We start from the raw sequence: 484,891 nt of genomic DNA, 5'->3' as shown, positions 1-484,891 counted from the left end.
TTCCAGCTAATATAGACAGGACTAGAACCAGTTTTTCGCCATGAAAAACTATGTATAGTAGCGTATTAAGGTAAATTATTCACGAATACTAAATTTAAAAATCATAATTCTAGTTTTTGACCCTCGGGCCAACAAAACTGTTTTTAACCTTAGGATTACGATGTTCGATGGTACAAGGGAGAGACGGTTCCTACGTTTGCCGCGTCTACGCCGCGGAACTACCTTCAACAGCAGCAGCAGTACCATCAGCAGCAGCAGAAGAAGCCAAGAGCAAACACTTCAAATCTCTAACCTATCTTACCATCATCATCATTCACCTTTGTGCTTCCAACGGTTTTTTAACATGCAAGACAAAGAGGATCTTCCCTCAGCTGACTCGAGTTTTTAACTTACCCGACAATGAATAAGACAACACCAGCCTGTCTTATTCGGCTTCTTCTGATAAGAGCTGGCATCGAACAGAACCCTGGCCCTGACATCTACTACTGTAAAATATGTTAAAAAATTTTAACAAAAACATCAGTTCAATGCACAACCTGTTTGCAATGGCTCCACATAAAATGCTCCAATTTAAAATCAGCTAAAGCAAGACTAAAATTCAAGACCTGGATTGGACCATGCTGCGAACAGGCCACGACACCTGGACCCCCGGCGCCAACTTCAACCCCCCCGGACCCCCCAGCACCACCCCCACCCCCTTCTCAACAAACAGAAGCTTAAACCTGAACACCCTTCAATACAATATATCAATGGCATTCTAAGCAAAATTGATGAGCTCCTCCACCATATGGAGGCCGACAACATCCCCATAGCTGCTATTCAGGAAACCAAGCTAACGAAAAACTCCAAGCCATTTAAAACACCTTACTACACTCTAGTTCGGAAAGATAGAGGTACAAATAAAGGCGGAGGTCTTGCTTTCTTGGTACATAAATACTTGAACTTCTCCTTAGAACCAACCCCCAACCGCCTGGAACAGGACCCGTTCCTGGAATCCATGACCATCAGTCTACCTGGAGCAAACAATAAACCTCTATACATCCGTAATGTTTACATTCCTCCACATAGTAGCTGTGAAGCACAATATGTTCCCCCTCTGGATCATCTATTTGATGGGCTAGGGGAATCATATATGATTCTTGGTGACGTCAATGCCCACAGCCAGCTTTGGCATAGTGAAGCTACAAATGATCCCAGAGGAAATGCCTTGGCCGATATTATCTCCAACCGTTCCTGTGGTGTCATTAATGAAGACCTGCCCACCAGAGTCACGGACCTTGCTTCTACAGCCCCAGATATCAGCATTGTTTCATCTAACCTGATTCCTTGTTCCACCTGTAAGATTGCAAACAAAATGAGTTCAGATCACCTACCTATCACCATAAGTATAACAGCAGAGTTAAAACAAACAAACGCTAAAGATGTTACCTTCATTAATTATTCAAAAGCAAACTGGTCTTCCTTTAACAAACATGTTGAAAATAAATTTAAAAGATGCCGCAGAATTAATAATGTCCACAATGCGGAAGTTTACTTCAGACACACCCTTCAGAAAGCTGCTAAAAAATACATACCTGCCGGCAGAATACCCATAACTTATAATGCCCTCCCAACAGAAGCTGCTAGACTCATCAGTGATAGAGATAACATCCGACAACAGAACCCAGCTGATCCAAGAATACCAGAGCTAAACAGAGACATTACCCAAAAAATCAGAGAACACCGGAAAGCCAAATGGGAAGAACACCTATCCGGATGTCTACCTGGATCCAAAAAACTCTGGAGCACAATAAAAAGCCTTAACAATCAACCGTATCAGCCCAACAATCAAGGTATAAGTTTTAATAATAAAACCTCAAATTGTGCTAAATCCATGGCTAACAGTTTTAATAAACAATACACCCCCCACTCTGAAACCAAGCCTGCTAAAACTCTCAGACCCACACTTCGCTCTCTTAAAAGGAAAACAAAGGACCCTCCGGTCATTTCCACCCCAGCACAAGTCCTAGCCACCATCAAGAAGTCTAAGAGCTCCAAGGCCCATGGGCCAGACGGTCTATCTCCAGTCATGTTGAAACACATTGGTCCAAATGCCATCAATTTTCTGACTAATCTTTTCAATGAATGTTTGCTGAAATCCATAATTCCCAACATATGGAAAACAGGCAAAATTATACCGTTGCTGAAACCTGGTAAACCTGCAGATAAAGGCCCCAGCTACCACCCAGTCTCCCTTCTGTCACCGGCTATCAAAATCCTTGAAGCCCTGCTACTTCCTGCTGTGACAGAAGCAGTCCAACTTGCTAACCATCAACATGGATTTAGGAAGGGCAGGTCAACAGGTACAGCTTTACAGAGTATCCTTGATCATATAAATAATGGTCTAAACAGGAAAAAACCTGTCCACAGGACCGTTAATGTGGCTATTGATCTCTCCGGTGCCTTCGACACGGTCGACCACACCATCCTCCTGCAAGACATTGACAAGCTCGACCTAAACGACCACATTAAACGGTTTCTCTGCGCCTATATCAGAGGTCGTCACACTTACGTGCTTTTTAGAAATTCCACCTCTAAATACCATAAGATGAAACAAGGAGTCCCACAGGGAGGTGTGCTCTCCCCTATTCTCTTCAACCTCTATATGTCCTCCATTCCAACACCACCTGGCAACATAGTGTTGAAGACATATGCTGACGACTCAAACATTCTGAATTCTGGACCCCTCATTGAACCCGTTGTAGAAGAATTAAATTCCTACCTGGCCACTCTGAATGTGGAATATGGTTCAAAGACCGCAACCTTCATATCTCGCCAGCAAAATCATCTGCTACGCTTTTCACAACAGCCTCCAATGAATGTAACTTGGAACTTGCAATCGAGATTGACGGTGAAAAGGTCCCCACAGTGAAAAAACCTAAATTTTTAGGGGTCACTTTCGACAATTTACTCTCTTTTAAACAGCATGCCTCAGATCTTAAGACTAAAGTTCAAACTAAGACAAATGTCTTAAAAGCTTTAGCTGGTTCAGACTGGGGTAAAGAGAAAGAAACAATTGTCAATACTTACAAGGCCATTGGCAGGCCACTGCTCAATTACTGCTGCAATATATGGACACCAGCCCTCAGTAACACCTCCTGGAAAGGTCTCCAGGTAGCACAAAATGCTGCCCTCAGAACCGCCACTGGTTGCCATTTAATGACCAACGAAGACCATCTACATACAGAAACTAAGGTCATGAAAGTCCGACCTCACTGTGAGATGCTTAGCAAGCAATTTTTACTTGCTACCCAGAAGCCACACCATCCCAATAGAGTAAACCTCTCTAGACCCCCCCCTCCACGTCAAATGGAGCAGACTCTTTCCTCCAGATTTGGAGATGAAATCAGACAAATGTCCCGTTCTGATCTCCCTGAGATGAACTGAAATTAGTTTCCGAATGTGAACACATTTTCCTAGGTGTTTCCCAATCCTATCTCAATATTTGCTACTAGCTAAAAAACCTTCAAACTTCAGAAAAAAATCAAAAGAGGACTATCCACGAACAAGAGCACATGATTCTAAGTACCATCCAGCATTGATCCTAACTATTTTCTTTCAGAATATATTAGGTCACCATATATTATTAATATATTGACAAAAAAATTTATGTTTCACCATGTTTTTTTAGGTATTTCAATTGATTTTGAAAACTTCTATGAAGCTAATTCTTTTAATAAAATAGATATTTGATGATACATATGCGAATACTCGTGTTATATAGATTGTAAATTAATCCATATCAGCATGAATTTAAACATACATATGAGATATAAGCCCAGTTCACAAAAGCATTTTAGAGGTCGACCGAATTTTTCAGTAGGTCAACTGATTTGAGTACAACTGAAATATAACCCAACCGAAATATAATCTTATTTTTTGCTGCAATTACACAGTTTTTGTACATGAAAATGATTAGAGATTGTAATAATAACCCCATTTTTCTGATTTACCAGTATAATTATATTGTTTAACGAAAAAAAAGTTACTCTATACTTGGTCTCATTTTGCATATCTAATTTAAATCATTGGTTTATCTTTCTATCCCTGCTAGTGGTCAGTAGTGAGACGATGTTTATTTGAAAATTACTCAAAAGCTGTCTTTTAAAATTGTTCAATATTATTTCTTTTTACTTGTACTTTAAAGTTAAAACAATTTAGATAATTATTTAATTTCTTTGAGGTTTATAGCAAAAAATTATATTTAGCTAGCCATGCATCGCTTTGCATTTAAAAAAATATTAGTCTCTGTTTGTATTTTATAATGATCAGCTGATATGATTTTACTACGATACTTGATTTTGTAAATAAAAAATGTGTTTATGACAAGGCCGGACAGTAATTTATTTAGTAATTAGCAAGAATATTTTTGTTTTTTTACCTTTTTATCATGTAGCTTTTCTTTATAATCTAAAAGAAAGAAGCCCGCTATGTTTTTCCGATGTATCTTAGTCAAATAAATATGAAAAATTGGATTGAAGAGTAGGTATCATTCCGTGTTAAATTTCAGATTTAAAAAAATGATTTTCATGAGCACTGAACAGCTCACTTCTCTCTATGATTTATAAAAGGTAATTATTTTATAACCCTTGACTGTTGCGTAATACGCAGCACATCCGTTCGTTTTTAGGAAGGTTATAGGTTCGTATCTCGGCCCAACTCCACGTCATACTTAAAGATGTTAAAACTTGTTCCTATTGCTGCTATGTTAGGTCTGTGACATAAATAGTTAGATTAGATGGGATTTGGGAAGGCCTTGGCCCAAAATAGGTGCAACTTATTACCATGCTTAATTAGTACTTACAGATAAATATATAGTGGCGTGCACAGTGTTGTGCCATGAGGGTGCACAAAGGAGGGGGTAGTTGACTTGCCCCCCCCCTCATTTTCAATTTTTGTTTGTTAAAGAAAGAAAATTGTGGGGAGGGAGGCCAAGTCAATTTTTGGTGGAGTTAAATATAAGTTCAATGGTAAGTGCCCTACGTGACGGACAAAACAAGCTTTCTATCCTCTTATTGTATAACGTAATGCGATTTTTTTGTCTGAAGCTTAAGATTTAAGTAACTACTGAACCGATTGGGTTCTCTAGTTTATGCAAGCTTCACATAGGTCCTGTGAATGTTTTAGGCTATGTTAATTTCCGATTTTACTTATGGAATGGGTTTAAGCTGTCTTTCTAGACCATTTCTGCCTTTTCGAATACAGAGCCCCTAGATGCCAATCTATAATACAAAGTAGAACGATGTCTGTCTGTCTGTTTGTGTGTTTGTCTGTTTGTTTGTAGCGAAGGATCTCGCTAACCACTGAACCGATCGGGTTCTCCTTTACAGGGTAGCTTCTCATAGTTCCCGGGAAGGTTTATAACTATTTTCTTGGGGGGTGGGACACCCCTAACCCCCCCAAAAATGAAAAATACCCCCCCCCCAAAAAAAAAAAAATTTTTTTTTCTTTTTTATTTTAAATCTAAAATACGAAAAATTGGTTTGATCAAACCTCTTGGGGCAAAGCCCCTAGAGGCTAGGGGCGAAGCCGCTAGTAGTATCTTATAAAGCAGTATGTTTTTTTGTCTGTAGCGAAAATTCTTGCTATTTGCTGAACCTTTATGGTTCTCCTTTGCAGTGAAGCTTCCTGTAGGTCCAGGGAAGTGCTCTTTGAGGCTTATTGTCCTTAGCTCCTCTTATAATAAGTCACAATGTGAAAATGGACAAACATTTCGAATTATAGAGTACCTTTGCAACTAAAAAGTATTTACTATTTTAGAGGTTCCAGTTAGGCTAAGTAGGAGGAAATGAAACCAACGAGATGAAACTCTATGTTATACAATACAGCACACAAGAAAAATAATCTAATGTCGACGTGTAGTAATATATATAAGAAGAAAGTGGTTTGGACTTCTTTCCCTCAAGTCTATACTTAACCAATGAACGTATTTTGATAACAACATGATATTTTTCTAATGATTATTAATGCCGTATATATGTGATATTTAAAAGAAAATTATTTAATACTTTTTAGTAGATAAGCTACGCCAAATCGAAATGTCCTTCTATCTTTGTTTTGTTCTTGTTTTATAATATATATTAGGTATCAGTATTAAATTTTACTTTTTTCTACAAGACCTTTATGCAAAGATGAAAGAACAAGTATCGTTACTTTTTATGTTTTTATAAGAATTTCTGGTTGCTCTGAAGTTTGTTTCATCCTTATAATAAAGTAACAGGATGTTTGTCTGTATTTATGCTTATCTTTAACAAAGGATCTCGCTAACCATTGAATTGTTGAGGATCTCCTTAACAGGGTTGATTCTCAAATGTCTCAGGAAGGTTTATAACTATTTTGGTGGAGGGTACCCACCCCCCCCCCCCCCTCCCAAGAGAAATCGCCCTTTAAAAATTAAGTTCCCCCCTAATTTTTTTTCTTTTTGAATTTAATATTTCTAATTCATCTCCTCCCTCAAGTGACCTTAGAGGCCTCTAGGGGCATAGTCGCTAGATGTATATAAAGAATCATGTAGGTAGCTTTTTTGCATTATTCAATATGCTTCTGAAATTATTTCAAGTTATTTATTAGCATTCATTCTACATGTTAATTTGTTTTTCTGTTTTCTAGTCAAATTTTTAATGCTTTTGTGCTTCAATACTAATGAATGTTGTCATCCTTGTTTTATTATTAATACATTTTTTGTAAATAAACTTTCACATTTGAAGGCTTTATATTTGCAATTTAAATCAACAGCTTGGTACCTGATATATAACTATACCTAATGCTAATATAGTTAAATCAAGTTTTAAGCAATAAAATCTCATGTAATTTTAAGTATTAACATTTCGAGAAAAAAAACCTGTCTTCAATGTTTCTGAATAACTGTTACTTAATCTCATCGTCAAATTATGATTTTATAATGAAATTCAAATCTATAAAAAAAAATATAATCATTCCTTCAATCAATCCTTTTAATTTATTAAGATCGTGGCTACTTTATAACTAGGTAGAGTGTTTGCATCTGTTATTTACTTAAATAATTTCAATACAAGGTGTGTGTATCATTCCAAGAACTTACAAAGGGAGAAATTTTTCTTGCTGGGTTTGCCATGGATGTATTTATTTTAAGTAGAACGTAGTAGAATGCTGAAATTTGGCATGTAGTTGCTCCAGAGAAAGAGTATTTTACTGAAGATACCGCCGCTGCCGCCGAAAACCGCTATATCCTGCAGATTTATCTTTTTCTTGCTAAATGAGATAAAAGGGGAGGTAGGTTGTGCTAAAATTCCGTAAAGGTATGAGTTTTAAGGCTTGAAAACAGTAGTAGAACGATAAAAGGGGGGGTTTTTTAATTCAACCATCTCGTAATCAAGGAGCAAATGGCACTTAGAATTCGAATTTTGATCTGAAATTTTGCATGATTAATCCTTGGTAGGTCTATTTTCCCTAAATTGTACAAAAATTTGGAAAAGTAACGGCTGGCGGCTTAGCCGTTAAGCCATTTTTAAACTCTTTTCAAGGCAAATCATCACGAAACCTATCTCCACATAATACTCTTTGCTGCTCCAAAACGTTTTCAAACAGTTCTAGCCGCTGGTTGTTGGTACTAGAAATCTAAAAATGTTTTTTTTGTATCATTTCACATGATTTAAAGCAAAAACATGTTTCAAAAGTTGATTCCTACATAATTCATGGCAGATTTGCCCTAAAAATAGCCAAAAGGGTTTTGTGTAATATCATTATATCGATTTAAAAAAAGTGAAAAAACAATTTGAAATGTTGAGCAATATAAGACGAAATATAATCAAATATTTTGTTGAGTTCAAAAGTTCGAAAAAAATAACAGGCCAAAACATAATCAAATGCTGTAAATTACAAAAGTACACTAATAAAACTGTTTCTAACATTACAAGTTACCATCCCTTTTTCTAAATTAACGTTTTTTAGTGAAAAAGTTTACTTTTGTGGAACAGCAGTTTGAACTCAACAAAACATTTGATGATGTATAGTTAAAAAATGCCTAACATTTTAAATTTTTTTTCATATAAAACCATGGTGAAACTAAATTCTTTAAATTGACATATTGATATTACACAGAACTCTCGTATATTCATCAAAAAAACATTTAGAATCACTGCTGGAAGGTGCTAAGAATCACTTGCTCTCATTCGTAGATAGTTACCAGAAAGTCCTGTTTAAAAGTGAAGCTTTTCTATAATTAGGGTCAGTCTTTCTTGTCGTAACAGGTAGCTCTTTTGGTTAATTTAAACAGGTTAGAATTGTCCTATCATTTTCAGACTTTGCATGATGATTCCTATAAGTTAGGGATGACCTAGAGATTGCAGCAACTCTTTAATCGTTCGCAAAAAGTCTCAAATTCCAATAAAATAGGCTCATTTTTTACTTTTTGACAACTAATTTTTTTGTGTAATTATACAATTCATCTGATTATAGGAATAATGATTCCTATAACAACAAGGTACAATGTTATAAGCAAAGCATCTCTACAAAAAGTCCTAAAAATGTAAGCATGTGCTTAAACAGCATCATGTATTCAAGCAGTTTTGCAACAAATTTACTTACAATTATGTTAAGGCTTATGCATTGATATTCTGCTTATTTAGTTCTGACACTCTACAAGTGTTAATATTTATTAGTCCCTCCATTTCAGAGCTTCGCTTTTATGGATTTTGTTATCCTTGTTTAAAAAAAAGGGGGTTGGTTATCAATTCTATTTTTCCTTAAAGTTATGTGTTCAGTTCATAAACTTTAAAACAGGATTTAAATGCTAAGATTAAAAATGGCTGTTGCTTTAAAGAGTAAAATGTGAAACTATGAGTAAACGTCATTTTTGTGCTATTTCTTTTCTTAGACAACTTTAAATCATTTAAGAACTTATTTTTTTCCTTCAGGTTTAAAATATCACTGATGATTAACAAAACTACAAGTTGTTGAGCATGAAGTAAACGTTAATATTATTCTTTGTGGACTGGTGCAATAAACAGATTAATGCCCTCCTGCAAATATTTAAAATTATTGGAGAGAAAGAGCATAAAAAACGGTAGGAGATGGCCGCAGCGGTCCTGCCGCCAAAACTTTACAGTTCCACATTGTACCTAATCAAGTACCAGAGATCCATAGGAACTGACAGACAGAGATCCTTTTACTTTTCAATAAGGATTAAAAGTATGACATTTTAAACTTTACTACACCTAAAGAATAGTTCCACAAAATGATACCAATAACAACTTGAAAATTATCTTAATTTTTTTAAAAAAATTGTGTGGAAACTCTTTCAAAAATACCCGCGTATCACATTTATGATGTTTTAACTCAAAACTCCCACATTATTTTTAATTTATAAAATAAACAACATATTTCAAACAAATGTTTATCCCCGAAGGGCCCTGTTCCTAGGGGATACTACCCTGAATAGATCTTCTATCCCTTTGCCAAACCTTTTCATAAATAAACATACAAAAGTTTTCAAAAATAGAATTTATAGTCCATATGCGATCTGAGGGAACCCGAAACAATTAAAAATGTGTATTGATTCAAAAAGTTGTTTTCTGAAGGTCTAGTTTGAATGGTATCAAGTACGATACCATTAACTAGCAGCAAAGCAGAAAAAAATATAAATTCAGAGATAGGTAACAATGGACTGTTTATTACACTAGTAGTAGTCCATTAAGTTTTAAAATAGTGTTCTCATTCGTTGGCTTAACAACTTTGTGGACTTTTACTGAAGTTTGATTGATTGGTTTATTACGTTTGGTGTTTAAACGTTTCAACAACTAAGTTTAATCTATGGGAGGGGTAATTTTACTATTGGGGATGTACAATTTATCAACCTTTTATCTTATCCCTTTAGATCCCTGATATAATTCTATGTATGTTAAAAAGTACATTCGAATTAAAGAGTAGCTTCACACATTACATCATTGAACTAAAACAATATATAAAATATCTTATTTTATTTTGTTACAATAATCTATAATTTTGAAATCACTCACAAAATTTTATTAATATTACAAGCTATCGATCTTTGAATGTTTTTTCTTGCATGCAGCTATAAATTCAACATCACTGTTTCCTGAAAAAAAAAATACTTAATTCAAGAGTAGATTCTAACCATTTCTTTTATTAGCAAAGGTACTGCCCATTTAGTCTGTCGTTCTATTGGGGAAATATTTTCTCATTTGGTTATTAACATACATAACACATATGGCTACTACTTTTTTAAAAATCTAACAGCCATGCTTATGAAAACTACACTTTAAGAAAAGAGGGGGCATTTCTACTATAATTAAAAACAAACATTTTCATACTTAATGGCTTTTCCAAATGGCCTTTAATAAAACAAGGATGACAACATCCATAAAAGCGAAGCACTAAAACGGTAGGACAAACGGACATTAACGCTTGTATAGTGTCAGAACTGAATAATTATAATATAAATGTATAGGGGTCAAAGCAAAAATGTAAGTAAATTTGTTGAAAAAAACTGCTCGAATCAGGACAATGTTTTTGGACATACTTACATTTTAAAGACTTGATTAGAGATTTGCTTCGCTTATTACATTATACTTTGTTGTCCCAGGAATCAATATACCAAAAATCAGATCAATCAGATGATTAGTTCACAAAATTTTTTTGCTAAAAAAATATAAAAAATCAACATGTTTAAAATGGACGTACGGACATTTTGGTAATGATTATAGAGTTGCTACGCTTTCTAAATCGTACCTAACTACTAAAGGAATCACCATGCAAAATTTGAAATCGATAGGACAATTTTAACATGCCTAAATTAATGAAAAAAGCTATCCGTGACGGACGGACGGACCGACCCTAATTATAGAAAAGCTTCGCTTTTAAAAAAAGATTTTTCTCTTATTCGTGGAATATCCCTTTTTGATAGTTTTTATTTCAATTTCTGTACGTAGATATTTTGCAGATCTTAACTATAACCTCTTTCTGACTTAAATAACTAAAACTGGGAAGAGACTGTAATATTTACGACCTTAAAATGAAAAAAAGGTAAAGTCCTTGAGCTGCGTATATTTACCTTGATATACATAAGATGTAGTGTGCAGAGAAATTCTTCGTTGTTTTATTCGTTGGTAAAAGCTGTTGTTGTATAGGCGTGCCTCAAGTCAGTCTGCTTTCTATTTATTAACCTAAATTTTAAAAAATCATAAACAACACTATGAATAATCTTTATAACAGTAACAGGATGTCTGTCTGTCTGCGTGTACTGAAAGATTCTGATTTTTTCAGGTAAGGTTTAATCTAATTGTTACTCCCAATTAGTTTTACTTTTCATGGAAGCTGCTTAACATAGAGTTGAAGCAAATAGTCCTATTTTATAAAGATTTTTTTGTCCGAAGCTGAAGATGTCACAAAATACCAATCCTATTAAATTTACTTTACAGGGAAGCTTTATAAATATCTTGTGTAAGTTTTGACTATTATTCTCGCCTCGCCGTGAGGCTAGGGGCGAAGTAACTACCTAATAAAATCATGAATCCCTCTTCATAAATATATCACTGTACTAAAATCCAGTTTATATATCCACGGGACCACGACCATGGCTAAAAACGTTACGCATCCGCAGGTCGCCAGGGAGGTGATAGGGTCGAATCTCAGCTTAACACCACGTCATAACTAAAGACGTTAAAAATGGTTCCTACTGCTGTATAACTAAAAAATTTGTAATCGTTGAACTGAACTAATTTTAACAGATACCATTAATCCAACAACAAAAAGCCTTTTTACTTCTTAATTGCATCCGATTTAAGTTTTGTAAATAAGAGAGGGGTAGGTTTCTGGTAGAATCCGTAAAGGTGTGTGTTTTAAGGCTTAAAAATAGTAGTAGAACGATAATATTCACTAAATATGTGTATTTCTTATTGAAAAGAACTTTAGACAAAATTTTTTTTAAAAAGTTAACATAAATTTTTATCGTTCTGCTACTATTTTTAACTTATAACACATAACCTTTACGGATTTTACCAGAAACCTACCCCTCTCTTTTTAACATGTGGGTTCTATTGTAGTTCAAATGAAAAATAATGCAATACCTTATTTTTTTAGTAGAACATCGTAGAAAATCAATCCGCCGTCACTCAAAAAATTTGCATCTCATCTTTAGTTAAATCTAAAAGGATTCAAACTATTAAGAATATCGACGAAACAAAACAGGGATATAACACCCAAATATAAAATATTATGCCTTATTCATTACACCATATATATCTTTAACGTTAATAGTTGATTGTAATTGGAATTATGGGTCTCTAATACACACAGACACACACACACTTAAAAATGCGTAACCTTTTCATTCCAAAACAACGTCTTCTCCGCCCGCCTTGCTTGATTTTAATTAACTTTTAGCAAACGTTTATATTATAATATTTGAAAAAAATCACAAAAAACTCAATATGATAATGCATTTATACAACATACGTATTGCAACAATGTATTATTTTTATAAAGATTACGAAAATTTAATTGTTATTGTCTGGCCATTTTGTTTTTTGGTTGGACTTTTTAACGATCAGCTGTTAGCTTAGGTTAAATATTGAGAGATGTTTCTTCAACATTACCAAAAAGTTTTAATAGATATAACAACACAAATATTTTATTTTCATTTCAATAATTAACTATATTACAAGTACTTTAAGATTGTAAATTTAATTTTTAAATTTGCTAGAAAAATCAAATATTATTGAAATAATTTTCTTGGGATCATAAGAACGTCAGCCTAAATTTTTAAAAGTGTTAACCTCCAGCTGATTTCCTCAGGGAAAAAGGAACATTAAAGATTTTTTTTACTAAGTATATTTTAAAAAGTACGACTGAAAAAAGGTTGACCTCATAAAAGGTTGACCTTTTATTTCTCTCAGTCAACCTTTTAGCTTTTGTGAACTGGGCTATAGTAAATGTGCTTTTGACATTTTTTAATTTTTATCATTTGACAACATGGACAATTAAAGACACCCCGAACTCAACAAAACGTTTGATAGAATTTTAACGAAAAATGGTGGACATTTTTTTACTTTTCTTCAACTGGAAGTGGTGAAACATAAATTTTCTCGTCAATATATTAATTATTGATAGTGACCTATTATATTCTGAAAGAAAATACTCAGGATCAATGCTGGAATGTACTGAGAATCACGTGCTCTTGTTCGTGGATAGTCCTCTTTGAATGTATTAACGATTTATACATTCAAAGTTTTAATTTTTCAAATTTTGATTTTTTTTTTTGGAAGTTTGAAGGTTTTTTAGCTAGTAGCAAATATTGAGATAGGATTGGGAAACACCTAGGAAAATGTGTTCACATTCGGAAACTAATTTCAGTTCACCCTCCCTGAGGATGAGTTTAAAAGTAAGCTGAAAGTTATACACACCAAATCTGTCAGAGAGGCTCTAAATAACATGGAGCCCAATAAAGTTCTTCACTCAACACCACCCCCGATAAACGTGTCTGAAAAGGACCTACCTAGACACACCTTGGCCCAACTCCGCTCTGGCTACAGCAAATATCTTAACAACTACAAGGCCCGCTTAAACCCAAATATTATCGACACCTGCCCCAACTGCAATAACCACTCCCACACGACCCAGCACCTCTTCACGTGTCCAAGCAACGTGACCGAGCTCGTGGTCACTGATCTTTGGCACAAACCTAAGGAAGCAGCCAGGTTCCTGAACCTGGCAACAGAAGTGAATGATGATCATGGATGAATAGAAGTTTGGCTACAAACAACAACAACAAGGGAGAGACAATTCTAAGTAAAAATTTCCCCCACAACCCTGTTCCCTCCCATTTCACCCACTTCCCTTCAGCTACATAAACAAGTTTTATGCCAACAAAATATATAATTTTCGGCAATTTCAAATGAAATTACTTAGCTGAATAAAAAACCCTGCTATGTTCGTATGTTTTAAATCTACAAATAGTCTTTAAACTTTTCTTAGGATTCATATTAATTAAATAAGATAAAAGCAGACCAACTACAGAGTAAACTATAGAGTATTTCGCTATACACTAAATCAAATCAAAATCATATTTTGGCAAAAAAATATATATTGGTAACAGATGATTAAATTACATAGAAATAGTAATTTTTTAAAATTACATTTAATTGTAATTATATTATACAAGATAAAAACACGTGTTCTACTGTCTGTCTGTGTGTGTGTAATGTGTACAGTACGTACAATGTAATACAATATCAATATATGAATGCATTAATTTCAATTCAAGTGGCTTTTAAAATAGTTCAGATACTTGCAAATTAGACAATTTTAAAAACAACTTTAAAATGTTTAGTGTGATATTTTAACAAAATGTCTCTTCAAATTATTTTAACATTAATTCAAACATGATTTCCCTTTTTTAATAATGGGTGTTAAAAATTCCAAAAAAAATTTGTAAGGATCAAAATGACTCGTTATGCAACAAAAAGTAGAGACTACAAAAATTTATTTATTCTTCGCCATTCTCAGCATCCTTCTTTTTCTTTTTTTTCTTCTTCTTTTCCGAGGTAGGGTCGGCGGGCTCGGCATCGCCGTTCACATGGCCATTGACGCCGTTTTCCACCACCTCCTCTTCGCCGTTCTCCGCCTTGTCCTTCTTCTTTTTCTTCTTCTTGGCGGGTGTCGCCTCATCAGCAGTCTGAAATCAATGAGAATTCAGAAAATTGTGCTACATATTTTGTATCATTTATTTTCCCCAAGTTCTTGATGGAGGGAGAAAAATGGAAAAATATTTCCAGAACTCTTTATTTTATTCACTTTTTTACCCCTCCCACTTATTTTTCAAGCCCCCCCCCCCCTCCCGAAGGAGGGAAAAATAAGATTTTTTTCTTCAGAACTCTATTTTTATCCCCTGGGCCCTACCACATCTTTTTTTATTTCCACTCCTCCCTTTTAGCAGGGGATCCCATGCAGAATATACACCACTAGAAAACTGAGTTACATATTTTGATCAATTTAATATTCTTTGAAATGAACAAATCAACAGATTTTTAAGAACAACAAACCTGAGTTTCATTTAATGTTTCATTAGCTGTTGTGTCCATTGGCTCGTCGTTCTCTTTGTCCTGAATAAAAGAATATTAGATTTTAAAAATGTGATTGACTTTTCTCGTATTCATTAGAATCCGGTGATTAGGAACCGGTTCTCATCCATACGAAAAAACTATGTCTAGCATCGTATTATATCCAGCTTTCTACGAATATAAAAATGTACAATCATAATATTAAAACCAGTTTTTTAGCCGGTGCCTTCGGCACCTCGGGGCTAAAAAAACTAGTTTTAATCTTATAATTGTACATTCTATATCCGCGGAAAGCAGTTTATAATAATGCGAAAAAAAAACTATTACTAATTTATTAAGTAAAATATTTTTTTGGATGGTTAGCTTACTAAGATCCTATGAATATGTAAAAGCAGGTCAAGGTATCACCAACAAATAAATTAGTTCAAGAAAAATAATGTTTTTTTTTATATGGGACTACATTGATATTTAATTTCCTCTGACCCCAAAACCACTGAAATTTCTCTCTCGCATTAATTCATAATGAAGTCGCTTACCAAAGCAAAAGTAATTTTAGGCTGTTAGAACCGACCCCCCTTATTTTATGGTAAAATCAACATAAAATTATAAATACAAACATTCTGTTATAAAGTAAATATTTATTGGCTACCTTCTTTTTCTTTTTCTTCTTGGCGGGCTGTTCAGCATCCCCGTTCTCCTCTACCTGGCTTGTCTCCATGGTTGTGTCACCTGATCCAACAAGTAATGTTCAAATATTGTCTTATGACGTTTTCCTAAATTGATAGTTACCAATTTTGAGAACATTATAGAATGTTACTCGCCTACCTAATAGCTCTTTTTTTGGGGCATTTTATCATAAAGGGATAAGAACGACTAGTATTAGCTGTAATTAAATATTGGGGTTGTCTCAGATTTTTCCAGGGATAGAGGAAAAGTATATTGGGCTGAAAGTTAAAAAGACACGTCCTCTTATTCATTGGCTAAAAAAATTTATTACTTTTATGGCTTTTTAATCGGTAGATTCGAAATCGAGTCGTTTATAATTTCATCCAATAATATTAATCTAGAGAGAAGATAATTTTGTTTTAACACAGGGAATGTACTTTAATTTAAGGCCATCGTCTTATCCATTTAGATTTACCCATTGCTAGTAAAACATGTCTACACATTATTGGAATTAAGACATATTTAAACATTTTCCTGCAGGGGCATCTTCACCATCCTCAGCTTTCCTCTTCTTTTTCTTTTCTTTCTTTTTGTTGGCCTTCGTCTCCTCAGCAAACTCTTCCAGTGCTTCCTTCATCACATCAACGTTCTTCCTGTATAATTAAGTTTTCATGCAAACTTGGCCCTTGAAATGAACAAGTAAAATGTCCTTTTAGTATAGAGGTAGAATCTCCATGAATATATTTTGCATTATATTCCATTATAACACCTACAAAAATGAGCGTTTGAGATTCTACCATCCCCCTCAATTATAGAAAATTGATTGAAATTCAGAGAACGAGATTCAACAATCAACACTAATATCCTGTAGCGTAATAAGTGTCTTGGAAGAACTGAACCTCCCCACTTATTGTTATAGTAAATTCAGGGGTGTATATTTTCCACAAGATTTATTTTTTTTCCCCGGCTACAATTTTTTTATCCCCTAGTTTTTAAAAGCGAAGCTTTTCTATAATTAGGGTCGGTCCGTCCGTCCGTCCGTCCGTCCGAGATAGATAGCTTTTATTCGTTAATTAAGGCATGTTAGAATTGTCCTATCGATTTCAAACTTTGCATGATGATTCCTGTAGTAGTTAAGTACGATTTAGAAAGCGTAGCAACTCTATAATCATTACCAGAATGTCCGTACGTCCATTTTAAACATGTTGATTTTTCTACTTTTTTAACAACAAATTTTTATGTGATCTAATTATCCGTTTGATCTGATTTTTGGTATATTGATTCCTGGGGCAACAATAAACAATATTATAAGCGAAGCAACTCTATAATCAAGTCCTAAGAATGTAAGTATGTCCATAAACATTATCCTGTATCAAGCAGTTTTTCAACAAATTTACTTACAATTTTGCGTCGACTCTTATACTTTTATATTCTGATTATTCAGTTCAGACACTATACAAATGTTTTTGTCCGTTTGTCCTACCGTTTCAGTGCTTCGCTTTTATGGATGTTGTCATCCTTGTTTTCTCATCAAGTAGGGGGAAAATGGAAAAATATTTAAAGAACTCTATTTTTTATTTATTTTATCCCTCCTACCACACACTTTTTTTAGTTTTTTTCACCAAGAAGTGGGGGGGGGGGGGGGGGATGGAAAAATGTTCAGTTTTCTTAATTTTTACATTTTTCCCCTCCAACCATTTATTTTTTATTTCCCCCCCACCCCCCTGAGCAGGGTCAATTTTGAAAATATACACCCCTATCTTGTATCTAGGTGCGAGGGTCTGTTGAATAAGATTTATTTGCTTGAGACATCCCGTATTTTTTGTCACGACTGACGATCGAGCGTATCAACATAACCTTGTTACAAGAAAACTAAATAGTCTATGCAAAATACTTACGGTGGTAGGTCTCCAGTTTCATAGAACTTCAGCCTGTCCTCCACCTGCTGTTTCATCTTGGTACCAAATATGCTTGTAGAGTTCTCAGAGAAACAATCAATTCTAAAATATTTTACATTAAAAGTTATGTGTTTAACAATCATTTCCAGTTTAATGACCAATAATCTGGAAAAAACTTGGTAGCTTATTATTGTACTTAAACTCTAGAGGACATTGACCTTAAGGTATTTTCAGGGGCGTATATTCTGCACAAGATTCATTTTTTTCCCTCTGCTGCAATTTTTTAAATTTTTTTTCCCCTCCTAGTTATTTCCAGCAAGGAAGGGGATAAAATGGAAAACTATGTTCAGAACTCTTTATTTTATTTATATTTATCCACCCTCCCACATATTTTTTAGTTATTTTTTCACCAAAGAGGGGAGAAAAATAGAAAAAAATGCTTTCAGTCCTCTTAATTTTCACATCCCCCCCCCCCACCAATTTTTATTTTTACCCCCCCCCCCCTCAACCGGGTCAATATCAAAAATATACACCCCTGGGTATTTTTGTGGGTATTTCTAAACCAAATCTTGATTACTAGTTCTACAGACAACCAAAATTTGTTTTATAATATATTTGTGCACGGGAATGAATTACGCCTGTTTTGGGCCGAGGCATTCCATTCCTAACTATATATGTCTCACACCAGACATACCAGCAACGGCTTTAGTAATGATCCGTTCGAACCTTGCAACAATAGAATAAACTTCATGCTATGCAAATTAATCTTTGTTTTACGGGAATAGATCCTTGGCCCCCTTCTTTGTTGATATAAACATACCTGGAGGCAATAGTGCACTTGTTGGCGAGGTATCTAGAAATTCTTCCCTTGTTCTTGGCTCCAGCTCTTCCAATGAACGAGGAGTGGAAGATCAGACCGTACTTGGGTGTGTTTCCTGAAAAAAAAAGTATATTTTATTGGAGGACATTTATAGAGTTTTTTTAAGAATTTTTAATGTCCCTGTATGCAAAATGTCATTCTAAACTTTAATACAACTCCGTATTGTTAATGGATGTATTTCTTTCACTGCCTTTCAGTTTATTACAAGTCAGTTGTTAATTGCGCTACTTTTATATAAATATTATGTTTGATATGTCATAAAAATGTTCATTCAGTCTATTACACACCCCTGAATTATTGCTAAATCAAAACCCCCAATACAGCCAGTTTCAATCCGTTCCGCTTATTCACCCCCCAATTTTCTTTAAATTAACTTGCTTCTATCTACAGCTGTAAAAAAAAGTTACCTCTTGTTTTAAGGGCTCTAAACAAAGCCTTCTCAGCTCCAAGAATCTGTACTGTGGAGGCAGGACACTTGGCTAGATTGGTCAGGGAACCTAAAATAAAAATATTATAGAATGTATGGTGAAAATCAGTAAATCTCAAATCAATGATAAACACATACATCAGCATCTAAAAAATTTATATGGAAAAGCAACAATGATTGTAATTTAAACTTTTGAACCGATCAACTTTGGAAGGATATTTAATTTAAAGAAAAACTACTTTGTAACGATTAAATCCTTTAAAAAAAATTGAAATTTCAATTTGATCATTTTAGACTTACAGAAAGTATCAAGCATTTTTTTTGGCCATGTTTAATTATTTTATGATGGAAAAATTAATATTTAATGTTTTGTTGATCCCGCAAGGCAGAAAGCTTGGTAAGAAAAGAGAAATTCTGTGATTTCTTAGGTTTCTTTTGCTGTACCTGCATGTGAAATAAGCCTGGCAGCCACTGTATCTCCAATCAAAGTTCCAAGGTTAGGGGCAACAATCTTCATCTTATTTTTCAGATACTCGCTCAGCTCCTATGTAAAATAAATTCTTGTTATTAAAATGTGACGCATTTTTATATTCGTTTAGCTGCTGATAATGCCCGCTTTCGATCTTTTAAAATCAAAATAGTAAATTATAATTTGTCTCTGTAGTAGAGTTAGACTTAGAAACGTCTTATGAAGACAGAAAGATGAGGTAATACATACTTTAGAAATACTATTTACAATAATTTCATGCTTTGAAAGTAAGCATCATAATTTTGTCACTTCTGGTGGTTTTAGGATATTTGCCTGTCAATAGTGGCTAGTAACCTAGCAGCTGATATTTCAAATGACAATATTTCCATTTTAATATAGAATAACTATAGCCACCTAGACTCTTAGAGGCTTATTTGGTTTAAATGTTAAGATATTTTGAAAATCAGATATAGTTGTTTGTTTCACTAATATTCTATGATTGTAGTACCTGTCTGTAAGTGATGAGCCCAATAACTCTGGAGGCGAATATATCAATGTTCAATAGGTCCATTTCAGAGATATCCATACCCATGCTACTCTTTGAGGCATTGATAATGGCCTAAACACAAAGATGATATTATTACTAAGACCAGCTATATCAGTCTGAACTCAGAATCCGCATCAGGATTCAGAACCTGTTTAGGTTTAATCCGGAAATATTTTGACAATCTTATCAAAATCCGAATTTCATTTTGTGCAAAGTTCCTGGGATTACCATTCCAGCCAAAACTTAATAACATAAACTAATACCTTTTTCCCTAGAATTTTGCAGTCAATCAGCCCTTAATACTGCATACGTCCGTCCGTCACAGAGAGTTAGCTCTTTTCATTAATTTAAACAGGTTAGAATTGTCCTATCGAATCCAAACTTTGCATGATGATTCCTGTAGTAGTTAGGTACAATTTAGAAAGCGTAGCAACTATATAATCAATACCAGAATGTCCGTACGTCCATTTGAAACATGTCGATTTTTAACTGTTTTTGAAAACTGATTCCTATCACAACAAGGTACAATGTAATAAGCAAGGCATCTCTATAAACAAGTTCCAAAAATGTAAGTATGTCCTTAAACAGTATCCACAATGATTTCGAAGGTGCTTTGACTTATGTGTCAGAACCTAAATTGGGACATAGTGCATTTCATTACCCTAGGTTAGGTAACTTTATTTCACTTTTCAATAAAATCTAAAATGCAGCGGTTTTTGAGAAAATTAGATTTGAAAATTTCAAGTTTGATTTTTATCCCCAAGGAGTTATCGCATAATCATGACAAGAAAAGCAAAGATTATTTATTTAAAATTTTTAACAACTTTGCTTTTATAAAGTTCTTCATAAAACCACTCCTGAAGGGAGTTAATTAATGGCCATTTTTATCAGTTGCTTTGCTAAGGTCACGGAAATTCAGCCTTAAATAAATCATATATAGAGAGGTTTTATGAAAGACTATCTTTGCTTTTCTTGTCATTATTATGCGATAACTCCTAGGGGATGTAAATTTAACTTGAAATTTTCAAATCTAATTTTCTCAAAATCCGCTGCATTTTAGATTTTATTGAAAAGTGAAATAAAGTTACCGAACCTAGGGTAATGAAATGCACTATGTCCCAATTTAGGTTCTGACACAAAAGTCAAAGCACCTTCGAAATCATTGTGTATCATCTATTTATGCAGTATTGCAACAAAGGGGGGGGGGTAAAATGTGGTGACTCGTCACACGACATACCAGCAATTTTATTTTGGGTGCTACTCTCTTAGTTTTAGAGATAATTGGATGAAATCTTTTGGGCTGGGTCACTAATTACCCCAACTATTGGTATCTTTCAAAAAAAAACGGCGGCGGGACCGCCGCTCCCGCCGCCCGCCGCCGTTTTCCGCCGCCACCAAAAAATTTTTTTTATTGCATTTCTCGCCGAATTAGGCAATTTGGAATCATTTGAGACCATGTTATTTTTTTCAAAAATTTTTCCCCTTTGAAGCAACCCTGCGGGGGGACTTAGTCATTTTTTTCAAATTCTCGTTTATCAAGGTATATCTTAAATACTGTGCTACTCCTGTGCTTTTAAAGATATTGAAACAAAATCTTTTTAGGTTGGTAAGTAAAAAATATTTGAATTAAGAAAACGGCGGCGGGACCGCCGCTCCCGCCGTCCGCCGCCGTTTTCCGTTGCCACCAAAAAAAAATTTTTATTGCATTTCTCGCCGAATTAGGCAATTTGAAATCATTTGGGACCATGTTATTTTTTTCAAAAATTTTTCCCCTTACAAGCAACCCTGCGGGGGGACGGCGGGAGCGGCGGTCCCGCCGCCGTTTTCTTAATTCAAATATTTTTTACTTACCAACCTAAAAAGATTTTGTTTCAATATCTTTAAAATCACAGGAAAATTACTGTATTTAAATATACCTTGATAAACGAGAATTTGAAAAAAATGACGAAGTCCCCCCGCAGGGTTGCTTGTAAGTGGAAAAATTTTTGAAAAAAATAACATGGTCTCAATGATTCAAAATTGCCTAATTCAGCGAGAAATGCAATAAAAAAAATTTTTTTGGTGGCGGCGGAAAACGGCGGGAGCGGCGGTCCCGCCACCGTTTTCTTAATTCAAATATTTTTTACTTACCAACCTAAAAAGATTTTGTTTCAATATCTTTAAAAGCACAGGAGTAGCACTGTATTTAAGATATACCTTGATAAACGAGAATTTGAAAAAAATGACTAAGTCCCCCCGCAGGGTTGCTTGTAAGGGGAAAAATTTTTGAAAAAAATAACATGGTCTCAAATGATTCCAAATTGCCTAATTCGGCGAGAAATGCAATAAAAAAAATTTTTTGGTGGCGGCGGAAAACGGCGGCGGGAGCGGCGGTCCCGCCGCCGTTTTTTTTGAAAGATACCAATAGTTGGGGTAATTAGTGACCCAGCCCAAAAGATTTCATCCAATTATCTCTAAAACTAAGGGAGTAGCACCCAAAATAAAATTGCTGGTATGTCGTGTGACGAGTCACCACATTTTACCCCCCCCCTTTACTTACAATATTGTTTGTTTGTACTGATGCATTAATATTCTGCTAATTCAGTTCTGACAAACAACAAGTGTTTATGTTCGTTTGTCCTTCCGTTTCAGAGCTTCGCTTTTATGGATGTTGTCATCCTTATTATATTGAAAGTTATAGAGAGAAATGCGCCAATAAAGCAAAGTTTACCTCGGCTTTGCCAGAATCCATAACAATAGCTTCAAGAGCTTCCAATTTTTCCGCGGTCAATAACTTTCTGTTCTTGATTTCCTAAAAAAGATGCATTAGTTAAATAAAATATTTAAGATAAATATAAAATTTGCGGATATATTCTTTTACACAATGAATAAATAACGCAATACATTATATTGTCTGCAATATAAATACTATATGTCATATGGAGAATTTTGATAACTAACAGTAAAGGGATAAATCAATAAGAAACCCCATTTTGCCGACTGTTTTTTATACTACACAATGAATACTTTTTTTTTTTTATCTTGGCGTGCATTATTTTGGTTAAGAAAAAGGGGGAGGTATGTTGTAATAAAATTCCGTAAAGGTGTGAGTTTCAAGGCTTAAAAACAGAAGAAGAACGATAATATTCACTACATATAAATATATAAAACTTTTTGTCTGTGGTTCTATTCAATAAGGTATACACATATTAGCGTTCTACTACTGTTTTTAAGCCTTAAAGCTCACAACTTTACGGAATTTTAGCACAACCTACCTCCCCCTTTGTGGGAAAATGTTATTCTAAGAATAGATATGACTTTAAAACTGATTACCTTAACACATTTAGCATAGAGAGCAAGCTCTGGTACAATTTTGTAGAGCTCTGGGAAGTGGTAGGAGTACCACTCTCTGATCCTCATAGAAAATGTGTTGATATCCTAGTCACATACAATATATTAAGTCAATGAAATAAAGTCCTATGTCTTTGTTAAAGCATGTGTCTCTGAATGGTCCGCTAAGATCTAGAAAACGGCCTACCAATCACTCCCGAAAGATTTCTAAGCTCTTGAAAGGTATAAATATAATGGTGAGGAAAGCAACCAAGATCGTCCCCCCCCCCCACTCCAATTAAAAGGGGGATAATAACATTATCTCAGTTTTAAGTACCTAGGTAAATGAAATGAAAATCCATTAAAAAAACCTTCAAATTACAATATTAACTGTTCATACTAATTTCTATTGCATCACTTAATATTATATGCCTTGTCGAGTTGATCCAGGAGAGCGATGCTCTGGATAATCATGTTGTCTGACTTGTTCACGTTGAACTTGACCTTGGCTCTGCTGTAACTGTGGGACAAACCAAGCTGGGCCTTGTCAGAGGTTGCTGAAATAAGGTTAATTTTATTTTATTTGTTTTTGTTAAAGAAAGGAAAAATCTTCAGTAAATTAAATTGGTAGAGGTGTATAATCTGCAATATTATATTTCATATTTTCAGTAGGTACTCTTTCTTGTAATCATTTTCTTCTACATATGTTTTTTCTTTAAAAGGAGGAATTTTTTTTCGAGACTACTTATTTTTATCCCCCCCCCCCCCCCTACATATTTTTTATTCCCTCGCCCCACCTTTAGCAGGGTCAACCATGCAGAATATACACCCCGGATTGTTATACATCTTATTTGTTGGCTCAAAAACTTTATTGAATTTGTGATTGTTTGGTTTCAAACAAAAATGTCTAAACTTTTAACAAAGTACTTAAAACAATCAAAGGGTAATTTTGTTTATCATCCCTTGGAAATATATCATCAATATTGTCTTATCCCTTAAGACCCCTGACTATTTTCACAATTATGTTAAACAATAAACAAGTTAAAAAAGACTTACTCTGTGTGAAACCCTTGACAAGCTTGGAAAAATGCATTCGAATGCCTCTCAGAATCTAAAACAAAATATGTTATATAAACATGGTGACATGACTGTGGGCTATACCTTGTTCATGATTTAAATATTCATGTTCTTTTACATTCTAAAATATTATCAGCTAGCTTTATAGACAATGGTAACTAAATAGTATATAAAAAAAATAGGTATACCTCAGGTACGACTCCAATATGTGAACACTTGATATCACATGACTCATTGATAGAGGCAGATAGTTTGCTGTCAATTACACCCAGTACAGCGCTCTGCTTACCACCCTGAAATATAAATAAATATTATTAGGTTCAAAAACCTAGTGAATTGGGAGGAGATACAGCCATTTTATATATAGATATATATATTTCTTTTCTTCCATCAGATTTTTAATAAAATTAAAGACCTAGTTTACAAATCATTTCGAAAATAAACATTATTAATAAACAAAGCTTAATTATGACAGATGTTCTTCTCCAAATCTACTCCATAAATTGGTTTGGTAAGTGCTAATAGCTAGGGTAAAGCGGGGCGATCTCGGTTTTGAGTTGAAGTCGGTATTTTTTTGACCACCTTCATTAAATGACATTTTTCTCCATGTTCTAATCGACTGACAGAAAAAAACATAAAATCAAATTTGTTCCTTATTAAATTGCCTACAAAAAAGTATAAAATGAAATTTTTGTGAGATTAATTTTTAGGGTACTTATTGGGTCTTAAAGTCGGACGACAAAAAATTTTTTTTTCCGATTTTTTCGCTTCGGTCGGAAAAACGGTAAGTTAGACAAAAACTGGTAAGAGCTAGAGCTTAGACGTCTTCAGGGGACTTATAGAACTATTTTTTTTTTGGCCAAATCTATTCAAAATTGCCTGAATTTTAAGGATCAGGCCTTTAAAGTCATAAAAAGTTATTTTTTTCTAGTAGTATTTTTATGTTTTTTATCAAAAAAAATTTGAAAAAAAAGTCAAATTTCGCGTACTTCGGAAAAATTATTTTTTTTGGTAGAAAAAATTGACCTATCTTAATAAAATTTTTTGTGCATACTCTTTTTTACATTTAGCAACTTTTACCTTTTGGGCATGCTGTAATTAAATTAATACGTCATCGATTTTTCGAAGCTTGAAAATGCCCTACCGACTTCGCCTCAAGGCGGGGCGAAGTCGGTGCCGTTTTAGAGATCAATTTTGACAAACTTCTTAAAGTCCTAGGTTTACGTCCTTTTAGGACCTGATCGACTTTTCCGAGATCTTTCTACTGGTCTTGGTCCCATTTAAAAAAAATAATTTTTACGATTTGCAGGTTCAAAAAACCAAAAAAAAACACCGAGTTCGCCCCGCTTTACCCTACAATCTTTATAAAATAATGAGAAAAAAAAGTATTGAACTTCTACAGGGGTGTATACCTATTCTACACAAGATTCATTCTTTTCCCTTGCTGCAAAATTTTTAATTTTTTCTCCTAGTTTTTTCCAGCAAGGAAAGGGGATAAAATGGAAAAATATTTCAGAACTCTTTATTTTATTCATATTATCCACCCTACAACTTATTCTTTTATTTTTACACCACAGACGGGAGATAAATAGAAAAATGCTTTATTTCTCTTATTTTTTACATTCCCCCCCCCCCCCCTTTAACAGGGCCTAATTTGCAAAACTTCTATTTAAAAAACATTTATATCTTAAAGTTACCTTAGGCATGTTTGTGTTCAGAAATATCTTGAGATCATCTGTTACCATTCCCTCGGAGACTGCATTGATGTTGTTCAGAGCATCCTGGGCTGTTTTAAACGGATAAAATCCAACCAAGTTGACAACCTTGAAATACATAATTTCAAGTAATAATATACATCAGCCATAGTCAAGTACAAATATTATTAAGTATAAAATGATAAGGAAATATAAAACGAATTAAAAAATTCAAAATGAAACTGATGTTTCAACTTACAAATCAATAAGAGATTAACTGTACGTTTGATTAACAATAAAAATACTCAAATTACTATTTATTTTCATCCTAACTGATTTATATTATAGTTTCATGATAAAGTTAAAGCACAATGTAGAAGATTTATAATTGGACAAAGAATGCCTTCTCTTCTATAAAGGGATAATTACATGAAAATTATAATACCAGGTTATATTATTAAATTATTTAAAACTCTTTAGATGTAAGTTATACATGTTATAAAAGAAAATGAGAACATTAAAACTAATAGATACCTGTATGAAACTTTACCCTAATCTGTTATTTAATTAAAATTGTTCTTACCTGAGCGAATTTAGAGACATCAGCTACAGCTTCCTCTACGACTGGCAGAAAGGTAGACACTTCTTCAAATTCTTTAACCTAAATTAAACGAAAAATAAAATTTCAAGAGGTTCTGTTTTTATTTCTTTAAAAAAATGTACTAATGTTGTTACCAAAATAGATACAACAAAAAGATCTTAAAAGTAATTTCTAATTTTATTATATACGAAATTGACCAAAACCAATCAAATAAAATAGTCTAATAAGATTTTTGGTGATATATTGCTAATATAATTAAATATTAGACGGAAAATAGTAAATAGTTTATTCTAGAAAAATGAAAACGAAACTAAGAAATATAGATATCTTTTGTAGTGTAAAATAAATATTCTCACCTTGAATAAGCCATACCCGGCCGCATGCTCGTAAAGAGCGTAATGTACCGACATCTTCTACAATTGATTAATTATCTGAAAAGGAAAAAATATACCACTAATCTTTTCATTATTTATCCAATGCAGATAAATTATCAATGAATTTAGTTATTTAATATTTATCTTCGTGTAACTAAACTAAACTCTTCAGAAAAATCTGGAAAATTTATAAAGGCTTAATTCGTTTAACAAAGAGAGGGGTAGGTTTTTGGTAGAATCCGTACAGGTTATGTATTTAAAGTTAAAAACAGTAGTGTAGAACGATAAAATTTATGTTAACTTTTAAAAATAAAATTTTGTCTATAGTTCTTTTCATTAAGACATACACATATTTAGTGAATAATATAGTTCTACCACTATTATTAAGCCTTAAAACACAAACCTTTACGGATTATACCAGATACCTACCACTCTCTTAGTGTGATAAAAACTGGTCAAAATCCAGTGAAAACTCCAACATCACTGAAACAAAGGTCCCAAGTGTTGCATCTAACTTGTATCTAAGCGATTTTATTAAACAAGATGTAAAGCTTAAATTCAAAGAAATCTTAACGAGAAAATATATACAATTAAAAGTAATTCCTTCACATTAATATCATAAAACCATGAAGTTTTGGTGAACTCATTGAACGTTAATTATAATTTATATCTTTAAAGCCATAAACAAAATTCAGGTCAAAATCCCCATGCCCCAAAATAACACGTTCAAAGTACACGAAAAGACGCTTTAATGGACAACACTGAATTCTAACAGGAAAAACGGCTATAAATAATAAAAATTCACATAATAAAAGATAAATAGTTTTAAGAAATTGCAAATTTTCACTTGAAAATTGATGAAAAAATAAATTCTTCAAGAAGTTCGACGCTGTATCTTCCAACACGTGCAGAGTTGAAAACAATGTGAATATAAAATAAACGCGGCATTTGAGCTTTCCTAATACAAAGACGACATTTACAATTTGTCATATAAGGATTTAAAGAGCTTAATTTTTTAATCATGAAAACATACTATGATTCGTATAATTAAAAGAAAATTGATAATATACCTCTAAAAAATAAATATAAAGCTGCTTGCTGACAAACGGCCGAACGTACATTTTACATAATATCCCCACACAACGTAAGAAGCGGTATAAGAATGGCGATATAAACAATCGAATTATCCAATGACCAATGATGCACAGGGAAAGCTTCACCGAAGAAAATGAGGGTAAAATAAGTATTATTTCCTCATTTATGTGCGTTGCGAGATAACTAAGCATTATTGAGTATTGACTATTACAGATTTTTTACAGACATTTTTTTGTTGTTTGCCATTTTGTGGGCATTACATAATATATACTTTCCGCAGTTTTGCCGCAAGCATAGATTTTTGGAGATCTTTATTGTACAAAGGTTTGTTTCATCGAGTTACCAACTTTTTAATTTTTATACTTTTTGGCAACTCTATAATCTTCACCAGAAAGTCCGTACATCCATTTTAACATGTTGATTTTTAACTTTTTTAAAACAAATTTTTATGTCATATAGTTATCCTATTGATCTTATTTTTGGAATACTGATTCCTAGGATAACAAAGTACTATCAAGTCAAAAATTGTATTTGTAAGTATGCCCTTAAACAATATAATTTTGTTTTGACTTTTATACATTTATATTCTGAAAAGCGGCTGCGTCCCTAGTATCTAGGGCTATTAGAAGGGACATGAAAGTGAAGAAAAATAACTTAAAACCTTACAACGACTTTTATTTATAAAAATTAAACAGCCTAAAACCACCCTGGGACCTATGGGAAGCTTCACTCTAAAGGAGAACCATATCGGTTCAGCGGTTAGCAAGATCCTTCGCTGCAGACAAAAAAAGCTTACTACTTTATATAATAGGATTATTCAGTTCTGACACAATGCAAGCGTTGATGTAAATTTGTCCTACCGTTTCAGAGCTTCATTTTGTTGATGTTATCATCCTTGTTAAATAAAACTTCATTCTTATTAAAATAGCTGTTTTTCTGATGTCTTCCTTTTTCATCCAAATATTTTTTTATGTAAATGTATCCAAGTTTTATTATTAATTTATTGATTGGTCATACCAATGTCCAATATGTTCTTTTTATATTAATAGCGGCTACGCCCCCTAGAAGCCTCTAGGAGCACTTAAGGTAGGAGGAAGAAAAGTCGACCTCATCCCATTTTAAATTTGAGTTTCAAAAGAGTAAAATATATATTTTTTGAGGGGGAGGGGGTGAAGACACCCTCCCCTTAAAAAAGTTTGAAGCCTTCCCAGGGCCTATAAGAAGCTTCATTGTAAAGAAGAACAATATCAGTTCATCGGTTAGCGGGATCCTTCGGGACAGACAAAAAACGCTTACTACTTTATATGATAGGATTGCCACTCTACATATGGAATTACCGATGATGTCCTTGTTATTTCAATAAAATATTCTTAGATTCAGAGACGTGCAGAAGTGGGGAAGTAGTTGGTGTATCTTCATCCCTGGGAAAATAAAATATAATGTGAAATGTTTTATTTTAATCGTTGAGAACAAAAAAAAACTCGTTTGTATATGATCAAAGTTGGTTAATATTGAAACTTGAATTAAAATTATTACAGTGCATATGACAAAATGTGGATTTAGGTGCAGTTTCTGCGGTAAAGTGTTCCTGATTACCTATGATAAAGTTGACAAGGATTAGATGTGATTTAATCGAAATATATTGTGGTAAGACGACAGCATACGGACGGGCATTACACAGAGTTGCTACGCAGCGGCTTATCAAATCAAGCCTTCAGCGCTAATCCTATTATCACCATTTCACCCCTGCCCGCTGAGACCCCACAGGCAGCGGTCAGATTGGACCGTCTAATAGGGGGAGGGACGCGGCCACTTTACAACCCCGCGCCCCAGGCAACTATCCTACCAGGAGGTGGTTACCTTCCCCTTGACTGCAGCTTACCCCAAAATGCCTACCGCTGCAGGGCTCCGCCCTTGTGTCCCCACACCCCCTTCAACCTAACCTATTGTTATCATCTATTTTTGTATATATAGTAATAACCCTATTGTAAATGTATTCAGTTTTAAATATATCTGTGTAGTAGTAAATACTGCTAGTTCTTTATTGGTAGAATTCTTTAAGGCTAGGGGCTCGTTTGGATTCGAACTCGCGACGGTAAGCTGAAACGCTTCAACTTACCACATCTTGGTGTCAGCGTGTTTCAATCGAGCCCTGCTAAAACTAGCCAATTCTACCTCTGATTGGACCCTTTTGCAAGTAAGGGGACAGTCAGCCGCCAACTAAGAAGCCAACTGACCCGCGAGACGGCCTTTTTAGGTCGATTTTCCATCATTTTGAACGCATTATGTAGGCCTCTGGCCTACGGCAAGCAGATTTAGCCTGCTAAAAGCGCCAGTTGACGGCGTTTTCCGTACCGTGTGGGAGCGGCGCTAGGTGCGCCACCACGGTGATCGGATAATTTAGCTCAGACGGCTACAGAACTGAGTCTAATTTGGCACGTGTAGCTGGGACAAGCCCCAGGACACCCAGGCCAAACCTACGAGACGGACAGCTGCGTAGCTGGTCTCCCTGAGAAGGCAATGTGTGGCTGCGAAGCTTCAGCACACAAGTAAGGCCTACCACTGCGACGGATAGCAGAATTCGAGCCCAAGGCGCGGCAGGACGGGACATTCCCTGCCGTCACCTCTCAGGATTCGAACCCACGGCGCTGCAGGACGGGACATTCCCTGCCGCCACCTCTCTGGATTCGAACCCGCGGCGCTGCAGGACGGGACATTCCCTGCCGCTACCACTCCAGACATAACCCACCGGCGCTTGCAGGACGGACATTCCCTGCTGCCACCGCTTCCAGAATCACCCTTAGAGCTCCTAGTGATAACTACACATAAGTGTTTATAAATGTCAACCAAGTGATAAAATATAAAATTGTTGACCCAGTGATTTGATAAGCTCAAGTGATTCGAAGCTCAAGTGTAAACCACCACCAAAGGTTTGCACCCACTATGGTAGGCGAGAGCACCATAGCTGCGGCCCGACCGCCGCCAAAGTTCCGCCCGACACCGGCAGAACGGGAGGCCCCCTTGTCCCATGGACAGGACCTCCACTTCCCCTGCCATATCAGGGTGAGGTTCCCCACTCACGACCCTGCCCAGCACGTACAGGTTGATGCCATGGTGGATTCTGGCAACCGTGTACCAGGGTCCGCTGTTATTTCCGAGTCCCTCATGCACGCAATGGGCGTGCAGAGGATGTTGATTCCAGACAACACCCAAATCCTGACCGCTAATGAGGAAGGGCAGCCCCTTCAGGTAATTGGAAAGTTATATGAATTATATATGGCAGTCTCACACACTCTTATACTCCATCTGTACCACGTGACCGTGGTACGGAATCTCTCGCATCCACTGAACTTAGGGGGGTACTTCCTCAAGGAGTTCGGAACTAGGCTCTGTTTTGACATGCAACCCCCCTGTCTGTGGGTGCGTGGGGAGTTTATCCCCCTCCACGGCGTCCCTGTGGACCGGGAGACCGCAGAGAGAGAGTTGAGTTATGAGGGGCCCCTGCCAGGCCCTCTGCCAGAGCAGCCAGTGCCCTGGGTGCCTCTGGAGAACCTGCCAATGACGTTCCCCAAGATTTCCAGCCCTCCAGAGCCCATCTTCTCCGCCGATACCTTTATCAACGGCCAGCCGTGTCCACCTGGCCCCCTCTACCTGGGGCCCCCAGCGATCCAACCCGCTAAGCCGCGGTTAGCTAAGTCCAAGACCAGGCCCGTCAAGTCGTGGTCTGATGCACTCGGAGCCGCGCCTGACCCCCAGGATTCAGCCTCTCCCGGCGCCGTGCCCGTCAAGTCGTGGCCGGACGCCCCTGGAGCCAAGGCTGGCCCTGACAACCCGGCCTCTCCCAGCGCCGAGCCCGTCAAGTCGTGGCCTGACGCCCCTGGAGCCAAGGCTGGCCCTGACAACCCGGCCTCTCCCAGCGCCGAGCCCGTCAAGTCGTGGCTGGACGCCCTCGGAGCCACGAATGGCTCCGATGCCTCAGCCACTCCCGGCGCCGAGCCCGTCAAGTCGCGGCCGGTTGCCCCCGGAGCCAAAGCTGGCCCCGTGCCAGCCACCACTTACAAGCTAAATGCTGTCACTCCAGCCAATGGCCAACCACCCCAACTCCGCACGGCCAAGCGGGTGGCCTTGCCTGGGCGCAGCATCATGGCTGTCCCTGTTGAGCTAGTGGGACACCGCACCAAGGATGCCATCCAGCTGTCTGCTCCGGAACAAAAGTTTGGGGAGTATCTTGTCATCCCAGAAGGCCTGTATGCGCACAGGCCTGGCTCCGCCAACGTGTTCCGAGTACTGGTGGTCAATGAGGGGGAGATGCCTCTCCTGCTGAATGCCGGCCTCCCCGTGGCTGGGGAGCTGGTGAAGCCCGACGTTCTGGAGGTCTCCGACGAGCCTCCCCCTCGCATCCATTCCTTCCAAGAGCCTGCTGAACCCCCAGATATGCAGCAGCTGTGGGCGGATCTTGAGATGGAGGAGAATGAGTTCCTGCGCAAGGACCCCCTGCTCAAGAAGGAGGTCTGGACTCTGCTGTCGGAGTACAGGGACGTCTTCTCCAACTCTACCCCGGGCTGCACCGACGTCGTAGAGCTACAGCTGCGCCTCAAGCCAGGGACCCAGCCGATCCGCCAGAAATTTCGTGATTTGAACCCCCGGCAGGAGGCTGAGTTGGAAAGCCAGCTGGATACCTGGTTGAAGGAAGGAGTCATAGAGCCTTCGGACTCGGCCTGGAGCAGCCCCCTGGTGCCCATCAAAAAGAAGGACGGGAGCACCCGTTGGGCGGTCGACTACCGGGCCCTCAACAAGTGCCTTGAGCTGGACAGCTACCCACTGCCCAAGATCCAGCAGCTGGTAGAACGAGCCGGGGGACACCGCGTCTACAGTGCTTTAGACGCGGTGGCTGCGTACTACACCATCCGAGTGTCTGAGGATAGCCGGCCCTGCACAGCCTTCACCACCCCTAGGGGCTTGTACCAGTGGAAAAGGATGCCCTTTGGCCTAGCCACCGCACCTTCCGTCTACTCCAGGTTCATTGCCGGGGTTCTGAACCCATTGGGCACGGCCAACCTCAAGTTATACCTGGATGATGTCTTGTCTTTTCACAACGACACCTGGGCCCACCTGGCTAGGCTCCGAGAAGTCTTGGAAGCCCACCGCAGGGGAGGAATCTGCCTCAAGCCCTCCAAGACCAAGCTGTTCCGCGCCAAGGTAGACTATCTGGGCCACACCCTCAGCCATGAGGGCATAGCCATGCAAGAGGGTTACATTGACCGCATCCTCGACTGGCCAGCCCCCAGCACCCCCAAGGACCTGCTGGCGCTCCTGGGGTTCTTTGGATACTACCGGCTGTTCATCCCGGAATACGCCGACCTCACCTACGAGATGAATCGGCAGAAAACGGCCAGGACGCTGACATGGACAGCTGAGATGGAAGCCCAGCTGGTACAGCTCAAGGACAAGTTCCGCCAAGCCCCCATCCGAGCGCCACCCAGGTTTGACCTGCCAGCCGTGTTCCAGCTCACCACGGACTACAGCAGCCGGGCCATCTCTGCCATTCTCAGCCAGTGCCAGGACGGCAAGGAGAGGCTCATTGCCGCCGTGGGGCGCAAGACGACCGACCCCGAGACCCGCTACCCGTCCTGGAAGGGAGAGATGGCCGCCATCATGTATGGGATCCGGAAATTCCACGGGATCTTTTCCTACCGCAGCTTCCAGATCAACACTGATTCCTCGGCCTTGCTACAAATGAAGTCACTGAATGCATCCACAGGGATGGTAGCCCGCTGGCAGGAGGAGCTAGTGGCCCTAGACTTCACCGTCTACCATCGTCCCGGCACCCAGAATACCAATGCTGACGCCCTCAGTCGCCGGGAGGATGACAACATGCCGGCCCCGTCCGCCAAGAATTAGCAGAGCAGGCCGAGTATCTCCACCACCTTTACCAGCTAGGGGAGCCCGCAGCTGGCAGACCCTCCACAGTACGGCTGGATCCAGCACGAGTCTTGGAAGCCCAGACCCAGGATCCCCTCCTGCTCCGTGTCCGCCAGTGGGTGGCTGACGGGAAGCCCCCAACTAAGGCTGAGCTCCGGGGCAAGGACCAAGACGAGCAGCAGTGCGCCAGCCGCTTAGCAGCACTTGGACTCGACGAGCATGGCTGCCTCACCACCACTGACAAGACCCTGACAGGGGAGAGAACACGGTACCTGCTGCCTTCGGCCCTCCGGCAGGACGCGTTCTTTCTGGCCCATGGAGCCCCCATGGCTGGGCACCATGGAATGGACGCCACTATAGCTCGCGTCGCCATGCACTTCTGGTGGCCCAACATGTCTCGCGACGTCCGCCTGATGGTCCAGACCTGCCCCGAGTGCGTACAGAAGGTCACCAAGGAGAGGCTGAAATTAGGGATACACGTGCCCTCCCAACAGGGGTATCCACAGCAAGTCCTGTTCATTGACCTGGTGGGGCCCCTACCAGAGACGCCAGCCGGGAACAGCTACATCCTCACCTGTCAAGATGGGTTCAGCCGGTTTGTCAGCCTCTACGCCATCCCCAACAAGCGCACCCTCACGGTGGCCGAGGCACTGCTGCACCGCCACCTAGCCACGTTCGGATGTCCCTTGAAGATCCACTCCGACAATGGGATGGAGTTCACTGGCCAGGTATTCAAGGAACTAGCCTCCAAGCTCGAGATTGGCCTGACACATCCACCGCCCTACAACCCGCAGTCCAACCGGGTCGAGAGGTTCCATCGGACGCTCAACACAGGCATGCGGCTGTTCCTGGACCGAGATGACAACAACTGGGAGCCACACTTGCCTGCTATTGCCTTCGCCTACAACACCAAGACCTGCAGGTCCACGGGCGTGACCCCCTTCCTGGCCTACTTTGGGAGAGAGGCCAAGCTCCCTGTGGACTTGGTGCTCCGGCTGCCGGACACTGAGTATGCGTCAGTCCCAGCAAACGTCCAGGCCCTCCTGCAGCGATACCACGCCGTGTATGACGCAATCCAGCAGCGAGAAGAAGGGACCATCCGAAGGAGCGTGGCAGCCTACGAAGGAACGGCCAAGTATGAAGTTGGAGACCTGGTCTGGTATCTGGCCCCCCGCCTGGTGCCAGGTAAAGCAGCCAAGATTACCAAGAGATGGACCGGCCCCTGGAAGATAGTGAGACGGGCCACGGACGTCCACTACGTCATCAGCCCCGCCTCTCCGACAGCCAGGATCTCAGAAATCACCGCGCATGTTGGCCGACTGCGCAAATACACGGGAGATGTCACCGCCCAGCAGATTCCAACGGACATTCAGGACGACTTGGACGGCGACGAAGACGCCACTGAGCTGCCGGCCGGAGCCGCGGCGTTGCCATCCAGTAGACCAGGGCAGTTCCCCGTGTATCAGCCGGCGGCCGCAGCAACAGAAGCCCCACAGCCTAGCTGCCAGGATCGTGACCCGGTGGAGGAGAACCTGCAGCACCAACCCAGCGAGCCACAGCTGGCGCCGCCGGCCCCAGAACCACCCACGGATGCAGTTTGGAACCCCGACGCGGACATGGAGCCCCTACCTGCCAGCAGCGAGCTCCCAGGAGGAGAAGTTGCCACTGAGATGGAAGTCGCGGCCCCCGAGGGTGAAGCAGAAGCGATGTGCCCCCTCCAGATGACAGCCGTCCCCATCCGGGTGGGAGCCAAGAGGCCGAGTAACCTGGACAAGATGGGCGCCCCTATGGAGTTCTACGCGCCTACTACCATCGTTGTCCCTCCCCTGGGAGCCTCTAGAGTGAGCCTAGGCCTCCGTGTCCAGCTACCAGCCAAGACAGAAATAGTCCTGCAGACAAGGCCTAACTTCCAACGCCGGGGCCTGGCCGTTGCCAACCCCCAGCTGGGAACCAACCGGGAGCTGACAATGCTGATATCCAACCACAGCCAGACCGAGCAACGAGTGTCCCGAGGAGCCTGTGTAGCCCGAGCTGTCCTACACCGCGCTGTGCCCCAGGGAGAAGCTGCCGTCCCCCACGGTTCAAGGCCTGGCGTCCCGGTGGTCCCGCAGCCCTTGAAGGGGAGGATGTGGTAAGACGGCAGCATACGGACGGGCATTACACAGAGTTGCTACGCAGCGGCTTATCAAATCAAGCCTTCAGCGCTAATCCTATTATCACCATTTCACCCCTGCCCGCTGAGACCCCACAGGCAGCGGTCAGATTGGACCGTCTAATAGGGGGAGGGACGCGGCCACTTTACAACCCCGCGCCCCAGGCAACTATCCTACCAGGAGGTGGTTACCTTCCCCTTGACTGCAGCTTACCCCACAAATGCCTACCGCCGCAGGGCTCCGCCCTTGTCTCCCCACACCCCCTTCAACCTAACCTATTGTTATCATCTATTTTTGTATATATAGTAATAACCCTATTGTAAATGTATTCAGTTTTAAATATATCTTTGTAGTAGTAAATACTGCTAGTTCTTTATTGGTAGAATTCTTTAAGGCTAGGGGCTCGTTTGGATTCGAACTCGCGACGGTAAGCTGAAACGCTTCAACTTACCACAATATTACTACAGTTGAGCTGTGTATTTTTCCTTGGATAGTCTCTTTTCAACAACAGTGCCGTGTATTATTCCTGTTTATGATAATTCTAATTTGTTATACACAGAACAAAAAATACAAACTTTAAATATAACACCAAAACCCCAATTGTTATTGTTTATGAATTATTCTGATGTCTAAATAGTCTTCAAGTTCTAACTAAATTGTTGCTATTAGTATTTAGTAAGTAAGATAAGAAAAGAAATTAAAAACTTTAATTTAGGGTAAATGAAATTAATCTGGAAAAATATATCAATGCTAATTCATAAGCACCACAAACTTATGGACAGACAAATGTAGAACATTATATATAATTGCAAAAAATTTATTGATATAAATATTTAGCTATATTCCAATTATACATACATCAAATAAAAATTTCCATTTAAAGAGTCTAAATAATTTTTTTTCCATAATAGAAGTTGAGCTAGACAACAGATTCTAGTGAATTTAACATGGTGTACCAGGAGTGGCACAGAATGGACCTTGTGGGCCAAGGTTACAGCAGAAAAGTGGTTTTGGACATCCAATTAATGTGCAGGGGAAAAGATTTGTAAAACCACTGAAGGATGGGTTGCTTGGAACTTCAGAATCTGAATTAAATTAAAATCAATCAAAGAAAGTTTTACTCTTTTTTTCTCATATTTTATAGAATTACAAAAAACCTATTAGTAAAGTTAAGGCATAAGAATTATTTATGTAAAAAGCAAATAATAGGTCAAGAAAATTTTTGTATCCTACCAATAAAAGCTGACAAATAGCGTTCAACGCCCCCCCCCTCCCACCACATTTGTCTACTTAGTATATTTAAATTACATCTGATTTAATCTAGTCTTATACTTAAACCCTAAATTAAATTACCTCTTACAGGTTCAACGTCATCCTGGCTAAATACCAGGACTAAGTTCAAACAGATTATTGTCACCTGAAGAAAAAAAGAACATCAAGTAATGTATTAATTAATCAAGTATTATCATAATATTAGATCTAATACAGGGATAAGCCTATACATGGTTAGATATCCATGAAATATAATTAAGAAAAGACTCTTATTTTATAGAAAAGTTATACAGCTGTGTGGATTAATTATTAACCCTTACAGATCGGGCCCCAATTTCCACCTTAATGGATGGGGGGGGGGGGGGGGGGTCATATTGACCCCCCCGTCTATCTCGGCTCCTGTTACAGTTAGAGACATAAAATTTTTTTCTGGCGGTTCACGTGTATTTTTAGAGAAAATTACTTTTTCTAGTCATAGCGGTCAGACCGCTCCTTAGCCGCTTTTTAGCGGCCAGCCGCTAAATATTAAAACAGCTGTAGAGCGGCCAATTTTGCAGCTAGGATGATCAAATTTTAGGACGAACTTTTATTTTTCATTACAAAAATATTACTTTTTCTAATCATCGCCGAAAAACGGCATATAACAGAAATCCGACATTTTCGGCGGTTACGGTGGTAAAACGGCGGTTGGCGGCGCAAATTAATATTTTTATTTGTTTATTGTTGCTCAAGGATTTACCAAAAAAATTTATAGGTCTCTAGCTGTAATAGAAGCCACGATATTCATGATACAGTATACGTTACAAAAAATGACCGGTCTTTAAAATGATCTAGACCCCCCTGTAATGAAGTTATAACCCTATTTTGTTTGTGTGTGATCTTTATATACATGTATGATGGTGTTTGTATCGGTCAATTAGACTAAAGAACATTTTCCGACATTTAGCAGACTATGAAAGAAAATATTCAAAATGAAAAAATTCAGACCCTTCTTTTTTAAAGTAAATTCTACTTAAGCCCAAAAATCACATAGTAAAATTAATTTTAGCCTAGGGGTTATTCAGAGTTTTATCTCAAGCATAAAATTCTGCTTCTATAAACACCTTATTTAGCTTCATAGCTCTCATACAAGTCATTTGAGCACAAAAAGCATGTACCAAGAACACAAAATCGATGAAATTTGGGCTTTGTGCCCAGGGTGCCCAAATTTCAGATCTCAGTCCACAGAATGGGTAGAAAAAAGTTCTTTAGCTTTTTGGTAATGGCATAAGGAATAAAAGGCAGTTACCATTTGAACTCATAGTCTAAAATGACTTTAGAGTACCCTTAGGGCCCCTTACAGGCTAGAACCGAGACATTTTCGATTTTCGATTTTCAGGATTCCAGGTATGAGTCTTTGGTTTGACTTTAGCTCGCTAAAAGTGGAGCTAGGGTTGAGATATTGGAGTTTAGTCTTCTTTAACCTCTCACTGTGGTATCTCAGTGTATTATCCTAGCTTGGTAACTTGATATCTCAAATATCAAGGCGCTGAGACAACTTTTAGTGAGACCGTTTCGGTAGAGCTAGGAAAAAATTCACTCAAAATACATAATTGGTTGATTTTTGACATTTTTAATATCTTCTTTTATAGCCTGCAAAATGTTGGTAAATGTTCTTTAATCTCATTTACCGCAACAAACACAAGCATACATATGTATAAAGAGCACACACACACAAAAAATGGTTAAAACTTTACTAGAAGGGGGGCAATAGCATTTTTAAGACCGGTCTTTTTTTGTAACGTATACTGTATATGTCTGTAGTAAAAGCCGGACAAAAATCAGTCATAAAGTCGGTCAGGGAGCGGTCAAACAGTCATAACACCACTTTTCTCAGAAGGTCATTGATATCTAAGTATTCACCAAAAAAATTGTAAGTTTCTACCTTATACACAAAAGTCATAATGTAGAAATTAAGATTTATTTAGAATTGTTTCTAAATTTGGTGCCATCTAACCGACTTTGACCGGACGCCACGACCGACACAGACCAGTTATCCTTATAAGATCAACTCTTGCCGACGTATAATTACTAAACTTAAAAAGTCATGAAGTCACAACTCTCTATCTTACCTACAAAAAATATGACATTGAAAAAACTAGAGGGGGGAGGGTCAATATGACCCCCCCCCCCCCCGATCTGTAAGGGTTAAGAAATGAAACAAAAATAAAGGTATATTACCAAAATTATAAGTCTCATGTTGTTAAAGCAAATGCAAAACTATTACTGTTCTATTTTGTTGATCAGGTGCTAGTACTAGCATTTGCAATAAATCAAGTAAAATTATGAAATTGCCAAGCCTATTATTATGGAATGAGGCCCATAAAAGGAATCTTTTTTTGGTAACTAATATTATATTTGTCGTCAAAAAGATTAAATTCTCTACTCATTTAAAGGTCTATACAGGATTAGATATCCAAGAAATATAAGTGTAAAAAAAACTATTACTACGTATATAAATAGAACATTATACAGTGCAGTCGTTTAGATAATGTAGTAAAAAATAGACAAATGTAAAGTCATATTACCAAAATTATGAGTTTCATGTTGTTAAACCAATTGCAAAACTAATACTATTTTATATTGTTGATTAGGCGCCTGTAATTTCATTTGCAATAAATCAAGTATAATTTTAAAATTGCCCAGCCTATCAGAATGGAATGAGGCTTTTATGAGACTTTTTTTTGGTAATTAGATATCATTAGAAAAAAGTATCTATTAATCATAATATTAAGGTTTTTGAATATTCTAAAATAAATAAGTCATACAGCGCCATTTCTGTAAAAAATATGAATAGTTATATAGTTGGTCAAAATTGATACAGAGGGATAATGCAAAACTTGAATTATTTGGTGGCTGGATAAGTGCATTTTTTTTATAAATTATTAAATCATTTAAAATCAGACAATTTTGTGTTGGATTTGGATATGCTTTTTTGTTTATATAAAGTTGTTAATAAAATATCAGAAATCAACATGCAAAATCAATCTGTTCTGTGAGATAAATTGTTCTTACATCCTGACATTTTTTTCCATAATACTTTTCAATTTTTTGCATTGTAACTTGTTATGAATCTTAAAGTTGCACAACAGTACAGACTATCCTTTGCATAATATTGATAAATTGGATTTGTGTGGCTTGTAAATTGCAGTGTATGGAACACAGTAATAGTGTCTGACTGATTATGACGTAACAAAAAAAGGCTTTGTTTTCATGTAAAGCATATCATGAAAAACACAGTAATAGTGTCTGACTGATTATGACGTAACAAAAAAAAATAGCCAATGAGAGGCCGTTATTGACCAATGGTAAAATTTATAGGGGCCTCTCATTTGCTAATTTTTTTTTGTTACGTCATAATCAGTCAGACACTATTACTGTGTTCATCATGAACTTTATTTTTAGTAAGCAGAAATTTTAATTCTGAAAAGCATGAATAAATCCTCCTCCCCTTTTAAAAAGTTCTTGCAATTAAATAAAATATATTTTCCTCACTTTAATTTTTACTTGTATGTCTATTTAATTATCTATAAAAGTACAAATACATTATATATTAAGTTCTGATATACTGATAATTATATTTCTAAATAGTGTGCAATGTCGCAATATTCTGTACTCTTTATCTATAATACAAAGTAGAACGATGTCTGTCTGTTTGTTTGTCTGTTTGTTTGAAGCAAAGGATCTCGCTAACCGCTGAACCGATCGGGTTCTCCTTTACAGGGTAGCTTCTCATAGGTCCCGGGAAGGTTTATAACTATTTTCTTGGGGGGTGGGACACCCCCAACCCCCCTAAAAAATGAAAAATACTAGGGTTGGGCCGGATACTTTTTTGGCCGGATACCGGATATCCGGCTGATTTCAAATGCCGGATATCCGGTAACCGGCCGGATACCCGGCAAACGCCGTATACCCGGCAAACGCCGGATATCCGGCAAATATTCGGTTATCCGGCCAGTTTACCGGATATCCGGCCGGATAACCGGCCAAATTACCAGATATTAAAGTAGTAAAAAAATTTCTTCAGAAATCTTATATAAATTTACATTAAGTTAAACTTATTCAGAAAAAATGTTCTTCTAGCTTCAATAATAAGAAAATTATAGCCAAATTAAGATTTTAAAAAGCAGAGATTTTTGGTGTAAAGTATAAAAAATTACAGAGCCGGATATCCGGCCGGATAGTTTCAATATCCGGTATCCGGCCGGATATTAAAAATGGCCGGATATCCGGCCCAACCCTAAAAAATACCCCCTCCCCCCAAAAAAGAAAAATTTGGTTTTATCAAACCTCTTGGGGCACAAGCCTCTAGAGGCTAGGGGCGAAGCCGCTAGTGAAATAATAATATAAGAATTCAAGAATCATGCTGTATCCTAGACCTCATTAGATATCAAATAAAAATAACATGTTTATTGTTTAAATAAAATGTGTTGATCACTCTTTGTAATCTATAATACAAAGTAGAATGATGTCTGTCTGTCTGTCTGTCCGTCTGTCTGTCTGCCCGTCCGTCTGTCTGTCTGTCCGTCCGTCCGTCCGTCCCTTAAGATCTCGGTAACCACTGAACCGATCGGATTCTACTCTTCAGGGTATATACCTATTGGTCCTGTGGTGGTTTTAAGCTATTTTCTATTCCCCCCCCCAAAAAAAAATAATTTTCTTGGGAACACATTAGACCAAGCACCAGTAGTACTTTATTATTTTTTTTTTAAATTATCTCTTGGGGCAAAGCCCCTAGCGGCTAGGGGCGAAGCCACTAGTACATAACTAAGGAAAGTTTTATTTTAGAAATAAATCTTATATTTCAGAAACTCGAGGAAGCTTTTATGTGATTTAAAAGACTTATTTGGGCATTCTTTTACCATATGAATTGTAAGTAAAAATATTTTTGTTAATTTTGGAAATTTTTTTCTGATGTCCTGGTTTGATTTAAACTTAAAGTTAGACATAATGTTACAGAAAAAGGAATTACTGATAGTTTTTACTTTTTACTATTTTTTTTAGGGGTGGTAACCCCCCCCCCCCCCCATCCGAATAGTTACTAAACTTCCCGAGGACCTATGAGAAGATTTAATTGGAAAACCATATTCAGCGGTAAGCGAGATCCTTTGGTACAGAAAGCCAGAGATTTTGTTAATTTTATAAATGATTATATAAGTGTTATACTTTCTTTTTATCGAAGTAACAAAACTACTTTTAAAATACTTTTTATTTTTAAATATTCTTACTAAAGAATATTACTTTCTATGGCACTTTTCTGATATCCCAATATTGTTTAGAGTTAAAAGTGCCTACAAAATTGTTGAATAGTAAGCAGGTTTACAAAAGTTGTTGATTTTTGTATTGCAAAAACCTCTGATTTGGTGGGATTTTTGTGAACAAAAGTTTATGTATACGTGGTATATTTAAAAAAAGGTATCTATATAAAGTTCCAAAATGCAATATGATTTTCTAAAATAAATACTTGGTACTAAAAAGAGCATGGCGAAATTTGTAGTAATTAGAGAATAATAGAAATTTATAAAAACATGCAGAAAATTCTGAGAACGTTTGAGACAAGTTAGTGCTAGGATATCAGAACTTTGTCGCCAATTTTCGCGAATAAATGGCGAATTCACAAGATATACGCGAAAAGATATAGAAAAAAGTTGCTAAATCACATATTTTGCGAAACCTTGCAAAATGAAATCCATCAAAATAGCCAACTTGCTAATGTTTGCGATTTGTCACTATAATAAGATTAATTCTAAAAATTGCTAATTTGCCGTATTTCTGCTGCAGGAAATGAAAAAAGTTTTGCAAATTTGCATTAAAAATGTGAAAGAAAAACAGGACGCTAAAACTTGTGAATTTGCTAAAGATACAAGAGAAAAAAAATATAGCATAACAACGCATGAAAACAAAGATGACAACATCCATAAAAGCGAAGCTCTATAATGGAAGGACAAACGGACATTAACATTTGTATAGTGTCTGAAGTGAATAATCAGAATATAAATGTACAAGAGTGGAAGCAAAATTTTTAGTATATTTATTGAAAAAAGGCTTGATTCAGGATAATGTTTATGGACATACTTATATTTTTAGGACTTGATTATAGAGTTGCTTTGCTTATGATTTTGTACTTTTTTGTCCCAGGAATCAGTATACCAAAAATCAGATCAATCGGATAATTAGATCACATAAAAATTTGTTGTTAAAAAAGTAAAAAATCAACATGTTTAAAATGAACGTACTGACATTCTGGTAGTGATTATAGAGTTGCTACGCTTTCTAAATTGTACCTAACTACTACAGGAATCACCATACAAAGTTTGAAATCAATAGGACAATTCTAACATGTCTAAATTAACAAAAAAAGCTATCCGTTTCGGACGGACGTACTGACGGTCGTACGGACAGACCGACCCTAATTATAGAAAAGCTTCGCTTTAAATAACATAGAAGCTGTAATTATTATAGGTTAGATAAGCTTATTATGTATTTAGAAAAAAATGTAAATAATTTTAACATGGACTGAATTAGAAGGATATATAAACAAGTTTTTTTTACTTATACACAAATCCCACTTCTAAAGTTGAAAGTAAATTCATTTAATCAAAAACACCTTTAATTGTAATGTTAGGTAAGTAATCATTTTTTATTTATAAATTAATTTATTTCAATATAATTACAAAGAACATGAAATAAACTATAATATTTTTGGATTTTTTTATAATAAAAATACAGTAAAATATTTCGCATTAATGAAACAATATGTTTAATATTTTGTTTGTATTAACAGTTAAAATTTTACTTCATTGGAAAAAAAACATTTTTAGGTTTGAAAGTAAGTAATATTATCTTTATATTGTAAAAGAAAATTCAAAAATTCAGATGCAATGTTAATATATGAAGAAGTTTTTTCTAAAATTTTTATGGCAAATTGGGCAACAAAAAGAGTTTGAGAGTAGCAATTATTAACAGTCCATTTTTTTATAGCTTCGTCCTTGCTAGATTTCAATGCTCTGTCTTTGGCTACTAAAATGATTGTTGAAATTTGAAGAAAATCTTTATCATTGAATTGAGGATAAATGATGTTAAAAAGGAAAAAGTTTTCTTTTAAAAAAATGAATTCTGGATTCCCATCATTATATTTTTGGTCTAGAAATAGTGCCAATGCATGAATAAAGTACTTAGCAAAATAGCAATAAAAAATCCCATGTTCGGTTGTTGATTCTGCATTGCATTTTGGACAAATAGCATTGTCAAGTAAGCCAAAATGCATTAACTTTTTTCTGCTTACAAGGGTTCTATTAAGCTGTTCTACTAAGAAAGATTTATAATGCAAAATTAAAGGTAATGACATTACTTTTTTAAAACTGTTTTCAAAACTTTCAATATCTGGAAAATAAAGACCATCTCTTTTCCTTGTTTTAATACTTGGGGCATGTTGATCGTATTTTTCTCTCTGCAACCATTTAAAATGCAATGATAAAATGGAAGGCTTAAAATCATTAACATTTATAAGAGGTAATCTTATCTTACTTAATTTCTTTTGGTCAATTGTATCTAGGCATAATATATTTTGTTTACTACTTATTACTTCTACATAAGATTGAAGTTTTTTAACTAGTCTACTATCTTGTATTAAAGTATGAATGTCAGAACGAATAGTCGGTAAAAGCATAATTCTATCTCCTATTATTCTGTGTTCAAGTAAATCGAACAAAGTTACAAGTGAGTTATCTGCTAAAATTTGTATCTGATTTTTTGTAAACCTCTTTGCCCAAAAAGAAGAAGCAATTAATGTTTTAAGCATTGTGTTTTTGTTTAATTCTAGATTTTTCAAAAATTGTACTGTTTTGTCAAAGTATATTTTGGTTGATCCTGGGTAGAGGAGTTTTAAAAATTTGCGATTTTTTTGTAGTGTCTTTACACCAAAATTGTTAAGTAAAAAATTGATGTCAACTTTGTAAAATTTTAGTAGTATACCCAGGGAAGAAGAGGGATATAGACGGGCATGGTTTAGGAGATGTAGCAGGCTTGGCATAAAAATTGAGATGCTTTGACTTTCGGGTTTTAAGATCTTTAAACCCCCCTGCCAAAGATTAAGCTAAATTTGTTTAGATGCAACCTTGTATCTGTAGCTTATACCTTCATTCGATTTAGATGACCACAAGAATTTAGACATAACTTTCCATAGTTTTTTAGTTTGAGTACTATTAGGTGAATATACACGAAAAATATGAAAACACATGGAATTTAAAAGTGACATGCAAAGGTTTCTACGTTTTATTATACTATAGTTACTAAATAGTGGACACTGTTTTGCCTTCTTATCTAGTTTTTGGATTAGTTCATCATAAGTTAGTTTTGCTCCTTGTGCCATATCAAAAGAAATAATTATACCAAGGTGTTTAAAATAAGGTTGAACTTTTCCAATTATATCTAGGTTAGCAGGTTCAATACCATTAGTTAATATCTTAGTTTTGGTGAAGTTTACTTTTAATCCAGTTGTTTCTTCTAATTTTGAAAGCAAGGTAAAAACTTTTTCAACATCTGTGTTATTTTTGAAGCAATAAAATTTCCAAGAATCATCTGCAAAAGCCGCTGCAGGTATAATTTTTGAATTTACATGCAAAGAAATGGCTTTAAATAATTTACTGTCAAGGCATGACAAAAAAATATGATGAACAATATCATACAAAGTTGCAGCTGAAGGACCACCTTGAGGCGTCCCTAAAATGATATCAATAAACTCAGACACACAGTTGTTAGCAATTGCTCTAAATCTACCCTTAGAAATCAAATTAATCCATGAATCAGCAAAGTTTCCACTAGGAAAGATATGCTTAAGTATTCTATGAAGCACTTCCGGTAAAACACGGTCAAAAGCACGTTGAATGTCAAATGAAACTAATTGTGCATTTATTTCGTGTTTTTTGATGTAGTTCATAGTAGCAGTCATTGAAACGCTTGCTGTGTGCATATGTCTTCCTGGTATAAAACCATGTTGATCAGGATGTACTATTTGGTCTAAATAAGGTTTAACTTTACAATTTAATGATTTAGAAGAAATCTTATACATAGTTTCCATCATGCAAATACCTCTCAGATTTTTTGCCAGTTTTGGATCAGATCCTTTTTTGTTGATAAAAACTATGTTGCGATCTTTTATACTTGAGAAAGGTGATTTATCAATGTCAATACAATGAATGTGGTTAAAGGCTCTAGTTGAGAAGTTAGGGACGAAATTAAAAAGAAATTCATAAAGAATTTTCGGTTCAGTGGAGATTCCTGGACAGCTATTGTTTGACATTGATTTTATCACATCTCTATACTCTTTAGTTGTACATAGAGGAGAAGAAAGTGTTGTTATTTTTGGGTACATTTCATCTAAGCTAATGTCAAATTCTGTTAATAATGTATCTAAAGAAGAGATAGGAACATTAGAAGGTGCAACTATGTCTGCATGCATTTTACTTAAATGTTTTACAATGGTTAATGGATCATTTGTTAGTACATTATCAATAATTAAGTTATGCTCATTTTTAGTTTTTCTACGACAATGACTGAAGGTGTAAGAGTTATTATTGCCATCTAATATCAAACCTCTTAAAAAAGCAGTTTCTGCTCTTATAAAGGATAAGTTTCTAAAAAATTCTTGCTGTTGGCTAATCAAAATTTTGATTTCATCAATTTTTTTAAGGTTTTTATATTTATCTAGATCTGCATAGAGCTTTGAAATTTCTTTGTCAAAATCTTGTGTTTTGTTAAAAGAATTAAACTTCAGTTTTGAGAAAAATTTATCATGATGAATTTTTAGGTGTTTAAGTAAAGCAAAAAGTACTGATAAATCTTTATATTCTGGTTTGTTAAATGAGAAATCTATGTCTACATTTTCCTTATTTTCAGAGTAAAATTCGAATTCTTTTCTTGTACTTTCGTCTGCATTGTCAAATAGAAAAGTAGCTGTTTCTTTTTTCATAAGCTCTATGAAATCAGGGATTTTAAAAAGATGTTTTTGCCAGCTGGGGGGGTTATAGACATACTTTTTTTGTACACCAACAGTAAGGGTTTTATGATCAGAGAAGGAGTTATATTTAAAGCTTAAATGATTGAGGTTAGTATTGTTAGAAAAGCAGTAATCAATAACAGACATGCTTGTAGATCTTTCCCCCCTCCCCCTCCACGTGCAATCAGTTTGCATGTTCAGTTTTTTAGCAACATCAAATAAATTGTATTTATCTACAAAGTTTAGTAAGGCACGTGCTTTAGTTCTATGCTCTGGTCTAGTAAAACTAATATTCATATCACCTATAAGTGTAAAATTGGTAATATTTCTTTTTAAAAGAAAATTGTCTATTTTTCTTAGGATTTGAATTGTAGATTCTGTATCACAAGGCAAATAAACAGTAATAATTTCAAATTCAGATCCTTTAGAAATAACTTTAGCATACATAGCATGAGCAGAGGAGATGACATGAATATTTGTTTTATCAAAAGATATACTTTTGTCACAAAACATGAAAATCCCTGCCTTTGGTTTAGGTGAACATGTTTCACCCACATAATCCATATTTGGAGGAAGTTTTAATTGTTTGTGATCAGCATCTAATTTAGTCTCTAAACATATGTATAAAGATGGAATATATTTAGCACTAGATACTAGTTCTCTAATTTTGGTGGGAACGCCTTTCATTTTATTTTTGCTCCTTGAATGAATGCCTAACCCCATAACATTAGCACAAACAATGTTAAAAGGGAGAGGTCATTTTCTAGTAAATCCCGTAAAGGTGTGTGTTATAAGGCCTAAAAATAGTAGTAGAACGATAAGGTGCTCTAGATATATGTATTCCCTATTGAATAGAACAATAGGGAAATTTTTTTTTTTTTTTTGATAACCGTACCTGGATTATCTAAAAAAAATACGAAATTTCTATCAAACGCTTTGTTTGGCTCAAACTAACAAAAATTAAAAAAAAATATAATTATAATAATAATGTTTTCTATAGGTACAAGGTAAAGGTTAAGAACAATCTATACCATTAAACAAAGGAAGAAGTCATTCTTTACAGGTTGATTTATTATAATTATATTTTTTTTTATTTGTGTCAGTTTGAGCCAAACAAAGCGTTTGATAGAAATTTCAGATATTCCAGGTACGGTTATCAAAAAAAAAAAAAAAAAATTTCTTCCCTATTGTTCTATTCAATAGGAAATACAAATATATAGAGCACCTTATCGTTCTACTACTATTTTTAGGCCTTATAACACACACCTTTACGGGATTTACTAGAAAATGACCTCTCCCTTTGCCATAATTTCTTATTGAGAGATATGGCGCCCTCAAAATCTATCGTATATAGACCCTTAGTTCAATTTACTATAAAGAATAGAGAAGCCTTGAACTGTGGCAAGTAGTGTGAATATGATAATACCAAAGCCCAAATATCGGACTATAATACACAAGTTTAGTATAATGTAAATAAAAGAAACAATATTGTGTTCATACAAAACAGGAACAGTGCAATATTAAACATTACAATATTAATTTGAGATTTTTATGTTAATATTTACTTCTTAGTAGATAATACATTATTTACCTTTTATGTTTTGTATGAACACTTTCATGACGCATTTATAGGATTAAATAATCAAATGAAACAAGGATGACAACATCCATAAAAGCGAAGCTCTGAAATGAAAGAACAAACATACATTAACGCTTGTAGAAAGTCAGAACTGAAGAAATATTAAGTCTATACAAAATTGTAAGTACATTTGTTGCATAGCTGATTAAATACCAATTACTGTTTAAGGACATACTGACGTTTTTAGAACTTGATTATTGAGATGCTTCGCTTATAAAATTGTACCTTGTTGTAATAGGAATCAGTATTAAAAAATAGATGAATGGGTTAATTTTAGCATACAAAAATTTGTTGTCAAAATGTAAAAAAAAGAAAAAGAAAAAAACAGTCTGGTAAGCCGAGCGTACTCGGCCCACGGGGTAACGAGTTCGGATTCAACGGGCCCTAGCCTTTAAGTATTCTACCAAACAAACAAGCAGGATTCAATCATACAGAATTATATATTTAAACTGAATAATCTTTACAAGTTATGTTTACTATATATATACAACAAAAATATGACAATAGTTAGGTTTGAAGGGGGTGTGGGGCGCTAGGGCTTAGCGCCCGACGGTAGACGGCTGTGGGGGCAGCGGTGGTAAAAGGGGAGGCAGTGCCTCCCGATTATATAAGTGCATGATGGACTCGTGATAGTTGCATGTTCAAGTCCCCTCCCCACATTTAGGCAGGCTTAGTTTGACCGCCGGGTGCGGGGTTAACAGCGGTCATGAGATGGATAGTGATATAATAGGATTAGTGCGGTGGGTTTGTTATCATAAGTCACAGCGAAGCAACTCTGTATTGGGCCTGTCCGTATGGGTGTCGTATTACCACAACCTCCCCTTCAAGGGTTGCGTGGCTCTTGAGACACCAGGCCTTGAACCTGGGGATACGACAGCCGGCTCATGCGCCGGACAGGCAGTTCCTGGGGCACAGCTCGGTGGAGGACAGCTCGGGCTACACAGGCTCCTCGGGACACTCGTTGCTCGGTCTGACTGTGGTTGGTGATCAGCATTGTCAGCTCCTGGTTGGCTTCTAGGCGTGGGTTGGCCACGGCCAGGCCTCGCCGCTGGAAATTTTGCCTCGTCTGCAGGATCAGTTCTGTCTCGGCTGGTAACTGGACACGGAGGCCTAGGCAGATTCTGGTGGTTCCTAAGGGTGGAATGGTGATGGCAAGGGGCGCATAGAATTCCATGGGGGCACCTGCTTGATTCAGGTTGCTTGGCCTCCTAGCTCCTACCCGGATGGGGATGGCTGTCATCAGCAGTGGCTGGCTCTTCTCCTACAGGTCCGCTGCTGGCTGGCAGGTTCTCCATGTCTGCGTCAGGGTTCCAGATGGCATCTCTGAGTGGCTCTGGAGCGGGCGGCGGCGGCGGTGGTTCGTTGGGTTGCTCCTGTAGGTTTTCCTCCACTGGGTCACGATCTTGGCCGCTAGGCTGTGGGGCGGCTGCGGCTGGCTGGTGCACTGGGAACTCTCCTGGGTTGCTAGCTGCGGGCGCCGCCGCTCCAACTGGCAGCTCGGTGGCATCCTCGTCGCCGTCCACGTCAACTTGGATGTCTTCTGGGATCTGGTGGGCAGTCACATCTCCAGTGTATTTGCGCAGTCGGCCTACATGCGCGGTAACTTCTGAGATCCTGGCTACTGGAGAGGCAGGTTTGATGACATAATGGACTTCTGTAGCTTTCCTTACTACCTTCCAGGGGCCCGTCCATCTCTTGGTAATCTTGGCTGCCTTTCCTGGCACCAGGCGAGGGGCCAGGTACCAGACCAAGTCTCCAACCTCATACTTGGCCGTGCCTTCGTAAGCTGCCGCGCTCCTCCTGATGGCTCCCTCCTCCTTCTGCTGGATGGCATCATAAACTGCATAGTAGCGCTGCAACAGAGCTTGGACATTGGCTGGAACTGAAGCATATTCGGTCTCTGGCAGCCGTAGCACCATGTCCACCGGAAGTTTGGCCTCTCTCCCAAAGAAGGCCAGGAACGGGGTCACACCAGTGGATCTACAGGCCTTGGTGTTGTAGGCAAAGGCGATGGCAGGCAGGTGGGGCTCCCAGTTGTTATCGTCTCTGTCTAGGAACAGGCACATGCCTGTGTTGAGCGTCCTATGAAACCTCTCCACTCGGTTGGACTGCGGATTGTAGGGTGGTGGATGTGTCAGGCCAATCTCGAGACGGGAGGCCAGTTCCTGGAATACCTGGCCGGTAAATTCCATTCCATTGTCGGAATGGATCTTCAGGGGGCACCCGAACGTGGCCAGGTGGCGGTGCAACAGGGCTTCAGCCACCGTGAGGGTGCGCTTGTTGGGGATGGCGTAGAGGCTGACAAACCGGCTAAATCCATCTTGGCAGGTGAGGATGTAGCGGTTCCCAGCTGGGGTCTCTGGCAGTGGCCCCACCAGGTCGATGAATAGGACTTGCTATGGATACCCCTGGCGGGAGGGCACGTGGATCCCCTGCTTCAGCCTCTCCTTGGTAACTTTCTGGACACACTCAGGGCAGGTTTGTACCATCAGGCGGACGTCACGGGCCAGGTTGGGCCACCAGAAGTGCATGGCAACGCGGGCGATAGTTGCGTCCATCCCAAAGTGCCCAGCCATGGGGGTCCCATGGGCTAGAAAGAACGCATCCTGCTGGAGGGCCGCCGGCAGCAGGTATCTTGTCCTCTCTCCTGTCAGAGTCTGGTCAGTGGTGGTGAGGCAGCCATGCTCGTCAAGCCCCAGGGCTGAGAAGCGGCTGGCGTACTGCTGCTCGTCTCGTTCCTTGCCACGCAGCTCAGCCTTGGTTGGGGCCTTGCCATCAGCCACCCATTGGCGGACACGGAGCAGGAGGGGGTCCTGTGTCTGGGCTTCCAATACTCTAGCTGAGTCCAGTCGGGCGGCAGGAGGCCGGCTAGCTGCGGGCTCCCCTAGCTGGGCCAGGTTGTGGATATACTCCGCCTGCTCTGCTAATTCTTCGGCGCTAGCCGTTGGCATGTTGGCATCTTCCCGGCGGCTGAGGGCGTCGGCGTTGGTATTCTGGGTGCCAGGCCTGTGGCAGACGGTAAAGTCTAAGGCCGCTAGCTCCTCCTGCCAGCGGGCCACCATCCCTGTGGATGTGTTCAGTGATTTCATCTGTAGCAGGGCAGAGGAATCAGTGTTGATCTGGAAGCTGCGGTAGGACAAGATGCCGTGGAATTTTCGGATCCCATAGATAATGGCGGCCATCTCTCCCTTCCAGGACGGGTAGCGCGTCTCAGGGTCGGTTGTCTTGCGCCCCACGGCGGCAATCAGCCTCTCCTTGCCCTCCTGGCATTGACTCAATATGGCAGAGATGGCGCGGCTGCTGAAATCTGTGGTGAGCTGGAACACTGCTGGTAAATCAAACCTGGGCGGCGCTCGGATGGGGGCCTGTCGGAACTTGTCCTTGAGTTGCAGCAGCTGGGCTTCCATCTCAGGCGTCCAGGTTAGGGCCTTGGCCGTCTTCTGCCGATTCATCTCGTATGTGAGGTCTGCATACTCTGGGATGAACAGGCGGTAGTATCCAAAGAAGCCCAGCAACGCCAGCAAATCCTTGGGGGTGCTAGGGGCTGGCCAGTCCAAGATGCGGTCAATATAGTCCTCTTGCATGGCTATCCCCTCTCGGCTGAGGGTGTGACCCAGATAATCCACCTTGGACCGGAACAACTTGGTCTTGGCTGGCTTGAGGCGGATCCCTCCCCTGCGGTGGGCTTCCAAGACCTCTCGGAGCCTGGCCAGGTGGGCCCAGGTATCCTGGTGGAAGGTCAGGACGTCGTCAAGGTATGACTGGAGGTTGGCTGTGCCTAGTGGGTTTAGGACCCCTGCAATAAACCTGGAATAGACAGACGGTGCCGTAGCCAGGCCAAAGGGCATCCTTTTCCATTGATACAAGCCCCTGGGGGTGGTGAAGGCGGTGCAGGGCCGGCTATCCTCAGACACACGGATGGTGTAGTATGCGGCCACCGCGTCTAGAGCACTGTAGACACGGTGCCCGCCAGCTCGTTCCACCAATTGCTGGATCCTAGGCAGGGGGTAGCTGTCCAGCTCCAGACACTTGTTGAGGGCCCTGTAGTCGACGGCCCAGCGGGTGCTCCCGTCCTTCTTCTTGATGGGCACCAGGGGGCTGCTCCAGGCGGAGTCCGACGGCTCTATGACTCCTTCCTGCAGCCAAGTGTCCAGTTGTTTCTCCAGTTCAGCCTCTTGCCGCGGGTTCAGATCCCTAAATCTCTGGCGGATCGGCTGGGTCCCTGGCTTGAGGCGCAGCTGCAATTCAACCACATCTGTGCAGCCGGGGGTAGAATTGGAGAAGACGTCCCTGTACTCTGACAACGTAGTCCAGACCTCCTTCTTGAGCAAGGGGTCCTTGCGTAGGAACTCATTGTCTTCCATCTCCAAGGCCTCCCACAACTCTTGCATGTCTATAGGCTCAGCAGGTTCTTGGACCGAGTGGAGGCGCGGGGGAGGCGTATCAGTGACCTCCAGAATGTCAGGTTTGACCAGCTCCCCTGCCACTGGGAGGCCAGCATCCAGCAAGAGGGGCACCTCCCCCTCATTGACCACCAGTACTCTAAACACAGTGGCAGAGCCAGGCCTGTGGGCATACAGGCCCTCTGGAATAACAAGGTCCTCCCCAAACCTCTGTTCTGGGGCAGCTAGTTGAATGGCATCCTTGGTGCGATGGCCTACTAGCTCAACAGGGACTGCCATAACCCCGCGGCCAGGCAGGACCACCCGCTTGGCTGTGCGGAGCTGGGGTGGTTGACCGTCAGTTGGAGTGACAGCGCTCAGCCTATACGTGGCTGGTGAGGGGTCAGCCTTGGCTCCGGGACCCACCGGCCGCGACTTGACGGGCTCGGCTTCTGGAGAGGCTGACGGGTCGGAACCAGGCTTGGCCCCGGGGGCGTCCGGCCACGATTTGACGGGCTCGGCGCTGGGAGAGGCCAAAATGCTGGGTCCAGCTTTGGCTCCGTGGGCGTCCGGCCGCGACTTGACGGGCACGGCGCCGGGAGAGGCTGGGGCCTGAGAGTTGAGTGTGGCTCCGGGTACATTAGACCGCGACTTGACGGGTCTGGACTCGGGCTTGGCTGGTGGACTGGCTGGAGGTCCCAGGTAGAGGGGGCCAGGTGGACACGGCTGGCCGTTGATAAAAATGTCGGAGGAGAAGATTGGTTCTGGAGGGCTGGCAATCTCAGGAAACGTTGTTGGCAGGCTCTCCCTTGGCACCTTGGGCACTGGGGGCAACCCCATGGCTAGCAGGTTAGCGCCCTTGTGTGCGTTGAGCTCAGCGTCCACCCAGTGTGTGCCTTTCTCAACCACACGCGGCTGCTCAGGCAGGGGGCCTGGCAGAGGCCCCTCATAGCTTAGCTCTCTCTCGGCTGTCTCCCGGTCAATGGGGACGCCACGGAGTGGGATAAACTCCCCACGCGCCCACAAGCAAGGTGGTTGCATGTCGAAACAGAGCCTAGTTCCGAACTCCTTGAGAAAATACCCTCCTAAGTTCAGAGGGTGGGAGAGATTTCGGACCACAGTCACGTGGTATAGATGGAGTATAAGAGTGTGTGAAACTGCCATATATAACTCTTTTAATTTTCCAATTACCTGGAGGGGCTGGCCTTCCTCATTAGCAGTCAAGATCTGGGTGTTGTCCGGAATCAACATGCGTTGCACGCCCATCGCGTGCATGAGGTGCTCAGAAATTACCGCAGACCCTGGTACACGGTTGCCAGAATCAACCATGGCATCAACCTGTACATGCTGGGCAGGGTCAGGAGTAGGAAACCTCACCCTGATATGGCAGGGGAAGTGGAGGTCCTGCCCTTGGGACAAGGGGGCCTCTCGTTCGGCTGGGGTTGGCAGAAACTTTGGTGGTGGCCGCACCGCAGCTATGGTGGTATCGCTTACCATGGTGGCTTAGACTGTAGCTTCGAATCACTAGAGCTTATTAATTATCACTTGGTCAACAATTTTATATTTATTTTTATCACTTGGTTGACTTTTTATACACAATGATGTGTTGTTATCACTAGGAGCTCTAGGTGTGATTCTGGAAGCACTGGCAGCAGGGAATGTCCGTCCTGCAAGGTTCAGAGGGGTGACGGCGGTAGGGAATGACCCGTCCTACAGCGCCGCTGGTTCGAATCCCGACAAATGGCGGCAGGGAATGGCCCGTCCTACAGCGCCTCGGGTTCGAATCCTGGGAGACAGCGGCAGGGAATGTCCCTTCCTGCCGTGCCTGTGGCTCAAAATCTGCTATCCGTCGCAGTGGTAGGGCTTACTTGTGTGCTGAAGCTTCGCAGCCACACATTGCCTTCTTAGGGAGACCAGCACACAGCTGTCTGTCTCGTAGGTTTGGCCTGGGTGTCCTGGGGCTTGTCCCAGCTACACTTGCCAATTTAGACTCAGTTTTGTAGCCGTCTGAGCTAAATTATCCGGTTGCCGTGGCTGCGCACCTAGCGCTACTCCTACACGACACGGACAAAGCGTCTTAACTGGCGCTTTTAGCAGGCTAAATCTGCTTGCCGTAGGCCAGAGGCCCACATATTGCGTTCAAAATGATGGAAATTCGACCTAAAAAGGCCGTCTCACGGGTCAGTTGGCTTCTCAGTTGGCGGCTGATTGTCCCCTTACTTGCCAAAGGGTCCAATCAGAGGTAGAATAGGCTAGTTCTGTAAGGCTCGATTGAAACACGCTGACACCAAGTTCTGGTAAGCCGAGCGTACTCGAGTTCGGATTCAACGGGCCCTAGCCTTTAAGTATTCTACCAAACAAACAAGCAGGATTCAATCATACAGAATTATATATTTAAACTGAATAATCTTTACAAGTTATGTTTACTATATATATACAACAAAAATATGACAATAGTTAGGTTTGAAGGGGGTGTGGGGCGCTAGGGCTTAGCGCCCGACGGTAGACGGCTGTGGGGGCAGCGGTGGTAAAAGGGGAGGCAGTGCCTCCCGATTATATAAGTGCATGATGGACTCGTGATAGTTGCATGTTCAAGTCCCCTCCCCACATTTAGGCAGGCTTAGTTTGACCGCCGGGTGCGGGGTTAACAGCGGTCATGAGATGGATAGTGATATAATAGGATTAGTGCGGTGGGTTTGTTATCATAAGTCACAGCGAAGCAACTCTGTATTGGGCCTGTCCGTATGGGTGTCGTATTACCACAACAGCATGTTTTAAATGAATGTATGGACTTTCTTGTAACGATTATAGAGTTGCTACGATTTCTAAGTTGTACCTAACTGTTAAAGGAGTTAGCATGCAATGTTTGGAATAGATATGACAATTCTAACCTGTTTAAATTTTTGAACGAGCTAACTGTTATGAACGTACGGACGGACGGACAGACCCTAATTATAGAAAAGCTTTGTCTTTAGAAACTAATGGCAGGAAATTAATATGGTGCATAGCAAAGCTTTATCGAGAAATACGTTTAATAGATTTATCTAACATTTTCATAAGAAATTAAAGGTTTTGTTGTGAGAAAAAAGAGAGAAAAACAGGACAGATTAATTTCCATAAGTTGTAATGTTTAATATTATTTTAATTGAACTAATTAAGTAAATTTTAGAGTAGCTTTACTTTTTAAGAGTATATTCTTGTTGGAGGCAATAATTCTGTAAGCTGGGCTGGAGCAGGGGGTGTGCCGATCTGGGATGGAGATACTGCAAAGGGTATGACAGGACATAGCATAGGTGGCACAATAAGGGTTATTTGGTTGTGCATAATTGAGGTCAGATTTGTGGTTGGTGTTACAGGGAGGTTGTCTAGTGCATGATTTGGTGGTATTGAGGTTGGATAATCATGCATATCTGTACCCTCCGACCTGTAACTCTGTTCTGGTGTGCAGGAACCTGAAAAGGAAGGCCTAGTGCCCTTAGCTAAGGGTGTATTAGGCCTAGAATCTTGAAGTGTGTGTGTTGGCGGTGAGGGTTGTCTGTCTGTGTCCGGCTGTTCAGTCTCGTTCTTATCTCTATCATTGGGCGGAGGTGGCAATTTGTCATACTTGTGATATGACAGATTTTGTTTTCTTCTATGCCTCCGTCTACGCCGCTTAGATTTGTTAGGAGTACTTAATGTATATTCTGTACTTTCATTAGATGTTGAATGTGCAAGTTCCAACACATGATTTCTAACAATGTTTTCCAGCTGCAAAAAATATTCAGATTTGAATTCTGTGTCATTTAGAGGAATTACAAAGCCTCTCTTGTATAATTCTACGCATTTTGCGTCAGTGAAGCTAGAATAACTGCTATTTGACGCAAGTTGAAGGGAATATAGGGGCCCTAACTTTTCATCAAATGTAGTACAAAGAAAATTGTTTAGACTATATGAGTAGATTTGACCTTCCTGTTTGAGCCTATTCAAAATGACAGAGAGACATTTCACTTGATGTCTCAGAATTGGGTAACTGTTTAGGCAGTATAGTATAGGAGGTGCATTACTGCCTAAGTTGTGCTTTGCTATAGCAACTCCTGCTTTTCGGCATTCAGGATTGTAAAAATAGATGTTAGCAGCATTAGTTTTAGTTTTTATCACTGTTTTCACTAATCTAGGTCCACCAAAGGCGTAGCCAATAGAGGTGATGCTAGTGTTTTTAAAAGATTTTAGGCTAGGTATGTGTGCCGAGCTGCCTACATCATATAAGAATGGAGTTAGAGTGTCACTATCAAGTGTTACAGGCTCTGAGGGAAGATCATATCTTATGTTAAAATATCTGGTTGTCATTGTAAACTCGGCTTCTTGTTCTATAATGATATGTCTTAAGTGTGTGTTATCGAGCTTCAACTGTTCCAGCTCTGCAGACAAACTGCTCGCCATTTTATGTAGATTTGTTAGGGATCTCTTTTGCAAATAACTGTTAATGTATGGGGGAAGGATATGCGTTGAATGTAGAAAGGGTTGGGTGTGAATGTTGGATGAGGGAATGCGGGAATATTAAGTTGACCGGGTTAGAAAGTATTAAATTACAAGCTAAATGTAACATATAGATGTATTTGAGTTTTTAAATTAACTGTTTTTTGTTGTAAGACAAGCACTTTTTACTTATGTTTTTGAAAAATTATTGTTCACTAATTAGCTTTTGTATATTAATTTTCACGTTTGGTCATTTTCTTGTTATTTTAAGTGTAGTATAGTCCTAAAGTGGGCTCTAGGAGCTAAGATATGTCACAAGAATATTATCATGTCTTTACAGGGGGAAAGACAAATTCACACTGAGGTAAGTAATCAATTGCAAAACTTATGGGAACAGATTTAAGAAGAGATAAAACAAAGATATATTTTTAATCACACCAACTTGTAAATCTTTACTTTCTCAATTTATTTTCCATCTATTTCTGATTATACCTATATATTATAACTTAATAAAAAATTCTAGATTTCTAATGTATTTACAAATTTCTGACATCCTATTATCACATTTTTATGTAAGAGTATTAAAAATTAGCAACTTTAATAAATTTGTTTAATGTGAAGAGACCTATTAAAAAATATATGTACTGTTTCTTATCTTACTGTTTTTCTTTATTATGTCCACTTAAGGATTTACTTCTAGCTGAGTTCTGACATTCTTATTAAAAGTTCTTTAAAGGTTTCAACATTATGCATCATAAGCATTAAAACATTTGACATTATGCCATACTAGATTTTAAATCTAAATGGCTAATTGCTTATGAGCTTATATTTGGAAGCAGCAAGAGTTTAACATTTAGTTGAGTTAGAGAAATAAAGAATTAGCGTTAATTTCAAACATTCAAAGAACACTATAAAATTCAAAGATAACTATTAAGTTAATAAGTACATATACATATTATACATTTTCTCACATTTAGTTCTGGTATCCTGTTAGAAAGTTCATACAAGATTTCAGTATTTTGCACCATGAGTTTTATCTATAATACAAAGTAGCTTGATGTCTGTCCGTCTGTCTGTTCGTCTCAGTAACCGCTGAACCGATTGGGCTCTACTCTTCTGGGAATATACCTACTGGTCCTGTGGTGGTTTTAGGCTATTTTTTGAGGGGGTGGGACACCCCTCAACCCCCCCAAAAACAAAAAATTCCCCCCCCCCCATTTTTTTTGCAGGAGATTTCCTTGGTCCTTTTTTTTTGCAGAAGATTTCCTTGGTCCTTTTTTTTTTTTTTTTTTTTGCTGAAGATTTCCCTGGTACTTTTACGAATTTCACCTTATTTTTTTTATTATCACCTCTTGGGGCAAAGCCCCTAGAGGCTAGGGGCGAAGCCGCTAGTTGAAAACATAAAGTAGCTTCATAACTTATGTTTGTTTGTATTTGTTTCCAATAATTTGTACCATCCTTTTTCCCAAGAGGCTACATAGAGCGTATACAATACTTGTTTTACTGGAACACTGAATTATTATTTATAGTTTTGATATCCTGGTGGATAGTTTTTCATAGATGTTACATTTAATATTTAGTAAAATAGTTAATAATAAAGTAGGGTTTCCAAATTAATAAATAAAATGTATATTTCAACATTTTTTTACAGTAGATTTCAATTGCAGTTCTTCATCAATGTTTTTTGTTAACACCTTAACTAACTATATTGTAAAATACAATAAATATTCATATAGAGGTTTATTATAGGAATGTTCTATTCCCATGAATATTGAATTTAATGGACTTTTTGAACCCATTTTACATAGAAGGATACTGCTGATATGTAAAAATTGCCAATATATTTCCAAAATACGAAAAAATGTTTTAATATCCTCATATTTCAAAGTTTACAGAGTTAAGTTTTAAAGTATTAGTTCTAGATCTATGTAATTTGATAAATTAAGCATTAGATTCCTTCTCATAATCTCAAAATATTCTTTTTTTGCTCTAAATCATTGTACCTAATCATTTCCCTCAATGTATAGAATATTAAAATACAAAAATGATATAGTATTATGTCCTTTGATATCCTCATTGCAACTATTTCAAATATGTTCATTGTAAAGGATAAAATGTTTTTTGATATTTAGGTAAAATATTTCAAGTTCCTTTGCATGTTATTTTTTCTTCATAATACTATACTGGTCTATTTTAATCAACAATATTATTAGCTTTTTATTGCTTTTAATATACTCTTCATTGGCTTTGTTTTAACACAAAAGAAAGGAAAAAAGAGGTAGTTATATGCCTATAATGTCGACTAATTTGGAGAGAGTTTTGACAGGATATCAGAAGTAACTTTTTTTTCCTATAAATTTTCACATTTTGATCTTCCACTTTACTATGAAAAATAATGAAAAAGGAAATTAAAAAATATTAAGTAGTAAATAATGTAACTTAAGATTTATTAAAATGTTATATAAAGTAGTAAGGTTTTTTTGTCTGAAGCTTAATATTTTTATAACTACCGAACCCTTTACCCCAAAAACAGATCGGTTCAGCGGTTAGCGAGATTCTATGGTACTAACATACACACAAACAGACATCCTGTTACTCTATTATAAGGATTATATCTTAAACTCTATTCGATCCTAATAATGATGTATACTATTTCTGAGCTGAAATAAAAATTCAACATAAAATTAAATAAAAGAATAATTTATTTAGTTTTCCTAATTTTTTTATACAATTCGCCATCTATTGACATATATATTGAATAAATATATCCTTTATTCTAAAAATAAATAAGACAGGTTTAATTTATACTTGAATGAATATTATAAAAAAAATATACTTTAAGGGATAGGACCATCAATAAATCATTTCTGTCTATAAATTTTAATTAAGTATTTTGAGCATTTGAACTGAAGTGAAAAAAAAAAAAATTATAAATTAATTCATCCGCCATTGTCCAATCACTCCCACAAAAATATATAATTTTAACTTCATCTAGTATGTGTTTCTTTTGATCAAACAATTTTTTGTAGTTCTGTGATCCTAGCAGTAAATACTAACAATTCTCGGAGTAACATGTACTTGTCTTGTTAATAAATTAATAACGAGGATGACAACATCCATAAAAGCGAAGCTCTGAAATGGAAGGACAAACGAACATTAACACTTGTAGAATTAGATTGTCAGAACTGAATTAGCAGAATATTAATGCATCAGTACAAACAATATTGTAAGTAAATTTGTTGCAAAACTGCATAAATAGATTATTCTGTTTTAGGACATACTTACATTTTTGGGACTTGTTTATAGAGATGCTTTGCTTTTAACCTTGTACCTTGTTGTAATAGGAATCAGTTATAAAAAAAAATCAGAAGAATCGGATAATTTTAACATATAAAAATTTGTTGTCAAAAAAGTTCAAAATCGACATGTTTAAAATGAACGTACGGACATTCTGGTATTGATTATAGAGTTGCTATGCTTTCTAAATTGTACCTAACTTCTACTGAATCATCATGCAAAGTTTGGAATTAGGACAATTCTAACCTGTTTAAATTAACGAAAAGAGCTAATTGTGACGGACGGACGGACATACGGACTTTTAATAAAATACAGGGCTATCTTAAGGGAGAAGACAATTGCCAATGAATTGATAAACTTCCCCAATAAAGAAAAATAGAATTACCTCTTATGTTGATAAAGATTATTGGTTCAAATGTTTGGACACCATATTTAGTCTTGAACTTACCATCAAAATTGGATATAAGTTTTTTAGTCAACAAATAGGATAACGAGGTTATAAAACTGGTTTGGAACAAGGACAATAATTTTCATAAATATCACAACAACATAAAGCTCAAAGATTTTACTTTCCCTTTATTTTAGAATAGATTTAAAAGAAGAGGACGGAGGGTGGGGGGGAGTTTTTTCTATGTCTTACCTTTCCTGATCGGGGCCTGAATCCTGCGGGGCGTATACTCATAATTTATTCAAAAATAAAAGCTGCTAAAATTACAAAATACTATTTATTTTTATCATTTCTTTTTTTAAATCTTTCTTTTTGGATTTTAAAGAGTTTAATTTTAAAGTACGTCTGTTAGTTTCAGGAGTATGACTGTGACAGTGCAGTATAAATGGCTTTAATTTTATTGCGATACTTTAAATTAGAAACCAGCCTGTGATATGCATTTATGTTTTGGAGGATTTTTGTTGTGTTCTGTTCTCCTAGCAGAATTCGTTACAATTCGTTTTCCAAAATGTGGCTAAATATGATAAATAAGCACACTTTTGTTTGATTTAATTAAAAAGCGGCGTTTTCAAAATTGAGCCAATCCGTAGAGCTAGTAAGTTATATTTTGTTTGTTAATACATAATATTAAATGATTAATATGAAGTTTAGAATAATTTTTAAATAAAAGGCTTTTCTATAATTAGGGTCGGTCCGTCCGTCCGTTTGTCCGTCCGAGACAGATAGCTTTTTTCGTTAATTTGGGCATCCTAGAATTGTCCTTTCGGTTTTAAACTTTGCATGGTAATTTCTGAAGTAGTTAGGTACAATGTAGAAAGCGTGGCAACTCTATATCATTACCAGAATGTCCGTACGTCCATTTTAAACATGTAGATTTTTTACTTTTTTAACAACAAATTTTTATGTGATCTATTTATCCGATTGTTTTGATTTTTGGTATACTGATTCCTAGTACAACAAAGTACAATGTTATAAGCAAAGCAACTCTATATTCAAGTCCTAAAATGTAAGTATGTCCATAAACATTATCCTGTATCAAGAAGTTATTCAACAAATTTACGCGCAATTTTACTTTGACTCTTTTTCATTTATATTCTGATTATTCAGTTCTGACACTATACAAGTGTTCATGTCCGTTTGTCCTACCGTTTCAGAGCTTCGCTTTTATGGATGTTGTCATCCTTGTTTTCCTTAATATTTAGTGAATTTATATAATTTTTTTAGCTATCCTTATAAAAAAAACAAGATGTTTGTCTGTCTTTATATTTGTGTCGTAGCTGAAGAGCTCGCTCACTGCTAGACTGATATAGTTCTCCTTTACAGCGAAGCTTCTTATAGGTCTGGAAAGGGGTTATAAGTACTTTGTGGGAAGATACCCTTACCCTCCCATGAGAAATCTCCCCTGGAAAAACGTTGGACTGAGAGCCGAGAGGATGGGTTTATAAAAATTGTCCTATTGATTACAACCTTTGCATAGTAATTCCTGTAGTAGTTAGGTAAGATTTAGAATGAGTAACAACTCTATAATCGTTACCATAATGTCCGTATGTCATTGTCCATTTTAAACATGTTGATTTTTTAACTTTTGTAACAACAGATTTTTATGTGATATAATTATCCGATTAATCTGATGTTTGGTATACTGCTTCCTAGGACAACAAAGTACAATGTTATAAGTGAATCGTCTCTATAAACAAGTCCTAAAATGTAAGAATATTTTTAAACAGTGTCCTGTATTTAAGCAGTGTTCAACAAATTTACTAACAATTTTGTTTCGATTTTTATAGATATACATTTTGATTATTCCGTTCTGACACTCTACTACAACCATGTTAATGTTCGTTTGTCCTACTGTTTCAGGGCTTCGCTTTTATGGATGTTGTCATCCTTGTTTTTTTTTTATAGAAAGACCTTCTTAACTCAAGTTGACCTTTCTATTTTCATTAATGTTTAATTTATTATGTTTTGCTTCTTGGACTTGTAAAAATGAATTTACAATAATCATAAATAGTAAGAATTATATAAAGAAGCAATGTTTTTTTTGTCTGATAGCTTAATTTTGATAACTACTGAATCGAGTAAGTTCTCCAGTTTAAGGAAGCTTCACATAGTTCTTGGAAAGGTTTTAGGCTATTTTAAAATTTTGCAATACATAGCCTCTAGGGGCGTAACCCCTAGTTGAATAACAAATATTCTTTATATTGAATGATTTTTGTTTGAATGAATTAAAAGTCTGTTCTGATATACTGATGCATTCTTCATTGCTTCAGTCGACATGTTGGTTACTAAGTGAGCTCATTAGCCAATGAAGGCTGGGAAAATCTATCTATCTACAGTTAGGACTGATAACACATTCGTTTAGAGAAAGAGAAATCAATATTTGTTGTAAAAAACTCCATTAAAATATTTTAGACGCGTTTATACTCGCAATATAGAGATTTTATATAATAGTTTAGGCATGTTGAATTTGTCCTACATAAATGTGTAGGAACTATAGAAAAAATCATGGATATTTATAACTTCCCTTAAGTCACCTTTTAAATAAAACTTAATATAATCCTTACAATAAAAGTAACAGTACTGTTTCTGTGTGTCAGTCTGTCTGTACTGTAGGATCTAGAAAAATTGTTGTTTACCTTTTTTTAAAAACGAATATAAGGAGGGGTGCATTGTAGGGAAGCTACAGCTACGATTTAAGTAAGAGTGGTTATGAACTCACAATACCTTCCTAGAACACCTCTGCTAGTTAGCTTCTTTGGTATTCTCAGGTAAACCTGTACCTGACTTAAGCTAGCTGTGGATTGTTTGGTTCAAATGATCTCTTTTTGGAGAACATTTTATGAATCTTTAGAGTAAAACTAAAAGTCTTAGGAATTAAAAAGGAAATTAACTCTTAAATTAATACACAATAATCTTGCATCTAATTTCTTTGTATTTTTCACTGTTTGAAAACTATGTTATTTGAAGAAGACCTTTTGTAGAACTAGTTGGAAACGAAATCTAACAAAAAATACAAGGATGTCAGAACATCAGCTTGACAATATATTTTGAAAAATGTTTATAAAATACATATTTAATTTAACACAAAATAAAAAATTTTAATAATTCATGCATTTGTATTATAATTCAACCAAAAATTTAATAAAAATGGATAGGATATTGAACAATCAATAAATCCCCCTAGGGTTGTGCAAAACCCGGTTTGTTTCTAAAAAACCCCGGGGTTGTTAGAAATAGGGTTTTATGTTTTTTTTGTTTTTGTTTTTTTTGTTGCTTTTTTTATAGTTTTTCTTACTGTAAAAGCATGAATGATATATGATTATATAATATGTAATAGACGATTCTTTCTATGACGCCCCAGTAAAATGTTGGTCACATGTCACAATAATTGTGACAATATTATTTGTGACATGTCACTAGTTTTTACAATTTTAAGATTTTTTGTGACATTTCACAAAGAAATGAATCCCTCCAAAAATATTATTTGTGACATGTCACTAGTTTTTACAGTTTTAGAATTTTTTTGTGACATTTCACAAAAAAAAAATTCACTCCAAAAATATTTTTTGTGACATGTCACTAGTTTTTACAATTTCAGAATTTTTTGGGACATTTCACAAAAAAATGATTCACTCCAAAAAAAATGTTTTGTGACATGTCACTAGTTTTATAATTTTTGAATTTTTGTGACATTTCACAAAAAATTATCCATACCAATTCACAAAGAAATGATTCCCTCCAAAAATATTATTTGTGACATGTCACTAGTTTTTACAATTTAAAAATTTATTTGTGACATGTCACTAGTTTTTATAATTTAGTAATTTTTGTGACATTTCACAAAAAATTGTCCATACCAATTCACAAAGAAATGATTCCTCCAAAAATATTATTTGTGACATGTCACTAGTTTTAAAATTTTAGAATTTATTTGTGACATGTCACTAGTTTTTACAATTTTAGAATTTTTGTGACATTTCACAAAAAATTATCCATACCAAAATTATTTGTGACATGTCACTAGTTTTTAAAAAAAATAAGGGAAATTGTGACAGGTCACCAAAAAAATTAACCCATTATGTATCAAAATCCCAAATAAATATATTTTTTTGCAGTTTATATTATATATACTCCTCTAACACCATGGCGGACTATATTCGATTGTGAAGAGAGCAAAAAAATGCCCAAAAAATCTTAAAATTTGAAAAATTTTTATTTTCTGGCGCATGCGCCAATAGGTAGTGTTGTCAAATATTTTTTAATGGGGCGATAATATAAGAATAAAGATTGAATAAAAATAAGATACTAGGGTTTCTAGCTTATATTCAAAAATATTTTATTACAAAATTTTAAATTACAATTTAGTTAAGAAAATTACAAAAATAAGTAAATTTGAACCTATTGGCGCTCAGTCAAATCAAAAGATGGCAACCTTAAAAAATTTAAAAATTACATACAACTGAACTGTTACAAACAACAACACTGTTGACTGAAATTGCAAAATTAAGCTGTGTAAAATTACGTTATCTAATACCATAAGTTATAAGTTTATGGTAATTTTTAGTTTATTTACATTTTTACATAATTAATTTTTAAAATATATTTATTTTTCAATAAAGTAAAGCAAAACTCGCTGCTTTTCTTTTAAAGTTTAAATATTTTTCTAAATTTCAGAATCAAGAATGCAGGGAGTTATATCTGAGTTTGAAGCTAATATTTAAATCTGGCTTGTACGCCAGTTTTACTAAAGCGTTTCAGTTTGTTGACAGCAGCTTGACCTCTGCAGAGTTGAAGCTTTGAATTTAAATATTTATCAAGGTAAAAAAACGCGTATTACCAAAAATTTGTATTTTATGGCATGTTATTTTTTTTAAATTTTGTCAATAAATCGCTTATCATGACATTTTGAATTAAAAAGATTAAAGTAACATTGTTCTATCATATGTATTCTTTAATCAAATACCTCACAGAGGAGAGGGATGCATACTATTTGTACCCAAATTAAAAATCATTTTAAAATCATGTTCGTTGGATCAAATACTTTGGGTTGGTACTAATATTGAATTTTATTGGTTGGTTTAAAACTAGTAGGGAGTATTTTGAAGTTTTTAACAAATAATTATATTTTGTTCATGATTATTGGGGATGTATAACAATTTATCTCCATTGTCTTATCCCTGTTAATAGTAGACAGTCCACCCACTAACAAAAGTCGTAAATTATTTTTTTCCCAAAGTCTTATCCCCTAAAATCCCTGAATTTTTTTTGCTATTGAACTAACAGTTGTTTTATTCGCAGTACGATAGAGTAACTTAAAACCTAAAGATACGCACATACCAAAGTCAAATTCTTGTTTTATGTTAAGGTGGGCAACGAGAGCAAAAGTGAAATCGAAATTAACTGCTGTGGACTTTAGTGCTAGCTCAAGGAATAAGGTTTATGCTTAATTGATTTGACAACCTATTTAAAACCTAAATTATACATGTATCAAATGTATCTCTAATAACTAATAGGTAGACGTTCCTATAAATATAATTTAGAAAAACATCCTAGAAACTTTAAAAAGCATGTTTTGCCTAGTCTCCTGAAAATAGTCGTAATCAGGGAGGGAGGGGACATTTGACTGTACATTGCACTAACTACCAAAGTTTTACAAACAATTTCTAGTTTCTGATATTCGTTGGCTATAAAATGTAGATACACTAATAGTGTCGAAATGTTCTTTAATTTTATTTATCAGGAGATGTATACCTATACATTTATCGTTTTTGTTGACTGTAACTTAAGATGCCAGATATTATGTAAACCTTATTTCTCTGTTGATTTTAGTTATACAGATTTGGTGCTTAGTTTCACCATTGTCCTGCCTGTCCGTTCGCTCCTTAAGGTAAGATTCACATTCCCACATGAACAATCATTACACCACAGAAAAAAGTCCTTGTGTAAAAGTTCCAGGATGTCTGTCTGTGTGTCACACAATTGAGAATGGAGTATAGCCTATATAGATCTAATTTAGGATCCTTGATAATCAATAATTTTTAAAAATAAAGCTTTTCTAGTATTAGGGCAGGTCCGTCCGTACTTCCGTCCTTCTGAAACTGTTTGCTCTTTTCTTGAAAATAAATTTCTTTTTAATACTGATGTTTTAGATAATCTACAAGTGGATTTCTTCTTCATAATACTTCTACGAGACGAACAGACAGATCCTTTTTATACAGTAGTTTCGTTTTAATAGTAAAGTTAATAATATATTTTCATTAAGGATGTCGTAACTGCTGGGGGCAAACTTCCAGCATCTGAAGCTGGATGGTAACAGTCATTTATCAGCGCACAGGCTGCTTTGTATGCTAAGGAAAGAATTCATATAAAATTATTGTTTTTTTAAGTCTCAAAAGCAATTAAAATATAGAAAGGCAAATATAAAAAAAACCTATGATAGAAGACACATCCTATTGAAGTCTTTACCTCCCCCCCCCTTGTTTGAGTCTTGACTTATTCTAACTTAACTAAAAAAAGTTTCCTATGTTTGCTATGTTAGATACATGACAATATGTAATGTTGAATTAATACCTAGCATGTCGAACAAAGGAAATAACCTAAGAATGTTTATTTTATGAATTCATAAAAAATAATAGGGATTTGAAACCTGTATAAAAGAATAAGATCCGATATTCCACATAATTTCAAAGAAAACTGAATCACCAAGGACTTTTTTCAATGCAAAAGAACAGGTAATTCTATATCTGTATCTTTAATAGCAGCTAAGATGTTTTTAAAAAATATGTACCTGGTTTACGACATACTGGCATTCAAATTATAGAGTAATTTTGCTTTAAAATTGACTAATATCATGTTTAATAATCATAAGAATAAACATAAATTCGTGTACTATGGTCATAATAATACTTGAATGTTAAGAGTAATCTTAATAATAAAGTTTTCTTTTTCAGGGATACTGTAGAAGAAAGTATGCCGTTGATTTCGAAGCCTTATTGTAACTGACCTCCATCGTTAATTAACATATATCCTGCATTCCTTTTTTTGGGAGAGTAATTTTTAGCATTAGAACTTTTTGTTTTGCAAGAGTTGAACTTATTAACATAAATAAATTGTTCTCACTATAATGCTTGGCGACAAACCAACCACAAATTAAAACAACAAAAGTATTGAAGGGGGGGGGGGGGGGGGGGTAGTCTTTAATCCTTAATTAACTTAACATAAATTCACTTAAAATATGTATCAAAATAGTTTGTTTGGTCGGCAAGCATTAGACGGGAAAACTTCTTTCTATAGTATCAAACTTTAAATATGTTTTCTCGTATTCATTTGAATCCGGTGGATAGGAACCGGTTCTCATCCATACCAAAAAACTATGTCTAGCATCGAATTATATCCAGCTTTCTACGAATATAAAAATGTACAATCATGAGATTAAAACAGTTTTTTTAGCCCGTGCCTTCGGTACCTGGGGGCTAAAAAAACTGGTTTTAATCTTATAATTGTATATTATATATGCGCGGAAAGCTGTTTATAATATGATGCGAGAAATAACTATTATCAAATGCTGTGATTATTAAGTTTTGTCAAATGGTGTGATTATAAAGAAGTTAATATTTATAAATAAATCTATTTTTTTTATTACCTTTTTATTTCTGTAGTACCATTGTGACATGTCACTTGTGACGTGTCACTTATAATTCATGTTAATAAAAAAATTGTGACAAGTCACACACATACTTTGTGACAAGTCACATATTCGGAGACATTCATACATTCAATGTGACAAGTCAGAAACATTCTTTGTGACAAGTCACACAATACTTTGTGACAAGTCACATATTTGGAGACATTCATACATTCAATGTGACAAGTCACAAACATTCTTTGTGACAAGTCACATATTCTGAGACATTCATACATTCTATGTGACAAGTCACACACATTCTTTGTGACAAGTCACACAATACTTTGTGACATTTCACTCAAAAATCTTGTGACATGTCACATTTTTGATGACAAACTCACTATATAAAGTGTGTGACCGGTCACAAGTTTAGGCGTGTGACATTGTGACATGTCACAAACGTTAACATCGGTAAAAGTTGTGACATTTTTCAAAAGCATGTTACTGGGGCTGTTGTGCCAAGATTATCCTATTAGGTTCAGATATAGGACAAATGAAATGTTGTCTTCAATTAGTGTGTTTTTGTCTGTTAATTTAATTTTTGTTTAATACAAAATAACAGAAAAGAAAGTTTCTGAAAGAATGTTTATTGAAAGGACACTCTGAATATTTACTATTCTTAATTTCTTATCCTAAATTTGTTTTTATTACTTAAAGGGACTGTAAACGAGAAAATTTCTCATCAGATTATAAAACCTTAACATCATCTCATTCATATAATCTCAAAGATAGGACAAAACTGTCTCTCATTTACTTAAAAACGGCTTTTTCCAACGATTTTTATTACGTCCAAGATTGGGGAAAAATTTTCCGGACTATATAAATGTGCAGTTAATTTTCTTTTTTTCCTTCTATAGCTAAAACTAAACTTTTTGACATAGTTCTCTATTTTTCCTATAATCCTTGCTTTAAACAAATGTGTAGTTACTTAGAAAATGATAAAATAAGCAATATTTTTTATTGAAAACCAAATACAATAACAAAGCTAGAAACAGGTTTTTTTTTATTTGTTATCCAAGTAACTTTAGTTGGCCCATATCTCGCCCACCTTTAATTACAAATTTGTAAATAATAAAGGTGCAATATTTCTTTATAAACAGTCTGATAAAAGTGTAAACTAATTCTCCTAAGTGGGCTATTTATTGTCCAACACAATAAAATAGGATATTATTATTTTGAATAGCCTTTGAGATTCAACCCTTTGTAGACAGTGAGGTATTTTTTTTGTCAATAATACAAATTTAAAATAGATCTTTATTACCTAATTACTACGTTATTAAAAAACTAATTGGCAATTTTATATCGTAAAATAAATCCTTAACAGTAAGTAAATTGTTTCAACTATACATGACAAGTTAAATATCCCTACAAACATTAAAAGAAACAAACCGTTCAGATTTTCCCTGTTTTTTCCTCTTTCTATCCCAAAACTCCCAAAATACCATAAAATCAAGGCATTATTCCTGCATATTTTTAAAAATAGTACGTTTTTGGTTGATCAGTTTAGTGAAATGTGCTTAGAAAATGTTAAGATTTGATAATCAGATGACATTTTTAAGTTTACACTCCCTTTAATGTATACCTAGGATTTATATTCTTAATATATTTTAAAGACTACAATTTCATTAAAAATGCATATTGAAAGAGATTGTACATTTTCTTTTAATTGTATATTTTTGTTCCATTCCAGATATAAACAGAAAGAGGAAAAATGTTAAAGCTAGGTTATAGAGAAGCTTCTGATAATTATGTAACAACATAAATGCACATTTAGTTTTACCTTATTTTATAAATTTAAGCCAATGAACAAGAAAACTTTGGGGACTTGGTTAAAAAACCGCCGAATGCCCCCTCCCTAATGTCTTCAATTATGTCGTAATCCTAATGACACTGCAACAATATAAATGCACATTTAATTATGCTGTATTTTATACTTATACTCTAAGCATAATAGGGCTCTGTAATAGAAGGGGCTAGAAAATCGCTTAAAACCATCCCAAGACTAGAATCTAATACAGATTAGCCTAAAATCATCTCAGGACCTATATGAAGCTTACCTAAAATAGAAAACATAATCAGTTCAGTAGTTTTTAAGATATTAAGATACAAAAAACCTTACTTCTTCATTAAATAGAACATTTAAGCCAATAAATCAGATACTTTATGTTAAACTAGCGGCTGCGCCCCTAGAGGCCTCTAGTGGCACTTTAAATGTTTTTGTTTGTTAAAGTTTCTACGATAATTCTTTATGTTACGATACCTCTTTATGTTACATTGAAGTATCACATATATCAAATTTTTTCTCTCGATTTTTTGTCATTTTTCTTTGGAGGGTGGTGGTACCTTCCCCCAAAATAGTTATAAACCTTCCCGGTTCCCATGAGGATCTTCCCTGTTAAGGAGAACCTGATCAGTTCAGTGGTTAGCGAGACCCTTTGGTACAGACACACAAACAGACATCCTGTTACTTTAGTATAAGGATATGAATGCAAATAATTAAGAAAACCTTATTATATAAAGCATTGGGGACTAGAGTTATAATGCCCCACCCTCCCCCTCCAAGCCCGCCAAATTTCCCCATTTGATTTTTAGTTCCAATATAGATTTTAATTCTTAATACATCATTCATAGGTACATATAATATAGTAATTCTTTTATTGATTGATATTTGATTTAATTTTGCAACAAAGGGTATGTACATATTTTATTTTGACATATGCTACAAGAGTTATTGTTTGTTTGACCTTCCTTCTGATTGTAGAGCTTTGCTTCTACGGATTTTGTTATCCTTGTTGAAATATAAAGACAAAGGGGAGTGTCCTTTTAAAAAAAAATTGAATTATTTTTACATGGAAGACGACATGTTCGACAAGCCCAAATTGAAGACGACATTTCATTCGTCTTATATCTGAACCTAATAGGAAGAAATTGGCACAACAACACCAACCACTTCCGCACTTCTGCATGCCTCTGATTCTAGGAATATTTTATTGAAACAACGGGGACATCATCGTTAATTCCATATGTAGAGTGGCAATAATATAAAAAGGACTTATTGGACATTGGTATGACCAATCAATAAATTAATAATAATAAAACTTGGATGCATTTACATAAAAAAAATAGTTGGATGAAAAAGGAAGACATCAGAAACACACAGAGTGACAGCTATTTTAATAATAACGAAATTTTATTTAACATAGATGATAACATTCACAAAATGAAGCTCTGAAACGGTAGGACTAACATACATTAACTGGTGTAGAGTGTCAGAACTGAATAATCAGAATATAAATGTATAAAAGTCAAAACAAAATTATAATGTTTAAGGGCATACTTACAACTACAATTTTAGGACTTGATAGTACTTTGTTGTCCTAGGAATCAGTATTCCAAAAATCAGATCAATCATAATTATATCACATTGAAATTTGTTCTTAAAAAAGTTAAAAATCAACATGATTAAAATGGATGTACAGACTTTCTGGTGATGATTATAGAGTTGCTACTCTTTATAAATCGTAAATAACTACTACAGGAATCACCACGCAAAGTTTAAAATCTATAGAACAATTTTAACATTCCTAAGTCATCAAAAAAGCTATCCGCTATATACGGACTGACCGACCTTATTTTTAGAAAAGCTACGCTTTTAAAAATATGAACAGAAAAAGAAAATTATATAAAAGAGAAAGAAAAAAGAAAGTGTTTATTATTATTACCTGATAAATATGTAATAATCTAATAAAATTGTTTAATTAAAGATCTATCCCTGTGATCATGATTAGCGTGAATAAATAAACTTTTAAAATCAAGGTCAAGTGCTGCAACCAGGGATACAGGGGTGGGTAAATTAGTATGATCCTTCCCCCCCCCCTCCCACCAAGCTTTCATTTCCACCAAAAATATTTCAAAATTTGAAGGGAGGAATGTTGTACAATCTAATTAAATTGAAAAAAAAATTAGGGATATCATATTTCCCATTCACCTATCCCTGTTAAAAATCAATGGTACATTGCACCCTAAACTGCATTATTCTACAAATATAATAAATATAATGATTATATGGATTCATTGTTATTTAAAATGTAACTCGTGGAATGTGATTTATGACCATTAGACCTAAGAACAAAAAGAGTAGTGTTGTTGCTCTAACTTGTGGACATGAATGTCCCTGTTGAAATATATTATCAGATAAATCATAAGCATGTGGAGGGGGGTGTAGTGGGGTTGTTAACACCACCATGCATAGACGTCCAAGGGGGGGGGGGGTAAACAAAATTTACCCCTGCCAACAGATTTCACGGGGGGTAATTACCCCCCCAAGCAAATTTTACCCCCGGGGTAAAAAATTTTTTTGGGGGGGGTAAAAAAAATATTTTACCCCCCCCCCCAAAAAAAAAAGCAAATTACACCCCCCCAAATAAAAAAGCTTGGACGCCCCTGCCACCATGATAAAAGACATCAGAAAAATTTGCCTTTTCTTTTTTACATCCCTATAGAGAATCGCTGTGCACGCCACTGATATAAATATATATTTATTGTTAAAAACTTGTTTCTTTAAGGAATAGACAAAATAAACAAAAATGGCAATGTTTATAAAAAAATTTTAAGTCTCCATCCATAATTATTATATTTTAACATTATTCTTAGGAAATTGTATTTGTTGCTTGTAACTGCCTTATTTGTTAGTTGTGTATTACGACGAAGATAAATTTGAAGGACAGGGACCCAGAACCTTAAAATTAATTTATGCCCAAATAAAGATTTATAGTATAATTATAATTTTATGCCTCCATGCATGTACGTAAAGATCTCGTTAATTATTAAACCTATAGAGTTCTCCATTTAAGGGAAGCTTAATTTTTTACTACCAGCTCCATAACTCAATATGGTTTGTGAGTGTGACCATTTTTAAGAGTTTGCAGTTTAATACATATGTTTTTTTTGGCTTTTTCATTACACATCTATAGATGCTAACGGCGCTGAAGTTAGTATCTTATAAATATTTATTATGTAGTGAGTTATTAGATAGTTGTTCACATAGTTTAAGTTGTCAGGGGGATTTCACACAAACATCCCACGACCTAAGAGGATTAAAATTACTGAATAACTGCCCCTGGCTCTGAAATACTCAAGTAGTATGGGCACAGACACACACACATGCACACACACACACACAAATCTGAACTCAACTGGTTCCACAAGTTTCATTCTGTCAATTGAGATGCATTAGAACAATCTTAAACAACTTTGGTTCATTATATATTTTCTTCAAAATAACATCTAATAATAAAATAGGTATTTCTCTTTGCTAAATATATCTTAGCAAATTTTGAAACATCTATAAATACTCTATAACTTGCTTTAATTAAAACAAAACCATAAAGCTTAGGTGTCTAACTTTACTTCAAAAAAGCTAACCTTATTTCTTATAATCAACCAAAACCTTCAAAATTTTATCAAATAATCCTCAACATTTTATTCCCATTTCCTGTTTATGATTAATCTATACTTCCGTCTAAATTTGTATTTCTCGTATGCTTATTTTCATCATTTAGTTTCATGCTTAGTATCTAAGCCAATAGTTATAAAAATACATACAGTGCAGATTGAGAAGATCAAAACGTCAAGTATTAAAAATAACACGTTATAAAAAATGTTTTAAGAGTAACTAGCTGCTTCACCACTAGCATGTAGGGGTGAGAGAGAGAGAGAGAGAGAGAGAGAGAGAGAGAGAGAGAGAGATAGGTGTAATAAATAGCCTAAAACCATTACAATATACAATATGTAAAGGTTTCCGAAAAGCATCACCCAATGAGATAAATCATTTCCAATAGCTTAGCTTAAGACAAAAAAGCCTCACTTCTTTATATAAAAGGATAGTCTAGAAAGTTTCAATGCAAAATAACAATCATTTGGTTGTTATAAAATTTATCTTTATGGCAAAAACACAAAAATTCAAAGTCAATATTTGGTTTTAAAAGTACTTTTCTTAATCCAAACTTTGTTCAATGTTTTCTACAATTATCATTTTTATTTCTAATTTTGACACACTCGGATTTTTAGAACTAGTTGCAATGCCCCTAGGCTCTAGGGGAAAGTGCGGATGAGCTCTGAAAATAGCCTAAAACCACCAAGATATTGATCAAGCTTCCCTGAAAAGTACAATCAATTCGGACGTGTACTTTCCGAGTTCTAAGGTTTAGACAAAAGAAAGCGTTAGTTCTTTAAATTACTATCGGCTACGCCCCCTAGAAGCCTCTAGGTGTACTTGAGGTAGGAGGGGGAAAAGTCGACTCCATCCCATTATAAATTTGAGTTTCAAAAGAGTAAAAAAAAATTTTATTTGGCGGGAGTGGGTTGAAGACACACCCTCCCAAAATTAGTTTAAAACCTTCCCAGGACCAATAAGAAGCTTCACTGTAAAGGAGAACAATATCGGTTCAGCGGTTAGCGAGATCCTTCGGGACAGACAAAAATCGCTTACTACTTTATATAATAGGATAGGATAGTGATGCTAATCTAAAACTCACTTTGTCTGTCCGGATTTTACGGGGAGGGGGGGGGGGGGAATGTAATACTATTCACGACTGAGCTGGATCTTTTAATCGTTTTAGTGGTGAGCCAGATCGGGGTGAGCCAACTTTCCACCAATGAGAACACAGCATTTTATGAATGCTGCGCTGTGATTGGCTGAAATTCGGCTCACCCCGATCTTGCTCACCACTAAAATGATCTAAAGATCCAGCTCTGGTGACCAATATGAGGATCTACTTTAAAAACCAACTTTGTCCTTTATCAGTTTGTAATTTCTAATGGGAAAATGTTTTCTATATTCTGCACTTTTGACTAAATAGTTCTTAAAAATCGTTGCTTCGCTACTTATCGATGTGATGTGTTTCTTGTTGTGTCACTAGGAAATTAAAAGAGTTTCAAATAGTTTCAGATAATCCACTATGCCCCACATATTTGTCAGTACTCTATTTCGGTAAGTCTATTGTAATTCTAGATCAGCTCCTCTTTGACTAACGTTGTCCATGAAAGGGCTTTCTACAAAATAGATATAGATTTGATATCCTTATACTAAAGTAACAGGATATTTGTGTGTTTGCGTGTTTGTGTGTTTGTTTGTACCGAAGGATCTCGCTAACCGCTGAACCGATCGGGTTCTCCTTAACAGGGTAGCTTCTCATAGGTCCCGGGAAGGTTTATAACTATTTTCTTGGGGAGTGGGACACCCCCAACCCCCCCCCCCAAAAAAAATTTTTTTTTACTTTTTCTTTTAAAATCTAAAATAAGAAATTGGGTTATCAAATTTGACTCTCTCTGTCCCTTAAGATCTCAGTAACCACTGAACCGATCGGATTCTACTCTTCAGGGTATATACCTATTGGTCCTGTGGTGGTTTTAAGCTATTTTCTTGGGGGGTGGGACACCCCCAACCCCCCAAAAACGAATTTCGCCTTAATTTTTTATCACCTCTTGGGGCAAAGCCCCTAGAGGCTAGGGGCGAAGCCGCTAGTTATAGATATATAGAATGCTTCAAGATAATTTTACTCAATAAAATTAGCGTTTAATTTTGTCTGTAATAAGTAAGTTTTTGACCAGTCTATAATAACATGGTCAAATATTTTGTTTTGAACTTACATATCATCAGCTGTTTGTTTAGTATTTATATGTGAGTTTAGTCTGTAGCTGTCTCGCTCGCTGTGAGGGTCACGTATGCGCTTAGAATTTCCACCTAACAACACGAATTGTATATTACATAATACATATGTGATCAGATAAATGTAGTCAGGGATAAGACATTAAAAGATAAATTATTGTTGCCCTTTTTATTATTTGTAAAGTTTCTTTTGAATACAAATTTAAAAATGAGGGTTAGAGATTAATTTAACCGTCATTGTCTTCTCCCTCCCTGTAAACTCAAGTTGTGTAAGTGTGTTTGTGTGTGAGTTTAGACTACAAGTCTACATACGTTTTCATGTCTCCAATTTTAAATACGTGCTTTTTATATCAGACTGTGATTAAATGGCGTGATTTAAAAGTGATCATTTGTAAATGAAATACTTACTTTATAGGATGACAACATGTATAAGTAGCGAAGCTCTAAAAAACGTACAGAGTGATTTAATGAGCGTAGATGATAGTTTATCATAAACTAGCGGCTTCGCCCCTAGCCTCTAGGGGCTTTGCCCCAAGAGGTAATTAATGAAGAAAAAAATTAAGTAACCTGGTGAGACGCCCCCACTCCACCACTGATTTTAAATAATAGAAAAAAATAATTTAGGGGGGGGGGATTTTTTCATTTTAGGGGGGTTGGGGATGTCCCACCCCCCAAGAAAATAGCCCAAAACCACCACAGGACCAATAGGTATATACCCAAAAGAGTAGAATCCGATCGGTTCAGTGGTTACCGAGATCTTAAGGGACAGACGGACAGACAGACATCGTTCTACTTGAAGTAAAAATTATATAAAAATCACGTACGTTATAATATTAATGTATTTGCAGTATGACTGACAGACCGACGGACCAAGTAAATTATATTTTTGATGCTCATAGGAATCTTTATAACAAAATTAGCCGTCTATCTTGATTAGCAGTGAGAAAATCACATTTTCACCATTGCGTTACGGACAGACAAGTAATTTTGGGTATAGTCCTTTTCGTTTCAACGCACCTTACTTAAGAGGCGATTCTTCGTATTTTTCACAATAGCTTTTCTCCTATTTCTAGCCCCTGCGGGGGGCTCTAACCCCGCGGGGCCAATTGCCTAACTCTATGGTGCAATCACCTAACCCAATATAACCTAACCTATAAAAAGCTATTTTAAAAACACGACGAATCGCGCCTTAAGGGGCGTTGCCACGAAAAGGACTATTCCCGCAATTTTAATTATTTACTAAGTATATTTGCGATTACTTTTATTTAATGAAATCTTCCAATTTTAAACATTTACAAAACAGCCTGCTTTATTGCATCAAGATCCATGACAAATGAGCTCGAGTCTTCCAATGGTAAAGGGTTTAAAACTCATAGTGCTCCAATAATCCTCATTAAACTCTCATTGACCAAAGCGATAAGACCTTTATTCTATTTGTTTATGGAATGAATTAAGTTTTTCACTTCATGTAGATATTTGAATTACATTGAAGTATTTAATCCTTATTTCATAAATAAAAAATATACGTTCATAATAGAGTAAATCTAAGAAAACTCTATTTTAAAAGAATTCGAATGTGGCGACACTTCCTTTGTGTTAAAATATTAAAACTAAAATTTTAATCATATTAACCCTTTGGTGATGGTAATGGGAAAAAAAATATAATTGAAAAAATCTTTTTAAAATCATTTAAATTAATAAATATTTACTTCTTTCTTTTAGATAGTAATGGCGGGGGAGGAAAATTTATTTATTGAAAAATAGATAAATAGATATGTACTTATAGAAAACTAGCCAATAGCGATATAGTTATATTGAGCCAACTCTAGTATGGTAAATAACAGAAGTAGTAGCTATAACTTTACAAAATGTGGTGATCCTTGTTATTTATATTAAGGTTAGAAAACGGACCCTGCATTGTAGGAGATTCAAAATCAGATCCCGATCTCATGAGGGTATGGAAATATTTGAACTAGTAGTTTTTAAAAGCGAAGCTTTTCTATATTAGGGTCGGTCCGTCTGTACGTCCGTTCGTACGTAACGGATAGCTCTTTTCGTTAATTTAGGCATGTTAGAATTGTCCTATCGATTTCAAACTTTGCATGATGATTCTTATTGGGGTTAGGTGCGAGTTTAAAAGCAAAGCAACTCTATAATCGTTACCAGAAAGTCCGTACGTCCATTTGAAACATAATACTTTTAATTTTTTTTAACATTAAATTTTTATGGGATAAAATTATCCGATTGGTCTGATTTTTGGAATACTGATTCCTAGGACAACAAAGTACATTGGTATAAGCGAAGCATCTCTATAATCAAGTCCTAAAAATGTAAGTATGTCCTTAAACAATATCCTATATTTATGCTGTTTTTCAGCAGATTTACTTACAATTTTGTTTTGTTTGACTTTTATACATTTATATTCTAATTATTCAGTTCTGACACTATACAAGTGTTAATGTTCGTTTGTCCCAACGTTTCAGAGCTTCGCTTTTATGGATGTTGTCATCCTTGTTCTATAAATTCTTTATTGAAAGCCTATGAAGTACTTTATAAAATTTATGCCTCAAACTGTATGTCTTGTATTCAAATTTCAATTCAATTTAAAACAAAAATGTTTGTTCTAGCCATTGCCTAAACCTCTAACCCTGAAGGGCTTTATCACAGAGTTGTTTTTCCCTAATCTAACCTAAAATTAGCACAAAGAAATTAGATTTTTATATAAAGTATTTTTTTGTGGGTTCGCTTTTGCTTCATTTTGTGCAATCTTGCGTCATAATGTTTTTTTATGCCTATTAATAAATATTTTTAATCACGGATTAATTATTATTCATGTGAAAGTTGAAGTGATCTAATATAATCAGGATGATAACATCCATAAGTAGCGACGCAAAAAAACATAGAATGAATAAACGGACATAGTTAGTTAAGGAGATGTTCTGTTCTCATAACAAAGAAAAAAAAGACAATATGCAAAACTCAAAGAAAATCACGAAACATTTAAAACTAAGGTTTATGTCTTTTGAAGCGTGACCGACAATCAGATGAACAAAGCAATGTATCTAATAGATGCGCATATGTCATAGGAATCTTTACTAAAAGTTTTAGCTTTTTATCTTGCATAGCAGACGAGAAAATTACGTTACGGACTGACTTACAGACGGGCGGACAGACTAATTAAATCATATAGAAGATTTTCTACTAAAAATCTAATTTTAGTATCTGGGAGCAGAAGCAAAACAAGAGAAGGGCCAATTATTTACTGTAAGTATCATTTTAAATTTTATTAATTAATGTCAACGTGTGTTCTTTAATGCTTAGCTTCACTTACATTCTGTATACCTTTATTTGCCATTGATTTCACAAATTAACTTCTGAAAAATTGTCATAATAATTGACATTTGTAATTACAACTTATAATTGGTTGCAACAGACTGTATTCTATTTATTAGCAAAGGTACTTTATAGTTTTAAATATCGGTCTGTCCGTCTGTATGTCAGCTACGTTTTAAGAGAAACGTGGTTTCTCTTTTGCTATTTAAGATAGAAGGTAGATATAATTGATAAAAAAAAACTTTGCTGACTATTGCACGTCACCTCTATAAAGCACAGTGTCCGTAGGTCTTTCGGAATTGTTCTAAACTACATTTTTCTTGTATACCATTATCAAAGATAGTTTGTTGAAATTTTGTGTGTTTGTTAATATTAAAATAGCTCAGTCAAATTTAAGTGCTTATTTTTTTGGGACATTCTAGATAAACAAAATTAATATTTCAGTACAATTGTGGTAGTCGGACAGACAGACTGTCATTTCCTAGAGCACGCTATGCTCCGGGACTGCCGATAACACCCAGATGCTAATCCCCTCCTTATCACAAGTCTAGCCAACCCATTCTGCCATTGTTTGACCATCAAAGAAAGCGGTCAAACTTATCACCCGCTAATGTGGGGAGGGAGTTGCTCCTTTCCCCCTGCATGTTCCAGTAACCTACTCTTTTCCGGGGGACGTCTACCTTACCCCCTACCGGAGCCTACCCATCTACTATTCACCTGGCTGAGGCTCCCCCATCTTCTCCACACCCATTTTCTACCTAACCCATTATTGTAATCTGTTTGTATATAAAGCCATTAACTTGCTGTATATATTCAGTTCAAATAAAACATTCAAACAGTAACTACTTGTAGTACTTTATTGATAGAATCCTTAAGGCTAGGGGCTCTTTTGACCGAACTCGCTTAGTAGGGTTGAACCGCTTAATACATTTTTCAGATATGGGAAACCAAGCTTCTACCTCGAGTTGTGTTGGATCTTTTAGAGCTTAAGGAAAACAATACATAATTTCTTATTTACATTGAGATACATATTATTGACTGCCACTACTACTACTTCCCCTAGAGGCTTTCAGGGAAAGTAAAAGGAGAGGGGAATGGGTGACCCACCACTTTTAATTAAAAAAATTAGGGGGCCTTTTTTTCTAAGGGCGATTTTTATCGAGAGGGATGGGAGCACCCTTTTCTAAATTAGTTATAAACCTTCATCTGACCTATGAGAAGCTTCAAAGGAGAACCATATCGGTTCAGCATTTATCTCAATCTATTGCACAAAACTTTGGGTACTAATAATGAATTTTTTATTGTCTGGTTTCAAACCTGTAGTGTCCGGCCTTTTAAACAAACAATTTTAATCAATGGAAATTTAATTTTGATTCCCGCTTTGAGGATGTACATCAATTTATCATCATTGTCTTATCCCTTAAGACCCCAGATTTGTAGGAAACTAATGTAATGTATTATTTATTGCCAGGGGTACAAGCTGGTATCAACCAGTGGTGTCGGCCAAACATTTGTGATCACCATGCATAAACCTCCAGTCAACAGGGATGAAACAAACGAGGATCAAGTGAAGAGGATCACCGCTGGATTCTAAGATATACTCATTAGTTATCCTGGTTCTGGGACTAAAACAGGAGTGGCAAACGTCGGGGTGGACAAACCCAGGATTGTCGAGAATATTAAGTTAATTAAGTATTTCTATACAAGTTGGGTTAGGTTAAGATATGAATATATCCCCCCCCGCAGGTGTTAGGCATTTAAAAAAGCCAAGATAGCTTAAAATAGGTTAAGTGTCCACGTTTGTGCACTGCGAGGTTTGTCACTCCTGTGCGTTTGTCCTAGGATTATTATCCCTGTACATTTTAATACTTGAAGGCATTATGTTTATTAATCCCCGTAAAATTTAGATACTTTTAATTTTTAGTCTTCCATTGCATTTATTTCATATTTGGGGCATTTAAAAGAAGGACTTTTCATGAATTGAAACCATTCATGAATTGTCCTCTCTTAACATTCATTTATCATTATACATCACATTTTTTATCTTGATTTTTTAAAATTAGAGGAATAAATATATCAACAATTTTAAAGCATATCAAAAACTTAGTTTATAGTTAAACATTAATAAATAGTAATTTTTTTTTGTTCTTTTCAAATCATTTCATTAAAGTTTTCAAAAAGTAATAGTTCTGTATGCAATTATTATAACTAATACAAATCCAATAAAAAAATAAAGCATTTCTTTATTCCTTAAAAATTTAATTTTTACAAAATTTTCAGATGCAATGACTCTTGGTGAGGTGAAAGAATTGATCCTTGAGAAAGGTTTCCATGGGGACTCCACTTTATACAGGCTTCAGAAATACAATAAACTAAGATTCAGGTAATTTATACACTTAGAAATATATGTTTCACGATCAAAGGAAAGCTTCCCTGCAAGAGTGAAGTATTAGTGTCTTCTTGATATCTCGCAAACGGCTGTACTAAGGGGGGGGTTTTTAATGCAACCATCTCGTAATCAATGTATAAATGGCACTTAGATTTCGAATTTTGATCTGAAATTTTGCATGAGTAATCCTTGGTAAGTCTATTTTCCCTAAATCAAACAAAAAGTTGGAAAAGTAACGGCTGGCAGCTGGCGGCTCAGCCGTTTAGCCGTTTTTTGCCTATTTTCAGGGCAAATTCATCATTATTTACGTAGGAATCAACTTTTAAAAACATATTTTTGGTTTAATTCTTGTTAAATGATAACAATAACCATTTTTTAAATTTCTAGTACCAGCTGCTAAACGGCTAGAACCGGCTGAAAACGGCTGGGAGCCGCCAAGAGTATGAAGAGTAGATAGGGCATGTGACATGTCTAGGGGTAGGTTTTTATGGTTGCTGAGCTCAAAAATGCTACCAAAAATAGTGGCGGCCCATCCATATGGCAGCTGGGTAACAGCTGCAGCTCAGCTGGGAGCGGCCAAGAGTAGAATCAGTAGATAGGGCTTGTGACGTGTCTAGGGGTAGGTTTTTATGGGTGCTGAGCTCAATTCTACTACAAAAAATAGAAGCAGCCTATCCATATGGCAGCTGGGTAACGTCCGCAGCTCAGCTGGGAGTGGCCAATAGTAGAATGAGTAGGTTTAGCTTGTGACATGTCTTGGGGTAGGTTTTTAGGGGTGCGGAGCTCAAAAATACTGCCAAAAATAGTGGCCGCCCATCCATATGGCAGCTGGGTAACGACCGCAGCTCACCTTTAAGCGGCCAAGAGTAGAATGAGTAGATAGGGCTTGTGACATGTCTAGGGGTAGGTTTTTATGGATGCTGAGCTCAATACTACTACCAAAAATAGAAGCAGCCCATCCATATGGCAGCTGGGTAACGGCCGCAGCTCACCTTAGAGCGGCCAAGAGTATGAAGAGTAGATAGGGCTTGTGACATGTTTAGGGGTAGGCTTGTGACATGTCTATTGCCTAGGGGTAGGTTTTTATGGGTGCTGAGCTCAAAAATGCTACCAAAATTAGTGGTGGCCCATCCATATGGCAGCTGGGTAAGAGCTGCAGCTCAGCTGGGAACGGCCAAGAGTAAATTGAGTAGATAGGGCTTGTGACGTGTCTAGGGGTAGGTTTTTATGGGTGCTGAGCTTAATACTACTACCAAAAATAGAAGCTGCCCATCCATATAGCAGCTGGGTAACGGCAGGAGTATGAAGAGTAGATAGGGCTTGTGGCATGTTTAGGGGTAGGTTTTTATGGTTGCTAAGCTCAAAAATGCTACCAAAAATAGTGGCGGCCCATCCCAATGGCAGCTGGGTAACAGCTGCAGCTCAGCTGGTAGCGGCCAAGAGTAGAATCAGTAGATAGGGCTTTTGCCGTGTCTAGGGGTAGGTTTTTATGTGTGCTGAGCTCAATACTACTACAAAAATTAGTGGCAGCCCATCCATATGAAAGCTGGGTAACGGCTGCAGCTCAGCTGAGAGCGGCCAAGAGTATAATGAGTAGATAGGGCTTGTGACGTGTCTAGGGGTAGGTTTTTAGGGGTGCTGAGCTCAAAAATACTACCAAAAATAGGGGCGGCCCATCCCTATGGCAGCTGGGTAACAGCTGCAGCTCAGCTGGGAGCGGCCAAGAGTAGAATCAGTAGATAGGGCTTGTGCCGTGTCTAGGGGTAGGTTTTTATGTTTGCTGAGCTTAATACTACTACAAAAATAGTGGCGACCAATCCACATGGCAGCTGGGTAACGGCTGCAGCTCAGCTGAGAGCGGCCAAGAGTATAATGAGTAGATAGGGCTTGTGACGTGTCTAGTGGTAGGTTTTTAGGGGTGCTGAGCTCAAAAATACTACCAAAAATAGGGGCGGCCCATCCCTATGGCAGCTGGGTAACAGCTGCAGCTCAGCTTGGAGCGGCCAAGAGTAGAATCAGTAGATAGGGCTTGTGCCGTGTCTAGGGGTAGGTTTTTATGTTTGCTGAGCTTAATACTACTACAAAAATAGTGGCGACCAATCCACATGGCAGCTGGGTAACGGCTGCAGCTCAGCTGAGAGCGGCCAAGAGTAGAATGAGTAGATAGGGCTTGTGACGTGTCTAGGGGTAGGTTTTTAGGGGTGCTGAGCTCAAAAATACTAACAAAAATAGGGGCGGCCCATCCACATGGCAGCTGGGTAAGCTAGACACGTCACAAGCCCTATGTACTCATTGTACTCTTGGCCGCTCCCAGCTGAGATGCAGCTGTTACCCAGCTGCAATATGGATAGGCCACCACTATTTTTGGTAGTATTTTTGAGCTCAGCACCCATTAAAACCTAACTCTAGACACCTCACAAGCCCTATGTACTCATTCTACTCTTGGCCGCTCCCAGCTGAGCTGTAGCTGTTACCCAGCTGCCATGTGGATTGGTCGCCACTATTTTTGGTAGCAGTTTTGAGCTCAGCAACCATAAAAAACCTACCCCTAAACATGTCACAAGCCCTATCTACTCATTCTACTCTTGGCCACTCCAAGGTGAGCTGCGGCCGTTACCCAGCTGCAATATGGATGGGCGGCCACTATTTTTGGCAGTATTTTTGAGCTCAGCACCCCTAAAAACCTACCCCTAGACACGTCACAAGCCCCATCTACTCATTCTACTCTTAGCCGCTCCCAGCTGAGCAGCGGCCGTTACCCAGCTGCCATATGGATGAGCTGCCACTATTTTTTTGTAGTATTATTGAGCTCAGCACCCATAAAAACCTACCCCAAGACACGTCACAAGCCCCATCTACTTATTCTACTCTTGGCCGCTACCAGCTGAGCTGCAGCTGTTACCCAGCTGCCATATGGATGGGCTGCTACTATTTTTGGTAGCATTTTTGAGCTCAGCAACCATAAAAACTTACCCCTAGACATGTCACATGCCCTATCTACTCATCATACTCTTGGCGGCTCCCAGCCGTTTTCAGCCGGTTCTAGCCGTTTAGCAGCTGGCACTAGAAATTTTAAAAAATGGTTATTGCTATCATTTAACATAAATTAAACCAAAAATATGTTTTTAAAAGTTGATTCCTACGTAATTAATGATGAATTTGCTCTGAAAATAGGCAAAAAACGGCTAAACGGCTGAGCCGCCAGCTGCCAGCCGTTACTTTTCCAACTTTTTATTCGATTTAGGGAAAATAGACCTACCAAGGATTACTCATGCAAAATTTCAGATCAAAATTCGAATTCTAAGTGCCATTTATACATTGATTACGAGATGGTTGCATTAAAAACCCCCCCCTTATATTCTGTGGAAGGTTAGAACAGATTTTACTTAAGTCTCCTCTTTTAGTCAAGACTTTATATGCTAGTCTATAGGCTATACAATGTGTGTAAACTAGTGGTTGCACCACTACATTCAAAGGGGGTAAAAATTGGTCAGATCAAATCTTCTTATAATTCGCCTAAAACCATCCATGCGGAGCTATCCTAAAAAGTAGAACACAATCTTTATTCGTAATCTTAAGCGTCTGACAAAAAACATACTACTTTATATGATAGGATACAGCCTGTAGTCTTATACAAAAGTAAACTTTTAATTTTAATTATTATTTTGCAGGATTGGAGCTTCGCTGTTGGGAACAAGAATTGCCTTGTTTACCAACTATCCATTCAAAAATGAATTCAACAGGAACATATTCAAAATAGATGGAAATGATTGAGTGTTTAAAAAAATACAGCCGTTCTTGTGATGATAAGAGTTGCTATCAGGGAGGGAGGGAACATTGGGCTGTTTATTACACTGGACACCCAAAGTTTTATAATAATGTTTTCTTATTCGTTTGCACAACAACTTTGAGGACTTTTATTGAAGTTTGATTGGTTAGTTCATCATGTTCAGTGTCCAAACATTTCAACCACTAATTATAATCTTGAGAAGGGGGAAATTTGTGTATCATCTTTGGGGATGTACATCACTTTATCGGCCATTATCTTATCCCTTCAGATCACTGAGTTGCTCATGGAGTAAGGGAGGGGACAATAGGCAATTAATTAAAATTAAGAGTTTTCGCTGAAAAGCAACGAAAGCCAGATTTATCCAGAAAACTTGACCACCAAAAATGTAAAGGGATCATGGTAATATAATTTAGAACCAAATTAGTTCTAAGAAAAAAATCATTTACTTGAAAATTAAATTACCAGTACATCACAATGTAGTAAACATTCTGTTTTTAATCACTAGAAAAATCACCCTTAGAACTTCGTCAACCCTTCTCATATATTTTTAACTGCTACCTAAAATTCAAGCGGTTCTTAGATTATTTAATACATAAATATCACAGTAGAGTTTCGTTACATGAAATGACATTTTCTTTGGAAAAATATTTGTTAAAATCAGTCATCTAATAACAAATTTTTCTGTCTGCCATATTCAAAACTAACTCAGCTAGTTAACGGGGCATTGATGCGCTAGTACCCAAAGTCAGTCAGAACCTGCAGAATTCTTGCACATTCCCTTTAAGCCAGTACCCAAAGTTTGAGACTCTTAAAAATTGAATATTCGATCCATTGTCCCCTCCCTTACTCCCTGGAGTTGCTACCCTTTCTTCATTAAATCCCTTATTAATACAGGAGTCCTTATATTCAAAGTTTGAAACCAATAGGTCGATTTTAATATATGCCTAACATACGATCATTTCTAACAATTTATAAATGTAGAAATGATTCGCTTTAGATAGAAATTTGGTATTTTTATTAAGAAATAAAATCAAATCTTCATGAATATAAATAATTTAGAGATACTTTTTACGAGATAGAATGGTCTTTTAGGAATGTTTTGTTTTAAATATTTACAATGTACATGTATATACATGTATGTTTAAATTATTTAATTTATAACAGTATTGATTTTTTAGTAGCAAAGCTACTCTATAATTCACTCTGTCGGAAAATGTGATTTTCTTAGCTGCCATTCAAGATAGACTTTTTAAAAGCGAAGCTTTTCTATAATTAGGGTCCGTCCGTCCGTCCGTAACGGATAGCTTTTTTCGTTAATTTAGGCATGTTATAATTGTCCTATCGATTTCAAATTTTGTATGGTGATTCCTTTAGTAATTAGGTACGATTTAGAAAGCGTAGCAACTCTATAATCATTACTAGAATATCCGTACGTCCATTTTAAACATGTTGATTTTTTTACTTTTTTAACAACAAATTTTTATGTGATCTAATAATCCGATTGATCTGAATTTTGGTATACTGATTCCTGGGACAACAAAGTACAACATTATAAGCGAAGCAACTCTATAATCAAGTCCTAAAAATGTAAGTATGTCCATAAACATAATCCTGTATAAAGCAGTTTTTCAACAAATTTACTTATAACTTTGCTTCGACTCTTATACATTTATATTCCGATTATTTAGTTCTGACACTATATAAGTGTTAATGTCCGTTTGTCCTACTGTTTTAGTGCTTCGCTTTTATGGATGTTGTCATCCTTGTTTTGTAAATTCCCTACACCAATCAGCTTCCAGTTTATAATTTACTGTCAGTCTGTCAGTCTTAGTATAAAATATAAATATTTAAGAATGTAAAAAAACCGTGTGAAGGTTTGTGTTTTGTTTTATATAAATATATTCTGTTTATAAATCAAAATGACCGTTTTTATATTTCAATCAATGATGTTTGTGCTTCGTTACTTATGGACGTTGTCTTCCTTGCTTAGGTAAGACGAACAACTTCTTTAATCATAATTTCAAAATAAAACTTTTTTCCAACATTCTAAAATATTAAAACATATTTGTTAGCTCTGAAAATGACCAGACCTCGTACTATGCAGATATTCCAGGTAAAGAAATTTCCAGTATGGCTTCGAAACCGATGAATATCCGTTGGATTAGAATCAGTTCTTAGCCATACAGAAAAATCATGAATGTCATCGTATTACAGACAATTTTGTACGAATTGAAAAAAAAAATAATTTATTAATACCAGTTTTGTTAGCAAGGGCTTTAGGCTCTTCTGGGCTAACAATTTTCATCTGCGGAAAACTGTCAATAATACGATGCTATAAATATTAACTATTCATATAAGTTAATTTTGTTTTTATAAAATTTGAGGTTCGAAAAATGATTAATTGAAAAGTTATCAAAGTTTTCAAACTTTTAAAATCCATCATGAAAAGATTGAACAAATTTTGATGCGCATTATTTTATATTTTTATTAGTAGGTAGCTAAGCTACACTTCAATTTATTTTGTCTGTACGTCCGACGTCATTCTATAACGCTATTATCTCGGTTGCTATTTAAGATAAACTGCTGATTTTTTATGAAGATACTCTCTATCAAAGACTTACTTTGTCAGTCAATTTGTCGATTTTGCTACCAAAGACATTTATATATTGACATACTAGAGTTGGCTCGATATAACTATCTCACTATTGGCTAGTTTTCTATGAGTACATATCTATTTATCGATTTCTCAATAAATCAATTTTCCTCCCCCGTCATTACTATCTAAAAGAAAGAAGTAAATATTTAATAATTTAAATGGTTTTAAAAAGATTTTTTCATTTATATTTTTTTACATTACCATCACCAAAGGGTTAATATGATTAAAATTTTAGTTGTAATATTTGAACACACAAAAGGAAGTAACGCCACAATCAAATTCTTTTAAAACAGAGTTTTCTTAAATTTACTATAATAAAAATTTAAATTTTCTTTTTTAAAATTAGAAATTAAATACTTTAATTAATATAATATAAATAGCAACATGAAATGAAAAAAAAGAATTTATCTTTAATAAAGTAAAATAATGGGTCTCATCGTTCTGGCTAATGAGAGTTTATCATGGATTATTGGAGCACTATGAGTTTTAAACATTTATTCCTTGGAAAACTTGAGCTCATTTATAGACATTTATTTCCTATATAGATCTGACATGGATCTTGAAGCAATAAAGCAGGCTGTTTTGTTATGTTAAAAATTGGAAGAATCTATTAAATAAAAGTTATCGCAAATATACTTAGGTTTCGTGATTTTCTGTCATTCTTCTATAATTCTCTTTTTTTTCTTTCCTTTCCTCTTTTTTTATGACCACTCAACACAACTCTAAAATAAACCTTATTAATGATTATTTTTTGCTTCGCTACTTATGGATGTTGTTATCCCTCTGTTATAATATTTTGTTTATTTTTAGTAAGTTTGGCTGGTTCCTTCATATTCTACTATGTTGAGGAAGGTATGTACTAACTAGGGTTGGGCCGGATACTTTTTTGGCCGGATACCGGATATCCGGCTGATTTATAATACTGGATATCCGGTTCCGGCCGGATATCTGGCCAACGTTCGATATCCGGCAAATTACCGGATAACCGGATATCCGGCGTCAAAAATCAGCAGGATATCATAAAACCGGATAACTGGCCAGACCGGATATCCGGCCCAACCCTAGTACTTACATAGCACAAATACTACATCCTTGTATAAAAGTAACATGATGGTTGTGTGTGTATATGTAGCTTAAGATCCGCTGAACCGATATTGTTCTCCTTTACAATGAAACTTCTCCTGGTTATTTTTGGTGAGGGTACCACATTCTTCTAAAGAGAAATCACCCCTGGAAAAAATACCCCTCCCCCCTCAAAAAAATCACACCTGGAAAAAATACCCCCCCCCCCCCCTAAAAAAATAAACTCGTTTTCAAACAAAAAAATGCAATAGGGAGAGGGTCAATTTCCCCCCATACACATCAAGTGTCCGTAGTGGCCACTAGAGGCCTCTAGGGGCGTAGCTGTTACTTCTCGATAATGTACAAAATATGTAAATAGTTATGCACAATATGTTTTTGATTTGAGAAACCTTTCTCTGAAGATACTAATTATATGTAGGAAAAATTCCTGTTATGTTTTCTGCCAAATTATTTTTACATTATTATGCCATCATTGTTTTTTGTTTATTCTACTCTTAAAGCTTGTTTTATATATAAAAGATTTCCTATATATTTTAGGGACTTTTTCTTTTGTGTTTTCGTGAATTAAACTAAAACAATATTTAATATATTTAGATGGGAAGAGTGGCGCTTCGCCCCTTAACTCAATTGGTTCTGGGTTCTTCAATGTTGATCCAATTTTAAGGTAAAAAAATCTTTTTTTGCGTGTATCTTCCCCTCCCCCGGCCAAATAAAGGGGGTGGAAACTCCTGAACAAGGGCCTATACCCCCCTGATGCACCCACCTAAAGCTCACACCCTCCTCGGTTTTAGTTTAAGGGGGTGTCAAAATTTTCGGATTGCTTAATAGTTTTTCAAATAAATTTCAAAGAATCTTAGACCACATATTTTCTTTGTAAATCTCAGTATTCCATTTTCAATAATTATGCTTTGAAGAAGTGTATGAAAAAAAGACTGTTTATATCAAATATTTATTTTAGATGTGGTGGTAAAGCCGTACCTTTGGATTCTGTTGTTTGTCAAACTGTCCTTGCCAAATTATTGGGATCTCTAGGTAATCAATATTTATGGGAAGAAATTATATTTATCGCATCGTATTATAGACAGCTTTCCGCGGATATTAAAATGAAAAACAGTTATGTTAGCCCTAAGGGGCCTAAGGTCTGGGCAAACAAAACTGTTATTTATTTTTTGGTTTGTTTAACTTAATATTCGAAGAAAATTGTCTGTAATACGATGCTATACATGAATTTTCAGAATGCCTGAGATCCGGTTCTGATCCAAAGAATATTATTAGGTTTCATAGCCATGCTGGAATAGTTATTTCTTCCATCGTATTATAAACCGCTTTCCGCGGATATAGAATGTAAAATTATAAGATTAAAACTAGTTTTTTTAGCCCCGAGATGCCGTAGGCACGGGCTAAAAAAACTGGTTTTAATCTTATGATTGTACATTTCTATATTCGTAGAAAGCTAGATATAATACGATACTATACATAAATTTTCAGTATGCCTGAGATCCGGTTCTGATCCAAAGGATATTATTAGGTTTCATAGCCATGCTAGAAAGATGTTTCTTACTTCTTTATATTTTGTTTTTATCAATCATTTAATATAAAGTATAATATATATTTCCAAATAAAAAGTTAGAAAATTTTGATAAAGCTGCAAAATCCATGAATAAAATAAGAAAATGCTAGATATTTGTACTTATATAACCGAGATTTTTGTGTATTAAGATCTCTGGAGGGGACGCTTGTTGCCAGCCAAGGAATGTGGATACAATATGATTCATTTCACCCCCATTCAGGTATTGTAAAACCATTTTGATTTTCATGCTAATTATAAAAAAAATAACCACTACGCCCCTACCACTTCAGTAATGGGAAAGGAGGGTTGAAAGTCGATCCTCCACTTTGATTTTTAGTTAAAAAAATTGAGGGTCATTTTTTCCAGGTCCATTTCTCTTTGTAGGAGTTGTTTTCGCAATCCCCCAAAAAAACTAAACATTTCCTGGACCTATTCGAAGCTTCAGTGTAAAGAATAACCATATCGGTTAAGGGGTTAGCGAGATATTTAGCAACCCACACATACAGACAAACATGCTATTACATTTATTTAGTACTTTCTTAGAGTTGAGAAAGCTTTACTGTTACTTACAATAATGTTTTTAAGGCTCTTGGGGCTTCGAACTCAGCTTACTCAATTATGAATCAACATTCCCTGAATCCAGCATTCTCCAAGGGAAGGAAAGAAGAAGCTACTTTTGAACAGGTCTGATAGAAAATTGCATAGAATATAACAAATTTTGGATCTACTGCAGTTCACGGTAAAATATTGCTGGTAAGCAATATTTCCAAAAATCTATGAATTTTAAAGGCTGCTAGCTGCCAAACGGCTGAACGTACAAATCATACCCGCACACCAGTTTAAGCGGCATAAGAAGACCTACAAATAATCTGGAATAGCCAAGATCCATTTATGCACAGGGAAAGCTTCACTGAAGGAAAAAGCGCGTAAAATAGGTATTTTTCGCGCATTTCTCTGCACTGCGAGATAATTATGCATTATTTTACCGTGAACTGCAGTAGATCCCAAATTTTTGCTGGTTGGTGCGGGGGAGGGGGGGAATTTTCACACGGCCAGTTTATCTTAAGAGGTAGGAGGTAGCCTCCCCTTAAATACTTATAAACCTTTTATTGACCAATGAAAAGCTTCAATAAAAAGGAGAACCAGATGGTCATCTTGTTACACTACAGAAAGATTATCAGCAGGCACAAATTATTTCCTTACACATTTAAGACCTGAAGACAAATATTTTGCAAGTTATTTTTACACTTTAATAGATTAGTGCTCGATATTTTAATAGAACAAAGGATATAACTTATACATATAATTTTTCAAGTATTTTAATTTAAAATAATATAATTCATTAATATTATAAAAGTTTAAAGAAAATATTTCAAAAGCGCAAAAGATAATAATTATTTTCATTGAAAACAACAAATCAATAAATTCCATCTTATTTTTTAATAGAACTATTTTTAATAAATGGCAGAAATATTGATCTTATTTAATTGCACAGATATTTTGATCTGCGCAAAATGTGGTATCTCAATCATATATAGATGTGTTTTTTTTTATTTTAATCAAGTTAATTTAAAGTATTTTATGTTTCATCATTTATATTTCTTCGTTTCATGTTTTACGAGGGGCTTTGTCCATAGTGTCTTGTTTTTTTTTGCTTGGGCCATAGATGACCTTCCCACTGCTTAGATGCTATACATAAGACCATAACGAAGCTTCCCTCAATGTTTTGGACGTGTGTGTGTGTGTAGCCATAGTTTCTTAGTGTTTGAACCTAAGTAGTCATGGAGTAGGACGAGACACTTTTGTATGCTAGCACTAGGGCCAGCTCAAGGTCCACGCTCAAGCACAAGTACTTGACCCACTGTCTTAAGGGACCTACTCTTTATTACCTCACCCTCGCCGAGTATGGCAGGTGTCCCAAATTAAGTCATCGTAATGAATGACGCTCTCCGCAGAGGAGCTTGGGTAAGGGTTGTACTGATATTATGTACTTGATTATTGAGTATCATCCAAACTACCCAATTATCACCCTTCTTACACAACCAAGGGGAAGTTGCGTGAATGAATTGCGACTGTGAATTTCGAGTTGCCACATGGGGACTTGAACTAGAACTCTCACCACCTTAACTCAGTGCGTTACCACTGAGCTACGACGCCATACCTATGATATGAATATTTGTATTAAGGTTGAAGTTATTCTAGAAGAGTTAAGAGAGAGCCATGGAATAATGTCAATCTGTGATATTGTTCTCAATCATACTGCCAACGAAACAGAGTGGCTAGGAACATTTTTCACTTGATCTACATTTAACTCATTTTTGGCCAAACTGTTAGTTAGAAATGTTTATGTATTGTAATTTTTTCCCATTTACTGATTTGTTTTCTTTTAAATTTTCTATAACTACTCTTACTATCCTGTAAAGGTGTGAGTTTTAAGGCTTATTAAAGTAGTATAACGATAAAAAAAACTTTTTAAAAATTTTGTCTATAGTTCTTTTCAATAAGGAAAACATATATTTAGTGAATATTATCGTTATACTACTGTTTTTAAGCCATAAACTCGCACCTTTACGGATTTTTTAGCACAACCTACCTCCCCCTTTGTTATTTTTAAAATCAAATATGAAAGGAGCTCTGCACGAAAAAAAGATCACAAATAAATTTAAACATCTTACAGCATTTTGTTCCTGAATATACTAGGTTTCTGTAGATTAGGTCATACAAATGTAAAACATGCTTTTATGAAAAATTAGATTAAAAATGAAGAATTGTCGTCAAATGTTTTGTTTTGTTCAACGTGTCATAAAAAGATACATAGTATTGAACTAGTTGCAATTCATTTTACATTTTTAATTCCCTCGTAGTTCTAGATTAATTGACGTATTGAATTACTAAGTAAAAATGAAATGAATAGGGGAGCATCCCTCTGCTACTTACAACATGATCAACTCCCCACATCTGAGACCCGCCTTCCTTCTTGACAGAGCAATAGCTTGGCTAGCCATTGATATAGGTAAGTGTATATCTTGCCAGTAGCAAAGCTACTCTACAATTCAGGTTGTCAGTCAGTCCGTAACGCTATGGGGAAATATAATTTTCTCGTTTGCTATTGAAGATAGACAGCTGATATTTTTAGACTCCTATGCCATATGCGCATCTAGACTATATATTGTTTTGTCCGTCTATCTGTAGGTTTGTGATTTTTTCTCTAACTTATCTTTGTTACGTAAACTGGACATATGCTGTATACCTCATTTTTTCCGTTTCTTCAATTCATGAGTTTTTGCGCTTCTCTACTTATGGATATTGCCATCCTTGTTTATACATATATAAAAGAAAAAAGTTATGTTTAATAGTATAAAACTGATAAATAATTATTATTTCTATTTATAAAAACCATATAGTACTTTGTAATCTTATTTTTATAGGAGATGGAAAATGGGTAGAACGTGGCTTGGCCAAAGGAATATCATATTTTCTTATTTTATTTAAACACTAGCGGCTACGCCCCTAAAGGCCTATTATTTCTTTTTATTTCAATTATATAATTTGATAATAGTTATTTCTCGTATCGTATTATAAACGGCTTTCTGCGGATATAGAATGTACAATTATAAGATTAAAACTAGTTTATTTAGCCCCGTGGTGCCGAAGGCACCGGCTAAAAAAAACTAGTTTTAATCTTATGATTGTACATTTCTATATTCGTAGAAAACTGGATATAATACGATGCTAGACATAGTTTTTTCGTATGGATGAGAACCGGTTCCTATCCACCGGATTCGAATGAATACGAGAAATACTTTTCTATGTTGCGTTCAAGTCTACTATAAGCAAGAATATTTAATATATATTCAGATTTTTTGTGATTTATCTTGGGAGGGTGGTTGTAACCTCCCCCAAAATAGCTATAAACCTTTCTGGGACCTATGAGAAGCTACCCTGTTATAGAAAACCCGATTAGTTCAGCGGTTAGCGAGATCCCTTCGGTACAGACAAACGAACAAACAAACATCTTTAAGGATAAAGCAGTAAATTTTTGGTATCCTAATTTAGATTACTCAAGTAATTAAGTATTTTTTATGATCGTATCTTTTTTTTCAATATTTTATAATATGAGAACAACATTTTTTCACAGATATTCAAATCATTGATAAATATGAAATTAATTTGCAAAGGAGTTGTAAAATCATCACAGGATTTGGATATTTGTAGACAACTCTTAGTGGAGAACTATATCCCTAGAATAAAGTATGCCTTTTAATACAAAAGCTACTCTATAATTCACTTTGTCTGACTGTCCGCCCGTCCGTAACGCTATAGGGGAAATAAGATTTTATATCAGCTGCTAAAAAAAATAGAAAACTAAAATTTTTGTTAAGTTTCTATGTCAATCAGCATTCAGTGCATAATTAACTGTGTCCGTCGGTCTGCCAGTCATACTACAAAAATGTAAATATTAAAGCATTTAAAGAATGTCTATGAATTTATCCTTGACCAATGAACATCTGTTTTAAAATTTTTTTGTCCAAATTACCATCAATTATTTGCTCTGTGCTTCGCTACTTATATATTTTAATATCCTCGTTTAATCATATTAAACATGTTTTAAAAAAATTATAAAGACAGTGGGGGAATAAAAAAAAATCCACCAAAAAAAATAGAAAAAATCCACTAAATAATTTTGTTTAGACTAGAAGAATTATTCTGTGTTGATGTGGAGAAACTGGTCCAACAGTTTTCTGATAATATTGGAGAAGCCAGCAATAATAAGCCCGAGGGTATGTACATAAATATTACATATTTTTTCATATGCTGAACAAGGATGACAACATCCATAAAAAGCGAAAAAATCATGGATTGGAATTCGGACAAGGAGATTACAATAGCATTTGTTAAAAAATTATTTATTGGAAAACAATCACTAAACCTTTCTCATGTATTTTTATATATTTATATTTTGTAGCCTGACCGACAGAAAGACGGGCAAATTTAATTATATACTATATTATGATGATGGGTATGGGAAATTCACACACAAAAAAAGCCGTTTATATTGAAAAGCAGCTGAGAAAATCACATTTCTCTCTTAGCGTTACGGACTTAATAACAGACGTACGGACAGAAATGTTAATTTTAGAGTAGCTTTGCTACCAAAAAGAGTTATTGGAAGGAATTAGAAAGTACATAAACAAGAAGAAAAATGTTTGAAATCAAAATTTAAAACAACGTATCCTAACTTTTGTGAATTTTTTTAAAAATAGCTAGTCGGTGTTTTTAGTAAGTAGTAGTTGATGTAAAATGATCCATAGAATTTAGATATGCAATCGGTCTTATTTTTAAAGTAATTTAAGTTTAAAAAAATTAAGTTGGATTTATGATACTAAAACGCAACAAAAAAAGAAGAAAATTGCCATTATAAACAAAAATAGTAAGATCTTTAATTTGACACCTTACTTATTAAAGTCTGTTGAGTAATTACTAAAAAAAAATCTATTTTGTTGAAGCCTGGTGAATAAAAACTTTGAGCTTTTGGAAGCACGTCACGAGAGGGTCAAACAAAAATCACAAAATTTAGGACACATTCTTTACTAACAGAATGTTTAGTGATACCAAATGGTACTAATAAAACGTATTTTTAATTTTAGGTAGTGTTGTAATCCTTCAAGACTCAGACTATGGTAGATTAACCTCCACTGTTGATATGAAATTAGCAGATTCCATCTTCAACACTCATCACCATAGGAAATTTATCTTTACATTAATTTTTTTTCTAATTGGTTTTGAAGTGAAGCTACTCTATAATTACTTTGTCTGTCCATCTGTCAGTCCGTAACGGGCTAAAAAAACTGGTTTTAATTTCATGATTGCACATTTTTATATTCGTAGAAAGCCGGATATAATACGATGCTAGACATAGTTTTTTGTATGGATGAGAACCGGTTCCTATCCACCGGATTCGAATGAATACGAGAAAGAAAGCTATTCTTTATTGATAAAATCAAGGGAGAGAGGGAGGTGTCATTGGGCTGTTTATTACAACAGTCTCTAAAATTTTTTAATGACATTTTCTTATTCACAGGCTTAACAACTTTGGGGACTTGAATTTAATTGGTTTGCAATTTAAACTAAGTGTCCTAACGTTTCAACCACTAATTGTAATCTACATAAAGGGTAATTTTGTGTATCATCATTGGGGCTGTACACAAACTTATCCCTTTAGATCCCTGATAGAACCTGACTAAATGTATTTAACAAAAAAGATAAAGAATTCAATAGAAAATGTAAATTTGTATTGATAGTGCTCACAATGAAGATGAAAGAAGAAATATTTGCGTTGGAAATTTCAAGGAGAGTTTTCAAAAGATATTTTTGACACCATGTTCAAAAAATATCTATTTATCATAGGGTTATAACTATCTGATTTTGAAAGTTTTGCAAAACTATTAAAAACAAATAGTGTGCAAACTTTTTTAGTGCAGAAGTTAAAGTTTAGTTTTTAAACACCAATTTTAAACAAATGTTGAGGAAATTAATCAGTTTCATGTTTTAAAACGTTGTTAAAAGCGAAGCTTTTCTGTAATTAGGGTCGGTCCGTCCGTACGTCCGTAACGGATAGCTTTTTTCTTTAATTTAGGCATGTTAGAATTGTCCTATTGATTTCAAACTTTGCATGGTGATTCCTGTAGTAGTTAGGTACGATTTAGAAAGCGTCGCAACTCTATAATCGTAACCAGAATGTCCGTACGTCCATTTTAAACATGTTAATTTTTTACTTTTTAACAAAAAAGTTTTATGTGATCTGATAATCCGATTGATCTGATTTTTGGTCTACTGATTCCTGGGACAACAAAGTACAATGTTATAAGTGAAAAACTCTATAATCAAGTCCTAAAAATGTAAGTATTTCCATATACATTATTTTCATCAAATTTACTTACAATTTTGCTTCGACTCTTATACATTTATATTCTGATTATTCAGTTCTGACACTATACAAGCGTTAATGTCCGTTTGTTCTACCGTTTCAGTGCTTCGCTTTTATGGATGTTGTCTTTCTTGTTTTTACATATTGTATTAATCTTTTTAATACTCTTTTAACAAAAATAATATCCTATTCAAAACGAAAATTCTAGAATCACCTGGAACTACTGAATTATTCTAAAAAAGAAGAAATCCGCCAAATTCTGAATGTTGCTGTAAATAACATTTTCAGTGGTGCAAGGTAAGTTTATGTTTGATACTTGTTTTGTGTTGTTACTAAAGGAAAGTGGGTAAAAATGATAGGGGGGGGGGGGGTAGATGAATGTGGGTTTGGCGAAATTTTCACTTGTAATTGTTTGTCAGATTTCTAGTCGCTTGTTCCCGGGTTAGGTAAAGTAGAATTTAATATACCCCGCATGTTATAAATAGAGCTTTATGGCCTATTACTATCTTTCAGTATATTGAGAAGCCTTTGGGAAAGGGCATTTATCTTTCTACTTAAAAATATATCAACATCATTTTCATAGAATTGTGTTCTAATATGTTTAAAGAGTAGCTACTTAATGAATTTACAAAAAAATATTTTGATATTTGTAGAAGTTTTTGAAGCATTAAAATATTTCATTTTAAAAAATATTAATAAATAACGTATTAACAATTATATTATTTTTTAGTTACTAAATGCGCAATAAGATTTTTTTTAGAAATGCGTAGGATTTTTCTGTTACTACCTAACCTTTATTTTGTAGATGCGTAATGTCTCTGTAAGGTTTCGTTCATTCAACTATTTTTTATACAGTCTAAATAATGGATATAGGATACACGTGAATAAATTGAAGGGGGAAAATTTTTGTCAATTTAGCTACTAATATGGACCTCATATATTGGTCAGTTCCCTCATCAAGTTGGAAGGTAGGGGATGGGGTAATAGGGGTGGATTGGGAATAGTTATCTTAGCCAGCGGCGCGTATTATGTAATCAGAGTGCTTTAAAATCTGATGCATTCAATCAGCACCTAATTTATCGTTTATCTCTTTTTTTTTCATGCATAATTTTTTTATTTTTTAAGTTATGAGAGAGTTGACCCATCAGGTCCACTGAAAACCAAAGTTGACCGGGACAATGAGTTGGTGGCTCCGTATTTTACCTGTCCTGAAAATGGCAGTCTAGAGGCAAGTTTATACGTTTTCTGTTATAAAATAAATTATTATTCTTTTTTTCTTTCATTGTTGAAGGTTTATTTATTTATTTATATTCATATAATATTAATGGATTATTTCTGTTTTTTTTTTATTATTTTTCTTTACAAAACGAATACTCTTTATTGCTCAATGCATCCAAAGAAATATTCTTATAATAAATTATTTGTTAGAGAGTATTTGGGTATAGTCCCTTTCGTGGCAACGCCCCTTTAAGGGGCGTTTTTTCGTATTTTTAAAGTAGCTTTTCTCCTTTTTCTAGCCACTGCGGGGGGCTCTAACCCTGCGTGGCCAATTGCCTAACCCTGCGGGGCAATCACCCAACCCAATATAACCTAACCTAACTGAAAATAACCTATTAAAAGCCTTTTAAAAATACGACGAATCGCCCCTTAAGGGCCGTTGCCACGAAAGGGACTATTCCCGAGTATTTTTTTTTATGGCATAAAGAATTTACATTTTCCACCAATTAAAAAATATTTCTGTCTTTTTCAAAAGTCTTATTTTTTACCGTTGTATAAACTCTTTTTTCAATGCTTTTTTTTAGCCCGTGCTTTCGGTATCTCGGGGCTAAAAAAACTAGTTTTAATCTTATAATTGTACTTTCTAAATCCGCGGAAAGCTGTTTATAATACGATGCGAGAAATAACTAGGTACTATTTCAAAAAAGGGTTAAGTTTTTATGAAGTCTAATCTTGTTTTAAATATTTTAAAGTTTGTGTTCTTCTCAGGAAGATATGGAGTTGATTTACACTGCAGGCGGAGGATTGTGTATGGCCCATAACGGTTGGGTCATGGGTGATGATCCTCTTAGAAACTTTGCACTTCCAGGTGATAAAATTATATTATTATTATTATTATTTGATTCTTTATTTGTCTTAATTATATACATAAAAACGTTTACATCTGAATTATAAGAGTTATTATAACAATATTAAATAAAGATTATTCAAGATATTCTCTTTAAAAAAGTGTTAGTTGATTGTAAACCAGAAGTAAAAAAAAAGAGAAAGAAAAATTGCCGTTTATCCTAAAAGGTGTACATTTAAATTAAGTCAAGACTTATTCAACAAATCTATTCTCAAAATATGTCAATTTTATACTAAAAAGATAGAACTTCAGTAAGTTCTAGAAAAAAATAAGGGTCATTAAGAAATTAAAAAAATGTTTATGATACAAATGTTAGGTCAATACTAATCCTAAATATATACTGATTAAAACTGTGTAACGGATACAAAGCTGAACTTTAAATTGTAAATGATGGATAAATAACAGCTTATACCAATAACGAACCTAATTCGGGGAAAAAATCACGAAACCTATACATGTTTTTCAGCTGTCGTTGGGGGGCAACACATCGTAATATTGACGACCTCTCCATTTGCCCCCTAAATATTATTTTAGAATTAAATCCATTGTTTGTTATACCTATCCCTGGATAAATAAGTGTGGCCTGTTAAATGAAAACTGCAGAATGCTTTAATGGGCAGACTACCGAAAGCTTCACCTCAAGAATATTGTTTAGGTTATATACTGACCCTCTATTGGATGAGGTAATTTTTCTTGTCTGTCTCCATGTGAAAAACAGGCTTAAATTCACATGGTTAAAGTTAGAATAACAAGAAATAATAATCCTCGGGATCATAATTTTTTTCTACTATACTAATTTATCAATACCCACCTATAAACTCTACAGGTGAGATGAAGTTGAGGTGAAATACTTAAGTGTGTCTAAAGATTTGGTGTGTTTGTTGTAAGTGTAAAGTGTAGGAATTATATATTACATATGGATTTGAAAAAACAAACACTTTTAGAAGTGCCCTCATTTGCAGGTAGTTTTCTTTCTATATTCGAAGTATGACATTTATCCAGGGTCGAATTGGTGTGTTGTTAATTTTTCATATCCTAATTTATAATTTTTGTTTTTAAACAAAAATTTTCTTTGAAAGGAAACAAATTCAAGCAGATTTGAATTTAAAGGGATCTTTTTTTTCAGTCTTGACTGAAAGATAAAAAATAACACAAGTGTAATTTCAATATTAACTACATTAATAATATTACTGGTGAGCGTTTTTGGGACTCCTACTAACAGCCAGCTTGAGTCGAAATTAAATTCCATATTCTGTAGAAATTCTGTGAAGTAGTTTGATGTAAAGTTTGTGGTGACGGGACAGTCCAGAAAAAAGTGCTGTGTTGTTTCTCTCGGTGCGGGTAGATTCAGGTCCAACTTACAAAGTGTACATTCTGGAGATTCTGGCCTAAAATTAGATATATTAGCGTTAAAATAGTTATAATTGTTTATGGACCTAAATGCGAATTCTCGGATATTTATTGGTAAAAAGGAAAAAGTCCATACTTTTTGCCATTTACGCTCTCTCTCTATGTCAAATTCTCTTATTTTCGCCCAGTTATACCTATTTAAGTAAGACTTACACTTTTCTATCCTCTGATCATCATTTGATAAGAAGTAACGAAAATGTTTTGACTTTACTTTTGGCTTTAAAAAAAGTGAACTGATTTTAGTTTGGGGCTTTGAAAGTTTACACCTATATAAAGCAATATTGTGCTGAACAAATCCTCGAAGTCTCAAAAATTCCATGTAATTAAAATTGACCTTTGATTTGAAAGTTTCTATAATCTAGACATATATTATCAATATTTAACAGGTCTCCAAAACAAATTGACTTTATATCTTTTTCATAGCGTACCCATGTTGTTTCTGTAAAAATTGCCCTGCTTACAATTTGTTTTTCACTATTACAGAAGAAATTATTTTTAAAAATTCTCATATCTTTTATGTTATCATGGTTTAGCCAAAATGAATTTGAAAATATTATATATGATTCAATAATTCTAGATAAAATAGGATTAATATTCTTATCTAATTTTTCATTGAAATAAAATGGATCATTTGCTTGACATCTAGTATTTTTTATTTCTAAAGCCCAAGTATCTACTATAGATAAGGATTTTTTATACATTAAAATATCTAAAGAGCGTAAAAAATCTATTACTTTTGGTATTCCTAATCCTCCATTTTCAACACTTGAAAAGATTTTAGATTTTGCAATTGGTCTACTTTGACATAAGAAAGAAATAATGAGATTTTCAATTTGCAAAATTATTTCTTCAGATGGAAAGACAACTGACCCTACATAATTCAGTAAAGGTAACATGAATCCCTTTATAATTGCAATTTTTCCAGGTGTAGTAAGGTAGAAAAGTGCCCAAAAATTTCTAACTTTTGACATTTTAGCGACAATTTTGTTCCAATTATTTTGCATATCAGACAGTTTTGAATCAAAATGTAAACCTAAAATATCAAAATCATCAACCAATTCAATACCAATTAAATCCAATTCCAGAAAAAAATCATTTGATGGCTTCCTACCTATAATACAAATTTTGGTTTTGTTTACATTAGTTCTTAAATTAGAAACTTGTGCAAAGTAGGTAAGAATTTGAAAAATAGTTTTTAAAGCAATGGCAGTTGGAGTAAATGCAACATTACAATCATCGGCAAATGCCGATTCAGGGTCTGGCTGTGTATCTGTGTCGGTCAATTTAAAAGGTATAGCTCTTGGTATTACAATTTCATTGTTAATTGATATAGTAAGTAATAAAGGGGTTAGGGCAATTTTAAAAATGTTAGGACTTGGCCTATCACCTTGCATATAACCAACTTTCATGGGAAAGTTAGGTGTTATTCCAGTATCGGTCAGAATGTGGGCAAATCTATCATTCATGCATGTTAAAATCATATTTATCATATTTGGGCCAAAATTCATAAATTCCAATACATCTCTCAAATATCCATGTCCAATACAGTCAAAGGCTGAGTGAAAATCAATTAAAGCAATTGCTAGAGATGAGTTGGAAGCTAAAGTTTTAGAAATTAGTTCATAAATTTGAATCAAATTTTCCTGAATAGTGTATTTAGAAGAATAAGCTTTTTGAGATGTGATATTTATTTTGTCAATTACTTTTTTTAACCTATGGTCAATAACCCCAGAGAAAATTTTGTACACAGTAGACAAACAAAAAATTGTCCTCCAAGATTTAATTTTTGAAAGGTCAGAATTTTTTTTGGCTATAAGTCTAATTTTACCACATCTTAGCATGCCTCTTAACTGTTTTTTATTAATCATTTCTTTAAAGCCTCTCAGTAAAGGTAAGCTTAAAATGTCCCAAAACTTAACCAACATTCTATAAGGAATACCATCTGGTCCTACACTAGAATTTAAATTAGCTGAACAAAGTGACTCTTTTAATTCATTAATAGAAATGTCTGCCTCTAATTTTTCTCTATCTGTGTTATTTAATTTATGTTCTAATATTTTTGGGTGATTTACATTATTGCCTAAAAAATCAGAGAGAGAAGAATTGGAAATAAAGGCTGTGCCAAATTTATTTTTAAAGTGATTTGTTAAAAACTCATTCCTTTCATTCTCACATGTAAAAGATTCACCTAAGTCATTCTTAATTTGTGAGATAGAGTCAGCTTTTTTTGAATTTTTTAGCAAACTACTAAATGCTTTCGAGGCCTTTTCTGCATTTAAAATGTGGAAATACCCAGAAGTCTCTAACCTACGATAATTTTCTTCATCTTCCATTTTACTCAGACTGTTTTCAATATCAATGATTTTATTAAGTACAGTTTCATCTGTGACATTTCCACACTTCAACGCGTTTAATGACTTTAACAAATCTTTTTGTATTTTTCTACTGCTCTTAAGAAAGTTTGATTGAAAGCTTATTATAGAATTTTTAATACAATTTAATAAAACTTCAAGGAAAGCATCATGACTAATATTTAAAGGCATTTCATACAATTCATTTAAAGGAGGAAGTAAATCAAAGAGATAATTTATAGCCCTATCTTTTTGTTCAATCCAGAACGATATTAGCCTATCATTTTTAAATTCTGTCAAACTTAGGTCATTCTTTAATCTAAATGCTAAACTTATCTGAGAAATAATGTCTTGTAGATGTAGCTTGTTAGGAACGTCACAATGTTGTAGAACCAGCTCGTATACATGGATTCTCACACCCTCAGTAAGACCATCAATATCTAATAAAGAAGAATTTATAGTACATTCACGTTTTGAAATATTTTGATATGTATTGAAAACCAATTGTTTGTGGTCAAAGAGGGAAGCTTTTAATGGCTCATAATTGCAAGAGCTAAAAGTATTTGCAAGCTGCGGACTCAGTAAAATATGATCAATTCTACTTCTGTTTGTCTTAGTTTTTGAGAAAGGAACATAACTAAATTCTAATTTAGTCGGATGAAGCAATCTAAATAAATCTACACAAAAATTTTCCTCTATCCACAAGGAAAGCTCTTTACAATGTTCTAAATTTGGCAATGAATTTGTATTTATCAAGTCTAAGTGTACGAGACCTTGTTCTGGTTGTATAGTTGTAGGTATTGCATTCAAATCCCCTGCGATAATGTAAAATGTATTTCCAATGCTCAATATTTTATCCCTTAACTGTCTAAAGAAATATTTGTTGTTATTTTGAGTTGGCCCATAGCATGATATCAATGAAATTCTACATTCATTTATTTTTAAATCCAAAATTAAAACATTTTCATCAATGGAACTAAAGCTTTTAATTATTTCATATTTCAAAGTTTGTTTGATTAAAATCGCTACACCCCTCTCCCCCTTTGAACTATTGCAATAAGATTTATAGCTACCAGCCATATTAAAACATACTTCTTTACTGAAAATACTTTCCTTATTATTTAACCTAATATCCTGAACGAACAGTATATCAGGTTTAGTTTTAAGCATTGCATTAATTTTAAGTTTAAACTTGTTTATTGATGCTTTACCTACATTGTAAGTGCTTATATTGATTGAGTTGCAATTAAGAGAACTAAAATAAATATCCTTAAGTAAAGAAACATCTTGTGTTGAATTAACATTTTGAATATAAATCTTTTCAATGAAACTTAAATTATTCATTAAACATTACTTTATAATTCTTAATAAAAGATGAGCAAGTAACTAAATAAAAATTAACTAAATTTAATCTGTTGTAGATAAGACTAAACTTTGTATGTTTGTTAGAAGATGTTTCAAAGTAGGGGTTTGAATACATAATAATTAGTAGGGGGGTAGAGAAAAAGAGGGGATAAATTGTTTGAAAAACTGGAAATTTAATTTTATTACAACTTCTGATAAATATATGAATATTGAATCTTACTAAGTTTATTATATGATTTCGGAACAAAAAAAAGACAACAAAGTAAACTAAAACTATATAAACCATAGCAAAAACAAAAATATTCAATTGAAATAATGTTATTTTTTAAAGCTTGAAATATTCAGAATAGCATGGCTGTTGCTTGAATTGTGAAACTAGTTTAGAATCTGCTGGTACTTTAACATTTTGGAGATGTATCCATGGTTTATTATAATCTTTTTCACGATAGGAAATAAATAAAGATTTACCAGTTTCAGTATTGGGTCTAATAAGAATATGTTTGTCTGTCAGGTCAATTTTCTCATTCTTAAAGTTTGATAGTTGAGCACGTATTTTTGTAATATCGTCAACAATTGATTTAGGCCAATGAAAAGGGGTTTTTAGACCAATTTTGCTTACTTCTTTAACTACCATTGCCTTATCTTCCTTACTTTTAGTCTTAACAATAAAAGGAATGGTGTTTTTACCATTACGCAAAGTTGTTTGTTTAGCAAGTGGTATGATCTGTGCTTTAGCGATGATATCTTTCAATTCAGCAATTTCTTCCAGAGATTCCTTAGCCTTTTTAACTATTTCCCCGTGCTCTTTTAGATTTGCCCCAAAGTCCAAGTCAATAATCTTACATTGAGTGGCTGTTGCCTTTAAGTCTTCACAGCACTTTTTATAGGCAACCGAAGTTTCAATAGAGTTTACTAAATTCCCACATACTACATTTTTAGTTAAGGTTGCCTTAGTAGAGTCAGCTGCTTTTTCTAGCCCCCCCAACCTTTCTAGCTAGAAGCATAAGCAGTTCTGCTGTATCATTCAAAATAGGCGACAGTTTGCTAACTAAACTTTTCGCTGTTACTTGGTCAGACCCCATATTTTCTGCTTTTTTTTCTAAACATTCCATGGTAGATGTTACATTTTGCCAATTTATCATAGCTCTTAAACTGTTTATAACCTATTTTTGAATGGGGGGTCAAAAATATACTAGGACACCTATAGAATCAGACTGCAGAGCCCAAATTTGAATTAAGTCCCCAGTAAACTTTTTTTGGGGGATTTAAAAACTAATTTTTAGTGTTGCTGTAATCATTTTGACCGAAGCAAAAGCTTTTTTTTTTACTTCGGGTAATATTGTGGCTTACAGAACATTTTTATATAATTCACTTTATATTGATACAATAAAAAAACATTACTTTGTTCATTGGAAATAATTTTTTTTCCAAAACAATTAATTTCATTGAAAAATCTAACATTTACAATAAAACAAATAATTCTGAAATCTAACCAATAAGAAGCCTTGTTTTATATAATTCTTTACAATTCAAAAAAAAGAGTGTTTTCACAAAGTGACTTATTTCCAATGTAGTTAAATATTTTTTATTTAATTAAAATGAAAAGAATGAAAACCGTACACATAAAAGATACATACTTTTTAAAATTATTTTAAAAGATAAGTTTGAATAATCTTATTTTATAACACATTTGTATATGTGACAAAAATAAATTTGTTGTATTGCATAAACATTTGTTGTCATTTAACCCTTTACAGCCATTTTTTATGTTTTTAAAATAAGTGAGAGAACACAATCATGTTAATGTTAATTCGTTGATATATTATAAAGAATTAACTTTTTTAGTGAACTTTTATAGTAAAATCATAAGGCCTAATTTTACTCTGTACCAGAATACAATATTTATGAAGCAAAACACTCTAAAAGCTACGAATTTTACCCAAATAAAAAAAAAGGCCTTTTGCTCGGATCAAAATGATCACGGCAACAGTAAAAATTAATATTTAAATCCCCCCAAAAAAGTTTATTGGGGACTTGATTCAAATTTAGGCTCTGCAGTCTCATTCTACTGGTGTCATAGTATATTTTTTATATACGTTTTAAAAATAGGTTTAAAACAGTTTAACAATGTCACTAGGAGGTTGAATATCGCTATCACTTCCCTCTCTAATCCTTTTAGAATTAGCCCTAGGCCTAAAAGTTCCATTTTTAACAATTTCAGAAAAGGTGTTTTGTTCCATGACTTATTGCAAAAGAAGACAAAAATCAAGATAAAGGGTATATAGATAGATTAATATAATATAATAATAATAAAAAACTTATCTAGAAAACTTGATGATGTTGTTGGTTTGTAGAAACACTAAGCTTGTACAGGACACAACAGGTTTTCAGGCGGTCAAACACAACTCACACTTTGAAAGCAGGAGCTCAGTATTGACGTCTTAACGACAAGAAGGGTTGAAACCAACTGACAAGAAGGGTTGAAACCAACTGACAAGAAGGGTTATTAGTTTTATTTAATGCGGGCAGGGAGGGGACATAGGATTGTAGATTACAATCATTGGTACCAAAAATTTTATAAACCTTCTTAAACTTTGAGTATTTTTATTATGATTGTTTGGTTTTAACACCCCTTTATTAAATACTTTTAAAGGGTATTTTTATTATTATAGAGAATGAACATCAATTTATCGTCAATTGTCTTGTCAATTACTATGTACAGTGTGTTTTTTTTATGAGAACTTTTTTGAAAGCAATTTTCAAATCTTCTACCTTTTGCAAGAATGGCTGCAAAACGCTTCAAAGTTGAGATCTAGAGCTAAAAATTGATACAGATACTATTGGGGACATGCACTAGAATGTATTAAAGTTTGCAGGTCATATCTCAATCAGGGAGGGAGTACTGGCCCCCCAAGGTCGACTACTGAAAATCCAATTTTTTTCTTGCAAAGGGTAAAAGATTTGAAAATAAGAAAAATGCGCTAAAACCATATTTAGATGTTGACACCTAAGTTTTGAATTTTACATTTTCCTGTACTTTTTAATTAAAAACTGAAATATTTTTTTAATGTTCTATAAGATGCATTAAAAAACGGAGAAAATAAGCCATTAATCATTAAATTTTGATAACTATAAGTGGGGTAAAATTGCTTTCAAAAAAGTTCTCATAAAAAAAACACACTGTAATTCAGTACAAATTCTTTAAAATGAGGAGTTAGTGAATTTAAATATAAAAATTAAAGTTAAATGGCATATTTTTATTGTTAGGTTCAAATGTATATCTAAGAAGAGAGCTAGTTGCGTGGGGTGATTCTGTAAAACTTAGGCAAGTATCTTTTATCTTACAATTTTAACCTGGCATTTAAATCTTGTGCATTTGTGCCCTAAAGGTTCTTGAGTTTAATAAAGATCAAGTAAAAAAAAATATTTTTGGGGACATTTTTTTCTAGGGGTGATTTCTCTTGGGAGAGTTGTTGTACCCTCCTTCAAATATGTATATACATTCCCAGGATCTTTGAAAAGCTACATTGTAAAGGAGAACCATATTGGATCATTAGTTCAAGAGACATACTTTCTCTACAGACATACACACAGATCATGTTACTTTTAAGTAATTATTACCTATAGTTTATATATAAATTCTAAGTTTCATGTATTACAGAAAAAAAAAATTTCCATGACACTTTTACATTATATAAGTCATAATAGTAAGACAACTAAAGATATGGTTTTAATTAGGATTTTAAATCTTAAAAACAAAATTAAGAATTTCTGCTATTTGTAGGTATGGAGAAAAACCCTCGGATTCCCCATTTCTATGGAAATATATGGAGGAATACACAACTACGACAGCTAAACTATTTGATGGAATCAGGAAAAAAATGATGTACAAGTTATATAAAATTGAATACAGTAATGTAAAGACAGTTTATTTTGTACAAGTGACGATGCTGCTGCCCATGATAATGTAATAACAGGTTACAACAACCAAGGATATTATCTCTTCTTTTCTTTCCTATACTGAAGAATTATTTAATGTAACACCCAAGGGTTAAGAGACCACTATTTTATTGATTGGGCGACCGTTTCTTGTAGTCCTATAATTGTTAAAGATAAAAGAAGTTTTTTTTTATGGGCCAATTCCTTCTCCTTGTGTTTACTATTGATAACACGCGCCTGGCTATATAGCAGTAAATATGATTTTCACGTGATGTTGCACCGACTAGAACTCGACACCTCCCCGATGGCAAGAATAAGGAAAACTAGCTACGCCAATTCCGCGGGTTATTGACATGCAAAGTGCACTACAACTCTTTAAGATAAAATAATCATAAAAAGATTTATACTTTATACATCAATTTTTACCTGGATAGACTGGATAATTGCCATTCTACACCGCTGCATGTTGCCAGCTATATGCTAGATGCTGCCAGGTTTGTTTATAAATAATAACTAAAATGGATGTAAAATACTTGGATATTGTGACGGGGAAATTGTTGCCGTCAATTAGGTTGCTAATATAGTCCTCAGATATTGGTCAATAGGTTCCTCCATGGTCACAGAGCAGGGTGTGGGGGTATAGTTATATTCGCCAGCTGGGAGAAACATTGTAACAGGGTATACGAGAATCTCTCTCAATATCCACTTGTTCAATATCCATTACTGTTTTATTCTAATAATATGAAGTTTGTCTTATCAGCATGGGAATCTCTTAGATGGCTTTTAGTGCCCTTGCTTTCTATTGAAGATTATGTTTAGCTCTGTATTTATTTACAAAAGACAAAAAGTGAATAGCGGTTTAATTTTGATGGCATTTTTGCTAACATTTTAAGATGAAATTAATGAAAAACTATCATCAAAACAAGTTTTCTTTCAAATACTAGAATATTATATTCACAAGAAAAACATTATATTTTCATCTTTGATTGAATTGCATTTTTACTTTACATAATATAAAATACAAATTTTCAGGAAAGTTCGCCCCGATCTTTACATAGTAGCTGAACTATTTACTGGCTCAGAATTGAAAGATAATATCTTTGTTAATCATCTGGGAATCACAAGTCTTATCAGAGAAGGTAGTTTTTTTCTTGTTTATTTTATTTTGTTCGTCACACTGTGTATTATTGATTTATGACTTTCATCATGAATTGAAAAGGTAATTGGAATTGAAAATGACGGTGTATACATATAGTGGTCACCCTGTATATTTATTAAGGATTATCAGCATGGAATATTCATTAACTAGGTAGACTAGTATACATAGAGTGGTCACCCTGTATATTTATTAAGGATTATCAGCATGGAATATTCATGAAGTAGGTAGACTAGTAAACAAATATAGTGGACACCCTGTATATTTATTATTAAGGATTATCTGCGTGGAATAGCCAAGAACTAGGTAGACTAGTAAACAAATATAGTGGTCACCCTGTATATTTATTAAGGATTATCTGCATGGAATATTCATTAACTAGGTAGACTAGTATACATAGAGTGGTCACCCTGTATATTTATTATTAAGGATTATCAGCATGGAATATTCATGAACTAGGTAGACTGTTAAACAAATATAGTGGACACCCTGTATATTTATTATTAAGGATTATCTGCATGGAATAGTCATGAACAAGGTAGACTAGTAAACAAATATAGTGGTCACCCTGTATATTTATTATTAAGGATTATCAGCATGGAATAGCCATGAACTAGGTAGACTAGTATTCAAATATAGTGGTCACCCTGTATATTTATTATTAAGGATTATCTGCATGGAATAGCCATGAACTAGGTAGGCTATATACAAATATAGTGGTCACCCTGTATATTTATTATTAAGGATTATCAGCATGGAATAGCCATGAACTAGGTAGACTAGTATATAAATATAGTGGTCACCCTGTATATTTATTATTAAGGATTATCTGCATGGAATAGTCATGAACTAGATAGACTAGTATACAAATATAGTGATCACCCTGTATATTTATTATTAAGGATTATCTGCATGGAATAGTCATGAACTAGGTAGACTAGTATACAAATATAGTGGTCTCCCTGTATATTTATTATTAAGGATTATCTGCATGGAATAGTCATGAACTAGAAATACTGGTTTATAAATATAGTGGTTACCCTGTATATTTATTATTAAGGATTATCTGCATAGAATATTCATGAACTAGGTAGACTAGTGTATAAATATAGTGGTCTCCCTGTATATTTATTATTAAGGATTATCTGCATAGAATAGTCATGAACTAGAAATACTGGTTTATAAATATAGTGGTCACCCTGTATATTTATTAAGGATTATCTGCATGGAATAGTCATGAACTAGGAAGACTGGTGTATAAATATAGTGGTCACCCTGTATATTTATTATTAAGGATTATCTGCATGGGATAGCCATGAACTTGGTAGACTAGTAAACAAATATAGTGGTCACCCTGTATATTTATTATTAAGGATTATCAGCATGGAATAGTCATGAACTAGGTAGACTAGTATATAAATATAGTGGTCACCCTGTATATTTATTATTAGGGATTATCAGCATGGATAGCCATGAACTAGGTAGACTAGTATACAAATATAGTGGTCACCCTGTATATTTATTATTAAGGATTATCATCATGGAATAGTCATGAAATAGGTAGACTAATATACAAATATAGTGGTCACCCTGTATATTTTTTATTAAGGATTATCTGCATGGAATAGCCATGAACTAGGAAGACTGGTGTATAAATATGGCGGGAAGCCCGTTGGCGCATTTTCAAATCTTAAGGTAAGTTTGATTTATTTGAATACTAATATAAATGGTATAAAAGAATAATCTCTATCTTTACAGAATATAATTTTACGGTAAAATTGTTATAGTTGCGCTTCATATGGAGATGAAGAGAGAGGGGACAATGGACTTTTTGTTACACTAGTCCCCAAAGTCTTATAATAACGTATTATTATTCGTTGCCTTAACAACTTTGGCTGAGATATAAATTTGAGTGTTTAAACGTTTCAACCATTAATTCTATTATACAGAAGGGGTAGTTTTGTGTATCATTATTAGAGATGTGCATTAATTTATTGGCCATTATTATCCCTTAGAACCCTGGTGACTTTTCCTGTTATAGGATTGCCAACGTCTAAATGGGGATGTAGCTCATGCTTTGTTCCTGGACTGGACTCATGATAATCCTAGCTACGTAGAGAAAAGAACTATAGGTAATGGTTTTGGTTCTAAGTTAGGTAATCTGTCTTATTTCCTTAGATTTCAAATGGCCGTCTGCCTATTAGTCTGTCCTTTTGAAGCTTATTGAGTGACATTTATTTTATCTGTCGCTTTTTTTATTAGACGGTTGATTTTTTTTATATTTTGGAGGAAAATCTATTTTATATGCTGTTATTATCGATAGATGGCTACTTTTTTTGTAAAGATTATTCTAACCAATGAACATCTACTCTATAACTCAATTTGCCTTTCAGTCTGTGTGTAATTCTCTAGTTATTTTTAGATATGTAAACATTTTTCATGATGTGTTATTTTAAAAATTGTATTAAACAAGTTTAGATTTTTAACATTAATATATTATTTTACTTCATACTATCTTTAAAATAAAACTAAAATCTGAAGGAAATTAAAATTCTATTTCTTTTTTTTTATTTATCAGAGGATATGTTACCATCCGCTGGACTAGTGAGCATGGCCTCATGTGCTGTAGGCTCCAACAGAGGCTATGATGAACTTGTTCCCCATCATATTCATGTTGTTAAGGTTAGTATCATTCTTGTCACCCTCAGCAGGACTAGTGGGTATGGCCTCATGTGCTGTAGGCTCCAACAGAGGCTATGATGAACTTGTTCCCCATCATATTCATGTTGTTAAGGTTAGTATTATCCTTGTTACTCTCAGCTGGACTAGTTAGTATGGCCTCATGTGCTGTAGGCTCCAACAGAGGCTATGCTGAACTTGTTCCCCATCATATTCATGTTGTTAAGGTTAGTATCATTCTTGTCACCCTCAGCAGGACTAGTGAGTATGGCCTCATGTGCTGTAGGCTCCAACAGAGGCTATGATGAACTTATTCCCCATCATATTCTTGTTGTTAAGGTTAGTATTATCCTTGTTACCCTCAACTGGACTAGTGAGTATGGCCTCATGTGCTGTAGGCTCCAACAGAGGCTATGATGAACTTGTTCCCCATCATATTCATGTTGTTAAGGTTAGTATCATTCTTGTCACCCTCAGCAGGACTAGTGAGTATGGCCTCATGTGCTGTAGGCTCCAACAGAGGCTATGATGAACTTGTTCCCCATCATATTCATGTTGTTAAGGTTAGTATCATTCTTGTCACCCTTAGCAGGACTAGTGAGTATGGCCTCCTGTGCTGTAGGCTCCAACAGAGGCTATGATGAAATTGTTCCACATCATATTCATGTTGTTAAGGTTAGTATCATCCTTGTTACCCTCAGCTGGACAGTATAGATAGATACGAAATCAAACGGTTTTTTTATACAATATTCAACCCTTTTTTTTATTAAGTGCGCATATTTTAATATACGTAGCATTTTTGTAGGCATCCTAAAAAATAAAAATATCTGTTATTGAAAACATTTAGTAGAATCTAATATTCAAAAAAAATATTTTTATATAATAATATCAAATGAAAAAATGCATAGTTATGTAGGACTAAATATATTTATATTTGCAATGCAAGTCACAATTACAAATCTGATTTAGATTTGCATATTTTCAAACTAATAAAACTTAAAGATCACAATCAAATGCTTTTCTTAAGTCAAACATCACACATAATATCCTAACCAGGATCTTTAGAGATAAGACAATGGGCAATAAATTGACGTATTTACCCATTGATTATAAATAAATTTACCTCTTCTGAAGATAAAAACTATAGTTTGAAATGTTTAGACACTCAAAAGTCTCCGATTTTCTGAAGACAATGATAAAAAAGCTTTAACAATTCACTAATACTTAATCAATATTCCATTAAATCATAGAATTAATGAATATTAATATTTATAAATATTTATACTTTCCATACGATGTAATGCACAATAATTTTAATCTTACTGCGCTTTATGAACATATCTCACCAATAAATGAATAAGTATGACTGGCCCAAGTTCTGGGGACCTTTTTCGTCTACTAGCAAATAACTTTCTGATCTTTAGTATCGACGTGGCTGTGTTTTTATTTCCGACACTATTGGCTGATATGCAAAGACCCAATTGAAAGTCGTCAAAGGGTCTAAATCCCGTGGTTAGAGTTACATATAGCTCGTGCCCCCCATTGATTTGAGGGACATTGGACTCTTTATTACAGTAGTCCCCAAAGTTTTATTCGTTTAATCAACAACTTTGCGGATTTTTATTGAATTTTGATTAGTTGATTCATTAAGTTGAGTAATTGGTAATGTACATCAATTTATCGGTCATTTTCTTATCCATTTAGATCCCTGCGTGCCCCCTCCATTCTTTAACTAAATATTTACCTTAACATTTTAGGAATCTCGGAGTTATTCTGACCTGCACAGGCTTGACCTGGATTCTGGAATGTTGAAGGCAAGAAGATGTCTTTCAGAACTTCATATCAGGTAGACAATTATTCACGTTCTTTGGCAATCCTTATATAAAAGTAACAGGATATCTATTTGTGTGTCTGTTGTCTTTGGGACTAAGGATATTTTTAGGGAAGTTTGATATAGGTCCTGATGTGGTTTAAGGCTATTTTTTTAAATTTAAGTCTGGAACTGGTTTTAGGTTATATTTAGGTTATAATTTTATGCCCCCTGTTTATTGCCTCGAGTATGAAGCCTCTCGATGCTTAGAGAGCATTCGATATTACAATAAATAGTTTTTAAAAATAATTTACGTGTCATATAAACTTTTTTTTTATTAATTTCTGGTTTATTTTTTAGATTGGCTGAAAGTGGATTTACTGAAGTGTTTGTTGACCAATTAACATCCGTAAGTGGAATTTAATATTTCTTGATGCGCTTTTAATAATTTAATAAGGGGGGAGTTTTTAATGCAACCATCTCGTAATCAATGATTAAATGGCACTTAGAATTCGAATTTCGATCTGAAATTTTTCATCCTTAGGTCTATTTTCCCTAAATCGAACAAAAAGTTGGAAAAATAACGGCTGGCGGCTCAGCCGTTTAGCCGTTTTTTTTTTGCCTATTTTCAGGGCAAATTCATCAGAAATTACGTAGGAATCAACGTTTTAAAACACATTTTTGGTTTAATTCATGTTAAATGATAGCAATAACTCCTTTTGAAAGGGGGGAGGCGGATGTGCCACTTTTTGAAACCAAAAGTAAAACGTGCATGATCTAAGCCCATAAAAGAGTTACAGCTCTAAAATTTGGCACAACAGTTGCTTTTGTGGAGAACAATATGAAACTGTGAAGAAAAGGCGGCGGAACCGCCACTCCCGCCGATAACCCCCGTTTCCCGCCAATTTAGTTTTGCCTTTTCTTGCCATAATAGATAATTTTCAATCATCTGGGATAAACTTTTTTTTTACACTTGTAAGATTTTACACTTGCAATTTTTTTTTAATATTGATATTAATATTAATATTGTCACGTGAAAATATAAGGGAAATTTTTATGAGAAAAAAAGTTTATCTCAGATGATTGAGAACTGTCTAATTTGATGAAAAAAAAACAAAAAAATTTGGCGGGGGTTGGTTCCGCCGCCGTTTCTTCGCAGTTCCATAATGTTCTTCACAAAAGCAATTGCTGTGCCGAATTTTAGAGCTGTAACTCTATTATGGACTGAGATCATGCACGTTTTACTTTTGGTTTCAAAAAGTGGCACATCCGCCTCCCCCCTTTCTAGTACCAACAGCTACCGGCTAGAACCGTTTGATAAGGTTTTTGAGCGATATAAAGTATTATCTGAAGATAGGTTTCGTGACTAATTTGCTCTTAATTTGCTAAAAAATGGCAAACCGGCTGAGCCGCCAGCCGTTAACTGTTACTTTTCCAACTTTTTGTTCGATTTAGGGAAAATAGACCTACCAAGGATTATTCATGTGTGTGCGAATGGGGCGTTTGTCCATAGTTAGGTATGGAGACCGCTCTTCTATGAGTACTACTAAAACCTAATTTTAATGCAATACACATAGACATTCTCATCGTCGGTTCGTTTGTTTAGAATGCTTAACCCTCTATTCCCACAAGTATAATACGAATTTGGTTGAGCTGGTGGAAGCTCAACCAAAGACCCACGCGAAGTATTATGTTGCTTTAACCTAAGAATAAATGGTTGGTTTTGATATTCGATCAGAATTATATAAGTATGTTAAGTATTAAGGAAGGAAAATGTTTTTATAAAGTGTATTTATATCACAAGTGCATAAGTTAAGTATGAAAATATTTACAGGATAAGTGTTAAAATTATAAGTAGAGTAGGACAGAAATATGCCCTAAGTCCCAAGCAGTGAATTGTGCTAAGTGTTAGAGTTCTAACATAAGGCCTGAGCTCAATTCATGCTAAGTACTAAGGGGCCTAAATTTAAACTACAATGCATGCCAAACAACTAAGTCATTACCTTTTAAAGCCAGAAAGAGAAGTTGATGGTAGGAGAGTTAGTAAATAACTGAATAAATTCAAGAGGTACATGCTATAACATTAGCTCTGGACCAGGATTTTAGTGTTTGTCTGTGCAATTAAATATCTGTGTGTTAATATGTGACGTAAATCAGGCATGGTTGTAGGCATACATATTTGAACTAGTTGTTTGTATGATTACATTAACTATAAACATAATATCTTTAATAAACATATACTATTAGCAAATCACATACAGATTACCATGAATAGGCTAGCGTTACCCATATATGGTGTCATATAGGTAAGGATAGGCCTATGAATGCATAAATTGATACAAATAATGCCTTGGGCCTAGCTAAAGTAATTGTGTCTTGCCCCTGAGTGCTACTAGTTAATTGCAGGGCACGTGTCAATCAAAGGTTCATAATATGATCTATAAAGTGTTGACTTTATATCAAGCATAGATAGATAGTTGTGGATGCGAAGCATTTCTGTAAAAGTCTCATATGTACGTTCAAAGAATTTGAAAATTGAGGATCGCATCTCCAATGGGGGTAAGTTGTAAAAAAAGAAAAAAGAGAAAAAGAAAAAGTTTAGTAGTCCCAGTATATAGGCATATATAATAAACTATAAATGTATTCCAAGCTAAGCTAAATACGCTTTCCATTAAGAAAGTATGCTTTGCGTATTTTCATAGCTGGGTATACAAGATGATAAACCTCCCAAATAGAATACATTCTTTTCTTGAGGGGTTTAGTTTTAATTAACATTGTCACATCAATAAATGTTTTTGCGTTGGTTGTTCTGGATAGTTCAGCTTCTTCTGATGATGAACTAGGTGGTGAAGTGCTCTCGTTCGAAGTGTAGGTTGAAGTTTGGGGTGAGGTAGATATGTAGCCAAGGGCGTCCACTTGTGCTACCTCGTTACCATTCTCGTCCAAGGTGATTGAGTGATTTTCCAGGTCATAGTAGAGTTGGTTGAGGTCATTTGTAGAGAGGGATAGTGTGCTGCTGGAGCTAATGTCACTATCGGTCTCCACTCTACTATCTTCTCTGGTATTCAGGGCTGTATTTAACAAGAAATTCCTGATGGTGATGGACAGGTTCTCTGAGAATCCATCGTACTCTGGTGTGGTGATAATGTTGTTGTTCTCGTCTATAGTGTCAAGGTGTTGACAGGAACACAACCGCAATCCGTCCAAGGTAGGGTGGTGGTAGGGCTCCAATACTCCATGATCATCTAGGTTATCTCCAGGCTGGTCCATGGTAGATCCTAAAAAGAGTTAGTGCGCGTGCTCCAACCGGTTCCTTGGGGTATCCTGGCTATGGTAATCTAAACAAAAGAAGTTTTAATAATCTTTTATTAATCCTTTTATCCCTGGGATATTCTAGAAATTCTTTCGTTACAGATAAACCTATAATGGATTGGTTAGTTATCTCTATTTCTGTTAAATATAACTGTTTCCTGAATATAAACAATATTTTATATAAAAATGTATAAGTACAATTAGTATTTACATGTCGTATTATTTTCTTTGGTTACATTACTCGTATGTATGTAAAAATATAAGATTTTACTAACAATAGTTGGTAACCCTTTGTTTGTATATTTTGTATATGTACATATGGTTTATACCATTGTTGGCGTTAGCTGTATTTATGTTATTTTTAACATGAATAAATTTTAATCATTTTAAAGACTAATATCTTACATTACGTCGTTGTCAAGTGTACCTTATAGACTTAATATCTACAAAATATATCGTTCGACGTCCGTAATTAAATTTTACGTAACAATAAGTTGTCAACCCTTTGTTTATGTTTGGGCGGTCAAAAGTGATAGGGGTTGGATTTGAGCGAGGTTATAAAAAGCTGGCGGCCCAGTAATTATGCTCATTTATATAATAATTGTCTTTGCGAGCGGAGCTTGCGTTCGAGTGTTTAATTTTACCGCTAAATTCCAAGAGAATTTATATAAAAGTGATAAAATATAGTAACCCGTTTGTTTTATATGAATGTTTTTATGTTATAGATCGTTGATATGCCCATTATTGTATCGTTAGCCGCTATTTAAGACTCAAGATTCTTATTTTCTTCGTCGATAAGGCCTTTATCACTGTATTTTTAAACGAAAGTGGGTTAGAAGCAATATGGGTACATCTTCAATATATGACAATTTTGTTTTATATAATATTTGTAGTTTTGATAGGACATATCTGAGTCATCAGGTAAATTGATGTACCTTGTTTTGTTTACGTTTTCCGTCTGCAAAGGTTAAATTCGTTCATCGTAAACAAAACTTATATTGACACAGATATGTTCCATCATTCTATTCGTTTTAACTTTTGATTACAGCGTTCCCCTTTTTATAATCAAAACTTATTGAGTCCTGATTCAAATCTTCTAAAACAATTCTACTATAGGTTTTAGAATAAGATTTTCTTTTTACTTAATTCAATTATAATGACGCTAATTGATAGGTTATTTACGTTACGAGTAACTCAACCATATTTATTTTAAAATGGTCGCTTACAAAAATTATATTTAGCTAGCTTTATCTAAAGTGTTTTTAAAACATCATTGAAGATATTCAGATTTAGCTAGTACATAAGTTTTTAATTGCTTGATACATCATAATGAATATGTTTTTGATAGCTCAGCGATAGCTATTTTTAAGCGTTGAATCATGTAAAATTAATTACATATTCTTTAACTTAATTGATTCTAATAAAACAAAGTTTTAATGTTTGAATAGCTTAACGATAGCTATTTTTAAGCGTTGAATCATGTAAGATTAATTACATATTCTTTAACTTAAAGGATTTTACTTTTAGATGATAAATCAAAGTTTTAGTGGTTAGGAGGTTCAACCATAGTTGCTTAGAATACAAAAAAAAATATTCGTGTGTACAGTCTTTTTCATAAAATTAACTTTACTATATTGCCTTTCAGAATCTCTAGTCCTCTATTTTAAATTTACATTCGCTCATAATGTATATACCTGACAGTTTGGACGCGCATCAGAATATTAAGGAAAGATTCGAGGAATCAATGAGAGCGGCTGCGGCCACTCTTGCCAATTCCTCGTTTCTTGAAAACTCCTTAGACGACTCGAGTTCAGTGTACAGCGACCAGTCTGGGATGCCAAGCCTTGCTGATGTCGATGACTATGGGAGTACAAGTACTTTTGATACTGTAGAGTCCGAAAGGGATCAAGGGGAGATGTTTGGCAACAAGCATCTCTCACTGATGCTTAGTAGAACGATACAAATCATCTGGTCTCTCCTCAATTCGGTGATGCAGAACTCCTGCGGTGACATTGGTGACGATGTTGCCGGAGGTGATTCTGGGTCTGCCGAGTCGAGGAGAGACCAGAAGACGAGTCTGGACACATTCAACATGGATGGCTTAATTAACATGTTGTTGGGTTTAGGCTTGTTTTCATGTGCTCTCATAGTGGTCTTCTTCGGTGCTGTAGGGCTTGAGACTCTAACACGTATTGACAACACCTCAGACAGGTCGCTGGCTCGCTGGATAAGAGATGTATGTACGCGCCTCCGAAACATAGGCGTCAGGACCATTGAGCTTCTTCACTGCGGTAACAGGACCAACAGGACTAGATCTGGGGCTATGTCGCCAACTGCGGAGCCGTCGGACACCATGTATGAAGCCGCGTCCTCTGAGATTGATGATATTCTGTCAGATACACAGGTGAGTTTTCTTCTGTTGTATATTTCTTTTCTGTTTTGTATAATTTTTTCTAGCCACCCGTTTTGTCTAATAAAGCATCATGTTGTTGCAGGGTTGTTCTGTCCTATTCTCACTTCCTCAACGTTGACTTTCGGCTCTTCCATATATATCGCTCACCGTTTGTCGTCGTTTTATGTCGCCAGAGAAATCCGCTCGGTTACCGCAATTAAATTGAGATACCAGTTAACCTTTACTAAAATCTTAATTAGCAACCTAATATTATTTCCCTCTGGGAAGGTTAAGAGTTTGCTCGTGCCGCACGTTTCTCATTGGGGGTTTAAATGTTAGATCAAGACTTTAATGTTTTCTTTTTGTTTTAGGCTCCCTCTGCTAGTCCATCGACTCCAGCAGAAGTAAGGTCCAGAGTTGGGCTGTTTGCCGTACACCGTCTGTCTGCCACTGAGGATCGAGTTACTGGAAGTAATGTGCCTGCGGGATTGGACACATCGACGGGAAGCCCTGGCTTCCGTCCGTTGATCTTTGATCAAACAGAGCGTTTACATGTAAGTATCCATGCTTTAGTTTTTCTATTAATTTTCAGAAAGAGGCTGTATATTTGTACACGTATCTAGAGGTATTTGCAACTAAAATTCTTTTATTGGTAGAATATTAATCTTAAAATGTATGGTTGCATAAGCATTTTTGAACCGATCTAAGATTTTAATTCTAGTATAAAATGGGTTGAATTGCTACCTAATCATATAGCTTTACAGGATTTTAGGCATTCTCATTTCCTGATTTTCCTAGATTCTTTGTTGGCATTGCGATTAAACTAATAAGATCTATTATATTTTAGGCGACCAACTCCATCCCCCTGACGCAGTTCTACACCAATATGGGGAGGTGTAATCGGGTCAGTTCTGAGAGGACAGCTGAGGGATCCAGCGACAGCTCTTCCTTGAGCTCTATTATGTGCCTTAGTCGCATTGAATCTCCATCTGCAGCTGATTTGTCTGTGGTAAGTTTGATAAGCTCTTATAATTTTTTTTTTGTTGCAAAAATTACGTAACTTAGACTAGGCTATTTAGCTCAGATAGCTATGCGTTTAGACAATAACTTTACTTTAACTATGGTGTAACTCCTTCCTAATAGTTAATATCAAGATTCTGGATAAAGTATTAGTGAGGAAAAAAAATTTCTCACAAACATATATGGATAAGCGTTGATACATTCTCTTGTGAACATTTATTAAAATGATTGTCTAATAATGTCCCTTTTCTTAATTTTAGGATGCGGCCAGTTTAGTCCCACTGGTTGACGATATCGAGGACGCCGATCTCCCGCCCATTAGATTTAATGCGGTGACTGATGAGATCGAGTACCCCACTCCACTGCGGGTCCTCAGTTTAGAACGTTTGCGCCGCTCCATGCGTACTCCAACTCCTGCCATCTTGGAAGAGATAACATCAGCGGAGAGTAGCTTCAATTCAGCTACGCATTCCTCAGATAATAACAGGACAGAGGATTCCGGCGTTGAGGGAGTCCCTCGACGTCGGGGTCCCACGTTCCCTAGACGTACGCCGTAAAGTGGCGCTGTTAGCTTGGTTGAAAATATGACATACAAATTTTAAGACAATGACCAGTTTTAGACAACATGTGACTAAATTTACAGATTTTCTATTCTTATGTAACTAGTCAAAATAGTAATCACTATGAAGTAAAGACTTTTGTTATTAGACATTATGACTTTTTATACTGTACAAAGCCAAACATTAATTTACACTTCTGCCATTATATTATGTATATATATGTTTAGTCTGTAAGGATATTTAGTATGTAAGGAAATGATTATAAGGTTGTATTTTCTTTATGCCCATAATTTAAAACTTCATTCAATTCTTAATTACTTTCTTCGTAAGCGAACTAATCCTTTTTCTTTTCTCAATAGTATATTGACAACTGTAATTACAGCCTTATGTCACAGTTTATTCATTCTTGTTAGCTTGTAAGGGTCATGTATATATAGATATTTAATCGAACTCGCACCTCAGTACCTTTTCTCTAAATTTCATTTATATCCATCCCTGTGCATTAATCGTGAATTTTAATTGTGCTGTGATATAGAGAGGACTTGTAAATAGCATATATATTTTTTTTTGTAACCAATATCTAAGTAGACCGAAAGACTGACGTTAGACAAAGTTATTTACATACGCTTATTCAAGTATTTTTAAGAAAACTCATGTAAAGACTGTTTGTGATTCAAGTAATTGAAGTAATATCATTGATTGGATGATCTCATTAAGGAAGTTTTATTTAATTAGTAAGGCTTAGAGTAAATAGCGTTTCCCTTTTAAATTTCAATACAATAGTCATAAAGTTTAAAGTCTCAAGGTAAAATGTTCTTATGTCCCTTTAGATTTAAAACTAAGTCTTATTTCCAACAAGTAGAGTTAAATTTTTGGCTCCCGTTGGCTTGTTATTAGGCTATGTGTTTTTTATATGTACAAATTCAACATTTATCGTTCAATTAATCGTATTAGCAATCTCGAAGTTTTATTATGTGCCATTATACAGCTTATGTCCAAATTATATTAACTAAGATGTTAAATTGTCAGAAAACTTCTTACTATCATAATGTTTTTCAACTACTGTAAAAATAAAAGTTTATGTTCTGTTTTCAACATTGATTTAATTTTAAGTTTTCACCAAAGAAAAATATTTGTCAAAAAAAAATTTTATACCTTTCTAAAGATTATTTACTTTTGTTAAAATAAATATAGCAATTTTAAGTAGCATATACACTGTTATTTACTGATTTAGTATTTGTTGTGTACAACTCCCGTTTACGTAGCTACTCTATAAGTATTATTGTCTGTTCCTTAATTTAGTTAGATACATAATTAAAGTTTATTGTTACAAGGTGCTTAGTCTAGCTTACATTCACTTGGTTTATGATAACTTTTATAAATAACAAAATTTCTTGCTATGTTCTTTTTGATATCTCAACTATGATTTATGCGATTAAATTCCTATCGTTTTCAATAATTACATAGAGATATATGAGAATATAAGTATTTTACATCAATACACATATGTACAAGAGGTTTTATCATATGCAAAACTTTTATATCGTTAGGATACGTCCGTACATCATTGTTAGAAATCAGATTATAAGAATCAGTTTTAATCTAGTTTACTCTTCGTGGATAGTGGGGAGAGTACAATGTCCAGAAATGAGGAGGACTGTGTCTCTCAGGTTCTCTATTTGGCGTGCTACTGCCCGTAATTCGTCTGTTATAGTCTGTCGGCTTCTATACTCTTGCTGTCTATACCGTATAACCAAACGGTTGTATGCGTCTCTATAAGTGTTTCTAAGTATTCGACAATGCAAGTATCGTACAATACGACTAGGTTGGCTGATTCCACAACTAATTTTAAACGATAACATTTCTTTAATCATCGTAAGCAAGTTATAACAATATTCTACTAGGTTCGCGAAGGTCTCATGTAGAATTCGTTGTGATCTAGGCATAGGCTTTCGGAATCTAGTTTGCATTTTATAGCTTTTGTAAAATATTCTGTTAAGACTTACGTGTTATGTGATAACTGTAGTACTTCACAAGGTTGGTGATTTCCTCACTTGTGGATATGTTATAGTAAACTGACTCAATTTCAGGATAAAATTTAAGTTATCGTTATTGTTTACTACTACTACTAAAATTCTGAGTGGGCGTTTCCTGTCCGAAGTTATAATTAAAGTTTTTGACATATTTTTTGTATGTAGAGTGGTTATAGTTTCTAATAACTAATCAACTCATCACAATTCAAGGCGTATATATATAGGTTGCCTATTAGTACTGTTATGTTTGTACATTTTGTACAATTTGTATTAAATGTTTTAAATAGTTTTTGTGTATATGTCAGGGTGCGTATTTGACATTCGTAACATTCGTATTTTTGTACAATCTGTATCAATTGTTTGACTCTGTTTGCTTATACAGAATCAAAACTCTCTATATGCAATTTTTTTTGTAAGTGTTTTTGAAGGGATCGACTCTTTAGTCGACGTATATTGCATATAGTTGGTCTCCCCTGCTGAAGAGAAAAGATGTATATTTTACCACTGGATATATAACCTTGAGTGGGAAAATTTACATGAATATGATAACTTAGTTATCAGATTAGAATAACATATTATCATATTGTTCACAAGTTTACAGGGTAAATGGAAATGTAAATTATGGTTGTGAACTTGTGCCATTCCGAAATCTGACATGTCTATCATTTATTTTCCTAAGTCGTCGACCTCCGGTAATAAATACGGAATCGAGTGTCATGTCCTCATCGGCACTTGAGTCCTCTATGTCCGAATCAGAGTCTAATGGTTTCTTATTTTGTGACGCTTCTTTTCGTGTTTCTAAGGGTGAGTGTGCGCGTATTCCTGGTTGTGGATCCTTTGAATTAACCGGGAATATAAGCGGAAGTGTGTCATTTTTAACTAATGTGGCTATCTCTTGATTTGTGAGTTTATTATAAGGCTTTGTAATAATATCCCTTATTTCCTCTGGGAGGGTGTCAAAATGTTCGTCCATAGGCTTGAACTTTTTGATTTCGTTGAAAGAGTATTTAAATATTTCAGTTCTTTTGTCTGAAATTCTTTCAAGCTTGCAAGTGTTAGGGCTTACATCCAAAACTCTATAGGGTGAAATATGATAGATAGGTCTAAGATTGGGGTTAACACCAGGTGTAATAGTGTTATTTCTAACCAAGACAAGATCTCCTATATCAAATTGTTTGTGTATGCGGGTTTTGTTAATATACTTTAGTCTTGCCTCCCTTCCCTTTTCAATAGCTTTTGCTGAAATGTCCAAGTTTTCTTGTATACCGTCCGAGAGGTCTTGCACATAGGCTTCTGTGCGAGCTATATCAGGGTGATATTCATCCGGTTTTATTGCTCCAAAGAACAATTTAGACAGGGAGCTACGTGTCCCGAATAATAATTCCATGGGTGAAAATCCAGTTTTTGGTATTTTAGTGCAATTATATTGTCGGACTATTAACGGTAGTAGATATACCCATGAGGTTTTTGAGTCTTGTGCCAAAATTTTAATGATTGGCCATTTTATTACTTTGTTGCTAGCTTCCACCAATCCTTTAGAGGGTGAGAAGTACGCAGTAGAATACAAAACTCGGATGCCAATAGAAGCAAAGAATATCAAATTTTGCTTTTCTAAAAATGATTTTGCATTGTCGCACAATATTTGTCTGGGGGAGAAATTAGGATAGAAATAAAACATGAATTTGTTTATAAATTCACGGGATGTGAGTGATTTCATGGGATATGCAAGAATCATTCCTGTTAGTTGGCAGACTATAGTGAGGATATGATTATAACTACGATATGGGGGCAAGGATTGTATATAGTCAATACTTACACATTCAAAAGGTCTTGAAATTGTACTATAAGTTCCTACTTGTTCTAGTTTTGTAGATTAATTTTGAAGTTGACAATTTAAACAAGATCTAGTGTAATTTCTAACATATTTCTTAAGGTTAGGGTGGAAGAAATTTTGCATATTCAAAAGCATTTTAATTTCTCCACTATGTACTAACAAAAGATGAGTATAGCATACTAATACTGGTAATAGTTTGGTTGGGAGATAAACCTTTAAATCTCCTTTTATTTTTGTAAAAAGAATCGTGTCTTTAAGTTCGTAGTTCTGTCTTTTATAAGTGTAGGTGTTTGATTTAGAGGTTAGACAACGTGTGTAAATGTTAGAGTATTCCTCTTTTTGGTTTGCAATTATATTTTCTATGCTAATCCTTTCTTTTAGGATTTCCAAAGGTCTTAGTACTTTGCCTATAACTCTATGTTCTGCGGCAAGTGAATTTATGGTGATTTTGGGTTTTTGTTGCTTTGGTTGTGGGGGTTGTTCATCATAACCCAAATAGTCGGGGTTATCCATAATGAACTGTGTCCATTCTTCAATAGTCCAAACTTTATATTGGGGTAAGTTATCTTCAAACCCAGATTTAACAAATTTAGGTAGGGCTACCTTTTTAATGCTTGGTAAAGTAGCCTTATATGCCCGTGTTAAGAAATCTGCCAAATTGTCTTCTCCTCTCAAGAAAGACATTGTTAGCTTCGGTATTAGAGTTAACAGAGTGGTATTCCACCTTTTCAACTTATTAACGGCTGTTAATGCTTTAGGATTGAAGAGATAATAGGCACACTTTGCGTCTGTTAACAAAGTACATTCACAGCTTGGACCTATTAGAGTTCTAAACGAGTTTGCTGCATAAATAATTCCTAGGATTTCAATGTCTATGATATGTAATCTTGACTCAGCAACGGTAATTTTCTTTGAGGTATATGCGATAATTTCAAACATGGATGCTAAAGATTTTAAATTAAAGCTATTGGTTGATGAAACCATTGCGGGTCTTACTATGTGTTGCTCTTTGTGTCCATATAGTAAAAATACAAAAGGGGGTTTTGTTTTGTCTGAACAGTGTTGAGTGACAGGTTTGGCACCCTCTATATTTGTGATAACTATCACAGGACGGTACATAGCTACACTAAGAGCTTCAAATATGAGTTGTTGCGGATCTAGATATACATATCCATGCTCTAGTTTGCGAATAAATTCTAAGAATTTATCCCTATCATTATTAAATACAAATTGAATATACTTTTGTCTCAACATCGTAGAACGTATAATTTTTGATGCTCTTTGCAGGATTGTGGTCAAAGGTGTTTGAACTTTATTTAGTTCTAGAAGCAATTGTAAAGATATCCCGAGACTATTGTGTACAGTGTCTTCAGGATAGCCCAAAGTTTTACTAGCCAAATATTCAAACTCGGGTGGTCCATCTTCAGACATACGCTTAGCATAATCCTTAATGTTTTCACCTTCGTTCTGCAAAGGTAGGGGTAAAATTGGTAACCTATTATCATAAATAACATGGTGTACAGGATCATCGACGTTTAGCCCAGGGGGTAGGGTTTTAGCCTGTAATTCTGGTGTCACTATTTGCGCTAAGACTGCCGAATATGAGCCAGTTGAGGTGCCGGCTGCGTCTGATAAGATGATCTTAGGTGCCGATAAGTTAACTAATTTGCTAAAAATTGGTCCTGAAGCTAAAGCTTTCTTAATGTCTTCGAATGCTTGTCTTTGTTCTGGAGTTGGGACAAAAGTTTTACCTATTCTAGTAGATGTAAGTGAAGTTAGAATATGTGTAGGAGCCATAATATCAAATCTTAAATGTTTATGCATACTTTGTAGTACTCCCATAAAAGATCTCATTATAGTAATATCAGTAGGCATGGGAATATTTAGAAGTTTTTGTACTCGCCTTTGATCTACACAGCAATAATTATGTGAAATGAAGAACCCAAAGAAATTTACCCTACTTTTAAAAAGTTGTGATTTCTTTAAACTAATCTTTCCTTTATGCGTGTGTATTCTCCCCATAACTTTCTTCAAAATCTTAAAATGTATATTCAATGATTCTGATCTAGTTTTAGCTAGTTCAGTTGAGACAATGAAATCATCGTAAATGTGTTGGACTTCTGGGATAGGTGAGTATACCATTTTGGCTAAATCACCGTCCATTACAACATCACCATTATCATCATAAACCAATTCCCAGTGTAATATCTTTTCCATAAAGCGTGATAGACTTTCAGGTGAAGTCTTAATGCCGGTTGGTAAGGATGCGTGTCTAAAAGCTCCTAATGGGGTTGCAAACAATGTTAGGTCTCTGCAAGAAGGTTCTAGCGTTATACTATGAAAGGCGTTAGCCATGTCACTACTACTATGCACAAATTTATCCCTTAGTGACTGAATCAAATTTTCTGCTGTGGGTAGCAGTGCAGGTTCAGACTGCAGACAAGGATTCAATTGTTGAAAATTTACAATTAAACGAGGACAGCTCCCCTGATCCGACTTTGGAATCAGATAAGCTGGGCTTGCATAGTTGTTATAGGAATCCCCATCCAAATTAGCTCTTTCAATGGTCCCGTTCTTTAACAAAATCTCTAAGATAGATTGCATTTGCATTTTCTCTACGGGTGATAAGTAATATAATTTCTTATGCTGGGGTAAAGTTTGACCAGGTTTTAGTCTAATTGTATAATTGCCCAGATATTTACTCATGTTACCTCTATCAGTAGAATGTGTAGATATTATATCAGGGTAAGATTTTAGGAATATGTCTTCTATATAATGTCTTACCTCTGGTGGATAGTCTGACAGCACCACAAGATCCTCTGGTTTAACAAACTGGTCCTTTGGCACACTATAGCCAGTAGGTTCTGTTACATAGTCCATAAGGTTATCAGATTCAGCTATATGTTTTAAGCCAAGTTCAATAACGTCATCACTATTCTCAAAGAGTTTATTCTTTTCAGGATCTGGTGTAGTTAGAATTTCATCAATATTAGAACGGTAGTCAGATAAGGCTACTCCTGGTACTGGAGTGTCATTGTTTATAGCTGTAGGATTCGGTATATATCCATCAGCTAAAGGAAAAGATCGTTCTACCAGATTGATGGCGCTGTATTTTGGTAGCTATAAGAGTTGAACTGAGTGGTTTCTGGTGTCTAGTGAGATCTGATTGATGGCTGGAGCCGTAGCTTTTTCTGCGTGTCGCTCCAGGGCTTGTACAATCTCATCTAGCTCAGTTGTCACAGATACATTGTGTAGGAATGATTGCGTAAAATCAAAGTCTGTGGTGATCTCCTTGACTACAAATTGGTTGCTTGGTTCCAAGTATCCGGTGATAACAGTGTTAGTGATTGCATGTTCAGTGACATTTGTTATCATTGCTCTTCCACTAAGTTGTCCTCGGTTGTTGACAGTCAGTTGCGTTTGTCCAGGTTGAATTTTAATTCCTCCATTTCTATCGTTGGCAATATGGTCATCGCTGAGAATGACTTTTGTTCCAGGAGCTAAGTTGAAGAAATGGTTGATGTTCATTTCTATAGTCTGAGTTTCATTAGGATCAATTTTGTCTATTGTCCCTGTGCAGAGTTGTAACTCATAATCAGAACAGAACAGGCTATCTAGTACTCTCCCAGGATGGAACATAGAGTATAGATATGGTGCTGGCGGGTGGTTGTCTGCAACGAAAGTCAACCCTAATTGGAGATCTCTAATGCCATTCATTCCGATGATCATAGGTGTGACATTCTTGTGTTCCTCAGGTACAATCATAAATGGTACTGGTCTATAGATGCCTGAGAATTGTGTGAGACGAATCATGAGAATTATTTCTCCAGCTACTGGGATTTTGTGTCCAGAATAGCTGACAAGAACCATGTCACTCTTTTCCAGATGGTTCTTAACCTCATTTTGTTGTACTCCAAATAACATACCAAAATAGCTGGTTGACATGATATTTCTGTCTGCTGCTGAGTCAAATAAAGCTGTCATGTATACATCGTAGTTTCCATTTGACATACAGCCGGAACAGTTCAGGTACATTTTCCTATTTTCATCCATGATAGCTGCAGAACTATCTACCGCTAAAATCTTGGGGTCATTAGGATCCATTCGAACGGTGATAGCGTTAACCCTACTTGTTCTGCCACGCTCTTTGGATTGTCCATTGGCTTTGGCGTCAACCCATTCTTCATATGCCTGTTTAAACACACCACCAGGTCTCACTTTACCACTATGGTACAGTTCCATCATCGCTGGTCGTCCAGGGCATAGGTGTTGAGCGTGGTATAGGTCTTTGCCATACTTCTTGTGACAGCTCGGGCAGTATCCGGATGTTAGTGCTGTTTGATATTGTCGTCCTTGGTCATCGCACAGTAGTCTGCATCCATCTGATATTTTGTGTGAATTTTGACCACATGCACCGCAGTAGCGCTTATTGGATGTTCCATAGGAGATATGATAATCTTGTTTGGTGTTCTTTTGTGGTTGTCTATCTCTATTATCCCTGTTTTCTCTGTTGTAGGTTTTAGGATAGGCTGGTTTAGCAGTAACTTCTCTAACTGTTGGCCTTTTATAATAGCTCGTCGTAGCGGCAACTTTAGCAGGCTGTTTGTCTCTATTCATTCTTGTATCCCTGTCATGTGAGTAGTTGGTGTTGTTTGTCTTTTTATGAAGCGATAAATCTCCATTGTAACTGGCTGATACACCATTCTGCTGTAGGTCCAGATCTAGGTCTTCAGTTCTAGGATACATGGAAGCGGTCAACTCATGATATGTAGGGGATCTTCCAAGATCATGTGTGAGATTGTGATGGTTTTCAGATGCTATATTGCGGCTATTTGTTGGTAAGCTACGTTTGAATGCCTCCACTGCAGTTATGTTGAACACATTCTGTCTTTCCTTCTTGTCTGTATAATGAACAGCGGCTCTGCTGGCAAGATTCTGAATTGTACTGACAAGCTTAGGGAATGACATGGCTTTGGTTCCCTTAAAGGCTATCAGCTTAGCTTGAGCTTCCTGTGGGCTGATGAGTATATCATACTGTAGCAGTAAGCTATTGTAGACACTTTCAATAGATAGTCCAAGATTGAAACTCTGCTGGATGGTAGTATATGCTTCGCCAGTGGTGGTCCTAAGCATAAAGGTCTCAAATTCTGATCTTGAGAGGTTACATAACTCCTGAGCAGTGTTCATCTCTGATAGGTAATCAGTAATGTAGGGTGGTTTGCCGTCTCCTTTGAAGCAATGCTTGAGAGGGAAGGTTCCATTGGCTAGCTTAAGCTTTTGATCGTTGCTTAGGGTGCTCTTGCTTGCATAGCTGCTTGGTGGTTTAATTCCAGTTTGGTTGGTGAAGTTACTGAAGTGTCGTTGAGTGCGTTTGTCATTCTCCTCCTGTACAATACGCTGGGCCTCTAACTCAACTTCACGTCTTTGTTCCTCTTTGTATTCCCTCATACTCTGTGTGTAGTTGGTACAGAAATTCCTCATCATTTCTGAGTCCACGCGTAGGTTGGGGTTACAAAGTCTTATTGTATCCAGGAATTGTGGGAACAGGAAATTTCCCAGAGGATCTGATAGTGTTGCTCTAACATATCGATCTCTGATCAGTGCATCTGGTGAGTCCTCGCGCATGGGTATGGATCTTACAGATTCCGTGTCTGGTTCTGGCGTCTTGGTTCTCTCACCATTCTGTTCTGGTTCCTCCTGGTTGGGCATTGGTTCCTCTCTTCGTGTATCATCTCCTGCAGAAGCTGCATCAGCTGACGGAGTTCTTCTTCCAGGCGTCGTCGAGCGTCCTCGACGTGGAGTGTTCGCCTTTTCAGCGTTGTCATCTTTCTTACTTTTATTAAATAATGGCATTACAGCTAGCTTAAAGCTTTTAAACTTTCTATGAGTTCTTTAAAGAAGCTTATGAGATGTTGTACTATTTTAGGATTTAAATAGCAGAGGTACAAGAAGAAACTGACTAATGCGCTTAACGTTAAAACAATCAAAAATTGTTTACAATAGCAAATTTTTCTTTTAAAGTTGTTAAATATAGATGAGTATGTATTGTTTACTTCACCTAAAGTTGTTTCTACTTCGTGAATGCTTGCGTGTGAGCTTTGAATCTTATCCTGGAGTGTGCGCTAATGCACTCTTATCCTTAATTAAGCTCAACTGTAGAAACACTTCTACTTAGATTTATTCTATATTTGCTTATAAAGCTAATGTGGGTTGGTTAGCTATACAAATTAGCTATAAAGTTAAATAGAATGTTAAGGTTTGCAGCGAAGTTAATTTGGGTATGCTAATATACTATCACAAATTAACTGTTATTTGCTTAGGCGTCGACTTTTCCTAGCAAATGTTATTGTTGAGAAAAAAAAACAGCAATTTATAATCCTTGTTGAATTCTTACTCCACTCTAAGGATATGTAGCTTACAATCTGCTTATTCCTGTAAGGCTTTATGAATATAACTTACTAAGGTTCACTCCCAAAGGATCGTCTATATTCTAATAGTATTGCAACGGTTTTGCCTGAATATCAAAGATCTCGCACCCAATACTTATAGTTGTATTAGGGTATGCCTACCAATCCTACTAAGTATTATTCGCGAATTATTATGGGGCTTCACTTGTGATTTCAATCCTTATAACTATATTATTGAGACTCAATTTAGATTGTCCTATATATATATGAATATAATCAGTTTGTTTTCAAGGTTATTATAGACCGGATGTGCTCCACTTAATTAGTGAGAACACAATATTCTATGTGTCTTACTGAAGTGTGATATCCTACGCAAGGTGATCAATCTATACGCTGGAAGTTGTCAATCAAACTCTTTAAAGTAGACTACAAGGTTGGTGTTATTGCTTGGTCAAATATTATTGAAAATCAAATTAGCTGAATTAGTGCACTTTTTTTTCTAAAAAAGTAACAATTTTAGATTATAAAGATTATGAACTATATGTACACACTTTATTTTACTTGGTTATAGACTTTATGCTAATAATCCTAAGTAAAATTAAATTTTCTCAATGGTATAAAAAGAAAATGTTCTTTCTTTGTTTTAATCCGGATGTTTATAAAGACAGTAGAGTACTTCCAATATTACTTGCTACTTCTTTTAGAGACGTCCCAAGACTCCCAAGATAGGCTGCTGCAACCTTTTGCTGCGTTTGGTTACTAGAACTTTGTCTCTTATAAGTGTGCTTTTAAATTACATATAGGGCTTAGGTTGTTGACTATACTTTTAAATCACTAATATTCACTATCACTAATGATTGATGGTTTATAACTCTTCTCAAGTTGTCTGTTGAATTCTGGCGGCACATGAAATAGAAATTTTAGCATTAGCAAAGCAAGTAAAAATTTAGTTTTCATGTCCTACTTATTGTTGAGTGAACTGTTTATTGTATTTATGTATGTGTTTGTAAGGAACATACAAACAAAAAAGATTTTGTAAGTTAAGATTGAATTAAAAACTTTCTAAGTCAAAATAAAATAGAATCACTCTAAGTCCAAAGTTGGAAAATTTTGACTAAGTCCAAAAAGTTTCTAATGAAATTATTCTAAGTACAAAATCAATAAATTTTGGCTTAGGAAAAAAAATCTAAAAATATCTTAAGTACAAAAAGTTAGCAAATTTTGACTAAGTCAAAAAAAATTTTCTTATTGAAATTATACTAAGTACAAAATTAGTGAATTTTGACTAAGTCCAAAATCTTTCAATGAAATTATGCTAAGTACAAAATTAGTGAATTTTGACTAAGTCCAAAACCTTTCAATGAAATTATGCTAAGTACAAAAATAGTGAAATTTTCTTGAGACAAAAGAAATAGAATTACTCTAAGTCCAGACGTGGAATATTTTGTCCGAGATGAAATTTCCTAACAGTTCATTCACAAAGCTACTTTAGAGATTGCCTATAAGTCAAAAGAAATAGAATCACTCTAAGTCCACTATTGGAATATTTTGACTAAATGCAAATCTCGCTAAGTTAAGGATTTTAAAATTATAAAGTATTAGAGTGTTAGAATTATCCTTCACCAAAAGAAGTAGAATCTCTCTAAGTCCATAATTGGAATATTTTGGCTAAGACAAAAATACTCTAAGACAAAATTTTCTTTTAAGTGTGGAAAATGAAATTTGTTAATCTAGTTGGAAAAATCGTAATTATTACAAGTCCGAATTTTGGTAAATTTCCAACCAAGTTCACAATTTCATAAAAATTACTTTAAGTCCAGAAATTCGAGATTCTCTCTGTAACAAAAGAAATAGAAACGGTGCTAAGTCCAAAAGTGGAATATTTTGCTCAGAGTCTCAGGAAGTCTCTGGAGTTATTTCTCTGATTGCATACAGCAATTTGTCTACACTTATATCATTCCAACCGATCGATGTTGAGAATATCTTTGAGACTTTGAAATACTTTGTTTAACTCAAAATTTTAGAGGCGATAGTTATTTTGATACATCCGCATATAAATCAGAATTGCATTAAGAATATAAGTCCTAGGCATGTATAAGTAAGTGCAAATCTCAGAAAATCGGTTCTAACGGCACCAAAGTATTAGTACAATTTAACTTGAGTATAAATGCTACAAGTTTGTAATAATCTTTTGGCCCTTTACTACGACTCAAGAGTACTAACTGCTTTCGGCATATTGTTTCAGAAACATGGCTCCAAAGACAATATGTATCCCAACTAACAGCGTTTCCCGTGTTCTATAGGATTTGCTCCTAAGTTTTCATTTAATAAGGCAGTTCAAAATGGTCCTTTACAAATAGTATTTTGATAGCTTATAAATGAAAAGTTACTCCATGCTTGATTCTTAATAAGTTCTGGTTTAAGTATCAAAGATTCAAGTATTTCAACACTTAGAGAATTTCCGAATAAGTAAAAATCATACTAAGTCCGAAGATTTATATATATACTCCGCCACCTAGCACAACTCCTAAATTTCAAAATCCTGACTAAGTCCAGAAATCAAAATTTTGCACATAGCTCAATCATAGATTATTCCAAATCAAGTGTTTTACTAAAGAGAGGCGGACATGGAGGTGCCGGTGTGCTGGTATTCTCTAGGGCCTCTAGAGTGTCAACCAGTGCGAGTGTCCTTATAGGGCGGCGACCAATGGCCACAAATATGCTAGCATTCTCTAGGGCCTCTAGAGTGTCAGCTAGTGCAACTGCTCGTACACGAGGCTCTCAATTGCATTTGTGTCGTGCCTTTCAGTCCCTATCTCTTCAAACGCCTCATAGTCCTAACCTTGCTCTCAAATAGTTTCACAGGTTTTGGTAAATCCGATTTTGCCATAACTACAATTATTCGATTTTGGTAAAAATACCTGCCTTAGGCGGTTCGGGTACGGTAAGGGAAAAAAATAAAAAAAAATTATGAAGTAAAATTTTCCAAGATACAACCGGTAAGTTGCACCATTGTGTGTGCGAATGGGGCGTTTGTCCATAGTTAGGTATGGAGACCGCTCTTCTATGAGTACTACTAAAACCTAATTTTAATGCAATACACATAGACATTCTCATCGTCGGTTCGTTTGTTTAGAATGCTTAACCCTCTATTCCCACAAGTATAATACGAATTTGGTTGAGCTGGTGGAAGCTCAACCAAAGACCCACGCGAAGTATTATGTTGCTTTAACCTAAGAATAAATGGTTGGTTTTGATATTCGATCAGAATTATATAAGTATGTTAAGTATTAAGGAAGGAAAATGTTTTTATAAAGTGTATTTATATCACAAGTGCATAAGTTAAGTATGAAAATATTTACAGGATAAGTGTTAAAATTATAAGTAGAGTAGGACAGAAATATGCCCTAAGTCCCAAGCAGTGAATTGTGCTAAGTGTTAGAGTTCTAACATAAGGCCTGAGCTCAATTCATGCTAAGTACTAAGGGGCCTAAATTTAAACTACAATGCATGCCAAACAACTAAGTCATTACCTTTTAAAGCCAGAAAGAGAAGTTGATGGTAGGAGAGTTAGTAAATAACTGAATAAATTCAAGAGGTACATGCTATAACATTAGCTCTGGACCAGGATTTTAGTGTTTGTCTGTGCAATTAAATATCTGTGTGTTAATATGTGACGTAAATCAGGCATGGTTGTAGGCATACATATTTGAACTAGTTGTTTGTATGATTACATTAACTATAAACATAATATCTTTAATAAACATATACTATTAGCAAATCACATACAGATTACCATGAATAGGCTAGCGTTACCCATATATGGTGTCATATAGGTAAGGATAGGCCTATGAATGCATAAATTGATACAAATAATGCCTTGGGCCTAGCTAAAGTAATTGTGTCTTGCCCCTGAGTGCTACTAGTTAATTGCAGGGCACGTGTCAATCAAAGGTTCATAATATGATCTATAAAGTGTTGACTTTATATCAAGCATAGATAGATAGTTGTGGATGCGAAGCATTTCTGTAAAAGTCTCATATGTACGTTCAAAGAATTTGAAAATTGAGGATCGCATCTCCATTCATTCAAAATTTCAGATCGAAATTCGAATTCTAAGTGCTATTTAATCATTGATTACGAGATGGTTGCATTAAAAAAAAACCTTAATTAATGACTAAAAAGGAACTAATTGTCATCATTTGATATTCATTAAAATGTAGAACTTTCATCATTCAAGTATTTACCCAATAAGAATGACAACATCCATGTAGCAAATCACCAAAAAATCATGGAATGCACAAACAGACAAAGTGAGTTATAGAGTAGATAATCCGTTTGCATAAAAAAGTTAGAAAATATGCGAGAAAATCACGAAACCCCTAAAATATGAATGTCTTTTAAAGCATGACCTACAGACAGACGGACAAAACAATTTTTAGACTAGATGTGCATATGTCATAGGAATCTTAACTGATAAATAGCAGCCGAGAAAATAATTTTCCTCCATACGGAGTGAATAAAGAATATTATAAAAAGTTATGCTTAATTAACTGTACACTTTAAATATTTGAATTCAAACCTAATTTTTGTTTGGTTTCAAAAACAAATTTTAGTTTGTTATTGTTTTTGTTGCCATGGATTTAAAATCAACTACATCAAACAAGGATGAAAACATACACAAAAGCCCTGAAATGGTAGGACAAACGGACATTAACACATGTAAAGTGTCAGAACTGAATAATTAGAATATAAATGTATAAAAGTCGAAACAAAATTGTAAGTAAATTTATTGAAAGACTGCTTTTATGCAGGATGATGTTTAAGGATATACTTACAATTTTAGGACTTGATTATAGAGATACTATGCTTATAACATTGTACTTTGTTGTCCTAGGATTAAGTATTAAAAAAAATAATAACAATCGGATAATTAAATCACATAAAAAATCAGCATGTTTAAAATGGACGTACGGACATTATAGTAACGATTATAGAGTTGCTATACTTTATAAATTGTACCAAACTATTATTACAGGAATCACCATGCAAAGTTTGAAATCAATAGGGCCAATCTAACATGCCTAAATTAACGAAAAAAGCTATCCGTTCTCCGTACGTATGTATGGACGGACTGACCCTAATTATAGAAAAGCCTCACTTTTGAATATGCAGTGTAATGTTGTTATTTTAATATTTAAATCCCTATATTTTATTAAAAGCGAAGCTTTTCTATAATTAGGGTCGGTTCGTCCGTACGTCCGTAACGGATAGCTTTTTTCGTTAATTTAGGCATGTTAGAATTGTCCTATCGATTTCAAATTTTGCATGGTGATTTCTTTATTAGTTTGGTACGATTTAGAAAGCGTAGCAACTCTATAATCATCACCAAAATGTCCGTACGTCCATTTTAAACATGTTGATTTTTTACTTTTTTAACAACAAATTTTTATGTGGTCTGATCATCCGATTGATCTGATTTTTGGTGTATTGATTCCTGGGACAACAAAGTATAATGTAATAAGCGAAGCAACTCTATATTCAAGTCCTAAAAATGTAAGTATGTCCATAAACATTATCCTGAATCAAGCTGTTTTTCAACAAATTTACTTACAATTTTGCGTTGACTCTTATACATTTATATTCTGATTATTCAGTTCTGACACTATACAAGTATTAATGTCCGTTTGTCTTACCGTTTCTGTGCTTCGCTTTTATGGATGTTGTCATCCTTGTTTTGTAAATAAGTAAGTAGTTTATTTAGATAACAATAGAAAAGCCTCACTTTTAAATATGCACTGTAATTTTGTTATTTTAATATTTAAATCCATATATTTTATTTTGTAAATAAGTAAGTAGTATATTTAGATAACAATAGAAAAGCCTCACTTTTAAATATGCACTGTAATTTTGTTATTTTAATATTTAAATCCCTATATTTTATTTGTAAATAAGTAAGTAGTATATTTAGATAACAATAACGATTTCGTACAATAGTAGTGAGGCTGATTTAAAAAGCCTAAACCGTCTAAAACCAGCAATTTGCGAGATTTTAATCTACATACAAAAACCTTACAATAGGATATGGTAGCTGTGACCCGTCATTCTCCTGAGACAAGGTGTTCAGTCATCATGGTCGCTCATACCAGGTATTAGTATTTCTCAAATCATGTATGCGGGGGATGAGATTTTAACAACAAAAAATTTAATAACTTTTAGATTTTTTGCCCCTTTTTATCAATTCACCAATTTTGATACTTGATTGTGTTAAGCAGTAAAATCTATATTTGTTTGTATGTTTGATCTGGTTGCGATTCTTTATTAATTATTAGTTTAGCCATTTTCTTTTTTGGGGTATATAGTCCCTTTCGTGACAACGCCTCTTAAGAGGTGTTTCGTCGTAATTTCACAGTATATTTTCTCCTGCGATGGGTTCTAACCCTGCGGGGCAATCACCTAACCAAGACTAAACTAACCTTTTAAAAGATACTGTGAAAATGCTATGAAACCCCCCTTAAGAGGCGTTGTCACGAAAGGGACTATACCCCATTTTTTTTCCTAATTGTAAAATATAATATATGACTATCAGTTTTTGGTGTAGGTTCAACCACAAGGCAAGAGAGGATAACAGGAATGTTCATTTGGATGTTGAAGGAGAGTTGCAACAAATTCTACTAGAGGTCAGTGCTATAAGAATCTCATTTGTCTACTGCCTTGAGAGTCATTATGAATATTCTGACTAACAACATAAATATGATCATGTGAAAATAAAAAAATATGTATAAAGCAACTAGCTATGATAGTTTTTTTTCAACCAAATAATTGAATTTTTAGTAGATGAACCACTTTCTTTAAAAATTGAATCGAAAATAGGTCATAATGGATGTAGATTTAGAACATACGTGGATATTAGGACTCGACAAAAATTCGTCAATTTAGTTGGTAACATGAACATAAGTTATTGGTCATTTCGTTCATCCAGCAGGAGGGAAGGGGTTGGCGCAAAAGTTCTCGGAAATCAGGTTTAAGATCCAAGTTATAATAATTCCATTAAAGTAACCCCCCCCAAAAAAAATGATTTTATAATATAGGCTAAAATGATAAAGCTAGACCCTGTCAACACTCTGGATCCATTTGTGAGACACGAAGATTTTATCAATGGTTGCATGAATTGGAGGGCGGAGGTTCAAGAATTTACCTCAGATATGATTAAAGTGACTGAACATGATGGTAAAGTCAAGGTAAGCTACATGTCCTGTAAAATAAAGTAGTAAGGATTTTGGTTTGAAGCTAAAAATACCAAATATTGCTTGTCCGAATTGGCTGTACTTTTCAGGGAAACTTTCAAATTTCTTGGGTTGGTTTTAGTTTTTTTTCTTCTCCTGAACATAACCTCTCTCCACCAGAGGCCGGGGCGCAGTAGCTAATATTTTGTGAAGCACCAAAGTTTTTTGGGTTGATAAAGTATGTATTTGAAATTTTTAGGTTATTTTTTCTATCTCATCCTCTCCAATATTTTGAATCAAGCCCCTTTGTGCTAATCACATCCCAATTTGCATTGTAGTATCTTTTTTAGAATACTATTTGATTTTTTTTTCAGAACACAACCCCCTCTTTCTAAACTTCTTCTACGCTTACATTTTTTGTGTATTGCGATTTTATTCTTTAACAAGGATGACAACATCCATAAAAGCGAAGCACTGAAACGGTAGGACAAACGGACATTAACACTTGTATAGTGTCTGAATTGAATAATCAGAAGAGTCGAAGCAAAATTGTAAGTATATTTGTTGAAAAAATGCTTGATACATGATAATGTTTATGGACATACTTACATATTTAGGACTTGATTATAGAGTTGCTTCGCTTATAATATTGTTCTTTGTTGTCTCAGGAATCAATATACCAAAAATCAAATCAAACGGAAAATTAGATCACTTAAAAATTTGTTGTTAAAAAAGTAGAAAATCGACATGTTTAAAATGGACGTACGGATATTCTGGTAATGATTATAGAGTTGCTACGCTTTCTAAATCTTGCCCAACTACTACAGGAATCATCATGCAAAGTTTGAAATCGATAGGACAATTCTAACATGCCTAAATTAATCAATAAAGGCTATCTATCTCGGACGGACGGACGTACGAACGGACCGACCCTAATTATAGAAAAGCTTCGCTTTTAAAAATATGTTGATATAGAAAAAAACTATTTAATAAATAAACAACCCACACAATTAGTTATTGCAAATTTTTAATATATAGGTTGATTTGAGCTGTCTCATTGCTGGAAGTTTTGTAGTTTTCTCTGTACGTCCAATTGAAAAACACAGGTAAAAATCAATTTAGGTGTATTCTGTTTTAGTAAAGAAGTAAGGTTTTTTTGTTTGTTTGTGCGTTAAGATCTCGTTAACTACTGAACCGATTGAGTTCTTCTTTTAGAGGCGTTACATATGTCCCTGGTAGGTTTAAAACAGGTAATTTTTAAATTTACGTCTAGGGATGGTTTAAGGCTATTTTTCTGCCCTTTTCTCTCCTTTTAAACATAGCCTCTAGATTAGGGTTGGGCCGGATACCGGATATCCGGCTATTTTCTAATGCCGGATAACTGGTTCTGGCCGGATATCTGGCAAACGTTCGATTTCCGGCAAATTACCGGATAACCGGATATCCGGCGTTAAAAATCAGCCGGATATCATGTAACCGGATAGATTTTATATCCGGTATCCGGCCGGATATTGAAAATGACCGGATATCCGGCCCAACCCTACTCTAGATACCGAACCAAGAAATTTGTTGTTGTTTAGAAACGCTCTGGCTAACATACATGATCTCAACTTTGACGCTCTGGATGATATCATTCAAAACCTAGGTAAGATTTACATTTATAGTTTCTTTTCTCGTATTCATTCGAATCCGTTGTATAGGAACCGGTTCTTACCATACGAAAAAACTATGTCTAGCATCGTATTATATTCAGCTTTCTACGAATATAAAAATGTACAATTATAAAACTAAAGCCAGTTTTTTAGCCGGTGCCTTCGGCACCTCGGGGCTAAAAAAACTAGTTTTAATCTTATTATTGTACATTCTATATCCGCGGAAAGCCGTTTATAATACGATGCGAGAAATAACTATTTTCTATTTTTTGTTGTCATTTAATTAACTAGCAGCTTCACCCCTAGCATCTAGGGGCTTTTTTCCCCAAGTTTTTCAAAATTAAGTATTTCTGGTGCTGCCATTTATTTTGAAGTTGTTTCTCAAGAAATTTTTTTGAGGGGGTTGAGGGTGTCACATCCGCCAAGAAAATAGCTTAAAACCACAACAGGACCAAAAGGTATATACCCTGAAGAATAGAATCCAATCGGTTCAGTGGTTACTGAGATCTTAAGCTTCAGACGGACAGACTTACAGACGGACGGACAGACTGACAGACCTCAAGCTACTTTGTATTATAGATATAGAAAAGTTTTTCATTATTTTTTTTCTATTCAGACATGGGAGACCTTCAGTATGCTCTGTATCAATGTGATCAGGTCTATTTTTAGTTTTACAAAAACAAGGATGACAACATCCATAAAAGCGAAGCTCTGAAATGGAAGGACAAACGAAGATTAACACTTGTAGATTGTCAGAACTGAATTAGCAGAATATTAATTCATCAGTACAAACAATATTTTAAGAAAATTTGTTGCAAAACTGCATAAATAGATGATACTGTTTAAGGACATACTTACATTTTTGGGACTTGTTTATAGAGATGCTTCGCTTATAACATTGTACCTTGTAATAAGAATCAGTTTTCAAAAAATCAGAAGAATCGGATAATTTTAACATACAAAAATTTGTTGTCAAAAAAGTTAAAAATCGACATGTTTGAAATGGACGTACGGACATTCTGGTATTGTTTATAGAGTTGCTACGCTTTCTTAATTGTACCTAACTACTATATGAATCATCATGCAAAGTTTGGAATCGATAGGACAATTCTAACCTGTTTAAATTAATGAAAAGAGCTAACTCTCTGTGACGGACGGATGGACGGACCGACCCTAATTATAAAAAAGCTTCGCTTTTAAAAATACCATAACAAATGAATCACAAATGTTCTGCGCATAATTGGTTGCTAAACGCAGTTTATTAATGTAAAAGTTTAGTTTGTAATTTAAAGTTTCCAATTTTAACTAGGCCAATATCATCTAGCTAAACAAGATGCATAGATTTCTTTTCTGGCAACTAAAAATGCAAGGAATATACTTTTAAAATAAATATTCTTATTGTTAAAATTTTGCTTTTATAGAGTTTTTCATGAAGTTATTGAAAGCTGAATTTGCGTGGTCTTGGCAACACAATTAATAAAAATCATGATTTTGCGGGAACTAATTTTAAGTCATTATGCTAGAGAATATTTTTATAATTTTTGGAACCAGTATAATTCAGATGATTTTTGTTTATCTAATTCTGAATATTTAGGAGGGTAAAGAATTTGGATATGGTACCTATAACATCCCCAATTATGGAGATTTAACTTACTGTGGATTGGCTGGACTTGCTCCCCTTCTAAACCAGGTTAATAACAAACTATTCGATATATAATTACGTGGATGTTGCACCAGATTTTCATGTACTCAATAATGTTATACTTCAAAGCTGGCTAAAATAACGATTCCTCTCATCCATTCCCTTCTCTCCTAATCGAGGAACCAATTGAACTATAAATGAGGTTTATATTAGCAACCTTAATTGACTACAAATTTTAACCTGTCTATCCATGTATTTTATCCTTTAATTTTAACTATACTTAAACATTAGCCTTTAAAGCTCCAGTTATTTATTAAATTATATCATACCATCATTTGACATTTATTTTAAGATCGCCGAACATAATGACTTGGGCCACCCATTGGCAGCCAACCTGAGAAATGGAGACTGGCTCATGAATTATACTGCTGATAGGCTGTCTTCAAGGTATATATTTGATAGGACAATTCTTACATGCTTTTGCCCACTTTCGTATGAAGCTGATCTGTGTGAAAGACTTTTTCTTGGAAATTTGTAATTTTCGCTTAGTTTTCAAGGATTGCGAATATTGGCAATTAATTTTCTTTAAGAAATAATTCTGCAAAATATTAAGTTTTTAGAAAATGGCAGATTTTTCAATCAATAATTATGCACGGTCAGTAGTTGTCAATTTAATAAACAAACATTGTACTAAAATTTTTTGTAGTTGTTTATTGCGTTGCAAATACAATAAATGTATTTTTCTAATATAAAAAAATGTTGTTTAATAAGTTGCAAATACACTAAATCAAAAATGTAACTTAATAATATAAAAAAAAATTTTGTCCATGCCACTTAGCTTTTAATATTATATTTTTTGTTTATTATTCGTTGCTAATACTGTAAATAAAAAATGTAACTTCCTATAAAAAAAAACATATTTAGTTTATGTCACTTAAGCTTTTTCTGTTCCAAATTTTTGTTTTTTATTACGTTGCAAATAAAGAAAATAAAAAAATTTACTTACACTAAAAGCATTGACAATTGATCTTTTCTATTTCCATTCTTTTCGTTTAGAATTTTTCGACCCTTAATCTAGCCCTGGACTAGGTTCCCAGGACCCACTAATCCATAAGTTGAGAAAATTTGAAGGAAACCAAACTTTATCATCCAACTTTTTCATTCGCTGGCCTAAAACTTTTGACAAATCTTAGTTTAGTTAAAACTAGCAGTCTCAAAACTTTTCAATCATCAGTTTTAATCTACAGAAGTGTCAATTTTGTTTACTATTATGTGGGCGCACATTAATTTATCATCCATTGTCTTATCCCTCTTGATCCCTGATAAATTTACTATGGGAAAATAACTATGTCTCTAAAATTTAGTGTTGGGCCGGATACTTTTTTGGCCGTATACCGGATACCGGATATCCTGCTGATTTCTCATGCCGGATACCCGGTTCCGGCCGGATATCTGGCCAACGTTCGATATCCAGCAAATTACCGGATATCCGGCGTCAAAAATCAGCCGGATATCCTATAACCGGATAGTTTCAATATCCGGTATCCGGCCGGATAACCGGCCAAACCGGATATCCGGACAAACTATACTCTAAATATATATATTTTTTAGAAATGGAACTAGTAAACTTGGAGAATGGTTAAAGTATAGCTTCCAAGAGATAGCCAACCTTCCAAGATATCTCATACCAAGATATTTTCACAGTGTTGTTTCAAGGAATTTTATATCATTATTATTAGTACAGCTTAGTAAGTTCTTGTTCTTGTTTCCCACTTAAACTTTTACCATTATTATTAGGAATTTAAGTGTTTTTTTTGTAAATACCAATATTTGCTTTACAATTGGAACAAAGATGACAACATCCATTGGTAGCGAAGAAAAAACATGGAATGGACTACCAGACAAAGTGACTTATAGAGAAGACGTTCTGTTGTCATAACAAAGGAAAGAAAATAAATAGAGAGAATAAGCAAAGGCTCAAAGAAAATCACGAAACCTTTGAAAAAATAAGGTCTTTTTAAGTATGACCAACAGACAAACGGACGAATTGTATAGTTTAAATGCGCATATGTCATAGGAATCTTTACCGAAAATCACATTTAACCCATAGCCTTACTGACATAAAGACATACACTGATTATATATCTAACTTTGCAACTAAAAAATATTTTTCTGTTTTTTAGAAGTAATTTTTATTTTGATATATGAATTATAGAGTTTATGATTCACTGGATAGAAGATCTTTTACAATTATGTCAGATTTTGTTAAAAGAGGTAATTTCTAGATGTTAGAATTTATTAAAGGAAGGAACGATAGTTGGATATATCTTGTTTTTATAACCTTATCTTATTCGTTGGCTTTGAGTACATCTGTTGAATTTAGATTTTTTGGTTCCAAACATTTCATCCAATAATTTTAAACTTCAGTAGGGCTAATTTTGTTTATCATCATTGGGAATGTATATAAAGGGGGGGGGGGGATAGGTTGTGCTAAAATTACGTAAAGGTGTAAGTTTTAAGGCTTAAAAACAAAAGTAGAACGATAATATTCACTATATATGTGTATTCCTAATTGAAATGAACTATAGACAAAAAATTTTGTTTTAAAGTTAACTACTATTTTATCGCTCTACTACTGTTTTTAAGCCTTAAAACTCAAACCTTTACGGAATTTTAGCACAACCTACCTTTGTCGTTCATTGTCTTGTCCCTTTTTATCCCTAAAAACACCAATGAAAGATTAACAATCATTTGTTTTTTCAAATCACCCTATTATCAGGCCTAATTAAAATTAATTAAATCTTATTATTGGCCTAATTACCGCAATTACCGATTTTTGTAATTATTTTTACAATTAAGTACCATGCCGATTAAAAAAATTCAAGTTTTTGAAAATTTAAATTTATCTTCAGTTATTTTGGCGTTTTTTTTGGTTATTAAATTTAGTAGAACCCACAATGGATTGGAGATTTTTTTGAAAATAAATAAGTGTTTGTAGGGGGGGGGGGGGTTGGATTTGGGTAGTCCCTTTATATTTAAATTATATCATTTTGCTATTGACCTTTCCATGAACAATTCAAATTCTAATATTTGTACACCCACATAAAATTCGTAATATAAAACAAATAAAAGAAGCCATTTATGTTAATAATATTTGCTATTTCATATTTAATCAATAATATGTAAAATATTGTGTTCTAAAAGACAAATATTGATTTGCAAGTTTAATTATTTCATGTGTAGCACATCGACCGATAAAACTAAAAATTCAAATTCTTGAATATTAATTCGTGCTACTTTGACCAAAACAAAACATTTGTTAAGACAAATATTAAACTATATTTCAGGTTCAAAGCTTGTTGAATCTTTGTCACGTGGCACCCTAATCCACCTAGCTGCCATGCCTAGTGCCCCACTCCCCCAACTATCTGGTGACCTGGAGCCCCCTGCAATGACTCCTTCCCCAACTCTGGCAGCCGGCTTGCCGCATTTCTCAACTGGCTACATGCGATCTTGGGGCAGGGATACATTTATCTCTTTGAGGTAGAGATGTTTTTGTTTAAAACACAACCAGCTTTCTAAAGCATAATTTGCATAGTTCAATGGAGAATAGATTGTTATAAACTAAACTAAATAATTTAATAAAGCTAGAAGTTGAATAGAATGAATATCTATAGAATTTAAGATCAATAGGAAAATAGGACTAGGATTTCAGGCTATTTTAAGGAAGAATTAAATGTACCAAGGAATAAAATAAATACTTTAAGTACTAGATAATATCTTTATTTCAATTTAATTGTGTTTTCAGAGGTCTGCTGTTGACGACAGGGCAGTTTACCGCTGCAAGGTAAGATTTTTTCAATGTCTGTAACTGAAGGATCAAAATTAATATTTTTTCTAATTGAATTATGCAAAAAATCACTTTGTAAAAATACAATTATTCGTGTTTCTTTGTTAAGAGGATTACTAATTAAGTACCTGCCTTTTCTATTGATATAGAAATGATAACCAATCATTGAATTTTACTTAGTAGTTTAACCTTAGAAAGATATTAATTTGAGTAGGTGTAGTGATTTTGACACTCGCCTATAAACCTTTCTGCACGCCTCTGATTTTGTGTCAAAATTCAACATTTATTAATTCACTGTGGGCTAGAATTGAATCAAGACAAAAGTAAGTGCCGTGCCCTGGGACCTTTGTATGGTGAAAATAGACATAAAACTATGATGATTCCAGGTAAAACCAAAATATTTCAACGGGGGCTTTTTGAGAAAATTAGATTTGAAAATTTTAAGTTCAATTTTCACTCCCTAGGAGATGCCGCATAATCATGACAAGAAAAGCAAATATCATTTATTTTAAATTTTGAACAACTTTGCTTTTATAAAGTTCTTCATAAAACCACTCCTGACGGGAGTTAATAAATGGCCATTTTTATCACTTGCTTTGCAAAGGTCCCGAAAATTCAACCTAAAATAAATCATACATAGAGAGGTTTTAAGAAGGACTTCATAAAAGCAAAGTTGTTCAAAATTTAAAATAAATAATATTTGCTTTTCTTGTCATGATTATGCGGCAACTCCTAGCGGGTGAAAATTGAACTTGAAATTTTCAAATCTAATTTTCTCAAAAAGCCCCCGCTGAAATATTTTGGTTTAACCTGGAATCATCATGGTTTTATGTCTATTTTCACCATACATAGGTCCCAGGGCTCGGCACTTACTTTTGTCTTGATTCAATTCTAGCCCACAGTGAATTATTAAGGGACATCCTGCTCGGCTATGCTGGTTGTTTACGCCATGGTCTTATCCCTAACTTGTTGGATGGTGGACGCAATGCAAGATTCAATTGCAGAGATGCCATCTGGTGGTGGTTAAGGTAACTAAAATCATAATTATTAACTAATATTTTTCTCTGTAACCACCATTTTCATCCTAAAAGTTTTTATTTTAATTTGAGTTTCCAACTTTCAATAAACTTTATATTGTAGGTTGTAGTAGAACCAAAATAAAGCAAAATTATTAATTTCGTTATCAGTAAATCCTATCAAGTAAAGTAGTTTTTTTTGTCTATTGCGAAAGATCTTGATAACCGCTGAACCGATATGGGTCTCCTTTACAGTAAAGCTTCTTGTAGGTCCAAGGAAGGATTTTAACTCCACCATCCAAAGATAACTCTTCAGGAAAAAATACCCCTCATTTTTTTTAAAACTAAAAACTAAAGTAAAGGAGTTAATCCCCCCCCCCCCTTGCTCAAGTGTTTCTTGATGCCTCTAGGAGCTCAGCCGCTAGTTTAATTAAATTAAGATAATTTTAGAGCTGTTCTTGATTATATTGAGCTGAAAGATGACGGCGCAAATATTCTGAATGATCCTGTTGTTAGACTTTTCCCAAGTGATGTACAGGTAAAAAGATTTTTTGGGTATAGTCCCTTTCGTAACATCGCACCTTATGGGGCGATTCTTCGTATTTTTCAAAGTTATAGCTTTTCTCCTATTTCTAGCCCCTGCGGTGGGCTCTAACCCTGCTTGGCCAATTACCTAACCCTGTGGGGCAATCACCTAACCCAATATAACCTAACCTAACCTAAAATAACCTATAAAAAGCCATTTGATGTTACGAAAGGGACTATTCCCGATTTTTTTTATATTACTTTTCCTTTTGTTTTTGTTTTACATTTGTCTTTTCTTATTTTAGTAACGAAGCAACTCTATGACTCACCTTTTGTGGCCATCCGTCCGTCCATAAGGTTATGGGTATATGTAATTATATCGGCTGCTATTGAAGATAGACTACTGATCCTTTGTAAAAATACTACGTTCCTAAAAGCAAACAGTATACAACTTACTTAGTCCGACGGTCGGTTGGCCATGCTACTAAATAAATTTTTCATAAAGGTGATTTTTTTATCTTCTATCCTTCTTTCTCTTTTGTCTCCTCTCTTTTTATTAACTTTCAACATTTGCTCTTTAATTTACTTTGTTCGTTTCTACATCCATGATTTTTTTTGCTAGTTGCTACTTATGGATGTTGTTCTTTAATTCACTAACAAATATTTTCAATGATGGATGTTGTTCTATAATTAACTAATAAATATTTCCCCCCTAATTTTTCGTTCATTGCTAGGAGGACAACGCAGCAGAGAAAACTCAGCCTCTACATGAGGTTATCAATGAAGCTTTGACCAAACATTGGAATGGACTCAAGTTTAGAGAATGGAACGCAGGTTATAGGCATTTTTTGTGAAGATTCACCCGACAAAAGATTATGGATCATGGAAAGAAAACAATGTAGCGTGTTTCGTCGAATTTTCAAAGTAGTTTTTCTCCAATTTCTAGACTCTGCGGGGGGCTCTAACCTTGCAGGGCAATCATTAACATTTACCTAACTCAACATAACCTAAAATAACTTATCAAAAGCTAGTGTGAAAATACGACGCCACGCGCTACTTCGTTTTCTTTCCATGATCCAAGATTATTTACTCTACATATGTCTAACTCTGTAACGCTTAAAGCAAGTTCAATCTACTCATATGGAATGAGAGATTGACTTCTGGCATTTCTTGAAGATTCCCCTGGCCAAGTAATTACTCTATAAATTACTTTTTGTCCGTCTGTCTGTTTTGCTGTCCTTTACTATTTGCTTCGTCCCTAGCCTCTCTGGGAGGACATAGAAATTCGAAAATAGCCTAAAACCTCCCAAACACCATTGTAAAGCTTCCTTGAAAAGTACAACCATATCGGAACAGCGTTTTCCAAGATCTTAAGCTTCAGATAACAAAACTCTACTTCTTTATATTATGGAATAGGATCCATGAGGAGGAATTGTTTCTTAGCCAATTTATTGCTTTTTGATGTTTAAAATCTACTTTTCAGGCAAACGTATTGATGAGCACATGACAGACGAGGGTTTCAACAACGAAATTGGAACTGATAAAACTAATGGCTTTGTCTTTGGTGGAAATACAAAGTACGTTTCTTTAATTGCTTTTTTAATAATAGAATAATCTAATGAATTATATTGATGGGTAATATAATTAAAACAGTTTTAAATTTGTTATATTTTCTCATATTGACATAATTTGTAAATAGAAAAATTATATATCTGCTAGAGTAAAACGTAATATGCTATTCATTTATGTAAAAAAAAATTTTCCAGTATAGCTTCTAAACCAATTAATATCCGCTGGATTAGAATCGGTTCTTAGCCATATTGTTAAATCATGTGTAGCATCGTATTACAGACAATTTTCCAGGAATAAAAAAATCATAACGTTCATATCAGTTTTGTTAGCCCGGGCATTCGGCCTCTCGTAGCAAACAAAAATGGTTTTAATCTTTCCTTAAGTTTTCCTTTTTACATCCGCGGAAAGCTGTCTATAATACAATGCGATAAATAACTATTATTTTTTAAAATTAGAAATTGTGGAACTTGGATGGACAAAATGGGAAGTTCCTTTGAAGCTGGAAATAAGGTTGCACAGTTTTATTAGTTTTCAAAAAGAAGACACTGAAAGTGAGTCAATGTGACGTCATAAAAATGAGGGATTATCCATCTCATTTTTAGGGCTTTTCTTTCCCACTCCTCCTCTGCTCATCCCTCATTTTCATGACATTATAATTTTTTTGAGCGACTTTTATCATCTTCTTTACAAAACTATTTTTTTGCAATTTTGAACTAAACCATAAAATATGTATTTGTATATTTATATACATTTTAAGCTAAAATAAGCCAACAATATTTTATGGAAAATAACAGTTAACTGTGAAACTGTAAAATAAGTGTTTGTTTGATGGGAAAGTTGTGCAATATTTTTAAAGTAGATTAACTATTTTTCACTATGGATCGTTGGATGTAATTATAATACAATCCTCAATGATAATACACAAAATAACCCCTTCTGTAGATTACAATTAGTGGTTAGAACGTTGGATGGACACTCAACTCAATAAACCAATCCGAATTCAATAAAAGTCCTTAAAGTTGTTAAGCCAAATTAGAAAACTTTTTTTGTAAAACTTTAAGGACTGGTGTAACAAACAACTAAATATCCTCTTCCCCCTGACTGATTATGATGATGTAGTATAAGTTATAGAGTAGCTGTACTTTTATTGATAAATTTTCTTCACCTATATTAATTACTAGGGAGTTCCAAGCACGCCGCGAGATGGCAGTGCTGTAGAGATAGTCGGACTCTCCTATTCCTGCCTCTGTGACCTGGCCAGGCTGACCGCCTATCCACACCAAACAATCAGCGGTCAACAGAGCATAACTTTGAAAGAGTGGGCTGCATTGATTAAGGCTAATTTTGAGGTAACCGTTAGTTTATGGATTTAAATTATTTTTCTTTGTTTTCATGGCTACTCTTTGAATACAATATCCTTTCTTAAAATGCTCAAGACATGGGAATTTTTTGTGGTATTTTTATCTAATCAGCTGCTCTATGACGTTGGCTTTTGAACTTTCGACCATGAACTCCCCTGATTGATAAGCATCCACTCAATAACTTACGTTGTCCTTCGATTAGTCTAACAGTTAGTTCACTACAGGAAATATTTTATACATATTCCTTTTGCCGATCTTATTTTGAGAAGTAATTGGATTGGGTGTTTTCTTTATTACAAAACGAGTAGATTTATAATAAATTAATTTCTAAGAATTATAATGAAAATATAACAATATACCTATTTATTTAGAATTATTTCTATGTCGGATCAAAATCTGGATCAAGTGTAGAACCCCATCCTGACCTGGTAAACTGTGTTAACATGTATAAAGACAGTGTGGCAAGTGGACATAAGTTTACTGATTATCAACTAAGGTAAATCATTTGTTTTAGACAGAGAAAGATTATACAATAATAAACAAATCGATATATAATTACTTTGATGTTGCACCAGATTTTCATCAACTGGCTAAAATAACGATACCCCCCATCCTATTGGATGAACGAACTGACCACTACGTAACATCCATGTTAGCACACTAAATTGACGACAAATTTTCCCTTGTCAATTTATCCACGTATTCTATATATCTATTATAAACCTGTTTCTTTTCATTTCCAATCTACCAAAATTAGAAGTTCATGGTTAAAACTGTACAAATACTAAAGAAGTAGGTTATAATAATGCATGTGTGTAAGATCTCATTAACAGCTAGAATTTCTAGGGTAGATTTGAATTGTTCTTTGGCAGGTCATTGGCAATTTAGTATTTTCGCGTGTTAGTCCTTTTTATAAATTACTGTTTTTTTGTTTTCCTATAGAATAGTTATGTTTTTTTCAGACCAAACTTTTGTATACTTTTGGCTGTAGCACCTGACCTAGTAAATCCTGAGCACGCCTGGGAGGCCCTCAGCACAGTTAGTAAGAGGTATAGATATTGTTGATTTAAACAAAATAATGTTCCTGGCTTGATAGAAGACAATTCACTTTATTAAGACACAATTAGAACTTTTCATTGGATATGTTTGGTTTTACTATTGTGTTTGTGAAATTAATGCTTTATTTATAAAATACTAGCGGATACGCCCCTAGAGGCATCTAGGGGCACTTAAGGTAGGAGGGGGAAAAGTCGACCTCATCCCATTTTAATTTTGTATTCAAAGGAGTAAAAAAAATCGGGAAGGGGGAGTGGAGTGAAGATACCCTCCCCTAAAATAGTTTAAAACCTTCCCAGGATCTATAAGAGGCTTCACTGTAAAGGAGAACAATATCGGTTCAGCGGCTAGCGGTTACGCCACTAGGAATCTATTGGCACTTACGGTGATGGGGGAGGAGAATTACCCCCCCCCCCCCCAATTTTAATGTTAGTACCCTCCACCAAAGTAGTTTTAAACCTTCCCAGGAGAAGCTAGAGGAGAACCATATCGTTTGAGATCCATCGGTAAACACACACACAGACACATCCTGTTACTTTTATATAAGGATTAATGTTGAATATTATAGAATTTTCGGTACATATTTAAGTAGGAAATCCTATGAATATATAAATTATAGAATGTATTCATATAACATAATTACAAGATCTAGAAATTGATTTTCTCGTATTCATTCGAATCCGGTGGATAGAAACCGGTTCCCATCCATATGAAAAAAACTATGTCTAGCATCGTATTATATCCAGCTTTCTACGAATATAAAAATGTACAATCATAAGATTAAAACCATTGTACATTCTATATCCGCGGAAAGCTGTTTATAATACGATGCGAGAAATAATTAATAATCTTCTTTGAGTTAAACCATGAATATTTTTAAAGCGTAGCTTTTCTATAATTATTGTCGCCCGTCCGTACGTCCGAGACGGATAGCTTTTTACGTTAATTTAGGCACGTTAGAATTGTATTATCGACTTAAAATTTTACATGGTGATCCCTGTAGTGGTTAGGTACAATTTAGAAAGCGTAGCAACTCTATAATCGTTCCCAGAATGTCCCAGAATTTTCAACATGTTGATTTTTTCACTTTTTTAACAACAAATTTTTATATGATCTAATTCTTTTGGATCTGATTTTTTTGTATACTGATTCCTGGGACAACAAAGTACAATATTATAAGCAAAGCAACTCTATAATCAAGTCCTAAAAATTTAAGTATGTCTTTAAACATTATCCTGCATCAAGCAATTTGTCAACAAATTTACTTACAATTTGCTTCGACTCTTAAACATTTATATTCTGATTACACAGTTCTGACACTATACAAGTGTTAATGCCCTTTTGTCCTTCCGTTTCAGAGCTTTGCTTTTATGGATGTTGTCATCCTTGTTTAAATGTGTATATAAAGAATTAAAGAATTATTTATTACATAGTTATAATCCTCTCATTGACATAAAAAAAACTGAATGAGATCATTCTTACCATTTAAAACTTTATACTTAATCTTCTAGTATTATTTTTTTAACCTTAATTGAATAACAACAAGAGAATGGATTATTATTAATGTTATTCTTATACTATAAAGATTAAATTTTTCTTCTTATAATAAATAATGGTCTTTAATATTAAAAGAAAATGAATGTATATTATAAACACAACAATGAGATAAATGGCGTTCATGTTTTTATATTTTTTTAAAGAATACTAAAGGCATTTATGGGCAGTTGTGGTTAAGGGTTGGCCGGGGAGTCAACCCTCCCTTTTTCAATTTTTACAAAATATTGTGGAGTCTTTCTGGGGTGATTTTTTGGGGAGGGTGTTTGTACCCAGAATCTTTGAGAAGCTACATTGTAAAGGTTCAGGGGTTAGCAAGATCAGTACCAACAGACGTACAGACAAACTTACTGACATTCTGTTACTTTTATATCCACTAGCGGCTACTCCCCTTGAGGCCTCTAGTGGCACTTTAAATGTTTGGCATTTTTAAAAAAAATAATACGATACCTTGCAATGATGCGAAGGAGTCTCCATTCAAGAAGAAAAAAATTCGATTTATTGTGATTTCTCTTGGGAGGGTGGTGGTACCCTCCCCCAAAATAGTTATAAACCTTTCCGGGACCTATGAGAATCTACCCTGTTAAGGAGAACCCGATCGGTTTAGCGGTTAGCGAGATCCTTTAATACAGACACACAAACACACAAACAGACATTCTGTTACTTTAGTATAAGGATATTTGTTATTATTTTAGGTTGTTGGGACCTCTTGGTTTGGCCACCCTGGATTCTGGTGACTGGGCCTATAGAGGAGATTATGATAATAGCAACCAGGTAAAATAAAACAAGGCTTCGAACACCGCGCATAATCCGCAAATTTTAACCCGCTTTTATGCCAAAAAATATCGATTTTCTGTTTTACAGGTTTATACATCCACCTGAATTTTGAAGTCATAATGTGGTGAATTTACTGAGGATTACATGCGGCTGCCAATCCCTGATTAAAATCTTATTGATTTAATTGGGATTGTGTTTGAAATAAAAATAGAATATGGGGTAGGGGGTAATTATTCGTGTGCTTGTTTGTTTTGGGTAGGTTAGGTTAGGTTATAATAGATACAAAGCTGGATCTTTAAATCATTTTAGTGGTGAGCCAGATCGGGGTGCGCCGAATTCTCGCCAATCATAGCGGGGCATTTCATAAAATTTCATTGGTGGAAAGTTGGCTCACCCCGATCTGGCGCACCACTAAAATGATTTAAAGATCCAGCTCAGGGGTTATGTATAGGGTTATATTCATTTTTTTCAAAAGTAAGTTGCGGAGTGGTGGGATATTTGTTCCCTAGTCATGAGTTATTTGGATTATATTATGGACTGTTCTTTTATCCTTTCCAGAGTTGTGACCCTAGCCTGGCCCATGGAGCCAACTATCACCAAGGTCCTGAATGGCTCTGGCCTGTTGGGTTCTTCCTGCGGGCACTCTTGAACATTGGTGCCAGATTAGGTAATTTAATGCTTTTTTTATCTAGGACAAATTCTCTTAAAAGTAACAGAATGTCTTTCTATCTCTCTATCTATGTGTCAGTAATTTTTTCTTAAAACATTAAAAGTCCTCAAACTCTTATTAAATGAAAAACAATTTCAACTTCTCTGTTTATTTAAGATTCAAGAGTATTTTAAGAGGTTTAACGTAAAAAATATTTGAATAAGTTGATATAAAAAGTTAATAACTATTTTATTCGAAAAAAGATATTAAACTTGTAAGTCCTATTATATAATGTAGTTCGGTTTTTTCTTCAGAAACCAATTAGAATAAAGTTCTGAAAAAACGCTGGCTGTACTTTTTAGGGAAGTTTTAGAAATTTCTTGGGTTTGTTTTTCTGACCTCCCCTAAAGGTTAGGAGCAAAGAAACTAGTTGATTAAAAAGCATCAATTCTAGTAAAAATGTTATTTATCATTGATTTTAAACACTTCAAAAAAGCTAAATATTTATATTTTTAGGTGCAGAAAAGCTAAGAGAAGCCAAGAAACAAGTATTTAGTGTTCTATCCAGACACTATCAACATCTACATACTTCTGCTTGGCTAGGTAAGAAGTATTTAGTGTTGTATCCAGATACTATCAACATCTACAAACTTCTGCTTGGTTAGGTAAGAAGTATTTAGTGTTCTATCCAGACACTATCAACATCTACAAACTTCTGCTTGGTTAGGTAAGAAGTATTTAGTGTTGTATCCAGATACTATCAACATCTACAAACTTCTGCTTGGCTAGGTAAGAAGTATTTAGTGTTGTATCCAGATACTATCAACATCTACAAACTTCTGCTTGGCTAGGTAAGAAGTATTTAGTGTTCTATCCAGACACTATCAACATCTACAAACTTCTGCCTGGTTAAGTAAGTTTTCCTTTCGTCCCTTTCGTGACAACGCCTCTGAAAGGGCGTTTCGTCGTATTGTAACAGTAGTATTTGGGGTTAGGTTAGGTTATATTAAGTTAGGCGATCGTCCCGCAGGGTCATGCAATTGGCCCCGCAGGGGCTGTAAATAGGAGAAAATCTACTGTGAAAATACGACAAAACGCCCCGAATCCAGTACACAATGTACTATTTTTATTTCTACAAAAATATAAGTATATTAAGTATTAAAACTGTATAAGACAGAAGTGAAAAGTTTAATGATTTTTTCGTAATCCTTGAATTAAGACCACTGCAAATCTGATCTTTGTGCGTCCATCCATGCTACGCTGTATATTGATATTGCCATCCTTTTATTTAGGTTTGCCTGAGTTGACTAACAGCAATGGACAATTCTGCAGAGATTCGAACCCGATACAAGCTTGGAGTCATGCCACACTTCTTGATACACTTTATGATATTCATAAAATGTAAATTTAAACTTTATTTAGTTCTATAATAGAAATAATATATTTTTTTTTTGAATTTTGACAAATCCCAATTCTGTTTGACGATTTGATAGTATTGTAACTTAAAATAAAGTATTATGAATTATATTAAAAATATTTATTGCAATAATTGATAGTATTTATGTATAAATTATTTACTATTACAATAAAACATAAAGTAAAAATATACAATATTATTTTTTAGTTGGCAAGCTTCCCTATAAGTCACTTGCGTCCATCCGTCCGTCAGTCACGCCGGTTTTCTTTAAATATCTCACTATATAGATGAACTTATACTTTAAATGTAGTTTTATAGTGTTTAATGTTTTGGATCAACTGCAGTTGACGGTAAAATATTCCTGGTAATGAATATTTTCAAAACTCTATTAATTTTAAAAGCTGCTAGTTGCCAAACGGCTGAACGTACAGATCATGCCCGCACACCGTTTTAAGCGGCATAAGAAGGCCTACAAATAATCTGGAATAGCCATAAATCAATAATGCACAATTGTCTCGCAGTGCAGAGAAATGCGCGGAAAAGACATATTTTACGCGTTTTTTCTTCAGTGAACTTTCCCTGTGCATCATTGGATCTTGGCTGTTCCAGATTATTTGTAGGCCTTCTAATGCCGCTTAAAACAGTGTGCGGGCATGATCTGTACGTTAAGCCGTTTGGCAGCTAGCAGCCTTTAAAATTCTTAAATTTTTGGAAATATTAATTACCAGGAATATTTTACCGTCAACTGCAGTTGATCTAATGTTTTAACTGGGCTCGGCAGCCCTATAGCCACTATCAAACGTAAGCTACCAAGTAAGCTTTAGCCACCCATAATTTAAAATAGCTACCACATGCCGCACTTAGCCTAAGCTATCGTCAGCCGCAGCTGCGAGCTTGCATTCAGCTTAAGTCAGCCTCATCCGGGGCTGAAATTGCAGCTGCCGACCGACCCCCGAGGTTTATGTTCATTTATTAGCCCTTGTGTTTAACCTATTATTTAAATGAGTCCTGCTACTTTTGAAGGTAATCATTCTAATTTCAAGACAAAATTTGAAAACAAGGATGACAACATCCATAAAGCGAAGCTTTTAAAACGGTATGACAACCAAATATTAAATCTTGTAAAGTGTCAGAACTGAATATACAAAATATGAATATGTAAGTTTTGACAAAATTATACGTAAATTTGTTGCAAAACTTCTTAAATACAGAATTCTGTTTAAGGACATACTGTCAATTTTAGGACTTTATCATATTGTACCTTATTGTAAAAGGAATCAGTAATCCAAAAATCAGATAAATCGGATGATTTTATCACATATAGAATTGTTGTTAAAAAAGTAAAAAATTAACATGTTTAAAATGGACGTACGGACATTCTGGTGATGATTATAGAGTTGCTACGCTTTCTAAATCGTACCAAACTACTACAGGAGTGACCATGCAAAGTTTGAAATCGATGGGACAATACTAACATGCCTAAAATCTATCTCGGACGGACGGACGTACGGACGGACCGACCCTAATTATAGAATAGCTTCGCTTTTAATTATAGAAAAGCTTCGCTTTTAAAATAGCTACACAAGACTTACATAAAAATTTCGATGATATATATTAGAAAAAATATAGGTTACATTTTCATTTTGATCAGAAGATACAATGTTTATTGATTAGATATGATAGAAAAAAAAAACAAAGAGAGGGTAGGTTTCTGGTAGAATCCGTAAAGGTGTGTGTTTTAAGGCTTAAAAATAGTAGTAGAACGATAATATTCACTAAATATGTGTATTTCTTATTGAAAAGAACTATAGACAAAATTTGTTTTAAAAAGTGAACATAAATTTTTCTCGTATTCATTCGAATCCGGTGGTTAGAAACCGGTTCTCATCCATACGAAAAAACTATGTCTAGCATTGTATTATATCCAGCTTTCTACGAATATAGAAATGTACAATCATAATTGTACTTTCTATATCCGCGGAAAGCCGTTTATAATACGATGCGAGAAATAACTATTATTGTTCTACTACTGTTTTTAACTTATAAGACATAACCTTTACAGATTCTACCAGAAACCTACCCATCTCTTTATAAGCCAATTTTGCAACAACAAAACAAGAATTTAATAAAAGTTTTATAAAATTTTACCGAATTAAAAAACTTAAGTAAGAGTATAAACTTATTTCCTTATTTTTTCTTTAAAATTTTTATATTTTCTCTTGACAAAGGCAGATGTTTTATTGTTGGTGAAGAGAACATAGGCAGGTATCAGGTGATGTGTTATCCGGAATATACTCTCAAATATAACCACGTATCTAAACAAAAGTTTTTCATAAATAACAAGGATGACAACATCCATAAAAGCGAAGCACTGAAACGGTAGGACAAACGGACATTAAGACTTGCATAGTATCTGAACTGAAAAATCGGAACATAAATGTATAAATGTCGAATCAAAATTGTAGGTAAATTTGTTGAAAAACTGCTTAAAAACAGGATAATGTTTATGGACATACTTACATTTTTGGACTTGATTATAGAGTTGCTTCGCTTATAATATTGTTCTTTGTTGTCCCAGGAATCAATATACCAAAAATCAGATCAATCCGATGATTAGATCACATAAAAATTTGATGTTAAAAAAGTAAAAAATCAACATGTTTAAAATGGACGTACGGACTATTTGGTAATGATTATAGAGTTGCTACGCTTTTTTAAATCGTACCTAACTGCTAAAGGAATCACCATGCAAAATTTGAAATCGATAGGACAATTTTAACATGCCTAAATTAACGAAAAAAGCTATCCGTTACGGACGGACGGACGTACGGACGGACCGACCTTAATTATAGAAAAGCTTCGCTTTTAAAAAAGTTTTTCATGGCATCATCCATAGGTAGCAAAGCACAAAATTATGGAATGGGCAAAGGGAGTTGTCATAATAAAGAAAAGAAAGAGAGAATATGCAAAACTTCAGAGAAGATAAAAAAATAAAGGTTTATGTCTTAAAGCATGTGTAACATACAGCCGGACAAAACAATTTATAGACTAGATATGCATATGTTATAGTAATTTTCACTGAAAATTTCGATTGTTACAAATCACAGTTTCCTGTGACTTACAAACTGATTGGCGGACTAACTGACAGACAGACAAAGTAAATTATAGAGAAGTTGCACCAATAAAAAGGTCATTAAGCACTGAAATTGGAAGAAAACTTAGTTATATAAAATCAAAACTTTTTCTATAAAAACTTGGACTTCCTTATTTATATTTATTATGTCTTTAAGGATTAGATCAGGGACAGAATTAGATTTTAAGGTAATTGATATATGATTAATTGGATAATGCACCAGATTTTTTATGTACTTTAATACTCTCAGTTGGCTGAAACAACGTCGATACCCATCCTCTCCCTTCCTACTGGATCAGCAATCAGATCAATAAATGAAGCCCTATTAGCAACCTAAATTGACGAAAAATTTTCCCCTGTCAATATATTTACCCTCAAGGTTTTAACTCTGCCATCCCTGTCTTAAAGATTTCAATGGACAAGTTGAAATGGAATTACTTTTTAACTAGTTGTTTCGCCCCTATCCTTTATGGTACGTCGGGAAAGGTCAGGAAAATAGCTGAAAACCACCCCAAGATATATAAAGCTAATCTAAACAACCTGACTAGAGCCAACATTTTTTGAGATCTTTAGCTTCGGACGAAAAACTTTATTACTTTATGTTATAGGAATGATAATTTCCTTGAAAAAAAACCTCACTAGAGCCAATATTTTTGAAGATCTTTAGGTTCAGACGAAAAACTTTATAACTTTTATAGGAATGATAATTACCTTGAATAGTGAGTGAGAACATAGTACATAGCATGATGAAGCAGGGCATACACATAGAAACTAACTCCTACCGAACATGGATATAGAATATACGTGGATATTATGACAGGGGGGATAATTGCAGTCAATTTAGGTTGCTAGCATTAATTTCTTGGTTAGGAGGGGAGGGGATGAAAGATGCGAATCATTATTTTAGCCCGCTATGCATTTCACTTTATTAGAGACAACATGAAAATCTTGTATAACATCCATGTAATAATATATCCATTCCTAGAAACGAGGATTTTGTACTGTACTGAGATCTGCTATTCTGACGGAGTGAGGGACGGAATCTTTTTTCCCTTGTCGAGCGACCCAGAAAGAATATTCGACATCTTCCCGGAGTATCCTCTTGCTTCTCATCACCTAGAAATATTTTTTTAATTTCTAACAATTTTATTTATCGTAGGCAGTTGTCTGTGGATAACAAAGGTTGACCTAGGAAGAAAAACTCTTAAAGTCATAATAGTGTACTATAATATAGGCGTCTATCTTAAATAGAAGCCGAATTATCACATTTCTTCAACAATCTGACGAATGGGCAGAAAAGTGGGTTATAAAGTAGCTTTGCATCTAGAATTTATAGGGCTATTTCCATAGGGGCAACTACACAGGATTTATTATGTTTATTCAGCTTATACAAATAACGAAATTTATTCGGAAAAAAATCACGAAACTTATACGTCTTTTTCAGTTGTCGTTGGGGGGCAACACTCGTAAAATTGACGACCTCTCCAATTGCCCCCGAAATATTATTTTAGATTTTTTTCGCTTGTTGGTTATACCTTATTCCTGATGTTTATTTAACTTTTTGATAATAATTTTTATAAAACTATTCTATACATGTGTTTTAAACACGGTACAGAACTAGATTTAATCCAGCAGTAATTTATAGTTCTGTTCATAATTATTTCCAGGTATAATGAAACTTACCCGAACCATTACTTTGGCACTCATCATTTCCATCCTCGTGTAAAATCTCCAAGGAGGGAAAACTAACAAAATTATTTCTATGTTCATCTCTATTCTCTGAGAGTTCATGATTCACACTGTCTTCATTGTTATTACAAGAATCATCTTGAGAAATTTGGTTGTCACTGTCAATATCATCTTTTGATTCTTCACTCATTTGTGCATTTAATTGTTGTACTTGAATTAGGCAACATTCATTAACAGTTTTGCTACCTGAAAAAATATTAGTTATTAATTGCATCGTATTATAGACAGCTTTCCGCGGATATTAAAATAAAAAATTGTAAGTTTTAAGTTAGTTTTGTTAGCTCCAATTACCCGGAGCAACAAAACTGGTTTTGATTTTATGACTTATATTTTGATATTCTTGTAAAATTGTCTGTAATACAAGACTATACATGATTTTTTCAATATAGCTGAGGACTGGTTCTAATTCAGCGGATTCAATCAATCGGTTTAGAAATCAAACTGGTTTATGTCAAGTAAAAGAAAAAATCAGGTTTTGAAATAGTCTGAAGATGAACAACAGTTATCATTCTATTGTATAAAGTAATCGTATTTTTTGTCTACAGCTTAAGACGAATTTGAGTTTTCCTTTTTAGAGAAACTTCACATAGCTTTCGGAATGATTTTGGTCTCTTTTATTTTTAAATAAATGTCTTACGGTTATTTTTTGCCCCCTGCTTACCTCCTTGAATGCAGAACTCCTAGATGCTAGGGGCGCAGCAGTAAATATAATTGATAATCCTTACTTGAAGGCTGATGTAAATGTGATGGAGAAACCAAGAGTTGAGGTGAATTTATGGGATTGTCAGGCAGAATATATTCCACAGAATCCTGTATGGTTACTTGTCTCCTGTACAGATTACCAACAGATTTGTCGTCCTGCCGCCTGTATTAAGGTTCATACATTCACAAAATATCAGGGAGGGAGGAGATATTATAATGGTACCTAAAGTATGGTTGGGCCGGATATCTGGCCAACGTTCAATATCCGGCAATTTACCGGATATCCGGCGTAAAAAATCAGACGGATATCATGTAACCGGATAGTTTAAATATCCGGTATCCGGCTGGATATTGAAAATGGCCGGATATCCGGCCCAACCCTAACCTAAAATTACACATTTTCATATTTGTTGGCTTAAAAACTTTGGGTACTTTAACAAACTTTGATTGGTTAGTTTTAAAGAAGTGGTATCAAACTTTTCAACCGATAATTTCAATGTACAGAAGAAGTAATTTTGTTTATCATCATCATGTACATCAATTTATTGTCCATTGTCTTATCCCTTTAGATTCCTGGGTTTATAAATGGCAAAACATTTAATTCTGAGTGTTCACATGCTATCAAATGCCTTTATTAAGTCCAAAGAACATTAATTGTACTGAGAAATAAAACCCAGCTTTATTTTTAAATAAAAATTTAAGTTTTGCAATTGGCAGTTACATTTTTTTACTTCTTTAATTTTGTCGTATAATCCTTCCTGTTGTTTAAATCTGGACTTGTCTCGCTGTTTTCATTATTTGAAGATTCTTCAAGCATTTGCTCAAAATCTAATCTTTCCTAAAAGCAGAATATTCCTATATTTAAATGGGCGTTGCTACAAAAGACCAACTCTACAAAAGACCAACGCCTACAAAAGACCAACTAGTCGGTTCTACAAAAGACCAACGCCTACAAAAGGCCAACACTACAAAAGACCAACGCCTACAAAAAAAATCGTAGAGCTGGAAGGTCTATAGCTGCAAATGGTGTATCTGACCTGCCTAGCCGCGGGCGCTCGGCCCCCTAGCCTATTTTTTGGTATTGTAGGCGTTGGTCTTTTGTAGTGTTGGTCTTTTGTAGGCGTTGGTCTTTTGTAGAGTTGGTCTTTTGTAGGCGTTGGTCTTTTGTAGAGTTGGTCTTTTGTAGCAACGACTTTACATGAGCTCCGTAACTATGATTACTTCCTTTAGAATTAGTATTTAGCAGTTACTAGTCTGTATGTCATTCTGTTTGTATGTGTGTAATGCTTCTTTCATTCTTCCATTTCCTCTCATCTTCTATTCTTCCTATTCTGGAGGAACAACGTGTGCTGTTTAAAAGCAGATGCTCAGTGGTCATGTAAAGAATAAATATATGGAAAATTAAAGATCACGAAACATTTTTCTAAAAATATTTCTAGTTTTAGCCTTCTATCTTGAATGGCAGATGATAAATTAACATGTTTCTAGGTACCTGAGGTTGTGTTGAATCAGGAAGAATTTGATAGGACACTCTTGCCTTCTTCCTAACTGCCTGGCGCAAGGACCTTCGCAGGGGTAGCCAGGCCTGGTGATGCTGTTGTCCATTTGTACTGCTCATTACCTCTGAAATGTTTAATAGGTTTAGGTTTAGGTTTAAGAATTAGTAGATTTGTAATACGATTTTTTGGGGGTTTCCCTTAAGTGCCTAACTTATGAGGAATAGATAATAAGTTTTGAAAATTAGAAGAACCTTTAAAAATGTAATAAAATCTTTTGGGTGTCTCCAACATAGTGTCTGGGGAAGCACAAAAAACCACGATACACTCTATTAATTTGTGTTTTGAACTGGTTAGGTTAGGTAATATTGGGTTCAATTTAGCCACACAACAGAAAGAATAAAATAGTAGGATGAGGGTTGAGTTAGGAAAAGCACCTATCTTATTTTGGTAAAATAAAGAATAAATAATTTTAAACATAATTCATAAATAAGAATGAAATATTTTATGGCCTTACTTTTATTGTCACCTGAAATCTGAGTTTCTTGGCAGCGATCAATGGCAGAGACAAGTCCCTGGACCCGCCGCTGGCTTTTCCGTCGTTTGTGACCCAGGATTATAATGACCGCCAGATCAAGGAACAGGCACAATGTCGCAAATATACCTGAAATGAAATTTATAGTATCTATGATTTATGAAAAACGTACCGATATACATACACTAGCGGCTACGCCTCTAGAGGCCACTAGAGGGAAGAGGGTAGTCGACTCTCCACTTTTAATAACAGATCTATATTATAGATGTATTTATTTATTAATTAACTCCCTTTCTTTTTCAAAGACCTCTTTCATCTGCTTCTAAATTATTTTCTGCTACTTGGCTCTGTTAATATAAGCGACACCTTTAGTTGATTTTCAATGGCAAAGGTTGAACAAGGCGGTTGTGATGGGGAGATACAGTTATTTAAGACTTTCTCCCTCTAGTGTTTTATTCTAATCTTTCAATCAATTATAACTTTTAAAAGAAAAGCAAAGGATTTGTATTTGGAAATACCTTCCCTAGATATATGTATAACTAGAAAGGAGCAAGTTTCTTCTTTACAGACAGACAGACGGAAATCATTTTACTTTTATACAAGGACATAGAAGGATAAGTTGTAAAGCTGTAAATATATTTTGTTATAAGCTGAAAATGTATGCCTACCCATCCAAGGAAAGAATTTGACCCCGCTGAATTGGTCCAGGTTCAACGCCATCTTGTGTTGATTAACAAGAATATTCTTGATGTAAACAGCCCCGCAATAGGAATCATATCTGTGTTTAGATGACCATACAATAAGGCTAAAATTATTTCAGCAATAATCCAAAAAATAAAATATTGGTTCACTTTTTGAATAAATACATTTTATAATTACAATCTGTATTAACTTATGAACCATTTTTAAAAGCGAAGCTTTTCTATAAAAAGGGGTTATATCCTTAGAATTGCCTTTCGATTTCATAATTTGCATGATCATTCGACTATAACAGTTTGGTACAATTCTGAAGGCGTAGCAATTCTATAATAATTACCAGAAAACCTGTATGTCCATTTAAAGCATTTTTATTTTTGTAACAACAATTTTGCTATAATACAATTATCCTTTTCATCTGATTTTGGGCAGGTTTAATTTTAAGCAAGGTATCTCTTTAATCAAGTCCTGTAAGTATGTCCTTAAATAGTATCCTGTATTTAAGCAAATTTGTAATAAATTTATATACAATTCTGTTTAACTTTTTAAACTTCGCTTTTATGGCTGTTCTCTTCCCCATTTTTAAAAATTATTAACTTTGTATGATCAATTCCTTATTATATTATAAACAAGATCTGTAATCACATGTGCCCAGGAGAATAATAACACTGCTCTACCTGTAATTATAATAATATTTACCCCTGTAATATTATAAACTAGATAATATTGTATATACCCCTATCTACTTTTTAATTTCACTAGCGGCTTCGCCCCTAGCCTCTAAAGTTTTTTTTTTCCTAAAGGTTCAGGGGGGAATTTTTTTTTGTTTAAATTTTTTACATTTTATAACTTTTTATAACTCTTTATAACTTTTATATTTATTTTTATTTTTTTAAACCTTCAAATTTTTTCTCTTTTTTAATGTTTTTAAAAATTTCTTTGCCATTAGCCTTTTTGGGGCTTCGCCTCTACAGAAAAGGAAGCTTTCACAATCTTTTTAATTTGACAAAACAAAGTTTAGAAGAAGAAAAGAAATTTAAAAAGATAAAAAAAATTTAAAATATAAAAAAAGTATAAAAGTAAAAAAAAATATTAAAAAAACATATAAAAATATATAAAAACATAAAAAATTTAAATCGAAAAAAAATGTAAAATTTTTTTTTGGATTTCAATTTTGGAGGGGTTGGGGATATCCCACCCCCAAAGAAAATAGTATATACCCTGAAGAGTAGAATGCAATCGGTTCAGTGGTTACCGAGATCTAAAGCTTCAGACGGACGGACGGACATAGATAGATTATGTCAAAAATCTTCCTTAAAACAGAGAATCTGTAGACTGATTTACTATTACATGAAAACTACACCAGATTATCATGTACTTTAATAAAGTGAAACTTTTAGCTGGCTAAAATAACGATCCCCTTCATCCACCCCCTTAACCCAATCCCCTCCCCTCATACTGGATGAACGAACTAATCAATAAATGATGTCCATGTTGTTAGCAACCTAAATTACCAACATTTTTTTTCTATTTTAATATTTACCTATATTCTGCATCCACTTTAGAAGGCAATAGGCATATCAATATCAAATTGACAAAAATATAGTTCTTATTCAAATATATTTTTTTAGATTTATATGTAAAATAATTATACATATAAATTACAAAAACAGAAGGTGACTAACTAACTACTAAACCAGACAAAAAGTAAAAAGTGACTTATAAATATGGACAAGGACAAACAATAATAATTATTCTCGTATTCATTCGAATCCGGTGGATAGGAACTGGTTCTCATCCATACGAAAAAACTATGTCTAGCATCGTATTATATCCAGCTTTCTACGAATATAAAAATGTACAATCATAAGATTAAAACTAGTTTTTTTAGCCCCTTTTATCCGCGGAAAGCCGTTTATAATACGATGCGAAAAATATCTATTACTAACCTGTCAAATGCATATTCAATTTTTAGGGAATGAATATTAAATCTATAAAAAATTATCCTAAAATTTTCTATCCTAAAACAATCTTTTACCTGAAATATCAGGTTCAATATTTTGGAACAGAAAAGGTTTAACAGCTAAAAGAAGTTTTAGTGCCAGAATGATTGTTAAAAGTAGTGGCACATGTATTCCAATCCATCTGATTTAAATTTTTGTGCTAAATATCCCTCTCTTTAATCGTCTTTGTAATATACAATCAGTAAAGATTAGTTTATTTGTTTTTAAAGCGCAAATAGATATTATAAATCAATTTTGGAAGTTGTAATAAAAATTTGAAATTAATAATACTAAAATCTATGACGTATAAAAAAGGTAATCGATTAAAATAAAACTTTTTTAACAATAATATAAAAATATTAATGTACATTTGCATGTGTGTAAATGTGAATTATGAAGGGGGTTGTCAACACTCTCAATAAAACAATAACATAAAAAATCTTCACACTTTCAAAATAATTACCGTCTGGCATCTGCAGGTGCTAATGAATAAATAAAAAAACTAATAAATGATTTTGAAGAAAGACTTATTTGAACATTTACAAACAAGCACCAAACAGTAACAAAGGACAGCACAAAACAAAGAAAAATACTTAAAAGCAAGAGTTAAGTAACATTTTTAAAAAGATTTAAATAAATTTAGGGATTCAATTAAAGTATAATAGAAAAAAAATAATTTTCCACTAATAATTTATCTGTGAAAAATGTTATACCTAACTTTGCTCAAGATATGAATGAAAAGGACAAAACGAACTATAATTCCTACTAAGCTATTTAAAATAATTTAAATAAAAAGTATTTTTAACCATATTCAAAATTAGGTGTATACTGAATTTATACATATGTAAATCTATATATAAAAGAATCATTGGTTGAGGAATGTGAAGAAAAAACAAGGATGACAACATCCATAAGTAGCGAAGCAAAATACCTATTATGAAAAAGATAAATGGACAAAGTTAGTTGTAGAGCAGATTATCAGCCTTGTATATTTTACAGGCGCCGAGAAAACCAGTTGTGAAAAATAAAAACTGCTAAAAATGCAGTTCGACCGCTACGGATGTTTTATGCTTTATTGTGCACAATATTAAGGGGAATGTTGACAAGAAGTTTCAGCTTTCTATCTTTTATAGGAGCCGAGAAAATCACGTTTTACCAAAAACGTTTCAGACAGACGGACATTTCAAATTATAGAGTAGCTTTGCCACTAAAAAATAAACATAGAAATTTTAAATAAATTAAAAATGCTAGAAATATAAAATGAAAATTTCAAGATTAAACTTAGTGAAAGGAGTGGACAAAGAATAAATAGATATTGTGACAGTGGAATTTTTGTCGTGAATATGTTCCTCCATGGTCAGAAAGGGGATGGTGGGTATCATTATATTAGCTAGCTAGGAGAAACATTTCATCAAGAACATGCAAGAATCTCTCACAATGTCCACATATTCTATATCCAATGTGAAAGGTGAATTATCAAGGACAAATAATTAGGTGAGCGCATGCCTCTCTAGGTTTACCTACTCTGGAAAGGTCCAGTTCTTGGAAATTGAAAGGTCTAAGCACCAGAAGTAGTTTAAGTGCCAGAATACTGACCAATAGTTCTGCCAGATGAACTCCAATCCATCTGAACAGGTCCAGGGTGTGCAAATAATACACCAACAAAATTAGTTTTTAAAAAAACATAAATTTAGGTTATTATGGAGGCAAATATCAGGAAGGCAAATATTCCCTCCCTAGTGGTGGTGGGTGCTAAGACGTCCAAGGGGGGGGGGGTAATGGGGCGATTACCCCCCCCCAATTTTTTTTTCATTTTACCCCCCCTTAAAAATTTTTACCCCCCCCCCCCCAAAAAAAAAAAGCTTGGACGTCTATGGGTGGGTGGTTAATTTTTTTACTGTAGGTCAGATTAGGTTAGGTTATATTAAACAGAGTAGCCCCACAGGGTCGGTTGGGGCAACTCAGATTTAGGACCCACAGGTTAGGGATGGGTTTAGGCAGAAGAAACACAATTACCACCTTTTTAAATTACTTTAAACTTGTTCGGGTATAGTCCCTTTCGTGGCAACGCACCTTAAGGGGCGATTCTTCGTATTTTTTTCACATTAGCTTTTCTCATATTTCTAGCTCCTGCAGGGGCAATCACCTAACCTAACCTAAAATAACCTTTAAAAAGCCATTTTAAAAATACAACGAATCGCAAGGGAAAGCACCAATATTTATTTTTTAGGTTTTTATATTACAGATTACATAAACACCAAATTAAACATAAATTTATAGATACAATAGTAAATAAATTAAATGTATTATCAAACGTTAAAATTTATTTTACAACGAAGTATAGCTATTTATCAGTACTGAGTTTTCTTTTTATAGAATAAGTAAAATTAAATAGTAATAATCTCATTTTAGTAATGAATAAATTAAAACTTTTAAGCACTTAAATTAAATATTTTCAGATAGGGTCATTTTTTCTATGGGCGATTTATCTTTGGAGGGTGTTGTACCCTCACTTAAATAGATACACAGTTTTTCGGGACCTTTTTACATAGGGGTAATTTATCTTAGTAGGTTACCAGGGTGGTTGTGCCCTCCCGAAAACTAGTTAAAATCCTTACCAGGACCTATTTGAAGCTACAATGTCAAGGAAAATTCTATCGGTTCAGCGGTTAGTAAGATTCTTCATCATAGACAGACAGACAAACACACCAACACTGACCTTTTTACTTATTTTTAATTCTTTAATTACCCATAAGATCATTTTGGCAATATTTTTTAAACTGTTTTTAACCTATTTTTTTATCATATATCAAAAATATACTATGACACCAGTAGAATCAGACTGCAGAGCCCAAATTTGAATTAAGTCCCCAATAAACTTTTTTTGGGGGATTTAAAAATCAATTTTATATGTTGCTGTGATCATTTTGATGGAAGCAAAAGCATTTTTTAGTTTGGGGTTAAATTGTTTCTTACAGAACAATTTGATGTGATTCAGATTATATCAATACAATAATAAAAACTCTACTCTGTTCGATGCAAATAATTTTTTTCTAAAACAATAATTTATATAGAAGAAATTTAACATTAAAATAAAACATATTATTCTGAAGTCTGAACCAATTAGAAGCCTTGTTTCATTTCAGTTTTTTACAATTCAAAAAAGAGTGTTTTCAAAAAGTGACTTATTTCCAATGTAGTTAAATAATTTTTATTTAATTAAAATGAAAAGAATGAAAACTATACACATAAAAGATACATGCTTTTTAAAAATATTTTAAAAAATAAGTTTGAATAATCTTATATATTATCATATTTGTATATGTGACAAAAAAAAATTTGTTGTATTGCGTAAACGTTTGTTGTCATCTTTCACTATTTAACCCTTTACAGCCAATTTTTTTGTGTTTTAAATAAGTGATGGAAAACAAGCACGATAAAGTTAATTCATTGATATATTGTAAAGAATTAAGTTTTTAATGAATTAATTTAGATGAAATCAAAAGGCCTAATTTTACTCTATACCAGAATACTATATATATGAAGCAAAACACTCTAAAAGCTACGAATTTTACCCAAATAAAAAAAGACCTTTTGCTCTGATCAAAAAAGACCACAGCAACAGTAAAATTAATTTTTAAATCCCCTCAAAAAAGTTTATTGGGGACTTAATTCAAATTTAGGCTCTGCAGTTTAATTCTACTGGTGTCATAGTATATTTTTGATATATGTTTTAAAAATAGGTTAAAAACAGTTTAAGATTGTTTATCTAGCACAACCTGTGGCCAATAACACTGCAGAATATATTTGTATATCTGATGAGCATGTGTTCAGTCCATTCATGGAACCCGTTCATTAACAGAGATTCTGACATTTTATAAAGTGAGTAAGGAATGCAAAATTGAATAATAACTTCATACAAATTAGTAAATGGAACAACGGATCTAAAATTCTTTTTTTATTATCTTGGACTTTGAGCACTACAACTAATGCAACTTTTATTATTTTGCCTAATTTTAAAGTCTTTGGGTTCTATTGCATAGAATGCCGCTAAAAAGTTTTATTGAACATAATCATCAAAAAAATAGAAATCTGTTTGGACACTAGTACATGGAATGCCGATAAGAGGTTTTACTGGATGTAATCAACATTTAATTTGGGTTTGAAGACAATTAAGCTTTGATTCTAAAAATGAATCAATTGCCCATTGTTCTGCCACTTTATCCCTGGTAAAGTTGTATAGTGTCTCAGTCTGTGTAAAGTAAGATCTCAAAAACCGATAGACTGTTATGAAAACTTTGTTCTATACATGGTCAGGTTTATGGCTATTTTCCAAGGGAGTATAAAAGCTTACCCAACAGAAAACCTTCCAGAACAATAGGTACCTCTTCCAATTTTCCTAATTTCTTTATTTTAAATATGTAAGAAAGGATTAATTTTATTACATTATCACTTTATTCCTGCAAATTTATAGACAATGTAGGCCCCAAACTCAATCATAAGATACTTCATAAGTTCTATATTCAATTTTACAAACTAAATTTAGTGCGTGTTTAATTTTGTATTATATGTATTTGCAGTAGGACTTCAAAACTGATTAATATCTAAGCAATACTGATTTTTATGCAACAAATTGTAGTTCGTGGAATTCCTGTAGAAATATTCTTTTGTATCTCCGCAAGACTGTTGAAGTACATGTAGAACAGGGTGGAGATTACTGCACAGTAATACTGGTCTTTTTAACAGTCTAATAATTAAGTAGAATGATATCCGCCTGTCTGTCTGAAGCAAAAGTTCTGAGATACCATGGAAACTATTAGGTTTTGTATTACAAGGAATTTTTCCATGGTTAATATAATAGTTTTCTTATAGCCCCCCCCCCCACACCCCATAAAAAGAGACCCCAGTCCCCTCTAAAACAATATGCAGAAATATGGTTGAAGGCTAGAAAAACAAAATTTATAATCAAAGTCCATTAAAGCCACTAAATAAAAACTATTTCATACAAAATCTAGAAAACTTATAAATAAAGAATAAAAACTTTAATTTCTAATTTGAAAACCAAAAACATCTTTTATTAATAGAAAAGACCAATATTAACCTATGGTAGATGTAGTAGAAAGTAAGTCAATGATCAGCTTGTAAACTGATGGTTCCTCTGCAAAAGAAAACATGTAATTAACAGGTGAAGAGGCAACCCATAATTTTATGTTTATGTGTGTTTGTGACTGTCTGTATGTACTGAAAGACCTTAGACCTTGCTAACTTTCTGTTAAACCGATATGGTTCTCCTTTGCAAAGTAGTTTCTCATGGATCATGGGAAGATTTAATACTTTATAGTAGAGGGTACCATCATAATTTATAAAGAAATCCCCCCCCAAAAAAAATTTCCTTCCCCTCCTCCCATCTCCAGTGACCTTAGAGGCCTCTAGTGGCGTATTCGGTAGTTTAAAACGGTTTATGTTTACCTGGGACAATAACTAGGAGAATAGCATAAACTCCACAAACAAGATTCACTCGGGTTAAATATTTCATTATTATACGGTTATCACATTATATCTGAGGTAAAAATCTTTAAACAGTTTAGTACACTTACATGAATAATGAATTGAATTAAATTTAAAAATAACGGAATACAGAGTCTTCATGGGATTCTTCACTAAAATTTTATAATTTAATGTTTAATAGCAGACAAGTAGCGATATTTCATATTCCCCTTTCAAAGAAAAGGACAGGCTAATTCAAGGAAGAACGAAGGAATAGAGTTATTAAATGGTCTTGCTACTTTAATGAAGGTGTAAAATAATCCACAATTTAATCGACGAATTGTTTTCTCAATTGCAATTCAAAAAGAATTTTGATTTTAAAAGTTTGATTTAATTTGATGTGTGCAAAATTAATTGTGATAAATAATAAACAATGTTTAGTAGATTACATTTAATTGTATTTTTTTTAGGGTTGGGCCGGATATCCGGCCATATTCAATATCCAGCCGGATACTGGATATTGAAACTATTCTGTCGGATATCCGGCAATATAATCTTTTATATTTTACAACAAAAGTTTCTCCTATTTTAAATTTTAAATAGCTGTAGTTTTCTTATTATTGAAGCTAGAAGAACAATTTTTTCTGAATTTGTTCATCTTTATGTAAACTTTATATTAGAAATCTCAAAACATAAATTTTGGGTGCTGCAGCGGTACTTGGCAGCTGCCAGCCGCAAACCGGCAGTTGGCAGGTAAACGGCAACGGATTTTATGAAATTGTAATATGTCATTAAGACATATTAAAAAGCCTAAGTTTAAAATTTGAAGTCTCTAAGTCAAAAATTGCAATCACAAGAACCGTTTTAAGATTTCTGGAGACCTGGAGGTTCAAGACTTGCAGGATTATACTTGGAACCTAAAATCGATGTGAACACCTATATTTCATATGAGGAGGTACGACTATAGGATATTTTAGTATTTGATAATATAAAATGCTTTGTTTAGGTAAAAAAAAAATATTTTTACTTTTTACCTGAATGACCTTGCCAGGTTTTCTTGCAAGGAAGGTGTGATACCCATATTTCGAAAGTCACTCTGATATAGCCCTCTACCTTTTATACACAGAAATTGAGATAGAAAAAAAACAGAGAGGGGGGGGGGGGGGGTCAAGGCCACCTCCCCGCCCATCCTCCAACCGTTAGGGGTTAATATTGAGAGTATTAATTTTTCAGTAGATTATTTGCATAGAAGAAAACTCATTTAATAGTTACTTAATTTTAAGTTTTGATCTTAACTTTAAATAACACAACCCCAGTTTATGAAGAAATTTTGCCGGATACCGGATATCCGGTATCCGGCCCAACCCTAATTTATTATTTTAAATTATTTTAAAAAAATACTTAAATTGCTAGGTTTTAAACCTTTAACGTCAATGTTCTTAATTTAACAAGTAATATTGTAGCTGACCTTCACACAAATACAGAATACAAATTTATTTTCATTTAAAACAGAAGGACATACATAATGGTTACCTTTAGAGATGCTACGCTTGAAAAATCTAAACATTTATTATATTATCTTTATTATTACAATGTTTTCTTTTATTAATGTTATCCAAACAATGCAGAGTTTTATTTCCGGAATAAGAATATCTCTACTTATTTCAAATGGGCATAATTTTTAACTTTAATACAAAGGTTGGGCAGTAATAACAATCAAATGTAAATTTCATTCTTTTACTGTTCTGTCCCTTACTGTAAACAACGCAACTTCTCTTTTAAAAGGCGAAGCTTTTCTATAATAAGGGTAGGTCCGTCCGTACGTCTGTGACGGATAGCTTTTTTCGTTAATTAAGGCATGTTAGAATTGTCTTATCAATTTCAAACTTTGCATGGTGATTCCTTTAGTAGTTAGGTACGATTTAGAAAGCGTAGCAACTCTATAATCATTACCAGAATGTCCGTACGTCCATTTTTAACATTTTTTTTTACTTTTTAAAATTTTTTTGTAATCTAATCATCCGATTGATCTTATTTTTGGTATATTGATTCCAGGGACAACAAAGTACAATATCTAAGCAAAGCAACTTTATAATAAAGTCCTAAACATGTAAGTATGCCCATAAACATTATTCTGTAACAAGCAGTTTTTCATCAAATTTACTTACAATTTTGCTTCGACACCTATACATTAATTTTCTGATTATTCAATTCTGACACTATACAAGTGTTAATGTACGTTTGTCCTACCGTTTTAGTGATTCACTTTTATGGGTTGTCATCCTTGTTTCTATGTTGTTCATTTGTATAAAAAATACTATACGAGACCTTTGAGATAAAGTTTTATATTTCTAAACTCTCTTTATATATTTTTTTCTTCATCTGAGGCTTACATTCTTTAGAGGTAGTTGTTAGGCCTTTAATGTTAAGGATACTTACTCATTAACTCACAGGTGGACATGGGACACCATGTCATAACAAGAGAAGGCTAGCATATACTATTTAGGTTTGTTAGCCAAGAACAGTGGAAACAAAGCAGAAGGGTCTCTGGACAAGTTCCTGAGGCCTTCTAAATTCTGATAACTGATACTCATTTAAAATGTTAAATCTTTTTGACAAATCAAAATTAGTGGGGGGTTAAAATAAAATTCCACTAAGATAATTCGTTTTTTTATTGGTTTCTTATAAAGTAAATCTTAATAATTGATAAATCTTAATAATTTCCCATGCAGTGTATTGTTCAAATTCTCTTAATATATTATTATTTTTTAAAACACTTTTCTCTGATCGTGTAAAAACTTGTGTTTCTGTGGGAAATATTGTAGCGCAACTGTTGTTTTTGTTAAACCATAATAATATGCTCTTAATTCTGGTAACCTCCGAAAAAAATCTCCCAAAGACGCAACAATGGGAGATTTATAACGCTCTCGGAGCCATATAACTCGGATTATGTTTCAGAAAGCTATTCTACAATTATAAAGTGGCTGTTCGTTCTTAAGGCTCTTAAGCCTAAGATCTCGGTAACCACTGAACCGATTGGATTCTAATCTTCATGGAATTTATCTACTGGTCCTGTGGTGATTTTAAGCTATTTTCTTGGGGGTACGACACCCGCAACCTCCCCAAAAACAAAAAATACCCCCCCCCCCCCCCCATTTTTAAAATTATTTGAAATTAGTGGTGACAGCTCCAGTAGTACTTATTTTTTTTTTTTAATTACCTCTGGGGGGAAAGCTCCTAGAGGCTAGGGGCGAAATAGTAAATATTTTAAGTTTAAAGAGTTCCTGTCGTTTATGAGGCAAATCAGGCGACAGATTGTAGTAGAGAGTAAATTGATATTTCAAACCCTGTATATTTATAAAGGTTTCGGGATAATTAAAAATTAGACAACTATTATTAAATTATACAAAAATTAAATAAATCTTATTTTAATAACCCTTCTATGATTTTGTTTAATTTTTGTAGATTTTTAATGTGATTTTGGTGGATTTTTCACGAAAACAATTTTTCCCCACTAAGCGATTAAAGGGGCAAATTTTTTAAAGAATCCACCTCAGACGTTTTTTAGGTTGCACAGCTTCTTTTTTAAATATTTTTTATTACATAAATACTATGATACAAAATATGATTCAAGAGCACTTAACTAAGAATATTTTAACGTAAACAATGACTAAAACAGTTGTTTACTACTATTTTTAAGAAATTTGAGGGCTTTATAAAATATATATTAGGTCCTTGAAATATATATTATTGAATAATTAAAATATTTTGTATTAAAAGGTACAGATAATCATATAAATGTACATTAGGATATATAAGTTGGAAGGAATTTTAATGTTAGGGGGAGATTTGAAATCTGCATCAAATTTTAAGGATTTTTAATCAAATTCATTTTTTGTATAATTCTTTATTTAAAAGCGGAAATACAATTTAGGTTAAATAATTTTGACATCTGTAATTGGTGGATTTGAAAAATCTGCGCTCTGATTGGAGAAACTAAAGTGTCGTACATCGTTCACCCAATTAGAGCGCAGGTAGTTTCCAATCCACCTATCCTATTAGTCAAAATTAATTAAATTAAATTGAATTTCCGCTTTTAGATAAGGAATTATACAAAAAATGAATTTTATAAAAAAAAATCCTTAAAATTTGATGCAGATTTTAAATCTCCCCCTAACATTAAAATTCCTTCCAACTTATATATCCTAATGTACATTTAGAGACCAACAAGTGATAAAATTAATAGTTGCTGCGGTTGAAATAAAAAAATAGAAAGAAGGTGTATCAACTTTTTTTTTTATAGCTAGCCGGTTCTTTTAGTAAGTTGTAGATGTAAAATTTTTCATAGAATTCAGATATGCAATCGGTTTTTTTGAAGACCTCTTATTTTTTAAGTAATTTAAGTTTTTTAAAAAAATAATTAAGTCGGTTTTAAGGTACTAAAACGCAACAAAATAAAAGAAGAAAATGGCCAGTAAGAACAAAAATAGTAAGATCTTTAATTTGACACCTTACTTTTAAAATTCTGTTGAGTAATTATTGAAAAAAATATATTTTTTTAACCTCGGTTTAATAAAAACTTTAGACCTAAATATTTTCTCAAACAGACATAAAAAACATGGGTTCATATATACCTTTAGAATCAGAAAAATATTACGAATCCATTGTAAGCAAAATTGAAAAAAAGTAAAAAATTAAAAAAATAGACAAATGGCCAATTATATTTTTTGTTCAGGCAACACTATCGTCTTCCCTTTTTTACCCCCTCTTTACCCCCTTCCCATTTTTATACTCAATTCAAGAATTAAGACATTGCCTGTACAATATAATATGATATTTTCATATAATTCCTTTTATTGTAGTTTATATACTATATTGTAAACTTTTTTTTCAATTTTGCTTACAATGGATTCGTAATATTTTTCTGATTCTAAAGGTATATATGAACCCATATTTTTTTACCTGTGAAATAATAAAAGTAAGTTCAAAGTTTTTATTCTCGTGGGTTTAAAAAAATCGATTTTTTCAATAATTACCTGACAGAATTGAAAAAGTAAGGTGTCAAATTAAAGATCTTACTATTTTTGTTCATAATGACCATTTTCTTTCTTTTTTTGTTGCATTTTAGTACCTTAAAATCGACTTAATTTTTTTTTTAAACTTAAATTACTTAAAAAATAAGAGGTCTACAAAAAAACCGATTGCATATCTGAATTCTATGGAAAATTTTACATCTACTACTTACTAAAAGAACCGGCTAGCTATAAAAAAAATAGTTGATACACCTTCTTTTAAATATTGATAATGTTGAATCGAATTTTTAAAAGCTAAGCTTTTCTATAATTAGGGTCGGTCCGTACGTCCGTCCGTCCGTCCGTCACAAACGGATAGCTTTTCCCGTTAATTTAGGCATGTTAGAATTGTCCTATCGATTTCAAACTTTGCATGGTGATTCCTTTAGTAGTTAGGTTCAATTTAGAAAGCGAAACAACTCTATAATCATTACAAGAATGTCCGTACGTCCATTTTAAACATGTTGATTTTTTTACTTTTTTAACAACAAATTTTTATGTAATCTAATCATCCGATTGATCTGATTTTTGGTATGTTGATTCCTGGGACAACAAAGTATAATGTTATAAGCGAAGCAACTCTATAATCAAGTCCTAAAAATGTAAGTATGTCCATATATAATATCCTGTAACAAACAGTTTTTCAAAAAATTTACTTACAATTTTGCTTCAACTTTTATACATTTATATTCTGATTATTCAGTTCTGACACTATATAAGTGTTAATGTCCGTTTGTCCTATTGTTTCAGTGCTTCGCTTTTATGGATGTTGTCATCCTTGTTTAATATAAAGTTACTGACCTTACAGTCAGGGATAGACAGCTGCAACTTCAGCCATCTGACTGCAGCTGTGGCCGGTTTAGGTTGAGTGCTGTTTTAGATTGAGTGCTTCTAATATTTCTATTGTTGAAGATGCTAAAAATATCAAAATAAAATAAATTAGCAGTTATTAAATTTCTCATTTCATTTTTTCTTTGTTAGTCCTTAACTCTTGACGTGTTGAATAAAGTCTACAGATTTAAAAACCTTGGGCTTTCACACAAAGTTCCCCTAGAGCACTTAAGCCCCCCCCCCTTCTATTTTAAAAATAAATCCTTAAAATAAAGTAACAGGATGTGTGTCTGTGTGTGTGTTTGTTTGTTTGTTTGTACCGAAGGATATCGCTAACCGCTTAACAGGGTAGCTTCTCATAGGTCCCGGAAAGGTTTATGACTATTTTCTTGGGGGGTGGGACACCCCAAACCTCCCCAAAAAATGAAAAATACCCCTCCCCCTAAAAAAGTGAAAAGAAAAAAAAAATTTAACTAAAATTTAAAATGAAGGGGGGAGCACCACCCCCTCCAATTTTTTTTAAAATTTTTCTTTTAAAATCTAAAATAAGAAGTTGAATTATTAAATTCGACTCTCTCCTCCTCAAGTGCCCCTAGAGGCCTCTAGGGGCGTAGCCGCTAGTTGAAAATAAGGTAGGGTAGTATATTATCTATGCCTACACCCAGTGGGGCCTGAACATGCAGTGCCCTTAACCTGTAGGGCTTCCAATAACTCATTATAACCTACCTAACCTAACCTAAAGTAATAAACTATAAAACAAAAAACTATCCTTCCCCCTTATTTTCAATCTTGTTTCAAAATAGGGAACTTTCAGCTGAAACGCCAACTCTTTTTTCGGGAATAGTCCCTTTCGTGGCAACGTCCCTTAAGGGGCGATTCGTCGTATTTTTAAAATGGCTTTTGATAGGTCATTTTATGTTGTTAGGTTAAGATATATTGGGTTAGGTGAATGCCCCATAGGGTTAGAGCCCCCCGCCGGGGCTAGAAATAGGCGAAAAGCTACTGTGAAAAAAAACCAAGAATCGCTCTTAAGGATCGTTGCCACGAAAGGGACTATACCCCTTTTTTCAGTAATTAGGTTTAATCTATACAATGACTAACATTATCATTTATATTTCTTTTTTTTTCAATGCAGGTTGTAATAGAAAGAATTTACTAATTTCTTCTATCTAACAAAAAAAGCCTAATACGTATTTATATGACATGTAATATTTATGGCTATGGATGACAAATTATATTTATTTTTTACAAAGAATAAATTAACATTTTATAACATGCATTACTACTGCAAACGTTTATATACCATTATCAGGGAGTAAGGGAGGGGACAATGGGCAATTAATTCAATATAAGAGTTATCAAAGAAAGGGCATGAAATCCAGTTTAATCCAATAAATTTGTAGGAAATTATAAAGGGATTGTTAATTGAATAATAGATTTCCATAGCGTCATGTAAAGTGAAATCACAACTTGTTTTTGATGAAATATATTGAGGTTTTTTGGTGTGATTTTTATATTAAAAGATTATTGGACCCGGCCAGCTGCTAGCAAGAATATGACTGCCCCTTTTTATTCTGTTTATTTCCCTTGCCCCCACCTCCCTTCTCCCTTCTCCCCGTCTGCTACATTCCAAACTAACACAACGAGTGTTTATTTCCCTTCCCCCCACTTCCCTTATCCCTTCTCCCCGTCTGCAATATTCAAAACATACATAACGAGTAGCGGCATTCTATGCGCAAGTCCCCAAACTTAGTCAGAAACTGCTAAATTCTTGCACATTCCCTTTAAGCCAGTCCCCAAAGTCTGAGACTCCTAAAAATTGAATATTCGATCCATTGTCCCCTCCCTTACTCCCTGTACCATTATACTATACGACAAAGTATTTGTAATACGCAAAGCGTATTCTATAGAGCTTCCCTCACTATCTCTGTAACTATGTAAGGCATGCTTTATGGCTATGCCTAAAGTCCTCTAGGGGCACTTGAGGAGGAGGGAATTGAATTGGATAACCCATTTTCTTAATTTAGATTTTAAAAGAAAAAGTAAAAAAAGTTGGGTTTTTTTTTGGGGGGGGGGGGTCGGATATATTTTTTTGGTAAGGGGGGTGTTGCCCTTCCCAATTTTTAATTTTATTTTAAAAAAATTAAATTGAAAAAAAATATCTTGGGGGGGGGGATTTCTTTTGGAAGGGTGGTGGTACCCTCCCCCAAAATAGTTATAAACCCTCCCGGGACCTATATGAGAAGCTACCCTGTTAAGGAAAACCCGATCGGTTCAGCGGTTAGCGAGATCCTTCATTACAAACAAACAGACAGACGGACAGACATTGTTCTACTTTATATTAAGACTAGCGGCTTCGCTCCTAGCCTCTAGGGGCTGTGCCCCAAGAGGTTTGATCAGCTTAATTTTTCGTAGTTTTTTAAAAAGTTTGAGGGGGATTTTTTTTTTTTTTGGGGGGGGGGGGTTGGTCGACCCCACTATTATAATTTTAGTATTTAAAAATTAGTGTCCCATCCCCCAAGAAAATAGTTATAAACCTTCCCGGCACCTATATGAGAAGCTACCCTGTTAAGGAGAACCCGATCGGTTCAGCGGTTAGCGAGATCCTTCTTTGCAAACAAACAGACAGACATCGTTCTACTTTGTATTATAGATATGTATGATGCTAATGAACGTAAAGTTGAGATTTTAATAATGTAGACACATCCCAATTTTTTTAATTACAAAATCTGTACCTTGCTGGTTAAGGTTCATAATTATACAAAATAGTAAAGGCATTCTTATCCTTTAATCTTTATTTGTCTTTTTAATGCACACAACCTAACTAAGTTGTCATACAATACTGGGAAAATATGGCGGGAGATTTTTCTGCTTTAATATTTTAGCAATAACCTTTGTAACTAAAGTTGATACATTGCTACTAAAATCAAAGCTTGGGTTTAAGGTTTTTATGTACTAAGACCTTATGTAAACTTACCCCTGGGTGGTTTTATGTTGAAGGAATAAACTCCCCCCCCCCCTTATCCAAATCCAAAACAAAAGCGTAGACGTAATTTTCTATTTCAATGTCAATATTTTATTTTTCAGTATGGCTTCGAAACCGATTAATATTCGCTTGATTAAATACGGTTCTCAGCCATACACACAATTTTCCCAGAATATTTATGTAAAACTCATCAAATTTACACCATTTTTGTTAGCACTGGCCTACTAAACATCGGAGCTATAACTTTTATTTTAATATCCGCGGAAAGCTGTCTATATAATACAATGCGATAAATAACTATTCCCGGTTTTGTGTGGCGATACTTAAAAATGTGAAATGTAAATGATATCTGTTCAAAGCCTACACAGAAAGATAAGAAGTAGATTCTTGTTCTGATTAACCAATACATGGAGTGAGGGGACATTGGACTGTTTATTACACTAGTCAACAAAGTTTATAATAAAGTCCAATTATTCGTTACTTTGTGGGCTATTATCAAATTTTTAGATTAGTTTCCAACCATTTAAACCACCAATTGTAATCTACAGAATAGTTGATAATCATGTGTATCATCATTGGGGATGTACAACAATTGATCGGCCATTGACTTATCCCTTCAGATCCCTGTAAACTATATCAATGCTGTTCATACCAGAATTTTATGAAATAAACAAGGATGTTAACATTCTCACATTCACTTTTAAACTTTTTAGAAAGATTGTTTAAACAAGCAAGTTTGTTTTCTGTAATAAAATTGTTTAAATGCAGGATGCCTTATACTTTTCAAGGAGTAATTTTTTCAGAGAGTTGGGGGGGGGATGGAGGAGTTTATAGGCTGTTTATTACACTAGTCCCCAAAGTTTTATGATAGCATTTTCATGGGGACTTTTCATGGAATTTTTATTGGTTGGTGCATTAATTTGTGTGTCCAAAAGTTTCAACCAATAATTGTAATCTACATAAGGGTAAATTTTGTGCATCATCAATAGGGATGTACATCTTTTTTTCCGGCCATTGTCTTATCCCTTTATCTTCCTGTTTTTTTGAGTTGCTACGATTACAACTTTGTGCTTAATCGTTTTAGTAATCAGAATCTTAATTAACAGTTGAGAGAATGAATCTGAGCATCCAGAAAAACTCTTGCTTGGTCCGTCAGTCAGTCGCTCATGCTTCAAAGAATATATTGAAAGAAAAATTTCGTGTTTTCTAATATTTATCGGGTATAGTCCCTTTCGTGGCAACGCTCACTAAGGGGCGATTTTTCGTATTTTTTCACAGTAGCTTTTCTCCTATTTCTAGCCCCTGCGGGGCCAATTGCCTAACCCTGTGGGGCAATCACCTAACTCAATATACCCTAACCTAACCTAAAATAACCTATAAAAAGCCATTTTAAAAAAAATTCGACTAATCGCTCCTTAAGGGGCGTTACCACGAAAGGGACTATTCTCTATTTATCAAATCCTTCTCTCTCTTCTTCTCCCCCTAAAGAAAAATCCTCTAAAATTTACTTTGTTCGTTAGCCGTCCATTTTTTGTGTTTCGCTACTTACGGATGTTTTCATCCATATTTTTCTTTAAAAGATAATTTCTAACTAAAATTAGAATTGACGTTAGACATAAATTATAATTTCTGAACAAGATAATCATTAACACTTGTTTCAAATTTTATTATTATCATCATAACCCTTTTATTCTAAGTTTTTGTTTTAAATCAAAATGTTTAGTTTAGGGTAATTACTTTTTTATTTTAAAATCTAATACATTGTTTAAACTAATTTTTTTTTTTTTTTGGGGGGGGGGGGTGGAGTTCTCGTCCTCCTTTGGAAGTCCTTGAATGGTTGCATAGCTAATAAAAACAAGAACGTTTTCGTATAAAAAAAAGAAAAGAAAAGAGGAGAGCGAGATTGAAAGAGAAAGAGAAAAGAGGGAGAAGAGAGAGACAGAGAGAGAGAGAGAAAGAGAGACAGAGAGAGAAAAGAGGGAGAAGAGAGAGAGAGAGAGAGAGAGAGAGAAAGCGAGGGTGAGAGTCAGAGATAAAAATAGATAAAATTAGCTTAAAACCTGCCAGAAAAAATATTAGGCTTCAAAATTTCAAATAAAGGGTTAATGAAATCTCTAAATTTTATCTTTAAAATCATTCTTCCGGGTTATATATATATTAACATATGCTTCGAAACCAATTAATATCCGCTGGATTAGAACCGGTTCTTAGCTATACTTTGGCCCCTTGGGGCCAACAAAGCTGGTTTTAACCTTATAATTTTTTATTTAAATTTTGAGGAAAGCAGTTTATGATACGGTGTTTTATCTCTAAAATTTGAAAAGCATACATTTCATCTTCTTTGGCTGGGAAAGATTTAAAGGTTATTCATTGTTACTTTTAACCTAAGATAAGAATTATGTTGGGTTAGAGGTTAAACCATTGAAAATGCCATTTCTCGCGGCCGTACGCGGTCATGCGGCATGTTAGAAGGGTGACGCAAATTTCAGATCTAGTTTTCGCTATTTGATTTACTATTTTTAAGCGATGCTTGCAAAGTTATTTGATTCACTATAATATAAAGATACATTTTTCTCAAATCGCAAAATCTGGGTCACCCTTCCAACATGACGCATGACGGCGAATGACCGTGAGAAATGGCATTTTCTGGGACTCCATCAAACCATTGTGCTCCGAATAGGAAAAAATATCATGTTAATATTTTAAACATTACTAGCGGATGATCCCTTGAATCTAGGGGCTTTATCCTAATATATAAAGTAGTAAGAATCCACAGGACCAGTAAGTATATTCCCTGAAGAGTAGAATCCGATCGGTTCATTGGTTACCAAGATCTTAAGGGACAGACATCATTCTACTTTGTATTATAGATAGATATCAATGCCAATTTTAATTGTACTTTATAACCTTGTTTTTTATTTGTCTCAAATTGCGCAACAATTAATTGGTTTTTTGTAAAAATCCCTGAAATTTTTTATCTTTATGAGCTTCTAATGTTGTTTTGGCGCCGATAAGCCTTTTTTTGTGGGAGGCTTAATTTATGGTGTGGCTTGAAAATGGCGGCAAATAAAAATAAACGTCTATAAAATACTTAAACGAGATTAACTCGTGGCATTAGTGTAAATCGTGCCTGCTTGGAGTCAGAATGTCTCGAGTTGAAGTCTGAATATCTCCGAAGCGTATTAAAGACGTTAAAATGGAAGCTGCTTCTGCTACATCAGGCGTATGGCATTGATTGTAAGAGTAGAAGGAAGCCACGGCCGGTAAACAGGCGTAACTCATTACCATTCACAGTTAGGACTTCTAGACAAAGGTCGTGCAATCAAAGGGTTGGTTGCCTGTTGAATGTTACTTAACCTTATATCATACAGTGGATGTTAGTTTGTTTTAAAATCAAAGGGGCAATTAAGATATCTTTAATTAATTTCTAAATCCAAAATAATAAGCAGAATTTTAGAGTACTTACATATGCAATCCAGTCACAAATGTTAAGATAGTCTTACTATTTTCCAAAAAAAAACTTCGAACTAACTATTCACAGGAATTATTAAACTATTAAAAGTTGTCGCCACACTTTCCTGTACAATGTACAAAAAGGGTCGTATATTTTCCACTTTTCAGAATAAAACGGCTTTAATAATATACATGCTTAAATATAGACATACAATGATATTTAAAACGCTTTAAGTGAATAATAAAAAGTAGGACGAAGAAAAATTGGGGAAAATATGGATTAAAACAATATGCATTAATCTAAATTATGACGGGCCCCCAAAAGCCTTCATGCTTAGAAACTAAAAAGTATTTTTGCATTGTAACCATTTTAGTGACCTAGCAATAATTACACCCCCCCCCCCCTCCAGCTTTACACTTAAAAAAAAGAATATTTCAAACCTTTCCAAACAAGGGTATCCAGTGAGGGAGAGGCTGGGAATAATTTTAACCACCCGGAAATAACAATTTTATTATTGCAGAGGGGTTGGGAATCATACCACCGTTAAAATATTTTTAGGGATTACAAAAATTTTCAGCCCCTTTCACACCCTTTTAACCTACGCACCCTCCCAACCCTTTAAAATAAAAAGCTTGTAAGTCCGAGCATCATAATTTGTTTTCATTTTGAAAGGATACAAATAGAAGAAAGTGTATTAGGATTTATAATAACAAGGATGACAACATCCATAAATGCGAAGCACTCAAACGGTAGGACAAACAGACATTAACACTTGTATAGTGTCAGAACTGAGTAATCAGAATATAAAGATTAGTAAGATTCGAAGCAAAATTGTAAGTAAATGTGTTGAAAAACTGCTTGATACAGGTTAATGTTTATGGACATACTTACATTTTTAGGACTTTATTATAGAGTTGCTTCGCTTATAATATTGTACTTTGTTGTCCCAGGAATCAGGAAAATGGACGTACCGACATTCTGGTAATGATTATAGAGTTGCTACGATTTCTAAATCGTACCTAACTTCTACAGGAATCATCATGCAAAGTTCCAAATCGATAGGACAATTCTAACATGCCTAAATTAATGAATAAAAGCTATCTATCTCGGACGGACGGACGTAATTATAGAAAAGCTTCGCTTTAAAAAAGATAGCAACATGCATAGGAAGTGAATACACATAACTCCCATATGAATAAAGGCAAACAGACGGACGGACAGAAACAGCTACATTTGGTAGGTATTGTAAAGAAGCTTTACGACACAAGTATTTACTTTTTGCTTGCAGCCTAAAAAAAACACTGCACTCGGAACATTTTATAATTCACAAAATTTAGACATTTTTGGTAATTTTGTATGACAGCTTTTAAAAAGCGTCTGTATTGGCGGCATATATTTAAAGCCACCCACTCTATGAGCTGTATCTATTTTTGTATTGTCTTTATACTCAGTTGAAATTAAGGCACAGTATAGATCAGTGGCAACTACAAAATGCGCATCCTACAAAACACGGTAAATAATTTTTTACCAAAAAATGACAAAATCTTATAGAACAAGGATGACAACATCCATAAGTAGCGAAGCATAAAAAATAATGGATGGGAATACGTACAAGTAGATTTAAAGTGTATTTATTAAAATCAAGAATGGATTTAATGGAGAAAATAAATAAACCACATATTTTGTATAATGATGAAGGTCAAAGAAAATTACATAAAAGATGCTCATAATAATAGGAAAAATTATTTTGATACTGATATCCAAAAAAGTTTTAAAATTGGACTAAAAACACCAAAGATATAGGGAAATATGTAAAACATATAAAAATACCCCAAAACCTGCTAAAAGGCAGTTTGACTGCCATGGTTCTTTTCTTATAACGACAGGAAATTTAATTTTTATATCCTCGACTTTAAAAATTTGGAAAATCGGACTATATACATCAGCGATATGGAAAAACTAGGAAAAAAATTTAAAAATAGCCAAAAACCTGCAAAAAGGCAGCCTGAACGTCATGGTTGTTTTCTTTAAATGACAGAAATTTAATTTTGATATCTATAACTGAAAAAATTTGGGAATCAGACCATAAACACCAAAGGTATGGAGAAAAATGTGAAAAATATAAAAATAGCCTAAAACCTGCTTAAAGGCAGTCTGACCGTCATAGTTGTTTTCTTTTAACGACAGGAAATTTAATTTTGATATTTCAAACTCAAAAAAATTTGGAAATCGGATCATAAACACCAAAGATATAAAGAAAAATGTGAAAATACAAAAATAGCATAAAACCTGATAAAAAACGGTCCAACCGCCATTAACGTTTTATAGTTAATTGTGCTCCTTAATAATGGGAATGTTGTCAAAAAAATTTCAGCCTTTTATCTTTTATAGGAGTCGAGAAAATCACGTTTCCCCCAAACTAAGACATACGGACAGACGGGCATTTCAAATGATAGAGTAGCTTCGCTACTAAATAGAATGAAATAGTTTTAATTTCAACCTACAAAAATTAAGTTAAAATACTATCCTATGACAGCAGAGGTATAATTTCTGTTTGTCACGGTTTGTATCAATAGATCTCGATAAATGCCGACCTTATTTAGGATCTCTCTTCAGGGAAGATAGATATCAGTCCCCATAATAGGCTATTCCTTTAATGGCTAGGATCGAGGATAAAAGTTGTTAATATAATCAGATAGTTTACAAAATGAAAAAGGTAGAATACTTATGTCGATGAATTATTTTAATTCTAAACACCCTAATAGTCAAGTTATTCATTATTGTTTTTCATTGTAGATGAATGAGTCTCCAAGCCTGTTGGATGTCAGCGAGCTAGTTCGTCCAGAGCAAAAGTTACAGGGACAAGAAGCTTTCAGAGATTACTCTGAAGTAAGATATGTACATTTTTATAGTTCATATATATTTTCTTTTTGAAAGCAATGCTTAGATTTATAATTAATAATAGTTTGAATCTTTAAAACTCATTTTGTGTTGATCTTATAATCGTAAAAAGCAAAGATTTTTTTTAATTGGTGTTGGTTCGTCCGTGATGGATAGCTCTTATGTACTATTTCAAAATTTACATGACATGTACGACTTAGAAAGCGCACTTCCATTTTTAAATGCTTATTTTTTACATTTGACAATAATGTTTTTGTATCATATTCATATAATTTTAAAAATAAAGATTCCTAGGGTAACAAGGTATGATATTATTAATAAGGCATATCTAAAATAAAGATATAAAACAGTATCCAATCTGATTTTATGAATCATTATTATTATTTTTATTCAGGAAAATCCTTTGCAGCAACGAGTTAAAAAGACCTACTATGAAATGCATAGCAATCAAACTGTAGACTTTGTAAAGGTAAAACAAATTTTGAAAATTACGCAATATTTTTGACTTAATTTATTATTTATAAAAATATCTAATTTTTTTTTCTATTTTCCTATGTAAATATTAAATTTTTAAAAATGTAATTGGGATTACATCATTAAATAATAACGTCAAAGCAATTTGATTAGCTGGACTAAATTTTTAAATACTTTTGCTAGGATTCGACCATTAAACACCTTGTTAAAGTCGTACAAAAAATTTATAAAAATGTCAAAGCAAACAATGATTTATTACTTTATTTATTCTAATTTTTTCATGAAGCACTTTGTTAACTGCTAAATGGTTAAGCTTTAATTATCAAATACTTAGATTTTATAAAGTCTAAGTACACTTCATGGCTTAGACTCAATCAATAATCACTTTATTTAAGTCCAAGCATGCAAAATGGCTGGGATTCAATCATGTTGAATGTACCATTATGGAGGCTCTAGGTAATAATTTTTCTCGTATTCATTCGAATCCGGTGGATAGGAACCGGTTCTCATCCATACGAAAAAACTATGTCTAGCATCGTATTATATTTCTACGAATATAAAAATGTACAATCAAAAGATTAGATTCTATATCCGCGGAAAGCCGTTTATAATACGATGCGAGAAATTACTATTAAACCCACTCCCCCCCCCAAAAAAAAATAGATCTTGGTGTAATCTTTTATTAATAATTTATTATGTGATATTTTTTTTTAAACCGACTGTTATTAAAGATAGAAGTTCTGATTTTATTCTTACAACAACCAACTATATACAACTAACTCTAATTTTTAGTAGCGAAGCTACTCTATAATTCACTTTGTCCGTCCGTCAGTCCGTCCGTAACGCTATGGGAGAAATGGGATTTACTCAGCTCCTATAAGAGATAGAAAGCTGAAATTTTTTGACAACATTCCCATCATTATGGAGCACAATTAACTATAAAACATCAATGGCGTTCGGACGGCTTTTTAGCAGGTTTTAGGCTATTTTTTTTATTTTCTACATTTTTTTCTCATATCTTTGGTGTTTATGGTCCGATTTTCAAACTTTTTTCAGTTAGATATATCAAAATTAAATTTCCCATCGTTTGAAGAAAACAATAATGACGGTCAGACTGCCTTTTTGCAGGTTTTTTGGCTATTTTTATATTTTTTACATTTTCCCCCATGTCTTTGGTGTTTATGGACCGATTTTCAAATTTTTTTCAGTTAAAGATATCAAAATAAAATTTCCGGTCATTTGAAGAAATCAACAATGACGGTCAGACTGCCTTTTGGCAGGCTTTTGGCTATTTTTTATATTTTTTACATTTTCCCCCATATCTTTGGTGTTTATTAATCGATTTTCAAATTTTTTTCAGTTAAAGATATCAAATTAAATTTCCCGTCGTTTGAAGAAAACAACAATGACCGTCAGTCCCATCCACGAAATTTTTGCTTCGCTACTTATGTCATCCTTGTTTTATTTCTGTAATGGAAATAAATTTGTATTATTAGCTTTAATTCAATACAGGCTGCTGACATTTTTTCAGATTACTCTGTCTTATCCTTATACTAAAGTAACAGGATGTTTGTGTGTCTGTGTGTTTGTTTGTACCAAAGGATCTCGCTAACCGCTGAACCGATCGGGTTCTCCTTAACAGGGTAGCTTCTCATAGGTCCCGGGAAGGTTTATAACTATTTTATTGGGGACACCCCCAACCCCCTCCCAAAAAATGAAAAATAACCCCCACCTAAAAAATAATCAAAATTTTTTTTAACTAAAATTAAAAATGAGAGGGTGGGCACCCCCTCAACCCCCCAAAAAAAAATTTTTACCCCCCCAAAAAGTTTTTTTTTACTTTAAAAAAAATCTAAAATAAGAAATTGGGTTATTAAATTCGACTCCCACCTCTTCAAGTGCCCCTAGAGGTCTCTAGGGGCGTAGCCGCTAGTTAGTATCTTATTCATTACTTGCTTTCTTCATAAGTTTCATTGTTACTGTAAAATAATGTTTATAAAGACAAACTGAATGACCTTGTTGATGAGAGTGACCCAGACCTGGATCTTCCCAACATTGTCCATGCCTTCCAGACTGCTGAGAGAATCAGGTAAACAGTTTATATCTTGCTTTCCTTCAAAGTGTTTAGCGATCACTAAAATCCTTCCTCTTACTTTAAAATACACTAGCGGCTGCGCCCATATTTTTTTTTTTTTTGGGGGGGGGGGGGTTGGGATTGTCCCACCCCCCAAGAAAATAGCTTAAAACCACCACAGGACCAATAGTTACCGAGATCTTAATGGACAGACGGACATACAGACATCAAGCTACTTTGTATTAAAGATTACAAACAATAGATGGGAAGGGGGAGGGAATTTTTTCTTTATGCCTAATCGATGGGGGTTCCTTTACCTGAGGGGCTACTCTCTAACCCCTACAACCCGTAGCATAAGGTAAAAAAAATAGCACATGAAAATTAACTAATAAATGTTAAATATCTTAATTTTGCTCTTATTGCTTCTTTTTAGTCCAATTAAATTTAATTTCTATTTTCTTACCGGAAATAAAGTAAGCTTGTTACTGTTGATAAACTGTTTAGGGTATAGTCCCTTTTGTAACATCGCACCTTATGGGGCGATTCTTCGTGTTTTTCACAGTAGCTTTTCTCCTATTTCTAGCCCCTGCGGGAGGCTCTAACCCTGCGGGGCAAATTACCTAACCCTGTGGGGCTATTACCTAACCCAATATAACCTAACCTAACCTAAAATAACCTATAAAATGCAATTTTAAAAATACGACGAATCGCCACTTATGGGCCGATGTTACGAAAGGGACTATTCCCACTTTTTAATTAGATTAGGTATAGTGAACTTTACTCCAATTTGCAACCTTTTATCAGGGCTGATTACCCTGAAGACGATTGGTTCCAGCTCGTTGGCCTTATCCATGATCTGGGCAAAATTATGGCCTTCTATGATGAACCTCAATGGGCTGTTGTGGGGGATACCTTCCCCACAGGTTGTATGCCTCAGGTAAACCTTCCCCACAGGTTGTAAGCCTCAGGTAAACCTTCTCCACAGGTTGTATGCCTCAGGTAAACCTTCCCCACAGGTTGTATGCCTCAGATAAACCTTCTCACAGGTTGTATGCCTCAGGTAAACCTTTCCCACAGGTTGTATGCCTCAGGTAAACCTTCCCCACAGGTTGTATGCCTCAGGTATATCTTCCCCACAGGTTGTATGCTTCAGGTAAACCTTCCATAGGTTGTATGCCTCAGGTAAACCTTCTCCACAGGTTGTATGCCTCAGGTAAACCTTCCCCACAGGTTGTATGCCTCAGGTACAACTATTTTTTTTAAAATTACAACATGAACTACTTCACATGTATGTACCAAGGCTCGGCAGCCACAGCTACATCCACAGCCATAACTATCCGAGCGGCTGACAGAAAGATTAATATCAGCCGTATGGTATATTAACCATCCTAAGCCTCATTCATTTCAAGTCACTACTAGCCGCATATATCAAATTCTTATTCATCCACCCATTGTAACAATCGTAACCTTGCATCTGCTGCTGATTTCAAGCCGCATGGCTGCCAACCACTAGCCAAACACACACGACAAATTAGGACAATATAAATCTTGCTTATATTATCTAGGCTTCTATTGTGTACGGTATGGACAGCTTCGGAACTAACAAGGACCTCAAAGACCCAAGGTAAGAAAACAGAATTTTTAACATGGCTTTAAAATTAAACTTAACAAGGATGACAACATCCATAAAAGCGAAGCACTGAAACGGTAGGACAAACGGACATTAACACTTGTGTAGTGTCAGAACTGAATAATCATAATATAAATGTATAAGAGTCAAAGCGAAATTGTAAGTAAATTTGTTAAAAAACTGCTTGATTCAGGATAATGATTATGGACATACTTACATTTTTAGGACTTGATTATAGAGTTGCTTCGCTTATTACATTATACTTTGTTGTCCCAGGAATCAATATACCAAAAATCAGATCAATCGGATGATTAGATCACATAAAACTTTGTTGTTAAAAAAGTAAAACAATCAACATGTCTAAAATGGACGTACGGACATTTTGGTGATGATTATAGAGTTGCTACGCTTTCTAAATCGTACCTAACTATTAAAGGAATCGCCATGCAAAATTTGAAATCGATAGGACAATTCTAACATGCCTAAATTAACAAAAAAGCTATCCGTTACGGACGGACGGACGGACGGACCGACCGACCCTAATTATAAAAAAGCTTCGCTTTTAAAAATTTAGTTTCTAAGCGCTATAGGAAAATTATATAGAGATTCAGATAAAATAATCCTTTTAAAAATTTCCTAATAAAAAATTAAATTTGTAGATACAACACCAAACTTGGAATGTATTCTGAAAACTGTGGCTTGGATAATGTGCTCATGTCTTGGGGACATGATGAATACCTGTACCAGGTTTGATTTTATTGGATAAGGAGAATTAAGGCTGAAGGCAGAATGTGTAACTTATATTAAGGAACATTTTAAAGTCACCTCCCTTTTTTCCCTCAGTTCAAATTTAATAATTTTTCGAGGATTTTTCCTAATATTATAACATACATATACTGGCAGTATATGCCTTTGTTTAGTTCTATAATTCTGTAATTAATACAGTTTTACTCCAAACTTTTATTATTCATATCTTCTTGTTACTGCGCTACTTATAAACATAACCATCCTTGTTAAGGTTGTAAAGAACCACACCAAGAAGGTTGGAACAAGCATCCCTGAGGGAGGACTGTATGCTATCAGGTAAAGAACCACACAAAGAATGCTGTTACTAGCACTAGGGAGGACTATATGCTGTCAGGTAAAGAAAAAGACCAAGAATGCTGGAACAAGCATCCCTGAAGGAGGACTACATGCAATTAGGTAAAAAACCACATCAAGAATGCTGGAACAAGCATCCCTGAAGGAAGGACTATATGCTATGAGGTAAAGAACCACACCAAGAATGCTGGAACAAGCATCCCTGAGGGAGGACTATATGCTATCAGGTAAAGAACTACATAAAAAATGCTGGAACAAGCATCCCTGAGGGACGACTATATGCTATCAGGTAAAGAACCACACAAATAATGCTGTTACTAGCACTAGGGAGGACTATATGCTGTCAGGTAAAGAACCAAACCAAGAATGCTGAAACAAGCATCCCTAAGGGAGGACTATATGCTATCAGGAAAATAACCACACCAAGAATGCTATTACTAGTATCCCTTGAGGAAGGACTTTATTCTATCATAACATCTGAATATATTTTGTATTTTATTTCATTAATTAAGAGACACAACCACAATTTTATCCATGGCATACTGGAGGTGACTATGAATACTTAATCAATACTTGTTTAGTTTCCATGTCTCTTATCCCTGGCATACTGGAGGTGACTATGAATACTTGATCAATACTAGTTTAGGTTCCATTACTTCTATCCGTGGCGCACTGGAGGTGACTATGAATACTTGATCCATGCTTGTTTAGGTTCCATTCCTTCTCTCCCTGGCATACTGGAGGTGACTATGAATACTTGATCAATACTTGTTTAGGTTCCATTCCTTCTATCCGTGGCATACTGGAGGTGACTATGAATACTTGATAAATACCTGTTTAGGTTCCATTCCTTCTATCCCTGGCATACTGGAGGTGACTATGAATACTTGATCAATGATCATGATAAGAAGATGAAGGAGTGGGTTCTGCGCTTTCAGTAAGTATTTTTGTCAATATTTGAATAAATTGGCCAAATGCGCCCATTAGAGGTGAAAGGGGGGGGGGGGGTGGAATGATAGCAGACCCTTACGCTTTCAATTTTAGTTTTGAAGAGAAAAGGTTAAAATATTGGAAGGTCATTCTTCTAGGGGCGTATTCTATGGTCTGGGGGATATAAATCTTTTACATAAGAAAATTTCTTTTTCTCTTCTTTACCAGGGAGTAAGGGAGGGGACAATGGATCGAATATTCAATTTTTAGGAGTCTCAGACTTTGGGTACTGGCTTAAAGGGAATGTGCAACAATTAAGCAGGTTCTGACTGACTTTGGGTGCTAGCGCATCAAATACTGCTAACTCGCTGTGTTAGTTTTGAATATAGAAGACGGGTATATTTGTTAAGAGATGGCTGGTTTTAAATTTTTTTCTCCAAAAAATACCACTTCATAGACAAAAACTTTATTGTTATATTTGTGTAATAAACAATCTAAGAACCCTTAAATGTAAAGTGGCATTTAAACTTAAAGAAAATGGGTTGAACGAGTTCCAGGAAGATTTTTCTAGTAATTAATTACAGAATGGTCAGGGGCGTCCAAGCTTTTTATTTTGGGGGGAGTAAAAATTTTTGGGGGGGGTAATTAAAATTTTATTAAATATATAGTATTAAAAATGCGCGCAAAATTTTTTTTTATTAGAGATTTTTTATTTTGGGGGGGGTATTTACCCCCCCCAAAATTGTTTGGGGGGGGTATTTACCTTTGGGGGGGTAAATACCCCCTCCTAAATGGTTGGGGGTGCCTACGGCACCCCCAGGGTAGGGGTAAATTTTGAATGGGGGGGGGGGGGGTAATCGCCCCATTACCCCCCCCCCTTGGACGCCTATGAGAATGGTTACGTCAGTCTGATGTACAATTAATCTAATTTTCAAATGAATGTTTTTTTCCAAGAACTCTTTTCTTATTTTATAGTTTTCTAAATTTTATTAACACACCCTTTACAATTGTCTTCAAATTTTTTGGATAAATCTGGATTTCATGGCCTTTCAACAAAAACTCTTAAATTGAATTAATTGCTCATTGTCCCCACCCTTACTCCCTGCTTCTTTACTCTTTTACTCACTTTGTCCAACGGTATGCATAAAAGTCTGTCCATTAATTTTGAGCTTCGTCAAAAAGGATGTTGTCAGTCTTTTTTTTCTAAAATTTGATAAATCTTTATATCTGTTCCTATCAAATATTAAAACTTTTTCTTTTTCAGGAAGTACGACCTGTACACAAAATCCGCCAGTATTCCCGATGTCGAAGCTTTGAAGCCCTACTATCAAACTCTTATTGACAAATACCTCCCTGGGCTTGTGGCCTTCTAAGAATATAATCGATTAAGGGATCATCTGAAAAAGAAATATTTTAATACTGCAAAAATGTTTATATGCTATTACATTAAAATCAAGAATGTCTTTGATTAATCTGCTATGACATGTGTTTTGTTTACATTTACTTTATCAGTTTGCTTAATATTAAATTATTTGTTTTTCGGAATTGAAATCCCTTTAAAAAAACTGTACTACATTAAAATTTATACTAATAAACCTTTATCTATTAGTTTTATATTAATCAAGGTACAATATACTTGTATTATATTAATACATTTTTGTTTAGCATTATTATTGTATATTTTTTTTATTTCGAATATACATTTGAGTTTAAAGACGCAAATCGTGTTCCATAAGACGGATTTTGAACCCCTAACTATAACTGTCTATGGTAATTTTTTCTTGAGGACATGTCTCTTAGAGGGGAGTGGGGTTGAAGACACCCACGTCCTGGCCAAATAGTTTAGAACCATTACACTTTACTAAATAAGGTGATACGATCAGTCAAGCAGTTTACTAGATCTTAGAAGACATATAACTTTAAAATATGAAAAAAACATGAGAGCAAACAGGATGAAGAAAAGCTTATCCTATCTGAACATGAGTTTAGGGGTTTATATATATAAAAATCTTAAACTTACAACCAAAGCAATACAATCTTTGGTTCATACTCTTTAATACAACAAAACATTCCTCTAAATACAATTAAACAAGGATGACAACATCCATAATAGCGAAGCACTGAAACGGTAGGACAATCGGACATTTACACTTGTATAGTGTCAGAACTGAATAATCAGAAATAAATGTATAAGAGTCAAAGCAAAACTGTAAGTAAATTTGTTGAAGAACTGCTTGATACAGGATAATGTTTATGGACATACTTACATTTTTATGACTTGATTATAGAGTTGCTTCGCTTATAACATGATTCTTTGCTGTCCCAGGAATCAATATACCAATAATCAGATCATTCGGATAATTAGATAAAAATTTGTTGTTAAAAAAGTAGAAAAATCAATATGTTTAAAATGGAAGTACGGACATTCTGGTTATGATTATAGAGTTGCTACATTTTCTGAATAGTACCTAACTATTCCAGGAATCACCATGCAAAATTTGAAATCGATAAGACAATTCTAGCATGCCTAAATTAACGAAAAAAGCTATCTGTCTCAGACGTACGGACGGACCGACCCTAATTATAGAAAAGCTTCGCTTTTAAAAATTTAAAATATAAAGCAAAATTTAGAACAAGATTTACAATATAATATACGACTCTATTCAGATTTTTCAGACAATCAGATTTATGAATTCTAATTTTACATGCATTAATTATAGAATAGCTTCACTAGTAAAATTTTATTTGATTTGTTGGTTTTACTGGGGAGGAAGGTAATATTGATCACTAGTTTCCAAACTTTTATAACCACGTTATCTTATTCATATTGGCTCAAAAACTTTTATTACTTTTTTTGAATTTTGATATTTTCCAAATTGCAACAAACCAATGATTTTATTTTAAAGAAGGGATAATTCTGTTTATTATCAATTGGGATGTAAATCAATTTATAGTCTATTGTATTTTCCCTTATGATTCTTGAGTTAAACTAATTTTAATACTTTACTAAAATCCTTATTCCAAAAAATATTGTAACTACGACGACATTTACTATGTCTGCAAAATATTGTAATAACAACAAAAATCAGCTGATATTGTAAACATTACAGAAAAAAGGAGGCGGTGTAAATAATTAAATTATTTTGTACTTTTAAAAAGAAAACTATTAGAATCTAATATAAATTGATATATTGAATTATATTTTATTGTGTTTTAGATGTAAAAAGCTATCAAAATGGAGCGGCTTGGACTTTTGGTTATTTATTTATTTTCAATTTTAAGCCTAACATATGGACAAGGGAAGAGTGTAGGTACGTAAAATAATTTTTTTGATTCATAAAAAATTATGGAAATTGCTATATGATATAACTAGAAGCTCCGCCCTTAGAATCCTAGGGCTCTGTTATTGAAATTTAGATAGGGAGGCCGGCTGAAATAACCATTAAAATAGTAAGACTTAAATTAAAATATAAAATAAATAAATATATAACCCCATCCCGGTATACCTAGGTATGTATTCATGTGTGGCTTCTCTAAAATTAAGCCATCAATAGATTGAGGGGTTAACAAGCATTAATCGAAAAAAAAGTTTTTGAGAAATCATAGCTAATGAAACATTATTAAATAAATCACTTGATCTGTAGCTGTTTAATCTTACTTGCGCGCTTGCATGCTTCGGCCTAATATGTATTCGAAAAAGGAAGAAGACTTTAAAATAATTAAGTTAGCCTGATTCCATCCGAATTCTAAGATTCCATGGTTAAATAAGACCTATTATCAGTTATATGGTTAGGTTACCTAGTGATATTATAATGCTGGACAAATATAAAACATATTTATTTCATATAATAGGATATTTTTTATATTGAAATATTTTGTATACCAAATGAAATTATTTTTTTTATCTTTAGGCGTTCCAACAGATGAAAATTGTCCAATATTAGATGGAATTCATGTCTCAGTTTTAAGAAGAATTTTTGGAGCAGGTTGGTTCAGTAAATAGATTCTAATGAATTTTTCTTTCAATGCAACTCTGTCTACAATGTGTGCTAACATCTCTGCAGGAGTCAAAATCTTCAAAAATTCTACACTTGTAATTGTAAACTAATAGAATTATGAAAAAAGATAATAATATAATAATAATAATATAATTCAGGAACAAATTACCTAAAAAATAATTTAAAATTGGTCAACCATAAGTCCACGGAAAAGTACGGAAAGTGCATAAAGTAATTTTTAGCTGTAGTGCTTTAAAGTTCTGTTTATTTTTTGATAATGACAAGTGCCTCAAAAATGTCACTAAAAGCAAGTTAATCCAAAGACTTTTACCTTATTAGGTAACTTACATTAATTTTGAAAATGATAAAGGTAATTTTTTTAGGATTCCACAAACATATCCTGTCAGAATTTGAGCTTATGTTGACTTCAACAATTCTTCCTGAACGATGTCACGTTATAGGTATTGTATTTTATTAAAAGCGAAGCTTTTCTATAATTAGGGTCGGTCCGTCCGTACGTCCGTCCGAGATAGATAGCTTTTATTCGTTAATTTAGGCATGTTAGAATTGTTCTATCGATTTCAAACTTTGCATGATGATTCCTGTAGTAGTTAGGTACGATTTAGAAAGCGTAGCAACTCTATAATCATTACCAGAATGTCCATAAGACAATTTTAAACATGTTGATTTTTTGGTATATTGATTCCTGGGACAACAAAGTACAATATTATAAGCGAAGCAACTCTATAGTCAGGTCCTAAAAATGTAAGTATGTCCATAAACATTATCCTGTATCAAGCAGTTTTTCAACTAATTTACTTACAATTTTGCTTCGACTCTTATACTTTTATATTCTGATTATTCAGTTCGGACACTATACAAATGTTAATGTCCGTTTGTCCTACCGTTTCAGTGCTTCGCTTTTATGGATGTTGTCATCCTTGTTATTATTGTAAATAAAATATAAAAACTTAGTTGTGCCGTTCTAATTTAAATTTGACGATAGAGATTTTGAGACATATTATTTTACAAACATATTGATGCACTTTCTTAAAATTACTAGGTACCTACCAAAACTGGCCTTATTAAATGTTTATCAGAATTTCACCACCCATTATGCAAGGGTTTATTAGTTAATTAGAGACAATATTGTGGGATACCGGCCATCCAGGGTGTCGGAGCCGTATAATTTTGATGCGGCTCCGGCTCATGCTCCGGCTCCGGCTCCTACCTTAAAATTAATATATCATTTTTTGTTCATTATTGAATTTGATAAAATAAAATAAATAATATAAAATATTTTGCTTTTATTTGATTAAAGCTATATAAAAGTAGAAGGATGTGTGTCTATTTGTAAGATAACAATAGTTTTTCAGTTTATTATATGGAAATAGACCGTTGCCAAATTATAATATTACTTTAAAAAATCATTTTTAGCTAATCTGGAGCCGGAGCCGTTTTTAACGAAACATACGGCTCCGGCTTCACCAAAAATGTTGCTGCTCCCGGCTCCGAAACACTGCTGCCATCTCAAGCAATTTTCATATATTGACTTAAGTTCTTATTAGGGATGAAAGAATGCTAGGCATATGAAAATGATAAAAATCCGATGGAATATAGGCCTTTGATTAATATATTTTTATCTTTCCTTTAACTATTTCTTATTCCCAAAAAATATAATTAAACTATTTAAGTTGAAGAGACCATTCCACGCGGGGCCTATGTGGATCCAGATGAGCTTAGAGACCTAGAAGAAAAGTCTGGGCTTCGAACTCATGTCCCGGCTACTATCAGCACCGAGAAGGCTGAGTTTGAAAGTGAAGCATTTAGGTAATGATAAGCCATTCTTTATAGATTGAAATATGAAATATTAAAAAAAGACCTACTTATAATTTATACGTGAATCCTTTTTTTCAGGGTACTTATTCATAGAAATCTTGATGTGCAAGAAAATCTTAGAGTTACAAAGTAAGTTATAACAGATTTATGTATATAATATCTATGATCAAACATAGTATTAAAAATTTAAGCTAGTTATGTAATACTGCCTCAAAAGCATTATATATTTTAAAAACATATTCCATTTGAACCTAAAAAAAACTATTGATATTACCTAGTCTTTTAGATTTTTTAATTTTTAGGATTATGTTGCCGATTAAAATGAGGTATCATCGACCTGCACCATCAACAAACAAGGATAATCCAACGGCAATCGTAAAAATTCAAAATCCAAGGTAAACTTATTATTTTTAACACAAAATGTATTCCAAAGTTGTGTGCTAAAGTTTTCTTAATCATTAGCTTAACAACTTTGGGGACTTTCATTCACTTAGTGGGTTCATTAAGTTGAGTGCCTAAGCGTTTCAACATCTAATTGTAATCTACAGAAGAGTTAATTTTGTGTATCATTGAAAATGTACAACGGGCATCGTCCTATCCCTTTAGATCTTTGAATGTAATTACATAAATGTTGAATGTTAAGGTAATTTAAATTAATATTACAAATGTTGTGTTTTTATGTTTAGGATTTTGTTAAATTGCCAGGGGGAAGATCTCACAGACAACTGCTCAAGTAAGAATATTTTTAAATATTTGAAAAAAAACAAAGATTTATTACCATTACAAGTATTAAAACAAGTTAAACATTTTTCCTTTAACAAACTCAACTACATAAAACTGATCATATTAAATTGTAGGTCGAATAGTGACCGGATACTGTAGTAATTTCGAATCCAAGTGCCAATATATTAACCTTCCTTATAAAGTAAACGTTGCTGGTTTAGAGGTAAGTAATGGTTTAGATCTTCTTTAATTAAAACAATCCAAAATCTCTAAAAGTTGTGTTAGTGTTTAGTTAAAGTATTACACTATGTAGGTATTCTTGTTTTTATAAGAAGGGGGGGGGGGGGGGTAAGTTCTGACACTTTTACGAAAACAGGGTGCTCTGTCTTAGGAGTGAGAGGACAGGTTATTTGGGGAAAAAGTATACTTTTGGGATGTATTTTCTTAAATTAAAAAAAATTTGGATTTGGCCTTCAGGTTCAGGTGCTGCAGGCCTCCAGGTTGTCTCTGGACAGGTTAAAATGAAAAAAATTCCTTTTTTGAATAGTTAGAGTTCAAATATGCAAACAACATTAAAAAAGATGCATACTTTATTTTAAAAGTTGAACTCTAACTATTCAAAAAAATATTTTTTTTTCTTTTTTACCTGTCCAGAGACAACCTGGAGGCCTGCAGCACCTGAACCTGTAGGCCAAATCCAAATTTTTTTTGATTTAAGAAAAATACATCCCAAAAGTAAACTTTTTCCCCAAATAACCTATCCTCTCACTCCTAAGACAAAGCCGATGCACCCTGTTTACGCAAAAGTGTCAGAACTTACGCCCCCTTGATTACATGTAAAATCTTTAGATTTCAATCTCACTATCCATCTAGATCTAACTATATCTATCTATCTTACTATTTTTCTATCTATCTATGTTTAAGGTGAGTGTTCCCGTAGGAAACAGTGATCACACCTCCCTAGTAGTGGCAGTGACAACCCTAATTACTTGTGGTGGAACTATCTATCTACTCATCACAATGTATAGAAATGAAACTCACAGTCACACCGATTAATATGATAGAACTTACCTAGTAAATAGAAATTGTAAATAATGCAATAGAATAAAATTAATTATAAAAATTATACATTGTTCCAATAACAGCAATAACTTTTCTTTTGTTATTCTTTTTTGATAAATAACTACATATATTTCTTAGATGATAGGATAAAATGTAACTACCTACCTAGTCATTTTAAAAGAATTTTATAATTCAATTGTTATTTATCGCATTGTATTATAGACAGCTTTTCGCGGATAGAAAAATAAAAGGCCCCTGTCAAAAGAACAGCATTAATTTTATGATTTTCATTTATTATTGGTATAAAATTGTCTATAATGCGATGATTTTTCAGTATAGCTCGGAGCAGATTATAATACAGCGGATGATAATCGGTTTCGAAGCCATACTTTGAATATTTTTTTTTTCAGTTGTGTAGCTAAAATTTTGTAAATAACTATTTATTTAAAAACTTTGTCTGTTTAGTGCTGTGATTATTATTATTATTATTAGGTGAAATTATGAAATTATTATTCCAGAGCAATAATGTTATTGTTATATTTATAAGATAGGCCATGATAGACAGTAAAGATGAAGTTAAGATTACGTCAGGTGATAATTTTATTTTGTAGAAAAGGTTTTTCAGAAAATTCGTTAGATAAAAATGTAATATTATCTAGGTATGAATTATTAATCCTTTTTATAAAATGCTTGATATCAAGGGGGGGGGGGGAGTTCTGATACGTTTGCGTAAACAGGGAGCATAGGCTTTGTCTTGGGAGTGAGAGGATAGTTAAAAATATACATTTGAATTTTTTTTACATTACTCTTTGAAGATGCATATTTTGTTTTATAAGATCCAGAAACCACCTGGAGGCCTGCAGCACCTGAACCTTGAGGCCAAATCCAAAATTATTTTAAACATAGGGAAACTACACCCCTAAAGGAAACTTTATTGCTAAAATAACCAATTCTCTGACTCCTAAGACAAAGACTATACTCCCTGTTTACGCAAAAGTGTTAGAACTCCCCCACTCCCCTTATCAATAAATCTGACGAAATTGTTTTACCTATAATACAAAGTAGAACGATGTCCGTCTGTCCCTTAAGATCTCGGTAACCACTGAACCGATCGGATTCTACTCTTCAGGGAATAAACCTACTGGTCCTGTGGTGGTTTTAGGCTATTTTCTTGGGGGGTGGAACACCCCCAACCCACCCGAAAATAAAAAATCCCCCTCCCCCAATTTTTTTCTTTTTTTCTTGCATAGGTAGGTACCTATTTTTCTACAATTTTTTGGGGCAGCTCTAATTTTTTATTTCCCCGAAAATTTTTAAATTGATACTAGGGCAGCTCAAATATTTTTTTTTTAAATTACCTCTTGGGACAAAGCCCCTAGAGGCTAGGGGCGAAGCCGCTAGTAATGTCATAAGTTGTTATAATGTTACCTATTATTTTCAGAATTGGTTCAAAATAAGTGTACTGGCCTTACTTTTGTGCCTTCTATTTTATTGTAAGCAATGCACGTCAGGTGAGATATATAATATATATCCTATTATATAAAGAAGTAGGTAAGTTTTTTGTCTGTAGCTTAAGATTTTGATAACTACTGTACTGAGCTGATTGACTTGTCCTTTTACGGAAAGCTTCACGTTGGGTAAGGGATAATTTTAGGCTATTAATTTTTTTTATTTAAGCTTTAGGATGGTTTTAGGTAATTTTCTACCTTCTTACACCTTTCAATAAAGAGTCTTTAGAATACATTAAGTACAACTGCATAGTCGCTAGTTTAAGTATGAAAGCTTATTTATTAGTAAATTTTTCAATTTGTATTCTGTACATCAATGTAATTTTTTGTATGATTTTTTCTTTGAAGACTATAAGTCCATCATTTCAGAACGACTTAATCCAAATTTTGCTAGGTACTGAAATATTTTTACCTGTAACATACAAAGTAGTAACTTTTATTTTAGGTTCTCAAGAGCCGTGCAAAGAATCTCCCAACCAGAGTATTAAAAATCTTCCAAAACAGTCAGGGATTTACATTTTGTATAATACCTACCTAGCTAAAAATGCAATACTACCCAGTAAAGTTTTAATTTTAGTTTGCCTAATGAAAAAGTAAAAGGTAATTTTTTACGGGGTTATTTTCTAGGGGCAATATTCCCTAGGGTTGGTGGTGGTACATTATTCAATTAGTTATAAACCTTCCCAGGACCTATGAGAATCAAAAGAGAACCATATTGATTCAGTGGTTAGCAAGAACCTTTAATACACGTTCACACAGACAGACAGACGAATAGACATCCTGTTACTTTTATAGTGACTTCCAGATAGAGATAATGTAGTTTAAAACTTGTCTATCTCTAATGATTCACTTAGGAAATGCGTACAATAATAATTTGAAGTGCTCTGCTCTAAATAAAAATGATGAAATCTCTAGAAGTTGTACATAATCAAAATAAAGTGAAAGAAAATGGAAGAGAAATAGTAGATTATGAACACAAGTTGTGTATCCTGGTGCCTTTTAGGGACAGATTTGAAGAACTTTTAGGTAAAGATCCTCGCATGTAAAATATAGGTTATTAAACTATAGGTATGTACATTGTACATTGATTTGAGTGAAAGCTAAATCATACTCATCAATAATGTACTTTTTTCGTTAATTTAGGCATTTTTAGAATTGTCCTATCGATTTCAAACTTTTCGTGGTGATTCCTTCCTGTAGTAGTTGGGTACGATTTAGAAAGCGTAGCAACTCTATAATCATTACCAGAATGTCCGTACATCCATTTTAAACATGTTAATTTTTTTACTTTTTTAACATCAAATTTTTATGTGATTTAATTATCCGATTGGTAGGTATACTGATTCACGGGACAACAAAGTACAATATTATAAGCGAAGCAACTCTATAATCAAGTTCTTAAAATTTAAGTATGTCATGTCCATAAACATTATCCTGTTTTTCAAGTTTTTCAACAAATTTACTTACAATTTTGCTTGACTCTTTTACATTTATATTCTGATTATTCAGTTCTGACACAACACAAGTGTTAATGTCCGTTTGTCCTACCGTTTCAGTGCTTCGTTTTTGTGGATGCTGTCATCCTTGTTTAATAAGTAAATACCGAGAGTGAGATGCTAAGCATTGTTCCAGAAGAATAGTATATCACTTTCTCATCTTTTATGATTTTTGTCTAAAAAAGATACCTAATACTTAGTATACTTATTGAAGCTGTTTTGGTGGCATGTTATTGTTGAGCAAGTTGTGCACAGTTTGACTTTCTTGGTTTATTTTTAGTATTCGCTCCTCACATGAATAGCTTCCTTGGTAAACAAAACATTGCTCATGAGTTGTGGATTATTCATCAGAAAGATAACTATAGGTACGTATAATATTTATTTAAAGTGTAAAATAAGACCATAGTAGGATTCTGTGATTTGGTTAAAATAATACCTCAATGACTTCGAATTTAAAGTTAATTTGTAGGTATTTTTAAATAATTTTGATAATAGGTTATCATTTCTAGACGGTTATTAAGTTGCCTTTTTTATATAGCAATAGATAGGCAAGGCATCATACTTCAAATGAATTTGGGGGTGCCTACGGCACCCCCAAAATTTTGGAATATCAATTTTACCCCCCCCCCCCCAAATAAAAAAAGCTTGGACGCCCTTGACTTAAGCTTACTTATTAATTTTCAATCCTAACCTAAATCATTTACTATGTCAACTGTCCCATTTTAGACAACCGTCCTCAATATTGTACCTTTACAACACAAGAGTGAGAGAATCAAACTGGATACTTATCCTCTATCCTCAAAATATTAATCCTTTAATACAACTTCCCCCTTCCTAGTTTCTTTAAAACATATTTTTTTCTCTTTTATTTTGATATTTCTGTTTTCTTTTATTTTGATATTTCTGTTTTATATTAAAAAATAAAAATGCAGGTTTAATCGAGCTTACCTGTTAAATGTTGGATTCAAAGAGAGTTCCAAATCCTGTGACTATATTGCAATGCATGATGTTGATTTACTTCCAATAAATCCTAGGTAACGTATTATTCTATTAATCTATCCGATATCATACAATTTTTTCCCATCTCTACATCATTTATGCATTGCTTTTAGATCACCTGTTCCCTTGGGCCAAAAATGGTAAAATTTGGATGACGCACAATACCTAAAACTTCTATTGATATGACCTTACATCGATTTTTTAATACTTTTCAACGATAAATTTTCATATTTTTCATTTATTTTTTCATATTTCACGGTTGGCCGATCATTAGGGGCGGGTGCGTTGCCATTCCTTTCCATTTCGTTTTCAGTATCCAAACAATATAATGTACCATTGTATACGTTTCAATCATTTTATCACCCATCTTATCTTTAAATAAATCAATATTTATTTACCATTATAAATAGGACTATCCACGAACAAGAGCAAGTGATTCTAAGCATTTTTCAGCATTGACCCATAGTATTTTTTTAGTAAATATACTAGGTGTATGTTTAATATTTGCTTTATCGACTAAAAAGTTAGGTTTCACCCAGCCTCTACCATTAACGAAATATATTCGGGTAAAAATCACGAAACCTATACGTGTTTATCAGCTGTCGTTGGGGGGCAACACATCGTAAAATTGACGACCTCTACATTTGCCCCCCAAATATAATTTTAGATTTATTTCGCTTGTTGGTTATACCTTATTCCTGGGTTTCACCATGGTTTTATATGAAAAAAAACTTTCAAATGTTAAGCATTGTTTGGTGCAATATCATCAAATGTTTTGATGAGTTCAAACTGTTGTTTAAAAGCTTTGACACAAAAGTATATTATTGTGATTAAAAATGTATATTTAGAAAAAGGGTTGGTAACTTGTAAACAGTTTAATTAATGTACTTTTCCAATTTACAACATTTCATGCTTTTCTGCAGTGTTTATTTTGTCCTTTGAACTCAACAAAGCATTTGATGATATTGCTTTAAAAATTGATTTACATTTCAAAGATTTTTTCATATAAGACCATAGTGAAACCTAACTTTTTAGTCGATAAAGCAAACATTAAACATAAACCTAGTATTTTTACTAAAAAAATACTAAATATGATTATCTAGGTTAGAGTATAAGTATACAGAAGACAGTGTGTATCACCCTGCAGCCCCTGGTTTGCATCCTAAATATAAGGGGGGGGGGGGGAGTTTTGCCACTTTCGCGTAATCCGTGATTATTAGGCTAGGTATTGATGTGAGACTATAGGTTATTTGGGATAAAAGTTTACTTTTGGGTAGTACTTCACGTATATTTAATCATTTTTTGGATAGGTCTCCAGGTTCAGGTGCTGCAGGCTGGAAAGTGGTTTCTGGACAGGTAAAAAAAATTTAAAATTTTTGTTTGAAGAGTTAGAGATCAAATTATTAAACAAAATATGCATCTTTATGGATATTATTGACATGTAAGAAGAAAAAATTGAAATCGGCCTCCAGGTCAACTCTTGACAGGTAAAAATCAAATTTTTTATTTAAAGAGTTAGAGGTCAACTTATAAAACAGAATATGCATCTTTTTTTTATATTATTGACATTTTTGAAGAAAAAATTAAAATCGGCCTCCAGGTTCAAGTGCTGCAGGCCTCCAGGTCCACTCTGGACAGGTAAAAAAACAAGTTTTTTATTTGAAGAGTTAGAGGTCAACTTACAAAACAGAATATGCATATTTTTTAATATTATTGACATATTTGAAGAAAAAATTAAAATCGGCCTCCAGGTTCAGGTGCTGCAGGCATCCAGGTCCACTCTGGAAAGGTAAAAAATAAAAAAAAATTCATTTATAGAGTTAAAGGTCAACTTATAAAACAGAATATGCATATTTTTTGATATTATTGACATATTTGAAGAAAACATTAAAATCGGCCTCTAGGTTCAGGTGCTGCTAGCCTCCAGGTCCACTCTGGACAGGTAAAAAAATATTTTTTTTTATTTGAAGAGTTAGAGGTCAACTTACAAAACAGAATATGCATCTTTTTTTGTATTATTGACATTTTTGAAGAAAAAATTTAAATCAGCCCTCAGGTTCAGGTGCTGCAGGCCTCCAGGTCCACTCTGGACAGGTAAAAAATCAAATTTTTTATTTGAAGAGTTAGAGGACAACTTACAAAACAGAATATGCATCTTTTTGATGTTTTTGACATATTTGAAGAAAAAATTAAAATCGGTCTCCAGGTTCAGGTGCTGCAGACGTTTAGGTCCACTCTGGACATGTAAAAAATAAAATTTTTTATTTAAAGAGTTAGAGGACAACTTAAAAAACAGAATATGCATCTTTTTTGATGTTATTGACATGTTTGAAGAAAAAATTAAAATCGGCCTAAAGGTTCAGGCGCTGTAGGCCTCTAGGTCCACTCTGGAAAGGTAAAAAATAAAAAAAAAATTATTTTAAGAGTTAGAGGTCAACTTATAAAACAGAATATGCATCTTTTTTTATATTATTGACATATTTGAAGAAAAAATTAAAATCGGACTCAGATCCTGCAGGCCTCCAGGTCAACTCTGGACAGGTATAAATTAAGTCTTTTTATCTGGAAAGTTACAGTTTAACTTATAAAACAAAATATGCATTGTTTTGGATATATTAAATATACTTGAAGATAAAATTAAAATCGGCCTTCAAGTTTAGGTGCTGCAGGCTTTCATTTTCAGGTATTTTTGCTTTTTTTCCTGTTTTAAAACATGGTAGGTAGGTATCATACATTTTTACTTTTTTATATGGACAGTGACACTTTTGCCTGGATCCTGGTGAACGCTGGTTGTTGCCGGCCAGGTGAATATCTCAAATGGTTATTTTGGAATTTAGAAGAAAGATTTCGAAATAGAATAAGTTTAAAACTTAAAATATAATAATATAGTGAAATTAAAGGACCTGGAGCCTGTCTGGACACACATTTTGAAGCCTTAAATGATTAATTTTACTATATTATCTTATTTTAACCATTTTTTAAATACATACCTTTCCTCTAAATTCAAAAATTACCTGGATATTTACCTGGCCAATGGCCAACAGCGGTCACTGGGATCCATCAAAAAGTTTCAATGAATATGATAACTACCATATAGAATAGAAAAAAAAGTAGGGGGGAAATCAAATAAATAGGAAATATACCTGAAAATAGTCTCTAAAGTTCACCTGGAAGCCTGCAGCACCTAAACCTGGACGCCAATTTTATCTAAAAAGATGCTAATGTTGTTTTAAAAACTGACCTCTAACTCTTCAAATAAAAAATTTGATTGTTTTACCTGCCCAGAGTGCACCTGGAGGCCTGCAGCACGTGAACCTGGAGGCAAATTTTAATTTTTTCTTCAAATATGTCAATAATAACAAAAAAAGCATATTCTGTTTTATAAGTTGACCTCTAACTCTTCAAATAATTTTTTTTATTTTTTTACCCGTCCTGAGTTGACCTGGAGGCCTGCAGCACCTGAACCAGGAGGCCGATTTTAATTTTTTCTTCAAATATGTCCATAATATAAAAAAATATGCATATTCTGTTTTATAAGTTGACCTCTAACTCTTCAAAAAAAAATTTGATTTTTTACCTGTCCAGAGTGGACCTGGAGGCCTGCAGCACCTGAACCTGGAGGTCGATTTTAATTTTTTCTTCTTATATGTCAATAATATCAAAAAAGATGCATATTCTGTTTTATAAGTTGACCTCTAACTCTTCAAATAAAAAACTTTTTTTTTACCTGTCCAGAGTGGACCTGGAGGCCTGCAGCACCTAAACCTGGAGGCCGATTTTAATTTTTTCTTTAAATATGTCAATAATATCAAAAAATATGCATATTCTGTTTAATAAGTTGACCTCTAACTCTTCAAATAAAAAAACTTGTTTTTTTACATGTCCAGAGTGGACCTAAAGGTCTGCAGCACCTGAACCTGGAGACCGATTTTAATTTTTTCTTCAAATATGTCAAAAACATCAAAAAAGATGCATATTCTGTTTTGTAAGTTGTCCTCTAACTCTTCAAATAAAAAATTTGATTTTTTACCTGTCCAGAGTGGACCTGGAGGCCTGCAGCACCTGAACCTGAGGGCTGATTTAAATTTTTTCTTCAAAAATGTCAATAATACAAAAAAAGATGCATATTCTGTTTTATAAGTTGACCTCTAACTCTTCAAATAAAAAAAAATATTTTTTTACCTGTCCAGAGTGGACCTGGAGGCTAGCAGCACCTGAACCTGGAGGCCGATTTTAATTTTTTCTTCAAATATGTCAATAATATAAAAAAAGATGCATATTCTGTTTTATAAGTTGACCTCTAACTCTTCAAATAAAAAACTTGTTTTTTTACCTGTCCAGAGTGGACCTGGAGGCCTGCAGCACTTGAACCTGGAGGCCGATTTTAATTTTTTCTTCTGATATTTCAATAATATCCATAAAAATGCATATTCTGTTTAATAAGTAGACCTCTAACTCTTCAAATAAAAAAACTTGTTTTTTTTACCTGTCCAGAGTGGACCTGGAGGCCTGCAGCACTTGAACCTTTAGGCCGATTTTAATTTTTTCTTTAATATGTCAATAATATAAAAAAATATGCATATCCTGTTTTATAAGTTGACCTCTAACTCTTCAAATAAAAAACTTGTTTTTTTACCTGTCCAGAGTGGACCTGGAGGCCTGCAGCACTTGAACCTGGAGGCCGATTTCAATTTTTTCTTCTTATATGTCAATAATATCCATAAAGATGCATATTTTGTTTAATAATTTGATCTCTAACTCTTCAAACAAAAATTTTAAATTTTTTTTACCTGTCCAGAAACCACCTTCCAGCCTGCAGCACCTGAACCTGGAGACCTATCCAAAAAATGATTAAATATACGTGAAGTACTACCCAAAAGTAAACTTTTATCCCAAATAACCTATAGTCTCACATCAATATATAGCCTAATAATCACGGATTACGCGAAAGTGGCAAAACTTCCCCCCCCCCCTTATCTAGGTTAGAGTATAAGTATACAGAAGACAGTGTGTATCACCCTGTAGCCCATGGTTTACATCTTAAATATAATTATCTAGGTTAGAGTATAAGTATACAGAACACAGTGTGTATCACCCTGCAGCCCCTGGTTTATATCCTAAATATGATTATCTAGGTTAGAGTATAAGTATACAGAAGACAGTGTGTATCACCCTGCAGCCCCTGGTTTACATCCTAAATATAATTATCTAGGTTAGAGTATAAGTATACAGAAGACAGTGTGTATCACCTTGCAGCCCCTGGTTTACATCCTAAATATGATTATCTAGGTTAGAGTATAAGTATACAGAAGACAGTGTCTATCACCTTGCAGCCCCTGGTTTACATCCTAAATATAATTATCTAGGTTAGAGTATAAGTATACAGAAGACAGTGTGTATCACCCTGCAGCCCCTGGTTTACATCCTAAATATAATTATCTAGGTTAGAGTATAAGTATACAGAAGACAGTGTGTATCATCCCTGAAGCCCCTGGTTTACATCCTAAATATAATTATCTAGGTTAGAGTATAAGTATACAGAAGACAGTGTGTATCACCCTGCAGCCCCTGGTTTACATCCTAAATATGATTATGAAACTTTTCTTGGTGGTGTGCTACTCATGCCCAGAAAAATATACAAGGTGATTTTATTTTAAGATATTATTGTAAGGGAGGGAGGAAACATTAGACTATTTATTACTCTAGTCCCTAAAGTTTTATGATAATGTTTTCTAATTCGTTGGCAAAATATCGTTGGGGAATTTTGTTGAATTTTGATGGGTTGGTTACTAAAGTTGAGTGACAAAAGGTTTCAACTAATTGTAATCTATAGAAGGGATAATTTTGTGTATTTTCATTGGGGATGTACATCAATTTATCATCTATGGTCTTATCCCTTTAGATCCTTGGGTATGTATACTCCTACAATTCGTCATAGATAGTAGTCAGTAAGTCACACATGATTTCTGTGTACGCGAAGTGTCAAGACTCTATAGGAGTACGTATTTTAAACTATATCGTATTATGGTTTATTTTCTTTTTAAAAGCGAAGCTTGTTTATAATTAGGGTAGGTCCGTCCGTCCGTCCGTCACAGAGAGTTAGCTCTTTTCGTTAATTTAAACAGGTTAAAATTGTCCTATCAATTCCAAACTTTGTATGATGATTCCTGTAGTAGTTAGCTACAATTAAGAAAAAGTAGCAACTCTATAATCAAGACCAGAATGTCCGTACGTCCATTTTAAACATGTCGATTATTAACTTTTTGACAACAAATTTTTGTATGTTAAAATTATCCGATTCTTCTGATTTTTTGAAAACTGATTCCTATTACAACAACGTACAATGTTATAAGCGAAGCATCTCTATAAACAAGTCCCAAAAATGTAAGTATGTCCTTAAACAGTACCATCTATTTATGCAGTTTTGCAACAAATTTACTTACAAATTACAATATTGTTTTTACTGATGGATTTATATCCTGCTAATTCAGTTCTGACAATCTACAAGTGTTAATGTTCGTTTGTCCTTCCATTTCAGAGCTTCGCTATTATGGATGTTGTCATCCTTGTTATGGAAACTATTGCTGTGCTTCATATGGACAAATTTTTTCTATTTCAGCACGTGGATGGAATGAGCAATAAATATTGGGGGTGGGGATTAGAGGATGATGAATTCTTTGTTAGGTACGTATTGACACTTTGGAATAGATAATTGTAATCCATTACACAAAGTAGAACAATGTCTGTCTGTCTGAAGCTTAAGACCTTGGTGTCCGATGAACCGATTGGGCTCTACTCTTCAGGGAATATGACTGGTGTGGTACCACAGGATCAGTAGGCATATACTTAAATCTTAAGGTTCAGACGGGCAGACAGACATCGAAGTTTCTTTTTTAGAAAGTTAAGTCACCACATTCTACTATCTAATAGATGAATTATAACCAGATATGAACTGAAGCATGCTTAACCATGGACTGATTATGGCAGATTTCGTAAGGGGGGGGTTTTTAATGCAACCATCTCGTAATCAATGTATAAATGGCACTTAGAATTCGAATTTCGACCTCAAATTTTGCATGAGTAATCCTTGGTAGGTCTATTTTCCCTAAATCGATCAAAAAGTTGGAAAAGTAACGGCTGGCAGCTGGCGGCTCAGCCGTTTAGCCGTTTTTTGCCTAATTTCAGGGCAAATTCATCATTAATTACGTAGGAATCAACTTTTTAAAACATATTTTTGGTTTATTTCATGTTAAATGATAGCAATAACCATTTTTAAAATTTCTTGTACCAGCTGCTAAACGGCTAGAACCGGCTGAAAACGGCTGGGAGCTGCCAAGAGTATGAATAGTTGATAGGGCATGTGACATGTCTAGGTGTAGGTTTTTATGGTTGCTGAGCTCAAAAATACTACCAAAAATAGTGGCAGCTCAATCATATGGCAGCTGGGTAACGGCCGCTGCTGAGCTGGGAGCTGCCAAGAGTTGAATGTGTAGATAGGGCTTGTGACATGTCCAGGGGTAGGTTTTTATGGTTGCTGAGCTCAAAAATGCTACCAAAAATAGTGGCAGCCCATCAATATGGCAGCTGGGTAACAGCTGCAGATCAACTGGTAGCGGCCAAGAGTAGAATGGGTAGATAGGGCTTGTGACATGTCTAGGGGTAGGTTTCTATGGGTGCTGAGCTCAAAAATGCTATCAAAAATAGTGGCAGCTCATCCATATGGCAGCTGGGTAACGGCCGCTGCTCAGCTGGGAGCAGCCAAGAGTAGAATGAGTAGATAGGGCTTTTGACGTGTCTAGGGGTAGGTTTTTAGGGGTGCTGAGCTCATAAATACTATTAAAAATAGTGGCGACCCATCCACATGGCAGCTGGGTAAAAGCTACAGCTCAGCTGGGAGCGGCCAAGAGTAGAATGAGTACATAGCGCCTGTGAGGTGTCTAGGGATAGGTTTTATTGGGTGCTGAGCTCAAAAATACTACCAAAAATAGTGGCCGCCTATCAATATGGCAGCTGGGTAACAGCTGCAGCTCAGCTGGTAGCGGCCAAGAGTAGAATGGGTAGATAGGGCTTGTGACATGTCTAGGGGTAGGTTTTTATGGGTGCTGAGCTCAAAAATGCTATCAAAAATAGTGGCGGCCCATTCACATGGCAGCTGGGTAAAAGCTACAGCTCAGCTGGGAGCGGCCAAGAGTAGAATGAGTTCATAGGGCTTGTGACGTGTTTAGGGGTAGGTTTTCATGGGTGCTGAGCTCAAAAATACTACTAAAAAAAGTGGCCGCCCATCCATATTGCAGCTGGGTAACAGCTAAGCTTAGCAGTAAGCCGTTATTTAAGACTCATTGACTATGGGACTATTGAAGGATAACCAAATATTGAATATTTCAGTATAAATACACTATTGTCATTTTATATTATTAATAACAACACCTTATCAATGTATTGATTTAGTTGTAAAACGGCTGAAATTGGCTGAGAACAGTTACCAACAAATAAAAGTAAACAAGTAAAGACATAGCTTGTGATGTGTCAAAGAGGTGTAAGTTTTTATAGGTGCCAAGCTCATTAATACTCCCAAAAATAGAAAAGCCCATCCAAATGGCAGCATGGTAAGGGCTGCTGCTCAGCTGTAGCTGTTACCCAGCTGCCATATAGACAGGCCCGAACTTTTATTGGTAGTATTTTAGAGCTCAACACCTATAAAAACCTACCCCTAGACACGTCACATGCTATGTACTTTTGGCTATTGTTAGCTTTTCTCAGCCGTTTTTTAGGAGGAATGGCCGCTCCAAGGTGAGCCGCGGCCGTTACCCAGCTGCCATATGGATGGGCGGCCACTATTTTTGGTAGTAGTATTGAGCTCAGCACCCATAAAAACCTACCCCTTGACACGCCACAAGCCCTATCTACTCATTCTAATCTTGTCCGCTCCCAGCTGAGCTGCAACTGTTACCCAGCTGCCATATGGATAGGCTGCCACTACTTTTAGTAGCATTTTTGAGTTTAGCACCCCTAAAAACCTACCCCTAGACACGTCACAAGCCCTATGTACTCATTCTACTCTTGGCCGCTCCAAGGTGAGCTGCAGCTTTTACCCAGCTGCCATATGGATGGGCGGCCACTATTTTTAGTAGTATTTTTGAGCTTAGCACCCCTAAAAACCTACCCCTAGACACGTCACAAGCCCTATCTACACATTCAACTCTTGGCAGCTCCCAGCTCAGCAGCGGCCGTTACCCAGCCGCCATATGATTGAGCTGCCACTATTTTTGGTAGTATTTTTGAGCTCAGCACCCATAAAAACCTACCATTAAGACATGTTACAAGCCCTATCTACTCATTCTACTCTTGGCCGCTACCAGCTGAGCTGCAGCTGTTACCCAGCTGCCATATGGATGGGCTGCCACTATTTTTGGTAGCATTTTTGAGCTCAGCAACCATAAAAACCTACCCCTAGACATGTCACATGCCCTATCAACTCTTCATACTCTTGGCAGCTCCCAGCCGTTTTCAGCCGGTTCTAGCCGTTTAGCAGCTGGTACTAGAAATTTAAAAAATGGTTATTGCTATCATTTAACATGAATTAAACCAAAAATCTGTTTTTAAAAGTTGATTCCTACGTAATTAATGATGAATTTGCCCTGAAAATAGGCAAAAAACGGCTAAACGGCTGAGCCGCCAGCTGCCAGCCGTTACTTTTCTAACTTTTTGTTCGATTTAGGGAAAATAGACCTACCAAGGATTACTCATGCAAAATTTGAGATCGAAATTCGAATTCTAAGTGCCATTTATACATTGATTACGAGATGGTTGCATTAAAAACCCCCCCCTTTATTCTACACAAATGGATGAAAACTAAAAGTAAGGAGTATAGTATATACTAGCGGCTTCGCCCCAAGAGGTTTAATCAAACAAATTTTCGTATTTTATATTTAAAAGAAAAAATTAAAAAAAAAATTTTTTGGGGGGGAGAATTTTTTTTTTTGGGGGGGGGGGGTAGTCGACCCCACTATTTTAATTTTAGTTTTAAAAAGAAAAAAAAAATTTTTGGGGGAAAATAGTTATAAACCTTCCCGGGACCTATGAAAAGCTACCCTGTAAAGGAGAACCCGATCGGTTCAGCTGTTAGCGAGATCCTTCGCTACAAACAGACAGACAGACATCGTTCTACTTTGTATTATAGATAAAGTTGGTTATATACATGAAGCCGTTTATCTCAGAATTGAAATTCACCCTTATATAAAAGTAACAGCTGTCTGTCTGTGTGTTTACCGAAGAATCTTGATATGGTTCTCTTTTACGACGAAGCTTCACATAGGTCCGGGTAAGGTTCTTAACTAATTTGGGAAGGGTACCAACACCGTTCCAATAGAGCTCGCCCCTAAAAAAATATATTAGGGGGTAACTAGCAATAGATATACCTTAGAATTCATGAGACAGTTTTAATTTTAAGGTTAAGGCAAGCAAATGTGCGGGTAGAACGTCCAGGCAGAATTGGAAGCGGAAAATCTAACACATTTAAAGATATTCACATTCTTAGGTAAGATATTTTCATCTGCAATATTTACCTTATACACTTAAATAATGGTCACAATATCTTTCCAAAAATAGATCACGAAACTGAATTTTCAGCTAAAAATGTAATTTTGACATTAAATACCTATTATTTTGAAAGTGAAGCACGTATATCAACCCAAGAATAAATTAAAGGGCATGCACAGTAAAAGTAAACACTGTCAAACTAACCCTAATGAAAACTGACTTGAGATTAGCTTGTTGGATATTAATAATTGATAAAATTACTCTAAGTTTATACATTTGTATTAAGACTGTTAATTACACTATTACCCAATGTTTTGTTATTCGTTGGCTTTGGTTACTTTTATTGAATTTTGATTGGTTGGTTCATTAAGTTGAGTGTTCAAACGTTTGAACAACTAATTTCAATCTACAGAAGGGTAAATTTTGTTAATAATAATTAGGGATGTATATAGATTTGTCATTGGCTTTTCCCTGAAGATCCCTGTTTTATTTGTAGGAAGAGAAGTAGAGATCAAAGTAAATGTTATAACCAGAGAAATTTGACCAGGAGAAGAGACAGAGATACTGGTCTCAGGTAGTATTATTTATTAGTAGTGCAGCTACTCTATAATTATATATATATATATAGGGTATATGTTATAACCAGATATATTTGACCAGGAGAAGAGACAGAGATACTGGTCTCAGGTAGTATTATTAGTAGTGCAGCTACTCTATATATATAGGGTAAATGTTATAACCAGTAAAATTTGACCAGAGATGGGTTTTTAATAAATGCCGCGTTTTTTCGACAATTTTTTAGACATTGATTGATTGAACGAAGACTATGGAAGAGTGTACAACATAAGAATTCAAAATTTTAAAATTATTATTTTAGCCATTTGTATAATGTCTAATACAACTTAAATCCATTTTCGCTGCATATTTATTAATGCGTCTTTTTAGAGCTGTGTTAGACATTATACAAATGGCTAAAATAATAATTAAAAATTTTGAATTCTCAAGTTGTATACTCTGTTAAAATCGTACGGGGCATTGATCTTCAAGATGGAATAAGGTTTTTAGCAGAGTATACAACTTAAGTATTCAAAATTTTAAAATTATCATTTTGGCCATTTGTATAATGTCTAATACAAATCTAAAAAGATGCATTGATAAATATGCAGCAAAAATGGATTTAAGTTGTATGGCTAAAATAATAATTTTAAAATTTTAAATTCTTATGTTGTATACTCTTCCATCGTCTTCGTTTAATCAATCAATGTCTAAAAAATTGTCGAAAAAACGCGGCATTTATTAAAAACCCATCTCAGGAGAAGAGACAGAGACACTGGTCTCAGGTAGTATTATTAGTAGTGCAGCTACTCTATATATATAGGCTATATGTTATAACCAGTAAAATTTGACCAGGAGAAGAGACAGAGATACTGGTCTCAGGTAGTATTATTAGTAGTGCAGCTACTCTATATATATAGGGTATATGTTATAACCAGTAAAATTTGACCAGGAGAAGAGACAGAGATACTGGTCTCAGGTAGTATTATTAGTAGTGCAGCTACTCTATATATATGTATATAGGGTATATGTTATAACCAGAGTAATTTAACCAGGAGAGAGACTGAGATACTGGTCTCAGGTAGTATTATTAGTAGTGCAGCTACTCTATATATATATATAGGGTAAATGTTATAACCAGTGAAATTTGACCAGGAAAAGAGACAGAGAAACTGGTCTCAGGTAGTATTATTAGTAGTGCAGCTACTCTATATATATAGGGTATATGTTATAACCAGAGTAATTTAACCAGGAGAAGAGACAGAGATACTGGTCTCAGGTAGTATTATTAGTAGTGCAGCTACTCTGTATAATATATATATGGTATATGTTATAACCAGAGTAATTTAACCAGGAGAAGAGACAGAGATACTGGTCTCAGGTAGTATTATTAGTAGTGCAGCTACTCTATATATATATATAGGGTATATGTTATAACCAGATGTATTTGACCAGGAGAAGAGACAGAGATACTGGTCTTAGGTAGGGTTTGTAACTAGAAAATATGACCGAGAGAGATTGTAGGTAGGTACAGAAAACGGGAATGACAGGTACTTCTTTGCATTCTTCAGTTTCTACACAGTCTCTCTCTGTATCTATGAATTATCAATTTTAAAAGCTTAGTCCATACACACAAGCACAAATGCGCGAAAACAATTGCATATATGATATACTGAAATTTATAATTTATCTAAAATGTTTTTTTTATGCTCTAATAGACACTATATAAATTCTAAAGTATATATTAATGCATATGTTTTTAGTACTGTGGATTATACAGTAGCTGGAAGTCATAACCTGAATATAAACGGCGCTGAAGTGCATTTTATTGATGTTATGTTGATCTGTGATACAAATATGACTCCGTGGTGTAATTGTACAGGTAAATTTAAGTTTAAAATCAATAGAAACAAGGAATACAACACCCATAAAAGTGGAGCTCAAAAAATCAAAAATTATGGGAAGCGAAAGTGATTTGATATTGAAGAAAATTTATAAGTCTAAAATAAAAATGATGCAAATCTGTCTTAAAATTGCTAATAATAATATACACACATGTCAGGACGCTTAATACGGACTAACTTACATTTGAAGGCAGCTTCGCCAAAGATATTGTGTCTTGTCGTCTTAGGAATTACCATGATTTTACCAGAGGAACGTTTGTTAATAATGTTCAGAATTTAGAAGAATTTTAAAATTGCATACTGACATTTGAAAATTATCATAAAGTAAAATCTTTTTCTCGTATTCATTCGAATCCGGTGGATAGGAACCGGTTCTTATCCATACGAAAAAACTAAGTCTAGCATCGTATTATATTTAACTTTCTACGAATATATAATTGTACATTCTTTATCCGCGCGCGGAAAGCTGTTTATAATACGATGTGAGAAATAACTATTATTGTCTATTTTTTATATTTAAAACTAGCGGCTTCGCCCCTAGCCTCTAGGGGCTTTGCCCCAGGAGGTTTAACCAAACTAATTTTTCATATTTTAGATTTTAAAAAAAAATAAAAAAAATCTTTTTTTGGGGGTGGGGGAATTTTTTTTTCTGCCCCCTGAAGAAAATAGTTATAAACCTTCCCGGGACGTATGAGAAGCTACCCTGTAAAGGAGAACCCGATCGGTTCAGCTGTTAGCGAGATCCTTTGCTACTAACAGACAAACAAACAGACATCGTTCTACTTTGTATTATAGATGATATTTTTTTTAATTTGCAGGTGCCCCTGCAGACACAGAGCCTCTAGACAAGACTAGAGATGAAGATGTAGTTGTACCCATAGTAAAAAGAAATAATAATAAACATGCACAGAAAAATTTCCTATAATCCAATGGATTTTTAAGAGCATTGAATAAACACAAGAAATTTAAGAAAATTTATTCCAGAAACAGGCGCAAAATTGTATTGTAAATGCCAAAATGAAATAATAACGAACATATTGTACATAAAAACGTAGGTAAATTTTTATGAAAATTTTCAAATTAAAAATAAATTGTCTTTACATCAATGGAAACTTAAAGTCAAAACACAAAGGACTTCATTATCTTGCCTAAGTATAGGTTGCCTTACATACATTGGTATTCAATTTTATTGATTGCAGGGAAAAGGGAATGTAATTCTGACAAACAATTCTAAAGGAAAATTTCCCCACAACCCCCTTCCCCTTTTCCTCCCCTTCTTACCCACCCCTCTTCAATGTACATGAAAAAACAAAATATACTTTCAACTTGCTTTAAGAGGTTTCGTGATTTTTTTGTAGAATTGATTGTTAGAATAGCTAACCCTGGTTGTATGATAATTTAAAATTCACTAAATGAATCTTTTCCTCTTCATTAAAACTTTTAAATTTAATTAAGGTTGTGATTAAATTATTTATATTTGTATCATATCACATTGATATCTGATACCTATTGATTGTATAAGTTTTATTTTGCCAGTTTATTATTTATTATTTTCCTGTCTCTACACAAGTCTTAAAAATCCTCAAATTTTGTAAATATTTTCTTTATTTGAAATTTTGTTAAAGATCATCTAAGGGGGGGGGGGGGGGGCGTAATGACATAAGCTCTTAAACCGTGAGCAAAATGGTCTAAATATTGAGCTAGACCCTTCAAACTTGGTATATAAGCTTAGTCCTATAGGTATTACATCTAAATGGCAAAAAAATCCAAAAAATTTTATTTTTAGGTTAGGTTAGGTAAGAAAAACCCTGCGGAAATGGGGTTTTTAGACTTTTTTTGGTCTAATTTGATGTGGAAACTTGCCTTAAATTGTTTTTTCTTAGGGTTTTAACTTAAATACACTGTATCTATTCATATGGACATTATTTAAGATGATTCAGCAAGTCGGGGACCGACCCCAGGGGGCTAGGTGGGTGGCCCGCAGGGGTTAAGTTCATTTTTCCCAATATATTTGTTGTGATACATCAAATTATAGGTTTTTTAGGTCAAGGAACTCAAATTCACAGCTAAAATAAGCATTAGACTAATCTGAAGCTAGCCCCAGCGGGCTAGGTTGGTGGCCCGCAGGGGTTAAGTGCATTTTTTCTAATATATATCTTGTTATATATCAAACTATAGGTTTTTTAGGTCAACAAACTCAAATTCTGCGCGAAAATTAGCATTAGACTGACCTGAAGCTAACCCCCCCCCCCATCGGGCTAGGTTGGTGGCCCGCAGGGGTTAGTGCATTTTTTCTAATATATATCTTGTTATATATCAAACTATAGGTTTTTTAGGTCAACAAACTCAAATTCTGAGCGAAAATTAGCATTAGACTGACCTGAAGCTAACCCCCCCCCCCCTGGGCTAGGTTGGTTTTCTGCAGGGCTTAAGAGCATTTACCTAACCTAACCTAGAAACTTACTTATATTTTCACAGGTTTTTTTCTTGAATAAACTGTGTCTATTAATGAGGACTTTATTTAAAATGATCCAGCAAGTCGGGGACCGACCCCAGCGGGCTAGGAGGGTGGCCCGCAGGGGTTAAGTGCATTTTTCCCAATATATATGTTGCGATAAATCAAATTATAAGTTTTTTAGGTCAGTTAACTCAAATTCAGAGCTAGAATTAGCATTAGACTAATCTGAAACTAGCCCCAGTGGGCTAGGTTGGTGGCCCGCAGGGGTTAAATGCATTATTTCCAATATAGATCTTGTTATATATCAAAATAAAGGTTTTTAAGGTCAAGAAACTCAAATTCAGAGCTAAAATTGGTATAAGACTTACCTGAAGCTAACCCCTGCGGGCTAGGTAGATTTTCCACAGGGCTTATATGCATTTTACCTAACCTAACCTAGAAACTTACTTATTCTTTTTGGTTTTTTTCTTGAATAAACTGTGTCTATTAATGAGGACTTTATTTAAGATGATCCAGCAAGTCGGGGACAGACCCCAGCGGGCTAGGTGGGTGGCCCGCAGGGGTTAAGTGCATTTTTCCCAATATATATGTTGCGATACATCAAATTATAAGTTTTTTAGGTCAGTTAACTCAAATTCAGAGCTAGAATTAGCATAAGACTAATCTGAAACTAGCCCCAGTGGGCTAGGTTGGTGGCCCGCAGGGGTTAAATGCATTATTTCCAATATAGATCTTGTTATATATCAAAATAAAGGTTTTTAAGGTCAAGAAACTCAAATTCAGAGCTAAAATTGGTATAAGACTTACCTGAAGCTAACCCCTGCGGGCTAGGTAGATTTTCCACAGGGCTTATATGCATTTTACCTAACCTAACCTAGAAACTTACTTATTCTATTTGGTTTTTTCCTTGAATAAACTGTGTCTATTAATGGGGACATTATTTTAGATAATCCAGCAAGTTGGGGACCGACCCCAGCGGGCTAGGTAGGTGGCCCACAGGGGTGTAGTGCATTTTTTCTAAAGTATGTGTTGTCATACATCAAATTATAGGTTTTTTATGTCAAGAAACTCAAATTCAGAGCTATTTTAAGCATTAGACTGACCTAAGGCTAACCCCCGCGGATTAGGTGGGTGGCCTGCAGGGGTAAATTTTCCAAATTATGTGTTGTTATACATCAAACTATAGGTTTTTTAAGTCAATTTGGAGCTAAAAAAAAAACACAATAGCAACCTGATGCTAGTTTTTTCGTGGTATGTGGTATACATTAAATTGTATCCTATTAGCATATTAAATTCTTCCACCGCTAACATTGTACTAACAAAATTGAAATTCTTTCAAATATATGCCATATAAATGTAGTTTAACCAATTAACCAGGAAAAAATATGCAGTTCACTAAATTAAGTTCAAATGCATTTCGTGAAACTACCTAAAGTACCTATAATTTTATGTATGACAACTAAAAATACACTTTACCCCTGCGGGCCACGCACCTAGCCTGCTGGGGTCTTAAATCCTAAATAATGTTCTAATAAATAGACACAGTTTATTCCAGAAAAAAAACATAAAAAAACAAGTAAGGTTAGGTTAGGTAAAATGCACTTAAGACTTGCAGGCAACCTACCTAGCCCGCAAGTCTGATGCTTTTATTAGCTGTAAATTTGAGTTTCTTGACCTTAAAAACCTATAGTAGGATGTATGACAACACATACTTTAAAAAAAATGCATTTAACCCCTGAGGGACACCCACCTAGCCCGCTGGGGTCGGTCTTCGACTTGCTGGATCATCTGAAATAAGGTCCTCATGAATGGACAGTTTATTTGAAAAGAAACCTAAAAAAAAAAAATATTAAATGTAAGTTTCTAGGTTAGGTTAGGTAAAATGCACTTAAGCCCTGTGGGCTACCTATCTAGCCCGCTGGGGTTAGCTTCAGATTAGTCTAATGCTTATTTCAGCTCTGAATTTGAGTTCTTTGACCTAAAAAACATATAATTGGATTTATCACAACATATATATTAGAAAAAATGCACTTAACCCCTGCAGGCCACCCACCTAGCCCGCTGGGGTCGGTCCCCGACTTGCTGGATCATCTTAAATAAGGTCTTCATTAATAGACACAGTTTATTCAAGAAAAAAACCTGTAAAAATATAAGTAAGTTTCTAGGTTAGGTTAGGTAAATGCTCTTAAGCCCTGCAGAAAACCAACCTAGCCCGGGGGGGGGGGGTTAGCTTCAGGTCAGTCTAATGCTAATTTTCGCTCCGAATTTGAGTTTGTTGACCTAAAAAACCTATAGTTTGATATATAACAAGATATATATTAGAAAAAATGCACTTAACCCCTGCGGGCCATCAACCTAGCCCGCTGGGGCTAGCTTCAGATTAGTCTAATGCTTATATTAGCTCTGAATTTGAGTTCCTTGACCTAAAAAACCTATAATTTGATGTATCACAACAAATATATTGGGAAAAATGAACTTAACCCCTGCGGGCCACCCACCTAGCCCCCTGGGGTCAGTCCCCGACTTGCTGAATCATCTTAAATAATGTCCATATGAATAGATACAGTGTATTTAAGTTAAAACCCTAAGAAAAAACAATTTAAGGCAAGTTTCCACATCAAAATAGACCAAAAAAAGCCTAAAAACCCCATTTCCGCAGGGTTTTTCTTACCTAACCTAACCTAACAATAAAAATTTTTGGATTTTTTTGCCATTTAGATGTAATACCTATAGGACTAGGCTTATATACCAAGTTTGAAGGGTCTAGCTCAATATTTAGACCATTTTGCTCACGGTTTAAGAGCTTATGTCATTACGCCCCCCCCCCCTTTATTTATTTTTTACATTTTGTACATTTGCTGTATATATCTTAACGTTAAGAAGAACTGACACTAATGTTTCTAGTTTCCATAACTAAGGGCATTAATGAAATATTTTAAAATGCTCTTTTAGATAAACTTACATTTAAATTGCCTAGATTTGAAGTTATTTTTTTGTATTGTTATCATTTATTGTGATAGATATCTCAAATTATTGAGTAGAACTTAGCCTAAGAATTAAGCAGAAATTGGAAAAGGTTAAGGGTTGATTTCCTTTTACTTGTGGAACCATCCAAGGAAGAGGGGACACTTGGCTGTGTATTGTACTAGTCCCCAAAGATTTATGATAACGTTTTTGTATTCGGTGGCTTAATAACGTTGGGGATTTTAATTTAATTTCGATCGGTTGGATAATTAAGTTAAGTGTCCAATCATTTCAAATAACAATAAGGGTTAATTTTGTGTGTCATTAATGGGAATGTACATCATTTTATCGGCCATTGTCCTATCTCTTTAGATTCATGGGAACCATCATACCCTAATATTTGATTGAATTTACGTTTAATAAACTCTAGATTCAACTATACTTAATTCTACAGGTAGCAGCTTAGCTGTATAATGATATATTTATCCTTGTTTTTATTATACCTCGCTTGTTATTAGCATTTACTCACTGGACTTTCTTACATTTGTATTGAATTTCAGATTTAATTTAAACCCAAATGGAATTTGCAGAACTGATAAAAGTTTCTAGAATCGACAATGTCAGGTAAAAAACAAAGACGATTGTGTCCAGTAATTACACACAGTGTGATCACGGTGGCTTAGAGGAACTAATTTTATTTATTATAGCTGCTACGCCCCTCGAGACATTTAAGGACTCTTGGGTATTGTAGGGGGATGGATTCTACCATCCATCTTAAATCAGTGTAGATGGGGGCTAATTTATAGGGGTGATTTATCTTGGTAAGAGGGAGTAACTTTCTCAGGACCTATGAGAAGCTTCACTATAAAGGAAAACCATATTGGTTAAGCGATTAGCGAGATACTTTAGTACACACTCACGGACAGAGAGACACTCGGATTTACTTTCATAGAACTTTATTTTAGTTTTTCATCAATTTCAAACTTTTTAGATTATTCCAACAAAGTTTGTATGATTTCATAGACCTCTAAAACTTAACTAATTTTTTTTTGTCATTTGTCTAGGGTTCGTAGACCGGGTAAACCAGCAATGGAAATGACAGTAGCAATAACTGGTCATCATCTTATTCTATCCAATACTCAGAATAATCAGGATATAGGAGACAGGTAAACCAGTAATGGAAATAATAATAACTGGTCATCATCGTATTCTATCCAATACTCAGAATAATCAGGATATAGCAGACAGGTAAACCAGTAATGGAAATAATAATAACTGGACAGACACCATCTTATTCTATCCAATACTCAGAATAATCAGGATATAGCAGACAGGTAAACCAGTAATGGAAATGATAATAACTGGTCATCATCTTATTCTATCCAATACTCAAAATATTAGGATATTATATAGCAGACAGGTAAACTAGTAATGGAAATAATAATAACTGGACAGACACCATCCTATTCTATCCAATACTCAGAATAATCAGGATATAGCAGACAGGTAAACCAGTAATGGAAATACTAATAACTGGTCATCATATTATTCAATCCAATACTCAAAATAATCAGGATATAGCAGACAGGTAAACCAGTAATGGAAAGGATAATAACTGGTCATCATCTTATTCTATCCAATACTCAGAATAATCAGGATATAGCAGACAGGTAAGGTTGTATATTTGTTCTTTGTCTAGAAAAATATTTAAACAAAATTAACACAGTTATAAAGTATGTTGATTTCCTCTTATAATTATCTCTGACATTGAAATGCTTACATGGGCATTTCAAGTACTGAGCGGTAGCTAGCTTATTTTAATGTTTATATTGAGGACATCAGAAAAATGTTTGGTATATTAAGTTTGATAGAAATAACTAATCCAAGTAGTTTCTTAAACACTTATGTTTGCACCCCTAGCCTCTAGGGGATCTGTATTTGAAGGTTGGAAAAATTTCCCTTTAATCTTTAAATGAAATTGCCTAAAACCACCCTGTTACCCTTGTGAAGCTTCACTAAATTAAAGAACTCAATCGGTTCAGAAGTTATCGAAATTAACAGCTTCAGACTTTTCAGTTTATATTATGGTATCATATTTTATGTCTAAATAATAAACATGTATAATAGGGTGGGTCGATTTTGGACATTTTTTTTCTGAGGCCAAAGCGGGGATCTGCACTCAATTTATATAGATATAATACACCTCTGGATGATTTAAAATTTATCCTAAGTCTTAAAACCGCTGACGACCAGACATTCAATTGTATAGCTATTTGTAAATGGGAGTCAAAAATTTATTGAATCAGAACTATGGCTTCATGGTGCTCCCTTGAAATGCCTTGAGGAGCTAAGTCAGGAACTTTTGTCCGTTTCAAAAAATCTCGTTCCTAGCCTGAGAAAATCTAAAAAACCTCTACAAATTGGACAATTCTCAATAAACCTTAAATTTTTTTGGGTTTTTAGTGATTTCTAAGGCTAGGAACGAGATATTTTGAAACGGACAAAAGTTCCTGATTCAGCTCCTCAAGGCCTTTCCAGGGAGCACCATGAAGCCATAGTTCTGATTCAAATTTTTTTTTGAATGTCGTCTTTGCATACTAATAAGTAATGAATTATATTTTTAAGTGGTCGTGTTCTAAAACTCAATTTTTTAAAATTCTTTTTCGGTCAGAAATGTTTTTAAGGTTAATTTTATCTGTTGCATATCCCCGCTTTGTCTAATTCCGATATGAACCCACCCTAATGTATAATTAACTTCCTTTCAAAATACACTTTAAGATACCTACTTAAACTTGTTTTCCTTTAGCATTAAAAAACGTTGTTTGTTTCTGATTTAATAGTTAATGCAGTATGAAGTAACCTTGCTTTCTAATTTGGTTTCATACTAATTATTTACGCATTATTTTGGAAACTATTTTCTGCATGCGTATTGATATATTAGGTTTTTAGATGAGTATAATCTCTATAGATATACGCTTCTCTCGCTGATTGACTCCTTCCATCAGAATTGTTGTATGACGCTAATAGAGTAAATACTACTAGAGCTGAGTGCCTTTAGAGTTAAAGATATTAGAGTATATTAGTGTACAGAGCTGGATCTTTAAATCGTTTTTAAGGTGCGCTGAATCGGGGCGATTCAGAGGTGAACTGTAGGTGCGCTGGTGGTTAACCACAGCGCGCCTATAAAACATGGATTTTAAAAAGATTTTCGGCGCGGTGTTGTTAAATCACCTGCGCACTCACTAAAATATCGATCCGCGCCAGTACAACTTTATTACTTAAGCAGTGTCAGTAAGATATTTTATATAAAATGCCGTGTCCGTATGGTATTTTATATAAAACATTAATATATAATTTATTTTAAAAATACCTTTAAAAATGTTTTCAGACATAAAAATTTGTATTAGATGGTTGGTTTTAACAAATATTTTTCCCGAAAAAATGTCATTTCATGTATAGAAACTCTACTTTGATATTTATGTATTAAACAATCTAAGAACCCCTTAAATTTAGGTGACATTTAAAAATATATGAGAAGGGTTGATAAAGTTCTAAACACGATTTTTCTAGTGATTAATTACAGAATGTTTACTACATTGTGATGTACTGGTAATTTAATTTTCAAGTAAATGATTTTTTTCTTAGAACTAATTTTGTTCTAAATTATATTATCATGATCCCATTTCAATTTTGGTCAAATTTTTTGGATAAACTGGTTATCATTGCTTTTAAGCAAAAACTCTTAAATTTAATTAATTGCCCATTGTCCATTCCCTTACTCCCTGCTTTTAACCAGTCAATAAGTGTTCGTCAACTTTTAATTGTACACTAGTATGCATATTTAAATAGCTTAATTTTAAGATGAAATAATTTTTTTCTCATATGAATCATCGGCATTAGGTATAATCTTAGAAATTTTCAGAATTAAAAAAAAATCCTAAGAGGATCATCCCATGTCCCTGGATGACTTAACATATCCATAGTGCATTCTTAAGGATTAGATGGATTAATATAGATATTTCTTATGTACTGCATAAGAAAGTTTATTTACCTACACATTAAATTACAAAATTAAATATATTTGAGATATTTAAAGATACAACAAATATGTAGTATATTGAAATGACTTTTTTCTCTTGTTGATAAAATGAAATAAAATGGAGACATCATTTTTCGACCATACAGTAAGGCACTAAAAATCTAGACTAAATAGGTGCGCTGCTTAATAAGGGGATAAGCCAACCCTTTGAAAAGTAGCCTAGACAGTTAAAACTACATTGTGTAGACCACCAAAAAAAATACCCGAAAAGCGCAATTTATAAGTTCAACTACACATTAAAGCTTACTGTGCAGTGACACTATCTCAAATAAAAATATTAGGGTTGGCAATCCGTCCAATTTTTAGACCGGATTCGGATTCTTACAAAAATCCGCCCAAAAATGAAACGGATAAATCCGTGGATTCCGAATTTTCGGATTCCAGATTGCAGATTCTAGCAATATTTTTAAAAGCCTTTTTAAAAATAAATTAAGTGAATAATTTCGATCGGGTACTGGGAAGAATCTAAAGCTGTATTAATAATAATATTTCCATTTTAAGGAGGGGGGGGGGGGGGGGGGAGTTTTGACACATTTGCGTAAACCTGGCACCTAGGCTTTATCTTTGGACTGAGAGGATAGATTATTAATGATAAAATCATTCTTATATGATGAATTTCACGACGTTTTAAGATTTTTTTTGGATAGGCCTCCAGGTTCCGGAGCTCCAGGCCTCCAGGTGGTCTCTGTACAGGTAAAAATGAAAAAAAAATTTTTTTTTTTAAAGTTACAAATCAACTTATAAAAATATGCATCTTTTTTCTTCAAATATGTGAATAATATTAAAAAAGATGCATAATTTGTTTTATAATTTGACCTGTAACTTAAAAAAATTTTTTTTTTCATTTTTACCTGTACAGAGACCACCTGGAGGCCTGGAGCTCCGGAACCTTGAGGCCTATCCAAAAAATCTTAAAACTTCGTGAAATTTTATCACTAATAACCTATCCTCTCAGTCCAAAGATAAAGCCTAGGTGCCAGGTTTACGCAAATGTGTCAAAACTTTCCCCCCCCCCCCTTATTCTTATTTCTTTTTTTTTAGAGAAATTTGGTTACTGCATAGAGGTATTTTAATAGTACAGAAAGAAAATGATTCACCGAGGTAGATATTCTTATTTTCAATTTATTTCAAAATTAGGGAGGGGAGTTATCAGTGCTCAACCGGCCACTTCTGGGAAAGCACTGAAATTTTTTCACTGCAGATTCTACTTAAGTATCTAAACAGAAGATATACACAACTATGTACCTATTAATTAAATGTGATTAAAATGTTTTTCAGGTCTGGGACCTTGTGTTTGAAATATAAGGATTTAAGAACGTTTTACCTAGATATTATAGGTAATATTTAGTGTGTTTTATTTAAGAAATTATCAAATATATTAGAAGATTTTTAATGCATTATTTTGGCAGATTTTAAAACTTTCAATTTATTTTAGGTCCAGATAATGTAGTCAATTTATTATCAACCCTTTCATCTTTAAGGTAATAGAAATATTATTCTCAAAAAGTAATATTAGAAAAAACAAACTTAAATCAAGGGACACGTGGGGCTTTTCATTTACAGATATTTCATTTTGTCTCTTACTTTTCCACCATTCAAAATACCAGCTATTGAATATTTTGAAATAAAACCTATGAAATTTCTAAAATCATTGTTTTGTTTCAGTAATGTTTCTGAAGCTAGTTCTGCTTATCCATTCTTCTATAATCATGGTTTTAAAGGTAATGTCATCAAATATGTTTTTTCCCTTTTAAATAAAGTATTTGGTTGTGTGTGTGTTAAGTGTATGTTCGCTAAGATGACCAACCATGATTAACTGTCAGAAAATCAATCGAGTGAAGGTTTTGGTCTTTTTTGCTGAATGTTGGATACCCCTTAGCATAGGCGTCCAGGGGGGGGGGGGTAATGGGGCGATTACCCCCCCCAAACGATTTTGAGGGTGCCTACGGCACCCCCAAATTTTTTTTCATTTTACCCCCCCCATTCAAAATTTACCCCTACCCTGGGGGTGCCTTAGGCACCCCCAACCATTTAGGAGGGGGTATTTACCCCCCCCAAACAATTTTGGGGGGGTAAATACCCCCCCCCAAAAAAAATATCTCTAATAAAAACAAATTTTTGCGCGCTTCGCGCGCATTTTTAATACTATATATTTAATAAAATTTAAATTACCCCCCCCAAAATTTTTACCCCGGGGGTAAATTTTGGGGGGTGTAAACTAAATTTACCTCTGCCAACAGATTTCAGGGGGGTAATTACCCCCCCCCCAAGCAAATTTTACCCCCGGGGTAAAAATTTTGGGGGGGGTAAAAAAAAATTGCGGCGCGCTTCGCGCGCCATTTTACCCCCCCCCCAAACACGAATTACCCCCCCCCTAAAAAATGTTTACCCCCCCCAAAATAAAAAGCTTGGACGCCCCTGCCCCTTAAAATGTTTATTAAATGAACATAGGAAAGGAACAAAATAGGATTTTAGTTATCTTTAAATCTTTTATGAAGATTTTGTATTCTTTGAAGGAGTCCAAGCTTTTTTATTTGATGGGGGGGGGGGAGGGGGTAAAAAATAAAAAAATTTAAAAATTATGTGTGAGGGGTAATCTTATAGGCAAGGACGTCCAAGCTTTGTAAGGGTTAAAAATAAAAAAAATTGGAGTTATCATTTATTTGGGGGTGGGGGGGGGGGGGTGGGCGGTTATCACCCCCCTTCTGCTTGGCCGTCCTTGGCATCTTTTATCAGTTATTATTTTTTATATTGTTGTCATTCTAATGAAATATTTTATTATAAGTAGTAAGCGTTTAGATATCCTACTTTAATTTCCACTTTTACTTATTCTCTCTCCCTCCCTCTCTTTCTGTCTCTCCCTCTCAGTCTCTCTCTGTCCCTCCCTCTCTTTCTGTCTCTCCCTCTGAGTCTCTCTCTCTACTTGATCCTCTTATAAATAAAGGATTGTTTCAGCTTCTATGTATTTGGAAACTTTCAGCATTTTTCAAAATATTCGCCAACTTTCTGTGCAAAGTTTTGTCAGAAATAAGAAGGGGAGAATATTAAAAATCGGATTTTCCTTTCCCTAGAAAGGTATTTCTGTTGTGGAGCCTAAAAAGCTATGATGGTCGCTGTAATTGGCACCTTCCGCAACGAATTGTCTTATATAAGTGCTGGGCGCCTTTTGGATATAACTCGATATAGAATATACGTTGATATTATGCACAGTGCGTAAGAAGGTGCTTTGACTTTTGTGTCAGAACCTAAATTGGGACATAGTGCATTTCATTACCCTAAGTTAGGTAAATCAATTTCACTTTTTAATAAAATCTAAAATGCAGCCGTTTTTGAGAATAATAGATTTGAAAATTTCAAGTTCAATTTTCATCCCCTAGGAGTTGCCGCATAATCAAGACAAGAAAAGCAAATATCATTTATTTAAGTTTGCTTTTATAAAGATCTTCATAAAACCACTCCTAAAGTGAGTTAATTAATGGCCATTTTTTATCAGTTGCTTTGCTAAGGTCACGGAATTTCAGCCTTAAATAAATCATATTTACAGAGGTTTTATAAAAGACTTCATAAAAGCAAACTTGTTCAAAATTTTAAATAAATATTCTTTGATTTTCTTGTCATGATTATGCGGCAACTCCTAGGGGATGAAAATTGAACTTGAAATTTTCAAATATAATTTTCTCAAAAACGGCTGCATTTTAGATTTTATTGAAAAGTGAAAGGAAGTTGCCTAACCTAGGGTAATGAGATGCACAATGTCCTAATTTAGGTTCTGACACAAAAGTCAAAGCACCTTCGAATGTACTGTGTATGATAGAGGAAAAATGGAAAGGTCAATTTAGTTTACTAACATGAAACACATTTATTGGCCGGTTCTTTCATTCAGTAGGAGGAGAGGGGATGGGGTAAAGGGGGTGTATGTGTGGTATCGTTTTTTTAGCCCGTTACGAGTTTTACTTTATTTGAAAATCTGGTGCAACATCAAAGAATAATAAATCTATTTGGATTTATGTTCTAGCAACTTCGAAAATCAATCAAACACTTCAAAAATATCAAACGACGAACATTAAGTCTTCCCTAATTTGAAAGATGGACACGTTCTTCTTTTGCTTTTTTGTATGTTATTCTTACTACTTTGAAGATATTTGCTAAAAAAAGAGTTTAATCACTATCATGGGTGGGAACACTCATGTGAAACAGTGAAGGTTTATTAAGTTTTTACTTTACAGCCAAAATTTTGCCTGTTACTTTTATCAATACTTTGGGATTGTTTTTGAATTTATCCCTATTTATGTACCTAGTTAATGAGTAGACTTTAAACTTTACAATTTCAAGCACTTTACAATATTGTTGCTGTATAATGAGATATCTTTGTTATTGCCCAGCGAGGAAGAAAACAATAGTCCCAAAGGATTAAGATTAACGTTTTCTAATTCAATGGCCTAACAACTTTCGGGACCACAGGGATAATTTTGTGTATCATCATTGGTGGATGTACGTACATCAATTTATTTGCCATTATCTTATCTCTGAAGATACCTGGTTATAAGGTCACTTTCTCAAATTTAAAAAAAAAATATTGCAAGTCGTATTACCACTGCTAAAATTGTAAGCATAATAATCTTTTCCTTATGCTATACCAAAATAAAAAAAATAAAAAAATGTCATAATTTTAAGGAATTTTAGTTGTTATGTTAGAATATTTAACTTGATGTATTAAGTTCTTTTGAAAATATGTACAATACAAATAAATATCAGATCTAGATACACAATCTCAAAATTAACCAATAGGAAATCAGTGCAAGGACAATCGGGCTATATTCTTGGTTAGAAGGTGTACATATTTTAGTATGAAATGGCATTTATTTTTTTCATTTCATTCGCATAAAGAGTCAGCCGTAAATAGTCGAATTTAATAGGATAAAGGTTTTAAAAATTTCGTGGCTTGTATTATTGGGATTGAATCGTATATAAATAACTATAGATTTACAAAAGGTTTCATCTGCTAAAAATCCCTTTTAAGGTTTGATAGATTCTGGTCCCAGATTAAACATCTAGATCTTCTATGTCTATTACAATACATAAACTGTTACACTCAACATCCTTCAACTTTATTACTTTTATCTTTTTTACTTTTGAAAAATTATCATAGTTTAACATGAAAGAGTTTTTGTACAATTTTTTAAATCACATTTTCTGCTAATAAAAGAAATCATGTTCTAAAAAGTTTGAATCCTTACCTTACCCCCTGAGTGCTAGATAATTTTGTGACTTCAAGCCAGGGTTGTCATATCGGGAGGGCGCTTTTAGGCGGGCAGTTTTGGGCTGCCCTTTATCGGGTCCTTTTGGGCAGATTTGGACACCCTCCGTTTTGAGAGATGAGAAAAAGGGGAGGGGGTGAAAAAGAGGGGGGAGCGTGTCTAGTTTTTGGGTGATATTCAGGGTTGTCAAATTTGTCGGTCCTTTTGGGCAGAGTGAGCATGAGTGAGGGAACTAGGCTAGTTCATTGTTCATTTGAACTGAACGGTTTGCTCACCCATAGATATTAAATTAAAGTAATAGTTGATAATCACCCGCATTTGCCCTCATTTCTATGCATTGTTAAGGGTCTAAATTTGCTTTTTTTTATGTTAAGGTTTACATCTCAAATGGTCTACAGGATTTTTTTTTGATAAACAGTATCTAAACTATTCTAGAAAGGAATGTTTAATTCTTGTTTATATTTACGTATAATCTTTTTTATACTTTTTCATACTGCGCGGCCTTGTTTTAAATTACGATTTAAAATTCACCAGTTTTACTGCTCTATTTATCTTGGTCATACGACGTTGCTTTTGTACATTTCTTATGATAGAAAAGTATATAAACTCAAATTCTAGAACTGTATAAAGTATTAACTTACAAGTAAATTAACAAAAGAAATATTTCTTTTTAAAAATATTGGTGCATTTACTCTGTACCCAATATAACCTAAAATCCTTATAATAAAGTAACAGGATGTTTGTTTGTTTGTACCGAAGGATCTCGCTAACCACTGAACCGATCGAGATTTTTTTTACGTATAGACTTGAACGCAACATAGAAATGTTACATATTATTTAAAAAAAAAAGCATTTAAAGTGCCACTAGAGGCCTCTAAGGGCGTAGCCGCTAGTTAAAAATAAAGGAATTGAAGGGTTTCATTGCTCAATAGTTACTTTGGGGGTATATGCCAAAAAAATTAGCTTAAAAGTAGGGTTGGGCCGGATACTTTTTAGGCCGGATATCTGGCCACCGCTCGATATCCGGCAAATTACCGGATATCCGGCCGGATAGCCGTATGTCCGGTATCCGGATAGTTTCAATATCCGGTAACCGGCCGGATATCGAAAATGGCTGGATATCCGGTCGGATATCCGACCCAACCCTACTTAAAAGTTGCCTGTCCCTATTCTTTTATTGCCTGGCTTTAGGATTAGCTTCTGTATTTTTGATTAAAAAAAACAAGAACCTCTTATTAAAGCACATTAGTGATGGTACAGATATTGTAACATTTTGCAATTTTACTATAATAAAATATTATGTAGGTATTCTTTTATGATACATTTCTTCAAGCAATTTTTAAATAATAAACAAAAGAAGAATATGTTTGTATGTCTATCAGTCTGCGTGTCTTTGCTGTCCTGTTTTAGATTTTCTTTTCAGAGAAGCTTTATGACACAATGTTACTCACAAAAAGGGAAATTTAATTAAGAAGAAAAATTTAATTAAGATTTTGACGAAAATAGGGGTTAATTTATGACCTGTCACCCAACTTTACTTTTGTATTAAACACAGATATTTATCTTGCACGAAGTTTTCATATTACATTCAATAGAATTTTTGTCCCAACCCTGGTAAAAGAAGATGTTCTCCAAGAATTATGCCAACATCAGCAAAGTTTTGGAGATTTTTTTTCACGGTGCACTTTCCCCCCACTTTGGTTATTGAAATTCTTCACAAACAATTTTTTTTGCCCGGGTTAATATGATAGTGTCCACTTTTAGTTTACTGGACATCGCTTAAACCCCTTTATGAATAAGATGATGTAAAGCTGAGGTTGTTAGGGAAAACAGATGCCAATGACACTTTCTTTCCTCTTATATAAACAGTTGGGAGAATTTGATAAAAAAAATAACGGGGAAGTTTAATTTGTCACACATTGACCTGCCCTTTACCTGTATTGTTTGAATCGAGTATGATTGTGGTTTGACTTCTCAGACAAAGGTCGTGCAATCAAAGGGTCGGTTGTCTGATGGGTGTTGATACCCTAGGCGATTGAGCGTGTTACACTGCAATTTGAAATAGCAGAGTATGTTTAAAGGTCACCACGCCCCTAGAGTCAATAGTCAATGATTGTGGTTTATGGGTTGTGAGTTCAATAAACATATCCTGACCCACTTCAAAGTATATGTCAAGTTGTTTAAAAAAAAACAAATATTGTTTTACATTATTTATTCTTGAGACCGAAATCTTGTTTCTTTTTCCTATCTCTCTCCTGCTTAAACTTATAACAAAGCTAAGAATTTAGTTTTATTTACATTCTTTTGGGTAATATGATTTCAAAATAAAAAAATCTACATATGTTCTAAGTTCTTATATATTTTTTTTCACCAGAGGTATATCAAATTAATATGGATATTGTTAGTAATATGTTGATGCTGTAAAGGTTAAAGTTTTCTCATTTTTTATCCCGTAGGAAAAGCCATCCACCCCATCCACATATGCATTTGTGCTTTAGTATCTTTGCTTAGTTCTTAATAGAGGCCATTTTTTTACACAGGGCTTTACCTTATGTTTATTGAGGAAATTCTAAGGATATCATCAAAAAAACTTTCATTTTAATAATTGATGTTGATATTTTCAATTACTCCCTTTAGATTAGGTTTTTTTTGGTATATAAATTTTTAAAGAGTCCCACAATGACTGAACCTGTAAGGTTTTGGGTCAACCGTTATTTTTATATATTAGCCCTTGGAACTGAAAATTACTCTGGTACCCAAAGTTTTATAACCACATTATATTGTTATTTGGCTCAAAACTTTGGACACTTTCATTGTTTCAACCATTAATATTTTGCTCATCACATTATCATTGAATTTGTATATCAATATAACATCCATTGTTTTTTTCATTTTAATCCCTGTTATTTTTCTACTAAGCAAAGATTGTGAGGGACAATGGTTCGTTTATTAACATAACATTAAAGAAATATATATGGAGTGATAAATAGCTATGAAACCATTTTCTCTATTCAAAGACCTATGGTGTTGCAGAAGATTGTTTATCGATAGAAATTTTGCTTTCTCACTTAGCTGCTAGAAAGCTCATAAGCTGTCATTGGAATAAGGTTTGAAGGAACTTTTATAATTAATCAAAACCACCATACATTTTGGTATAAGGATTTGGGGGACCTTTATTATTAATTAAAGTCACGTGACCTAATTTACAAGAGTTAAAACAATTAAATTAAAAGATTTTAGTGTAAAAATATTTGTAAATAAGAGTATAAGAATAAGATATTGTCATCAACGACAAAAAAAATAAATGTTTTGCCTAGTTTTTGTAAAACTTTAGAGCATATTCATCATTTAAAAGCAATGCTATCAAAAGTGTTTCCATTAGTTTTTTTTGTGTTTTGTAAGCAAACCCTGTTTTATTATTATTTGTACTGTGTTATTTTATTTGAATATGTAATTCAAAGATAGCAAATTTTTTTTTGAAAATAAACTGAGATGAATGCCGGAATTTTCTTATTAAACGTAATAATGTTCTATAATTAGAATAGCAAGACCTTGAAAATAAGGAATAAATCATTATATGATAATTATCAGTGAATTTAATAGAATTTAAACGTAATTATTAAAAAGTTAGCTTTAAAAGTTTTGACAAAAAATAATAATTCATTTTTTATTCAAATACTATAATACATTCTAACAAGGAGAATGATATCAAGTTTAGCAACACTTAACAAATATGTCTTTCAAAAATCAGTTATTTTATAGAAAAAAAATATTGAAAATGCATATAGCAATTTACAGATTTTTATGATTTTTAGGAATTTAAAACAACATGCATTTGGTTGCTGTTGTAAAAGCAGAGTAAGGCATGTATAGTGATATAAAAGAGCTACAATTTGAAATAATTTACATATATTTATTAGGATGTAAAATCCTTTTATAAAAAGCAAATAGAGAATAATTTTACTTACAAATTAATTGAAAAAAATCCGGACTAACTGATAGATAGACAAAGTGATTTATAGAATAGCTTTGCCACTAAATACAACATATAAACAGACATGTGCACTGGTTCAGTTCAAATTGCTACGAACAGTTAAATTATTTAGGAAAGGGGAAAGGAAGAAAGTTATCTATCTAGTACTAAGATACAAATTTAAAAACCCCCTCAAAAAGAAAGTTATTTTAAAATTAAATCAAACCTATATTGCTTTTAATTTGAACCTTAATATTGCTATTTTTAAAAATTGGTAATGAAATCTACTTTCCGAAATGATTGTATTTGTAAGCAGCATGCAGTGAAAATATCTTACAGAAAGTCCAGTTTTTTACGGTTTTTATTATTTTTTGACAACACTCAAATTGTTTTGTTTACTTCATTAATTTTAAGTTATATCCATTATTTATTTAGGACAAACACAAATACATGTTTAATTTTATAGTTAGGGCATTGTTTCTAAAAATGAAAAATCCTGTATAAAACTAGGCCATTCTTGGGTCCAAGCTGTCAAATTTCTCGAGCTATATGAATGTGTTTGTAGGTCTTTACCATAGTTCTATATACTCATATACCATCGACCCCTCTATACTCTAACTTTATTAACATAACACACAAGCAAATTTATTTTGGGTGCTGGTTCCGTATTTTTAGAGATAATTGGGTAAAATCTTTTTGGGTGAGTCAATGATTACCCAAATCTTTCATAAAAAACGGCGATGTTACCACCGAAAACATAATAATGTAAAATATATTTCAGGCTTGGAAGATGGTTGGTTTCTTTTTCGACCAGAAGAGGAATATTCTAAACTTTTACTCAAGTAAGTTATTAAGTTTTTATTTTCTGTATTTTTTTAAACATGCTTTTAAATTGAAAACATATTTTTGGTAGAACAGATGCACTATAGATAAAGAATGTCTGTATGTCTTTATTTCTACCTGTCACATACAATGGTAACCTAATATACAATACTTAAAGACATAAAGTTTCTTTAGACAACATTTATTCTTACGTTTTCTCCTTCATTCCCATTTAAACTCTAATAATCTTTTTTTATTAGTGAATCTACTCAATAATTCACTTTGTCTGTCCCGTCAAACAGTTCGTAACGCAACGGGGGAAATCTGATTTTCTCGACTGCCATTTAAGATAGACAGCTAAAATTTTCAGTGAAGGTCCCTATTTCCTATATCCAGTCTAAAGAGTGTTTTGTTCTAAAGTCTGTTGTTCATGCTTTAAAAGATGATAGGTAACTTATTTTATCAAAAGATTTATAAAATATTCTTATTTTGACAACTAAACATCTGCTATATTACTTACATACCGAAGATTATTAAAGTCCCCCCACAGATTATGACGTAATACGATGAAATAACCAATGAGAGGCAAGCATTAATTTTACCCTTGGTCAATTACAGTGTATACTGGCCTCTCATTGGCTATTCTATCGTATAACATCATAATCTGTTGGAGGGACTTTAATCATCTTCTCACTTACCTAGTCTGTTTGTCCATCTATATTTTTATGCTTCGCATCTAATGGATGTTGTCACCGTTTTTCATCTTTAAAAAAGCATACCTAATTTTATATTTAAACTGATTTTGTTAAAATAATGGGGTATGCTCCCTTTCGTGGCAACGCACCTTACGGGGCGATTCTTCGTATTTGTCATAGTAGCTTTTCTCCTACATCCAGTCCCAGCGAGGGGCTCTAACCATGCGGGGCCTATTGCCTAACCCTGTGGGGCAATCACCTAGCTCAATATAACCTAACCTTATCTATAATAACCTATAAAAGCCATTTTAAAAATACGACCAATCGCCCCTTAAGGGGCGTTGCCACGAAAGGGATTATTCCCAAATAATGTAATTCTTTTTTTAGGTGTGAAAATATTTGGCGGGTGACGAAAGTAAATTACGAGTTTAATGTGTGTAGCAGTTATGGACGGCTTAACATAGTTCCTAGCATAATTGGTGATATTGCTGTTGCGGCCGCGGCAAAACATAGAATAGGGTGAGTCTTTAGCTGCTTACAGTTGAACATCTTATTAATGTTAGCTTAGTATGTGGAATTTAATGACATTTAAGTCCATTAGGAGCGCATAAAAAAGCAGAATATTATTTAGATAAAAAATAAAAGTCAATAGGTCATGTAACAGAACTGAGGTGGATTCTATAAAAAAAGTGAGGCAAAATTATTTTTGTAAAAAATCCTCCAAAATCATATAAAAATCTACAAAAGTTAAACAAAATTATATGTTGATACCTTATACCATTTTATGATTTTATTGAATTTTTGTAGATTTTTTTTGCGATTTTGGAAGATTTTTCACAAAAATAATTTTACCTCACTAATAATTTTGCCTAACTAAGCGACCCTATTTTTTTTAAAGAATCCACCTCAGCTTTTCTGATTAACTCCGCATGTCTTTTTATGGGGGGGGGGGGGGGGCGGGGGAGGGATAAGCAAGTTAGTGAGATAATTCAAAGTTAGAGAAAGTGCTGAAAGACTCTATTATACAAGGTTTTATTGATAAGTAGGTCATTGGACATTCAATAATTCTTATTAATTGTTATGTATTCAATACAATTATAAAGGCACAATGAAACTCCACAAACATATGCTTTGTCCTTGTCAGAGAAAAATATTAGATTTAATTCTTTTATTTTAAGGGGTAGATTTCCAGTTCCTGTGTATATCCATAGAAAAGATGACAATAGAGAAATTCCACTTGCAAGGAAACATTTGTTTTGGATAAAATATTATCAGAATTGATATAGACAATGGATATAGCATACGTGGTTATTGTGATCGGGGAATTTTTGTCGTCAATTTAGGCTGCTAATATAGTCTTCCGGTATTGGTCAATATGTTCCTCCATAGTCAAGGGAGGGGATAAGGTAAAGTCATAAAGGGAGAGGGAGATAAGGAGTAACGTTACATTAGCTACCTGTTGTTGTTGTTGTGAGATGGTAAAAAAACAGGGTTTTTTTAAAAATAATATCCAAATTATAAACCTGCCAACCCCCCCCCCCCCCCCCCAACTTTTTTCACCTACTCCCCCTTTTTCTCACCCCCTAAACGGGGGATGCCCAAATCTGCCCAAAAGGAGTCAAGGACCCGAAAAAGGGCAGCCCAAAACCGCCCGCCCGATTTGACAACCCTGGTAATTTAGGTTTTTGACAGTTATTTACTGTATTGTTTACGTTATTAAATGATATAACTGGAAAGATAGGCCTTTGTATAAATATTTTTTTTAAAAACCATCCCCACCTTGTTTTTTTTGTTTTTTTTTAAGCTTGTTTTTTTTTTGTTTAAACCACTTGGTTTATAAACCAAGTGGTTTTTTTATGCCATCTCTGGCTACCTGGGATAAATATTATATCTAGATAAGCTAGAATCTCACATTAGCAATTTTTATCATACACATATAGAAAGCTATTGTTATTCTTCAGGCTTTCAGTTCCTGATCTATATATAATGCTTTATCAGCTCTTCCCCACCTGAAATAATTAACTTTCTGTCCAAGAATTAGACTTTGAAACTTTTGTTCTTGATCTTCTTTACGTTCTATCAGCTTTGACTTACTGAATTCCTTGGATATATCCTTAAATAAAAGTAACAGGGTGTACTGGTGTGTACCGAAGGATTGCTAATTTTACAATGAAGGTCCAGAGAAGGTTTTATCTGTTTTTGGAAATTATCATCACCCAAAAAAATCATCTCAAGAAAAATTTTTTCCCCAACCCAATTTAGCAAAAAAAAAAAATTTTGTGAAAAAATTTTAGAATGTAGTGGTGGATTTTCCCACCTCCGTCTCAAGTGCCCCTAGAGGCTTCTTGTATGTATAAAAAGTTTCTACTATATGGAAATATTAAGTTTAAAACAAATGCATATCAGAGGGTCGTACACTGTGGCAGGATGGAGGTGTACAGAGGATGAGAGATTAGTTGCTGGTATTAAGGGAACAAATAGGAAAGGATTCATCCTATGTGTTCAACATGAAAAGGTGAGGTATCGTCAGGTTTCCGCGGATAGTAAAACTTTAAAAAAAATATAATGTTCATAAACTAGATTTTAAAAGCTTTGACAATCAAAACAATTCTTTCAACATATGATTAAATAATCACGTACTTTTCTAAAGTCAGGAATGCGTAAATTTTTGAAATACAGTTATCTAATTCTCTTGATTATTACCTATTGTAAATTTGTTTGAATTTCAAATCTTTAAATTATCTTGATGAAGAAAAACTGGGTATAGTCTCTTTCGTGGCAACGCTCCTTAAGGGGGGATTCTTCGTTTTTTTCGCAGTAGCTTTTCTCCTATTTCTAGAACCTGATGGGGGGCTCTAACCCTGCGGGGCCAATTTCCTAACCCTGTTATTAATATCTGGTTATTTCACTTAGAAGTTAAAAAAATGAAATTCTAACAGTTGTTCTCTTTAAAGTACAGCAAATCTATGTACAAAATATGAAATTAGAACAAACCATGTCATACAGAAGCTTCCCTGCATAAAAGAAATATTTAAAGTGAACCTGTCAGAACCATAACAGTTTTCCACAAAATGTTTTGTTGCTAAATTTACTGAATTTTACTATTTTTAGAATTATACCAAGGATTTTGAGATTATGTGCACCTTTACTCTATTTAAGAACTGAATAATTTATAATTTTACTGAAGGCCTCGATATTTTCATAATTTTACCTGCTTAAATAAGAAAAATAATTTGAAATTAAAAAACTTTTTATTACATTAGGTATTATAGTTATAAAATGGAACATCCTTATACTAAAGTAACAGGATGTTTGTGTGTCTGTGTGTTTGTTTGTACCGAAGGATCTCGCTAATCGCTGAACCGATCGGGTTCTCCTTATCAGGGTATCTTCTCATAGGTCTCGGGTCGGGAAGGTTTATAACTTTTTTCTTTGGGGATGGGACACCCCCAACCCCCCCAAAAAAATGAAAAATCCCCCCTCCCCTAAAAAATTTTTTTAACAAAAATTTAAAATTAGGGGGAGGGGGGACGCAACCCCCTCCTAAAAAAAAAAGTTTTTGCCCCCCCCCCCCTAAAATTTTTTTTTACTTTTTCTTTTAAAATCTAAAAATAGAAATTGGGTTATCAAATTCGACTCTCTCTTCAAGTGGCCCTAGAGGCCTCTAGGGGTGTAGCCGCTAGTTGTAAATAAGATAAGTATTTCCTTTTTTGAAACTTATCCTTGGACTTAAAGAATAAATCTTAATATAATATAGGTATAGTGTACCCTGTTGAAAAAGATAACTTAATTGAGTTGACCTTCCAAAGTTCAAGGTTTAACTCTGGGACCTTGATTTAGTACTTTAATTCAACTTGAATTGTGGAAATATGAATATCTAAGGGGGTAAACTCGGAGTAAGCTTATTTTGGTATGTCATCAAAGGGAAGTAAAGAAATGAGGGAAGTGGGTTGGAAATATTTGACTTGGTTTTCCAGATTATGGTTCCTTTTCTCTGGTTTGAACTGAATTTTAAAAGAAAATCTTATTTTCTATTCCACGGATGGTTTGCATTTTCCACCAACTTTGTTCAACAAAACTTTAATTTTGTTACAGATGAACATTTTTTCAACAGAATGCAGCTCAACTTTTAATTTTAAATAGGAAATTACCAGAAGATCCATAAGGATTAAAATCGACCTACCAACCTATTGATCATATCTTGTGGATCGTACACAAAATAGAGCTTAGTAGTAGAGATAGAATGAGCTAAATATTATGGTATTATCCTCTTAGAATTTTTTTTTCAATATTGAAAATTTGAGTACCCCCCCCCCCCCCCCCTTTCCCAACAGCGAACTATGAACTCTGGCCGCAGCGCTTGGCTCCCTAGCCTGCCTAGCCTCAGCGCTCGGCCCCCTTGCCTGTCTAGCCGCAGCGCTCGGCTCCCTAGCCTGCCTAGCCGCAGCGCTCGGCTCCCTAGCCTGCCTAGCCTCAGCGCTCGGCCCCCTTGTTTGCCTAGCCGCAGCGCTCGGCTCCCTAGCCTAAAACCTAACCTAACCTAAAATAGTTGTTCGTCGGTAGTCGGGGAAAGGGGGGGGGGGGAGTACAAAATTGAAAAAAATTGAAAAAAAAATTTCTAAGAGGATAACGCCGATATTATTTATTAATTCTTATTTTACATAACTTTAATTCTTAAAATCTTCTTTTAAAAACGTACATAAAAAATAAAATATGGTAATGCCTTGCTACGTCAATGTAAAACCTCTTTTAAAAAAAAGAACAGTAAACTTTAACAATAATACAGAAATTATAGGAAAATATAACTATTGACTACTTCGAAAATGCGGGAAAACAGTTGAGTCTTGACTGCGTTTATACTGTGGAGTGTACACTGACAAAGTAATTCGATTCTTTCTGCACAATTACTGTAGAAAGTCTAAAATAATAAGGTAATTCGTGTCTTTACTGTACAGTTACTGTAGATACTGTATAGAAACTAATACTAAAATAAAATGTACTTTGTTGAAAGCAAACTTGCAAAAATCAATATAACTTCTGTAAAGAATTAAACTCAAATTTCGAACAAAGTACCTTGGTAAACACTGGTAACCACCCCTCTCACCAAATATCCCCTTTTCGTTTGTTTAGTACTTTAAGTCAGGTTAGGTTGGGTTGGGTGTAGCCACGCAGAATAATGGTCTTCAGACTGGCCAGAGTGTACGTTTTGTACGTTTTGTACGTTACGCATCGAATCTGTGTACGTTCTGGACGTTATTTTGATATGTGTACGTAACGTATTTTGAAATTTGTATTTTTGTACGTTTTACGTTTTTTTAAAAATAATAAGAATCAAATATTAGCAGAAAAGTAATTTGTATGTTTTGTAAGAAAATTTTGGCAAAAACAATAGGTGTATTATTTAAATAAATTCAATAATATCTTCAATTTTCATAGAACAAAAATATGTATGTAAATTATAGATATAGTTTAAACTATTGAACAGAAAGAGATATGCAGTTGACTAAATTCAAGTTTAAATGCATTTCATGCTACTACCCCTTTAATAGATTTTAAATTTTTTTCAAATTCTTTATATACTTGGGTAAATTTTCCGAGATATCATATGGTGCACAGTATAGGATTAAGAAATATTATTTTTTGGTATCTTCAGTTTTTAAAGAATAAGAATCAAATATAAGTATAAAAGTATTTGTATATTTATTTGTATTTGTACAAAAAGTATTACAAAAATAGTATATTATCTATGATGCAAAGTAGAATGATGTCTGTCCGTCTGCTTGTCCGTCTGTATATCAGAAGCTTAATATCTCAGTAACCACTGAACCTATTGTGCTCTACTCTTCATGGAATATACCTAATAGTCCTGTGATGGTTTTTGCTATTTTCTTTGGGGGAGGGACACTTAAAGCTTTTTACTTTCTACTAGGATTAGAGGCTTCGTATCCCTCTTTTATAGAATCGTTTGTTGGAAATTTGTCAAAAAAAAATATAAAAAAAGATTGTGATTATTTTTTTCATTTAGGCTTCGCCCCAGGGTGCGGTGGGGGTTCCCCCACCCCGCTGATTTGCATTAGTTTACAAAAATAAATTGAGGGGTGGTTGAATTTTTTTTTTTTGGGGGGGGGGGCGTGGGTTTCCCACACTCTAAGAAAATAGCCTAAAACTAACACAGGACTAGTAGATATATTCCCTGAAGATTAGAATTTAGAACCCAATCTGTTCAGCGGCTACCAAGATCTTAAGCTTTAGACAGACAGGCATTGATTTACTTTGTATTAAAGACTAGTATTTTCTGAGATCTTTAGCAATAGACAAAATAACCCTATATCCTATTATATGTTTATCCTATAAATCCTTTTTTTTCTGTAACAAAGAATCTCGCTAACTGCTGAACCGACATGATCTTTGTGAGGTTGTAGGCTATTTTCTCTGTCCTTCCATATCCCTTCAAGAACCTGTATTCAAAATGGTAGAAAAATAGCCTAAAACCATCTCGGTAACTGTGTGAAGTAGTTATGAAAATCTTAAGCATCAGACAAAAAACTTACTACTTTATTTAATAGAATATACTTAGTACGTAATAACAGGATGTATGTCTCTCTGTCAGTTTATTTGTACCGAAGGTTTTCGCTAACCGCTAAACCGATATGGTTCTCTTTTACAGGGTAGCTTCTCATAGGTCCTGGGAGAGGGTACAACCACCCTCCCAAGAGAAACTACTCTTAGAAAAAAATCACAACCCTTCCCCTATTTTTTCTTTCTTTTTAAAATTGAAATCAGAAATGGGGGTGGTCTACTCCCCCTTCCCTCACTAAAAAAATTATTAGCGAAGCTACTCTATAATCACTTTGTCAGTCCGTTATGCTATCGAAGAAACGTGATTTTCTCGGCTCCTGTTTTTTGATTGAATAAGTTCACATTCTACATATTTTCATTGAGATTTGCATTTTGGTTGGGTGCTAGATCTATTCCTAGATTTTCTTTTTTTCATGGTTTTCTCGACTTCTATTCAAGATAGACGGCTGAAATTTTCAGGGAATAAATAAATTCACATTCTACATATTTTCAAAAAGTTTCTTTAAGGTTTGTCTATTTGTTGCAGTGCTAGATCGATTCCTAGATGTATAAGTTTTTGTGATTTTCACAACTCATATTCCTGATAGACGGTTGTAATTTTCAGGGATTGTATTAGTTTTCATTCTTAATACTTCCACTAAATTTCAGTGAGATTTGCTTATTGGTTGGTGGGCTGAATTTATTCCTAGATTTTCACGTTAGGTATTATATATTTTTAAAAGGTTTTGTGATTTATTTAAATAAGTTAAATGCTTATTTTTTACGACACTACTCTATAGTTTATATAGTTCCCAGATTTCCATCCATAACTTTTGAGCTTCGCTACTTAAGGATGTTGTCATCCTTGTTTTTTAATTTTTAAAAAATGTGTTTTTGAATTCAACTCCCCCCCCCCCCCCTAATCAAGTTCCTCTAGAGGCCTCTAAGGGCGTAGTCGCTGGTCCTTATAATAGGATATACTTTGTACATAATAACAGAATGTCTGTTTGTTTGAACCAAAGAATCTCGCTAACCACGGAACCGATATGGTTCTCCTTAACAGGATAGCTTCTCATAGGTTTTTGGAAGTTTTATAACTATTTTGGGGAAGAGTATCACCATCCACCCTCCCAAGAGAAATTGACTTTAGAAAAAAAACTACCTCTTCCCCCAAAAAATGAATTTTAATTGCGATTTTAAGTTAATTTTTTTCCAGATGTCTATAAATAACTTTTGAGCTTCGCTACTTATGTATGTTGTCATCCATGTTTTTTTTATTGAATTCAACTCTCCCCTCATCAAGTGCCCCTAGAGGCCTTTAGGAGCGTAGACGCTAGTTCTTTTGAATAGAGTAATAGGATATCTTGTGTCTATCAGTTCGCTATGGTTCTCCTTTACAGGTAGCTGCTAGTAGACTTAAATGTATTGATAATAGGTAACTAGGAAATTATTTAACTTATTTTTATTAGGAATGTACGTTTTTGTACGTTTTTTTACTTTTTTTATGTACGTAATGTATTTTTTTTGTGTACGTTATGTACGTTTTTAATTTTTAAAATTGGCTGGCCAGTCTGGGTCTTGCAGGGCTAGGCACAGAGAAAAAAAAATCGCTATTCCCCTATTAAATATTTAGTTAAATAAATAAGTTGGGGGGGGGGGGGGGTGTTAGCGCTCAACTGGCACTTTGTGTGAAATCATCAAATATAAATTAAATTGTAAAAGATTAGATGAAAGGAGACAAATTAAACTTTACAGGATTTCCTAAGTTAAACAATTCAACAGTACTACTCATAATCGATTAATACTCAGCCTTCAGATTTCAATGTGACACTGCGTTGTTAAATTATTTTAGAATCTACTTTCATTATTGAGTTCTGATGATAAAGCTTTAGATTTTTTACAACACTTTCATGTAACTTCATTTTCCTATATTGTTCTCATATTTTTTTTATTTGTCCTTTTTAAAGCCAGATGAGAAAAATTTGGATATAGTCCCTTTCGTGGCAACGCCCCTTAAGGGGCAATTCTTCGTATTTTAACAGCAGCTTTTCTCCTACTTCTAGTCCCTGTGGGGCTAATTGCCTAACCCTGCGGGGCAATCACCTAACCCAACATAACCTATAATAACCTATTAAAAGCCATTTTAAAAATATGACGAATCGCCCCTTAAGGGGCGTTGTTACGAAAGGGAATATACCCAAATTCAAGTGACATTGTTAATCTCAAATGTAACAGAACACTAACCCTTAGATTTTACGACCTTCATCTCAAATCTTATCTGTACTTGCAGTTAATTACGCCCTTTTTATAGGCCAAGGCATCAAAGCAGCAGTTGAGATAAATAAAATTGATCTGAATTGTTGTATATGTAGCAGCCTTATAAATGTAAAGGATAAGAATTTAATAGACTTATCCTTAATTTGATATGGATTAAAAGTTCTACAATTGATCAATTTAGATAATAGATTAATAACAGTTGCTAACTTAAATTAGGAACTTTTAATTTAAAGATAAAATTAGATAAGTTAGTATATGTACCTACTCTTTCGTAAATTCTTTAACATGATTAAAAGTAAACAAAATTATACTTGGTTAAACTAATTATCTTTTGCTAAGCAACCAGTTTTTAACAAGTAGGTCCCTTGAGACAGCGAGTCAAGTACTTGTACTTGAGTGTGGACCTTGAGCTGGCCCTGGTGCTAGCATACAAAAGTGTCTCGTCCTACTCCATGACTACTTAGGTCTAAACACTAAGAAACTATGGCTACACACACACACACACAACCAGTTTTTAAAACGATTCACATATATTTTCACAGGAATTGCTCCAATTAGGGCAAGGGAGGGGATTTTGGACTGAAAATTACACTAATACAAAGTTTGTCCCTTTCGTGGCAACGACCCTTAAAGAGCGTTTCTTCGTATTTTCACATTAGCTTTTTTTCCTATTTCTAGTCCCTGCGGGGGGCTCTAACCCTGCGGGGCAATCATCTAACCCAATATAACCTAACCTAACCTAAAATAACCTATCAAAAGCTATTTTGAAAATACGACGAATCGCCCCTTGAGAGGCGTTGTCACGAAATGGACTATATCCCAAAGGGACTATATCCAGTTTCTGAAAAACACCTCCGAATGGTTAAATTTTTCATCTGAATTATTTGATTTAGACTCGAAGTTCAGTGACTGCAGGGAAGATAGAGTATGATTCCATGTATCCACAATGGAAAAGAGTTAATATTAAGCTTCCCTCACTTACAGATCTTAGGTATTATTTGTCCTTGTTAAGAGTGTTATTGTTTTTCTATTTTTAGGGACTTAAATATGTCTAATGTCTATCAATCTGTGCACTTTATTGACAACTAGCGGCAACTGCACTTAAAGCTTCTAGAGGTACTTGATGGAAAGGTTTGGGGTAGACCGTCCATTTTTTTTTTTGGGGGGGGGGGTGGGTGGGCATTTTTTCTAGAAACTATTTCTTTTGGGATGGTGGCCTTTCCAGTAACAATGATAAACTACACCGTAATGAAGAATCATATCGGTTTAGCGGACAGAGAGAACCTTCTGTACAAACAAACTGTCACTCTTTCATAATGATATATACTTTATTTAGTCTTTGACGTTAAGACCCTAAATTAAATTGGAATCCATCGGTGTTATGTAAGAGACGCGTTGTTGAACTTGAAAATTTGGGAACAGGGATACTTCAATGGACGACAACATCAAACACTTTCAAATATTTAATTTGTGATCACATAATTAGCAAAGTATTAATGATAAAATTATTTACTCTTCAGAGAAAGTATGCAAAGTCTGACGTTAGCCTGTAACGATCCTGTCAATGAGAAATGGTTGAGTAGGTTGGCTGCTTCCAAGTGGCTTTCTCATGTCAAAGAAATTTTAAATACAGGTATTTTAGATTTTGCTTAAATTAGTTTTTAATACAGATAACATAGGTATTGGGACTGTTTGTTACACTAGTCCCCAAAGTTTTTTGATAAAGTTTTCTAAAGTTGAGTGTCCAAATGTTTCAACTACTAAATCATGTAATCCACAGATGGGGTAATGTAGTTTATCACCAGTAGGGATGCATATCAATTTGTTGTCCATTGTCTTTTCCCTTTGGATCCAAGAATTGGAGAACCTAAAGTATAAAATCCTTAAAAAATATCAAACACTTTACCAATGTCTAAAGAACATAAATTGAAGCAAAAATAATATACACTTATGTTAAAAAATCATCTTTATCTTATTTCAGCATGTTTGATAGCCCAGTTGATAGATAAAGAAGAGGCTCCAGTCATGGTTATAGAACCAGACTCAGGTATTCTTCAGTGATATTAAGGGATATATAAAGAAGAGGCTACAGTCATGGTTATAGAACCAGACTCAGGTATTCTTCAGTGATATTAAGGGATATATAAAGAAGAGGCTACAGTCATGGATATAGAACCAGACTCCGGTAATCTTCAGTGATATTAAGGGAAAGATAAAGAAGAGGCTCCAGTCATGGTTATAGAACCAGACTCAGGTAATCTTCAGTGATATTAAGGGAAAGATAAAGAAGAGGCTCCAGTCATGGTTATAGAACCAGACTCAGGTAATCTTCATAGAACCAATTTTAACTAAATAAAAGTTCCTAAAGTTTTGATCCAAAGAATAAGATAACGAGGTTAGAAAACTTAGTAGGTATAGTTTACAAAAAAAAGCTTTTTTTTGAATACTTCGTGTGCACCATTTATCTATTTACCATTTAGATTTCTCTCATACACAAAATAACAAAAGAAGTAGAAATAATCTTTTCCATTTTTTCCTTGATCAAATGTTGTTTCAAAAACAGCAATGATGCAAGTAAAACTTCTTAATTTTGTCTTTTTTTAAATACTAGCGGTTAAGCCACTAGAGGCCCCTAGGGTGAAATCGAACCTGGCCCATTTTAGATTTAAGTTAATGAAGAACCGTATCGGTTCACTGGTTAGCGAGATCATTCGGTATAGACAGATACACATACAGCCACCCTGTTACTTTTATATAAGGAAGCTTAGATTTTGTTATAAATGTTCACTTTGATTTTTTGAGAGCTTTATTTACTAATATTATGCACTCAACATATGATCATTTTTAACTCTAGTTTTGTATCCGCTGGGGGTTGGGGGGGGGGGGGGTGATGACACCTCTCTACAGCATATCAATGGATACAAGAATAGGTGAAAGAAATTAAATTGAATCTTCATCCTAATCGGTACAAAATTCAAAGTTATGTTGTATAAAAACATTAATTCGTAAATTTCTTCTCCTCTTGTTTATTTCAGTAATATTTTTACTTTTATCCTCTATGCTAAAACTATGAGAAGCTACCCCCTGTAAAGGAGAACCGGATCGGTTCAGCGGTTAGCGAGATCCTTTGATACTGGCAAACAGGCAAACAAACAGACATCCCGTTACTTTATTATAAGGATAAATATTTTGTTCGTATTATGGGAACATTATTAAGATGGAGTGAATGGAGATTTTGGGATTTGCCCACGATAATAAACTAAATTTACTTATACAATCCAGGGAGGGCGGGGACATTGGGCTGTTTAATATACTATTCCCCAAGTTCTATAATAATATTTTCTTAATCGTTGGCTCAACAACTTTGGGGACTTTTATTGAACTCTGATTTGTTGTTTTATAAAGTTGAGCGTCAAAACGTTTCAACCACTAATTGTTGTCTAAAGAAGGAATTATTTTGTGTATAATCATTGGGGATGTAAATCAATTTATCATCCATTGTCTTATCCCTTTTGATCCCTGTATACAACCTCATTCTTATATGTTTTTATTTTACCTTTTCACCTTTGGATGAAAGATACACTGCAAGATGTGTATGATATAACAACCTAACATGATTTGTTTAAATAACGTAGCAACTGTATATAAGTAATAGTTATTTATCATATTTTTGTAATATTGATGAATGCTGGAAAGGATATTAAAATATTATAACAATTTTGGTCATGTGACTAAAAATTTGAATCTTCCCTCTACTGTTGCCCGCTTGGGGGCGAAGTAGGTGGAAATTAAAATTTATGTCTCTTGACCTTAATATTGTTGAAATAATTTTGAATGACCTTTCTTGTATACGCAATATTAATGAAATTTGATACTTGGTTTTGTCTCATTCTTTATCTTTTTGTTAAATTCAATCGAGTTCAAAGTACAAAATAAAATAACACTGCAGAAAAGCATCAAATGTTGTAAATTGCAAAAGTACATTAATTAAACTGTTGACAAGTTACCAACCCTTTTTCTAAATATACATTTTTAATCACAATGATATAATTTTGTGTCAAAGCTTTTAAACAACAGTTTGAACTCATCAAAACGTACGATGATATTGCACCAAACAATGCTTAACATTTCTAAGTTTTTTTCATTTAAAACCATGGTGAAACCTAACTTTTTTGTCGATAAAGCAAATATTAAACATAAACCTAGTATATTTACTAAAAAAATACTATGGGTCAATGCTGGAAGATGCTTAGAATCACTTGCTCTTGTTCGTGGATAGTCCTCTTTTAACCCAGCATATCCTAAGTAGGTCAAATACTGCATATCAAGTACAAATAAGAATTTTGTACTTGAATAAAAATATACATAGATATGTTGTCTGCCTATATTTTGTATTCCCCTATTTATTTGAGTAAAAATATTTCTAGATAAAGTTATCCAGGGTACATTGGCTTGGTTTTGCTTTTAGTTTAGAAATATAGGAATAAATATATAAAATAGACTGGACTGGTGTACGCTATGTAAAAGACAGGACTAATCGTTTATCTTTAGGTAAGTTTTCCTTTAGTCCAAGTCAGGTTTAAGGCTAGTGTGTTAGGGATGTGACACCACATTCCTCGTGAGAAAAAATGTTTCTCTTATCATATTTTAAATACAAAAAAAATTGGGTCGTTGCAATGATGTATAATCTTTTAGGGAGGGAGAGGACAATGTGCAATTTATATCACTAGTCCCAAAGTTATGACAATGTAATTTATACGTTGATTTATTGAGTTTCCAAACTTAATTGTAATCTACGGAGGGTATAATTTTGTGTATCATTTCATCATTTAGGACGTACATCAATGTATTGGTCATCATCTTATCTCTTTAGATCCCTGATAATCTTTACTCTATTGCAATAATATGCCTCTCCTTTTATCCCCAAATATGAATAGAGTTGTTTTTATGGAAGAAAAAGTTTTTAGCGCGGCAAATATCACGTACGAGTTTGGATAGGGTGTATAATATTCCAAACTTTTAACTTAGTTAGCAGCTTAGTTACTCTACAATTTACTTCTGTCAATTCTGTATTTTTTTTATGGAAGTCGTTCATATATCACGTACAAGTTAGGTTAGGGTGTATACTGTATAATATATTAAACTTTTAACTTAGTTAGCAGCTTAGTTACTCTATAATACACTTTTGTCTCTTGATGTGGTTACGTAATTCAATCAAATTTACCTAGTCTTGTTTGTAAAGGGCAAATGTAGATGATTTTTGAAAAAGATCATTTAGATGAAAATAGTAAAAATAGTTCAATATGGTGAGAAATAACAAAAAAAGTTTGTGGTACCTAGGTTTTTTGTTTGCCATTTTTTGTAATACAATATTAAAACAACTGCTTCTTGATTACTAAAAGTTCATAATTGAACAGATATATTAAAAAAATGTCCTTGTCAAACATGTCCTGTGAATATTGAATATGATATAAAATTAGGTTATGTACTGTACGAATGTAAATAGACAAAATTTCTTACTCTCTAAAAGTATAAGTTTATAGGTATTTTATACAAAGTACTTACTTCTTTTAGTGTAATGAAAAATAATAGGTTGGATCCCCATCATCTTGCATTTAGAATACTGAAGTTGTTTGGAGGATGATATCATTGTGTAATAGAAATTTGCCTTACTTCCTTGCATGTAAGGAAACTTTAATGATAGTTAATGATAGTTTAATTTTACCATTATATAAGAGTATCATTTACAAGGGTAGCTAAATGTGAAATCCAACCATACAAAAATAAGGCAAGAGGCATATAAAATTTAACTGCTTACAAATAAGATATTCATCTTTTAGTTGACCTGACCTGCATCCTGGTGTCCTTGGCCCAGATCCTGTTGAATCCAGATTCTAGAACACTCCATGGCTTCGAAGCTCTTATTGAAAGAGATTGGATACAGGTATAGCATTTTAATTTGTAGTCATTATTCCACCTTATTTTGAATTAAACATGGATGGCATTATCATAAACACGAATCAGACGGAACATATGCATATACGCCAGCCGTTACTTTTCCATCTTTTTGTTCGATTTAGGGAAAATAGATCTACCAAGGATTACTCATGCAAAAGTTCAGATCAAAATTCGAATTCTAAGTGCCATTTGCTCACTGATTACGAGATGGTTGCATTAACCCGCCCCTCCCCCCCTTACTTAATAACATGGTGCTTAAACTGGACATATAAATATTTTTAGACTTAATTATATGTAGAAATGCTTCGATTATAACAATATACCTTATCGTCCTAGTAATACATAATTAAAAAATCAAGGGAATAAGAAAATCAAAAATGTAAAAACTTTAATTCAATCCTATATTATTTAATCCTATGAATCCATTTCATTTGTCATCCATTTCAACCAGTAACCCTTCCTCCAAAATGAAGAAAAAGACATGTGCCCTGTATATTCTAAAATAATTTCTAAAATTTTTATGCTGTATGTATAGGTATTCTATTTTAGGCTGGCCACCCGTTTTGGACCCGCAACTCTCCTTCCAACATGGAAAAAGAAACCGGACCTGTATTCTTGATGTTCCTAGACTGTGTCTTCCAGATTTATACACAGTACCCGTGTTCATTTGAGTTTACTGAAAGAATATTAGGTTGGTTTTCATAAATCGTGAAATGAGGACTCAAATTAGTAGATAATTCTAAAACTATTATACCTCTTAATATCAGCATATCAAGGTAAAAATAATTTTAAAGCTTTTTCTTGGGTAAACACCTGGTATCTGCAGCCGTGCTATTCATGATTGCTGATGATTTAAAAAAAAACAGTTTAATACATCCGATCCTAAGAAAAAAAAATTTCGCCTTTGATTTTAAGATTGTTTTAGTATTGTTGGCTGATCACAGTTTTGCCTCTCAATTTGGAACCTTTCTGTGCAACAATGAGAAGGAGAGGGCACAGTGTGCGGTCAGGGAGCATACAGTCAGCCTATGGAGCTATTTAAATCAGGTAGTACATCCATACTGGTCAGGGAGCATACAGTCAGCCTGTGGAGCTATTTAAATCAGGTAGTATCTCCATACTGGTCAGGGAGCATACAGTCAGCCTGTGGAGCTATTTAAATCAGGTAGTACCTCCATACTGGTCATGGTCAGGTAGCATACAGTTAGCCTATGGAGCTATTTAAATCAGGTAGTACCTCCATACTGGTCAGGAAGCATACAGTCAGCCTGTGGAGATATTTATATCAGGTAGTACATCCATACTGGTCAGGGAGCATACAGTCAGCCTATGGAGCTATTTAAATCAGGTAGTATCTCCATACTGGTCAGGGAGCATACAGTCAGCCTGTGGAGCTATTTAAATCAGGTAGTACCTCCATACTGGTCATGGTCAGGTAGCATACAGTTAGCCTATGGAGCTATTTAAATCAGGTAGTACCTCCATACTGGTCAGGGAGCATACAGTCAGCCTGTGGAGCTATTTAAATCAGGTAGTACCTCCATACTGGTCAGGGAGCATACAGTCAGCCTCTGGAGCTATTTAAATCATGTAGTACCTTCATACTGGTCAGGGAGCATACAGTCAGCCTCTGAGATCGGTTTTTAATAAATGCCGCGTTTTTTCGACAATTTTTTAGACATTGATTGATTGAACGAAGACGATGGGAGAGTATACAACATAAGAATTCAAAATTTTAAAATTATTATTTTAGCCATTTGTATAATATCTAATACAACTTAAATCCATTTTCGCTGCATATTTATTAATGCGTCTTTTTAGAGCTGTGTTAGACATTATACAAATGGCTAAAATAATAATTTAAAATTTTGAATTTTCAAGTTTTGTATACTCTGTTAAAATCGTACGGGGCATTGATCTTCAAGATGGAATAAGGTTTTTAGCAGAGTATACAACTAAAGTATTCAAAATTTTAAAATTATTATTTTGGCCATTTGTATAATGTCTAATACAGATCTAAAAAGTTGCATTGATAAATATGCAGCGAAAATGGATTTAAGTTGTATGGCTAAAATAACAATTTTAAAATTTTAAATTCTTATGTTGTGTACTCTCCCATCGTCTTCGTTCAATCAATCAATGTCTAAAAAATTGTCGAAAAAACGCGGCATTTATTAAAAACTGATCTCTGGAGCTATCTAAATCAGGTAGTACCTCCTCCATACTGGTCAGGACGCATACAGTCAGCCTGTGGAGCTATATAAATAAGGTAGTACCTCCATACTGGTCAGGGAGCATACAGTCAGCCTTTGGAGCTATCTAAATCAGGTAGTACCTCCATACTGGTCAGGACGCATACAGTCAGCCTGTGGAGCTATTTAAATCAGGTAGTACCTCCATACTGGTCAGGGAGCATACAGTCAGCCTCTTGAGCTATCTAAATCAGGTAGTACCTCCATACTGGTCAGGACGCATACAGTCAGCCTGTGGAGCTATTTAAATCAGGTAGTAGCTCCATACTGGTCAGGGAGCATACAGTCAGCCTATGGAGCTAATTAAATCAGGTAGTACCTCCATACTGGTCATGGAGCATACAGTCAGCCTCTGGAGCTATCTAAATCAGGTAGTACCTCCATACTGGTCAGGGAGCATACAGTTAGCCTCTGGAGCTGTTTAAATCAGGTAGTACCTCCATACTGGTCAGGGAGCATACAGTCAGTCTATGGAGCTATTTAAATCAGGTAGTACCTCCATACTGGTCAGGGAGCATACAGTCAGCCTATGGAGCTATTTAAATCAGGTAGTACCTCCATACTGGTCAGGGAGCATACAGTCAGCCTATGGAGGTATTTAAATCAGGTAGTAGCTCCATACTGGTCAGGGAGAATACAGTCAGCCTATGGAGCTATTTAAATCAGGTAGTACCTCCATACTGATCAGGGAGCCTACAGTCAACCTATGGAGCTATTTAAACCAGGTAGTACCTCCATACTGGTCAGGGAGCATACAGTCAACCTATGGAGCTATTTAAATCAGGTAGTACCTCCATACTGGTCAGGGAGCATACAGTCAGCCTATGGAGCTATTTAAATCAGGTAGTACCTCCATACTGGTCAGGGAGCATACAGTCAGCCTATGGAGCTATTTAAATCAGGTAGTACCTCCATACTGGTCAGGGAGCATACAGTCAGCCTATGGAGGTATTTAAATCAGGTAGTAGCTCCATACTGGTCAGGGAGCATACAGTCAGCCTATGGAGCTATTTAAATCAGGTAGTACCTCCATACTGATCAGGGAGCATACAGTCAACCTATGGAGCTATTTAAATCAGGTAGTACCTCCATACTGGTCAGGGAGCATACAGTCAACCTATGGAGCTATTTAAATCAGGTAGTACCTCCATACTGGTCAGGACGCATACAGTCAGCCTGTGGAGCTATTTAAATCAGGTAGTACCTCCATACTGGTCAGGGAGCATACAGTCAGTCTATGGAGCTATTTAAATCAGGTAGTACCTCCATACTGGTCAGGGAGCATACAGTCAGCCTATGGAGCTATTTAAATCAGGTAGTACCTCCATACTGGTCAGGGAGCATACAGTCAGCCTATGGAGCTATTTAAATCAGGTAGTACCTCCATACTGATCAGGGAGCATACAGTCAACCTATGGAGCTATTTAAATCAGGTAGTACCTCCATACTGGTCAGGGAGCATACAGTCAACCTATGGAGCTATTTAAATCAGGTAGTACCTCCATACTGGTCAGGGAGCATACAGTCAGCCTATGGAGCTATTTAAATCAGGTAGTACCTCCATACTGGTCAGGGAGCATACAGTCAGCCTATGGAGCTATTTAAATCAGGTAGTACCTCCATACTGGTCAGGGAGCATACAGTCAGCCTATGGAGGTATTTAAATCAGGTAGTAGCTCCATACTGGTCAGGGAGCATACAGTCAGCCTATGGAGCTATTTAAATCAGGTAGTACCTCCATACTGGTCAGGGAGCATACAGTCAGCCTATGGAGCTATTTAAATCTGGTAGTACCTCCATACTGGTCAGGGAGCATACAGTCAGCCTATGAAGCTATTTAAATCAGGTAGTACCTCCATACTGGTCAGGGAGCATACAGTCAGCCTATGGAGCTATTTAAATCTGGTAGTACCTCCATACTGGTCAGGGAGCATACAGTCAGCCTATGAAGCTATATAAATCAGGTAGTACCTCCATACTGGTCAGGGAGCATACAGTCAACCTATTGAGCTATTTAAATCAGGAAAAGATTATTGTGTCTCGACTTTTGACTACCAGTACTTAATTATGCGATCTTTGTCTTAAAGTCCTAACTTGGTTTTGGCCTGTTTTAGGCTATGGTGTTCATGGTATTGAAAGTTTGAAATTTGTCAAATTAGCTATGTTTTAAATATCTAAAATTTATGACGCAATTGTGCTGAGATTCGAACACTTATTTCAAAGGTAAAAATAGACAAAATATCTTACTTTCCTAGGTCGAGATCCTGTCAGCCCAGTTGAACTGCCTGTACACCCCCAACCCTTGTGTGATATGGCCCAGTGTTGCTCCCATGTCCCTGACATTGTGGTCTGCTTATTTCCTCAGATGGGTACAGGTGGGTGTTTGTCTAATAACCAACTTTTTAATTCTAGTGATTTGTCTATAACCTAGAGATCTTAATGGGACAAGACAATGGATGATAAATTAATATTGATCCCCAATGATGCCCTACGCTAGTCAAAATTATTGGTTTATAAGTTTTGACACTAATCAAAGTTTTAGTACAGCCAACAAATAAGATTTATAGGTGAATCGTGAGTATAAAACTTTTTGGTACCAGTGTAATTTACAGTCCAATATCCAATTCCTATCTGCTATAACGTTTTTCTACCTTCTTTTTGGGGTATTGGTAAATTTTTAACCAATAACCTATTAACCTAAAATATTGAATCTAGTAATAGTGTCTTTTTATCTTTTTATCTTTGTGACGTAACAAAAATCCATCTCTTTTTTAGGAGTTTCCTTTCGCACCTCCCCTCTCATCCTTCGATTTTTGTTACGTCACAAAGATAATAAGTTAGACACTATTACTAGGTTCAAAATATTGGGTTAATGAAATGTTTTTCTTTAAAAGTAAAAAATTAAGGTCTTTGAGATATCCTGAAAATTTCGATTATAAAAAATCATATACCACAATGTTTCACTTTAAGGTACATGTTAGCTAAACTTAAGAATTACTTCATATAGCCAAAGCTTTAAATATTATTTTACCTTATTTAAAATTTATTTTTTTTACATCAAGAAGATATTTATTAAAGTTTTCTTTCATCTATATATTTCTATAATACTTTTATCCTTATAATTGATTTCTTTGTTTTCTTCACTTTTTTTTATAAAGAAAGATAATAATAAGATGAAGATTAGATGGTCTACAAAAAATGCTGTACTTTTTACAATTTCAAGCAGCCTCCATCTGAGAATTATAATTGTTCTTTAGAACAGGCTAGCTGAAATATGCTAAAACCATAAGGGATTTGATAAAAAAAATTACCCCTTCTGTAGAATACAATTTGTGGTTGAAACGTTTGGATACTCAACTTAATGAACCTACCAAACAAAATTAATTAAAAGTCCCCAAAGTTTATAAATAAAAACACGTTTTATAAAACTTTAGGGACTAGCGTGATAAAAAGCCCATTGTCCCTATCCTTCCTGCTAAAACCTAAATATGTTTATTAGAACAATTTCCTGAATTTTATGTATCTATACTTGGAGCCATTTTCTAGATCTTAATGGACACATTCAACAAACATTTTTAAAGATTGTCATTATTGTTCCAATATGCATCGAGTTACATTTATAATCATATAATTATATTTCATTTTTCCTTCTAAAGTAGTTAAGCTTCTCTATGACTATTTACCAATTTAATCAAAGATGATTGAAAGCAAACAGGGATGACAACATCCATAAAAGCGAAGCACTGAAACTGTAGGACAAACGGACATTAACACTTATATATTGTCAGAACTAAATAATCAGAATATAAAAGTATAAGAGTCGAAGCAAAATTGTAAGTAAATTTGTTGAAAAACTGCTTGATACAGGATAATGTTTATGGACATACTTACATTTTTAGGACTTGATTATAGAGTTGCTTCGCTTATAATGTTGTTCTTTGTTGTCCCAGGAATCAATATACGAAAAATCAGATCAAAAGGATAATTAGATCACATAAAAATTTGTTGTTAAAAAAGTAGAAAAATCAACATGTTTAAAATGGACATACGGACATTCTGGTAATGATTATAGAGTTGCTACGCTTTCTAAATACCTAACTATTACAGGAACATCGTGCAAAGTTTGAAATCGATAGGACAATTCTAACATGCCTAAATTAATGAATAAAAGCTATCTATCTCGGACGGACGGACGTACGGACGGACCGACCCTAATTATAGAAAAGCTTCACTTTTAAAAAAGCAGGCTAATGATAAAATTATTTTAGATTGAAAAGAAAGGTAACTTTAGTACAGTAACAATAATAAATCAAATAGAATAGATTTCCTTGTATATAAGGGAAAAACTGGACATTGGTCTGTTTATTACACTAGTCCCAAAAGTTTTATAATAATATTTTCTTATTCGTTTGGGTAACATTTTAAGGGATTGGTTGGTTCATAAAGTATTGTGTCCAAACGTCTCAACCGCCAAATGTAATCTACAGAAGGAGTAATTTTGTATATCATCATTGGAGATGGAATTCAATGTATCGGCCATTGTCTTATCCCTTTATATCCCTGCCTTTATTTAAAGCAGAGTTCAGACTGCGCAGATAGTGTTTAGGTTATTTTAGTTGCATGAGGGGACTTAACCAAGCCATAGAGTGGCTATGAAATTTGAAATTTTACATAATATCACATTTTTCAGTGGCGTGCGAACCGAAGGGGGCGTTTGGGGCAATCGCCCCCCCCCCCCTTAGCGACCAAAACGCCCCCCCCCCTGCCCCCCCTGTCCCCCCCCCTAAATGTTGAAAAATGCCCCGTTTTGCCCCCCCCCCCCCTGGTAAACAAAAATGCCCCTTTTTGCCCCCTACCCTACAAAAAGCAAAACTCTCCCAATTTCCAAAAAAAAGATCAAGAAATACTCAACAAAAACAGACAGTTACTATTCATTTAACCTTAATAGGAAGTATCTTTTTTTGTATAATATAAACTTTTTACCAAAGAAATTTTGTACATCCCCAATGATGATACACAAAATTACCCCTTATATAGATTACAATTAGTGGATGAAACGTATGGAAACTCAACTTAATTAACCAACCAATCAATATTCCATTGAAGTCCCAAAAGATGTTGAGCTAACGAATGAGAAAATGTTTATATGAAATATTGGGGACTAGTGTAATAAATAGCCCAAAACACCTTCCCTCCTCCCTGCATATTTGAAGAAAAAAATTTGCGCTTCGCGTCCTTCCAATTGGTTTCTGCTTTTTATCACATTGTATAAAAACATTTGTAAAAATCAAATATTTAATCAAAAAGTTATTTAAATAAAAATGAAACAGCGTTGATATTTATCTAAGCCTTTTTTTCAACATTGTATGTCTGTCTAAATTAATAACTATAAATGATGTCATATGATGTTCAGGATAAGTTTATAATTTTTTTGTGTACATACCCTTACAAAAGACATGTTTTTTAATGGCAATTTTCATTAAAGAGCCTTAAAACTAACTACACTCTATATTCCTAACTTGTTAAAATACGTCACTCTTGTTGTAGTTAATTGATTTTAGTTAAAAGAGGAAATAAATATTTTTCGGTGCGCTTTGCACACTGCCCTAATAAATCCTTGAAAACACCACTTCATGAAAAATTGACATATTGTTAAATTGCCATTTGAAGAGGGTAGGATATGTTGATATAACTTTTTATCTTCTCTATAATAACTATGGCTGTCAGTTTGTAATGCTAATGGGGAAATGTAATTTTCTTAACTGCAATTAAAGATAGAAGGCTAAAACTTAATGTTAACACTCCCAACATTATGGAGTATAATTAAATATTAGAAATTTCTGGAGGTCGGACTGCTCTTAAGGACGTTTTTGGCAATTTTGTATCTTTCACAATTCCCCCATTGTTTGGTCCAATTCACAAAATTTTTGTAGCTAAGGGTATCAAAATCAAATTTCGGGTATAGTCCACAGTGGGATCCAGTGGGACATCCAAAAAATTTAAAATTGACTTTTATCTATCCTAGGAATTAATAATGGCTGTAAGTAGACAGCTAGAAAAGAAATTTTTAAAAAATATTCATTTTTGGCGGATTTATGCCATTTTTAAAAAAAGGTAGTGAAAAATTTCTTTTCAGTTTTGATGATTTTCCAGATTTTTTTACACAATTTTTTCAAAGCAACAAAAAATACATTTATGTTCATCTTATGAAAATAATTTTTGATTGAGGTACTTTTCAGATACCTGTACCAATGTCTAATTAAAGAAAAATTTAAAAAAAATATTTTTTTGGTGGTGTAAATTGACATTTTGTGAGAAAATTTCACCAAAAATATTAAGATTTTTAACCCCAAAAAATCAGTTTTCTCCATTTTACCCAAAAACGGCCAGGATGCCCCGGGTTTTGCAATGATAATATTAATATGCAACATGTATTGTGTTTAAAACAGTTTTCATAACCTGGGGCCTCCCGGCCGTTTTTGAGTAATTGAGCATTTTACATTGCATGGTTTGAACAATTTTGTTCTTGTTAATTTGAAATTTTTCCTCGTTAGAGGGGGAAGGAGTCATTTTAGAGCCCAAAGTCATCTCTGCAATGTTTTCTAACTTTTTAAGGCGGAACTTTCTTTACAAATGCATTATTTGCCTCCGGCCAACCGTTTCGCCGTTATTTGCCGCCGTAGGTGTAATTTTTAACGATTTTTGCCGTTCTCGCGGTTTTAATGGACATTTAAGGGAACAAGGAGTCCTTAAAAAAAGATGACTTATAAATACTTTTATTTTAGCAATTAAATTTGCTAAATTTCATGTGTTCTGAAAAAAATTGTATTTCTAACTGGTTTTGGTTCAGCAGAAATTCAAATTCGGGGATTAATTATAATATTCCAAAAACATTATATATGCGTCTGAGAGAGATAGAGAAATATACGTTTGAGAGAGAATATAATATAAGCAATTATGTTTATATTCTTATACAAACTTTAAATGAAGATAGCTAGACTTAGAATAAAGGTATTAACACAAAATCAAAAGTGTTTTGAAATTTTTGTTATTGTTGTTTATATCTGTAAAAAAAAACATTAGAAAACATGCCTTATTAGTGTCCTATTTTACTTATACTGGACCTACCTAAAAATGCCGGGACTCGAACTGGGTGCACCTGACGCTATATTCATGTTCACAAACATTGTTTGCATTGAAGAAATATTTACATAGACGTTTATTTTGTTAAAATATTCCTATCCTAGCTAAAGTTATGAAGGTTTATAGATTTTTTAAAAATAGGGTAGCTTCGCTCCTCCAAAACCGCCAGACGTACTTACCAAATGCACATTAGAAGTTAACAGGAGCAAAATTTATGTTATTTTTGAGTTAAAGCAAAAGAAATTACATCATTTCGTCAAATACAAGCTTTTTTATTGATGTTTACTTTTGTCTACCCTTAATGTCCCGTTTTTTGGCAAAAGATCCCACTGTGTAGTCCCTTTCGTGACATTGCCTCTTAATTTCTTCATATTTTCACAGTAGCTTTTCCCCTATTTATAGCCCCTGTGGGGCCAATTGCCTAACCCTGCGGGAAAATCACCTAACCTAACTTAACCTATAATAAACTATTAAAAGCTACTATAAAAATACGACGAAATGCCCCTTAAGAGGCGTTGCCACAAAAGAGACTATACCCCAAAGTTTTCCATATTTCTAAGAGATTTTCATATCTGTAGATGAAAGGACAAGTATTTTTTTTATTTTTTACAAAGTTCTTTATATCTTTGGATTTTATAGCACAATAAATTTTTTTGTGGATTATAATATCAAAAAAATAAAATCTCTTGTTGTTCCGAGCATCTAGTATGTAATTTACTTTGACTGTCATCACACAACATACAAGAAAAAGGATTTGTGACTTTTTTTACCTAAAATATATATTTATTTAAACTAATGCTCTTTAAATCTTCTTGTCTATATTCTTATTAATGATTTTTTGTGCTTTGCTACTTATAGATGTTGTCATCCTTGTTGTCATACAATAAAGAAATATTTAATAGTTATTTATCATATTTTCGTAATATTGTGAATGCTAGAAAGGATATTAAAATTATTTCAACAATTTTGGTCATGTGATCAAAATTTGAATTTTCCTCTACTATTGCCCCCTCTGGGGGCGAAGTAGGTGGAAATTTAAATTTTTGTCACTTGACCTTAATATTGGTGAAATAATTTTGAATGACCTTTCTTGTATAAGCAATATTAATAAAATATGATACTTGGTTTTGTCTCATTCTCTATCTTTTTCTTAAATTCAAAAAAGTCTATCAAAAAATTTACATCATCTAAGGGTGAACAATAAATATCTCTGTCTATTTTTCTCTATATTTCTTCCCCCTCCCCCCTCCCTCACTTTTCTGTCTATTTCCTTCTCTCTCTCCTCCTCTTTTGTACGTTCATTTATACAATAGAGATAACCTAGAGACAGCACAAGGGAATTTTGTTTACATTATGTATCAGCTATAAATTGTTAAATATCTTAGGTTAAAGCTTTCCTTGGGTGAAATATTTGAAGAAAATATTTCTTCCATCATATAATGTGAAGCGTATGACACAACATATAATAAGTTAGTTATAAATAATTTAATTTCTTATAATAAAGTTATCTTTCTAAAAATTATATCATTGCAAAATTTAGTTGCAAATAATGTTGCCTATAGGGCTGTATTTCATATACAACAAAAAGTGAACAAAGGTTTCTTTTTAAGAAAAAAAATGGGGTCAGATTGACCATCTATGTCTAATGTTTATACCCACATCAAATATTAAATTATAACAATGTACAGTAGAGTGGATCAATTTTGGACATTGAATTTGTAATCAACATCTACAGTTTAAACATCATATAAGAAACCTAAATATAAAAAATTGATTTTGTCCTTGAGGGGAAATGGGGGGGAAGGTGTTTCCATGCATTAAAAATTTTAGAAGTTTATTCTGGAGGTGCAACTTTTTTTCGTTCAAAGTATTGCTTTATGCATCTTTTTGAATTTGTCTTGTTGATTAATATAAGAATATCAAATTGGTTTTAAAAAATATTCATCCAAGCATGAAAAATCTTAAATTAAATGTAAAATCTCTTGGTTTTTAAAATTATTTATGTATTTTTCTTGCTAGGATCAATAGTTTTAAAACAGATGTTTTATTCTTATTCTACTCTTCAAGACAAAATTGGGAAGGTGCATAAAGCTATACTTTGAAAGAAAAATAATTGCCCCCCCCCAAAAAAAAAAAAAAAAAATTCTCCCCACAAGTGTCTTTCTAAAAGTTTACATGCATCAGCGAGCCTCCCCATTATTCAAAATATTTTCTTTTCATTTTTTGGTCTCTTATATGAGGTTCAGACAGAAAGTGTATGTAGCACATTAAAAATTAGAAAATCATTGAAAATCAAGCCACTCTAATGTACAGCATTTATTTCTTGAATTCCACAGTACAAAATTATTCCTGTATTCAAATTTAACATATCATATAGGAAAAAATATTCTTGTATTTAAAATTAAAAGTCATGTTGGAATATTTTTTACAATTTTTAAATTTTTTAATAATGTACAGCAAATTATTTCCTTTTTATCTCATGTTTTGAAATTTATAAGATAGTTTGAATAAATTACAGAAATAATGAAAGATTTAAAGAAGAGAGCGTCAGGGGGGGGGTTGAGGGGGGTTTCCCCCCTCAGGAGAGGGGGGGTTGAGGGGGGTCTCCCCCCTCAGAAAAAGCTTGGGCTGAAATCTTCAACAAATAAAGAAAACAAAATTATTTTAAAAATTTCTTTTTTATGTTAAATATTATTATTTTTGTGACACTTGATTTTGAATGACAAAAAATGTTGAAATAAATATTACCCACTGTATGAAATGTTTAATTAGAAATCAATAATGATGTTGGAAAATTTATTCTCACTTTATACTCTGAAAACAGGAATTGACAAAAAAAATAATTTTTATTCCAAACTTTTAAAACAGCATGCCTATTTCTTATTGGTTGACACTCGAATTAAAATAAAATAATGAATATTATTTCAAGACCAGAAATAAATTTGAAATAAATAATTTTCTTTCCTCTATATTTTTTATTCCAAAATGCCAGGAATTAATTTTGAAATAAAATAATTTTCTTTCCAATATTTTTATTCCTTTTTCTTATTGGACGTCATTTTGTGTCCAATGAGAGACTAGTGTTTAAATATTTTAAAGCTTATTACAGCATTTATTTTGAATATGATAAAATCAACATTCTCACATTAAATGTGATAAAATCAGTTCCACATATTAGGTTTATTTTTGGTAAATTATTTCCAAAATGAGTGTTTTTATCTCCCCCCCCCCCCAAATTTTTTTTAATGGGGTTATTCATCCTTTCTGCTGAGATTTTATAACATCCCCTTCCTCCCATAAAAAAATTTTTGTAATGGGGGGGAGGGGTGGAAGGTTAAATTATCTTCTGTACTTTTTTTTCGAAGATGCTTTCTAGCTCCCTTCCCTTCGGTCATTGCAGGGTGAGGAGAAGGGATGGGGGAGAAGAGAGGGGGGGGAAGAGATCGGGGATATAAATGGGAAATAGGGATGGGGAAGAAGGGATAAGGACTAGAAGGCCCATAATCAAATAATCCCACCCCTTAAAACGCCCTTATTTAAAATTAGTATATATAATCAAAATGCCCCCCCCCTAAAGCAAAGTGCCCCCCCGGGGCACTTTGATTTAGGGGGGGGCAAAATTTTACAAAATCTTCAAAATGCCCCCCCCTAGACAAAGTGCTTCGCACGCCACCGTCATTTTTGAATATTTTTCATCCTTGTTGTTCTAATATATTTGTAAGATGAAGTACTAATGTATCAATTATTATCATCTGTATTCTCTACACACACAAATTGTCATTATAGTTTTATCAATCTATTTTCCTTATTAGAAGTGAGGCTTCTCAATAATTAGTTATCTTAGTATGTCTGCTTTATTAAATATGCATGTTTTTTTTTAAATCAGAGATCTTTATGGATAAGACAATGGACTATAAATTGAAATACATCCCAAATTATGATCAACAAGATTTCAGTAGATTTAAATTATTGGTTAAAAAGTTATAACACTTCCAGTTTGGAAATAATAAATAAAAATTCAGGGGTATAGTCCCTTAAGTGACAACGCCTCTTCAAGGGCATTTCGTCGTATTTTCACAGTAGATTTTCTCCTATTTCTAGCACTTGCGGGGCCAATTGCCTAACCCTGAGGGGCAAATAACAACTAGCATAGCATAACATAACATAACCTAAAATAACCAATCAAAAGCTACTGTGAAAATACGATGAAACGCCCGTTAAAAAACTATACCCGAATTTAATAGAAAGTACCAAATTTTTGTGCGAACGAATAAGATATCGTGGTAAATCTTTGAGCACTAGTGTAATTTACAGTCCAATGCCTCACCCCCCCCCCCCCACCGTTCCTTATTTTTTCTCTTATTTGACTGCTCCATAACTGCTCTACTTATGGATATTGTAATCCTTGTAATAAATTTATTAATATTGCATCGTCATCATCAATTGAAAGGAAAAGACCTTGCTGCTACTCTCTATGCATGATATAAAGATCAAGGACGTCCAAGCTTTTTGGGGGGTCGGGGAAAAAATGAGGTTTGAGTTGGGGGGTTCTAATGTATTTTCTATGGTCACCAAAATTTGTTTAGGGGACGTCGGACGTCCTTAATAAAGATCCTGTTTTATGGATATTTCTTAGGGGTATTTATGTAGAGAAAAAATTACAAAACCTCGGGGCTAAAAAAACTGGTTTTAATCTTATATTTGTACATTCTATATCCGCGGAAAGCTGTTTATAATACGATTCGAGAAATAACTAATATAAATTCAAAATTTTTTTCAAATCTTACATATAAGTCCCTGAGAAGGCTTTAGAATATTTTGATCTTGGATTTAAATCTTGGAATATTTTAGACTATTTGTTTGTCTATAGCTGAAGATATCAGAAATCTTACATTATTAATAGACGATTAACATATTATATCACTGCACTGGCAGAAAGACGTTTTAACTTCTTTATTTTAACACTAGCGACTTCGCACCTAGCCTCTGGAGGCTTTTGCCCCAAGAGGTGATTTAAAAATAAAATTAAGGCGAAATTCGTAAAAGGACCAGGGAAATCTTAAGCAAATCTTTTTTTAAAATGGGGGAGTTTTTTTTTGTTTTTTGGGGGGTTGGGGGTATCTCCCCCCCCCCCCAAGAAAATAGCCTAAAACCACCACAGGACCAATAGGTATATACCCTGAAGAGTAGAATCGGATCGGTTCAGTAGTTACCGAGATCTTAAGGGACAGACGGACATCGTTCTACTTTGTATTATAGATGGTTAATGAAATGATAATTTTAGGATCAGAAACACCAGGCTTATGAAAGAAAGAAGATTACAGAAATTATAGAAAGAAACAAGGTAAACTATTCATAATAAAACAAGGATGACAACATCCATAAGTAGCAAAGCACAAAAATATCTTGGAATCGAAAAACGGACAACGTGATTTTTAGAGAAGATGTTCACTTTTCATAGTAAAGAAAAGAAAGAGAAATCACGAATCCATTAAAAAAAGGAAAATTATTGTATTTGGAGCATGACCGACAGACAGACGGACAACACAATGTGCAGAATAGATGAACAGTGCATAAGTTATAGGAATCTTCACTGGAAATTTCATATGTCTCTCTTCAATAACAGCCGAGAAAATCACATTCTCCCATAGCGTTAAGGACTTAAAGACTGAGTGATAGTAAATCATATAGTTGCTTCGCTACTAACAAGAAAGACTTTGTTTAATAGTAATATTTGTATATTAAAACAAATTTACTAGGTAGATTTCCATTATACAGCATTAATATTTTAATTTCTGACAGTACGTAAAAGTAGTTAGAACATGATTTGACGCCCTTAAAGTTAAACTTATGAATGTATGTAGAGGATAATTGGGATTTAGTGGCCTCATTTTCTTTGTATAGGATTCGAAAGGGGCGAGGGGGATGCAACCATCTCATAATCAATGCGCCAATGGCACTTAGAATTCGAATTTCGTTATGAAACTTGGGATGAGTAATCCTTGGTAGGTCTATTTTCCCTAAATCGAACGAAATATTGAAAAGTTTCATAATGATATTCGGATTTTAAGTGCCAGTTGCGCATTGATTACGAGGTGGTTGCATTAACCCCCCTCCCCCCCCCTTAATCTTTATAAATAGACAAGATTGTTGTTTTCAATAACAAAGCAATATTATATATTGGGTATTTATCAGGCAAGGAGAGATATTTATTTATCACACCTTCCCACTTCCCCTAATACGCCTTAAGAAATTAAAAATTAAAAAAAATTTAGGGATGATGGGATAGTTATTTCATCATCCATTGTTCAATACCTGCATCCCCCTTATTGGTAATGATAAGAACAATAAAGTTAGAGAATAGAGGGAGCAAGGGTACATGACTATATAGAACTATCGCAAAGACCTACCAACACAATCCCATTGCTCAAGAAATTTGACAGCTTAGACTCTAAAATGGCTGAGTTTTATACAGGTTTTTTCATTTTTAGAAACAATACCCTAACTATAAAATTTATTATGTATTTGTGTTTGTCCTTTATAGATAATGCATATATCTTAAAATTAATAAAGTAAAAAAAAAACAATTTTGGCGTTGTCAAAAAATTATAAAATCGTAAACATCTGGACAGTAATTTCATTACAAGCTGTCTTGAGTACAATTATTTCGGAAAGTATACATTATTTCCATTTTTTATAATAACAATATTAAAGTTCAAGTTAACAGCACTATAGATTTAATTTGTTTTTAAAAATATATTTCTTTTTTTAGGAGGCTTTTAAATCTTTATCTTAGTACTAGATAGATAACTTTCTTCCTTACAACTTTCCTAAATAGTTTAACTGTCCATAGCAATGTGAACTGAACCAGAGCGCATGTCTGTGTATATGTCATATTTAGTAGCGAAGCTACTCTATAAATCACTTTGTCTATCCATCAGAAAGTCCGGATTTTTATTCAATGAACTTGTAATTAAAATCAATTGTATTTGTTTTTTTATAAAAGGATATTACATCCTAATAAATATATGTAAATTATTTCAAATTGTAGCTCATTTATGACACTATACATGCTACACTCTGCTTTTACAGTTACCAAATGAATGTAATTATTTTAAATTCCTGAAAATCATAAAAATCTGTAAATTGCTAGATACATTTTCAATATTTCATGCAATAAATCAACTGTTTTTTGAAAGACATATTTGTTAAATGTTGCTAAACTTGATATCATCATCCTTGTTAGAATGTGCTATAGTATTTGAGAAAAAAATGTATTATTATTTTTTTAAGCTAGCTTTTTAATAATTACGCTTAAATTCTGTTAGATTTACTGATAATTATCATATAATAATTTTTTGCTTATTTTCAAGGTCTTACTATTCTAATTATATATACATTATTATGTTTAATAAGAAAATTCCGACATTCATCTTAGGTTATTTTTAAAAAAAAATTGCTATCTTTGAATTAAATATTCAAATAAAATTACACAGTACAAATAATAAAAAACAGGTTTTGCTTACAAAACACAATCAAAACACTTTTGAAAAGATAGCATTGATTTTAAATGATAAATATGCTCCAAATTTTTACAAAAATTAGGCAAAACATTTATATTTTGTCGTTGATAACAATATCTTATTCTTATACTCTTATTTACAAATAGTTTTACACTAAAATCTTTTGATTTAATTGTTTTAACTCTTGTACATTAGGTCACATGACTTTAATTAATAATAAAGGTCCCCCAAATCCTTATACCAAAATATACGGTGGTTTTGATTAATTAGTGAAGTTCCTTCAAATCTTATTCCAATGACAGCTTATGAGCTTTCTAGCAGCTAAGTGAGAAAGCAAAATTTCTATCGATAAACAACCTTCTGCAGCATCAGGGGTCTTTGAAAAAAGAAAATGGTTTTATAGCTATTTATCACTCTATATATATTACTTTAATATAGGAACAATGCATTATAATAATTATATCTTGTGTAAGCAAATAATTATGTTTAAGATTGCTCTGAGGTTGGAATAAAAAATACTCGTAGAAACAAATTGTTGAACTATTTCATGGCTAATAATTAAATTTTTTTATCCGAATTCTGGCCTCGAGATCTGAATTACATCATCTAAATAAATTAGAAGTTACGTTACAGGAAATTTGACAAGGCTGTCTGCAGCTAACCCTCAATGGCGTTATCCTCTTAGAAATTTTTTTTCTCCAATTTTTTTCAATTTTGTTAATTCTCAAGCAGATAACACAGGTGAATTCTTAAATAGACAATTATCGCTGTATCGGCTATGGTAAGCATGATCATCAAATTTTATTTGTACTAATTCAATTGTAAGTTTGAAAAAGTGTTATTGATAGAAGAATTTTTTCTACAAAGAGTTTTGGTGATAAGGCAAACCATAGCCGATTTAGATGTTTTGTTTTTTATAAGAATTAACCTCAATAAACAATAAACACGCTTCATTTTGAGATAACTCCAAAAAAAAACAGGCCCTTTTGTAGTTGTATTTTATTCATATTTTTTTATATTTCGTTGTTAGAATGCCAAGATAGAGGCTGCTAGATTGAGAAAGGAATTGGACGAATTACAGAAGGAAGCCTTAGATCTTGGTCTCATTGAAGTGGGAGAGAAACAAGATGAAGGTAAAAACACTGAATCACTTGATTAGTCAGAAAATGTTTACTTTTAACGGAGGTCGGAAAAAAAAGTTGTGATGATTTTATATATCTTGTAATTAAAGGTATGTAGAGCATTCAAATTCAAAACAGAAAGCTTTTATTTAATTTTAATAAAGCGCTTGCTAGAAAGATTATGTATTACGAAGTAAATACAAATAAAGCAATGCTACGTAAATAGTTTGATTGAAGATACCAATAAATGATGATTTTTTAACAGTCAAAATTTTATACTGATATCTATTTGGATTGCCCCTCGTAAATATGCATTGTATTTTACATTATTTGCGAGAACTTAATAATTGACATAATGGCCACCATTGATGGAAAGATATTTCTATTTTCAGCCAGCTATAAATGAGGTCTTTATACAATAGTCTCCACAGGCCCTTTTTAAAGTTAATGTGATTATTTTGATTAATTTGAAATATTTTAGAAGAGGAAGGTGAATTGGAAATTGTAGAACCTGAAATTAATTTACACCAAGAACTATCCCCGCGAGGTATCAAGGTACCAGCTCTTGGAGACAACAAGTAGACATCCAGACTTCATTAGATGTCCTTCTTGGTACGGCACGTTAAAGATACCAAAAAAGACATCCAGTATGTTTACTTTCTATCTTAAAGAAACAAACCAAAATTATTACCACGAGGTATCCAGGATCAAGGATACCGAATAGACAATAGACATCCAGTAGATATCTTGCTGAATTATCCCAAGAAGGCATGTAGGTTCCTTTTAAACATCTTATTTATCAAAAAAGTAGATAGGGTTTCAGGCCCAAAGAAATTTTTTTATTTTAATCTCTTGATTTAAAAAGATATGGGTATAACACTATGAAAGAGTGTTGTAATTTATGCATTTATGAATTTATTTATACAGTGTATACAATATAAATTTTAGAATAATACTCAAATAGAGCTTTGTATTTTATTCTTAAAAAATAGAATTATGTGTATTATAAGACAATCCTATTAAAAATTGATATGTATTATTGAATTGTTAACTTCGTTAACATAACTTGTTCAGCTACTTAGACATTCCAAATGAGATATTGGGTCAAATCATGCTATTTTCGGATCATGCAATGAAGACGAAGTTGTTCCTTAAAAGAGCAGAATTTGCCTTTCAAGAAAGGTCTTTGTTCTTTACTTGATCCAAACTTTCTGAAACTTGCGTAGAAGTTATGGTTTTCTAAGTTAGACATATTCCTTTATTTTTATTTAAGGATAAGGAAACCCTAACTCCGAGGCGAGTCAACAATTTTTTTAGGATTAGACCCATTGATATTATTTATCTTTAGTAAAATGTTTATTAAAATTAAACTCGTTTTTATCATTTACCTCGCTGAACCATTAGCTACCTACGAATTGAGCTTTGATAAATAAAATTATAATCATATATACATATTAATGGAAATATCTTTCTGAATAAAAATTTTATATTAAATGATCATCAATTTCGAGCTGATGCAAATAACAGAATGTCTTGTTTTGTAAACTTCTGTGATTCTAGTCGCACTTAATATTGTTGTTTTTGATAAATTGTTTTAAAAGATTAGAAATAGTAAAGCTTCTCTATAGATTACATATTTTATAAAAATGAATAAGCTTGAATTTAAAATTAATGTATAGAATATCCAATTGTTAACGAATCAATGTATCATTTTATTAATCTTCGGGTACAGTCCCTTTCGTGGCAACCCACCTTAAGGGGCAATTCTTCGTATTTTTCACAGTAGCTTTTCTCCCTATTTATAGCCCATGCGGGGGGCTAGAACCCTGCGGGGCCAATTGCCTAACCCTATGGGGCAATCACCTTACCCAATACAACCTAACTTAACCTAAAAACCTATAAAAAGCCATTTTAAAATACAACGAATCGCCCCTTGAGGGGCGTTGCCACGAAAGGGAATATTCCCAAATCTTCTAAAAAAACAGAAAGGATATTTTTATGGAATGTATTTCTCATTCCTATAAAAGAATAAGTATTAGCTGCGCTCTTTATTGTTAATGAATGTTAATTGTTCTCGTTGAATATTACTAAATGTATATTGTATAGCACTGATTTTCATGAAAATCTATATTTTGTACAATGTACATATAAGCACTATTTTTGTCGTCAAATGTCAATTTACCTATGTAATTATATTTCTAAAAGAGTTTAGAATTGTTAAATTTAATTTTTAGAATGGGAAAAACATAGTTTTATTAGATATTTAATCTTAAAGCGAATTAGGAATTATTTGATTTAATATTTATTTCTTTCATCGTATTATAAACGGCTTTCCGCGGATATAGAATAAGATTAAAACTAGTTTTTTTAGTCCCGAGATGCCGAAGGCACGGGCTAAAAAAACTGGTTTTAATCTTATGATTGTACATTTCTATATTCGTAGAAAACCAGATATAATACGATGCTAGACATAGTTTTTTCGTATGGATGAGAACCGGTTCCTATCCACCGGATGAACGAGAAAAAATATTATATGGGTAATTTTATTTGTCTTTTTATTGGATATTAGTTTGTTTTCCTACGATATCTAACAATGGAAAAACTATTTGCTCCTTCTAAGACTTTACAATTTATTGATAAAAAACTATTTAAGGTTAAAATACCTAATAATTGCTGCATATAATACAAAGGGGGGGGGGGGGGAGGGGGTCAATTGTAAATAGTTCTCATAATGCTAAAATTAAAAGCAACTTAGAAATGATAGAACAGTGCATATTAAGCTGTAACTTGATTTTATTGTTTTGAGAACTCTAGAAACAATCCCAAACTAGATTCCTGAAACCAAGGTTTGAAAGCCAATGGTATTTTGGGAACTTTATAATTTTTAATCCAGTGTCCCCTCCCTCCCTCACTGCCTAAAGATACTCTGAAATGAAAATGATTGTCAAACGCTGTCCTGAAGTCAAAGATGCAATTAATGACCTAATAAATGTATGTATAGAAATATTGTATCATATATAACATTAATGTGATTAGTAAGTGTAAACCAAAGCTTATGATTGTTAATAGGGCAGCTACTCTACAAGTAGGGTATGTCAGATACGCGGTATGTATGTCCAAAAATTTGAAATTTTGTCAATTTATTATCTGTTTTGATAAAAAAAATCTTTAGTAATGTTTTTCTCGCAAACGTCGTATATACTAGGTAACACTGTCCTTTCCCCTCTTTTTTGTTTGACCTGTGTGTTTTTTTATTGGAAAAATATAATGTTTGATTTTATATTAAGTTTTATTACTGTATAACTACCTAATTATTTTATTTTATAAAAATAAGTAGCGGCTTCGCCCCAGGCTTTGCCCCAAGGAGTAATTTAATGAAAAAAAATTGAGGTTTTTTTTTGGAGGGGTTGGGTGTGTCTCACCGCCCAAAAAAAACCTATAATCACTACAGAACCTGTATACTCTCTGAAGAAAAGAGTAGAATCCAATCGGTTCATTGGTTACCGAGATCTTAAGGGACGGACGGACAGACATCATTCTACTTTGTATTATAGATAATTTAGTCATTGTTGCGCTTTTTGTGGACATAACTATTATTAATACTAAAAAACTCAAAGCGACTTATTTTGAAACTCTGATAATATAACAAATAGACCAAAGAAAACTAGTTAATTATTTTACCAAAAGATATATTATATGTTTGTATGTATGTATTTTAAAAATGTTGTTATTTGAAAATTATATAAAAATTTAAAGCACAAATAAGATTGATTATTTTGATCTCAATAAATGTGATTGATTGTTTTGAGTTTAGTTTTTTTTTTAAGCGAAGCTTTTCTATAATTAGGGTCGGTCAAGACGTCGTTACCAGAATGTCTGTACGTCCATTTTCAACATGTTGATTTTTTCCCTTTTTTAACAAGAAATTTTTATATGTATGATCAAATTATCCGATTGATCTGATTTTTGGTATACGGATTCCTAAGACAACAAAGTAAAATATTATAAACGAAACAACTCTATAATCAAGTCCTATAAATGTAAGTATGTCCTTAATAATTATCCTGCATCAAGCAATTTTTCAACAAATTTACTTACAATTTTGCTTCGACTCTTATACATTTATATTTTGATTATTTTGTTTTGACACTATACAAGTGTAGTTAATGTCAGTTTGTCCTACAGTTTCAGAGCTTCGCTTTTATGGATGTTGTCATCCTCGTTTTTACAATAGCCTACTATATAAAAGGAACTGGATATCCTTCTGTCCGTACTAAAGGATCTCTCTAACCGCTTTTCAGTTAGCTTCTAATAGGTCCAGGGAACTATTTTTTTTGGTGTGTAGGGGGGGGGGGGGGGGGTAGGGGTCAACTTCGCTTCCATCTCCCACCCTCAAGTGCCAATAGAAACCTCTAATGTCGTAGCCGCTAGTTTTGATATAAACTAATAGTTATCTTGGGGCTAAAAAAACTGGTTTTAATCTTATAATTGTACATTTTCAAATCCGTTTATAATACGGCGCTTTGCATAATTTTTTAGTATGGCTGAGAACCGGTTCTATTCCACCGGATATTAATCGCTTTCGAAAGAAAATATTATTTTGTGATTGTTGTGTGAGAAAAAAAATTGCCCTTAAGTATATTTTACTGTGAGTACCCAGAATCTTGGCATATTACACATAAAAGGCCTCTCAAAACCTTTCATATTCTATAAAGGTTAATGCCAATGTAAATGGAAGTCATATAAAAAGCATTATCAATCTTTAGACTGGTTTCAAAGTCATTGTGTCTTGTAAAAGCATTATCAATATTTAGGCTGGTTTCAAAGTTATTATGTCTTGTAGCCCATCAGCAGCTCAAGTCAAACTCTTGTTTACTTCACTTTACTATCATATCCGCGTAGATATCCGTATTCGCAATTAGGGTAGGGCCGGATAGCCGGCCATTTTCAATATCCGACCGGATATTGAAACTATCTAGATAACTGATATCCGGCTGATTTATAATGCCGGACATCCGGTAATTTGCCGGGTATCCGGCCGGATACCGGACATCCTGCATTAGAAATAAGCCGGATATTCGGTTTCCGGAATGCGGCCCAACCCAAATAGCAAACAGATAAGAGAGGGCTTATAATGATTTGAGGTAAGTAAATAGTAAAGGATAGTTAATTAGGCACAAAAATCTAATTGTAATCAATAGGACAATTTCTACGTGGCAAAACTTATGACTACAGCTGTCCTGTACGTTATGCGAACGTACATATATAACCTAGATTTAAGATAGCTACGCTATTGTAATATCTTTTGAACAACTGTTTTCTAGAGATGGGTTTTTAAAAGATGCCGCGTTTTTTCTCCACATTTTTTACGCTATGAATAACAAGCGCTGCATTCGCGAAATCTAAACAGAGTATACAACTTAAGAATTCAAAATTTTAAAATTATTATTTTAGTCATTTGTATAATGTCTAATATAGCTCTAAAAAGATATATTAATTAATATGCAGCAAAAATGGATTTAAGATAATTTGTTTTTCTTTTAAAAAGGCTGTACCAACAAAAGCGAAATAAAGGGTGAGCAAAAAAAATGCGTAGATTTTTAAAATTCAAATTGCACGGCTTGTGTTAATAGTAGAAAAACGTTACGCATACCATTAGAACTGATAAGAAGTCTATTTTTTGGAAATATAAGAACGATTCCTCTGCTACGTATAGTTAGGGAGCTACGTGTTAAAATGTCCCAACTGACTAAAAACTTGACTTGCGAGTATATTAGTAAATATTAGACACTAGTTCTTGCAAAACGACGTGCGTACATTTTTCAAATTCAAATTGCGCGGCTTGTGTTAATGGTAGAAAAATGTTACGCATACCGTTAGAACCGCTATGAACTGTATTTTTTGGAAATATAAGAACGGTTCCTGTGCTACAAATAATCTAGGAGCTAGGTGGTAAAATGTCCAAAAATTTACTCGCAAGTCAAGTTTTAAGTCAGTTGGGACATTTTAACATGTAGCTCCCTAACTATACGTAGCAGATGAATCGTTCTTATATTTCCAAAAAATAAACTTCTTATCGGTTCTAATGGTATGCGTAACATTTTTCTACTATTAACACAAGCCGCGCAATTTGAATTTGAAAAATCTACGCATTTTTTTTTGCTCACCCTTTAATTGAATAAATAGTTGTATACTCTGTTTAGATTTCGCGAAAGCCGCGCTTGTTATTCATAGCGTAAAAAATGTCGAGAAAAAACGCGGCATCTTTTAAAAACCAATCTCAGATGCTTGTTCGTATTTGTAAGTGTAAGCACAAAGATTTTGGGCAGACAGTATAATGTCTCAATATAGATTTCTGATAGCACATAATGTATAGTAACCAGGAAAAGATATTTTTTTAGGAAAATCTATTTTTCTTCAACTTTTTGCATTGTAAAAACAATCAATGTTAGTTAAATAATATTCAGGAAGTTATTCACAATATGCGCAAAATTATAAATTGTCTAGTTTTTTTTATGTTTATGTTTTTTCTTGTCATTGCTGCGCTTCTTCAGAGGGCCTAAATGACAAACAGCCAATTCTTACAGTGCTGCGTTCAATCTTAATAATGGTAAGTCTACACAGTCTCACTACGTCTACGCTGTTTACTTAGGTTCTCTTATTATTATTTGGTTCGAGAAAAAAAAATTCAACTGATTTTGGGGGGCAACTCCTAAAAAGGAAATGAAAATAACGGACAGGTCTACCCCCCATATTCTAAATGATAAGTTGATGTCTTGTATTGAAAGATTTTGACCTTCAGACTGACTAAAAAGCTTTTATATGCAAATATAGTCCGTTTATTTTACAAAAAGTTTATTTCCAGGAATATTTTTATAAAACAGTAACAGGATGTCTGTGTGTACATTTGTGTCTGCAGAGCTTTTTTTAAAGTCCAGGGAAGGTTTATAACTATTGTGGGTGGGGAGGGTACAACCGCCCTCCTACGAGAAATCACACCTGGTAAAAAAGCCCCCCCCCCCTCAATTTTGTAATTTTTTTCCTTTTTAAACTAAAATTTTAAGTGTAGAGGGGTTGACTTTCTTCCTTTTCCACCTCAAGTTCTCCTAGGGGCGTAGCCGCTAGTCTTTATATAAAAGTAACAGGATGTCTATGTATCTTACCTAAGATCTCGCTAATTACTAAACCGACATAGTTCTTAACAGTAGAGCTTTTTACAGGTACGGCAAAGAAATATTTTTTTTCTGGAAGGTGCACCTGTTTTGGGCCAAGGCATTCTCCCTTCTCAGTCTATCAATAACGAGTATCTGATATAGTAGCAGTAGGAAACTTTTTTAACGTCTTTAGTAATGATGTAGCGTTGAACTACGATTCAATCTAATCAAACAGGATTTTTGAAAGCGAAGCTTTTCTATAATTAGGGTAGGTCCGTAACGGATAACTTTTTTCGTTAGAATTGTCCTTTCGACTTTAAATTTTGTTTGGTGATCCCTGTAGTAGTTAGGTACAATTTAGAAAGCGTAGCAACTCTATAATCGTTACCAGAATGTCCGTACGTCCTTTTTCAACATGTTGATTTTTTCACTTTTTTAACAACAATTTTTTATATGATCTAATTATCCGATTGATCTGATCCCTGGGACAACAAAGTACAATATTATAAGCAACTCTTATTCAGTTCTGACACTTTTCAAGTGTTAATGTCCGTTTGTCCTACTGTTTCAGTGCTTCGCTTTTATGGATGTTGTCATCCTTGTTATAAACTAAAAAGATTTATTTTATTACTAGTTGTTTTGTTTACTTAACCTGGCCTAACTGAACAGAAATGTGAAAAGGTAAATTTAAAAATGTAATCTATAATACAAAGTAGAATGATGTCTGTCCGTCTGTCTGTCCGTCTGAAGCTTATGTTCTCGGTAACCACTGAACCGATCGGATTCTACTCTTCAGGGTATATACCTATTGATCCTGTGGTGGTTTTAAGCTATTTTCTTGGGGGGTGGGACACCCCCAACCCCCCCAAAAACAAAAAAATCCCCCCCCCATTTTTTTTTTTTATTTTTTATTTGCTTAAGATTTCCTAGGTCCTTTGTTAAAAAATATTTTGTATTCCAGCATTTATTTTGAATGAAAGAATAGCAACATTCTCTCACTAAAAACAATAAATATTAATTTTTTTTATCACCTCTTGGGGCAAAGCCCCTAGAGGCTAGGGGCGAAGCCGCTAGTTATTATTATAAAGAGGAGGTGTAAAGAGTAAACTTGAGGTTGACTGGTTTCTGTTTGTTTTAGATAAACAAACTGTTGTGGGGTGTTTCCACAATGTCAAAATTTTGTACTGTTATTGTGGCAATATAAAATGTAGATTATACGTGGATATTATGACAGGGAATAAATTATCGTTAATTTAGGTTGATATTAACCTTGTCATTTAATGGTTAGTTAGTTTGTCCAGAAGGAGGGGATGGGGTGGAAGGAAAAATCTTTATATTAGCCCTATGCGTGTTTCACTTTATAAGGAATCATGAAAATCTTGTGTAAGTATTTTAATTTTGTTGTATTATTATTATGAATGTTAACCAACTTGGTTGTGGTCCAATCCAGCTTTTTATATTCCAGTTATTATCATGGAGGCATTGAGATGGGTTTTTAAAAGATGCCGCGTTTTTTCTCCACATTTTTTACGCTATGAATAACAAGCGCAGCATTCGCGAAATCTAAACAAAGTATATGTCTTAAGAATTCAAAATTTTAAAATTATTATTTTAGCCATTTGTATAATGTCTAATATAGCTCTAAAAAGATATACTAATTAATATGCAGCAAAAATGGATTTAAGATAATTTGTTTTTCTTTTGAAAAGGCTGTACTAACAAAAGCGAAATAATCAAATAAATAGTTGTATACTCTGTTTAGATTTCGCGAATGCCGCGCTTGTTATTCATAGCGTAAAAAATGTTGAGAAAAAACGCGGCATCTTTTAAAAACCCATCTCTGGGAAACTTTGAACGGCTCATGTGGCTGGAAATTTAGATAACTATTGATTAAATCATTGAACAATTACATCTCGTTCTATAATCAATCATTAATCAAAATTATAGTTTGTTCTAGCTTGTTATAGCTGGGCTTTTAAGGCTGTTTTTGTTTGATGTTATGTTTTAAAAATTTACTATTTTATATAAATGTAAAAATGTTTAGCTGTAATATCAATATGAAACAAATTTGATTTAAATTTTTAATTTAGTGGACAAAAGTTACAGAATAATCTTTTTTCTTCTATAAACAGTATGCAGTGGCGTGCACAGGTTTTAGCTAGGCAAAATTTTTACACTCGCTTTACGATTCTTTTTAGATTCCCTTAAACGAAATTAACGCAGTGTATTTTAGTTATTTTATTTTCAGGGTGTTGGAAAAACCCTCTAGGTGTTAACATCTATGTATAATCAATTTTAAAGAGCCAAACAAGCCTCTTGTGATAGGTAGAATTAAGCGCGAGTCGTGCAAATTATTTAAATTTAAAGGGAGTGTGATTTTGTTTAGCTTGACACCTCTTGGACGTATTAAAAGCGTATCAGGGCGTTCTAGACCTATATATAGGGGGGTTAAGAGGGTGTAGTATAGTGTGAAAATTCTAATTCACGAATCAAATATTTGGGTCACCTCCGGGTTCCAGGGACAAATGTAATCCTTTATCACTACTTCACAGGACTACAATCTCTCACCAATGTCTCCTTTCCAGATCAGCGACGCATTAATCCCTGTTTGACAAGTATATCTAACCTTAGAATGGTGGTATTATTTTACACCGATCCTAAACCCAAATACACTTAAGAGATAGTCTTTTGTTTATAAGCCCTATTCCGAAAATGGTACTAAGACATTACTGATAACTTTATACTGTTATTTAGTCTAAGAATTTTTTATTCCTAGGTAACTAACTTTGCCAACACTTTTGGACTGAAAGTATCTACTGTGATTACTAGAGTCATGCGAACATGACTACAATATTCCGTTCTGCTGCCTGTATCCCCGTGAGGCGTGAAGTTCTTTGTTAGGTACCTTTGTCAGGTAAGAAAATCACTAGGCTAGCTCCGAACCGATCTTCCAGAGTATTAACAAAGTAAAACTACCTTTAAGACGTGAACTTATTCAGAGTTCTAATCCGAAAATGTTAAATTGTCCGAATAGATAACGATCTCCAACTTTCCTGGACTTCAGAAGCATGGGGAGGATCCGGTTGTTAGTATCGGCCGTCAGATAGCAAGCTATAATCAACCGTTGGTAGCCGAGCCACCACCGTATCTCCCTATGTTATCCCTATTTAGCCCCGTAGTGGCTTGCGACTTATGGTCGTACCGCGCTTATAGGAGTTCTCTTCAGAACAAAACTTGGAGACAACTATCCGTCCGGATGCCTAAGCTTTTAGGCCCTAAGAAGGCCTTACCCTTAAATTTATCTCAATTGACCAACATCAAAATGATATTCTATAATTTATTTAACAAGATATTATGAATTTTATCTAACAAAACTTTTTATTTTTTAGGTATGTTTTAAATGAAAAATCCTAAGTTTGAGCCGCCAGGACCCTCCAGAAAATTCCAAAGCAAGAGAAGGGAGTCTTCCCTTAAATTTTAGAATTTTTGAAAAGAGTCAGTGTGATATAGTAATTCCGTATAACGACTGACTGTTTCTCTCTTCCAGGTTTACTTTTATAGGCCTGAAGCCTAAGGAAAAAAGAGAGGCAAAAAGGATGACTTTGATTTTTATGTTGATTTTTATGTTTTATTAGGAATTGGCGACCTGATTTTTAAGATTTTGCATTTAATAGTGTGTGTATATCTCAACTAAATTACAATATTCATTTCATAAATTAGTAAGATCACATTTTATTTTATTTTACATCAAGAATACATTAAACTATTGGTTTCAAATTAGTTTTTCTAGTAATGTTTTTTCAATGTCCTCTTTAATTTTTACAAATTTTCATTCTTTTGATTTAGTTTTTTTATCACGAAACCTCTAATTTTATGATTCTTGTGTTGTTTTACTAATGTTAATTTGTACTGACAATATTTGCTAATAATTTTTTAGCTGTACTATGACCATTCTATTAAAAAGGGTTATTGTCTCTAACATTACATTTTAGGGTCTTCGTTTTATAAATCTTATTTCCCCATTTTAATAAATAGGTCTTTATACATGCTTTTTTACTTAAAAATTATATTAAATTGTTTTAAATTTGTCTAATTTTGATAATATTTTTATAGTCTTTTATTTTCATTAGAATAAATACATAATTTAAAGTATGGGTTGGATTTTTCCCCAGTAAAGCTACTCTACAAGTTATTCATAGAATCGGTTTAAAGGAAAAAGACGATCCATGTACCCCCCTCAAAAAGAAAAGCTCGATTATAACACGTTTCAGGAGGCTAAAAATGACCCGTGTTTCATACAGCCTTGTTTTTTGAGGTGTTTTAAATCATAGGATATCTTTCGTTTATTATTTTAATGATTTTTTTGTGTTTTTTACACGGACGTACTTTTAATATAATATTAGGTTTTTTAAAACATGATTTTAAGTTATGTTTCAAAATATTCTTTTATATACTATGTTAAAAAGTAGAAGACCCTTTAAAACTTATACCAAAACATTAAGGTCGTCTTACCTACATTGGTAAGCGCACGGATGTAATGAATGCCGCGTTAAATTTTGAACACTTTATATATATACCGCATTAAATGGCGTCTAATTTTGTTATGGTAGCTAGACGCTGGAAATTTTTCATTTTTAAAAAGGGAAGAATTAAGCTAAAAAATGCCTTTTTAGGCTCTATTCAGTGAAAAATATGATAAAAATATATAATTTTTTAAACGGTTAATTTCTTTTTGGTGATAAATATTAGTTTTCCCTCAAAATTTCGGTAAAAGTTTCATAAAAGCCTTCGTGATTAAATTTATATATGTACATGTTATAATATGCATTTTATAAGTTAAAATTCAATTGTAACATATTGTTTAGATTATCATGTTGAACCAAGCTGATATAATTGGGTGTACTCGGCTTTGGCTGGTAAAAATGTTGAAACAAAAAGGCGTTGATTAATGAAGAAATAAGTACACCATTACTGGTAAACTAAATTTTGTTTTGTTTCTTAAGGCTAAAATTTAATTTCTTTATGCGTTGACTATTTAGCAATTTAAACTATTATTACATAATTTGTCTTTATATTTTTTATCCCTTATTTATTAATCCATTTTTATCGGGAAGAGTTAAAAAATGGAAAGACATTACATTAAACAATTATCTTTATAAAAATTTGGTCATTTTGTCCCTATTTTTCCAAAGTTCATATTTTTTTGTTTTTGTTTTTAGATTAATACAGATGTTAATTTGCATAATATTTAGTCTTCCTTTTGTAAATCCTTAAATAAATGTTCCATTAGACTAAATTTTACACGTATTTATAAAAGTATCTTTTTTAAGTTCTACTTTTTCATAGAATTGCAATCATTCCTGAATTATGACCTGAACACAATTATTTCAATGATTGAATTTTATGAGTTACTTTAAAATCAGAATTAGAATTTGGAAAAAAACCTAATATGACTTTTTATTTTTTCAGGCGCTTTTGCTGAAGTTAGGGGCGTCTGGTTTGTCTTGGGACTCCTTGGCCGACCCCGCAGTAAGCAACGCTTTTGGCTGCCATGTTGTTCTTGGTTTGCCTCATGGTCGCAGCTCTGGTGCTTAAATTTGGTAGGTACCAAATTTACAATCTTTTTATTTATGACCTTTAAAACACTAGTTTTACATTATTGAACTAATGGCAAGTGAATAAATATGATAACCTTGTCATATTCATCTCCTCTCCACTAGTTGTACATTATATAACGTTATGTGTGTTGGAAAAATATAAGGTTTATATCAACTTTCCTGGGAACTTATTTAATAAAAGAACAACTAGGTAGTTTCAGTTTATTTGTTATGGGCCAAATATCTATCCAACAATTACTATTGATACTTTATTTTGGTTCACATATCTAGTTATAGAGCAGTTTTCTAAAACTGTTATAGTTCTTTTTACGCGTTAGTAAAAGCTACATATTTTATTGGTTTTTTATCCTATTTAGAATTGGTTAAGGGTTAATTCAAATTTATTTAGCTGTAGAGATTATTAGCGGTTATTATTTTAAGGAGTGGAAAAAAATAGAAATTTATTTGTTTGAGAATATTAACCCTTATTACATTTAGGCATGGATAAAGATACTGTAAAAAAAAATCTTAATATTGTTTTTTAGGAGATATTGTTTTTGCAGGGTGTCGGAGCCGTATATTTTGATGCGGCTCCGGCTCTGCGGAGCCATATTTGTTAATGCGGCTCCGGCTCCAGAACACTGCGTTTTGGTTTATCCTACTGCTAAACTTGCCTAAAATTTATCAAAATTTTCTTCATAATTTTTATGAATATTTGATTTTAGTTTTTTAAGGTTTTATTGGCATATAAAGTAATTTACATTTATCGTATAGTTAGAGTAAGATAATAGTTATTATTTGTAATTTTAAGTGTAGAGGGATGATAAAGACTTCTTGACTCACCATAGACCTAGTTTTACTCCCTAACCTAACCTAACCTAAAGTTTCAGCCTCTCGAAGGTCATGAGCCATCAGAAAGTTCCCAAAATAAATATTAAATATTGAGAGATTGTCTTAGTGTCTTAATTTTTTCATTAAAAATGCAAAAATAACTTTCCCTGTTAACCATTGGCAGGGGTACAGAGTGATCATATTTGCAGGTGTGATGGGTAGGCCATAGATAGGAGTGTATTTGTTTATTTTCAACCAAATCTTTTAACTTTTTTGAAATAAAATAAACTCATATTTAGTTTCTTAAAACGTTAGTCATTTGAGCCTACTACAATGCTATCTCTTCTCATAACATCAACTACAGCTGTAATTTGGATCCCTAACATTACACCAACTGTTGTGAATGGGGTTAAAAAGTTTTGAACAAAATTTGCTATAAGATTACTGATATCAATGTATCAAAAGTTAGGAAAAGTATAAAATTAAAGACCTTTTTGACAAATCTGAGTACAATGTAAACAAGGAGTTTGAAACTTTTGCAAGTGATATATTTTCTACCGGGTGCGCGTGACCCCCATTGTCAAAATCCTCAGCTTAAAAATGTAATGGTTTACTTTAGCATGATGCGTATTGCTGGTGTTGGTGTTGTATAGTTAGCAGCAGTATTGTTTTTACTGTCTAAGACCAGTGAGTCTCTTCAGGTTAATGCTTTAACAGGTTATCTGAGAATCATAGCTTCTTAAAAGGTGTTTCTGGTATTGTGGTTGTTGGTGAATATTCCAGTCCAAGTCAGGTGGAATCTTGCTAGGATATTGTGTAGACACATCTGATGAACGTCTGATGTATGGTGCTGCATGTTGCAAAGCTGGATTCTTGACGTATTTGACTGTAGGACGGCTGATTTTCAGGCTGAAGAGCTGGAGTTGTCTGATTGTTTTTATAAGGATCAGGTACTTTGTCAGGAGCTAGTAGATGATGAATCTGGAGCTCACACTTGGGCATATTAATCAGCTTAGGTAATGACAAGGCTACGACTTTTGGTTTTGTGAAAAGAAATCATTTGAAAAATTTTATATAAAAATTGTATTCAAATTGGTCTTAAATATCTTTGCAACAAAGAACTAAAAATAAAAAAAACTTTTGTAGGTTTTATTTGTTTAAAGTTTGTATTGGGTTTAAATCTTGAATTAGAAGGCTATCATTACCAATATTCTTAAAGGTATATATACCTCTAAACAGTATCACAGTTGTTGAGTTTTGATCCTAGTACAGGTGTATTTTATCTAAACAGTAGAGATAGTTTTGAGTGCTGTTATATTTAAATTAAATATGCTTTAATGTAAAATTTTAGTTGAAAATTTTGAATGTCTTAATTGTGCCTTTTGAAAAAATTCGATAAATAGAAAGAAAGGATTTTTCTTGAATTAATATTGGCCACTTGACTTTAAAGATATTGGTCATTTAATTGTCATTTTATATTATACAAAATCTTTTTGGTATTTTAGTTATTGGAATTTTAATCTATAAGGTCTTGAGTCGGTTTTGGAATCTTCTGGTTGAAAATGAATTTTTTAGGAAAAAGAAGGGATGAAAATGACAGCTGATTTGGTTCTCCCATTTTAGTGCTTAGATACATAGCAACCCTTGTCATACTTTTTCTAATGTTACCCTAATAAGAAAAAAAGTTTTTATTCTTAAAAATTATCAGAAACCTAGAATAAAATTATTGTTTATTATTCTTGCCCTAGCAAGAGCAGTAGGATGTATGTCTGCATAGTTTTTGTTTTTTATTTTCGGAAATCCTGGATATCTTGATTTAATTTAGGGGGTGATGTGGTAGTGTTGTGGTCTAAAAAGTTGTTTTTTCTTCCAATTTTAAATTATTGAGCAAAGAAAAGTTTTTCTTTCCAGACTTTATTAACAAACTAATGATGGCTTTGTGATGTTGTGTACTTTATCCATCCCTATTTCTCCAATTTTAATTTTTGGTATTGGAAAAAATTAATTGCCTTTTTAATGATACGAATAATAGGTATATTATGTATTAGACCGATACTTAAAAGATTGATTATTCTAAAAGTTGTATGACTATTTTAATATTTTTTTAATTGTTCTTATTTTTCAGTTGTTTTGAGAGGGGAAAATGTGACGTTCAAGTTTTGTCTGGGCCACTATTTATCCGCCCAGACAACCCATATGGAGCAGAGTGTCCCCGATCAGGATCTTGACCTGGAGCGAGGTCCCCCTAGTCCTGTTTTGCCCCTGGAAGTTTCAGGAAACATGGGGTTTGCCGCTAGTCCGCTGGAGGACAAGGTAGGAGGTCATTCCTCCTCTGGTTATTGTTCTATTATGTGGTAAGTTGTAATATTTATTTTATTCTTTGAGGAATTTTTAAGTATCAGACTCATCTTTTAATATTGAATATGAAACGGTATTTCTTCAAAACTCCTAAAAATTTTATCTTGTTGCTAGTTTCAAAATAATGTTTTAATCACAAAGTTTTTGGTTTTTGATAATTATTTTACTCATAATAATTTCTAACTATTTTTTCTTTGTTTTAGATTATCATGTAGCTGTTTTGTTCTGCTATTTTCTTAATTAGTGGGCTTTGTTGTTGGTGAAACTAAATCTGAGATAGCAGTTATGAGGTAATGATATTATCATTTAGATTCAGTTTAGATATTAGTTTAATAATTGATTAAGTTCCCTTTTAGTCCTCTCTATTTCATCGGAGGTAGCTTCTAAAAGGTAGCTTAAATGACTATACATTGTAAAAATGATTTGAGAATATTAAGATATTTTATTTACTTGTAAGTTATGATAGTATATAAATTTTCATAGAGTGATATAAAAAAATGGTTTATAATTACAATGAATTTTATGATGAGAAAAAATATTTTGAACAAGATTATGTTTAGGACAGTGCAGAAAATCTCGAGTCTGTTAATTTAAGTTATCCTCAAGGTTTTATTAGATCCTAAAAATTTTTTAGATGTAATTTTTTAAGTATGATTATCATTTGGCTTATTTTCTGTGTGCTTTTCTTTTTTGTAGAAACCTATTTATGGCTTATTTTTTCTAGAATATTTTTTAGCTTGATTTAATACTTATTTTTTTCCTGTTTTTTCAGTCATAATTCCTCGGCTCCCAGTTTTATTTCGACTGCCGATTGATGTAACCGGACCCAGCTTGAAGGCGGTGAAGGACCGCCAAATTTTTTATGGCCTTGTCCCGCCTATTTTTGACCGCAGGAGGAGTCGCCTGTACACTTCTGGTTTACTTGGTAAGTGTTCTTTTTGCTTCTATTTTGGTCCTTTTTGGGCCTATGGTGCTTCCATCCCTTTTCATAGGATTGTAAAGCTAATATTTTTAAAGAAAACCCCTTAATACTCCTTTAGTATTATTTTTTCGGGGAATAAGATACATGCATGCTTATTCTTATTTTAGGTGAAGCAAAAAGATTAGGCTTTGTTTTTGTAAATAGAATATGTGGCTGATATATTTATAGTTAAATAGTTATTTGCTTCATAGCAAATTACTTCTCCCCCTCTGCAAAAAAAATTCGCTTTATTGAAGGGGTGAATATAATTTAGGGTTAATGTTTAGATGTCGATTTTTATTAGCTGCTTTATTTTTCAGTTCAACTTGTTAGGGAGTTGGGGGGGTGGGTTATATGTTAAAAACTTAAATTTATTTTGTTAATATTATTTTGTATAAAACATATAAAACATTATTTTCTGTCTATCTATAGAGTAATTGAGACAAGAGACATTGATCTTTTGACTTATAGATTTAAGATAAGAGTGAGAGAAAGTGATAAAGAGAAAGGTCGAGAGAAAGAGAGAAAGAATTAATATTGCTTTTTGTTCTATACTGATAGGTTTGGTGTTTTGTTTTTATTAAGGAGTGTCGTGTAAGGCGAAAAATCCAGGTGTGCATAAACAAAAATATGATTAAAGTTTTAGTTTATTAATGTTGATTTTGTTTTTATGTTGTATGAACTGTGCATGTGCGATCCGGTGTTTTTTATATATTTTCTCTATTTTAATGTTTTTTAGAAGTGGTGTGTGTTTCAGCTTTCTCTCTGCCTATATGGCTAGGCGAGCGAGTGTAGGGCTGTTATTCTGCTTTCTTTTACTTTCATTAAGCTAAGTTGGCAGGTGTGTGCGTGTTGCTGTTTAGTCCATGATGTATATTGTCTGCTGTTATATAATGTATTTTAGGGCTATACAGCCTGAGTGTGCATTTTGCCTTAGTGGCTTGGGAAACAGTTGAGTTGTATTTGAGTAACTTGCTGCTATGAGACATATGTGCGTAGTTTTGTTTTTAAATGACTTTATTATTGTTATATCTTTTTTGTTTTCATTTTAAAAAGTTTAATTTTTATGGCCTAGAAATTATTATTTATCCTAATATAAAGTGATAAACTTTTTTGTCTGTAGCGAAAAATCTCGCTAACCACTGCACCGATATGGTTTTTCTTTACTGTAAAGCTAACTATAGGTATTGGGATGGTTTTAGGCTATTTTATTTTTAAAAGTATGGGTAGGTATGGTTTTAGGCTATTTTTTGCCCTGCCAGATTCTTTTGATTATAGAGCCCCTAGATGCTAGGGCCACAGTGACTAGTTTATTTAAAAAGACGATAAATTTGTTTAAGAGAAAATATTTTTGACAAGGTTAACATTTTTATGTATAAATTTACGAGAAAAAAGATTTTTAAGTGAAGTAAATATTTTAAATGTAATAAAACAAGGATGACAACATCCATAAGTAGCGAAGCATAAAAAAATCATTGATGGTAATATGTACAAGTAGATTTGAAGTGTATTTATTAATTGATTTATTGGAGAAAATAAATATGGATGGAGTAGAATTATTCCAAACATGAAGAAAAAATATTTTAACAAAGAGCAAAGTGCTTCTATGGTTTATATTCTATTACACAGAATTTTTAGATTGTTTTTATGCACACGAAAAACGAATTTATCCTATATTTGTCTACTTGTCAAAAATTATTTTGCCAAAAATTGACAAGAAAAAATTATTCGGCGGCAATTATTACTTATTTAAGGAAAAACTGGGATTGTTTAAAAGTAAAAATTATAAAAATCTAATTTTTGAAGGAGGAACTTTTTTTGTATTTTCTCATTTTATGTAAAAATTATAATCGTGTTTAGTGGAGAAAAATAGATATATTGATAGTCTAATATTTAAGATGTTTTAACACACATGTTGATTTAGCTTATAAAATCATAAAGGGAGGGATAGGTAAAGTGAATAAAATATGATATTAAATATTATGGTATTTGATTGTTTAAAAGGGAATAGATACATAATTACTTCTCATCTGATTATCAAGAACTTTTTAAATAACCTTTCATAATTCTAATCAAACTAGATTGTTCTATTAACTAAAAATTGGTAATTTTATGCCTTTTTTCCTGTTTGATAATTGAGGGGAAATTTGAGCATTTCTTTTTATATTATGTTTCTAAGGATATTGAACTTGTTGTATATACTTGAAATAATTTTCTTACTTTTAAGGATTCATTTTATGACTTTAAATTGTGAATTTATTTTTCAATTAAAGTGGAAATTAAGTAGGAAAAAGTTCTATTTTTAAATTCGTATTATTGACAAAACTACCCCTCTATCTACAAAGGATGAATATCAGAGATAGTTTAGCATGCTAATATCCTATTTTTCAAAGCAAGGGTGATGTTAAAAATCGGTTTACATTTTAGGAAAAAATAAATGTTAATCAGTTTACTTTTTGTTTGACAATAGAAACCTATTTAGGAGATTTAAATTTGACTCTTTGTCAGACTGTTTAAAATGAAATATTTTGCCTTTATTATTTAATAATTTTAACTATTTATGGGAGAGAAGTGGGCCAATTGAAGTTACTTGGACATTTTATTGTAACCTCGTTTTTTGAGTTTGTTATTGTACTGAATAAAAATATTGTTTATTTTATGAATTTTTAAGTTACTTACATTTATATAAAAAGGACATTTAGTTTTAAATCTTTTACATCTAGAAAAGTTCTCATATTTTAGGGTTATTAAAATTAAACAGAAAATTTCGTTTTTTAGTGAAACAAGAATTCTTTTTTCCCTATATTTGATATTATAGTTGAGATGATTTTAAAGTTTGATAATCCGATGAGAAATCCTTTGTTTTAAGGCTTTAAAAGTCCTTTATTTTGTCACACGTAACAAAAAGGCCTTTATTTAAACATTCTCAATTACATGCTACAAAAAAAATTAATTTCCTGGAGTTCCAGGGCTAAAAGGATGTGTGATAATTTCTTTGAGACCAATTAATGTCCGATGGATTAGAACCGGTTCTCAGCTATACTAAAACTCATGTATAGCATCGAATTATACACAATTTCCAACCAATAACAACTAAAAATTCATAAGACTTAGTTTAGTAATTTTTCATTTTAGTGTTAATGGAAAACTGTCTATAATACGATTTTCTACATAGTTTACTATATGAAGTTTGAGAATACATGAAATTATTTGCTTTGTAGCCTTAATCTAAAAATAAAATCTTTAAGCCAATGTGGAACTTAATTCAAGCTTCTATAAAATAGAGAACTTAATCAGTTCAGTCCTAAACTTTATAAAGTTGTATAATTAGTAATTTTAAGTATAAATACAAGAAAATCAAATTTATTTATGTGTATAAAAATTAGTAAAAAGTGCATATTTTTAAGCGATTATCAAAACATATGTTTAAAATCAAGTTTTCTCCTCATAAACACTGAATTTATAAGTTTGTTTTCATAAAAAAAATTAGACAAAGTTTCACATACATACAGGGATCTTAAGGGATAAGACAAAGGATGGTAATATGTTGGAAAATCAAATTTACGACACATAGGCACATAATTAATGAAAATCAGATCTATTTAGACTTACTTACAGGGATCTAAAGGGATAAGACAATGGATGATAATATATTGGAAATCGAGTTTACGCCACATAAAAACACAATTAATAAATAGTTTTCATAAAAAGATTAGATAAAATTAGACTTACATACAGATATCTTAAGGGATAAGACAATGGATGATAATCTGTTTGAAAATCAAATTTAAGACACATAGACACATAAAAATTTGATCTGGTTAGACATACATACAGGGATCTAAAGGGATAGGACAATGGATGATAATCTATTGGAAATTTACGTCACATATGCATATAATTTAAATAAAATTGGATTTAATTAATTTTGTCTATTTATTAAAACTCGATGTTTAACAGAAGTTTCTGTTTCTTTTGGGATCAAGTTCATGTTTATTTTCAAGGTCTTGTATTTTTGGATAACACATGTCTGTTCATAAATTTTGTCAACTATTAATTTATTATTGTGTGGTGTGTTCTTATTACTGCAAAAAAAAAAATCTTAATAGCTTTATCTATTTAGTTGTTATTAATTCTTGTATTTACTTTTAGGTATTGTGTCTGTAATTGTATTTTGGAGATTCGAAATTTGCTGAGGAAACTGAAACTGTGAACTGAAAAGAAGATGGCATTGGTGACAGCTGAGAAAATTGCGAAATTCCTACCAGTTTTACTCTCCATTGGGGCCTCCTGTAATATGCAGATGTACCGGATTTGTCTGCAGAAGTGTGAAGGGCTTGTGGATACTAATGGAGGTATAGAAGGTAGGAATTTGTTGTTTTAAGCAAAATTATTCTATAACTAAATTGTATGTTTTCTGCTGTTTTGTGGAGAGTTATTTTATAATTTTGATTGTATGTTCTTTTTTGCTACAAAACTAGATATGTCTGTATTTGTTACAGACTAGATAGCGTATCTGCTCTAGAACTAGAATTGTCGTCTGTTGAGCTTTTTAATATTCTATTTATTTATTTTATTATGTACACATAATTGCCCTATTTTATAATTATAATGATGTCTATTCTTGTTCAAACTTTTTATTATTTTTTCTTGCCTTTTATAAATAAAGCATTAAAGTAATGTATATAGTATATGTAACAACCACCCCTTCTCAAAGACCTTTTACACGACTTTTGTTTGGGTCTTTGAAATAAGCTGAATCATTCAAAAATGTAAATACAGCCGGGTGCTGGCAAAAGAACCAAGAGCAAATTGCAAACTAATGTTAACACAAGGACGCCCAAGCTTTTTACTTAGCATGGGAATAAAATGAGGATTTCTATATGTTCAAGGGGAGTAATGTAAGGTATTTAAAAAAACTTGAGGGGTGTAAGGGACAAATACACCATTACCCCTTTACTTGGACATCTATGTTTCAGCTATAATGATTTCTGCATTTTGCCTAGTTAATTTCGTTTTTGCATAGTTTAAATACTGTTCATTTGTTAAAAATTATTTTGAAAATTATCTATTGATCTCTTGAAACTGAAAATAACCCAATACTTGAAATAAGGACATAGTTAATTTGCCACCCCCACAAGGAAGATCTCAACCATTTATGGAAAAATAATCGAAAACAACGTAAATACAGGCAAAAATTAAATTTGGGAACATCTGCAATATATTAGTTCTACATTTGTCGCTAGATGTCACTAAAAACTTGATAATTTTGATTTTCCACAAAGTATTCATATCATTTGGAAAAATGTCTTATCACAAATAACTAGGTTTAAAAATGCAGTATTGTAAATCAGAAAAGATGATTATGAGTATAATGGCAGTTTTAGATACTTCACATAAGTTTAGACAGAAATGACAATTTTTCACTAAAATTGTCCCTTTCTTTTTCTAAAAGCAGTAAAAAGCATTAAACAGCTAAACTTAGAAAGCAAAATTTAATGAAATTATTTTTCGTCTGCAACGCTCTAGGTCTATGCAATTGGAAATCAAATAATATGCTCTTTATACATTTATACTATAAATTTACTAATGAAACTCTGTGTCTCATTGTATAGTTCTAAGAATGGGATCTGGAGATTCTTAAAACGTTTGGATAATGGCTATTTTATACCTTATCTTTTTAGCTAGATAAACCCTAATATAATTTAAGACATTAATTATTTTATTTAGGGTTTTTATTAGACTGTTGCTTACTTTAGAGTAAATCGATTTAATTGGCTTAAACTCCGGCTTTGTTTCAAGCTTATTCATATCAATCCTGTTAGTTCCGCGTTCAGTCAGGGCAATGAGTAATAGTCTCCCATTTGACATACTAATGTAGGCAATGATAAAAAATAATAAGCCAAATAGCGCAAGAGTACTACCAATCACCATACTTGTTAATAGAACTAACATGATTGTCATGAATTTATTTTGAGAAGGAAAGTCTTCAAGATATTGGAGCCATGATAAAGCCTTTGTGTTTCTGGCCCCATTTTTCATGCACAATGCACTTTTAAAATCTGATTTTTCTTTAATTCTATTGTTTTCAGATATGTCATTGTTGTAAGAGGACTGTACAGTTTTGCAGTAGTCAATTTTCTGCTCATCTAAATCCTCAGGGTAATTTTCTTTGCTTTCTATTTTATTGATGTTTGTCTGTTCGTCTATTTCCTCTTTTTGCCCCAAAATATTTTCTAAATCGACTTTGCCTATTTGTACCTCTGGGCATAGCAATTGTTGAGGCGAATTAACGGAAATTTTATTACTAGATAATTTTTCAATATTTTGACTTATTTTTTGATCCGTCGCGTAATTAGGGGTTTTACTAATATTATCCAATTTTGTGTTAGACGCATTTTCTTTTATATTGGTAATTATTGGCGGATTAATTTTATCTATTGGATTATTAACAATAGAGTTTTCTATTATTTTAAAATCATTGTTTATAGACGAACAGTTTGATGTTGAAGTATTAGATGTTTGACTTTCCATTAATATATTTTCTATTAGCTTATTAGTATTATTACTATTTACACTATTTTGGGTATTATTATTGACATTATTTTGGGTAGTCGAACATTCTAGTACTTCAACATTCTTAATTTTTATATTTTCATTTTGATAATCAATATCCGAATTTTTCAGGTTTATCTGAATGGACAAAGAAATGTTGATTTTGGGACCAGTTTGATTCTGAGGTGATTTTTTCCCTAGAATAGGGGTGCCGGGTATGTCCCAAGAATCCGTAACTTGCGGTATTTTTACCTGTAATTGTATGTTTTTGCTTTCTTGAGAAATACTCGGCTGCCCTACTAGTTTTTTTCCATTGTTGGCGGGAGTTTGCACGCCGACAATGGATGGTATAGTCTTGATACACCATAATTTAAGCAGCGTGGGCATTGTTCTTTGGAGAGAGTGACATTAGGGAAAGTGAAACACTCCCCAATACCATGGGTGTCAGAATTACACAATAAACAAACTATACTGTTAGCTTTTTCTTTATTCTTTTTATACCACCATTCCATATTTGCTTTTTTAACTGCTTCATTTGGATGTTTTAAACAGTATCTAGAATAGTGAGGCTTTTGGCAATGCTCACAAGTTTTTTCCTTTTCTACTTGGTTTACATTTGCATTTTTTTGTCTGTCTAATTTTCTTTTTCTCTCAATGGCTGAGTTATAAAAGCTTCTGTTATTGCTAAACCAGCTTAAGATTGTCTCTTTAGAGAAGTTAGGAACGTTTGTGGATGTCAAAAATGCAGATTGTAATAATGGTGGTACCAAATAGGTACATATTTTCTCCCTAAGTTTAGCCATTTGATTTTCATGACTATTGCCTGTTTTTTGCAACATGGCTGCCAAATATATTATTATTTTATTTGGTCTGTCTTCATCTTCAGCAGTGAATCTATAAGTGTAGAATTGTTTCTCATATTCATGTGGGTTGAGTAATTCTGCACCTATGGTAGTTAGGATCGATTTTACAAAATCCTGAGCACTAAGGGCATTAGGATCTATTTCTAGCATATCTAGTTTATTCCTTGATTCTGTATTAAAGTAGTGAATAAGAATATTGTTGTAGGAACTATGAGTAAAGGGGATCTCATATTCCTCCAAATATTTAAAAGTGCTAATAAAAAGTGTAAGGGTTAGTTTTTTCTCCATATTGGGGTGGGATTTTACCCAATATTTTGACTTGTCTGTGAATACGTTCGTGTTGACAACTGCCCCACACTAAATTATTTGGTATGAGATTAATTATTTTTGCTGTATTTAGGTCAGTGATAGATGTGTTTGCCTGTAACAGCTTCTGGAGGACGTGTATTTGTGACTGGGAGAACATATTTCCAAGTAAGTTATTGTCTTGAGATGTCTCTCTATGTCTATTATCTCTATTTGTCCTTGGAGTTCTTCTATCTGACTCTGTGTCTGAAGAACTTGTACTAGAACTAGGACCACTACTGTCGTCGTGTCTATTCATTCTCCTTGGCATAGAGAAACTCTGTCTGTCTTTATGCCTGTCTTCTTTGTCACTATTGTCTCTTTTATTTTGTCTTTCTTTACTTGACTTAGTTTTGTCTTTATCGTGTTTATAACGATTTTCATGTCTATCATGATGTTGTTCATGGCGTCTTTGGTCCTCATTGCCATGTGGGTTAAGTGGATCATACATTCTGTCAGGCCTTTTTTTAGAATGTTTTTTACTGTTTTGTCTGTCAAAATCCTCACTATAATAGCTAGATTCTGACTCATAACCCGAAAAATCTGAAGTTGGTTTAACTATTTTTTTATTTTGGGGTTTATTTCCATTATTTTCTTGTTTTATTACTTGAATATTTGGCTCATGTTCATGTATGGGAGGAATGTCTTGTAAATGTATTTGAGGCCTATTTAATATGCGATTTTGTCGCCTATTGCCTAAGACAAGCATTGCTGTTGCTGAGTGAATCTCAGGCCTAACATGAACACTAGGTATTTCCTCCAGTCTTAGATAATGATTTACTGCATTATTTAATCCAGGTTCATATTCTGGATTATAAGGTGGAGGATTTAATATTTCATCTTCTAATTGATCAATAATAATATCATCCATTTTAGGTTATTGCTGTACTACACATGGAATGAGGCCTAAATCAAAGATAAATGGAGCACCATTGTGCGTGGCCTATGTTCTGGATAGAAGAGATAAATGGCAATGATGATGATGACATATTGAATGATTGATTGTCAATGAAGAGCTGTGCTGTTATGGATGTTTTACTGGTAAGACTTATTTAGTGGCCTTGAGCCAATATCCCACCTAAAAGAAAAAAAAGTTAAATCTTACCTGGGTTAATCCGTAGGTAACGGAACCAATTTTATGGGTCACCTCCGGGTTCCAGGGACAAATGTAATCCTTTATCACTACTTCACAGGACTACAATCTCTCACCAATGTCTCCTTTCCAGATCAGCGACGCATTAATCCCTGTTTGACAAGTATATCTAACCTTAGAATGGTGGTATTATTTTACACCGATCCTAAACCCAAATACACTTAAGAGATAGTCTTTTGTTTATAAGCCCTATTCCGAAAATGGTACTAAGACATTACTGATAACTTTATACTGTTATTTAGTCTAAGAATTTTTTATTCCTAGGTAACTAACTTTGCCAACACTTTTGGACTGAAAGTATCTACTGTGATTACTAGAGTCATGCGAACATGACTACAATATTCCGTTCTGCTGCCTGTATCCCCCTGAGGCGTGAAGTTCTTTGTTAGGTACCTTTGTCAGGTAAGAAAATCACTAGGCTAGCTCCGAACCGATCTTCCAGAGTATTAACAAAGTAAAACTACCTTTAAGACGTGAACTTATTCAGAGTTCTAATCCGAAAATGTTAAATTGTCCGAATAGATAACGATCTCCAACTTTCCTGGACTTCAGAAGCATGGGGAGGATCCGGTTGTTAGTATCGGCCGTCAGATAGCAAGCTATAATCAACCGTTGGTAGCCGAGCCACCACCGTATCTCCCTATGTTATCCCTATTTAGCCCCGTAGTGGCTTGCGACTTATGGTCGTACCGCGCTTATAGGAGTTCTCTTCAGAACAAAACTTGGAGACAACTATCCGTCCGGATGCCTAAGCTTTTAGGCCCTAAGAAGGCCTTACCCTTAAATTTATCTCAATTGACCAACATCAAAATGATATTCTATAATTTATTTAACAAGATATTATGAATTTTATCTAACAAAACTTTTTATTTTTTAGGTATGTTTTAAATGAAAAATCCTAAGTTTGAGCCGCCAGGACCCTCCAGAAAATTCCAAAGCAAGAGAAGGGAGTCTTCCCTTAAATTTTAGAATTTTTGAAAAGAGTCAGTGTGATATAGTAATTCCGTATAACGACTGACTGTTTCTCTCTTCCAGGTTTACTTTTATAGGCCTGAAGCCTAAGGAAAAAAGAGAGGCAAAAAGGATGACTTTGATTTTTATGTTGATTTTTATGTTTTATTAGGAATTGGCGACCTGATTTTTAAGATTTTGCATTTAATAGTGTGTGTATATCTCAACTAAATTACAATATTCATTTCATAAATTAGTAAGATCACATTTTATTTTATTTTACATCAAGAATACATTAAACTATTGGTTTCAAATTAGTTTTTCTAGTAATGTTTTTTCAATGTCCTCTTTAATTTTTACAAATTTTCATTCTTTTAATTTAGTTTTTTTATCACGAAACCTCTAATTTTATGATTCTTGTGTTGTTTTACTAATGTTAATTTGTACTGACAATATTTGCTAATAATTTTTTAGCTGTACTATGACCATTCTATTAAAAAGGGTTATTGTCTCTAACATTACATTTTAGGGTCTTCGTTTTATAAATCTTATTTCCCCATTTTAATAAATAGGTCTTTATACATGCTTTTTTACTTAAAAATTATATTAAATTGTTTTAAATTTGTCTAATTTTGATAATATTTTTATAGTCTTTTATTTTCATTAGAATAAATACATAATTTAAAGTATGGGTTGGATTTTTCCCCAGTAAAGCTACTCTACAAATTATTCATAGAATCGGTTTAAAGGAAAAAGACGATCCATATTCAATACAGTACATCAAAAATGCTGTAAACTACTCTTTTTGTCTTGTATTTGATAGTTAATGACTTCAAATATACCCAAGCCGTTGGGCAAGAAAAAAGGAGTTTTCAGAAAGTTTTTTATACAGTTCTTATCAAAAGAATAGAAGAAAAATCACGGAACCTTTTTTACTTTAAATTACTCAATGAATTATTAAATTTTAAATCATTTATAAATTTTATTTCCATTAATTTTTGATCAAATGATTTATTTCCTTATTTGATAGTTTATTTTAAAGTGGTAAATTAAATACAAAATTTGTTTTAAAAGGAAAGATGTGTTTTTTTTTAAACGTTAACTTTATTTGTTCACCTAATTTGTGAATTGTTTTAAGCAAAATGTGAAGATTTTTTAGCTCAAGCCGCGCTTCCGCCCGCCTTTACATGCTAATTTACTTGCAAATTTACTGTAATTGCACATGCAAACCTCATTTTTTAAAGACCATATACGCGCAGTTACATCCGACAGTATTTGCAGCAGGCCTCCCAAAATTTTTTTTTTAAATTGTTTTTTCCTTATATATTTTATAGAATATTTGTAAAATCTGACTTTAGTTGAAAATAGATATTTATTATGATTCTATTTTTAGTTCAGCAGTACCGAACAGATATTCAATTTACAGACTGTAAACTCAAGCAACTTCTTTATAGCTTTATTTGGACCTCTTCCTGGAAGACGAAGAAAGTCCCTAAAAAAACAGCATGTTACGTCATAAATTATCCATCTCTTTTTTCCCACTACTCCTCTTCTCATCCCTCATTTTTATGACGTCAGAATTTTTTTGAGGGACTTTCTTCCTCGTCCTCTTTCTGTAATCATGGTGTATAATTTTATTTTCGTGTTAAAAGCGAAGTTTTTTTATGATTAGGGTCAATCCTTAATTCTCTTATCGTTAATTTTGGAATGTTATAATTGTTCTGTTGTTTCAAACATTTCATGGGGATTCCTGTAACAGCGTAGCACCACTATAATCATTACCATAAAGTCCGTTCGTCCATTTAAAATATGCTGATTAAATTTTTTTGTATGACGTAATTATCATATCTGAATAAGGATTATTAGGACAATAATAGTTATTTCTCGCATCGTATTATAAACGGCTTTCCGCGGATATAGAATTATGAGATTAAAACTAGTTTTTTTAGCTCCGATGTGCCGAAGGCACCGGCTAAAAAAACTGGTTTTAATCTTATGATTGTACATTTTTATTTTCGTAGAAAGCTGGATATAATACAATGCTAGACATAGTTTTTTCGTATGGATGAGAACCGATTCCTACCCACCAGATTCGAATGAATACGAGAAAATGCATTATAATCAAGTTATAAAAATGTAAGTATGCCCTAAAACAGTATCCTGTAATCAAGCAGCTTTATTACAAATTTTCTTATAATTTTGTTTCGACTTTTACCTGTATATTCTGCTTATTTAGTTCTGACACTCTACAAGTGTTAATGTTCGTTTGTTTTCCCCACCCCCCGTCTGGAGTCCTTAGAAGCGTGATAACCAGTCTTTCTCGTATTCATTCGAATCCGGTGGATAGGAACCGGTTCTCATCCCTACGAAAAAACCATGTCTATCATCGTATTATATCCAGCTTTCAACGAATATAAAAATGTAAAATCATAAGATTATAACTAGTTTTTTTAGCCGGTGCCTCGGGGCTAAAAAAAACTAGTTTTAATCTTATAATTGTACATTCTATATCCGCGGAAAGCCGTTTATAATACGATGCGAGAAATAACTATTAAAATTTCAAAAAATAAAAATATATAACCATTTTTGTTTAAAATGCAAAGGGGTAAAAACAATCTATATATAAATGTTTAGAAAAGTATAAATATAAATAGACTGTCTTCTTTTTGCTGTTTACAACAAACCAACCTCATTCAATTTCTATATTTAGAGGTATATTTGTTCAAATGGTCAACAAGGACAAGAGTTTGGTTTGTAAGAAGTGCCATTAGAGGCTTCTTAAAATTTCCATTCGTAATGTTTGATAAGGTTTTGTTATAATTTGTTGAGTTTTTATGCAACTGGGTAAAACTTAATTTTCTAACAATTTTTAGATATAATTAACATGGACGTCCAAGCTTTTTATTTGAGGGTGGTAAAATTGCAGCATTCTGAGATTTTAGGAGGTTATGTAATGTATTTTTTTTAATTGAGGGGGGTAAAATAAGGGGTTTCAAAGTTTGAGAGGCATAAACATTGCTTTACCACTAACCATTGGACACCTATGTTTATGAAAATGGAAAAATCACGAAACCTTTCTCATAAGAAACATTTAACATATAGGTCGTTTATTGAATTTATCGCATTGTATTATAGCCTGCTTTCCGTGGATATAAAACTGTAAATTATAAGCGTAAAACTATTTTGTTAACCCCAAGGGCCGAAGTCTCGAGCTAACAAAACGGGTAATAGTTTTATGATTTTTATTTTAAAATTCGTGGAAAACTGTTTGTAATACGATGTTTTACATAATTTTTCAGTATGGCTGTGAACCGTTTCTAATCCAGGATACCAACCGGTTTCGAAGCCATACTGGAAAATAATATAATTATTGAGTAGCTGCATTATTAAAAAGGAATTTAATCTAATAAATTATACATCAGTCTATTTTTACAAGAATGCGTCAAATGTTTATTAACTATTGCTAATTCTAATTTTGGATATTTTTCAAAATAATACATTATTACTTTCATGTTTCTTCAGATTTGTATGTACTCTTAAAAATTAATACTCGCAGCTAGCTAAATTAACGATATTGGGGGTATCTACCCCCTTTACCCCATTCCCTACCTTACTACTGAATAAACAAACTGATCAATAAATGAGGTCCATATTAGCAAATTGTCCCTTGTCATTATATCCACATATATTCATTACTTTCCATCGTTGATAACGTTCAAAGAAATCAGCATAAAACTTTGATTATAAGAATAAGGTTATTTTTTTTCTTTCAAATTCTCGTGTTTTTATTTATCCTTTATTTAAAATCACTAAACTACTTCTTCTATAAAATTTGATAATAAAGGTACTCTTTCTAAAAGTTTTGTTGTTTGAAGCTTAGGTTCTCAATAATTACTGAACTGAACATGGTTTTAGGCTATTTATTATCAGATTAAAGTTTGGGGTGGTTTTAAGGTATTTTCATATCCCCTCTCAGTGCCTTTACGTAGTAGCCGCTGGTCTATTTTAAAAAGTAATCCAATAGTTTTGTTTGGATAGCTTAAAAATGTTACAAAAATTACCATAGGAGCAGAAAGTAATTTAATAGTTATTTCTCCTATCGTATTATAAACGGCTTTCCGCGGATATAGAATGAACAATTATAAGATTAAAACTAGTTTTTTAGCCCCGTGGTGCCGAAGGCACCGGCTAAAAAAACTAGTTTTAATCTTGTGATTGTACATTTCTATATTCGTAGAAAACTGGATATAATACGATGCTAGACATAGTTTTTTTCGTATGGATGAGAACCGGTTCCTATCCACCGGATTCGAATGAATACGAGAAAGCTTATTATATAATGCACGTTGTGACTCATACACTCTCCACTCCAACAAATGAATCAATTTTAGAATATTTATAAATGAATATTGTGCGTTCTTGTTTAATTGGTTAAAGGCAAATACGTGTTTAAATATTGCACATATTTTATTATACAGTGCTTTTGCATAACAGAAAATATCCTTAATATGCCATATGTCCATTTTTATTAACGGCTTCTTTATAATTGTTTAGATGCCACTTTGCACAGTTTTCTAGGTGAACTTAATTTTAATTTCAAAAAGAAAGATTTTTCTCAGGAGGTTGGTAGTAACCTTTTCCAAAATAGTTATAAACCTTCCCAAGACCTATGAAAGCTACGCTGTAAAGGAGAATCATATCGGTTTTTGCGGTTAGCGAGATCAATCGGTACAAACAGACTGTCATTAAACATCCCAAGGGTGTCCAAGCTTTTTCATTTGGGGGGGGGGGGGTTAAAATTAAATTTCAAAATTTTGAAATTCCTAGAGCACCCCCATATACATTTGGGGGGAGGGGGGGTTAATCACCCCTTTACCCCCCCCCCCCCCCCCAAATTGAACGTCCTTGAAACATCCTGTTAGTTTTAAATGAGGAATAATAATCAAATACAATATTCAAAAAAGATTTGTCATTTTTTACTTGCAGATAAATTAGAGTCAATTTTGTATTTTTTTAAATGTGAAAAACCCCTGCTATTTTTATGATACCTACTGTAATGTAAAAACTCAAAATTAAAATATAGTAGAAAATTCTCCAGACTTTGAGAAAGAAAAGTTAATTCTTTGTTGTGTTACATAAAAAAATTGTCTAAGGGTTTTTTAATAATGCTGGACCTAATGGAAGTGAAGCTTTGCTTTAATATACTTTGTATTTAATTTTGTACTTAATTGACTCAGAAAAGACAAGCAGTGAAAAGGGCAAATATAAAATGTAATTTACTTATGATTTCTTTTAATAACGGTTATAAAAAAGTTTTTTTTTATAATAAAATAATCTGGTTTAATATAATCATTAACACCTTATTCAATAAAAATAAAGGCTTTGAATTAAATTGTCATATTTTACTACCAAAAAATCTGAGATAAAAATAGTTTACTCTAGAAAAAAAATAATTGTTTATTTTACACTAGCGGCTTCGCCCCTAGCCTCTAGGGGCTTTGCACCAAGAGGTTTGATCAAACCATTTTTTTGTAATTTAGATTTAAAAAAATAAATCTAAAAAAAATTTTCTTTGGGGGGGGGGGAATATTTTTTTATGGGGGGGGGGGGGGAAGTCGAGCGCACTATTTTAATTTTAGTTTTAAAAAGAAAGAATTTTTTTGGGGAGGGTATTTTAAATTTTTTAGGGGGGTTGAGGGTGTCCCACCCTCCAAGAAAATAGTTATAAACCTTCCCCGGACCTATGAGAAGCAACCCTGTTAAGGAGAACCCGTTCGGTTCAGCGGTTAGCGAGATCCTTCGCTACAAACAAACAAACAGACACACAGACAAACAAACATACAGACATCGTTCTTCTTTGTATTATAGATTGAATAAAAAGTCGAATGCTCGGTTACTTGTTAAATTCTTGAGTTTTCAAAGACAAGAAACTAAAAAATAAACCCATCCTTCTGATATTTACAGCATCTTATCTTGATTTCTTATTGAACATCTCACCATCTAAAAACATTTAAATAGGAGGAGCCAAAAAAATCCTTCCCATTTTCTTCAAAAGAAAAGTATATTTTTCCCCTTTTCATCAATTATCGCTCCCCACCCCTTTATTGTGCGCCTCTTCTTACCCCTTTAATTTTCCAATAACAAATTTTCAACTTGTGTTTCGCGCGTTTACCAGAGAGCGATGGGAAATTTCGGCAATCCGGGCCTGGCACGCGCCACGGAAAAGGTGCGCGCACACTAATTTGTGCGTAAGTTTGAGGGCGGAGGGGGGTTCGTTCTTTACAGGAGAAAGGTAAGGAAGTGGTCTACAGTGGAAGTTAACAAGAATTTTGGATCATGGAAAGAAAACGAAGTTTCCGGTTTCGTCGTTTTTTCATAGTAGCCTTTCTCCTATTTCTAGCCCCTACTATTTCTAGAATATTTCAATTGAACTAAAAAAAACACATAAAAATACAGTAATAATAGAATGATGCAAATGCTAGTTTTAAAAGTCATTTAGACAAATAGACATTTCTATTTAAAAAATACACATAAATAAGATTGATGTACAACAAGAACAATAATTAATTAAGTAATTTCTAGTCAATCTCTAAGACCAAAATAGTTTGCACATTTAATGTATAGATAAATAACTGATTATGATATTATGATTATTATGATTTTTCTTATGTTCAAATCTTCTACCTTTTGCAAGAATGGCTGCAAAACGCTTCAAAGTTGAGATCTAGAGCTAATAATTGATACAGATACTATTGGGGACATGTACTAGAATATATCAAAGTTCATATCTCAATCAGGGAGGGAGTACTGGCCCCCAAAAGACGACTACTGAAAATCCAATTTTTTTCTTGCAAAGGGTAGAAGATTTGAAAAATGCGCTAAAACCATTTTGATGTTGTCACCTCAGTTTTGAATTTTAGATTTTACTGTATTTTTTAATTAAAAAACTGAAATACCTATATTTTTAATGTTCTATTAATTGCATTAAAAAACAAAGAAAATAAGCCATTAATCAATAAATTCTGATAACTATAAGTGGGGTAAAATTGCTTTCTAAAAAGTTCTCATAAAAAAAACACACTGTATTTGTTAGAGCCTCCTTATTTTAAAAAATCTAATTCTATACATTTTTATTAATTCAATTTTGTAAATAATAGTAAATATGATAACCTCCTTATTTTTAGCAATCTACATATGTCTTTATTTTTTTTAAATAAGGCAATAAGCAAGGAAAGTCAATTCTACAACTTACTTAGATAAGTTTCTTACAGGCAGACTCTAATAAAAAGAGTAGGCGCGCTAATAAAATAGAATTGAATTGAGAATTCTAAATTTGTATAAAATTAATGCAAAATTCCAATTATTTTTCAATGTGTTAAGTTTGGGAGGGGTTGCAGTCATTCATAACTACTAACGGGAAAGGAAAAGTTGAGGAGTGGGGGGGGGGGGTGGTTGTCAGGGGAAATTTTTATAGGAAACAGAAGAAGATAATTTACACAACACACCGGTCAAACAATTTCCGTCCGTCCGTCCGTTCGTCATTCACTCATGCACGCACACATGAACTGTGAATTATGCTTTAGTATCTATTTACTTTTCCATCAGTGCACATGTTATGTTAAGTTACCAAATGCAATATCAAAAAAAATAAATTAAAGTGAAATGAATACAACGAACTAAAGTTAGCAAAAAAAAAGATATAATTTGTTCCTTACCAAACATTATGAAGTGTTTACAAACAATAATTCTAATGATCACAACCTGGTTTAACCGTGTGTCCAGCATTTGCTATTTCCCAGCCGTTTATCAGGGAGTTTACGAGACACAGCGGGTTATATCGCCGCTGCAACAGGGAACAGCGGCGGTTGGCAGCAGCGGAGCAAATAATGATATTTCATACAGCAATATTTCTATTTTATATGATAGTATTACAGTCTGGGGGTACTGCTACAGACGGGTTGGATCCAATGTTATTTTGAAAGAAGATTCTGGCGGTTTGACCTGCTTCAGATGTTTCCATCTAGCCTTGCGGTCATCCAACATCCTACAAATCCACACTCGAGGTCTGAACAAGTGTTTTACAACGGAGGAAGCTGCCCTGGCAACTTGTGTGACACAGGATGATATATTGGAACCAGCCACAACTGGAGTTTCTGAAGTAATGCTGTATCGGACCAAGGGATTTTTGGGGGAGCCGGCCGTTAGTCCAACCTACTGTCCCTTCAATGGAGCTTACACATTCGCATATTCTGTGACAGATGATGGGAACGGCAACCATTTGGAGTGTGAGAATCAGGAGTCTGAAATTTCTGACTGCCCCTTTGGTTTTGGATTTAACTTGCAGTTTCGCGGCTGTTCTTTCGGCGAATTGGAGTTGTCCTTTCACTGCCTTGGCGACTGGGAGGGCAGGGCGGGTGAACGGTATGTAGCCCTTATGGATACTGGCGCTACTCTGACCGGCGATCGTCCTCGCTACCGCTGCGGAATATACAAAGAAGATCCGGTTACCGGTAAAATCAACCTGGCCCTGTCTTCAGACTCTACCTGTGTGTCCAACCTGGAGTCTCCAGAGTCCGGCTATGAAAATCTGATCCTGAAGCCCAAAGAATCTCCATCCTGGCCGTATCTTGCCAGCTCCTGCATGTTTCCAGACTGGGTGCAAGGTGACTGGGAGCACATCCAGTTCCAGGGTGACACAGTCTTGTATAAGGATCACAGAAACTTCAAGACCTACACAGGCAAATGTATCCCTCACAGATCTGGCAATTCTGAACGGTACCTAGTCCTGACCAGAACTCAATGCGGGGATCAGGTCTACAAATGTTTCTGGCTAAAACAACGTGGATTAAACACATTGGAGGTTCAAGTCAGCCTGTACGATTCTTCCACCCCTGACCATGACCTATGCCGGGATGAAAACTTCTTGGATCGTGCCTGGACTACCCAAGGCCGGATGGAGATTACTGAAAAGGCGCCCTATATGTTTACAGGCGAGTATACTGGAGTCATACCTGACACAGACGGCCTCTGCGCCAAGCTCTACAGTGACTGCAATAATCCTGAAATTATGTTTTACACAATTTTCAACTGTTTCAACCGTAGTGAGGTGTATGAGGAGCGGGAGTATGAATGCCTAGGCCAGTGGATTGAAGATGGCGTGATTTATACCTACACAGAACGGCGAGACATGGACGGTTATGAATGTTTTGTCGGTGCCACTACCAAAAAAGGCGAGATATACCTGCAAGAGGCGGGAAATAATTGTGAGCGCGGCCAGGCGCCCACACGAGATGGAATGAGAATGTCTAGAGTCGCGGAGTGCTATTACCACGAGCAGCCCAAGCACCCGCGGTTCAACTGGCGGCTGCCAACAACCACGCCACAGCCAAGCACGGCAGCCGCTCGAGGCGGCTCAACCGCCACCGCTGCAATGTTACCAGTTCTACTATTACTGTTTGTAGTTACCATAATTAGTCAGTGAAAATCAAGCTTAACATTTCTCTTAAAACTGAACACTAATATTTGTTACCAATGAAGATTCCCTGTTGACAAAGTACACTTTTTGTTGACAATTTGATGTCAATATGAGCGCCAATGTTTAGCAGGGATGTCGAGAGAATCATGCAGATACCAAAAATTTGTTGTCGAATCAAAACTCAAACCTGTGATAATTAAATCTAGTTGTCAAGTTTAATAAAAAAAGACACATTTACTCAAAGTTATTTTTTTCTTACTACATCCAATAGACATTGAAAATTGCTTTAATTCTAACCAAAAAAAGACAAAATAATATTAATAGTGAAAAAATTGTGTCTAAACATTATAAAAGGGACGATATTCTGATAATCAAATGATAATTTTTGTGTATTTTTATATAAATTTTTTATCAGAATATTTTCCCTGATTTTCTGTTGGTAGAATCTGGCTTGGTTACTTCGCTTTCACTTTTTCTTGTTCTCACGTTAACAGAAATAGTTCTCATGGTTTGGGGTAAGGGATAGACAGCTTTCCGCGAATATTAAAATGAAAAAAATATAACATTAAAACAAGTTTAATTAGACCTAAGTTAATACGCAAATTTAAAGTTTTTTTTTATATGAAAACTATTTTATTCTTAACATTAATTCTGTCTTTTTTAGAATACTTTGTCCATGACAATTACAGATATTTCTCACGAGGACATGTCTTCATTTTTCTGCGTCTGTGCGTGTGAGTTGTACGTGTGTGTTCCCAGGACAAATTAAAGAATAATTAAGCCACTAGTAAAGATAACTGTCTCTATTTTTACCATCTTATACAAGTTCCCCTGATATTAGAGTCCAAATCTCTTGGTAATAAGACATTAGGATTTATCAATAATTTTCCTTAAAAACTGAATGCGGGTGTATTAATTTTTAATTTCTGTCTATAACCAGGGAGGGAGGGGACATTGGGCTGGTGATTACACTAGTACCCGAAGTTTTATAATAACGTTTTCTTATTTGATGGCTTGTACAACTTTGGGGACTCTAAGTGAATTTTGATTGGTTGTTTCATTGAGTGTCATAACGTTTCAACTATTGATTGTAATCTACAGAAGGGGTATTTTATTGTATTATCATTAGAGTTGTACAACTATTTATTGGCCATTGTCTTATAATAATCCTTCCCTTTTAAATTATTAGTTTTTGTAACTTTAATATATAGGAAAAAGATTATGTTATAGATCAATTTATCTGCAATTGTCCTGTGTTTCCCTGAGGTGTGTACGCAATATTGCGTATAGTCTGCTGCGGCCTGTTATGCGGCCAATCAAACAGAAACTTACACACATATGGCTGGCTACAAACAGTTGGATGGGAAATTAATACTTTTCATTTTCTCATCAAAATCTAGGATTTTCTACTACTTATTAATCTGGGATAGGAAAAAGTAAATTAAAAACAAAACATTTTGTTTCAATAAAGATTAAGTTAGATTTTAAATAGTATATTTTTACACATTCATTTTAAAATTCTTGTCTGTTCTGCTATAAAATTTAGATCATATATCCCAATCCATAAGAAAATTTTGAAATTTCTGAAAGTGGTTTACTTTGCTATAATTTTTATTATAACATATGTGAAATTATGTGTGTGTGTGTTTGAGTGTGTGTGTGTGTGTGGGGAGGGGGGGGGGGGGCTGTTTATTTGTGGTTCTGTAAAATTGTATTAGGGCTAAAGGATAGGTTTAAGTTTTCCTAAAAAAAATATTAGGACAAGGTAAATAAATATTTAAGGACAAATTCAACATATTAAACTACTCATACTAGTATATAGTTATTGTTTTAAAAATCTTAAAATTTTAAATTTGTTTTTTAGATAAGCAGTCCCTTAGTCCAATAATCCAGCAAATTAAGTTTAACCATGCGTAGTCTAAACTAACCAGCCATTTTTTACGCAAAAATCTACAATATAATTTAACATGCTCTAGCTGTGATATTTTATAAATTTTTTATGTCATTACTCTATTTTATGTTTTATAATTTTGTCAAGATTTGAATAAATATGTGAAATCTATTTATTGTTTTATTCTAATCTTTTGTGAAGCATAGTTACTCTATAACTCATGAAGTCTGTACATTCTTCGAAAAGAAATTAAACCCCATAAAGTAATTTGAAGAAAAATGATACTTAACCTTCGATGTTTTAACCTATAAGTTTAAAAATACATATTATGTAGTTTTTGGTGTTTAAACTAAATTTAGATTTCAAAACTAATCCCAAACCGTTTATAAATATTAAATAGTAGTTCAAATACTTTTACATAGAGCATTGTATTTGGTTTCTTATTTAAAAAATTCTGTCTAAAAAAATGCTTGAAAAGTCTTGAGTAAAATATTAATAGCTTTTATAGGTATATTTTCAGCAAGTTTTACATTTTAGAGGATAATCTTGGTTGGTTCAAATTTCATCATGATATTGAATTCTCAGATACGGCGTTCTTAGTAAACCCTTTTTTTGCATGGGTGGGTGGGGGGGGGGGGGGGGATTTCCCCATAAGCATATGTCATTTTAAGAACAAAGATAAAAACTCAATGATTTCAATAATAATCAGCGACAAGTATATATATATAAATTTAGCAACCAAATAACTGTAAAGGATTTTCTCGTATTCATTTGAATCCGATGGATAGGAACCGGTTCTCATCCATACGAAAAAACTATGTCTAGCATCGTATTATATCCAGTTTTCTACGAATATAGAAATGTACAATCATAAGATTAAAACTAGTTTTTTTAGCCCCGTGGTGCCGGAGGTACATTCTATATCCGCGGAAAGCCGTTTATAATACGATACGAGAAATAACTATTCTCGTATTCATTCGAATCCGGTGGATAGGAATGTCTAGCATCGTATTATATCCAGCTATGAAAGAAATAACTATTATGACGTTTTTGTACATAAACAAGGATGACAACATCCATAAAGCGAATACGTTAGGACAAACGGACATAAACACTTATAAATTCTAAAGTCGTAGGTGCACTTGAAAAAAAAAAACATTATCTTTCATATTTTCTATTTATTTTGAATAAAACTGGTCTCTGTTACTTTATGTTTGATGACAATAACCAATTCAATATATATGAATATGGATGTGTACTCTTCAAAATGGGGAAGAGGGGAGTATTTTGTCATTTGAAAAGAAGTAGGATAGGGAGGGAGGGGGAAGTTTACCCACTTGAAAAGGTTTGGTTCCAAGTCCTTAATATTTCAAGTGCCTTGAGACCTCCTAAGCGTGAAAATTTTAGCAATTTCCTTTATTTTTAAACTTAAGTCTCCACTCTACATTTTATTTTTGAAAAAAAAGTAAAAATCATTTTTAAAGGGGGTTATATCATTCCATTGGCGATTTCCATTGGCGGGTGGAAGTACCATCCTGAAGTCATTAGAATGGACAAAACGGTCCTTGTTTTTATTAGTTTTTAGGGGCGTAAGTTGTCCCAAATTAAGAAGATAGGAATGCCAAAAATAAAGTCAGCATTTTTCAACATTATGATTATTGGAATATTTCATTTCTTTTGATTCTATTATTAGAAATCTGTACGCACAAAGATAGTTTTATTTCAAATTTCATTTTTATAACATAAAACATGTTCATATAAAGGATCAGAACTTTGCAGTCACATCTGCAGTCGTTATCTTGCTAGCCCAAATTTGCCACCTACAGCCACGGTCTCTGAAGAACAATCGCAGCCGGTTTAAAAATTTACAGCTACGATTTGATAAACAACATTTAAACAAGGATGACAACATCCATAAAAGCGAAGCTCTGAAATGAAAGGACAAACGAACATTAACACTTGTAGATTGTCAGAACTGAATTAGCAGAATATTAATGCATCATACAAACAATATTTTAAGAAAATTTGTTTCAAAACTGCATAAATAGATGATACTGTTTAAGGACATACTTACATTTTTGGGACTTGTTTATAGAGATGCTTCGCTTATAACATTATACCTTGCTGTAATAGGAATCAGTTTTCCAAAAATCAGAAGAATCGGATAATTTTAACATACAAAAATTTGTTGTAAAAAAAGTTAAAAATCGACATGTTTAAAATGGACGTACGGACATTCTGGTATTGTTTATAGAGTTGCTACGCCTTCTTAATTGTACCTAACTACTATAGTAATCATCATGCAAAGTTTGGAATCGATAGGACAATTCTAACCTGTTTAAATTAACGAAAAGAGCTAACTCTCTGTGACGGACGGACGGACGGACCAACCCTAATTATAAAAAAGCTTCGCTTTTAAAAATTGACAATTAATTCAGTTGAACTTAATTTTTTGTAAAATTAATTTCTTTTCTTTTTTGGTATGAGATTAAAAAGTTTATTAGTGTGAAAAGAATTAGATCTAAAATCACCGAATAAAAATTGCTAATGTGGACAAAGTCTTTTAAAAAAGAATTTCTTTCCAATATTCTATTTTTGCAAAGCTAGCTCCAGAAGGTAGTCTTAAAGTAAATTATATTTACTTTTGTAAGAAATTGTAAAATAATAGTTAACACAATCAAAAAGACAAAGCATACTATAGGAAAAGTTACAAGAAAAAAACTTGGAATAAAATGTTTATATATCTCTTAATTCAATACTAAATATGATTGATTTTATCTAAGAAAAAAAGTGACCCAACATTGTCCAGGTAAAAACTTATTTAGAACGTTTTTTTATTTTATAGGAAAAAAATACACAAAAAACGAACTTTTAGAGTGTTTCTTTATCTTAGATAAAAAAATTATTGCTTGGCTGTTCAACTTGAAACTTCTCTTTTGTCTCTAAGAGTATGGATAGAGACAGGTAGTCTAACCACTTACAGTTTTATTTTTAAAATAAAAGTAAAAAATAGTTTTTTTTCCAAGGGGTGATTTCTGGTGGTGGTAACCTCTCCCAAAATTGTTAAAAACCTTCCCAGGATCAGATCAGAAACTACACTGTAAGTGAGAATCATATCAGCTCTGTGGTTAGCAAGATCCTTAGGTATACAAAGACAGACAGACACCCTGTTATCCTATTAAATGAGGACTTATATAATATGATTATTAAATTATTAAGCTTACAAAATTAGGCACTTTTCCTCAACCTGATATCCTATCACATAAAGCAGTAAGTTTTTTTGTTTGTTATAGTGATATTTTATATCTAGGATACTAATGATTTTTAATCATTAACGGGGGGGGGGGGGGAAGGGTGTCCGGTTTTTTTATCTCATTTTCTAGATAATTTGTAGAGCATTTTCGCTTTTGAAAATATGTTAATTTGGGGTAAATAAAACAAAATAAACAAACACCACTGACATGCATATCCTGCTAATAACATAAAAACCTTTAACTTTATAGAGCAACATCTTAAGCTTTATGTTTCACAGGGTAAAAGGAATCATTAAATTGGTTAAGAAATATGTATATACAGTGTGTTTTTTTTATGAGCACTTTTTTGAAAGCAATTTTACCCCACTTATAGTTATCAGAATTTAATGATTAATGGCTTATTTTCTTCGTTTTTTAAGGGAAATTATGAAACAATAAAAAAAAATTAAGTTTTTGTTGAAAATGTACAGTAAAGTTGAAAATTAAAAACTTAGGTGTCAACATATAAAAATGGTTTTAGCGCATTTTTCTTAAAAAAATGGATTTTCTGTAGTCGACTTTGGGGGGCCAGTACTCCCTCCCTGGTTGAGATATGACCTTCAAACTTTGATATGTTCTAGTACATGTATTTAACAATTAGATTTAAAAACAGCAATATTGATATAAAAATATCATAGTTTATCAGGAAAATCTAATGTTTAAACAATTATAAGTTAAGTAGAGGGGGTGTAGAGGCGTATTCGATTTTTCTTTGGAGGGTGGTGGTTCCATCCCCCCAAAAAGCTATAAACAGCCTGAGGTGGATTCTTAAAAAAAATTTGCCCCACTAATCGCTTAGTGGGGCAAAATTGTTTTCGTAAAAAATCCACCAAATCCACTAAGCGAAATTTTTTTAAAAGAATCCACCTCTGTAAAAAGCTACACTTTAAAAGAACCGCATTGATTCAGTGGTTAGCTAGATCCTTCGGTAAACACAGACAAACAGACAGACATCCTCTTACTTTTATAACTTATGCTTTTCAGTAGGTTCCTTTTTACCTGAATTTTTTCCAAGTCATTCAAAATAGATTTGTAACACAAGCCCACAAGATAACAATAGTGTTTTCACGATGTTACATCATTTCAAAAAGCAATTATTATTATATTTCTTTCAATAAGAAGAGTAATAACAACAAATTAATTTTTTTTTTAAATGAAAAAGAATACTTGAATATAATACAGGAATATTATTGAATAAGAGTTTTTTTTAGGAAAATTAGAATTTTTAAAGGGTGTCTGTGCTAATATTTACCTTAAAACTTTACTGTTTGAAAGAAACATAGATAAGGATATAACCTTTCGTGTTTAGGGTCAGAATTATAACATTAAAGATGGAAGTTACGGGTGTCAAAATATTTTACTTATTTAACCGTAGTTAAAAATGTTTAGTGGAAATATTGATTTTATTTATCTGCTTATTTATCGCATCGTATAGACAGCTTTCCGCAGATATTAAAATGAAAATAAAAAAGATTAAAACTAGCAGAAATCCAGGTTTAACAAAACAGGTGTTAATTTTTTTATTTTAATTATAATATTCTTGGAAAATTGTCTGTAAAACGATGTTATACATAATTTTTCAATATGCATGAGAACCGGTTTCTAACTCAGCTGATATTAATCGATTTCGAAACCATACTGGAAAAACTTTTCCGTAATCAATGGGAAGTATTCTCCTATGTGACACCCATGTTAGGGTAAATAAGGATGGACATATGTAAGCTTATCTTGAGAGGAAGTATGGGCAGATTATGTAAAATAATATTAAACACGTCTTTATTAGCAACACTGTATGTTGCCAGACATACAGACAGTTGTTCTTAAAAACAAATAAAGATAAAAAAAATTGTAAAGATTCAATTCAAGGAGAATCTTTCTTAGATGTTTTAAGACGGACATCTAAATGTAATGTCAATCTACCTTCTCTCTATAGAATAATCATTTTCAATATTTTTAGGTTGTTATTGCTTCGCTACTTTAATGTACACTAGCGGCTACGCCCCTAGAAGCCTCTAGGGGCACTGGTAGGAGGGTGAAAAGTCGACCTCATCCCATTTTAAATTTGAGTTTCAAAAGAGTTAAAAACATTTTTTGGGGGGAAGGGGGTGAAGAAACCCTCTTCAAAAATAGTTAAAACCTTCCCAGGACCTATAAGAAGCTTCGCTGTAAAGGAGAACAATTTCGGTTCAGCGGTTAGCGAGATCCTTCGGGATAGACAAAAAAAGCTTACTACTTTATATAATAGGATATAGTCGTTATGGATATATAAGTCCGTTATGATTTCAGAATACTTGTCATTGCGTGAAGTAAGGTAAATTAAAATCAAGAATGTCTTTATTTAGAACGTTTTATGAAATGCTACTCTATAAGTTACTTTGTCTGTCTTTACATCTGTTTAAATAATTATGTTCAAATGTGCGTAAGGTGCAAATTTGGAATTTTTCTAAAAACAATTGTTTTCTGCAAATATTAGGTAACATATAAAATATTTAAACTGTCTAAACGGTTTGACAGAAAAAAATAGATCTTGGAGTCTGCGTGCTTGCCCTCCTATTTTTTAAGCTCCTAGAGGCTAGTGCAGCTCACAATAAGTAACAATACAAAAAGATATTGAACAGAAAAAAACACGTGATAGTTATTTCTCGCATCGTATTATAAACGGCTTTCCGCGGATATAGAATGTACAATTATAAGATTAAAACTAGTTTTTTAATCTTATGATTGTACATTTCTATATTCGTAGAAAACTGGATATAATACGATGCTAGACATAGTTTTTTCGTATGGATTCGAATGAATACGAGAAAATTAATTAATAAACTTTAGACTTGTAAATAATTTAGGAGTAAAAAATCTGTTAGTGTTAGAGTATCTTCGCTATTAAAAGAAAAACACACCTTTTTACCAAAATGAACGTTGCAAGTGTATTCTTTATGATATTGATTCTAAAATTGACCTTTTTACAAAGCAGGAGGGGGAAATAAAAATCAATACCAGAAACAATTATATCAACAGGGATGGAAGGGAGCGTTCCTGCTAAGCATATGGGTTGACATATAACTTTGAATTATTTAAATTGACACTATGACGCCTAATAAAAGTGGTCAATGCTGACGCGCCGTTCTTAAAGCAAATTTGCCTCATATTCTTATCGATAATCTGATAATTATTATTAATAATATCTCAATTTATGTTTAAAAAGAAACTCTTTTCTAACAATGAATTCAAGTTAAATTAAGTTAAGACTTTAGGGGGCTTGGTGTCGCTTCGGGTTCTAGATCTCTCCACGCATCTTGAAACTTACTCCGCTAATAATTCGCCCATCAGACAACCAACATTTAATTGCACGACCTTTGTCTGAGAAGTCCTAACTGTGCATGGTAAAGAGTTGCGTCTGTTTTGGGCCAAGACATTCCCACTAATCTAATTATTAATGTCGCGCACCTGATATAGTAGCAGTATGAACCATTTTTAACGTCTTTAACTTGCAGTGTTTAGCAGAGATTCGAACCTACTACATCCCCGACGACGAGCGAGTGCGCTAAGTGTTGAGCCACAGTTGAGGGTTATTAAATTACAAGTTCAAGTTAAATTTAATATCTATATATGTGCAATAGTTCTACCTACTTTTGAAACAGGTTAACTTCTAAGGCTTTTAAAAGATAGGCTTACCTAAATATATTTAGTTTTTTTGCAAGTTTGATAATGAATTTTCGACTTTAAGTGAGTCAAAGTCATTTTTCGCTTCCTTCACCCTTTTATTTAACAAAGCTTTTATTTAACCCCGACCGTTAAGATATACAAGTAGAAACATGTCTTTTATTTCTTTTGGGGGAGATTGATTTATTGATTTATCATTGACCCATCCCTTTATCCCTTAAAATATGTGATTTCTACACTATATGGTTCATTAGATGATATTATTTTATATAATTAGTACATATACAATATATAATTAAGCCACGTATATAAGTATAGAGTTTAGGAGTAAGACTACTCTATATTATGTGATTTCTATACTATATGGTTCATTAGATTATATTATTTTATATAATTAGTACAGATACAATATATAGTTAAGCCACGTATATAAGTATAGAATTTAGTAGCGTAATGTCTTGAAATCGTTTGTACGTTTTTAAAAGCGAAGCTTTTCTACAACTGTAACGGTTAGCTCTTTTCGGTAATATAAACAGGTTAGAATTGTCTTATAGATTTCAAACTTTGTATGATGATTCCTATAACATAGGTACGACTATAAACGTTACTTGAAAATTTATATAAAACATGCTGATTTTTTTACTTTTGTGAAAACAAATTTTTTGTATGTTAGAATTATCATATTCATCTGATTTTTGGAATACAAATTCCTTTAACTACAAGGTACAATATTATAAGCTAAGCAACTCTATAATCAAGACTTAAAAAATAAGTAAATCCTTAAACAGCATCATGTATTTCAGCAGTTGTGCAACAAATTTACTTGCAATTTTGCTTAGACCTATGCGTTAATGATTAATATTCTGCTTATTTATTCAGATCTGACACTCTACAAGTGTTAATGTTCGTTTGTCCTTCCATTTCAGAGCTTTGCTTATATGGATATTGTCATCCTTATTTCAATTTTATTACAACACGTCCAGCATATATATAATAGTTATTTCTCGCATCGTATTATAAACAGCTTTCCGCGGATATAAAGAGATAATCATAAAATTAAAACTAGTTTTTTAGCCCCGAGATGCCGAAGGTACGGTCTAAAAAAACTGATTCTAATCTTATGATTGTACATTTTTATATTCGTAGAAAACTTTACGATACTAGACATAATTTTTTCGTATTGATGAGAACCGGTTCTAATCCACCGGTTTCTCAAAAAGTTTGTAATACTTTATTTCATCCTTTTTTTGTGTGCGTATATATCAATTAAAATATCAATATTAAGGGGGAGAAATCAGGAGAGATAATTTCATATCATTATAACACAAGGCCATATAGATAGATTAAATAGATGGATAGATAGGTAGATTAATTGTATGATGAGCGTCAATTTTTGTTTGGTCGATTTAAAGAGCGAAGCGTTTCTAAATTAGGTGCTTGTTTATTATTATCTTAACATTAATATACTTATTGATTTTAAACATTTATTGAAGATACCTGTTATAATAAGGCATAATATTACAAGTTTAGAAACTCATCATGCATTTGAATTAATTTTAAACTTTATAAATTTTTAAATCATATGACGTTGAAGAGGAAATCTGCAATTACTATAGTAGCAGTCCTATAAATGAATAAAAGAGTCTATAAAATCATAAAAATAACTTAGATATAGGACAGATATCAAAATTCTTTAGTATTGTTTTTCAATTGAGCTTTAGCTTCTTCTTATTTAATAATTTATTCCTTTAAGAACAAACTATACATAATTAAATCACATAGTCTTGGATTATTAATATATACAGTTTATAAAATAGCACATAAATTGATAATAACAAGCGATATTATAATATATTGTAAAAAAATTATCTAGTTATATTTGGAGACAGTTTAAAAATCAAATACTAAAATATTTTGTGTTGTCTTTATATTTCAAAACAAAATTAATAAATTTTTCAATGAGATATGTTGATATACCACCTTTATCTAATAATTTTGAACAGAATTGAGCTAAAAGCAATGTTTGAGAAAAATAATTGTTTTCATTCCATCTTGATAGACAAGGTTCTTTACTAATTTTTAGCGCCCTGTCTTTAGCTGCTAAAATGAGCATCGAAATTTGAGCAAAATCGTCACCTTTAAAGCATTCATAATAGATGTTAAAAAGAAAGAAATTTTCTTTAAGGAAAATGAACTCAGGGCAACCTTGGAAATAAATTTCATCTAGAAAAATAGCAAGACAATGGGCGAAGTATTTCGGAAATTTGCAGAAAAAAATTGCATGATCTGAATCATTTTTTACATAACATTTAGTACAAATATCACTATCTATTAGATTCCATTTGAATAATTTTGTACAACTTACCAGTGTTTAGCTTTACTTAAATTTCTATTTAGCAAATGTTTTAAAGTTAAGATAATGGAAGATAGATAGATTGATAAATAGATATATTGATTGATAGATAGATAAATAGAGAGAGTGAGAGAGAGAGAGAGAGAGAGAGAGAGAGAGAGAGAGAGAGAGAGAGAGAGAGAGAGAGAGAGATAGAGAGAAAGAGAGAGAGAGAGAGAGAGAGAGAGAGAGAGAGAGAGAGAGAGAGAGAGAGAGAGAGAGAGAAAAAACTAAAAGATAGAGAAACAACAATTTTATGTTGTATAAATTAAAGATAGCTAGATAGATAGAAAATGAGATAGAGAAACATATTAAAACTAAGGAGGGCTTATCACACCTGCCCGACTACTTCCTCTAAATAATTTTTATACACTACAGCCAGAGCATTCCCATAGTCAGTATTGACGCTAATATCACTCTAGATTCCTACCCAAGGCTAGACTGGTACTCTACTGTTATTGAATGTGCTTAGAAACCATATATGACAGAAAATTAGTTGAGTAATTTTTAATATCATAGCTATTCTTTAATCTACTTTGTATGTAACTTTTAATTAGGAATTGAGAAGGATGGGGACCATATCTCTACGCTTGATTTGATAATCTTCATAGGTATAGCTATAATTTGATAGTTATGCCTATTTACTACATAGTTTAACTTTGGGATCTAAAGGCAATAGCCAACAAATACAAATACATTTCAGAATTAGGATACACAAAATACTCCTTCTCTAGATTACAATTAGTGGTTGAAACGTTTGAACACTCAAGTTAATGAACCAACCTATCAAAATTTAATGAAAGTCCCCAAAATTGTAAAGCCAATGAATAAAAACTCTGGGCTGCGTTTTTTAAAATAGTTGTCATCCTTGTTTTTTAAAAGCATCTGGGATCTTAAAGATCATTATTTAACACAAAATTTTCATCCTTTTTTGTCCATAGAGGGAGGGGGGGGGGGATTTTGTAAGGATATAACCTGGGAAAAAAGGAGAAGTATATTTATTTATCGCATCGTATTATAGACAGCTTTCCGTGGATATAAAATGATAATTTATAACATCGCAAACAGTTTTGTTAGCCTTCAAGGCAAAACACTAGGACCAACAAAGTTTTATGAATTCATTTTAATATTTGTGGAAAATTGTCTGCAATACGATCAATTGCATGATTTTTCAGCATGTCTGACAATGGGTTCTAATCCATCGGATATTAATCAGCTTTAAAGTTATACTGAGCTGGATCTTTAAATCATTTTAGTGGTGAGCCAGATCGGGGTGAGCCAACTTTTCACCAATGAGAGCACAGCATTTTATGAAATGCCGCGTTGTGATTGGCTGAAATTCGGCTCACCCCGATCTGGCTCACCACTAAAATGATTTAAAGATCCAGCTCTGGAAAAAAAATCTTCCAAACTAAATATTTTATCCATTAAATATCGATCCCATTTACCATGAATAAAAAAAGGATATATATTGCATAATCATCAAATTATTTTAACGAACTCTTTTCATATAATAAATTGTTTAAATTTTGTTTATTCCAATTTTTAGTCGCGCGTCTACTCTGTAAGTAAAGTCATCTTCGTATTTTGCTTACATCTAAAGTATAAAAAATGACTTTATATTGATGGCTGATTTGATTTGATATCTTTACATGAAAGTAACATGATGTTTATGTAAGTGTCTGTCTGTCTGTACCGAAGGATCTCGCTAACCTCTAAAACTATAGGGTTTTCCTTTACAATGTAGCTTCTCATAGGTCCTGGGAAGGTTTATAACTATCTTGAAGGGTTACCAACACCCTCTCAAGAGAAATCGCCCAGCAAAATCATGTTCAGTGATTGATTTAAAAAACAAAACAAACTTTTCAATTTTATTGTTTTATGTTATGGTTGCGCGGCTTATGAATATGTTAAACTTGTTTTTTTTTAAAGGGAGACCGTTTAAAAAAGGGCAAAATTTATTATGTATGATTATGAACGCTTAGAGAAGATGATTTTTATTTTAATTTCTAAATTATTTAATATGCTTGTACATTCAATTATATTTTTAATAGCAAACCTTTTCTACAAGTCTTGTATAAAATATTGTATCTTCGGGTATAGTCCCTTTCGTAACATCTTCGTATTTTTCACAGTAGCTTTTCTCCTATTTCTAGCCCCTGCGGGAGGCTCTAACCCTGCGGGGCCAATTACCTAACCCTGTGGGGCAATCACCTAACCCAATATAACCTAACCTAACCCTTAAGTAACCTATAAAAAGCCATTTTAAAAATACGATGAATCGCCCCTTATGGGGCGATGTTACGAAAGGGACTATTCCCGTATATACCTTTTTGTTCAAAAATTCATTTTCCTTAGAATCAGATGAATAGGATAATCACATTGTAAAAAAGTTAAAATCAGCATGTTTTAAATGGACGCACGAACGTTCTGGTAACGGTTATAGAGCTGCTACGCTTTATAAATCATACCTAACTGTTACAGGTATCACCATCCAAAGTTTAAAATTTATAGGACAATTCTAATATGCCTAAATTAAGAAAAGAGCCAACCGTAACATACAGACAGACGTTAAGACCCTAAATATAGAAACGCTTCGTTATTATGCGTACTTATGCGTATCGTCTAACAGTGGATGCAATCGTTATAACAATGAAGCGTCTTGTTTTTTCTCTAAAAGAATTTTTAATTTTTCAGCTGCTTAAAAAGTATAAAATTTTACCCTTTTGTTTAGTTAATTACACCTTACTTCCTGAATTTTATTAAAGGCAAAGCTTTTCTATAATTAGGGTCGGTCCGTCCGTCCGTACGTCCGTCCGAGATAGATAGCTTTTATTCGTTAATTTAGGCATGTTAGAATTGTCCTATCGATTTCAAACTTTGCATGATGATTCCTCTAGTAGTTAGGTACGATTTAGAAAGCGTAGCAACTCTATAATCATTACCCGAATGTACGTACGTCCATTTTAAACATTTTGATTTTTCTACTTTTTTAACAACAAATTTTTATGCAATCTAAATATCCGTTTGATCTGATTTTTGGTATATTGATTCCTGGGACAACAAAGAACAATATTATAAGCAAAGCAACTCTATAATCAAGTCATAAGAATGTAAGTATGTCCATAAACATTATCCTGTATCAAGCAGTTTTTCAACAAATTTACTTACAATTTTGCTTCGACTATTACACTTTTACATTCCTGTTATTCAGTTCAGACAATATACAAGTGTTAATGTCCGTTTGTCCTACCGTTTCAGTGCTTCGCTTTTATGGATGTTGTCATCCTTGTTGTATAAAAATTTATGTTAAATAGGATTAAAATACTTAAGTTTCCTTCAAAATTTGTGTAGTCAAATCTTCAGGGATTTAAAGGGATAAGATAATGGACGTCAAAAAGATATCCTTCCCCAATAATTACACACCAAATTTTCCCTTATTACAATTTGTGGTTAAAACATTTGTACACTCAACTTGATGAACCAAACAATCAAAGTTCATTATAGTCCCCAAAGTTGTTAAGCCAACGAATAAGAAGACTTATCATAAGACTTTGGGGACTAGTTTAATAAACCCTCCCTGCAAATCTTAGTTCATTGATCTCTACTCTAAGACCTTAGCTGTAAATCTAATGGCTTTTAAACTAAACTTGGATATTAACTTAGTCAATCTAGATGTGAATTTAGCCGTTTTTGTTAGTTGCGTAGCAACTCTGTGACTAAGATGTAGTTTGTTGGTGTGTCCGACGAAGTAAGCAAAAACTCTCTTACTCAATAACTTATCATAAATTATTATACTTAATATCAACATTAATTTTACTGCGATGCTACGAGTATGATTGTTCTTGTTTAAAATATATTTTGGACTCTATGACTAACTATACACTTAAAATAGCCAATTTAATGCGAACTTTTCCTTTGATAATTTAACATTTTTGGGTGGTGAAAGGTAGAAAAAATGTTAATCTACTATTGAACTTTATAAACAAAAGTAGATCTAAATAGAAGCAATGTGTCATAGTGATTATCTTCTTAAAATTGTTGATGACAAAAAAATTGTCAAATTTGTCACCTTTTTAACAACACCTGGCCATAAAAAAAAGTAGAGGGGAAGACAGATAGAGACTAATTCATACAATAAACAAGGACAATAGTGTGCCAGAAGTAATGCAGCAATAACATGCTATTTTTATTTAAAGGAAACAAGAATCCCTTCGTTTATAGGTGGCACAGCTTCTTCAAATAGTTGTTGCTTGAAAGAATTTTCCTTGTTCTATTTTATAAAGCAGTATGGTTTTAATGATTTTAAGTATTCGACAATTACTGAGTCAATTGAGTTTTCCAGTTTCACACAGGTCCAATTTCTGTTTAAGGCTGTTAAATTATTCAAGAATAAGACTGGTTATGGTTTTACACTATTTTTGTGCCTCTCCCTACCCCTTTTTTTAATGAACCCCTTGCTGCAACAACTAGTAAATAATATTTTTTATCTAAAAAACAAAATTTGAAAATTATAAAAGAATCAATTATTTTGACCTATCTTCATTGATTTTTCTAAAATAACCATTTCTGATGAACAAGACAATTTATTAGTTGCTACGCTACTACTAATCGTTTAGTTTTAGTATCTAAATTATGAATTACAAGATTATTGGATTAAAAGTTATTAAATACTGGAGCTACCTATGTTAGTGGAAGGAGGATATTAAAGGCACACAATAGAAAACTTTAGGCAGGTGGTTTCAAGCAGACTTGCACAGAGGTCTGGTATGGTCTTGAGGTGTTCATACAATACAAAGAATGCGCGAAAATGACCAACTGGCACACCCTTGAATAAACGTCAATGGAAAGGGGTTACATACGCAAACAATCCTATGCGGTTACTAATTTTACAGTTTACTGTATTATAATTCAATGTTCTATTTCTTAATTAATGTTCCCATTCTATTTATAATATTCAAAGTTTTGTATATACACTTGTGGTTTGATAAATAAAGAGAAGAGGAAGGGGGAGGGGAGCTGTTGATTGTTAATTAAGGAGTTGTAAGTGGGGAGTAGACTAGCTCGTTGAAAGGGGGATGATTGAATGGGAGGTACAGGGGGGAGACTAAAAGGGAGCGGGTGGAGGGGGGTCAAACACCGGTCAGCTGCTCGGAGAATTGTTGGTATACAATTTAATACAATTCTTATACAAATATATAATTATTTACATAATACTTTAGAGAAAAGGAAAATGCCGCAATTTCTATCATGAAAAACATATGCTCGCTCATTGTTAATAATTGAATGGAGCATCTACATTTCTTGATATAAAAAATTTGGAAAAAAAACAAGGAGAATTATGTCCAAAGAAGCGTTATAGTTCATAGTAAATTTGATTACTGTAGTATCATCAACAATTCTTAAAAATTGCATTCTATAAATTGATAGGGCAACAAAGAATATAATTCTGCTTTTAATAAATTGGAGAAAATGTTAGAATGTTAGACAATTGCTTGGTTTGTAGGAGTGCTTTGATCCAAGTGGATTGCATAATCCTACCTATGCCCAATTTTGTTATTGGGGGGAGGGAGATAGATTTAATATTAAGATTAATATTTTAAGTTTTTAGGGGTGCAATGTGCATGATTGGTTGGCATCCTCCAATTCTTGTTTTTACTTTATTGCTCCCCTCCTTGAACGTCATTGGGTTGTTGGTATAACAAAATGGCGTTTAAAATATGTAATTTAGCGACGTTTCATATAAATTGCGGAGGCCAAACCCTAACAAAAAGTAGTTATATATGCAGAACGTGTTCCCCAGTAAAGTATTATAATAATTGTTATGAAAAAACATGCCAGAATATTCTGACAGGGATATGTTAGTATGAAAATAATTTTCTAATATAAAGTATTTTTTATGTAGTCAGATAAATTAAAACACACAGCGGGCTAAAATAACAATCAACTCCCTTCACCTCCTTTACTCATCCCCTTCCCTCCTTTGGATGGACGAATTGACCAATAAATGACAGGGTAAATAGCAACCTAAATTGACGACAATATTTCCTCCGTCATAATATACACGTTTATTCTACATCCAAAAATAAAGTACTGAAGTATTTTTAACTTTTCTTTTTAGATTTTTATTCTGAATATTTTTACCCTTCCTGGAGTGCAATAACATGCAGTAATAAAAAATGCAATCTACCCCTTTTCTGTATTTTCTATTGTTCTGAAGGTAAAAAAACGTTTGATATGGGAATATTTAGATTAAGTTACGTTTTACACAAAGTGAGGTGAGGGGGGGGTGGGGGGGGGGGGGGGGGGGTGAAGAAAGCCCTGATAAAACACCAAATTCAAAATTGATACATTTTCTCGTATTCATTCGAATCCGGTGAATAGGAACTATTAAAAAATCTTTAAAAAAGATATATGATTTCAACATAAAAAAGAATGAAAGCATTTTTGACAAACGCATTCCATAATCTATCGCTTTTTACATGTGTAAAGCTTAACTCAATTTCACATTCTGACGAATGGACGTATGTACGTACATAAGAAGCAGAATACAAAGAAGCAGTTGTGGAGCAGCATTACTTCTAAAATTCGATCTTTTTCAAGCATCTTTTTTTTATGTATTTTATCAATAATATTTGTTTAACCCATTAGTGCCGAACCGGGTTTTAAAACCCGGTGCCAGAAAATGTAAAAAAAAACGGTTTCCGGCTTCATAATTGCATCATTCTCAGTATGAATCCCCCCTCTACTACCCTGGCTTTCATTTCCCCCTGGAGCAGGCAGTTTTGCTTACTTCCGTTTGCCGGTATAGATCAACAAAGTTTGAAAATCATGACAATTCAAAATACCCCATCTAACTTTTTTGTTTTTATAGTAAAGTCGCTGATTTTTTTCGTTAAATCTAAAGTTTATTGACAAGTACATCTATTTGTGAATTCGTTTTATTTAAATTATTATTTTTTATATGATTTTTTTATCGTTTTTTTACGCCCTATATAGGCCCGGTTCGGCATTTCCATTTTGAGTCTGAAATTTTTATTACCCGGTTTCACTAATAGATCTTTTTTGACAACAACAACAAAACAGGGTTTTTTTACCCGAAATCGCCGGCTAAACACGAAATTTGAAATAAATCGCTTCGTATTATACTTGTAGTTCTTTAGATTACATGAGGTTGTGTAGTTTTCAATTACGGATCGTATCAAAGTTCTAAAAAGTGTTCATCTCACTTTTGGCGTTCAAAAATTACATTTTTCGATTTTTGGTCAAAATAACCGGGTTTATACAGGTCAACCGGGTTTTAAAACTGGGGGAAAGCACCAAAAACGGGTGTTAATGCCTGGTTGGTATTTATGGCCAAGCCGAACCGGGTTTTTTTGCAACTTTCCTGTGCACGCCACTAGAGCAAAACAAAAAAATACGAATTCCGTTTTGACCATTATAAAGCTTCCCTGAAACTTACAGCTCGATCGGCCCATAAAAGTGGCGCTCGGCACTAATGGGTTAAAACATATGTATAATTCAGAGAAAAGGATGTGCATAAAAAACCAAAAGAATTTAATTCGTAAATGAACAATGTTTCTAATAATTATAAAGTAAAAGTACTTTAAAGTTAGGAATACTTATCGGTACATATAGTTTTACCTTTTTTTTTTTTGGGGGGGGGGGGGGGTATTCAATAACCCAATTTAGTAAAGCTCTTGGGTAAATATTTGATTGGGAAATAAATTTTCTTTTGCTAAAATTATATCTACTGTTTTGTATGATAGATTTAGTGCAAGGTGCTTTCTTTATGTAATACAAATAAAACACTTACAGACAGACAGACACTAAACAATAATTTAAACCATGACTTTAGAGTGTTTGATAACATGTTATATAGTTTTTTATACTAGAAAATTGTTTTCTAGTAGTCTTATTTTTTCTTTCTTCATGAAGAATTAAATTTGTGTAGATTATGTCAGTAAGCCACATTTTTTGTTAATTTTGTTCAGAGCTGGACCTTTAAATCATTTCAATGGTGCGCCAAATTGGGATGAGCCAACTTTCCACCAATGAGAGCAAAGCATTTTACGAAATGCCGCGCTGTGATTGGCTGAAATTCGGCGCACCCCGATTTGGCGCACCATTTAAATGATTTAAAGATCCAGCTCAGGTAATACCAGGAAGGGAGGGGACATTGGACTATGAATTACACTTGTAACCAAAGTTTCATAATTACGTTATTTTTATTCGTTTGTTTAAAAACTTTTGGTATTTTTATTAAATTTTGTTTGGTTGTTATATTTATTTAAGTGTCCAAACGTTTCAACTAATGATGGTTCCAGGACAAACACAGGAGTCCCAAACGAAGGAGTGGACAAACGCAGGAGTGTTAAAATATTAATTTAATTAGGTATTTCTATACAGATTAGGTTAGGTTAAGATATGAATGTACAAATAAGCCCCCCGCAGGGGTTAGGCATTAAAAAAACCTAAAAGAAGGTCTAAAACAGGTTAGGTTAGGTTAAGTGTCCACTCCTGCGTTTGTCATAGGACCCCAATGGTTTTATCTTAAGAAGGGTAAATTTTGTTTATCACCATATGAGATTATGAAGAATTTACCGTCCATTGTCTTATCCCTTAGGATCCCTGAATAATTTAGAGGATTCAATGAGATGAGACTTAAAAATCAGCCAATTAAGAAACCATAAGTTGGTTAGCACCTACCATATCTAACAAATTACTAAATTGAACACTCTAAAGTAAATCAATTAAATCAATCTATTATAAAAATATGGCTTGTCTGTATAATTGAAAATATGGATGAAATGCAGGGATCTTAAGGGATAAGACAATGGACGATAAATTTATATATATAAATCCCAAAGTATGATAAACAAAATTACTTAATTAGTGTATTACAATTTCTGGTTAAAAAATGTGGACACTTGAATCACAACTCAATAAAAGTACTTAATGTTTTTTAAGCCAAGGAATAAAATATATAGTAGAATTTAGTTCTCCTCCCTCCCTGAAAATTAGGATGAAAAGGAAGCAGATACTATGTGTGTATGTACTCGATATCAAAATTTGACACATGCTAATGGTGTGCACATATAATAGCTGATTTATAAATAGAATATCATAGCTAAGTTGGTATTACGCCATATGATGGTTAGGCTCTGGAATTAATAAAATGGCCTTGATTAAACATTTCCCCCGCTTTTTGTTCTGACACAAAGCGACAAGGTTAGATACATTTTTGGACTTTTCATTTACTAAGTATATTTGCGATAACTTTTATTTAATAGATTCTTCCAATTTTTAACATTTACAAAACAGCCTGCTTTATTGCTTCAAGATCCATGTCAGATCTATATAGGAAATAAATGTCTATAAATGAGCTCAAGTTTTCCAAGGATTAAATGTTTAAAACTCATAATGCTCCAATAATCCTCATTAATCTCCAATTGACCAATGCGATAAAACCTTTATTCTATTTGTTTATGGAATAATTAAAGTTTTTCAATCCATGTTGATATTTGAATTACATTAAAGTATTTAATCTTGATTTAATAAACAAAAAATATACGTTCATAATATAGAAAATCTAAGAAAACTTTGTTTTAAAAGAATTCGATTGTGGCGACACTTCCGTAGTGTTCAAATATTAAAACTAAAATTTTAATCATATTAACCCTTTGGTGATGGTAATGTAAATAAAAAATATAATTGAAGAAATCTTTTTAAAATCATTTAAAATATTAATTATTTACTTCTTTCTTTTAGATAGTAATGGCGAGAGAGGAAAATTGAAATAGATAAATAAGTATGAACTTATAGAAAACTAGCCTATAGTGAGATAGTTATATCGAGCCAACTCTAGTAATAGTATATAAAAGGTGCTATCCACTTAAAAAGGTAGCTAAACACTGGACTGAGTGATTTTTCTTTTCAGAGAAGCTATACGTAAGTCTTATTTTTGTAGTTTCGGAGTAGTAGAAGGTTTCTTATTCAAACTCTCCCTTAATTTATTTTTAGTTTGAGGTTTTTTTTCTCCCCAATTGGATGCGTGTCGATACTAGGGACGTAAACACAAACGCAGAAGGGAAAATCTTTACACAAGTTTAAGAAATTAGTAAAGTAAGAATTGCTGTAATTATCTTTTCTTCAGGTTCGAATAAACATACATAATGTATATAAAAGGCAAACATGATACAAATGTTTGGGTATTAATATTTGTTTAAGAAATTTATAATATCAAGGATGACAATATCAATAGTAAAATATATTATCCAAGGACAACAATCTCAGAAAACGTCATGTTTCCAATTTTTCTGTAAGAAAAATTTGGAATGAATACTTTTTCCATGGTTTATCAAGAAACAGTGTCAATATTTATGCTTAATGGATTCTTTCACTTATACAATGAACGCAACCTCCCCCCCCCCCCGACCCCTCCCCCTGTTACTTTAAGTTTTGACAAAAATATTTTAGCCTTTGTGAAAAGTTCTAACTATCAGGGCATTACCTCTACGGGTTTTTATCACTACTTAGCCTTTCTAACTCTTTACTTAAACTAACCTAAAATAAGCATGAAAATCCATATATGCTCCATGTGCAATATGAAGGAAACCGGTAAATAACATGGAAAACAAGTGAATATAAAAAAAATATTAAAATTATAGAATTTATTGACACAATAAAAACTGTCCCGAATTTGTATTAATTTTGAGGAACAAGACTCCAGTGACGTCATATTTTTTTTCCCGAAAAAGGGAAGGGGGGAAGAAAATCTCTTCAAAAGAGATGGGGAAAACCCCCTTTTCTCCCATCTCTTTTTTCTTCCCCCCTTCCCTTTTTTTCTTTCCCCCTTCCCTTTTTCGGGAAAGAAAAATATGACGTAACTGGAGTCGTGTTCCTCAAAATTAATACAAATTCGGGACAGTTTTTATTGTGTACAATTTATTTATCACATCTATCCGCTGTAAAAACCACATTGTTTTAATATTTGTAGCAAATTGTTCATAATTCGACACAATATATGATTTTTCAGTATTCTCGATGTTTTAAAGCCTTATCTACCCTCTTTATTAAAATGTCATCCTTGTTACTTAAAACTTTAAACCGCCATGAAAGATTTAAAAAAAATAGCTCAAACGGAAATGTTGCATGATTTACTAGGAGATGTCGACAAACTGCAGAAATTAATTTTCATTAGATTTATGTATAAAAAATAATATAGTTTATTGCATTAAAATAGTTTATGATAAATTTCTATTGGTTTATAATTACAAAATGTATAAAATAGGCCAAAAAGAGGAGACTCGAATATGTACATTTTGGAAATTTATCGTCAGTCGTTGCTTAGATTCTGTGCTGTGTGGTGGCGTAGATTGTGTCAAAATTGGCATAGTACATATAAGAGAAAATGTACAGTCACAGTGAGGTAAATTATATTTTTGATTAATTAAAATGTAAATGTTATTGATATGCAATAAAATGTATCCAATATGAATTAATATAAATGTCTTGGAAAATGTTTTATTAAAGAAAAGTTTAAGCTGCTTTATTAATCAAGTTTATGGTAATCATATACACTGTTTTATCATGTTTTAAGCCAGTGTGGCTCAGTTACTTTGTTGATAAAGTCCATAGTAATTATATATAATGTTTAATCATGTTTTAGGCCGGTGTGGTCCACAGTGCATAGCTTGACTCCCTTGGATTAGTGATCGGGTAAGTCTTTAATTATTAGAATATACTATAAAATGTCCTTTAGCTTAAATTTAATAAACACCATAGAAAGATGAACTATTTGGACATTTAAATATTTTAGATGTGTTCCATTGTGCACAATGTTATTAGCCTGGTCAGAATTATATAATTTGAAAGTCTTGGCCATAACAGACTTATTAATTGAAATAATAGACTTATTAGCATAGACTACCTTTATAATTGCACTGAAATAAAATTGTTATTATTTTAGGTGCAGCGCCTTGAATCTAGAGAAACTCCTAGATGCCAGCAGTAGAGGTTAACAAGCCAGGATGGCTGTTTCCAAGATTTGTGCTGCTGCTGACAATTGATTGCTGACCTACTCTAATCCCAGGCTTTATAAATACAAATAGTAAGAAAATACTAACAGTATAGTATAAATATACATAGTTTACATATTAGTAGTTTAGCTAGCTACTTGTTGTTATATTAGCTGATAGATTAGTACCTTTAGATATGTTACTTAGTAGGTACTAATAGCAGCTTGTACTTTACATATAACAGTACATAATACTTAATATATACCTAGTACACCCTAGTACTAAAATAGCTACCTAAAGGAGAAGCCCCCCCCCTAGATGTTGTGGACGAAGCCTATCCCTGCAATTTAAGGTAGTTATATATTTTTCACTTTAATGCATTAAGTGTTTAGTTGTCTTAGCCCTAAACTTTATACTTATTTAGGCTAAATTGAAAGTAAAAGCAACTAGATGATAGCAAAGTCTGTCCTTTGATTTAGTAAAAAGTTCATTAGATTTGTTTGCTATATTCTACTTATTGAGCTAATCTAAACCTTTAGTTTTTATAGGTTTATATCAATAATTATTTATGAAATAATAATAATTTTATTTATTCTAGTTTCAACAAAGAGTCTCCAGTGCCCCAACTGTTCTGGTGTTGAAGCTATTGAAGAGATGCTCCGGTTCTAGTATGCAGTAAATGATCCTATCAGTCAAGAGTCTACTGATCATCATAGTAAGCTGGTAAAAATAAGACCAGATAGTATATTAAATCAATTCATCCATCATATCACTTGTTTAATGTTCCTAACTGTAAATATATGTTAAATTAATCTATAAATTATTGCATTATTTATTTTGGTTGAAGCTACTCTGATTATTCTATAAAAATTCGTCCAATTAAACCTAGAATTACTGGATTCATCCAACATTGAAACTTAAAATTGTAAACCACTAGGCATAATATAGAATAAATTAGATATAATTTCATTAGCTCCCATTCGAACCTCATAGGAAGCTGAAACCTTTGACATTAGATAGAACAAAATTTCTTTTATTTTGTTAACAAGTTATATGCAATAGTTTATTGATTGTTAGATATGGAACCCTTGAATAAAAATAGTAATATTCTCCTCAGTGAGTTTGAGGATGATGTGAAAACAATTGCATTAAGATTAGCACAGAGAATAGATAGAATAAAATCCTTCATCCTACCATGCCCCTTTAACAATGGTATGCTTGAAGAGCTTATAGAGTTAAGAAGATTGATAGTACCCAAAATAATTTATTTACAGAGAGCTGTCATGATTGATATTGAGTTGTTAGAATTTGAGCAACAATATAAAAAATTGCTATTGATGGCCCAACAAGCTTTATTTAATGCATCAAGATTTATATTATGTATTAATGATATGATTTGTAGAATAGAGTTTGGCCAAAGTGTGAATGATGTTCATAAACTTCATGGAAAGCAGTGTGACATCAAACACAAATTAAATTTCTTTTGTTTAGGTTGTCACAGTGAAATTGATGACACTAAAGAGTATACAAATATAGAAACTCAGGTTGAAGAATGTGATTTTGACTGCCCTGCTACAGCTTCAGGTGCAAATCATTTAATTGAAATACCCTCAAATGTTTCCCCTAGCTTTAGTATTAGCTCAGCTGAATTAATTGATAATGCTGTTACTAATGAGAACACTGAGAATAGCAGTGATAATACTAAAATTGAAAAGGATCCTTTTGCTTCTAAAACAAAAATCAAAAGGCATAGAAAGAGGAGAAAATCCGAGACTGATAGTAATTGTTCTATAGGAAAACCAACTTTAAACAAGACCCAGTTGCCATTACATAGTTTTAGTGTACCACCACCCCATAGATCCAGTTTTGGTACAACACCAATGTATGGACAGCTACCACCACCCCAGTATAATAATTTGTTGCCAACACAGCAGTATAGTTCGTTGCCAACACAGCAGTATAGTTCGTTGCCAACACAGCAGTATAGTTCGTTGCCAACACCCCAGTATAGTTCGTTGCCAACACCCCAGTATAGTTTGTTGCCAACACCCCAGTATAGTTCGTTGCCAACACCCCAGTATAGTTCGTTGCCAACACCCCAGTATAGTTCGTTGCCAACACCCCAGTATAGTTCGTTGCCAACACCCCAGTATAGTTCGTTGCCAACACCCCAGTATAGTTCGTTGCCAACACAGCAGTATAGTTCGTTGCCAACATCTCAGTATGGTTCATTGTTGCCAACATCTCAGTATTGTTCACTGTTGCCAACATCTCAGTATGGACAATTTAGACAAGTGCCTACTCATAGTTATTGCCTATTGCCTAAGCATGACAATCATCATATGTCATGCTTTTCATTTAAACAGTTGCCACAATATGCAAATGAACACAATATTCAATTGCCATTTAGATATCAAGTAAATGATTTATTAAACCTGATACAAAATAGAAATCTTGGTCCATGTCAACAATGTTGCTTAAGACTACAGTATAGTCAAATTATGGATCCAGATTACATGAGTTATGTATAGCAGAATAGATTCAGGTGTACATCAATGCACCTAGACACCAGTGTGTGTCCCCACCCTTAGATACTTGGTGTAAGTCACCGCCCCAAAATACACGGTGTGAGTCATCACCCCCAAATACACGGTGTGAGTCACCACCCCCCAAATACACGGTGTGAGGCACCGCCCTTAAATACACGGTGTGAGGCACCGCCCCCAAATACACGGTGCGAGGCATCGCCCCCAAATACACGGTGTGAGGCACCGCCCCCAAATACACGGTGTGAGGCACCACCCCCAAGTACACGGTGTGAGGCACCGCCCCCAAATACACGGTGTGAGGCACCACCCCCAAATACACGGTGTGAGGCACCGCCCCCAAATACACGGTGTGAGGCACCGCCCCCAAATACACGGTGTGAGGCACCGCCCCCAAATACATGGTGTGAGGCACCGCCCCCAAATACACGGTGTGAGGCACCGCCCCAAATGCATGGTGTGAGGCACCGCCCCCAAATAAACGGTGTGAGGCACCACCCCAAAATACACGGTGTAAGTCACCGCCCCCAAATACACAGTGTGTCACCACTATAAATAGTAATTGTTATATATGTTAGATCAAATTGTTCTAAAAATAGTAAATAGCATTAATTTCTGCATCTCAAAGTGGCGCAGTGTTGCATGATTTACTAGGAGATGTCGACAAACTGCAGAAATTAATTTTCATTAGATTTATGTATAAAAAATAATATAGTTTATTGCATTAAAATAGTTTATGATAAATTTCTATTGGTTTATAATTACAAAATGTATAAAATAGGCCAAAAAGAGGAGACTCGAATATGTACATTTTGGAAATTTATCGTCAGTCGTTGCTTAGATTCTGTGCTGTGTGGTGGCGTAGATTGTGTCAAAATTGGCATAGTACATATAAGAGAAAATGTACAGTCACAGTGAGGTAAATTATATTTTTGATTAATTAAAATGTAAATGTTATTGATATGCAATAAAATGTATCCAATATGAATTAATATAAATGTCTTGGAAAATGTTTTATTAAAGAAAAGTTTAAGCTGCTTTATTAATCAAGTTTATGGTAATCATATACACTGTTTTATCATGTTTTAAGCCAGTGTGGCTCAGTTACTTTGTTGATAAAGTCCATAGTAATTATATATAATGTTTAATCATGTTTTAGGCCGGTGTGGTCCACAGTGCATAGCTTGACTCCCTTGGATTAGTGATCGGGTAAGTCTTTAATTATTAGAATATACTATAAAATGTCCTTTAGCTTAAATTTAATAAACACCATAGAAAGATGAACTATTTGGACATTTAAATATTTTAGATGTGTTCCATTGTGCACAATGTTATTAGCCTGGTCAGAATTATATAATTTGAAAGTCTTGGCCATAACAGACTTATTAATTGAAATAATAGACTTATTAGCATAGACTACCTTTATAATTGCACTGAAATAAAATTGTTATTATTTTAGGTGCAGCGCCTTGAATCTAGAGAAACTCCTAGATGCCAGCAGTAGAGGTTAACAAGCCAGGATGGCTGTTTCCAAGATTTGTGCTGCTGCTGACAATTGATTGCTGACCTACTCTAATCCCAGGCTTTATAAATACAAATAGTAAGAAAATACTAACAGTATAGTATAAATATACATAGTTTACATATTAGTAGTTTAGCTAGCTACTTGTTGTTATATTAGCTGATAGATTAGTACCTTTAGATATGTTACTTAGTAGGTACTAATAGCAGCTTGTACTTTACATATAACAGTACATAATACTTAATATATACCTAGTACACCCTAGTACTAAAATAGCTACCTAAAGGAGAAGCCCCCCCCCTAGATGTTGTGGACGAAGCCTATCCCTGCAATTTAAGGTAGTTATATATTTTTCACTTTAATGCATTAAGTGTTTAGTTGTCTTAGCCCTAAACTTTATACTTATTTAGGCTAAATTGAAAGTAAAAGCAACTAGATGATAGCAAAGTCTGTCCTTTGATTTAGTAAAAAGTTCATTAGATTTGTTTGCTATATTCTACTTATTGAGCTAATCTAAACCTTTAGTTTTTATAGGTTTATATCAATAATTATTTATGAAATAATAATAATTTTATTTATTCTAGTTTCAACAAAGAGTCTCCAGTGCCCCAACTGTTCTGGTGTTGAAGCTATTGAAGAGATGCTCCGGTTCTAGTATGCAGTAAATGATCCTATCAGTCAAGAGTCTACTGATCATCATAGTAAGCTGGTAAAAATAAGACCAGATAGTATATTAAATCAATTCATCCATCATATCACTTGTTTAATGTTCCTAACTGTAAATATATGTTAAATTAATCTATAAATTATTGCATTATTTATTTTGGTTGAAGCTACTCTGATTATTCTATAAAAATTCGTCCAATTAAACCTAGAATTACTGGATTCATCCAACAGGAAACACAAGTGTTTTTACTTCTTTAAAAAAACAAATAAAATCCTAAAATTCAATATGTTACTCATAAATCAAGATAAGCATTGAAGATATTCAATGTTAAAGCTTTTATACAGTAATTTTTTATGTCAGTTAAGGAATAACATATCAAGTAGCGCAGCTACTCTTAACTGTGGCCAGTCTGTACGTCACTCCGTCCGTTCTTGCACATTTTGGAAATTCTCTTACCCATCACCTTGGACCTCATTGAATTGATTGATGTATTTTTAGAATCGAAGCTTTTCTATACTTAGGATCGGTCCGTCTGTTCATAACGGACAGCTGTCATCGTTAATTAAGGTATGTTAGAATTGTCCTATTGATTTCAAGCAAGGCAGAGTGATTCCTGTAGTAGTTTTGTGCGATTTAGAAAGCGTAGTAACTCTATAATCGTTATAAGAATACCCGTACTTTAATTTTAAATATATGAAACCACAAAGTAAATGTTATAAGCGAAGCATCTCTATAATCAAGTATATCCTTTATTTAAGCGAGTTTTGCAAAAAATACTTATAATTTTGCTTCGACTTACTTTTTCATATTCTGCTTAATCAGTTCTGACACAATACAAATGATGTTCGTTTGTCATACCATTTCAGAGCCACGCTATTATGGATGTTGTCATCCTTGTTGATCAAATATGTTGTAGTAAACATGTCAATTTATCTAGCATTTTATATCTTAATGTATCATATTTATGTTGCTGAAATAAGTTATAACATCAAATAAAATCAAAAAACCTAAAATTCACAGACAAGGATGACAACATCCATAAAAGCGAAGCTCTGAAACGGTAGGTCAAACGGACATTAACACTTGTATAATGTCAGAACTGAATAATCATAATATAAATGTATAAGAGTCGAAGCAAAATTGTAAGTAAATTTGTTGAAAAACTGCTTGATTCAGGATAATGTTTACGGACATACTTACATTTATAGGACTTGTTTATAGAGTTGCTTCGCTTATTACATTATTTTTGTTGTCCTAGGAATCAGTATACCAAAAATCAGACCAATCGGATAATTAAGTCACATACAATTTCGTTGTTAAAAATGTAAAAAAATCAACATGTTTAAGATGGACGAACGGACATTCTGGTAATGATTATAAAGTTGCTTTCTAACTCGTACCTAACTTCTACAGGAATCACCATGCAAAGTTTGAAATCGATAGATTAATTCTAACATGCCTAAAATAACGAAAAAAGCTATCCGTTACGGACGGACGGACGTACGGACGGACCGACCCTAATTATAGAAAAGCTTAGCTTTAAAAAAAAAGGACTTTTTGACAATAATACGCAAGTAGATCTAATTTTGCAGGTGTTGTCAAAAAATTTCTCAGTATAATAGTGTTGTAAAAATTCAATCATATGATTTTAAGAAACTAGTGAACATTTAGTTTACTTTAGTTTAGTGATAGATTTATAGAGTAGCTGTGAAACGATTATTAACAAGGATGACAACATCCATAAAAGCGAAGCACTGAAACAGTAGGACAAACGGACATTAACACTTATTTAGTGTCAGTACTGAATAATCAAAATATAAATGTAGCAAAAGTTGTAAGTAAATTTGTTGAAAAACTGCTTTATACAGGATTATGTTTATGGACATACTTACATTTTTAGGACTTGATTATAGAGTTGCTTCGCTAATAACATTATACTTTGTTGTCCCAGGAATCAATTTACCAAAAATCAGATCAATCGGATGATTTTATCACATAAAAATTTGTTGATAAAAAAATAAAAAAATCAACATGTTTTAAATGAACGTACGGACATTATGGTAATAATTAAAGAGTTGCTGCGCTTTCTAAATCGTACCTAATTACTAAAGGAATCACCAAGCAAAATTTGAAATCGATAGGACAATTCTAACATGCCTAAATTAACAAAAAAAAGCTATCCGTTACGGACGGACGTACGGACGGACGGACGTAGGGACAGACGGACCGACCCTGATTATAGAAAAGCTTCGCTTTTAAAAATATCAATCAATCATAACACCATTTGTTTAAATAAACAAATAGTTGATTCTAAACAAATTAGGCACCTTTTAATAACATATTTGCATAAAATTAGAATTAAATTATAACCATTACACAATGTATGTATACATGAATGGATTATAGTGTATTAGGAAGGCTGATTGTAGTTGGGAGGTTCATGGACTTGTATTCTGCTAAACTGCGTCATTATTAAAGACGTTAAAAATTATTCTAAAAACCTATAAATCATATGAAGCTTTCCTCAAAAAAACAACCAAATCAAATATATCTTGCCTTAATTAAAATCACCCTACTACTTTTTTCTACACTATCGGCTGCGCCACTAGCATTAAAAGGGACAAGGAGAAGGCACATCAATACTTAAATCTAAAATTACCCAGAATCTTCCCTAAAAATCTAACAATCAGAATGCAGTTCAATAGTTATTGAAGTCTCATGCATCAGACAACATTTTCATATAAATATGACCTATTGATGATTATTTTCATCCACACTTCCAATGCATCGGAATCTACACATGTAACTAACTGATTATAATATAAAATTATAAAATAAGTGTTATTATACTAACAATAATCATATACACGTGCCATACTCATATTTCAAAGCAAACCAAACAGGGGCCGCCTTAATATTTACACTCAACCCCCCCCCCCCTTAAATATGGAGAAAAAATATTTGAATGCTGAAAATTTGTACTATACGAAACCGTTAATTTGTGGACAGAGTTAGGTTTTTTTTAAGTAGCGCAGCTACACTTCAACCAGACTATGTCTGTCCGTCTATCCATCCCTAACTCACAACTAGACTATGTCTGTCCGTCTATCCATCCCTAACTCACAACTAGACTCTGTCTGTCCGTCTATCCATCCCTAACTCACAACTAGACTCTGTCTGTCCGTCTATCCATCCCCAACTCACAACTAGACTATGTCTGTCCGTCTATCCATCCCTAACTCACAACTAGACTATGTCTGTCCGTCTATCCATCCCTAACTCACAACTAGACTCTGTCTGTCCGTCTATCCATCCCTAACTCACAACTAGACTCTGTCTGTCCGTCTATCCATCCCTAACTCACAACTAGACTCTGTCTGTCCGTCTATCCATCCCTAACTCACAACTAGACTCTGTCTGTCCGTCTATCCATCCCCAACTCACAACTAGACTATGTCTGTCCGTCTATCCATCCCTAACTCACAACTAGACTATGTCTGTCCGTCTATCCATCCCTAACTCACAACTAGACTCTGTCTGTCCGTCTATCCATCCCTAACTCACAACTAGACTCTGTCTGTCCGTCTATCCATCCCTAACTCACAACTAGACTCTGTCTGTCCGTCTATCCATCCCTAACTCACAACTATACTCTGTCTGTCCGTCTATCCATCCCTAACTCATAACGTCACTGCAATAGTGTATGGTGTAATTTGATAACAGTACTTACAATCTTATTAATTCAATGAGGTAAATCCCCCCCCCCCTCTAACCTTTTCTATTTGCATTTTTTGCAGTATTTTAGGAGAAATTAATAAAGATTAATTTATATTCAATGTACTTAGCCCCGAAATTTTTTACATCTTTAGCTTATTTGTTTTAAAAAAACTTTGTTGATATCTATAAACCCCTCTTAATCTTTGAATATTTAAAAACAAAAGGTTAACAATTTAACACTTCATTATATGGGGTTAAACATCGGATATAACTAGCAGGTGAGAGCTTATATATATTTGGTGAACTGAAATTAGTTTCCGAATGTGAACACATTTTCCTAGGTGTTTCCCAATCCTATCTCAATATTTGCTACTAGCTAAAAAACCTTCAAACTTCAAAAAAAAAATCTAAATTTGAAAAATTAAAACTTTGAATGTATAATGTATAAATCGTTAATACATTCAAATTTTGATTTTTTTTTGAAGTTTGAAGGTTTTTTAGCTAGTAGCAAATATTAAGATAGGATTGGGAAACACCTAGGAAAATGTGTTCACATTCGGAAACTAATTTCAGTTCATCATATATTTGGATAAAAAGCGAAGCTTTCCTGTAAGTAGGGTCTCGTTGTATGTGCCTGTTATGAAAGTTTTATAAATAAATCGATATATTATTACTTGGATGTTTCACCACATTTTCATGTACTCTGATAAAGTGATGCTTGCAGCTGGCTAAAATAACGATGCTCCATATAAACCCCTTTACCCCATATTCCCTCGTCTTATACTGGAGGAATGAACTGACCAATAAATGAGGTCCATATTGGCAAGCTAAATTGATGATAATATTTCCCGTCAATAAATCTATCCTCTATACATTTCAATTTAATAGGAGAGGGTGAAGGGATCAGGAAAATATCCTTAAACCACCAAAGACATTCATAAAGCTTCTCTGAAAAGCACAATAAATTCGGACGAGCGGTTTCCGAGATCTTTAGCGCCAGACAAAAATACTAATTATAGGATATGGGTGCTAGCAACTTAACATAAAGCCTAATGTCTAATACAACTATATTTCCAGTTTGGCTTTGAAACCAATTAATGTCCGCAGGATTAGAACCGGTTATCGGCCATTTAAAAAAATCATGTATAGCACTGTATTATAGACAATTTTCCATGATTAAAATAAAAATCATAAAACAAACAATAGTTTTGTTATCCCGGGCCTCTGGCCCCTCAGGGCTAACAAATATTGTTTCAATATCAAAGATTTTTATTTTAATATCCGCGAAAAGCTGTCTGTAATACGATGCGTTAAAGGACCTTACTATCGGCTTCGCTTCTAGCCTATTAAGTATTTTTGTTATTTAGATTTTCGTTCTTGTTCTATAATCAATATTAAAACCTTTAATTATTATAGCAATAATTTAATGGAAGCTTACCTAATCTTAATTCGAAATAACTCCAACTTTACTTATTTGAATACTGCTTTATTCAGTTACATTTTATCTTTCATAATGAAAATTGGGGTTGTATGCAGTTGCGATTTAGAACACATATCTCATATCATAATAGTTATTTTGATTAATTAATTTTGAAATAATTTATTTCAAATGTGAAAAAGCATGCCCCAATATAAACTCATTGCTTATTTGAAATTTGGCATCATTATCTTTAACACATATAAGTCGTCCAAAGGGGTAAGGAAGGGGGTGAAGGGGGGTTATCCCCCTCAAACCCTTAAAAAGTACAGTAGATTACTACCCTCAAACCTTTACAACCCATCGTTTTACATCCCTTAAAAAAACGTTCTTGATTCAACATCGAGTTAATAGAGATAATTTGAAATATTTGTTATTTCTATATTTTATATGAAAAGAGCAGAGTCTTTTAAAGAGAGGTGAAATGTAACCATCTACCCTACTACTCCCATAAATATGATGTAAAATTAACCTTTAATGTAAAACTTTAAAATTTTGAGAAGATTTCCTGAAAATGTAGGTATAGAAAAAGGAAATAGGTGCAGGTGGTAGGAAACCGGTCATATCCAGGGAGGGAGGGGGTAACTGTACCCAAAATAATTTAACTCTGTTATCCTATTAGTTGGCTCAAAACTTTGGGTACTTTTTATGATTTTAGTAGTTGGTTACAAGCTAGTTTTACTACTTTTCAACCTAAATTTATAATCTATAGAAAAAGTAATTTTGTTTATTATCATTGGAGATGTACATTAGTGTATTGTCCATTGTCTTATCCCCTAAGATCCCTGGGTCATATTAGGGATGGGGATAAATATCGTGAAATGTAACGTGCTCTCATATTATTAAAATGCAATAAACATATACTAGTCTCTAGGGGCTTTGCCCCAAGAGGTAATTTAAAAAATAAAAATTCAGTACCTATGGTGCTGCCACCACGTGCACTAAAAAAAAATTGGGGGGGATTTTTATTTTTTTTAAGGGGTTGGGGTTGTCCCATGCACTAAGAAAATAGCCTAAAACCACCATAGGACCAGTAGGTATATTCTCTGAAGAGTAGAATCCAATTGGTTCAGTGGTTACCGAAATCTTAAGGTACAGGCGGACAGACAGACAGATATTGTTTTATTTTGTATTATAGATTGAAAACTTCAAGTTTAGTTCAAACTTAAAGACAAAATTCGTTCAATTAATTGAATTGTGCTAAAAATCGGAAAATATAACAGACTTTTTGGTTTAAAGGGACAGTGCGGGACACAACGGGATATGCTAGAGACGTTAAAATTGTACTTATGGCTTCTATGTTACACTTTTCATTTATTAGAAAGAGTGTAATGTGCAATCTAAATTCAATTTAAGTATATACCATTTAATACTTTACTTTCTGCTTTTAAGAATACAATTCTCCACCACAGAAAAAAATTAGGAATCAGCCCTAAAATTATTGTAATGCTTGTTCAATTTTTAATTAATGGTAGAAAATAGAGTAATTTGTTATGAAAACTTTAGTTTAACATGAGAAAAACATAAATTGCGTTATCTGTGAAAAGTAATTTATAGAAAAAATTCGAAGCTCCCCCCTCTTATTTAAAACTTTATTTTTGTTATATTTGGTAGCCCCACAGGGTTAGGGCACCCTAAACATAGGCTTCGAAGAGATAGGGCCGCCCTTAGGGGCATAAGATTGAATATTCATCCTTATACTAAAGTAACAGGATGTCTGTGTATATCTGTGTGTCTGTACCGAAGGATCTCGCTAACCGCTGAACCGATCGGGTTCTCCTTAACAGGGTAGCTTCTCATAGGTCCGGGAAGGTTTATATCTATTTTTTTGGAGGTGGGACACTCCAACCCCTCCAAAAAATAAAAAAATCCCCCCCCCAAAAAAAAATTAAAAATTTTTTTTTTAACTAAAATTAAAAAAAAAAAATTTTCGCCCCCCCCCCCAATTTTTTTTACTTTTTCTTTAAAAATTTAAAATAAGAAATTGGGTTATTAAATTTGACTCTCTCCTCCTCAAGTGCCCCTAGAGGCCTCTAGGGGCGTAGCCGCTAGTTTCAAATAAAGAAGCAGGTTTCCGACAACGCCCAAATTGTATCAAAATTGTGTCAAAAATGATCCATGGGACGTCATAAAAATGAGGGAGATGAGAGGAGAAGTTGGAATGAAAACCCCTAAAAAAGATATGGATAATCCCTCATTTTTATGACGTCACATGAATGATTTTTGGGCTTTGTCAGGTTTCTGTGCTTGATTGGCACTTTGTGTGACCGTACAAAACATTTGATAGTACAAGTTGTGAATTTTCATCCTTGTTGGGTTCGAACGTGCTCCACAGCTGCATTTTTATCTACAAAGAATTTAATATATATTTCTCGTATTCATTCGAATCCGGTGGATAGGAACCGGTTCTCATCCATACGAAAAAACTATGTCTAGCATAGTATTATATCCAGCTTTCTACGAATATAAAAATGTACAATCAAAAGATTAAAACCAGTTTTTTTAGCCGGTGCCTTCGGCACCTCGGGGCTAAAAAAACTAGTTTTAATCTTTTAATTGTAAATTCTATATCCGCGGAAAGCAGTTTATAATACGATGCAAGAAATAACTATTAAAATAAACCTAGAACAATGCATCTTAATATTCTTATTAAGAAATACTCATTAAGTCAGTTTTATTTTAATAAGTTTAAAGATGAATATTAGTTTCTTATTAAGGTGCTTTAAATCACCATTTTCCACATATTCCCAAGAATTTTATGTTTGGAAATTTTAATAGACACACATCATAACTTTTTACATGAAATGTTATGTAATAGTTATTTCCCGCATCGTATCATAAACGGCTTTCTGCGGATATAGAATGTACAATTATAAGATTAAAACTAGTTTTTTTAGCCCCGAGGTGCCGAAGGCACCGGCTAAAAAACTGGTTTTAATCTTATGATTGTACATTTTTATATTCGTAGAAAGCTGGATATAATACGATAGTTTTACATAGTTTTTTACGTATGGATGAGAACCGATTCCTATCCACCGGATTCGAATCAATACGAGAAAATCAGCTACTCATTAAGTCAGTTTTATTTTAATAAGTTTAAAGATGAATATTAGTTTCATATTAAACTGCTTTAAAGCACCATTTTCCACATATTCCCAAAAATTTTATGTTTGGAAATTTTAATAGACACACATCATAACTTTTTACATGAAATGTCATGTAACAAGGATGACAACATCCATAAAAGCGAAGCACTGAAACGGTAGGACAAACGGACATTAACACTTGTCTAGTGTCTGAACTGAATAATCAGAATATAAAAGTATCGAAAGAGTCGAATCAAAATTGTAAGTAAATTTGTTGAAAAACTACTTGATACAGTATAATGTTTTTCTTGACCCACATATATATATTAACAAGGATGACAACATCCATAAAAGCGAAGCACTGAAACGGTAGGACAAACAGACATTAACACTTACATAGTGTCAGAACTGAATAATCAGAATATGAATGTGTAAGAGTCGATGCAAAATTTTAAGTAAATTTGTTGAAAAACTCCTTTATACAGGATAATGTTTATGGACATACTTACATTTTTAGGACTTGATTATAGAGTTGCTTCGCTTATACTATTGTTCTTTGTTGTCCCAGGAATCAATATACCAAAAATCAGATTAAACGGATAATTAGATCACATAAAAATTTGTTGTTAAAAAAAGTAGAAAAATCAACTTGTTTAAAATGGACATACGGACATTCTGGTAATGATTATAGAGTTGCTACGCTTTCTAAATCGTACCCAACTACTACAGAAATCATCATGCAAAGTTTGATATCGATAGGACAATTCTAACATGTCTAAATTAACGAATAAAAGCTATCTATCTCGGACGGACGTACGGACGGACGGACCGACCCTAATTATAGAAAAGCTTCGCTTTTAAAAAGTTTTATCATAGTGGTAACGGTAGGATGGCCATATCGTAAAAAAGCTTTGCGTTTAAAAATAACCATGAAAAAATGAACAATAATTCTATGTACTTTGATTTATTTTTTAAGTGTGTTATAGATATATTTTAAGTTTTAATGGCTTAAAATTATGACGAAACCGAATATTTTTTCCTTTCATTGAAATTGGCCAATTTTCTGACCGCTTTCAAGTAAATTTTGTTGCAACAGCAAATCTACTGTACAAGTAGGAACAACAAGGTACAGCATTTTAAGCGAGACATCTCTATAATCAAATTCTAAAATTACGTAATTTTGCAATAAATTCATGTACAATTTTGCTTATAATTACAAATTAATGTTATGCTTCTGAATTCTGAAATTCTGACACCCTAGAAAAAATATTGTTCGTTTGTCCTTCCTTCTAGTTTTAGGGCTATCCTTTTAGGGATGTTGTCTTTCTTGTTTTATGAAAAGGGCTAAGATTATAACTGCTAGGAAATTAAATCATTTTCCGATGAGTGAATTTTGCGATATTAAACTTATTAAACCAATTGAGACATAAATATCCCTCATTGATAATTTCATAAAGTCTAGCAAATTATTTTCTCGTATTCATTCGAATCCGGTGGATAGGAACCGGTTCTTATCCATACGAAAAAACTATGTCTAGCATCGAATTATATCCAGCTTTCTACGAATATAAAAATGTACAATCATGAGATTAAAACCAGTTTTTTCAGCCCGTGCCTTCGGCACCTCGGGGCTAAAGAAACTGGTTTTAATCTTATAATTGTACATTCTATATCCGCGGAAAGCTGTTTATAATACGATGCGAGAAATAACTATTCATACAAGTTCTGCCTTTCTACAGATTATTTGTCTTTTATTTGCTGCACATCTATCTGGCCGAGAAAATGATCTACATCCCTAATGTTAATTCACAAAATTACCCTTTCTGTAGTTTACAGTTAGTGGTTTGAACACTCATCTTAATCAAGAAACCAAAAAAATGAAAGTCCCCAAAGTTGTTCAGCAAGAGAATAAGAAAACGCTCTTTTACAACTTTGTAATAAACAGCCCAATGTCCCCTCCCTCTCCCCCAGCATTTAACTGCTTCATCATATACAATAGACATAAGTTTATTTGTTACTATTTAGTTCAATTCTATTTTGAAGTCTATACAGGGTGCGCCACATAAATCCGGACTTTTTCTTATTTTTAAACAAATGACCATAAAATCGTCAATTTTAAAGATTTTATGGAATTTTAAAAACTGGAAAGCAAACTAGGTATATGACTATTAGATTATTCAATAAAATCGCCGCCAGCTTCAATCATCGCCTCTACCCGCCCCCTGAACCGCCCGCCGACCCTGGTCACCATGTCCCTGTTTAAGCAGGCAAAGTTCTCCATGATAGGAGCAGTGAGAGAGGTCTTCTTGGTATGGGCGCGTCTATTGGTTCATGCTTTAATGGCGCTCCAGGCTCAAAAGTCCATTGAATTAAGATCAGGGCTGCTGGGAGGCCACATATCCTTAAGGAGTGAGTAACAGCAGGATCCAAATTAACCCATCTTTAAAGCTACTCCTTGACACAGCGGCTCTCATTTGGGCCACAGTTAAGCTTGAACAACGTTTTATACCTTTTTAAAAATGGCATGAAGATTAAGATAGGGTTATTAGCGCAATACATAGTTTAAAACGAGTTTCAAGGTTCCATATGGGCCCCTGAAGTCAAGAACCGAGAAATTTTCAAGATTTTTGACGTTTTTGACATCTTAAAATCTACTACGATCCACTTTGTCGGAGCACTACAGCCAAGTCAGCTGGGATAGAGAGCTGTAGTCTTTTCTAGTGTTTTCACTAGGTATCTGATAGTATCTCCAAAAAATTTCATTAGTACATCTCACCTACAGATGGGCTGAGGTCAGATTTAGTAGACCCAAGTCATAAATCCACGGTAATTTATCTGCGCAATTCGAATCTGCCTTGCTGAACATGTGCGCGGCCAGCTCGGCGTACACGTCCTCCGTCGTCCAAAGATTTTCATGGGCAAAAAGGTCATTGCCTAAGCTTTTTATAGTGGGGTCAAACGTCCTGATTGATCAAGTAGTTTTGGCGCTATGGCTGTTTAAAAAAAGTCCGGATTTATGTGGCGCACCCTGTATTTTATGCAATGCTTGGTAAATTCCTGTGCACGCACCATCTTTATTTTCTAACCTTCAAGGCATAAAATCCTGAAAACAGATAGTTGAGGACATTGATATTATAGACACTGACTAGAACTAAAGAAAAAAAGTTGTGTTCCTAGCCCCCCTCCTCCCCCTCCAAAAAAAAGATGTTTGTTAGGTAGGTTTAAAAATTCTTCAATCCTCTTTCTTGAAATAAAGTGCGGGTTTCAAAAAGTTTCAAAAGACAGATTTTTGTTTAATTTTAATATTTAATGTGACAGACTGTCAGTCAACTAAAGAGTGTGTAGAATACTGTACTATACTTTACTGTTATTAATTGATTTATTGTTAGCTTTAGTTGTCTAAAATCTTCGCCTAAAAATAGCTTCAAACCAACACATGACCATTAGATGTATATTTTCTGAAAAGATCATCCTTGTTGATCCAGCGGTTACTGAGAGCTTAAGTAATAACAAACAGACAAATTTTTTATTATATATTATACACATCCCTATCCTTGAGTGAAATGTTGAAATTTAGAGCATTACACATCAGGGAGTAAGGAAGGGGACAATGGATCGAATATTCAATTTTTAGGAGTCTCAGACTTTGGGGACTGGCTTAAAGGGAATGTGCAAGAATTTAGCAGTTTCTGACTGAGTTTGGGGACTTGCGCATAGAATGCCGCTACTCATTATGTATGTTTTGAATATTGCAGACGGGGAGAAGGGATAAGGGAAGTGGGGGGAAGGGAAATAAACACTCGTTGTGTTAGTTTGGAATGTAGCAGACGGGGAGAAGGGAGAATGGAGGTGGGGGCAAGGGGCAAGGGAAATAAACAGAATAAAAAGGGGCAGTCATATTCTTGCTAGCAGCTGGCCGGGTCCAATAATCTTTTAATATAAAAATCACACCAAAAAACCTCAATATATTTCATCAAAAACAAGTTGTGATTGCACTTTACATGAGGCTATGGAAATCTATTATTCAATTAACAATCCCTTTATAATTTCCTACAAATTTATTGGATTAAACTGGATTTCATGCCCTTTCTTTGATAACTCTTATATTGAATTAATTGCCCATTGTCCCCTCCCTTACTCCCTGATTACACATACAAATAATCGATCCTTAAAAATAATTTTATACTTATCATTATTGAAACCTATGTTGGAAAAAATTTGTACAAGGACAGTAATAATCAAAAGTAGGGCAATACGGAACATATTTAAGGTTATTTTAGCTTATAAAGAAAAAATCTTTCAGGTAGTTATGTTGTAAGTTGACATATCTCTAGCTTTGAAAAATAGATATATCGCCATCTATAATACAAAGTAGAACGATGTCTGTCTGTCTGTTTGTCTGTCTGTCTATTTGTAGCGAAGGATCTCGCTAACCGCTGAACCGATTGGGTTTTCCTTTACAGGGTAGCTTCTCATAGGTCCCGGGAAGGTTTATAAATATTTTCTTGGGGGGTGGGATACCCCCAACCCCCCCAAAAAACGAAAAATAACCCCCCCCCAAAAAAAATTTTTTAAAAAATTTTTTTAAAATCTAAAATACGAAAAATTGGTTTGATTAAACCTCTTGGGGCAAAGCCCCTAGAGACTAGGGGCGAAGCCGCTAGTTCATACATATTCCAGTTATTGTAGTAAATTTTTCTTTGGATTTTTTATGTCCTAAAGTAGTTATCTTGAAGTGATTTAATTTATTCATTTTGTCACTCATTAACCTGGAGATATTTTCTGGTAAACTATAACTGGTCCAACCTACAAGAAAACCTACTGAACAGGCTGAAAACAGGTATCTGAAGGGATAAGACAATGGACGATAAATTGACGCACGTTACTGTTTATTTTATATAAAAATCCCCCTCCCCCTTCCCCTTTGAGGTTATAAATTTTGGACATTCTTATTGGGAACCAAAATTCAATAAAAGTACTCAACGTTTTTAAGCCAATAAAAAAGCAACGAGTTAACAAAACTTTGGGTACCAGTGTAATCTATAATTCAATGTCCTCTCCTTCCATGTCTGAAAGGATTTTTAGTTATAATTCTGAATCTAGAGATTTGTGTTGTCTTCCAACAACATGTCGATTGAATACAATTAATTCTTTAAGTGCCCTAGAAGCCTCTAGTGACACTTTTAAATGTTTGGTTTAAGAAAAAATGTTGTTTTTAAGTTTCTACGATACCTAGCTATGTTGCATAGGATTCTTTATATGTAAAAAAAATTTCGTAATTATATGTGATTTATCTTGGGAGGGTGTTGGTACCCTCCCCCAAAATAGTTATAAACCTTCCCGGGACCTATGAGAAGCTACCCTGTTAAGGAGAACCCGATCGGTTCAGCGGTTAGCGAGATCCTTCAGTACAAACAAACAGACACACAGACAGACACACATCCTGTTACTTTATCATAAGGATAAAAAGCAATACTTTTATAATGTCAACAAAAATTTACCAGGTTTAAGAGTAAAATTGTACACAAATTACAGGTTTACTGTCCTTAAGGATGTGTAAACGCGCGCTGCATGGCCGGAGGGCAAATAAAAATTTTATTTTGATAAACAATAGTATATAGTTTGAAGGATTTTTGTACGGTTTGTTTAATGTATGTTTAAGGCAAAACGAATATTACTAAGACGTCTAAACTTTTTGGTTAAGAAAAGCTGCTTCACTTCCTAATTTGTATTTAACTCTTTCAGGAATCATCAGGCAAAGTTTGAAAACGCTAGGACAATTATAACATGCTTAAAAGTAACGGTCCAATAACAAGTTTAGAAAAACTACGTTATTTAGAAGTTTGCTGTACAAATCCTTTTCATAATGATTTACCATAAAATTTTTCAATGATTTTGTTATAATTGTTCTTGCGTCCAAACAATGCAAGTTAGAGCCATTGTTCCCTTTTATTACGTCCATGCAATTTAGCAAAATAGAGCTTAAATATAGCATTTAAAAATTGTAAATAAATTTGTTGCAAAACTGCATAAATACGGACATATTTGATTTTTAGGACTTGATAATAGAGATGCTTCACCTATAACATTGTACTTTGTTGTCCTAGGTATTCCTTCCAAAAATCATATGAATAGAATAATTATATCACACGAAATATTGTCAAAATTTAAAAAAAGCTTCACATGTACGTTCGGACATTCTGGTAACGATGATAGAGATGCCACGCTTTCTATATCGTACCTAAATACTACAGGAATCACCATCGAAGTTTGAAATTAAAAAGACAATTCTAACCTGTCTAACCAATCTAATTATAGATAAGAGCTATATGTTAAGGACGGACGGACCTACTCTAATCATAAGCTTTACTTAATTATTGAATGGAAAACTTGGCTATTGAAAATTGCTGTTTTATAAATTTGACTGCACAGATAAATAGTTCATAAAGCACATGGTGTCATGTACACTAATGTATGTACACTTTCAGGCCACCAGTCCACTGAGAAGAACAACGGGTTGCCTGCGGCTCACTGCGGCAGACATTCTAATTTCGCGGTTGCAAACAGCAAATAAAAGATTTTCATTTTTCAGACCGCTTAATTATAATGTCTGCCGGCTCTTTGGAGAACTAAGCTGTCCAGATTAACCATCCAGGTACAGCTTAATTCTCTGAATATGATTAACCTTTTTCTCCTTTCTCACTAACCATTACTGTAAAAACATGGGGGGAGAATAGGATGTTAGTTTAAGCCGGGTGTAGCTTAGGCTTCCAACAATTGAGCCAAAATATAACATTTTCTATTTAGGAAAAAACATCAAGACTTTCCCAATATTCCAGACTCCATTCAATGCCCTGAGGCCCCGCCTGGAGACCCTAACCGTACTCCCGTCCTGGCCCCTCTGCACCCTTTGGATAACCTCTGGTGAGATTGTGATAAATTTGATCTTCCCTGCATTACAGACCCAGGTAGTTTATTATTGCTAAAGCTGCTCTATAACTAGCCAATCTGTAAGTCCTATTCCATCTTGGGGGATACAGCATCCTTCCCAGACACATGGTATATAATTTTATCTTCCAATTTGGGACAGATATAAATATTCTACAAAAAAAAGGTTAGGTGTAAATAAATCCTTTAAATTGATAAGGACTAACAACTACAATACTCTACACCTACAAAATGTAAAAATAAGAAATAAGAAAAGTTATTTTTGTGAACTCTTCAAAGACTTTCATTCGGACATAACCCTATTACTTTTAAGTTTGTGTATTTTTTTTACAAATATGTATATTAACTTAATTATGTTTTTCTTTTCTTTTTTTCCTCCTAAAAAAATATTATTAATTAGAAGTTTTTGTTATTTTCGTGCATTTATAAATGATAGCGTAAAATTAACTTCAGGTATCTAAGGTAGCATTTGAAAGTTGTAAACTGATTCAATTGATAAAAACCAAAGCAGTATTATATTTTTGCATATAAACAAGGATGGCAACATCCATAAAAACGAAGCACTGTAACTGTATGACAAACGGACATTAACACTTGTATAGTGTCAGAACTGAATAATCATAATACAAATGTATAAGAGTCAAAGCAAAATTGTAAGTAAAATTGTTGAAAAACTGTTTGATACAGAATAATGTTTATGGACATACTTTTTAGGACTTGATTATAGAGTTGCTTCGCTTATAATGTTGTACTTTGTTGTCCCAGGAATTAGTATTCCAAAAATCAGATCAATCGGATTATTAGATCACATAAAAATTTGTTGTTAAAAAAGTAAAAAAATCAACATGTTTCAAATGGACGTACGGACATTCTGGTAATGATTATAGAGTTGCTACGCTTTCTAAATCGTACCTAACTACTACAGAAATCACCATGCAAAGTTTGAAATCAATAGGACAATTCTAACATGCCTAAATTAACACAAAAAGCTATCCGTTATGGACGGACGGACCGACCCTAATTATAGAAAAGCTTCGCTTTTAAAAACATATAGGTTTTAATGAACATGGTGTCGAACTTTCTTCAAAGAATAACTAAGCCACTGCACAGCTTAAAAGTAGGCTAGTTTATATTGGCTACTGGGTATTCCTGCAGGGTTAGTCTTCCCCCCGCTGTGGTTAATCAATGGTAAAAAACTACCTCCCTCAATATTTTTCTTTTTTTGCAAAATAGGGGAGTGGGTATTCAGTGCTCAACAGTATCTTTGAGGAGAATTTATGCATGTTAGAATTGCCCCATCGATTTCAAATTTTGCATGATGATTTCTGTAGTAGTTAGGTATGATTTAGAAAACTTAGTAACTCTATAATTGTCATAGGAATGTCCGTACGTCCATTTTAAACATGTTGATTTTCAACCTTTTTAACAACAAATTTTTATGTGATGTAATTCATTGGCCAAGCTTTCGAGAACTAATATATTTATACATAAATAAATTTGCATTTTTTATATATTTTTTGGTGTTTAAACGAGTAAAAGTATTATATAGAAGAAAAGTCGTAGAGAGGCTCTAAATACACAGTTTTTAGAGTGGTTTGTAGAGTAGCTTTGTGTGAAAGAATAAGGAAGTTTAAGACAAATGTTCGTAAATAGTATGTGACTTTAATTGGACCATGCATCATTGCATAACCCACTCTAACCCGCCAATTTTTAGTAGCGAAGCTGCTTTATAATTCACATTGTCTAAACGTTCGTCGTTTTGGATATAATCTATAAAATTAGAATCAAAGACATGATGAAATTTCTCTAGGATTCCCTTTACGATAAAGCATAATTTCTTCAATTTTCTTTGCCAGTCAGTCAATTGCAGACAATTTTCCTCAAATTATAAAGTAAAAGCATAAAACTATCTCTAATATCCGTTGAAAGCTGTCTATAAATAATCCGATGGATAAATAAATGTGATTGAATTTAACATAATCCGTTTCCAACTAAAGTCTAGGGGGGTTTCCTAATAGTCAACCTAACTCATTAAGATTTTGCCCATTATTTCCATTCGTTGTAAATATTTTTCCTAATTTTTTTTTGTTTTTCTTGACCCACATATATATTAAAAAGTTTTCCCTTCCTCTCACAAACTACGTAATGTAACTCTGGCCACCAAAAAGCATCCACAAAATTGTATAGTTTGTTCTTTTTTGTTGTTGTTATTTTTGAAATTTCTTGTACTGAAATTGAAATGTGGATATATTGACGGGAAAATGTAAAATTAGGTTGCTGTTATGGACCTTATTTATTGGTCGGTTTGTTCATCCAGCAGGAGGGAAGGAATCTTATTTGAGCCAATTGGGAGTATAACTTTATTAGTGAACATGAAAATCTGTTGCAACATCCAAGTAATTATATGTACATTAATTGAATTAGATTTAAATTATAAAATTTTGGTTTTACTTTCGATGTTAATCATTTCTTATAACTACATGTCGATTGTATGTCAGCTATGGCAACTTTTATCAAATGTCAGCCAACATAAACCCAGGTAGGGATAGGACATTAAATTGTAATCTAAAAAGGGTAAATATTGTGTATTATCATTGAGGATGTACATCAATTTATCGGCCTTTGTCTTATCCCTTTAGATCCCTGCAACATAAACCAGCATCTAAATAATTCTATATGTGATATGATTATTTAAGAAGTGGAAATACATAATAAAAGGAAGGGATAATTCTATTTATAAAAGTCATTAGAATTAAGAATGGCATTTTATTGATTAAATTTTAAATAATTTAGTTTACAAGCATAGGTTAATACAATAAATAGGAAGTGAGATAGATAGATATATACAAATAAAGCAAAACAAGGAAAGTTATTTCCATCAGTAGCACAGCAATAACAAGATTATAACATGTATTAAGAAAAATAATAATAAAGAAAAAATAAACATAGGCAATTTATGTTTTAAGTTTGTCAAATTTGATTTTTATGATAATCTAAGAGATGAATGGGGGGGGGGGTGTTCAGACAAGCATTTTCTAGTTAAATTTTTAATTTTATAAGGCGTTTATATGGGAAATATTTTTTCTGGGGCGATATCTCTGTGTAGGGTTGTTGGGCCCTTCCCGAAAATGATTATTAACCTTCCCTGGAACTATAAGAAGCTTCACTGTAAATTATAACAATCTCGGATCAAAGGTTAGCGAGATCTTAGGCTACAGACAGACAGACAAACATACACAAATCCTGTTACTTTATATAAGAACTAGCGGCTACGCCCCCTAGAAGCCTCTAGGGGCACTTAAGGTTGGAGGGGGAAAAGTCGTCATCCCATTTTAAATTTGAGTTTCAAAAGAGTAAAAAAAATATTTTTTTGGAGGAAAGGGGTGAAAACACCCTCCCCTAAAATAGTTTAAAACCTTCCCAGGACCTATAAGAAGCTTCATTGTAAATGAAAACCATATTGGTCCAGCGATTTGCGAGATCTTCAGCTACAGAAAATCAGACAAACATCCTGTTACATAAGGATTAGTTTTTTCGTAGTAAATATTCTTTTGGTTTGTTTTACAGACGTAGGAACATATCCTAATTATAGAGTAGCTACGCTACTGAAAATAGATAAATTAAGGGGAATTTGACTTTTAAAGCGTCAAAGCCTCACACATTATACATTTATACTTCCCTTAATTATCATTTAGATATCGACTTTTTAAACACTAATACAGATCAGGAGTCGTGATAATAATTTTTCTCGTATTCATTCGAATCCGGTGGATAGGAACCGGTTCTCATCCATACGAAAAAACTATGTCTAGCATCGTATTATATCCAGTTTTCTACGAATATAGAAATATACAATCATAAGATTAAAACCAGTTTTTTTAGCCCGTGCCTTCGGCATCTCGGGGCTAAAAAAAACGGTTTAATCTTATAATTGTACATTCTATATCCGCGGAAAGCTGTTTATGATACGATGCGAGAAATAACTATTCAAGTATGTCTTCGAAACTATTTCTGCTGAATTAGAACTGGTTCCCATCAATACTGTAAAAATCATATATATAAAAAATAGTTTTAATCTTATAATTTTACACTGTAATATTTACGTAAACCTGTCTATAATACGATGCGATAAATAACTATTACAGTTGTTCTTTTCTGTAATTAAGGGTATATGTGTACGTTAATATGTCCCTTTGTCAGCATCAGGTCCATTGCATATTTTGAGTTGGAAGAATTGTCTAATTGTTATAAAACTTATCAATCCTGTTATAGTTTACATATTTGCTTCATATGTATGTCCGAAAAGAGATTTCTATTACATTTTTGAGTAGGGTAGCTAAAACCGACCGAAAAAAAATTTGCAACGAAAAAAGGTTAGGTTTAAAAATTATAGAATTGTCAGATTACAATGCATATTAATTTACATTAGAGCATTATTACGTTTTCAAAGTTCTATGCAAATTTTATTGGATTGCTGGTTATCTCTTAATCATTATGATAGAAGCGCAATGGAAAAAAGATATACAAATATGGCTTCCTTTTTTTCCTTTTTAAAGAATAATTATCTCTAAATTATGGTTTTCTAAGTTGTCATTGAAATGTTTATCTAACATATTGATTAACAATTAAGCCATAGTTCATTTGATCAAAATATACTCCAAAAGCTTGGATTGTCTAATATGCCATTGAAATTGTGTGATTGGCTATTGGTCAGTGGATTCTACTCGGAAAATCTAAAACCTACATTAAAAGAGAGCTGAGAATTCTTAATTTTGTTCATACAGCTAAGTTGTTTGATTATAATGGGGTTTCTCGTATTCATTCGAATCCGGTGGATAGGAACCGGTTCTTATCCATTCGAAAAAACTATGTCTAGCATCGTATTATATCCAGCTTTCTACGAATATAGAAATGTACAATCATAAGATTAAAACCAGTTTTTTTAGCCCGTGCCTTCGGCACCTCGGGGCTAAAAAAACTGGTTTTAATCATACAATTGTACATTCTATATCCGCGGAAAGCCGTTTATATTACGATGAAAGAAATAACTATTCTTGGCTACACGAAATCAAAAGCAGTGGCGTACACAGCAATTTACCAGGGGGATGAGAAACCATTAGGGAGCGTAAAAGGGGAAGGCAGCTATTCTCAATTTTTATTACTCGGGAGGGGGGGGGGGTTGACACCCCCCTAAGTTTTGAGAGATAGTCATCCATCCTATTATTAAGATGAAATGTTTATTTTTAGATTTAATCAATGGTTTATAATAAAAGTTGTATTATTCGAGTGACCTTTTAAGTGTAATGCATACTACATATGCCATTTTAATGATTATTTTTAGTTAGGAATACAATTCACTTATTATTGATCTTTTAATGTCAATCAATAAATGATTTCCATGTGAAATAAATGCTTAATTATAGATTATACATTTTAATTTAGGAATTTTGTGGTTGGAGTGGGGGGGGGGGGCAAAAAGTATCAAACCCTACTAGTGATTAAAACTAAGCATGTCTGAAAATTATGGTCCTACATCCTACATGACATACCATCATAAATAAAATATGAACAAAAAGAAAAAAAAAACTTGGCCTTGAAGCTATTAAAGAGAATTATGATAATCAGAATCTTATTCAAGTTACCATTTTAAAAACAATAAACTACATGAATATATTCTCTAGGATGGCTTGTAAATTGATTTTGATCCGCTGGATTAGAACCGGCTCTCAGCCATACTGAAAAATTATGTAAAGCAACGTATTTTTCATGAATATTTTAATAAAAATCATAAGTTCAATACTAGCATTGTGGCCTCCCCATGCTAACAAAACTGGAAATTTTTAATATATCTGCGTAAAAGCTGCCTATAATACGATGCAGTATATAACTATTATGTAACAGAATAAAAATGCTATTTATTGGCATAAAAGGCCATCTCTTTAATCACTTTAACACTTAATTTTGATTTTGTTTATTTTTCTAAAAATAGAAACAACTAGCGGATTATCATGTAATATGACAATAATTATGACACATATACCTACATATATATATATACTCTGTATGGTTTATAATGATATGTATTTATAGATTTAACAAGGATGACAGAATCTCGTAAAGCGAACCAAATCAATAATTATAGCCCTTAAAAATATAGGCTTATGCTGAAGTCTGATATATCAAGTAATGTAAAAATAACAGATTATGTCTTTCTTTTTTGTAAGATTGTGAGCTTATTTGATTTTATAAATGAGCTTTTAGAGGCTGTACGGCAGCCTACAATAAGAAACATGTTGTACCTATGTCATAGAGGAGCTTCGCATCTACTATTAAAGAATCAATGAAAGATAATTTAAGATGCAGTAAGACTAAGTGAAAATGATTTTAAACAAACTAAGGAAAAATAACGTTCGGAAGGTCATAAGTATATTATAGAGTAGCTACGCTCCTGTAATAATGATTAGATCATGCATGATTGCTTCATAACTTTGGCTTTAGAAATTATAATCCCCTATGACTTCTCCCTCCCCCCCCTTTCCCCACTTTTTTCATTTTTATATAAAACCACACCCCTTCCTACAAACACAGCTATTCTATAACTTTAAATCAAATAATTATGGCAAAAATAATAATAATGACAACAATAAATTAAAATCTAAATGCTATTTAAATAAACATTGCTTCAACCTAAGCCTCTAGCTTAAAACTATTTATAAAGCTTACCTGTAAAGTACAAACATTTCGACCAGCGACTTTTATCTTTAGACAAATAACCCTTATATTATAAGATAGCGCCCATATGAATATTCTTATGTAGATTAATATAATGACATTAAATGATTATTATAATTATTTACATCATTATTGCTACGCTTCTAAAGGATATAATTGTCCTTGTTAAATGGTTAAAGGGGGGGGGAGCTTTGTTGCTAATATGGTTTAATTAGTATTGTTTAGAGGGAGGGGCTGGGGGGGGGGGGTGAGGGGACGTATGTGTGTGATGATTATTATTGATGGAAAGTTAGTTTAATGAACCTATAAACCGACCATGGGAATAGTAAACTTTTAAAGTTAATTCATAATTATGCTAATAATCTTTATTAGCAGATTATTTATGTTATCGACAGTATCATGCCTTCTTGTTACAGGAATCATTGTGGTGCACAATTTGAAAAGGATAGGATAATTCTAAAATTCATTAATTAAAGATTTATAAATTCATTACATGCCATGATATAAAAATTAGGCTTCTACATAGGTGTACCAAAAAAGGTTGACGTATATACCTTGGAGAAGATAAGTCTACTTTTATAATGCAAAGGTTATTTATCACATCGTATTATAGACAGTTTTTTATGTTAAAATAAAAAATTAAACCAGTTTAGTAAGCCCTTAGGAACCAAAGGCCCTTTTTAACAAAACTTGTTTTAATTTTATGATTTTTAATCGTGTATAATGGTTTGTAATACGATGCTACACATAATTTTTCAGTATGGCTAACATTCGGTTCTAATCTTGCGGATATCAATCTGTTTCGAAGCATTCTGGAAAAAATTCACTAAATAGAAATTTTCGCTGTATTGTATAGTACAACAAAAAGACCAAATAGCTCAGTTCTATATGGATGCTTTCATGGGAACCATTGTTAAAAGCGAAGTCTCCCGCCAATTATCACTTGACCGTACTTCCGTTTTTACGTCACATGACAGCTTATTATTGAACAACATGTAAATATAATTAGAAAAGGGAAACGATATGGACATCTTCGTCCATATGTATCGTAGCGCCAAAACATTCTGTCATGCAATCCTTCCAATAAAGTAATAGGATGTGTGTGTAACGAAGGATCTCGCTAACCGCTTAATTTATTGGGTTCTCCTTTACAGGGTAGCTTCTCATAGGTCCTGGGAAGGTTTATAACTATTTTGGGGGAGGGTACCACCACCACCCAAAGAAAATCGCCCCTAGAAAAAATACCCCCCCCCAAAAAAAAAAAATTTCTGGGGGAGTTTTTTCAAATTCAACTCCCTCCGCCTCAAGTGCCCCTAGAGGCCTCTAGAAATAGTTATAAATCGCATCGTATTATAGACAGCTTTCCGCTGAAAATAAAATAAAAAGATTTGAGGTTAATTCCAAGTTTATTAGCTACAAAGGGGTGATGTTCTGTTCTAACAAAGTTGTATTTTCTAAATATTGGTAGAAAATTTTCAAAAATACGATACGATACATGATTTTTCAGTATGGTTTAGACCTAGTTGTAATTCAAAGCCATACTAGAAATAATTTTAACATTTAATTTAAATAAAACATTGCAAGTGACATTTTAAATATTTTGCTTATTTTTCATAATCGGACAATATCCAATAGGATGCTATTAAATAGTATAACATGGTTCGGCCAGATGAACATACATACAGATAAACCCTAGCCATAGGGTTGCTGCGCTAATAAAACAGTATCTCAGTTTTTAACCGTACATTAATCATGATTAGAAATCCCACAAAATTATTTTATCAATTTTCACTTGAAATTAAACTTTTTTAGACATGAAATATATTACTGCCATTTATTATGGTTGGTTTGTGATGAATTATTTTTAGTAGCACAGCTACTTTTTATTTGTAAACTAGCGGCTACGCTCCTCCCCCCAAAAATAGTTTAAAACCTTCTTAGAACCTGCAAGAAGTTACATTGTAAAGGAGAACCATATTGGTTGAGCAGATAGCGAGATCCTTTAGTACAGATAGATAGATAGATATCCTGTTACTTTTATATAAGGATGAGATACTCTATAATCCATGTATGTATGTACTTCTTAAAGTTTCGTGGCGTTATTTCCCATTTTTCATTTTACGAGTGGCAACACTCCTAGCATCTTCGAAGGGTATGAGGGAGAGAGAAGGGAATAGCTTAAAACCACCCCGAGATGTAAGTGATTCTACCAGAATGTACGTACGTCCACTTGAAACATGTAAGTATGTCCATAAACATTATCCTGTATCAAGCAGTTTTTCAACAAATTTACTTACAATTTTGCTTCGACTCTTATACATTTATATTCTGATTATTCAGTTCTGACACTATACAAGTGTTAATGTCCGTTTGTCCTACCGTTTCAGTGCTTCACTTTTATGGATGTTGTCATACTTGTTTTTTGTGTTAATGTTTGTTTGTCATACCGTTTCAGTGCTTCACTTTTATGGACGTTGTCATACTTTTTTTCAGGGTTCGGAAGCCGCAGCCGCAGCCTCAGCCTCAGCCACCATCAGCCGCGCGGCTTACGAGAAGCCTCAAAATCAGCCGCGCGGCTTCCTCAGCCACCCAATAAGCCTCAGCCTTAGTCGCAGCCGCGCGGCTTAAAGAAAACATAAGCCACTGTAAGCCTCAGCCGCATTCAGCCACTGTAAGCCTCAGCCACTGTAAGCCTCAGCCACAAAACTCCAATTCAGCCACATTAAGCCTCAGCCGCACTAAGCCTCATTCAGCCAACACCCCTCTAAGCCTCAGCCGCAATCAGCCGCGCGGCTTATAGTTGGGGAAGCCTCAGCCACACTCAGCCGCGCGGCTGTTAATAATTTGAAGCCGCAGCCGCACTCAGCCGCGCGGCTTCAAGAAAGCCTCAGCCGCAGCTGCAAAGTTATGATTATGCCGCAGCCGCAGCCGCGCGGCTTGATATTTGTAAGCCGCAGCCTCAGCCGCAGCTTAATTTTTTTAATTCAGCCGCAGCTTTGACACAGCCGCGCGGCTGAGATATTGTAAGCCCCAGCCGCAGCCGCAGGTGCTAAATTAGTACAAGCCTCAGCCGTCAATTCAGCCGCGGGGCTTAATTTTCATTTAATTTTGTCTGTCTGAAGCTTAAGATCTCAGCAACCACTGAACTGACAATGTTGTCCTTCTCAGGAATCCTTTTACTAAAGTAACAGGATGTCTGTGTGTCTGTGTATCTGTGTGTCTGTACCGAAGGATCTCTCTAACCGCTGAACCGATCAGGTTCTCCTTAACAGGGTAGCTTCTCATAGGTCCTGGGAAGGTTTATAACTATTTTTTTGGGGGTGGGACACCCCCAACCCCCCAAAAAAATTTCAAATCCCCCCCCCTCAAAAAAAGAAAATTTTTTTTAAATTTTTTAAACTAAAATTAAAAATGAGGGGGGAGGCCCCCCCCCCTAAAAAAAAAATTCCCCCCCCCCCAAAAAAATTTTTTTTTTACTTTTCTTTAAAAATTTAAAATAAGAAATTGGGTTATTAAATTTGACTCTCTCTCTTCCTCAAGTGCCCCCTAGAGGCCTCTAGGGGCGTATCCGCTAGTTATATATATATTGACATTGGATGGTTTTGAGCTAATTTTGGGGTGGGGGTCAGACATTTCCATCGCCAAAAAATAATTTTTTTAAATGTTATACTTTTAAATTTTTTTATATTCTTTTATAAAATTTTATCTTAAGTTTTTTTTAAAATTACAACATAGAAACTACCATCTCAAACAACTACAAAAAGTTTGAACCTGTAATGTAAGAGCTCCAGTGGGGCAATCAGTTAGCGCACGGTTCTTCTACACTGTTATGCCGGGGTTATAGGTTCGAATTTCACCAGGAGCAATACGTTTTTGAACGTTGATACTTATGAATATTATTGAATACTATTTATAGGGTAACTGCCCTACTGACGTTTGCCTAATTTTATTGTTTTTAAAAGATACAAATTTTTCAGAATTTACTTAATATTCACTATGAATTTGTATTATCTTAAATTTTTTTTCTTGTACAAGTGGCCTATTTAGCTCAATGGTAGAGCACTCGTCTTGTAAACTAGGGACCGTGAGTTCAAACCTCACAGGATCCAAACAATTTTTGTGATACTCAAGTTATATAGTAGCTTCTCTATTATTTTTCCGTTTAGGTACGCAATACTTGTTCTATATAATTAAGCTTCATTATGTTATACAATTTCTGAATTTATAAGCAATACATGAATCGATATATTATTACTTTGATGTTGTCCATATTTTCATGTACTCTGATAAAGAAATAATCTCAGCTGGCTAAAATAACAATAACCCCCATACACCCCCTTTAATCCATCTCTCCCCTCTTATGGGATATATAAATGAACTGGCCAATAAATGAGGTCCATAATTTTATTAACAAATTTTCTTTTTTTTAATATATCCACATATTCTATTATATAAAGTGGTAATGTGAAGCTTCTTATTGATCCAGGGAAAGTTTATAATTTTTTGGGGGAAATGTATCTTTTCCCTCCCAAAAAAAGATGACCCTCAAAATAAATTATTTTTGCTTCCCTTAAGTATTCCTAGAGGTTTTAGGGGCGCAGCCACTAGTATCCTTTAACCATTAACTCATTACATATTAAAACAGGTTTTAAAAGTATGTACATAAGAGTTATACCTATGAAATTTAGCACCCAATAATTTATTAAATTGTGATATTTAGACCTAAATTTTTCTTCAAAATTTCTGTCACCTTTGGTCTAGGGGTAAGTGTGGCAGTCGTGTGTTGGAAAGGTTCTTGGTTCAATTCCACCAAGAATTTAATGTGATTAAAGTTTTTATTCTGCTATGGACATTGGGACAATGGACAATAATTTTTGTTTCCTCTCATTTATATTTAGTTATTTTCCTCTCAAGTTGAAAAAAAATTTTAAAAGGAGGGTGGATATAATGTGTAAAAAAAGATTAGAGGAGATTTGTTCTAGGTAAACTTACTTTATTTGTAATATTATTAACTAAATTTTAATATAAAATTGCTTTACACCTATGTTCTAAGGTTTAGTGCACCATAATGTGTAAGAAAGGTTTTCTGTTCAATTCCACCAAGAATTACATATGATTATTTCTAAAACCTTGTATAAAGTATGGAGAGTTATTTTGTCTGTAGATTAAGAATTCGATAACTACTGAACTAATGAAAACTTTTTAAATTGCCTTTTCCAAGTTTTTGAATTTTTTAAAAAACTGAAATTAAAACTGGTGGGTGCTCAACTAAACTCCCCCCTATTTTCCCATAAAAAAATAATAAAAGTCACCCTTCATCCCCCCAAATTTTTTTTTCTTCTGGGATTCGAACCCGGATGATAGATGGTTCAAAGCTGTTACCGTACCAAAAAGCTATCAGAGCTCCAATATTTCAAAATGAAAATTTGTCTTATTTTTAGATCATTAAGTATTATGATGTCTGTTTGTTTGTCTGTCTATATGTTTGTACTACAGGATCTCGCTAACTACTAAACCGATATGGTGCTCCTATTCAGGGTAGTTTCTTATAGGTACTGGGAAGGTTTACAACTATTTTGGGGGAGGGTACCATCACATTACCAGAAAAAAATTGCCTTAGAAAAAAAATTAAACATCACCCCAAAATTAAAAATGGGATTTACTCGCCCCGGCCCTCCCCACCCAATAAAAATCACCCTACCCCCCAAAAAATTATTTTAATTCAGTTCTTCTTTTTCCAGTACCTATTTTTTGTAATACCTATTTTTTGTAATAACTTCATAATTACATTGTCATTAAGATTATGTGACATAAAAAGTTAGTCATAAAAATTATACCCATGAATAATTGTAATAAAAAGCACTTTTGTAAAAAAAACATTTTTCATAAGAGGTAAGTTTTTATGACAAATACATTTATTGCAAGTGTACATATGATAAGCATTTTAAAGACGATTATTTTTAAAACAAATTTAACCTGCGTACCATGGCTCAACATGTAGCGCATCTGCTTGTCATCATGGAGGTAATAGGTTCGAATCTTGGCCAGTCACTGCGTGAAAACTGAAGACGTTAAATGGTTCCTACTGCAGCTATGCCAGGTATGCAACATGTAAAGTTAGAGTATGAGGATTTCCTTGGCTCATAAACAGGCGTAACTCATTACCATAAAACTTTCAGGCAGGTAGTTCAATAAAAAAAAGTTGGTTGCTGGATAGATGTCACTTAAACTAATACAGAAAAGGATAGAATTGGTTCCCCAAGGTTCAACAAGTAGCGCAAAACAGGCGTAACTCATTACCATAGGACTTTCTGGCAGGTAGTTGGTTGCTGGATAGATGTCACTTAAATTGGAAAGAATTGGTTCCCCTTAATTATCCAAGGTTCAACAAGAAGCGCATCTGCTTGTCATCATGGAGGTAATAGGTTCGAATCTCGGCCAGACACTGCGTTATAACTGAAGACATTAAATAATTCCTACTGCTGCTATGGCAGGTGTGCAACATGTAAAGTTGGAGTAGGAGGATTTCCTTGGCTCATAAACAGGCGTAACTCATTACCATAAAACTTTCAGGCAGGTAGTTCAATAAAAAAAAGTTGGTTGCTGGATAGATGTCACTTAAACTAATACAGAAAAGGAAAGAATTGGTTCCCCAAGGTTCAACAAGTAGCGCATCTGCTTGTCATCAGGGATGTAATAGGTTCGAATCTCGCGCAGACACTGCGTTATAACTGAAGACATTGAATGGTTCCTAGGTGCTAGGTGTGCAACATGAACAGGCGCAAAGGAAAGATATAATTCCCCTTAGTTATCCAGGGTTGTTGGACCTTGAGTTAATGTCATAGAAACCCTCGACCGTGGCTCAACATGTAGCGCATCGGCTCGTCGTCTGGGAGTTGATAGGCTTTGTACTGCATCATAACTAAAGATGTTGAAATAAATTCCTACTGCTAAAAAACTTGTATAAAACTTTGGGTACCAGTATAAAACTTTTGGTATCAGAATAAATTTTTGTCTATTAGTATAAAACTTTGGGTACCAGTATAAAACTTTGGGTACCAGAATAAATTTTTGGCTATTAGTATAAAATTTTGGGTAACTGTATAAAACTTTGGGTACCAGTATAAAACTTTGGGTACCAGTATAAAATTTGGGTACCTGTATAAAACTTTGGGTACCAGTAAAAAACTTTGGGTACCAGTATAAATTTTTAGTACCAGTATAAAACTTTTGGTACCAGTTTAAAACTTTGGGTACCAGTATAAAACTTTGGGTACCAGTATAAAACTTTGGGTTCTAGTATAAAACTTTGGGCACCAGTAAAAAACTTTGGGTGCCAGTATAAATTTTTAGTACCAGTATAAAACTTTGGGTACCAGTTTAAAACTTTGGGTACCAGTATAAAACTTTGGGTACCAGTATAAAACTTTGGGTTCTAGTATAAAACTTTTGGTACAAGTATAAAACTTTGGGTACCAGAATAAAATTTGAGTACTAGTCTAAAACTTTGGGTACCTGTATAAAAACTTTGGGTACCAGTATAAAACTTTGAGTACTAGTATAAAACTTTGGGTACTAGAATAAAACTTTGGATACCAGAATAAAATTTGAGTACTAGTATATAATTTTGGGTACTAGTATAAAACTTTGGGTACCAGTATAAAACTTTGGGTACCAGTATAAAATTTTGGGTACCAGTATAAAACTTTGGGTACCAGTATAAAACTTTGGGTACCAGAATAAAACTTTGGGAACCAGTATAAAATTTTGGGTACCAGTATAAAACTTTGGGTACCAGTATAAAACTTTGTGTACCAGTATAAAACTTTGGTTACCAGTAAAATTTGGGTACCAGTATAAAACTTTGGGTTCTAGTCTAAAACTTTGGGTACCATTATAAAACTTTGGGTACCAGACTAAAACTTTGGGTACCAGTATAAAACATTGAGTAACAGTATAAAACTTTGGGTACTAGAATAAAACTTTGGGTAGCAGAATAAAATTTGAGTACTTGTATATAATTTTGGGTACCAGTATAAAACTTTGGGTACTAGAATAAAACTTTGGGTACCAGAATAAACTTTGGGTACCAGTATAAAACTTTGGGTACCAGTATAAAATTTGGGTACTAATTTTGAATCAAACATTTGAAAAAATCCTGCTGTCCTCCCCCCTCTTCCCTCCACTCTTATTCTCACAACCCCTAACCACCCTCAACTCTCCAAAAAATGTCCTAGAATGCATTTGAAAAATCCAATTTAGCCGAAGCCTCAGCTGCAAAGCTTATTTTATAATCAGCCATAAGATCAGCCGCAAGGCTTAATATTGTATTCAGCCGCAGCCGCATTCAGCTGCACGGCTGAATTTAATTCAGCCACAGCCTCAGCCGCACGGCTTTCAGTAAGCCGCAGCCTCAGAATCAACCGCGAGGCTTAATTATGTTATCAGCCACTCTCAGCCTCAGCCTCACTCAGCCGCGCGGCTTAATTTTCCAATCAGCCACTGTAAGCCGCAGCCGCTATGAGCCGCGCGGCTTTTAGTAAGCCGCAGCCTCAGCCACAAATCCTTCAGCCACTGTAAGCCTCAGCCACCCTCAGCCACTGTAAGCCTCAGCCGCTCGAAGCCTCAGCCACAAAATTCCAATTCAGCCACTGTAAGCCTCAGCCACCCCAATACTTATTAAGCCTCAGCCGCATTCAGCCGCAGCCACTCTCAGCCGCACTAAGCCTCAGCCACTCTCAGCCTCAGCCACTTCCATAACTTTAAGCAGCCGCAGCCGCAGCCGCAGCCGCAAATTAGGATTCAGCCGCAGCCGCAGCCGCGCGGCTGATAGCGCGGCTTCCGAACCCTGCTTTTTTTTGTAACACTATACTATTTTAGGCATATCTGAATTGATAATGTGATGTTGTTTATGTTATAACGCCTTTGGAACCTATATTTTACCAGTAAGGAGGGAGGAGACGTTCGACTGTAAAACTACACTGGTATCTAACGTTTAAAAACTACGTTATCTTTTTCGTTGACACAGAAACTTTGGATACTTTCATTAAATTTTGGTTGTTTTTGTTTATCATCATTGTTCATGTATGTTATAAATTTATCATTCAGTGTCTTATCCCTTAAGATCCATGCTTATCAGATTAAACTTGAGGAAGTTGTGTTTCTGTTTACTGATAAACAAGGATAACACAGTACATAAGCAGTGCAGCATGTCAACCTACCAGTAATTTTAAACAGGGAGAAAGGGGATATTGGGCTGTATCTTACAAAAGTCCCCAAAGTTTTATCGTAACGTTTTTCTTATTCGTTGGCTTAAGAAGTTCATGGATTTTTAATGAATTTTAATAGGTTGGTTCATTGAAAGAAGTGTCCAAACGTTTCAAACACTAATTTTTATTTTTAGAAAGGGTAATTTTGTGCATCATCAATGGGTATGTACATCAAAACATCGGCCATTGTCTCTATAGAGCCATGATTATTTAATCAGTAAACTGGAGAACGGTAATTAAAAACCCACCAAATACTTTTTTTTTCTTTTGACATTTTTTACATAGTTACCCTTGACTGTTAGAAGGGGGTATGGACATACCAAAATTAAACTTTAGCTTTGCTTTAAATAACATTTAAAATAAATTCAAGTTAAAACTATTTTTGTTAAGATAAGCAATATCATTCATAAAAAATCAACCAAAATTTAACAATTATACAAGTAAAAGAATATAGATTGTATGAATAAGGTAGGTTCAGAAAAAGTTTGGAATCTGTGTTTTATATTATTGCTCGAAACCGGTTAACATCCGCTGATTTAGAACCAGTTCTGATCCAAAATTAGAAATATATTTGGGGTTAATCTTATAATTATGGAAATAATATCTATAAACAAGGATGACAACATCCATAAAAGCAAAGCTCTGAAACGGTAGGACAAACGAACATTAACACTTGTATAGTGTCAGAACTGAATAATCAGAATATAAATGTATAGGAGTCGAAGCAAAATTGTAAGTAAATTTGTTGAAAAACTGCTAGATACAGGATAATGTTTATGGACAATGACATACTTACATTTTTAGGACTTAATTATAGAGTTGTTTCGCTTATAACATTATTCTTTGTTGTCCCAGGAATCAATATACCAAAAATCAGATCAATCTGGTGATTAAATCAAAAATAATTTGTTGTTAAAAAGTGAAAAAATCAACATGTTTAAAATGGACGTACGGACATTCTGGTAATGATTATAGAGTTGCTACGCTTTCTAAATCGTACCTAACTACTAACGGAATCAGCATGCAAAGTTTGAAATCGATAGGACAATTCTAACATGCCCAAATTAACGAAAAAAGCTATCCATCTGTGATCGACGGTAGGACGGATGGAAGTACGGACCGAAAATTAAGCATTAAAACAACTAAGCAGCATAAAAAAGTTGAATGATCTTTAGATTTAACTATTCTCTCTCTTCCCCCCCCCCTCTCTCTCTCTCTCTCTCTCTCTCTCTCTCTCTATCTCTCTCTCTCTGCATTTAAATGAATGTTTACAGATATTATTTGAAAATTTTCAGACAAAAAGCATTTTCCCTCTTTTCTCTTCTTTATTTCGCTCTCTCCCACAAGAGCCGTTTCTACCAACCAAATTACAGTATCTTATAAGCAAGCTGTTGGGATATCAAGAGTATCAACTCTACTGTGATACGGTAAAAAAAACGCGGAAACCAGACCCGTGGTTTCACATGGGTAACCATCCGACACAAGATAACCATTTGAAACTTCCTCTTAATAGTCATGTACAATATAGTCTTTCAAGCCATCTATCCATCTATATATCTATCTATATATCTATCTATATATCTATCTATATATCTATCTATCTATCTATCTTAATAGTCATGTACAATATAGTCTTTCAAGCCATCTATTATGTATCTATCTATTATAATAGTCATGTCTTTCAAGCCATCTATCTGTCTATTCCAGTACATTATAAATCTATCTTTCTAGCTATGTTTTTGTTCAATGTCTAGTAAACCATCTGTGTATCTATCTATAGTTTTCTTTTTAGTTATATATCTACTTTTAAGATTTATATCTATTTATATTTGTTAGTAAATATATAATATAGATCTACTAGTGCTAAATATTTAAATTTATTCTTCCACACCCCTCTACCACGCGCCACTAATCTAATTAATAAATAATTTAGTCTTTCGAACTTTTGAAAAAAACTACAAATGATGATTATGTTTAAAATTTTGCTTTTGTCTTTTTGTTAAAAACAGCGTTTAGTGTTAGTCATTAACAGCGGGACAGCAGCTTTTTAGTTATGTAGCTACTCTATAACTAGTATATTACGTGCGTTAGTGTGGTTTACTTAAAACGCTTTCCGCGGATATAGAAATATACAATCATAAGATTAAAACCAGTTTTTTAGCCCCGAGGCTAATTAATAAGAACCGTTTCCTATCCAACGGATTCGAATGAATACGAGAAACTAAATTAAATTTGCAATCCAATAGTAATGGCATTTTAAAGAAGAAAAAAATTTAAATTCAGATTGATTTTACAATTAACAACATTTTAAATAAGTCATTATTCTCTTTTTATAAAGAATGTCCAATTAAAGTTAATCTTAACTACTTAACGCCTAAGGTTAATTATTTTGCATACTTTAAACCACTACTACATAATTTACTGCATCTTATTTCTCCTTTTATTGTTTTGTTTATTTTCTGCTACCCTTGAACATAATTATCTAATTTTTTTTATTTGTTATATAAATTTTGTAATTTTGGTATTGTAATTTAATAAATTGTTTATGGTCGAATTCTTCATGAATTTTAGATGTAATAAAAAATAATAAAAATTGTTCAACAAGTTTTATTGATGGGAACATTTTCCAGGAATATACAGGAATAAGACAAAGAATAGTTATTTCTTTCATCGTATTATAAACGGCTTTCCGCGGATATACAATCATAAGATTAAAACCAGTTTTTTAGCCCCGAGATGCCAAAGGCACGGGCTAAAAAAATGATTTTAATCTTATGATTGTACATTTTTATATTCGTAGAAAGCCGTTTATAATACGATGCTAGACATAGTTTTTTCGTATGGATGAGAACCTGTTCTTATCCACCGGATTCGAATGAATACGAGAAAAAAATTTAAATTGAAAAAGCAAGTGCTTAGTATTTTGCCAAAAGAAAAAAATTCATATTGTCTTGCTAACAATTGTTATAAATAATGTTTATTTATTCTTATGTAAAAGTAACAGGATGTCTACCTGTATGTGTGTGTCTCGCGAAGCATCTCGCTAACCGCTGAACCGCTTTTCATAGGTCCAGGGAAGGTTTATAACTATTTTGGGGAAGTGTATCACCTTCCCTAGGGTAAACTACCTATACACCCCCCTTCCCCCTAGGACACATAGCTTTTTTTTGGACGGACAAACGAACATCCAAATGATATTATTTTAAAATCTGATCACTTGAACCTTTAACTGCTGTGCTAATTAATGACCAAATTATATTGTTGTATTGCTCCTTGTTGCCCTTTCAAAGTACCAAGGTGATTTATTAAAGGTAGATTAATTAACTTTAAACTTGATTCATGATTTGCCTTTAATATAAAGCCAGAATAAAAAAAATTTTAAAAAAGTTTCTTAAATTTTATATAGAGCATTACTCAAACATTATTGTTGCTGTACTACTTATCCTTTTATAAAAGTAACATGATGGCTGGTTGTCAGTCAGTCTAGCTGTTTGTACCAAAAGATCTCTTTAACCTTTGAACCGACATTATTATCCTTTACAGAGTAGGTTCTCATGGGTCCCAGAAAGGTGTATAACTAACTTTAGATTGGTACCATCACCCACCCATGAGAAAGAGCCCTTAAAAAAAGAACCCCCAAAATTTATTTCTCAAAATTTAAATTTAGAAGTAACCATCCACCTCCAGTGCCCCTAGAGGCCACTTTGGGGCGTAGCCGCTATTACATACTTAAAACGATAACCTATCTCTTTGCCGCTTCCTGAATAACAATCTGTATACAACACCTTGAATGATCTTTGAACCATGGAAAGTAACTAGCAGACCAAATCTTAAAATTGTCCCCACAAAAATTTTTAAAAAAATTTATTATATAAAATTATAAAAACCCCCTCCCTCCCTCTATTTTTTTCATTTTTTTTTTAAATATAGATAAATAAATTTAGGCTTGACCTCACTACCCACCCTGACCGAAGCCCCTAGAAGCTTATATAAAAGTAGCTTTATGTCTGTCTGTCCGTCTGTCCCTTGATATCTTGGTAACCACTGAAACGATAAGATTCTACTCTTCAGAGAATATATCTACTGGTTCTGTGGTGGTTTAAAGCTATTTTCTTGGGGGATTGGAGACCCTTAACCCTCCCCTAAAAAAACAAAAAAAATCTTTCTCAATTAAAAAAAAATTATTTGAAATTAGTGGTTGCAGCACCAGAGGTACTTTTTTTAATTACCTCTTGGGGCAAAGCTGCTAGTTAAAAATAAGTCAAAACTAACTTCTATGTACCTTTTTACATCATGTTAACAAACATCCTACATACAAGCAACCTTTTACTAGTAAATGATACAAAATGAGCTAAGAATAGCAAAAATCTTCTTTTTCGTATGAACACCAATCATGAGAATTTCTTAATTTTATGATTTATAACAGTTAGGGAGTTGAATCCATTTTTATAGAAGCAGAACTATAATCTATGATTATGGTTTGGACCCTCTAAAACTGTAATCTACCCTTTCACTTTCCCCTCTCTTGGTGAAGATATCTTCAACGCCGATACGATTTTTGAAATGTAAGATTCCACTTTCAATAGAGGCGAAACTGAAATCATACATTCATGTTTACATATCAGCGTATTCATAAACATTGATTTCCTTATTTATATCGACATAATAGTAATGTATCATTCTACTTTTAATAGAGACAAAACTGGAATGATACATTCAAGATGACATATTTTATATTTAAATCGACATAGTAGAAAAGGTACATATTAGTTAGTTTTTTTATATTTTTATTAGTTTGAAGTTTTTAGGAAAAAAAGGACCTAAAAAAAAAGGTTGCTAACACTTAACAATCAGGCCCATTTCTGGACCTTAATCATTCAATGCTCTTTCCCCCCCCCCCCACATATCATCTCGACTTCTATTAGAGTTAGATGGTAAAAGTAAGATGGCATGTTCCCTGTTAAATAATAAATTTCCAACTTTAAGTGAGACAAAGTCATTTTTCACTTACTTCACCCTTTCATTTAACAACTTTATTTTTTAAGGTTAATTAAAATGTTAAATGGATGTAATTTCCTTATTTTTGAAGCTAGAACAATTTTTTCAAAACCTAAATTTTCTTATTCGTTGGCTTAACAAGTATGTGTTATAACATATAACATAGGCCAAAGTTAAACTTTATCTGAGAGTGATAGGACAATGGCAGATTGGTTATTTACCATTATCTCAAAGTTAATTAAATCTCTAAGGCCTTTGAATCTAATTTATTAATCTATTTGAAATATATTTAAATCTATTTTTACAGTTTCAAAGAATCCTGAGATAAGAATTACCTTTACATAAATTCAATCCACCTACTGCAATAAAAGCCAAAATAGACAGGCAAAATTGCTGGATTCTATTTTGTACTTCAGTTTGAATTTTCATTGGTTTGAAATAAATGCACATTTAAAAAAATCTTTGTCTAAGAAAAGATAAATATACCATGCAGGATTTTATTTTACTTTTTGGGCTAATTATTATCGCTGAGAGAAAAGTAAAAATAAGTATTTTTTGTGTTGATTTTTTGGTATCTGTGCATATAAAAGGAAACGGCATTATCCTCTTAGGAATTTTGAAAATTTGGGTACCCCCACCCCCCCAACAGAGTCTGAATTCAATCTAAGGCAAAGTCTTGATGAACTAGACTTTCCTTTAACCTTTCCTCCCTTGCCCTGTCCAGACATACAGAGGCATAGGTAATAGTAGGGGGGGGATTGAGTGTAAAGGGGAAGAAAAGGGGGTGGCAGAAAAGGTTTAAATTTCGAGTGCTATGGCCAGAGATGTTCGTTTGACTTAAACCTCAGCTTTATTACCGAATGAATTTCTGTATCTCCTAGAAATTCATGTTTATTAAAGAAAGCTTTAACTTTAAAGTTGTACCATGAAAACCTTTTGAAAAAAAAACTATGTTAGAATAGGGGTCTTTAACTACAAGACTTGCTTTTGCTGTGCTGTGGCAATGTTTACATGATTGAGATCTTCAGTGAATCTGTAGAATTGGCTTGTTGAATTTGGTGTTTTCACCTCAAATCTTAAAAATGAAATATCTGCCAAGAAGGAGCAGCTAGGATTTCGTTCTCAATGGATTCTAAATGCCTCTTGGACCTATTATTTGGCCACAACTTGGTCAAAAATGCTCACAAATCAGACCTTTTTCAAAGATACTCAAATGGTTCCTTTACAAGCCCAATCAATCAGTTTTAAAATATCTTTATATTTCAATGAAAATACCAAAAAAAATTGGGTGTTTCCTTGGGTGTTTCAAGGTTTTTCCAAATTTTGAAAAAAATTAAATTTGATTTTTAAGGTCAATGTTCAGGTTTTCCAAAATTCAATATGGGATTTTTAAGAATAAGGCCAAAAAGTGAGTAGGACAGTGTTTTTTTTTATGAAAAAAATTAAATTTTATTTTAAAGAAAATTTTTGCAAAAAAATTAAAATTTCACATCTTTAAAAAAAAATGATTTTTGACAAAGAAGGAATAGTCCAATCCTTATGAAAATTTTTGTGGATAATTCCTCTAACCTAACATTATTATGATTAATTGTGTTTGATTGGCCGTTTGGCTGTTTTTCATTGATTTTTTTTAGGTTGAAAAAATGTTATTGGTTTAGCCCCCCTGGAGGGATATTAATCCGTAACGACTTTGAGTCCAATTATATCAAACTTCTAAAAGTCCTAGGAAAACCTTATAGTCTTTTCCATAAGCTTTCTAATGGTCTTGGTTTCATTAGAAAATATTAATATTTTCCCTATTTTTTTCTTCAAAAAACTGAAAAAATTACCAGTTTAGCCTGCCCTCACCCTAATGCAAGAAAATTTAACTCTTTCATTTTGTACAAAAATAATCAAATATAAATTTTTGATTAATTGTTTATAAGAAATTACTGAAAGTTTTTGTTTATTAGGCGTATATACCAAATCATGCCACTTGTTGATAAATTACTTTCAAGCAAAATTTTTGCTATTATCCAAATCATGGTAATTTTACAAAAAAATACTCATAATCAATCAATAAAAATTATTGCTTATTTGGCTCATATACCAAATCATGCTATATTATGATAAAATACTTATAAGTAATCAATTTGATTTATTGATTGATTAGCCATAGTTTTGTATGGTTTTGACCTGGAGTAGGCTGAGACACTTTTCCATAGAAATAGGGCTATCAAGCTCCATGTTCAAGCACATTATGACTTGACTTGCTATCTCATGAGATCTACTCATTATTACCCTACCCTTACAGAGTATGGCAGATGTCCCAAATTAAGTCACTGTAATGAATGACGCTCTCCAAAGAGTAGCTTGGGTTAAGGGTAGTACTGATTTTAAGTAAGTGACTATTGGGTATTCAAACTTACTCAATAATCCCCTTCTTACACAACCAGGGGATGATGCGTGATTAATGTTGCGAATGAGAAATTAGAGTCAACATATGGAGAATTGAACTTGAACTCTCACCACTGTAGCTCAGTGTGCTACCACTAAGCATAACACCCCTATTAAGTAATCAATGAAAATTATTTGACTTATATACAGGGTGTCCCATATAAACTGGTTTTTTTTAAACGCTTATTACTCCCTTAATATTTGAGCTAAATTAGTAAAATAAAAAGTATTTGGCAGCCTACTACTGACCATTTTATAGGGTAATGATGAAAAATCCACAAAATAAACAGGAAAAAATCTACGAGGTATTACATAAGAGGTTCATTTTATTGAATTTAGACTAACCCACAAGAAAATATTTACTTTGTGAACTTTAAGAATAGTTTGGGTCCAAACTGCTGGTCGCTCAGACTTTGTAAGCACAAAAATAAAACAATTTTGACATGGCATACTAGAAATTCTCAATATTCAAGAATCTATAGTGTAATATAAATGAACAATATGTAAAAATAGGCATAATATTGATCTTCTTTGTTAATTTTTCATGTGAGCTCACTATAAATGCACACAAGAACCTGAAAAATACCAGATTTTTTAATTAGACTACTATGCCAGTTCTTATAATGTCTGGAGTAAGTCTTTAATCTACCGTTTGACCACCAGCTGCTTTAAAATTTAACTAAGGCATATTTTTCTTGTGGATTAGTCTTATATACACTAAAATCAGCCTGTTATGTATTACCTTGTAGATTTTTTTCTGTTAACTTTGCGGATTTTTCATCACTATATCATTAAATGGTCAGTAGTTTGCTGCCAAATACTTTTTATTTTACGAAGTTAGCTCAAATATTAAGGGAGTAATAAGCGTTTCAAAAAAAACAGTTTACGTGGGACACCCTGTATATACAAAATCATACTATTTTTTGATAAATTACTTATAAGCAATCAATAAAAATTATTGCTTATTTGGCTTATATACCAAATAATGCCTTTTTATGTTAAATTTCTTATAAGCAATCGATGAAAATTTTTGCTTATTTTGATTATTTCAGCAAAATCTTCAATTTTCGTCATAAACTGCTTACAGGAAGGAAGGGATTAATTATTACTCCTTCTTTTTCTTCACTTCAACTGATACAAGCATTTTTTACTATAAATGTCTAAGGATTTATTTACTCCATCCACTTTTAACTCACAGATCAGACCAAATTGTTCAGCAATTGATCAGTAATTTACCACAAAAATGCACAATTAAATAAGCAATTAACCTCTTAGTGCTTACTTACACGGTGAGAGATTACTAGGGAAATGTTAAGATGAAATAAATTGAACAAAAAAATTACAAATATATACAATTGAATTAATTAATAAACAACTTTCTTAAAAAAAAAATTTTTAATACTCATTTGATACACTTTTTAAAGTATTTTTTAAAAATAAACAAAACATCTTTTATAAACGCTCTTTGTATGTTTTGTTTATTTAATTAAGAATATACAACAATGTTTAAATTATATATATAAAATCTATGCTTTTTTTCACAATTGACATAATTTTAAAATAGTATGGTACATTTCTATTATGTCGATGTTAAAAAAGTAATGGAAGATTACAGAAACATAGATATTGAAAATGTAAACCATGATTCCAGTTTCGCCTCTATTGAAAGTGGAATCTTACATTTCAAAAATCGTATCGGCGTTGAAGATATCTTCACCAAGAGAGGCAAAAGTGGAATCTTACATTTCAAAAATCGTATCGGCGTTGAAGATATCTTCACCAAGAGAGGGGAAAGTGGAAGGGTAGATTACAGTTTTAGAGGGTCCAAACCATAATCATAGATTATAGTTCTGCTTCTATAAAAATGGATTCAACTCCCTAACTGTATAAACCTGATAATTTTAACATAATTTACTACATTACAATTACAGAGAGCTGGTAAATTTTTTATGATTAAAGTGTTATTTGTGTAAAAAAGGGTAGCTGCTCTATTATTTACTTTGCACGTAAGAGAAAAAATGTTAGGTGCTTTCCCCTAACGTATCCTTCGAACACTGACACCCCCCCTTGTTTTGTAATAAATCATTAGGACAGGCCCTAAACCTAATTTCAATTTATTTCAAAATAAGGGGAAAAGGGTTTTCTGTGCTCGGTTAGCCACTATCAGGAAAACTGCCAAGCATTCTGTGAAATAAATTAAATTTTTCAATTTTCATGAAATCAATTATCGTACAAACAAATATAAAAAGAAATAGAACATTGTTTGTTGGATAGAAACAAATTCAAATTCAAATTATATATGTGGTAAAAATGCTAAAGACCTATTTAAACTTCAACTAATTCACTTCTACTAAAAGATGATTGTTCTTGTTAGCAAAAGCAATCATCATCATGTGAATTGTAAAAAGATTTAGTAGTTTTTTTTTCAACCACACCCCTGCTAATTGTAAATAGGACAAGTATTCAAAAAAAAATAATGAAGTATTTTATCACCGAAAATAAGAAAGTATATTTAGAAAATTCTTAAATCAATAAAGCAAAGAGTACATTATTTTAAAATATGGAGCTCAATTTTTTCTTTAGATAAAACCTCCCTACCTTTTGAAGCACCTTATGAGAAAACCACATTCATTTTTATCGCAGATTTATCACAATTATAAAAATTTTAAGATTCAATAAATTAAAAAGATAATGATCATTAACTGTTTTATAGGATAAAGTAGTGGCTTCGCCCCTAGGGGAGATCTACATCTATCAAAAATATAAGTATATCAATTTTCTTAGCAGATAAGAAAAAAATATTGGTAGTTTAACTATAAAATACACATTCAAGATAGTGGTTACTTTTATTTTTTTTCTCGTATTCATTTGAATCCGGTGGATAGGAACCGGTTCTCATGAATACGAAAAAACTATGCCTAGCATCGTATTATATCCAGTTTTCTACGAATATAGAAATGTACAATCATAAGATTAAAACTAGTTTTAATCTTATAATTGTACATTCTATATCCGCGGAAAGCCGTTTATAATACGATACGAGAAATAACTATTCCCACTTTCTTAAAAACAGTTATTCAAAGGGATAAGAAAGTTGCAAAAAAATAGATTAATTATTAGTTATTTCTCGCATCGTATTATAAACGGCTTTCCAGGGATATAGAATGTACAATTATGAGATTAAAACTAGTTTTTTTAGCCCCGAGGTGCCGAAGGCACCGGCTAAACAAACTGGTTTTAATCTTATGATTGTACATTTTTATATTCGTAGAAAGCTGGATATAAGACGATGCTAGACATAGTTTTTTCGTATGGATCAGAACCGGTTCCTATCCACCGGATTCGAATGAATAAGATAAATGTATATAATAGGATTAGTTCCAATAACAACAGACAAACATTAAGCTATTGAAGAGTGGCTAATTGATATCTCAAATGACGCCCGAGATAGGCGTTTTCTGAAATAGGTGTTCTCTGAGATAGGCGTTTTTTGAGTATAGCCAATCATAATTGACTAATGAACTAAACAAACACGACTTTATTTAGTTTTAGAGTAGCTGCTCTAAAATAAATTAGACATGACCCTTTTGTTTTCATAGAAATTAATTGCTTAAAGATTCGCAATAATTTTTGCAAAGTTAAAATTAAATCTGCAAAATCCGTGAGTTGAATTAAAAACATCAAATTAAACCATGCACCAAATCTTAAAAATTAGAACACCATTGGCAAGGGTAGGGTGATAGGTAGAGTAAAATTAATTTAGAACACCAGAGCAAAGAAGAGCTCACAGCATATTTAATGGCAAAGTAATTTTACACAAACAAATATATCAGTTTTTTATTATATAATATTTTTTAAAAATTGAAAGTACATTTATTTTTTTTATCTTTTTATTAAGTAACAAGTTGTTCGTCTGTCCGTATGTGTGTTTGTACCGAAACATATCGATGAACTGGCACCTCTTTACAGGTAAGCTTTCCTGGGATGTTTTTTCTTATCTATTTTGGGGGATAGTACTTTTACCTCCCAAGAGAAACAACTCACCTCTCAGAAATAGTAAAAAATTGCATTTGCTTCTCTATTCAGCCTTTCATTTCATAAAATGAGCTCAAGGGTATATATATATTTTGTATCATATTTGCACTAAAAAGACTCGATGAATTGGAAAAGAAATTATTTTTCATTGATCCACCCCTTTAACCCTGAAAACTGCAATGTTGTAGACTTAATAACCGATAATTTCAATAAAAACAGTCTTAATTTCTTTGAAAATTAAATCTTTAGAATTGAAAATATTAGATTACTTAATTTTAATTCTAATTATATCGCCCATAGTCTAAAGGGGTCTCCTAAATTTAAAACAAATAACTAAAAACCTACCAAGGACCTTTCTAAAGCTTCTGTAAATTCAAAAACTCAAAAGCTTCATTCGTGAATATCTTAAATGACAGACTGAAAGCTCTACTATTTTCTTCTATATTATTATTATACATTTTCTTTATTCATTGAGAAGCAAAACCCTGTTGGTCAGTGGTTACCAAGATCTTAAATTTTAAACAGACAGTAGACGGATAGGCTACTACGTACTACTTTGCCTTTAGATGATTAGCAGAACGTGAATATATTTAAATTGATTCATTTTAGAGTAGCTACGCTCCTTTAAAATGACAAGTATGTAACTGTTTACCTAATGACAAACATAAACAATGTTTTAAATACTTCATATCTTTAACAACAACTTGGAGTGTTTTAGAAAACAAAGCAACTCTATCAAAACTTATTTTAATCCAAGTTTTGAAAATTAATAAAAGTATTTTTTAACCTTCCAAAAATCGAGGACTATTATGTTCTATAATTAAGTAATAGTTATTTCTTTCATCGTATTATAAACCACTTTCCGCGGATATAGAATGTACAAGTATAAGATTAAAACCAGTTTTTTCAAGCCCGAGGTGCCAAAGGCTTCTGTATGACTGCATCTATAGCTCTGGTTGCCTAGAACTGGGGGGATATGTAATCATCCTTCATAGGGGTTTTAATAAAATGTAATTTTCAATTTACAAAAAAAATTTAAATTTCTTTGAAACTATAAGGAAAAAGGATAAGAGGATGTATACTCACCCCTTTTCATTGTAAAATATTACTTCCCCCTACATAAAATAATCCGTCTGCTATGAAGTGAAACCACTAGTGGCTTTTTGCATTTTAATCATAACCTATTATATATATGTAAAAAAAAAATATTTTCTCCATGTTTGAAACTAAACAATGAAGGAATAGAAGCTTAAAATATTATTAAATTCTTTAGGTAACTTTATTTCTTTTATATTACATGGGGTAGAGAAAAGTATAATGCAAACAGGAAGGCAAAGATTTTAGTAATCAGTCAAAAAACGTGAAAAATAAAAAATGATAATAAAATTTATTAATTCTATCTAACATGAAAATGTCATCTTCAGTTAGTTATCGACAGTGACTGCAAAAAATAACTTAAAATTTAATTTTCATTAAAAAATTGGTAGCTGTTATCTTTTATCTATGTCTTTATGGAAATTCAAAACTTTATATTCCATAAAGTAAATGTTTAGAATATTTTCAAAGACAATTAAGTTTAAAATGCATTTTATTATCTTATAAAATATGAAAAATTTGATAATATTTCTCTTTACATCTTTAGTAGAATTATGCTTTTATCGCATTTATAGTTAAGGTTTTTTTATATATGTTTTTATTACTTATTTACTTCATTTAATCTATACAAATTGAAAAGAAATTGAGTTTGACATTTTTACCAGGTCCCGACTCGGCAGGCCCGCTTCAGCCGTGATTAAGCCTGAAATTCAAACCCATCTGAAAATTTGTTTCAAAATAGAGATTGCTATATTTGGGTTAGGTTTAGGCTTACAGGTGATTTTAAAATTTGTAAAAGGTTAATTACCTATAGGCTTACTGGCGACTGACCCGCGGTTACCAAGCTCTGCTCTCGAATCACTATTGCTTCATCAGTTTTTCTCTTTTTCTATAGCAACCCTATATTTAAACTTTTTAAAATTGTTTGTCTTACTTAGTTCTTTTACTGTTTAGTTTTTTTTAATCTAAAGATTTCAATAAATACTTATATAATTGAGTTCTACTTTTTGGGGAAGATTTGCAAAGGTCTTGGATGGTTGTTTGCAATTTTTTTTTAGTTTAAGCCTTGGAACTGTTATAGGCTATTTTTGCCCACTTATTATTTTTTTGAATACAAAGTCACTAGATGCTAGGGAAGCACCCTCTTATGTTTTTAAAACGTACAAAATACTTATTCCAAGTATTGTTCCCTAATAAAAATTGACAAAAAGTTTGATTGTTATTGGCATTGAAATAATTTAATTTCAGATATGCAAACACGCCTCTTCTCAATATATTTAGGGTTTATTGAATTTTATGCTACGTTAATTCTGACAGATAGAATATATATTTTTTTTTCAAAATTGTAGAGTGGTTTAACATCCCCCATAAATTTGAAATAAGTAAGGCTGCCCTTGCTCTTTTTTCACCCCAAATGTTTTCACACCGCTTTGGTGAATCGCTGTACCTACAAATAATTAAACATCTAATTTTTATTTGATTATACAAATATAACAATATGGAAACGTTTTTTTACGCATTTTACGCGAACCAATATCGTTATAGCAAGTAATAAAGAATTTACTATTTTATTAGATAGAGTTATTTTGCTAAAAGACGATTTTTTGTTTCATACCTTATTTTCGTTCTTAGGGGGGGTGATTTTTGCTATATGCTCTAGTTGGTAAAGCAATAAAAACAATAATAGATAAACCTGTTGATTTGTATATTCATAGATAGATAAAGTGATTGATGGATGGATGGATAGATAGATAGAAAATTAATTGTATAATGTATGTGTGTACAGATAAAATGAGAGATGCACAAAATATTTTGTCTGATTGAACATTTTGGTTAATACATCTATTTCTTAGTTTTCCCTGTTTATATGACTGTTTTATTTGGAAGATTTTATATAATTTGACAGAGAGTCAAATTATAAAGATGAGATAATTTAACAATAATCATATCTCTGCATAGGAACCAGTATGGTTTTAGGCTATTTTCTGACTATCCTTTCCCCTAGAAGTCTAGATGCTTGGGGCACAGCCGCTAGTATCCTTTACTTTTAATATAAAGTAGTAAGTTTTTTTTTGTCTGAAGCTTAAGATTACGATGATTACTGAACCGATTGAGTTATCAAATATTGGGGAAGCTTCACATAATCCAAGATTGCTAATAGGGCATTTTATATTGATATTAGTTTTGGTATGGTTTCAGGTTTTTGATTCTTCGAATACAGAGTCTCAAGATGCTAGAAGCGCAGCCACTAGTTAAACAATATGGCAACACAAAATGAAAATACAGTGTACGTTACGAAAAATGACCGGTCTTTAAAATGGTCTAGACAATGAAGTTGTAATACAATTTTTGTATGTGTGATCTTTATATACATGTATAATGGTTTTTGTTGCGGTCAATTAAATCAAAGAACATTTTCCGACATTCAGCAGGCTATAAAAGAAGAAATTCAAAATGAAAAAATTTCGACCCTCATTTTTAAAAGTAAATTTTACTTAAGCCGAAAAATCACATAGTAAAATTGAATTAAGCATAGGGGTTGTGTCGAGTTTTATCTTCAGCATAAAATTCTGCTTCCATAGACACCTTACCCGACTTCCTAGTTCTCATACAAGTCATTTGAGCCCAAAAAGTATGTATCAAGACCTCAAAATCTATGATTTTTCGGCTTAACCAAAATTCTCTTAAAATACATTAGGGTCGGAATTTTTTCATTTTGAATATTTTCTTTTATAGCCTGCTGAATGTCAGAAAATCTTCTTTGATCTAATTTACCGCAACAAACACCATTATACATATATATATTAGGGTGGGTTCATATCGGAATTAGACAAAGCGGGGATATGCAACAGATAAAATTAACCTTAAAAACATTTCTGACCGAAAAAGAATTTTAAAAAATTGAGTTTTAGAACACGACCACTTAAAAATATAATTCATTACTTATTAGTGTGCAAAGACGACATTCAAAATTTTTTTTGAATCAGAACTATGGCTTCATGGTGCTCCCTGGAAAGGCCTTGAGGAGCTGAATCAGGAACTTTTGTCCGTTTCAAAATATCTCGTTCCTAGCCTTAGAAATCACTAAAAAAACAAAAAAATTTAAGGTTTATTGAGAATTGTCCAATTTGTAGAGGTTTTTTAGATTTTCTCAGGCTAGGAACGAGATTTTTTGAAACGGACAAAAGTTCCTGACTCAGCTCCTCAAGGCATTTCCAGGGATCACCATGAAGCCATAGTTCTGATTCAATAAATTTTTGACTCCCATTTACAAATAGCTATACAATTGAATGTCTGGTCGTCAGCGGTTTTAAGACTTAGGATAAATTTTAAATCACCCAGAGGTGTATTATATCTATATAAATTGAGTGCAGATCCCCGTTTTGGCCTCAGAAAAAAAATGTCCAAAATCAACCCACCCTAATATATATAAAGATCACACATACAAAAAATTGGGTTACAACTTCATTACAGGGGGGGGGGGGGGGTTAGACCATTTTAAAAACCGGTCATTTTTCGTAACGTGTACCATGTACTGTATTTATAAAGAAATTGCTGTATATCATAGAAGATTGCTGAAGGTTTGAATTGTAATTGAACACAACAAAAAAGGAATAATAAAAAGATATATAATCTATTGATAAATTCTCATTAGGAACCTACTTTTCATAATAACTGTCTTTATTTTTAGTTTTTAATGTTTATTTCTAAAATCAGTGACGTACACAGGGTTATGACACTTCATTGACCCAAAAGAGTGGTAAAATGCGCGCAATTTTTTTACCTTGATACCCCCCTTGTAAAGGTAGGTGTAGTAGGATGTATCCATCCACCCCCCCCCCCCCCCATTACCCACGTCTCTGTATAAAATAGATTTAAGGGTACATAAAAGTAAAGTAAGATTATTGAAATCATATATCTGCACTATTTAGATATATTTGGCAAGCTATGTACAAATCAATCTGAATGCAAAATTAATCTATTATCGATCAAGTATGCAGCTAAATAAATCTGCCACTCTCATATTAAACCAATGGAATTTTTGAATAAAATTGTTTTTCGTCATTTAAACTATCCTGTAACAACCAGATGGCTTAAAAACTTTGGATTTTTTTATTGAATTTTGATTGGTTGGTTCCAAACTAGCAGTTTTCAACTAATATTTTTTTTAATCTACAAAAGGGATTTTAATTATCATCTTTGAGTACTTAAAAGAATAGAGGGGGCATGAGCTATATGTAACTCTGCCCAGAAATTGGGGATCCTTTCCCAATTTAGTATTTAGTCTTTAAAATCAGCTAAAAGCGTCGGAAATATGAACAAGGCCAAGTCCCCACAAAAGAATAGAAAATAATTTGCTTGTAGACGTAAAGGCCGAATCTTTCTTGGGAAAAGTAGTTTTAACACACTCCGTCCAAGTTTAGATTTTCGTGGAAGTTTTGTAAAGATCTTGTGGTGGTTTAACCCTTACAGATCGGGCCACAATTCCCACCTTATCAGATCAAGGGGCCCCCCCTCTATCTCGGCTCCTGTTACAGATAAAGGTGGTTCATGTGTATTTTAAAAGAAAATTACTTTTTCTAGTCATGGCGGTCAGACCGCTCCCTAGCCGCTTTTTAGCGGTCAGCCGCTAAATTTTAAAACAACTGTAGAGCGGCCAATTTTCTGATCATCGCCGAAAAACGGCAAATAATGGAAACCGCCATTTTCGGCGGTTACGGCGGTAAAACGGAGGTTGGCGGCGCCAATTAATATTTTTATCTGTTTATTGTTGCTCAAGGATTTACCAAACAAATTTATAGGTCTCTAGCTGTAATAGAAGCCACGATATTCATGATATATGTCTGTCGTAAAAGCCGGACAAAAATCGGTCATAAAGTCAGCCAGGAAGCGGTCAAACGGTCATAACACCACTTTTCTCAGAAGGTCATGGATATCTAAGTATTCCCCAAAAAAATTTAGGTTTCTATCTTATACACAAAAGTCATAATGTAGAAATTATTTACTTTCTATCTTAAGCTATGCTACCAATGGATGTTGTTATCCTTTTATTGAAAACAATTCAGTCTATGTAAAAAAAGAAAAAAAGAGTATTGTAAAAGATTTTGACCCAGCATATTTTGTTGTACAGGTCTCAGTATCTCTTTTATTCTCAATTATTAAGGTCTGGTACGAGGTAAGGTTTAGGCCAACCCTCCATTTTCAATATTAATTTATAAAAGAAAAAAGTAAAAAAAAATTGGGTGGAAGTGGTTAATATACTTTTTCCAGAGTTGATTTTTCTTGGTAGGGTAAAGTTACCCTCCCCTAAATTAGTCTTTACTTTGAACTATATAAAATTTCTATGTAAAGGAAGGTATGTCCAGTCATATCAGTCTAGCGGTTAGCGAGATCTTACAGAGAGACAGCCAGATATTCAGCATTTGTCGTGAATGTTTTTTTTAAGTTGTAGACAGTTTGGATGTATTTGTCCTTGTTTTAATAAAGAAAGTTTCAAAGAATCTGTTGTTCCTTTCTAACACGATACAACTCTTTGATCTAGTCCTGCAGGACATACAATATACCCACTCGACCATATAGGCAGATAGATAGATAGATAGGTAATAAAGACAGTGCCATAGATAGTATTATTAGATAGATTGATAGATGGATGTATCAAATATAGAATTATTTTTCTATTGTAGAGTTGCTAGTCTATAAAGGTTCTCCAATTTCGATGGGGAAGGATGGGCAGAAAAAATAGCTTAAATTCATACCAAGACTTAAATATGAAAATAAAATAGCGTAAAACCATTCGATGACCTATGTAAAGCTTCTTAAAATGGGGAACTCAATCGGTTCTGAAGCTATCGATATATTAAGCTAAATACAGAAACCTTTATATATAAAAGGATAACGGCATTGTTGCAGGAATCTGCATGTTAGGTTTAAAATCACAGGGATAATTTTTACATGCTTATATTTTTCAATGACGGCTGGATAGACGAACACATCAAAACATAAAAGCAGAAAGATGAAAAGATGGACAGATATTTACAAACGTAGATGGATAGACATTAGACAGGTACAAAAGCAGATAGACTGACAGACATAAAAGCAGATGGACTAACAGACATGATTATGTAGACATTCATAAATAAAGACAGATAGATAGACAGACCTTAGATAAGGCGAACAGACAGATAGAGATTTTTATATACACACCATATCATTCGTTGGCTAAAAAACTTTGGGAACTTCTATAAATCTTGATGGTTGTTTTAGAGAAGCAGTTGCTAAAATTGTCAAGAAATCATTTTCATGAACAAAAGTGGTGATTTTATTTATCATCATGTGGATGTAATCAATTTATCGACAATTGTCTTATCCCTTAGAACCCTAAGATTTAGACCTACGCAGAGAAAGTAATACACTTTACTTCAAAGACAAAAAACGAAAAGAAAATAATTAAATATCCATTGAAGTAAAATAGAAAATACATTACCCTAAAACTTTAAATCCAAGGTTTCAATCTGTTTTTTTGCTGAAAGCTGCTCGCTAATTTGAAATCTTTGTTATAATAATAAAATTTTTGCCATTGACCCAAGCCTCTAGGGGAGGACGGAGTAGGTCAGGAAAGTAGCCTAAAACCACCCCAAGACATTTGAACAGCACATTAACTGAAAAGAACTAACAGTTCTGAATGTGGCTATATTAAAATTATTGGTGAAAAAGTTTGGTAACTGTTGATTTAAACAACATAAAAAAGATTTTATCTTACCCCTATACGATTTTTTGGTAAAATATCGCATAACGATTTTAAAAGTTTGAGGGGGGGGGGAGGTATTTAATTTACAGTCCATTATCCATTCCCTTCATGTAAGTTTACATTAAATCTATTTGAATTAGAAATATATGATATTAGAAAAAGTGTAAAGGGATCTAAAGGGATAAATGGTAGATAAATCGATGTACATCCCCAATGATGATACTCAAAATTAACCCTTCTCTAGAATTCAATTAGGGGTTGAAATTTTGGACACTCATTTACCATTCTGGGTGGGGCTGGGAAATGAATAATCCTTGAATAAACCCAAACTTAGATAAACAATCAAGTAAAGAGATAAGAAAATTTTAGAGTAATGTATTTGTAACTAGCGGCTACGCCCCTAGAGGCCTCTAGGGACACGTAAAATTGCTTCTTTTCAATCTACTTTAAAATCAGCTAACCAAAATATTTTTTTCGCCGATAGTTGGTGTTAGTATGTTTCTAGCTGATTGTAAAAAAAATTATCTGCGGAGGGTGGCGGTAACCTCCACAAAATAGTTATAAAACTTCCCGGGACCTATGAAAAGCTACCCTGTTAAGGATAATCCGACTGATTCAGCGGTTAGTTAGATTCTTCGTTACAAACAAATAAACAAACAGGCAAACAGACATCATTCTACTTTGTTTTATAGATAGATTTATTGCCATAGACGGCTTATCAAACAATGAAATCAACAAACTTAAAAAAGAATAACTAACAGAAAAACAATTTAGTTTATATTTAGTAAAAACTAAAAAGACTGTTATACTATACTCGAAAATAATTGGAATGTTGACAAAAAAATCAGATGTTTAACTTCTAAGTAATTCTCATTTTTCTTCATAGCGTTACGGACGGACTGACGGACTGATGGACAGACAAAGTAAATTATAAAGTAGCTTCTCTGCTAAAAACTGACTAATAAGTTGAAGAATCTGAATCATTGTGCATGTTTTCTTACAGGAACTTATATAAGGTTGATCAATCAAGCGGTTAAGTCAGACCTACACACATTAATTGTAGTCTAGAGTCACTCCTCTACAATAATATCACACTATAGTACCTGGCTTACAATGCTACATAATTTATAGTGATTTCATGTAATAAAAATCCACGAAACTAATTTTAAAGCTGCAATTCAATGGTTTACACGTTTTACAAGCCGACACAGGGGCTTTTAACTTCTTTAAATTGTGTTTTTGTTTTAATCAAATTTGAATTAATTAATTAATTATTTTTATTAAATATTTTTTTAAAAACTTTTATTCCGATTAATATCCACTGGATTAGAACAGGTTCTCAGCCATACTGAATAATCATAAAGCATCGTATTACAGACTATTTTCCACGATTATTAAAATAAAGATTACAAAACTTGTGCAAATCTTTTTTTTCATTTTAATATCCGCGGACAGCTGTCTATAATATGATTTTTGTTTTAGAAATTAAAATTTGTGTTCCTATATTTGTTATTATACCATCTGAACATAAATTTATTGCAAAATTGATAAAGTACATGATACTGTAAAAGGACATACTTTCATTTTTAGGATTTGATTATAGAGATGCTTCGCTTATATTATTGTACATTGATGTCCCAGGAATCATTATTTAAAAAATTTAAGAAATATATCATACCTAACTGTTATTATAGGAATCATGCAAAATTTGAAATCGATTGGACAATTCTGAATATTGAAAAGCTATCCGTTACGGACGGACGTACGTACCATTATCATAATTGTAAAGTATTTAACGAATTATAGAGTATCCGCGCTACAAAAGAAAATATAGGAAGTAACTATATTATATCTTGACTAAATTAATTTAAGAAGTTTGTAATTAGTGATTACATTAACATTTTCCTTGTAACAGGCAGGTTTCATAGACCTTTGTCATAAGTATATTACAGTTTGTTGAATGGGAGCATAACCATAACAAGAAACGGCGTTCTCCTCTTAGAAATTAAGAGGATATTACCCAAGAAACTTATTTAAACCATTTTTTAAATTTTAAAACGTCCACTACCACTTAGACTTAGTGATTAGATCTGATGGGAATCTTTTAATGCCTTTTTATTTTTTAAAGCAAAGGTTTTCTATAATTAGGGTCGGTCCGTCCGTCCGTCACAGTTAGCTCTTTTCGTCAATTTGAACAGGTTAGAATTGTCCTATCGATTCAAAACTTTGCATGATGATTCCTGTAGTAGTTAGTTACAATTTAGAAAGCGTAGCAACTCTATAATCAATACCCGAATGTCCGTACGTCCATTTTAAACATGTCGATTTTTAACTTTTTTGTCAACAAATTTTTGTATATTAAAATAATCCGATTCTTCTGATTTTTAAGGTACAGTGTTATAAGCAAAGCATCTCTATAAACAAGTCCCAAAAATGTAAGTATGTCCCTAAACAGTATCATCTATTTATGCAGTTTTGCAACAAATTTACTTACAATATTGTTTGTACTGATGCATTAATATATTGCTAATTCAGTTCTGACAATCTACAAGTGTTAATGTTCGTTGTTCTTTCATTTTAAAGCTTTGCTTTTATGGATGTTGTCATCCTTGTTTACTTTATTGTTATAAGGTTGCTTAATATCATTTTTCGAAGCAGCAAAAAGTACCTAATAAAAAATGACCAATGATAGGAGAAAATACATTTATATTTACCAATAGTAAAATATATGCTGACCTATCATTGTATTGTATGACGTCATTTTCAATTAGGCAATATTTGCTGCTTCGCATTTTCCCCATACCTTAAGCCGGACTAGAGCCCAAATCCTCACTGCATACAGCAGAATTTGTTTCAATAATATGTTTCAATAAAAAGAATAAAAAAGTACTCAACAGCAAATTCAGAAAGCAAAGCTTATAGATTAAACAAGGATGACAACATCCATAAAAGCCAAGCTCTGAAACGATAGGACACAAACGGACATTAACACTTGTATAGTGTCTGAACTGAATAATCAGAATATAAATGAATAAGAGTCGAAGCAAAATTGTGTGTAAATTGTTGAAAAACTTCTTGATACAGGATAATGTTTATGGACATACTTACATTTTTAGGACTTGATTATATAGTTGCTTTGCTTATAATATTGTACTTTGTTGTCCCAGGAATCAGTATACCAAAAATCAGAAAAATCAGATAATTAGATCATATAAAAATTTGTTGTTACAAAGTGAAAAAATCAACATGTTGAAATTGGACGTACGGATTTGGACATTCTGGTAACGATGAACACAGTAATAGTGTCTGACTGATTATGACGTAACAAAAAAAATTAGCCAATGAGAGGCCGTTATTGACCAATGGTAAAATTTATAGTGGCCTCTCATTGGCTAATTTTTTTTGTTACGTCATAATCAGTCAGACACTATTACTGTGTTCGGTAACGATTATAGAGTTGCTACACTTTTTTAATTATACATACTACTACAGGGATCACCATGCAAAATTTGAAATCGATAGGACAATTCTAACGTGCCTAAATTAACGAAAAAAGCTATCCGTCACGGACATACGGACGGACGGACCGACCCTTATTATAGAAAAGCTTCGCTTTTAAAAACTATATATTTACCTTGTAGGGACTCTAATATGTGAGGATCTAACCTTTTTCTCCAAGTTATAATAGTCTGCTTGAATAAAAATTATTTATGCCAAAAACTTTGTTGTGATAAACTAGCGGTTATTAACTCTAGGAACAACTTTGTTGTAAAGAGAATATATCATATATTGGTCAGCTGAATCTAAGTTTCCGATTGTGTACATAGTTTCCTCATCCTTTCTCAATATTTATACTAGCTAAAAAAGCTCCACACTTAAAAAAAATGTATAAATCGTTTATATTATATCGCTTTTCTTTTTGATCGGAGTTGCTGAAAATAGGTTTTGCCATATTTGTGTTATCTGCTTTACAACTTTGGAAATTAGGGAAGAAATAGGCAATTAATTTTCAGTTCATCATCATATTCTCTTGTTGTTTAAACAAAACATCTAGATTATCAAATTAGCAAGGAGCAAAATGTTTTCTATTTTCGCTTCAAACTTAGGTTTGGGAGCAGGAAGGATATAAAGCTAGGCAGTCTCTAGTTTTTCTTATTTGTACCGACTGACGAAGCCCAATCTGTCCTACTTTTAATACCTGTGACGTCATAAAAATGAGGGAGATAAGAAGATATGTGGGAAAGAAAACCTCTAAAAAAGAGTTGGATAATCCCATAGACGTCCAAGAGGGGGGGTAATGGGGCGATTCCCCCCCAAAACGATTTTGCCCCCCCCCCATTTAAAATTTACCCCTTTTTGGGGGGGTAAATACCCCCCCCCAAAATAAAAAATCTCTAAATTTAGTTTACCCCCCCCAAAAAACGAATTACCCTCCCCTTCAAAAATTTTTACCCCCCCCAAAATAAAAAGCTTTGACGCCCCTGGATAATCCCTTTTTATGACGTCACATGAATCAAAAGTAGGACAGATTGGGCTTCGTCATACAGGCTTACAACCTCAATTAACTCAATAATAATAAGTAGTAAAGATTTTTTTTTAGAATAAATAACAACAAAAACAAATAATTTCCTACTAAACTCAAGGCTTGCGAACAAACATGGCAGTAAATGTAGATTATCAGGAGAATCTTCTCAAAAAATGACACTAAACAATATAAGACATGTAGAAATTCCAGGTATCCCCAATGATGATAAACAAAATTAGCCCTACTGAAGATTCAAATTATTGGTTTAAAAGCGCGAGCAGTACTAGTATGGAACCCAAAGTTTTGAGCCAACTAACAAGAAAACGTTGTTGTAAAACTTTGGGTACCAGTAAAATTTAAAGTAAAAATCCCCTTTTTCCTTTTTTTACTACTAATGCAAAATTATTGCAGGATTTGCTAAAAATTTATCTTTGCAGTTTTAGATATACATTGATATTGCACAAGTATTTCTGAATAGTGTTGTAATATATGCAACAATGGATATAGAATATACGCGGATATATCGACAGGGGAAAAATTTTCATCAATTTACCTTTTTAACATGGACATTTCGTTCCTCCAGAAAGCGGGAAGGGGATGGGGTCAGCTTCAAGTATCACTTTATTAGAATACATGAAAAATGCAACATCCAAGTAATTATACATCGATTGTTGTATTATATACAAGTTACATGAAACAATCACTAATTTAGTTGTACCTGGAATGCATTACTTATAAAACAAATTGGGATAGTACGGACATTTATTAATTATATATTAGTTTTGCTACTCAATTAAACAATGAGTTATTTAAGCAAACAAAATTTAGCATAAATGGATATTTAAATCCCAAGGTATTAAATGATCGATCAAAAATTGGTCTGACAGTTTTTCCAAAGTCAGTATGATCTATCGAATGAAAAAGGTTTGAAACTGATAGAACATTTCTTTATACTAAAACATATTTTTTCTCCTGTTTTTTCCCACACTTCCAAAAAATGAAATTCAATGAAAATTAAATGGTTCTCACGTTAAAAAAATTTTCTCACTGGTCCAAAAAATGAATTTAAATGAAAATCATATGTACCATTTAAATCAAAATAAATGGTTCCAACATTCAAAAAATTTTCCCACGCTTGACATTCTTGAAAAATGCCAAATAAATGAATATTTAAACAAACCCAATATCGCGTTTTTTGCAATGGAATGAGTTATTTAAGCAAACAAAATTTAGCATAAATGGATATTTAAATCCCAAGGTATTAAATGATTGAGCGTTAGCATTGAATAAAATCATAAAACGTTTTTTCATTTTATTTTCATTTTTTTCACTGTTGTGTTTTTATTTGACATTAAAAATAAAAATCATAAAAAATCTTCCAAATCAAAGAGAAGAAATCTTTGAATTATTGGTCAATTTAACTTTTTAAGTTCAAAGATTTTATTGTAAAAAGTTAATTTTTTAAAAATATTTTAGAAAAAAAATCTTCTAACAAAAAAAAATTATCATAATCCAAGATGGCGTCAATACATGTAAAATAATATTTTCAAAACAAAAAATTAAAACTTGAATATCTTTTTTCACAGATTGAATTTCAAAAATCGGTCTGACAGTTTTTCCAAAGTCAGTATGATCTATCGAATGAAAAAGGTTTGAAACTGATAGAACATTTCTTTATACTAAAACATTTTTTTTTCTCCCGTTTTTTCCCACACTTCCAAAAAATGAAATTCAATGAAAATTAAATGGTTCTCACGTTAAAAAAATTTTCTCACGGGTCCAAAAAATGAATTTAAATGAAAATCATATGTACCATTTAAATCAAAATAAATGGTTCCCACATTCTAAAAATTTTCCCACGCTTGACATTCTTGAAAAATGCTAAATAAATTTTGTTTGCTTAAATAACATTCTATTGCAACAAAAAGGTGATGTTAGCAAATAATTTCTTGAATAAAATCATAAAACGTTTTTTCATTTAATTTTCATTTTTTTCACTGTTGTGTTTTTATTTGACATTAAAAATAAAAATCATAAAAAATCTTCCAAATCAAAGAGAAAAAATCTTTGAATTATTGGTCAATTTAAGTTCAAAGATTTTTTTATTGTAAAAAGTTAATTTTTTAAAAATATTTTAGAAAAAAAATCTTCTAACAAAAAAAAATTATCATAATCCAAGATGGCGTCAATACATGTAAAATAATATTTTTAAAACAAAAAATTTAAATCAAATTAAATGGTTCCCACACTCGAAAAATTTTCCCACGCTTGACATTCTTGAAAAATGCTAAATAAATGGACATTTAAACAAACCCAATATCGCGTTTTTTGCAATGGAATGACAATTTAAATTTTTCTTGATAATTATATACAGGGTGTCCGTCGGAAACTGGTTTTTTAAAAACGCATATTACTCCTTAGATATTTGAGCTATCTTACTATTTGGCAGCCTACTACTGACCATTTTATGGGATAATGATGAAAAATCCACAAAATAAACAGGAAAAAATCTACGAGGTAGTATATAAGAGGTGGATTAATGGTCGATTAATTGATATACGCTTTCAATTACGAGAAGAAAGTTAACTAATCTGTCTGTAAAAATAGTTGGTGAAAAATTTTGGACATTGAAGATATGTACAACCCAAAAAAACAAAGATTGTGCCAACAACTGAGAGTTTATGTTTATAATTTACAATTTAATGTCCTTTCCCTTCCAAAATTTGTATAATGTTTTTTGATGATAGCATAAATAAATATATTCAGCACTTCATTAGTCTTATTGGAAATGTATTCAAAGGAGAGGAAAAGCATTCCTCAGAGCAGTTATATGGAGATTGCCTTGTCTTTTTATGAGCTGAGTGAGGGACATTGAAGTTTTCTATTTAAAAGATCCATCGCTGAGTCAGCCATTTGAAACCTAAACCTGTTTTAACTTTTAAAAGAGCTATTTAAATGATTAAAGATTTATTAAAGTTACTGCAACTAATTTATATCAAAGCCGCCAGTCTATATAATACATTAATTAAACTTGTACATTGTTGGATTTTAAAAATTAATAGTTATTTCTCGCATCGTATTATAAACAGCTTTCCGCGGATATAGAATGTACAATTATAAGATTAAAACCAGTTTTTTAGCCCCGAGATTCCGAAGGCACGGGCTAAAAAACTGGTTTTAATCTTATGATTGTACATTTTTATATTCGTAGAAAACTGGTTATAATACGGTGCTAGACATAGTTTTTTCGTATGGATGAGAACCGGTTCCTATCCACCGGATTCGAATGAATACGAGAAAAAGCATTAATCATAGGTTGTCTGATTTTTATTGTAGCGCTACTCATTTTTGTCCTTAATAATTGTCCTTCCTACCTATTTATATGTATGCTAATTAGATAAAATAAATTAATATACATAGAGATTGCGTTGGATGGTTATTATATAACTTTTATGTACATTGCACATTATGCAATTTAAACAAACTAGCGGCTACGCCTCTAGAGGCATTTATGGGCACAGGAATTCTTCCAGCAGTTAGCGAGATCCTTTGGTACAGACACGAGGACAGAGAGACATTCTGTTCATTTTATACATTTAAATACAATAATGCATAAATCTTAATAATAATTAAGCTACTCTAGAAGTTTTCTTGGAACCTAGTAATAGTGGCTAACTTTTTTTTTGTGATGTAACAAAAATCGAAGGATGAGAGGGGAGGTTGGAAAGGAAACCCATAAAAAAGAGATGGATTTTTGTTACGTCTCAAAGATAAAAAGTAAGACACTATTACTAGGTTCGTTTTCTTGTCTGTATGTCGGTCCTTCCCCTTTGTCTGTGTGCTCTATTTGTAGCTGTATTTAGTGCCTGCTTCACTACCCGGTTCCCGGAACAGTCGCGTCCTTCAGTCACACTACTATGGCCAAGGCGCTGCGCTCTCACCTCCTCTCCCGGTCCAAGCTCGATTCAGTGAAACACTAATATCTGTCTGATTAGAAATACCATCCAATGAAATGACTATTTATACTCAAAAACCAAATCACTAGATAATAGATTACTAAGCAGTAGATATATAATTTGTCTAAAAACCCTATTCCGAAAATTGCGTGTTATTAACGGTTTCAGGAATGTATATCGACGATCATACGTCTATTGGAAACCAAACTTTTAAGTTATTGATGCCCTATATAAAATTTTAATTAAATATTTTAGGCCAAGATCTATAGATTAAGATCTCACCGACTTACACGATAATGTGGCGGATTCACTAACCAACCTGCGACCACGATAATTTAGTCGGCTTACGGTGTTATCTTAAAGTCTTGGCGTCAAATATACAAAAGTTCCCTAATATTTTATACTAAGGTTCGTCGAATAAGCCAGATCTGAGCTAACAGACCGGCTAACCATCCGTGAGATAACGTTAGGTCGTCTCTGGTGTTATGTCAGAAACTTAGTACAAAATTATTGAGAAATAAAAATCCGTCCAACCTCAGAGTAAGATCCCCGCTCGGGTTCACTAACCAGCCTTTAGACAACTATATGTCAGTCTTTTGGTGTTATCTTATGGTATAGGAATTATACTGCTAAAGAAATAAGACCTGTCAGAGCCTCAGATCCATCAGTCGATTCCGGAATATGGAATCTATTGTGATATCTTAAGGTCCGAACAAATATTATTCTTTGTACTTAATCTTAATAGCTACCTATTAATATTAGCCCATAGGGGCTTAAACCCTATTATTTCCCCCCTATACCTAAAATATAAACAAAGTTTTGTAATATCTCAGATCTTTATTTTTAAGGAAATTGAATAATATTATTTAACAAAATCTATTTTATTTTAGGTATGTTATGGCCAAAAATCTCAGAGAGAAGTTTTACTCAAGCTAAGTTCTAGTCAAAGATTTAACCCGACTTATCCCTTAAGAAATTCGACTGGTGATTTGTCTTGCTATATCACAACTGACTGTATAGCCCGAATGGGCCACCTTTTATAGGCCTGATTTCCCAGCTAACTGGGCAGAGCCTACTATCCAAGCAGAGTATCACCAAATGCTTCTCTTTTAACTTCTCTTTGAGACATTTGAAAAATCATTGAGTGTTTATACAAAGTGATAAGATAACAAATTAAAAATTGTAAAGTGATCACACTGTATTTTTGCACATGTTAAACATGAAGATATGGAATCAGTGATTTCAACGAGTCCTATGCTTGAGAGATTTAAACCAATAACTGTTCTCGTGGTCTTAAAGAACTATTAAATTTATATAATATCACAAGTAAAAACTCTCTGAAACCAGAAAATCCACACCATTGTTATTGTTATACTAGAAAATATTTGATTATTGATTTAACTATTTTCGTGGTTTTGTATGAATTACCATAAAAAGGATTAAGTTTTGATTCAACGAGTAGATGCATAAAGGAGAGATCTTTAAAGGGAAGTATTAATTTGCACATATGTGGGTAAAATTATGACATGGGGGAAGGCTTATTTTTTCATGTGTTAACTCGTGGAAAACTCTTATGGTGCCTTTCAGCTTATTGAATTCGTACTTTACCAGATGTTTTTATAAATCTTTATTTTTGAAAGAATTATTTTTTGTTCTAAATATAATTTCATCATAAATAAGAAGGCAAGTTAATAATCATATTCTATTGGTGGAAAAGTTATAGGCACATAATTATTAATCATTTTAAACATAACTAGATTTATCTGGATTATCTATTTATTTGATGTTTCTTTGAAAAATAATATAGAAGTTAAATTAGGATCTACTTTTCTCCCTTGCAAGGCTACTCTACAATTTTCTGTATGTTGTAAAATGACTAAGAGGGTGAAATGTTGATCCATGCTCCCCCCCCAAAAGAGAAGTCCTGCTTTGCCATTTTCATGAGGTTAAGATGAAAGATGGTCGCATTCGACTTAATTTTTTGAGGGTATATAAATTTGAGATATTTTTTATATATGATTTTTAAAATTTTTTTGTTATTTTTTCACAGACGAACGTAATATTATTTTACGATAAATATATATATTGGTTTTTCTTATAGTTTACTTTGTTTTCTTATAGAATACATTATTTTAACGAGGGCCCATAGAACTTATACCAAAATTACGTAAAGTCGTATTTGTAAGAGAAAGCGACGAATGCCGCGTTACAATTTTGACTGCGCCATTTTTGGTGATTTTATATTTTAGTCTTAATATGGTGGCTACAAGCTGAAAATTTTGTAATTTTTAAATTTGGAGAAATAGTGCTAAATAATGCTTTTAGAGCTTAAAAATTAGTGATAAATGAAAGAAAAAATATCTTTATATGTAGGCTTTTAATTCTTGAGTGAAAAAATTCATTTTCTCCTTAAAGTTTTAGTTATTTAAGTTCTATTTTAGCCTTCGTGAAAAATATTATCACATATTTAAGTTACCTTACTTTATTTTTAGATTTATTATTGTGTTTTACTGTCCGACCTGATGTTAAACGAAGCTGCTATGGCGAGGGTGTACGAGGTTTTGGCCGAGTACAACCTCACATTGCAGCAGTTTAATGCACTGAACATATACGCCAGCGGTAAGCTGGTGGATATGTTGAGTGCAGGGTCGATGTCAAAGGAGGAGACGATAGCACAGCTAAAGGTAATTTATTTTATCATAACTAATTTGTCATACATTATTACAGTATATTACATTATTGATATCTTTTTATTTTTCAAAACTAAAATTGGCTGAATTTTGTGAGACCGTTTGCCTAGTTTTTCAAAATAAAATGATAGTTAAATTACAAGTATTTACATATTATTCGGTCATTTGGTCACTGTTTAAAAAGTTCATTTTCTTTGGGTTTTTAATCCTATGTAACGTTTTTTAGATATATAATATTTAGTCTTCCTTTCAATTGTCACTGAATAAATGTTTTATTGACTAAATTTTATACGTATTCTTAAAAGTTATCTATTATTTTCCATATAATTGCAATCATTCCTGAGTTATATCCTGACATATAATTATTTCTTCTATGATTGAATTTATGGCTAATCAAATAATTTTAGTTTTTAACTTTTATGATTAAGACTTTAAGAAAATATGACTTTATTTTATTTTTCAGCTGTTGCTTCACCAGCTGGCCCAGTCGGGTGTCAGCTGGGTCAGCTCGGGTGACCCTGACCGCGGTCCTGTTATAGCAGCCATTTTGGGCCTCTGCAGTGTATTACTGTCAGCATTCTTATTTAAATGTGGTGAGTATCAATTATTTTTAATAACTCGTTACAATAATCTTTTCATATTATTATTTTATCAATATGTTATAAATAATAACCAATTGAGAAAGTGCATTAATATTTTAACCTCTTTTTTATTTATGCAATTTTTCCGCTGGTTTTACAGTATTTTAAGAGGTTACGTAGCCAATAACACTTTTATCACCAACCTTTTTTTGATAAGAGCAGCTATTCATTAGATTTTTGATATAACGTTATGGGCTAGGCAACCTTTTTTAATTATATTATACTTGATTAAAAACCTTAAATCTAGTTTATAGAGTAGTTTTGGTCTTTTTATTTTTTAATATTTTACAACATAGCATTAGCGTGGCTTATTCTACAATTTTTGTTTTTAAATTTGCTGTGGACTTTTTACTTTACACAAGGTTTTTATGCTAGGACGTGTTTTATCTATCATATTATAAAGAGTTTTTTAGTTCTACTCGTGCTAAATCTGAATTGAAATAGTAAAAATTTCATTAATTTTACTCGTGACATAAATTAGTTAGTATAAATAAGTGTTTAAGGACATAAAGTATATTATTTTATGATAGTCTAAGTTTTTTAGTATAGTTTTTATATTTCCTGAGGTGTTGTCTTCATAGTTGTCCAATGTCTGGTAGTCCATAGGGTAGGATAGTTGATTATTTGTTGAGGTCAGATACTTGGAACTTATTTTTCTTCTTGGGTGATTTTTTCCGCTTGTTTTTGTGTTTGTTTTTAGTATATGGTGGTCGGTTTAGATGGGTTGTATTTCCTAGCTTCATAAGTCTTCTTAACCTTTGGCTGTTTCCTCTGGATCCAGGTAAGAAACTAAACGGTGTTATTGTGTCGCTTATTTTAGAGACCCATTCAATTAAGAACCGGTCATCTTTTTTAACTTCTTCAGCCAAGTATTTCCATATTTCAGTTACATTCTTCTTTGTCTTTTTACGCAGAACATAAAGTACTTCACTCATCTTTCTGCAATCTTTATAATTTCCTGTGAAGTTCTGTGTGACGAGCTTTCCTTTACTGTTGTAATCCAGGTAAGGTATGTCGGATATTCTCAAATGTTCAAGTAGTTCTTCATGTCTTTTCTTGAACAATCTTTCCGCAGTACTGCAGTTTCTGTTCTCTATTTGTTGATGGGGTGGTGAGTTGTTGACTGGTGTAGTATTATCGGCTTGATTGTTTGATTGTTTGTCATAAGATTCTTTAAGTAGCTGTGGTTGTAGTAACAGTAATTTTGCAGTGTCACGTCCAAGTAGTTTGTCTGCTATGATTCTTCGAAAAAATCCCAAGTCTTGTAGATTGAAATCCAGAGGATAATTTCTTAGCACTGCCACTGCCGTGCGGCACACAAACAGTCCACAGTCTGTTAAGTTGGGTTGATGTGGGGTATCTGTCACTATTTTAGTGGTGACAGGGCTTGTTAAGATTTTTTCGAAGATCAGAAAATCATGTAGTTTTCTGAGAAGGTTAGTTATGTAGACTCGGTGTTCTGTTATATCCCATTGTAGTAGAGAATCATAATACTCAATCATGTCACATGACTTGTGAACAATTACAAAAGCCCAGTGGTTTCCTCTTATGTGTAGGGGTATAATAAAAACTTCTTTACTCAGTAAATATCTGGCTTTATCTTGGAGCATCTGGGTCAATAATTCTTTTTCGTATTTATGTAACATATCCCCGAAATAGGTATAAAAAATTGATAGCCCTTCTATATATCCTAGCTCCTCCATTAAGTATGCAAATATAATTTCTCCTGAGATCCATTTGTTGGGATACAGGGTGATCATATCTGAAGGTGTAAGCGGAAGTTCATGTCTAGGTGTAAATATAGTTTGGTTTTTGTCGATTAAGTCTCTCCATTCTGGTGGTGTAAAATCAGTATCAATTGGCATTAGAACTAGGTTATTCATTGCATCCGCCAAGACATTTTGGTATTTTCCAATGTTAAAAGGACCGTCCGCTACTATTAGTTGGTTTGTTAAAACATCTAGTGATGACAAGTCTGACATGGTGATGGTTTCAGCTGTTTATTCCAACCCACTTATACGCTCACGAAAATGGGCGGGGCAGGCAGCGCTCTCGGCCAACGAGTAGCTAAGCACAAGAGTGACAGGTATGGCTCGAGAGTCTTCGTTTTAGGAAGAAAGAGAGTTTACTTACTGGTCTTATACGAGCAATAGAACCCAAGAGGGGCAGGTATAAGTAGTTTCAACTCTGTAGCTGGCAGCTGTCCTAAGGTGTCAGTTTATCTAGACTAGTTTACACACTAGTTCTGCTGGTTCTTGATCTAAAAATTGGTTCATATTATTATTTATGTAAAAAGTGAGTATAGTTTGATTTCTATTTTGATGTCCTTAAAAGTCAAAGAAAAATACTTTAAATGTCGTCTTGGATTGTCATTGCTGAGAATTAGTTATTAATAAAAATTATTACATTGTTTTTTAAGGTTTGGTAGTAGAGTCTTTGTCAACAAATAGTCTTTTTGTCCAATAAGGTGGTAGAAAAATGAATTCCGTATTTTTAGGTTAGAGGATAGGATATTTTATTGATTTTTATTGCCTAAATGAATTAACTTCCAGATATTCCTTGACAAGCCAGTCTTCTTTCTAAAAATTCTTTTTAGGATCCTAGGTCATTTTCACCGTTCTCAAGTCACTAGACTCAGTAAAGTAATATGATTTCTATTTGTTCGTTTGTCATTTGTAGGTCTGAGGATCAGGGTATTATGGTTTATCATTCTAGGAAGTTTGGTCTGTTGATCTTTGTATAGGGACCAGTTCGTATTCTGAGCTTCTGATATCCTGAGGTTTACAACAACAACATTTTGCCAGATTTTTCATATCCGTTTTATTGCATGGAACCCATCTAAATTCTCCTTGGTTGCTGATGAAGTAGTTGCTGAAACAGGTCAGGATAACAATCAGGACGTTGAAGCCCCCGAAACTGAGCCATACAAATATTGACCACCAATGGTGCATTAAGAAATCATACATAACACCCAGGATATCGTTTGCGGATCCAGTTTTTCCGAAATATTTCGCTACAATATCTGGAGTCATGATGAACTCTGCGATAGGTGTTCCTTTGTGTAGGTAGATTTCACAGCTGGCGCTACAGGCATAAACCAGGTCTTCTATTAAGTCCATGTGAGGGTCAGCTGAGAATGAATAGGTATAATTACAGGCCTTTTCCACATCTTTAATGCAGCTATAGTCTGATGCTCTCGTATGTTGACTTAAGCAGTAAACAGAGTTATGGTGGACGAGGGTTTTGTCACAGAGGAGTTCTGGGGGAAAGGTAGACGAATAAATCGTCCTTTCCCTCAGGCTCCACTGTGGCACTCCCCCGAACCACATTGCTTTGTATTTGTATCCATAATGCTTATCCGTATTAAAGGCCCAAAGATAGTCATTATGGTACAACATGCTAGCTATTGGTTTTTCTGTTGCCACTAGGTCCACACATTCCCTCAATAAGGAGGGATCGATCACCATAGTCCCATCTCCTAGTGGTATGATATTGATAAGGTAGTTAGATAGTAGGTCTAGTTCAGCCATTATTCTTTCGTAAATTCTTTTCTGTAGTACTGATTTTGATCCTCTCAGGACGTCATAAATATCTTGCATTTTGTCTTTTAGTTCGAATGGTTGGAGTTTTAGTGTGTGTCTAAAATTTATCTTTGAAAAGAGGGGTGTAAATCCACTGTTTGGCAGTGAATCTATTATATCATGTGTTTTTTCATTATCAGTTGTTATTTTATTTAAAAGTTCCTCAAGTATATTGTTTTTATGTTCTAGTCTTATTAGTCTATCTTTTGTCTCAGTATCTTGTGTAACTAGATTTTTTAATGTTTTTATCTCGTCTAGATTTGTTGCTATTTGCCCTGATATTGCTTCGTATGTTCTCAATCCCGAAAAATCAAGCTCATCTTGATTATTTTCTTCTTTTGATGAATCGCTGCTGTCTTCCTCTTGTTCTTCATTAGGATTTTCAGTTGAGGAATTCGGCGGATTATTGTCTCCAGTGGGAGGATTGGGTGTACCTGGAGGTTTAGATGAGTCTGATGGTACTGTCACTGACCCTGCTGGATCACTTTTAGGAAGAGCTGGTGTTTCTGGAGTACCGGAGTTTTGTTCTGGGGCATTGTCTTCTGTTTTTGGTGTATTATCAGATTGAAGCGGGAGATTGCTGTTGTCTAGTACTTGTCTCTTTTTTAATATCCTATTTTCTTTCATTAGTTTTATGTTATGTCTATTGGTTTTTGTATATAGAGTTCTTAATATTCGATTTTTTAATAATTTTGATGCTAGTGTTTTGTTAAGTGTTTTTATGTTAGATTCTAACTCTATTTTTTGAGCAATTAACGTTAATTCCCTATTTTCTGCTTTAGCTTTTTCATTTTCCAAGTTTTGAACAGTTTCTATCCCTTTATTTATGTTTAAAGTCGCAGATTGAAGCTGGTTCTGTAACTTGAAAATTTTATCTTCTAATTCTTTTTTCATTGTTCTTATATTACTGCCATATTGTTTTTGTGCATTATCCTGTTCTAATTCTAGATCCCTCTTTGCTTTATTACATTCTGCTAATTTTCCCTCTAAAAGTGCCCTTTTTAATTCTATTTCTCTTATTTCCTTATTTAGCCATTCCACTTTATCATTTTTAAATCTATCTTTGGTGTGGATGGCGGCATCCAACTGGTTTTGTAGAGAGGATTTTTCGTTTATGGCTTTTTCTTTAGCTAATTCCAGTTTATTAATCATCTTTTTAAGATTTAGAATATCATTATTTAGTTCTCTTTCATTATTTTCGAGAGTGATTATCCTTTTTTCCCTGCTATCTAATTTTGTTTCTATAAGCTCTTTCTCTTCTTTTATTTGGGTGTTGGCAATTGTTAATGATGTTACTTTACTTTTTAAGTCATTCAAACTTAATTCTGTAGCCAGTTTGTCTGCGGACAATTGTAAATATTTATTATTTAATTCAGTCCATTTCTCTTCAGCAGTTTTATGTTTAATTTGTTCTGCTGACACCCTACTTTCTAATGTTAATTTTTCCTCATGTAGGCTTTGATATTGTGTGCCTAGTTGATTATATAATTCACTTAATTCCTGGAATTGGTTGGTTAATGTAGCTAATTTTTCCACACATTCTTTTTGTAGATTTTCTAGCCTAATCCTTTCTTGTTTTTCGTTTTCTATGGATCCTTCTATATTTATAATACTTAATTTTAATTCTTTTATTTCTTTAATTTTATTTTCTAATTCATTTGATAATGATAGGACTTGTTGCCTCAAGTCCAGTATTGTTCTTGGTAAATCTACGTGGCTAGGATCATCACAAAGAGTGAGATCTACCTCCATTATTTCACTCGTGAGTCTGTCAATATGTACACACCGTAAGGTTTGATGGTTGTTTTCTCCACTTTCTTCCTTTTTAGGTGGGTTGTTAACAGGATCGGAATTTTCTTCATAGTTTCCGGATTCCTCTGGATTAGGTATATTTTCAGGAGCTAGGGGATCTACCCCTTTTTCTTCTGGCAGAAAGAAATCAATGTCAGGTTTCACCAGGATATTTTCAGAGTCATCTGGATTTCCTGGTTTGCCTGTTATTGGTGGTGGTTGACTTCTTTCTTGTTTTTCTACCTTCGGTATATTGATTGGTGGAGGTGGTGTTTTAGTCTCCGGTGTTTCTGGCTTGACGTCTAAGTTTGATGGTATTGGAGTATCCTCTGTATTAGGAGGAGGAGTGAAATTATCGGAGGTTGGGCTTGATTTTTCCAATTTTGATATAGGTGTTAAATTTTCCGATTGTGGTGAAGGAGATACATCTCCAGGATTTTGGGTAGGTAGTAAGTTTTCAGGTGTTGTGGCAGATGGAGTATTTTTAGGAGTTTGTGTTAAAGGGCGAATATAGGTTCGATATGATATGAGCTTATATCAAAGGTGCCATTGCATAGTTTTAGAATATCTATGTTAAATTTAAAAATGCAAAAAAATCCTTAAGTAGATTTTTCAATTTTCGTGTTTTCTTCAACATATGATAAATGAGATGGCCTACAAAATTGTTTATTTTAGCCCTTTACAAGACTTTTTTTGACTAGTTCTCTTAAGTTTAATTGATTATTTCATTGGCATGCATCTTAAATGATAATTAAAATGTTTATTTTATTTAATTATATAGTATTTTATTCAAATTTTAAATAGCGTCAAAAATTTTGCTTTATAGTGCATCATAAAGATAAATATTAAGTTTTTAAATTTATTTTCTCTACTAAGATTTTAGATTTATTCATGATGAATACAATTTATTTATATAAAAATATATAATATGTAAAATATATTTACCCTTTGTAGCCTGGGTAAAGACACAAACATGATGCAACTTTTAGCAAACAAAAATAATATTTTAATTTTGAAATATTTTTTTAAAATTAGTTTTCAGCCCTCCCTTTTTCAATGTACTTTTACAAAATTATGTTATGAAAAATTTATTTGATCAAAAGTAAAAGTTGCAGCATCCTTTTTTTTCCCATTCCTTTCATCTTCATTATGACTATGATTGAACAAAAGCTTTATAATACAACCTTCCGACGCAGCCTTGTGTGATGCAGGGATGTTTGGATTTCTTAGGGAACCACACAAGTTACGCGAAATGGCGTAATTATATCAACGAATCAGTTCGGTTTTAGGCTAGAAACGGACTTATACAGTTAAATATGTCAATGTCTTTAAGTTATTTATAATCTATATAATTGCACGCTTGAAATAAGCCCATATCATATCAAACCTATATTCGCCCTTTAAAGGCGTTTGAGTAGGAGGTGTCTGAGTAGGTGGTGTTTGGGTAGGTGGTGTATTTGGAGGGGTTTGAGTGGGAGGTGTTGGTGTTGGTGGTGTCTGTGTCAGTGGTGTATTGATAGATGCTTGGGTAGGTGGTGTTTGTGTAAGTGGTGTCTTTGTAGGTGGTGTCTGTGTAAGTGGTGTATCTGCAGGTGCTTGTGTAGGTGATGTTTGTGTGGGTAATGTTTGTGTGGGTGGTGTTTGTGTTGCTGTTTGTGTGGGTGGTGTTTGTGGTGGAATTTGGGTGGGTGGTGTTTGTGGTGGAATTTGTGTGGGTGGTGTTTGTGGTGGTGTTTGTGTGAGTGGTGTTCGTGGTGGAATTTGTGTGGGTGGTGTTTGTGGTGGAATTTGTGTGGGTGGTGTTTGTGGTGGTGTTTGTGTGGGTGGTGTTCGTGGTGGTGTTTGTGTGGGTGGTGTTCGTGGTGGTGTTTGTGGTGGCGTAATTTTGGAGGCTGTTGTATCAGGAATAGGATCTGTAACATCTATAGGATCAGATACAGGAGTGTTAGGAGTGTTGGGATTAGCATTAGAAACAGTAGTTTCAGTAGTAGGATTTGTGACAGGAGTAGGATTAGTATGATCTCTATCATTGTCCGGTGTCGGATTTCTTTCTTGATCTTTGTTGTCGTTTTCATTGTCTGAGGAGTCTTCGTCAAATTCGGAATCAACGCTTGAGTCCATGTCAATGTCTGGGTCTAGATTAGGTTGATAAGTGGGATCATCCAGTTCATTGTCATAGTCAGAATAGTCGAATTCTTCCTCACCTTCTGATATATTTGAATCTGACTCGTCCTCTAGATTGTCTATGCCCATTAATCCATCATTATTATCATTATCATCGTCTGAAGTAGAGGGATTAACGGTATTTCCACTAGGTAATCGGAGGTTACTTCCATCCATGAAATTTGCTAACCCTATAGAGGATTGATCAATGTATCTGTCATAAGTACTGTCTGGCATACCTTCCATTCCCAGTAGTTTCGCTATCCCTTGTCTTACTTTTTTGTTTAAGACTTTGTTTCTATATTTTTTCAATTCTAGTTTTCCTACTTTCCCTATTCTAAATAATTGTTCTCGTTTTAACTTCTTTATTCCCATATATACTGATATACTTAATTTTAATTGCTCTGTTCTTGGTCTGTCGTTATAAAGAGTAGGCGGATTTTCTAATCCATTGTCAAATATTGTTTCCATGATTTGTCTCATTTTGTATACTGGATAAGCCTGTCGGTCCCTTTTATCGGGTATATTACTTGGTGGAGGGTCCGGATGAGGCCTTTTTGGAGCTTGGCGCTTTTTTCTAGTAGGGCTATCAGTGGATGTACTTTTACTGTTTTTTATCATATCGTGCAATTCAATTATTAGGTCTTCTACATTTGAGATTTGACAAGTTATTGTGCCATTTTTGATTCTGCTTAAACTTTCCTTCAAATTTAAAAGCCCAACTCCTATGTGGTTAATTTTATCGTTAAGGATTAATCCCCTTGCCATAAATCTAATTGCATGCCACAATCCATATTCTAAGTGTTCCCTAAAAATAGTTCTGAACTCTTTTTCTCCTAGTATTTGAATTTTGAATTTTACTACATCTTGATAATAGGAGGGGTATTTTTCCACGGGAAGATAATGGGACTCACCTAGAAAACTAAGTTGTTCCCTCTGTAAAACACCACTACTTTCACCCATTAGGAGGATTAGGATAAGCAAAATCATGGCCTAAAAATAAAGATTAAAGTTTTATCATCCGCTGTAAGCCCTATCTTTTTTAGTAATATTTTTTTATTTCTTCATAGTAAATACTCAATTTCTTATAAGTTCTGCTATATGGAGAGAAATCAGGATCTTTTAGGTTATGTAGATAATTAATCCAAAGTTCATTATATTCTGGCCGTATATGTAGGCCGTTATCTCTTTCCATGTCCATGATGTGGTATAATATTATTTTTTGTGCGCTTTTATGTCCACCTAGTTTCTTGAATGAGAACTGGAATTTTTTCTTGCTTAAGTTTTTTAATATAGTCATATCATTTCCAAAGATTTTGTATATTCCCACATTCAACAAGATGAAGTTCATCCAATGTCGCAAAGGAATTACTTTTACCATTGGTATATTTCTGGTAACAAAGTGATCTTTCAATTGTTTTTGTAGATCTGTTATTGTATCATGGATGGTTTTCATATCCTGAACATGGTGTTGTGTATTGTTGCAACACTTAAATATAAAACGTGGAGATGTGGGCAAAATCACCACTCTTTCTTTAAGTTCCTCCCAACTTAAGCCTTTTCCTTTGAGTCCTGCTAGCATGAATCTTATTAGACTGGTCATGTTGCTTAGATAAGATTCCATTTTTTGATTATCAAAACATAGCCTACTTTCCGGATTATGGTGATTCTGCCTACATCTATTTAAAAAAAGTGAATTCCCTGTTAAATTTAATAATATTATAGTATTTTCGTCTAGTTCATTTCTGAGGTTGTTGAAAAAATTTCTCTTAATTTCTCTTTTCCTGGGGGGCAGGTCTTCGGCAAATAGCAGTTGCACATTTGTTAAAAATATATAGCGATACCCAATCTTTTCAAGTTCGGACTGCACTCTTTTGAAGTAGCTTCCTCCAATGCATAGTATCTTTCTTCTTGATAACTCTTTATCCATCTTTTATTCATCCAATTTAATTGATTGTGCTGAAATAGAAATAATTGCTTTTTAAATCTCTTAGCTAATAGATTTATGAGTATTAGTCCGATCTTTAAAAGTTTGATTTTAATTTGTTTTTTAAAGTTTTCTAACTGTTTTTTATTTTTTCAGTTCTAAACCGCGAAGATGTCGTCAAGCTTTCTCGGCGATTGTCCGCTAGCTTTGGGCGTCGCTTTTCCCTGCGGGCGCGGGTCCGTGAGACACCTGCCGTCCTCCCCCTTCAAGATTTGGAGAGGGGACCCTCAGAGGACCCTGTCCCTTTGTCACCCCCGGAGTTAGCTGTTGCTTCTGTTGGTGGGGATGGAGAGAATGCTCCTCCCAACACCTCTTATTGTTCTATTATGTGGTGAGTATTTTTAAGTATTGGACTTATTTTAATATTAAGCTTTAAGTAGTATTTATTCAAAACCTCAAAAATTGTGTCTAAGTTTTTGTTTTTTGGTTATAAACTTTCTTATGGTTTTTTGGTTAATTGTATGAGTCCTTTTTTAGATAGTTAAGTCCTTTATTTTTATGTCCTTTTAATTCTTTAATTATTTTCAGATTTGACTTTTTTCTTGTTCCACCCTTGATTTGGTGTGATTTGCTATTTAGCAACTTCGAGGTAATAATATCTTATTTTAATTAGTTTTTAATAGTCAGTGTAATTAAACACTTTCTTTAGAAATAAGTTTGATCTTTAGTTAAAAGTTATGAATCCCTTATATGAGGATTTATATGTCGAGGACAGTGAGGAATATGAGGAAGATCCCCGTGATGGTCGGTTAGATTATCACGGGGATTTTCTCCATTGTTTAGATCCCAAAATAGTAGACGTAATTTGTAGGTAATATAACATTTTAGTTTTAAACTTTAATAGATTTAATTTTCTTTTTTCAGTTTTATTTTATTTTATTTTTTGTTATTAACTATTCTTTCTGTTTTTAGCCGCTACCATCAGGCACGAAGCGACGTGTTTACAACTACAAAACCTGGCGTGATTTCCAGCGCTTCTGGTTTGGGAGCTGTCGAGGTTGTTAGTACTCCCACTCCGGTTGTCCGGGCGGTTGAGTCCGGGCAGTTGGCCGCCTTCTGTCCGGCATACTTGCTTGTGACTGGCGGCCTCGCCTGTGTCCTGTTTATTTTCTTGGTGAGTACTATTTTCATATTTTAAGTTTCTTTATTTGTGATCCTTTGCTTTAAGAACCATCTTTGCTCAGTTTTATTCCTTTATAAAACTTTTTAGAGCTTTTTATATAATATAGAAAAGACCCCTATAGATTTACCTTTTATCTATTTGTGGGGAAATAAAGTATGCATGCACAATGTTTTTATTTTACTCGAAACTTTGGATATGATTATTATATAGTATTTTAACAGAAAGATTTAATGTTATTTGCTTTTATGCAAATACTTTCCCCCCTAAGCAAAAGAGTTTTGTCTTTCTAGGAGGTTTGGATTTTTATATTGATGTGTATGTTGTGTAGCTTTGTTCCATATATATTTATATTAGGGTTTGTGGTTGGGTGGGGTATAATTTTTTGTCTTTTCGTCTTTTATCCTCTTTATATGATTATATATCATTTTTCTCTCTTTCTAGTTAGTGTTTTTATTATAGACTAATTTGGGTGCGCATAAATTCGGACAGACAGTTAGTATATATTTGTAGAGACTGACGGAAAGAACGAGAGTTGTTATGATATATCTTTTGTTTCGGTTTTGAATTAATTGGTTTTGAGATTTGATTTTAGCTGGTATTAGTTTTGTGTTTTTGTATTTATTGTTAGTTTAATTTTATTTTATGTTGGTTGTTTTATTTGGTTTGGTATTGTGACCAATAAAAATTTTAGGTGATGTGTTTTGTTTATATTGAGTGGGGTGTGGGGTTGAAGTACAGGTTTGAGCATTATTGTTTTACTTATGTGTTAAGGAGTATAAATAGTTTTCATTTTCTCTATGTTTTATCATTGTTTGGTTGATTCTTGAGTTGAAATGTCTGATCTGGTTAGAGATTACAACAAAGCTGGTGAAAGATGGGAGGGTATAAGGAGTTGTGTTGACTGGTTGCGTGAAAAAATTGAAGAGGAGAAAGAACATGAAGCGTACGTGGATAATGTTAATCCTGATGTTCCTAGACGTGTGGTTCCAGGCTTTTTGGCTGAATTTTCCAGGCGTGTTGATGTTTGTTTTAACCATCTTATGCTATCACGTCCAGTATATGGAGAAAGTTATGATACCTTTTTTAAACGTTTCATGCCTGTGTTTGAGGAGTATGATAAATTGACTATAGAGTATGAGAAGAGTAAGATTAAAAAGAGATAATTGTTATTATTAATTTTGTGTTAAATAAAGTTTTTTGAGCACATATTTTTGTTTTGTTTTTATTGTTTATTTATGTTTAAGAGTATTGTGTTTTTTGGAAAATTTGTAGTTTTACAAGTTTTGGTTGCTAAGCTATGCAAGTTTTTTCTGTATAATACCTTTTGTCTTAGCCCTTATGGGTTTTAATTAGAAAAAAGGGCTGACGTTTGTGAGGAAAGGTGCACAGTCGGCTTCATGGTCAATGACACGTCTCTCGGTTTCATCCAGGCGGGGCCTCTCGTTCTCGTAGAGATTCTCTGGCATAGGTTCATTCTTCTTTAAATGTGTTTCTACCCAGCCGTGATGGTATAACAATTTTACTACTTCAGCACTGTCATCAATGCTACAGGATTCTTCTTGAACTCGAATGTTTAGCTTGGAGAAGAGTCTCAACATCCTAACCATGAGGGCGTCCCATCTGTCATGTAGCTCGCGGTATTCATATGGATTCATCCTAATTTGAGGAATGATTATTTATTTGTCTTATTTATTTTTAGGAGGGGTGTGATTTATTTTGCAGTATTTTATTTGTCCTACTTATTATGAGCACTTGATTATGCGCGCATATTTTAAACTTGTTTTATTTTATCTGTTTTTTATATTTATTATTTTTATAGTGTTTTCATTTGCTTTTTAGTAAGGAAAATGTCGGAATTTAATGTAGACAAGCATTTTGAGATATCTTATCAGTTGTGGGAAGATGTTCGTGACTTATTTGATCATTTTAGAAGTTTTTTATCTACGCATATTCACGACCCTCCTGAATGTGGGCCCAAGGAGTTTGTTAGAGATTGTGCAAAGAGTTATTCGATTAAGTTAGAGGCGTTGTTCAATTGTCTCAGCCTTGCTAGACCAGAATTTGGTGATGTCTTTGAAGATACTAGAGTAAAATTGGATCCTATCATAGATGATATTAGTGCTATGTATGATGATTTTAAGGACCTAATTACTTTTAGAGTAATATTAGAAAAAGTATAATAAATTGTATTATTTGTAGTCAATATTTTAGTTATGTTGTTACTTTATGCATTAATAAAAATTTGTAGTCCTTTTTTATTTTTATTTGTTTGATTACTCAATTTATATAAAAATTTGGAAAAGTAAGGTAGTAGGATGTTTGTCTAAAATGAAGTTTGCTTTGTTATTATTTTAATCTTTTTAGGATTTTGTTTATTCAATTTATATAGGGGTTAAAAATACTGAAGTAGTAGGATGCTTGTTTAAAAAGGATTTTGTTATTATTTTATTTAGATTTATAAAGAGAGTATTCGAAAGAAAGTTTTTTGTTCAAATGGTTTTTTGGAAAACCGGTTAATCTTTATGTTGCAAAAATTTGTCTTTTTAGGGAAAAAATTATTTTGAAGTTGGCGTAATTCCCGCTACTTTATTTTATTTTTATTCTTATCTATTGTCTCTGTTGTTATAACAAAGTTCCCCCTTTTTGTGGGGGGGGTATTTATTGGTCCAAGTTTGAAGTACAGGTTTGAGTTGCTTTTTACTCGTGATTGTTTATCTGATTTTGGCATGTTTTACTAGTTTAAATTCATTGAAGGGTTGGAAAAATATTTAGTTTATTAATGTATTCAATCATGATTGGTTCTGAGTTTGATGAATTGATGGATTACTGGCATTCCATGCGTAAAATGTGGAGATTTAGGAATGCTAAAGTTCTTGATGTTTTGCAATGTCCTGAAAAATATTGTCCCCAGCCTTATGAGGAGCATGTTTCTGACATTTTATGTCAAGCGCGTCATTTTAAGGCTGAGTTGGACATTATCTTGAACAAGCTGATGTTGTCCAGACCAGAAGAAACTGATACTAAAAAGGATATTTTGAGAAAATGGGATTTATATCGTGATTTGGCCAGGTTGGATGTATCAATCCGCACCCAGCTCACTGGAGATGATTAATTTGTGGAAAGTTCTTTTAAGTTGGATACCCTATTGTTAATTTTATTATTTTGTCATGATATTTGTTGGTGGGAAATTAATCCTACCTGTAAATAGTTAATTTAATGTAGTTCTAGTTTGTTGTTTATATTGGTTGTGTAAAGAAGTAATGGAAACCTTCGCTGATTGTGTGGCTTTTTGGGGAAAATTTGGGGAAACTTTGGATTTCCTTAATAGACATATTGTGACGAGGAATCTTAGCGCTGACGATTTGGATGTTTTGAGGAATAGAAGTGTTGAAATTTCCAGTTTATTGGCATTAGCCCGTCCTATTGTAGGAGAAAATTTGGCTTTAATAAAAAGAAGGTTGTATAATGTTTGTCTGCAGCTAAAACTGTTCATCCAGGAAATCCAAGAAAAGTGTGGGGCTGATATAATTTACGAAGGCGAAATTATAAATGTAGAGATTTTAGATTATGATGATTAATTTGTATTTGTAATAAAGATGCTAAAATAATTATTAATTGTTTGTTATTTGCGAAAAAATTGCATTGTTGCTTCCTTGTTTTTGAGAGAATTGCAAGTTGGTTATTATTGCAAGCTGTTAGCTGCTGTTGTACTTTCATTTTCATTTTGCGTATATGATCGCGTAATTGTTAAGCTGCGACTTCGTTGATTACACGGAAAAGGTTTTGTGTAGATTTTTCTATCCGGCCCGTGTGAGCGCAATCAAAATGCTGTGATTTTGCTTTCCTTGCTAGGTAGTCTAAGATTTTCCCTTTCATTAAGCTGTTGTCAGCTGTTTTGAATTATCTATTTAGGCCTATATGGTCTACCTTTTTTGTTATTTAAATTAAAATTAGATTATTTTTTGAAATTGCTGCATTTTTAATTAGGTACCTATTCTTAAAATTTTAGATCTATTATTTTTTGCTACTTTGCGTATTACCTATGGAAAATATTTTTGCATAAAACGTATTAAAAGTTTAATTTCTTTCTTTCTTTAGAGTATTTTGAGAAGATAGACATTTTGGCCCATTGACTAATAGAGTTAGAGTTAGAGTGAGCGAAAAGTGATATAGTCTAAAAGTCGAGTGAAAGATAGATAGAATTAACATTTTATTCGGTTTCATACATTATTTACTATTTTATAGAAAGATTGTTGATAATGCATTTTTTATTCATTGGAGTTTTTAAGAGACACAGAAAATCTTATTTTTATGAGAAGTTTGAATATTAACACATGTTTTTTAATTCTTACATTCCTATCTATTTATACAGAGTTTTATTTTATATATAGGAGCAATGCTACTCTTGTTTATTTTAATCGTACCCGAATAAATAACAGTTTGTTACTATTTGCAATTAATATATTTGGTTAAATATGACATTAATAACATTGATTAAATATGATTAAATATTGGTTACATTATATGTTAAATAAGGTTAAATGTTGGATAAATATTTTATCTATTGCTATACTAAGACTATATTATGCAGTTGCAGTTGTTTTATTGATGCCTGTTCATGCTGCCGATGGGTCGTGGCCTCTCGTCTCTGGAGATGGTATGTCTGCGGCCGTCCCAGTGTGGTAGATAGTGGTATTGGTCTGATCTTCTGATGTAAAATCTAGGTCTTCTCCTTTCTGGCAGATCCCACAGGTCTCTTTCATATTGCAGGCATATGCGTTTGAAAGTTGCCATTTCGTGATCCAATTGTGATGCGTGTTGGTATAAGACCTGTGGTAGTCGCTGGCTGTTGGGGCTTTCACGGTACCAGTAGACGAGGTTCTTGACGAAAGCCCGCCACTGGCCCGTTTTATATAGCCTGTGCGCCACTTGGCTCCTCAGATCTTCGTCGGGACTGTGATGCAGGACTATTGTATAATCACGGTACATCTGTTCCAGGAAACTCATATAATCCAGCGCTATTTTGTTGGCATCATATGCTGTGAGGTTGTGGTTGATGCTGCGGGCCAGGGATATCCTTGCGTAATGCATACGCAACTTGGGGATTGGGTCACCGTACATTTTAACTATTCTGCAATTGCGTATATTTTCACTTATTGTAGTTGTTTTAATTTATTTATATATGCGTATAACTGAATTGGAATATTATGGAAGTCTCCTTTCAAAAAACGGGTGTTGTAGTCTGTTTGAAAATCTTTTGGCAAGGTGAAGAAGTACTTTTAGCAATATTGGTCTTGTTGCTTTTCTGGAACTTTCTTTTAGGTAATTAAAAAAGAACACCGCTGATTGGAAGGATTTTTTCCAATGTTCTACTAGGGGGTCAGTGTAGGCTTTTGAACTAGGAGTACTGTTTTGTAGTATTTCAAGCATAAGCTCTAACTGTCTATAAATTTGAAGTAGCTCCATATATATAACATTCAATTCTAATGATAGGTTCTGTTTTATTTCAATTACTTCTCGTGACTTTAGGTTACACATTTTATTTTAGGTTTTTTATTGTCTGATTATTTTATTTTATTAATTTTTTTAGTGTTTCACTAAACCAGCTAAAATTAATCTTACCTACTTTAGTAATTCTTTTTATTTTATTTCAGGTTTCTTGTCTGGGAAATGTGCTTTGGCTCGCCTGCGAAGTGAGGGGCCTAAAAAGGAAGATTTCGCAATCTAAAGAGGAAAACGACATTCTGCTGAAGAAAAACAAAACCGTTTGTGAGGATAAAAAATGTCTGTTCAATGAATGCATGGATTTAAAGGCTGGTTGGGTTGAATATCATAGCCGTTTTCTGGTGGCTAGCGCTCAGTTGGAGCGATTTCCATCGAGCTTGCGCAACCCCACATCCAAGTCCCTTCCCACATTGTATCCCTTGGGACCCTTGTGTCAAACCATGAGTGAGCCGGCAATTCCTCTGGATGACTTGGGTTTTGATGCTGTTTATGCTGAAATATACGAGGTTTCCAGCAGGAGGCGGGAGATTCAACGCGAGCTACCACCTGTTCCAGAGAGTTGTGAAGTTGCTATTTTTGATACTGCTACTGGAAGGTAGGGTTTATTCATTATTTTAAAAGAGGCAAAGCTACTCTATTTCCAGAGGATATCGTTTTTTAATTTAGCTATTATTAAATACTTGATAGTGAATCTGCTCTAGAACTAGATATGTTGTCTGATATGCTTCTTAATATTCTATTAGCTTTATTTATTTTATTGAATTTTTTAATGTCCCGGATGGTTATTAGCCTAAAATACCTAGCCATTTTACCGGGTAATTGGTAATCCCCTATAAGGTCCTCTTTTATTATCTTTATTTGGGTAGGGTTTACCTTTCTTATTTCGGTTGACCATATGTTCTTTATGGTAACTAATGGTCTTCCTATGTGTAATATTACATAAACTATTAGATTAAATAGGGGCTTATTTTTTGCGTAGTAAACCTTTTTTAGGTTATCACGCCTTAGTACGCAAAACTGGCCCACTTTATAATTATGATCATGCCTATTCTTGTTTAATCTTTTTATAATTTTTTCTTGTCTAGCATATATAAAATCTTGTGTTTCTTTGTGTAGTTTTAGAAAAGGGGTCTGGGCATTTTCAAATCTGTCTGACATTGAATTTACATCAAATAAGAAATTAGGCCTAAATAGATTATCATTCTGCACTATTCCTCCCTCAAAGCCATAGAGGGAGAGAAAGTGCAAATTATAAGGGCTTAGCTTAGTGCCAATTAGTTTAATTGTATTTACAATATGAATGACCGTACATAGGGCTGTTTTTATTTTAACTTTATCTGAATGTGCTCTAGCAATTCTTACTAAATTTTGGATAATTTTTATCCTATTCTCTATATTGCCCCTTGAGGCACTTTTATAAGCAGCACTGTCTAAAAATCTTGACCCAATATTCATTAAAAATTCTCTACTTTTACTATTTTTAATATTTACAGCATTATCGCTCCAAAAATATTTAACGTGACCATGTAATAACATATATTGGGCAATACCATTTTCAATATCAGCATAATTTAGTTTGGGCAAGAAATGTAGTGTAATATATTGGGTACACACGTCCATAAAAACCAAAATTCCGCTTATTCCGTCTATGTCAGACAGTTTTGAAAATTCCAGAATGTCCATAGCCACAACATTATTTCTAAATTGATTATTTCTATTTATAGAGGTCATTCTTTTTAACCTTAAGTGATTAGATTTACTCTTTATACATGTATAACATAGGCTAACTATGGCTTTTACTATTTTAAATAATTTCATTTTATACTGTACATAAAAAGTGGATATTATATTCTTATATACCCTTGATTCTCCAGCATGTACCATATCCCTGTGCATAGTGGCTACTAAAAACCCATATAGTGGGTAGGGAAGGATTAATAAGTTATTCTTGTACTTAAGTGTGGCTGGATTCAGGTCATTTGATAAGTTTTCTCTTATTTGTAATTGAATAAAAGTAGATCTTTCAAATATTCTCAATCTTTCAAAAGTTGCATTGGCATTTGGTAACAATATTTCACTTTCATTATCTTTAGAGGAGCTTAAAGTTGTATTAGATAGGTTTTGTTCATTATCATGGGGTTGGTTTAAGAAGTTGTTTATTACATCTTGTCTCATTTGTTCCCTTTCTTCCCTGTCAGGTTTTTTATTTAACATTTGCTCAAATTTTCCCATTTTTGGATCTTTCATAGCCTTGTTTGAGCTATGTCCCACTGTACTATGATCTTGAGTATTTAACAGCCCTTCAGAAAAAGATTTTATACTATCTGTATTTATGTCTTTATTTGCACTTTTTGAATTTTCAAATGTTGATTTTGTATTTTTCTCAGAGATTTCAGGGAGGGTAGGTACTGGATTATTTTCTAAAAATTGATCATTTTCTGGAAAAATATTTATAGGATTATTTATGGGAACTGTATTTCCTTCAAGGATAATTGGGGAATTTATAACTATATTTGGTTCTGACGTTTGTGATAAAACTATTTCATTTTTATCTTTCATGGAAATATCCCTTGTTTGTGAATTTGTTAATATAAGTGTATCTCTGTTTTGTGTATTCACACTATTTGAATCATTCATTTTATTTGTTAAGATAAGTGTGTCCCTATTTTGTGTGTTCACATTATTTGAATCATTCATTTTATTTGTTAAGATAAGTGTGTCCCTATTTTGTGTGTTCACATTATTTGAATCATTCATTTTATTTTCTGACATTTCAGGGACAGGGATAGTTTTATTTTTATCCGAGTTAACTATGTTATTTTGCTCGGTAGTTTTATTGCTTTTATTTACTGTAGGAGCTTTAGGTAACAGTTGATCCATTAATTGCTGAGGCAAGGATTTAGATTTAACTGTTTCCTCTTGTTTTTTAACAAGTTTTTTATCTTTTTTATTTCTCCTATTTTTAGCTGTTTTAGTCATTTCTTCATATCTTTTTAATACTTCTTCAGCTTTACCTCTTGTTACTGCCAAAATTTTAACTTCCTTATTTATGAAACTTTCCTTATCTCGAGTAATGGGATTTGCATCATATATTGCAAAATTTTCCCCTTGATAGACTGGTTTTATTTCCTCCACCTGAAGGTCTAGCCTTTCAGAAGCATGGGGCATTAATCTACTAATAAAATCGGCTAATTGTTCATCTGTTCGAATACTAAGGAAAGAAACAGCTTTACCGAACCAATACAATATTTTTTGGCTCAAGTAATCCAATTTGGATTTGCGATTTTCTATCTTTTTATTTCTGAGAATTTTGAAGCATGCTACGTTATCTGTTAATATTAGTGTTCTTGTTTGTTTTATTTCCACCTCGAAGAACGTAAGTCCTTCGTAGATGGCTAAAATTTCCAAGTACACTATACCAGTGGTCTCCATAACTTTGGGGGCCACTGTTTTTGAAAAGAAACCTAAGATTTTTCCTCTTAAGCCAATATCATTTAAATTATTTTTCATACTTTTTTCTAATAGGGTATAGACTTCTCTGTCCGAGACATCTAAGTTTTTTACTGTCTTTTTATAAGTGGTCTGTTTATTTTCAAAACTTTCTCGTACTCCAAGATAATAATAATATTCTTTATTAATAAAAATTATTATTTCAGAGCTCGAGGTCTCCGAGAACCGCTGGCTAACAAAGGACTCGAGAACTGAACCATCTTTACTTGACAGGTAAATTAATCTTAATCGGTGTTTTGTAAACACAGAATACGAAAGTAACAAGAATGTCTGTACGTACGGATCATTTAATTCAAGCGCCCCAGCTCTAAGATGGTTGATCTTTTCTATATACAATTTATTTAACTCCTTTTTAGTCCTCTCTATTCCGTCGGAGGTAACTTCTAAAAGGTAGCTTAAATGACTATACATTGTAAAATGGTTTGAAAATATTTTATACCATCCTTCGAATGAACTAGATAAATCTAGCTTCAAAAAGATAGTTATTTGATATAATAAATTTAAATAATTTGCGTCTTTGAACAATACCCCTATCTGTTCATGGTTGCCAAAGTATTCATTTAATTCTGTTGGCATTTCTTGGAATGTAGGAATCTCCTGTTCAAAAAGATCCTTTAATTCGAAGCCCAGCAAGCTTGCCCCTATGGCATGCTTGCTGGCATCCGTGTATAACAGTTGAAGATCTACATTCCTGGTAGATTCATTGAATAGGTCACCCGAGGCGAGTAATTCCTTAATGGCATTAAAATGGCCCTCTGCCTCGGGGTCCCAATCAAAGTTTCTAACCTGTTTAAATAAAGCATTCATATGGCCATGGATAGGTAGGGGTAATAAACTGCGATAATATTGCAGGTTACCAATAAATGATTGGAGTTCCTTTAAATTCTTTGGTGCTTTTAGCTGCATGATATATTTGACCTTTTTATCGGGCATTGTAATACGCCCCTGGCCAATTTCGTACCCTAGTACTATTACTTTATCTTTAGTTAAATCTGTACAAAAAGTGCATTTATCTAGATTTAGTTTTAAGTTGAGCCTATTTAGTCTTTCTAGAAATATTTCTAGTTTGGCAAGGTGTTCCTCGATGTCTTCTTCAAGCCATGAGAAGATTGAGAGGTCATCGAACCAAACTAGCAATAGTTCTATTATCTCATTTATTTTCATCTTGTTAAGGTGAATATTGGACAATATGTAGTGCAATAATAAACTAGGTGTTCCTGCATAGCCCGTTATTGCCCTTTTGAAACGGAAGCAGCCGAAGCTGGTAACTATGCAGGACACACCGCTGTCCAATACTTTCTGAGATAATTTTAAGTTATAAAAGGCATTTTTTATATCTACAAAAGTTCCATATCTTACTTTAGGCAGTAGATTTTTTAGCGTGTTCATCGGATCCATTGTGATCGATGACACGCTATAAAGTATACTTGCATTAACCCCCCGGGAGTCAATTATTATTCGGGGAGGGGCCTGTTTATCCTTCCTACTGGTAAGGAAAACAGGCGATCCAAATTGTTGGCTAGGAGGGGAACATTCTATTATGTCTAATTTTAAACAAAGATCTATAAAATATCTTAAATGCAAAGTATCCGTCAATGACAAATTATAAATTTTTGTATTTTTGTCATAATTTTCGGGGCATGGAAAGTCCATTTCTTCTATACTTTCCCCGATATCAAAGTTATGAGAAGCTCCGCTCTCAAACTTTAATAAGAGCTTAGCTACTCTAAGTTTTACATCTTGGTCCTCTATGTATTTTAACTTTTCTAATATTTGTTCTAGACTTAGTGGAGGTGGGGGTAGGGGCGCAGTCAATTCTATCCCTTCTTTATTATCCCCAAAAATATCCGCTATTTCTTCTAGACTGAGTTCATTTATATTTTCATTATTAGAGCTATTAACATTAGAGTTTACATTATTTATTTTTACTTTAGAAATTACATTATTTATTTTAACATAAGTTTGATCTTTTTTGAAGATCTTAGAGTGGGGCTTCGTCAGTTTTTTCTAACGATCTTGAATGGTATTTTATCTACTATATATTTTACTATATTCATACTATATTTTTTAATATATCTAAATGTATTTTTTACTTTATTTAGGATGGGTTTAATAAAATACTTGCCGAGCCTGGAAAATATGCTAGAATTTTTATTTATTTTATTAAGCTGCTCTTTAATTCCAGTCTTTTTTCCTACTATTGCAATTGATTTTATTGAACCCATTTTTGGAGCTTCGAAGCCTTTAATTTTAATTTGTGTTTTATTTTCAGGTTGGAAAGGGATTAGAGATATCACGAATCCTCCTTCATGAAGAACCAGTGGTTTACTGCTGATATTTTCTACATACACAGCGAGTTGATCCTTCCCTTCCCGTCTAATATTGTAGACCCTATACTTAAGCTTAATTTGATGGTTGTGATTCGATAGGTGTGGTATAAAGTGTTCATTACTATTTTTATTTTTGACCTCCATTTCAATTAATTTTGTTTCCCCTTGGGCTATATCTAATTTGTGTAAATTAACTGCATAGGGGTTTTTTATTTGTCTTCTATTTGGGTTTAACTCTATAAAAACTCGCTCGCCTTTCACTTGCATACTAATGTTGCATGTGACAAGGAAAGGGCGTCCTAATAGGCATATATTTTTCTCTTTTAGTATATGAAAATCTAAGAACACTTTTCCCACACCTTCGAACTCACACCCAAGGCGCCTTGCATCTATGACGTTTATAGGCTTTCCTTCGACGGAGGAAAGCCTATAAGCCGAACAAAGTTCCATCTCATGGTAATTTGGTAACACTTTTAGTAATAAATTTTCGGAGACGCAGTTTACGGATGCTCCGGTATCCAATTCAAAAATAATCTTGTTGCCATTTATTGCCATGGGAATTTGGATCTTGTCAAGGACGCCAAGATTTGATTTTATTGTCTTTATAGTGATTGGTTCCTCAAGTTTGTTCATATCAATAATGTCGGTCCTGCGCTCCGCTAAATACAGAAGAAATTGTGTCCCGTTTGGTATGTTGACATAAAATAATATTAATGCCAACAGACCAATCGGCGCGAGAGAATGACCCAGTATAAGCGATGTCATCAGGACCAGCAATATTGCCATGAACTTGTTTTGAGAAGGAAAGTCGTGCAGATAGCTAATAAAGGAAACTGCTTTAGCTATTTTTGCGCGACTTTCACAATTTAGAGCATTTTTATAATGTGACTTAATTTTTATACTGCTTTCAGACTTATCAAAATCAGATAATGACCGCGACGTTTCATCGGATTCATTTTGCCCATTGTTTATCCTGTCTTGGTCTTCTAAAGTTTCCAGGTAAATACTTCCTGTATAGATAGTTTGGACCTCTGTTTTTTCACCTGTATTTTGTTTTAAGTCCAAATCGATTTTTGCTATGGTTTGATTTAAACTGTTTAAATGTTCTTCTACGGTTTTATTGCCATTATATTCAAAACCTTCAAAAATCTTATCTAACCCTGATACTGATATTGAGGGAGGATTGGCTTCATCCTCATTTAAGTTAAAATCGGCACTGTCTAAGTCACTCATATCTGTATCTGAGTCTGTATCACTACTTAGATCTATTCTGTCAATTTCAGCTTTTATTTCTTCCCTACTTAAACCTGTAATTTCGGTTAATAAGTCCGTTTCATTTATATCGTATTCAGGGGTATCTTCCATTAAAGGATTTTCGTTAAAAAGATTACTTAAATCATTATCGTCCAATGGAAGTGTTTCAGTCACATTTTTTATTTCATTAACACAGACTTTTGGATACAATGAATCTGTGGAACTAGTATTAATATTTAATTTACTTTTTTGTTCAGAATTACCCTGGAGAGATTGACCGGCCTGTAAGTCATGGGTCTCAGTATCTTGACCGGTAATAATTTCATTATTTTGGATTTCGGTTTCTACTTTTTTTATAGTTAATTTTTCATCAAGATATGCTAATTTTTTATCAGAGCTTAATAATATGCTTTCTGATTTTGTTTCTTTAATATTATTACTTTCTATAGACGGGCCTTCTATTGTTTGAGTATTATTTGTTCCACTTTCGTTTTCTATAATATTATTTACAGAATTAATTTCATTATTTACAAGACCTTTATTCGTGGAATCATCTATATTTTCAGCACTTTTTGTTTCTTTATCTATATTATTAATTAAAAGACCTTTAATATCTGAATTTTCAGCATTTTTTATTTCTTTATTTACACTATTGATTAGAGGACCTTTAATATCTGAATTTTCAGTATTTTTTGTTTCTTTATCTACATTATTATTATTTGTGTTTAGGCTTAATGAGATTGAGAATGGAATGGTTAACTTGGCTCCGTCTATATTAGGTAAATTATTCCCTTGAACAGGGGTGCCGGGTATGTCCCAAGAATTTGCAATATACGGTAACTGTTCTATAAGTTGTATGTTTTTGATTTCTTGAGATATACTCGGCGGCCTTAGCCGTTTTTTTCCGCCGGCGCAGGAAGCTTGCAAGACGACAAAGGATGATGTCGTCTTGTAATGCCATAATGCATACAACGTGGGCATTGTTCTTGCGCCGGTGTTGTGTTAGGATACGTAGGACAATCAGCGCTACCATGGGTGTCAGAATTGCACAAAAGGCATACAATCCTGTTGTTTAATGCCTTTTCTTTGGTCTTTTTATCCCACCATTCTGCATTTGCCTTCCTTATTTCTGGATCTGGATGCCTAAGACAATGTTTGCTCCAGTGAGGCTTTTTACAATGTTCGCAAGTAGGCTTTGGTTTGGTTGATATTTCCTGTGTGGGGTTTTGGTCCTTTTTAGAATTTCCCCCTTTATTATTATTATTATTGGCTTTGTTTTGTTCAATTTTTGGTTTGTCATTTTTTGGTTTGTCCTCTTTTCCTACTTGGTTTACATTTGCATTCCTTTGTCTGTCCATCTTTCTTTTTCTTTCAATTGCTGAGGTGTAAAAGCTCCTATTATTACTAAACCAGCTCAAGATTGTCTCTTTCGAGCAGTTAGGTACGTTTGTACTAGACAAAAATGCAGATTGCAATAATGGTGGTACTAAATAGGTACATATTTTTTCCCTAAGTTTTGCCATTTGATTTTCTTGACTGTTGCCTGTTTTTTGCAACATGGCTGCCAAATTTATTACTGTCCTGTTAGGTCTGTCTTCGTCCTCAGGGGAAATTCTATAGGTATGGAATTTCCGTTCGTAGTCCTGAGGATTAAGCAATTCGGCACCAATGGTAGTTAAGATTGATTTTACGAAGTCCTGAGCACTAAGGGCATTAGGATCTATTTCTAGCATATCTAGTTTATTCCTTGATTCTGTATTAAAGTAGTGAATAAGAATATTATTATATGAACTATGGGTGAAGGGGTCTTCGTATTCTTCCAAGTATTTAAAAGTGCTAAAAAAGGTATACGGGTTGGTACTTTCCCCGTAGCTATTGGGTATTTTACCTAGCACTTTTATCTGCTTGAAGATGCGATCATGTTGACAACTTCCCCAAATTAAGTTATTTGGTATTAATTTTAATATTTTTGCAATATTTAGGTCTGTTGCTGTAGCATTTTGCTGTAACAGTGTCTGGAGGATGTGTATTTGAGATTGGGAGAACATATTTCCAAGTAAGTTATTGTCTTGAGATGTCTCTCTATGTCTATTATCTTTATTTGTTCTTGGAATCCTTCTATCTGATTCTGTATCTGACGAACTTGTACTAGAACTAGGACCACTACTGTCGTCGTGCCTATTCATTCTTCTTGGCATGGAGAAGCTTTGTCTGTCCTTGTGACTATTGTCTTTATCCTTATTATGTCTTGACTTTGACTTGTCCTTTTCGTGTTTATAACGACTGCCATGTCTATCATGATGTTGGTCATGGCGTTCATGATCTTCATGACCATGAGGATTAAGGGGATCATACATTCTATCAGGCCTTTCAGAATGTTTTTTATCTTTCTTTTTGTCAGACTCTTCACTGTTATAGCTAGAGTCTGATTCATAACCCGAAAAATCAGATGATGGTTTTACTCTTTTTTTGGGTTTAGTGGTATTGTGTTCTTGCTTTATTGTTTGGATATTTTGTTCTTCTCCAAGTATTGGAGAAGTATTTTGTACATGAATTTGTGGCCTTGTTATTATGCGATTATTATGTCGCCGCGGCCTATTGTTTAGTACAAGCATTGTTGTTGCTGCCCTAATTTCTGGCCTAACATGTACTCGAGGTATTTCCTTGATTTCGTCTTCTATTTCATCAAGTCTTAAATAGTGGTTTACTGCATTATTTAGTCCAGGTTGATAGTCTGGATTATAGGGTGGTGGATTTAATATTTCATCATCTATCTGATCGATAATATTATCTTCCATCTTAGCTTATTGTTGAGTTTTTCTTTTTGTGTTCGGTATTTAAAACAATTTTTAAGATGTTAGGTAGTTAAAAATTTCTCAACTTTTTAATTTTTTATATTTTTTATATAACTTTTTATTCTTTATTCCGAGTCAGAATGATAGATGTTATCAGGTGGATTACCTCCAATTATTATTGATCCACCTATATAATTTCTAAAATAATCTCTATACTCAGGGTATCTTTCTAGAGTTCTATTAATTCCAAGATGACTAAAGGCATATGGGCCTGCTATTTCTGGATTTACTTCTTGATTATCATATGGTGAATTATTATCAAGATTTCTATTTGTATCTCTATCTCCTGTAGTTGTATTGTCTTGTCTTATTAAATTATATCTATTTCGGATTAATCTTTTAACTGCTTGATATAGAAATTTTGTATTTTCCCCAAATTTAATTGAGAAATTTGCTTCATAAACATAAAGAGTATTATTTTGATCTATTGGTTGATTTAGAGTTTTCTTTCTTATATAAAATTTAATAATAATTAATTCAAAGATGTTTATTATCAACCTAAAAATGTAATGGAACATAAATTTACTTTTGTTGCCTCTATTTTTGGTAGACAAACTTTAGTTTTACTATATTTCGCTTTTTATAGATGTTTTTACTGATAAGATTTTAGTGGCGTTAAGCCATTTTCTCCCCTAAATAGAAAAAAGTTAAATCTTACCTGGGTTATCCGTAGGTAACGGAACCAATTATTATGCTTCACTACCCGGTTCCCGGAACAGTCGCGTCCTTCAGTCACACTACTATGGCCAAGGCGCTGCGCTCTCACCTCCTCTCCCGGTCCAAGCTCGATTCAGTGAAACACTAATATCTGTCTGATTAGAAATACCATCCAATGAAATGACTATTTATACTCAAAAACCAAATCACTAGATAATAGATTACTAAGCAGTAGATATATAATTTGTCTAAAAACCCTATTCCGAAAATTGCGTGTTATTAACGGTTTCAGGAATGTATATCGACAATCATACGTCTATTGGAAACCAAACTTTTAAGTTATTGATGCCCTATATAAAATTTTAATTAAATATTTTAGGCCAAGATCTATAGATTAAGATCTCACCGACTTACACGATAATGTGGCGGATTCACTAACCAACCTGCGACCACGATAATTTAGTCGGCTTACGGTGTTATCTTAAAGTCTTGGCGTCAAATATACAAAAGTTCCCTAATATTTTATACTAAGGTTCGTCGAATAAGCCAGATCTGAGCTAACAGACCGGCTAACCATCCGTGAGATAACGTTAGGTCGTCTCTGGTGTTATGTCAGAAACTTAGTACAAAATTATTGAGAAATAAAAATCCGTCCAACCTCAGAGTAAGATCCCCGCTCGGGTTCACTAACCAGCCTTTAGACAACTATATGTCAGTCTTTTGGTGTTATCTTATGGTATAGGAATTATACTGCTAAAGAAATAAGACCTGTCAGAGCCTCAGATCCATCAGTCGATTCCGGAATATGGAATCTATTGTGATATCTTAAGGTCCGAACAAATATTATTCTTTGTACTTAATCTTAATAGCTACCTATTAATATTAGCCCATAGGGGCTTAAACCCTATTATTTCCCCCCTATACCTAAAATATAAACAAAGTTTTGTAATATCTCAGATCTTTATTTTTAAGGAAATTGAATAATATTATTTAACAAAATCTATTTTATTTTAGGTATGTTATGGCCAAAAATCTCAGAGAGAAGTTTTACTCAAGCTAAGTTCTAGTCAAAGATTTAACCCGACTTATCCCTTAAGAAATTCGACTGGTGATTTGTCTTGCTATATCACAACTGACTGTATAGCCCGAATGGGCCACCTTTTATAGGCCTGATTTCCCAGCTAACTGGGCAGAGCCTACTATCCAAGCAGAGTATCACCAAATGCTTCTCTTTTAACTTCTCTTTGAGACATTTGAAAAATCATTGAGTGTTTATACAAAGTGATAAGATAACAAATTAAAAATTGTAAAGTGATCACACTGTATTTTTGCACATGTTAAACATGAAGATATGGAATCAGTGATTTCAACGAGTCCTATGCTTGAGAGATTTAAACCAATAACTGTTCTCGTGGTCTTAAAGAACTATTAAATTTATATAATATCACAAGTAAAAACTCTCTGAAACCAGAAAATCCACACCATTGTTATTGTTATACTAGAAAATATTTGATTATTGATTTAACTATTTTCGTGGTTTTGTATGAATTACCATAAAAAGGATTAAGTTTTGATTCAACGAGTAGATGCATAAAGGAGAGATCTTTAAAGGGAAGTATTAATTTGCACATATGTGGGTAAAATTATGACATGGGGGAAGGCTTATTTTTTCATGTGTTAACTCGTGGAAAACTCTTATGGTGCCTTTCAGCTTATTGAATTCGTACTTTACCAGATGTTTTTATAAATCTTTATTTTTGAAAGAATTATTTTTTGTTCTAAATATAATTTCATCATAAATAAGAAGGCAAGTTAATAAGCATATTCTATTGGTGGAAAAGTTATAGGCACATAATTATTAATCATTTTAAACATAACTAGATTTATCTGGATTATCTATTTATTTGATGTTTCTTTGAAAAATAATATAGAAGTTAAATTAGGATCTACTTTTCTCCCTTGCAAGGCTACTCTACAATTTTCTGTATGTTGTAAAATGACTAAGAGGGTGAAATGTTGATCCATGCCCTAGGAAAATGGGGTTAGATGTCACAGCTTTTGGCCTATCTATTTTATTGACGCCATAGTAGAGGGAAAGAAAAAGGGAAGGGAGAAAAAAAAACCTAGAAAAGAGATGGGATAAAGGGTATTTCCTGACGTCAATAGAATAGGTAGGTCAAAAGCATTGACATCTATCCCCATTTGGTTAGGGCACTATAGACAGCTACGCTCTATTCAGTTCTCTTTACAAAATGTTTTAGCTTCAATCACTCAACACAGAAAAATGAGCAATCCTAAAAAGGCCATTTTCACGAGTCTAATGAAATAAATATACAAAAAAAAACACTTTTTAAAATCTTTCTCTTTCGTTGCTCTTTCTTTCTTTCTTTTTTCCTTTCTTTGTCTTTTCTACAAAATTAATTTTCTAAAAAAATTATTTTTTTATCCTGAGTACATTTCTGTTACTTTATTAAAAACTTTTGTTTCATCTTTTGATGTACTTGTGTTTGTACTCTAAAAGAACACATAATTCTAAGTACATCAATACTTTTTAGAAAGACATGTACTTTTTATATTATTTCCTTATACGAAGCACATACAAAGTCCAGTAATAATCTAATTTTTACATACATTTTGTAGCAAAGGTACAACATCCAAAAGTAGCGAAGCACAAAAATTGTAGATAAACTAAGAGATTTCAGTGTTAACATAAATAAACACAAACCTAGACATAAAAATAAACTTAAAACCATAGACAATGATTAATAATTGTGCCATTAAAAAGTTGGACTTCAAATGCTATTACAGATTAACCCTTAACGGTCGGGGGGGGGGGGGGGCGTTTTTTGACTAAAACAAAGCATTTTATCTTACCAAAATACTAAAATATCCTCTAGTAGTACATCCTCATATGAAATACAGGTGTTCAAGTCAATTTCAGGTTCCAGGTATGATCCTGCAGGTCCTGATCCTCCAGGTTTCCAGAAATCTTTAAAAGGCTACTGTGGCCGCAATTTTTGACTTAGAGACTTCAAATTTTAAACTTAAGCTTTTCTGACATGTCTACATAACGTTTTAAAATTTCATACAGATTCACCGCCGTTTTCCCGCCTACCGCCGACTGCGGCGGCTGGCAGCTGCCAAGTACAGCTGCGGCCGCTGAAAGGACAACTATGACTAAACCAGAGAGAGAGGGTGGACCATGGGCTGTTCATTACACCAGTCCCAAAAAATTACCAATAACTTTTTCTTATTCGTTAATAATTTTAACTTTTTGATTGGTTGGTTTATTGAGTTGATGTCCAAACGTTTCAACCACGAATTGTAATCTAAAGATAGGGGTAATTTTGTGTACCATTGTTGGTGATGTACATCAATTCATCGGCCATTGTCTTATCTCTTTAGATCCCTGCAACCATGACTTAGTTTACGCTGCTTTTAGTTTCAAAAAGTTTGTTATTATTGGATGTTATCGTTCATGTTTTTATTTATAGGCATGTACACTTACCCATACAAACACTAATAATCTTATCTCCCTTAAACAAATGAGCAAGAATAAACAAATATTTCCTATCAAGTTTAGGTAACGTTTACATACTTTTAAGTCACAATCAAAATGGCAATAACTATAAAAACTTAGGGAGGGGGGGGGGGACATTGGTATATTACAGTAGTCCCCAAAGTCTAATAATAACTTTAAAACTTTGAGGAATTTTATTGAATTTTTATTGGTTTATTCATTTAGTTGAGTGTTGAAATGTTTAAACCACTAATTGTAAATTACATAAAGGATAATTTTGTGTATCATCATATTCATAGGGATGTACATAATTTTATCGGCCATTGTCTTATCCCTTTAGATCTCTGATTAAAGCTATGACAATTAATAACGTCAAAAGTAGTGCAGCAATAATGCTAAATCAGAAAGGATTTTTTAGGATTGCCAATAACTTTCTAAAATTACCAAAAAATTTAAAACTCAAATTGAAAAAAAAACACTTGCTTACATATCCTAATGTTACTTAAAAGCTGTTTTTATATCAAATCTGCAATTACAACGAAATGACGTCAAGTCTAAAGGACCATACATATAAAAGTTAAATATAAATCTCTTTTCATAGCCTTGTTTTTATTACATGTATGTCTTTTCTTACAATCATTGAAAGGTTAAAGTTTTCTTAGAAATAAAAAAAAGTGATACAATCCTATAAGTAAGCCCTTTTGAAGAATCTCGCTAACCGCTTTACTGATATGATTCTTCTTTACAGTGAGGGTTCTTATAGGTCCTAAGATAGTTTTAGGCTGTCTTATTTTTATAGATAAGTCTAGGGAAAGTTTTAGCCAATTTTTCTGCCCTTCAATATCCATTATAGAGCCCATTCATGCTAGAGGCGCAGTCACTAGTTTGTTTATAAAGTATCAGAAAAGCAGCTACTGTAAAAAAAATTATCAAAGCTGTCTCTTTGCTACAGTTTACAGTTCCTACACAGCCTAATGCTTGTACACAGTATCATACATATTATACAGATCAGTTTTGAAAATAATATTTCACTTTACTGTGTTCTTTTCATATTCTGATAAATTGTAAGATCGTTGGGATCTACTGCAGTTCACGGTAAAATATTGCTGGTAAGCAATTTTTCTAAAAATCAATGAATTTTAAAGGCTGCTAGCTGCCAAACGGCTGAAAGTACAGATCTTACCCGCACACTATTTTAAGCGGCATAAAAAGGCCTAAAAATAATCTGAAATTGTCAAGATCCAATTATGCACAGGGAAAGCTTTATGAAGAAAAAACGCGTTAAATAGGTCTTTTTCGCGCATTTCTCTGCACTGCGAGATAATTATGCATTATTGATTTATGGCTATTCCAGATAATTTGTAGGCCTTCTTATGCCGCTTAAAACAGTGTGCGGGCATGATCTGTACGTTCAGCCGTTTGGCAGCTAGCAGCCTTTAAAATCATAGATTTTTTGGAAATATTGCTTACCAGCAATATTTTACCGTGAACTGCAGTAGATCCGATTGTTGTTGCTGAATCACTTATGAAAAAAAATATCCTTGTTGATGACAATACTTGTCCACTGTCTATGCCTAGTTGTTATAAAAAGAGAATTGAGACAAATGAGCATCTATGTGGACAACATACCATTTTCATGCGTTTTTTGCAAACATCCCATTTTTTTGTAGGCATATAACAGATATCTGGTGGAATAAGAGCTCGATCTTTAAATCGTTTAATGGTGCGCTGAATCAGGGCGATCCAGTTCGGCGCACCTAGATATTATTAGATTTCAATCTTTAAATCAAAATGGAATGGGCGAATCAGCGCCCAGTGGCGCGGTACTGGCGCGGCAATGGCACTCAACGAGTGACATTGCCGCGCAAAACCGGGGTGAACTGGATCGCCCAGATTCAGCGCACCACTAAATGATTTAAAGATCCAGCTAAGTATTAAGATATTTTTTTCATGACAGCATCTATAAGATTAATATCCATCTGTAAGGATATGAGAAATTCTGTTATTGTCGTCAGTGTTATACTTTTTAATATAATTGTTTGAATGGCGACAGGGTTGATGATTTGAGAGAAAAGTTGATTAAAGAAAGGATAGCTTCTCTCAGTTATGACGGCTACATTGGCTGTGGTCAGTTTTGGGCCGCCATTTTGGCTTTTAGATCCAAAAATCATCAAAGACTGCTGATTCCAGACGTTTTACTTTTTCCATCTTTAGAACTGGCCTTGACTTGAAATGCCAAAGTTGAACCTAAATCTACAAATTACATAATTTTTACAAAATTTGTTGTTACAAATAATAATATGACTTTGCAGTATTCTTGACAAATTAGAACCATTATTATAATAAGCATAATGGACAGTTTTATGTTAGGTTCATATACATTTATGAAAGCAATTTTTCACTTTACTTTTAAAAAAAGAGCTTTTCTACATTTATGGCGTGTCCGTTCGCCTTTTAGTCACTACATCCCTCCCTGATAGAGTGTCTTGTTGAGCAAAGGAATCCCTTCTCCCATCTTATTTTTGAAATACATAAAAATAAAGGAGAAGGCAGCTTTAGTTGGTTTGTTTAATACTTAAGGTCAGATTAGGTTATGTATTGGTACCACATGTATAGGTTTGATAGAGTTAGGGCCCCTGTAGGAGTTAAGCATATTACTACTGCCTATTTTAAATCTAATTTAAAAATAAGGTGAAGAGGTTTCAGCGCTCTGCATGCACTTTATGGGACTTTCTTATTTTCCCTAACCTAGTTTGCTTTCTGTTTGACGTATTTATTAGATCAACATCATATTTGTTTGTTGAAAAAACTCAAGAAAATATTGTTTTTTTTGTTCATTATTTCTAAATAATATTAGAATACAAGGAATAAGTAACTGTGTAATCTATAATACAAAGTAGCCTGATGTTTGTCTGTCCGTCCGTCTGTCTGTCCCTTAAGATCTCGATAACCACTGAACCGATTGGATTCTACTCTTAAGGGAATTTATCTACTGGTCCTGTGGTGGTTTTAAGCTATTTTCTGTATGTCTGTCCGTCCGTCTGTCCCGATTGGATTCTACTCTTCAGGGAATATATCTATAGATATAAAGCAGTTTATGGTTGCCTCGTTACTTCAAATTTTAGAACGCAAGGTTGGGCGACCACATAATAGATTAATAGGGCGGCCCTTAGGATTGGTTATAACTAAGTAATGAGTGGGCTAGTATCTTAATAATAAGGTAGGGACGGAATATTAGACAATGAAATTTATATACTAAAGGCTTCACCCCTAGCCTCTTGGGGCTAAGCCCTAAGAAGTGATTTTAAAAAAATTAAGTACCACTGGTGTTACAACCACCATTTCAAACAAATACATAGGTTTTTTTTAGTTTTGAGGGGGATGGGGGTGACCCATCCCCCAGGAAAATAGCCTAAAACCACCACACGACCAGTAGGTATATTCCCTGAAGAGTAGAATCCGATCGGTTCAGTGGTTACTGAGATCTTAAATGACAGACGGACCGACAGACAGACAGACAGACATCAAGCTACTTTGTATTAAAGATACACGGTTTTACATTTGTTGGCTGTGCAGACTTTCAGATCTTTATTGGTACTAACTAGGAGTGTCCAAACTTATCTACAAATAATTAAATCTACAGAAGTAGTAATTTTTAACATCAATTCATCATAACCATTACCCTATCCCTTAAGATTCCTGCTTCTTTATAAGTTACACTAGCGGCTACGCCCCTAGAGGCCTCTAGTGACACTTTTGTATGTTTTTTTTTAATTTAAAATATCTAACTAGAGAAATAATTGGTTTATGTTTCGTTCAAGTCTCTTTTTCGGTAGGGTTATTTTTTTTCTAGGAGCGATTTCTCTTGGGAGGGTGGTGGTACCCTTCCCCAAAATAGTTATAAACCTTCCTGGGACCTATGAGAAGCTACCCTGTTAAGGAGAACCCGTTCGGTTCAGCGGTTAGCGAGATCCTTCGATACAAACACACAAACATACAGACATCCTGTTACTTTAGTATAAGGATAAAAACATGTAAAACAGTTTGATCAATTTTCTATACTCTAGGAAAAAGAAGCAGGGAAAAAGGATAGACATTGAAAGATAAAATAATCACTAAAAAAATTAATTTTGGAGAGTTTTTTCTGGGTATAGTCCCTTTCGTGGCAATGCACCTTAAGGGGCGATCCTTCGTAATTTTCAAAGAAGCTTTTCTCCTATTTCTATTTTATTTCTCCTATTTCTAACACTGCGGGGCCAATTGCCTAACTTTACCTAAAATAACCTCTAAAAAAACGACGAATCGCCCCTTAAGGGGCGTTGCCACGAAAGGGACTATTCCCCTTTTTTTTCTATTTTGGATTTTTTTGGTTTGTATTAGATTATTTCTCTTATCGTATCCCTGTATTCATTAGGAAAAATATATCTAAAGCATGATCTATTATTAAACTTAACAAGGATGACAACATCCATAAAAGCGAAGCACTGAAACGGTAGGACAAACGGACATTAACACTTGTATAGTGTCAGAACTGAATAATCAGAATATAAATGTATAAGAGTCTAAGCAAAATTGTAAGTAAATTTGTTGAAAAACTGCTTGATACAGGATAATGTTTATAGACTTACTTACATTTTTAAGACTCGATGATAGAGTTGCTTCGCTTATAGTATTGTACTTTGTTGTCTCAGGAATCAATATACCAAAGATCAGATCAATCGGATAATTAGATCACTTAAAAATTGTTGTTAAAAAGTAGAAAAATCAACATGTTTAAAATGGACGTACAGACATTCTGGTAATGATTATAGAGTTGCTACGCTTTCTTAATCGTATATAACTACAGAAATCACCATGTAGAGTTTGAAATCGATAGGACAATTCTAACATGCCTAAATTAACGAAAAAAGCTATCCGTCTCAGACGGACGTACTGACGGACCGACCCTAATTATAGAAAAGCTTCTCTTTTAATGAAATTCAGGAAGTAAGGTGTAATTAACAAAACAAAAGGGTAACATTTTATACTTTTTAAGCAGCTGAAAAATTAAAAGTTCTTTTAGAGAAAAAACAAGACGCTTCATGACCATCCACTCATTATATCTGGTAGGGTCCATTTTCTAGGTATTCTTATTGTGGTATCCGCCTCGGTTAAATGGCAGATACCCAAGTTCAAATGATTACGGCAGTGCGAACAGACGTGGACACGTATAATTATAGAGAAGCTGGGCTTCTCTAGCTATCACTAAATAACAAACAAAGTCTATTCAGATGTTACTTTATTCAGGGTCCAAAGGTTACTAACTTATAATACAACAAATAATAAATACACAGATTGGAATAAATAATACTAAAGCAAAATCAATATAAATACATATACAATAATCAGATTGGGCAATAATGATCCCCCATCCCTGGAAAGGGTGGGGGAACCAAACAATGCAGCTTAACCATAATAAGGCTGTCAAAATCTATCATTAATTTTAAAGCATAGGGAGGGGTCAGGCTGACCCCTTCCCCGGTACTCGGGGGAGGGCCCTCGGCCCTTCTCCGAACCAAGGTCAGGGTTGCCACAGAACATGGCTCAGGGTTGCCGAATACCACATTATCATTGATTCAACAAAACTAGGAGAGGGGAGGGGGGTATCATGTAGGTCAACTTAAGAGTCCCTGGGAAAATATCCCCCCCCCCATAAAAAAAATGTATTCATATTTCTCAAAACAAAAAGCAAACAAATTTAAGTGGTATATTGTAATAAGCATAATAGGTCTAGTATAATCATGTTTTCTTTACCTACTTTTTTATATTTCCGGCCAATTACATTTTATGAATCTAACTACCCAGAATTAGCTTATTTTACGGTTGTCCTACCATGTAGCAAACTATTCAGAATTAGCTTATTTTACGGTTGTCCTACTATATATTAAACTACTCAAAAATTAGCTTATTTTGGGGTTGTCCTACCATGTAGTAAACTACTCAAAAATTAGCTTATTTTACGGTTGTCCTACTATGTAGTAAACTATTCAGAATTAGCTTATTTTACGGTTGTTCTACCATGCAGTCAACTATTTAGAATTAGCTTATTTTGGGGTTGTCCTACCATGTAGTCAACTACTGTGAATCATATTATTTTGGGATTGTCCTACTATGTAGTCAACTACTCAGAATTAGCTTATTTGGATTGTACTACTATGAAGTCAATATTTAGGTTAAATTTGCTACTCTTAATAATTTTCTTACATTAATCAAAGACTAATATTTCATTTTTAGACATTTAAACTTAATCCAGAAATAAATCTTATGTCAGTAGTTGTTTATTTTCTTGTTTGATGTCAAGGTATTATTTGCCTTTTTAATAGTTTGTATGAACGTCAAGTTCTATTTTTACCCATCCGACTCAAGCTATGAGCATTGAGCGCTTATATATGTAAAAGTATACTGTGTTTTTTTGTATGTTTAATGATTTTAAGGAAAATTTGCTTAAAAAAATATAACATAATCATCTTTCTTAAAAGCAAATAATTTCTAGGGCACGTTAGTACATCCTTCCGTCTGTCTCTGTTAATTAACAATTTTTTTAACATTGTAATAAGTATATAATTCATTAAGGTAATTTAAGGTTATAATATCATACACAAATTTTGGCTTGCTCTAACTTCATTTTCTCTTTGACTGTAATATCTGATGGATGTTTGTTTAGGTTGATAAAGGCACAGTTGCCACGCGCATGGTATTTATGCTCCTCCAAGGGATCGTCTTCTTTTTCTGCAGTAATAACATCTGGCGGAATCAGGATCCTTTGTAGTTCCACAGAAATAGAATCAAGCTTTTGACATATTTTCTGCATTACAGCTCATATCATCTGAAAACGGCCAATTTCTGAAGGTTTTTAATCTATTCTCTTGAAGATTCATGTATAAATCATCTGCACCCAGAGACTTTAAAATCGGAGTCATCTCTTTCAACCTGTCCATTTTTGATCCGTCTGAAACTCTTGTAGAAGTGAATCAAGCAATATTAGCTTGGTCAACATTAGAATTCTTAACTGTGCCCTTTGTTAATGTGGTTATAGTTCTTATTTTTGCCTTACAAGTCAAAATTTTTCTTGATGTCTATTTTTACTGTTTTCTTTGATACCAGCGGCTGCTACCCTAGTGACCTCTAGGTTGGGGGTAAGTTAAGGTCGACCCTCCCCAACTTTCAATTTCAGTTTAAAGAAGGAAATCGGAACAGAATTCTGTATTTTTGTAAGGATGTATATTTTTATCAAACGACAATTTATATGTATGAATTAAATTGCTTATATTTTGTGTTAGAAACAACTTTAATCTGATCGAGAACTGCATTATAGAGTACCTCTGCTCCTAGAAACAATATATTACACTTGTATTATATTAATATGATGTATTTAGAGTATAACTGAATTATAGAGTACCTCTGCTCCTAGAAACAATATATTACACTTGTATTATATTAATATGATGTATTTAGAGTATAACTGAATTATAGAGTACCTCTGCTCCTAGAAACAATATATTACACTTGTATAATCTTAATATGATGTATTTAGAGTATAACTGAATTATAGAGTACCTCTGCTCCTAGAAACAATATATTACACTTGTATTATATTAATATGATGTATTTAGAGTATAACTGAATTATAGAGTACCTCTGCTCCTAGAAACAATATATTACACTTGTATTATCTTAATATGATGTATTTAGAGTATTACTGAATTATAGAGTACCTCTGCTCCTAGAAACAATATATTACACTTGTATTATATTAATATGATGTATTTAGAGTATAACTGAATTATAGAGTATCTCTGCTCCTAGAAACAATATATTACACTTGTATTATATTAATATGATGTATTTAGAGTATTACTGAATTATAGAGTACCTCTGCTCATAGAAACTATATATTACACTTGTATTATATTAATATGATGTATTTAGAGTATTACTGAATTATAGAGTATCTCTGCTCCTAGAAACTATATATTACACTTGTATTATCTTAATATGATGTATTTAGATTATTACTGAATTATAGAGTATCTCTGCTCCTAGAAACAATATATTACACTTGTATTATCTTAATATGATGTATTTAGAGTATTACTGAATTATAGAGTATCTCTGCTCCTAGAAACAATATATTACACAACAATGTATTAAGTATTGTCTTGTCTATAATGAATGAACAAATATAAAACAATATAACTTTCATATTAAAAGTAGCACATTTACAATTTATATAACATTTGGGGTGTTGCCAAGAAAATACCAATATTTTAATAGGTTTTTTAGCTAACTGCTAAAGGTGGGACAATGGCAATAAAACCACCCTTCCTATCGATCAAAGACTCCCAGAACAATATTTCAAGCGAAGTCACTCTATTATCCTATACTTTAATTACGCAATTTGGAACAAATTTAAATACCATTTTGTTTATACTAATCAATTAATCTTTTGCTTATTAGTTTCTATCACCCATATTGCGTTAATTTTCGTTTGCTTTAGATGGATGTTGTCATCCTTGTTTTTCCTTTGCTATCTATTGTCAATTGTTCTAAGAGAATTATTCTTTAATATCAAAATCATATTAAAAGTACTAAAACTAGCATTTTCGCATTTTTGCTATCACATAATATTGCTTAAATGTAGGACTATATATATACCTAGTGTAGCCTGTCAAAATTGAAGCAAATCTTTGGTTTTCAAGAGGTCAGAGATGAGAGGGGAGAGTCAAGGGGTTACAACAATTGTCTGACACAAGGGCGTAATTGATTAAAGTTAAAGGTATTTTTTAGAGTTATTTGCATAGCACTCAATTTTTAAAAATTAATAAGGTTTCTTCAAATACAGTTATAAAAAGTAACCTATTTTCTGACAAAATACAATCCACAAAAAACTCTCACATCTCTGTTATTAAGCTTCGATCCATTAAACAAAAAGTTATCCTTTATAAGAACGGTAATTATTTTAAAAAGATTTAACCTCTCTACTAAGCAGCAAGAGGGAAACTTATTTTTTTTTGGTCCATGCCTAATTATCTTGGGGTAGGAGATTGATTTAATCCCCTCTAAATTCCTTAAAAGGTAAAAAATCTGATCTAATCAAACTTTCTTGGAAATTGTGGAATGATCGGTGAAGCCGTTCGCGTAATCTTAATGGACACAAATGATACTTTAGGACTTTATTCATATATCTAATTAGTTTTGAGACAAATCTGGCAATATTTTCAAACTAAATAATTACATGCTTTCAATCAAGAGAAGGCTAATTTATCTTTATTGGATATGGACATTTATCTATGACTGATTACCCATCCTCTAAATACGCCCATAGTCTGCACGAAGTCAAAGTAAAATAAAAAATTTCCCCAAATTTTATACTTTTTTTTGCATGAAGCTCTTTTTTTGATGGATGTGGCTTGTGCAATATTGTGCTGTGTGAAGACACCCAGTTTTACGAGTGTAGCTACTCTGGATGCTACATCTAGTCAATTGTGTCATTAGTCCAATTTATCCTTATACTAAAGTAACAGGATGTTTGTCTGCTTGTTTGTCTGTGTGTTTGTACCGAAGGATCTCGCTAACCGCTAAACCGATCGGGTTCTCCTTAACAGAGTAGCTTCTCATAGGTTCGGGAAGGTTTGTAACTATTTTCTTGGGGGGTGGGACACCCCCAACCCCCCCAAAAATGAAAAATGAAAAATCCCCCCCCAAATTTTTTTTTTACTTTTTCTTTTGAAATCTAAAATAAGACATTTAATTTTCAAATTCGACTCTCTCCTCAAGTGCCCCTAGAGGCCTTTAGGGGCGTAGCCGTTAGTTATGTATATAGTTTTACTGTTTCTGTATTTAATCTTGGATAGTTGACAACTTTCAGACGCTAATACATCAGTTGTATATTAAACTTATCTTAGGTTGTTTAGTTCTTTGATTGATTGATTAGCCATAGTTTCTTAGGGTTTGGACCTAAGTAGTCATGGAGTAGGCTGAGACACTTTTGTATAGCCACTAGGGCTATCAAGCTCCACGTTCAAGCACATTATGACTTGACCCGCTATCTCATGAGAGCTACTCATTATTACCTCACCCTCGCCGAGTATGGCAGGTGTCCCAAATTAAGTCACCGTAATGAATGACGCTCTCCGCAGAGGAGCTTGGGATAAGGGTAGTACTGATATTATGTACTTGACTATTAAGTATCCAAACTTACTCAATAATCCCCTTCTTACACAACCAGGGGAAGTTGCGTGAATGTATTCAACTGAAAAATTCGAGTTTCCACATGGGGACTAGAACTCGAACTCTCATCACCGTAACTCAGTGCGTTACCACTGAGCCACGACGCCCCTCATTCATGTTCTCATTGTATGTACCAAATATTATTCTTATCTATTTATTTATATCTTTCACAAATAAAGTCTTTGCCTTAATTGTGCTTTTTTGTTGACTTTTTCTAAAGAATAAAATATGAATAAAAGCAATACTTTAGGAAGGTACACAAAAAGATTACTTTTACACTTTTACCTAAAATTTTATAACCGAGTAATCTTATTCGTTGGTTCAAAACTTAGGATTCTATATTAAAAACTATTTGAGTCCAAATTAAAAAAAAAAAATTTGATACCAGTAATCAATAAATCTAGTTATTGCTTTTTCTTCAATTTTCCTTTTTTAACACAAAGTATGAGTCTTTTTTGTGTAGTTTTGTAAACAATGTATGTCTACTAAACCTAAATCTATTAATGCATCCTACTGAACTACTTAAAAATCCAGGAAACCCTTTTCATAAAACATGTCCTTGGTATAAATAAAGAAAAGTATAATCACATAATTTCTAGAATTATCACGGATAGGGTTAAAGATTCGAAAAAATTGTAATAAGATATCCAAAATAAAGTTATATCCTACGTGTAATATTTAACACTAGCGGCTACGCCCCTAGAGGCCTCTAGTGACACTTTGAATGTTTTTTTATTTAAAATATCTAACTAGAGAAATAATTGGTTTATGTTTCGTTCAAGTCTCTTTTTCGGGAGGGGTAATTTTTTTCTAGGGGCGATTTCTCCCCCAAGAAAATAGTTGTAAACCTTCCTGGGACCTATGAGAAGCTACCCTGTTAAGGAGAACCCGATCGGTTCAGCGGTTAGCGAGATCCTTCGGTACAAACACACAGACAAACACACAGACAAACACACAGACAAACACACAGACATCCTGTTACTTTAGTATAAGGATATAAGGTTTTTCAGACAAGGAGATATTGTTCTCTGTAAAGCATTGAATAGTATTGACCATTTTCCTTGTTGGTAACCAAAAATCCAGAATTAGTTTTCTCGTATTCATTCAAATCTGGTGGATAGGAACCGGTTCTCATCCATACGAAAAAACTATGTCTAGCATCGTATTATATCCAGCTTTCTACGAATATAAAAATGTACAATCATAAGATTAAAACCAGTTTTTTTAGCCCGTGCCTTCGGCAACTCGTACATTCTATACCCGCGGAAAGCCGTTTATAATACGATGCGAGAAATAACTATACTCTTTCAATTATTAAAACAAAACTTTTATTCCATTTAAATCATTGGCGTGTACGAAGTTTTGACAGGGTTGCACGAAGTGCACTTGCAAATTTTGACACCCCTATCAAACCAGAATCTATAAGCTTTAACCCTTAACGGTCGGGGGGGGGGCGTTGAACGCCCCCCCATCCGGTTTTTTCTATCTCATTTTCTGTGTGTGAAAGATAAAGAGCCTAAACTGCTTGACTTTTTAAGTATGGGTATGACACATAACTGAGAGTTGGAATTTTTTGAATATCTCCATCCTGGCGGGCACAGGATGCCAGCAAACCTGGCAGGGTCATCCAGGTAAAGAACAAAATTTTGATTTAAACAAAGCATTTTATCTTACCAAAATACTAAAATATCCTCTAGTAGTACATCCTCATATTAAATACAGGTGTTCAAGTCAATTTCAGGTTCCAGGTATGATCCTGCTGGTCCTGATCCTCCAGGTCTCCAGAAATCTTAAAAATGCTCCTGTGGCCGCAATTTTTGACTTAGAGACTTCAAATTTTAAACTTAAGCTTTTCTTACATGTCTACATAATGTATTAAAATTTCATAAAGATCCGCCGCCGTTTTCCCGCCGACTGCGGCGGCTGGCAGCTGCCAAGTACAGATGCGGCCGCTGAAACTTCTGTTTTGATATTTCATATATAAAATTTAAATAAAATAAACATTTTCTGCAAAAAAAATTTTCTTCTAGCTTTAAAAATAAAAAAATTACAGCCGTTTGAAATTTTTAAGTAAAAAAGGACCTAAAAACAAAGGTGTAAATAAAAGGGTGAAGGAAGCGGAAATTGACCATGACTTACTTAAGGTCGGAAATTCACCATAACACAGGGGACTTGCACAAAAAATTTTAGCTTTCTAGCTCTAATAGGAACTAAGATAATGAGGGGGGGCGTTGAACGCCCCCCCCCCCCCCCGACTGATTAAGGTGCGGCAAGGGGCCCGACTGTTAAGGGTTAATGGGGTGTAATATAGACAACAAGGTGTGTATTTCTATTGTGGGTTGGATACACCAGCCAGGTATTCACCCACCTTCATTTAGTTGGGGTAGAACAACCCCCTTCTGCACGCCTCTAATTTAAATCTAATTCTGTTTAAAGATTATTTATAGGTTCAATGCCTTTTAGTCTTCAATGACGTGTTTTCTAGACAAGTTAAAAATGTTTGTAAATATGGTTATGAATTATGTGTTTACAGTAAACATACATTTAGAGTAAGTACAGGGTGTCCTCAATAAATATCCATTACTTTAACTACATACAGGTTGTACAGATTGCCTGCTGAAATTATGTTTTTCTGTAGCCCTTTGCAAATATGGTTATGAATTATGTGTTTACAGTAAACATACATACAGAGAAAACACAGGGTGTCCTCCATTTATATTCCCTTAAAAACAAATAAACATTTATCTGTAGACCTTTAAGAATATGATTATGAATTATGTGTTAACAGTAAACATACACACAAAGTAACTACATGGTGTCCTCCATATTTATCAAATTCACAACCAGATGAATATTATGAAGAACAGGGTGTCTGCCAAATTTTTTTCCGTGAAAATGCAGGGTGTCCTCCATATATATTAATTTCTCAACTACCTACAAATTTTACAGGATGCCTGCCAAAATTATATCCTTTTGTGGCCGTTCGAATTTATGTTTGGGTTATAATCAAATAATTTATAACCATTAAATACGTGGGGTTCCTCCATATTTAAGCAATACACAACTACACATATATTGTACAGGTTGTCAACTGAGTGCCCTCCATAACTTATCACAGAAAATAATAAAAATATCTTGATCTTCATCAGGCCTTCCAATCCGAAGACAATTCCAAGCTGCCTTAGCCTTCAGCGCCATTCCCTCTCTCAAAGTTACATCTTTAGTCAAAGAAATTAATTATGTGTTTCCAATGAATATTCCCCCTCTTTAATTTTCAACTCCAGTGTAAAAATTTGCAGAAAGTGTATGGAAATTTTTAATTGTTAGCCCTGTATTGTAAGCAAACATACCATCTATCATTTGTGTGAGACTTACTATACAGTGTATGTAAAGAGAGGGATGACAGGATAAAACATCTTAATTAATTATACTAACAAGCTAAATGAATGAACAGTACTCTGGTATTCTTACTTAACAACCAAATCTTTTAAAGTTTTTATAATTAATTTCCAATGACGGAATTGATAACATCTTTAGGCTACAATAATTAAAGTAAAATAATAGTGGGGCATGGGTTATAACTTATAACTGTGTGTCCATGGCCGACTTTCAATTGGGTCTTTATATATCAGCAAATAGCAAATATTAACACAGCTAAGTCCTTACAAAAAGCAGAAAGCAATTTGCTAGCAGACGAAAAGGGTCCAACTGGAACCAATCAATTGTCTTATACATTTATTATCGGCTAGTAAAGTGATAGACAATGAATAGTTGTATTAATTAAAGACATTTGTGCATTACAAAAATAATTACTTTCTATCTTGAAAAGGTAACAGATCGTGATTATAACAGGGCCAAATTTTAATAGTAATATTATTAGATATAGGTATTACAAAAGTTCTCAAGGCAAATACATACATTTCGTATTGAACTTTTCTCTGCAAAAGTTTATTCTTGTTTATGGATGGAAATTATTGTAAAAACATAAATATTAAAAGAATAAGAAATTTTTATATACTTCTCTTAGGAGTATATAAACAATTTTTATCGTATTCATTCGAAACCGGTGGATTTGAACCGGTTCTCATCCATAAGAAAATGTCTAGCATCGTATTATGTCAGTTTTTTACGAATATAAAAATGTACAATCATAAGATTAATTGTACATTTTATATCCGCGTAAAGCTGTTTATAATACAATGCAAGAAATAACTAATCTCGTATTCATTTGAAACCGGTGGATTTGCACGGGTTCTCATCCATAAGAAAATGTCTAGCATCGTATTATATCAGTTTTCTACGAATATAGAAATGTACAATCATAAGATTAATTGTACATTTTATATCCGCGGAAAGCTGTTTATAATACGATGCTAGAAATAACTATTATCATGTCGGAAATCGCAGTATCTTTCCATACTTATTTCTCTCTAAACAAGGATGACAACATTCAAAAGTAGCGAAGCAAAAAAAACCAGACGGACATTTCGAATTATGGAGAATGCTTCATCACTAAAAATCTGAATGCTGCTAAAAGTAAAACTAAAACAAGCTCAGGGATCTAAAGATATAAGACAATGGCTGATAAATTGATTTACCTCCCCATTAACGATACACAAAATTTTCCCTACTGTAGATAACATTTGTTATATGATTTTGGAGAAACTGGTGATTTCAGCTTCTTAATTTTGTTTACTGAATAGTTTTCCCTCCCAGGGAGATATCGGCAATAAAAAATATACTAAAATGTAAAAGTAGAAATCTCGACAAAATAAATAAACGAGTAAATAAAAGTAAAAATAGAATAAAATGTATAAGAAAAGTTAAAAAAAATAATTCAAAAATACAGACAAAAATGAATTATTGTACGCCCATTTATCGTCATTCCTTTGGACATTCTTGGAGTGAACGGACGCAACTAAAATAGCGTCTCTAGTGAAAATGTTGGGCATATTATAGGTATGTTGATTTAAATAAATAACATTTACATTCAATTTAAAGATAATTTCATGTTGAGTAGTTAAAACGAATGTTGTCAAAATTCTAGATAAAAGTAGACTACAAATCCTCTTTTTATGTCTTCTCCTTTTCCTTGGACATAAAAGTATTAAGTTAATAATAGAAAAATATTTATTCAGAGTGGACCTGTTATGCTGTCGCATAGACCCTAGTTCAATAGAACCCCTGCTAAAGACTGGTTTAAAGGTAGGAATTACCCTTTCTAAGCCATCATAAAGCTATCGTAGTCATTAGTCATAATTATAGTAAATAGAAAAGGAAAGTCTGTACTAAATTATGTAAAAGTTTTACACCAATGAATTACTGAATTGAAATACAAATAGATTAAAAGCGCACTGTAATAAGCTTTATAGAATAATCCAACTTTAATGCTTGAGTTGAGATTTAAAATATAGGAGTGTCCTTTTAACTTTGCTCCTATTTTTAGATTGATCGTGTCGTGTTGTATCCATGCGAGTATCGTGTGATGAATTTTGTGGATTGTGTGCCTGCTGCCCCATATCCTAGTATCGCTGCTGCCGTGTGCCCTAGAAGCTGCCAATGAGACCAGTTGTGTGCCGCGCCGCCGCCCCCCCCCCCCCTGATGAATCTACCAGTCACAGGATAATATAATAGATTTAAATAAATAATAAAATAATATTTAAGACATCATAAATAGTCTTATTACTTGGTTTAATATTGCATATATTAGACATTATTAGAATAATTGCACTGCTTATATATTTGCAGATAAATAATTAGGTTAGAATTATAACATAATCTAATTAAAACGTACAGTAAATGGTTCTAGTTCTTTAGTCTAATATTCATATATTAGAAATTAATAGAGTAGCTTCGCTACTAATAATAAACACATAGGTATAAGTAACAAATAAAAGGTTAAATACATAACCAGATCCAGTAAAAAGTATACCACATCACCCTTGTACTCCCCACCAACCATCTGCAGAAGTGTTCCTGCCCTTAGATGTTCGGTTGGTTGTTTGTGAGACCTTAAGCTGCAATTTCCGGTAAGAATCTATTCTTTATTTGCCGGGGTTGTCTCTATTTTCATTTAATTGCAGTTATAAAGAGGTATTAGAATATAGAGGGATAATTGTAAATAAAACCTCTGGGACATTTTCCTTATCTTATTTTGATAGCTGGAATCATTCCATGTTTAATGAGATATTACTAGTTGATCACTGACCCTCTTTACAATCTAGTAACTTTATTCTTTTGTTTAGATTCAATTTAACCTGTATCTGAGAAGACCTTCCATTGAATCTATTGCATATTAAGACGAATTTCCACACAGTTCTTCATAGTTTATTTTATCTTTAGTTGTTATATCCTTGTATTAAATGTGTTTCCTGTATAAATTTTACTACAGTTACATTATTATTCTTGATTATTTCGTCGTCAATAGTGTTCCTTGTATAGGAGTAGAACAAATGGTTTCTAGATTACCCATTTCATAGAATAATCTAACAACATTTAGTGGTTGAAACGTTTGCCCACTCAACTTAATAAACCAACCAATCAAAATTGAATAAGTCCCTCCCATAGTTGTTGAACAAACAAATAAAAAAAAGCTATCATAAAACTTTGGGGACTAATTTAATTAACAGCCTAAATCGCTTCCCTTCTTGAAGCAGGTTTTGTCACCACATGATAAAAATCCGCTATGCAAGGCTTATACCTATATGATTTACAATAAACCTGTAAGCTTTTGTTTGTTAATTTTACTTTTTCATTTTATGAGAAGGGTTAAATCCCTACAGTTATATTTCTAGATGAAATACTTTAGGCTAGAGACCCCATCAAACAGTTATATAATATTCTAAATCTGTGTTTTGAACAGTTTTATCAAACATCTTTTACATCTTTTGTTTTACTTTTCATTTTATGTTATCATGCCTTTCCAATTCTCATCTAGAAGATTTACTTTAAGCTAGGGGCCCTTTAACCAGTTGTGTAATATTGTAAATCTGTGTTTGGAATTGAATCTCCACAGCTCAGCACATAGAAATAAGAGTTCCTTTTTTACACCAAATTACAAATAAATATAAATCAGAAATGAAAAAAAAACTCCAAAGAATAAAAACTAATAGACGGGAAGGTGTGTCGGGTTCGAGTATCTCACAATAAATTTCTGACTTATTACTACACAGCGCGAAAATTACCAGTAAATGTCGAAAAATTTAAGGAATTTTCAAAGATTTTTCAAATTAAATTTATTGGTAGTTTTAGGGGGACGTCAAAGGATTGAATTTTTTTCTGTGTGTTGAAATTGAATTGTAGATAGTGTCAAACTTTACCTTTCATTTCATTCTCAAAACTTAATATTTACCACACCACCTCTCTGCATCTTACAATTTTTTAGGTGTGTAGCTTCTCTATAATTTACTGATCAATAACAAAAACTTAGTTTTATAATACTAATTAAAAATACCACCCGCGACTGTGGCTCAACACGTAGCTCATCAGCTCGTCGTCGGGAAGGTGATAGGTTCGAATCTCGGTCCGACACCGCGTCATAACTAAAGACGTTAAAAATGGTTCCTACTGCTGCTATGTCAGGTGCGCGAAATAATTAGTTAGTGTAGTGGGAATGCCTTGGCCCAAAACAGGCGCAACTTACTACCATGCACAGATAGGACTTCTCAGACAAAGGTCGTGCAATCAAAGGGTTGGTTGTCTGATGGGCAAATGGACTCTTTACACCGCAATCATGGGGCTTAGGGCTGACAACCCTACCCCATATCCATAAAAAGCCACATTGTTACAGAAACACTGACAAATTGTCAGCGGCCTATGCTCCCCCCTGTGGAGTGAAAAGGGCTTGTTACTGCTTAATTAAAAATACCACAATAAATATTCGTCAAATTTACGCCTCTGCAATCTAGGGGCTGTGTTTTCATTTGAAAGTTGAAAGACTTAGATCTTAAAATAGCATACAAGAACTTTGGGACCTATGTGAAGCATCCCTTAAATGGAGATTCAAACGTTTTAGTGGTCCTCAAAATTTTAAGCTCTAAACAAAAAGGATTACATAAAAATACACCTGCGAAACTATTGTAAAGTTATATCCTTGTTTTCTGTCTTAATTCACCAACTTTAAACTTTCTTTTAATTTATCTAAAAATTCGCAAAACTTTCATTTTAAAGAAAATCATATTTATTTCATTTCAACATCTAATTTGACCTTGCCTTGTATTTTTTAGATAAAATATTACCAGCTGCTACGCCCCAAGAGATTTTTAAAACAGGGTGGGTGGGTGTTGGCCTCACATCTGTAATTATCAGATTAAAGAAATAGAACTATTTTAAAGAATTGTGAATTTACACATGTTAAAAAACTTAAGAATAAAAAGCAATTATCTAAACATACATTCACTGTATAGAATCTTTATATCATATGCCCTAAAAATTATAGAGTGAATTCACTTCCAAAAAATCCGCGAATAAGATTACATGCATTTGTACAATAAAGCTATTCATACACAAACAAATGGAGAAAAAAAAACATGTTTGTCCTGAAATTTTATGACAGGGGTCAAGAAAATGACATGATATTAGATATCCAGGAAGGTTTTAAGTTCATCTATTGTCTAGCGGCTAATAGAGATAATACTATAGAGGTACACTGTTAAAATAATCTTGATATGATATTAGGTATCCAGATATTAGAGATAATACTACAGAGGTACACTGATACAAGAATCTTGATATGAACTTAGGTATCCAGGAAGGTTTTAAGTTCATCTATTGTCTAGCTGCTAATAGAGATAATACTATAGATCTACACTAATACAAGAATTATGATATGATATTAGGTATCCAGGAAGGCTTTAAGTTCGTCTATTGTTTAGCAACTAATAGAGATACTACTATAGAGTTACAATGTCAAAATAATCTTGATATGACATTAGGTATCCAGATATTAGAGATAATACTACAGAGTTACAATGTCAAAATAATCTTGATATGATATTAGGTATCCAGATATTAGAGATAATACTACAGAGTTACAATGTCAAAATAATCTTGATATGATATTAGGTATCCAGATATTAGAGATAATACTACAGAGGTACACTGTTAAAATAATCTTGATATGATATTAGGTATCCAGATATTAGAGATAATACTACAGAGGTACACTGTTAAAATAATCTTGATATGATATTAGGTATCCAGGGGGGTTTTCAATGAATATTTTTGCTAGCTTATGTCTTTTAAGGCCACAGTAAAAGTGTCTGACTATGACGTCAGAAAAAATTAACAACTAACCAATGAGAGGCCGCTATATATTTTACCATTGTAAATACTGGCTTCTCATTGGTTAATTGGTTAATTTTTTCTGACGTCATAGTCAGACACTTTTACTGTGGCCGTCTTTTAACAACTATTAACAAGAACGTTTTTTTTCTGCACAGGGAGACTTCAAAGGAATAAAATCATATTTATATTTATTTATAGAACAACTACATTTACAAGTTAAAAAGGCATTTTTTAATGTGATAATTCTATATTTCATTTTATTTTAAAAAAGCAGTTTTAAAGTCGCTTTTTGCTATTTTTATGCTTTAAAGAGAAATGATAACTTAAAAATAAAATTAATGAGCATAATCATACTTTATAGCATTGTAGTCTAAATTATTTTAGAAAAAAAAAATAACCGAAAAATATGTAAAACTATAAATCAGGACAAAAATTACAAAAAAGTGTTTAAACCACAACAAAAACTTGAAATTTTAGACCGTAAGGAAATTTTTTAGACAAAATAAATAAATAGTCAATACAATCCGCTGATTGGTTTTCTTATCTTTCTAAATAATAGAGTAGTTCTGCTGGGGCTATAGCACTTACACATCCAGCAAATTTACAGTTGATGTATTTTTGGCAAAATGTTTTCTTACTTTTTCTCATGCCATAAATACATCCAACACTGGCATTTACACATCCATACTTTTTTTTGCCAGTGTTGGATGTATTTATGGCATGAGAATCGATTTTACTGTCATTTATACAGTAAAAATTCAGTTTGTCATAAATACATCCAATGCACTGGCAAAAACACATCCACTGTAAATTTGCTGGATGTGTAAATGGCAGTCCCCCGTTCTGCTACTAAAAGAAAATCATATATTTAGGGGTATTCGTTTGTTCTTTAAAATCTCTAGCCCTGTCCATTTGTATGTTTTTAAAAGATGTATGGATGGGGAAATTTGTATAATTATATCATTTTAGGGAAGGTAGCTTCATCATTTAGATAAAGAGGAACAGTGGTCATACATTTTAGTAAAAATCATAAAATAGCCATGTTAATTAATTTAAAATTAGTTACAGAGACCTTAGTATGTGAAACTTTCCAGTAGTTATTGAAATCTTAAGATTCAGACAAAAAGTCTTAATCTATAATGCAAAGTAGTATGATGTCTGTCCGTCCGTCCGACCGTCTGTCTGTCTGTCTGTCCCTTAAGATCTCGGTAACCACTGAACCGATCGGATTCTACTCTAGAGGAAATATAACTACTGGTCCTGTTGTAGTTTTAGGCTATTTTCTTGGGAGGTGGGATACCCCTAACCCCCCAAAAACAAAAAAATCCTCTCCCCCAATTTTTTTATGAATTTTGTGAATTCGCTATTTATTCGGGAAAATTTGCGATCCATTCGTATTTTTTCCGCTGGTGGCTACGTCCCTAGAGGACTCCAAAAACATCTGAGGAAAAGTGGTAGTTCGCCTTTCCATTTTAGTTTTAAAAGGAAAAATGGTACTATCTCGAAATAAATCTAAACCTAAGTAGCGGTTAGCGAGATCTTATGCTTTATACACACAGATCCACAGAGCGACAGACATCCTGTTGCTTGTATATAAGGCTTATAAACAACAAGGACAGTTATATTCTAAAAATAAACTTTTACAACAGAAATACATGTCTTTTAGAATTGTTTTTGCTGAAGATTTCCTACAAATATTATTACTTTAATACTTACACTAGCGGCTTCGCCCCTAGCCTCTAGGGGCTTTGCCCCAAGAGGTGATAAAAAAAAATTAAGGTGAAATTCGTAAAAGGACCAAGGAAATCTCCTGCAATAAAAAAAAAAAAAAAATTGGGGGGAGGGATTTTTTTGTTTTTTGGGGGGTTGGGGGTGTCCCACCCCCCAAGAAAATATCTTAAAACCACCACAGGACCAGTAGGTATATTCCCTGAAAAGTAGAGCCCATTCGGTTCAGCGGTTACCGAGATCTTAAGCTTCAGACGGACAGACAGACGGACAGACATCGTTCTACTTTGTATTATAATACTTACATATATGTTCTAAAATCTTAAAATCGAAGTTAGCCTGCTTTTGCTGTTCTAATTATTAACAAAAATGTATTCACACCCCCCTTGAATAAAGAGAAGGTAAGAACAATGGGTAAACGTTAATTGTAGGAAGTTGGGGCTAGCAATTTGTGCCATATGCTTGGACTTACAGATAGGTAAATAAAAGATAGATTTTTCTCGTATTCAATCGAATCCGGTGGATAGGAACCGGTTCTCATCCATACGAAAAAACTATGTCTAGCATCGTATTATAAATCGCTTTCTACGAATATAGAAATGTATAATCATAAGATTAAAACCAGTTTTTGTAGCCCGTGCCTTCGGCACCTCGGGGCTAAAAAAACTGGTTTTAATCTAATAATTGTACATTCTATATCCGCGGAAAGCGGTTTATAATACGATGAAAGAAATAACTATACTTTCCCCACAATGTTTTAAAACCATACAATTATTGAGAATTTTTTTTCTAGATTTGGTGTAGTTTAAAAGGCTGGATGATTAAATTTAATGAACGCCGATACAAACATTTCTAAGGATGTTAAAGGTTTTTGATAGGACTACAAATCCGATTTATACTGTTTTATTTATACAGAAAAAAAACATCGCAGAGAATACTAGATAATGTTCTCAAAAAAAGTATATTAAGATTAGATGAATACCTACTTTGTTAGCCAAGAGAGGCGATTAATAAGGAGAGTCCAAAGTCAAATAATTATCAAAAGGCAAAGTTAGCTCTTTTAAAAATTTAATTTGCTTGTAAAATCGCTTCATATTTTATCCCTGAATAATATTTAATAGAGACTGACTGACGGACAGACATGGTTCAAAACTCAAAGTCATTAATAATCAGTAATAACATTGTAATTTAGAAATCACAAAGTAAAAAGTGTTTTGTTATACTCCATTATTTAATAACACTAGGAATTATTTAACCCAATAGGTGTGCGTTAACTTCCACATAATATCACATAGAGTTTCATATTCGCAAAAAAACACAATAACAAAAAATAATAGAGATTGTTTATTACTCATAAAAAGAACGAATTACATTAGAAGGGATAATTTGTCCTGTAATAGTAATGTGCAGTTCTGATGATTTGATAATGAAATACGGTAGCGGAAATGTATGCGCACCACTTTGGCATGGGTTATGTGTGGTTTTACAGCGGAAGTAGATTGTCCAAATATGAAAATACTTGCTAAGACACACAGTGGCGTTGGTCTATAGAAAGTTTAATTCAGAAGAAAAGGACTTTGTATTTTGAAGTATAAACTACTATATAAAGTTTGAGTTTTATTGTATGTATACATTTAAGTCTTAAAAAAGTTTTAGTTTAATTTTCAATCTTTGAATACAGTGCCCCTAAATGCTAAGTGTGCAGGCACTAGTACTTCTATAACGGACATAAACTCTTTTTACCGGTAGAAAAAAAAACCGTTAACGACCAATCTTTTAGCTTCATTGCATATTATTGTAGAACAGCATCTATGTAGTATGTATGCTTAAATGCATCTTTTCATTGAATATTTATAGATCATTAATATTGTAAGAGAAAGTTTGTTTCATAGGATCTCTAAAACGGAAGTGATTGAATGGTTTTGGGCTGTGAGGTTTTTCCATCGCCTAGAGAGTCTAGGGGCGAAGTTTCTGTTGCATATTTGTTGTACTAAATATATAATTATAATGTGAATTTTGTTCCCATAGCCTTTACCTTGAATTTATATACATAAAAGTTAATGTGCTATTAACTGAAGGGGGAACAGGGACATTAATGATCAAGGGACGCGGAGCAATTTTGTCATTTGCCTTAAATTTATTTGCATAAAGATAACAGATAATTTGTAACATCTATAGGTTTGAAATGATAGGGAGTAATAGAACGATGGTTACAAGTTTGTGCATAAGAAGACCATCAATTTGTGAATTTTAAAACTTTATATTGTGTAATACATAATATATTGTATATTACTTAATCTAGTAGTGAAAGAAAAATAACTTAAATTATAACTTAAAAATAGCACCGCAATTTTTTTTCTAAGTAGACTCGAAATTGTGTAATTTTTGTCCTTTATACAAAGAATAATGTTATATATTAACCTTAGAGCAGAAAAAATGTATAGAACTTAGAATGTAGTTAGCAGATAAATCAAATAATTAAGAATACAGACTGGCCCTATCTAAAATGTAGCAGCGCTTGTATTTGTTACATAATTCTCATACACAAAGAAAATTCACACACACACACACACACACACACACACATGCTTAGCATGTTGCTATTGGCTAATTGCATATTAAAAGGACATTCAAAATAAATTATGTTGTAGATTTAAAGAGTTTATAGGGCACATTTATTCCTTGTTCAATGCAATAATTTTTTGCTTAACCCACTTCCTATAACTATGCCTGAAACTATTATTGTTTCCAGAAAACATTTCTTCAAAACTCTTCTAATTTCTTTGATTAAAAGTATTGCCCGATCAGTTTGATTAAAACGTCCATTAGTTGATCAAAACATAAATACATTTGTTATTTGAACAACATAAACGCTATGTCAAATTGATCTACAATTCAACTTTTCACAATATATGAAAGATTCTATTTATAAGAAGAGTGTCCCATTTTAACCAAGTATTTCTTAGTTGCATTTTAACATAAATAAATTTATTGTTTAAGTGGTCAAATTTTACAATTATTGTGATTGCATTTGTGTATATAAGAGTGTGTGTGTGTATCTACCATCTGTTGCGACCTGGAAAACTGTTTCACTTGACCGCTCAACCATGGATGCTTTCATATTCCCCCCCCCCCCCCCCCCACCTCTTTACTTCCTTAACTTGATGCTTCCATTTTCCCCTACCTCTTAAACCATAAATGCTTTTAATTCCCCTCCCCCTTTGTTCCAACCTAAATTGCCCCTTAATACCTCTCAACCCCCTTGCATTGGGTAAAATGCCCCTTAATAAATGCTTCCCAAACCCCTCAATTTCCGGAGTACCCTTGAAGCAAAATGTTCTCGATTATGTTCTACTCCTCCCACATCCCCAAAAGTCATTATTAACTATGGAATAAATTTAGAATTGTAAGAAATTTTATATACTTTTTTTCTAAAGAAAAAAAACTGTTATTGATGTTTTCAAATCTGATATAAGATTATTGCATTCATAGATTTTGAAGGCAAAGCGTTGTGAAAGTTTTGATATGTAACTACTAAAAAGTTATTTTTTGAAAAATCTTAAATTTTTTCACTGTGATCCTTCACCCATTTTAAACTACCTATCTGCCTAATTGCTTTCATATATGATTAACTCTCTTTGTAAAAGCAACAAGAATGATCTAGTTCATTAGAGGCTAAGAATATTTCTTTTAAATGTTTAATATTAACACGATTTTTTATGTAATATTAAATGACAATTAATCGAACTTTCCTTGAAATAATCATTAATTTTGACATGAATTGTCAATCCAAAATCGTTTATTAACTTTGCCAAGGGGTGTTGATATCCTTATAATAAAGTAACAGGATGTGTGTATGTCTGTTTGTCTGCTTGTACCGAAGAATCTCGCTAACCGCTGAACCGATCGGGGTCTCCTTAACTTGTATTTTCACATAGGTCCCCGAAAGGTTTATAACTATTTTTTGGGGAGGGTACCACCACCCTCCCAAAAGAAATCACAAAAAATCGAAAATAGATAGGTATCGTATAGACTTAAACGCAACATAAAAAATTTACGTATCATTTAAAAGAAAACAAGTGCCACTAGAGGTCTCTAGGGGCATAGCCGCTAGTAACTAACATAACGGAGTAAAAATTAAAAAGAATAATCTTAAATATGTCATTTCACATTAATTTAATATGGACCACAACAACCTAAAAAAATGATTAAGTTGGTCTGGTAAGAATCAAGATCCTTATAAAGATTTAATTGGTTGGAACTGCAAGCAACCTTGTCTTTTTTTTAATTCAACGAGGGAGAGGTAATATAAATAGTCTACCACCCATCGTTTCAAGGAGTTCATAAGTCCATCAGTAAAGAATATACAATTTACAGACTTTGTAACATATAGGTTTACAGAGATGGACATACGAATTAATTTCAATGATAGAGTAGTTGCGATTCACTTCCTTCCCATAAATGTTATCCCACAACATCATCATACATATAATAAAACAATTATGACCAACTTCCTCTCATCTTTTCTTTGTAACCATTCAATATACTATCATTAAAAGTCATGATATACTGATTATTTAAAAAAAAGTTAATTAGGGTCTTTAACCTCTATTTAATTTAGTTTAGGTTGTGTTTGGCAGAAAATCCGCAAGGTTATGCCTTAGAATTGTAAGATTTTTAAAGTTTGATTTTATTAATTAATTAAAAAATACATTGTTATTAATTTTATATGTTGTAAAATAACTTTCAATTGTACGTGATTTAGACATTAAAATATGCATTTTTGCGCCTTTTCACAGTACCATTAAAACCAATATGTATATTATTTGGTTCTTTAGTCAGTAATACTTTCCAATAGAAGACTTGAAGAACATAACTAACATCACCAGGTAAAAATTAAAAGGGAAAATCTAAAAAATTATATGTATTATTTGATTTTTATTTAGTAATGCCCTCTAATAATAGTCCTAAAGAATACTCAACTAACAGCAGAAGATAAAAATTATAAGGAAAAATATAAAAAAAATCGTTAAAGAACTTTAAAAAATAATATATTCTCGTAGCGCAGCTAGTCAATACAAATAAGATTTATTTACAGACTACCCTGTGACTAAAATACATTCTATTTGTACGTTGCTAAAAAAATGCTAAGTTGGCATGGTGTGTGTGTGTGTGTTTGCAGGTTTGGTTTGTGTGTGAATCAGGGACAAGGGAGGCAAAACACATAAATACCATCCCATTTAAAGCAGTAAGATTTATTTTATCTGGAACTAAATATCTCGAGAATTTCAGGTTTAATTTGTTTGTTAGGGAAGCTGTATAAACGTCTTATCTCCTTTACTGTCTCCTAGAGGGTAGGACTAAAGCAGCAAGTTATATAATCGCATAAGGTTGCCAGGAGCTACGGCCCTAGCATCTTTAGGCTCTGCTGCATTCGAAGAGGGAGGGGGGTATAAGGCAGTAAATTAGTCTAAAACCATCCTCTATATTTTAAAATGGGCTTCGTAGTTGGCTAGATCTTAAGTAACAAACAAAAAACTGCACTACTTTATGTAGGATGATTAGGTTATATCGATTTACATGAGTAACATTATGCGGACATACCGACAGACCTAGCTATGAATAACTACGTCAAAAAGAAACCAGGTTTCACCTGCCATATCCCTGTTGTGAAAGGAAAAATAGAATATTGAAAACCAATCGTTTGCAGCATACGGACAATGCACCATGTGAGTTTAGACAAACTTTTAGTACATTCAGAACAATTGTGTCTATAAGTAGAACTTTCTGGTAAAGATTGATACGCGTTTTTTAATCGTACCTAACTGTTATAGGAATCAGCATACAAAGGTTGAAATAGATAGGACAATTCTTACATGGTGAGAGTTACTAATTGCTTGCGGATTTACAGACCACAAAAAAGTGGGTTTTAGACTGTATCCATTTTATCTAATAAACTGTTTATAACGCAAAGAAGAATGTGTGCTATTTATGATCTATGAAATGGCAGGGCTTTTTAAAAAAAAGTTTTAAGGAGATATATCTTTATTTCTAATAATAATGTTTTTATATTAACAAGAATGACAACATCCATAAAAGCGAAGCACTGAAACTGTAGAACAAACAGCCATTAACACTTGTATAGTGTCCGAACTGAATAACCATAATATAAATGTATATGAGTCGAAGCAAAATTGTAAGTAAATTTGTTGAAAACCTGCTTGATACAGGATAGTGTTTATGGACATACTTACATTTTTAGGACTTCATTATAAAGTTGCTTCGCTTATGATATTGTACTTTGTTGTCCCAGAAATCAGTATCCCAAAAATCAGATCAATCGGATAATAAAATCACATGCTTATTTGTTGTTAAAAAAGTAAAAAAAATCAACATGTTTAAAATGGACGTATGGACATTCTGAAAGTGATTATAGAGTTGCAACGCTTTTTAAATCGTACCTAACTAATACAGAAATCACCATGCAAAGATTGAAATCGATAGGACAATTCTAACAAAGTTTAGTTGGTCTTTCTCTAATTTTACTCTATTGGAAAACACAAAAACTAAAGTAAAGATCATTTCACATTTTATGTTTTGCTAAAGTATAGAGAAAGATAGATAATATTAGGTAGATAGATAAAAAGATAGATGGAAAGATAGATGGAAAGATAGATGAAAAGATAGATAGATAGATGGATAGATAGATGGATAGATAGATGGATATATAGATGGATAGAAAGATAGACAAATATAAATGAATAGATAGATGTTTGATCAATATTGTCTAACTAATTCTAAATGGCACTTTCCTCTTTTTTGTTTTTGGATATGGCTTCTTCAACCAATACAAAATCCCAACACAAGAGTAATAAAATGTCTAACTGTCTCTCTGTACCGATGGTTCTCCTTTACAATGTAGCTTTTTATAGATGCAGAGAAATTATGTCGAATATTATGATTAATAAACGACATTCCAAAAAGTTTTGTTTGAAAATAATCTGACTAATAATATACCTACCCACCTTTTCAAAAAGTTTATTCATTTTCCCAAAGGATCAGATGTATTACCAATATCTTCATACCACTACCTATCAAATATATTTTAGGCAATTTATGTAAAATAAACTCACCCTCCCCCCTCCTTAGCTAAATAAAAAAGAGCTTGGACTGCCTCTGCTCACAATGATTTTCTCTTAAAGATTGGGGCGATGCAATGGTTAGAATTATCCAAGAACTTTGAAGAGGAAAATGCATTCTTAATTAACTCTTTTTCATTTCATCACGCAAAGTCAAATATTAAATATTGCTCAGTTCAAAATTATAAAAATTAATTTATATAATAGTTATTTCTCGCATAGTATTATAAACAGCTTTCCGCGGATATAGAATGTACAATCATAAGATTAAAACCAGTTTTTAGCCCCGAGATGCCGAAGGCACAGGCTAAAAAACTGGTTTTAATCTTATGATTGTACATTTCTATATTCGTAGAAAACTGGATATAATACGATGCTAGACATAGTTTGTTTTATGGATGAGAACCGGTTCCTATCCACCGGATTCGAATGAATACGAGAAAGAATATTAATTTCCTTAAAATGTAGAATTAGTTTTCTAATTTAAATATGTCCAATAAGGTAAAAAAGCAAGGGTATGAACTATTAGTAACTTTGTCCACAGGGTGTATACCCTGTCCAGATTTTGTATTGGATCTTTTAAATCTGAAAATAGCATCAGAAAGTAATTTTCTAGCAGACCAAAAGGGTTTCCACCACTTAGGCCATGTAGTTGTCTGTATTATACTTATGGATGTTTTGAAAACAGCCTAAAACTCTACTAAACCAATATCAAGATTCTCTGAAAATCATCCCTTGGTCTGCAAGATCTTATTTTATAGACAACTATCTTTATATTTTTTATATTTTATAATTTTAAACTCACAGACAAACAATCTAACATCCTACTGTTTTCTAGATATTGTAAGAAGTCATATTGTCCCAATTAGTTATTAATCTATCCGTTACCTAAGCCTAATAATTACAGGGATAAAGAAATATTTATATGACAGAAATTTTAAATTAACTTCTCTAACATTTCATTTTATTTGTTTTAGCTGTATTTGTCTACTAGCGGATGCGTCCCTAGCATTCAGGAGCTATTTATTGGAAAGGTAAAGAAAAGACAAAAATAACCTAAAACCATCCTAAGGAAATAATTGAAGCTCCCTTAAAATGGAGAATTCAATCGGTTCAGTATTTATCGAAAATAAAAATAAAATCACTTTATATATTAGAATTTAATCCTTCTCCAGGCAAACATAACCTATAAAGCCAGCAGCGATTATTTACATTAATTAACTTACTGTTTTTATTTGTGCTTTTGATGATTCACACTAGAGCTAAAACAAATGGAGATTTTCTTAGAAATGTCCTTTAAGAAAGACATGACAACTTTAAAAAAAACTACCAGTTGCTTCACCCCTAACCTCTAGGAGAAAAAAGCATAAAACCAGTAAAAGACATTTTTAAAGCTTTCCTGAAAAATACAACTAATTCGGAGAAGTCTTTCTGAGATCTTTACTTTCAGGCAACGAAAAACCTTACTACTTTATAGGATAGGTTAGAAGGGCCTCTCTACCAACAAAGATATAATTCCGGTAAATTTTGTATCTATTGGCCTGTTCCTGTTTCCCTGCCAAGCCGTCTCGGCACTTGTCCGTCACTAATTGCGATGGTTATCAAATTTTTTTCAGAAAAAATTAGCACAAGGTGGAAAAGTAACTGTACCATGTGATGTCAGATGGTGAGCTATGGAAATTGGTGCTCTTGTATTTACGCGAATAAAACACTTTAATATTAGGTAGTGTGACAATAATTCTATTAATAGGGCAGGTTTGCAAGTTTTATTCGATGAAATGAACATAGGCGTTTAAGTTTGGAGTAAAGGGGTGTTTATGCCCTTTAACTTCGAAAACCCTCATTTTGCCCCTCTCAAAATTAATAAAAATACATTAGACTACCACCACAATTCTTTAAAACCACTAATTTTACCTCACTCAAAATAAAAACTTCCCTAGAAATGAAGAAATAAACTCTTATTTTCTTTATTTATTGAAATAGTCCTATAATAATTAGCTGTAGTTAGATATTATCTGAATTGTATGAGCACTATTCAAAGTCAACAGATAATAACAGAAGGACGAACAGAGGGAACAACTGGGACAGTGATATTGCATCAAAACAAAAATTATTTCAAATACAACTTTTCAGCTAGTTGTTAAGAATTAAAAGTATAAGACGTAACTTTTTCTCCAGCTTAAAATCCTATCTGTTCTGTTCTTAAAATAATTTAATAACTTATAACTACAATAGAGTATGGACTATGTTTTATGTTGATGTTGTAATTGAAGTTTTATTATCAAGTTTTTTGACACGAGCCAAAATATTTCATAAAGTAGGTGAAACTCTTTTTTTTAAGGGGGGATGGGGTGATGATAGAGAAGATTGAGTAAGTTGCATATTGATAGCTTATTGATTTCCTTAATTTAAAAATGTTCCAAAAACTTTTAAATATTCAGAATCACTTAAATCTTCGTTTTTGTATTAAACATGCAAAGAACATGCAAATTTTCTTAATATCTTTACATCTATTTATTTATAATAAGATTTTTATTGATTTTACATTACATGTTTTTAAACTTTACCCCTCCATAAAAACAAAATTAACAAAGGGATCGTTGTCTCCAATTGGTTCAACAGATGACTTTAGCCCCTCCCCATCCAAACCCTGAAAATATCCCCCCCCTTTCCCCCCAAAAAAAAGAATGAGAAGGGAGTCAAATGAAAGGGATTATCAGGGGATTAAAATTAAAAGATGTTAATTTTTACCTTTGTTCAGAGTTTTGTTTATGATCGCATCAACATTAGATTGATGTTTTAATTTGTAACTGTTGTTATAATCTAATTAGTAATACTTTAACAGCAGTTAATGGCTTATAATTACTACCTATTATTGAAGACTAGAATGTAGCATAAGGGTAATAGGCCATATAAAAGAGTTTTGGTTGTTTCGAGCCTTTGTCTAGAACAACATATTGAATAAAAAATCATTTTGAAACAATAATCTGAAGAAATTAGCCTAGTTCACAAAAGACATAGCAAAATGTAAGTGAAATTATGAAGAATATTTGTCTTCATTCCGCTGTTAATTAACATAATTACCCTCGTTTTCTAGTAGCTTATTGCAATGCTACTCTATAACTGAAGTTTGTCCGTCAGGTTAAAAAACTTTTTTTAAATAACACTTTTTAGGTTTAGAAAATTGACGCAATAATGTGTCAATTGTTCACTACTTTTTTTCTTACTTGTTATTTTGAATACCAAATTATAACCTATCTGTATATTAATTTACTGTATTCACATTGCATATTATTGCATCGCTACTAATTAGCATAATTACTCTTGTTTCTTTTAAAATGAATCGAAGAATGCCAAAAAAATATTGAACAAAATTTTATAAAAATTTTCAAGTTAAATATCAAATATGTGGCTTATGGAAAATTTTTACATGGTTGTCAATAAAGGTAGATTTAAGGGAAGGATATTTTTCTTTATTGATAATGATTACAGAATTATCAATTACATTACATATTAATCAGTTGAATGTAAAATTTTCAGGGATCCTAATGGATAAGACAATATAAGATAACATTCGATAATAATTGATTTGCACTCCTAAATAGGATAGACAAAAATTCTGTAAATTAAGATTATTATTTGAAAAGTTTTAATTTTATCAACCAAATTATAGTTACTTCGCAACGATTATATAAAACTTAAGGATAGCAGTACAAATTTCAGTCCAATGTCAATGATATTTTTCGAAAATGATGTGGGATATAATTGTTCTCGATAAAAGTGAACTGCAGTTCTTGGCTACTTCTACACAAAATCTTAACAATTTCTGAACCTTTTAATTTGAATAATTTTTTTGCTGATTATTGCAATATCTCAGCAGCCCCCCCCCCCTTTCTCTTTCTCTCTCTCTCTATCTATCTATCTCACTCTCTCTAACTCTCTAACTCTCTTTCTCTCTCTCTCTTACTCTCTTTCTTTCTCTCCTTCTTTTTCTATCCATTTTTTTTTCTTTTTTGACTTCTTTTTCATAGGGAAAACGATTCTAGAATATTGATATCAACATATGCCTGCAAATATTAAAATTTTTATAAAAATTGAAGAATGTCTATTTGTATAATATAATATATTGCTAAATTTACAAAGAAGCTTCATATAGGTCACGCGAAGTTTCAGTATAATCTATTTTACTGGAGGTAATAAGAAAATAAATTACCCTAAAAGGGGGGGGGGGGGGCAGTATGTTTTTAATTAAGACTAATTTTATTTCAACCCATTCATTTTTAATACAGTTAAAAAGTTTAAGACTTCTCTGTTTGTTGGCATACTTGTCTCTGTCAGAACCACTCACACACACACATACACACAGAATCATACACACATCTCTACACACACACACACACATACACACAGAATCATACACACATCTCTACACACACACACACACACACATACACACAGAATCATACACACATCTCTACACACACACATACACACATACACACAGAATCATACACACATCTCTACACACACACACACACACATACACACAGAATCATACACACATCTCTACACACACACACACACATACACACAGAATCATACACACATCTCTACACACACACATACACACATACACACAGAATCATACACACATCTCTACACACACACACACACACATACACACAGAATCATACACACATCTCTACACACACACACACACACATACACACAGAATCATACACACATCTCTACACACACACACACACACACATACACACAGAATCATACACACATCTCTACACACACACATACACACAGAATCATACACACACCTCTACACACATCTCCACACAGAAACACTCACAGACAAAGACAAAGAGTAAAAGACTTCCCATGAAGATTTGAATGAATAAGTATCAGTCAGGAATACAAGGGATGTCCAAAACCTTATTTATTCTATTACAAAATAGCCTAAAACTTGTCTAGTTAAATAACAAAACTGCCCAATATTGTATACTTATAGCTGGGCCCATAGCATCTAGGGGCTCCTTATTCAAAGGGGCAGAAAGGGGCTAGAAAATAGCTCAAAGCCACCCCAAGACTTAAATCTGGAATGAAATAGCCTAAAACCACCATAAGACCTAAGTGAACCTTCCATTGAAATAAGGAACCCAATCAGTGAGTTCAGTAGTTACTGAGATCCTAAGCATCAGACAAAAAACTAATATTACTTTATATAACAGGATAAATTAGTTCATTCATTTTGAGATATAAAGTAAAACGGACGGACATCTTGCTTCTATAATAATATAATACAATTTTTTTTTAAATTCCTGATCCATGCAATCCATGGGTAAAAGAGTTCACTTGAAATATTTGATTTCCCCTTGACTACCAATATATACCATTTAATCAAATATCAATATTTAAATGACTCAGTCTGTCAGGGCTTTAAAGGGATAGGACAATGGCCGATAAATAGTTGTAAATCTAAACATCCTTAATGGCTATATTGTAATTAGTGGTTGGAACGTATGTACAGTTAACTTAATAAACCAACGAATCAAAATTCAATGAGTCCCCAAAAGTTGTTAAACTAATAAGAATACATTATTAAAAAACTTTGGGGAAAAGTTTAATAAAAAGCATTTTAGTACAACACTGCTTTGATTATGGGCAGGTTTTAAACTAGTTTACAGGCTTTACTAGAGGTTTAAAATATGAATGTTTTTAAATAATTGACAAATGTCTTAAACAACCATTGAACAAACAGACACTGCAAAATCCCATTTTTTTAAGCCGATGCACCAAAATTACCGAACTTAAAAAATCTTATTTATAGTTTACTTTTATGTTTAGGTTAGTTAAATATAGATTCATAGGAGACTTTGTAAAAGTAAAGAATAAAAAACTAACTTAGAAAATTTGAAATTAGAGACAAAGTGTATCAAAATAATGGGGAGGGGCAGTTAAGTAAAATAGTCAATATTACTTCAAAAACCATTGCATTTCCTTATAAGTCAAAACTTAAATAAAGACTATGATGATATAGCAGTTTGAATATTACACAGTAAACACTTAAAATTATTCACTAACTTTTTTAGAAGCGTAGCATCTCTATAAGTATACTTTAAAGTCTGACTGAATCATTTCAACATTTAAATGATGCTTATTAGAGTATATGCTACTAGGTTGCGTATTAGAGTATATGCTACTAGAGTGCCTAATCATTAATATTATTCTTTTTTCTCTGTCTATAAATATAATATTTGCTTTAATAGATGTTGGCATATACTTGTGACATCATGTAAAACAAAGATGACAACATCCATAAAAGTGAAGCTCAACAAGCAAACGCAAATTGAGATATTTAATTAACTACGCTTTCAATGTTCAACAAGTTTGAACAAACAATTTGAAAAAAATGCCACAAAAATACTTGAATACAGGATGTATAAGGTATATGGAATGGACATACTTACATTTAAAAACTTTATTATAAAGAAGCTTCGCCTTAACATTATACCTGAAGTTCCCAGCAATCATATTCAAAGAAATAGGATGATTATATTAAAATAGTGCTAAAATTACCCTGCCAATTTTGAAATCGATAGGATGAGATATCCTCACGGACGGTCGGACGTACGTACTGATTATGTTGATGGGAAAACTTCGCTTTTAAAAAAGATTAAATTTCAAGACACCCCCCTTCCCCTACTAAGTAAGAATCTCGCTACTGCTATTTTGGGACTAGAGGGGGATTGTCAAAATATTTAAACCAATAAATTTGTATCAAGTCTGATATACATTGAAAAGTATTAAGTGCAATGATATAGACAGCTTTCCGCGGATATTTAAATAAAAAATTATAACATTAAAACCAGTTTTTTAGTTCCTAATAGCCAAAGGCCCGGGTTTACAAAAGGATAACGCCGATGTTCGTATCTAAGCTGTGCCGACCTTAAGCTATTTGTTATAGGCTATTAGGTTAATTAACATCCCACAGACAACCAACCCTTTGATTGCATGACCTTTGTCTGGAAGTCCTAACCGTGCATGGTAATGGCTTGCCCTACTCTCTCTTTTTTGTGTGTCCCGTGCCATACATAGCAGCAGTAAGTACCATCTTTAACGTCTCTAGCATGATTTACCAAATCTTACCCATCTTTATACATATATCAGACTTGATCCTCCTCTCATATTTTTCCAAGAAATCTCTCGAATTACACCTCCAACCCCTCTTCCCCTCCTACTTTACTCGCTCCTTCGAACACAACAATTGCCTTTTCTGTGCCCGCCCCTTATTTCTACCCTCTCCACCCCCTCGCGAAATATACTCCCCTGCATCCTGAGCCAACCCTGAATACTCCCTTATCTTAATTTTACCCCCTCCCCCCGGTCCCCTCTTTATTATTTTATAAATTCTTATCTTAAAATTTAGTTTAAATTTTACTCAATAGGGGTTTTAAACTTATTTTTAATTACTTTATATTTAAAAAAAAAAAAAACTTTATTTGAATATTTTTACATTAAAAAGTATTCAATATTTTTAGTTTTTATTAAATAGATATTTAAAAATTGTTATAAATATAAATAAAATGAAACACAAATAACTTGGCCAACAAATTAGGTTTATTATTTTTTTTACCACTAAGTTTTATCCCCAAACCTTTATTTCTCTCCCACTTTTATTTTAGAGGAAATTCCTCCTTTTTTAGTGCAGAACCATTTTATTAGCAAAATCCCTCGGTACACACAGACAGAGATTCTGTCATTTTATTATAAGGACGGACTAGCGGCTACGCCCCAAGAGGCCCTCTATGGGCACTTGAGGAGTGGGGAGTGGAATTCACTAAACAAATTTTTTTTTAGATTTAAACCTCCTCCCCTTATTTTGAATTTTAGTTTTAAAAAAATACTATTTTTAGAGGGTGGAGGTAATTTTTTTCTGGAGCGATTTCTCTTGGGAGAGTGTTGGTATCCTCTTTCGAAATATTTATAAACCTTCCCAGAAGCTACCCTGTAAAAGAGAAGATGTTACTTAATTATAAGTATACATATACATATACATACAAAAGAGGTTAACTCACAAACAAAATATGAATTTTAAATATTTCTACAGATATTACAAATTGTTTCAAGCATGTTTGCTCTCTTCAGATGTTAATGTGAAATATATAGTACATTTGGGCGTCTATCACCGTTTTCTATCTTTTTAAAATTAAATCTCTTTTACATCCTTTTACATCAAGATTAATTATGCATTTTGATTTTTACCTTTTTTTTGTGTCAAATTGTGATCACTCAATAATAGCATATTAAGTTGCTTTTTGTTCCTTGGACTATTTTAAATATTTCATGGATAACATAATTCTTGTAATTCATTTGGACCAAAAGTACCTTTTATATAACCTTATAATTCATGGATTGAAAGGGGTTAGACAATAGCCAAAACTTAATATACATCCTCAATCATGATACACAAATTTACTCCTTCTGTAGATTATAATTAGTGGTTGAAACATTTTAACACTCAACTTAATTAACCAACCAGTCAAAATTTAATAAAAGTCTGTTGTTAAGCCAACAAATAAGAAAACCTTATCAAAAAACTTTTGGGACTAGTGTAATAAACATTCCAATATCCCCTCCCTTCCTGTCATAATTAGTCTCTCATGGTTTGGCTTTTTTTTGGATATATGCATGTTCACAAAAAGAGAGGGGACAGTGGGCTGCTTATTACACTAGTCCCCCAAAGTTTTATGAAAACGTTTTCTCATTTGTTAGCTCAACAACTTTGGGAACTTCAGTGAATTTTTATTGGTTGGTTTATTGAGTTAAGTGTTCACACGTTTTAACCACTAATTTTAATCTACAGAAGAAGTATTGTTGTGTATCATCATCTGGAATGCACATCAATTTATCGGCCATTGTCTTATCCTTTTAAAGAACTGGCTTGTTCACTGTTTATTGTGTGAATAAGTATGGGTGTGGGAAATGGGAGATGCTTAAAGTAAGTACTCAATAATCCTGTTACAATTTGGGTAGACAGGGGGAATACCCCAAATATAAAAGGTTAAACTATTATTTAATAATTTTAATTATGCTTAAAAGCTGGGGATCTAAAGGGATAATTCAATTGCCGATAAATTAATTCCCATTCTGTGTTTGAAACTTTTAGACACTCATCTTAATGAACCAACCAAAGGAAATTCACTAAAATACCCCAAAGTTGTTAAATCAACTCATAAGAAAACGTAATTATAAAACTTTGGGGACAGATGTAAAAAAAACAGCCCAATATCCCATTCTTCCCTGCTTTCAAGCAGCTTATTCTGATTTTAGAACATAAAAGTATTAAAAGTGCTATAGGTAATTTGAAATGAAAGCATTTTACATTAATTGTGGTTAGATAATAGTGAAATGTATTGGTTTCATTTTAATCCTCCACTTATATATTTTAGTTAAGGTTAAGTTCAATCTGAAAAGGTTGAAATTATATCCCTATAAAAATAGTTGGATTTTAGTATTTTTGTGTTTTTTCATCTACGATTGTTATTTATAGTATCGTATTATGGACAGCTAGAGTTTTATTAAAAACAGTTTTGTTATTTTAATATTCATGAAAAATTGTCTATAATACGATGCTATACTGTATACATTATTTTTCAGTATGACTGAGAACCAGTTATTATACATCGGATATTAATCGGTTTGGAGGTCATACTGGTAAAAGATTTCAAGTATAGTTTCATACAGATAACAATCAAAGTTAAAGATGAAAACTATTTATCTATCCTGTTAAGTGTACCCTACACTGTATGGGGGCGGCTTTAGGTTTTATCATTATATCTGTATTCTATAAGAGAACTTATAGTAACGAGCTACGCCCCAAATATTATTACATTCTTAAAGGATAAACATTCTTGAATCAAATATTTGAAAAGGACAGGCACAGAATCAATAAATTTACTGTTTGAAGTAAGAACAAGATTGACAACATTAAATTGAAGATCTAAAATCAGACGGTGGGACAAACGAATAATAACACTTGTAAAGTGTCAAATCTTTATACATCATACCTAATTCTAACAGGCATCATCATGTAAAGTTTAAAATAGATGGAGCAATTCTAACATTCCCAAATTATTAATAATAGCTATCCGTTACGTACGGACCGACCCTAGTTTTAGAAAATATTCTTAAATACCTATCCCAGTTTGTCTAGGCTTATGTCTACATAATATATTTCATAAGTAGTAAGTTGTATGCGTGTGTGTTTGTATGTCCCCAACATTTTCAAAACGACTGGATCGACCCCACTTAATAAGAGACCCATCAGATATACCTTCCTAAAACAGCTACTTGAAAAAAGTTACATGCCCCTTAAATTTAAGGAAGGTGTAAGAATTTGCCTGTTAAAACACTGTGCACACCACTACCATAGACTTTAAAGGCTATGGACGGCAAGGATAACCCAATGGATACAGTTTTTAGCGAGATTTTAACCAACAAACCATAAACGATAGGATTATGTTAATAATTATACATACATATATATATCAAAGAAAGGTTCAAAAGGAATTTAAGAAGTTGTAGGCTAATTCATTTTTGAATTAATGTCTTAAGATGATTTTATTCCTTTTATGCTTTGTCCATTCCCTAAGGGTTCAAAGTAGTAAGGTTTTTTTGTCTGAGATTTCGGAAATTCCTAGTCTTGTACTCTTGTCGGGTCTTTTTAAATATCTTGGGGTAGTTTTAGGCTATTTTTCTTATCTCCGCCAACCCCCCCCCCCCCCCCTCGCCCTAGAGGATAGGGTCACAGCAATTAGTAATTCAAAATAAATTATTTGTTATATACACATATAACAAATAGTAGAAAGTGAAACAATAATAATTTAAATTCAAAGCAAATATTATATCATAAATAAACAGGGATACAGGGATAAATCAATTTATGATAAATTATTCTTCTTGAGAGGAGGGCTTTTTCATTTTCATTTTCAAAGGTCATTTTTCAAGATGACTAAAAGAAGATTGTCTTAAACCAACCATGAAGGTTTTTTAGCAACATTCGAACAGAAAAACAAACAAGGATGACAACATTCATAAGTAGCGAAGCACAAAAAATCATGGATTGACGAATTGACAAAGTGAATTGAAGAGATGATGTTCAGTTGATATGAAAAAATGCATGATTGAAAAACCGACGGGTGAAGTAATTTATATACTGGATGCTAATTATTCTCAACCAGCAGTTTTAGCTGTCTATCTTCATTATGAGCTGAGAAGATTGCATAACCCCGTTGCGTTATAAACAGATGGACGGACACGCAAAGTTTTTAATAGAGTAGCTTCGCCACTAAAAAGCAATGCCGTTAAGATAGAGCTATACACTGTATGTATAGGGCAAAATAATATTTTTAGTAGCGAAGCTACTCTATAATTCACTATGTCCGTCCGTCCGTCAGTCCGTCAGTCCGTCAGTCCGTCAGTCCGTCCGTCAGTCCGTCAGTCCGTAACGCTATGGGGGAAATGGGATTTACTCAGCTCCTATAAAAGATAGAATGCTGAAATTTTTTAACAACATTCCCATCATTAAGGAGCACAATTGACTATAAAACATCATTGGCGGTCGGACCGCTTTTTAGCAGGTTTTAGGCTATTTTATATTTTTCACATTTTTCTCCATATCTTCAGTGTTTATGGTCCGATTTTCAAAATTTTTTTAGTTATAGATATCAAAATAAAATTTCCCGTTGTTTAAAGAAAACAACGATGAAGGCCAGACAGCCTTTTTAGCAGGTTTTAGGCTATTTTATATTTTTCACATTTTTCTCCATATTTTCAGTGTTTATGGTCCGATTTTCAAAATTTTTTCAATTATTTATATAAAAATTAAATTTCCCGTCTTTTAAAGAAAACAACCATGACGGCCAGACTGCCTTTTTAGCAGGTTTTAGGCTATTTTTATATTTTTCACATTTTTCTCCATATCTTCAGTGTATATGGTCCGATTTTCCAAATTTTTTAAGTTAAGGATATAAAAATTTAATTTTCTGTCGTTTTAAGAAAAAATCATAGCGGCCAGATTGCCTTTTATCAGGTTTTTGGCTATTTTTATATGTTTTACATATTTTCTCATATCTTTGTTTTTTTTATCCAACTTTTTTGGGATATCAGGATCAAAATAATTTTCCCCATTGTTATGTGCATCTTTGATGTAATTTACTTTGACCATCATCATCATACAAAATAAAACAAGGTTTCGTGTTTATTTTATCCAATAAATCTATTCTTGATTATAATAAATACCCTTTAAATCTACTTGTACGTATTTCCATCTATGATTTTTGTTCTTCGCTACTTATGGATGTTGTCATCCTTGTTCTATTATGATTTGGTATATATATTTATCTTACATCGACCTATCTCTCTATCCCTGCACAAATGTAAGGTGCTAAAACTTGGATTTGAATTTACTTTCTAATCCAAGGACTTTAGTTTGTAAATATTTAATTTACTAAAATTATTATCAGCACAGCTTATGTGCAATTTAACATGTACGTATCTCGTTTTTGGCATTGATAGCTATATCCCTATTGACACGAAACCAATATTTTTTTTATGGTAAAGTTAGGCACGATATAGTTTTTCTCACGGATCTCAAGGGATAAGGCAACGGCTAATAAATTGATGCACATTCCAAATAAGGATATATAAAATTACCCCTTGTGTAGATTAAAACTATTTGTTTTAAAAAGTCTGGACACTTTTAAATTGTACCAACCAAATAAGATTTAATAAAAAGTACCCAAAGTTTTTAAGCCAAGGTAGCCTATGAGTTAACGGAATTATAAGTCGTAGGGTACAAGTTTATTCTTTAGTCAAATGTCCCTTCCCCCCGATTTCTCGTGCTTTTTAATTTAAATTATGTTGCTCTGCTGGTTATAGTAAAGTTGTCCTTGTATAATATGTATCATCTCAGTAAACATTGATGTCCTAGTTTTAGGTGTAAAATAAATAACTGTTTAAATGTTAAATACATTAATAACAAATTATAACCTAGATAATTTTTGTTATTATTATTAGATTTTTTTTCAAACGTCATTTAATTGATCATTTATGTATTACAATAAGGATTATTTGGTAAGCAGCTTATAGTGCCTAAAAATGACGTCATACAATACAAATGACAAATGATACATCTTAATTCACCAATGTATACTAGCAATCTAGTCTCTCTTTTTGGATAGACGCACATGTCAATTTATATAGAGAAGCTTCACTTATAAAAACGGTTGCACATAACTTTGAAAAATAAGTTTTTACTTCATGATATTTCCAAAATCTAAAAGATTATAATCAATTAAAAATTGTAAAAATATCATGTACAAAATCAATTTATTTTAAAGAAATATCCACTGTCATCCAATAATTCTTACCTCAAACCTTGTTTTAAATCAATAAGTCAATTATTTCAAAAATGTTTTTTATTTAATGTGCTAGGATATAACTGTAGAAAATCTTTGCGCCTGACAATATTTTTGCCAAAATGTCTTCAGTGGTTTGTAATTATTCAAATTCACTGTAAAATATGAAAATTAAAGGGTAATATAGCCGTGCTTTACTTTGACAATGGAATTAATATATACATGGATTTCCTAAATATCTAAAATCAAATTAATAGTAAGTTTTTTAAGGGTATTATCATTTTTTCTTGGTGAGTTCAAAACTAGTTTGTGTCCAAACTTTTGATCAATAGTCTTACTTTACAGAATGGGTACTTTTTATCATATGAGATGTATGAAATTTTATCGTTCATTGTCTTATCCCTTAAGGTCTCTGATTAATGTAGGCAGAAAGATTTGAATTTTTCACGTCAATTTTCCAAATTTTTGTGTGCAAACAGTTGTGCCAAACTGTAGTAGATCATCTACATTTTTGCAAGACAAAAAATGTCAAAATTACAATCTATAATACAAAGTAGAATTATGTCTGTCCGTCTGTCTGTCCGTCCGTCCGTCTGAAGCTTAAGATCTCGGTAACCACTGAACCGATCAGATTCTACTCTTCAGGGTATATATTTATTGGTCCTGTGGTGGTTTTTTTTCTTTTCTTTTTTTTTCTTTTTTTTTCTTTTTTCTTCTTTTTTTTTCTTTTTTTTGCTGAAGATTTCCTTGGTCCTTTACGTTTTGTAGAAGATTTTCTTGGTCCTTTATGTTTTGTAAAAGATTTTCTTGGTCCTTTAACAAATTTTTTTTATCACCTCTTGGGGCAAAGCCTCTAGAGGCTAGGGGCGAATCCGCTAGTCTAATAAAAAGTAAGTTTTTTTTTGTCTGAAGCTTAAGGTTTATAAAACTGATAGAGTTTTCTATTTAAGGTAAGCTTCACATATGTCACTGGATGGTTCCTAGCCATTTTTTTTTCAGATTTAAGTCTTGGGATAGTTTGGGCAATTTTCCTTACTACTTTAAACATAAACCCCCAGAAGAATGGGGTGCAGCCCATAGAACAAGGAGGAAGCCGCTAGTTAATGCAAAGGGAAACGAAAAACAGATTTAGGATTATATTGCCACAAATCATTATTTAAAAAAATCTATTTTAATAACAAACAAGGAATTTAGTATTCCTTATTTAAGAATAGATTAACGATATAATATGTAGTACCTAACTTTTTATTTATTACTTAGTTGTCCCTATGAAGAAGACAGAACTGTGAGTGTGTTTGTGTGTTTATGTGTGTGTGTGCATTTTAATGCATAGATTAGTAGCTTCAATCATTTAACCGTATCATACTTTGTCTAGAGTTTCTAAGAACAAATGTATATAGAATTAGGGCCATATACTATACATATGTATTTTCAAAGGATCATGTTGGAAAATGATTTAAAAATTTAAAACAAAATATCCTGTAAAAAGTTAAATAAAAAAATTTTATGTAAATAAATTGGATATTATAGTTGTCTGTGTAAATCAATCTTTTGATTAACTTTAGCTGTGCCTTTAAGGGATACTTTTGTGTGTCATTGAGTGCTTTTATGCCACTTATAAAGCGAAGCTTTTCTATAATTAGGGTCGGTCCGTACGTCCGTCCGTACGTAACGGATAGCTTTTTTAGTTAATTTAGGCATCAAACTTTGCATGATGATTCTTGTAGTAGTTAGGTACGACTTAGAAAGCGTAGCAACTCTATAATCGTTACCATAATGTCCGTACATTCATTTTAAACATGTTGATTTTTTAACTTTTTTAACAACAATTTTTTATGTGATATAATCATCCGATTGATATGATTTTTGGAGTACTGATTCCTATTACAATAAGGTACAATATTATAAGCGAAGCATCTCTAAAATCAAGTCCTAAAAATGTCAGTATGTCCTTAAACAAAATTCTGTATTTAAGAAGGTCCTTTCGAGCACTTGGGGCAGAGGTAGGGTGTATTTATTCCCCTGTGGTGCTTTAACTCCTTTAACCTAACCTGAACTAAAGAAATAAACCAACAAACAAACTATGCCCCCATACCCTTATTTTCAAGGGGTAGGGGTTCTGTGCGCGACTACCAACTTTGAGGGAAAACGCGAGAGAGGATTTGTTAAAAAAATAAAATTAACGCCAAATGAATAGAATTCTCGTTTTATAGTTCCATGCTTTGATTTGCTATGTTGTTCTATCCAGTTTCTAATATCATTTCAAAACTTCGATATTTTAAATTTTTCATTTTGATCCTCACAGACTTTAATAAAAATACTTGGAGAAGGGAAAGAATAGTTATTTCTCGTATCGTATTATAAACGGCTTTCCGCGGATATAGAATATACACTTATAAGTTTAAAACTAGTTTTTTTATCCCCGTGGTGCCGAAGGCACCAGCTAAAAAAACTAGTTTTAATCTTATGATTGTACATTTCTATATTCGTAGAAAACTGGATATAATACGATGCTAGACATAGTTTTTTCGTATTCATGAGAACCGGTTCCTATCCACCGGATTCAAATGAATACGAGAAAGTATTTTAATATATTTCTTTTTTTATCCAACAACTTGTACACTTTGTCTATGTATGTATGTATATCTTAAGATAAACAGTAGAAAAAGATATAATACCAATTTTTATTGATGCCAATGGATGGAGCTGTTGGCCAAGGATTACAAAATGCAATTTAACAAGGATGAAAACATCCATAAAAGCGAAGCACTGAAACGGTAGGACAAACGGACACTAACACCCATATAGTGTCAGAAATGAATAATCAGAATCAGAGTCGAAGCAAAATTGTAAGTAAATTTGTTAAAAAAAACTGCTTAATACAGAATAATGTTTATGGACATACTTACATTTTTAGGACTTGATTATAGAGTTGCTTCGCTTAAAGCATTATACTTTGTTGTCTCAGGAATCACTATACCAAAAATTAGATCAATCGGATAATTAGATCACATACAAATTTGTTGTTAAATAAGTAAAAAAAATCAACATGTTTAAAATGGACGTACGGACATTTTGGTAATGATTGTAGAGTTGTTACGCTTTCTACATCGTACCTAACTACTAAAGGAATCACCATGCAAAATTTGAAATCGATAGGACAATTATAACATGCCTAAATTAACGAAAAAAGCTATCCGTGACGGACGGACGGACGTACGGACGGACCGACCCTAATTATAGAAAAGCTTCGCTTTTAAAAACGTAGTTTCAAGTATGGCTTTGAAACCGATTAATATCCACTGGATAAGAACCAGTTGTCTGAAAACTGAAAATCATATTGCATCGTATTATAGATAATTTTCCACGAATAATAAAATCAATACCAGTTTTGTATCTTAGTCTGCAGCCCTTATATAGTAGGGGTTTCATTCTAAGCCCCTAGGGAGAATAGGGTTGGACCAACACCTTTTAACAACTGTTAGAAAAGAAAATAACTTTTTTTCTCGTATTCATTCGAATCCGGTGGATAGGAACCGGTTCTCATCCATACGAAAAAACTATGTCTAGCATCGTATTATATCCAGTTTTCTACGAATATAGAAATGTACAATCATAAGATTAAAACTAGTTTTTTTAGCTGGTGCCTTCGGCACCACGGGGATAAAAAAACTAGTTTTAAACTTATAAGTGTATATTCTATATCCGCGGAAAACCGTTTATAATACGATACGAGAAATAACTATTATTTTGTTCTTTTTGATAAAAGATATTTGTATGAACAAAAGGAACAAGCAAACATTCAACAGACATTGAGACTAGGGTTGGGCTGGATACTTTTTTGGCCGGATACCGGGTACCGGATATCTGGCTGATTTCTAATGCCGAAAATCCGGATCCGGCCGGATATCTGGCCAACGTTCGATATCCGGCAAATTACCGGATATCCGGCATCAAAAATCAGCCGAATATTATGTAACCGGATAGTTTTAATATCCGGTATGCGGCCGGATATTGAAAAGGCTGGATATCCGGCCGGATAATCGGCCAGACCGGATATCCGGCCCAACCCTAATTGAGACATCCTCTATGATTTAAATTCAATTCACTAATCGATAAATCTGTCTGAAAATTTCTAAATTTATGTTAATAAAATTCTAAAGTTTAAGCTTGAAATTATTGGATAATTGACTGGAAAGTTTGAAATATATTCCACGGGTCAAATCATTGTTAAAGGACACATTTACGGACTTTGAAAACTTATTGAGACAATTTTAAAAAATTTGGTATTTTCAGTGTAAAAATATGACCTGAGATTTTTATTTTGGACCTTTCTAGAACTGCGGCCTACAAAGGGTTTTTGATTAAGATTTAGGGAGTGAAATACAGACAACAAGAAAGTGTTATTTCATTGCCCCGGGGTCGGGTTGATGACCACCACCTTACACAATGAACAAAATCAAAAGTCCAAACAGAGCCTGGTGAATTGAGGCGCTAAGCAAATTGACTATTCTAGCTTGCCACCCCTCTTGGTAGTTGTCAGGTGGTGGATACGTTCTTCAACACTTCAACACAATAAAATAATAAAGAAGTCCTTCATACTCCTAACCCAATTAAAGGAATGTTCTTGCACATGCTAAAATTTAGCTGTAATAACATACTAATTAGAACATTAACAAGGGATAATATTTCTATCAGTAGCGCAGCGACAAAAATAATAACAAGTAGCTTTGTCTGTGTGTGCCAAAGGATCTCTCTAAACCGACAAGGTTCTCCTTATAGCTAGTAGCTTCTTTTAGGTCCTTGGAATGTTTATGAATAGAAAAATCTCCCCTAAAAAATGAATGCCCACTCCTACAAATTTTGTAATTAGCTTTGACGGATACACCTTAGATAACGAATAGCAGCGGTTCTAATAACGTTCAACTCAAATATTTGGGAATTTGTCATTATAATTGACGATTTCTAGTGAACAATAAGGATTTGTGTAATTTCAATAGCAAAGCTACTATGCAAATCTAATAAGCTTTTTTGCCAATTTAAAGGAAAAAATATGAAAAGAATACAAAATAGCTTTAATCTGAAGAAAACTTATTTTTCCTCCAAGTTTTTCACTATTAATAATATTGAATTATAATGATTTATTTTCAGATGTTTAGTTTTAGAATTTGTGCTGATATTGTTGCAAACATAGAAGCTTAGGGCAAGATCATTTTTTTTCTGTATGGCTTCGAAACCGAATAATATCCGTTGGATTATAACTGGTTCTCAGCCATGCTGAAAAATCATGTATAGCATTGTATTACAGACAATTTTGCAAGAAAAATAAATTTAAAATCTCAAAATTAATACCAGTTTTGTTAGTCTGGGCCTTCGATACTTCGGGTTCACAAAACAAGCATATACATATATCATTTTTCATTTTAATATCGGCGGAAAAATGTCTATAATACGATGCGATCAATAGCTATTCTTCAGAGATTATATCCAAATAATTTTATGACATCATTGTCATATATAAAGTTTTGTTGTTTTAAAACCAAATTATTTTTAAATCTTTCTATTTATCTTCTTGAACTTTTAGGCCTATATAATCCTTTTTGTTAAAACTTTCTTTGTAAAAAAGTAAAGTGAAAAACTTACCTAATAATTTAGATTTTTTTCTGTATACTTTAATTTTATGATAAGAGTTACTCTTGCCCAGAAAAAAATCAACCAATTTTTTATTGTAAAAAAAAACAGGGCTCGTCAGCAGTATGAAAGCCTCAGAGAAACCAACCTCTCTCAAATCTGCTGGACGTCTAAGCCTGGTTTAAATATGACATTCCCTCTTTAGAAAAGAATCTTTAAAAAGAATCCAAAAGCTTAAATCAGAAGCCTACGCGCGGATGCGAAGCCCTTATAAATAATTTGTATAGTAATAATTGTATGCAAAAAAAATTGCCAAAATGTTGGAAGACCAAACTTAAAACAAATTCTCTTAAAACAAATTCTGGAAGGTTGTGTGAATATAATGATTAAAAATTTATCTAAATTTTATGTATCAACTTAAGACTTGAGGTTTCTGTTAGTTGTAAGCTACATGCTCTGATTTATATAAAAACTAGCCCTTAGCCTCTAGGGGCTTTGCCCAAAGAGGTAATTAAAAAAATAAGCAACTCTGGTGCTGCAACCACTAATTTTAAATTTTACCGAGATCTTAAGAGACGGACAGACAGACGAACGGGCAGACATCATTCTATTTTGTGTTATAGATAAATATTATACTTCTAGCTTCAACATAAATTCGATAATATAACAGCTTTGACAATCTTTATTAAAGCTACACTGCTTATATTGAAAATCGAATTGATGTTGCTACGACTCCAGCCTCTAGAGAAGGGTGGTTAGGTCAGGAAAATAGCTTAAATAACCCAAGATGTTTTATAAAGCTTCCCTGATAAGTGCAACCAATTGATGCAGTCAGTTTCCGAGATCTTGAGCTTTAGAAAACGATACTTCTTTAAATATAATAATTTGTTATTATAAATATTAAATTTCTTATATTATATTCAGTGCAGCTTGGATATAGTTTTAACAAAATTAAGGTCATAATATAATGATAATAAGCCATGTAAGTATATTAAACTTTGAAATTAGAACTATAATTTAAAATTATACTTGTTTAAAATGAATGGTACACGACACAGTGTACATTCAATATAACGAATATTAAGGATAGCAAAAAACAATATATTTGAAAGAAAAATAAAATATATTTATTAATAATAAGAAATCTGACGAAGGAATGAAAACAATGTCTTCGTCATAAAGAAGCCCCTAAGTTGACGAGATCCTTCAGCTTCAGTTTTATTGTTAAAATAGAAAATATATATTTTTTTATAGAAGAAACGCTATTTGACAGTAATATTTTAAATCTTATAGACACGATATTCTTTAGTGTCACAATTATATTTCAGAGTAGTTCAAATTAATAATCAGATGTGATGTCATTGATATGGATGGGTTTTAGGAATCACTATTATACAAGGACAGTTATGTTCAACAGTATCGCAGCAATCATACTAAATTTCAATTTTTGTATAAATCATTTTGAAATCATTAACATTGTTAAATAAGGTAATATGATATATTTTATTTTAGTTTTTGGATTTTTTATGACTATAAAACATTAAAGATATTGTTACTTTATATTTTTACTAGCGGCTACGCCCCTAGAGGCCTCTAGTGGCCTTTAAATGTTTTTTTTTTATTTTAAATATCTAATTTGAGAAATATTAGTTATCAATTGTTAAATTCATGAGTCTACGCAGCGCGACTAAGCTAGCGAGACTATGCTAGCGACACTATGCGGCGGAAATATTTCATTTTTTTCGATTTTATTGTGATTTCTCTTGGGAGGGTGGTGGTACCCTCCCCCAAAATAGTTAAAAACCTTCCCGGGACATATGACAATCTACCCTGTTAAGGAGAACCCAATCGGTTCAGCGGTTAGCGAGATCCTTCGGTACAAACACACAGATACACAGACACACAGACATCCTGTTACTTTAGTATAAGGATATTCTTTTTAAAAGCGAAGCTTTTCTATAATTATTAAAAGCGAAGCTTTTCTATAATTAGGGTCGGTCCTATTAATTTCAAATTTTGCATGGTGAATCCTTTAATAGTTAGGGACGATTTAGAAAGCGTAGCAACTCTATAATCACTACCAAAATGTCCGTGCGTTCATTTTAAACATGTTGATTTTTTTTACTTTTTAAAATATCTTTTTTCGTTAATTTAGGCATGTTAGAATTGTCCTATCGATTTCAAATTTTGCATGGTGATTCCTGTAACAGTTAGGTACGAGTTAGAAAGCGTAGCAACTCTATAATCATTACCAGAATGTCCGTACGTCCATTTTAAACATGTTGATTTTTTTTTACATTTTAACAACAAATTTGTATGTGACCTAATTATCCGATTGGTCTGAATTTTGGTATACTGATTCCTGGGACAACAAAGTACAACATTATAAGCGAAGCAACTCTATAATCAAGTCCTAAAAATGTAAGTATGTCCATAATCATTATCCTGTATCAAGCAGTTTTTCAACAAATTTACTTACAATTTTGCTTTGACTCTTATACATTCGCATTCCGATTATTCAGTTCTGACATTATACAAGTGTTAATGTCCGTTTGTCCTACCCTTTCAGAGCTTCGCTTTTATGGATGTTGTCATCCTTGTTAGATTAATTTTTAGTATTTGTAACAATATCACTCACTTTGCAATTACAATTAAAAACTTTTCAAACAGACATACCCTAATTGTAGAGTAGCTGCTCTATTTTTAAAGGACAGTTGATTGTGAACACTCTTCCTTTTCATAATTAGATCTCTTTTAGCTGAGACTTTCGGAAACTTTGAATCTATGCAATCTTGTTTTTGCCTTGTCAAAATTTATGTAGAATACATGGAAATATTGACATTGGAAAATTTGTCGTCAATTTAGGTTGTTAATATAGTGAACCAATATTCATTGAACCAATCGTTCATCCAGTATACCTGGAATGTAGGGTGTGAATGTGAGGTATCGTTATATTTGCAGGCTGCGAGCATCAGTTTATTAGAGTCCATGAAAATCTGGTGTAACATCCAGGCAAGTATGTATCGATTTTTGTAAACTATTCTTCTTGCGTGTAGAACACATTAAGAAAAGTTATTTTACCTGCTAGTCATGTCGACATTATGACCATCAATATCGGACTGTTAATAAAACTAGTACCCAAAGTTTTATAAACACATTTCCTAATTCTTGCTTAAAACTTTTGGTAATTTTATTAAATTTGATTGGTTGGTTCATTAAGTGGCATTGTACAAACGTTTCAACCAATAATTTTAATGTTAAAAAGGATAATTTTAACTATCATCAATGGGGTTAAGTATTAATAAACTAAAACATAAACTGAAAAGGCAAATTGTCCGAAGTGACCCGGAGAAAGTAATTTTAAATGTATAACGTGAGAAATTGTGCCATATTAACTTGAAAAAAGTTAGCCCTGGGCATGCTAAACTATCCCTTACATTCACCAGTACGTAGGGATGTGCTATATTATTCTTTAGACGTTGCCAGGGGGTGGTAAACTATCCCTTACATTTACCAGTAGGTAAGAATGTGCTATAATACCTCAGACGTTGCCAGGGGGTGGTAAACTATCCCTTACATTCACCAGTACGTAGGGATGTGCCATATTACTCTTTAGACGTTGCCAGGGGGTGGAAAACTATTCCTTACATTCACTAGAAGGTAGGGATGTGCTATATTATTCTTTAGACGTTGCCAGGGGGTGGTAAACTATCCCTTACATTCACCAGTAGGTAGAGATGTGCTATATTAATCTTGAGACGTTGCCTGGGGGTGGTAAACTGGCTCTTACAATCACCAGTAGGTAGGGATGTGCTATATAATACTTTAGACGTTGCCATGGGGTGGTAAAATATCCGTCACATTCACTAGTAGGTAGGGATGTGCTATATTATTATAGTTTAGACGTTGCCAGGGGGGTGGTAAACTATCCCTTACAATCACCAGTAGGTAGGAATGTGCTATATTATACTTTAGATGTTTCCGGGGGGTGGTAAACTCTCCTTTACAATCACCAGTAGGTATGGATGTGCTATACGTTCTTTAGACGTTGCCAGGGGATGGTAAACTATCCCTTACATTCACCAGTACGTAGGGATGTGCCATATTACTCTTTAGACGTTGCCAGGGGGTGGCAAATTATCCCTTACATTCACTAGTACGTAGGGATGTGCTATATTAATCTTTAGGCGTTGCCAGGGGGTGGTAAACTATCCGTAACATTCACCAGTAGGTAGGGATGTGCTAAATTAATCTTTAGACATTGCCAGAGGTGGCAAATTATCCCTTACATTCACCAGTAGGTAGGGATGTGCTATATTACTCTTTAGACGTTGCCAGGAGGTGGTAAACTATCCGTCACCAGGGACAATCCGTCACATTCACCAGTAGGTAGTGTGGCATGGTGCCTTCATCATTCAAGTTTATACATTTCTATCCCTGTCCACATTCCTCTACTTCTCCAACCGAGCCAGACCTACACTGATAACCGCCACCATGTCCCATCCTGTTGTATCCAGGAGTTAGTTGATTTATGTAGGCCTTTGTGTGAACATCTCACCACTAGCTTGCATTCGGTAGACTGTAAACCTATATGACTAGGTTGTCGACAGTCTTAACTCCTTATCCCTTGTGCACGTGGTTTCTGTCCTATACAGAAACGAGACGCCAAAGCTTTTCATTAATATAATATTAATCTATATTTAATAAATAAACATCCTATTGATTTGCCTATTCTGCCAGTTATATGTATAATAAATCTTGTATTTTTTTATGAAATACCTGTGTTAAATTACTGATATATTATTGCGTCGAAGCTACTCTATACTCGTATTCCGGTCTGTCCGTACATCCCCTCATACGTCAGTAGGGATGTGCTATATTAATCTTTAGACGTTGCCAGGAGGTGGTAAACTATCCCTTACATTCACCAGTAGGTAGGGATGTGCTATATTATTCTTTAAACTTTGCCAGGGGGTGGTAAACTACCCCTTACATTCACCAGTAGGTTGGGATGTTCTATAATACTCTTTAGACATTGCCAGGGGGTGGTAAACTATCCCTTCATACACCAGTAGGTAGGGATGTGCTATATTATTCTTTAGACTTTGCCAGGGGGTGGTAAACTGTCCCTTACATTCACCAGTAGGTAGCGATGTACTATATTATTATTTAGACGTTGCCAGGGGGTGGCAAATTATCCCTTACATTCACCAGTAGGTAGGGATGTGCTATATTATTCTTTAGACGTTGCCAGGAGGTGGAAAACTATTCCTCACATTCACTAGTAGATAGGGATGCGCTATATTATTCTTTAGACGTTGCCAGGGGGTGGCAAATTATCCCTTACATTCACCAGTAGGTAGGGGTGTTGTATATAACGCTTCAGTCGTTGCCAATGGGGTAAGGGTGGGCAATGATAAAATTTTAAAACGTGAATTAGGTAAAAAATAACACAAATTCCCATACATTCAGAAAGCAAGGATTGGCTAATAAAATTTTTTCAAAATACTTTTTTTTACATTTGGCAAAAAATTATTCAGAATAGATGATTCTAAACGTATTTCAAAAGTATTTTTCCTTAAAAATGATATTAACATAATAAAGGTTGCGTCATATAACACTTCTATGTTACGCAAACCTTAAACCTATGGGATGATTCAGGTGATCATTTTGGCAATCTTTATTTCTCTCTCCTTTTTTTAATTTGGAATTATTTTTTCAACAAGACTTTAAAACTTTTTTATTTCCTTTTTTTCTTTTCATTGAAATAGCTAGGTATATAGCTATTATTATCAGGTATCAGTTGAAATTTTACTTTTTTATGTTTAATGTTTAATGTTTATATCCAAAAAATGTACCTTTTAAATAAGGCCTGTAGTAATTTAAATTACTACATTTTTATATTTGGCTAAAGTATAATTTCAATGTTAAAAATTCACTTATACCCCGGGGTTAGGGTTGGGGTTTTGAAATTAAGAAAAACAAAATACTATAGCAAGCAATAAAATTTAACTCTTCTGGTAAAGCCGCTGTTGTTTTAATTAAATATTAAAGGACTCTATAACAGAATAATAGTTATTAATAGCATCGCAATTATAGACATTTTAAAGTGGATATTAAAATTAAAACAAGTTTTGTTAGCCCCGAGTGGTCAAAGCAACAACTAGTATTAATATTATGATTTTTATCTTATTATTTGTGGAAAAATTTTATAATAAGATGCCATTTATGTTTTTTCAGTATGGCTAAAGACCGGTTCTAGTCCAGCGGAAATTAATCGGTTTCAAAGCCATGCTAGAAAAAAAATATATTTTTGCTAATATCTATCCCTATCACCTGACAATCATTTGTAATCATGGTAAAATTGTTATAATTTACCGCAAGTAAAAATATTTTAGCAAAACAAATATGGTAACTTATTCTTGTTCAATATCGGCTGCATCCATAGCAATTATTCAAAGAGGCAGAAAGGGGTTTGAAAATATAGCTTAAACCCAAGCCTTAAATCATAAATTAGCATAAAACTATCACAAGACATAAATGAATCTGATAAATGAAAATAGTAAACCAAATCAGTTCAGTAGTTATTGAGATCTTAAGCTTCAGACAAAAAACTCTTACTGCTTCATGTAATTGGATAGATGTATGGATAAGCCATAGAAAGTAAATGATTTGTTTACTATAGTGTGTTTTTATTTAAGCTTCTTATTCTTAATATTAAAGTAAAATAATAGAAGGGACATGAGCTATATGCAAATATCCCAATAAGGTAGGGACCCTGTCCCGATTTTGTATTGGGTCTTTGAAATCAGCTGATAGCGTCAGAAAAATATATACAGCCAAATCCCCACAAAAGAACAGAAAAAAATTTGCTTGCATCCACCACTTGGGCAAGTTAATTATCTGAATTATACATCTATACTTATACATTTATTAACTTAATAACGAATGAACATATTAACTAATACTTTTATAGTCGTTACGCAACAATTTATCATTTAAAGAGCTAGTTTTTTGGCGGATTTTTTTTGCCAAAATATTAAATTGTATATTAATCCCAAGGTACATAAAGGTTAAATTCTATTTTGACAGCAAGGGGGTTACAGGATAATTTGGGAAGGAATATTGCAAAGCTCGGCAGCCGCGCGTCAGCCGTCTGTAAGCCTCAGGGAAATTAACTGTATACAATTTCAAAAGTTGAAAGCTGATCCAAATATGGAAATCCCTATTTTAAAAACATTCATTTTAGTTTGAAGGTTATTCTTGGTTGACGCACGGCTGACGAGCCCTGTAAAAATTGGAGTGAAAAGATTGAAATGTGTAATTTAAAGATTTTAACAAATATTTTAGTGAAAGATTAGTTAATATTTTCTCTTTTATAAAACAAGTATGACAACATTTGAAAAATTCTTTATATTAAAATAACAGACAGACGGACATGCGGCCTTGTTGATTAATTGTTTAGTAGCTATGGTTCACAAGAAATGTATGAATACCAACTTATTGATAAACCATGTAGATTTACTTTTTCCTAAAAACCCAGTAAATGTTAAGTGGTGAACTTCATAAGATGGGGAAATTTTCGCTAAAAATGAACATTTAGAATTAAAGAGTAGCATTGCTATGCCATTAAGTTAAGATTTATCATCAAATTTCTCATAGAGGTAAAACTTTGTTTTCTTTTATTGGCGGAATATTTAGACCTATAATTCGAATTCAGGGAAAATTAAATATATCTCTATAGTCAAGGAATTGGGAGTAGATTAATTTATCTTTGATTTTCTAGGGATAAAGGGAAAGAAATTTAATCCCATGCCACCAATTACAATCAACAAAATCGTACCTTTAGTTCTATATAATTGTTAGTAGAAAATTTTGCACAAACCAATTTTTCTCAACTTAAGATAACCAATGCAAAAACGACATTGGGGGGTAGAAAAATATATTGATGTATTATTTCCTTTTTCTCCATGGCTATAAGAAATAACACCTTTATTTTGTCTTAATTGATTTTGTGAATACTTGGAACTATTTGCA

The 484,891-nt window shown here is 33.5% G+C and overlaps 12 protein-coding genes and 7 long non-coding RNA genes across 36 annotated transcripts; 13 read left to right on the top strand and 6 right to left on the bottom strand.

Annotated features, from left to right (window-relative positions):
* Positions 1 to 9,982: 9,982 nt before the first annotated feature.
* On the bottom strand, positions 9,983 to 11,210 carry LOC145313149 (uncharacterized). The gene is made up of 2 exons (XR_013877267.1): positions 11,090 to 11,210; positions 9,983 to 10,114 (listed from the first exon to the last, which is right to left on the bottom strand). It is a non-coding gene; the product is annotated as an uncharacterized LOC145313149 (long non-coding RNA).
* Positions 11,211 to 14,101: 2,891 nt separating this feature from the next.
* On the bottom strand, positions 14,102 to 436,384 carry Nop56 (Nop56 ribonucleoprotein). The gene is made up of 18 exons (XM_080152417.1): positions 436,366 to 436,384; positions 27,020 to 27,096; positions 26,646 to 26,723; positions 26,066 to 26,191; positions 24,557 to 24,661; positions 24,348 to 24,402; positions 23,724 to 23,848; positions 23,295 to 23,399; positions 22,693 to 22,773; positions 19,944 to 20,054; positions 19,411 to 19,510; positions 18,947 to 19,036; positions 18,480 to 18,594; positions 17,660 to 17,761; positions 16,299 to 16,414; positions 15,745 to 15,827; positions 15,078 to 15,137; positions 14,102 to 14,710 (listed from the first exon to the last, which is right to left on the bottom strand). Exons 2-18 carry the CDS (start codon positions 27,071 to 27,073, stop codon positions 14,522 to 14,524), a joined length of 1,695 nt encoding a protein of 564 aa, XP_080008543.1. The 5' UTR covers positions 27,074 to 27,096; positions 436,366 to 436,384; the 3' UTR covers positions 14,102 to 14,521.
* On the bottom strand, positions 37,011 to 40,125 carry LOC145313146 (uncharacterized). 2 transcript variants are annotated; one of them, XR_013877262.1, is made up of 3 exons: positions 40,047 to 40,125; positions 37,561 to 37,624; positions 37,011 to 37,292 (listed from the first exon to the last, which is right to left on the bottom strand). It is a non-coding gene; the product is annotated as an uncharacterized LOC145313146 (long non-coding RNA). The 2 variants fall into 2 exon arrangements; XR_013877263.1 differs by lacking the exon at positions 40,047 to 40,125 and adding an exon at positions 39,700 to 39,859.
* Positions 66,394 to 68,087, top strand: LOC145313137 (uncharacterized). The gene is made up of 4 exons (XR_013877258.1): positions 66,394 to 66,554; positions 67,102 to 67,171; positions 67,566 to 67,623; positions 67,999 to 68,087. It is a non-coding gene; the product is annotated as an uncharacterized LOC145313137 (long non-coding RNA).
* On the top strand, positions 68,367 to 69,372 carry LOC145313136 (uncharacterized). Of its 2 annotated transcripts, none has more exons than XR_013877256.1 (3): positions 68,367 to 68,467; positions 68,687 to 68,847; positions 69,030 to 69,372. It is a non-coding gene; the product is annotated as an uncharacterized LOC145313136 (long non-coding RNA). The 2 variants fall into 2 exon arrangements; XR_013877257.1 differs by having other exon boundaries at positions 69,002 to 69,372.
* LOC145313135 (GTP cyclohydrolase 1 feedback regulatory protein-like) lies at positions 76,286 to 82,701 on the top strand. Its single transcript, XM_080152411.1, has 5 exons — positions 76,286 to 76,411; positions 78,987 to 79,044; positions 80,309 to 80,353; positions 81,360 to 81,414; positions 81,895 to 82,701. The coding sequence occupies exons 1-5, from the start codon at positions 76,380 to 76,382 to the stop codon at positions 82,014 to 82,016; spliced, it is 312 nt and encodes a 103-aa protein (XP_080008537.1). The 5' UTR covers positions 76,286 to 76,379; the 3' UTR covers positions 82,017 to 82,701.
* On the top strand, positions 82,689 to 157,715 carry LOC145313134 (glycogen debranching enzyme). Of its 5 annotated transcripts, none has more exons than XM_080152407.1 (53): positions 82,689 to 82,805; positions 86,483 to 86,554; positions 87,661 to 87,693; positions 88,674 to 88,714; positions 90,068 to 90,109; positions 90,935 to 91,004; positions 91,299 to 91,372; positions 92,060 to 92,130; positions 92,496 to 92,594; positions 94,097 to 94,194; positions 94,826 to 94,923; positions 95,339 to 95,376; positions 96,091 to 96,161; positions 96,603 to 96,691; positions 97,559 to 97,655; positions 98,213 to 98,261; positions 99,047 to 99,135; positions 99,964 to 100,066; positions 100,825 to 100,924; positions 109,357 to 109,414; positions 109,874 to 109,963; positions 110,463 to 110,522; positions 111,061 to 111,167; positions 112,558 to 112,587; positions 112,824 to 112,879; positions 113,226 to 113,316; positions 113,763 to 113,866; positions 115,621 to 115,709; positions 116,034 to 116,082; positions 139,313 to 139,380; positions 139,833 to 139,911; positions 140,323 to 140,472; positions 141,496 to 141,563; positions 142,038 to 142,102; positions 142,726 to 142,766; positions 143,704 to 143,799; positions 144,104 to 144,198; positions 145,363 to 145,467; positions 145,967 to 146,025; positions 147,099 to 147,294; positions 147,560 to 147,598; positions 148,516 to 148,629; positions 149,068 to 149,155; positions 149,877 to 149,976; positions 150,626 to 150,719; positions 151,170 to 151,224; positions 151,896 to 152,063; positions 152,447 to 152,571; positions 153,038 to 153,124; positions 155,381 to 155,459; positions 156,021 to 156,129; positions 156,628 to 156,714; positions 157,404 to 157,715. In XM_080152407.1, the coding sequence occupies exons 1-53, from the start codon at positions 82,708 to 82,710 to the stop codon at positions 157,514 to 157,516; spliced, it is 4,446 nt and encodes a 1,481-aa protein (XP_080008533.1). In that variant the 5' UTR covers positions 82,689 to 82,707; the 3' UTR covers positions 157,517 to 157,715. The 5 variants fall into 5 exon arrangements, with proteins under 5 accessions (XP_080008533.1, XP_080008532.1, XP_080008534.1 ...); XM_080152406.1 differs by lacking the exon at positions 112,558 to 112,587 and adding an exon at positions 112,087 to 112,116; XM_080152408.1 differs by lacking the exon at positions 112,558 to 112,587 and adding an exon at positions 111,929 to 111,958.
* Positions 122,232 to 123,252, top strand: LOC145315061 (uncharacterized). The gene is made up of 2 exons (XM_080155109.1): positions 122,232 to 122,386; positions 122,658 to 123,252. Exons 1-2 carry the CDS (start codon positions 122,264 to 122,266, stop codon positions 122,952 to 122,954), a joined length of 420 nt encoding a protein of 139 aa, XP_080011235.1. The 5' UTR covers positions 122,232 to 122,263; the 3' UTR covers positions 122,955 to 123,252.
* Positions 161,590 to 163,273, bottom strand: LOC145313000 (uncharacterized). The gene is made up of 3 exons (XM_080152217.1): positions 163,136 to 163,273; positions 162,345 to 162,596; positions 161,590 to 161,777 (listed from the first exon to the last, which is right to left on the bottom strand). The coding sequence occupies exons 2-3, from the start codon at positions 162,538 to 162,540 to the stop codon at positions 161,590 to 161,592; spliced, it is 384 nt and encodes a 127-aa protein (XP_080008343.1). The 5' UTR covers positions 162,541 to 162,596; positions 163,136 to 163,273.
* Positions 163,825 to 165,917, bottom strand: LOC145315060 (uncharacterized). 2 transcript variants are annotated; one of them, XM_080155107.1, is made up of 4 exons: positions 165,812 to 165,917; positions 165,126 to 165,272; positions 164,605 to 164,735; positions 163,825 to 163,950 (listed from the first exon to the last, which is right to left on the bottom strand). In XM_080155107.1, exons 1-4 carry the CDS (start codon positions 165,861 to 165,863, stop codon positions 163,840 to 163,842), a joined length of 441 nt encoding a protein of 146 aa, XP_080011233.1. In that variant the 5' UTR covers positions 165,864 to 165,917; the 3' UTR covers positions 163,825 to 163,839. The 2 variants fall into 2 exon arrangements, with proteins under 2 accessions (XP_080011233.1, XP_080011234.1); XM_080155108.1 differs by having other exon boundaries at positions 165,138 to 165,272.
* Positions 172,447 to 173,417, bottom strand: LOC145312994 (uncharacterized). Its single transcript, XR_013877188.1, has 3 exons — positions 173,312 to 173,417; positions 172,944 to 173,000; positions 172,447 to 172,559 (listed from the first exon to the last, which is right to left on the bottom strand). It is a non-coding gene; the product is annotated as an uncharacterized LOC145312994 (long non-coding RNA).
* On the top strand, positions 187,028 to 196,449 carry Miox (Myo-inositol oxygenase). 3 transcript variants are annotated; one of them, XM_080152421.1, is made up of 12 exons: positions 187,042 to 187,184; positions 188,469 to 188,561; positions 188,968 to 189,042; positions 189,443 to 189,503; positions 191,049 to 191,136; positions 191,926 to 192,058; positions 192,687 to 192,745; positions 193,411 to 193,498; positions 193,770 to 193,834; positions 194,629 to 194,660; positions 194,726 to 194,789; positions 196,047 to 196,449. In XM_080152421.1, the coding sequence occupies exons 1-12, from the start codon at positions 187,164 to 187,166 to the stop codon at positions 196,153 to 196,155; spliced, it is 888 nt and encodes a 295-aa protein (XP_080008547.1). In that variant the 5' UTR covers positions 187,042 to 187,163; the 3' UTR covers positions 196,156 to 196,449. The 3 variants fall into 3 exon arrangements, with proteins under 3 accessions (XP_080008546.1, XP_080008547.1, XP_080008548.1); XM_080152420.1 differs by lacking the exon at positions 194,629 to 194,660 and having other exon boundaries at positions 187,028 to 187,184; positions 194,694 to 194,789; XM_080152422.1 differs by lacking the exon at positions 194,629 to 194,660 and having other exon boundaries at positions 194,694 to 194,793; positions 196,051 to 196,449.
* On the top strand, positions 197,928 to 202,923 carry LOC145313145 (GPI alpha-1,4-mannosyltransferase I, stabilizing subunit-like). Its single transcript, XM_080152423.1, has 9 exons — positions 197,928 to 198,093; positions 198,694 to 198,768; positions 199,164 to 199,241; positions 200,475 to 200,610; positions 200,698 to 200,748; positions 200,922 to 201,014; positions 201,306 to 201,352; positions 201,477 to 201,565; positions 202,267 to 202,923. Exons 1-9 carry the CDS (start codon positions 198,018 to 198,020, stop codon positions 202,396 to 202,398), a joined length of 777 nt encoding a protein of 258 aa, XP_080008549.1. The 5' UTR covers positions 197,928 to 198,017; the 3' UTR covers positions 202,399 to 202,923.
* On the top strand, positions 202,920 to 220,368 carry beta4GalT7 (beta-1,4-galactosyltransferase 7). Its single transcript, XM_080152419.1, has 12 exons — positions 202,920 to 202,995; positions 203,846 to 203,915; positions 204,358 to 204,420; positions 204,828 to 204,938; positions 205,689 to 205,773; positions 206,341 to 206,442; positions 211,929 to 212,049; positions 213,027 to 213,091; positions 216,858 to 216,944; positions 217,443 to 217,520; positions 219,265 to 219,383; positions 220,224 to 220,368. Exons 1-12 carry the CDS (start codon positions 202,975 to 202,977, stop codon positions 220,328 to 220,330), a joined length of 1,029 nt encoding a protein of 342 aa, XP_080008545.1. The 5' UTR covers positions 202,920 to 202,974; the 3' UTR covers positions 220,331 to 220,368.
* LOC145313139 (myotubularin-related protein 9-like) lies at positions 224,669 to 276,308 on the top strand. 5 transcript variants are annotated; one of them, XR_013877259.1, is made up of 21 exons: positions 224,669 to 225,451; positions 225,892 to 225,993; positions 229,968 to 230,027; positions 230,205 to 230,263; positions 230,362 to 230,407; positions 230,592 to 230,647; positions 238,939 to 238,999; positions 240,062 to 240,193; positions 240,853 to 240,918; positions 242,081 to 242,189; positions 249,403 to 249,500; positions 250,030 to 250,142; positions 250,491 to 250,556; positions 254,350 to 254,453; positions 255,017 to 255,158; positions 255,393 to 255,514; positions 258,975 to 259,094; positions 269,147 to 269,206; positions 272,416 to 272,518; positions 272,988 to 274,232; positions 274,492 to 276,308. XR_013877259.1 is itself a non-coding variant. In XM_080152415.1 (21 exons), exons 2-21 carry the CDS (start codon positions 225,405 to 225,407, stop codon positions 273,086 to 273,088), a joined length of 1,767 nt encoding a protein of 588 aa, XP_080008541.1. In that variant the 5' UTR covers positions 224,669 to 224,900; positions 225,282 to 225,404; the 3' UTR covers positions 273,089 to 276,308. The 5 variants fall into 5 exon arrangements, 3 of the variants coding, with proteins under 3 accessions (XP_080008541.1, XP_080008540.1, XP_080008542.1); XR_013877260.1 differs by having other exon boundaries at positions 272,988 to 275,541; positions 276,124 to 276,308; XM_080152415.1 differs by having other exon boundaries at positions 224,669 to 224,900; positions 225,282 to 225,451; positions 272,988 to 276,308.
* Positions 293,542 to 397,664, top strand: LOC145313133 (uncharacterized). Of its 4 annotated transcripts, none has more exons than XR_013877254.1 (6): positions 293,542 to 293,762; positions 295,500 to 295,569; positions 296,095 to 296,147; positions 297,226 to 297,299; positions 298,047 to 298,211; positions 396,653 to 397,664. It is a non-coding gene; the product is annotated as an uncharacterized LOC145313133 (long non-coding RNA). The 4 variants fall into 4 exon arrangements; XR_013877251.1 differs by having other exon boundaries at positions 293,542 to 293,771; XR_013877253.1 differs by lacking the exon at positions 396,653 to 397,664 and adding an exon at positions 299,201 to 299,954 and having other exon boundaries at positions 293,542 to 293,771.
* On the top strand, positions 306,887 to 309,969 carry LOC145313132 (uncharacterized). Its single transcript, XM_080152404.1, has one exon. The coding sequence runs from the start codon at positions 306,998 to 307,000 to the stop codon at positions 308,753 to 308,755; it is 1,758 nt and encodes a 585-aa protein (XP_080008530.1). The 5' UTR covers positions 306,887 to 306,997; the 3' UTR covers positions 308,756 to 309,969.
* On the top strand, positions 331,277 to 336,368 carry LOC145313130 (uncharacterized). Of its 2 annotated transcripts, none has more exons than XM_080152403.1 (6): positions 331,277 to 331,416; positions 331,657 to 331,706; positions 331,957 to 332,097; positions 332,604 to 335,470; positions 335,711 to 335,760; positions 336,011 to 336,368. In XM_080152403.1, the coding sequence occupies exon 4, from the start codon at positions 333,085 to 333,087 to the stop codon at positions 334,534 to 334,536; it is 1,452 nt and encodes a 483-aa protein (XP_080008529.1). In that variant the 5' UTR covers positions 331,277 to 331,416; positions 331,657 to 331,706; positions 331,957 to 332,097; positions 332,604 to 333,084; the 3' UTR covers positions 334,537 to 335,470; positions 335,711 to 335,760; positions 336,011 to 336,368. The 2 variants fall into 2 exon arrangements, with proteins under 2 accessions (XP_080008529.1, XP_080008528.1); XM_080152402.1 differs by having other exon boundaries at positions 331,957 to 332,357.
* An 8,073-nt stretch (positions 436,385 to 444,457) lies between the features above and the next one.
* LOC145313129 (uncharacterized) lies at positions 444,458 to 446,034 on the top strand. The gene is made up of 4 exons (XR_013877250.1): positions 444,458 to 444,597; positions 444,777 to 444,843; positions 445,085 to 445,667; positions 445,884 to 446,034. It is a non-coding gene; the product is annotated as an uncharacterized LOC145313129 (long non-coding RNA).
* The last annotated feature ends 38,857 nt before the right edge of the window (positions 446,035 to 484,891 follow it).

The sequence above is a fragment of the Acartia tonsa genome, chromosome 3 (assembly GCF_053477335.1).
Source record: "Acartia tonsa isolate MP-2025a chromosome 3, ASM5347733v1, whole genome shotgun sequence".
NCBI classification, from domain to species: Eukaryota; Metazoa; Arthropoda; class Copepoda; order Calanoida; family Acartiidae; genus Acartia; species Acartia tonsa.
Note: the sequence above shows the minus strand (reverse complement) of the source record. Positions and strands in the feature narration are given on the sequence as shown.

Excerpts from the sequence above, each read along its gene's own strand:
- Nop56 (XM_080152417.1), bottom strand. The coding sequence starts at position 27,073 with ATGTCGGTACATTACGCTCTTTACGAGCATGCGGCCGGGTATGGCTTA. Across the intron at positions 26,192-26,645 it reads ATGTCTCTAAATTCGCTCAG|GTTGTCAACTTGGTTGGATT; the intron begins GTAAGAACAATT and ends ATGTATTTCAAG. Across the intron at positions 22,774-23,294 it reads TCTATGCTAAATGTGTTAAG|GAAATCAAGAACAGAAAGTT; the intron begins GTAATCAGTTTT and ends CATCTTTTTTAG.
- LOC145313135 (XM_080152411.1), top strand. The coding sequence starts at position 76,380 with ATGCCCCACATATTTGTCAGTACTCTATTTCG. Across the intron at positions 80,354-81,359 it reads AGAAGGGCCAATTATTTACT|ATATGGGAAACCAAGCTTCT; the intron begins GTAAGTATCATT and ends TACATTTTTCAG. Across the intron at positions 81,415-81,894 it reads GGATCTTTTAGAGCTTAAGG|GGTACAAGCTGGTATCAACC; the intron begins AAAACAATACAT and ends TTTATTGCCAGG.
- LOC145313134 (XM_080152405.1), top strand. The coding sequence starts at position 82,708 with ATGACTCTTGGTGAGGTGAAAGAATTGATCCTTGAGAAAGGTTTCCAT. Across the intron at positions 116,083-139,312 it reads TTGTTGACCAATTAACATCC|GATATGGTAGCTGTGACCCG; the intron begins GTAAGTGGAATT and ends ACCTTACAATAG. Across the intron at positions 148,630-149,067 it reads GCCATCTGGTGGTGGTTAAG|AGCTGTTCTTGATTATATTG; the intron begins GTAACTAAAATC and ends AGATAATTTTAG.
- LOC145315061 (XM_080155109.1), top strand. The coding sequence starts at position 122,264 with ATGGGGAGGTGTAATCGGGTCAGTTCTGAGAGGACAGCTGAGGGATCC. Across the intron at positions 122,387-122,657 it reads CTGCAGCTGATTTGTCTGTG|GATGCGGCCAGTTTAGTCCC; the intron begins GTAAGTTTGATA and ends TCTTAATTTTAG.
- LOC145313000 (XM_080152217.1), bottom strand. The coding sequence starts at position 162,540 with ATGAGTGAAGAATCAAAAGATGATATTGACAGTGACAACCAAATTTCT. Across the intron at positions 161,778-162,344 it reads GTGCCAAAGTAATGGTTCGG|GTGATGAGAAGCAAGAGGAT; the intron begins GTAAGTTTCATT and ends AAATATTTCTAG.
- LOC145315060 (XM_080155107.1), bottom strand. The coding sequence starts at position 165,863 with ATGGCGTTGAACCTGGACCAATTCAGCGGGGTCAAATTCTTTCCTTGG. Across the intron at positions 165,273-165,811 it reads CAAATTCTTTCCTTGGATGG|GTATATTTGCGACATTGTGC; the intron begins GTAGGCATACAT and ends ATTTCATTTCAG. Across the intron at positions 163,951-164,604 it reads CTGATTCAACACAACCTCAG|GAAAGATTAGATTTTGAGCA; the intron begins GTACCTAGAAAC and ends TTCTGCTTTTAG.
- Miox (XM_080152420.1), top strand. The coding sequence starts at position 187,164 with ATGCGCATCCTACAAAACACG. Across the intron at positions 189,043-189,442 it reads AAACTGTAGACTTTGTAAAG|TCCAAGCATGCAAAATGGCT; the intron begins GTAAAACAAATT and ends ACTTTATTTAAG. Across the intron at positions 192,059-192,686 it reads CCACAGGTTGTATGCCTCAG|GCTTCTATTGTGTACGGTAT; the intron begins GTAAACCTTCCC and ends TATATTATCTAG.
- LOC145313145 (XM_080152423.1), top strand. The coding sequence starts at position 198,018 with ATGGAGCGGCTTGGACTTTTGGTTATTTATTTATTTTCAATTTTAAGC. Across the intron at positions 198,769-199,163 it reads AAGAAGAATTTTTGGAGCAG|GATTCCACAAACATATCCTG; the intron begins GTTGGTTCAGTA and ends TAATTTTTTTAG. Across the intron at positions 200,749-200,921 it reads GAAAATCTTAGAGTTACAAA|GATTATGTTGCCGATTAAAA; the intron begins GTAAGTTATAAC and ends TTTAATTTTTAG.
- beta4GalT7 (XM_080152419.1), top strand. The coding sequence starts at position 202,975 with ATGAAGTTAAGATTACGTCAG. Across the intron at positions 204,939-205,688 it reads CAGATTTGAAGAACTTTTAG|TATTCGCTCCTCACATGAAT; the intron begins GTAAAGATCCTC and ends GTTTATTTTTAG. Across the intron at positions 212,050-213,026 it reads TGCCCAGAAAAATATACAAG|CACGTGGATGGAATGAGCAA; the intron begins GTGATTTTATTT and ends TTTCTATTTCAG.
- LOC145313139 (XM_080152415.1), top strand. The coding sequence starts at position 225,405 with ATGGAATTTGCAGAACTGATAAAAGTTTCTAGAATCGACAATGTCAG. Across the intron at positions 242,190-249,402 it reads TATGTGTTCAACATGAAAAG|ACTCGAAGTTCAGTGACTGC; the intron begins GTGAGGTATCGT and ends TATTTGATTTAG. Across the intron at positions 259,095-269,146 it reads ATTTCCTCAGATGGGTACAG|GATCAGAAACACCAGGCTTA; the intron begins GTGGGTGTTTGT and ends TGATAATTTTAG.
- LOC145313132 (XM_080152404.1), top strand. The coding sequence starts at position 306,998 with ATGAAGTGTTTACAAACAATAATTCTAATGATCACAACCTGGTTTAAC.
- LOC145313130 (XM_080152403.1), top strand. The coding sequence starts at position 333,085 with ATGGAACCCTTGAATAAAAATAGTAATATTCTCCTCAGTGAGTTTGAG.